This window comes from Pleurodeles waltl, chromosome 6, assembly GCF_031143425.1.
Source record: "Pleurodeles waltl isolate 20211129_DDA chromosome 6, aPleWal1.hap1.20221129, whole genome shotgun sequence".
Taxonomy (NCBI): Eukaryota; Metazoa; Chordata; class Amphibia; order Caudata; family Salamandridae; genus Pleurodeles; species Pleurodeles waltl.
The window spans coordinates 49,573,349-50,124,850 of NC_090445.1; the positions used below are offsets into that span (position 1 = coordinate 49,573,349).

Genomic DNA, 551,502 nt, shown 5'->3' on the forward strand with positions numbered 1-551,502 from the left:
TTGTAGATGTGGTGTCAAAAGTTGTGAATCAGATTTGAACTAGCATAATCCGAAGCCTCCGGTCCTGACATAGAATAAAAAAAATTCTAGCTATCGTGTCAAGAATTTTCAATTCTATTAAGGACACGGAGGCGAGGATTATCCCTCCCATGGTTAAAATATCTGTTATTTTTCTTATCTGGAAAATAGAAGTTTTTTGTACTACTTTAACTTTACAATTGTAACATTCCCACCCTAATGATGTAGACGAAAGACTAAAATTCCATGAATATTATTATGGCTTGTTCCTTTGTTTCCTAGGTCCGGAAATCAAGGGTGTTTGATCAAGTCTGGATCTTCCGTTTGGTTCGGTTGAAGTTCTAATAGCCTGAATGGTGATGATCCCCGTCAAGACGCGGTGTCAACCCAGGAGTGACGTTGGATACAGGTTCAAGAGTGTCCAGTTCGGTTTTGAGTAATCTTATGGTTTATTGCAAAGAAAGAGGAAGGACTATGCTGCAAGGGACTGTTATATGGACAGGTTACTGGTGATTGGTGGACTAGAACTACTGTGTTTATGGGAAATGTAGTTCTTTTGTTTTGTTAAATTTCATTGGCTGCTGAGTTTTGCAGTAAAGAGAGAGAAAAGCATAAGCCTCGCCTCCGTGTCCTTAATAGAATTGAAAATTCTTGACGCCATAGCTAGAATTTTTTTTATTCCCAGTCTATACCTGGCACCTTCTTAATTCAAAGATGCCGATTAAGTCAAGCGTTTGAGTGATTCCATTAGGATGAATAGAGGATGAACACTTTTTTGGAGGGTGACATAGAGGTTTGAAAAGTGGGTGACCACAATAACGTCCTTGGAGATACTTTGTTAAGCTATGAATAGAAGTAACTGCCGTGCCAAAGCCAATAGATCTTACCGATGTGGGATCTGTTGATTTTGTCAGTGTGTGTGTTTGTTTTTTAGGTATGTTGTACTGCATGACTGAAAGTTAAAAAAAAACAAAAAAAAACTCTGTGACGTTAACACTCTTCATGTCATAGTGCTTGTTTTTATGTGCTTCATGTTGCCATGGATTTTAATTAACCCCATAAGTCCTTTGATCTGAAAATACGTTTTACAGAGTAATAAAGTCACTGATCTGACTTGTCCAGATATTGTGAGCAAGGCCAGTTGAGCGTTTGATATCTGTTCTGAAAGATGTTTCTCGGTACATAGCATGCCTTTATTAAAAGCACTTTTGGTGGTGTCTCAAAGAATGCAGCTTTAAAAGATGGCAGTGCTTGTTTTGTGGCGAGTAGGAGGGTTGGAAAAGACAAGCAACAACACAGGACAGGGTGGGATGAGGGACACAACAATGCAGCAGAGAGCAGCAACTTAAATTAAATAATAAAAATGTAATGTTTGAAAAAAAAACTGTATTATGCGGACACAGCTTTTTAGGTCCAGCGTAAGCATACGGCCTCTTGTATACTTTTAGTATACTTCTGTGGGCTTAAAGCCAATTCATTTGTTCGTTTCAGTGTCATTTAAAAATCCTTGCTAGTGTTCAGTCATGCCTCTTTGTTCCTCCTTTTTATCTTCGGGAGCAGGGGCTAACTACTGTCTAATTACGCTTTGTCGTATTTCTCTGTTCTTGGGGGGGATTTTTTTTTTCTTGGTTTCCTGCTTGTGTTCATTGAAGCTTCCCTTTTCATTCGCAGAGCATTCTTGCTCTCAGCTAACGTAACCATGTTGTTTCTGCTTACATTTCATGTGCTTTACTTACTCTAGCATTCTCTATGAGTGTTTCCTTTTTCCAGGATGTTGCCACTTATTTTTTTTCAGCCAGCATCTTATTCTTGACTACCCTCCCTCCTAGCAGCACAAAAGGATGATGGACGGAGTGCTGAACAATGCAAACACCCACCCCAGTCACAGATCTGGGTTTAATCCAGCGTTCTTTTGCTCACCATGCAACCCAGTTTGGACCCAGCCATATGCAAATCAGTCTTGACCCTGTTCCTCATCGAACAGTCCAGCCTGAAATGCCAGGCCAGGTCCTTCCTGGACCGGAAACAAGCATCTGGATTCAAGCTAGCCGGGCTGATGAAGGGTGATACCCTGAAACCGGTCCCAGAATGCTTGTTTCCGGTCCAGGGAGGACCTGGCTTGCAGTTTGGGGAGGACTGTTCCCATGAGGAACAGGGTCAAGACGGATTTGCATACGAGTGGGTCCAAACTGGGGTGGTATGATGAGCAAAAGAACGATAGATTAAACCCAGATCTGTGACTGGGGGTTGAGTTTTTGCATTGTTCAGCAATCCGTCCATCATCCTTTTATGTTGCTAAAGTTGCCCTAAGTGGGAAGAGTATGCCTAGACATAGGTCCTGTGCTCACTGTGCCACTGGATTCAAGCTAGCCTGGCTGATGAAGGGTGATTCTCTGAAACCTGTCCCAGGATGCTTGTTTCTGGTCCATGGTGGACTTGGCTTGGCTGTTTGGGCTGGACTGTTCCCTTGAGGAACAGGGTCAAGACTGATTTGCATATGGCTGGGTCCAAACTGGGATGGCATGGTGAGCAAAAGAACAATGGGTTAAACCCAGATCTGTGACCGGGGGTGAGTGTTTACATTGTTCAGCACTCCATCCATCATCCTTTTGTGTTGCTAAAGTTGCCCTAAGTGGGAAGGTATGCCCAGACATGGGTCCCATGCTCACTCTGTAACTAGATTCAAGCTAGCCCAGGATGCTGTTTCCGGTTGTAGTGAAATATGTGTTTTTGACCACTGACTTTGTGTTGCCTTACTTTGCACCTGGATTAGCTGTCTAGTGTTCACCAATTGCAGACTACATTTTGTATTAAGATTAGCTGTCTATTGACTTTATCATAGCGTTAGACACTGCCTTGTTAAAGGCTGACCATATTTGTTTTACACATTGTAAACTGTGCTTGTTTTTGTATTCTTTCTCACCGAAGAGCTAGGACATATTATCACCGAACAGCTAATTCATAATATGAAGGAGGTAGGCAGTCAGCACAATAAGAATGTACCAGACTGATGTTTTTTAGTGCAAGCAGGGAACGGTTTGGGCTTGAGAGAGAAGATTTGGGAGACTGGCCAGTTCCAACCTGTGTCTTTCAACTCTGACCTACATTAGCCAGCATGTTTGAATATTTCTTTTTTATGGGATGGGTTTTTCCAGAAAGCCCTTCTCCGGTTCTTTAAGATATAAAAAGACAGCCCTGCTCAGTAGCGCTAAAATTTCCAAGACCTCGGTCAGGATAAGACGTCAAATGCCTGACATTTGTCCCATGAGGGTGGAGATCTCTTTCTCACAGTTGAACGGGGTCATCTTCTTGCTGGCATGAGAAAGATGAAGCATCTGACAGGCCCTACATTGATGAATTTTTACTTCATTCTTTGCTTTGCATAATCATAACTACATATATTTGCTGTGTTCATTGCAGTTGAGAATCATTTTGGTATATTTTCCTTTCATTGCTGTGACTATTTTTAAACATGTACTTTCTATCTACTAAACTCCTTTTTTAGGAACCTCGTGGTGAAATAATATAAAATGTCTTCTTTGAACTGAGAAGTTAATTCCAGAGATTTTTGTCAGCTCGGTTATTATTGAAAGCAAAACACTGGTCCAGGGAGAACCTGGCTTGGCAGTTCGGGCAGGACTGTTTCCACGAGGAACAGGGTCATGATTGATTTGCATATGGCTGGGTCCAAACTGGGGTGACATGGTGAGCAAAAGAATGATGGATTAAACCCAGATCTGTGACTGGGGGTGAGTGTTTGCATTGTTCAGCACTCCGTCCATCATCCTTTTGTATTGCTACCCTCCCTGATAACCTGAATGCACAGGGTAAAACTTTTCACAAAACGTGCACCGTGCTTCATTTTTCATCACAGCACCTTAAAGTCATTGGGAAGGTGTTGCATTCAAGATTGCAGGATGCAGTACTTTATGTGGCCAAAAGAGGGCCCAAGAGGACAGCCCATGGTATAGCACCCTTTCCCCGCTTCGTGCACATTAAAATGCTTAATGTTGCAGGTTTTTTTCAGCCAGCATATTATAAATGTAAAAGCGTTAACGTAACCATGTTCTTCCTGATTACATTTCACATGCTTCACTTAAATCTTGTTTTTTTTTTAGTCCATGCTATCCAAAGCGTTTCCACTGTAATAAGCGCTCTCCGACAACAGATGTCTGAAATGTGGCATAGCGGCAAAGCTGCTCCCTTTGTGACTGGGGAACAATGATTAAGTATTGGCTCTGGTTCCGCATCTGGGCAATTCACTTAATCTCCCCATGCCCCCTATAAAGTTAATCTGCACTTGTGTGATATAATTGGTGCTCCTGTAAAGCGCTTCGATGCCTGCTGGTCGAGGTCGCTCTATATAAAACTGCAAAATAACCACAGTGATTTTGGAGAAGATTTTAAGCCATAAGTCGTCCAGCACCAATAATTCACGTAGATGCCGAGATTGAAGTCTCTTTAAAATGTGTACCCTGTCATCTTTTGTGGCATGGAAAGGTGCTTTCAGCTGGGTATGGTGCAGTGTCTGTTGGATTTCACTAGGAATTTTTACCCACAGGCAAAAACGAGTCCACACTCTCTCTCTCTCTCTCTCTCTCTCTATCTCTCTCTCTCTCTCTCTCTCTCTGTCTCTCTCTCTCTCTCTCTCTCTCTCTCTCTCTCTCTCTCTCTCTCTCTGTTTGGAAAGACTTAAAAAATGTTGGTCATTTTCACAAAGTAATATGCTTTATCCCACTTACTAAACCTACAAATCCGCATTCTTAGCTCTTTCCACTGTCCCTTAAGCCCCTCTACTGCACCCTGCTTACCATATAATAGTACGTTTCAGCCACTGAAAGCTTGGGATAAAAAGTGTGTTTACACAGATTAGTGCTTATCACGTTGTTTAAAAGCCACTCCTCTAGTTCCACCTTCTTAGTAACTACAGCAAGGAGATGTCAGCAATCATTACTCATATTTGCCCCATGTAAAGCTCCACATCTGTAGTAGACTCTTTAGCGAACGCTTTTCAGGAGAAGAACCATCTCGATAATATATACTCTCCCAGCTACTGACAACTGCAGCCTAGTCCACTTCCCGCCCTGTGCAACCACATTTATCATACTTTTGCCCTAGTTCTCCCCTGGGGCATCTTAAGGATTTCGGGGGCCCTGGGCCAAACATATTTTGGGGGACCCTGTTCGTAACCGATTTGAATTTATGATCCAGTTCCAGCTCTTTCTCAACTTCTTTGGCCAGATTCCTGACAATGCACAGGCACTCCTGTCCAAATTGTTAATGTGTTTACATCTAATATTCATAGAGATGTGTGTTTTCAATAGTACTTGTAACACAGCAGCTCACTAATATTACTGGAAATAACCTCCGTGATACCCTCCCTTTCTCATATGTGACATCCTGTTATGGTCTTAAAGAACCTTTTTTATTGATGCTGCACGAAACAAACACAACATATTTCTCAGAAAATGTCAGTAACGGTCTCTCACACATCACACACATTAAAAATAGATTACATGAAAACAGTAGTAAAAACAATCTAAGAAATGTTCAGGGTCATCAGGGCAAGACTCTGCGGTAAATGGAAGTGCTTTAGTTATATGTAGGGCCACTGGAGTTAATTGGTTGAGAGGACCAAATTATGCGGCAGCGTTGACCAATTTATGTGGCAAGAAAAGTCCAGTTATGCATTTACAACACTAATAGCTCCAACTCAAGCAAATGCAAGACCTATTGCATTACAAATAAAACATTTTTGTTACAGCAGGTGGGGGTGAGCCAACTCAGACAGCAAGGAGAGGGGAAGAGGGGGCTAGGAACATGGGATAAACAGCATAATGCAGGAGGGCAGTGGAAGTGATTGGAGAAGCAACACAGCGCAGGAGGGAGATGGGAAGGCCTGCAAGCACATGCACTCTTATGGAGTAGCCTGTCCCAAAAGTGATAACAGTGGAAGGATACTCACTAGGTAAGGTACCTAGGTGAACACTACTTGGGCTATGCTCCAGGGGATGGACAAACACAAAAAGAAAGTGATGCCCGCATGCACTGACCAAAGAGAAGCAAGGAAATGAGAGTGATGATGAAGCCATCCAATGGTAAGCAATGGATGAGCCCTAATCCCCCTGTAAGCTATCAAAGTGTTCCACAAGCGACAGCAGGTGAGACCTAAAAAGAGGGTAACACCCGGGAAATGCAGGAGAGCAGATAGATATGACAATGTCATTCTAGAAATAGGTTTCCCTTAAGTGATGCTGAGACGGAAGATGGTGACCACATGTAGTGCAGTCTATATGCACACAACACCCGAGGTGATACAGTTTATGTAAAGATCATCGTGTAACACAGAATCTGCCAGCCAGCAAGACTTCATCAGACTGAAAAGGCGCTACAGCCATCATTATAGAATAACCTATAAATAAAGAGAGAACAACCTACTGAAAAGCAGAGTTCTGAAACATGTCTGGTCAAACAGGTAAAAGAAAGTGGATTACACAACAAGGTGTGAGGATATCGGAGAGCTCTTGTAACGAAAACTGTTGTGAAAGCGACAAAATGCTTGTTTTGTCAGTATTGATCTCTCGAGCTGAACTGAGAAGAGAAAGATGACCAGTGTGTGCCTTTTCTGATGCAAAGTATTACTTTCCAGTTTTAAAGAAGGAGAGGCCAGTTCGACAACATAGAGTCAAACAGCCGACACATTTTGATCCAATAAAGGCTTTGTAAATCATGGCATGTTTCGTACTGCCACAGCTGTTGGTGCTGCAGGGTATGGCTGGCTAAGGAGGCGTAGTTGTAGACGGCTGCTTTTTGGACCGTAGGAGGCCAATACCCTCAGGTCACCGGGAAGAGTGTTGCTACTAAAGGGCACAAGAAAACCAAACATCTGGGGTCTGTATGCTTTTCCTTAGCCTTTGAGTCCTGTCAGTTGCGTTTTAAAGAAGTAACATGATGAGATGTCTCTGAAGGAGCATGGTCAAAGATTAGTGATAGCTGATGATCTTTAGGCCCATCCAGGCAAACATTTTCAGCCATTATAGGCCTCTTGGAATATATTTTCCATTTTTGTCCTGCTCACTTTGCTTTGAATGTTGACTTTTTATGTGATTACTAACAGTGCATCTGCATGAGCCTTTCCAATGCCATTTGCTATTATTTAACTTCAGTGGGGCAGTGAGACCATTATTGATGACACAAAACATTTTATATTGATAACCTATAAAGTTATCTAGGCATGTCTTGGTATTTCTAAAGCACAAACCTTGCTGGTTAGCAGTGGAGCACTGTAAAAGTGCCAAGCCTCGGTGAGTATGCATGGGGAAGAGGACAGACAGAGGATATAAAGCTAGTGAAAGGAACGATAACTGTCTGAGGTAGTGTTCTTTGAAAAGTTTTCAGTTGCTTCCTGATTTATCGAAGGATTGGTGCTGTTCCATTGTTGGAGGGATGTTGTACTAGATTCTGGGGCGCAGGCAGAGAAGGTTTATATTCTTGTTTATTTCCTTCCTCCAATGTTTATTCTAAAATCTGGCAATTGGAGCTTATCTTCTGGCACTGACCTCCAAATATTAGTAGTTTATTAGATAGGTAAACAGGATTCTTGGTGCATGGTGCCTTGCAAGTGACGCAGCCGATCTTGAAGATGATATGGATTTTGCGGGGTGGGGGATTGCAGTGTAGATACATTACCTTGAGGGTGGGAGTCCTTGTCTTGCGACATGGCGTGTGTAGCTGTTCGGTTCCTCTGTATGCGTTCTATTTCATGCTATACAGTATAATGTGGAGCATATGGTGTTGCGTTGTTCATGTGCGGACTCTGAGTGCGAGAGATTTTACAGCAGGAACAATGGACCAAAGCTGGAGGTGCATGATGTCCGCCATGTGCTGCTGTGAGTCCACACTAAATGGGACATTATTTCGCACATTATGACTCCTATTTTCCAATATGATATTGGCATGGAGAAGAGGGAGCTTTGTCTTGGCATCATCTGTGGCTGTGAACTGTCTGTGAGGAGCCATCAGTAGGAAGAGGAGACTAAGCAGAGCTTTGCAATAGCCTATGATACATGTGTGTGACAGAACACCGTACCAAGAGTACATGGGAATACGTTTTGTGGGATATACTGGCAAGTCACTGTTATAATAATCATTGTTCTGTGATCTGGTGTTTTTTTTCATAATAATTCTGTCCTTGGTCAGTAACTTTCTTAGAGACTTTGGGCCAGATGTGCGAAATTCCGGGTTTGCGACTTGCAAATTGTGAGTCTGAGCGACTTGCAATTTGCGAGTCGCAAACCCGGATGCAGGATGGTGTCCCTGACACCATCTGCGAGTCGCAAGGGGGTTGCAAAGGCACACCTCATTAATATTAATGAGGTGGGTTGCAATTTGCGACCCCCTTGCACGTCGCAGCACTCACAGGGATTGTGGCCTGCTGGAGACAGCAGACCACCATGTCTGTGACTGCTTTTAAATAAAGCAGTTTTTTTTTTTTGTAATGCAGACCATTTTCCTTAAAGGAAAACGAGTTGCATTACAAACGAAAAAATGAAACGTTTTTATTTTATTTTTTCAGAGCAAATGTTTTCAGGGCCATTCACAAATGGGAAGGGGTTCCATGGGGACGCCTTCCCTTTTGCGAATGGGTTACCACCAGTGTGACACTGGTGTTGACTGCGAATTGCTTTGCGACCACGTTCGCGGTCACAAAGCAATTCTGCATCGCGATGCGAATCGCAAATAGGAAGGGGGACACCCCTTCCTATTTGCGACTCACATTCCCATTTTGCGAGTCGGTAACCAGGTTACCGACTCGCAAAATGGGAATGGGCATCGCGATGCGCTTTTGCATGTCGCAAACAGCGAAATTCATTGTTTTCACCATGCAAAAAGTTTCCTACATCTGGCCCTTTGTCACCATACCCTCCATTCTTACACATGCAATTTGAACCACCTATGCCACAGTATAACACTTTTAATGTATATTTGGGCTTGATAGATGAGCACCGTTTTACAGCCAGCATACAAGGGAGGGGCATAGAGTGTTCACACACCTTTAAGAGGTTGTCCCAGTGGAAGGAGAAGTGCTTGATGAGTTTCAGGACACTCTGAGTCACTTTCAGAATTACTTTTTGTTATGTCTGTCTGCCTTAGGGTGGTCTTCCCCCAAACGTTTTGCCTTCACCCCTCCTATTTTTGCTGATCTTGTTTTTATTGTCCCTAGGACTCTGCACAATTTACCAAGGCTAACCAGTGCTAAAGTACTTGTGCTGTCTCCTCTAACATGGTAGCATCGACTTCTCCCCAATTTGGCACATTTCATTTACATGTAAGTCCCTAGTAAAGTGGTACCCATTGTACCTGGGGTCTTCATCACTGATTGTGCAATCCAGTTAAGTAGCCCTGTAAACCTTTCCCCAGGCCTCCCATTGTAGCCTGTGTGTTCAGTTATAAACTGCCATTTTGACCTGGCAAAATCTTTTGCCAGGTTCACACCTTCCTTTTTAATGCATATAAGTCACCCATAGGGTAGGCCCTGATCAGCATAGAGGACGGTGTGCAGTGCAGTAAAACATTGCACATGTACTTTTATGTTTTACATGTCCTGGTAGTGAAAAACTCCTAAATTGGTTCTTCACTGCTGCAAGGTCTATCTGTCCCATAGAATAACATTTGGGTTCCTTATTACACCTAATAAGTGATAACTTTCAATTGGGAGCAGGTAGACCTTTCGAGTTTGCTGTCTAAAGAATCTTAAGTAAACGCCCTCTTTAATGGTAAAGTTGGATTTTAAGTCACAATTCTGCAAATGCCACTTCTAGAAAGTTTACAAGATGGATGGAATGCTTGAATTATTCTCAGTCACTGGTAATCACTCAGGCTACAGCCCAATCCATTATTGTTTTGCACACCATGCCACCTCAGTTTGGACCCAACTCTAATGGGAACAGTCCAGCTCGAACTTCCAAGCCAGGTCCTCCGTGTCTGCAGTGGATGTCTTTGGTAAGTCTTTCTCACACAGCCTGCGCTCAGCTGTCCTCGATTTCTATCACACAATTTATCAGCAGCCGGGAGAGGGAGGGGTTCTCCCAGCTCCTCCAATCTAGGTAAGTTCTTTGGTTCTTTCCACTGGTAGTTGTGGGGGGGGTGGGTGGGTGACGATCCCGGCACTGGTTCTCGGCCACGTATGCAAGTCCGCTGGGGTTACCATGGAGGCCTTTCTCTACCAATGACGACCCTGACCAGTCCACACTTCTTGCATAGTTCTGGTGGCCCCCACTGGCCACGGACTCCATCCTGATCGGTACAGCGGCAGTCTTCAGGGCACCCAACCTCTGTTTACGGAGTCGCCGACTTAACACTGCACAGGGGCTATGGCCCGCTTGTCACAGCAGCACTGTTCACAGCTATCACACCTGGCATACAGGGTCACTGGCTTCACACTGCACACGGGGGATGACACCTTCAGTACAGCAGCGTTCACGGCTCACTTCACATCAGCCCTCCTCAGGCATATGGGGGTCGCCGACTTTCCTGCACATGGGCTACAACCCACTCAATGCAGCAGCCATCTCCTCTCACCTTCCTAGAGAATGCACTCGCCAGGTTTCCCCATTGGACCTTGCTCCCTTCAATGCCCTCCTCTTCCTCATAAGGCACACTGGTGTTGGCATGCAGGCAGGCGCTGGTGTGTCAAGGCAGGTGATCTTGGATTCCCTGGGTGATGTCCTGTTACGCAGCTGGGAGACTAGCAGGCCATATCCAACAGTCCAGGTCACAGTCAGAAGTCTTGCAGAGCTCCTCCTCCTCTTACGGCTCGACTGGCTGCCTGACAGTTGACAATTTTATGGTTTTAAGCTCCCCTTCTTATAGTCCATTTCCAGACTCCAAATGTGGTTTAGAGTCTGAGTGTTTGACATTTATGTTAGGGGTCTGCTTCCTTCTGAAATGCACACTGATCACTGCTCTCTTCCTCCAGAAAGCAGTCTGTCACAGCAGGAGCAACTCCAAATCTGATATGCCAACAGCACAGGCCATGGGAGCAACTAGAGATTCACACCTGGATGTCAGCCACAGTGATATGTGTATCAAAAGGTTACACCAGGGGCTCAGCCGCCCTGCTGTTTATGATGATCTGATCAGCCCCATCTCCTTCCTGAGAAGTGTTCATGCTCCTTCCTTGTGACCCCCTCTGAATCAAAGAGAACCTTTTGAAGTATACTCGAGAGACTGGCTTTCTCTTCCTCCAGTGTGTCCCACCCAGCTTATAGGAATGGAGCAATACACAAATCTGTCTGGGGCATTCATCTGCCTCCTCTCCCCATGTTTCTCCACCCTGCCCTGGGTCTCCTCAGAATGGAACCCAGAGTCTTCCATGTATTGTATCCTTCACAAGAATACATACACCCAGTACAGTATATAAAACACGCACTGCCCAACAATACACCCTTCATGTACTGTACCTTTCACAGGCCCACATACACTCAGCACATGCATATAATAAATACACACTACACGCCACTACATTCTTTATGTATAGTACGACTCACAGGCATACATACACTAGCACATGCAGACAATATACATGCACTGCATTAGCCCTGTACTGGACTATTCACAGGCACAAATACACCCAGCACATGGATGCCACACATACACTGCACAGCACTACACACCAAAGTAATGTAGCCCAAGGGTTTGTTAAGCACACAGAAGCAGAACTTTAAATGATTGAGTCTATAGGCCCCACTCAAGGGACGCAGTGTAAAGTGGACCTGCTCCTACTGATCACCACACGGTATGCAGCCTCCACTGCACCTATGCTGCTTAACTCCTGGTAAAGGCAGTAGCCTTTCACCACAATGAGTTTAGTGCTTTGAGCTACCCTCTCGGTCCAACCAGACTGCAGTCTGTGATATCGGCATATGTCATGGTTCACATACATGACCCGTGTTTGCCTGTGACAAGAAAAAACAGCATTTGAGATCCGACATCATTACGATAGGAGCACTTAGGCCATCAGTGTATGCCCATTACCATGCAAGGGACTTTTCTTTCCCAAAAAGGACCTAAGTAGATATCCGAAGGTATGAAATTGTTGAAAAAATAACCAGTATTATGGATGTGGATCTGCCAGACAAACTTTAATCCAGCCTTGCATCAGACTTGTAGCAAGTGTGGACAACTGGCACATGGTGCAAGAGTATGTAAAAGTACCAATAGGTGATTGAAAGCCAATGGTTGAGATAATTTTCAGTTTTGTTTAATCTGTAGAAGCGGAATTGATAGAAAAAATGGACTGAAAACAGTGAGAGATGTCAGAGCAAATGTAGTAGTAGATGGAATAGTTCTTGATTTACTAGCTGACCCTTTGGCATAAATATAACAATATGAGTTGTTTCCTGCCATACATTTAATAGTGTTTGACCGAATCACATATTGATACCACCTAATGTTATACCTTCAGCCTACGCTGTGCAGAAAATTGACCTGAAATGGTATCTGTGGGTGAATGTTAACTATAGTTGCAAAACCATCCAAAGTAAGATACATGTAACAGACAAAGACCAAGATGTACTAGGATTGGTAGACCAATGACAGCTGGGTATGTTACTATGTCCTGGTAGATGTGAACAAATCACTTTAGAGCAGAGGTCTTCAAACTTTTTTATTCTGAGGCAGTTCACCCAAAATGTTTTGAATTTGAGCCTCCCTCCAAAACTTTAGGGGCAGGAGGGGCAGGACTGAGCAAAGGGGGCGAGGTGTATGAGGTAGTTTCGGGGGTACTTTTTCAGTATCTCATAAGCCACACTAAATGTGAGACTTATAAATGAGAAAATACATAAATGAACCTGAAGTAGACAAAAACAGTACTACTTTTATTTGGGGTCTTGTGAACTCCTCACAATTCTACCCTAATGATAGGTGCAGCCCTGAGTGGCTAGCTATCCCCTCTGCCTCTTTCACTCCTTCCCTACCAAGCCTGGCCATCAATCCAATCTTAAAACAGATTCTGTCCTTTTCAGAAAAAAATGAGCTCCCATGTGTTGCCTGCTTCTTTGCAGCACGGGTGTCCTCAGCCAAAATGCTATTCACAAGGCCTCAATTGTAAAGTAAGACAGTCCTAGTGGTGATGCAGTGGGCCATTCACACTCCTGGGCCCCAGTGCCACTGCACCTGCCTCACTAAGGAGAGCTAATACCTTGTGAAGCAGGCAGTCTCCTCTGCCCCTTGTTAAACGTCCCCCCATTCTCCTTTGTGCCATGTCTCTGAGCCTCAAACTAAGGTGACTGCTCTGCTTTAATGTTCTCTTCTCTTTGGCCATTGGTTCAATAATCACTGGCATAGCAAGAGTGCACTGAGTCCTAATACAAATAAGGCTTAATGGTAAAACAGCCATGATAGATTAGATAAGTGGGGCCCTTACACCCCTGGGCCCAGTGCCAGTAATAACTTCTTCTCTGCCCACACTCCTGGGCCATCATTCCTAGGCTTAAGCCCAAAGCAAGCTGTCTTCTTCTATTTTCTGTAAAAAGAAAATGGGGAAAAGCCCCAGATCTCACCCCCTGTTTCTAGGGACCTGTTCCCTATGCTTCAAGGGGGACTTATGTCTCAATGCTAACAAGAAGAATGGCTCACCACCACAATTGTTCTAGTAACATTTTTTAATTGGGGTTCAGTGGGCCCTCACACTAATAGTAGTGATGGTGCTTTCAAAATAATGAGTCCACATTTCTCAACACCTTCTTCTTCAGGGCATCCCTTTGAGGAATTGGGGAAGCGGTCTCTATCCATATGTAAATGCCAAAATTAGACATCACATAAGGCCCCCTTCTCTGAACCATCTCTTTGACCTGAGTCCACAGGGGTCAGAGTGATCAGTGCTCTGAATGTGGCCTGTGGCCTCCTCCCTGGCACCCCCTTGACTCACCTGAGAGGACATCTGCCTGTAAACAGAGGTTGAAGTTGCCCAGGTGTATAGGGACCAAGGTGTTTTAATGTTACAAAAAACGTTCCCATGCATTGTGTTAAAAACAACCATCCCTGAATTGTTAATGGGGACCTGGAGTACTTGGAGGGTGCTCTCTGAAGTTCTTTAATTCAAGCAGTCACTTGAATTATCCTGATGACAGATGCTTATTATTTTGGAGGGATAACATAAGGATGCTGAGGTTTGGAAACTATTCTTTTAATGGACTTATAAAAATAATTGCACAGGGTAGAGTCTAGTTAGCTATTACTCTTATATATTCCTGAAGGCACTTGTTTTTTCATACACACTAAGGGCCTCATTACGACTTTAGCAGTCCCAGGACTGCCATGTTGGTGGTCGCACTGCCAACAGGCTGGTGGAGAAGACTGCTTATGACCATGACAGTATTCCCAACAGAATACAACCAAAGCACCACCGGCACTGCCGGTGCAGTCTAGCCGTCAGGAACAGCGGTAGACACCTGCAAGCCGGCAGAGACATGTTTCTGCTGGACAGATTACAAGGTTGCACAGCACCAAGGTTTCCGTCCCACCACCACGGAAACCCAGGTGGAAACCAACTGTATAAAAGGAGACACCTTCAGGAAGCCATAATCTTCCTGCTGCTCCTGCTCTCCCACTGACTTCGGAATCAACGCCAAAGATGACGACAGCAACCGTTAGTAAACACACTCACCTGTCACTGTTGTAAATTGTGAAAGTACATATGCACACACAACAACAATTGGAAACAGGTGGTGAGGGAGACACACATACGTAACCTGACACTGACACTCACACTCACACTCACAGACAGCAATGTACACACACGTACATACAAAGTACACACACTAAGGTCATTTAAAACACACATACATATAAAAAACACACACCTACTCCCAGAAACACAGCACCAGCACAGTCACACATAACAACATCACAAACCAACATCACAACCGCAACACCATCAAAGCATTGGCAAGCACACACAATATGCACTACCCATTGACAAATCACACATACAACACAACGTACCACCAACAGGGAACGAACACACAATCACACAATCATACAATGGAGCATTCAACGTACCCAGCAAACATACATCACATCGTATCTGACTTATCATTCACCAAACACACACACAGCCAAAGCACACAAAGCCTCACAATACTGCAACAAGCACATGTCAACACAAACAGCACTCAATACCATGACAACAACATGTCCCCAACATACAAATGCCCATCGCACAACACACACCCATCACTGGGGAACAAATGCATTGCGTGCAACCTCACATGCTGCCTAGACAAAACAGGTAGCACAAGCACCACCTACACACAAATACACACAAACAATGTCATCCATTTTCAAATATGCCCTAAGTAAAGAAATCCAGAACTAATATGTAACATTGAAACCAACAACTGGTTGGTCCATCTATATATTAACATTTGGAACTAACATAATAATGTCCAAGGCCATAAGCCAGTCCAATTTTAAATAGTGCAGGGATGCACTCCATGCACATCTTGGTGCCCCAAACTTGACTCCTGACTATGTGAACTCCACAGGTAGGGGCATTGAGGAGGCAGGCAGGCACCTCAGGGATTAAGAGGGGTATAGTTGGGGGGGCTTGGGCTTTGGCTTGGGAGGGGATCCTTTTGGATCAGGCTTGGGAGGGGGGATTTAGGTCTAGGCTTAGCTGAGGGTTGGGTTCTCTTGAGAGAGGTAAACCTCTTGGTGGGGGAGGGGCATGGGTACTTGCAGGGGGGCTAGGGGAGGCCTATGAGTTGGAAGTTGTGGGTCCGTGTGTGTGAGAGGTATGCTTGTGGGTGGTGGCTCTCTGTTGGGTGGATTAGGGAGGGTGTTTATATACGGGACTGAGGGGGGATGGAGGTGCTGGGGGATGCCGTGGTGGGTGGGTGACTGTCTGTTGGGGTGGTGACTGCAGGTATGGTGGATGTGCTGCATGTAGGAGTGTCAGTGGTTGTAATGTCTGCGGGTGTGGTGACTAGGGTGAATGTCTGAGTGTCTGCTGTGGTGCTGTCTGTGGGTAAGATAGGTGTAGTGGCTGGATCTGTGAATGTTGGTGTGGTGTCTGCACGTGTGCTATCTGTGATGCTGGGGGTGTCAGGGCAGGTTTAGACTACTGATGTGTGTGCAGGTGTATGTTGCTTGTGTGCATGCTGGTGGTGTGCCTTGTGGTGCTTGTGTTTGTCTGAGCTGCCCTTGAATGTTTGGATGGATTCATGCTTGTCTGTCTGTGTGCTTTGGCTGGGTCGGGGAAGCAGGGCTTTAAAGAAGAAGTTGGGGGGGGAGGGAAGAGGAAGGTGAAGGGGGGAGGGAAGACAAAGGGTGACTGGCTGCAGTCAGTGTGAAGGCCAGAGCCTGAAAGCATCTCTGTAGGCCAGCCAGTGCACCATGAATGGCCTCCAGGAACACATTACTCTGTTGGACCTGAGTTGCCAGTCCTCACTAAGGGCAGCAGGGCTGGCAGGGGCAGCAGTGCCTGCGGCAATGGGGGTGCCCACTGTCTTGGGTGAGCGGGCAGGGCAAAATGGATGGGGAGCTACAGGGAGGGCGGTGGTAGTAAGGGGGTGATAGACAGAGATGGTGCTGGGGTGGTCCCAGATAGGTCCGCCAGGGAGTGTCCACTGGAGGGGGATTCCAATGATGAACATGTAGATCCTGTCTCCCCTGTGCACTGCCCTCGCCCACTAGGCCACCGGGTCCCTGGGTGTCGGTGATGTCAGCGCTCCTGTGGCTGGCAGCTTCCCTACTCGGCTGTGCCCCGTCCCCTTTGCCTGCCGTTGCTGATGCACAGAAAGAGAGAGAGAGAGGGTCATCACATTCTTCACACACACATACATTTCAACATTCACAATAGTAACTAAACACCTTTTTCAAATAAAGCCCCAGCTAGAAACTATTCACTGCTCACATCATGTCACAATACAATACTTCCATCGTTCCCATATGAACACAGACTCACCTACAACAAAAGCTAACCATCTTACCACTACATCACCATCCCATCAATTCAGCTGTAACTCAAATGCATTGTCCACAAGATGGATTGGCTACACCTCAAATCCATCCCCATACAGATCATCACTGTGCATCATCAAATCAGTCTAAGTAAATGCAGTTGACTGAAAACACAATATCGTTCTTACCACTGTTCCACACCTGTCCAGTCCATCGCCACTAATCGTGTTCCATGAAAGTAATCTCATCTCACTTTAAATATGACACAGCATGTTGATTTCCAATCACATGCCTAACTGATCATTTTGTACATAACTCATCCAACGGCAAACCCCACAGATGAAGACACTACATGTGGCATTCCCATACAGTGTGCATCACAAAATGACATAACATGTCATTCAAACATCTAACTACTAGGAAAAGATACTTTAGGAGTTAGTTTCTTCACCCACTAATCTAATACATTGTCACATCGACAACAATTCTATGCAATGCAATAGGGGCCTACCTAGCACACAGGATACGTCCAGAGACAACCACAGGAAGCATAGTAACACCAACAATACAATGGACACCAAACAATGTGCATGAAGGGCTCATAGCATCCCACCTTCCATGCTATTTAGAAACCTCTACATGACAACATCTGAACACCTACATCACTAACCACTGTCCAGACATGATTCCTACTACCTTAGTCCAGAACAACACTTACACAACTGATTACTAATGTACCCATTAATGACACGTACACTTAGAGTCAAGCAAAGTGAATGACAACATATCCCACAACACAAACAGGTGTATGTGAAATGTGACACCTTCTACACCATTTAGTCAGGCAGAAATGTGCAGAACCATACCCAATGCTGTCCAAACAGCCTCAGATTTGCTAAGGTCAGTCTGAGAAAATAGAGGCTTTAACATCAAATCGGGCACGAAGTATCAATTGACACATTATGTAGGCAGCAAGTAGTATATGGTGCACTCATATAGGTATGGTATTGCCCTGTGTAGCATGGACAATATACATTGGCAAAGGGATCAGCAACCTAGCTACTTACTTTCTCTATACCAAATGTATTAGGATGAAAGGTATTTGTACACATGTCAATGTAATACCATGAAATGTCAACGCCTTATTGTCACCATGATATTCACATTTTAGGATGTCCACCCTTCACATTTCCCAGTCTACAAATCTGACATGACAGTGGGGACACCTCCTCCAACTTCATAGGGCTTGTAGTAACCTGCCCATAACAAAAGCCAGATTGGGATGACAGCCTCCCATGAAGTGTCCAACTATTACAGGACACAGGATTACTTGGCCCTATTGCACATTCGTCAGACCCAATGTTGCACTCAGAGCAGATGCAGTGGAATAGGAGTTGTCAGAGACCAAAGAGCTATACAACTAACTATTTGGGTACATGGACTTGGGAACACTCGGTGGGAAGGATGACGCAGTAGGTTACAAATATGTATGGCTGAGTAGAGTCACACATATGACATTCACATGTGCATCTCCACGTGCAGTAATACTATTTTTTTAGACAAAGGGGAACAACATGTTCCCATGCACAATACAATGGCCACCTCTGTGTATGTATGTTGACAACTGTAGTACCATGGCTTCCTAGTAGTCACGATACCTATAGCACTTACCACATCATCACAGCTGCAATACATCATACACTAAACTAACAGTGGCAAGTTCATGGGTTCTGTCATTACTGTCAGTACTTAACCCTCTTGTTGCTGCTGTGCTACCCTCAAACGCCCATCCACCTCAGGGTAGGCCACCGCCAAAATGCTGGCCATTAGGGGGGTCAAGGTCCAACGGGCACCCCTCCCTCGGGAGGACATCCCCAGCTGGGCCTCTGCGGTCTTCCAGGTCCATTGTCTCACGTCCTCCCACCTCTTCCTACAGTGGGTGCTCCGCTGGCTGTGGACCCCCAGGGTCCACACTTGCTTGGCAATGGCATGCCAAATTCCCTTCTTCTGATGGGCGTTGACCTGCATGGATGACACAGATAAAACAAAAAAGTCATGTCCACATGCACCATACCAATTATCATCTGCATGCATCAACACCTTCACTACTTCACATTTCAGATACACCATCATTCACCACACCTATCACACATTGGTATTGCATTGGACTCACCTGCTCCTCTGGTGCACCATGTAGCTGTTCATACAGGGGTAGGACCTCCTCCACTTGCTTTTCCAGCTCCTCAGGGGAGGAGTCTTGGGCCCCATCACCTGCAGGACGTGACATTATAGCTTACAGAGGCAGTACACAGCAGCTCAGATAGTGGAGATCTTGCTGGCAACAGTGCCAGGAGTCAAGTGAACAATACTGTAGAAGATGGCGGTCACATCAGACACGTACATGTCCATCACCGCTGGCTGACTTTGCCCTTGGCCCAAATCCGCCAAAGGCAGCAGTGTTTTCCTGTGGCAATTTCCACTGCAGTTGTGACTGTCTACCGCCATGACAACTCCCGCTGGTAGACTTAGGTCACTTCCCTGTGTCCAGTTCAGTAGGTCAGGCGGCTGCCATTTTAAGCATATTACTTGTATGGAAGCCTTTTATCATCTGCTTCATAAACTATACCCATATCGTACAGTACAACTGTGAGCACTGCCTTCATGTTTAGTTGTCAAATTGTGCATCAGTGCAGTAAATGCTGTGTTACTGGAGAACATGTGGTAATAGCAATGGCCACCTACTCGGATGTTCCCATGTGCTGTGAAAAATGTGATAATGTGCAAGAATATTTGTAAGAAATGTCAAATCGGTTGGACTTACAACCATGTAGAGTAACAGATGAATCTGTATGTGTAGTTCAATAGTTAATTGGGGGGAATGTGCACCATGGAGGGTGTCCTTAGGTTCATACCTATGTGCTGTACTGTAGACATCTGAGTTTGTAACCAAGCTCGACAGCAGATATGTGTGAGTTGTGTATCTGACTTTACAAGGTGTCTGCATGCTGCAAGTCACATACTAATTTGACATTTTTTCACACAGTTTTCATGCCACGAGGAGTGTACGACAACCATCAGTGTACCGTCCACTAGTAGACCTGTCCACCATGGAGGAACGACATTGTATCCAGACATATTGGCTGAACTGTCATACTATCATGGATCTTTTTGATCAATTGGAGCCAGATCTGATGCCTTCCATTCGCAATCCCAAATACCTCCCGTTGTTCAAGTCTTGTCAGTGCTACACTTCCTGGCTATTTGGTCCTTTCAGAATACATGGCCCTAACTGCAGGAATGTCTCAGCCCATGTTCAGTCTGGTTTTGAGGGATGTACTGTGTGCATTGTTGAAACACCTGGATAGCTACATCAGGTTTCCCCAATGTGCGGATTTGGCCTATGTGAAGGCAGAGTTTTATGCTATGGTACACATTCCACATGTGGCTGGAGCCATAGATGGCATCCATGTAGCCTTGGTTCCCCTCAGTGCCAATGAGCAGGTGTAGAGGAACAGGAAATTCTACCACTCCATAAGTGTTCAGGTGGTGTGTCTGGTAGACCAGTACATTTCGCAAGTCAGTGCCAAGTATCCGGGATCAGTCAATGATTCCTTCATCATGCGGAACAGCAACGTCTCACTGCTGATGACATGACTCCACACCTGGGTGGTTGGTAAGTTACTACTGAAATGTCTGTTAGCAATGCATGTCTCGTGCCATCAAAATGTTGCATGTCCCATATATGTGTGTTATTCTACCAATTTATTCACAGATGACTCTGGCTATCCAAACTGTCCTTGGTTGTTGACACCAGTGATGTACCCAACAATGGCAGTGGAAGTCTGCTACAGTGAGGCCCATGGGAGGACAAGGTGCGTTGTTGAGCAGACATTTGGGCTCCTGAATGCAAGATTTAGGTGCTTGGACAGATCAGGAGGAGCCCTCCTCTAATCACCCAACACCGTATGTCAAATATAGTTGCCTGCTGCGTGCGCCACAAACTTGTCCTGAGACGACAGATACCATTTATACCAGATGAGGGGAAGCCAGCAGGACCTGTGGGTGTATAGAACAGAGTGGTCTACAGTCTTATATATTGAAATAGCAGATGCACAGTTACACTTCTGGACATGACCTCTCTGTTTTGAAGAGTGCATTCTGCTCTGCCCCACCCCTCCTCTCTTACAAACACAGATTTGCCGACACCATGTATGGCTGATCAACCTTGGCAAACGACATATAGGGCCTGATTCTGATTCTGGCGGGCGGCGGAGGCCGCCCGCCAGAATTCCGCCCTCCAAAATACCGCGCCGCGGTCAAAAGACCGCGGCGGGTATTTCAAGTTTTCCCCTGGGCTGGCGGGCGGCCGCCAAAAGGCCGCCCGCCAGCCCAGGGGAAAACGACCTTCCCACGAGGATGCCGGCTCGTAATCGAGCCGGCGGAGTGGGAAGGTGCGACGGGTGCATTTGCACCCGTCGCGTATTTCACTGTCTGCCAAGCAGACAGTGAAATACTTGTAGGGGCCCTCTTACGGGGGCCCCTGCAGTGCCCATGCCAGTGGCATGGGCACTGCAGGGGCCCCCAGGGGCCCCTCGACCCCCCCTACCGCCATCCGGTTCCCGGCGGGCGGACCGCCGGGAACTGGATGGCGGTAGGGGGGGTCGGAATCCCCTCGGCGGCGCAGCTAGCTGCGCCGCCTTGGAGGATTCAATAGGGCAGCGGTACACTGGCGGGAGACCGCCAGTGTTGCCGGTCTGACCGCGGCTTTACCGCCGCGGTCAGAATGCCCTGCGGGGCACCGCCGGCCTGTCGGTGGTGCTCCCGCCGACCCTGGCCCCGGCGGTCTAAGACCGCCGGGGTCAGAATCACCCCCATAGTGTTAGGAGTAAATCTATTGTGGAAATACAAAAACGTATGTGACCATAAACACAGAAATAAATGGTAATTGGTTTAGTCATGGTGGATGACATCATCAGGGTAGCTGATACACCATTTGGGAACACAGGTCGAGTGTCCCAGGTGCCAGCTGAGCCAGAGGCCAAAATCCACAGCTAGGCACTTTGCAAAAAGAGCTCTGTTTCTTTGGGAAAATGTGATGTGTCCATGTTGTGTTTTGGGGCATTTCCTTTCCCGGGCACTAGGCCTACCCACACAAGTGAGGTACTATTTTTATCGGGAGACTTTGGGGAACACTGGGTGGAAGGACATTTGTGGCTCCTCTCATATTTCAGAGCTTTGTGTCACCGAAATGTGAGGAAAAAGTGTTTTTTTGACCAAATTTTGAGGTTTGGGTAACCTGGTGAGAGCCCCATAAGTCACCCCATCCTGGATTCCCCTAGGTGTCTAGTTTGAAAAAATGCACAGGTTTGGTAGTTTTTCCTAGGTGCCAGCTGAGCTAGAAATCATAATCTACAGCTAGGCACTTTCCAATGAACGCGTCAGTTTTCAATGTAAAAATGTGATGTGTCCATGTTGCGTTTCCTGACGCGGGCATTAGGCCTGCCCATGCAAGTGAGGTACCATTTTTATCGGGAGACTTGTTGGAACACATAATAGCAGAACAAGTGTTTTGGCCCTGTAATGGGTTCTTTGTCCCTGAAGCAAATAAAAGGGATATTGGAATAAGATGACAGGCGCAGAAGGTAGGGTTTAGTTAGTTTATTCGTGTCTCGGTTTTAAGGATGGCTTTTTATCCCTTGTTTTGTTCACACGGATAACGCACTTGCAATCCAGAAATAATTAACAAAAGTTCCCCTTCCTTTTTTTCTCTTTCAGGGTTTTGGTGGTAGTCCGTGAGTAACGCGGCCCAGCCTTGGGAAGGTCTCCGGTCCTCCTCTTCGTCAGGGGGCCAGGCTCTCCAAAGAAATAGAAAGGAGGATAACAAAAAAAAACAGGTAAGTGGGATATATATACCTAAGGTAAGTATATAGGGTTAGTAGGGCGGTGAGGGGGGGGGGTAGGTATAAGTGAAGGGAAGTGAGGTTTTAACTGTCCTTTGGTTGTGGTTTCCCCCCCTATGGGTTTTCTCAGACCTTCTCCTCCTTGTAGAAATCCTCTGGTGGTTGGTTTTTGTGAGGTTAGGTTTACTTTAGGGGTCTTTGTTATATGGCCTCCCCTTCCCGGCAGGACCTCCCTTCCCTTCCCTTGGCTCCCCTTTTTCCTAACAACCACCCTCTAGCAAACCCCCAGCTGCGGTACGAACGTACCTGAGGTGGCCACGCCCCTCCTGGGACGTGGCCGGCACTTCGGCAGCCTCCCGGCTTCTCTCCGACGGGGGCGGGAGAGCCCCGGGGCTCTCCACTCTCTCTCGGGGTCTCGGTTCCTTCGGCGGGTTCCTTCCTCTCTGTCGTCGGCGTCCCGGTCTCCTTCTCCTCCGGCCGCGCACGTCGAGATCCCACTTCCGTCTGCTCTTCCTTTTTGTCCTCTTTTGGTCCGTCTTTTCTTTTGGTTGTCGTCCAGACGCCGAAGGCGTCTGACGTCACAGGCTCGCGTCCGTCCCGCACACTGTCCTGGAAACCGGCGTCCGGAGACGTCCGGTTACACATCCCCTCCCTTGAATGGGGCTGTTCGAGACCCAAAGGTCCCGGGAACCGGGACAAATAGTCAGCCTGTCCCATAAGATCACCAGGGAGATGGCAAACCTGGAAGGAGAAAGGTTGAAGCTCCATAAACCATCTCAATATGCGACTGTTAGTATCTTTATACCTCGATAGCCAGGTGAGGGGAGCGTGGTCCGTATATAATAGAAAGGATCTTCCCAGGAGGTAATATTGGAGGCTCTCAAGTGCCCACTTGATGGCGAGACATTCTCGCTCAATAATGGGATAGTTTCATTCCCTGGGAAACAGTTTACGGCTAATAAAGACCACGGGGTGACTAATACCTTTTCCGTCTTTCTGAAAAAGCACGGCCCCCAGACCCACATCTGAGGCATCCGTTTGGAGGTGAAAGGGGACAGTGAAGTCAGGACATTTTAAAATCGGTTGGGTAGTGAGGTATCTTTGTAGGGTACGGTAACTATGGGATTGTACGGGGTTTAAATTTGTGATATTTTTTTTTCTGTCCTTTCCTCAGGAGATCGGTTAGGGGAGCGGCCACTGTGGAATAATGGGGTATAAATCTCCGGTAGTAGCCTACTAAGCCCAAGAATGAGCGGACCTCCTTTTTCGTTGTGGGTGCCTCTATCCGTAGGATGGCTTCAACTTTACTCATTTGTGGTCTAAGTATACCTTTCCCTATATGATATCCTAGATAAGAGATCTCATTGAACGCCAACCGGCTTTTGGAGGCATTGGCTGTTAACCCAGCCCCTCGTAACGCTGTAAAGATTTTGGTTAAATGTGTCAAGTGGTCCTCCCAAGTCTCGCTGTGGATAACGATATCATCCAGATACGCAGCAGCGTATCTGGTATGAGGTCGTAGAATGGTGTCGATGAGACGCTGGAAGGTGGCGGGTGCCCCATGTAACCCGAAAGGGAGAACCTTAAAATGGTATAACCCAGAGGGGGTAGAGAAGGCCGTTTTCTCTTTATCTTCTGGCGTCAAAGGAATCTGCCAATAGCCTTTGGTCAAGTCGAGTGTAGACATGTACCTAGCTTTTCCCAACTTCTCTAAGAGTTCGTATACCCTTGGAAGGGGATAGGTGTCAAACTGGGATATAGAATTGACTTGTCTAAAGTCAATACAGAAGCGTATGGACCCATCTGGCTTTGGCACTAGTACCACCGGTGAACACCAGGGACTCTGGGAAGGCTCTATAACGCCTAGGTCTAACATCTTTTCTATTTCGTTTTCTACCAGGATCTTTCTAGCGTCTGGGATACGATATGGTCCTAAGCGTATGACCTTGCCAGGTGGGGTTATGATTTGATGATGCACCAGCTGGGTCTTGCCTGGTGTCGAGGAGAACACATGGGCATGAACATGGAGGAGCTGATTTAATTGCTCACTCTGTTGGATCGAGATTTCACTATTTATGGGAGGCACCTCGTTTCCGCTAGGATGCTCAGTGGGACACCACCCTATCTCCAACTCCTTAACGGTATTAACTAGGCATCCCCTGGTTGGTTCTCCCTGTGGCTCTTCCCACTTTTTCAATAGATTGACATGAAAGATCTGTGACCGGTTGGAACTATCTGTGAGCTGGACCTTATAGGTCACGGGGTTATTACCCCTATCACTTTATAAGGTCCCTGCCACTTTGCCAGCAACTTGTTGTCTGAGCTAGGGAGAAGCACTAACACCTTATCACCTATGGTAAAGGTCCTTAATTGGGTATTCCTGTCGTAATATCTTTTCTGCTTTTCTTGAGCCTTCTCCATATGTTCCCTTACGTTTTCCCACACATTTTGGATGTTGGTTTTTAACTCCTGGGTATATTCTAAGAGGGATTTTTCTCCGTCCTCCTCCTCCCATAACTCGGCAGCCATATCCAACAAGGTCCTGGGCTGTCGTCCGAACAATAATTCAAATGGACTATGGCCCATGGATGCTTGTTCATGGGTCCTGATAGCGTATAACACTAAGGGGAGTTTTCTATCCCAGTCCTTACCTGTCTCTGAAATAGATTTCTTTAGTAGAGTTTTCAGAGTGCGGTTATACCTTTCTACCAAACCATCCGTTTGAGGATGATAAACCGCTGTCCGTAACTGTTTGATCCCCAGAAGTTGACATATTTGTGACATCAAGTTGGACATGAACTGGGTACCTTGGTCTGTTAAAATTTCTCGGGGAAAGCCTATTCGGGAGAAGAACCCTATCATTGCATGAGCTACGCTCTTGGAGTTAATACTGCTGAGTGGGATGGCTTCTGGGTATCTGGTGGCATAATCCACCAATACCAGTATATAACGGTATCCTCTAGAAGAAGGTAGGAGAGGACCTACAATGTCCATTCCTATTCTTGAAAAGGGGATGTCTATAATGGGCAACGGTTGTAAGGGGGCTCTTCTTTTGGGACCAGGATCAATCATTTGGCATTTGGGACATTGTTGACAAAACCTCCTAATCTGTGAAAAGACCCCCGGCCAGTAAAACTTCCTCAACAGATATTCTTCCGTTTTCTCCCTGCCATAGTGACCCCCCCCCGGCTGGCTATGGGCTAGGTGTAGGACTTGTGGTCTATAAGGTTCGGGGACTAATAGCTGCTTCTTTTCTTCTCGGTTATTACCAGTGACACGGTACAACAGGTTTCTGATTATGGTAAAAGAGGGGCTTTTGTCTTGGGGTTCCCGGGGTCGGGCATTTTTCCAGGCATGGATCAAACTCGGATCTTCCCTTTGACAACTACGGAATGGGGGAAGGTTAGTAAGAGTAAGGACCTTTGTAATTACCCTATCTGGACTCATGTTTCCTTGGGCAAAGACTCTTCGGGTTTCTCTCTTTTCTTTTCGGGAGGGTCGGTATTTAACCACCGGTGGTGTTATTGGTGTACTAGAAAAAGGAGCTCTTTTCCACCATGTGCTTATGTTTTCAGAGTCTTTTGTACTGTCAAGAAGTTCCGAAAAGTCAGGGAAGTCGGTTCCTATGATAGCTTCTTCGACTAATCGTTCCACCACCCCCATCCTTATGGGGACTTCTTTTCCATCCCAGGACAAGGTTGTCCAGATTAGGGGGTATTCTCTTGTATCTCCATGAATACAACATATGGATACTGTAAGCCCTGAAGCAAAAAGGGGGTTTTCCAATAAATCAGCACGAATTACAGATTGGCTGCACCCTGAGTCGATGAGCGCTACTGTGGTTCTTCCATTGATACCAAGTCTCTTCTTGTATCGGGTTTCCTTTCCCCCTGTATAGAAGACTCTCCCCCTGGTGACTCCTATTTCCATCGGCTCTGACTTTTCTGATTTCAGTGGGCAGACCCGGGCGATATGTCCCCACTCTCCACAGCTAAAACACTGTGGTTGTTGTATATAGGGTCTTTCTGGACCTCGTAATTTTCCCGGATCCTCGGTTGGTTTTCGCCCTAGGGATGGGGAGGGTCCGAGGTTCTGTCGGATGGGGTTAAGTGTTGGCCGTACGGGAGGGATTTTGAACTCGAGGGAGCGGTGAAAGGCACAGGCTAATTCAATAGTGGTGTTAGTATCTGGACTTGGGTGTTGCTTGATCCAATTACGGGTATTGGTAGGTAGGGCATCTAGATATTGTTCTAGGAGAACAACCTCAATGATATCCTCCCTATTGGTCCCAATGGGACCTAGCCATTTGAGTCCTAAGTCCTTAATTCGAAAATATAGGGCCCGGGGATTCTCGGAGGGTCCCCACTTGGCTTTCCTAAACCGGACCCTATAATGTTCTGTATCAAACCCCACCCGCTCCAGGATACTCTTCTTAATATCCTGATAGGGTGTCGTTCCGCCGGGGTTTACCGCTTGATAAGCTGCTTGGAGAGTTCCTGTCAATAACGGGGCGATGTATTGGCCCCACCTATCCGGGGGCCAGGTGGCGGAAGTAGCAACCCGCTCGAAATTCGTGAAAAAGGCATCCGGGTCTTCGCCTTCCTGATATCGCTGTAGGACCGAACTGGGTACGTTCGGATGTACCTGGGTAGCGGCAATAGTGTCCGTGAGGTTTTTGATTGCAGTCTCATGGACCAACTGATTGTTGGCCATGATAGTGGCCTGACTTTTCAGAGCGCTTTGTAGGGCCTCCCTTTCTACTTTAGCCTCCTTCTGTTGCTCTTCCCATACTACTTGCAGATGCCTCTGCCCTGCGGCTAGCTGCTGCATCATCTCCGATAGGCTGGGTGTACCCTCCATCGTCTTTGGTTACCTGTAGCTATTCCAATATCCCACTTCTGACACCACTGTAATGGGTTCTTTGTCCCTGAAGCAAATAAAAGGGATATTGGAATAAGATGACAGGCGCAGAAGGTAGGGTTTAGTTAGTTTATTCGTGTCTCGGTTTTAAGGATGGCTTTTTATCCCTTGTTTTGTTCACACGGATAACGCACTTGCAATCCAGAAATAATTAACAAAAGTTCCCCTTCCTTTTTTTCTCTTTCAGGGTTTTGGTGGTAGTCCGTGAGTAACGCGGCCCAGCCTTGGGAAGGTCTCCGGTCCTCCTCTTCGTCAGGGGGCCAGGCTCTCCAAAGAAATAGAAAGGAGGATAACAAAAAAAAACAGGTAAGTGGGATATATATACCTAAGGTAAGTATATAGGGTTAGTAGGGCGGTGAGGGGGGGGGTATGTATAAGTGAAGGGAAGTGAGGTTTTAACTGTCCTTTGGTTGTGGTTTCCCCCCCTATGGGTTTTCTCAGACCTTCTCCTCCTTGTAGAAATCCTCTGGTGGTTGGTTTTTGTGAGGTTAGGTTTACTTTAGGGGTCTTTGTTATATGGCCTCCCCTTCCCGGCAGGACCTCCCTTCCCTTCCCTTGGCTCCCCTTTTTCCTAACAACCACCCTCTAGCAAACCCCCAGCTGCGGTACGAACGTACCTGAGGTGGCCACGCCCCTCCTGGGACGTGGCCGGCACTTCGGCAGCCTCCCGGCTTCTCTCCGACGGGGGCGGGAGAGCCCCGGGGCTCTCCTCTCTCTCTCGGGGTCTCGGTTCCTTCGGCGGGTTCCTTCCTCTCTGTCGTCGGCGTCCCGGTCTCCTTCTCCTCCGGCCGCGCACGTCGAGATCCCACTTCCGTCTCCTCTTCCTTTTTGTCCTCTTTTGGTCCGTCTTTTCTTTTGGTTGTCGTCCAGACGCCAAAGGCGTCTGACGTCACAGGCTCGCGTCCGTCCCGCACACTGTCCTGGAAACCGGCGTCCGGAGACGTCCGGTTACAGGCCCCTTGTCTTTCTCTACATTTTTCCTTCCAAATGTAAGACAGTGTGTAAAAAAGATGTCTATTTGAGAAATGCCCTGTAATTGACATGCTAGTATGGGCACCCCAGAATTCAGAGATGTGCAAATAACCACTGCTTCTCAACACTTTATCCTGTGTCCATTTTGGAAATACAAATGTTCTCATGATACCTATTTTTCACTGTTTACATTTCACCAAATGAATTGCTGTTTACCCGGTATAGAATGAAAACACATTGCAAGGTGCAGCTCATATATTGCCTGTGGGTACCTAGGGTTCCTGATGAACCTACAAGCCCTATATATCCCGGCAACCAGAAGAGTCCAGCGGACCAAAAGGTATATTTCTTTAAAAAATCTGACATCGCAGGAAAAAGTTACAGAGTAAAACGTGGAGAAAAATTGCAGTTTTTTTCACCTCAATTTCAATATTTTTTTATTTCAGCTGTTATTGTCTGTAGGAAACCCTTGTAGGATTCACACAAATGAGCCCTTGCTGAATTTAGAATTTTAGAAATGTTTAGCTGTCTAGGATCCAACATTGGTTTCATGCCTATTTCTGTCACTAACTGGAAGGAGGCTAAAAGCACAAAACACAGGGTATGTCCCAGTAAAAAGCCAAAATTGTGTTGAATTTTTATTTTTTTTGATTTGTCTGCCTGTTCCTGAAAGCTGGGAAGATGGTGATTTTAGCACTGCAAACCCTTTGTTGATGCCATTTTCAGGGGAAAAAACACAAGCCTTCTTCTGCAGCCCTTTTTCCCCATTATTTCTTGGTCACTGAGAGCAGTAAGTTAGTTCACCTTTAACTTCTGCAAAGCTCTGCGCACCTGAAGATAGGGAGGATTGCAGTTGAGCCATGTCTTCATTGGTGACTTTCTTCATCGCAAGAGGTAGGCTCTGGCGTTGTGGAGAAACCTGCTGTTGCTGCAAACTGAGGAAAAGATGTCAAACTACAAGAAGAGAGGAGCACTAGCCCAACATGTATCCATTGATCGGACTTCACTCCATCCCTTGGTGGCAGTATTCTTCGATCATAGCCAATATGAGGATGCACTGCAGACTAACACTGCACACCCAACCACCTGGAAGAGTAAACTGCACCCTCTAAGGAAACCACCACAAGCCACTATAGGCTAGGGTCTGTGAAGGAAGTTGAGTTGTTTCTTCATTTCATTATTCCATGTTAAATTATAAGTAAAACAGTGATACACGAAAAGACTCAACCGGCATGGTTGAATACAATATTGAATTCACCCCTAACATTCCACCCCCCACGTCAAAGCCCATCTCAACACATTCCACTACATTATGTCATAACATTCTACTCATCTCACTAAATTGCATAATACACATCACTACACATCCCATTCCCTTTGTTTTACCTTAAAAAAATAAGAGAAAAAAAACATACATTTTTAATCGTAAAAAAAGTTTTCTAATACGTTAGGTTTTCTTAAACCACTTCCAAAAAAACTTTTCCTCACTTCACCACATTCCACATTTTTATCCTGTTCACTTTCACTACCCTCCATATTTATATGAATCTGACCACATTCTTGATTACCCATTGCATTAGATTCCACAGCACTACTTGTGGAGTTGTGGACTTGTGGACTACTATTTTCACAATGTAACCACCAATATTTGCTATTATTATCTTCAAGCAAATCATCTTGTATCTTTCCCTCATACTGTTTGCAAGGCTTGGCAATAGCAATGCGACTCATGTGACATACATTGCCATCTTCCAATTGAACAGTATTTTTCATGACTTTCTTAATTCTTATAGGTTTGCTGAACTTACTCTCACCTTTGCCCACTTTCCTTACAGATTTCACTCTCACCCATTCTCCTACATTCAAATGTACTTCCTTAGTACCATATTTATTATCAAAATACCGTTTATTCTTTTCTTGTGAACCTTTTATACACTTTCTTACATGTTCCTTGCTCCAAAATACCTGTCTACTTTTCTGCATCCACCCTGGATCAATCCTCGAAAACGGAATTCTGCCTCTCATCAGGTCAAACGGACTCTGACCAATGGTTTCATGAGGTGTTACTCTGTAAGCCCATATCATTTTCTTTAACTCAGAATCTACATTCCTTTTGTTCCTATTCTTAGCAATTTGAATGATGTCTTTGAAAACTCTATTTATACGTTCCAGCACAGCATTTCCCCTGGGATGATACAATGCTGTAAACCTTTGCTCTATACCAGTCATTTTGGCAAAAGTTTCCATTTCCTCAGATTTAAATTGAACACCATTGTCCGTCAACAAAATCAGAGGAAAACCTTCCCTTAAAAATATTTCCTCTAAAAAATAAATTACTGCCTTTGTATCATTCTTCTATATCACAGAATATTCAATCAACCAGGAAAACAAATCCACTAATACCACAATATACTTTGATGTATCATCATGCCAAGTAATAGGGCCCATAATATCTAAAGCAACCTCATCCCAAGGTAAATTAGGACAACTTAAAGATGATGTTGGTGGGTTCAGCATCTTTTGAGCTTTGTCACTATTCTCACATTCCACGCAGTCACATACAAACCTTTTGATTTCCACATCGATCTTCGGCACCAATAGAGTACTTTGATTCCCCTTTTTGTACGAGAAATTCCTGAATGTCTTTCATGTCCAATAGCAATAAGTTTATCTCTAATACCATAAGGAGGAATCATTTTTCCACCTCTACATACAAAATCACCTTCAATACTCAACTCGTTTCTCACTTCCCAAAATGCCCTTAAAACATCATTGTTTTTGACCTTCTTATCATCATTCGAACCAAGAATCACTCTGCTTTTCACTTCTTTCAATACATCATCTTTTTTATACTCTTTTATCCATTCTTCTTCTTGCAATGAGCTTAAACTATTACCATCAAAAACACCTGCTTCACACCAGTCTTTCCAAGGATCTTGATCTAACTCTTTTAAAGGTAAAGACATTCTACTTAAAAAATCTACAGTAAAATTTTTAACACCAGGAACATACTGCACCTTATATAAGAAGTCTTGTAGTCTCATAGATAATCTTGCTGTTTTAGCAGATGCTTTACATAAACCATCTGTAGTTAACAATTTTGTAAGAGGTTTATAGTCAGACCGTATGATGCACTTTTGTCCCCAAATGAATTTTCAAAAATGTTCCAATGCCCACACACATGCCAAAGTTTCTCTTTCTATCACAGAGTATTTTTCCTCTGTGGGTGATAAAGAACGGGATGCAAATGCAACTACATATTCTTTACCCTTATTTTCAATCTGTGTTAAAACACTTCCAAGACCCTTACCCCTTGCATCCGTTGTGATAATAGAACAAGCTTTTGGACATAACCATGTAACACTGGGGCACTAACAATCGCATCCTTAATTTCTTGAAACGTCTTCTGACAGGTTTCACTCCATTCAAATTTAACTTTGTTTTTAAGTAACATTCTCATTTGATGAGTTTTACAAGAAAACCTTTTTATAAATTTCGAATAAAATTGGGCTAGCCCAAAAAAGGATCTCAATTCATCTTTAGATTTAGGAGATGGGGCATTCTTAATAGCTTCTACTAACATTTCTTTAGGTTTGATGCCCTCATGATCGATTTCATGTCGTAGGTACTTACTTCCTCAAAACATTCCTGAATTCTTTATCATGATGTTTCTTGCTACTTCCCATAACTAAAATGTCATCCTGAAAGAATGTGACATTTGGTAAATGCCCAAACAATTCTGTCGTCAACCTTTGAAATACGGCAGCCGCCGATGCCAAGCCAAAAGGCATACGTTTGAAACGAAAACAACCACATGGAGTACAAAACGTTGTTAGATATCTACTATGGTAATCCAACTTAACTTGGTAGTAAGCGGACGACAAGTCCAGAGTGGAAAACCATTTGGCACCTCTAGTGGCAGACAACATCTCATTAATACAAGGCAGAAGATATATAGTCAGGCTAGCGATATAGAATCAATAGATTCCCTAACGAGCCTTGCTATCCAGGAAAATCCACGCATGATCATAACACCCCAGTTCAGCTTAGAGGAGGTAGTAAAAGCCATAAATTCAGGTAAAGCGGGGAAAGCGCCGGGCCCTGATGGTGTCCCGGTAGACTTATATAAGGCAAATATACAAGTATGGGTCCCCCTACTGACTTAGGTACTGAGGGCTTCCTGTATGCAAGGACGACCACCATCGTGGCTAGATTCTATTATTGTCCCTATATATAAAAAAGGCGACTGCCTCAACCCAGCTTGCTATAGACCAATCTCCTTACTTGACACATCAGCCAAATTAGCTGGGAGAATCATCTTGAATAGATTGCAATCCTGGGCTGAGGAAAATGATATCTTAACTGAATTACAGTATGGCTTCCGCACAGGGATAGGTATGGTGGAACAAGGACTGAATTTAAACATCATAATTGGGAAATATACAAAGTTCAGGGAGAGTAATTTGTACTTGGCCTTTATAGATCTATCTTCAGCATTCGACTGCGTAATACATGAAAAATTATGGGATATTTTAAGTACTATAGGGGTAGAACTGACAATAATACAGTTCATACACGACCTGTACTCAGGGTGTAGAGCAAGGGTGAGATACGGGATAAGAGGAGAATGTACCAGGCCTTTTGGTATACACAGATGAGTACGTCAAGGCTGCGTATTAGCTCCACTCCTGTTTTCATTATATATAAACAACTTAGAACTTGAATTAACAAGTAAATGTAAAGATCTCCCTCAAATAGGCCATCGCTCTATCCCAGCCCTACTCTACGCAGATGATGCTGTACTCATGGCCCGGACTCCATTAGCCCTCCAAAAACTTTTAACTACTTGTATAACTTTCATGACAGACTTGGGTCTCACTGTTAATCGTTCTAAAACTTTTACTGTGCACTGTGGTAGGAAATTGAGTAAGATCTATAATATCACTACAAAAGATGGGAAAATCGACACAACCCGAACATTTTCATACCTGGGTATAATGTTTGATAAACAAGGTTCCTGGGTATACTGTGTGAAAACTAAAAAGGTAGAGATCATGAAAACAACGGCGAACCTGAAGATCTTTTCAAAAAGGCTAGGGATAATTACCCCACAGAATATGGTAAAAGTTTCTAATGCTAAATGCATCCCGGCCGCCATGTATGGATCAGGCATCTGGGTATATACCAACTGTAACCTGATCCAAACGGTGGAAAATTATTTTTTGAGATACCTGTTAATGGTACCAAACGGCATCTCATCATACATCAGCCATGCTGAATTAGGGGTTCCCTTCCTAGTCGACTTAATAAAGATACAGCCATTATTACTATGGCAGAAAGTTTGGACTTAAGAATACACTGGTCTAAACAAGGCAGTTTTATGTGATTGCATGGCATCAGTATACTCTTTAAGAGTCCCATGGCTGAGGTATATTATGACCTTCTTTGGAAACATGGTCCATAAAGAATACTGTACAAACCCAGAATTACTGGAAAGACTGACTAGGAAGGAATTGAGGGCTTTGACCTTGAAGTACCTAGAAGATCCGCGATGGGAAGTAGAGTAAAAAAAACATAGGCGGTCATTACAACATTGGCGATATAAGGCGCTTACCGCCGTGCAGAAGACCGCCAATACACCATCGCGGCCGCGGTATACCGCCACAGCTATTATGACACACATCACGGAATCCGCCGAAATTCAGGCACCCACACAATACCGCCACACCAAAGGTCAGCAATAAACTGGCGGAAACACATCCTCCACCTCCACGCCAACAGAAACACGCCCATGCTATTACGACCCACGAATCCAGGCGGCGGTCTTTCAACCGCGGTATTCCATTGGCGGTACACACCGCCGCGCTCACAATACACACACATCTACAAAACACCGCCACATTGGACATTTCGAAATACACACAACTGATACACATACAAACAACACTCCCACACACCCAACACAATATAAAACACACACCCACATCACCCACAAACCCCTACAACCTGAATTTCTGGGAGAAGGCCAGAGAGACAGCACAGCTATTGACAACCCCATCACACAGAGGCACACAACACCATCACCCACACTACATCCACGCACTAAACACCACATACCACTACACTCACCACACTCATCACCACATACACCACCCCACACCTCACACACACCACCCCATGTCATGCCAAAGACACCCCCGCTTCTCCGAGGAGGAGCTCAGGGTCATGGTGGAGGAAATCGTACGGGTAGAGCCACAGCTATTTGGTTCACAGGTACAGCACACATCAATAGCCAGGAAGATGGAGCTATGGCGAAGAATAGTGGACAGGGTAAACGCAGTGGGACAGCACCCAAGAAATAGGGAGGACATCAGGAAGAGGTGGAACGACCTACGGGGGAAGGTGCGTTCCACGGTCTCCAGGCACAACATCGCAGTGCAGCGGACTGGCGGCGGACCCCCACCCCCTAATCCACAACTAACAACATGGGAGGAGCAAGTCCTGACCATCTTGCATCCTGAGGGCCTCGGAGGAGTCGGTGGAGGAACGGACACTGGTAAGTCAAATCTTAGCTATCACTTCCCCCACCCTACCTGCATGCCATCACACACCCCCACCCTCACACCCTCCCCTATCACCCCAACTCCTCAGTAATGTACCCATGACACCAACCACCCATCCCAACACCAAGCCCTGCATGACACAACTAAGCATGGGCACCCCTCACTAAAGCATGCCCATTGCACATACCCAGAACACCCCCCCCAACCATCACCACACAAGCCCCCACACAGGAATGCTAGCACTGGGGTACACAAACACCCACCCATTGCACACCATGACACACACACACATGCAATAATCATGTTCTTATACCCCTGCAGGAACCCGAAGGAACGTCACCACACCAGAGGGTCCAGACAACACCACTCCACGCCCAGAAGAGGCTCACAGTGACGACAGCAGCTCTGCCCTACTGGATCCTGATGACCAGCCCGGACCATCGTGGGCCTCAGGACAGTCGGTTCCCCTTGCCCAGCCACAGCCCAACACCGAGCTGCCACCCTCTGGTAACACCAGCACAGCATCCACCCAGCGGGCCCAAACCTCCCTACCCAGGACAGGTCAATCAGCGGTGTGTCCACCACTACAGGGCACCCAGGCTAACCCACCACCCCAACAACAACAGGGACCTGGGGGCAGTGGTAGTGGGCACACGGTCCAGGGGACGGAGGCACAGGAACATAGGGGAACTAGGAGGGCTGCTGTGCAACAGAGGGAGGACAGGCCAAGGGAACCAACTCTCCACGAGGCCCTCTCCTCCATCATGGGAGCATACCACCACTCCCAGGAGACGATGGCCACGGTCCTGGACAAGTTGCAGGAGACCCTGCGTCTGCAGGACGAACTGTATTTGGGGTTCAGGGAGGAGCTCAGGACCATCAGCTCCGCCCTGGGCACCATCGTAGGGGTGCTGACGGACATCTAAAAGACCTTGAGGGACACCGTGGCGCTCCAAGGGGCCCCTGACACTAGCCAGGATGACGAACTGCCCACCACCTCCGCCGGCGCTAGTGGACAGGACGCCCCGCCACAGGACCAACACACCAGCACCCCATCCCCTGCAGACAGACAACCACCACGCAAGCGGGCCCTGAGATCCAGGAACAGGACAGAGCAAGATGGCAAGACCACCGCCAGGAAATAAGACCACCCTGATTGTCCTGCCAATGTCCCACTTTGTCACCCTGTCCAGATTGGAACTGCCCCAGCTCCACTTCTAATGCCCAGAGGGGCAGTGCACCTGTGAGACTAATAGACTGGACTCTGCCATGGACATTCCTCCACCATCACCCATCCCCATTTTACAACCTTCCTTGATTTTTTTATCACTTAAATAAACACCCTTGAAAGCCAAAGAAATCTGGAGTCAGTCTATGATTTGGAACTTTGTATTATCAATTACAGTGTCATAATGGGTTACCCATTGTAAGGCTAACATACCAATGCCCCACATCACAAGCCCTTCAAGGATGCATGCAGTTGACATGTAGGTAACCACACCTGTGAAACAGAAATGGAAGGGTACAACTCAATTAACAAATAGTGAGTGAAATGTAGGTACAGGATAGAGGTAGACGTGTGAAAGTTAATGTAATGTTAAACCAGAAAATGTTCTCACCTGTGTGTCACTGGAAATATTGCTGTATGACTGACTCTCTGTTGTCGTTTTCTTCATCCTCAGCTTCATCCTCATTACTGTCCACTCACTCCACAGGCTCCACAGCTTCCACAACACCGTCATATGGATCATCCTCCTGCAGAAAAGGCACCTGGCGTCGCAATGCTAAATTATGGAGCATGGAGCAGGCGATGATGATGTCGCACACCTTCTTCGGTGAGTAGAATAGGGATCCACCTGTCATATGGAGGCACCTGAACCTGGCCTTAAGAAGGCCAAAGGTGCATTCGATAACCCTCCTAGTCCGCCCATGGGCATCATTGTACCTTTCCTCTGCCCTTGTCCTGGGATTCCTCACTGGGGTCAATAGCCAGGAAAGGTTGGGGTAACCAGAGTCCCCCAATAGCCATACATGGTGCCTCTGGAGTTGACCCATCATATCAGGGATCCTATTCTGCAGGATGTAGGCGTCATGCACTGAGCCAGGGAACATAGCATTTACCTGCGAGATGTACTGGTCTGCCAAACAGACCATCTGGACATTCATCGAATGATAATTCTTCTGGTTCCTGTACACCTGTTCACCCCTGTGGGGGGGGGGGGACCAGAGCTACATAGGTCCCATCAATAGCACCTATGACGTTTGGGATATGTCCAAGGGCATAGAAGTCACCTTTCACTGTAGGCAAATCCTCCACCTCAGGGAAAATGATGTATCTCCTTACGTGTTTCAGCAGGGCAGACAACACTCTGGACAACACGTTGGAAAACATAGGCTGGGACATCCCTAATGCCATGGCCACTGTTGTCTGAAAAGACCCACTTGCAAGGAAATGGAGCACTGACAGCACCTGCACGTCAGGGGGGATTCCAGTCGGATGGCGGATCGATGACATCAGACCTGGCTCCAACTGGGTACATAGTTCCTGAATTGTGGCACGGTCAAACCTGTAGGTGACGATGATATGTCTTTCTTCCATTGTCAACAGGTCCACCAGCGGTCGGTACACCGTAGGATTCCGCCATCTTCTCATATGTCCCAGCTGACGGTGCCTAAGAAGGACAACAGCGAAGAACCAGTCACTATTCCTCCAGGTATGTACCCACAGTTACACAGAAGACTACACCAGACAAAACCCCTTCCTGTATGTGTGTTGAGTATAGGCCTAGCTCTGCGTGACGCAGTAGTAAATGAAGCCATGTGGGCCCCTGAAATGACGGCTGCCTGACCTCTAAACTGGGACAATGGGATTTTGGGGTAACTGCGCTGGTGTTGCACACCGTCGCGGTAGGCGGTCGTAGACCGCAGCGCAATGCTGCATTGGTTAACATTGGACCCTATGGGTCCCAGGAGCCAAAGAACAGGTGCGCTGGCAGTGATGATGCGCATCGCTGCGGACGTCACCAGCATTTTCTATCTCTTCAATCACTAGATACCTGACCTTCGACAGGCGAGGACCTACACTGCTAGTGCTGCTGTGACCTCGGTCTGGAAGTGACGATGGCTGCTGCGTCTGGGGAAAGGGCCCCTGCCTTCACTGCACAGGAGTTGGAGAAACTTGTGGATGGGGTCCTCCCCCAGTACACGCTACTCTACGGTCCTCCAGACCAACAGGTTAGTACACAGGGAGCACGTTGTATGGGCTAGGCCTGGGTGGAGAGGGCTGGGTGGAAGAGGGAAGGGGGCAGAGTTCATAGAACATCAATGCATGGGGATGAATGGGCCACATGGCCAGAGTAGGGAGGGGCCACTCACATTGACGGTGCAGTTGGTAATGACTGTTCCTCTTTCCTTGTGCATGTCATGTAGGTCAGCGCCCACCAGAAGAGGGACATTTGGCATGCCATCGCCAAGGAAGTCCGGACCCTGGGGGCCCACCAGAGATGGGGCACCCAGTGCCGTAAGAGATGGGAGGACATTCGCCGCTGCAGCAAGAAGACGGTGGAGGCTCAGCTGGGGATGGCCTCCCAACGTGGGAGGGGTGCCCGTCGCACCATGACCCCCCTGATGTTCCGGATCCTGGCGGTGGCCTACCCGGAGTTGGATGGGCGCTTGAGGACATCACAGCAGACACAAGGGGGTGAGTACAACCTCATTCTGCGGACTTTGCGCGCATTAGAGGGGTCTGGGTGGGGGAGGAGGCCTGTGGGTGTACCTAGGCCAGGGCGAGTTAGGTAGGCAAGGCCCCTCCGTAATGTAGGCCATGTGGCACTAAACTCCACCTCAGCAGAGTGCCAAGTTGAGGTATAGTTGCCCCTGTGGCATCCATGTGCGCAGATTTCCACCATTGCCATGTAGGCCATGTCCCAGAAATTGCATGTGCAGAGGTCAGGAGCAAGGCGTAATGCAGGGGGCTGCTGCCTCTGTCTTGTCCGCCAACGGTAGCGGAATGCCATGCACTAAAACTCTCTTTGTTCTGTCTCCCCCCCTTTTCCTGCTCTCCCTGTTCTTTTGTACATCAGCATCATCAGGCGGAGGTACAGTGGCACCGGAGCACGAGGGAGCTGCATCCCACATGGCAATGGAGGGCCACACCACAGACTCTGAATGCACCAGTGGGACGGAGGGCGAGGGGAGCTTCACGTCGGCCACCAGATCAACAACCAGCGACACGGACTCGTCCGCCGATGGGAGCTCCCCTGTGGTGGCGGCACCATCTGTGCGCCCCACTTCTACAGGTACATCCGCCACCCCCCCCTACCAGCACCGCCCTCCCAGCAGCCCCTCAGCGTTCGCCCCGTGCCCGCTTACCCAGGAGGGTGGGCATCACCTTCGCCCCAGGCACCTCAGGCCCTGCCCCAGTCACCCCTGCTGCCCTCAGTGAGGAGGCCATTGACCTCCTCAGGTCACTCACTGTTGGGCAGTCTACCATTGTGAATGCCATCCAGGGTATAGAAAGGGAGTTGCAACACGGTAATGCATTCCTGGAGTGCATTCATTCTGGTCAGGCTATCCTTCAGCGAACCCTGCAATCTCTGGCCTTAGCACTGATGGCAGCCATTGTCCCTGTGTCTAGCCTCCCCCCTCCAACTTCCTCCACCCAGACCCAATCTCCTGTACCCCAGCCCATCCCAAGCACACCTACAGACCAGCATGCACACAAGTCAACACACACAAGTAGCTCAAGCAAACATAGGCACCACACACACCACAGGCACTCACGCAAGCCTCACCCACATACAGACACAGCAACATCCACTGCCTCCACTGTGTCCCACTCCTCCTCTTCTCCCTCCTCCCTCCCAGTCTCGTCTACACACACACCTGCATGCACCACATCTACAGGCACTCGGACTCGCACCAGGACACTCAGCACCACAAGCCGCTCACCTGCACTCACCACCTCCACTGCCATTTACACGTCCCCTGTGTCCTCTCCCAGTGTCTGTGACGCCCCCTCCCAAACTACACAAACGCCGGCAATCACTCACCCAACATCCATCCACCTCACAACAGCCTCCAGTACCTGCACCCAAAACAGCTAAAGTGACACCTCCTACAACCACCTCCTCTTCCTCCACTCCCAGACCCCCTCCAGCTACCCATCCCAGTGTTCGTCAGAAACTGTCCCTCTGTCAAATTGACCTTTTTGCCCCCACACCCCCTCCAATTCATCAGTCCCGTCGTAGCGCCTCAGCCAAAAAGCCTCCAGTACCAGTGGTGCGTGTTCCAGGTTTTTGGAGTGCACCGTCCACCAGGGCAGGCAGTAGGACCCGGAGCCAAGGCACTGGCAGCCCACCCTCTCTAAAGGCTCTTAAAATGGAGAGTGGACGACAGGACCGTCTTAAGACCCCTGGTGGGACAACAAGTGACATGGGATCGAAGGGGATTGGTGAGTCATCTGTAACTCCAACAAAGGTGGGGAAGGTCCAGAGGAAGTCTGCCCAGCCTGTTGTGAGTGTCACGGCGGAGAAGTGCGCCATCATGTCCGGCGGTCCAGACACAACCGCCAGCACCGTCATCACTGGTCAGGAGACCACCGCCGGAGTCACAGCCCAGGAGGGCCCAAGTATCGTCACTGGTCAGGAGACCACCGCCGGAGTCACAGCCCAGGAGGGCACAAGTATCGTCACTGGTCAGGAGACCACCGCCAAAGTCACAGCCCAGGAGGGCACAAGTATTGTCACTGGTCCAGAAACCACCGCCAGAGTCACAGCCCAGGAGGGCACAAGTATCGTCACTGGTCCAGAAACCACCACCGGAGTCACAGCCCAGGAGGGCACAAGTATCGTCACTGGTCCAGAGACCACCGCCGGAGTCACAGGCCAGGAGGGCACAAGTATCGTCACTGGTCCAGAGACCACCGCCGGCGTCACAGCCCAGGAGGGCCCAAGTATCGTCACTGGTCAGGAGACCACCGCCAAAGTCACAGCCCAGGAGGGCACAAGTATTGTCACTGGTCCAGATGGCATTGGCATCTGGCTGAGGTGCCCCCCCTTCCCTTCCCCCTGAGGTGCCTGTTTCATTTCCATCTGATGCCCCGGTCAGATATCTAATGTGGGCCTCGCGCATTCATTTTTGGACTGTTGGTGCACGGACATTGTTGTGTACATATCTGCACTACTTATTGGATTGTATGTGTAAATAAGAGTGATTTTGAGATATATATATCTGTATATTTTTTTATGACATGTATATTGGCACATTACAATGTTTGCCCGAATTTGGCTTTGTGTTTTCATTCTTCCGGGGGGATTGTGGGTTGTTACTGTGATTTTTGATAATGCATTGGTGTGTATGTTGTATAATGCGAGGGTGGGGGTGGGGTTGTTTGGTGGGTGTCCCCCTAACTTTTGCCTCCCCCCTGCCCCGTGTCATAGGTGCAGTACTCACCGGTATTTTCTGCGCCTACATAGCTGTTGGTCATAAAGGAGCAGAAAAACAAGCGCAGGGAGTATTTGGAGTTTGGGCTCCATGGTGTCCTCGTTCCTCGTGGGATGTGTTCAGGTGAGCGTTTTCCCATTGCAAAAGCTGTTTCCGCCGTGTTTTTATCCGCGGTGCATCCGCCCCGGAAAAGGTGGCGGATTGGCGGGTTGTAATAGTGTGGGCGGTACATTGTCTCCCGCCTGTCTGTTGGCGGTAACCGCCGCGCTGCTTGTCTGTACCGCCGTGGCGGGCGGTGTGTTAAAGTGGCTGTCTTTGTTGGCGGTTTCCTCCAGGGTCATAATTCCCTTTTTTTGTCCGCTGGCCTGTTTGCGGTATTACCGCACCTTTAACACCGTCTGCCAGGGTTGTAATGACCCCCATAGTGTCATGTCTAACCAACTAATCTTGTCCACAGAGGGCATGCAGCCCTACCTGGTAAATGTGGTAAAACCTCTGCATCGTTTTGTCCTTACAAGATTAAGGCTAGATACGTTCCATCGTTTAGTAACTTTTCCGATTATGAATGATTGGAGTGTAACTTTAGGGGCATGTCCTTGTGATACAAAGGCAGTACAAAGTACGATACATATGGTCCTTTTTTGTGAATTCTATGAAAAACAGAGAAAGCACTTGGTAATGCCTTTTTAGAGATCCATTAATATGCAACAGTGTCATACTGCGTACATTAATTTAAAGATGTTATCTTACATTGAAATTTGTGGAATTTTAGCAAATTTCTTATGCTGTGTAATAACAGTAAGAAAGTCCATGGGTGTACTGGTATCAAGCTAACTAGGCTATTTAAATATTTGCGACTGGATTAATTAATATGACAATGTATTTTTCAACTTTTGGTATTTATTCTGTTTATTGTATTTATTGTGTTTTTATATATAAGATGGGTTTTTATGTGCTGCTTTTATGACTTGTTGGAAAGTCTAATAAAGTTTATATATGTATATACAAGGCAGAGGAAACTGGTCTAAAATGATATTGTCGTTCAGTCCTCTCAAATCTACACATAAACGCACTTTGCCATTAGCTTTACGTGCAATGCCAAAAGGTGAAACTCATTCAGATGTTTGAACTGGTTCTATAATCTGTGAATTTTGTAACCTGTCCAACTCTTTCTCACCCTCATCTCTAACAATAAATGGAATATTCCCTACTTAATGAATTTTGGGGTTAGCACCTTCCTTGAGTCTGATACAATGTTTGAATCCTTTCAGTTGACCTACTTCACCATTGAAAACTCCTGGAAACTCTTGTAATACCCATTTTTTTGTATCTTCCTCATCACACATTACTAATACTTGTTCTACACTGTTAGGATCTAGAACAATATGCAGTTTATTTTGGTCTTTCCAGCCTAAGACTGACGGACCTTCTTTAACCACATATAACTTACACACTGCTCGTCTGTGTTTAAGTTTAAATACCAGTACTCTAAAACCAATTTTATCTATGCTATCTCCAGTGTAACTCTCAGGAGAAATGTCAGTAGGTTCTAAATACTCCCCTATACTATTTACAAAATACTTTGCCATGTGCTTTCTGAAACAATAGTATACGGGGAACCAGAATCTGCTGCCACCTGCAACATAACTCCCCCAAAAGATACCCAACACAAAGGTTTGTTAGAGATTTGTCCGGAAATGTTCAAAACAACAGTTGTATGTCCCCTCTGCTTGTAATTCACTTCCTCATCACTATCATCAGAAAATTCTTCCTCCACTTATTTAATATGGGCTACCTTACTATTTGCTTTCTTCATTAGCTTCTTTCTGCAAACCCTAGCAAAATGACCTATAATACCACATTCTAAACATTTAGCATTTTTTGTTGGGCAACCATCAAATTTTGCAGAGTGATATGCACTTCCACAACAAAAACATAAATTTTTTGTTCGATCTGAAATGTTAGATTTTTGACTCTTTGCAAATGTGTGATATTTCTCCTTTTTAAAATAATTTTCACATTTATCCATGGATCCTTTGTTGTGCTTCTGACCAGTCACCTTGGCAACTAATTCTTCTGTCTTCTTATCCTGTGCCAACATAATTTTCGCACATCTTTCAGATAACTCTGCTTTCTTCACTAAAGCAACAATATCCTTAAGACTAGATTCACCTTCAATCCACAATCTCTCCTGGATAGATTTGTTTTTCGTATACATTACAATTTGATCATGCACCAATTCATCATGTAAGCCAGCAAATCTGCATGAGCTAACTAAATGTTTCAAAGCAGAAACATAGCTCTCTATGTCCTCATGCTTTTCTTGTTCCTTTGGAAAACAATGTTTGACGAGTAACCGCAATGCAAACTGCAGCAGAAAAGTGATCATTTAAATCCAATATAGCATTCTGAAATACATCTACATCACTTCTTTTGTGTTTTTGTAATTGGTTGTAAATATATGAAGACCTTCAGGACCTAAACAGTGCATTAAAATCCTTTTTTTTCTATCAGCAGTGAGTGAACCATTGCAATCTTCTAAATTTGCAATGTCATTAAAAAAATATTCTTTCCATTCCTTCCATTGTACAACCGGTTCACCAGGAGAAGCTAAAAACTCAGTTGGAGCGCAAAGCTGAAGGGGAAGTAGCATTCCCATACCCGAAGAATCTCCACTTGAAGACATGGTGCATTGACAATCACTGCTGTAGACTAAAAATATTTAGTTTTCTTTTCACGAAAATATTTCATGTATCTCTGTTAAGCATACTATAACTCTGTGTGCCGGTTAAGTAGAAAAGAAAACAACAATATTTCTGAATTCTTAAAAAAACAAAATGACAAAAATAGAATCTTGGTAAAAGTAATCTGAAATAATGTTACACAGTACCTTCACATCGATGTAAAAACAAAACATCAAGCAAAAAAAAAATACACAAAAATGGCCGTAGCTCCCTTCAACTGTGTAATTCTAGAAGAAAGACCATACCAATATGGACGCTTGCAGATTAGCGTCTAAAGTTGTTGTTTCTACAGGCAATGGGCATTTTCAGGAATCCTGTAGATGTGCAAGAGTTACCGCGTGAGCACACAATCTAAAACTCCTGTACGAGAGTCAGCGCATGCATGTGAAATCCAATGTTTGTGAAGCACACGCTGACAACGGTCCGCCAACAGTACATAAAACAAGGTAAGAGAAATCACGGAAACCCGCACAAAAGTAACTTAAAAAAAATCAAAAACGTCACGCTTGCCTCCAAGACATCGCAGTAGGGCAAAGCAGGTTACCGCACCATGGAAAATTGAAAATCCTCTATCCGATGATTGATGATCGACGAAAGAAAAAACACGATCCCGCTCATCGCCATGTGAAGGAAGTCGAGTTGTTTCTTAATTTCACTTCATGTCGATCTTTATTCCATGTGAAATTATAAGTAAAACAGAGACACACGAAAAGACTCAACTGGCACAGTTGAATACAATATTGAATTCACCCCTAACATTCCATCCCCCAAGCCCATCTCAACACATTCCACTACATTATGTCATAACATTCTACTCATGTCTCTAAATTCTATAATACACATCACTACAGTCTGCAATGGTTTTGGCGAAAGGTTTGTCTGGCATTTATGCTGTTTGTATAGCTCAAACCAAAAAGGCTCTGCGGTGCTGTACAGAGTCAAAGGCAAACATCTAGGCAATGAATGATAGGAGAGGTATCTGGGTATTAGATTGTTATTGCACTATGACAGTTTTGGGATCTGGTGCATTGTTTGGGGTCAGATGGAGCTCCTCCCTGTGTGTCCCTGGTTGTCTCTGAAGAAAGAGGCTTTGTGGCCGCCACACTTTACTTAGACACATTTAACCCCCTTTGGCAAAAAGTACAGCAGTGATTTGTCATTCTAATTAAAGCATTTATTTCTAGGCTGTATCTGAGTTTCTCACCTATGCCACTGTTCCAAATGAAGCTTTGACTACTCACCCGCTCTACTCCCAGATAGTTGACGCCAAAGCATTAATTATTTGAGTGAACTGTTTAATAGGTCCAGAGAGGATGTGAATTTACTTTTAGGGTTACTCTTCATTTGCAGCTCTTCCCCACGATCAGCATTGACACCTGATGGTTTTTTTAAATCTGCAGATGTAGCTCATTTAAAAAGAGCCCAGGACCACATAATCATGTGAGTATGTCATATGCAGATACCTCCCTATGCCCGTGCAGCATCTCCTTTCTTAAAATTAGCCATTTAGTGTGTGTTTTTAAATGACAACTGAAGGGCAGCAGGAGGATGCTGATAATGGGACATTATTCTCACGTTCCATGAAATGAGGAACCACGATCTTATCCAAATCCTTACATTCACACAGAATGACATCTAGTAGTAGTGGTACAAACCTTATTCGACTTTCAACAAGTCATAAACGTATCAAATAAAACACATATATATTTATTAGCACAATAAATAGGATAAAATAATAAAAAGAAGAATAAATAGCAGAGATAAAATACATATCAATAAATTGTCCATTCACAAATATCTGAATTACCTAGTTAGGTTTGCACCAGTGCCCCCATAGACCTTCTTGCAGTTAATACAGAACATAAAACGTTTGCCAAAGTTCCACACATTTCAATAGAAGATAAAACCTGTAGGCTGGCATATGCACTACGGCACTGAAGCAAATTAATTGATCTTAAAAGAGGGACTAAAAGACGCTTTCTCTGTTTGGCATAAAACTTACAAAATAGGACCACATGGATCGTAGTTTGGGATGCCTTTGCGTCGCAGGGGCATACCCTTAGAGTTGTGCTCTAATCATTCATAGTCGGAAAGATTACTAGGTGATAGAAGGTATCTAACCTTAGTCTTGTGAGAACAAAGCGGTTCCGAGAATTTACAACATTTGCCAAATAGGGCTGCATACCCTCCACAGACAGAATTAGTTGGTTAGACATTACGCTGGACTTTTTTGATTCTGCTTCCCATTGGCGTTCTAGATACTTCAATGTCGAGGCCCTCAGTTCCTTCCTAGTGATTTTTTCCAATGAATCTGGGTTTAAATAATATTCTTCACTGCCCATGTTTCCAAAAAAAGTCATGATATATCTCAACCAAGGGACTCTTAACGAGTATGTTGACGCAATACGTTCAGATAAAATAGCCTTATTTAATCCAGTGTGCTCAGAGGTCCAAACTTTATGCTATAGTAATAATGGCTGTATCTTTATCAGATCAGATAAAAATGAGACCCCTAACTCCGCATGGCTTATAGAGGATGATGTGCCGTTTGGTACCATTAACAGGTATCTGAGGAAATCATTTTCCACCGTCTGGATCGGTTTGCAATTAATATAACCCCAAATACCTGATCCATACATGGCGGCCGGAATACACTTAGGGCCAGATGTAGGTAGCCTTTTGCGCCTCGCAAACGGTGAAAAATGCAGTTTGTGAGGCGCAAAAGGCCTTCCGCGATGCAGAGTCACATTTTGCGAGTCGATACCGACTTGCAAAATGTGATTCCGACTCGCAAATAGGAAGGGCTGTTCCCTTCCGATTTGCGACCGCATCGCGATGTAGAGTTGATTTGTGACAGCAAAAGCGGTCACAAACCAACTCGCAGTTACCATCCACTTAAGGTGGATGGTAACTCATTCGCAAACGGGAAGGGGTCCCCATGGGACCCCTTCCCCTTTGTGAATGCTAAAATAAATATTTTTTCAGAGCAGGCAGTGGTCATATGGACCACTGTCTACCCTGAAAAAAAACGAAACTAAATGGTTTTGGTAATTTTTCTTTTTGCAGCTTGTTTTCCTTTAAGGAAAACGGGCTGCAAAAAGAAAAAAAAAACTGCTTTATTTAACCCCTTCGCTGCCAGGCCTTTTCCCCCTCCTGTGCCAGGCCTTTTTTTGCCTATTTGGGGCAGTTCGCGCTTAGGCCCTCATAACTTTTTGTCCACATAAGCTAACCAAGCCAAATTTGCGTCCTTTTTTTCCAACATCCTAGGGATTCTAGAGGTACCCAGACTTTGTGGGTTCCCCTGAAGGAGGCCAAGAAATTGGCCAAAATACAGTGAAAATTTCTTTTTTTTAAAAAAAAAATTGAAAAAGTGGCTGCAGAAGAAGGCTTGTGGATTTCCCCCTGAAAATGGCATCAACAAAGGGTTTGCAGTGCTAAACTCAGCAGCTTCCCAGCTTTCAGGAACAGGCAGACTTGAATCCGAAAACCCAATTTTTCAACACAATTTTGGCATTTTACTGGGGCATACCCCGTTTTTGCAATTTTTTGTGCTTTCAGCCTCCTTCCAGTCAGTGACAGGAATGGGCATGAAACCAATGCTGGATCCCAGAAACCTAAACATTTCTGAAAAGTAGACAAAATTCTGAATTCCGCAAAGGGTCATTTGTGTAGATCCTACAAGGGTTTTCTACAGAAAATAACAGCTGAAAAAGAAAAATATTGAAATTGAGGTGAAAAAACCATCAATTTTTCTCTACGTTTTACTCTGTAACTTTTCCCTGCAATGTCAGATTATCAAAAGCAATATACTGTTACGTCTGCTGGACTCCTCTGGTTGCGGGGATATATAGGGCTTGTAGGTTTATCAAGAACCCGAGGAACCCAGAGCCAATAAATGAGCTGCACCCTCCAGTGCGTTTTCATTCTATACTGGGTATACAGCAATTCATTTGCTGAAATATAAAGAGTAAAAAATTGCTATCAAGAAAACCTTTGCATTTCCGAAAAGGGCACAAGATAAGGTGTTGAGGAGCAGTGGTTATTTGCACATCTCTGAATTCCGGGGTGACCATACTAGCATGTGAATTACAGGGAATTTCTCAAATAGATGTCTTTTTTACACACTCTCCTATATTTGGAAGGAAAAAATGTAGAGAAAGACAAGGGGCAATAGCACTTGTTTTGCTAATCTATGTTCCCCCAAGTCTCCCGATAAAAATGATACCTCACTTGTGTGGGTAGGCCTAGCGCCCGCGACAGGAAATGCCCCAAAGTGCAACGTGGACACATCCACATTTTTGGAAGAAAACAGAGGTGTTTTTTGCGAAGTGCCTACCTGTAGATTTTGGCCTCTAGCTCAGCCGGCACCTAGGGAAACCTACCAAACCTGTGCATTTCTGAAAACTAGAGACCTAGGGGAATCCAAGATGGGGTGACTTGCGGGGCTCGGACCAGGTTCTGTTACCCAGAATCCTTTGCAAACCTCAAAATTTGGCTAAAAAAACACATGGTCCTCACATTTCTGTGGCAGAAAGTTTTGGAATCTGAGAGGAGCCACAAATTTCCTTCCACCCAGCGTTCCCCCAAGTCTCCCGATAAAAATGATACCTCACTTGTGTGGGTAGGCCTAGCGCCCGCGACAGGAAACGCTCCAAAGCGCAACGTGGACACATCCAAAATTTTGGAAGAAAACAGAGGTGTTTTTTGCGAAGGGCCTACCTGTAGATTTTGGCCTCTAGCTCAGCCGGCACCTAGGGAAACCTACCAAACCTGTGCATTTCTGAAAACTAGAAACCTAGGGGAATCGAAGGAGGGGTGACTTGCGGGGCTCGGACCAGGTTCTGTTACCCAGAATCCTTTGCAAACCTCAAAGTTTGGCTAAAAAAACACATGTTCCTCACATTTCTGTGGCAGAAAGTTCTGGAATCTGAGAGGAGCCACAAATTTCCTTCCACCCAGCGTTCCCCCAAGTCTCCCGATAAAAATGATACCTCACTTGTGTGGGTAGGCCTAGCGCCCGCAACAGGAAACGCCCCAAAGCGCAACGTGGACACATCCAACTTTTTGGAAGAAAATAGAGGTGTTTTTTGCGAAGTGCCTACCTGTAGGTTTTGGCCTCTAGCTCAGCCGGCACCTAGGGAAACCTACCAAACCTGTGCATTTCTGAAAACTAGATACCTAGGGGAATCCAAGATGGGGTGACTTGCGGGGCTCGGACCAGGTTCTGTTACCCAGAATCCTTTACAAACCTCAAAATTTGGCTAAAAAAACACATGTTCCTCACATTTCTGTGGCAGAAAGTTCTGGAATCTGAGAGGAGCCACAAATTTCCTTCCACGCAGCGTTCCCCCAAGTCTCCCGATAAAAATGATACCTCACTTGTGTGGGTAGGCCTAGCGCCCGCAACAGGAAACACCCCAAAGCGCAACGTGGACACATCCAAAATTTTTGAAGAAAACAGAGGTGTTTTTTACAAGTGCCTACCTGTAGATTTTGGCCTCTGGCTCAGCCGGCACCTAGGGAAACCTACCAAACCTGTGCATTTCTGAAAACTAGAGACCTAGGGGAATCCAAGGTGGGGTGACTTGCGGGGCTCGGACCAGGTTCTGTTACCCAGAATCCTTTGCAAACCTCAAAATTTGGCTAAAAAAACACATGGTCCTCACATTTCTGTGGCAGAAAGTTCTGGAATCTGAGAGGAGCCACAAATTTCCTTCCACCCAGCGTTCCCCCAAGTCTCCTGATAAAAATGATACCTCACTTGTGTGGGTAGGCCTAGCGCCCGCGACAGGAAACGCCCCAAAGCGCAACGTGGACACATCCAAATTTTTGGAAGAAAACAGAGGTGTTTTTTGCGAATTGCCTACCTGTAGATTTTGGCCTCTAGCTCAGCCGGCACCTAGGGAAACCTACCAAACCTGTGCATTTCACAAAACTAGAGACCTAGGGGAATCGAAGGAGGGGTGACTTGCGGGGCTCGGACCAGGTTCTGTTACCCAGAATCCTTTGCAAACCTCAAAATTTGGCTAAAAAAACACATGTTCCTCACATTTCTGTGGCACAAAGTTCTGGAATCTGGGAGGAGCCACAAATTTCCTTCCACCCAGCGTTCCCCCAAGTCTCCCAATAAAAATGATACCTCACTTGTGTGGGTAGGCCTAGCGCCTGCGACAGGAAACGCCCCAAAGCGCAACGTGGACACATCCAACTTTTTGGAAGAAAATAGAGGTGTTTTTTGCGAAGTGCCTACCTGTAGATTTTGGCCTCTAGCTCAGCCGGCACCTAGGGAAACCTACCAAACCTGTGCATTTCTGAAAACTAGATACCTAGGGGAATCCAAGATGGGGTGACTTGCGGGGCTCGGACCAGGTTCTGTTACCCAGAATCCTTTGCAAACCTCAAAATTTGGCTAAAAAAACACATGTTCCTCACATTTCTGTGGCAGAAAGTTCTGGAATCTGAGAGGAGCCACAAATTTCTTTCCACCCAGCGTTCCCCCAAGTCTCCCGATAAAAATGATACCTCACTTGTGTGGGTAGGCCTAGCGCCCGCAACAGGAAACACCCCAAAGCGCAACGTGGACACATCCAAAATTTTTGAAGAAAACAGAGGTGTTTTTTACGAAGTGCCTACCTGTAGATTTTGGCCTCTAGCTCAGCCGGCACCTAGGGAAACCTACCAAACCTGTGCATTTCTGAAAACTAGAGACCTAGGGGAATCCAAGGTGGGGTGACTTGCGGGGCTCGGACCAGGTTCTGTTACCCAGAATCCTTTGCAAACCTCAAAATTTGGCTAAAAAAACACATGGTCCTCACATTTCTGTGGCAGAAAGTTCTGGAATCTGAGAGGAGCCACAAATTTCCTTCCACCCAGCGTTCCCCCAAGTCTCCCGATAAAAATGATACCTCACTTGTGTGGGTAGGCCTAGCGCCCGCGACAGGAAATGCCCCAAAGTGCAACGTGGACACATCCACATTTTTGGAAGAAAACAGAGGTGTTTTTTGCGAAGTGCCTACCTGTAGATTTTGGCCTCTAGCTCAGCCGGCACCTAGGGAAACCTACCAAACCTGTGCATTTCTGAAAACTAGAGACCTAGGGGAATCCAAGATGGGGTGACTTGCGGGGCTCGGACCAGGTTCTGTTACCCAGAATCCTTTGCAAACCTCAAAATTTGGCTAAAAAAACACATGGTCCTCACATTTCTGTGGCAGAAAGTTCTGGAATCTGAGAGGAGCCACAAAATTCCTTCCACCCAGCGTTCCCCCAAGTCTCCCGATAAAAATGATACCTCACTTGTGTGGGTAGGCCTAGCGCCCGCAACAGGAAACACCCCAAAGCGCAACGTGGACACATCCAAAATTTTTGAAGAAAACAGAGGTGTTTTTTGCGAAGTGCCTACCTGTAGATTTTGGCCTCTAGCTCAGCCGGCACCTAGGGAAACCTACCAAACCTGTGCATTTCTGAAAACTAGATACCTAGGGGAATCCAAGAGGGGGTGACTTGCGGGGCTCGGACCAGGTTCTGTTACCCAGAATCCTTTGCAAACCTCAAAATTTGGCTAAAAAAACACATGTTCCTCACATTTCTGTGGCAGAAAGTTCTGGAATCTGAGAGGAGCCACAAATTTCTTTCCACCCAGCGTTCCCCCAAGTCTCCCGATAAAAATGATACCTCACTTGTGTGGGTAGGCCTAGCGCCCGCGACAGGAAACGCCCCAAAGCGCAACGTGGACACATCCAAAATTTTTGAAGAAAACAGAGGTGTTTTTTGCGAAGTGCCTACCTGTAGATTTTGGCCTCTAGCTCAGCTGGCACCTAGGGAAACCTACCAAACCTGTGCATTTCACAAAACTAGAGACCTAGGGGAATCGAAGGAGGGGTGACTTGCGGGGCTCGGACCAGGTTCTGTTACCCAGAATCCTTTGCAAACCTCAAAATTTGGCTAAAAAAACACATGTTCCTCACATTTCTGTGGCACAAAGTTCTGGAATCTGGGAGGAGCCACAAATTTCCTTCCACCCAGCGTTCCCCCAAGTCTCCCAATAAAAATGATACCTCACTTGTGTGGGTAGGCCTAGCGCCTGCGACAGGAAACGCCCCAAAGCGCAACGTGGACACATCCAACTTTTTGGAAGAAAATAGAGGTGTTTTTTGCGAAGTGCCTACCTGTAGATTTTGGCCTCTAGCTCAGCCGGCACCTAGGGAAACCTACCAAACCTGTGCATTTCTGAAAACTAGATACCTAGGGGAATCCAAGATGGGGTGACTTGCGGGGCTCGGACCAGGTTCTGTTACCCAGAATCCTTTGCAAACCTCAAAATTTGGCTAAAAAAACACATGTTCCTCACATTTCTGTGGCAGAAAGTTCTGGAATCTGAGAGGAGCCACAAATTTCTTTCCACCCAGCGTTCCCCCAAGTCTCCCGATAAAAATGATACCTCACTTGTGTGGGTAGGCCTAGCGCCCGCAACAGGAAACACCCCAAAGCGCAACGTGGACACATCCAAAATTTTTGAAGAAAACAGAGGTGTTTTTTACGAAGTGCCTACCTGTAGATTTTGGCCTCTAGCTCAGCCGGCACCTAGGGAAACCTACCAAACCTGTGCATTTCTGAAAACTAGAGACCTAGGGGAATCCAAGGTGGGGTGACTTGCGGGGCTCGGACCAGGTTCTGTTACCCAGAATCCTTTGCAAACCTCAAAATTTGGCTAAAAAAACACATGGTCCTCACATTTCTGTGGCAGAAAGTTCTGGAATCTGAGAGGAGCCACAAATTTCCTTCCACCCAGCGTTCCCCCAAGTCTCCCGATAAAAATGATACCTCACTTGTGTGGGTAGGCCTAGCGCCCGCGACAGGAAATGCCCCAAAGTGCAACGTGGACACATCCACATTTTTGGAAGAAAACAGAGGTGTTTTTTGCGAAGTGCCTACCTGTAGATTTTGGCCTCTAGCTCAGCCGGCACCTAGGGAAACCTACCAAACCTGTGCATTTCTGAAAACTAGAGACCTAGGGGAATCCAAGATGGGGTGACTTGCGGGGCTCGGACCAGGTTCTGTTACCCAGAATCCTTTGCAAACCTCAAAATTTGGCTAAAAAAACACATGGTCCTCACATTTCTGTGGCAGAAAGTTCTGGAATCTGAGAGGAGCCACAAAATTCCTTCCACCCAGCGTTCCCCCAAGTCTCCCGATAAAAATGATACCTCACTTGTGTGGGTAGGCCTAGCGCCCGCAACAGGAAACACCCCAAAGCGCAACGTGGACACATCCAAAATTTTTGAAGAAAACAGAGGTGTTTTTTACGAAGTGCCTACCCGTAGATTTTGGCCTCTAGCTCAGCCGGCACCTAGGGAAACCTACCAAACCTGTGCATTTCTGAAAACTAGAGACCTAGGGGAATCCAAGGTGGGGTGACTTGCGGGGCTCGGACCAGGTTCTGTTACCCAGAATCCTTTGCAAACCTCAAAATTTGGCTAAAAAAACACATGGTCCTCACATTTCTGTGGCAGAAAGTTCTGGAATCTGAGAGGAGCCACAAATTTCCTTCCACCCAGCGTTCCCCCAAGTCTCCTGATAAAAATGATACCTCACTTGTGTGGGTAGGCCTAGCGCCCGCGACAGGAAACGCCCCAAAGCGCAACGTGGACACATCCAAATTTTTTGAAGAAAACAGAGGTGTTTTTTGCGAATTGCCTACCTGTAGATTTTGGCCTCTAGCTCAGCCGGCACCTAGGGAAACCTACCAAACCTGTGCATTTCTGAAAACTAGAGACCTAGGGGAATCCAAGGAGGGGTGACTTGCGGGGCTCGGACCAGGTTCTGTTACCCAGAATCCTTTGCAAACCTCAAAATTTGGCTAAAAAAACACATGTTCCTCACATTTCTGTGGCAGAAAGTTCTGGAATCTGAGAGGAGCCACAAATTTCCTTCCACCCAGCGTTCCCCCAAGTCTCCCGATAAAAATGATACCTCACTTGTGTGGGTAGGCCTAGCGCCCGCAACAGGAAACACCCCAAAGCGCAACGTGGACACATCCAAAATTTTTGAAGAAAACAGAGGTGTTTTTTACGAAGTGCCTACCTGTAGATTTTGGCCTCTAGCTCAGCCGGCACCTAGGGAAACCTACCAAACCTGTGCATTTCTGAAAACTTACCTCACTTGTGTGAGTGGGCCAGGTGCCTGCAACAGAATAAGGCCCAAAACTTGAAGAGATAGAAGGGATAGCACAGCGAGTTTATAAGGGCATATTCTTTTATACATCTTTAGACGGACTCTGCTTTGGGGACCCACATAAGTGAGGTGTCATTTTACTTGGGAGACTGAGGGGATAAGTGGGGAGTAGGAATTTTGTGCTGGAGCGGTGATCCTACTAAGAAAAGTCAGGAAAATATGCTTTTTTATGCAAATTTTGAGGTTTACAGAGGAGTCTGGGTAAGAAAATGTTGGGGGAGCCACGCAAGCCACACCTCCCTGGACTCCTTGGGGTGTCTAGTTTTAAAAAATTTCTGAGTTTTGTAGGTTTCCCTAGATGAAGGCCGCACCCAGGACCAAAAACATAGGTGGGCCCTCCCCCCCAAAAAAAGGGTATTTTTGTAATATATCATATTGATGTGTGCACATACGTCCGTGATGTGCCAAACACTAAAATTGTGAAAAGAAACACACTTAGGTTATGTGAAGAAGACCCCTCAGCCACCAACCAAGTTGGTGGCATGCTTCATCATCGGGGTCCCACCCGAGGCACCTAGCGTGTCACAGGTGTGCTGCGACGCCTGAGTACAGCGGAGCAGGTTTTGTCATTTTTACCACACATACTGGTTGGATTTGGCACGAGGGTGAGTGATGGTTCAGTGGATCAAATGTTATTAACAAGAGATTTCACAAAAATGAAATGCACTGCTAATAACTGAAAGGCAAAAAACTGAACCAATGACTCACAGCTCGTGAGCTGTAAAGCTGCGACAAGGCACCAACCGCTTTACAGTCCATTCACACACCTTTCATACATGACACGCACAAGACCATTCACACCGCCAGCCACGGGCCCAGCACATTACAACACTCACATCGACAGACCGCGCCACTCAAGGGCCCATCACTTACATACGCCCACATGCCTGATACAAGAATCACACCAGCTGATGGGAGTGTGGACTGGCGTTTGGCTAGCACCGCCAGCCAAGCGCCACCCCACGCACACCGCCAGCCAAGCGCCACCCCAAGCACACCGCCAGCCAAGAGCCACCCCACGCACACCGCCAGCCAAGCGCCACCCCACGCACACCGCCAGCCAAGCGCCACCCCAAGCACACCGCCAGCCAAGTGCCACCCCAAGCACACCGCCAGCCAAGTGCCACCCCAAGTATACCGCCAGCCAAGCGCCACCCCACGCAAACTGCCAGCCAAGCAGCACCCCAAGCACACCACCATCACTTTTTTTGTTTATAAACAACAAAGAAACCACTAATTATAAAATAAGCACAAAACTACAAACACAAAAGCTCTAACTAAATACATGACAGAGATGCCAACCTCTAGGTTTGCGCACTTCCGCAACCTGACCCCAAACAGCCACAGGGGAAGTACTCTCATCATGGATGGTCGATAGCATGTACACATCCCTCCTGTCTGAAAATTTCAGAGCTAGCAGCTCATTATTCCGCAAGGCACTGCACTGTCCCCTCTCAAGTTTTTTACAGAAAAGCTCCCTTGGATAGCCTTTCCGGTTAGAACGGATTGTGCCACAAGCAACAGTGTCCACCCTAAACAACTCCTTGAACAACTGCACTCCAGTGTAGAAATTATTTACGTACAAATGGTGACCTTTGTTAAACAGCCGTCTAGCAAGTTCCCACACAATTTTTTTGCTAACTCCAAAAGTGGCCGGACAACCAGGTGGGTCAATACTGGAATCCCTACCAGTGTAGACCCGGAAATTATACACATATCCTGTACTGCTTTCTGACAGCAGATACAATTTAATCCCATAACGTGCCCTCTTACTAGGAATGTACTGCTTAAAAACTAAACGCCCCTTGAAAAGGACCAAAGACTCGTCCACACTTATCTCTTTGCCTGGAACATAGACCTCTGAAAACCGATCCACAAAATGATCAAGGACAGGCCTAATCTTAAAAAGGCGGGCACAATCAGGGTGATCTTGTGGCAAGGCTAAAGCATTGTCTACAAAATGCAGCATACGAAGAAGAAGCAAATACCGATTACGTGTCATAGTTGCAGGAAATATAGCAGTTGCCATCAAGGGACTAGTAGACCAATAAGAAGCCAGTGACGGCTTCCTGATCAACCCCATCAAAAAAGACAAACCTAAAAACCTTTTCATCTCTTCCAGATATGTGGGAACCCAATGAGTAGCTCTAGACTGAGGCTTAAGTCTGGCAGCGTTGTCCCGCAAATATTGCTCTGCATACACATTTGTCTGCTCCAAAATCTCGTCCATAAACAAGTGAAAGAAATGGACAGGCAGAAAGTTTTCCGTATTAACTCTACACCCTGGGAGACCAGTAAATGCAGGTAACTGTGGCTGCTCCATGTTTGGGGCAATCCAGGTGTCAGGTCTTCCAATCGGAAACCCTTCAGCCCCAGGCTGCTGCACTCTTGGCACATCAATGTCCTCCTCTAACACAGGCCCTTCATCTGCGCTGAGAGTAGCTTCCTCATCAGAAGAATACTCTCGGACAGAAAACTCACTTCCAGAATCTCCTGCTTCCTCCTCTGCCTCAGATTCAGAGTCAGTGTCGTAATCATGGTCTGAAGACGACTCAAAGAGCATGCGAACAACCTGCTGAGCGGTCACTTTGCGGCTAGCCATGACCCTAACAACAAATGGATTGGCAACAACAACTAGCACTAAAATAAGTAATAAACAAAGTGTAGCTTTATCACAAAGAGTTATGTACTACAAAAAACTATACCACTCAGTTGCCTGAAATAGCTACTCACCAAGCAACTACTCTGCACAGACACAGCAATCACCAATGATATCCCACTAAAAAGAAAAAAGCAAATTAGACATATGACAACACAAACATCACTGTGCTCAAATCTAAGGACAATGTCAAACACACAATACTGCATTTAGTACAACACCTACAAACATGTCATTCATGCATGTCAACAATACTCCTTTGGAGTAAATTGCTTTCACTTACCTAAAACATGCAACTTTGCAAACCACAGGACAACTACTGCCAAAACCGCAAAGATGTACAGCAAAGGAAGCAAAAGCGTTGAACTAGAAGAAAAAGAAGAAATAAATTGTTATAATCACAAATACAAATACTTTGCCAGTTGACAAACACCCCACCACCAAGAACTTAGAAGTTGTCCCTGGTACCTAAGTGGATCCTGCCCCCCTCAGGGGTAGATGGGCGTAAATAAATTGGCCAATCTGCCCCAAGGGGGGCAGAAATGGGCAACACCTCTGTGCCCCCTTTTAGCTTCCCAAAGGGGGCACCCCCAGCACAACACAAAACAAAACAAAAAAATCCCTGCCGTATTGGTGGTTTCTGCCCTCCTTGGGGGCAGATGGGCCTACAAAATTAGAGGCAGAGATGGCCAATACGAATTTTCCCCACCTTCGGGGGGCGACCGTTGCCCAAGGGGTGCCCCCAAACACACACCACACACACACACACACCACACAATCCCTGGCGCCTAGTGTGCTTCCACCCCCCCGGGGCCAGATATTCCAAAAAATGGCTGGTCTGCCATCGGGGGGGCCGAAACAGAAAAAAAAAATAGCTCCCCAGGGGAGCGACCCTTGCCCAAGGGGTTGCCCCCAAAATAAACAATAAAAACAAAATACCTGGTGTCTAGTTGATTGCCCCCCCCCCCCCCCCGGCGGCAGATCAGCCCAAAAATTGGCAATCTGCCCCCGGGGGGGGGGGGGGGCGAAATACTAAAAAAATAGCCCCCCAGTGGGGCGCCCCTTGCCTAAGGGGTCGCCCCCCAAAAAAAATTTACAATAAAAATAAATCCCTGGTGTCTAGTGGTTTTCGCCTCCCCCCTGGGGGCAGATCTGCCGAAAAATCGGCGGATCTGCCCCCGGGGGGGGGGCGAAATACAAACAAAAATTGCCCCCGGGGGGGGGGCGACCCTTGCCCAAGGGGTCGCCCCCAAAATATATACAAAATATAACATCCCTGGTGTCTAGTGGTTTTCGCCCCCCCCCCCCCCCTGGGGGCAGATCCGCCGAAAAATCGGCGGATCTGCCCCCGGGGGGGCGAAATACTAAAAACAATTGCCCCCGGGGGGGGCGACCCTTGCCCAAGCTGTGCGCGCGCTGACGTTATCGGATTGCCGTGGGGGGTCGGGGGTGGAAGGGGAAGGTCTTCCCCTTCCATCCCCGCCTGAGGGGGGAGGGGGGTACATAGGGGGGCGCGCTAGCGCTACCCCAAGTTCCCCTGTGCCTAGGACGAGATGATCTCGTCCAAGGCACAGGGGAACTGTAGCCTTGGACGAGATGATCTCGTCCAAGGCACAGAACCGGTTAAAAGCAGTCACAGACATGGTGGTCTGCTGTCTCCAGCAGGCCACCATCCCTGTGAGTGCCTAGACTCACTATGGGGTCGCAAACTGCGACCCACCTCATTAATATTCATGAGGTGGGGCTTTGCAAACCCTTAGCGAGTCGCAGAAGGTGTCTGAGACACCTTTCTGCATTTCCTTTTGCGAGTTGCAAATTGCGAGTCGCTGGGACTTGCAATTTGCAACTCGCAAACGGAAACCTACCTACATCTGGCCCTTAGCTCTGTAGATTTTTACCATGTTCGACAGGGTAATCCCCCCTAGCTTTTTTTAAAACATTTTCAGAGCAGCCGTTGTATTAATGATCTGGTCTTTTTTCGTTTTCATACAGTGTGCCCAGGAACCCTTTTTATCAAACATTATACCCAGGTATGAGAATGTTCGATCTATGTTGACTTTCCCCTCCTGAATAGTGATGTTATTGATCTTGCCCTGTTTTCTACCGCAATTCATTATAAAAGTTTTAGAACGATTAACGGTAAGTCTCAAGTCTGTCATAAAAGTTATACAAGTGGTTAAAAGTTTTTGGAGGGCTAGTGGTGTCCTGGCCATAAGAACTGCGTCATCTGCGTAGAGTAGCACCTGGCCAGCGCGATTACCTATTTTGGGAAGATCTTTACATGTACTTATCAGTTCACGTTTTAGATTGTTTATGTATAGTGAGAACAAGAGAGGAGCAAGTACACAGCCTTGGTGCACTCCTCTATATATATCGAAATGTCTGGTGCATTCCCCTCTTTTCCCATACCTTGCTCTTGCTTTACACCCTGTATACAGGTCCCAGATAAACTGGATTATTGTTGGTTCTGCCCCCATACTGCTTAGAATGTCCAATAGCTTCTCATGTAATACGCAGTCAAATGCTGAAGATAAGTCTATGAAGGCCAAGTACAAATTACTCTCTCTAGTCCTTGTATACTTTCCAGTTATAATGCTTAAATTCAGACCCTGCTCCACCGTTCCTATTCCTGTGCGGAAACCATACTGTACTGGAGATAGAATATCATTTTCTTCTGCCCTTGTTTGAAGTCTATTCAGGATAATTCTCCCAGCTATTTTAGCTGATGTGTCAAGTAGGGAGACAGGCCTAGAGCAAGCTGGGTTGAAGCGGTCACCTTTTTTATATATAGGGACGATGATAGAATCTCGCCACGATGATGGGGGGCCTTGTATACAAAGAGCCCTCAATGTCTGCGTCAATAAAGGGCCCCATAGCTGCGTATTGGTCTTATATAAATCTATCGGGATGCCATCAGGACCCGGCGCTTTCCCCGCTTTGCTTGAGTTTATGGCTTCCACTACCTCCTCTAGACTATATTGGGGTGTCACAGTCGGACGTGGGCCTTCCTGGGCACCTGGATCTTTTAGGGAATCTGTTGGCTCTATATCACTAGGCTGAGAATAAATCTTAGAAAAATATGCAATCCAATCCTCTTCCGAAATTGCAATTTTCATCCTAGGGCTATCTCCATCCCCTAGCACAGGAGTGTTTATTGTTTTCCAGAAGAGGATATTGTCCTTCGTACGTCTGGCTTCATGTAAGGTTTCCCACAAATTTCCTTTCAAAATGGATTTCTTTTTTTTTATGGCTGTCTTATACTCCTGTCTATACGTACGTATTTCCGTCAGGCATCTTGTTGGGGCACTTAAAGCCTTTTTCAGTCTCTTATGTGCTTTTGTGCAATCATGATCAAACCAGCCCATTTCCCTTTTCTGTCCTGCCTTTCCCATTCTAATAGTAAGAGCTTCTTTCACGCCTTGCGTAATCTGCGAGAAGACGCTGAAACATTTCTCTGGGTCTATGTTCTCACTAAGACAATCTACAAAGGCTTGGTTACGATCACGTCTTAACTGCTTCAATAGAGTCTTTGGGTTCGTCTGGGACCATCGCAATGTGTATCCATGGCGCAGAGCTAATTCGATGTCATTTGCCAATGTGACCTTATCGACTTTGGCCGATGTAGAAGGAGTTAGTGAGAGGTTCAAGCTCTGAGGAAAGTGATCACTTATTACAATGTCATGTAGTATGTAATAGTCAGATAATGAGTGACATCTAGGAAATTTGATGTAGAGGTAAGGAAGGAGCAATCGATGTAAGGAATTGTTGTAAAAACCATTCAGTACATGGAGAAGAAGTCTCTTCCACTGGACTGACCATATTACACCGACTTCTGGACAAAATCTCAGGGAGGAGTTCACTATCTATGTATTTGCCTTTTTTCTGCCAAGAAAAGACGTTCCTTAACCTGAGAGTCAGAAGAAATATCAGATGTGATCATTCATAGATTATTTTCGTATTGAGTCTCAGAAGAACTATTTGAGATTGTCAAATGTTTCACTTTCCTAGGGTGTTTGGCCATTGTATAACCAGAAGCAGGAGATAGAGAAACACACAACATTCTCTGATTCAGTATACACTTAAAGCTGCTGAATCAGAAAATACACATTGCAAATTCACTGAGAGCCGACCCTAGTCTCTTGTGCATGCATGAAGAGAAAGGCAATAAACCAGAAAAACCGCGACTAGCCCAAAGGACCATCCACAGCAAAGGAGGCTATTACCGTACACACAATGGGAAGGAACTTACCTCCCATGCCTGCCTACTCACGACTTCCCAAGTCAGCAGGCATTAGGACTCCAATGTCACTAGGATGCAAACAACTTTCGCCCAGGGCTCTAAAAACCATTCTGCACCCATACGCATCCTGCTGTGCCCTGCACAGCAGGGTCTCAATATGGCATCTGGGTGGAGATCCAAGCAAGGTAAGGACCTTAGGCTACATCATGTAGACAGGAAAAAAAACTGGAGAGAATATGGGTAATCAAACCTCTTATTGAAGTACCCATACGTATCCTGCTGTGCCCGGAATAGCAGGATCTGAATATGGCATCACGGTGGAGATCCAAGCAAGGTAGGGACCTTAGGCTACATCCTTGTCTCAGTCATGAGACAGGAAGAAAAAAAACTGGAGGGAGTATGGGTAATCAAGCCTCTTATTGAAGCCCATAGGGTGGCTGGATGTTACGCTCAACTTCTCCTACTTCCTAATTTCTTTTTCCTGTCATGAAGTGGGAATCACCGCATTAGTAATGACTGTGACGAGGATGTTATGGACTAAGGATAATGAAGATTACCAGAAAGTATTGAAGCATTGCTTGTAACAGGTTCAGAAGCTTCCTTCTGCGACCACATGAGGGTTCTTTCCAATCTCTCAGCAGCAGGGCCAACCTTGTTCACTCCCTATTGTAGCGTCAGCCTTGTTCACTTCTTTACTTGTGCCAATATCCCAACAAAACAGTAAGGACAAAGGGCTGTGTTGCATATTAATGTGAATGTGCAAGCATGACATTGGTTTGATGCTGCGCTTATGCCTTGTGCAAATAAGCAGATCTTACTGGCAACACGTGAGAGCATCGTTGGTATATGCTGCATGTTGCATAATGCATGTTTTGGAAAACGGTAATATCAAATTATGTTTTCTTGCAAATGGTAATGACAGACTTATCATTGCTCTGTTGTTGTTTGAGGGAGCGTGGGACCAAATGCAGGGTGGAGATAAAAGTATACGGGGAAAGATCATTGGGATTCATTGACTAGATTGTAATTGTACTTGAAAGATCATTGTTGTGCATTAAACTTTGTACCACTAGAAGATCCTTGACTCCATGGAATAATTTATTTTCCGTTGATATTTTGCTTACCTTATACTGGTAACGAGCGGGCATGAATCACTGTGGATACTGAGACGGTGTATAAACGTGGATATTGTCATTATGTGCTGCTTCAATATAAATGTGGCCAATACCTCTTTCATCTCTGCATGTTGGACTAGTTCCAAAGTACCTTGGAAGTGGCTCGCATTGTGGTACATTCCACATTGGACAAACAGAGTGGATCATGATTTCTATTGGTTGCATACGTTGCACACTCCGCATACTTTTCTTTAGCTAAAGTGAAGCAGAAAAACATGTCTATTGGCTGGAAAAGCTGCGTGTTATTTTAGTGGATAAGCGGCATTGTGCAAACAGAGCAGAATAGGATCTATGTTGGGCTAACTGTGTCCTTATCTATTTCATCGACTGCAGGTTCTGATCATGGCACTGTGAAATTCTTCTGCTGGATATTTGAGTATCATAGCTATTTTTAGCAACTAAATGAATTGTGCAGGACAAGGATTTACTGCAGCGCGTTTCTCAACACGGTGATGCACACACCTACTACAGCATGTCTCGCAACATGGTGATGCGCACAGCAATACATAAAGTATGACAACAGTGACTATGTTTATTGTTTTATGATATATTGCTATACAGACATATTGATATCTTTATTTCCCTTGTATATACCTAGTTAGTGTTGCAAAAATGTCAGGAATTGTACTATCACCTTCATTTCTTGCAGTTCCTGGTGTGCCACCTATGGACTGGGAGACATGGGAGGCAGTATTTTTTACATATGTTGAGGTTTTAGATGGGGATGATTGCAGGCCAGAAAAGGAAATTGGCGCCTTTAAAACATTGCATAGGGACGTAGGTCTGAAAGAGTTTAAGAATGTATCTGTTTTAATTAATCCAGGTGAAATTGATGTGTATCAGTACAAATCCAAACACTTGTGCATACGGTATGGGAAAAAACTAACACTTATGAAAAGGTTTCACTTCTACTCCAGAAAACAAGGTAAAGAAGAGTCTATAGCAGGACATGTATATGTACTGATATCCTTAGCTGTAACCTGTGATTTTGAACACAGTACTTACGAGCAAGTCCTGAGGGATCAAATTTTAATCAGAACCAATAACAAAAAGATACTGGAAAGGTTGTGGACTACTTCTGACATGTCTCTTCAATGCTGCTATTTAAATTGCTAAAGGCATTTAACATTCTTAGAAATTTGTACAGGAGATCAGAGGCAGCAGAGACAGAGATGTTCATGTGGTAGCAAAAGTGGGGACAAACCTAAAAAATCCACGTGACAATAGAATGAGATGAAAACCACATGGCAAAGAAGTGACAGGAAGAAATAAGTAGTTTTATGTTATAGGTGCTGCAGTGGGTTTCATTTAGGTAATTCAAAGGTTTGTCCTGCAATTGATAAAGTGTTTGTAAGTGCAAAAAGAAGGGGCATTTTAATAGAGTGTGTAAATTTACCACTAGGAAAGTAAATTTGTGCAATATTGATGACTGGGAGTCTTAATGCGACAATGTTGATCAGGGCCTTAATACTATTCTGAGCATAGGTGATGAGGAAAAAGGAATTCCAATCTTGTAGTATTACTACAGATGGGAAAAGGGGCACAGTCATTGTGGACTCTTGTGCGTGGTATACCATTATTGCTCAAGCCATAGTCAGGGATCCTTCCTCCAGATGTGACACCTGGTGGTTATACTGGACATAAAATTCATCTATTGGGTTATATTTGGGCAGATTTCAGTTTCTCTGAATGCCATGCACACAGGAAAGTGTATATGGTGAGGAATGGGCAGTGTCTTTTGGGTTGGCCTCACCTAGAGGAAATGGTGATTAGATTGGACCCATGGGCAAACCCTCCTGTGTATATCATTGATAATAGTGAAGGGGCTAGCAAGGAGAAAGGAGGTCCACAGTTGGATGAATTGGTGGAAGAAAAAATGTTTGTTGAGGTTTTCATTGATAAGCAGGGGGAATCCCAGGAATTTAAGTGCTGCATTAAATTATGTGACAGTGTGATTCTTATGCAGCATACACTCAAGAATGTACCATTGTCTTATGGGGGAAACTCAAAGATTTGTTGAAGGATTTATGTGAGAAAGGTATCATTGAACCAGTAGAGTCTTCTCCATGGGTATTACCTGCAGTGATTTCCGTGAAGACCTCTGGTGACTTGAGGTTGTGTGTTGATATGCACAGTCTTAATGGCACAATTTGGGTGGATGCCCATCCCTTGCCAATTTGCATGAGATGGTTACAGCATTAGCTGGTGCGCAAGTATTTTCAAATTTGGATTTGACAAAGACAAACTGGATGTTGAACATTTAGCCAGTGCGCCATCTGTTTTTCAGGGACTTGTGAAGGAAATGCTGGAGGGTGTAACAGACGCAATCACTTTTTAGGATGACATTTTAGTTTTTGGCCAAAATGTGCAGAAACATGATGACAATTTAAAGAATGTTTTGACAGGATTGTCAACCAAAGGTCTCACTGAAAATTTAGCGAAATGCAAATGTAGGAAATATGAGGTAGAATACCTTTGACATCTTATCAGTGGTTCAGGGATCAAACCTAAACGCAACCATATTAAGAGTATTGAATGCAAAGTGTGACTTGAATGAGAGTATGACAACAGGGTTCAATGAATTGAAATGTTTGATTGTTGAAGCGCCTTGTCTCAAACCATTTGTGATAGGTAGAGAGTGTATTGTTGTGGTTGATGCTTGTAACTGTGGATTAGGGGTAAGGTAAGGTAAAATTTTATTGATTAGTTAGTTAAAACCATAACAATATAATAAAATATATATATTTATGTATATATTATATAGTGAATGCACAGCCTAAAAGATCAGCAACAGCAACCTTCATTTATACAAACTCCTATTGCAATTTTTTTTATCTTCCCCCTCTTTGTACCTTTAAAACACAATGGCCCTCATTACAACCCTGTTGGTAAATCCTGCTTACTGCCGTGCTGAAGGCTGCCAACAATCCATGGCCGTGGCGGAAATCCGCTACAGGTATTACGACCCACATCTCGTAATCCGCCACAATACAGACACCCACACAGGTCCACCACACCAAAGGTCAGTGATAAACTGGTGATAGCAAACCCTACACCGTCACGCCAACAGTAATACGCCCGCACTATCACGACCCACGAATCAACGCTGCGGTCTTTCAACCGCAGTAATCCATTGGCGATACACACCGCCGTGCTCAAAATACACACACATTTACAAAACATAACCACATTGGACAATTCAAAATACACACACCTGAAACACATACACACACCACACCCACACACTCACACCACTATAAAACACACGCCCACATTACCCACAACCCCTTACAACATTTTTTCAAAAAGCATAGAGAGAAAGAGAATAGCAAACACAACACCAGCATCCACAGGCACACAACACCATCACTCATACAACATCCACACACCTCAAAAAACACACACCAACACAACACATCACACAGCACAACAAACAGCACCTCACACATCACCCACACCAAATTATGGCACCTCAAAGACACCCCAGGTTTTCTGAGGAGGAGCTCAGGGTCATGGTGAAGGAAATCATCTGGGTAGAGCAACAGCTTTTCGGATCACAGGTGCAGCAGACCTCCATTGCTAGGAAGATGGAGCTATGGCGGAGAATCGTCAACAGGGTCAACGCAGTGGGACAGCACCCCAGAACATGGGATGACATCAGGAAGAGGTGGAATGACATACGGGAAAAGGTACGTTCCGTGGTATCCAGACACCAGGTAGCTGTACAGAGGACTGGCGGTGGACCCCCACCTCCTCCCCCACAACTAACAACATGGGAGGAGCAAGTCTTGGCAATACTGCATCCTGAGGGCCTCACAGGAGTAGCAGGAGGACTGGACTCTGATAAGTCAAATCTTTACTACTACATCCCCCAGTCCACCTGCATGCCATCACATACCCCAACCCTCACCCTCACCTCCATCACTCCAACACCTCACATATGCCCCACCATCATAACCCACCCATCCCAATACCAAGCCCTGCATGCAACACCTATGCATGGACCCCCATCACCAAAGCATGTCCAGTACAGACACCCACCCAGACCTCAAAATCACTAATCACATAAGGGCAAACACATCAATGCAAGCACAGGACTAGAGGGTAACTCACCCATTGCACAAGATGGCACACACAGATACAATAACCATGCATTTACACCCCAACAGGACCCATTCCCAACGTCACCGGACAGGAGGTGACAGACATATCCAGTCCCCCCACAGAAGAGTCCCACAGTGATGACAGCAGCTCTGCACGCCTGGATTAAGATGACCAGCCTGGCCCATCAGGGACCTCTGGACAGTCGGTTCCCCTGCCACGGTCACAAACCATCACTGAACCTCCCCCTCAGGAAACACCACCACAGCACCCACTGAGCGGGCCCATCCCTCTGTCCCCAGGACACGTCAATCAGCAGTGTGTCCACCACTACAGGAACCCCAGGCAAACCCATCAACCCAAGACAATCAGGGAACTGGGGTCAGTGGCAGTGGGCACACGGTTCAGGGGACAGAGGCACAGGATAACAGAGAAACTGGGAGGACTGCTGTGCGACAGGGGGAGGACAGGCCCAGGGAACCCACTCTCCACGAGGCACTCTTCAACATCATGGGAGCATACCATCATTCCCAGGAGACCATGGGCACAGTACTGGCCAAGTTTCAGAAGACCCAGCGGCTGCAGGAGGAACACTACCTGGGGATCAGGGAGGACTTGAAGTCCATCAACACCACCCTGGTCACCAGTGCAGGGGTGCTGGCAGACATGGCCAACACCAAGAGGGACACAGTGGCACACAAACGGGCCCCTGACACTAGCCTGAACGATGAACAGCCCTCCACCTCCGCTGGCGCTAGTGGACAGGAGGTCCTGCCACAGGACCAACAGGCCACCAGCACCCCACCCCCTGCAGAAGGTGAACGAGCCCAGAAACGGTCCCTTAGATCCAGGAACAAGACAGAGAACATTGCCAAGACCCCCACCAGGAAATAACACTCTCCTGATTGTCACACTTTTGTCCCACTTTGTCACCCTGACAACTTTGAACTGCCATTACTCTACTTCCTATGCCCCCTTGGACAATGAACCTGTGATACCAAGGAACTGGACCCTACCATGGACATTCCTCCACCATCACCCCAGCCCACTGTACAGCCCCCTCCACTTATTAGCACAGAAATAATCACCTTTGAATTACAAATCAATATGGAGTCAGTCTGTACTTTCACAAATGTGTAATTGCACCCTCTCAGAAATATAGCAATGTCATTGTTCATGTTCACATACCATACGACAGTTGTTGGGCATCGGTAAACATAGCAGAAGGCAGAAAGTGTGACACAGATCTGTGAAATGGAAAGCCAAAGTGACATGTCAGGGTCCATACACAGAGGTAAAAAGGCAGATTCAGGCAATGTCCAACGGTAATATGAAATGAGAGGAACAGTGCCAGTCTCTTACCTGTGTCTCACTGGAAGTATTGCATGATGATGTTGTTTCGGTTGTCTATATCTTCTTCTTCTGCCTCCTCTTCTTCACTGTCCACAGGCTCCACAGCTGCCACAAGACCAACATCAGCTCCATCCTCCTGCAGAAAAGGCACCTGGCGTCGCAAAGCCAGGTTGTGCAACATACAGCATGCCACAATGATCTGGCACACCTTCTTCGGTGAGTAGTATAGGGAGCCACCTGTCAGATGGAGGCACCGGAATCTGGCCTTCAGGAGGGAGAAGGTGCTCTCTATTATCCTCCTAGTTTACCCATGTGCCTCATTGTAGCATTCCTCTGCCCTTGTCCTGGGATTCCTCACTGGGGTCAGTAGCCATGACAGGTTGGGGTAACCAGAGTCACCTGCAAATATCGAGGGACAACTGTTAGACATCCTCCAACCCTTACGGACTCTCCCATACCCAGACACCTATGTCAACTGTGTTGGGACCTGGGGCTCACCTATTAGCCACACACGGTGCCTCTGGAGTTGCCCCATCACATAAGGGATTCTGCTATTCCTCAAAATGGAAACGTCATGCACTGAGCCAGGATACTTGGCACTCACATGGGAGATGTACTGGTCTGCCAAACACACCATCTGCACATTCATAGAATGGTAGCTTTTGCGGTTTCTGTACACCTGTTCGTTCCTGCGGGGGGAACAAATACCACATGTGTGCCATCAATGGCACCATTGATGTTGTGGATATGTCCCAGGGCATAGAAATCACCTTTGACTGTGGGCAAATCCTCCACCTGAGGGAAAACGATGTAGCTGTGCATGTGTTTCAGCAGGTCAGACAACACTCTGGACAACACGTTAGAGAACATTGGCTGTGACATCCCTGATGCCAGGGCCACTGTTGTCTGAAAGGACCCACTGGCCAGGAAATGGAGTACTGACAGGACCTGCACTAGAGGGGGGATTCCTGTGGGATGGTGGATAGCTGACATCAGGTCTGGCTCCAACTGGGCACACAGTTCATGGATTGTGGCACGATCAAGTCTGTAGGTGATAATGATGTGTGTGTCTTCCATTGTCGACAGGTCCACCAAGGGGAAGAGGATGACGCCATCTCATCACCTGCCCCAGCGGAAGTGCCCTATGGAGGAGAAGGGTGAGCAGAGGGTCATACACCACTTAGGTTTCACAAGGGTGTTTAGAACAATAGTGATGTAATCGGTGTGTGGCGCTGTCTGTCCGTATTCCTGCCCAAAAGTGCTGTGACGCAGTTAGTTGCCCTGCCATGTGCCCCCTGAAATGGCGGCTGCCTGAGTAAGGAGGGACAAGGGGAAATGAGGTAACTGTGCTGGCGGTGTGCAGCGTCGCGGTAGGCGGTCGAAGACTGCGGCGCAAATCAGCATTGGTTATAATTGGGCCCTAAGGGTTCCAGAAGCCAATTACGATGTACGCCGGCGGTGACGGAAAGCACCGCCGCGAACGTGACTGCCATTTTCGATCTGTTCACTCACTTGATACCTGACCTTCAACAGGAGAGGAACTACACTGCAAGTGCTGCTGTGACCGGAGTCTGGAAGCGACAATGGCTACAGTGTCTAGGGAAAGGGCCCCTTCCTTCACCGCGGAGGAGTTGGACAAGCTGGTGGATGGGGTCCTCCCCCAGTACACGCTACTCTACGGTCCTCCAGACAAACAGGTGAGTACACTGTGAACATGATGCATGGCACACGAATGTATGGAGTGGCGTGGATGGAAGATACGGGGGGCAGAGGCCAGCATGTGAGGATAGTGAGTGTATATTTTTCTGGGCCAGGGTGGGAGTTTTGTGTCCAGTGAGTAAGTAGAACCGAACGGGGGAGTAACATCGATTCTTACTTCACTTTTCCTCTTGGTCAGTGCCCACCAGAAGAAGGGGATTTGGCGTGTCATCGCCAAGGAAGTGCGGACCCTGGGGGTCTACCATAGACAGAGCACCCACTGCCGGAAAAGATGGGAGGACCTGCGCCACTGGACCTAGAAGACGGCGGAGGCCCAGCTGAGGATGGCCTCCCAACGTGGAAGGGGTGCCCGTCGCACCATGACCCCCCTGATGTACCGGATCCTGGCAGACATATCCTGAGTTGGATGGGCGTTTGAGGGCATCACAGCAGCCACAAGGTGGTGAGTACAGTCTCATTAAGCTGACTCTGCGCGCTTTATGCGGTTTCTGGGTGGGGGAAGTTGGCTGTGGGTTCCGCTAGGCCAGGGCAGAGGTGCCAAGGTAGATCCATGGTTTGGCAGGCTCAGTGGCACTCCAAACCCAAAAGTGGTAGTGGCCCTCTACACCTAGTCAGACTCCTGTGGGTTCCAGCTGTGCATCAAATGAGTCTAGCCACAGTCCCCCATAGGCATGTGATTTTCCCTGAACTGTTAGTGCATGGGCTAGTGCATAGGGCTGCTCCCTGTGTGTTGTGTCCACCAACGGTAGTGGTGTTGCAAGCATTGACCATGTGTCTCTTCTGTCTTTCCTCCCCTTTTTGTTTTGTCACCCTGTCCTTGTGTGCATTAGTATCATCTGGCGGAGGAGCACTGGCACCGGAGCAGGAGGGAGCTGCGACCCACATGGCTCTGAAGCGTGAATTTACGGAGTCTGAAGGCACCAGTGGGACGGAGGGCGAGGGGAGCTCCACGACGGGGACAGGAGGAGACACCAGCGACAGCAACTCCTCCTCTGATGGGAGCTCCTTTGTGGGGCGGGCATCTCTGTGCCCACCGCGTCACCAGGTACAGCCACCACCCCCCCTACCAGCACCGCCCTACCAGCAGGCCCTCAGCGTATTTCCCGTGCCCGCTCACCCAGGTTGGTGGCCATTTCCTTTGCCCCAGGCACCTCAGGCCCTGCCCCAGTCAGTCCTGCTGTCCTCAGTGAGGAGGCTAATGACCTCCTGAGATCCCTCACTGTTGGGCAATCAACCATTTTGAATGCCATCCAGGGTGTTGAGAGGCATTTGCAGCAACCAAATGCATACCTGGAGGGCATTCATTCTGTCGTGGCAGCCCAGCAGAGAGCATTTCAGGCTCTGGCCTCAGCACTGATGGCAGCCATTGTCCCTGTGTCCAGCCTCCCCCCCTCCAACTTCCACTACCCAGACCCAATCCCCGCTGCCTCAGCCTATCCCAAGCACACCATCAGACCAGCATGCACACTCATCAACACACAAGAGTGGACATGGCAAACATAAGCACCTCACATCCCACAGGCACTCACACAAGCACCATCCCCATGCAGACACACCAACATCCACTGCCTCCACTGTGTCCCCCTCCTCCATGTCCTCCTCCTCCCTCCCAGTCTCGTCTCCACTCACACCTGCATGCACTACATCCTCAGCCACTACCTCCATCACCAGCACGCCCATCACTACACACCGCTCACGTGCAATCACCACCCCCACTGTCATTCACACGTCCCTTGTGTCCTCTCCCAGTGTGTCTGTGAGCTCTCCTCCCAAACTACACAAACGCAGGCACACACCCACTCAACAGCCCTCCACCTCACAACAGCCTCCAGTCCATGCACCTTCACCCAAACTCAGCAGACGTACACCTCCTACAACCAGTACCTCTTCCTTCATTCCCAAACACCCTCCATATTCCCGTCCCAGTGTGTCTAAAAAACTTTTCCTGGCTAACATTGACCTCTTCCCTACACCTACCCACCCGTCCTTCCCCTAGGGCCAGGATGTCCAGATCCCAGCCCAGCACCTCAGCCACCAAGTCCTCTAGCACTATGGTCCCTGAAAGTCCATCAACATTGCGGGCGGCACCCATCAGGGCTGCCAGTGTGCCACCTAGCGAGGCCAAGGATCACCTTATTCTGCCACCTGCAAGATGAAGAAGGGGCCCACATGCCGTAGGGAAAAGCCGCACCAACCACCCAGCAAGGCCTCCTCCAAGACAAAAGGGGACAGTGCCAAGGTCCCTGCAGCGATTTCCAAAGTGGGGAAGGGACACAAGGCTAAAGGGAAGTCAGCTCAGGGCACGGAGCCTCCAGCTGAGGGACTGGTGTCACCCCTTCTGCCAAACAGAACAGCAACCTGTACGGCGGTGGCCACCACCACAACCACCACCACCTGCACCACCACCTGCATGTCTGCTGCTTCAGCAACAGTCCCCAGCATCATCCCCAGTGGGCAGCCATCTGAGGCTGGCTGCAGGAGACGTCCTGCTGTCTCCCTCCAAAGGTGCTGACACATGCACCACCGGCAGCATCTCCACCACAGACACCGCCGCAACCACCGTCACCTGCCCCGCGACATGCACAGACAGTGCCACCACAGCCGACATGGACAACATTCCCAGTGGGCAGCCGTCCGAGGCTGCAGGAGACGTCATAGACCCTGCACAGACTACATGAGGCACCACAACCAGCACTGTTAGTACCAGCAGTTGGCAGGCAAAATCGCAGCAGGGTGAAGTGTGTCTCTGACTCCATGGAGTTTCATGCCACCTGTTTCCAGAAAATCTTGTGGCACACACATCCAGGTGAGGGAATGGGAACTGTCACACCCCAGGTGCAGCACTCTGGGCGCCATGCCCCCTCCAGAACCAGTGGAGAACAGCATTCACTACCCCAGTCCTTGGCAGGATGAAGCACTGTGGGCACACAGCCCCCTCCAGAACCAGTGGAGAACAGCATCCACTACCCCAGTCCTTGGCAGGATGAAGCACTCTGGGCACAAAGCCCCCTCCAGAACCAGTGGAGAACAGCATCCACTACACCTGTCCTTGGCAGGATGAAGCACTCTGGGCACAAAGCCCCTTCCAGAACCAGTGGAGAAAAGCATCCACTGGAGAGACTGTGGCTTTGCACTCCCCAGGACCAATCAGTGGGCAACCCACCCACTTGAGAGACTTGAGAGTCTGTGGCTTTGCACTCCCCAGGACCAATCAGTGGGCAACCCACCCATTCGAGAGACTTGAGAGACTGGGGCATTGCACTCCCCAGGACCACTCAGTGGGCAACCCACTCACTTGAGAGACTTGAGAGACTGGGGCATTGCACTCCCCAGGACCAATTAGTGGGCAACCCACCCACTTGAGAGACTGTGGCTTTGCACTCCCCAGGATCATTCTGTGGTCGTGAAGCAGTGGCGTCATCCCTTCATCCGGCTGAGGTGCCCTCCCTCCCCTTACTCCTAAGGTGCCTGTTTATTTTCGACCTGATGCCCCAGCAGTGTTCTCTCCGTTTAAAGGCAGGTATCATGTGTGGGCTTCGCCCATGCATTTTGGGACCACTGGTCCACGGACAATGATTGGAACAGTATCCGTACTTGTGTAGTTGCTGTACATATTTGTATATATTGATCTGTTACAGATCTATTTCCATATCTGAATTTTAGATGTTCACACTCATTACAAACATTTCCTTTTGTCCTTGGGTTCTTCCAGAGGGTTACTGGGTGTATATGTAATGTTGTTGCATATATTTGTGTGTATGGTGTTGGGGTGGGGGTGGGGATGGGGGTGTTGCGTGTTGCGTGTGTGTGACTCTCTTTTTCCTCCCCCCCCTCCGCTGTGTGCTAGGTGCAGTACTCACCGTTGTCGTCGCCGCCGTCTTTGCTACTCCTGGTAGAAGAGGAGGTAAACCAACATTGGTAGCACCTGTAACTTAGGCTCCATGGCGTCCTGGTTCCTCGTAGGGTGTCGAGAGGTGAGTGGTTTCCCTTCTGTGTACTGTTTCTGCCGTGCTTTTGATGGCGTTGGTACCACCCCGGAAAAGGTGGCGGGTTGGTGCCTTGTAATACAGTGGGCGGTACATTGTCTTCCGCCTGCCTGTTGGCAGTTACTGCCGCAGTGTTTGTTTCTACCGCCGTGGCAGTCGGAGTGTTAAAGTGGCTGTCTGTGTTGGTGGTTTCCGCCATGGTCGTGATCCCATTTATTTGCTGCCTGCCTGTTGGTGGAATTACCGCCGCTTTAACACCGACTGCCAGGATTGTAATGAGGGCCAATATAATGATTTGTTTGAGCTGTTCAATACCCCCATAACAATACATTCACTTCCTGATGGCAAAACTCATCCTAATTATATATTGGATATCTATAACATAAGTAAAGTGTGAATAACTAAAAAAAGCTTTATACATAAGTTTAAATACTTAAAACCAGTCCTCTTGGTCTTCATCCTCCAATAATTACCAGATTTTGCAAATAGCTAAAGAGTTGTCCCTTATTCGCTTACAACAGTTAAACTCTGGAGATACCCAATCCCTAACGTGCAAACACGGGTGTCAACCAGTAATCTCCCAATCACAGTCGGCCAGTACCCCTACTGATAAGGTGCACATTTCTACAAAGTGCAACTAACATGAAAGTTAAAAATAGCTATATACATGAGATTTTAGACAACAGCAGCAGGCCTTTAAGGTTTCATTGTCCCTAACGTGCAAACACAGATAACCTCCCAAGCGCAGACAACCAATGTAGTGCAAATGTCAAGAAAGTGCCTCGTGCATGAATGTTAGCTACTGTGACTGGGTATTGCAAGCCTATTCAAAGATTTAACTGCTGCCTATAAAAATGTTTAAAATCTTAATAACTGGGGATAAACCTGCTTAAAATTGCGACAAGAGAACTCTGACACTTTCTAATCCCTAGCCTTCGAAACACAGGAGCCAACCAGAATACTCTCAGTCCTCTCGGTTCCTTACAGACGTAGGCTATGTACAATAACGATTCACGTTTGTACTCATACAATCTACAGTGCAAATCTGCTGTACCCTTCAGGCGGCCATATTTGTAGGCTTTTAGAGTAATGATTCCACATCTCAGTCTAATTAGTTCTTTTTTCCAGCCTAGGTTCACGGGACTAGATAGATATAATGCTCTCCCAGGAGACTGATAAAAGGTGCTACATAAATTGGCATGCTCCTTTGTAGCCAGCTCCAATCTGTCTTCCTCTGTGGATCTCATCCTTGCATTTTGTTATAAGCAATTTCACTTGTTGCCTTTGGTGGAGATTTAAATTAATAATCTCTTTGACTCCGACAGCAGAGGTGGATTTGCTAGCGTTTTCCATCCAAACCGACTTGCTACTCTGCATGCTTAACAAAATCAAATTTCTCAGCGATCCAGGAGGAGCTGCCTTAAGCTTTAAGTAATAATTCTAAAACTTGGTTTCCTTCATAATTGTTTGCTTGCTTAAATTGAATTCTAATCGTATTTGAGAGGACTGTGATGCGTCTGGGAGCTGCAGTAATCGTCTATAGCACCAACACTGTGCCTTGTCTAGCAAGGTGGCAATTCTACCTTTAATGGTCATCAAACCATATGATAATTTTGGAATTAACTTTGTATCTATACCTCTGCAGATTGCAGCCAAACCTGGACCTGACATTTGATTCAAGAGTTTCTGAAAGCTAATGGACATTCCTTTGATAGAATCAAGTTGAGCACAGTGTGTACCTCGCAAATTGAAATAGACACCTAAGTATTTGAAGCTGGAAACCAGCTCAATTTTGGCCTGATCTAATACAAAGTTAAATTTTTTTAACTTTCTTTCTCCTAAAAACCATCATTTTAGTCTTGGAGGCATTAATGGAAATCATGTTATCCCTACAGTAAAGTGACAAGGCATGCAATAACCGTTGCATGCCAACTGAAGTATGATCAAAAAGTATAGTATTGTCAGCATACTATAAAGCACTATTATGGTCTGCCAAATATAAATTAAATAACAAGGGAGCCAATATACAACCCTTTTTCAAACCCTGAGTGGTCCAGATCTTTTGCGTCACTCTATTTTCTGAAACCTTAACTCTGACCTAGGTTTTAGTGTACAAACTCATTATTGCTCGCAACCAATGTGAGGGAATACCCCAGTTATAGAGCTTTTCCCACAGCCTTGTCCTGTAGAACTTTATTGAAAGCTGCCGTGTAAACGATAAAAGCCGCATGCAAAGCAGGAGCTAGCTTTTGGTTTGCTACCTCGATCAATGTGGAGAAGCTCACTTAGTTATCCTCTGTGCTGCTCCCCTGTCTAAACCCTGACTGAGTGTTTGGGATAAGTGCGTTGGGCATAGCCCATTTCTCCAGTTCAGCATTAAGTATTTTTGCATAACATTTCTGTCTTCATCAAGAAAGGCTATTAATCAAAAGTTTCCTGGCTGATCAGTAGCGCCCTTTTTGTGAATTAGACACAATATTGAACCTCGCTAACTATCAGGGACATCACTTGTGATAAAACATTGATTATGTAATTGACATAAAAAATGTATCCATGCCTCCTGGGTGACTTTGAATTGCCTAACTGGCAGCCCGTTCAGATCGGGGACGCCTGCAGGGCATAAAGAAGATATCGCAAGTCGCACTGCATTCTTACTAATCAATTCACTGCCTCCTTCTCCTCAGTATGTGACTCCGATCGTGGCTTCCATGTATCTTCCAGCTGACACCCAAATATAGTCAATTAAAGATTAACCTCTTTGCGACTAGAAGGTGCAGATAGGAGGGATATCCTGAATGCTTCTGCTGTTTAGCACCCTAATACCAAGCTACCTAAACAGTGTGCAAACCTCTTACCAGCAGCGTCTTTTTCAATTAAGCTGGAGTTTATCTCAGGAATTGACCAGGTGAGATTGTCCTATTGGACCCAAATCGTTGGCGGAGCTGTATCTAGAAAGAACATACTGAAGTCGTCAGCCAACAACCACATGGCCTTCAAGTATGATTCTCTTAAAGATCTTATGGTATGTCCCACTTCAGTTAAAGCAATGTATTTTTTCTTGGTTGCTTTGGGTTGATATAAATTGACCCTATTATAATCTGCAACTGGTCCCCTGAATTATGGTTAAGGGTGAGAACTAATTTGACTATAAAATAAGCATCCAAACTGCTGGCCAGAACAGCCCCACTTGCAGCTAAGGACTTGTGAATTAAGACAGAGAATCCACCTTAGGGATGGTTACCTTTCATAGATAACTCAGCCAGAGCGAATAATTCAAGCTGGTCCGGCCATATCGTCGTAGACAGCTGTCAGGTTTCTTGAAGGCAGAATATTTTGTTTTTACTTATGGTATGAAGTATGTCCTCATTATCCAGTAAAGATCTGAGGTCCATATGTACAAAGCATTGTGCACGTCACAAACGGCAAATCGGGCTGTTTGCGACGTGCAAAATGCAATTTGGGATATACAGACCCATTTTTGTGATTCAGTAATCTCTTTACCGAATCACAAAAAGGGTTTGAAACTTGCAATTAGGATGGGGTGTTCCCTTCCTAATTGCGGGTCGCAGTCCCATGTATGATTGTTTTGTGACTGCGAATGCGGTCGCAAACCAATCACAGTTAGCATCAGTTTCAAACTGGTGCTAACCCATTTGCAAACAGGAAGGGGTCCTCATGGGACCCCTTCTCCTTTGTGAATGGCAGCAAAAACATTTGTTTAGTTTTTGTTTTTGAAATGCATCTTGTTTTCCTTTAAGGAAAACAGGCTCCATTTAAAAAAAAACTGCTTTATTGAAAAAGCAGTCACAGACATAGTGGTCTGCTGTCTCCAGCAGGCCACCATCCCTGTGAGGGCAGCCATTCGCAATGGGGTTGCAAATTGCGCCCTACCTCATGAATATTCATGAGGTAGGTCATTTGCGACCCCCTTGAGAATTGCAAACAGTGTCATTGACACTGTTGTACATAAGGTTTTGCGAGTCGCATATGGCGAGTCGCTCGGACTCGCAATTTGCGAGCCGCTAAACCTGTATTTCGTAAATGTAGCCCTAATTCCCCATATATTCCTGGAGCCCAACTGCAACGATAGTGGTTGAGAGTCCATTTGGTTTGTGGGGTCCGTGGTTAGCTGACCAGCAACTGCTATTTAGCGCTATATGCGTGTCACCCAGCAATCCCTTTTGCTACTTATAAGGTCTTCTAAAACCATTAATTGTTCAACATCCAACTTTCTGTCTTCACCGCCTTTTGAACCATGAAGAGTGGATGTCTTGTGGGAAGAGAAGACACTGGTTTTGGCCAGAATCCCGAAGTACTTTGTGGGAACTGGTTTACTAAGCGAAATGTCCCATTGTGACAGGACGTTTCCATGAGCCTCTATTTTTCTTAAGATTTCTGGGTTATGAAACTGTACTTTGGTGGCCTCTCTTAGGTTGTCATTGGTTCCGGGAGCAAAAGCTATATACTCAATCTCTTTAGAGTTCATCTGATCCATACCAGGCACGTCCGTCAACAATTTTCAGGATGTTCCCAATTTTCTTCACGTCCTCGAGATACGTATTCAGGGTGTAATTCTAGAATAGCATCCTCCAGCACTGAGTTTTCATGGGGGGGGGGCAATCTCACTCCCAATGTTGCGACTAGTTCCCTAGCTCTGAGGATGGCCTCCCAACGTGGAAGGGGTACCCGTCGCACCATGACCCCCCTGATGTACAGGATCCTGGCAGACATATCCTGAGTTGGTTGGGCGCTTGAGGGCATCACAGCAGCCACAAGGGGGTGAGTACAGTCTCATTAAGCTGACTCTGCACGCTTTATGCGGTTTCTGGGTGGGGGAAGTGGGCTGTGGGTTCCCCTAGGCCAGGGCAGACGTGCCAAGGTAGATCCATTGTTTGGCAGGCTCAGTGGCACTCCAAACCCAAAAGTGGTAGTGGCCCTCTACACCTAGTCAGACTCCTGTGGGTTCCAGCTGTGCATCAAATGAGTCTAGCCACAGTCCCCCATAGGCATGTGATTTTCCCTGAACTGTTAGTGCATGGGCTAGTGCATAGGGCTGCTCCCTGTGTGTTGTGTCTACCAACGGTAGTGGTGTTACAAGCATTGACCATGTGTCTCTTCTGTCTTTCCTCCCCTTTTTGTTTTGTCACCCTGTCCTTGTGTGCATTAGTATCATATGGCGGAGGAGCACTGGCACCGGAGCAGGAGGGAGCTGCAACCCACATGGCTCTGAAGGGTGAATTTACGGAGTCTGAAGGCACCAGTGGGACGGAGGGCGAGGGGAGCTCCACGACGGGGACAGGAGGAGACACCAGCGACAGCAACTCCTCCTCTGATGGGAGCTCCCTTGTGGGGCGGGCATCTCTGTGCCCACCGCGTCACCAGGTACAGCCGCCACCCCTCCTACCAGCACCACCCTACCAGCAGCCCCTCAGTGTATTTCCCGTGCCCGCTCACCCAGGAGGGTGGCCATTTCCTTTGCCCAGGCACCTCAGGCCCTGCCCCAGTCAGTCCTGCTGTCCTCAGTGAGGAGGCTAATGACCTCCTGAGATCCCTCACTTTTGGGCAATCAACCATTTTGAATGCCATCCAGGGTGTCGAGAGGCATTTGCAGCAACCAAATGCATACCTGGAGGGCATTCATTCTGTCGTGGCAGCCCAGCAGAGAGCATTTCAGGCTATGGCCTCAGCACTGATGGCAGCCATTGTCCCTGTGTCCAGCCTCCCCCCTCCAACTTCCACTACCCAGACCCAATCCCTGCTGCCTCAGCCTATCCCAAGCACACCATCAGACCAGCATGCACACTCATCAACACACAAGAGTGGACATGGCAAACATAAGCACCTCACATCTCACAGGCACTCACACAAGCACCATCCCCATGCAGACACACCAACATCCACTGCCTCCACTGTGTCCCCCTCCTCCATGTCCTCCTCCTCCCTCCCAGTCTCGTCTCCACTCACACCTGCATGCACTACATCCTCAGCCACTACCTCCATCACCAGCACGCCCATCACTACACACCGCTCACGTGCAATCACCACCCCCACTGTCATTCACACGTCCCCTGCATCCTCTCCCAGTGTGTCTGTGAGCTCTCCTCCCAAACTACACAAACGCAGGCACACACCCACTCAACAGCCCTCCACCTCACAACAGCCTCCAGTCCATGCACCTTCACCCAAACTCAGCAGACGTACACCTCCTACAACCAGTACCTCTTCCTCCACTCCCAAACACCCTCCATCTTCCCGTCCCAGTGTGTCTAAAAAACTTTTCCTGGCTAACATTGACCTCTTCCCTACACCTACCTACCCGTCCTTCCCCTAGGGCCAGGATGTCCAGATCCCAGCCTAGCACCTCAGCCACCAAGTCCTCTAGCACTATGGTCCCTGAAAGTCCATTAACATTGCGGGCGGCACCCATCAGGGCTGCCAGTGTGCCACCTAGGGAGGCCAAGGATCACCTTATTCCACCACCTGCCAAGATGAAGAAGGGGCCCACATGCCGTAGGGAAAAGCCGCACCAACCACCCAGCAAGGCCTCCTCCAAGACAAAAGGGGACAGTGCCAATGTCCCTGCAGCGACTTCCAAAGTGGGGAAGGGACACAAGGCTAAAGGGAAGTCAGCTCAGGGCACGGAGCCTCCAGCTGAGGGACTGGTGTCACCCCTTCTGCCAAACAGAACAGCAACCTGTACGGCGGTGGCCACCACCGCAACCACCCCCCCCTGCACCGCCACCTGCATGTCTGCTGCTTCAGCAACAGTCCCCAGCATCATCCCCAGTGGACAGCCATCCGAGGCTGGCTGCAGGAGACGTCCTGCTGTCTCCCTCCACAGGTGCTGACACATGCACCACCGGCAGCATCTCCAACACAGACACCGCCGCAACCACCGCCACCTGCCCTGCGACGTGCACAGACAGTGCCACCACAGCCGACATGGACAACATTCCCAGTGGGCAGCCGTCCGAGGCTGCAGGAGACGTCATAGACCCTGCACAGACTACATGAGGCACCACAACCAGCACTGTTAGTACCAGCAGTTGGCAGGCAAAATCGCAGCAGGATGGAGTGTTTCTCTGACTCCATGGAGTTTCATGCCACCTGTTTCCAGAAAATCTCGTGGCACACACATCCAGGTGAGGGAATGGGAACTGTCACACCCCAGGTGCAGCACTCTGGGCGCCATGCCCCCTCCAGAACCAGTGGAGAACAGCATTCACTACCCCAGTCCTTGGCAGGATGAAGCCCTGTGGGCACACAGCCCCCTCCAGAACCAGTGGAGAACAGTATCCACTACCCCAGTCCTTGACAGGATGAAGCACTCTGGGCACAAAGCCCCCTCCAGAACCAGTGGAGAACAGCATCCACTACGCCAGTCCTTGGCAGGATGAAGCACTCTGGGCACAAAGCCCCTTCCAGAACCAGTGGAGAAAAGCATCCACTGGAGAGACTGTGGCTTTGCACACCCCAGGACCAATCAGTGGGCAACCCACCCACTTGAGAGACTTGAGAGTCTGTGGCTTTGCACTCCCCAGGACCAATCAGTGGGCAACCCACCCACTTGAGAGACTTGAGAGACTGGGGCATTGCACTCCCCAGGACCAATCAGTGGGCAACCCACCCACTTGAGAGACTTGAGAGACTTGAGAGACTGGGGCATTGCACTCCCCAGGACCAATCAGTGGGCAACCCACCCACTTGAGAGACTGTGGCTTTGCACTCCCCAGGACCATTCTGTGGTCGTGGAGCAGTGGCGTCGTCCCTTCATCCGGCTGAGGTGCCCTCCCTCCCCTTACTCCTAAGGTGCCTGTTTATTTTCGACCTGATTCCCCAGCAGTGTTCTCTCCGTTTAAAGGCAGGTATAATGTGTGGGCTTCGCCCATGCATTTTGGGACCACTGGTCCACGGACAATGATTGGAACAGTATCCGTACTTGTGGAGTTGCTGTACATATTAGTATATATTGATCTGTTACAGATCTATTTCCATATCTGAATTTTAGATGATCACACTCATTACAAACATTTCCTTTTGTCCTTGCGTTCTTCCAGAGGGTTACGGGGTGTATATGTAATGTTGTTGCATATATTTGTGTGTATGGTGTTGGGGTGGGGGTGGGAATGGGGGTGTTGCGAGTTGCGTGTGTGTGTCACTCTCTTTTTCCTCCCCCCCTCCGCTGTGTGCTAGATGCAGTACTCACCGTGGTCGTCGCCGCCGTCTTTGCTGCTCCTTGTAGAAGAGGAGGTAAACCAACATTGGTAGCACCTGTAACTTAGGCTCCATGGCGTCCTGGTTCCTCGTAGGGTGTCGAGAGGTGAGTGGTTTCCCTTCTGTGTACTGTTTCTGCCGTACTTTTGATGGTGTTGGTACCACCCCGGAAAAGGTGGCGGGTTGGTGCCTTGTAATACAGTGGGCGGTACATTGTCTTCCGCCTGCCTGTTGGCAGTTACCCCTGCAGTGTTTGTTTCTACCGCCGTGGCAGTCGGAGTGTTAAAGTGGCTGTCTGTGTTGGCGGTTTCCGCCATGGTCGTGATCCCATTTTTTTGGTGGTATTACCGCCGCTTTAACACCGACTGCCAGGATTGTAATGAGGGCCAATATAATGATTTGTTTGAGCTGTTCAATACCCCCATAACAATACATTCACTTCCTGATGGCATAACTCATCCTAATTATATATTGGATATCTATAACATAAGTAAAGTGTGAATAACTAAAAAAAGCTTTATACATAAGTTTAAATACTTAAAACCAGTCCTCTTCATCTTCATCCTCCAATAATTACCAGATTTGGCAAATAGCTAAAGAGTTGTCCCTTATTCGCTTACAACAGTTAAACCCTGGAGATACCCAATCCCTAACGTGCAAACACGGGTGTCAACCAGTAATCTCCCAATCACAGTCGGCCAGTACCCCTACTGATAAGGTGCACATTTCTACAAAGTGCAACTAACATGAAAGTTAAAAATAGCTATATACATGAGATTTTAGACAACAGCAGCAGGCCTTTAAGGTTTCATTGTTCCTAACATGCAAACACAGATAACCTCCCAAGCGCAGACAACCAATGTAGTGCAAATGTCAAGAAAGTGCCTCGTGCATGAATGTTAGCTACTGTGACTGGGTATTGCAAGCCTATTCAAAGATTTAACTGCTGCCTATAAAAATGTTTAAAATCTTAATAACTGGGGATAAACCTGCTTAAAATTGCGACAAGAGAACTCTGACACTTTCTAATCCCTAGCCTTCGAAACACAGGAGCCAACCAGAATACTCTCAGTCCTCTCGGTTCCTTACAGACGTAGGCTATGTGCAATAACGATTCACGTTTGTACTCATACAATCTACAGTGCAAATCTGCTGTACCCTTCAGGCGGCCATATTTGTAGGCTTTTAGAGGAATGATTCCACATCTCAGTCTAATTAGTTCTTTTTTCCAGCCTAGGTTCACGGGACTAGATAGATATAATGCTCTCCCAGGAGACTGATAAAAGGTGCTACATAAATTGGCATGCTCCTTTGTAGCCAGCTCCAATCTGTCTTCCTCTGTGGATCTCATCCTTGCATTTTTTTATAAGCAATTTAACTTGTTGCCTTTGGTGGAGATTTAAATTAATAATCTCTTTGACTCCGACAGCAGAGGTGGATTTGCTAGCATTTTCCATCCAAACCGACTTGCTACTCTGCATACTTAACAAAATCAAATTTCTCAGCGATCCAGGAGGAGCTGCCTTAAGCTTTAAGTAATAATTTTAAAACTTGGTTTCCTTCATAATTGTTTGCTTGCTTAAATTGAATTCTAATCGTATTTGAGAGGACTGTGATGCGTCTGGGAGCTGCAGTAATCGTCTATAGCACCAACACTGTGCCTTGTATAGCAAGGTGGAAATTCTACCTTTAATGGTCATCAAACCATATGAAAATTTTGGAATTAACTTTGTATCTATACCTCTGCAGATTGCAGCCAAACCTGGACCTGACATTTGATTCAAGAGTTTCTGAAAGCTAATGGACATTCCTTTGATAGAATCAAGTTGAGCACAGTGTGTACCTCGCAAATTGAAATAGACACCTAAGTATTTGAAGCTGGAAACCAGCTAAATTTTGGCCTGATCTAACACAAAGTTACATTTTTTTTACTTTCTTTCTTCCAAAAACCATCATTTTAGTCTTGGAGGCATTAATGGAAATCATGTTATCCCTACAGTAAAGTGATAAGGCATGCAATAACCGTTGCATGCCAACTGCAGTATGATCAAAAAGTATAGTATTGTCAGCATACTATAAAGCACTATTATGGTCTGCCAAATATAAATTAAATAACAAGGGAGCCAATATACAACCCTTTTTCAAACCCTGAGTGGTCCAGATCTTTTGCGTCACTCTATTTTCTGAAACCTTAACTCTGACCCAGGTTTTAGTGTACAGACTCATTATTGCTCGCAACCAATGCGAGGGAATACCCCAGTTACAGAGCTTTTCCCACAGCCTTGTCCTGTAGAACTTTATTGAAAGCTGTCGTGTAAACGTTAAAAGCGGCGTGCAAAGCAGGAGCTAGCTTTTGGTTTGCTACCTCGATCAATGTGGAGAAGCTCACTTAGTTATCCTCTGTGCTGCTCCCATGTCTAAACCCTGAGTGAGTGTTTGGGATAAGTGCGTTGGGCATAGCCCATTACTCCAGTTCAGCATTAAGTATTTTTGCATAACATTTCTGTCTTCATCAAGATAGGCTATTAATCAAATGTTTCCTGGCTGATCAGTAACGCCCTTTTTGTGAATTGGACACAATATTGAACCTCGCCAACTATCAGGGACATCACTTGTGATAAAACATTGATTATGTAATGGACATAAACAATGTATCCATGCCTCCTGGGTGACTTTGAATAGCCTAACTGGCAGCCCGTTCAGATCGGGGACGCCTGCAGGGCATAAAGAAGATATCGCAAGTCGCACTGCATTCTTACTAATCAATTCACTGCCTCCTTCTCCTCAGTATATGACTCCGATCGTGGCTTCCATGTATCTTCCAGCTGACACCCAAATATAGTCAATTAAAGATTAACCTCTTTGCGACTAGAAGGTGCAGATAGGAGGGATATCCTGAATGCTTCTGCTGTTCAGCACCCTAATACCAAGCTGCTTAAACAGTGTGCAAACCTCTTACCAGCAGTGTCTTTTTCGATTAAGCTGGAGTTTATCTCAGGAATTGACCAGGTGAGATTGTCCTCTTGGACCCAAATCGTTGGCGGAGCTGTATCTAGAAAGAACATACTGAAGTCGTCAGCCAACAACCACATGGCCTTCAAGTATGATTCTCTTAAAGATCTTATGGTATGTCCCACTTCAGTTAAAGCAATGTTTTTTTTCTTGGTTGCTTTGGGATGATATAAATTTACCCTATTATAATCTGCAACTGGTCCCCTGAATTATGGTTAAGGGTGGGAACTAATTTGACCTTAAAATGAGCATCCAAACCGTGGCCAGAACAGCCCCACTTGCAGCTAAGGACTTGTGAATTAAGACAGAGAATCCACCTTAGTGATGGCCACCTTTCATAGATGGCTCAGCCAGAGCGAATCATTCAAGCTGGGCCGGCCATATAGTCGGAGATAGCTGTCAGGTTTCTTGAAGGCAGAATATTTTGTTTTTACTTATGGTATGAAGTATGTCCTCATTATCCAGTAAAGATCTGAGGGCCACATGTACAAAGCATTTTCTACGTCACAAACGGCGAATCGGGCCGTTTGCGACGTGCAAAAAATGCAATTTGGGATATACAGACCCATTTTTGTGATTCGGTAATCTATTTACAGAATCACAAAAAGGGTTTGCAAGTTGCAATTAGGAAGGGGCGTTCCCTTCCTAATTGCAGGTCGCAGTCCCATGTATGATTGTTTTGTGACCGCGAATGCGGTCGCAAAACAATCACAGTTAGCATCAGTTTCAAACTGGTGCTAACCCATTCGCAAACAGGAAGGGGTCCGCATGGGACCCCTTCTCCTTTGTGAATGGCAGCAAAAACATTTGTTTAGTTTTTGTTTTTAATATGCATCTTGTTTTCCTTTAAGGAAAACAGGCTCCATTAAAAAAAAAAAACAGCTTTATTGAAAAAGCAGTCACAGACATGGTGGTCTGCTGTCTCCAGCAGGCCACCATCCCTGTGAGGGTGGCCATTCCCAATGGGGTTGCAAATTGCGCCCTACCTCATGAATATTCATGAGGTAGGTCATTTGCGACCCCCTTGAGAATTGCAAACAGTGTCATTGACACTGTTGTACATAAGGTTTTGCGAGTCACATATGGCGAGTCGTTCGGACTCGCAATTTGCGAGCCGCAAAACCTGTATTTTGTGAATGTAGCCCTAATTCCCCATATATTCCTGGAGCCCAACTGCAGTGATAGTGGTTGAGAGTCCATTTGGTTTGTGGGGTCCGTGGTTGGCTGACCAGCAACTGCTATTCAGCGCTAAATGCGTGTCACCCAGCAATCCCTTTTGCTACTTATAAGGTCTTCTAAAACCATTAATTGTTCAACATCCAACTTTCTGTCTTCAGCGCCTTTTGAACCATGAAGAGTGGCTGTCTTGTGGGAAGAGAAGACACTGGTTTTGGCCAGAATCCCGAAGTATTTTGTGGGAACTGGTTTACTAAGCGAAATGTCCCATTGTGACAGGACGTTTCCATGAGCCTCTATTTTCCTTAAGATTTCTGGGTTATGAAACTGTACTTCGGTGGCCTCTCTTGGGTTGTCATTGGTTCTGGGAGCAAAAGCTATATACTCAATCTCTTTAGAGTCCATCTGATCCATACCAGGCACGGCCGTCAACAATTTTAGAATGTTCCCAATTTTCTTCACGCCCTCGAGATACGTATTCAGGGTGTAATTCTAGAATAGCATCCTCCAGCACTGAGTTTTCAGGGGGGGGGGGAATCTCACTCCCAATGTTGCGACTAGTTCCCTCGCTCTGGGATTTCCATGTCTCAACTAGGGGGTGCTGACCAGAGCAAACCTGTGTTTGGGAACTTATTTGGGCCTCTTTACCCAGCCCCACCAGCTCACCCTCTTCCCACCTGCCATCAGGGCGCACATTAATAGCTGTCCTTAAGTCAACTTGTTTTATATCAAGGGATTTTTCAAGTGCACTTAAGGTTGGGGGGACATTAGCTGTAGGAACATCCCAATGCTTCAAGAACTTTGGCTAATCCTGGGGGCTGTATAGAAATGTCAGCCCAGCTTACCTGCCATGAGGTTTGGCCTTCCTTTGTCGACCTTAAGACTGCATTCTCCGTGGGTTTGGGGGAGTCTTAATGCAAAGAGAGCATGGAAGAGAGTGGATCATATTATATGCATCAAGAGCATTGCGGGATACTGAAAACATTATTCAGTAATTGATAGGGAACTGTTAGCGTGTGTTTGGGGGGGGGCAGAACATTTCAGAACTTTTTTGTGGGGTACCAGGTTTATTATAAAAACTGATCACAAAGCATTGGTGCATATGATGGTGCCTGGGGGTGTTAGTACTATGACTGCAAGGTAAGGTAGACTTGCTTCTAGACTACAAGCTTTCCAGTAACCTCTGGAGTCTGTGCCAAGGAAGAATATTGTACATGTCAAATTCCATGTCTAGGTTGCCTTTACCCGGAGAGAGCCCCATTGGTGCAGTCGTGTATATGAATGTGAAATAGCATTTACCTTGCATGATATCAGTTTACTAAACCAAGAGCATCCAGTGGTTCTGGAAACTAGGTGGCGTGATGAAATGGGAAAAGATGTTGAATTGAACCTAGTGGTTAGGTTCCTTAAGAATGGTTGGCCAGGCAAAAGGAAAATCCCAGCGGATTTAATGAGGTTTTTAAAGGTGCATGAGGAAGTGGCTGTTGGAAACAGGATTGTAGTAAGAGGTGACACATTTATACCCCCACTTGGCCTAAGGAAAGTTGTTGTTGACATTGCCCATGAAGAACATATGGGGATTTCAAGCACAAGAAGGTGGGTCAGAGTCAATTTTTAGTGGCCAGGCATAGATAGTTTTGTGGAACATCAAGTAAAGCATATGGGTGGTGTATGTGCCTCAAACGACAAATCTGCCAGAGCATCGACTTTGGATTCCCAGCCGGTTGTGTTCCCAGAGTGACCGTGGAAGAAACTAGGTTTAGATATAATTGCTCCATTTACGGTGTTACATAGGCAGGAAGCATTTGGCATTGTCACGGTAGAATACTTTTCCAAATGGCCAGAAATCAAGGTGGTGAAAGAGGTTATGTCAGAAAGTGTTGTGGAGTTTTTAGACAAAGTTTTTTCAGGGAAGTACTCCTGGTGACAGATAATCGACCTTAGTTTGTCAGCAATTATACCCAGAGTTACTTGGAGAAATGTGGTATTTTGCACTCAAAAAAACTCAATTTTCCATCCCAAATCGAATGGTCAAGTGGGGAGGTTCAACAGAGTTGTAGAGCAAGTGATTGAGTTGTTAGTAAAGGGGGGGATTGGACTGGACAAAGGCATTTCAATCCATGTTGCTTGCGCTTAGAACTTACCCTAATTCTGTAACTTCTGTGACTGCTTTTGAGTTATCGCGGAGGAGGAAGCTGAGCACCAATTTCGTTTGTGGTGGGTAAGGAATAAGAAGAAAGGAGGCACTGAAGTGGCTGATGTTGATTTCAGGGAAATCAGGCGAACAGTAGTAGAATACAAGTTGAAAATGAAAGACACTTTGAGGAAAAAAATGGGGCCCAAAGCAGGCAAAGTGCTTATATTGGGGGTCTCAAGAAAGGGAGAAATGTGAGTTAAAGATTAGCGGCCTGGCCAGACCCTATACATGTCATTGAGGATATTTAAGAACGCGGTTTGTGTGGATGGATGGAGTGTTTGTAATTTTGGCTGGATCTCATTGTTCAGAGGAGGAGTGGCCAAATGGGGCTGTAGCGGTGTCAGTGGGAATGTGTTTGTACATGTGGTGATAGTACCTGTGTAAGAGATACTGTTGTGAGCGGAGCTCCTGCCACCAGTGATGGTGGTGACACTAACCGTGCATGTAGGAGTAGTAGGACACACAGAATCCCTACCAGGCTACAAGACAGTGAGCCTTATCACGACCGTGGTGATTACTCCATCACAAACGTCACGGATATCCCATCTGCCGTATTACAAGTCCCATAGGATATAATGGACCTAAGGTCGTAACCAGGGCCTATGTGTGGTCGCGAATGCAGATTCTTATTTATAGTCTTGTTAAAAAAAACGGGAGGGGGAGATGTGTTGCATGTTAATGTGAGCGCGAGAGTGTGACATTGGCATGATGTTGCGCTCGTGCCAAACAATGCAAGACTTGTTGGGAATGCGTGAGCGCTGGTGTCGGTGTCATGTAATGCATGTTTCGCAAAATGGTAATATCAAATAATGCTTTCTCGCAGACGGTAACCACACACTTCACGTTGCTGTGCTGGTGTTTGAGGGAGCTTGGGACGAATGAAGGGAGAGATCCTGGAATTAATTGACTGGATTGTAATTGTCCCAGAAGGACCGTTGCTGTAGATTAAACTTCATACCGCCGTCCGTGGAATCATTTATTTTCAATTGACATTTCGCTGATCTTACAGCCTGTGCAGACATTTACAACTGTGCCAATATTCGGACAGCGTGAAATGTTGTAATTTCACCAAAAATTCTCAACATTATACTTTTCTTTCAAAATGTGATTTGCGGTGTCTTGTATCATGTTTTGTACCCGAGTACTCCGCTCGCGTAAGAAGGCTTCACTAGATACCAACAGGAGACTTGTTTGGGTAGAAAAGCTCCCTCGGCCAGACACTGGGCAGACCAGACTCCTCTGGCACCTCGCAGGACTGCAAGATCTCCTTCAGTGGAAAACATGCTCGGAAATCGCATATTCCCTCACAACTAGAATTGATGGGCCTGATTCACAAAAGGTATAAAGTGCAAGTTTACGATTTTGCTGGTGCCCGAAGCCCTCCTGTTAATCACGCGGCTGCTGCAATTCAATGTGTGAACACAGAATATTGAGACGGCGTAATCCTGAAGCCATCTCAGGCCCCTTCAATCCATTTACAGCCACTCCCTGCCCCTCCAGCTCACTCTTGCAGCTTTCTGCTTTCTCCCATTGTGACGCTTTTTCGTTTTTCTCTTCCTCCTCCTTTCCCATATGTGTCTTTTGCTCGCAGTAAATGCTTGAGGCACAAAATTAAGTGCCGGCCCTCAAAAATAAGTGTTAAAACCAAGCACAAATTAAGCACTGATTCACAAACAAATTTTACTGGTAGTATATGTACGACAGGGAATTCTCCGCATTCATGGCAGCATAAAAAGGTAGGACAGGCCTTGCTTTTTATGTGCAGAGTCTCTGCCACAAGCGCCTTGACTCCGCAGTCGTAAAAATCTTTCTAGTAAAGTTCTTTCATGATCATCAAAACTTCGTAAATTTACATTAAAGTGTAATCAGGCTAGATATGGTCACATAGGTTGAGTCAGCATGGATGCTATGCTATTACAGCTGTATGACCAGAAAAGAAGAGGCTTTCCATTAAATGTTTGATATCCACGTTCTGAAATTAAAATGTTTTTGGGGAATAGACTTTATTGGGTTTTATACACATACAACACTTCAGAGATCCTGGAGGACCCGACGTAGAATACATGAGATCATGCATGTGGAAATGGAAAACGGATATAAAGTCAAATCAACAGAGGTAACAACTTGCAGAAGCCAGCACACACCCCTCCCCCATGTCGTTCACAAAAATGTATTTTTACTTACCTAAATTACTCATCGAGAATTGAGAATTTGGAAGTTCAGTTTAGGCTGTCACCTGCTAATTCCAACTGTGGGTAATAACTACGTTTAGCCACTAGGTGGTAGAGTTGTACTATATATGGGTAGAATATACCTGAACTGCTAAGAATAAAATTCTTGAAGCGTATTCCCGGTGCTAAAAATGGAACATAAAATTACACTCTTTATCTGTAGGAATATCCTTGCTCTACTCCTTCCCTAAACGGGGAAATTAACCCATATTTTCATTATGCCAAACGTAAAATACAATCATTTTTCGGTCTAATCTTCCCCCCTCACACCCTAGAAGAAAGAACTACAAACCAGTGGTCATTCCTTCTTATGGAAGGCTGAGAAGAATCCATGTGGTACCTGGGAATCCTGTAATGTGGGGTGGTGGGGTCAGTCCCACGACAGACTCGGGGCAGTTACTCTGAAATTCTGGCAGGGCTGGGGCAGGGCGAGGCCTGTATGTTTCCAGCCCACAACAGGCCTGTCAGTGCCCGATCTGGCGGGGCTCGTGTTTGTGCAACTGAAAAGCAGGGCCGACAACCTCCCGGTGTGGAAGATGGTACAAGACGTGACAAAAACACAGAATGCACACAAAAACCTATGTTGTCCCGTTTCTCTCACACGTGTTGTATTCCCTGTTTTCTAAACTGACCTAGTCCAGTCATGCTTTGTCCTCTAATGACCTGTTTATTTCTCTAACTTTTTCTCTTTTTTAAAAAAAAGTTCACATCTCCCGCTCTTCGTTTATTTTCTGCCTGCTTGCTCTCTCTGACTTGTGTATTGTATTCTTGTTCATGTTTTCTTTCTCTGTTGTAGCTCATCTTTTTCATTTCCTCCCTTCTTTTCTGTCTCGTCCCTTCTCTCCCCCTCCGTTTCTCAGTTCTCGTGGTTCCCTCCTCAGTTCTCCTTCCTTTTCTGTCCTCACCGCCCTCCTTATCTCCCCCGTGTCCTGCACGTTCCCACGCTGCTCTCTCGCCCCAGGCCGGGGCTCCCCTCCGTCTCCCCCTCCTTCCTCCGTCCCAGGCTCTGCATTGTGCGCTCAGGAAGCGGCGTCGGGAGCGGGAGCGGGTCAGCGCGAGGTTCCCACACCGTGGCCGGGGGTGGGGTTCCTCTGGGCAGGGGAAGGGTGGCCCGCCAGGGAGTGTTTCCGAACCAGGGCCTGACCTCACTCACTCGCTCGTGAGACTTGGGTGGGCAGCTGGACGCCCGCGGTGTCCGTGCCAGGAGTGCCAGTGCCTGGAGCACCAGTGCCAGGAGTGCCAGTGCCTGGAGTGCCAGTGCCTGGAGTGCCTGGAGCACCAGTGCCAGGAGTTCCAGTGTCTGGAGTACCAGTGCCAGGAGTGCCAGTGCCTGGAGCACCAGTGCCAGGAGTGCCAGTGCCTGGAGCACCAGTTCCTGGAGTGCCAGTGCCTGGAGCACCAGTGCCAGGAGTGCCAGTGCCTGGAGCACCAGTTCCTGGAGTGCCAGGAGTGCCAGTGCCTGGACCACCAGTTCCTGGAGTGCCTGGAGCACCAGTTCCTGGAGTGCCAGTGCCTGGAGTACCAGTGCCTAACGCACCAGTGCCTGGAGTGCCAGTGCCTGGAGTGCCTGGAGCACCGGTGCCTGGAGTACCAGTGCCTGGAGCACCAGTGCCAGGAGTACCAGTGCTTGCAGCACCAGTGCCAGTAGTGCCTCTGCTTGGGAGAACCGCTCGGGTCACAGTGGGCCCGGTTTACACCCAGGGACTGACGCCCGAGTGGAATGAGGACTTTCGCCCACCTGCTTACTCTACTCACCAGCGCCTTCCTACCGCAGTGCCGAGGTAAGAGTGACCCGGGGCCGGGTGGGGCAGGGGTGCTAGTCTCACCTGGCATCGCTCCAGTAGACCACTCGGAGGGGCCGCTGCTTCCATCCCCTTGAGCACCTCGAAGCCTTTATTTGTGGTTGTATATAGCGCCGACCATATCATTGTCAACGTTAGAGCGCTTTATAGATCGCATTATTGCACAACATTGTGCGAAAACCTGTTACGCGTGCCAGGTTCTTTGATGTGCCTTTTCTCGAGTACGCTTCGGGGGGGACACCTGCACCTCATCACTTGGGTAATACACCCATCTTATACAATTTTAGAACAAACATGCACGTTTTGTGGTTGTGACCCTCCAAAGTATCCCTTCAGTGGAAACTTCACGTTAAAACAGCTGTCATTAGCCCTCTTTAAACATGACCACTAGTCTAATCTCAGGTGTCAAAGGGGCCCTTTTTCATGGTTGTATGCTCTACACTACCCCTTGCACATGACTATATCGTGACTACGTGTACGCTTTAGAAATATATGTAACACTTCCATGCGTTGTGAGAACGATTACAGTGATTAAAATGTAATAAAAAGGGTGTATTGTAATTAGCGTATATAAGAAAGTCTCTAGCTGGAGGTTAAGAGGTTAGCGCATGTCATGCATTATCTATCTATCTATCGTTCGATCTATCTATCTATATATCTATCTATGTATCTATCTATCTATCTATGACTTCCTCTTTCTGTCTCTCCATCACTGTCTCATTCTCTCTAGGTCCGTCTTCTGTCTCATTCTGTCTTTGGCTCTGTCTGTATAGCTCGCTCTGTTTCTTAGGTGAATGAAGTCTGCAGTAAAACGTCTCCTTTGCGCGCTGGCCGTGTCCGCCTGCATGTGACATGTGTTATCTCGTCCCCCACGCTGTCCCTCCGCAGGTCACTCGGTCTTTCCTGCCTCTCGGGATCTCGTCCCGGGTGTGAACAGCCTGGTTGCTTCGTGGTGTCCTCTGTGGAAAGACACGGTGCAAATAACGCGGTTGTGTCGTGGCTACTTGCTTCAAGGATGTCTTCGATTACATTAAATAGCTGTTCGTGTCTTTCTCGGGGAAGGTCAGTTTCTAGGAATAACATGACAGTGGTGTAACCCTTTCTGAAACCACCTATGGCTGTTCCGTGGGTCCCCCAATCCTTTAGGGCAGTGAAATTGCGGCAGAACCCCAAGATGGAAGGTCATTAAACTACTTGCTAGTTAATGCATTTGCTGCAGAAATCTGTGCAACCTAGTCCCAGGTTTGAGTTGTCATATAATAAATAACAGGGGCTTAATGCATCGCACCAGTGTCTGCCACACATAGCTCCCGGGTTTCCATTTATAGCTCAGGGGGTTCTGCTTGAGCTGCAGAGATCCTCGTGGCCTGCAGGTCACAAGCTGTAATCCTTGAAATATGGGTCAGGGAGTTGAGAACTGGCATCAGAGGGCCGCGCGCAAGGGCCAACCCAGACGTGCAGAATCTCACAATGTTTTTGGGTAACTAGGTTTGTAGAGGGTTCCCTCGGATGTGCTGAAGACGTATTACATGGAATATACGTGGAGTGATTGGAGATGTAGACGGATTCCATGCACTGAGCCGGCAGCCCTGCGGTGGTCCCTCAGCGGGAAGCAGGGCTCACCCTAGTGCCCACCACTGTTTTCAGAGAGCACAGGAGGGACATGGGAAAAGTCTCACCGGGATGCTGCCAGGGACAGTGATGGACAGAAGCTGTCCCGGTGTCAGATGTTGGAAGTGACCTGGGTTCGTGGCGCACGGTCTTACTCTGGTTGGATGCCTGCTTCTGTTCTCTCAGCCAGGGACCTCTCAGCTGTAACCGGCTGCATGAAGTCTGTTGGCCCGGAGGCAGGGAGGCTCCGTAGAACAGGCCTTGGCCGGACATCAGCGCCAGCATCGCTGCTTGTGTCCATCTCAGGTGGATGACCATGTTGTGCCGCGGGTGCACAGGCTGCAGTGATGCTTGTGACTGTGCGCGAGCCACTGCTTAGTCATTTTCAGAGAGCGCACGAGCATTCAGAGCTTTAATTGGATAGTCAAGGCTGTGACTGGCATATAATGATGTGTTTGGACATACGTCGGCAGCATGTATGTGATCTCTGCCCCACTCACTATTGGCTGCATCCCTGGCATGGCCTAGTAATGCACTGCTGATAAATTACATTTATTGTATGACTGTTTTAACTTCTGTGATATCCATTTATGAGATGCCACCATGGTCAGCGCACTAGTAACATCCCTTTTTTCTGTCATTGGGATCAAAAGTTGATCACTTCCTGTGATGTCAGCAGAGGTCATATTGCCCCTGATGTGCAGTCTGCTGTCTATGCATTTTGTCATACAGTAGCATGCCATGACTCCTGATTTATATGAGAGACTTCTGATTTCTTTACAAAAAAATGTTGTTTTGATTTTTCTCCCACTCAATATTTCCACCACAGTAATGCAAGTTAAACTGGGAGATTAAGTTTCCCGACTTTCTTTCTATGATTCTCGCATATTATGGTAACATCCATAATGTAGGGAACTGACTCATCTCCAATTCGGCTGGCTTTATAAGGACAGTGGGATGATATATGACTTACTAAGAAATGTATTCACCTATTAACTTGAATTGGAGGGCAGAATATTTCAAAATGGAAAAAGAACAAAATATATTTGAAAAAACAGATTTTAGACTAAATAGTTGTGAGTACCCCCCCTTAAAAGAGTACAGCACGTATGCTGCCACACTCACGTTTCAGAGGCACCAGCACTATGTGTGGCCTCCTGTCCCCCCAACAAAGGAAACCCCTCAGGAAACTCCCATTGTGACCTGTAAGTTACTGAGCACAATTGATTTCTTAAGTGTCGATATTTTTAGTTGTCCCAATAAAAAAAAAAAGGCATGTACCTCAAAATATTTCCCATCTCCATGTCCCTTAAAATGGTAGCCCCCTTCTCATCAGAATGGCATCCGGCTCTCTGTTCTTCAGAATGGCCTGCCCATCTCAAGCTCTCCGATTCTTCTCAGCCTCAACATGCCATCCGAGCCAGTCAGCTCTTGGTCAGGTCGCCCTCAGCTGGACAGGTGCTCCCTTTAACATTAACAAAGTTTCTTCCAGGCCCCAGCGCAACATGGACCCCGCTAACACCCAACATGGTGCTCCCTTTAGCATTAACAAAGTTTCTTCCAGGCCCCAGCGCAACATGGACCCCGCTAACACCCAACATGGTGCTCCCTTTAACATTAACAAAGTTTCTTCCAGGCCCCAGCGCAACATGGACCCCGCTAACACCCAACATGGTGCTCCCTTTAGCATTAACAAAGTTTCTTCCAGACCCCAGAGCAACATGGATCCCACTACCACCCAACATGGTGCTCCCTTTAACCTTAACAACGTTTCTTCCAGACCCCAGCACAAGATGGATCCTGCTACCACCCAACTGGGGGCTCCCGCTGACGCGTCAGCCATATCCAAGGCTGTTGGGATTAAACTGTGACAGGTGGCATCAAGGCTGTGGTCCCCAGAGCCATCAAAGAATGAGGACGATTTTAGTGACGTGGTGTAAAATAAACGTCCTGATGCTAAAGTCATAGAGCACTTCATATTTTTCAATCTGTCAGTGAACTGGGAGGCACAGCATTGAGCTTCGAGGTGTCACCTGGGGATAGAGGGAGAATCCTATTTATATATTGACTTGAGTTAGATGGAATATTTTAAAATGTAAATTAACAAGTGTACAAGGTTGACTGCAAGGTTCTACTCTGGAGCTGCAAGGTACTCCCCTTGCATCAAGACATACTATCTTGAGGCTGTAAGGTGCTTCTACGACACTGGGAGGCACTATACCCTGATTCCGCATGGTGCATACCCTACAGCTGTCAAAGCACTACACCGAGGCTGTGAGATGCTGCAGCAAGGCTGTACAGTGAAGCCACAGGGATGCAGTCAGTACACTTCCACTGTCTGGAGAAGCCGTCCTCGTCCTCTATCTCGTGCCACGACAAGCCAGGGGTGCCCAACATGGATCCAACTTTGGTTGCAGAATTAATTGTAACTCAACTTGAGAAGGCATCCACTCCAACACTTGCAGAACCTCCTTTCAAGGTGTGTACCCGGCTCTTATTTAAAGCTTTGACCCCCTAAACTATAGGCTGTCCACAGACTGTTCACTGATTCTAAAGCTACCCAGAGTAACAAACAGTGCAAATATTGTTGCTTCTGTCTCGAGTGTTGCATCCTCAAATTCAGTTCTGTCCCCAAAAGCCTTCTCTATATTGTTAAATCCAGCCTGACAGACTGATCTTTAGTTATCCCCCCTCCGTGTCATCCATTAGGGCCACCAAGCATCTGCACGACAACCTCGCCCACTGATGATAACTCATAGTAATTCCATCTACCACAAAGAAACTGGAGAGGACGCATCGACGTTTGCTCGAGTGCCCAAGGCTAATCCCAATAACACGGACTAACATGTAACCCTGTGTTCCTGGGCAGAGTACGGCCCCTAGTGAAGCACTTCAACGCCTCGCCAGGGGTGGTAAATGCTGCAGAAATTGTGTTACACCCCAGAGGCTGCAAGACATACGTAAATGCTGCGAGGACCAAATTATGCACAACAAAAGGTAAATTATGTGGCACAATTTTTGACAACATTACTTTCATTTTTACACAATTTACCACTGTCTGGGCAAAGTTACCACCTCGCTAGTACCTGTTTAACACAAAAATGCAGCGATTAGCAAGTGAAATGTGCCCAGTTAACGTTTCCAAATGGTCCTCCACTGTGTAGCAGCGTTTTTAGTACCTTTGATCCTTCTGATCTAGAAATACATTTTTTGGGTTAAGATATATAACAGATGATAGATTGCGTGGCAAACCCATAATTATGCGGAAAATGGTGCAGCCGCTGATTCGCATTGGCCATGACTGGGCTCCATACACAGCTCTGCCAATGCACTTCAATCATGACCTTGAACGCCCCTTGCTGTCCCAGTACCGAGAGACACATGAAGGTCCGCTTATGTGCTGCCACTCCTGACCAATAGCACCAGATGCACAATTATTGGGAGCCACAAATGGTCCTGCCTGTGTACTTTATTCCTGACCCACAAACCCCCCGTCGATGCAGCACAGTGAAAACTAAGCGCTGTCAAGGCATCCCGTTTTTAGGACCACGCATGGTGCTGCCTGAGCACATCAGTCTGTGCCATGCAGAGGTTTAATGATGCACCCGACCCACCCACAGAACTCCCTCTGCTAGTTCAGCGCACCTCAGTCCCGACGGGTACCATCCTCTGCTCCTGGGAGGTGGCTCTGCCGAAGCGCCTCCACCCCGGACTGAACTGGGGCTTTAGATGGTCAGTGTCACGTATGGTCCAGTGATTCCCATCCCCAATTGGACGTCATGGCGTGCGAGGCCCATCCGGTTCAGCACCTCCAGGAATGTCAGCCAGGAAGTGCCTGGCCCCGCTCCGGAGTATTTTGAGATATTTACCTAGTGATGGCCTGACACTCAGCTGGAAGTGTCCTGGCGCCTGTCTCCAAACCTCTGTGCACGCTCACGGTAGTGCCATGCTCTGCAGTGAACCCTCACTGTAGTACCATGCACTCTCGCTGTAGCACCATGCACTGCAGTGCACGCTCACGGTAGTAGCATGCAGTGCATACTCACGGTAGTACCATGCACCCTCACGATAGTACCATGCACTGCAGTGAACCCTCTCAGTAGTACTATGCACCCTCGCTGTAGGACCATGCACTGCAGTGCACACTCGCGGTAGTACCATGCACCCTCGCTGTAGAACCATGCACTGCAGTGCATACTCACGGTAGTAGCATGCAGTGCACGCTCACGGTAGTACCATGCACCCTGACGGTAGCACCATGCACTGCAGTGCACACTCACAATAGTACCCTGCACCCTCGCTGTAGCACCATGCACTGCAGTGAACCCTCACGGTAGTACCATACAGTGCACAATCACGGTAGTACCATGCACCCTGACGGTAGCACCATGCACTGCAGTGCACACTCACAGTAGTAGCATGCAGTGAACCCTCACGGTAGTACCATGCACCCTCACAGTAGCACCATTCACTGCAGTGCACACTCACACTAGTAGCATGCAGTGAACCCTCACGGTAGTACCATGCAGTGCACGCTCACAGCAGCACCATGCACTGCAGTGTACCCTTACTGTAGTACCATGAACCCTCGCTGTAGGACCATGCACAGCAGTGCACACTCACTGTAGTACCATGCAGTAATCCCTCACAGTAGTACCAAGCACTGCACCTTCACGGTAATCCCATGCATACCGCAGTGCGCCCTCACGGTAGTACCATGGACTGCAGTGCACCCTCACACCAGCACCTTGCACTGCAGTGAACCCTCACGGTAGTACCATGTACCCTCGCTGTAGCACCATGCACTGCAGGGCACGCTCACGGTAGTACCATGCAGTGAATCCTCATGGTAGTACCATGCAGTCAACTCTCACGGTAGTACCATGCACCCTCACAGTAGCACCATGCACAGCAGTGCACATTCACGGTAGTACCATGCACCTTCACGGTAGTGCCATGCACTGCAGGGCACGCTCACGGTAGCGCCATGCCCTGCAGTGAACCCTCACAGTAGTACCATGCACCCTTGCTGTAGGACCATGCACTGCAGTGCACACTCACAGTAGTAGCATGCAGTGCGCCCTTACAGGAGTACAATAGACTGCAGTGCACCCTCACGCTAGCACCTTGCACTGCAGTGTACACTCACAGTAGTACCATGCAGTGCACACTCGCGGTAGTGTCATGCACTGCACCTTCATGGTAGTACCATGCAGCCTCGCTGTAGGACCATGCAATGCAGTGCACACTCACTGTAGTACCATGCACCCTCATGGTAGCACCATGTACAGCAGTGCACGCTCACGGTAGTACCATGCAGTTCACACTCATGGTAGTACCATGCACCCTCACAGCAGTACCATGGACTGCAGTAAACCTTCACTGTAGTGTCATGCACCGCAGTGCACCCTCACATTAGTACCATGCACTGCAGTGCACCCTCACAGTAGTACCATGCAATGCAGTGAACCCTCACAGTAGTACGATGCACCCTCACTGTAGCACCATGCACAGCAGTGCACACTCACAGTAGTTCCATGCAGTGCACTCTCACAGTAGTACCATGCACTCTCATGGCAGTACAATGGACTGCAGTGCACCCTCACGGTAGTGCCATGCATTGCAGTGCACTCTCATGGTACTACCATGCACTGCAGTGCACCTTCACGGTAGTACCATTCACTGCAGTGCACACTTGCGGTAGTGCCATGCACCTTCACGGTAGTACCATGCACTGCAGTGAACCCTCACTGTAGTATGATGCACCCTCACTGTAGCACCATGCACAGCAGTGCACACTCACAGTAGTTCCATGCAGTGCACTCTCACAGTAGTACCATGCACTCTCATGGCAGTACAATGGACTGCAGTGCACCCTCACGGTAGTGCCATGCATTGCAGTGCACTCTCATGGTACTACCATGCACTGCAGTGCACCTTCACGGTAGTACCATTCACTGCAGTGCACACTTGCGGTAGTGCCATGCACCTTCACGGTAGTACCATGCACTGCAGTGAACCCTCACTGTAGTATGATGCACCCTCACTGTAGCACCATGCACAGCAGTGCACACTCACAGTAGTACCATGCAGTGCACACTCACGGTAGTACCATGCACCCTCACGGCAGAACCATGGACTGTAGTGTACCCTCACGGTAGTGCCATGCACTGCAGTGCACACTCACAGTAGTACCATGCAGTGCACCCTCACAGTAGTACCATGCACTCTCATGGCAGTACCATGGACTGCAGTGCACCCTTACGGTAGTGCCATGCATTGCAGTGCACTCTCATGGCACTACCATGCACTGCAGTGCACCTTTATGGTAGTACCATTCACTGCAGTGGACACTCGCGGTAGTACGATGCACCCTCACTGTAGCACCATGCACAGCAGTGCACACTCACAGTAGTACCATGCAGTGCACCCTCACAGTAGTACCATGCACTCTCATGGCAGTACCATGAACTGCAGTGCACCCTTACGGTAGTGCCATGCATTGCAGTGCACTCTCATGGCACTACCATGCACTGTAGTGCACCTTCATGGTAGTACCATTCACTGCAGTGGACACTCGCGGTAGTACCCTGCACCCTCGCTGTAGCACCATGCACTGCAGTGAACCCTCATGGTAGTAGCATGCAGTGAACCCTCACGGTAGTACCATGCAGTGCACGCTCACGGTAGTACCATGCACCCTCACAGTAGCACCATTCACTGCAGTGCACACTCACAGTAGTAGCATGCAGTGAACCCTCACGGTAGTACCATGCAGTGCACGCTCCCTGCAGCACCATGTCCTGCAGTGAAGCCTTACGGTAGTACCATGAACCCTCGCTGTAGCACCATGCACAGCAGTGCACACTCACGGTAGTACCATGCAGTGAACCCTCACAGTAGTACCAAGCACTGCACCTTCACGGTAGTACCATGCATACTGTAGTGCGCCCTCACTGTAGTACCATGGACTGCAGTGCACCCTCACGACAGCACCTTGCACTGCAGTGAACCCTCACGGTAGTACCATGCACCCTCGCTGTAGCACCATGCACTGCAGGGAACGCTCACGGTAGTACCATGCACTGCAGTGAGCCCTCACGGTAGTTCCATGCAGTCCACTCTCACGGTAGTACCATGCACCCTCACGGTAGCACCATGCACAGCAGTGCACATTCACGGTAGTACCATGCACCCTCACGGTAGTGCCATGCACTGCAGGGCACGCTCACGGTAGCGCCATGCACTGCAGTGAGCCCTCACGGTAGTTCCATGCACCCTCGCTGTAGGACCATGCACTGCAGTGTACACTCACAGTAGTAGCATGCAGTGAGCCCTCACTGTAGTACAATAGACTGCAGTGCACCCTCATGCTAGCACCTTGCACTGCAGTGTACACTCACAGTAGTACCATGCAGTGCACACTTGCGGTAGTATCATGCACTGCACCTTCATGGTAGTACCATGCACCCTCGCTGTAGGACTATGCAATGCAGTGCACACTCACTGTAGTACCATGCACCCTCATGGTAGCACCATGCACAGCAGTGCACGCTCACAGTAGTACCATGCAGTGCACACTCATGGTAGTACCATGCACCCTCATGGCAGTACCATGGACTGCAATAAACCTTCACTGTAGTGTCATGCACCACAGTGCACCCTCACGTTAGTACCATGCACTGCAGTGCACCCTCACAGTAGTACCATGCAACGCAGTGAACCCTCAGAGTAGTGCGATGCACCCTCACTGTAGCACCATGCACAGCAGTGCACACTCACAGTAGTACCATGCAGTGCACCCTCACAGTAGTACCATGCACTCTCATGGCAGTACCATGGACTGCAGTGCACCCTCACAGTAGTGCCATGCATTGCAGTGCACCCTCATGGTAGTAACATGCACTGCAGTGCACCTTCACCGTAGTACCATTCACTGTAGTGGACACTCGCGGTAGTACCCTGCACCCTCGCTGTAGCACCATGCACTGCAGTGAACCCTCATGGTAGTAGCATGCAGTGAACCCTCACGGTAGTACCATGCAGTGCACGCTCACGGTAGTACCATGCACCCTCACAGTAGCACCATTCACTGCAGTGCACACTCACAGTAGTAGCATGCAGTGAACCCTCACGGTAGTACCATGCAGTGCACGCTCCCTGCAGCACCATGTCCTGCAGTGAAGCCTTACGGTAGTACCATGAACCCTCGCTGTAGCACCATGCACAGCAGTGCACACTCACGGTAGTACCATGCAGTGAACCCTCACAGTAGTACCAAGCACTGCACCTTCACGGTAGTACCATGCATACTGTAGTGCGCCCTCACTGTAGTACCATGGACTGCAGTGCACCCTCACGACAGCACCTTGCACTGCAGTGAACCCTCACGGTAGTACCATGCACCCTCGCTGTAGCACCATGCACTGCAGGGAACGCTCACGGTAGTACCATGCACTGCAGTGAGCCCTCACGGTAGTTCCATGCAGTCCACTCTCACGGTAGTACCATGCACCCTCACGGTAGCACCATGCACAGCAGTGCACATTCACGGTAGTACCATGCACCCTCACGGTAGTGCCATGCACTGCAGGGCACGCTCACGGTAGCGCCATGCACTGCAGTGAGCCCTCACGGTAGTTCCATGCACCCTCGCTGTAGGACCATGCACTGCAGTGTACACTCACAGTAGTAGCATGCAGTGAGCCCTCACTGTAGTACAATAGACTGCAGTGCACCCTCATGCTAGCACCTTGCACTACAGTGTACACTCACAGTAGTACCATGCAGTGCACACTTGCGGTAGTATCATGCACTGCACCTTCATGGTAGTACCATGCACCCTCGCTGTAGGACTATGCAATGCAGTGCACACTCACTGTAGTACCATGCACCCTCATGGTAGCACCATGCACAGCAGTGCACGCTCACAGTAGTACCATGCAGTGCACACTCATGGTAGTACCATGCACCCTCATGGCAGTACCATGGACTGCAGTAAACCTTCACTGTAGTGTCATGCACCACAGTGCACCCTCACGTTAGTACCATGCACTGCAGTGCACCCTCACAGTAGTACCATGCAACGCAGTGAACCCTCAGAGTAGTGCGATGCACCCTCACTGTAGCACCATGCACAGCAGTGCACACTCACAGTAGTACCATGCAGTGCACCCTCACAGTAGTACCATGCACTCTCATGGCAGTACCATGGACTGCAGTGCACCCTCACAGTAGTGCCATGCATTGCAGTGCACCCTCATGGTAGTAACATGCACTGCAGTGCACCTTCACCGTAGTACCATTCACTGTAGTGCACACCCGCGGTAGTACCATGCACCTTCACGGTAGTACCATGCACTGCAGTGAACCCTCACTGTAGTATGATGAACCCTCACTGTAGCACCATGCACAGCAGTGCACACTCACAGTAGTACCATGCAGTGCACACTCACGTTAGTACCATGCACCCTCACGGCAGAATCATGGACTGCTGTGTACCCTCACGGTAGTGCCATGCACTGCAGTGCACCCTCACAGTAGTACCATGCAACGCAGAGAACCCTCACAGTAGTACCATTCACTGTAGTGCACACTCACGGTAGTACCATGCACAGCAGTGCACGCTCATGGTAGTACCATGCAGTGAACCCTCATGGTAGTACCATGCAGTCCACTCTCACGGTAGTACCATGCACCCTCACGGTAGCACCGTGCACAGCAGTGCACATTCACGGTAGTACCATGCACCCTCATGGTAGTGCCATGCACTGCAGGGCACGCTCACGGTAGCGCCATGCACTGCAGTGAGCCCTCATGGTAGTTCCATGCACCCTCGCTGTAGGACCATGCACTGCAGTGTACACTCACAGTAGTAGCATGCAGTGCGCCCTCACCGTAGTACAATAGACTGCAGTGCACCCTCACGCTAGCACCTTGCACTGCAGTGTACACTCACAGTAGTACCATGCAGTGCACACTCGCGGTAGTATCATGCACTGCACCTTCATGGTACTACCATGCACCCTCGCTGTAGGACCATGCAATGCAGTGCACACTCACTGTAGTACCATGCACCCTCATGGTAGCACCATGCACAGCAGTGCACGCTCACGGTAGTACCATGCAGTGCACACTCATGGTAGTACCATGCACCCTCATGGCAGTACCATGGACTGCAGTAAACCTTCACTGTAGTGTCATGCACCACAGTGCACCCTCACGTTAGTACCATGCACTGCAGTGCACCCTCACAGTAGTACCATGCAACGCAGTGAACCCTCAGAGTAGTGCGATGCACCCTCACTGTAGCATCATGCACAGCAGTGCACACTCACAGTAGTACCATGCAGTGCACCCTCACAGTAGTGCCATGCACTCTCATGGCAGTACCATGGACTGCAGTGCACCCTCACAGTAGTGCCATGCATTGCAGTGCACCCTCATGGTAGTACCATGCACTGCAGTGCACCTTCACGGTAGTACCATTCACTGTAGTGCACACTTGCGGTAGTACCATGCACCTTCACGGTAGTACCATGCACTGCAGTGAACCCTCACTGTTATATGATGCACCCTCACTGTAGCACCATGCACAGCAGTGCACACTCACAGTAGTACCATGCAGTGCACACTCACGGTAGTACCATGCACCCTCACGGCAGAACCATGGACTGTAGTGTACCCTCACGGTAGTGCCATGCACTGCAGTGCACCCTCCCAGTAGTACCATGCAACGCAGTGAACCCTCACAGTAGTACCATTCACTGTAGTGCACACTCACGGTAGTACCATGCACAGCAGTGCACGCTCACGGTAGTACCATGCAGTGCACACTCATGGTAGTACCATGCACCGTCACGGCAGTACCATGGACTGCAGTAAACCCTCACGGTAGTGTCATGCGCTGCAGTGCACCCTCATGTAGTACCATGCACTGCAGTGCACCCTCATGGTACTACCATGCACTGCAGTGCACCCTCACGGTAGTACCATGCACTGTAGTGAACCCTCACAATAGCACAATGCACCCTCACTGTAGCCCCATTCACAGCAGTGCACACTCACGGTAGTACCATGCAGTGCACACTCACGGTAGTACCATGCACCCTCACGGCAGTACCATGGACTGCAGTTCATCCTCACGGTAGTGCCATGCACAGTAGTGCACTCTCACAGTAGTACCATGCACTGCAGGGCACCCTCATGGTATTACCATGCACTGCAGTGCACCCTCACAGTAGTACCATTCACCGTAGTGCACCCTCACTGTAGTGCCATGCACTGCATTGGACCCTCACGGTAGTACCATGCACTGCAGTGCACCCTCACTGTAGTAACATTCACTGTAGTGCACCCTCATGGTAGTACCATGTACCCTCACGGTAGTACCATGCACTGCAGTGAACCCTCACGGTAGTACCATGCACTGCAGTGAACCCTCACGGTAGTACAATGCACCCTCACTGTAGCACCATGCAGTGCACACTCATGGTAATACCATGCACCCTCATGGTAGTACTATGCACTGCAGTGCACCCTCACGCTAATACCTTGCACTGCAGTGCACCCTCACAGTAGTGTCTTGCACTGCAGTTACCCTCACAGTAGTACCATGCACATCCGTGTACCCTCAGGGTAGTGCCATGCACTTCAGTGCACCCTCACGGTAGTACTGTACACCCTCACAGTAGTACAATGCACACTGCAGTGTGCACTCACAGTAGTACCATGCACTGCAGTGCATTCTCATGGTAACACTTTGCACTGCAGTGCATGCTTATGGTAGTACCATGCATTGCAGTGCACCCTCACGGTAGTACCTTGATGTGCACCCTCACAGTAGTGCCTTGCACTGCAGTTACCGTCACTGTAGTATCATGCACTACAATGCATCCTCACGGTTGTGCCATGCACTGCAGGACGCCCCCACTGTAGTACAAAGTGTACTTCAGTGCACCCTCACGGTAGTGCCATGCACTGCAGTGCGCCCTCACTGTAGTGCACATAGTGTACTGCAGTTCACCCTCATGGAAGTGCACATAGTGTTCTGCGGTGCGCCCTCACAGTAGTGCACATAGTGTACTGCAGTGCACCCTTATGGTAGTGCACATAGTGTACTGCGGTGCGCTCTCACGTAAGTGCACAGTGTACTGCAGTGCGACCTCACTGTAGTGCACATAGTGTACTGCAGTGCGCCCTCACGGTAATGCCATGCACAGCAGTGCGCCCTCACTGTAGTGCACATAGTGCACTGCAGTGTGCCCTCACTGTAATGCACAGTGTCCTGCAGTGCGCCCTCACTGTAGAGCACACTGCTCCCTCACTGGCACAGTGTACTTCAGTGCACCCTCACCTTAGTGCACAGTGTACTGCAGTGCACCCTCACGGTAGTGCCATGCACTGCAGTGCGCCCTCACTGTAGTGCAGTGTACTGCAGTGCTCCCTCACAGTAGTGCACAGTGTACTGCAATGCACCCTCACTGTAGTGCAGTGTACTGCAGTGCGCCCTCACGGTAGTGCACAGTGTACTGCAATGCATCCTCACGGTAGTGCACAGTGTACTGCAGTGCGCCCTCACGGTAGTGCACAGTGTACTGCAGTGCGCCCTCACGGTAGTACACAGTGTACTGCAATGCACCCTCACGGTAGTGCACACTGTACTGCAGTGCACCCTCACAGTAGTGCACAGTGTACTGCAGTGCACCCTCACGGTAGTCCCTCGCACTGCTGCGTCCCCTGCTGTGTCTGTTTCCTGTGGGTGCTGACCCGCACTGCCGCTGTCTGTGCTGTACTGGGTTGTGTCTGAGGGAGGCTTGCTCTGCTGCCTAGAAGACACGTTACATGTAGCTCCTCATCTCGTGATGACTAACCCCGCACCTGCAACTACCGTTCCGAGGGTGTAAATTCATTGAGAGACAAGGCATTACTGAGCCGTTACAAGTTTGTCACTCGGGAACGGGCGTTACCGTAGTTCTTGTAGTAGGACCTCAGTGTTTGGAGATGGGGTCGGGGTATATATCACTGAATGTTGCACTCACTTCATTTCAGCCCTAAAACATCAGCCACCTGTGCTGCCGGCAGGGAGTGTGCACACTTTGTAAGGCTGACGGGGCTGAGCTTAAAAACGTTTAAAGATTACTCGTCTCTCTTAAAACCACACCTAAAGGTCTGATACTTCACTTCGCTTAGTGCTATGTATTGGGGTTAAGTTTGTGCCCCCCTCACGCACCCCAATCCCACTTAACGGTGTACCTTAGGGTGTGACACTTGGTATCTGCTAAGCCTATGCCTTCCGATGCAAGCCCTGGACACCAGGGGTTCCCACCCTTTTGACTTATGTGGACCTCCACTTTATCATTATTGGAACACGGGGACCCCCGCTGAATCGTTACTGGAATGGGGGGACCCCAGCCTAAACACTGTTGATGATATGAACTGCAAAACAATACACAATAACTATGGAAACAAGCAATCCGTCAAACACATACACAAATGATAACACATTTTATTTAATTTGCAAACAAATAAAATAAAAAACTAAAATGTTTAATATGAAGGTTGGAGCTTTTCTAAATTCAATTGAAGCCACACATCATCACTGTATTCTGTTTAATGCACCTGCACTGCTCCCGCAAATCAATCTGAGGTTACTAATTTAATTTTTGCCTCCAGTTTCAAATTCCCTTGACAATTACAGTACGTTTTAAAAATGTCAATCGTACATTTAGCCACTTTATCTACATACACTTTATAAACCTGTTATTAGATAATTTTCTAAGCAGTCACGGACCACCTGAGTAGGCTTCGTGGGCCCCCGGGGGTCCCTCGGACCACAGGTTGGGGATCACTGCTGTACACCACCTCCCCTCCTGTTGAGTTCTTGGTTTCCGTATCCTGGGTCTCAGTGTCCACCTGTGGCTTCTTGGGCCAATAGACCCGATTCAGGCGGGAGACTCCCGATTTTTCAAAGTCAAAAGTGGCTTAGTTTTGGATGTCTCCCACCTGTCTCACGCCTTGTGTGTAGGGTGACCAGACGTCCTGGATTTGCCGGGACAGTCCTGGTTTTTCACCAGCTGTCCAGGCAGATTCCGGGAAATTTAGCTCATGTCCTGATTTTTAAGGAGAGTCGCCTGAAAACGGTGGGAAGTGATTTTTTGTTGTTTTCCAAAACGGAGATACTCAGCAGGTATTATCAAAAAGCAATTTAATTAACAGGCATTATAATGGCTTTTTAAAAACGCATTTTATTCATGCTCATAGTGCCTCTTATGTCATTCTGTGCTGATGAGCGCTGTCATTCCGTGCGCTCTTTTGAAGTAAAACTGTAGTTCTTCTATTTTTGTGAAATGCCCCGGATTTTGGCTTTAAAATTCTGGTCACCCCACATATACCTGTCCTGTCTGTGTTTCTACCGCTTCAGACCTTGAATCCGCACGAAGCGGTGGGCACCGTCCGTGGCCCCGCGGGCCGATCCCAGCACCGAGGGGGCCAGTGGTTATCCAGGCCGCCCCTCCGCGCTTCCTGCCCTGCCAGGGCACCGTCCGTGGACAATGGCGCTCTGATTAGCCCTATCGCAGGAAACGCTCCGGCATGGATGTCCCTTCGTGCTCGCCATGTCAAACAGGAAGCGCAAACAACAGCAGGAAGCCGGCCCCGGCCTCGGCCCTTCCGCGGGGTCCGCAGCCAAAACATTCCTTCAAGCTTCTGAGGGAACAAGATGCTGGGGATGAAAGAAGAGGCTCTGGGGTGGAGGGGGGCTCGTGGGAAACACCTTTAGAGAGGACGGGGGCTCCCTGCAGCCCCCCTACAGCGAGCAAGGGGGTTCCAGGGTGGGAAGGAAGGGCAAAGTGGCCGAAGCCGTGGGTACAATAAAGTGGGCGTGGACCGAGGTGCCGTGGGGGCTTCACATTCATTAAGTGATGCTTAATAGCGTCACTGAGAGCGGGATAATGTGTCACTTCCCTTCGGCCTTTAATGTTATTGTTCTTTAATGTTCCCGGATCCCAAAGCGACAAGATGGCTCCAGCTTGGCAGAAAACAAAGCTAAGCTCACCGGACAGACCTCTTACTGCGGTGTGTCTGTGCATGTATTTGTGCAATTGTGTTTATAGACCTCGTTTTGTTGCACGAATTACACAACTGGCTTAATCTAAGGAAATTTGCCTAGTTGTTAATATTGTTATTAATTTAAGGGCGACATTAGGGTACTTTTTTTAACAATGACTTGGAGATTATTAACCATTCAGGGGGACAACCTTTTCCCATAAAAAGAACAGTTCTTCCATATTTTACATGCTTGATCTGGCAGTGGCCAGGGACAGCAGAATAAATTAAGTTATTAGGTGCCAGATGAACATTTTTTAAAGTTACTAGAACCTTTCTAGCTTAAAGGAGGCCTGAGGATTGTCGAAATGTTGGATCTATGACGCTTTGGCCTCAGGGAAGTTTAGACTAGAGAAGGGAAATCTTACTACTAAAACAGGCCATGGGATTGTCAGACAGGCAATAGTCAGGTTGTCAGATAAACATTGTTATTAACCAGGTTTCACAGTTCTGTAGAGGATGCAAGAGGTTTCTCCAGTAACCATAAGAGTTCCTTTGAAGAATTTGCCGCCTCTGTAATGTATGTCTGGTGGTCAGTATTTTGTCTCTGGTGATGATGACTTTGTAGTCAGGCACACGCACATGGTGGGCCACCGTTTTTTAGAAGGCACAGTCTTTTCTGCTACCTGGAAATCTTGTCTGTTTGCTGCGTGAGTCAAAGGTCTTTTGAAAGTCAATTACTACTACTTCCGCATATAAAGCACAAGGGTTTGTACCCCAAATGCAGACTCCGACTGGCAATCCTGCCACTTTGACATTGTCCAGTAGGCTCCAGGCTAGGGGGCTGCTTTTAGCTAATACACCATGACCCATCCATGCCCCAGTGGCCCAATTCTACTTGCAGCCTTAAGCACCTTGGGGCTGAATTCAAATTTTTTGCCAAGGTTGGTTTTTGTTCAGGAGTGTTTCCTGGTTGCTATCATCATGCACTGAGCTCGAGCCAAGATGTTTACATAAAAAAAATTCTATCCGTTCCCCGGGCAAGTGATAGGAACAAATGAACTAGGAAGCAGTGCTGGTGATGCTTGTACCTGCAAGAGAACAAAAGCATGTCAGGTGGAACTGGGAAATGAATGCAAGACCCAAAGGCGTTCTTCATCTTTGAGTTGGTCTTTCACTTCCAATGAAAGTTGAGGCAGTATATGAGATATCAGAACTTACAGTGCACACCCCACCTTTAGATGTGCATTATGGTCATAGGAGGGCGAGTCCTTCCACAGAACCGTTATCTGAAGGTTACCTTGGAGGGATGAAGGTTTCCAGCCTAGGTTAAGTCAGGCGTAAACTACAAACAGGAGGAGGGTGCTTTGGGGGTCTGTGGGTGCATGTGGGGATGTATTAAAGCTTATTTCCCTCCATACATGATTGGTAACAGTTAGTCACTTTAGTACAAGTCAGAGCAAACACTGCAGAGCTCTTTGTACCGGGAGGAAGACAAGGACGTAGGGTCGAGATTTCCTCCAGTTCACTCAGTTCAATGAAAGTCAGTGAGTAAATACTCCTGTGCCTTGCGGAGGATGGCAATTCAGTAGGCTTGAGACCTGACCTTCTTCTAGAAGGTGCAGATGCCATTTTATGCTTCTATTTTAAAACAGAGAATTACAGTTTTACTTAAGTGACGATCCACCCTAGTCCTTCAGGTCCACACATTTCAATAAAGCCTTCAAGTTGGAGCACATAGTAATATAACTTGACTCTCTTCAAAACTTATCTAAGGGCTGTGTCAATGGCACCTGCCTTCGGGGTTTGAGGCTGGGATCCTGGGGCATAATCTTTCCACCAGACTTTGCGTCCAAGGTGAATTTCATCACTTTCTGAGTAGTATTACATTTAGTGTCTGTTTGGCTGCAAAGCTTTTGTTCGCTACCCAGATGCACAATAGCAAAAAGCTACCTCGCTGTCTCACTCTCTCTGTGGAACAGTGGTCTTCGAACTTTTTGTTGTCGGGCCCCCCATGTGTAAAATAATTTCATCAGTACCCCCCAAATGACAAACGTAGATCCTCACAATGATTCTATGCAACGTTAAATACTGCAAGCAAATTAACTCCTTTTTTGCAGATTGCGGATCCTAGCGCTTTAGATATGTGCAGGGCAATTATACCCAAATGGCCCGATGTCATGTGTGACACCACAATGCTTTAATTGTTTTTTAATCAAAATCAAAAGTACTTTGCATGCTTACATTTTTGAGCCTCCCACTAAAATATTAAGTGCCAAACTACAGGTCCCAAAGTGCAATGCATTGCTGGCTAAAATACCAGTACTGGCTAAAGATACTGGTCACAAAACGTGGCCTATTTTCAGCTCTGACAATACTTAATAATTCAAACACTGCAGGCGTGTTCTGCTGTTTCTTATGAAGGTGCAGTCAAATACTTGATTGCCAGCATGCTGTTGGCAGAATTGTCTCCTTAAAAGTGATCAAAGAGTGATCCTTTATCAGAAATGAGGGCGTGAAGCCACCCTCTGATGCCTACTCCCAGCCATGACAAGGCTGACAAGAGGTCCTGATTGTAAGTTACAGAGTGGCTCGCCTGCACTCCTTTCTTGCACTAATATTACAGTACTCTTTGTTAGCATGATGTTTCTCTGTGCTCCCCATCATGTGCGTAGCTTCGGGGGTGGGGGGCAGTGATTGGGGTGTTACCCCCCAACAAATACATCTTCTGATAAATAGGGTGCAGGTGGTTTCAGAAAGAATGATTTTTTTTTCTCACAAAATCTGGTGTTTTCATAGTAACCCTAATAATCTGCTTCCTTCTCCCTTTGGACTGCCTCTTAAGCCCCTCTCATGCACCCTCCTTTTTCTATAATGGATTTTAAAATTAAATGCCAGCATGATTGTTGGAAAATCTGAGGCTCACAATCTCACTGATCAAGCAGCGCCCCTGCTCCGCATGCTTCTGGTGACCCCTGCCACCGATTAACAACTTGCCAGGGTGTCCACTCCTCAGTTTGAAAACCTCTTCTGTAGAATGACACTGACCCAATGGCCCCACAATGGGGTAGATAGCTGCTCTCATTATGGCTGCCCTTGTTCTTGCAGATTTTTTGTATGTCCTGCTCCTGGACTAGCCAGGGGCGACTCCTCCGCTAAGGCAGAGGCGCATTGCCCCACTTGATTGTGGGGAAAGGAAAAATAAAATGATAATAACGCGATGTTGTTATTTTATTTTTCCTGGGAATAAGGGGCGGGACTGGGCTGGATGGAGGGGGCCGGAGGAGGGCTTTTTGGCCAGCCAAACAGACATGTGCACTTTGCATGTTCTCTACATGCCCAGGCTCCCACTCCCAGTCTGAGCGGCGAAGCTGGCCGCTCAGACTATTCACAACTCTGATGTCATGGTGGTGACAGCAGCGTTGTGATTGGCTGGGAGCCTGTGTGAGCCAGGAATAGGTCTACGAGGACGGAAGACAAGCGCGTCTCCCCCGAAGGTAAGCTTTTAATTTTTTTAAATTTTTTATTCCAACTCCCCCCCAAACGCCACCCTCATTGAGTGGCAGCCACCACTGGGACTAGCCTACTTTCTTTGTACCGGCTGAGGTCATGGATGTAATCCTTGCTGCTAGGGCATTGTGATGTAGTGTTTCCAACTCTTTCCTAAATTAGAGAACGATTGGGGCGACCCTCGTGGAAACAGAGATGATGTTTCAAATCCTCAGTGCACAGACAGAGAAGGCCTGTTGGCTTATTTTTACTTTTTCATACGTTTTGGCTTATTCTGATGGTGTCTTGGCTGTGGGTATGCCAAGAACCACCAGAGGTGGTCAGCTTATCTGCAAGATAAGCAGGAGTATTGGTCATGATGGCTTTGTAGATGATGCATCTGTTTTTGATGATGGTGTGGGCTGCAAAGTAAGCTAATGGAGTTGCACCAGGATAAGAGGGATGTGATCATATTTCTTCAGGTCCTGGATGTCATGCACATCAGAGTACATGATGCCCTTACAGGAGACTAGTTTACAGTCTGAGAGTAAATGGAGCATGAAATTTGCACAATGCACTTCCGATACTGTAAGGGCTTGAGTAGCAGTTCTGACTTACTGAAAGCAACAGTTTCTCTTTCTTTTCAGTAGAGGGAGTCGGTATGTAGCCGTCATTTGAGTTTTTTGGCAGTATGTTCCTTTTTGAGAGTGAGGTTGGTGTCCAGGATGAATCCAAATGACTTGGCATGTGATGAAAGTTGAGGTTTGAAGCCAGCAAGGTGTGCAAAGCATTTGGTTCCCTATCCCTGCCAAGTGCTGCACTTCAGAGGAAGCTGCATTGTGCATGCGCATCCCTTCACAGCCACGAGTCTCTTCCTGAATACTCACTGCACCTGAGCAGTGCGTCGTTTGTAAAAGAATGAGTACTGTTGCCTGGCGCAGAAGCCCAAGGCACTCCAAATGCAAAGGCTGCTTGGTCTTGATCCATCTCATGCCTCTTTAATCCACCACCAGGCACTCCCTGGCCCTTTCGGTTACTCTTTCAGGTTCCTTCTTTCTTCCTTTGTCATAGTTTTTCTATCTTTCTCTTCCTTCTCTTTTTTTCCCCTTTGTGTGTGTTTTCCCTCTCTAGCTCTCCTTCAGTGACTGATATGGAAAAATAAGTGCAGGTGCCTCCCACCTTAGCTGCTTAATTTCACGAGCTGCAAACTGGTGTACCCTGGGAGATGGCTCAGACCTGGGGGCATCAGGCCACATCCGTCTTACATGAAGTTGAGCAGTATGTGTCTGAGGATGCCTCATTGACTCGGAGTCAAGTGCTGGTGCATGCACCGCTTGTGCACGCTAGTTCATCATCTGGAGGGAGAGCTGGGCGAGCATGCGCGCTATCAGACATGGGGCCGTATTTATACTTTTTTTAGAGCCGCATTTGCGCCGCTTTTTGACGCAAAACGGCGCAAACCTACAAAATACAATGGTATTTTGCAAGTTTGCGCCGTTTTTGCGTCAAAAAACGACGCAAATGCAGCGCAAAAAAAGTATAAATACGGGCCATGGTGCTTGCAACCACCTCTATGCTCAGCTATGAGTTCACTGCGCCATGCCTGGAACGAGCCTCCGATCTTCACACATCACACCAGTGCTTCCAATATAGACCACACTATGGTCTTGCACTGTTTCACCTATGAACTTATAAAAGATCTCCAGGATCCCACTAACAGCTGCATTGCACACTCACCAGAGTCCAACACAATACTATTCATGCTTCATATTCAGTGGAGCCTTTTCTCCATCGAGTTTGTCTGAGAGCAGCCTTAACGACTCAGAAGAGATGGAATTACGCAAGGAATGTAAGGTGTATTCTAGTGTACATATTTAGCCAGCCATGTTTTTGAAACCCAGGACCTTTCCTCGTTTGGCCTATATTTGTAGATGTAATTTATGTGCATATTTCTTTGGTCATCTTATAAAGTTCCTTTTCTAGTTGATTGGTGCTTTCGATGTGCAAGTTGTTGTGATTGGCTTATCAATGTCCAAACCGGGATGCACTTTTGAATGGCCATGCTATAAACATTCTTCCCAGGTTGTTGGCGCACTCTCTCTTCCTTTGGTTGGCCTATTTACAGTCTAGCTTTGGAGATAGATACAGTTTTGCTGAACATGTTTTGCTCAGTTATCAAGGTCCCAGCTTTGGGAATTGGCCTATGTGCCTAATATGTTGACCTTACATTGATCGCTTTAAAAGGATCCCAGCCATATTGACTGGTGCAGTATTTGGAAGTCACCTGAAAAAAGAGCCTTGGGCCTTTCCACAGTCTCTGACCAGGCGTATTCATGCCTGAAGATTCTCTCTCGCGAGCCCCTACGTGAGGATCCTTCTGCATAAAAGATTCTCTCTCCACTGGGTGTGAGCGAGTCTCTTCCACGAGTCCTTAAAAAACAGTTCAGACATCCATCTCTGGATGCCTTACAAGCTAGGATTGTGCATGACCATAAAGAACCACTGACTTCCCGCATAGAATGAAGATCTCTCTTGATGAGAGATGATTGATCCATCACCAGCATTGCCCATGAAGTCTATGCTGCTACTCTAAAGCAAACCACCAGCCTGCCAGAACGCTAATCAGAAACTGGCACCACAGAGTTCACACTCAATAGAAGATCCCACACACCAGAAAATCATCACCACAGGTCTGTGGATAAGGCATCAGTGGGTGCAATTATCGAGTGTTTGTCCATTTAATTAGTTAGACACTTATGTATAGCGTGGACCAGACTGGAACAGGGACGGCTCCTCTGCTATGGCGGAGGAGTGTCACCCCCGCCAATAGCAGCAGCAGCTGCAAACCTTTAAAAATAAAACAATAACAAACAGTGTTTATTAACGTTTTATTTTTAAAGGGGCGGGCCATGGGGGTGATGAGCAGTGAGGGGAGTGCCGTCTCTGTCCGGCTAGACACACATGCGCACTATGCTTTCACCAGCCCGACACTGTGTTGCCGGGCTGGAGAGAGCAGGCACAGGCTCCCAGTCTGCCTGGGAGCTCCCAGGAAATCCCAACGCTGCTCTGAGCAGCGTCAGGATTGGCCGCAGGTAAGGCTGGGAGCCTGTGCATGCAGCGTGGCAGAGAGCGCAGGTGCGGCGGTGCGGACAAGGTACGTTTAAAAAAAAAAAATATATATATATCTTTCATTTTTGTACCCCCGCCGCCGCCACCCAGCCACTTTGCACAGTTGCCAGCCGCGACTGGACTGGAGGGTGACTTTACGTGATGTTATGGTTACAGGTTAAAAATAAAAACATAAATAGCGCTAAACTTTATATTTCTATGATGAATTAACATCAGGTTAATAACCATCCTGGAGAGGAAAAAGGTATGTGCCTAAAAATAATATATGATAAAATATAATGAAATTAGCATTACCAAAAAGTACTACATCTAGCTTAGATCTTTTCCCATCAGGGAGAGAAGTGTCGTTGGAGCAATAGGCATTTTAATTCTATGTTAGGACAGGGGAGATAGTTCAATGCTATGGGAGCACTACTACTGAATTAATGTTTCAGTGTTTTAGAGTCTTGTAAAATGGGAGTGCAAGAAGGAAGGTATTTCTACACCTGACTTGTCACTGTCTTCCAGATATAGCCAATATCTGTGCCAAACCATTGGGATCGAGGGTGAAGGGGTTTGTGGCTTTTGCAGGTCAATTGGTGTATGCATTTTGCCTTAAGAGGATCCACTTACAAATGTTACAACCATGTAATCAAGTTACAACTGTTAGAAAATTTGCAACTGTTGTGCTAGCTCACTACAACCTCACCACATTTGATATTTGACAATAAACTATCCTTCTATCTTTTAACTAGGGACAAATCCAGATATCTGTGTTGTAAACGTGACTGAACTCGTAACAACTCAACTTTGAGCTGCTTTAATGAGTATATTGCCACTACCACTTATCAGGAGCACTGTGCCAACTGATTGGAGTCTGATAGACATACGCCACTGCACTCTATGCCACTCTACACCATCCATTGGATGTCACTGAACTCTAAACCACTCTATTTTACTCTGCACCACTGTACTTTACGTCACTACTCTCTATGCCACTTCACTCTGTACCACTCTACGCTGGGCCACTGCACTCTACACCAATGCACTGTAATCCACTTTGCTCTACACCACTGCGCTCTACAACACCATATTCTGCAACAATGTACCCTCCGCCACTGAACTCCAGGACGATAACCTCTTCACCACACTACTCTGCTCCTCTGCACTATGTGCCACTGCAATCTACTCTCCACCACTCTACGCCACTCTGTTGCACTCAGTGCCAATGCATTCTATGGCACTACACCCTATGCCACTCTGGGTTTCAGGAACATGCTTGGCACAGTGGTACTTCGAAACAATAGCTAGTTGATCCTCCTACTCTGGTATTGCGATGCAGTGAACAGTATGTCATGACTGTGACCCAGTCACCATAACCTCGACCCACCCACCTGTCAAGTCATGAGAAGGGTCTGGTCGCTCATGCGCTCCTTTTAGCTATGAAATTAACTTGGTGCCAGGGATGCTAAATGCAGCTGAATAATAAATACTTCACATTAAGAGAGGGAGGGACACAGATTGCCATCAAAGAGAGGTGAACTGGAGTGTAAGGAGAGGGACGGGCGGAAAGTATCATGAGAGAGATTGTCCTGGGCTATCAGAGTGGAGGGGACAGGAACATCAGAAAGGGAGGAGAGCAGAACATTAGGCACTGAGTGCCTGGAGAATGTGGGTCATGGAGAGACAGGAGAGAGTAAATCATTGAGTGCCAGGACAGGATGGGGCATGAAATTTCAGGGGAATGAGGGGCATGAAGAGTCGTGAATGAGTGGGGCATAGACTGTCAGGAGAAGGAGGGGTGTGGGAAGTAAGGGGAAGGTGTAAAACATGCATGTATGTCATCTTTTCAGCGAGTCTAGCAATATGGCAGCAGAGCAGTATACAGGGCCAGAAGCAAGGATGCAGTCAGTGAGTGATTGGAGGGGTAACTGTTGTCTTGGAGCAGAAGTGTGTTGTTATTGCACTGTGGTGGTGCGTCTCCAACTCTTTCCTAAACTGGAGCAGGACTGGGGTGGCCTCGTGGGATACAGGGTGTTGGTCAGCATCCTGAGTGCATTGACTAAAAAGGCCTGTTGCCTTATTTTTACTTTTTGCATCTTCTTTGTTTCAGGCTCTGTGTCAGTGGGGCGAGGAGAGGGTACACACAAGTGTTAGGAAGGTATGAGGCATGGAGAGTCGGGAGAAGGATGGGTACAGAGAATCAGCACCTGGTGGGTGATGGAGTGTCAGGAGATGGAAGGACATTGACAGGGAGTACATCATTGAGTGTCAGGGGAGGATGGAGGAGTGGCAGGGGAGGAGGAACATGAAATGTAAGAAGAGTGGGCATGGAGGATCAGGATAGGGTGGTGCACTAGTACCCGGATGGGTGGCAGAAGAGAAATAGAAAAAATGTGGAGCACTCTAAAATTGTGTGTGATTGTAACCAGACTGAAGTAAGATCCTATAGTTACAATCTAAGCAAGGAGAATACACCAGATACCTATACACATATATATAATAGAATCATAAGAATACTGTATTTTTGGAAAAGTTTGAATAGACACATAGTAGAATGTAATCTATTAAACACAAATATTTAATTATACATCCAAACCACATAAACACTTAACAATACATATAAAACATATACACAAATTTAGAAAAACTTAACAAAAGCTATTAATATTGAATCCATCCATATTTCATCCTGTTTCTAATGATGGATGCCAGTCCCACAGTCAAAATTCAATCATGAATAAATCCATCCAAGATAGTATAGTTCCTTCCGAAATACAATCCGAGACTTCAGCCGACACATGTTTCGTCCTGTTTAGGACTTTATCAAGGCTCTTATGTGGGATATTCCTTCATATCCTAGTCTTAGAGACCTGCATGTAGTAATATGGTTGTCTGATGAAAAGTCCTTTATAGTAATAACGGAGCATCTACGAGTATGTAATTCCGTTCATCTCAATAGATCCATTCAACAACAAACACATATAACCTTTCGCTTGGCTACAGAATGCGTCTCTCACTGAACGCCAACAAATAAAAGCGAAACAGGCAGCAGAGGGATGGGCCTGGTATGTCAGAAGGATGATTGGCACATGTCAGAGGGAGGAGTGTGCAGTGTCAGAATAGGAAGGGGTGTGATATAACAGTAGTAGGAGGGTCACAGAGTGTCAGGACCTTGATATAATAGAATGCCAGTGCAAGGGGCATGAAGCATTAGAAGATGGCTGGTCGTGGGGTCTTTGGAGATCCAAGAGCTCTGAAATGTCAGGAGAGGGAATTACATATAAATTGATAGACAAGGAGGGGCATGGAGTATCAGAGGAGAGGGGCAGCATGTGACGAGACGAAGAACATGGAGCTTGAGAGGAGAAGAGCACAGCATATCAGGAGAGGGGGGACACGGAGTATCAGGACAGTGAGGTCATGGAGTATCAGAGGAGAGAGGCACAGCATGTCTGGAGAGGGAGAGCATGGAGTGTCACGACAGTGAGGGCATGGAGTATCAGAGGAGAGAGGCACAGCATGTCTGGAGAGGGAGAGCATGGAGTATCAGGACAGTGAGGCATGGAATATCAGAGAAGAGAGGCACAGCATGTCTAAAGGTGGAAGGTATGGAGTATCAGAGGAGAGGGGCACACCATGTCAGGAGCAGCAGGACATAGATTGTCAGGACAGTGAGGGGCACAGCTTGTGAGGAGAGGGAGGGCATGGACAATCAGAAGAGAAGGGCACAGCATCTTAGAAGACATAGGGCATGGGTTGTCAGGTAGCAGTGGCGTAGCGTGGGGGGTACAGGGGGGGGCGGCCGCACCGGGCGCAACATCTGGGGGGGGGACTCGAGTGCTAAAATCCACGGGTTAGGGGGCGAAAATTACTTGCCTTGCCCCGGGTGCTGACAACCCACGCTACGCCACTGTCAGGTAGTGAAGTGAAGTGCACAGCATGTCTGGAGATAGAGGGTATGGGGTATCAGAGGAGGGAGCACAGCATGTCAGGAGACGGAGGGCAAGGAGTATCAGGACACTGAGAGACATGGAGTATCAGAGGAGGGGCACGTAATCTCAGGAGACGGAGGGCGTAGATTGTCAGGACAGGGAGGGGCACAGCATGTAAGGAGGGCATCGAGTATCAGAGGAAGGAGCACAGCATGTCTGGATAAGGGGGGCATGGAGTATCAGAGGAGGAAGGCACATCGTGTCAGGAGAGGGAGGGCATGGAGTATCAGAGGATGGGCACGCCATCTCAGGAGACGGAAGGAGGAGATTGTCAGGACAGGGAGGGGCACAGCATGTAAGGAGGGCATCGAGTATCAGAAGAGAGGGGCACAGCATGTCTGGATAGGAAGGGAATGGAGTGTCAGGAAGGATCAGTGGGAGGGGAGAGGAGTGTCAGGAGAGGGAGAGGCATAAGCTCTAAAGTGAGACAGGGGCATTAAGTCTCAGGACAGCAAGGGCCTTGATGCGGACAGGGAGCGGCATAGGCTGGCAAAATAGGGCACGAAGTGTGGTGATAGGGATGTGTAGGGTCAGAATAGGGAGCGTCATGAAGTGCAAGGAGAGGGAGGGGCAAGTATTGTCAGGAGAGGGAGGGTCGTGTAGTGTAAGGAGATGGAGGGTCATGTAGTGTAAGGAGAGGAAGTGTCATGTCATGTCATGTCATGCCCGAGCAGCCTACCTCTACCACAGACTCTCCTTCTGCACTCCTGCCAGACAACTCCGCTCTGCCCACCAGGCCCTCGCCAAGGTCCCCTGCATCCGGAAAACCACAGCCGGAGGAAGATCTTTCTCCCACATCGCCGCCAAGACCTGGGACACCCACCCATCCACCTCAGGCAGTCTCCCACCCTGTCTCAGTTCAGGAAGGACCTCAAGACCTGGCTCTTCAACTGATCCTCGGCACTCCCCACCCCCTTCCCCTAGCGCCTTGAGACCCTCACAGGTGAATAGCCACACTTTACAAATCCCTGATTGACTGATGTAATGTAAGGAGAGGGAGGGCCACGTAGTGAAAGGAGATGGAGGGTCACGTAGTGTAAGGAGAGGGAGGGCCATGTAGTGTAAGGAGAGAAGTGTCATGTGTAAGGAGAGGATGTGTTGTGTAGTGTAAGGAGAGGCAGTGTCGTAGTGTAAGGTGATGGAGGGTCATGTAGTATAAGGAGAGGGCATGTTGTGTAGTGTAAGTAGAGGAAGGGTCATGTTTAAGGAGAGGGCGTGTTGTGTAGTGTAAGGAGAGGGAGGACCATGTAGTGCGAGGGTAGAGGGGATGTGGAGTGTTTATTAATTTTTGATCATCTTCAAAAAGATTTCAGACAAGTCAAGCCTCGGGCTGGCTGGCGTTTCCATAGAATAAATGTCTGAATCTAGTTTATAAAACTGTGGACTGTACCACTGTTGCGGGTGTGACAGGGAGTGGATTCAGCCATTTCACACTTGTAACCCACAGCATCTTTCCTGCAGCCTTACCTCTTCCATCCCAATATCGGACCTGCCAACTTCACCAAAATCCTCAGTGTGAGGAGGGGGCGGGTCCTTGGAGGGGGCGTGACCTCGTTCCACGAAGCACCCAAAAGGCACTTTCGCCCCCACCCTACCCCGGCACCAAACCCCCTCCTTAAAAACAAAAAAAGCTCAAAAGCTTGCTGAGGCTGCTGCTGGTGTCCTGGGGTGTTTTCACACCCATTACAATTTGTTAAATCTCGGTTTCGCTGTAAAAGCGAGTTTCTGTCGGGAATTAGCTGTCCATCCAGCATTAAAACGTGCACATGCAATGTTTCCCCCTTCAAGTCATGCAAAAGATAGCTGCATGTAACATCAATGGAGATAGTGCTAGGAATGAGGAAAAAAACTGCAGATATTTTGCAGGGACTTCGCCCTTCTGGAAGTCTTTGAGGCACTGGGTTGGAGGTAAGAACTCTGCCTTGATTCTGTACATCTACGTCATCAGCTGGGGGGTGAGCTTGATCAAGTCATTCTTGTAAGGAAGAGAAAAGGCTTCTCCCTTCTCTGCCAGCAAACATGCAGCAGATATGGGCCTCAGGGCTCCTCCTCGAGCCCTACCCTGTGTAACATCTAATCAGCCACCTTGGCCTCATTGATAGAATCTCACAGCTCTATGGTAGTTTCTTCTGCAGATGACACTCATCTGTCACCGTGGACTCTGCCTCTCTAGCTGCCTTAACTCCATTTACATCATGCTTCACCAAAGTACTGCATTGGCTGCGTGGAGACGACCTTTCATCCAACTTGGAGAAAACTGAGATTCTTCTCTTTGGTCAACTCTGGGAGTATTGGTTTAAGAACTGCTGACCCAAATGAACTCCCTCCCTTCCAGCACCTACAGCAGTTGCCAAAAAATGCGGGTGCTAATTTTGATGATAAGATCTCCTTTTAACCCCAAAACATGACCATATCTGGAACTTGCTTCACTCTTTTTCGTTCCCTAAAGAAGTCCTGTGATCTTCTCGCTTTGGCTACATGCAGTTCATGTGCGAATGACCTCAGAGCTACCTTAAGGCAACATCTTATATTTGACTCATCCAGGCAACTTAATCAGTAAACTCCAAACCGTACAAAACTCCGCTGGGCAACTCATTCGTGACATCAACAAGCAGGACTTAGTGTCACAGTATCTGAGAGCAGCGAGCACTGGTTCCCGGTTAAGGGAATTCTGTTTAAAGCTCCTATTATGATCTATGAGGCTTTCTATAAACACGGCTCCAGATATCTTATAGAGTAGTGCTAGAAACCTCAGGTCTGCATCTTCCCTGTTAATCGACGCCAGGGTCCCATTGAGTCAGACAGGGTGGATGGTCCCTCATTGTCGTAGTGAGCAAGAAATGGAACCGTGTTCGCCTGACAATGTGGTCCATTACTAATGAGCTTGCATTCAGGAAAGCCTTTAAAACTCACCTATTCTCATCCTTATGGTATTCAGTTATGGGAACTTTGATCTTCTTCCAGCACTGGGACACACTGGGAGTAGCCGTGCACTTTACAAGTTTCTTATTAATTCATTCATTCATTCATATTGATGAGCAAAAACCAGTTATTGCAATTGTTCTTCACTTCAAGGGGACTAGTGGTAAACATATTCATGTGTGTATTGGTAATTCCGCAAATTTACCTGAGTGACGGCAGTGTATACCAGAGCCCAACCAAAGGCCATGATGTCCCTGCCAAAATGTTCAAACCATCCTCACACTGCTGCAAGCCTTGGGAAGAATGACAGATGGGGATTTTCATGGCCAGGTTATGTCCGCTCACCTGCCTTTGAAAGTAACACACTAACACAAAGACAGATTGCAGCAAGCTCATAGACAACGCACCTATCCCTATGAGTACCTAGTAATTCATAAACACGGAGTATATGTGTATTCGTTTGTCATCAGTATGGGCGTGCAACTTCACCAAGGCTCCTGCTGCAAAGGAAGCCTCAAAGGCTGAACTAGCCCTACTCAAGGAAACACAAAAAGGCGGTGCACCGCCACGCAAATATACACGTTGTCTTTGAAAGTAGCCCGCTGGCTACAATCCAGAATGGGTGACTGGCCAGCTGGACTGTGATCACCACTGACACTTAGGGTATGTGTTTTCTCCATGGAAATCTAGCATGAATCTCTCTCTTTAAAAACCGTATGCAAGTGTAGAAAATAATCTGACACAATCAATTTAAGAGTACACTGGTCTCTGTCACTTGGCTGTTGACCACAGCTGTGTGCCCATCCTTGCTGGTGTGGTTTCAGGCATGTACCCAGTGGAAATAAATACCAATGAAGGTGTGCCCTGAATGCTTCCTGGAAATCTTTTGACAGTGTTACATGTCCTTTTTTTTGGATGAAGTCCTGGAAAGTGAAGCGTGAGTAGAAAAACAAACATTCTGGGTAATACCCATATTGATGCCAGCATGAGGCACTGTTAACCCATGGTCATCCAAGTATTTCTTCCTACTAAAGGGATGAAATAGTGCCTTTTTAGATTAAATTCAATATCTAGACATCTTGTATCTGAAGGGATACTTTAGTTGGTGCAAAAGTTAGCATGATGGTTATCGATGCTTTAATAAACCCACTGCATTTGCAGAGGTCTTCAGTTTATTAGGTAAGTTTACATTTTGAAAGCTTTGGTTGATGTTGCAGCCAGACCTCAGCAGACAGTGGCCTTAAGTTTTTTGGAGGTGGTGGAGTGGTCATCTGTTTCCACATCAGCAGATGGGAAGGTGGCTTGGCTTTGCGTGCAGGAAGGATTACCCTTCTGCTTTTTCCAGAATTGTGGGCTGGCTTTGGCATCCTCACAGCCACGGTAGCCCTGAAGGGTTTTCACTGACTGTGGTTTTCCCTCTGGGCAGTGTATGATATCAGGCTGAGAGCTCAGGAGTACTGTGGTACTGAGGATCAGTCTCCAGATGGATCAGTGGCAGGATGTCGGGGACTGCATCTCTCTTTGTGAACCTGCCCTGCAAGCACAATGTCATTTTCCTTTGATGGGTGTGGTTAGTGTTATATTCATTTCTAACCAAGATGGCCATCTTACCATTTTGTGCTCACAGACCTTCTCTGTCCAAGATAATGTTCGACCATTTTCCTGGGATTTTGCTAACCGTTCTATTAATTTATAAGGGTGCTTTGGGGATGGACTGCATCCTTCATTAGTTCAGTCCTGCCACACCCTCAGTGCACGCCTCACATTGGTGACCATTCCCCCCATGCATCGTGGTACTTGTTGACAGTGTGTGCCGCTGACCGTTCTGCCGGAGTTTGCTGATTTCGCTCAGAAGTGGAGCCAGGGCACACTCTCCTCAAATACTTGGTAATTTCATACCAGAATGTTGGATCCCGGCTTGATTCAGGAGATTGTTCCAATCTGCTTGCTGCATGTTTCCAGCAGTTTTCTGTTTCTCTTTCTTTCAACTTCTCCCCTTTTACAGGCAGTACACCAAGTTCTGTGGTATTGTGGCCCAGATTTATGGTGGCCTAGTGCCATTCCAATGCCACATCAGCATAATTGTTTTACGCTAATGTGGCATTGGATGGGCAAAAACGCTGCACCATATTTACAAGCATTGCACCACTTTGTAACCCCTGCGCCAGGCATAATGTATGCAAGGGCGGCATTCCGGCACTAGGTGGGCCCTTAAAAATGACACAAAGGAATCTCTGAGATTCCTTTGCACCATTTTTATCGGTGTTTTTTAACGCCTGCTAAGTGCAGGCTCCCATTGTGTTCAGTTGGCCTCTGGGTGCTTTGCAGGATTAGCGTCAACATTCTTTACGCCAGTCCGCCTGATTTTTAAATACGGCACAAATGGTGGCATTTGGGGGGTGCTAAATGGCGCAAAAAACTTAGCACTGCACTCGTTGCAGCCCCACTTTTCATAAATCTGGGCCTGTGTTTTTACAGAGACTGGTGACATACATACACCCTCTATTTTTGGAGTTTAACTGGAAGTGCTAGGAAAGGCTAGGAAAGACAGAATGAGATCTGCTGGTCAATCTCCCTGTGAGTGCTCCGTTTTGTTATTGACTGAGGCTGACCATGTACATTTTTTAGTGGGGGGTTAAAGTTGTCTCACTGTAAACGTGTTAAGTAGTGATTTTGCCAGAAGAGCTGAGAAAGCCACCTACACTACTGGAAACTGATGGGATGGACCTTCTGGGCTGTTATTTTAAGAATAAGCTGACAAGAACCATATCATGAGCCAAGCTTACCCAGATGTAAGCAGAGAAATGTACGAAGGGCAAACAATTTGCGTATTCCTGGACTCTCTAGGATCAGTGATGATAATTTATTAGGAAGACTAATGAAACCCAAGCTTTTCTTATCAAGACAACTAAAATAGGAAATAACTTCAACGAGCTCACCTCTTGGGATCAATCTAGAGCCCACAAGCCACAATCAGTTAAAAACCCACTGAAGAGCATTGAAAGCTCCAGCTGTGGAGAGGGGTGCAGCAGTGTTTTACATGCAGTCTCGGATGCACGTTCCTCCAAGGTCATGGGAAGTTGATTACCATGGTTAGTTTGGGATTATCTTGAGGAAAGTTTTTCCGCAGACTCATGTTTATCAAGTGAAGATTCCTTCATTACTTCAGAGAATTCATATACATTTGAAAGTGAAATTGGAGATTTAGTAAAAATAAACATGGAAGAAAATGTAATGATTCAGACTTCTGAAGTAATCCAGCCCTGTTCAGTCAATCAATCAATCATTTGTTAAGTGTGGCAACTGTTCCCCCTAAGGGACTCTGGGCGCTGAGGGTGCGTATCTCAGTTGAAGAGCCATATCTTGAGCCTTTTCTTGAACACAGCTAAGGAGGGAGCTGTTCAGAGGTGCAGGGATAGGTTGTCCCAGGACTTGGCTGCGATGTAGGAGAAGGAGCGGTCAGTCACTTCGGGTGCAATGGATGCCAGCAGTTTATGTGAGGTTGACGGTGGCAGAGCATAGCTCTCTTGCAGGGGTGTGGAAGTTTAGTCTGTGGTTGATGTATTTCGGTTCTTGATTTTGTAGGGCTTTAAAAGCCAGAGTGAGGACTTTGAGCTGGCATCTCTTCTGGACTGGGAGCCAGTGGAGTTCTCGGAGGTGGGGGAGTGATGCTGGATCAGTCTGGCCGCTGTGTTCTGTAGGGTCTGTTGTCTTTTGAGTGGCTGGGTGGGGATACCGGCGTAGACTGTTTTCCTTGTGATGATGAGGATCCATTTGAAGATTCGACAAAGCGTCCAAAGTATGTGGAAGCACGAGGTGGCTCCAGCGTTCACTTGTCTCGGTTACAGTTGTTTGTCTAGGATGATGAAGAGGGTTTGCGTGTGGTCCGATGGGGTTGGTGTTGATTCGAGTTCAGCTGGCCACCAGCTTTGGTTCCATACTTTGGTGTTGTTCCTGATTATCAGGACTTCGGTCTTGTTGGTGTTGAGCTTGAGGCAGCTGTCTTTCATCCACATTGCTACGTTATTCATGGCATTGCGGAAGTTGGTTTTGTCATTGTGTGGGTCGTTGGTGAGCGAGAGGATCAGGTGGGTATCATTGGTGTAGGAAAGTATGGTGATACCATGAGATCTGATAATGTCTACGTGGGGGTCATGTAGATGTTGAATTGGGTGGAGCTGAGGGAGGATCGTTGGGGTACGCTGCAGGTGATGGTCTTGGGTGCGCAGGTGAAAGGTGGAAGGCGGGTGCACTGTGTGCAGCCTGAGAGAAAAGAGACGATCCACTTGATCAGTCTTATTAAATACCGATGTTGTGGAAGCTCTTGAGGGGCGTGTGGTGTAGTGGGAGACTGCTTTGGAGAGGTATAGTACGATTAGTGCTGCTGTTTCCCCTCGGTGCTCTGTTGCCGTCTGTGGCTGCAATCAGTGCAGTCTTTGTGCTGTGGTTTGCTCGGAATCCTGATTGTAAGTAGTCGAGCAGGTGATTTCATTTTAGGTGTTCAGTGAGCTCCTGATTGATGACTTTATCTATGAATTTGGCGGGGTGAGGGTGCAGGGAGATGGATCAGTGGTTTTTGAGTTCATTGGGATCGACAAAGGTCTTCTTGAGAAGGGGTCTGACCTCTGCATGTTTCCATCTGTCCAGGAAAGTTGCCGTGGAGATGGAGGTGTTGAGGATGCTGGTTAGTACTGAACTGATTGTGCTGGTTCCGAGGTTAAAGAGATTGGGGGCGGGCAGGGGTTGGTGGGTGCCCATGAGTGTATAGATGCCATGATGGTGGCTGTGGTCAGTGTGGTGACTGGGGTCGAGGCTACAGTCTTAGCCACAGAAAATGGGGGTTGTAGCACAGAAACCAGTTAAAGCCTGAAGGAAAACATCTGATGAGCGCTCTCAAAGTTATTAACACTTCCCAAGAACTAAGCAGTTACAAAATAAAATCCCCCCAAAAACAGACACTTTAATTTTAATTCCTTTCCAGAAGGTCTCCCAGCCAAAATTAGGAAAGCACATAACATGAATCACCAACACCGTTTATATTGTATCTTCCGGATCTTAATGATTTGAATAATTTATCTTGGTTATAAATGTTAAACCTTTATTCCAGCGTTGGCATTCCCCTACCCCTTTCATAATTATGGGATGGTTTGCATTAACAAAAATGTCTGTTTTACCTCTTTTTAACTGTGTGTTTTCAGCAGCCCCCACTATTTTGCAAGACTTTAAAAAAAAAAAATTGGAGGTAATGTTTGCACATTTTATCTGAAGAAACAAATCATCAAGATTTTCACATAGTACTTTATATTTGCTTACCGCCGAAGGAGTCTGATATTGCCTAAATTAAAAAAAATTATTTTCAAGATATTTGCTTTCTATTGGTTCAGATCTAAAAAATGAACGTCGCATACACTTTTGATAATTGTTTAATGTTTGATATGCTCAGCCATGATAAGCACAGCTATTTTCCTTTTTGAAATATTTTAAAAATATCCAAGTCACCAAAAAAGGTTTGTAATAAGACCTTACAATGGCACCTTAAATGGAAATGACACTTTTAAAATGATTTTTAATCAGCATTTCAGTTCTGCATCAGGTTTAGAAGATTTAATAGTTAACCAACAACCTTTTGTCTCCAGGAGTGAAGCATCCACTTTATTGCATTGACATAATAAATTGGTCTAATTATTTTGTGTATCTATGCAAAAAAATTTTTTTATTGTAAATGACTAGTTATGAATAAAGGTGCTTCAGTTCCATTCTATATATCTGTAGTTGTAGTCACCACCCAGCTTAGATATTTTTGTCCCTGATGTTTGCTCCTTATTTCTGCAGCTGTTTCAACCTGTTAGATTCGTCATCTTGGAAGATTATGCAAGGCTCTTTCTCTATTCTGTCTCAGGATATTTTTGGGTGCCTTTGCTTCCCAACTCGTGTAAAGCTCTTCATCTTTAAAAATATATTTTTTTTATTCGATTTTTTATTACGATTATACACAACAAAACAGTGCAGTGGCATGGTATCATGTACCAACTAGGGTGACCACCTGGCATTGAGGCAAATTCTGGACAGGACTGTTAAAAATTCAGGACAAAGGGTCAAAATTCAGGACAAAAATTCAGGACAAAAATTCAAGAACAAACGTCAGTTTTACAGACACGCGCAAGAAAGGCCATGCCTCACTACTTTGTCAGTGCATTTATTTACTCTTTTTTAACATAGCACTATTTATTCACTGTGGACCTTTTGTGATTGCCTCCTGGTATGCTGCATTCAGGTGTCACATTAGGTCCTTGTTCAGTAGTAAATTAATGCCCTTCAGTACTGCGGCAAGGTCATCACCACTACCCAAATCTACCCGATCTTTCCTGAAGAGAAAGTAACAGCAACATTTTGATTATGCTTCTGAACATTTTAAAACCCCTGGCAAACAGTTTGGGACACATTAGGGTAATTAACCTTATGCTAGTTTAAACAAATTGAACAAAAACATCTGGCTTACCCCAACCGCCCATGGACTTTCAACCTAATTTTTTTTTAAAGAGGCAGGGCAGATGGTGTGGGCGACAGTCTCACACCTAATGTCAGGATGTGATATAGCCATAACTTGTCTGTAGTCTCACTGCACTAGAGTGTATGAATGGAACACTACATTTATCTCAGAAATGGGAGCCTGGACTACCAATCAAAGATAATCAAAGAGGGGGATGAAACTGAGATCAAATGGGAGATCCACAGCAAGTAATTCAAAGGGTTGTTGCTAAGAACTGGATAAATAAAGAAGAGAAGAACAAGGTGGGACAATTCCTAAAAAAAGACAAGATGGGTCCACCAAGACTATTTGAAGGTATTGGGTACACTCAACTCAATACCCCTGCACTCTACATCAATACACTGTACATCCCTCTAATCTACTCTGCACCCCTGCACTCTATGCCACGGCACTCTACACTACTTTACGCCATCACACTCTATGCCACTTTATGCAACTCCACTATAACCTGTACCTCTCCACTCTAAGCCACCTCACTCTACTGTGAAATAATCTACTTTATGCCACTGCACTCTGTGCCACTGCATTCTATTTCACTGCACTCTCCCTGCACCTCTCCACTCTATGCAACTGCACTCTACTCTGAAACAATCTATTCTACGCCACTATACTCTATACCACTCTGACCACTGCACTCTAGTTTAATGCACTCTACACCATTGCACGCTGAAACTCTGCAACACTGTACTGGCCACCACTATATTCTACACCACTCTGCTCTGTACTACTGCATTCTGCACCAATATACTCTATTCCACTGCATTCTATGCCACTCTGCTCTGCCCAATGCCACTATATGCAACCTCCTCTGTCGACATTAAGTTGTCATTTAGAAATAGGTCTCCAATTGTGGCAACCACCCTCCATCCATTCGGTGACATCCATAGCTATACCTATCATTGACAGTGGGAGCGTGATCCAGAACTGAACAGAGGCGAAAAGCCTTCTCCAACCCTTCCCATGTTCGAATCATGCTGTCCTTGGGGGTCATGAGATATTTGCATGCCCAGATAACAATAACTCTAGGTCTCCAATGGTAAGCCTACCACAGGGAGACCGGGTGTGTCCACTGCTGCCACTGTAATGTAGAGCCCTGATACTGCTCCAAAATTAGACATAAATCATAAAAGAAGAGGCACTGAGCACTCTGGATCCCTCACTTAAATTAGCATATCGTCTCCCACCTGTATGCTCAGTCTCATTGTTCCTTTCTAAGACGTATCGCCAGTGGCTCCATAGCAAGTGCGAACAGGAACGGCGACAGTGGGCAGCCCTGCTGCGTACCCCTCACTATACTAAAGGAATCGGATACCTCGCTACCCGTACGCAACCTTGCACTTGGCGCCGTATACAGGAGTTGCACCCACGTCAGGAATTTCTCACCAAGTCCCATCTGGCAGCAAACCTACCAGACATACGTCAAGGACAAGGTGTTGAATGCCTTCTCTATGTGTAGGGATATCAGTGCAGCTCATATGTTTGTGGTGCGAGTTTCGTGCATCACATCAGATAGTCTTCTCAAATTCATCTGTGTACCTCGTCCAGACGTAAAGCCACATTGATCCTCGCGGACCAGATGCGTGACCATGCGTCATAGCTACATCACTAGGACCTTTGCTAATAATTTTATGTTGATGTTAAGCATTGAGAGCAGCCTGTGAGACCCAAGGTCAGCTGGGTTTTTACCTGGTTTGGGGAGCATAATTATAAGAGCTTCCGGCATGTGGGCAGGTAGTTCGCCAACCTCTCGCTCCGCATGAAAAGTTTCAAGAAGTGCAGGAAGCAGGGAGGCGGAGTATGCCTGGGAATATTAAACCGGGAGACCATCAGGTCCTGCCCATTTCTCTCTGACCATATCCCGAAGGGCCTCACCCAGTTCCTCAAGTGTAATGGCTTCTCCAAGTCCGCCCACTTCGGCTTCCGTCAACCTGGTCCACATATACCCCCACTAGGTGGTCACGCAGGAGCAAGTTAATTGCTATCTGGCCCATGGTCAATGCACTATCTGGTCTGTGGAGAGGGAGGATACTCAGTGGGGAACATGTGCGTTTGAACAGCCAGGCCAGGATGCTGCCTGATTTTTCTCCTCTGTGAAGGATCTGCCTATAGTCCTTCTGGACATGTTTTCAAGAGGTCCTAACTACATACATATTGAGATAGCTAATAATTCACTTAGAAAAACGAACAGTCACGCATTGGAATCTCTGGACCCAATTGGCAGGTTGGTAAAAGAAAGACTGTCCCTTTAATGAATGCCTTCAATCTATACTCTCCAGTTTGGTGTGATGTCATCCTGTTGTAAAGTGTGAGTATGTCTTACGTGGAACTTGTAACTTTAGGAGGCTTGAAACTCCATTGGTCAGGCAGCCAATTCTACCAAGGGTAATGCTGCTTCATGCGGTATTTCATTCATTTGAAGTTCTGTAGCATCTCTCTACACCTGCATGTGCTTGTGTCACAGAGAGCCCGAGAACATAATATGAGTTCTGAATAGAATTAGACAAGAAATACATTGATAAGTATGCTTTATAAATACTTTGAACGCCCCCTACATCAATGTAAGGATATCCTATCATTAAGGTATGACACTCATGTGTTCAAACTTAGGAGGACAATCACTTATGTTTCTTGGAAAAAGCCAGAGGCGACCACAGGCAAATATAGAAGGGTTTATTTTCTTTATAAGGGACTTAGCCCTAAAGCACACAGCAGAAGCACCATAGTACACCCATGGTACAAACCGGGAAGACAAAGAGGGCGAGTTAACGCATAAGGAACAAAACCAAAGAATGGACAGTTGGACAAATGAACTATAATCTACACTCATGCCATACGTCAATCTAGGATAACAAGAATAACAAAGTAGAAGAATAAATAACCAATAAAAAAAATAAAGTCTCAAGAAATACAGCAATAGTTGATAGTCTCTGTCTTGAATTCCAATATAAACAGGAATAGCAACATATTGGACTCCATAACCATAAAATTGGAAGCTCCAATCCTGATCCGAAGAAGGCTGAAGATTTATAATTGACTGAAATGTGTTGAAACAGGAGGATGCCATATTATTGACACATATCTTCTTCCATAAGAAATACATTCAGTATCATTCAAGTTGTTGAGTATTGTTTGCCCTCCGTCGTTCAGGTGTTAGTATATGGCTTTAAAAGATTATTGCTTGACTTGTAAAAATATATATTTGGGCCTTGTAAACTGAATTATTTTTTCTCTTAATAAATGTTTTTTCCACTTATAATGTTACAGGTTTATTTTCCTGTTGCAATTGCTTTTGAGTACAGAAATTCATTGATGCTGATGACTTTTACAAATATTTATTTACAAATAAATGTGAAAAGCTATCTGCCTACATGCAGTTGCTCGGTCACTGTTGTTAGGCATGCACAACATGTAAAGCAATAGGAGATTAACCCAACAGCACGATTATCCCACTGTATTCTTTTCAAATTATTAATCCATTTCTCTCCCAGAATCATATATTCTAAGAGCAGAAGTTGAAGTCCCAGGAAAGAAAATTGTGGTGATGGGATGAGAAAGACCAGGACAGAATAAAAATTGTCAATGAAATGACGGCTTATACTAGTGGGTCAGCAGATGCTCAGTACTTGTTCTTGGAATGGGACAATGCTGGTGTGCAGTGGGATTCCAAACAGGATGGATGTCGATGAGCATTTTGCTTTCAAGGATGTCTACACTCTCTCCTTTGCGGTTGCAGTAAACTGTAAACTTCGCACTTATATAGCACACTACTCACCCGTTAGGGTCTCAAGGCACTGTACACATACCACTGTGGAACCCCTCCTGGCTTTTCCCTGTGAGGCATCCACTCCCGGACAGCCCCAGAGTGAAGCCAGGCATCCAAGTGCTGTGAGGGTCTTTGTGGAGATTAAGCAAGCTATTGCCCAGAGTTACAGAGTGGGACCCATTAATTAGATTAGGCACTGAGGCAAGAATTATCTGGTCCAAGGGAATTGAGCCCAAGACCCACCAAGGTGGGGATTGAACCCTGGTCCCGGGCCAGATCTCTGCATCAGGGTCTGCTGCTCTAACCATTCTGCCACACTTATCCACAATCAGGCTGGCTACAAACACATGCGCACTGAACTTTCTCAAACCCAGCACTGTGTTGCCGGGTTGGAGAGAGAAGGCAAAGGTGCCCAGTTTGCCTGGGAGCGGCAAGCCAGGGGGCTCTGGCCGATCCTAATGCTGCTCTCATGCAGCGTTGGGATTGGCTGCCTGGCTGGGAGCCTCTGCCTGCCTGCAGTGCAGCAGAGAGGAGAAGGGTGGTGGTGTTGAGGTACTTTTTATTTTTTTTATTTTTTGTTCGGTTTGTTTTGTTCCGCATGTATTGGTTTTGTTTTGTTCTGCGTCCCTCTCCCGCCCCACTACTTTGCACCATCGCTAGCCGTGACTGGCTGTACATGATGCTATGTAATACCTGTCTCCGTGGTTCAAGCAGATATAGACTTATTATTCCTGATCCAATCAGCTTTGCTTTGGAATGCTGTCATGACCTCTGGATACACAGGGGTCTGACTGCACCTGTCTGAAAGAGTTTTCATCTAGGTAGCTTGGAATGTGGTAAAGTGTGCACCTCACACTGCCCACCAGTGCACAACAGTGCCCACCCTGTTCCCCACACTAGACATTTGTGCTACCCTCATGTGCTCTTCAGTTCCTACGTGAAGGAGATTCCGTGCCCACTCAGTCCTTGGCCTCTCTGCTGTGATTACCTATTGCAAGTTCTTGTTTGATGAAATATTGCCTGCGCTGTTCCTTTCCTTTATAGCTCCTGTTCACTCCCCTTCTCCCCCCTGCTGACTGTTCTGCTCCAGACCTGGCTACACGATTACCCTGACTGCCGTCTCCGCTCACCCTTCTCTGTCACTCCGCTCCCCTCCTCAGCCGTCCCCTCCTTCCTTTCTCTATCTGTCCTTGTTGCTCTCTTCCACCTCTCTCTTTTCTCTTCTCTGTTTCAGCTTTGGGCGACAGACTCTCACGTGGGCCCTCTTTGGCGCGCGCCATCATTTTCCTCACATCCCAGTTCATTTTCAGTTCGGAAAATGTCCACTTCCGTACTAACTGGGGTTTACATGGAAAATCACGCACCTTCTGGAGGAAATCCGTCGTCTGCATTTACCAGCAGGGAAGATTCTCCTGTGGATGTAACATTTATATTAGAAAATGGAGGCTTTGGCTGTGCCACTGAACACGACTTCAGGCCCTACACTTTCCCAGCCAGACCAGTGCATTGTACTGGGAAGCAATGCTGGGCAGCATTTCATAATCTGGGAGCCTTCAGAAACAGGACAGGCTGAAAGCTCATGATCCTGACCACTATTGGGCTGGATATAAAGAGACTGTTTACATACCCAAATCCTCACTGAAGCAACACCACCAACCTTTCACTTACAAAAGCCAAACTATTGGCTTTATGTGTGCTTTTTCTGGCATGGGGTGATTTGGAACCCCAAGTACACAATATGGGACTTTTTTCGTCTTACCTGTTGGGAACTTGAATCTGTACTTGGTGGGGATTCCCTTGGTCACCCCATCCCCATCCCACTGAGAACCTGGCTGTCATAATTCCTAGCAGCTTGAAACTACCACTCTGGGCCTCATTGTGCACCCTTGATTCCTAAAATTCTCATTGTTCTCACCCTATTGCCGCAGTGGCTCAGTCTATCCTTTTTAGGCCTAGCCTCTGCCTGTTGTGAGGCACATTGTGGCTTACAAAGAACATAGAGGGGCCTGGAGTCCACCCATTGCTTACCATTGGTTGGCTTTCCTTGTCACTCTTATTTGCTTGCTTCTTATTCGTGTTCTAGCTTTGCAGTCTTGTGTTTGTCCCTCCCACTGAGCATCACCTCTTAACAGTCTCTTTGATTGGCTGGCATCACTGCTTCCGCTGCTTACCTTACAAGCACTACTTTTTCCTTTTGTGTGCAGCACTCCATTATAGTGCTTGCGTTTTCTATTTGTCTCCCTAGGGTCCGTCTCTCCCATTGCATTTTGTGTTGCTATTCAGTGCCCGACTGCTTCTCTCCTCCCTCCTCCCTCTTACACTTGTTGTGTGCTTCTCATCATTGCTTGCTCCCACCCAGGCCCTCTGTGTTGCTTTCTACAACCCCTATGTTGCTGTCACTCTGTCCCTCCCCCCTTTCATACCCCCTCCAGCACTCTCCTTGTTGCTTTCATGTCTCTTCCCGTGTTGCTTTAGCATTCACCTCAACCTTCCCCATGTTGCTTTGCTGCTTTAAAATGTTTTTTTACGTGATTTATTTTGTTTAAAAAAAACACATATCAATTTGCAGACACATGCCTGTGTGGTACACATGCCTACAAAACAGGCACACCAGAGGCTTACCTATGTACTAGAGACATGTTTGACACATTCTTCACAATAGTGAAAAAACACTGTTTGCGCAGGAGTAGTAATTTTCCAACACACTGGTAATCAGGCACAATTTGTTTAGGATTGAAGCCTACTAGATAGACCAGCTGTCTGGTTACAGAGACATATTGCGGACATGATGAAAACTTACCTAGGAGTGTATTCAGCCCATTGCTTACCATTGCCTTTGTGTTTTGTATTTCACATTTGCTTGCTTTCTATTTGCTGGCTTTAATTGTTTTAGGCCATCCAGCATGTTTTTGTCCCGCCTGTGGGTGGAAAACAGGCTCCTTATGTTTTTAAACAAGTGCTCACTTTGCAAAAACTCTTTTTTTTTTCTTGAGGCATTCCATAAGAGTGCATGTATTTTTAGCTGTCTCCCTTATGCTAGTTCAGGAAGCAGTAAATGTGCTGTATTTCCTTGAAAATGTTTCCTGCCTCCTGTTTTTCCAAATTACTAATCATACCTATCTCTGGCACTACCAGCTCATCAGTCATGCATGCTTGCAAGGAACAATGTCCTGTGTACAAGCTTATTTATTTTGGTCAGTACTCTTTACCAATTGCATAAGGTAAACAATCCTCTCTATGCTGGAGTTCAGATGTCAATCACCAATAAAGAGGCCTTTATGTGTAATTTTTATCATGTCACATTTCTTGAAGTCAAATGTCTGGCTCTGTCTTGTGACAGATAACCGTTTATCTCACTCAAGGGAGCTTGGTGTTTGCTTTTCTTTCACTGACTGCAAAGTGAAAGGACTTATCTGATAATCTTGCTGACTACTGGTAGTTTGAAAGGAAAGGCTGTAGAATGTATTTTTTTCTAGCATACACAAAATTTAAATGCCTGCAAATGAACTGTGCATACATTTCAGAATATATCAACAGTTAGGAAAGCACAAAAAAAGCACAATTATTTTTAAATTCTGAAGTGTGGTGGAAACAAGTGCACTTATTGTTGGTGTGCTTTATAGTTTTATCAGTAAACATGTATTTCTGTGCAAATTTAATGGTAATTTCAATGGAAAATGTGTTGTCTGTAAATGGCAGTGCTCTGCCACACCATGGTTTTGTAATATATTTGTGACCGTGTGATCCAAAATATACCTCCATTTACATGCCACGTCCCTACCCCTCTCCTGCTGAATACATTTGCTACACTTGTTTTTTTGTGTGACACAAAGATTTTTCACAATCCCGATGACTTTGGTGATGTAACATTGATAGCACCGCTCACATTCTGAAGGTTGTTTCAGCACCGCTCTTGCATGCCATTTGCAAAAAACTAGAAACTCTTTTTAAAAAAAATCTTTTATTGTACATTATTTAAGTTCTTGTTTTTACTGACTTTGGATTTGATTTGTTAGTACTCTTCTTTTCAACTATTCCGTTTCTACGTAGGTCTTGAAGGAAGCAGCCTACTGCAATTTAAATAGCATTTGCTCCAAAATCTGGCACACACTTCAGCACTGAGTGTTAACACACAAGTGCTGAAAAAGACTAGTCTTCATCAATGAAGCATATATTCAGAAAACTATCTTATTTGTAACTTACATCTCAACAAAACATTATTACGTATTTTAATAGTCCCTCCTGAAAACAGTGCAGGTGCACATTCAGAGAACATTTGTCATGAATCTAAAACTACAAAGTGACACTTTTAGTGCAAGTTTAGACAAAAGCAGGGTTTTATAGCACTTGCTACCTTAACTGAGCTTGTTTCTAAGTATTCCAATGTTTACAGATAAGAGAATAAGGAATAAAAAGACTGTGACTAAAGGAATAAAAAGATTGTGAGGCCTAAGATTCTATTTTATTCTGATTCATTAACAAAGTTATTTCCTTTGTGCACGTGACTCGCTAAAAGGAGCAATAGCAAGCAAAGAAAGCTTACCCCAGGGTGTGGTAGAGGGACAGCAACTCTGATACAGCATAGCACAGTATTGTCAAATCTCTTGTCTTCTAGACACTGGGGCATCATTTTGAGGGACTATATGGAATAAAAACCGTCAAAATAACTCCATGTACATCTTTCACGCCACCTGACCGACCCTGCTGGGATCAATGCACCTCTCAGTCACACCACAGACCATACTTTTAGGGTCCTGGGCAAATGTTTGTGAGTACCCAAGATGTACAGCATCACTAAAAGCCATTGGCAAAGCGAATAGGTCCCAAAGGTGAGTCCTATTGGCTTGGCCAGTGCTTGTTTTGTAAATCCCTGACGCACTGCAGCTTTGCGAAATGTTTCGCATCAGCCTGGTCCTTCTCTTCTCAGATTCTGCTATGGCGGCGTTGGCTTTGTACAGAATATCCTATTCCTAGCGCGATACAAGACACTACGGCCCATATTTATACTTTTTTTGCGCTGCATTCTCGTCGATTTTTGACGCAAAATCGATGCAAACTTAAGTTTGTGCCGATTTTGCGTCAAAAAGCGGCGCAAATGCGGCGCTAAAAGAGTATAAATATGGGCCTACGTGCGACCACTGACCGTCCATCCGGTGTACCTTCTGTTTTGTAGGCAGCACATCACATGAAAAACCTCGTGTGCACTGAATGTTTAGAAACCCAGAGTAGGCAGAGCCAAACTTCCTGCTCTCTGGCCTCTACCCACCACAATCTGGCATGAACCTGCAACAGGTTGCCACTTTTCCAAGAGAACAATACTGATCAGTTGTGTACTTTAGAAGGTTCTGCAATAGCCCATAGAGGATACCTAAATAAAACTTTATATAAAATCATCTGTATTCATTTTTAATAAGGCCTTTCTGTTATGTTATGTCGAGTTGTATGACACAACTTATCACCCATGATGGTATCCAGGCACAGGTATGGATGCCAGGCAGAGCTCCTACTTGAACAGCCAGGTCTTCAGTTTCATGCGGAAGCTGAGAAGTGTAGGAGCTGTCCTGATGTTTTAAGGAAGCTAATTCCAGCTCTTGGTGGCGATGGAGGAGAAAGAGCGCCTTCCTGACTTGCTTCTGCAGATTTGTGGGTCCTGTGCAAGGGTGAGAGAGGTATAGCGTAGCTGTCTGAAAGGTTGGTAGAGTTGAAGTCAGTCGTTGAGGTATGCAGGTCTGGGGTTGTGGAGAACTTTGTAGGTGTGGATTAGTAGCTTGAATTGGCAGCGTTTCTGGACAGCTCTGCAAGGTAGAGACCGATGTATGGGCTTTTGTGGACATCTGGGATGAGCCTGGCAGCATTGTTTTGGATGGTCTGGAGTTTTTGTGTGAGCTGGTGGAAGATGCAGAAGTAGAGTACATTGCCCGTAGTCAATGTGCATGAGGAGCCATTTGAAAATCTTGAGAAGCATTCTGAGAATAAAACAGCTGGATGCATTCACAGCATTGACCTGTTTATTCATTGCAAAGGCGTGGACTGTGGGGGTGAGCGTGGGACCTATTTTGGATGGCCACCAGGAGTCCCAATGAGGATCAGGATCTCCGTTTTGTCTTTGTTGAGTTTAAGGCAGTTCTCTCTCATTCAGTTTGGTCATGCAGGAGGTGAAGTTAGTCATGGTGGTGGTGTTTGTGTCAGTGAAGGAGAGGATGAGTTGTGTGTCATCAACGTAAGAGACAATGTTGATGCTGGGGCTCTTAAAATGCGGATGAGGGGTACCATGCAAATGTTGAACATGTTTGGGCTGAGGGAGGAACCCTGAGGGACTACATAGATGAGCTGCTTGGGCTCGGAGGATTATGGAGTGTGGGTCTGACTCATTGGAGAGGAAGGAGGCAATCCATTTCAGAACAGGCCTTTGAATTCTTGAGTCCTGAAGTCTGGTGATGAGGGTGCCGATAGGTCAAGCAGGATGAGGGCAGCTGTTTCACCTCTGTTCATAATGGACTGGATGTCATCTATTGCTGACAGGGGTGTGGTTTATGTGCTGTGGTTGCTGTGGAGCCCTGGCTGGGTGGAGTCCAGGAGGTTCTGCTGTTCTAGATGGGCAGAGAGTTGCATGTTGATCTCTTTCCGAAGAACTTTGGACAGGAATCAATCAATCAAAGAGATTTATAGAGCGCGCTACTCACCCGTGAGGGTCTCAAGGCGCTGGGGGGGTGGGAAAGGGGTAGGGGGCTGGGGGATCACTGTTCGAAAAGCCAGGTCTTGAGGCTCTTCCTGAAATGTAGTAGGTCCTGGGTCTTGTGGAGGTGGGTGGGGAGGGAGTTCCAGGCCTTGGGGGCTAGGTAGGAGAAGGATATGCCTCCGGTGGTGGTGTGTTTGATGCGAGGGACAGAGGCGAGAGAGAGGTCGTGAAGCAGAGGTGGCGTGTGGGCGTGTGGAAGGTCACTCTTTCGTTAAGGTAGACAGGGCCGGTGTTGTGGAGCGATTTGTGTGCGAGGATGAGAATCTTAAAGGTGATCCTTTTGTCTATGGGGAGCCAATGGAGGGATCTGAGGTGTGGTGAGATGTGTTCGTGTCGGGGGAGGTTGAGGATGAGTCGTGCTGCTGAGTTCTGGATTCGCTGTAGTCTGCGCTTGAGTTTTAGTGTGGTGCCGGCGTAGAGGGCGTTTCCGTAGTCACGCCTGCTGCTGATGAGTGCGTGAGTGACTGTCTTTCTGGTCTCTGTGGGGATCCACTTGAATGTTTTTTTAGGTATGCGGAGTGTGTTGAAACATGAGGAGGTGAGGGCGTTGATTTGTTGAGTCATCGAGAGGGAGGAGTCCAGGATGATGCCGAGGTTGCGTGCGTGGTTTGCGGGGGTGGGTGCGGGGCCTAGCGTGGTGGGCCACCATGAGGGGTCCCAAGTGTTTTTGTGTGGGCCAAAGAGGATTATTTCGGTTTTGTTGGAGTTGAGTTTAAGGTGATTGGCTGTTATCCATGCGGCGGTGTCGAGGAGTGCATTGTGTAGGTTGGTTTTGGCGGTGTTGGGGTTGCGGGTGAGGGAGAGGATGAGTTGAGTGTCATCAGCGTATGAGAGGATGGTGATTCCGTGGGGTTTGATGATGTTGGCTAGTGGGGTCATGTAGATGTTAAATAATGTGGGGCTGAGGGAGGAGCCTTGGGGGACTCCGCAGGTGATTTTGGTGGCGGGGGATTGGAAGTGGGGGAGACAGACTTTTTGGGTTCTGTCGGTGAGGAAGGAGGTGAGCCAGTCCAGGGCTTTGTGTCTTATCCCGGCGTCGTGAAGGCGTGTGCTGAGTGTGTGGTAGCAGACAGTGTCAAAGGCTGCGGAGAGATCCAGGAGTATGAGTGCTACGGTTTCGCCCATGTCGACTCTGGATCTGATTTCGTCGGTGCATGCTATGAGAGCGGTTTCTGTGCTGTGGTTCTTGCGGAGCCCAGATTGGGAAAGGTCAAGTGTGTGGTTTGTCTCGAGGAAGTGGGATAGGCGGGAGTTGACTATTTTTTCCGTGACCTTGGCTGGGAATGGGAGGAGGGAGATGGGGCGGTAGTTGGAGAGGTCATCTGGGTCGGCTTTGGTTTTTTTTAGGAGCGCGGTGACTTCCGCGTGTTTCCAGAGGTCTGGGAAGGTGGCGGTTTCGTATGAGCTGTTGATTGTGACTCGGAATATGGGGGCGATGGCGGGGCTGGCTCTGTTGTATATACGGTGGGGGCATGGGTCGGAGGGGGAGCCAGAGTGAATTGAGTTCATAGTGGTTTCAGTTTCTTCGTCGGTGGTGGGGGCCCAGGTGGTGAGTAGGTTGGGGTGTGTGTGTGGTGGGTTTGTGTTTGGTGGGTGTGTGGTGTGTGTGGAGGATGTGTGTGGTGTGAAGCTGTTGTGTATGTCCAGGATTTTGCGGTGGAAGTGATCTGAGAGGGAGTCGCAGAGGGTTTGTGTGTGCGTGGGGTCTTGGTTGCTGGCCTTGGGTTTGGAGAGCTCTTTGATGATGATAAAGAGTTCCTTGCTACTTTGGGAGTTGTTGTCAATGCGTTCCTTGTAGTGTGCTCTTTTGGCGGTGCGTATGAGTTGGTGGTGGATGCGTGTGGTGGTTTTGAGGGTGGCGAAGTTAGTGGTGGTGGGTTCTTGTCTCCAGGTTTTCTCTGCTTTGAAGCATTTGCGTTTGGATTCGTGGAGTTCAGTGGTGAACCATGGGGTATTTCTGATATTGCGGGTGGTGATGTTTTTTCTGAGGGGCGCGAGATTGTCGGCACAGGTGGTGATCCATTCGTTGAGGTTGTGTGCGCCGGTGTTGGGGTCGGGTATGTTGGGGGGGGGTTTGTGTCAGTTGGGAGATCAGGTGCTCCGTGGGGATCTTGTCCCACATTCGGTAGGGGGTGGTGTGATGGTGGTGGTGTGTGGGAGGTTTGTTGTAGGAGAAGTGGACGCATTGGTGATCCGTCCATTGGAGTTTGGTGGTGTGGGTGTAGGTGACGTGTTGGCTTGAGGTGAAAATTGCATCGAGTGTGTGTCCGGCTGAGTGCGTGGGGGCTGTGACCAGTTGTTTGAGTCCTAGGTTGGAGAGGTTGTCTAGGAGGGAAGAGGAGTTGTGGTCGTGAGGGTTTTCCAGGTGGAAGTTGAAGTCGCCGAGGAGTATGTAGTCTGTGGAGGTGAAAGCATGCGTGCTGATGGTGTCACAGAATGGGGGGCGTGGTCCCGGAGGTCTGTATATGAGTGTGCCTCTGAGGGTGGTGGTGTTGTTGACGTGGATGAGGAAGTGCATGTGTTCTGCGTTGTTGAGGGTGTCGAGGATGTTGGTGGTGACCTTGATGGTGTCTCTGTGAAGGATGGCGATGCCGCCTCTGGGTTTCTTGAGGCGGTCTTTGCGTTGGAGTTTGTATCCTTCCGGGGTGGCTATGGCTATATCTGGCTCGGATGTGGGGTTTGTCCATGTTTCTGTGAGGAAGACGATGTCGGGTGAGTGTGATGTGATGAGGTCCCAGCGTTCTATGGCATGTTTGTGTAGGGACCGGGTGTTCAGTAGTAGACAGCTGAGGTGGTTGCGGGTGGTGTGGTTGTTGTGGTGTGTGATAGTGTTTGCGGGGATGTTTGTGGTCTTGTTGAGGGTAGATGTGGCCTTGGCGAGGGGCTTGTGTAGGTTGTGGGGTATGTTGGTGGGTGCGGGTGTTGTTGTGTGGGGGCTGTTGTGTTTGGTGTTGGTGTGGGGTGTGTGGGGGGTGGAGCAGGAGAATAGGCAGGTGCGGCAGGAGAAGGGGTCTTGTGTGTGTGTGGGGGTGGCTTGGAAGCAGTTGGGGCTGACTCCGGGGTTGAGGGAGAGGAGAGAGTGGGGGTGGTAGTGTAGTCTGGGGGTTTTTTGGCTGGCAGGGCCAGGGGGACTGGCGCTGGGCGCGGTCCGGGCTCGGACGGGCGCAGACGGGCTTGCCAGCGGCGCGGCCGCGCAGCAACCACCATTAAGAGGGGGAGGTGGGAGGGAGGGGCAGCTGGGAGGCGGGAGGCGGGCGGGAACGGGAGAGCGAATGGGGGCGGGAGGGGGCGGGGAGTAAACAGAGCAGGGGGATCGCACAAGGGTCGAGATGGCCAGGCGAGGTAAAAACAGTGGGAAAAAGGCAAAAAGTACAAAAACAATGCACAAAAGAGCAACGGAAGGTAAAAGGATACAGGAAGGTAGAAGGATAAAGTCAGAAACAGTGGGAAGGCACTATCAGAGAGCACACTGCACCGAGTAGTCAAGAACAGCGGGAGATAGAAGGTAAGAGGATCTGGTCAGAGACAGTGGGAGGGCACAGTCACAACAACACAGAGACGCAGAGAATAGCAGAGTAAGGAGGAGACAGAAGGTGCAGGATCAATGGGAAAGCGCAGTAATAAAGGCACAGAGACGCAGAGAATAGCAGAATAAAGTGGGAGACAGAAAGTGCAGGATCAATGGGAAAGCGCAATAATAAAGACAAAGAGACGCAGAGAATGGCAGAGTAAAGCGGAAGACAGAAGGTGGAGGGATCGGTCAGTGAACAGTGGGACGGCACGAATAGCAAAGACACAAAGCACAGGGTAGACACTTACCAGCAACGCTGGACACCAGGGAAGAGGAAAGGGGCTTCGAACTCGCGATCGGTCGCGTGGGCGGGGATGGGGAGAGGCGTTGCAGCAAGGTGGAGCTGTCGGCGCAGGGGAGCGAGCTCCGGCCGAAAGGTCAGGGTCAGTAATCCCGTCTGTTATGTTCTAGATCAGGGCATCGATCTCCACGTCAAAAAAAGAAACAAAACGAAATAAAATTTTAAAAAATGAATGCATCCCTGTGCAAACATACCAACGGACTCCAATGCGGAGGAAACTGGATTTGTTTATGCAAAAAACGTCTTTACTTTAACTGCCTCCCACCTGAAATAGCCACTGCTTCAATAGAAGTAAGTTAGAAAAATACATTTTTCTATTTTTACCAAAGTCTCCCACTTTCCTAATCTAAAACGTTGGCATGTATTTCTGCGTAACATAACTGGTGCTAAAGAAAATCGCTACAATTCCATCGGGTCGAGTTCGCGCTATATAAAACTGCCAAAAGAACTTACTGGCCAAATGCACTAACCAACTATTTAAAAAATCATTATAATCTGTTAGTGTTGCTAAATACTTAGCTTGCCTCTGTCCAAATACTGTACACTTGCGCACAGCATTCGTAAAATCTGGGGAATTACGTCCTGTCCTGTGGAATTACGTCGACGCTACGTCTCTTGATCACTCAAGAGCATTGTGGGGGGAGAGTGCTGCTGACGTCTGCTGCAGCAGCCCTCACTCACCTGTCCAGGCTCCTCAAGGAATGAGATGAGTCTGTAGTTGCTGAGTTCTATCGGGTTTTCTGAGGGTTTCTTCAGGATAGTTGTGACTTCTGCATGTTTCCAGCTAACCAGGAAGGTTCTGTTAAGGATGGAGGAGTTGATGATGGTGGTGATGTTGGTGATGATCAGTGTTCTACCCCAGTTCTAAATGTGATGAGGGCAGAGGTCTGTGGGGCATCTTGAATGGATGGTCTGCATAATTCAGTGAGTGTCTTCTTTGGTGAGTGGGCTACAGTTTGTTAGATGCTGAGCATTCTGGGTGGAGGAGGGTGGTTGCATGATGACATAATCTGCCGTGGGCTGGGGTGCGAAGTTGGTGTAGATCTTGAAGATTTTGTTGTGAAAGAAGTCAGAGAGGTTGTTGCAGAGGTCCTGAGAGGGGGGTAATGGTGATTGTGACTGCTGTTGGATTGGTGAAATCTCTGATGATATTGAAAAATGATTTGCCAGAGTTGGAGCAGGATTCTAGACTTAGCACAAGGGCAACTTTCCTGGCTTCTGTCTGTGTTTACTTTAACTATCAATCAGGGATCTTTAAAACAGCTCTGGAACACATTTTAAAGTGCTTTCTTCTTACATTTACTGTTTAAAGTTTATAGTGATAAGGGGGAAGACGTATAGACTTTGTGGTTTTCCTAGTTTGTGTACCACTGGAATATTTAAATACTGGTTATGCCAGAACAAAACCGGCCAAGTGACAACCCTACCTGCAAGAGTCTGCGTTTGGAGTTCCCTATAAGCAATCAACCACTTCCAAACCCTAGAACCTGATCCATCCACAACACCCATATGCATGCCAGTACTTGGGAACAGACCAGAGAGACATTTAGAAAAATATATGTTAATTTTAATTTTCTCATTTACTTGAATTAATTGGAAGTGGAGGAAGGGCTAAGCAGGAGAAAGCTTAAATGAATTTGTTGAGGGCTTTAAAATACTATGCAGTCTCAATTGCAAGTATGTTATGAGTGAGCTAAATTCCCTCCCACCTTGTTTTTTTGACACTCTACCCATTTAATCAGTCAGACCTGCTGAAGGCTACATTTCTGATCTTAGAAGGCAAGTGAACAGCCTCCTTGTCCAGATAGCGTCCCCTTCTTCTTCCCCTGGCCCCTCTTGACAAGGGCCACAGATGCTTAACGCCTCACTGTGGGCCCAAAACCAGGAACTCATCCTGTGTGATGTGCCCAGCAGGGGGCCTGGCAGCATTCATGCAGCATTCTCAATCCCTTACCTCTGTGACAGGGTATTGATCGGGATATCGAAGACAGAATATTGAAAAGTCACAATAATGTGACCAGAGTGTCAAAGGACAATATATCAAAAGGTAAGTTTTTATAGATTTTCTGTACCTAACTCCACATATACATACCTTGGTGAGATATATATATCTTCTAGGCATGTAGAAGTGAAGAATAGTAAATACACACTTCTCTCTGTGCACTTTCCTCCTCTATATTTTGTCCTCTTTATATTTTGGTCACAATAGTGTGACCCTTCATTATCTTGTCTTCTATATTCCATACCACAGTCCTTTGACGGATATTGCAAGCCTCATTCATGGTACAGAGTTAATCATCTCTCAAAAACACCTTCCATGCAGCCGCTTGGACATCTGTAGAGCCTCCAGCTTTGCAGAGAGTAGGATATCTTGAGAACAACCTAAATGGTCCCATACAACACATTGCAGAGAGTACCAAGTGTACTACCTCTCGAGGGCAGCCTAGGTGAAACCCATTAGACTTCTGTGGAGACTCCAACTTTGAAGAGAGTACCATCTCTCGAGAACATCCTGTATGGTTCCATAGAACTCAACGGAAACTCACACTTTTGACTGCACTCTCACGTCCCGTATCAGTGGTCCTCATGGGCTCTGATACAGCCTCACTCCTGGAAAGGTGTCTTGTTCCTGGACAACCCTGTAGGCTTTAACAGATGACTCTGTTGCGTTAGTATATTAGGTGTATAGACTTCAATTGAGTTTCATACCTGGACAGTATGCTTTTCTCTAAAAACAGCAACCTTTTATCCAAACCTCTCTCCTCCAAATCTCACAATTGTGGTGAATCGAGCTTTATGATTTTTTTTTATTTCTTTGCATTGTTTTATACGCATTATTTTCTAACACTCAACCATTACCTGTACAGAATGCAGTTTCATACCACCTAGAATAAATATAAGGTAATGCATTGATACTGCAACAAGAAGGGATAGTGAAGAGGTGCGGGCGCAGGCAAGCATTAAGTTCATAACGTGAAGGGCAAGCAGGAGAGCTCAGACAAGGCTATTTGGTGCATGGAATCTACGTATTACTGACAACCCTCAGCTTTCTTAACAAGGGCAGCACCGAGGCTGGGATTCCATGGCACCTAACTCAAAACTTTTCAAAGAGTTGCCACCTATGTGCATGTCTAGAGCATAGTTACTTAGGTTGCCCCTAGGCAGCTCCAGAGAACAGACTTAAGAAGTAATAACTACTTCTTAATGTTTGGAAAATGTAGGACTTTCCTAATGCTGACGTTGAACATCACGTAATCAGTACTCACATATTCACTCACTCATCCACCTATACATTCCCCTGAGTGAGTTATGTACCTGCTCCTGTCTGTAATCTAGATGTCACTCATGCATACACTTTCCATGTTCTGTAAGTGATGAAAGCTTGCACTTGTCTGCCCTGCTGGGTCTGCTCGGCGATGAATGGAAGACTGCACTTGCTGCCTCCTGTGACAGTGGAAAGCTTGCTTTGCTACTGCCGTGCTGTCCCTGTTCTGAATGGAAGACTGCACTTGCTGCTGTCTGTGACAGTGGGAAGCTTGCGTTGCTACTGCCGTGCTGTCCCTGTTCTGTGACGAATGGAAGACTGCACTTGCTGCCTCCTGTGACAGTAGAAAGCTTGCTTTGCTGCTGCCGTGCTGTCCCTGTTCTGTGACAAATGGAAGACTGCACTTGTTGCCGTCTGTGACAGTGGAAAGCTTGTTTTGCTGCTGCTGTGGTGTCCCTGTTCTGTAACGAATGGAAGACTGCACTTGCTGCCTCCTGTGACAGTGGAAAGCTTGCTTTGCTACTGCCGTGCTGTCCCTATTCTGAATGGAAGACTGCACTTGCTGCCGTCTGTGACAGTGGAAAGCTTGCTTTGCTACTGCCTTGCTGTCCCTGTTCTGGGATGAATGGAAGACTGCACTTGCTGCCGGCTGTGACAGTGGAAAGCTTGCTTTGCTACTGCCGTGCTGTCCCAATTCTGTGACGAATGGAAGACTGCACTTGCTGCCGTCTGTGCCTCCTGTGACAGTGGAAAGCTTGCTTTGCTGCTGCTGTGCTGTCCCTGTTCTGGGATGAATGGAAGACTGCACTTGCTGCCTTCTGTGCCTCCTGTGACAGTGGAAAGCTTGCTTTGCTGCTGCCGTGCTGTCCCTATTCTGTGACGAATGGAAGACTGCACTTGTTGCAGTCTGTAACAGTGGAAAGCTTGTTTTGCTGCTGCCGTGGTGTCCCTGATCTGTAACGAATGAAAGACTGCACTTGCTGCCTCCTGTGACAGTGGAAAGCTTGCTTTGCTACTGCCTTGCTGTCCCTGTTCTGGGATGAATGGAAGACTGCACTTGCTGCCGGCTGTGACAGTGGAAAGCTTGCTTTGCTGCTGCCATGCTGTCCCTGTTCTGTGACGAACGGAAGACTGCACTTGCTGCCGTCTGTGACAGTGGAAAGCTTGCTTTGCTACTGCTGTGCTGTCCCTGTTCTGTGACGAACGGAAGACTGCACTTGCTGCCGTCTGTGACAGTGGAAAGCTTGCTTTGCTGCTGCCGTGCTGTCCCTGTTCTGTGACGAATGGAAGATTACACTTGCTGCCGTCTGTGACAGTGGAAAGCTTGCTTTGCTACTGCTGTGCTGTCCCTGTTCTGTGACGAATGGAAGACTGCACTTGCTGCCGTCTGTGACAGTGGAAAGCTTGGTTTGCTGCTGCTGTTCTGTTAAGAATGGAAGATTGCACTTGCTGCCGTCTGTGACAGTGGAAAGCTTGCTTTGCTGCTGCCGTGCCGTCCTGGTTCTGGGATGAATGGAAGACTGCACTTGCTGCCGTCTGTGACAGTGGAAAGCTTGGTTTGCTGCTGCCGTGCTGTCCCTGTTCTGGGATGAATGGAAGACTGCACTTGCTGCCTCCTGTGACAGTGGAAAGCTTGCTTTGCAACTGCTGTGCTGTCCCCGTTCTGTGACGAATGGAAGATTGCACTTGCTGTCGTCTGTGACAGTGGAAAGCTTGCTTTGCTACTGCTATGCTGTCCCTGTTCTGTGACGAATGGAAGATTGCACTTGCTGTCGTCTGTGACAGTGAAAAGCTTGCTTTGCTGCTGCCGTGCTGTCCCTGTTCTGTGACGAATGGAAGATTGCACTTGCTGCCGTCTGTGACAGTGGAAAGCTTTCTTTGCTGCTGCCGTGCTGTCCCTGTTCTGTGATGAAGCAAAACTTGCACTGCAGCTTGTATTTTGTGTTCTGTGATGGAGAGCTCCTGTGCTACTGCTGAGTGCCCGGCCTCTGGGGAACCTTGCACTGTTTCTGCCCAAGTTGCACCTGTTTTAGGAAGAAAAGGCATTGCAACTGCCGGATAAAGACAATTTTACTGCTTATGAAGAAAAAAGGATATATTTTATCCACTTGCATAGCATTTCTTACTTTTAGGGACATTTCCGCAATATTTCATGTGAGAAGCCTGTGATCCTGAGGAAATACTTTGTCACAATAGGGTCACTATTCGAAAACCAAAACATGTTGACAGAAAAGCAGTCTGTTGCCATAAACTTCTGTTTAAATATTCTGGTAGGGAAACAAGTGCAAAAAATAGTTTAGCTCACCCAGACACAATTTTAATAAAGTTCTGGGAATTTAACAAAGCCAGAAGATAAATGTCAGGATAAAAGACATCACCTTACCAAAAGTAGGGAAGCTACCACTAGGAGTGAACAGTTGCAGTCTTGGATGTTTACAGTGCTGGATGAGGAATCCACTGATGAACTAGGCTAAGCAGGTGGGTTTCAGCATCCAATATAGGCACATAAAGGTATGGTAATTTTATTAGAGGTCTAGCTCCTTCTTCAAGGTGTGTTGTGCTTCTTGTATATTTAGCGAGAGTGCACAACGCCTCTCACTCCCTGTGTTGTTCCTGCCCTCTATATATGAGTGAACCGCGTGACATTCCCCCTACTGCTGGAACCCGCCCTTTACTTATTCATTGCTCAGGGAAAGCTGTGCTGCTGATGTCCATGTTGCACCTTTGGTGGGTTGTTAAGCTCTGTATAAAAACTTTCCACTACACAAAAGACAAAACAGTTTGTATTCCCAATGATTGTTTTAATGCATGACATGAATGGAAAAAGTCAACCCTCACAAAATGTGTGAGCAGAGTTTAGTTTTGCCTTTCTGTGTGAAGCAAGCCGTTTTTGACCTGGACTAGATGACGTAACATTTAAAGCAGTGTTTGCCAACCTGTGGTCCGGGGACCCCTGGGGGTCCGCGAAGCCTCATCATGGGATCCGTGACTGCTCCGAAAATTAATTATTATTAACAGATTAGGTCCCCAGCTTTCAGTAATGACTCAGTGGAGGGGTCCCCGGATTTCAATAATGATTTAGTGGGGGTCCCTGGGTTCCAGTAATGATAGAGAGGGGTCCACAGAAGTCAAAAGGTTGGGAACCACTGATTTAAAACATACCTGACAAGGGGCTCCATGTCATGTAAAACACCTTCAGCCAGTTCTGGCATTTTAGGCAACATCACTTTGCATTCAGAGGCTTTGAATCCATATGGGAAGTATTAAGGCAATACTCCAAACTTCAGTGTAATATGCTGTTGGGTGAAAAGCAAGGGATGGCTGATAGGTGTCAGAATGCACTTGATAGACTTGTGAAATGCAACATAAAAATTCTGTTCCTGCCTTTCTGTCTTTTTTTCTTGAGGGTTAAACAGCCCAAGGGGAGAGAGGGCAGAGAATGCCTTTCAACTGCAGATAGTAACATCTCATTGCTAGTAGGCAAACATCAACTCTCCTCCTGATGAGAAATGCTAAAAAATACATCATTTCCTAGCAGCAGAGATACTAAGGGGCATATTTATACTCTGCTTGCGCCGAATGTGCGTCAAAAAGTTTGACGCACATTCGCCACAAACCCTGCTCCGTATTTATACTTTGACGCCCAACCCCGCGGACATCAAAATCCCACCATGTGCGTCATTTTTTGGAAGGGGGAACCCGCCTTGCGTTAATTATATGCAAGGTAGGCGTTTCCTTCCAAAAAATGACTTTAAGGCCTGTGCGCCTTATTTATACTCTGGCGTCATTTGGCCTTAAAAAACGGCGCAGAGCCTGATGGGCGCCGTTTTTTAATGCCTGGGTCAGGGCAGGCGTTAAGGGACCAGTGGGCTCTGAAGGAGCCCAGAGGTGCCCTCCCCTGCCCCCAGGGACACCCCCAGCCACCCTTGGCCACCCCAGGAGGGTACCCAAGGATGGAGGGACCCATCCCAGGGAAGGAAAGGTAAGTTCTGGTAAGTATTTTTTTTAATTTTTTTAAGTGGCATGGGGGGCCTGATTTGGGCCCCCCTACATGCCACTATGCCCAATGACCATGCCCAGAGGCCCAGAGGACATATGTCCCCTGGGCATAGCCATTGGGCAAGGGGGCCTGACTCCTGTCTTTGCTATGACAGGAGTCATGACAATGGAGGTTGGGCATAAAAAAAAATGGCGCAAGTCTGGTTTGAGGCCTGATTTTTGCCTCAGACCTGACTTGCACCATTTTTTTACGCACAACCCCCATTTTCCCATATGCCGGCGCTGCCTGGTGTGAGTCATTTTTTTTACGCGTACCAGTCCGCAGCGCCAGCTAACGTCATTCCATAAATAAGGCGCCCGCATGGTGCGTTAGAATGGCGTTAGCCGGCGGTAAAAGTTTTGACGCACAACTGCGTTGGCGCAGTTGTGCGTCAAAAAGTATAAATATGGCCCCAAGGCCCATATTTATACTTTTTTAGCGCCGCATTTGCGTCGTTTTTTGATGCAAAAGCAGCGCAAACTTAAAAAATACAATTGTATTTTGTAAGTTTGCGCCGCTTTTGCGTCAAAAAACTATGCAAATGCGGCGCAAGAAAAATATAAATATGGGCCTAAGAAAGGTAAAAAAAAAAATGTGCCTGTCTGTGACCCTGCCTTCAAATGGTGCAGAAGAGGAAAGTGGGAGATTAAAAAAACAAAGCTAAGAAAAGAAGAAATGCCAAGAGGCAGACAGCCAATATAAAGCCATTTTTGTGCTAAAAAGTCGGGAGTTTCCCGCCTGAGTCATGTCTATTGGCATGTATGGCTTTGAGCTGCTGGCAAAGGGAGCGGGCGGGGGGGGGGAGGGGCGGGTTGCTGAGGCCATCAGCACAGGCTCTGCCAGAGACCCAGGACTGTCTTTCCTCATGGGGTGTTGGGAGGGCATCATCCTTGGGCTCTTACAGTATCTCGAGACTGCCCTTGCCCTGGCGGGCTTCCTCTTTTTGCTAAGTGCTTAGAAGCCCCTGCTCTACGGCGTTGAATGCTGCAGTCAGGTCTAGAAGGATTCGTGTCGCACTTTCACCATTATTCGCGATTTCCTTTCATTGTTCTTGAATTTGTACCCTGGCTACCAGTTGCACAGTATAATAAATGAATTCACAGGCAGCAACCATTTCAGAGTGACTTTCGCTACAATTAGGTGACTTCGTGGCATTTTAGCACAGAATGTGTCTCTTCTAAGCAGTTGCTGTTTGTCTTCCAGGTCTCCGGTGCCTTGACGCCAGGGAGCCCTGTGCCAATGGCGGCAGGTGTGTCACGCAGCAGAACGGGACTGCCTTTTGCCAGTGAGTATTAGTGTGTTGTTGCCTTCTCGCCTCTCCTTGCTGCATCTGAAGTCACCAGGATGGACCAGGACCCGCACATCTGGCCCTACCCAGCTCTTGGATGAGGAATGATTCATCTAACCGCACACATCATTGTTTATCCTTCAAGTTACAGAGCATCAATGCTCATGGATAGTGTTAAACAGGCTCTGTCATTACCCAGACATAGATCTCTACCCAGATCACGGAAAAGCAGACCTTACCAACAATATGCCTGGTCAATACAACAAACACACCATAAACTGGCCCGATGACCCACAACCACTCAACATCCCGCTGCTGGTCTGGTATAAAGGGATATTGTGGATTCTAACAAGACACCTGTCTATCAAACAAGCACCATCCAATATGCCCAAGGGGCGGGACAAACCTTATCACACATTGTCATGTGGAACTTGTTTTGTAGGGCAATTAGTTATTCAGCCTATAAACCTAAAATGAATGGATTGTTGTAAATTACGATTGGTGAAAACTTAAATAGACTATATAATTGTGATGAATCCATTTGATGTGCCCAGCATATGCATTGAAACCATGAATACTGATTTTTGAGATCAGAATTGATTTGTATTGACTTGCTACTTGAACACGTGTAGGACTTATAGACTGAATAGCTAATTGCCCTACGGAATTAGTACCACGTGACAATTTTGTGATATTGCTCCTAACAAGAGAACATCATCTCAACACTCTCATACACCTACCTCAAGCTAGCACTACATATTCAGAGGGCGTGCACATGGCATGTACACTAGTTCATAAACATCTCCAGCTACACAAACCACAATACAGCCAAAGATATGTAGGAAATATTCACCTCAACCAGAGAGCATCCCAGTCCTGGGCATGGAAGTAGCTGAACCCGATAGTGCAGTGAGCCCATACTAATGGCACTATGGCGCTATACATATCTCTTGTATAAAATAACATAAACTAACATAAGATAACACCAGGGCTGTGACACAACTGCAAAGATCTCCTGGAAACAGACTGCACAAGTCTTGGGCCCTACTGCACTCCTAGGGTCCCTCACCTCACAGCTTAGAATCCTCAAATCCTCTCACCAGCATCAAGAATCCTCAGCTAAGAATGATGTCCCATAGAGAAGGGAGTAGTAGCCCTATTGCCCCTTACATAGGCTGTTATTAGATATATCGACCCTAACCGACCCCAGACCCTCTATTTCAGGCTAGGATAGAGCAATGTACTCATGGAGCCAACTCCCACCTACCAGCTGAGTTGATCTAGACACTAATGGGCCCTGTATAATGGCCTATAATGGCTGCCTGAGTCCCTTCATGGGACAGTGATCATTCCTGATTTATACTTTTTGGTGCAAAACTGCACTAACGCAGTTTTGCACCAAAAAGTTTAGCACTGGCTTGCACCATTTCTGTGCACAAGCCGGGCACTATATTTAGCAAGCCGGTGCAAAGGGTAGGCTAGCGTTAAAAAAAATGACGTTAATCGGGTGGGCTGGCTGTATGGAGGAAGGGGGTTTTGCACCAAAAAATGACGTTAGGCAGGTTAGAGTAAAATAAAATGGCTCTAACCTGCCTAGAGTCATTTTCTGATGCAAAATCATCCATACCACATGACTCCTGTTGTAGAAAAGACAGGAGTCATGCCCACCACCTCAATGGCCAGCACAGGGGACCAGAGTCCCCTGGGAATGGCCATTGCACCCAGTGCCATGTAGGGGGGGCCATTTCAGAGCCCCCAATGGCACTTTAAAAAAATAAATAAAATACTTACCTGTACTTACCTATACTTACCTGGGATCAGGTCCCCCATCCTCCGCTGTCCCTCTGGTGTGCGTGGGGGTGTCACTGGGTTCTGGAGAAGGCACCTGTGGGCTTATTCCAAGGTGTTCCACCATGGAAACAGGACCACAGGTCCCCTAATGACTGCCCTGACCCAAGCGTTTAAAAAATGGTGATAAGCAAGGTTTGCACCATTTTTTGACCCCTCCTCTCCCGGTGCGTGATTTTTGCACGGGAGGATAAATAAGCCGCTAGGGCCTTAGAGTAATTTTTTGCCCAGGAACACCTACCTTGCATCTCATTGATGCAAGGTAGTTTTCCGCAGGCAAAAAATGATTTTAGCTCCAATATTTTGGCGCTAGACATGTCTAGTGCCAAAATACAAATATGGAGTTAAGTTTGCGCATAAAAAAAATGATGCAAATCCGGCACAAACAGAGCATAAATATGCCCCTTACTGTGGGCACACGTGCAACTGCACCTGCTGCACCATTGATAGCTAAACTATTGACTCATGTTCACTCCTTTTTTACAACCTCAGGTCAATCACTCATTCTAATACACTTACACTCCTTCCTTCACTCACTCCCTCATACTCACTTTCATTTATTCATACACACTCAAACTCAGATTCTCCACAAGAAGCCAGACAGAGCACCAAGGGGAGGTTTGAACAGGGGAGGTCCCACCTCAGGCCCTCTCCCGGCTTCTTCATAGGACTGGAAGCACAGCCCTATACCAAGGTGGAATAGTGCTGGGATCCTGCCCCTGCCGCTCTGTGAGGCTCCTCATTAGCTTCCGGGATGCACTGACGTGACCCTGAGAGCCACATTTTAGTGGATATGATGTGCTGCCTCAGGCATGCGCAGTATGTCTGCTAAATAAAATGGATTGTGCCTGTGTGAGGGGATTGGATGTGAACTACTCCCCTCAGCCATGTGCAATCCAGACATCCAACTACAGTGTTGTGTTTTACCAGCACTCCAGCTGGGTCATGTCTCAGTCCCCTCCTCTTCCTCCTGTCATCAGGAGCCTGGACATGAGGCAGAGAGGAGTGACCTGCACACTGGCAGTGCTCATGAAAATAACGACATTTGTGTTTTTACAAACCCTGCTCAATTGAAAAATGCACAGGACACTCACAAGAGTCAGGGAGGCCGCACCCCTTAGCCCCTGATAAGGAGCCGATGCTGGTGTTTATGTGTTTGTTTCTTGCATCGGCCTCGCCAACAGGTTGGCTTAGCACTTACCTGGGGTGTCCCTGTTCTTTCCACTGAACATGAGACGCGCGTTTGAGGCAGATCACACCCCTCTGAAGCTCTTGTGCTGGTGTCAGACATGGCCCCACAGTGTCATGTTTCTGCTATAAGAGAGAAGTTTTACAAGGTGTCAGGCCACTGAAGGACCACATGGCTGCCGGCAGAAAAGCGCTGACTGCGACAGAGGCACATTGCTTAATTTGTAAACTAAAAGGTGCCGGTGCCCAAAGCCTTCCTATTAAACACGCGGCTGCTGCAATTAAATGTGTGAACATGGAATACTCAGGCAGCTTAATCCTGAAGCCATCTCGGGCCTCTTCAATCCATTTACAGCCACTCCCTGCCCCTCCAGCTCACTCTTTCAGGTTTATGCTTTCTCCCTTTGTGACGCTTTTTCGTTTTTCTCTTCCTCCGTCTTCCCCATGTGTCTTTTGCTCGCAGCAAATGCGTGAGGCAGAAGAGAAATCCCGGGCCCTCAAAAATAAGTGCCGCTGCTCAGCACCGGAAACAACAAGCACAAATTAAGCACTGCACAGGCAGTGTGCCTGTAGAGAGTGTGGAAGTGCTGAACAGCAGTGTAGTATTCAAGAAGGGCCCTCATTAGTAGTGGTCTGGTAATTGGTATGATATTGCACTTGGTAAAATCCTACTCTGCCGGGTCAGAATTTATGATGTGTGGCAACCACCATCCATTTACGAGTTATAGGGAATACCATGCGTATTCTGGTGCTTACCCCACCAAACTACCAAACTATGTTTGAGTTCCAGTAAATACTGGGCAATATCGGCGGAAGATATGACCTATTGATATTTATCACAGAATTCATAATTGAGATATGTGCTGCAATATCACAGTTATTCGAGCTGCTCGTAGTGAGGGACTTGTAAGATAAAGGTTAACCAAGAGAAATGGGGTAAATAGTTGGAGACTAAAGGTGGCACTATTTCAAGACAAACTAGAATGGACCATTCTATCATAAGGGGGAAGGAGCCTTGCATTTCCGTAACGCAGTAGACCTTCTCAGAAAGAGGAACTTTGCATAACACCATACTGCCTAACATCTCAAACACAATCCAACCATTCGGCGTGTGTGCTCCCTCCTCTGTGGCTGCCAGGTGGAAGATGTGGGTAGCAATGTTAAAAAATTACCTCTGAGCCAGACTAGGAACTGATCCCATCAGTAGACTCTCTCTACCACTGTACCTGGCCATAGAGGGAGTTTATAGTAGGTTTCTCAGGACCAGACAGTAACTACAGTGCAGTTATAACTTCACTAGATGGACATTTTAGAACACAAGTCAACGCCGACTAGGAAAACTTCATTCTTCGCCAAGCAAGCCTCAAAGACACGTTCGATGCTCATATCTGCAGGCTAGCAAACCGTTGTGGGTTTAGCAACACAGATAATAAATAAGGGCACAGATAATCCATGGGTGACACTCACTCCAGCTGACTCCAACTAGATGGTGATGCCGTGCATGCTAGGAATCAATCAGACAATGCTGGCGGAAGCATGTGTGGTGCACTTGGAGGCGTCCCTTATTGCAAAATTGCCCACTCGCTGTCCAAAGTAAGCAGTTTTCAAGCTGTTTATCAGCAAGCCAAGTATAGCATGTTGGTAATGTGGCACTGGCAAACCTCTACACTGAGACAGATCTTGCCCATCGAAAGAAAAGGCCAGTTCGGCATGTGGAAAACCCAATCAGTTTGCAAAAGTGTGCAGATCACTGAACAGTAACAAAAGGCACAACCACATCCTTCAGAACAAGTATTGAAGCACCTGAGGATTCACCAAGTGTCTCCTCCACGGGACGAGTCAGATGAAGAATCTGATTGAAAAGATGAACATGTTCATCTCACCTGAGCTCTTGGAAGCGACAAAGAGCAGAAGACACCCTTGCAGCCAAGATGTCTGCTAAGTGTCCAAGGGACCAAGATCGACTGGCTTGTTGACACTGGTGCGCTCCCATGTGTGTAATGTCATGGCTAGAGTACACCACCTGGTGGCAGTTCTTAACACTCAAAGCTACCCCTACCAAGTTTTATGCAGATGTCAGTAAGGATCCACTAGACGTTGCTGGCACTTAAAATCCCACAGTATGCTATGACAGTCTGTCGTGGGTCACTTCTTCACCACGGCCTCAGGTGACACTACACTAGTCAACTCCCGACTAGCAGAGTCAATCCACCTCATCGATTTCACTTCTTGAGTACAGGAGCGCACCACTGACAACATGCTACAAGACTTTGAAGAAGGTTTTGAACAAATTGGTTGCCCCAAAGGAAAAGCATGAAGCTCCAAATTCAAATTTAGTTCAACCAGTAGCTCTATGCCCCAGGTGAGTCTCATTCTATGTAGGGGAATAGGCAGGGAACAAACTTAATGCCATTAAAACTACAGGCTTCACCAAGAAAAGAAAGAGCCCACCATATGTGTCCTGCTGATAGTTATAGCATGAACACCCAAAAAACTGGGGAAGTGCGGATCTGCATAGACATGAGGATGCCAAATCGGGTAAACTAAGCCAAGTGTTTTTAGAAAATAAGACATAAAATCTGGGTGCCACCATCTCAAATTTCATACAGCATCTCAATACATACCCACCTTTTCGACCTATCAATACCAGTGCCTGAACTTTGGCATGTCCAGTGCTGTAGAAACCTTTCAACAGTGTATCAAGGAAATGTTGGCCGGCCACTCATGGAGGTACTGAATGTAAGCAGTGACATTCTCCTTTATCCTACCATAGTAGAGGAATGCCACAGCAGCATGAGAGCCCTCTTCATTAGGATCAAGGAGAGCGGCCCAACGGTACATAAAAAGAAGTGTACATTTATACAGAAAGACAGATACTTTTTCAGATATTGCTTCATAGTAGAGAGAGTCTTCCTCAATCCAAATAAGATAATACAGCCACGCCCCCAAGGTTCCTCACAAAAGTGAACTGAGCTTCCTAGCTATGGTGACATGCTGCAAATTTTAATATATAATCCTATGATCCCCGACAAAGCCCCCGCATGGTCTTTTACAGCTGGACACCCCAGTCTGACACTCCTTGGGGGAAAGATAGACAAGCAGATTTTCAGAAAACGAAAGATTCTCTGTCAGCTGACTCAACCATGCAGTACCGTGACCCCAGCTAATCCACTGAACTCCTAGAAGACACTAGCTCAACAGTCCTTGAGCTCTCCTGCTTCAACAGTTTCAGTGGCAAATTGACTGAGACTGAACAAAGATGCTCCCACATTGAAAAGGAGACCATCGTCATACTGTGGAGCTGTCAATATTTTCATATGTACCTATTTGGTTGGCACTTTCTGGTGTGCACAGACCACAAGCCGCTAGTTCCACTTTTCAAGGGGACTGCATCAAAACTGCCACCTCGTCTAGAAAAGTTCAGGAGTATTCATTTGAAGTTATATCTCGGTCCATACAAGGGACAACTGCAGGCTACCTTACGCGGAATACCTTAAAGATGAAGACATTTTGGGCCTCATTACGACCCTGGCGGTAAAAACCGCCAGGGTCGTGGTCCGTGGGAGCACCGCCAACAGGCTGGCGGTGCTCCCTTGGGCATTTTGACCGCGGCGGTACAGCCGCGGCCAGAAACTGAAAGTCGGCGGTGTACCATGGGGATTCCGACCCCCATACCGCCATCCTGTTCCTGGCGGTTTCAGCCGCCAGGAACAGGATGGCGGTATGGGGTGTCGTGGGGCCCCTGCAGTGCCCATGCCAATGGCATGGGCACTTCAGGGGCCCCCGTAAGAGGGCCCCACTTAGAATTTCAGTGTCTGCTTAGCAGACTCTGAAATTCGCGACGGGTGCTACTGCACCCGTCGCACCCCTTCCACTCCACCTGCTCCATTCGGAGCCGGCATCCTCATGGAAGGGTGTTTCCCGCTGGGCTGGCGGGCGGCCTTTTGGCGTCGCCCGCCAGCCCAGCGGGAAACCCAGAATACCCGGGGCGGTCTTTTGACCGCGCAGCGGTATTCTGGCGGCGTCGGCCGGGGTCAGAATGACCCCCTTTATTTGTTCTGATTTTTCCGTCCGAGTTGTTGGAGGAATGTTGTCTCTGAGGATATCTAGTCCTCGGGGGGAAGTGAGAGTGGTTGACAGGAACAGATCAGTTACTTATTATGTCCCCAGTGACATGGAAGGGAGTTTAAGTGAAGCAGCTGCACATGGTAAGGCATCCATGTGCAGCAGCAAGAAGCCTGGGTTGAGTGCCTCTGTGTTTGTGTCATGCTTTTGCCTTGCCATCAATGAATGCCTGTCTGCCATCAAGATTTCAGCCATGTTTTCTAAAGAAAAACATTGAAATTGATCCGCTATACGTAGAATAACACGTGAGGATGAAAGGCTCCTTCTAGATGCACCAGTGTTCCCTCCCACCATGTTTTCCTGAGTACCCAGAAGTTTCCCTAAATTCTTACTTTTTGGTTAAGTTTAGGGGCCCCTAATCTGAGGAACACTCAACCTTCTAATCTGGGGTCCTCATAGAAAGCAACTGTGAATGACTCGTGGTACGGGGAGACCCAGAAGTCGCCTCAGCTTCATCATCAAGAAGGGGTTGGTCACTCACTGCTTTGCTTAGTCCTGTAAGATGGCTGCACCCAGGAACGAGGCCTACTACCAACCTGTGTAAATAAAGTCTTGGAATCTCTGGTACAAGGCCATGCTTCATTTCTTATAAACAGAATTTTATTGTTTTGAGACACTAGCCACAGCGTTACATAACCTTGCACTAAAACATGACAAGGCATACAACAGCGTAGTACGGTGTAATACAAAATAATTACAATTTTGAGTGGCCCACAATATGTCAGCCATTTCCCTCTTATCGTTCTGTGTTCCCAGGGCAGCCTCTTGACAAGTAGACTGTTCCTACCGGTTTAGCGCACCGCTCCATTACCCACCCCCAGGGCCCACTCCAAGGGAAGTGGGGAGGCAGTCTTGCAGCAGTTAGCAATGTCTCATTTGTCCAGCACAGATCCCATCCCCACCAAGGATTTTTCCCCCGATCATGTCATTGATCCTGTCTGTGACGCCTGTAAGTGTCATTGTGGGCAGAGGTCTATTGGCCTCCCAGTCACTCTAGCTAAGGTAGTAAAGATTTCCTGCCAATATTGGGTGATCTGGGAGCAGTCCCATACTAGGTGCTGAAAGTGTGCTTGTGGTTCTGGACAGTGTCAATCGCCATGTTGAGAGGACCATTAAGTGAGTTGAGGGAGGTAAGAGAAGATGGGTATCTTATAAAGTATACGTCTAATGTTGTCTAGTCCCAGGATTACCACCTACAGCCAGCCCTCTCAATCCTCCATTTAACCAACCATTGACCATGTCAGATGTCTGCCATGCCCATACCCCCATCCCATGAGGTTTGGGCGCATTTACCAAAGGCGATGTGGAAGGTGCAGTTAAGCTGTAGGAATGTACGTGTTTTGGCTGGGACGTTGCGAAGCAGGTGTGTGGTATGAGCAGAGTATAGTTTTGTCGTGTGTATAGCATGTAGGGCAGTGCAATCATTTTTTATGGCCCAGGACGTTAAGGGGCAGTTTTGCCCAGTGGTTGAGATCTGTCATGAGTTGGGCTACTAACCAGGTTAAGATTCCAGGTTAAGCCTGTTTCAAGCGCTATGTATATCCCTAAATAGCAGAAGCTGAGTCTAGGTATTGTGTGTTGTAATTGCCAGTCCATCCCTCCCCCCAGGGGGCCAGGACCAATTTAGACCAGCTGATTCTTAGTCCTGATGAGTTTCCATGTAGGGTGAGCATCTGGAGCAGTCATGGAATCCTAAGGGATGTTCAGGAATCAAGAGAAGGACGCTGTCTGCATTTAGGGCAAGACGGTCCTCCTTCGCCATCACCTGATAAATCTAACTTTTTGTGCATTGCAGCGAACAAACGCTGCCAGGTGCTCTGTGGCTAGGGCGAAGAGAAAAGATGATAGGGGGCATCCCTGTCTGGTGCCGTGGCATATTGTGAAGAGAGCTGAAAGGGTGCCATTAACCCAGACCTAGGCTCGGGGGTTGGACTACAGCACTTGGATGTCCAACTTTGCGACTGCTTCCTCCAGAATGGCACTGTTGATGGAGTTGAAGGCTTTTTCAGAATACAGGACAAAGCGAATGGTCTCATTCCCCGAGCATTGAAAGGCGAGCCAGGACCATGTTTACTGTACAGAGACAGTGCCTAATACTTTTTCTAGGCATGAACCCACATTGGTCCAGTTGAATCAGATGTGGGAGGACTCTAAGGAGGCAGCTGCCTAGTATTATCGCAATAATTTTTTCTTTTGAAGCTGATGAGAGATATAGGGCGGGAAGATGTGCAGTGGTCTGTTGGTCAGTCTGGCTTTGGTAGAACAACGATGGTGGCCAAGTCAGGCTTGAGAGGGATGTGTGTTTTATCGTTTGCCTCCTGATATAGTTTTAGGAGGTGAGGAGTCTGCTGGGTTTGGAAATGTCGATAGTGTTCCATGGAGAAGTAATCTTGGGCTGGGTCTTCCCAGAATTCATGTCCCCGAGTGTCAGGGTAATCTCCTCAATTGTGAGTGGGAGATCCAGGGTGGCCCTGTCACTCCCTTTGGGTTGTGGCATGGGGATTTTGCCCTTCTTTTGGGGGCATTCACGCAGAGCATATAGATCACGATTGCACACTGCAAACGTAGCAGCAATGGCCCTGGCCATCACCGTAAGAATCCTGAGGGCAACCTTCCTCATCATCAGCATCTAAAAATGCTTGTCCAATTTGTCTGCTTCTAGTCAAAGCCAGACAGCATTGGCGGCCTCTTTTAGAGCTGGTTGTCGAAGGGATGTTCTCTCCAGCTCCAGCTGGTGGCCGCCGGGGATCTGTCATGTTGGAATAATCAATACATTCTAGTGTAAGGATGTTGGATTCTAGGTCAGTCATTTATTGGCACCTGGCTCAGTCCTTCCCTTTCAGATTAGATTGCACCAGTCCTCAAAGGGTGGCCTTACCTGCCATCCACAGTGTGCCAGGGGAGCCCACAGTATCTTGGTTTAGTTTATAATAGTTACTTATTTCTTGGGCAAGGAAGCTCTTAAAGTTGAGTTGCTGCAGGTGCCAGGCGTTAAGTCGCCACATCAGGTGGGGACTCTATCCTTGTTGGCCAAAGGTTAGGGTCACAGGATCAGAAATAGCACTGAGCAGTATTTGCGAGCGTGCAGTGTAAAGGAAGTCTGAGGTTGGGAGTAGTATTAGGTTGATTTGGGATTGCAATTTATGTGCTGTTGAAAGGTGGATATATGCCTAAGTCTTGGGATTCCATGCTGTCCATGCATCACATAAGCCCATGCCATCCAACCAGCTCCTCATCTTCAACCCACTTCCCCCCCACACAGCCACAGGTGGTACTGTGGCCAGTGTAGTCTAATGCGGGGGCCATAATATCCTTAAAGTCACATCTGGCAACAGTAATCCTGTGGGGAAGTTGGAGGACCGTTCTCTGCATGTCCTCCATGGTGCGATGTAGGAGGTTAGGTCGGACATATATGCCGATGAAGTGATGCCTGCTGTCTTTGAGGGTGCCCTCTACCACAGCATACCCCCATGGGGTCTAACTTCACTTGGGAGTCAACCAGTGGAAATGTCTTACGAAGGAGTACTGCTGTTTCCCTGCAGTATGCATGGTAGATTATGTCGTACCTGTGGCAGGCCAGAAAGTAGCAGTTTGTTCCTAGCAGGTGTGTTTCCTGTAGAAGCAGGACAGTGGGACCATGTCAATTAGCAAATCAAAATACCTCCCCCTTTAAATATGGTTAGGGCAGAGTGGTATAATCGTGGGCAGCCTGCATGGCCTGCACCCACGGTGGCTGGAGATAATGTCAAGTACTGTGTGAACAGAGTGCAAGCTTCACTTATGTGGTGGCCATTGTCATATTATGTAGAACAGAGAAGCAGCAAAACTTCTAACCTGAGAAAGCCAAAACCACCTAACCTTACCAATTTCTGTACTCCCCCAACATCCCCCAGCCCTCACTCCCCCACAACTCCTCCCCCTAACTAATTCAAGCTTAGGTGTTGGGCCAAGAGAATGCTCCCAACGTGAGTCCATTCCAGCCCTCTATAAATAAAGGTGGTATCTGTGCTTATGGGGTTCATGATTATAAAGATTTAGGGAAAACTTAATGCTGTGTCTGTCTTGTCCATAGAAGGCTCTTGGGCCGTGGACGGGTTGACAAGTGTTATGGCAATTGTCTTTGCAGGTGTTGGGGCCTTGGTTCTAAGTAGGGATAAGTAGGGATCATGTTTGTCGGAGTAGGGTTCCGCAACTGATGCTCTATCATGTCTTCTCCATGATTTCCAGCATCTGGCAGGGAGCCCGGTGCCTTCTCTAAGGGGGACCCCCATTGGGGGGACCCCCAGGTAGGAGACAGGTTGTGTCGCAAGGTCTGTTGTTCCATTGCCCATTCCCATGCCAACTCTGGGGTGTAAAAAAAAATGGTCTTAGAGTCGTGAATAATCTTGAGCTGTGCTGAGAACATCAGCATGTATTACAGGTTCATTGTCCGGAGTGTCGTCTTGACTTCGTCGTAGGATTCACAGTGTTGTTGGACGTGGCAGGTGTAATCTGGGAAGATCATGATACATTGGGATTGACAAGTGAGGTTTCCAGTTTTATAGCCTTGTGTGGTATTTATTGAGAGTGGATGTGGCTGTTTTTCCCTGAAGTCCCATTGGGCTACCTATTGTTCGCCAACTCTGCAGAGACACATGGTAGACTTTGTGGGTCTGCCTTAGGTTGTTGTAGGTTTAGTGTAATCTGGCCCAGTCTGGATTCTAGTGAGGTGTGGAAACAAGTGGATGTGGATTGTGTTGAGGGGTCAAGTGGTGAGGGGGTGTTCAGGACTATGTTGTTTAAGTGTTTCTGGCCTGAGAGAACCAGTGGGGTGTGGGAGGGGTTGGGCTGGAGATGGAGTTAAGCTTGAGGGTAGGAAGTGAAGAGCTCGTGAGCTGGCTAGCCAAGGGCCCTGGAGTCACATGGGTCGTGATGCTCATCAGGTTTGGGAGCTCGAACTTCGAACACCCACACCAACAACCCCAACACTGCTGCCCTCAACCTCACAAACTGGATCACCACCTGCGCAGACACACTCACCCCCTCAGAAAAAACATCACCAACCGCAACATCAAGAATGCCCCATGTTTCACCACTGAACTCCAAGACTCCAAATGCAAATGCTGTAAAGCTGAGAAAGCCTGGCGACAGGAACACTCAACCACTAACTTCTCCACCCTCAAAACCACCATCCGCACTCACCACCAACTCATACGCACCACCAAAAGAGCATACTACAAGGAACGCATAGACAACAACTCCCACAACAGCAAAGAACTCTTTGCCATCATCAAAGAGCTCTCCAAACCCAAAGCCAGCAACATAGACCCCACGTACACACACAACTCCTCTGCAACTACCTCTCAAACCACTTCCACCGCAAAATCCTAGACATACACAATAGTTTCACACCACACTCCCCCACTGCACACACCCCCCACCTGCCCGACACAGACCCCCTTACACCCTCCCCAACCTACTTATCACCTGGGCCCCAACCACCGTCGAAGAAACTGAAACAACTATGAACTCCATCCACTCTGGATCCCTCTCCGCCCCTTGCCCCCACCACATCTACAACAAAGCCAGCCCAACCATCGCCCCCATGCTTCGTGACATAAGCAACACATCATTCGACACCGCCACCTTCCCAGACCCCTGGAAGCACGCAGAAATCACTGCACTCCTAAAAAAGCCCAAAGCTGATCCAGACGACCTCTCCAACTACCGCCCCATCTCTCTCCTCCCTTTCCCCACCAAAGTCACGGAAAAACTTGTGAACGCACGCCTATCCCACTTCCTAGAGGAAAACAACACACTCGACCCCTCCCAGTCCGGTTTCCGGAAGAACCACAGCATAGAAACCGCCCTCATCGCATGCACTGACGACATCAGAACCAGAGTCGATAAGGGTGAGACCATCGCACTCATCTTCCTAGACCTCTCCGCGGCCTTTGACGCAGTCTGCCATCACACACTCCGCACACACCTCCACAATGCAGGGATTCGACACAAAGCCCTAGAATGGCTCTCCTCCTTCCTCACCAATAGAACCCAAAAAGTATGCCTCCCTCCTTTCCAATTCACTGCCACCAAAATCATCTGCAGTGTCCCCCAGGGATCCTCCCTCAGCCCCACCCTCTTCAACATTTACATGACCCCACTCGCTAACATCCTCCAACCACACGGAATCACCATCCTCTCCTACGCAGACGACACTCAACTCATCATCTCGCTCACACACAACCCTACTACCGCCAAAACCAACCTCCACGCTGCACTCCTCGACACCGCCACCTGGATGACCGCCAACCACCTCAAGCTCAACTCCAACAAAACCGAAATAATCATTTTTGGTCCCAACAAAACCATTGGGACGACTCCTGGTGGCCCACCGCCCTAGGCCCCGCCCCTACCCCTGCAAACCACGCACGCAACCTCTGCATCATCCTGGATCTCTCCCTCTCCATGACCCAACAAATCAACGGCGTCACCTCCTCCTGTTTCAACACACTCCGTACGCTGAAAAAAAACCTCCAAATGGATTCCCATAGAGACCAGAAAGACCGTCACCCACGCACTCATCAGCAGCAGGCTAGACTACGGTAACTCCCTCTACGCCGGCATCACACTCAAACTCAAACGCAAACTCCAGAGAATCCAAAACAGCTGCACGCCTCGTCCTAGATCTCCCTCGCCATGATCACATCTCACCACACCTCAAATCCCTTCACTGGCTCCCCATCGACAAGAGGATCACCATCAAAATCCTCATCCACGCGCACAAATCTCTCCACAACGTCGGCCTAGCCTACCTCAACCAAAGAGTGAACTTCCACACTCCCATCCGCCACCTCCGATCTGCCGAACTCGCACTCGCCACAATCCCCCTCATCAAATGCACACAGATCCTTCTCCTACCTCGCCCCCAAGGCCTGAAACTCCCTCCCCAACAACCTCTGCAAGACCCAGGACCGCCGGCTTTTCAAGAAAAAACTAATGACATGGCTATTCGAACAGTGACCCTTCCTCCACCCCCCCCCCCCCAGTGCCTTGAGACCCTTACGGGTGAGTAGCGCGCTCTGTAAATGTTTTGATTGATTGATTTTTTGGGCCATGGGGAGTGTCATAGGCAAGCTAGTATTATCCATGAGGGTGTAATCAGAGGCTGAATGTAGAATCGGGGTGATGGTGTTATTACCATTGCTGTGTATCTCTGTGACCACTACTCTAGAGGTGTAGTATGGGTGCAAAGCAGTTTGGCGATTCATAGATGTGGACTTAAACCCCTGGGTTGAAGGTGGTGAATTGGTATTTGATAATCTGCCTGCTGAGGGGGAGAAAAAGGGTGGCATACTTAAAGTGGCGAGGATAGGTGAGGACATTAGTTGGAATTCCTGTGGGTTGCCTGCAGAACTAGGCCGACCATGGTAAGGGGCGTGTTCATTATTAGTCACAAGATGTTGGATGATAGAGAAAATGTCATTGAATACTTCCAGGTTGCGGTCTGGTGATTGGATGAGGATAACCCCATTGTTTTATAGGGAGATAATTGCCTCTGCTCTGCAAGCGAGTGAGGGATCTGCAGAGAGTCTTAGACCATGGAGTTTTCTTGGATACAATGATCAGGAGCAGAGAATATAGGGTTTTTCTCCATTGTGCTCTTCTTTTCATGTAGTAGATAAGATCCCTTACTCTAGCTTCTTTTTTTGTAACAGAAGAAGGGGTCAGAAATTGAAGTTTCTGGATGAGATCTGAGAAGTATGTGCTTTAGGCTCCTGGATGTGCTTTTTGTTAGATTCGGCGGGTGCTTGATTTTTTAGGAGTTGTGGCTGTCCAGCACCAGTTTTGTGTCTAGTTCTGATAGGGGATAGGGCTCCATGTCTGAGCGAACCACTAAAAACTGAATAAATGGATGGGGAGGGGCAGGGAGTGTTTAAAGGCTCCAGAAGGGGGAAGGGTTGAAGAGAGCAGGAGAGTGAGTAAAGCCCCCAAACAGAAGAAGAGGAGGAAGAGAGGAGGGTGGGGCTGGGGTCAATTAGGGAATAAAGAACCAAGGAGAATCATGTTACAAGTAGAGGTGTACATCAGAGCTCCCTTCCCTGAGTTCTTCACCTCGACCAGACCTGCTTGGCCTCTGCCTTGATGTCTTGTGAAAGTGGGAAGACTGCTGACCTCCCATGATTGCTTTAAAGTGACCAGTCACCCCCTGGAGACAGAGATGCCCTCTCACAGTGCGCAGCACTTACCTACATGCATTTGCGATGCCCTATGTATGCATCCTGCTTCTCTCTTTGTTCAGGCGCTGGTTGTAAGTGAAATGAGTGGAAGGAACCTGAGGTCTGCCATCAGCGACTCTGATTTCCTGGATCCTTAGATCTTACTCATCTATACGCCCGCCGTGCCAGATGCTTTTAGATCAAATTAGGCAAGGATAGCTCCCTTTCCAACATTAGTACCTCGCAAAACAAAAATAATGAAACCCGCTCAGGGGCTGTGTGGTCAATATCTACCTGTCCTAAAATGAGTGACGCAATTTATCTCTTGATTTCTCAATAATTGAGAAAATAAACTTTTCCAAGATTACAAAGCTTGATTCAGTCCTGCCTGCATTGAAGGAGAATCTTTCTTTACTTCAGAATATGATCTATATTTACATTTATTCCCAGATACTGGCCTTTATCAGAGGAATGTCACTACTCTGAAGCAATAAGTATGGATAACTCAATGCTCATGTATGAGTCTCGGTCCTGCAGTATCACACAGAGAGTATCCATGTCCTATAAAGTTGGACTAGTAAAAGGTAGACCTACGGTGTATCAGTACAGACCTTCAGACCTTAAGCAATCCCCCTCTAAAGACAGATTCCCCCCCCCAAGCGGCACCTCTAGGCGCTTCGCTTTCACTTGACTGGCCTGCCCAACCGCCTTGTACCCCTTGATCCCCATCTCTCTGATAACAGATTTGTATCTAACCTGCCTGAAGCCCGCACCTTACCTGATTCGTTGTCTTTGCTTCAGTGTTGTGCCATGTGACGACCTTTGACCTACAGAGTAGGTGGCAGAGATGTCCTACTTTACAGAGGTAAGTCCCTTACTCATAGCCTCCCCTGGCCAAGAAATCAGACCATGTTACCCCCTTCTGCAGCTTTCTCCTCACTGGCTGCCTCCTGAGACCTGTGCCAAGCTCAGACTGTGCTGTGCCACAGTTAAAGACCCAGGCATCAGCTGGCATCACGTGGAGAGACGAGAACTTCCAGGAGAAACATCTACCTCACCTAAATATGTCTTCCATGAAAAAATGGGACGAGTCTTTGAATCAAGCCGACCCCTCTGCATCGTGAAATATCTCACCACATCTCTTTAATTCACTTCGGAAAAAGAAGAATAACCCTGTTGATGTTCTGCTCTCAGAATCCTCTGAAGCCAGCCCGTGCCTCGCGTGTCCTGTTTGTGTCTGGCTACAGACAGCCTTAGCTGTCAGGATTGCGCACGGCATCGATTCTTTGAAAAGTGCAGTAAACAGTCGGATGGGGAGGAGAGCGCTCTGCGTCAGGCCCCCTTGGCTCGCATCTCTGCTTCCCATGCTCTGGCATCCTCGGATGCACTGTTTGTCAATCCCAGGACATCGTCACGATGTTTATATTCTCCCAGTTCTGTTCAAGTGGTCGTGACGTGGCCCCTTTGTTAGACTGCAGATGGGAGAGGACTTGCATCTTTTCATTAAGAGCCACCACACGTCTTAATCTGCCTTGCTCCTTGATTTGTTTTACTTTGATGTCGTGATATTAAAACTGAAGCAGGATATACAGTGGATTTTTATAACACGAATAGGCTTTCTGATAAAAAGGCGCCAACAACGGTAATGCTGTCTGTTTTCTCTGCACAAATCTTCGTACCGCAGCCAACAAGTGAGCCTTGCTACTGTGGTCGCCATGTCACATTGTACATGGCTTGCACAATTCGTCTTTACGAAGCAATTACGTTTTTTGTTACCAATTACTGACATTTCTTTCTAGAATATAGCAAAGTTTGGATGTTTAACTTCACGCCTTTTTGCCCGCACCTCTCTCTGCCATGCTCCCCCAGCTCGCAACACGCCAGCCCCCACCTTTCTGTACCTTCACCTTTCGTGCACATGCATCCCCCTGCCCAGCTCCGTGCCAGCCTGCGCCCCTCTCCCACCTATCAGGCGGCTCCTCTTAATGTCCACACCTCTTAGCCTGTGCCCAGCACACGGACACCTGCTTATACCGCTGGACTGCATCCATCCCTCATCTACCTCTTCCCTGCACACCTGCCTCGTCCTGCACCTCTTCCAGCCCGCACCTCTCAGCCTGCACCCATCCCACACCTCCCACTGTCTGCACCCCTCTCTGCCCACACCCTCTCAGCCTGCACCCATCCCACAGCTCTCACTGTCTGTCTGCACCCCTCTCTGCCCACACCCCTCTCAGCCTGCACCCACCCCACACCCCTCTCAGCCTGCACCTATCCCACACCTCCCACTGTCTGCATCTCTTCCATCACACACCCCTCTCAGCCTGCACCCATCCCACACCTCCCACTGTCTGCACCTCTTCCATCAAACACCCCTCACAACCTGCACCCATCCCACACCTCCCACTGTCTGCACCTCTTCCATCACACACCCCTCTCAGCCTGCACCCATCCCACCCCTCCCACTGTCTGCACCCCTCTCTGCCCACACCCCTCTCAGCCTGCGCCTCACACTGTCTGCACCCCTCTCTGCCCACACCCCACTCAGCCTACACCCATCCCACACCTCTCTCTGTCTGCACCTCTTCCATCACACACCCCTCTCAGCCTGCACCCATCCCACCCCTCCCACTGTCTGCACCCCTCTCTGCCCACACCTCTCTCAGCCTGCACCCATCCCACACCTCCCACTGTCTGCACCCCTCTCTGCCCACACCCCTCTCAGCCTGCACACATCCCACACCTCCCACTCTCTGTCTGCACCCCTCTCTGCCCACACCCCACTCAGCCTGCACCCATCCCACACCTCCCACTGTCTGCACCCCTCTCTGCCCACACCCCTCTCAGCCTGCACACATCCCATACCTCCCACTCTCTGTCTGCACCACTCTCTGCCCACACCCCTCTCAGCCTGCACCCATCCCACACCTCCCACTGCCTGCACCCCTCTCTGCCCACACCCCTCTCAGCCTGCACCCATCCCACCCCTCCCACTGTCTTCACCCCTCTCTGCCCACACCCCTCTCAGCCTGCACACATCCTACACCTCCCACTGGCAGTCTTCACCCCTCTCTGCCCACACCTCTCTCAGCCTGCACCCATCCCATACCTCCCACTGTCTGTCTGCACCCCTCTCTGCCCACACCCCTCTCAGCCGGCACCCATCCCACACCTCCCACTGTCTGCACCCCTTTCTGTCCACACTCCTCTCAGCCTGCACCAATCCCACACCTCTCACTGTCTGTCTGCACCCCTCTCTGCCCACACCTCTCTCAGCCTGCACCCATCCCACACCTCCCACTGTCTTTCTGCACCCCTCTCTGCCCACACCTCTCTCAGCCTGCACCCATCCCACGCCTCACACTGTCTGCACCTCTTCCATCACACACCCCTCTCAGCCTGCACCCATCCCACACCTCCCACTGTCTGTCTGCACCCCTCTCTGCCCAAACCCCTCTCAGCCTGCACCCATCCCACGCCTCACACTGTCTGCACCTCTTCCACCACACACCCCTCTCAGCCTGCACCCATCCCACACCTCCCACTGTCTGTCTGCACCCATCTCTGCCCACACCCCTCTCAGCCTGCACCCATCCCACACCTCACACTGTCTGCACCTCTTCCATCACACACCCCTCTCAGCCTGCACCCATCCTACACCTCTCACTGTCTGCACCCCTCTCTGCCCACACCCCTCTCAGCCTGCACCCATCCCACACCTCACACTGTCTGCACCTCTCCCATCACACACCCCTCTCAGCCTGCACCCATCCCACACCTCCCAGTGTCTGCACCTCTTCCATCACGCACCCCTCTCAGCCTGCACCCATCCCACACCTCCCACTGTCTGCACCCCTCTCTGCCCACACCTCTCTCAGCCTGCACCCATCCCACACCTCACACTGTCTGCACCTCTTCCATCACACACCTCTCTCAGCCTGCACCCATCCCACACCTCCCACTTTCTGCATCTCTTCCATCACACACCCCTCTCAGCCTGCACCCATCCCACACCTCCCACTGTCTGCACCTCTTCCATCACACACCCCTCTCAGCCTGCACACATCCCACACCTCCCTCTGTCTGTCTGCACCCTCTCTGCCTACACCCCTCTCAGCCTGCACCCATCCCACACCTCACACTGCCTGCACCTCTTCCATCACACACCCCTCTCAGCCTGCATCCATCCCACACCTCACACTGTCTGTCTGCACCCCTCTCTGCCCACACCCCTCTCAGCCTGCACCCATCCCACACCTCCCACTGCCTGCACCTCTTCCATCACACACCTCTCTCAGCCTGCACACCTCCTACACCCCCCTCTGTCTGTCTGCACCCCTCTCTGCCCACACCCCTCTCAGCCTGCACCCATCCCACACCTCACAGTGTCTGCACTTCTTCCATCACACACCCCTCTCAGTCTGCATCCATCCAACACCTCTCAAGTCTGTCTGCACCCCTCTATGCCCACACCCCTCTCATCCTGCACCCATCCCACACCTCCCACTGTCTGCACCTCTTCCATCACACACCCCTCTCAGCCTGCACCCATCCCATCCCTCTCACTGTCTGTCTGCAACCTTCTCTGCCCACACCCCTTTCAGCCTGCACCCATCCCACATCTCCCACTGTCTGTCAGCACCCTTCTCTGCCCACACCCCTCTCAGCCTGCACCATCCCACACCTCCCACTGTCCGCACCTCTTCCATCACACACCCCTCTCAGCCTGCACCCATCCCACACCTCCCACTGTCTGCACCTCTTCCACCACACACCCCTCTCAGCCGGCACCCATCCCACACCTCTCACTGTCTGTACCCCTCTCTGCCCACACCCCTCTCAGCCTGCACCCATACCACACGTCTCACTGTCTGCACCTCTTGCATCACACACCCCTCTCAGCCTGCACCCATCCCACACCTCTCACTGTCTGCACCCCTTCCATCACACACCCCTCTCAGCCTGCACCCATCCCACACCTCCCACTGTCTGCACCCCTCTCTGCCCACACCCCTGTCAGCCTGCACCCATCCCACACCTCTCACTGTCTGCACCTCTTCCACCACACACCCCTCTCAGCCGGCACCCATCCCACACCTCTCACTGTCTGTACCCCTCTCTGCCCACACCCCTCTCAGCCTGCACCCATACCACACGTCTCACTGTCTGCACCTCTTGCATCACACACCCCTCTCAGCCTGCACCCATCCCACACCTCTCACTGTCTGCACCTCTTCCATCACACACCCCTCTCAGCCTGCACCCATCCCCCACCTCTCACTGTCTGCACCCCTCTCTGCCCACACCCCTCTCAGCCTGCACCCATACCACACCTCTCACTGTCTGCACCTCTTCCATCACACACCCCTCTCAGCCTGCACCCATCCCACACCTCCCACTGTCTGCACCTCTCTCTCCCCACACTCCTCTCAGCCTGCATCCATCCCACACCTCCCACTGTCTGCACCCCTCTCTACCCACACTCCTCTCAGCCTGCACCCATCCCACACCTACCACTGTCTGCACCCCTCTCTGCCCACACCCCTCTCAGCCTGCACCCATCCCACACCTCCCACTGTCTGCACCCCTCTCTGCCCACACCCCTCTCAGTCTGCACCCATCCCACACCTCTCACTGTCTGCACCTCTTCCATCACACACCCCTCTCGGCCAGCACCCATTCCACACCTCCCACTGTCTGTCTGCACCCCTCTCTGCCCACGCCCTTCTCAGCCTGCACCCATCCCACACCTCACACTGCCTGCACCTCTTCCATCACACACCCCTCTCAGCCTGCATCCATCCCACACCTCACACTGTCTGTCTGCACCCCTCTCTGCCCACACCCCTCTCAGCCTGCACCCATCCCACACCTCCCACTGCCTGCACCTCTTCCATCACACACCTCTCTCAGCCTGCACACCTCCTACACCCCCCACTGTCTGTCTGCACCCCTCTCTGCCCACACCCCTCTCAGCCTGCACCCATCCCACACCTCAAAGTGTCTGCACCTCTTCCATCACACACCCCTCTCAGCCTGCATCCATCCAACACCTCTCAAGTCTGTCTGCACCCTTCTCTGCCCTCACCCCTCTCAGCCTGCACACATCCCACTCCTCTCACTGTCTGTCTGCACCCCTCTATGCCCACACCCCGCTCATCCTGCACCCATCCCACACCTCCCACTGTCTGCACCTCTTCCATCACACACCCCTCTCAGCCTGCACCCATCCCATCCCTCTCACTGTCTGTCTGCAACCTTCTCTGCCCACACCCCTTTCAGCCTGCACCCATCCCACATCTCCCACTGTCTGTCAGCACCCTTCTCTGCCCACACCCCTCTCAGCCTGCACCATCCCACACCTCCCACTGTCCGCACCTCTTCCATCACACACCCCTCTCAGCCTGCACCCATCCCACACCTCCCACTGTCTACACGCCTCTCATCACACACCCCTCTCAGCCTGCACACATCCCACACCTCCCACTATCTCCACCTCTTCCATCACACACCCCTCTCAGCCTGCACCCATCCCACACCTCCCACTGCCTGTACCTCTTCCATTACACACCCCTCTCAGCCTGCACCCATCCCACACCTCCCACTGTCTGCACCTCTTCCATCACACACCCCTCTCAGCCTGCACCCATCCCACACCTCCCACTGTCTGCACCCCTCTCTGCCCACACCCCTCTCAGCCTGCACCCATCCCACACCTCCCACTGTCTGCACCCCTCTCTGCCCACACCCCTCTCAGCCTGCACCCATCCCACACCTCCCGCTGTCTGCACCTCTTCCATCACACACCCCTCTCAGCCTGCACACATCCCACACCTCCCACTGTCTGCACCTCTCCCATCACACACCCCTCTCAGCCTGCACCCATCCCACACCTCCCACTGTCTGCCCCTCTTCCATCACACGCCCCTCTCAGCCTGCACCCATCCCACACCTCCCACTGTCTGCACCTCTTCCATCACACACCCCTCTCAGCCTGCACCCATCCCACACCTCCCACTGTCTGCACCCCTCTCTGCCCACACCCCTCTCAGCCTGCACCCATACCATACCTCCCAGTGTCTGCACCCCTCTCTGCCCACACCCCTCTCAGCCTGCACCCATCCCACACCTCCCACTGTCTGCACCCCTCTCTGCCCACACCCCTGTCAGCCTGCACCCATCCCACACCTCTCACTGTGTGCACCTCTTCCATCACACACCCCTCTCAGCCTGCACCCATCCCACACCTCTCACTGTCTGTACCCCTCTCTGCCCACACCCCTCTCAGCCTGCACCCATTCCACACCTCTCACTGTCTGCACCTCTTGCATCACACACCCCTCTCAGCCTGCACCCATCCCACACCTCTCACTGTATGCACCTCTTCCATCACACACCCCTCTCAGCCTGCACCCATCCCACACCTCTCACTGTCTGCACCCCTCTCTGCCCACACCCCTCTCAGCCTGCACCCATACCACACCTCTCACTGTCTGCACCTCTTCCATCACACACCCCTCTCAGCCTGCACCCATCCCACACCTCCCACTGCCTGTACCTCTTCCATTACACACCCCTCTCAGCCTGCACCCATCCCACACCTCCCACTGTCTGCACCTCTTCCATCACACACCCCTCTCAGCCTGCACCCATCCCACACCTCCCACTGTCTGCACCCCTCTCTGCCCACACCCCTCTCAGCCTGCACCCATCCCACACCTCCCACTGTCTGCACCCCTCTCTGCCCACACCCCTCTCAGCCTGCACCCATCCCACACCTCCCACTGTCTGCACCTCTTCCATCACACACCCCTCTCAGCCTGCACACATCCCACACCTCCCACTGTCTGCACCTCTCCCATCACACACCCCTCTCAGCCTGCACCCATCCCACACCTCCCACTGTCTGCCCCTCTTCCATCACACGCCCCTCTCAGCCTGCACCCATCCCACACCTCCCACTGTCTGCACCTCTTCCATCACACACCCCTCTCAGCCTGCACCCATCCCACACCTCCCACTGTCTGCACCCCTCTCTGCCCACACCCCTCTCAGCCTGCACCCATACCATACCTCCCAGTGTCTGCACCCCTCTCTGCCCACACCCCTCTCAGCCTGCACCCATCCCACACCTCCCACTGTCTGCACCCCTCTCTGCCCACACCCCTGTCAGCCTGCACCCATCCCACACCTCTCACTGTCTGCACCTCTTCCATCACACACCCCTCTCAGCCTGCACCCATCCCACACCTCTCACTGTCTGTACCCCTCTCTGCCCACACCCCTCTCAGCCTGCACCCATTCCACACCTCTCACTGTCTGCACCTCTTGCATCACACACCCCTCTCAGCCTGCACCCATCCCACACCTCTCACTGTATGCACCTCTTCCATCACACACCCCTCTCAGCCTGCACCCATCCCACACCTCTCACTGTCTGCACCCCTCTCTGCCCACACCCCTCTCAGCCTGCACCCATACCACACCTCTCACTGTCTGCACCTCTTCCATCACACACCCCTCTCAGCCTGCACCCATCCCACACCTCCCACTGTCTGCACCTCTCTCTGCCCACACTCCTCTCAGCCTGCATCCATCCCACACCTCCGACTGTCTGCACCCCTCTCTACCCACACTCCTCTCAGCGTGCACCCATCCCACACCTCCTACTGTCTGCACCCCCCTCTGCCGACACCCCTCCCAGCCTGCACCCATCCCACACCTCTCACTGTCTGCACCTCTTCCATGACACACCCCTCTCAGCCTGCACCCATCCCACACCTCCCACTGTCTGCACCCCTCTCTGCCCACACCCCTCTCAGTCTGCACCCATTCCACACCTCCCACTGTCTGTCTGCACCCCTCTCTGCCCACGCCCTTCTCAGCCTGCACCCATCCCACACCTCTCTCTCTCTGCACTCTCCCTGGCTGCACCTTTCTCAGCCTGTCACAGTCCCGGTGTGCGCCTCTCCCTCCACACACCCTCCTCTGTGCCTTGCATCTTACCCTCACCGCACATCTCCCTGCTTGCATCCCTGCACTGCCTTCCCCTCTCCCTCCCCTCAGTTCTCCCTTCCCATTACTCTCCCTGCGGACACTCTCCCTGCGGGCCCTGAAACAAATGCATAAAGTGTTGTTCTCCCCTCTCGCCCCACTTCTGACTTTGCTTTCTTTTGTCAGGTGCGAGGTTGGGTTCATGGGTGAGAAGTGTCAGTTCCAGAGCCCCTGCCTCCCAGGCCGCTGCCGCAATGGGGGTACCTGTCGCCCCGGCGTCCAGCGTGGGGCCCCGGTGACCTTCCAATGCGCCTGTCTCCCTGGATTCATTGGTAGGGAGTGTGAAGGGGTGGCCGGTGACCCCTGCTTCCAGCAGCCGTGCCAGCATGGCGCCACGTGCCATCGCTTTTCAGCCACTGAGTACCGCTGCGAGTGTCTGCCAGGATGGACAGGTGAGACGCTGGGCTGGAAGAACTGGGGGTGGGTGGTGGGCAGGGGCAGGTGTAGTGTAGCGGTCTGGTGGCAGTCGAGTCAGGCGCCCTGGTACAAAGTGGTAAAGTGATCGAATGTGTTTGTGTCTGTCCAGATTGCGCTCAGGGCAGTGATCACTGAAAGTAGTTGACACCTGGCACCTGACTCAGGGGTGCCCAGTGCAGAATGTTTAGTAACAGTAGAGGTCCTGGTGCAGTTGCCTACAGTACCCATCCCAGTGCCCACTGCCAGCAGTGCGTGCCATTCTCCCAGTGCAGATTTCTGAAAGTTTTTGACAGAATTAAAAACTATGTATGTTGTGTATGGTAGAGCACACACTTAAATAAAAAGCTGCTGTGCCTTGTCAAAGGCAAAGATACAGTCACAAGTGATTGGAAGTGTAGTTGCTTTCTGGGAGAGGAAAAAGACTGTCACTTTATTATATAAGGTGTCTTCAGCATTTTTCTAAGCTGGAGGGGGGTTTGGGTGGTCCTGATGAATACAGGGATGTTGACCCAGATCCTGGGTGCATCGATGGAGAAGACCTTCTCTCTCTTCCACTCTTATATCTCCATCTGATGGTCTCCTGGCTGCGGCTGTGCCAAGATCTGGTGGAGATGGCGAACCTGTCACACAGACAGGGATGCGAGTGGCGGCGGCTTGTTGATGAAGTAGTTTTGAAGATGCTATGGGTGGACAAGTGGAGCCAGTGGAGATCTACAAGCACAGGGTGATGTCTTCATCTCCTTGGTGAGGTGTGCTGCAGCGTGTAGGCCGTGTAGGAGGCCATGGAGCATGGCATAGCCACCACCCCGATGTGAGAGTACAAGGGCTTGGAAAGCAGTCCTGAAGTTGCTTTCTTGTCCCTGGGAACCAATGAACCTAACAAATCTCAACAGAGCAAATGCTGCTCTCCCGCTGCAGGAGTCAGGGCTTCCATGTGACAGAAGAAAGACCATCACTGTTAGAGTTCGAAACCCATTTTGTAGGAAATATTTCATATACATCCTCATAGATGACTTTCCTAAAGGGCTCAGGTTGTAACACATGCCACAGTTTAACAGTGATATTATTCTGTCCCAGGCTTATGTTGATGGAGTAGTGTGTATGGGGCAGCAGAGGGCGTTGCTGTGAGGCTTAGAGAAAAAGTGTTTGAAGAGCACCTGCTGAGAAGTTGGAACTGATAGGACTCAAGTTCCAGAGGTTGATCACGATGGAGATTTCTCGGGGTTGGTCTCTTTCTTGTAGACTGAATCACTTTTGGGCCCATTGTCTGGTCCGCTGCCTACTGCTAAGATTTGGTGACCTCCAGACTCCACTCTGTGAGGTAAAGGGGGTGCCTCCCTTCATGATACCTGAAAAGGATGGTAGGCAGACCTTGAGGTAAGGTGTCATGGAAGTATTCCTCTCCAAGCTGATAGACTGCATACATCCTGCAGCAGGCTGGAGGTGGGCGGGGGTGGGACAGACAGTGCATTGCCAGCGTAGAGCTCATAAGTGGTCTAACTGCTGATGCCAACCCGATGGATGTTTGTAGGGCAAGGGTGGCATTTGTGATGGAAAGTTTTATTTGCTCCTCTATAAAGACGAGGAAGTCGGATTCTGGACTGACACCCAGGTACCAAGGGAGTGTTAGAAATCAGAATAAAGTGAAACGATGAATTCGTTCAAGAATGTAACCAGTGATACCTGATAGAAATTGTAAGCAGAGATACCCTCGCAGAGAATGTAAGCAGACATATAATCAGAAATTACCTCTTAGAAAATGTAACCTGCCATGTGGTTCTAGAGGATGTAACCAGAGATACCGTCATAGGGCATGTAATCAGAAATTATGGAGAATATAGGGAATGTAACGAGACGTGACATCACATGACATGTAACCAGAGATGCCCTCCCAGAATATGGAACCAGGAATGCCCTCATAGGGCATGTAAGCAGAAATTATGGAGAATGTAGCCCTAGAGTCCGTCATGGGGAATGTAACAAGATGCGACCTCATATGACATGTATATACCACATGTAACCCTAGATGTTGACATAGTCGCAGATAATCAGAGTTACCGTGGTAGAGGACATACCGGAGATGTCCTATATAAGGGTTGTTCTCACAGATGCCTTTTTGGGGGATATAACCAGAGATGCCGTCATGGCGGGGGGGGGGTGTAACCAGAGTTGCCGTGATAGACGATATGCCCTAGATGCCCTCACAGGGATGCAATCACGAGGTGAACGTAAGATTTGCACCCAAGTTATCCCAGCCTGTGTGTGCTGTGCCATGCACACTTAGTGAGAGGGTGTCCCGGTGGGGTCCAGGATAAAGTCTTCGGCATCCATGGTTTGGGTAGCGGGACACTTGTGAATTCTGAGTTGTAAACAACTGCCAAAAGCAGAAGATGCTGTTAATCAGCACATACAGTCATGTGTGATGGGAAAGGATCAGTGACGTCATTTCCTTCTTAAACCTCTATGCCAGTGGTTCCCCACCTATGGTCCGGGGACCCCCGAAGGTCTGCGAAGCCTCCTCAGGGGGTCCGCGACTGCTTAGAAAATCAAATAATATGAACAGATTAGGCCCCCAGCTTTCAGTACTGACTCAGTGGAGGGGGTCCCCGGATTCCAATAATGATTCAGTGGGGGTCCCCAGGTTCCAGTAATGATAAAGTGGGGGTCCACAGAAGTCAAAAGGTTGGGAACCACTGCTCTATAATAATACACAGAAGTGAAAGTTTGAGATATTCAGGACATTAAGGAAAGACGGCTAAGATTTCTTCTCCACATTTACTGAACTAGTAGAGGAGTAGAAACCTCACTGGAGAGTACTATGTGTTAATGAATTGTAATGAATGTTGTAAATTCACAACACTCGGTCTTACTTTCATGCGGTCATTTGAGCTGACCACTGAATAAGGATGTCGAACATCCCTGCACAAACTGCATTGTGCCCAGTTCTCCTTGTGTACTTTAGATAATTTACAGATTAAGGCTAAAATAGGTAATAACATGCACAACTGGTAATTGCTCCCCTTTTGCCCACTGTATTACCACTAATACCTTGGTTTGCGCCGGAAGGTGTCACCAGGTCAGACCTATTGCTGAGCCACACCTGAGGCGAGGAGTGGGGACACCAACAATGCAAACCTAAGTGGGCTCCAAGGGCAGGGTGGGTGACACAGGAGCAGGCAACCATATCTCACCAAAGGGTGGAATGCTCAGACTCCTATCTCCTGAACCCAGCAGCGGTGAAGAGAACCCATTGGAAGGCATTACCACACCGCTCTTCTATTTGGACCGGGAGGGTTGAAAAGGTGCCTCAGTAGCTTGGGATTTCAAATGCAGCTTCACTCTGACCTCCCAGCCAGGAAACCCTCATAAGAAAGGCTGGCAAGTGTTGGGTGTGTAAATGAAACCATTAAAGTGGAGCTGTTTAGACAGTGGCATGTGTGCAAACCTAAGTGGGCTCCAAGGGCAGGGTGGGAGACACAGGAGCAGGCAACCATATCTCACCAAAGGGTGGACCGCTCAGACTCCTATCTCCTGAACCCAGCAGTGGGGAAGAGAACCCACTGGAAGGCATTACCACACCGCTCTTCTATTTTGGCCGGGAGGGTTGAAAAGGTGCTTCAGTAGCTTGGGATTTCAAATGCAGCTTCACTCTGACCTCCCATCCAGGAAACCCTCATAAGAAAGACTGGCAGATTTTGGGTGTGTACATGATCCTCTGTTAAATCATGAAAGTGGAGCCTTTTAGACAGTGGCCATAGGTGGTCCTCAATATTGGGATAGCAAAATGTGCATGGCTTGCTACGGGTAATGGATGAAGGGTGTCCTGCAACAAGACTTGGGTGATATTACACTATACCTACATTCAGTGTGACTCCTGCATGTCTCCAGGTAAGAACTGCCAGCAAAAGGACTACTGCTCCAGCAACCGCTGCATCAATGGCGGCAAATGTATCAACACCTACCCCAACTTCGTGTGCCAGTGCCCGCCGGGCTTCGAGGGCGAGCTATGCGAGCATGATGTGAACGAGTGCACCGGCGATCCCCCACCGTGCCACAACGGAGCCACCTGCCTCAATGAGGTGGGGTCCTACCAATGTCACTGCCTGCAGGGCTTCTCGGGCTCCGGCTGCGAGTTCCTGGCCGGCACTTGCAGCCCCGGGGCCTGCCTCAATGGGGGCAGCTGTCGGCAGATCCGACCAGGGCTCTTGGAATGCGTCTGCGCCCCAGGTGAGTGTGGCAAATTTATTTTGTATCTGTTACATTGTCTAAAATTGTTATTATTATTGTTACTATTAATTTTAATATAACTGTCATTAATATAAATATTATATTAGAAGTATTATATTATAAATATTAATATTATTATACTTGGGATTCTGTAATCCCTGTATAAATGTCAGCCTCTAATTTCTTTATAATAAACGACTTGTGAGTTACTGAGCATAACTGAAGCAGCTGTTTACAGCAACAAAAAACTGAATGTTGCTTGCCTTTCTCCTGGTCTATTGGTGCGAGTTACAGTGACGAACGGAGAGAACATGTTTTTTGCACTCATTGGATAGAGAAAGCTAGAATCTTTCTGCATGTGTCTACATATTCTGAGCTGCTGCTTTTTTTTTAACTAAGTTGTATTGGATTGTTTCTAATATCTGCTTGCAACAAATATCTAACAGGTTTTTGTTGTGTGTAACTTTGTACAAGAAGTTTTATTTTTATCGCCGTGTTTCAAGCATGCTCTCTCTTTCATATGAAAGAGCTACACACCAAGGTTGTAAGTGGTTTGTGGGACAGGTGATGGTGTGACCGTGTATTATATGGAATAAAGTACACCCTAGCATACACGATAAGGATATTGCAAGCCACCTTGGAGTTCTATAACCCTATAAAGGAGCTCGGCCTTCAGCTTTGTTCCTCTATATGTTTATGGAACTCCTTGGTGATTTGCAATATCCTTATAATGCATGGCAGGGGGTACTTTACCCTTATATTATGTTTATTATTATGTTACTGATATTGTTAGCAGTAGTATTGTTTTCTAATTACCATTGTCATGACTGTAATAATGGTAATAATTTATTTGATATAGTGTTTAATTCCCCAATTGGTGCTGTTTTAAGCACCTTCCATACCCGGCATTGCCCTTCCTCCAATAGCTCCCAATCTGGACAGACAAGGAAGCTCAAGGACTGGCAGATGCTACAATTTTCCAAGTATCACACAATTTGTTCAAAGAGGCCCAGGGATTAGTACGAGGTCACTAAATCAAATCTCAACAGAGCCAATACATCAGATCTGAACTTTGAGGAAGCAAACAGGAGGAGAGGAAGGGCGGAACTTCAGACAGGTCAGAGGTAAGCTGGAAGAGATAAGGGATCATGCTTCTGAAGGGCAGGACTAGGCTAAGACATCGAAGGAGAAACAGGAAATCGAGAAGGAAGAGGTAGTTCTCAAGATACCCGGAGGATACAGCGACATTCCTGCAAATTTTAAAAGTAAAAATTAGAATCTATATCTGGGACTGTAACTTGCTTGATAAAAGGGCCCCTATCCACGTTGTTTTTGCAGTTTAAGCCCGATTGATTCCTTTGACATCTAAAGAAACGCTTGTGTTCTTTCTTTCTAAGAACTATACCAAATGTGATAGAAAAGCTGGAATAGATGATAAATGCTTAAAATGCTAGGTTTGTCTATCTGGGAGCCACCATGTGTACAACGGAAGATCATCTAATAAAGTACTTTGAAGGATGGGGTGGGCGCCATCAAAATCAAATAGGGCTTTTGCCTCCAGAAACCAATACTTCAGTCAGGCTCAACTCAACCCTCTACTAAATCATCTAGTAGGAAAGTACAGAATTTTGCACGGTGGAGGCTCAGCTGTCTCTCCTTTCAGAAACCTTTGTCCTGTGACCCATCTTCCCAGTGCTGTTGGTTTTTGCATGTCGAAAGTGCCGCCATATTGAGGGCGATTCAACCAACTTACAATTTAGTTGCCTAGAACTACTGCGGTCTTAGGCTGGGAAAACAATCACTGAGCCCCATGCACTGGGAGAAGATTATCTGCAGGTCAAAACATTGAGTCGGTGGGTTATGTGCAACAAGGCAGGCAGAAGAAGGTGCTTCCTCCTCCTCGACCTTCTTAGTGCCATGGTGAACCACCTACCAGGACCTCCATGTTCTCCAGATGTGCTTCTTCCTTTGCGTAAATCATATGGAAAGTGGCAAAGATGCTTAGACTTTCCCCTTATTTGATGCCTGTCTCAATGCTTGTCTTTTAAGAGACACGAGAAGCAATCTAAGCTCCTAAGAATGTGCTGTGGATTCTGGGATTCTTGGTAACAAACACACCAGTGGTTCTGACATCAGCCTCTGCTGGATATTGTGCAGTGAGACTAGATAGGAAATATATGTCTGCACGTGACAATACTTTTATCCCGTGGGCCAATCTTCTAGGTTCTAGTTGTATCCACAGTAAACATAAGAGACACATATGCCTTCATGTATTTGTCTTCCCCTGATCATCAGGGAAAGGGCGGTGGGAGTGGACCTAATTTGTTGTAAGTTCTGCATCACTTGTAGCTTAGAAATGAATGCCCAAGTTTCATTACACTTCCATGGGGATGAAAGAGGTCACTTTTAGACCAGTTCAGCACTCTATCCTCCACCCCCACGAACAAGAAGCAGGAAATGATGTACCTTCCAACAGAGGATCAGGCTATCTGCAGTCCCATTCACCCACAAACCAGGTGGCAACAGATTTGGTGCAGGTGTCCCCATAAGGAAGATCTCGTACCTGACCAGCCCAGATGTGACGCTTCAATTCTATCTCTCCAGCGGATTTGTTTTGGCACTGCAGCTGATTACAACTTAAATTGGATGAAGGCAAAATCTGACATCATGTATTCTATTACATTAGGAAGAAACAAACCACCCTCCATGTCTTTCTGCAGATCAAAAGACCAGTGCAAACAAGGCTCCCAGAGGGGCAGACCCTTCCTTATCAGCAACCAAGCACCTCCCAGAGATAATGCACAGGAAGAGATAGATACATCCTGCTGCTGTCCTTGTAAAGATCACAGTTCAGCCTCCTGAACTACAAATGACCCTTTTTCCCAGCCTTGCAACGACGTACATGGTGGGATAGTTTCTGAGTCCACCCATGATCAAAGAAACATTACCATGAATGTGTGGGTGCTCCTTTGATACTCTGCAGTTTCAACCTCGATGGGCCCATGGGTCTCTCTCTCCACAAAATGAGCATCAGTGGCACCCACTTTCATTTCAACAAGAAGTTGCTAGATTTTGCAGTATAACAATATTAGAAAGGACTCAAAGCCTTCTTTAAAAATGAGGATTGTACCTCAAGTACTCGCTTGCTTGATCAGGACTCAGGAGTAAATCGAGTTTCCTAAAAAAAAAAAACTAAAGTATCCAAAACAAGAATGTCTAAACAAGCCTTGTCTTGCTCTCCATACCTCCATACCTCTAACTAGCTTCCACAATTCTTTAAAGAGATTCAGAAAATTTCTATTTGAAGAGCTAATCAAGCTGAACACCGTAACACAACGGATCGCAACTCTGCACCTTCTTATTCTGTTGATGTATTTTTGCTTTTGCATTTGAATCCATCAAGAAAATCTCCTGCTGTGGGACTAAGACCAACAAACCAATCAAGAATGAAGAATTAAGGACACTGGTCCTGCAACTGGTAACTCGCCGTTCAGAAAAGGGATTGGTGGTGCGCTCTAGATCCGAAGTATGTCTGCTCTCACACTCCAGTACAACCATCACACTTGAAGATCTTGAAATACCAGGTGGGTAATCAAGCTAATTAGTTACCAGTCTTAAGATAATTAACCCACAGGTGGGTCCACTATATTGTTATGTGCACCTTATATAAGGCACCTGGCCAATGTCCCTTTATCCAATTATATAACAGATAATTAACAGTCCTGTTTGCCCTAAAGCCATTGCCAAGAGGGTTGTGCAAAGGTATGGCAGTGGTTGCACAATTTGCTAACGAGATACAGTTTCAAAATGACCAAATAATCTCTGCTGTGCATCACACAATTTCTCTGTAAGATGTGTTATGCTGTGAACTTTGGAAAGCCACCCACGCCGCCTTCCAAGAAGACATTGTTACAAAGAGTAATTCAGTACAGAAGTCCACAAAAGTATTTTCTTTGGAATATACATTTCATGCCAGCTTCAAAGGAAGCATCTCTTCCTCAAAAAAACAGTTTCTGACAGCGAGATCAGTACAGTCATAGTTAGACATGATGGGTGGGCTCCTGCCTCTTCCTGGTTCCAGTTAAAGGCGCAGCACGAGAGTTCTGCAGCAGTGCCTCAATGCCTTGTGACATTAAGCCTTGAGGACCTAGCGATATAAGACAATGATAACACAGGAAGTTCAAGGCTCCTTAACCCCTTCGCTGCCAGGCCTTTTCCCCCTCCTGTGCCAGGCCTTTTTTTGGCTATTTGGGACAGTTTGCGCTTAGGCCCTCATAACTTTTTGTCCACATAAGCTAGCCAAGCCAAATTTGCGTCCTTTTTTCCAACATCCTAGGGATTCTAGAGGTACCCAGACTTTGTGGGTTCCCCTGAAGGAGGCCAAGAAATAAGCCAAAATACAGTGAAAATTTCGTTTTTTTCAAAAAAATGGGAAAAAGGGGCTGCAGAAGAAGGCTTGTGTTTTTTTCCCTGAAAATGGCATCAACAAAGGGTTTGCGGTGCTACAATCACCAGCTTCCCGGCTTTCAGGAACAGGCAGACTTGTATCAGAAAACCCAATTTTACAACACAAATTTGGCATTTTACTGGGACATACCCCATTTTTAAATAATTTTGTGCTTTCAGCCTCCTTCCAGTCAGTGACAGAAATGGGCATGAAACCAATGCTGGATCCCAGAAACCTAAACATTTCTGAAAAGTAGACATAATTCTGAATTCAGCAAGGGGTCATTTGTGTATATCCTACAAGGGTTTCCTACAAAAAATAACAACTGAAAAAGAAAAATATTGAAATTGAGGTGAAAAAAACAGCAATTTTTCTCTACGTTTTACTCTGTAACTTTTTCCTGCAATGTCAGATTTTCGAAAGCAATATACCGTTACGTCTGCTGGACTCCTCTGGTTGCGGGGATATATAGGGCTTGTAGGTTCATCAAGAACCCTAGGTACCCAGAGCCAATAAATGAGCTGCACCCTGCAGTGCGTTTTCATTCTATACCGGGTATAAAGCAATTCATTTGCTGAAATATAAAGAGTGAAAAATAGCTATCAAGAAAACCTTTATATTTCCAAAATGGGCACAAGATAAGGAGTTGAGGAGCAGTGGTTATTTGCACATCTCTGAATTCCGGGGTGACCATACTAGCATGTGAATTACAGGGCATTTCTCAAATAGACGTTTTTTTTACAAACTCTCTTATATTTGGAAGGAGAAAATGTAGGGAAAGACAAGGGGCAATTACACTTGTTTTGCTATTCTATGTTCCCCCAAGTCTCCCAAGTCTCCCGATAAAAATGATACTTCTCTTGTGTGGGTAGGCCTAGCGCTCGCGACAGGAAATGCCCCAAAACACAACGTGGACACATCACATTTTTTGAAAGAAAACAGAGGTGTTTTTTGCCAAGTGCCTACCTGTAGATTTTGGCCTCTAGCTCAGCCGGCACCTGGGGAAACCTACCAAACCTGTGCATTTTTGAAAAACTAGAGACCTAGGGGAATCCAAGATAGGGTAAATTAGCCCCCCCAACCCCTGCCCGGGAGTGACCCTTGCCTACGGGGTCGCTCCCCCTGCGTGAAATTGGCGCCAAAACAAAATCCCCGTGCCTAGTGGTTTCTGCCCCCAAGGGGGGCAGAAATGGTCTAAATACAATTTGCCCCCCCAGGGGAGCAACCCTTGCCTAATGGGTCGCTCCCCATCTCTAAAAAAACAAACAAACAAAAAAAAAACACAAATATAAAATTTGCCCTGGCGCCTAGAGGTTTCTGCCCCCCCCCCGGGGCAGATCAGCCTAATAATAGGCCGATCTGCCCCCAGGGGGGGGCAGAAATGGCCTAAAATAAATTTCCCACCCCCGGGAGCGACCCTTGCCTACGGGGTCGCTCCCCCTGCGTGACATTGGCGCAAAAAAGATTGGCGTAGCAAAAATCGGCCGATCTGCCCCCAAAAGGGGCAGAAATGGCCTAAATACAATTTTCCCCTCCAGGGGAGTGACCTTTGTCCAAGGGATCGCTCCCTATCTGTAAAACAAAAAAATAACAAAAATCCCCGGTGCCCAGGGGTTTCTGCCCCCCTTTGGGGCAGATCGGCCTAGTCAAAATAGGCTGATCTGCCCCCCAGGGGGGCAGAAATGGCCTAAAATAAATCCCCCCCACAGGGGAGCGACCCTTGTCTAAGGGGTCGCTCCCCTTGCGTGAAATTCACGTAAAAAAAATGATCCCTGGTGCCTAGAGGTTTCTGCCCCCCCTGGGGGCAGATCGGCCTAATAATAGGCCGATCTGCTCCCGGGGGTGCAGAAATGGCCTAAAATAAATTCCCCACCCCCGGGAGCGACCCTGGCCTACGGGGTCGCTCCCCCTGCGTGACATTGGCGCAAAAAAAAATCCCCGGTGCCTTGTGGTTTCTGCCCCCCTTGGGGGCAGATTGGCGTAGCAAAAATCGGCCGATCTGCCCCCAAAAGGGGCAGAAATGGCCTAAATACAATTTTCCCCTCCAGGGGAGTGACCTTTGTCCAAGGGGTCGCTCCCCATCTGTAAAACAAAAAAAAAATTCCTGGTGCCTAGTGGTTTCTGCCCCCCTTCGGGGCAGATCGGTCTTTTCTGAAGCAAGACACAAAAGTAACCATTACATCTGGAGCATCATTTGGAGACTTCTTGGTCCATCGAGGTGAGACTACATTCCTGGTCACCAGCAGAGATATCATTACACACATATATTTGTTGGAATGCAAAGCAGTATGTGTTGCACTAAAATGATTCCTTCCTGATTGCCAAGTAACGAGTACTTAATGTATTTTATCAGGAAGAAAAGATGACTGAGATCATGATGCTTCAGGAGGAAAACAACATAATCTCAGGCTCTGAGAAACAAAGCAAGGCAAGCAAAACGAGACACGTAAAACTCTATGAAGAGTGCTTTGTAAGAGCATGGACAGGTTCTGAATTTAGATCTTATCAGAGCCATCTTCAAGGCATTGGGGTTTCCAGAGACCAAATTCTTTGCCAAGGTCTCAACCGCGTAGAATTCTCAAACTTTACATCAAAGTTCCAAATCTGATATCTCACAGGTCTGCTTTGATATTTTGTTGGTCAGAACATTTTCTGTATACTATTCTTTCTGTTTCCCCAATCTCTAGAGTTAGATAAAAATTGTAAATGTTCATAACAACAGTGGTGCCTTGGCTATTCACACTGGACATTGGTCTGCAGAAAGGAACTGCTGTTAGGGCTGCAGAGCAAGATAATCCACCAAAGGTTGATATCACTCGGCGGGCTTCATAGCCAAGGAACATTAAGATGTGCAACCAGATTTCACGAATATCTTAGAAACTTTCAAAATGACCATCTCCAGGAAATTGCTGCACTTTCAGATGGAAGACGTGGTGCTTCTGTTGCACCAGGAAAAACATGGTCCCATTTAATAGCAGGAAAATTCAACTCTGCTGCGTCTTCTACGTGTGGCAAGATCTGCATTATTGTTATTTACACAATAATTTATCTGTCATTACTGCTAATAGAAACAACCTTTTCATCTTTATACCTGCCATCAAATACTTTTTAGAAGACCTTTACAGAGCCTTTTGTGCCATTATGAGACAAGCTCCTGCTTGGAAACTTCATGTTGTACCCACCAGATTGAGTATCCTCGAATAAAGTATCCTCCATTTAACACCATGATCAAATCTGACTTTAAATAAATTCCACGGAGGTAAGCATTTCAGATAGCTAGAACGTCATCTAAGATAGTAATAGGAGGCTATTGTTTTCTATGGATAAGTGTTAAGTATTTTTTGTTAAGTATCTTTAATAGAGACACAGTTGTCCCTTGAACTCAAGCTTCTTTACTTCCAAAAGTAACCTTTCCTTGTACCTAAACCAAGCTAGCTATATTTATTTGTATTTTTTTCTAACCGCTGTATCCCATCCAGGCAATGCTTGCACATGCTGGGTGTAAATAAAAATGCTCTCTTGTACTATAACATTTTAGAAAAGCATAACAGTTATTTTCTATGCAACTTCAATCAAAGTGGATGCAGTGTCTAAGAGGCTATAGTCAAATGGACAGTCTCTTGTATAGGTTTGCTGTCAGGAGGCAAACTGCATTCTACCACTGAAACCTAGAACTTCCTCAACTAGAGGGACAGCATCTACTGCAGCGCTGTTAGAATCAGTCAAAGCTTTACTTTCACAAAGCACTACTACATTGTTTCTGATAGTCAGGATTTTGTGGTAGGGCTGCCAACTATTTGGTTCAGTTGGTTATGCTATAATTTCTCCTCAACCTCCCTTCATGGGGTTATGGCTCATGTTTCACTCCTAGCAATTTTGTAGAACGATGAAGCTCTAATGATGGAGAAGGAAAAGTTTCTTACTTGTAACTGGATTTCTCCATAATGGCTATTTTCATTATATTTATAAATGGCCCACCCAACCTCCTCCGACATTGCATAAACAAATATGTGTCTTATGGAGCTTGAAATAGACCTGAGGATTTGGGCTGCTAAAGAGCATTATGGGTGTGGGGGAACAGCATCAAATTTCCTGTGCAATTTCCGCAACACTGTGTTTTTTTAAAGACAGACTGAAAATATTTTGCGTTATGTTTATCTTTTGTATATTTTTGAATACTCTTAAAATCTACCTGTAAGGTTTTAATGCATTCTGGGATCCCACCGGAATATCATGGATTCCTGTGATTGAGCACGGCAACTATAGATAACATACTATTCCATCTTCAGGTAAGATAAGCAGCAGGAATATACTGGAGAGAAGAGATATTCCTCGGGCATAAATACTGGGCAAGTGACTGGGACAGCCTGGAAACAAGGAAAGGAAATCAAAAGCAGCATCAAAGAAAAATTGTAGTGAGACCCTTTGGGACTAGACATATGATTGCCGGTGCCCCATGACAGTCAAGGCATGAGCACTCTTTCTTTCTCGTTCCAGGTTTCAGGGGTTCCTGGTGCAGGCTCAATGTGGATGACTGTGCAAGTCATGCCTGCCAGAATGGTGGGACCTGTGTGGATGGCATTGGCACCTACACCTGCAGGTGTCCGCCACAGTGGACAGGTCAGACAAGGTCCTCTTTTGTTCCTCCAGTTTAATTCTTCAACATACACCACCCAAAGCTGACATACATGTATTCACCTCTTGTAAAGGTATGGGATGGAGAAGCCAATTAATTCAATAGTTTTATGTAGCATTTAATACCTGGTTTTAAGAGCTACCAGTCTTTGAAGAAAACACATGTGAGATACGTGAAGCAGAAGGATAAGAGATTTGCCTATCGAAAAAGTTTGTTAACATAGGAGACCTTGGATTAGGACAGAGGTCTGCTGTTTTTTGCAACAGTAACTCAGCTGTTTCACCATTATCCACAAGACCATATGCCAATTTACCCTTAGACTACTTGTGCAGTTACGCACTTCAGCTTGGCCACTAAACCACATCTCATATTAACCCCCTATACCACATGTAAAGCTAGCCACTAGCTCTTAATTCAATTTAGAAGTTACATTTAATCTAACCTAGCAAGTACAGACCACATCTCAATTTTGCCCACTAGATTTTATTGCAACTTTGCTGCTACAACATATCACCTTTAAGCCACTAGACCATAATCTCAAATTAACCGCTAGACTCCTCTTTCAATTTAGCCTATAGATCACGTCATCATAACCAGAATGTCAAATAACCTATAGACAACACCTTTCCTTAACCACTAGACTGAATCTCATCTAAACCACTAGGCCACATTTCCACTTATCTTCAAGAGCACAATTCAACTTAGCCACTAGACTGCATCTCAACTTAACCACTAGACCACAATACATCGAAACCATTTGACCAATCTTTATTTATCCACTAACCCACATTTAAATCCCGGTACCAGATCACATCTAATTTCATTCCCTAGACCACATTTCCCCTCAATGTTCCCACAAGCGATGACGTGAGTTCTGATCTGACATGCATTGAGCTGTTCTTTCAAAGTCAGCATTTAACTCTGTGACCTCCTTTTTGGTGTGGTCAACCCTCTTTAGACCAATCTTTAAACCTTTAGAGATTCAGGACTGTTATTGTTCAAGCATGTTACTCTTAGCCTTCTCAATAGCTGACACACTTCCCTTGGTATGGATTATGAAATAGGCCCATTGTATCCTTAGTGTGTTCAAAATGCTACTTTCAGTCTATGGGTTGGCTGGGACAAATCCAATCACATTGAATTTGAAGCATTTCCACTTGCTAGTAAACACTTTATAAATGCTAACTCAGTGTTCTGATTTGCTGTGGTACAATCATTAGTTTTGATTAGGAGCAGTCTTAATGGATCCTAAATTGTTCAACATGCTGGTCTCGGGATGTCGATTGAATGAAACACATTCTTCGGCATTGAGCTTGACACAAAATTGACTGTTAATGTTGTCTTTTGCCTTTTTTCTCTTCCTTTGGTCCAGGATGGGACTGCTCCCAGGACGTGGATGAGTGCCTCCTCCATATCCGAGTCTGCCTGAACGGGGGCACGTGCCACAACACCCCTGGCGGCTCTGGCTGCATCTGTGTGAACGGCTGGGAGGGTGAGGACTGCAGCATCAACATAGACGATTGCGCCTCAGCCACATGCTCGCAAGGCTCTACCTGCATTGACCGCGTCGGCACCTTCTACTGCCTCTGTCCACTTGACAAGACGGGTGTGTATTGGAACAACGGGAGACATGGGTGAAATGGGAGAAGCAAACTGAATTTTTGTGGTGCAATATTTTTAATTCTGGTTCTCCTTTATTAACGACTGCGTAAGGCATTGCCATGAATTCCCCTCTGTGGTTCCTCAGGTGCACTCAGAGTCCCAACATTCTGTCTTCATGGGTTTTCCAGTGCAAGTGCATAGTATGAACCTCAGCACTCTGTCTCCCAGAGGTACCCACTGCACAATGCTTGCATAGGATGACCTCTAAATAATGCGTCTATGGTGGTCACATTGCACATTTGTAGCCTAGAACAGTGGTTCCCAACCTGTGGTACGGGGACCCATGGGGGTCCGCAAAGCCTCCGCAGGGGGTCTGTGACTGCTTAGAAAATTAACTAATATTAACAGATTAATAAAGTGTATATATAGAAAGTGTCTAAGTGTATAACTCAAAATTTTAAACCTAATGCAAATGTCAAGGAATTTGAAATCGGAGGCTAACAATTAAATTAGAATTCTCAGATTGATTCGCAGGTGCATCAAACAGAATGTAGTATGGACAATGTGTGGCTTCAATTGAATTTAGAAAAGCTTCAACCTTCCTATTAAAATTAACATTTCTTTTTATTTTTTGCAAATTAAATAAAAAAAGTGTTATCATTTTTGTATGTTTGATGGAATGCTTGTTTCTGTATTTTCTGTGTATTGTTTTGCGGTTCAAATCATTCACAGGTTCCCGGCTTCCAGTAATGACTCAGAGGGGGGTCCCTGGATTCCAATAGTTATCCAGTGGGGGTCCCCGGGTTTCAGTAATGATAGTGGGGGGCCACAGAAGTCAAAAGGTTGGGAACCACTGGCCTAGAATGAGCTTCTGTTGTTCCATTGGAATCCTGTTGCACGTTCTTCAGTAGAACAAGCTCCTGGGTTCTCGCATTGTGTTGATATTGCACTGTCCTTCCGTAGGAGGAGCCTCTAACCCATGTTCCCGTAGAATTCCAAAGTTGTACAGTGTTCCGGACTAAACCCAGACCACCTGGTATAAGATCAGCTTCCGTAAATTGTGGTTGTTTGTTTTGCATCGACTTTTACATTTTTCAGTTTTTTCCTGCAAACATGATGTTAGAAATAAATCAATAGTAACAGGGATAAAAAGAGTGTCATGGAGGCTACTTTAAAAGAGGAAAGATCCAGAAATGTTCTAGGGTTCATGGGAGCTGATACTAGTGGAAGACAGTGTCAATAAACAAAAGCAACGGTGCCTTCAAAGATGAGCCACGGCCTTGCCTGAGAAGGGGCCAGAAAGAGATCTCCTGGACCAAAATTTGTGTTCCTTCTGCTGTGGAGGAGTCTGACGAGGACTTGCTAAACCAAAACTTGGTTTCTCTGGAGGTGTATGGAGCTGGAAGCCAGAACCACAGGAGAAGTGCTGTGAAAGGAGGCTTTAATGATATTACACGATGGTGTAAATATTCTTAGACAAATTCAACTTAAATTGATCATAAAGGTGTGCTCGAAGTAGACAGAAACTGCATTTGTTATGAGATAGCGATGACTCGAGAGTCAGCTGTCACAACAGTATGCCGCCATAACACACTTTGTGGTTGGCAAACACGGTGGGTTCCTGTGTGATATGTGTTGTGTTATTTATCTATGCTCGTTTGCAAATTGTCTTTCAACAATATTTAGACTTCTCTGTGAGACTCTTAACATGCTTAACATTTTCCAAAGGAGCACGTTTATCAGTGATGGTAAATATATGATTCCAATGATATGTGCGCACTTCTTTGATAGCAGCTTGCAAAGCAAGTTAAGACAAATGGCGTAAAGAATTTTTGTGCTAAAAGTGGTAAGGAAGATGTGTTGGTGACTTTAATGTTAAATCTAATAAGCAACGACTTAGGTAACAGCTGAACATCTCTTTTTTGTTTGCAGGGCTCCTGTGTAACATCGACAACGCCTGTCTAAGCAACCCCTGCCATGAGAGTGCCACATGTGACCCCAACCCACTTACGCGCTCTGCCATCTGCATGTGCCAGCCTGGCTACACCGGACCTACCTGTCACCAGGATCTGGATGAGTGCATGATGGGTGCGTTGTGAAAGGGCAAGAGGGTTGTGTGTTCACCACTGGAATTAGTAGTTTCGCCCTGAAACTCTATTTAAGTCTTGTTTCTCTTACTTTCCTGTCTGTCTTTTCCCTTTCTCTTGCCTTTGTATCTTCTTGAAAACTCCTCTCTCTTTATAACTTACCTGCCCTCTAAAAATCCTCTTCTGTTTTATCACATCCTCTTTCTCTTTTGATTCTCGTTTCCTTTTTCCACAATCTCACTGGCACAGACACGCACACACCAAAGTTGGTTATGCTGCCAGGCTTCTTATCACTACTGCAACTCTTGAAAGATAATTAGGTCGAAGTCTACCAGGCATCGCAACTGTCTAGTTGCTAAAGACTTCTGGAGGACATTCTGAAAGGTGACCTAGAAATGCATTCCACCCGTTGCGTACCATCGGCTGTGTGGTTTTCTGTTTGCTGGCTTTATTTGTTTTAGGCTGTCCGGTATCTCTTTGTCCCTCCCATGGAGCAGAGACATTTCTCCACCTGTCTGATTCGTTCCTTGTATTCTTCCAGGAGTGCTTGCTTTCTGTAAACAGGCCTTTGAATTGTGTCCTTGCCTTGTCACATTTGCTGTGCATTCAGAGACAGAGGTCAAAGGTTAGGCTCTGCCTTCCCAGGGAGTTTGGTATTTACTTTTTTTTTTTTCTGATGTCAAAGTGAGACGATTTATGTGACAATCTGGGGGTGTGAAAGGGAAGTCTTTTTTCTAGCACACAATAAAATGTAAATGTCTATAGATGAACCGTGCAAATGTTTCAGAATATATCAGAATTAGGAAAGCACAAATAAAGGACTTTTTTGAAGTGTGGTGGAAACAAATAGTTTAATACCATCAAAACAAATATATACACTAGGTGATGGCATTTCCACACTTTTTCGTTTGTGCGCTGTATAATTTATCAGTAAAACTGTGTCTGTGCAAATGTAATGGTCATTTCAATTGTAACTGTGTTGTCTGCAATGGCAGTGTGCCTACCACACCATGCATAATCCACTCTATGCCACTCTACGCCCCACCACTTAATGACAGTCTATGCCCCCCACTCTATGACATTTTACAATCCTCCACTTTATAACACTTTTCCACCCCACTCTGTGCCACGCCACTCCATGCTACTTTACTCTACACCACTCTACTCTACCCACTTCACGCCACAGTACTCTACTGTACTCCACTCTACACCACTCTACTCTACTGGACTCTATGCCACTCCACACTACACCACTCTACAACACTCTACGCCACAACACTCCACTATATGCCACTCCACTCTACTCTAAGCCACTCTACTCCATGCCACTCTGTGCTACTCCACTGTACACCACTCTACTTCACTATATGCCACTCCACTCTACGACACTTCAGTCTTTGCCACTCCACATAATGACACTCTATGCCACGCCATTCTACAGCACTCTGTGCCACTCCACTCTACTCAACACTACTGTTCGCCACTCTACTCTCCACTACTCTGCTCTACTCCACTGTACCTCACTCTATTCCACTCTGCACCACTCCAATCTACGTCACTACACTCTGTGCCGTGCCACTTTACACCACTCCACTCTACTCTAGGCCAATCCACTCTAAGCCACTCTACTCATCTTTACTCCACTCTGTGACACTCTACTCCATGCCCCTCCACTTTTCGACACTCTACTCCACACTGCTACACTCTGCTCTCCTCTATGCCACTCTACGATACTCCATTCTATACCACTCTACTCCACTTTACTCTGCTTTAAGCCATTCCACTCTATGCCACTTCACTCTAGGCCACTCCACTCTACGACACTCCACTCTTTTCCACTCTATTCCACACCACTCTATGCCATGCAACTCTATGGTACCCCATTCTACTCTACGTCACTCTACTCCACTGTGCCTCACTCTGCTCCACTACTTCACTCTACTCTACTTTAGGATACTTTTTGCCACTTTACAACACTCCATGCCACACCATTCTATGCCACTCTACGCCACTCTACTGTACTGTAAGCCACTCTACTCTACTCCACTCTATGCCACTCCCCTCTATGCCCCTCCACTGTCACCCATCTCCATTCCACTATATGACACTGTATGATGCTCTGCGCCACTCCACTCTACAACACTCTACTCCACTCCTCAACACTTCACACTACTACACTCCTCTCTATGATACTCTGCTCCATTCCACTCTATGATACTCCGCACCATTCTACGCCACTGCACTCTACAATACTCTACCCACTTCATGTACAACACTCCATGCCACTCCACTCCATGACACTGTACACCACTTTACTCTGCAACACTCTCCTCTGTACGCCACACTATGCCACTCAACTCTACACCTCTGCACTCAGACACTCTACTCCATTCCACTCTGACACTCCACACCAATCCACTCTATGACATTTCACTTTATGACACTCCACACTACCACACTCCACACTTCTACAATCCACTCTGACACTACTCCACTCCAATCAATGCCACTCTGCTCTACTCTGTGCCACTTTATGCTACTCCACTCTTCCTCACTCCATGCCACTCCACTCTACAACACTCCACTCTTTACCTCTCCAATCTATGACATTCTACTCCATGCCACTCCACTCTGTGACACTCAACTCTACTCTACAACACCCTTCGTCACGCTACTCTACTCTATGCCACTCTTCTCTATTGTACCTCACTCTACTCCACTTTACTCCACTCTACGCCACTCCATTCTGCGCCACTCTATGCCAGTCTATTCTACTCCACTTTATGCCACTCTTCTCTGCTGTATTCTAGGCCACTCTACTCATGTTTATTTCACTCTGTATCACTCCATTCTACTCCATTCTACTCTGTGTCATTATATCAACTCCACTCTACAACACTCTACTCTACTCCACTCTACGACACTCCAGTCTATGACACTCCCCACTATGACACTCCACACAACTACGCTCCACTCTATGACGCTCTACTCCATTCCCCTCCGTGCCACTCTATGCCACTCCACTCTAAAACACTCTACAACACTCCACTCTTCGACATTCTCTGCCACTCCACTCCATGACACACTACGCCACTTCACTCTATGACACTCTCCACTGTACGTCACCCTATGACATTCGACTCATGTGACACTCTATCATTCCATTCTATGCCACTCAATGAAATGCTGTGTCACTCCACTATGTGACACTGTAAGACATTCTATGCCACTCCAGTATATTACACTCCAAGCCACTTCACTCCATTCTACGAGATTCCACGCTACACCACTTGACTCCACAACACTGTACTCCACTCTGTCGCACTAATCTATGACACTCTACTCCACTCTACGACAGTCTAGTCCACTCTGTCTACGCCGTTCAATGACACTCCAGTCCACTCTATGCACCTCCACTCTACTACTCTACACAACTCCACTCTACAGCACTCTACAGCACTCCACAACACTCCACCACACTCCATTACAATTGACGCTACTCCACACCACAACACTCCACCACACTCCGCTATACTCCACAACACTCCAGTCTACGACATTCCTCTCTATGACAGTCCACAATACTCCACTCCACCCTACACCAGTCCACAGCACTCCACTACACACCACTACATGACACTCTACTCCACTCTGCAACACTCCACTCCACTCTCCTCTACCCCATTAACATTTAGTCATGCTGAACAGTAGCCACGCTGTAAAACACTTTACCTATGATTGTTTCAGTCTTGTACTGTTGACAACAAAAGCTGAGCTCAACAGGCAATATCAAATTAAAGGTTGGGCTGATTATGTCTGTGGAGGCAATCCTGTCCAGGACTGTAGACTACTATATTTAAAAGGTTTTGAACGCATGCGAGCAGTGCTGCTGCACCTGGCACCATGCTTGAGGGGGCGCCTTTGCATGACTGGCTAAGGGGAGATAAGAGCAGCCTGCAGAGATCTTTGTGTGTCTGGAATTTTTCAGGGGATAATAACAATAGCATGATAACTCTGTTTTTAATGCACTTGGTGGAGACATCAGTGATTTGTCTAGTCACGGTTTTGACTCATGATAAAGTACCATAGAAAGGTTTCTGCTGCAAAGCACAATCTGTAACATGCAGATCACAGATTTGATTCTCTGTAGACAGCTGAGTGGATTACTGCTTTTGTTAAACAGTCCTTTTGTTACTTGGAGTTCATAAATTGCAGTCCTTCTAACATAATATATTGAGCTATGAATTGGCATCAAAGCGGTGCATGCAAATGTCAAGCATAAGTTTAGAGCCTTATTGTTTTTTCCTCAATCCTTCATTATTCTCAGATTGCTAAAAAAAGGTTCTTTTGGGCAGTACTCTAAGGTACTTTTGTGTAGCAATACACTTTAATCAATATGGCACCCCGATCATTGTGTTATGTTTCAAATCCTGAGTTTATGGGGTGATTTACAAATACTTTGCACCTGGATTGTATCATAAAAGTGACACAAACTTCATGCAAAGTGATGTTTTAGGGTTTACTTTACAGCACAAATCCTGAACTGAGTTGGAAGTCAGACCTAAAGTAACACATAAAGCATTATGCACTACTTTGGGTAAAGAAGGCTTACCATGGGTTGTACATGGGTGTTGTTTTGCCCCCACCCTTGGATTTTGATGCTAATCTCTATCTACTTACTTTGGTAGAAAGGGAATTGCATAAACAAATTACGCCTGCATGTGTCAGGCATAAATAAAGTTGAAGAAAAGGTTTATTTTCTCGAAACCTTTTCAACTTTGCATGTGTGCTGCACTGTACAGCACATATACAAAGTGGTAAAGTATTAAAGCGCAGACTTTCGTGCCAGAAGGGTACCCTTCCACTATAAAACCTATGCTTGACATCACGCATTAACCCTTGCACCATGGTGCAAAGGCGAGTGCCTTCGTAGAAGGCATTCTAAGGTATGCCAACATTAGAGGCGTGAGCAATAGCGCTATATGTATATAGTGATGTTTTAATCTTGCCTTTTAATGGAAAGTGGCACAGGAACTTTGGTTACTACACTGGGTGAAAACTTAATCTGCCCCTTTGTTTCTCTAGACCAACTGTTGTTAACATATAGGGGGTTATTACAACTTTGGAGGAGGTGTTAATCCGTCCCAAAAGTGACGGTAAAGTGACGAATATACCACCAGCCGTATTACGAGTTCCATAGGATATAATGGACTCGTAATACGGCTGGTGGTATATCCGTCACTTTACCGTCACTTTTGGGATGGATTAACATCTCCTCCAAAGTTGTAATAACCCCCATAATGCCTATTGCTATGAATAACGTGTGGCTCCTACATCTTGTAGTTCTCATTGTCTTAAGTAACAGTTCCTATGCATTGATTTACACACTTATGTGACTCAATGTCTCTGTATAATATGCTGGTGATATAAAGTGATTGAACATGCTACGCTGGGATGATTAGTGATATAAAATAAATAAATGTAAGAGGGGTCAAGAAGAGATGAGTGGCACCTTTGGAGGGTGGTAGTGAGGGAATCCGTGAAGGAGGAGGTCATTGGGGGTTGGAGAGGGGTACACACCAACACTAAAGCTAGCCCTGGTTGCACCTGTTGAATGATTGAGCCACCACTGTCGTGATTCATTAGCATGCTTATTTTCTGCTTCTCTCATCATCTTCTGCAACAGGTGCCAACCCTTGCGAACACAATGGCAGCTGTGAGAACACCCCGGGCTCCTTCCTGTGCCGCTGTAAGAAGGGCTTCTCTGGAGCACGCTGCGAGATGGACATCAATGAGTGCAAGCCCCAGCCCTGTGCCAATGGGGCCTCCTGCCTGGACCTCCTGGGGCACTTCCAGTGTCTGTGCGTGCCAGGTGAGCTCGGGGGAGGGGACACTAGCTGAACCAACCTTTAGTACAGGATGATGAGGAGCTGTCTGACATTTTCCATACTTTGATCTTCATCCCTTGCCATGTTGTCTTTCCTCCCTCTTCTCGCGTCCCCGCCATTCAGAAAATGTTGCCGTGTTGCAGTGACATCAGTGATGTGATAGAAGATTTTGTGAGTGATGTAATATGTGGGGTAATTAGCAGCGCCTTGGCGATGACGTGAGTAATAGTTACCTTAGGGCACACGTTATAGTTACTTGAGTTAACTGTCACTACAACTGGTGAGTTTCTATGGCTTTGTGTGTGTAAAATCTGAACCTAACTATAATGTCCCTGTAACCTTTGTTTTTTCAGTGACATTTTAGTTTGTTTTTTTTAAACGTAAGGAATATTGAATTACCATACATTAATCCTGCAGCCAACCCTGCGGCGCGCACGGCCTCCCTGTGGCCAACACGCATGCCCCCTCCCTGGACCGTTTTTGGTCCCGGGAACTCTATCCCCTGGGGCTTAGTACATTCTTCAGGGGAAGGGGGTACAGGCCCCCCCCCCTGGGTTGATTCTGACTCCAGGGACCCCATCCACTGGAGCCCGGCACATTTTGTGGGGGAGGGTGGTACATGTCCCCCTCCCTGGGCCAATTTTGGCCTCAGGACCACATCGCCCAGGGCCCGGCATAATGTTTTAGGGGGCGGGGGTACATGGCCCTCCTCCTTAGACTGATTTTGGCCTTGAGGATCTCATTCCCCGCAGCCCACCGTTAGGTTTACAGGGGGGGGGAAATGCAGCCCCCTTTTCGAGGCTGATTTCGGCCCTGGGGACCACATCCCCCTGGCCGGGCTTTATAGAAATGTGGGGTGGGACGGGGTCTCCCTCCCAGGCTGATTTCAGTCCTGAAAGGCTCTATTCCCCAGGGCCTGGCCAATTACTAAAGTGGGAGGGGGGCCGCGCAGCCACCCTCCAGGGGATAATATCGGCTCCAGGGACCCCGTCGTCCTAGGCCTGGCCAATTTCTAAAGGGGCAGAGCGGAAACCCGCAGCCCCCCTCACTGGGCCGATTTCAACCTCAGGGACCCAATCCCCCGGGGCCCCGCAGCAAAGGGTGGGTGCCCTGGTGCCCACACAGGAGACCCACCATATCCTTGTTGGGAGCCACAGCGGCCCAAGCACCCGCGGCCCCTGTCTGCTCCCCGCATCGAGCATGAGCCGGCATTGCTCCAACCCAAACGAAGCAACTAAAAATGCTGCTCCCTGCAGGTGGGAATAATATTTAGATCTGTTTCCCTGCCCGCATCACTGTGGGCAGGGAAACAGATCTGAAGTCTGCCCTCAGCTGGTGGGAGCATTTTTAAAGCTTCTGCAGGTGGGAGCGGCTTTCGTGTTTGCTTGGCAGGAGCTTTGAAATTGCTCCTGCCAAGCGAGAGCAAATGCAGTTTTCATCGCCTGCACCAGTGTGAGGAAAACCACTGTCTCCCAGGTGTGCACGCCAGGACATAGCAGGAGCCGGTCCTGGGAATGGTGTCCCCAGAGCCATTAAAGGTTCCGAAAGTGGGGCCCACGACCCCACCCTCCCACCTCTAACTACTGCCAGACCCAGGGTGATGGGGTTCTCAGGGAGGAGGGCTGCATGTCCTCCTCCCCCTTCTTAACTATGGCCAGGCTCCGGGTGATAGGGTCCCCGGGGCCGAAATCTCCCTGTGGAGGGGGTCGCGTGCATCCTGCCCTTTTTTAATATTGACTGGACCCCAGGGGATAGCGCCGAAATTGGCCTGGGAAAGGGGGGACACAGTACCCCCTTCTCCACATATATATTTAAAACCCCCCCCGGGACCTGGTCCACCTGGGAAGGGGCAAAAAAAACAAGCGAAGGAGACTGCACTTATTTTATTTTTTTATTTTGCTGTGGATCCTCCATGAATTTGCTGAAATCTTTAAGAAAACAGTTTTTTGCCCCCTGTGGAACCCAGCCGCCAGGCCTAGGGCGTCAGGGTATTCCTGCGGCCTTTTGGTTTTCTTGGTGTTTTTCTTGGTGTTTTTCTTGGGATTCAGGCTGAGTCTCAAGATGGCTGCCACCACTTCCAGGTTAAAGTTGTGGCAGCCAATCCGATCTCAGCATCATAGATTCACATGCTTGAATCATTCCCCGTCATCAAAGTGGGTGCCCCACAATTCCATAAAAAGCAGTAGTCAAAAACCTACACAGGAATACATTTAAAAAAAACCAATCACTGTAATAAGTTATCTCCATCATTTAATAAGACCCAAAGTCCAGCCAATCAGACAATTAGAACTCTCACCATGGAGGCTTTAGTACCTCATATTTTCTACTGCACGTCGTGTGATGGGAGTCTCCCTGAGCTCTGCTCGGTTTTCTACAGTTTGCTCTACATTCAAGAAGAATTCTCTTCAGGTCAAGATTTATATCTGCTTTTTTATATTGTCACTACTCAACAATGACAGAACCAACTGAAAAAGGACTGTTTGGGCCCTGTGTGACATGTGGCAAAAAGACTGCACTCAGAGGATCCCCACAAAGAGTGCCTCTACTGTCATCATCCTGAACATAAAGTTAAAACAGTAAGGTATGTCGCACGTTTTTTTAAAAAACTCTGAAAGACAGAGACAGAAGATTACTGATTTGGCTGCAGAAATTGAAATCCAAAGAAAACCCTATATCTGAGGAGGTCAGTGGTAATTCCTCCATAAGAGGGATAGGTCGTATGAGAGCGTGCCTTCAAGGCCACCTAAAAAGGCTTTGAAGAAGACCCATCATGGGTCCTCAGGATATTCCAAAAAATCAGAGGAACGTCCACATGATTCCAAAAAGAGAAAATCTCCTCAGAAGGGATTTGGAACACTTTTTCTGTGTAGATTTCTTCAGAGATAGAGGTTGTAGGCTCAGATAGAACCTTTTCTGAGAAGAATTTCTAAAAAACATTGTCAACGATTTCATCGCTGCCAATGTCTCTATCACGAGAGCACCTTCAATGATGACAACACCGAGAGCCCTGTTGACGAAGAGAATGCCAACGAGAGCCCCGTCAACTACAGCACCTCCAAAACAAACCCCGTTGATGCGTTGGCAACAATGGCATTGTAGACGCCCATACCATTGACATCACTGATGCCTGTATTAATCATTTCTATAAAAGAAAAATCCCCTACAGAAACAATATTGCCTGCCGATATGTCGCCAAGTAAGGTTTTACATTTCCGACCTGTCCATTTATTGGATGGCAGTGAGACAGAGGATAAAGGCCCCTCTAAGATAGGCATAGTCCCTCTGAGCTTCATGTGGCGTGCCAGGAGGATGATGATGAGGAGAAAGTCCAATATTATGTAGATAGATATTATACTTAAGGTTCACAACCAGTATAATATGATGATGAGGAGTCCGGTTATGGTAAATAGGAACAGCAAGAACAGTCAGTACAAATGCCACTGGCCCTGGTCAATAATCTCCAGCCCTATGGAAACATTTACAGGTCGCATCCAACACCACCAGTAAAAGACTAAAAGCTGGTACAGATTATCATGGAAGATTAGTTTACAAGTGCCGTTGACTTAATGAGATGAACGAAAAGCACAGACAATGCAATTTAAAAGTCTGTAAAGTCACAAACTCACACAGGAGAGTGCTTAATGCCATTACTTGTTAATGAATGGACCATTATCACCGATCGCCCAAACAGGGTTGACTGTGAGTGTCAACCAGGTAAGTCATCGGGGTGGATGGATGAACATGGCAAAAAGCATAATCAGAAGCAGAAAGAGGCCTGGGTGGAAAGAGGAATAATGGGCAACAGGGGAGAGATGGGAAAATCTAATAAAAGCAGATGAAACTGTAGAAAGTGGCAAAAAGATTATGGGAGGACCAACTAGAGAGGCTTGAGTATCAATAAGGCAACGTAAATGTCTGTTCACATTGATAGCTCAGCTGCATAGATGCTCTAAAGCCATAGGAAATGAGTCTGTCTGTGAGAGCCAATGCTCTAGGGATTGGTGCTACCTGCCGCCACAGGACTCCTCCCCAGAACAGTAACACAAAGTATTCTGAGAACACGAAGTACCACTGCTAGGCTTGAGGGGGCCAGCCGCTAACCAATTGGGGTGGGGGAGGCACCTTTGCTTCAAACACAGTGTTCCCTGACCTCCAAATGAGGTGGCAGAAACAGTGGTTGGGCTAATGAGGCATCTGACAATTTTTGAAAGACGCTCATGTACTACCCAACCCTAATGGGCATTTAAGACCTTAGTATGCTTTGTAATGTTGCACGAAGCAACAAAAAAGTGTTGGGCCAAAAATTAAATATAGCCTTGAATTCTAAACATAAGTCTGAATTCCAAGCCGGGCAAAACCACAACCAAGTCTTACTTAAACTGCAGCCTTGTTGAGCAAACCCCCAGAAACCATGATGGAACCTTAGCATGCAAAGTCCTGGAAGCTCCCAAACAGAGGAATACCAGAGAAAGGTAATTATGAAAAGGCAAGATAAGTGAAGTTCTGAAAGGTCACAGAAGAAGAGGAATGAGACTGCAAAGGAAGAGGGCGAGGGAGAAACATGGAAGGCCCTGAAGGGTGGGGAGGGGGAGCAGGATAAGATATAAAGGTTATAAAAGGAGGCACTAAAGTGAAGCAAGTTGAGAAGAAGGAAGATGGAGGTTGCAATTAGATTAGACAGAGGAGATTATAAAGGGAAGATGGTGACCTGAAACAGAGAATGCAAAGGAGATACAGATGAATGAGATTGTAAGAGGCTTAAGGAATGAGACCTGAGAAGAGGTGGTGAAAGTGAGAGGCCATCACAAGAAGGACATTAAAGGTGTCTTCTCCCATTGCCATTCTCAGCTTTAATTTTCCTTCTATATGTTCTTAAGGCTATATGGTATTCTACATTACTGGACTATATCCCTTTCCTTACTTTCCTATTCTCTTGACTGACTAGAGTTTTACATTTTCTCTCCCATGTTTTTATTTTATTGCTAGGCATTCACCTTGCAATATAGTGAGATTCCTATGTTTGTTTTGTACAGTCCTACAAATTTAAATTGCTGATGACCCGAGCATACTTTCCCTTTGTATTAGTCATTTCATTTCCATTGTAGCCTGTGAGAGAACTTCTTTTGACATTTCTGTATGTTAAGTTATGTTAAGTCTATTAGCTGAGCGCACTTGTCACCCGTGAAGGTATCCAGGCGCTTGAGCAAGTGTGTAGGTCGAGCGAGAGTGGTTGTGAGTCAACAAAAAGAGATCTGTAGAGTTAGATTAATAGCCAGATCTTCAGCTTCTTGTGAAAATCTAGTGGTGAAGAAGAGGTCCTGATGTGTTTGGGGAGGTCGTTCCAGGTCTTGGCTGCGATGTGGGAAAAAGAATGACCTCCATCTCTGCTTCTGTGGGTTCGTGGGATATGTGCGAGAGAGAAAGAGACATAGATCGTAGTTGCCTGGTGGGTTGGGATAAGTGTAGGTGGTGGTTGAGGTAGGCATATCGAATGTTGTAGAGGGCCATGAATGAGTGGGTGAGCAGCTTGAATTGGCAGCGTTTCTGGATGGGGAGCCAGTGAAGCTTATTGAGGAGAGGTGAGATGTGGGTGCTGCAAAGGAGATGGAGGATGAGTCTGGCCTGTAGTCTCTGTGTGAGGTGGGTTGGGATTCAGGTGTAAAGTGTGTTGCCATAGTTCAGCCTGCTCGTGATGAGGGCTTGTGTGAAGGTGCGTCTGGTGGTTTGGGGTAGCCATTTGAAGATCTTGTGACAGCATTTCCCCAAGGTGCCATGGTGAGTTTGTCGTCCAGGATGAGTCCTAGGTGTCTGGCTTTTTTTATAGGATTGGCTTGGGTCTTAGTTCGGTACAATTCTTATAAAGACTACAATTGAAATGACTTGCTTTCAAGTATGGCTGTTTTGGTATAATTGTAAAACAGCTTTGGCACAACAATAGGAGGCAGATTAGGGTGGTCTGATGAGAGAGTAAAGCAGGGGTATGTGCAGGAGGAGAGTAGGCTTAGACTAGATGCAATCCTTGTGGGGAGATGAGCAGATGATGCCATTCTCACCTGGATGCTCACTCACCTGGTCCCTGAACTCCTTTGGTTTCTGACACTTTGTGTTTCTTTCTCTCAGGATTCAATGGCTCCCTTTGTGAGAATAATATTGATGAGTGCAGCAGCACGCCCTGCCTGAATGGAGGGCAGTGTATAGACGGGGTGGGCACATTCACCTGCAACTGTTCTGAAGGTAAGTGATGAAACTTTCCTTCTGCTTCCTTAACTGGCCTCACCTGCCCTGCATCATTTCTATGTCCACCCAGCACCCTTCTAGCATCCACCCCGCGTCTCCCATTTGTAATAAAAAATGTGTTCTCTTTTCATCATCATGCACTTGTCAAGCAACACAAGTACCTGGGAGTATTTTTCATGGGTAACCTAAACTGGAAACCAGATTGGGAATGTACATCTAAAACTACTCTAAGTAGTGAGGGACTTGAGGACATATAGGGCCTTATTCAGACCCTGCCCATCTGTACTCCAGTCCCATGTGAGCTACAACCCAACGTATTTAGAGTTCTGCACCAGGCCAGATTTAGGTCCTGATTTAGATCTTGGTGTAGGGGTTACTCCATGACAACGGTGACAGATATCCCGCCAGCCATCATCTAAATCCCATTGGATATGATGGGATTTAGATTTCGGAAGACAGGATATCCGTCACCGTTGTGACGTAGTAACCCCTCCGCCAAGATCTAAAATCAGGCCCTTAAACATTGGTGGATGGGATATTTTGTTACAAACGTGACAGATATCCTGTCTGTCGTATTACAAGTGTATTATATCCTATGGCACTCGTTATACCGCGGGCAATGTATCTGTCACGTTTGTGATGGAGTAACCCGACACTGATCTAAATCAGGCCAGAGTTCTCAGTGCCTTTAGAACAGCCACTGTGGCTCCAATGAAGACACTCTAGCTCCGCTGTACAGGTGCTATTTTCAACGCGCCTACATAGTATAGAGTTTAGTTTTCATAAAAAAAATCCCAAAGCAAGAGTTTATTTTTGAGAAACAGAAATTAAATATCCCCGACAAACTGGAATTGTTATCCCAGTGTGTAGGGGTAATTTCTGTGTTTGTCTCTTTGGGTCCACCAGGCTTTCCCTGGTGATCCTGAGCAGGACAAATGTACACCATAATGCCCTCCCTAAGTAGGGCAGGTGGCTTGATGTACTTAGACTGATGGCCTAATGTCCATGATCCTGTCGGTCTATATGTCTCCTGGTAGACCAAGAGTAGAGCACGGCCAGTAGAAACACACCGGATCGCCTGTCACTAAATAAGGCAGGCTCGCAAGGTACTCTGCCATGTTCGCGGTGAAGTACTCTTTCCACGAAACTCTAAGTAAGGCCCTTACTCTCCTCTACTTATGGTACCTGATCAAACCTATCCTTATGGCATACATCCAGAAGAATTGGTAATTGTTTTGAATGGTTGTCCAGCTCTTATCTTAGTTGTTAGCTATTATCCTGTGACTACAAGGAAACTTCTTTGTTGTGTTCTCAAAACTCTTCATTCTACCTTGAAGTTCTACATTGCTAGACTCTTGCCCATGATAGCCCTGCTTTTCAAGTACGGTACTAGGATACATGTATCTGATTTTGCCTCTGTATTGGGTCTGCAAGAAATGGACATTATGACACCTATTTGTAGATTCTTAAAAAATGTTATGTTCTAACGGGGTTTGTTTTATTTTCTGCTGGTCTTTCTTAATGAGGTTTTAAAATACGTGTTGTGATTGTATTTGTATTTTTTTTGTATGTGTTTTTCAACTATTCTGTAAATTAGTGTTCCTGCAGTTTTTGTTCTTCGCCATGCATTTTGTTTCCCCTTTTTCTATCTGATTGCCCCTTCACTACAGACCCCTCCTTTCCCTGTCCACCCTTTCCATTACTGCCTAAATTCCGTTCCATGCCCACCTTTTCCATTACTGTCTAAATTCCATCCTCTGCCCACCCTTTCCATTACTGCCTAAATTCCATCGTCTGCCCACACTTTCCCTTACTGCCTAAATTCCGTCCTCTGCCCACCATTTCCATCACTACCTAAATTCCATTCCAAGCCCACGCTTTCCCTTACTTCCTAAACTCCGTCCTCTGCCCATCATTTCCATTACAGTCTAAATTCCATCCTTTGCTCATCCTTCCAATATCTGCTGGTCCTGTCATTCCCCACCCACATATCTATCCTCCATCAGCCTTTTACTCAGTCTTATCCTTCCATTCTTGATCCTTCTGTTCTCTGCCCATTCTACCATTTTATATTGAGCATATGATGGCCGAGGGCTCTGCAGTAGGGTTCTGTCCACAGCAGATAGTATAACAGTTCCACTTCTATCCTTCCATTCCCTCTTCACCCTTTGATTCTCTGTCTAATCTTCAATTATTTTCCCATCCTTCCATTCACCATTATTTGATTCTCTGTCCAGTGTCTGTCTACACTCCACTCTTGCATCCTGTGTCTGCGTATACTATTATCCATCCTTATATATTGAGCATCCATCCTTCCGTTCAGTTCCAGTCCTTCGGTTCTCCACCCATCCTATCTTTTAATAGCATCCCTCGGTTCTCCAGTGCCACCCATCCTTTTACTCTCCGGCCATTGTTCTACACCCCACCCATCATTTCCATGTCTGTGCATTCTATTTTCCACCCATCCAACGCCATCTTTCTGTTTAATACTCATTCTTAAATCCTCCACCCATCTTTCTACTCTCCACTATCCTTCTACACTCTACCCATCCTTCCAACCCCTCCATCCTTTCATTCTCTGCCCACCCTTCCCTTTCCCCTCCATCCTTCTAATCTCTGCCCATCCTTCCCACCCCTTCATCCTCCCATTCTCTGCCTTCCCTTTCCCCTCCATCCTTCCATTCTCTGCCCATCCTTCCCACCCCTCCATCCTTCCATTCTCTGCCCACCCTTCCCTTCTCCCTCTCTCCTTAAATGCTCTGCCTTCCCTTTCCCCTCTAGACTCTCACTCTCTACCCACTCTCCCCTTCCGCCCTTCCATTCTCTGCCCACCCCTCCCTCCCCTTCTACCCTTCCATTCTCTGCCCATCCTTCCCTCTCCTTCCACCCTTCCATTCTCTGCCCATCCTTCCCTCCCCTTCCATCCTTCCATTCTCTGCCCATCCTTCCCTCCCCTTCCACCCTTCAATTCTTTGCCTACCCTTCCCTCCCCTACCATCCTTCCATTCTCTGCCCATCCTTCCCTCCACTTCCACCCTTCCATTCTCTGCCCACCCTTTCCACCCCTCCATCCTCCCATTCTCTGCCCATCCTCCCCTCCCCTTCCATTATCTACCCACCCTTCCCTCCCCTTCCACCCTTCCATTCTCTGCCCACCCTTCCCTTCCCTCCCCTTCCATCCTTCCATTCTCTGCCCATCCTTCCATCCCCTTCCATCCTTCCATTCTCTGCCCATCCTTCCCTCCCCTTCCATCCTTCCATACTCTGCCCACCCTTCCATTCTCTGCCCACACTTCCATCCCCTTCCATCCTTCCATTCTCTGCTCATCCTTCCCACCCCTCTATCCTCCCATTCTCTGCCCACCCTTCCCACCCCTCCATCCTCCCATTCTCTGCCCATCGTTCCCACCCCTCCATCCTCCCATGCTCTGCCCACCCTTCCCTTTCTATTCTTCTATCCTCTGCTCATCCTTCCTTCCCCTTCCATCCTCCCATTCTCTGCCCATCCTTCCCACCCCTCCATCCTCCCATTCTCTGCCCATCCTTCCCACCCCTCCATCCTCCCATTCTCTGCCCACCCTTCCCACCCCTCCATCCTTCCATTCTCTGCCCGCCCTTCCCCCTCCATCCTCCATTCTCGGCCCATTCTTCCCACCCCTCAATCCTCCCATTCTCTGCCCATCCTTCCCACCCCTCCATCCTTCCATTCTCCGCCCACCCTTCCCACCCCTCCATCCTTCCATTCTCTGCCCATCCTTCCCACCCCTCCATCCTTCCATTCTCTGACCACCCTTCCCACCCTTCCATCCTTCCATTCTATGCCCATCCTTCCCACCCCTCCATCCTTCCATTCTCCGCCTACCCTTCCCACACCTCCATCCTTCCATTCTTTGCCCACCCTTCCCACCCCTTCCATTCTCTGCCCACCCTTCCCACCCCTCCATCCTTCCATTCTTTACCCACCCTTCCCACCCCTCCATCCTTCCATTCTCTGACCACCCTTCCCACCCCTCCATCCTTCCATTCTCTGCCCACCCTTCCCACCCCTCCAAACTTCCATTCTCTGCCCACCCTGCTCTTCTCCTTCTCTCCTTAAATGCTCTGCCTTCCCTTTCCCCTCTAGCCTCTCACTCTCTACCCACTCTTCCCTTCCAGTCTGTCCATTCTCTGCCCATCCTTTCCTCCCCTTCCGCCCTTCCATTCTCTGCCCACTCCTCCCTCCCCTTCCATCCTTCCATTCTCTGTCCGCCCTTCCCTCCCCCTCCGCCCTTCCATTCTCTGCCCATCCTTCCCTCTCCTTCCTCCCTTCCATTCTCTGCCCATCCTTCCCTCTCCTTCCTCCCTTCCATTCTCTGCCCATCCTTCCCTCTCCTTCCACCCTTCCATTCTCTGCCCATCCTTCCCTCCCCTTCCATCCTTCCATTCTCTGTCCACCCTTCCCTCCCACTCCGCCCTTCCATTCTCTGCCCATCTTTCCCTACCCCCTCCACCCTTCCATTCTCTGCCCACCCTTCCCACCCCTCCATCCTTCCATTCTCTGCCCACCCTTCCCACCTTTACATTCTCTGCCCACCCTGCCCTTCTCCTTCTCTCCTTAAATGCTCTGCCTTCCTCTTACATTCTCTGCCCACCCTGCCCTTCTCATTCTCTCCTTCAATGCTCTGCCTTCCCTTTATCCTCTAGCCTCTCACTCTCTACCCACCCACCCTTCCCTTCCAATCCGTCCATTATATGCCCATCCTTCTGTCCCCTTAGAGCTTTCTATTCTCCCCCATGTTTCCCTTTCATCTCTTCCTTCCATTCTCTTTCCACCCGTCCATTCTCTGCCCAGCCTTCCCTTTCTCTTCAGTTCTTCTGTTCTCTGCCCATCCTACCCTCCCGCTTCCATCCTTCCATCGTTCGACCACCCTTTCTCCTTTCATCCTTCTCTGCTTCATTAACCCCCTATCTTCCTTCCATCATGCGCCCCTTCTCCTAACCCAGGGTTCTGCAAAGTCGGTCCTGGAGAGCTGGGTCCATGCCAGGTTTTTAGCATATCCACATTTAGAAAAAAGATGTTTCAGAACTCTACATTTTTCTAAATGTGGATATGCTAAAAATCTGGCATGGACCCAGCTCTACAGGACCGACTTTACCGAACCGTGTCCTAACCCATTCTCTTTGTATCAGCACGTGATGCATGCACGTCCGCCTTGCTCTTTACCCCTAAAGCCGTGACATGTAATGGCTTCGATGTGCAGTGGGCCCCGTAGCATCCTGACGCTGGTCTGCCGGGGAGCCGAGAAGTCTTTCTTACGTGCTCAATAGAATGTGACAAAGTCACACAAACCAACACACTGAGATCCTACTTTACAAACCATGATATTTCGATTTGCAATATTCACCATAAAATGAAGTTATTTCTTTCAAGCAAACTAATCAAATGTATTATTTAGTTCCTAAAACAATGACCTCCCTTGAAATAACCTTGCAATTGTCAAACCAGCCTCCAATCGCTGCTCATCTCTGATTATAACCAGGTGACAATTACCACTGCCTTACAGATCTCACTCTAAACTACCTAGCACCCAGCAGAGAAATGTTAGACAAAACCCACACATGCACCCAACACAACACAGATATGGCGTGCAGGCCCTCTGGCATCAAGCAAGTTTACTGTTGGTAAGGCTGCCATTCGTAAAATGAGAGCCTTTCCCACTGCAAACTGGCATTTTTTGATGCACCAAACCCACATAGCGATTGAGTAACATGTGACCGAACCTTACCAAATCGCTTATTGGCTTTGGAAATAAATACAGACTCGATATTTAAGAGGGGTGTGTTAAGGGCGTCCGTTCCAGACAGCGAGGGCCCGATTCACAAAGATAAAGTTAGACCTAAAGTCTAACTTAGACCAAAAGTCTAACTTTACTGCTTTTTGGTATTCACAACGGTAAGTCACCGGTAGTAAGTTTACTAGTAATTTGGGGCCAGATGTACGTAGATTTGTTTTTGCGATTTCCTAATTGTGAATCTTTGCGATTCACAGTTAGGAAATGCCAAACAGCCATGTACTACAGTGTGTTTTGCACTGTTTGCGATTCCCAGTGGGTCTCAATTGACCTACCTGATTAATATTCATGAGGTAGGTTGCAATTTGCGACCCATTGGAAACCTCTAAAATCACAGGGATGGTGGCCTGCTGGGGACAGCAGACAACCATGCCTGTGTTTGCTTTTAAATAAAGCATGTGTTTTAAAATGCAGCCCTTAAAGGAAAACGGGATGTGTTTCAAAAAGAAAAATTAAACATTTCAGTTTGACCACTGTCTGCCCTTAAAAAACGTTTTGACATGCATTCACTAAAGGGAAAGAGTTTCTTGCGAATGGGTTACCACCAAGTTGAATTTGATAGTAAAATTGCGAACGCATTCCAGTCGCAAAACATTCATACATACCACTGCAAGTTGGTATTAGGAAGGGACACCCTTAACACGCCTCTTCCTAATACCGAATCGCTAACCTATTTTGCAATTCGATAACAGGTTACCGAATCGCAAAATAGGTTTTGCAACATAAAAAAACCTTTGTACATCTAGCCCAAAGTTACTAGTACTAACTTACCTTTGTGAATACCGAAAAGTAGTAAGTCTAGACTTTTGGTCTAAGTGAGACTTTTGGTCTAACTTTAACTTTGGGAATCGGGCCCGAATCTTTAAGCTGTGTATTAATGTTTTGCAATGGAAATCCGGTGGTAAAACATTAATATTTTACCACCTCCTCAAAGGAGGTAATAAGCCATTTGCAAATGGGAAGTGGACCCCATATGACCCCTTCCCCTTTGTGAATGTGCACAAAAAATGTTCTATATTTACAGGGAGTGGTCCATAAAACCACTGCACGCTGATAAAAAAAAGGTTTTGTGTAATTTTTCTTTTTTTTAAATGCATTCCGTTTTGCATCCTGTTTTCCTTTAAGGAAAACGGGCTGCATTTTTTATTTTCAAGTGGCTTTATTTAAATGCAGGCACATACATGTTGGTCTACTGATCCCAGTAGGCCACCATGCCTGCCATTGTAGCCAATCGTAGTGGGTCGCTATTTGCAAACTACCTCATGCATATTAATGAAGCAGGCTGAATTGAGGCCCACTACGAATCGTTATTTTGAGAACCAACCTTTGGGAACTACATAGGTCTGTTCTCAAAGTACCAGTACCTTCATTAGGATTCGATACACAATTTGCGACCACTTCTAGCAAATGCATTTTTGTATGTTCCATTTTTTGTATTATAAATGGCAAATCAGTATTAGCTGCAATTTCTGATTCCCCAAATAGAACTTTTATACATGAGGGCCAAAGTCTGGCATCATCCTAATCACAACGACATTAATCACTAACAAGCAACATCCAATAGAACACCCTACATGAAAGAGCACCCACACCCACACTTCAGGTGTACACTTTCTCAATGCTCCATATCCAAATGTACAACAGAACACGTTAGAGAGAACTCCTCACACCTGCCTTCCACAGCCCAGATATGGCAGTCTGCGGCTCAGATGGTTCCTCCACATTACTCGGCGCCTTCAATCAGCGTGTTCACATAATACATATCGAGCAGTGCTTATGCTGTAAAACAGACCAGCTACCAAGTGGATTTGATAAACCCTACTACCAATCAAATATGCTGACTCACTGACATATCAATGATGAAGTTGTGCTTAGCAGAACCACAACTACATCTTCCATGAAACAGCTTCACGGACACCAGACTCTGTTCTGCAGGGCAATCCACAAAGCCAGGTTTAGAAGGTACTCATCAGTGCATAAAACTATGGTTCTAGGTTTAGGGTGGTATAAAAGCAGAGACCGTATAGGACTTTCTGACACAGATTTATGCAATGGGGTTAAGGACACTGGACAGTACGACGCTGCATCACAATGGTCTTCAGGGCTTACACTGAACTATAGGGGCATTCCCTTTCTTATAACGAAACTATGGATTCATTTAGGAAAACAAAGTTACCAAGCTACCATCTGAGGAGGGCCCTCCTTATATGTCAATTCCCATGACTTAAAGTGTGTGTGTCTGCTTTTGTTGTGTCCTATAACTCAGTCTTCAACAAGTGTGCATGCATAATGGAAAGGCCAGTGCTGCTGAGGAAGGGGAGAGATTAACCCAAATCATACACACGACCCAAATGGAAAATCACATTTTTTAGCTGAGGAAGGTCTTTGTGCTAAAACAGCCCTAGTATGGTAGAGAAGCAATGCTTGTTTGCCTCGTAAAGCGTATGGAAGTTGTTAAAGGCTGCTAGGTCGAAATATCACAAATATGAAGGGTTAGTAATTCATACGCTTTACAAAGATTAACATGTAGAATACATGAAATGTTTTAAAATACTTTATTGTAGTTGGCTTTCTTTCGTAGCGGATCTCCATTGATAGTCACAAGCACTGAATAGTCCCAACCTGCGGGGATCCCGCAACACTTTTCCACAATATATCTTCTTAAGTTTATATGTTCGCCTTTCTTCTAGAAGGCCTGCAGAGTCACTTAAGAGAGAAAAATATTATGCAGCATACAGGATCAGGCTACAATGGTCCAATCCTTCATCTTGTACTTAAAAAAGGGGCCAGGAGAATTATATACATATATAATTTCATGATGTTTATGTGAAATAGCATAAATGTCTTTCACAAACCCTTTTTAGATGCATTGTAGAGACGAAGGAAAGCAGCACAGTGTAGCCCCATGGGCTGTCATTATATGAGTTAAAAATAGAGGCTGCCCTTAAAAACCTAGAAACCACCAGTGTCCCATCATGAACAGCAGGTGGCAGTTGGTTTAGTTCTTTTTTCCGGCTCCTGCTGACAGGATCCTGGAGCATTGAGCTCTGCCTTTTTAGGCTGTTCTCATCAAACCTTTGCAGAAGTGTCAACACTTTTATTCAATGGTTTTCATCTCTTTCTGCCTTTTTCTGGTTTTTCCCGACAGAAAAGTACGGGTTTTGTTAAACAAAATGCATTCTTTATTTGACATGTGCCCCACCTTGGGAGGAAGAAGGTCAAAACAGACTGCATCATCTGCCTTCCAGCATCTTATGTGACTGACTCGTGCCATCACTTCAGGAACTTTTCGCTGATATACCCGCTAGACCTCTTGCAGTCTTAAGTCAACATAATGCAAAAAGAGGCCTTAGAGGAGGTTCTATGTCAACAAATAGAATTAGGAATCTATTCTTGTTACTTTCTTGTAAAAAAGAAAAGATTGAAGCAAGAATTTAGACCCATCTTAGCCCTCTGAGTACTCAACAAGTACTTACGCTGAGAGAACTTCAGAATACTGGGTCTGCACCAAATCTACCCGCAGTTGGATCAAGGGGATTGGGTGTGTGAGATAGACCTTTCAGATACATATTTCAATATCCCGATTTTTGCAAAACAGTGGAAATTTCTACGTTTCAAAGTGGGATCCCCGCACTATCAGTACTAAGTACTCTTATTTGGTCTAAAGTCAGTCTCATGACCATTTTTAAAATGTATTGTTGTGGTCGCAGCATTCCTAAGGAGACAGAAAATCTTTGTGTATTCTTACCTGGACGACTGGCTGATAAAGAGCTCCTCTCCATCACAGACAAAGGAGCACTTTCCCATCTGTGTCGAGAGACTCACAAGTCTGGGTCTTTGGATCAATTTCCAAAAATCTACACATTACCCAGTACAAAACCTGCACTACCTGGGGGCCACATTGGATACACATGTGTGTATCCTTCATAGGAGAGACTATCATCCATCACCAAAATGTTGCAATCTTCTGCAGGTTCATCATACATCTGTGAGGCAGATAGCATCTTTACTGGGGTCAGTTGCTTCTTGCATATTTATAGTACCAAATGCAAGGTTGCACATGAGGCCCCTGAAGCAATGCTACATCAACATGCTGGAACGGAGAGCAGTCCACCTTGCTCTAAAGTCTTTATTTCCAGCAATCACAGCCAATTGCATCCTTGTCCAAACTGACAACTATATCTTACCTGAACAAACAGGGAGGAACTCATTCTCACCCTCTGTCTCTCAAGGCCCAGATGGTTTGGAAATGGGTACTAGCCAAAAGCCTCACAAAAACAGCCATTCATCTGCCAGGCATTCAAGCAGACTCTCTCAGTCGAAACTTTTAACACAATAACAACTGATTTCACAACGAGATATTGCAAGTCATTTTTTATGAATGGGGTCATCCTGAAATAGACCTGTTCACAGGTGCAAATTACAGAAATTGCCAAGACTACGCGTCTAGATTCTCCTAGCCAGGGTTGAAGGGGAATACCCCTTTGATAAGTTGGCCAGGGAAATTTCTCTACGCGTTTCCACCAACTCCTCTCATTCCAACAGTGATTCTCAAGTTATAGCTATCTCAAACCAGAACGATGTTCATAGCCCCAGAGTAGCCTTGCCAATGGTGGTTCACTGACTTTCTATATCTGTCAGAGAGGCCCCACAAGATGCTGACATGTCAAAAGGGTTTCCTTTTCAAGGTCAAGGGACAGATACTGCATCCCAGCCTCTCAACCCTGAGCTTGACAGCATGATTCCTGAATTCCTCCAATGTGGGCATTTAGGGGTTTATAAGAAGTGTATGGACATTTTCAGATAGGCTTCCTCTAGAAGTCTATTGTGTGTTTAAATTAAATAGGTTTTATTTATGGTGTGCACAGTATAATCACAATCCAATTTCCTGCCAGAAAATGTAGTCATCCTGTACCCGCTACATTTGGCTAAGTCAGGACTGCAGTTTTCCTCAATTAGGGTACACCTTGCAGCCATTACAGCATATAGGAAATCTCCCTCATAGACATCTCTTTTTCAGAATTCCAGTAGTGAAGGATTTTCTGGAAGAGCTTAAAAAAGTGTTCCCTCCAGTTAGGAATCCCTCTTCTCCAAGGGAACTTAATATTGTCCTTTCCAAATCAATGGGCCCTCCATTGGAACCAACACATAAAGCCTCTTTGCAACATGTTACATGGAAAATAGCTTTCGTTGTTACCATCACTTCAGCCCGTAGAATAACTGAAAGCCAGACCCTATGCTCAGAGGTACCTTACACAGTGTTTCACTCCAATAGGGTAATGATGAGAACTCATCCCAGTTTTCTCCCAAAGGTATTCTCAGAGTTTCACATCAATCAGAATATGTCTCTATGCACTTTCTCTCCTAACCCCTCAAGTCCAGCTGAAAGTCACTACATTCTTTGCACATTAAGAGAGTGTTAAACTTCTACTTGGACAAGGCCAAGAGTTATCAGGAAATCGGATCACCTGTTTGTTAATTATGGTCCAGTGAGAACAGATTTAGCCTCATCTAAACAATCTATTTAAAAATTGATTGTTTCCTATATTATACTCTTGTATCAGCTTCTACGTCTGCACTTTGTGGTATGGGCTTGCTACTCTGTTCAGTGCTTATGACTATTGATGAGGATCCCCTGGAAGAGAAGTATAAATTGCTTACCTACAATCCTAGTTCTCTTCCAGGGGAATACTCATCAATGTCATAGGAAACCCACCAACCTCTCCGGATGGAAGTTATTGCAGCTCTCAATGAGTTCGGTATGCAGGATTCCATAGCTTTCTTTAAAAATGACCTGACCTAGCATCCGTGGGGCATTGTGGAATACAGGGAGTGCTGTTGAGTTCTTAAAGACACAGTGCCAGGTTTTGTGGTTACTCTTTTTAATGGCAGCTGATTGGTTAACAATGTCTCATATTCCCTCCCTTTTCTTTTGCTTTTAAATACAAGTTTTGTGGAAGGCTTTCTATGGTCAGTTTTTTTCATTATTAACATAAATTGTATTGATTTATGTGGTTTAAAAAGAAACTTATATTTAATTGGGCCATTTTTCAACTAGTCTATAGGCTGCAGTTATATATGTGTGTGTGGGGGGTGTTAAGTACTACATAATATATATATATATATATATATATATATATATATATATATGTATATTTTTACACACATGGGAACGGGAGAATGGGATTATTCAATGCCTAGGACTTTGATGAGGATTCCCCTGGAAGAGTATTAGGATTACAGGTAAGCAGTTTATCCATCTCCTGTCTTTAATCAAATGCAGACCACTGGAAATGAACATCCCTGCTGCTCACCACACTCAGTGTTTCCCTTTTCTGATCTCTCCAAGGGTTTAGCGGGCACCTTTGCCAGGACAACATTGATGACTGCTTGAACACATCTTGCCACCATGGGCACTGTGTGGATGGTATTGGAGCCTTCTCCTGCGTCTGTGACCCCGGATACACAGGCGAGGTGTGCGCGTTGGACATCAACGACTGCCTTTCCCGGCCATGCCAGAATGGAGGTAGCTGTCAGGACCTGGTGAACGGGTACCAATGTGTATGTCCGCTGGGGAGCACAGGTGAGAAAACAGATTAATTTCACTCTTCTCCCCATCTCTTTGTGTTACATCACCAAAATGCAAGAATAGAAGGTACATCACATGCTCTTTTACTCCCCTTAGTGAAATCTTGCAGTTGACCCCCAATACTTTCGCTAGACCCAGAACAGTCTCCTTTTTGTTGCTGAGAAACTAGAGAAAGATTAAGTAGTGGATACTTCAAAATATAAACATTAAAATGTGTACTTTCTGTTCCTTTTGCTCTCTCCATGACCTCTGAGACCAGGGGTGAAGGTGTGACTGTGAGCATAGATACACAGGTGATTACTGCTATGTCTGTGATCCTGGATGCACAGGTGATCCAAACCAAGTCTGGATACGCAGGTAAAGGTAAAAGGCAACAGGTGTAACCTTGGGCAGCCTGGATGCACAGGTGAGTACAAGTGGACATCTACTGATGTGACTTTAAGCATTGAGTCAGAGGTAAGTAAAGACAAAAAGCCATAGATGTGACTCTGAGCCTGGAGGTACAGTTCAATTCTGCTGTGACATGGACCCAGGAGCGGCTTGCGGTGCTTGGCGGGGCAGCGTGCGGGGGTGGGGCAGGATCGCATGGGAAATAAAAATAAACATTAAAATACATTAAAAAAAATTAAATACTTACCTCGTTACTCGCTGCGCCCGCGTTGCTCCTCTCCCGTCTTGCTGCTTCAGGCTCCCAGCCTGCTCTGCGGCCAATCCTGACATTGCTCAGCCCGTGCAGGCTCCCTCCAGCCCGGCAACTGCTGGGCTGGAGGCAGCCTTCTGCGTATGTATGTTTAGGCCGGCCCGAGACGGCCAGCCAAACATACATGTGCTGTGAGGAGGAGTGCTGAGCACTCCCCCTTGTTTCTTGTCACCCTTGTGGCCCCACCCCTTCAAAATAAAAGGATAATAAACAAAGTTTATTGTCCTTTTCTTTCAAAGGTTTGTAGCTGCCGCAGCTGCGGGCGGAGGGGGGGGGGCGACGCTTCTCCGCCATAAACTAAGAGCCGCCTCTGCTTGGACCTTGAATATACAGATGAGTAAAGGTTAAAAAAAACACAGCTGAGACTTTGATCCTGTACGCAGAGGTAAATAAAGGTAAATAGCTATATGTGAATATATGCTGGAAAGAGAGAGGTGAGTGTGAACCTCATAGGTGAGTAAAGATAAGCAACCATGTGACTCTGAGCCCAGATACATAGGTGAGTAAAGGTAAACACTAGAGGTGTGTCCTTGGTGGTACGTGTGCAGAGCTTCAGGACTAGTTCCCCTGGTCTTTATTACGAGTGTGGTGGTCTCAAGATCACCACATTCACGATAGAGGTTGGACCGCCGCAGACAGGGCGGTCCAACCTCACCATTATAACTTTGGCACATGGGCCACGGTCCAACTGCTGGCATCGGCAGGTTGCCGCCTGTCAGGCAGTCTGGCGGTGTCGGCGGTCACAAGCCGCCAGGGCAACGCTGCCCTGGGGATTACGAGTCCCGTTTCCGCCAGCCTTTACATGGCAGCCCCCAATGGGGATGGCCCCTGCACTGCCCATGCTTTTGGCATGGGCAGTGCAGGGGCCCCCATGGACAGCCCCGTCGCGCTTTTCAGTTCCTTAGTTACAGGCAGTGAAATGCGTGATGGTGCTGTTGCATCCAATGCACCACAACATTGCCCCCGGCTCGATTACAAGCCGGGGTCAATGTTTTGGTGTGTTTTCCGCTGGGCCAGCAGGTGGAAACGCTGTTTTTGCCTGCTGGCCCAGCAGAAAACTCCTAATAGTGCAGCCAGCATACCGCCAGCATTGGCGGTATGGGGGCTGCAGAAACTTTGTCAGTCTTTAAAAAAGACCGCGAAGCAGTAATGAGGGCCTCGGTCTCTATTTGGCTGTATTTTATTTGTTGTCTTTTGTACAGCACAGAAATCAGTCGAAAGTGAAAAAATAGTCTGCCACTCTTGTACACAATAATAACATTTCGTGGAATGCAGCATAATTATGTGCCCAATTATATTTGTCTTAACATGAGTGGCCACGCTGGAATCCAGATAAAAAACAGCAAAGGCGCACGTGGTGTAGCACATTTATGGCCACATTAAGCAGCAGGCATACCACTGGTGGACAGATACATGTGCTCAATCCTCAATGGATAAGAGGTCTTGCAGCGTAAGACCTGAGTTTAAATCCCACGTTTGGTAGATGAACAAATGATCTCGTCATTCCAGGCAGTTTTATCCATCTACCTATACACACTGTGAATGTGTCTGCATCAGCAGCACTTTCAGTGCAAGGGTGCAAAAGGGATATTAATAGAACTGACTATCCAACTGGAGACCTGAGATACAGGTTTGGCATTCCAGGCAAATCACTCCCTATGTAAAGCACTTTCACTTAGCAGTACTGGAGCGACAGAGGCTATTAGGTGTGGTAGGACTAGGCAGCTGGCATGGTAGTATATCAGAAAGGCTAAGGGCGCAGCAACATTTAGAGCAGCAGGTGCACTGACACCGGGCCCCAGAGCACTGAGGGGCCAATGAACCCTACAGTCTAGCATTAGTCAAAGGGCAATTTGCTTGCTTGCACCAGGACCCTTGTCAAACTAGTAGACGGGCATAAAAGCATGCAGTGGGTAATATCCTCAGTCCCAAGGTGAAGGGGTTCGGGGACCGCCCAAGGACGGTGCACGCCCTCTTGCATTTGAAACCCAGCAACCGGACCAGATCCTCACTTTTCACAGCTGCACACGCTGGTGAGTCCTTGAAATAAAAGAAAGACTACCATCTAAACGATGCCTGCGTTGTCTATGGAAGGCGATGGAGCAGCTTAGGTTCCAAGAACATGGAAAAGCTATTAGCATACAGTGCATAGGCATACATGCCAACAAACCTGATTCAGGTGGGAGGCTCCCAATTTTAGATGCCAAAAATGGTTGTATATTAGCTGTCTCCTGTCTTAAGTCACCTCTGCTACAATATAAATCGATGGGGAAGATACATTCGCCCAATTTTGTTTTCAAAATCTCCCACTATCCTGTTCTAAAAGTATGCATAGGCATCCATTTGAATAAAATTATTGACACACCAACATTAGGCATGATTGCACTCAATATTTTAGAATATGGAGTGGGCCAGAAATCTACTAGTTTTCCAATATTTCATGTTATTACCTAAATGTCATGCTTGTTTATTAATCCTGCGTTTTTCCTAGTCCTAGAATCATTGCATCTCCTGGTCCTATAACTCTTCTGTTAGCTCTACTTGAGCTCTACTTGCCGTCAGTTTTAATTAAACATGATGTGTATGTAAGTGTTTTCTGTGGGCACAAAATATTAATTACAGTCAACTTTAATGAATGCCATCCTCAAATTGAGATATTTATTAGTACAGCGTATACTCAGAGTAGGCTTCAAGCATATATATTTTTTCTAAAACCTAAAAATCAGAGTTACCTTTAAAAGTTTATTCAATTGTGCATGTACTTATTCAGGTTAGTATGGCTTGTCTAATAGAAGTGCTGTACGTAGCACTCGAAAACATAACAACTAGGGTGCAGGGAATCTCATGCTCATCCCATTCTGTCTGCCCCGCTGTCCATCAAACAGTTAATAATGGTAATCAGCTGAGACCCAGTGCTGTTGCATTTTTTTACCTGCAGGGCGGCGCTGTGAGACAGATATAGACGAGTGTGCCTCAAACCCCTGTCAGAACGGTGGTGACTGCGAAGACGTCAAGAATGGATTCCTCTGCCACTGCCCACCTGGGCTTGTGCCGCCATTCTGTAGCTCCCAGGAGGACAACTGCACCCATAGCCCGTGCGCCCATGGCACCTGCCAGAGCAACCCCCAAGGGTGAGAACCTGAAGAAATGTGGAAGAAGGGTGCGGGCAGATATTTCATTGTCATGCAGAATTGTAGGTGTTAGGACTTTTTTCAAAGGATAATGTGGCTAACGATTCCATGAATAATCATTAAGTATAGGGTCTAATTCAGAGTTTGGAGAGAACTGAAAATGCACCACTTTCTGGAGGGAACTTGAAATATGCAGGTCTTTTCCATCCAAGCACCCAAAATCTGAAACAGATGTATCCATCAGGACCGCCTCAACACTGCTTCAATTTAGGAAAGAGTTGAAGACTCGCCTCTTTGAAGAACACTACGGGGGTCATTCTGACCCTGGCAGCCGGTGACCGCCAGGGTCACCGACCACGGGAGCACCACCAACAGGCTGGCGGTGCTCCCTCGAGCATTCTGACCGCGGAGGTTCAGCCGTGGTCAGAAACGGAAAGTCGGCGGTCTCCTGCCGACTTTCCGCTGCTCGGGAGAATCCTCCATGGCGGCGGAGCGCGCTCCGCCGCCATGGGGATTCTGACACCCCCTACCTCCATCCTGTTCCTGGCGGGTCTCCCGCCAGGAACAGGATGGCGGTTGGGGGTGCCGCGGGGCCCCCATAAGAGGGCCCTGCAAAGTATTTCAGTGTCTGCTTTGCAGACACTGAAATACGCGACGGGTGCAACTGCACCTGTCGCACCTTCCCACTCCGCCGGCTCAATTCTGAGCCGGCATCCTAGTGGGAAGGTTGATTTGCCCTGGGCTGGCGGGCGGCCTTTTGGCGGCCGCCCGCCAGCCCAGGGCAAATCCCAAAATACCCTCAGCGGTCTTTCGACCGCGGAGCGGTATTTTGGTGGCGGAACTTCGGCGGGCAGCCTCCGCCGCCCGCCGAAGTTAGAATGACCACCTACATCACAATGCATTAACCATCCACGATCCAACTTCCTCTCCTATTACCCGTTGACTTTATGCTTTTCTTTGACCACGTACAACGCTCTGCCACCTTTTGGCTAAGCTTGTGCTGTAGAAATCCCATGTACATACATACATATGTATGTAGTAGAATTGACTGGGTGAATTGCCTGCACAACATTATCCCTGATGTGGGGGAAATTCAGCCAGTGGATTCTGTTACGCATTTAGAGTTTCCTCCAGGAAGTCGAGGATTTTCAGTTCCCTCCAAACTCTAAATGAAGCTCTAGGTTTCTTTCATTGCTGTTGAGTTAGTGAAGATGGATGGTGGGTTTTAAGAAATATACCTTCTCATGCCCTGTGATCTTCTTTATTTTCCTACCCCCTCTTGTCTTACTGCCCCACCCTCCCAACTCTCCTGCAGCTTCCAGTGTGAGTGTGATCCCGGCTGGAGTGGCTCTGAATGTGACGTTGATATCAACGAGTGTGACTCTAACCCCTGCCAGAACCAAGGGATCTGTCACAATCACATCAACCGGTACAACTGCTCCTGTGCCGCTGGATACACAGGTAATGCAGGGGGAATATACCACATACAGAGGAGCTTGTGAAGGTGGTATATCCCCCCAAAGTGGTCTCGTGAAGGCTGGCGGGGTACAGTCCCCAAAGGGGTCAGATGCACAGGTAACACAAGGTGAAGAAATTATATACACAGGGACTTGTGAAGGGGCAACATGGGTACCAGGGCAAGGGATCACACACACAGGTAATACAGGGTGAAGAGATCACACACACAGGGACCCGAAAAGAGAAGAGAAAGTGTACCTCCCCGTAAAGGTCTGTCTGTCTGCTTGATACACAAGTAACACAGCATGATGGATTCACATAGACAGGGACTTGTGGATGGTGGGCTGCCCCAACAAAGGTGCTCAGTGCACAGATAATACAGAGAGAACACGTGAAAGGAGTAACAGGTTACTGCCCCCAAAGGGGTCTATATGCAAAATATACGTGTGATACAGGATGAACGGATCATATACACAGGGGTGAGGTGATACCATCCCTCAAGGGATCAGAGGCGAAGGTAACCCAAGAGGAGCTTTGATGGGGTGACTTAAGTAGCCAGATGGGTAACACACATGGACTGGAGAATGGTATGGGTTTACTACTTCCAAAGGATAAGATATACCAGTAATGCACAGGGGGCTGGTGGAGGGGTGATGGTGCACTGCCACAAGGGATCACATAGAGATGTAACACACAGGGGACTGGTGAAGGAGTGATAGGGCAGTGCCACCAAGGAATCACATAGAGATATAACACAGGGGACTGGTGGAGGGGTGATGGGGCACTGCTACCAAGAGTTCACATAGAAATATAACACACAGGGGACTGGTGGAGGGGTGATAGGACAGTGCCACCAAGGAGTCACATAGAAATGTAACACACAGGGGACTGGTGGAGGGGTGATAGGACAGTGCCACCAAGGAGTCACATAGAAATGTAACACACAGGGGACTGGTGGAGGGGTGATAGGACAGTGCCACTAAGGAGTCACATAGAAATGTAACACACAGGGGACTGTTGGAGGGGTGATAGGACACTGCCACCAAGGAGTCACATAGAAATGTAACACACAAGGGACTGGTGGAGGGGTGATAGGACAGTGCCACCAAGGAGTCACATAGAGATATAACACACAGCAGACTTGTGGAGGGGTGCTGAGGCAATGCCACAAGGGATCACATAGAGAGTTACCAGAGAGAGGGCTGGTGAAAGGATGATAGAACAGTGCCACTAAGGAATCACATAGAGATATAACACACAGGGGACTGTTGAAGTGGTAATGGGGCACTACCACAAGGGATCACATAAAGATGTAACAACCAGGAGACTGGTGGAGGGGTGATGGGGCACTGCCACAAGTGATCGCGTAGAGATATAACACATAGCAGAATGGTGGAGGGGAGATAGGGCACTGCTACCAAGGGTTCAAAAAGAGATATAACACACAGGGGGCTGGTGGAGGGGTGATGGGGCACTGCTACCATGGGTTCACATAGAGATATAACACACAGGGGACTGGTGGAGGGGTAATGGGGCACTGCTACCAAGGGTTCACATAGAGATATAACACACAGGGGACTGGTGGAAGGGTGATGGGGCACTGCTACCAAGAGTTCACATAGAAATATAACACACAGGGGACTGGTGGAGGGGTGCTGAGGCAATGCCACAAGGGATCACATAGAGATTTACCAGAGAGAGGGCTGGTGAAGGGATGATAGAACAGTGCCACTAAGGAATCACAAATAGAGATATAACACACAGGGGACTGTTGAAGTGGTAATGGGGCACTACCACAAGGGATCACATAAAGATGTAACAACCAGGAGACTGGTGGAGGGGTGATGGGGCACTGCCACAAGTGATCGCGTAGAGATATAACACATAGCAGAATGGTGGAGGGGAGATAGGGCACTGCTACCAAGGGTTCACAAAGAGATATAACACACAGGGGGCTGGTGGAGGGGTGATGGGGCACTGCTACCATGGGTTCACATAGAGATATAACACACAGGGGACTGGTGGAGGGGTAATGGGGCACTGCTACCAAGGGTTCACATAGAGATATAACACACAGGGGACTGGTGGAAGGGTGATGGGGCACTGCTACCAAGAGTTCACATAGAAATATAACACACAGGGGACTGGTGGAGGGGTGCTGAGGCAATGCCACAAGGGATCACATAGAGATTTACCAGAGAGAGGGCTGGTGAAGGGATGATAGAACAGTGCCACTAAGGAATCACATAGAGATATAACACACAGGGGACTGTTGAAGTGGTAATGGGGCACTACCACAAGGGATCACATAAAGATGTAACAACCAGGAGACTGGTGGAGGGGTGAACGGGCACTGCCACAAGTGATCGCGTAGAGATATAACACATAGCAGAATGGTGGAGGGGAGATAGGGCACTGCTACCAAGGGTTCACAAAGAGATATAATGCACAGGGGGCTGGTGGAGGGGTGATGGGGCACTGCTACCATGAGTTCACATAGAGATATAACACACAGGGGACTGGTGGAGGGGTGATGGGGCACTGCTACCAAGGGTTCACATAGAAATTTAACGCACTGGACCGGTGGAGGGATGATAGGGCACTGACTCAAGATGATTACATAGACATATACAACTCTGTGGCCTAGTGATGGAGCATTGCCCCCAAGGGATCAAGTAGAGATATAACACACTGTGGCCTGGCGATGGGGCACTGCCCCAAGGGATCAAATAGAAATATAACACACTGTGGCCTGGTGATGGGACACTGCCCCAAGGGATCAAATAGAGATATAGCTCTGCACTGCCCCCAAAGAGTCAAGTAGAGATGTAGCACACTGGGAAATGGTAAATGGGCCGTTCACTTCTCTCAGGTATTTAGGTACACAGGTAAAGCACAGGTGAAAGGAGAGGGGTCCTTGTCTCTGTAAGGAAGAGAAGTGGCACATAAAGAGTATTGCAGAGATTGGTCATTCGAGCAGAGGAGGACGAGAGGGCACAGAACCGGCTTAAGCAGTCAGGGCACATTACTGACTGGGACACAGACAGGTCATCATTGATTGGGGGTGTGAGGGGTAACATTACTGATTTGGACGTTGGCGGGTGCAGTATTCCTTTGGGCACTGGAAGGCTGTTACTGATTGGGACAGTGCAGACACTAACTGGGACAGTGGGGGTGGGCATTACTTATTAGAGCAGTGGCTGGTACAGTATGTATCTGACACTGGAGGTCATATTACTTATTAGAGGAGTGGCTAGCACTGTATGTATCTTATTAGAGGAGTGGCTGGCACAGTATGTATCCTATTAGAGGAGTTATTGGCACAATATGTATCCTATTAGAGGAGTGACTGGCACACTATGTTTCTGGATACTGGATGTTGCATTACTTATTGGAGGAGTGGCTGGCACAATATGTATCCTATTAGAGTGGTGGCTGGCACAATATGTATCTTATTAGAGGAGAGGCCGGCACATTATGTATCTGGACACTGGAGGTAACATTACTTATTAGAGGAGTGGCTGGCACAGTATGTATCCTATTGGAGGGAGGAGTGGCTGGCACAGTATGTATCTATTAGAGGAGTGGCTGGCACATTATGTATCTATTAGAGGAGTGGCTGGCACATTATGTATCTGACACTGGGGGTAACATTTCCTATTAGAGGAGTGGCTGGCACAGTATGTATCCTATTGGACGGAGGAGTGGCTGGCACAGTATGTATCTATTAGAGGAGTGGCTGGCACATTATGTATCTGGACACTGGAGGTAACATTACTTATTAGATGAGTAGCTGGCAGAGTATGTATACTATTAGAGGAGTGACTGGCACAGTATGTATCCTATTGGTGGGAGGATTGGCTGGTACATTATGTATCTGGACACTGGAGGTAACATTACTTATTAGAGGAGTGGCTGGCATAGTATGTATCCTATTGGAGGGAGGAGTGGCTGGCACAGGATGTATCTATTAGAGGAGTGGCTGGCACATTATGTATCTGGATACTGGAGGTAACATTGCTTATTAGAGGAGTAGCTGGCACAGTATGTATCCTATTAGAGGAGTGACTGGCACAGTATGTATCTGGATACTAGAGGTAATATTCCCTATTAGAGGAGTGGTTGGCACAGTATGTATCCTATTAGAGGAGTGGTTGGCACAGTATGTATCTATTAGAGGAGTGGCTTGCACAGTACGTATCTATTAGAGGACTGGCTGGCACAGTATGTGTCTGGACCCTAGAGGGTCCATTACCTTTTAGAGCAGTGGCTGGCAATGTATGTATCTGGACATTAGAGGGTTATTTTACCTGCAGAAACAATTAACAACATTACTGATTAGTTAAATGAGGGCATTGGTCTACCTCAGCTCCTGAATATTGTGACAGTCTGAGGCTAAGCTGTACTACAAAGTAATAATCTTCTTCTGCTTTGCAGGCCAACACTGTGAAATCACTGTCGACAAGTGTGCCTCATACCCGTGCCTCAACAATGGACAGTGCATGGCTCATGAATCTGGGTACACTTGCATCTGTGAGCTCCCCTATGTAGGTGAGTACAAGGAGAGGATCTTTCCACCCCCCTCCATTCTCCACATGGAAGGTACTTCTGTCTCTTGCCTTGATGTAATTAAAAGATCAAGAGACCCTCATGCCTAATGTGTTGAGAGTCTCCTGAGATTCCTAACACTGGAGGGTATTGTGGTCTCAGAAAAACAGTTGAAACCTTAAACTGACGTAAACCAGTCCCAGTTGGAGTCACCATGGACACGTAACATCACTGCGGCACTGATCCTGTTCCTAAAAACTTATTTGGTAAACATTTCCATATAAATTTACCATACAATTAACACATTAATAACTGGTGTTTTAAAAATATATGCAGGAAAAAATAAAAATATATATATAAAGAGACAATAACACACACATCTACAGAGTATTGAGAGTGCAACAATTCTAACACATGGGAAATTGAGTTATTATTTTGTGATATATATATACAATAACTGAACACTGGACGAAGAAAGACCATATGATTCAAATTGAATTTGAACCCTGACAAAATGAACAGCCAACATTTACTGTTACTTTCATTTTTTAGTCAACCATTATAATTGACTGGTCAGTCCCCTAGTTTAAAATGCATGTAACATTTCCTTACTACAGGATCATGTATAGTATATAAAACTGAGTTTATTTATCCTAAACGGGCAAACCGACAGATCAGGGCACAGTGACTAAGCATGTCTTAGGTCATGCTTTTAAATCCTGTCTGATATTAAGGGCTGTAGCCAGAATTACTTTGCTGCTTTGGTGCCTTTTTCCATTAGCTCCATGAACCATGAGTACAGAAGGTGTCCACCATCTGTCTACCCATTAACATTGATGCTGGAGTATTAGGAGTGCAGATATATGAGGCGTGTGAGGTATTCACCTAGAAAACACCTCATCTCATTGACACATATGGCCTCATTGAGTATTCCCAAGAACCTCTTGACATTTGAGTTAGCATGTGACCATCAGGGTGTTATTTTTCTGTGAGCGATTTTCAGTGAGTGACGATAAGATGTGAATTAATTCCCTTGGAATAACAGCCCATTGTCCAAGCAGTACTGAGGCTAATTCTCTACTTCACAAGATCTTTTAAAGTTTAGAGATCTCCTTAGTTGAGGTTGAATTTATTAATTACACTTTCAGAAACTCCCTGGAGTTATTTATGAGGGCAAGGAGATGACATCTTTCAGAAAGACACAAACTTCACTTACTGTTGTCTACAGTGTGGCAGGAGAGAATCTGTGATGACAACATGCTGGCAAATACTTCACTTGCTTGTTGATGTCTGGAAAGCAGACTTTCAGATGTACCCGCATCTTGGTCATGACAATTCCCTGTTGAGCTAAATGTACCAGTTTTAAGATTCGAGGAACCATGCATAAACTTTTTTTTGACTTCCATTTAGTGGCTACCCCTTTTCTGTCACCAACAGTCATGTCACACATTGTATAGGAGATGCAAAGTTCTTTCGGCATTTTCAATGTGATATGATTGTCCATGTAGTTGATTTTTCAACCCATTCCTCTAGGTGACCGCTTTGGTAATGGTGAAGCATTAATCACTTTAAAGGGTAGCAACTTTGTCCTCCAATGCCAACAGCCGTAGCCTTAAGTCTCCTTACATTAGTGGCGCAGCCAGCGTGGCCTTTGGGCCCCACATAGCATGGGAGAGCACCCACCAAGGTAGGTGGCCTCTCCAAGGTTGGCATCTATCTGGGTGTTTCCCTGTCCATTTGCCCTGATCGGGATGGGGAAATGTATTGCTTTATGACCCAAGCTATGTATATCCCCTAATCGGCCAGCTTGTACCTCTCTCTCTTTTGAGCAAACGATATGGCGTATCCAGTGATCTGCGAGTCGTTTGAATTGTAATAATTTAAATGTTTTCTACAATTTCCTGTGGAGTTACCAGTTCCAGTTGATCAATGAGTGCATTGAAATTTCTTGTGATGGTGTAGGAAGTAGATCACAAGGATGGTGTATTGATCGACACTCTAAGTGACTCCTCTACCCGAATTCCCTGCAGGTTTGAACTGTGACGCCATTTTGACTCCTTGTGAACCAGACCCCTGCGGAAACGGAGGCACCTGTGGACATTCCCACGACTTCAGAAACTTCTCCTGCAGCTGCAGCAGTGGCTGGCAAGGTACTGGAGACTGTAATGCAGGGGCTTCAAGTTAGACTGGGCCAAATTCTCAGCAGTGTTGTGAGGCTTCCAGCTAAAATGGAAAAGAAAGATATGTATGTATGTATGTATATATATATATATATATATATATATATATATATATATATATATATATATATATATATATATATATAACAAAGAAAATGCCACTCCTCACAGGTATTGAAAAGACCGCACTCCAAAGTTTCAGATGCAAAGCAATTTTTAATGGCGACGCATTTCGATCAACAGATCTTCCGCAATTGGAGTGCAGTCTTTTCAATGCCTGTGAGGAGTGGCATTTTCTTTGTTGTTATAAAATAACGGCTGCCGCTGACCATGACCTGCACCAACCCCGAGAGGTGTAAGTAGCTGGGCAGACATCGGGATCATTTTATGATTGATATATATATATATATATATATATATATATATTATAAATGCAGAGAAACGTGCAACATTTCCTCTGAGGTTACAATGACGCAAGGAGTGGGGAGCACAGGAAAAGATATGCTAAAGCAGAAAGAAGAGAATAGAAGAAAAAAGAGAGGTGGAGGAAAAGGAAGTTGGAAGCAGTTTATGAAGAGCCGAGTAAAATGGAGGGAGAGCAGGACGAGGTCGAGACAAAATGAGAAGAATTGGAGGTAAAACTGGAACAGGAGTAAGCAGGAGGGGAAGAGGAAAGCAGGAGGCGGAAGACAGGAAGAATTAGAGTCAAACACAGGAAGAGGAATGTTAGGAAGAGATGGACGCTGGACAGGAGGAGGACGCAGAACGAGCAGTAGTGAAGGATGGGCAGACAGAAGAGCACTGGGAAGATGTGGAAGGAAATAGGATCAAGCAATGACAAGAGAACAGCCAGGAGAGGAAATGGTAGAACAGAAGAAGAGGGGAGGCTGGCCAGGAACACCAAAGGGAAGAAGCGGTAGGAGGACACTTTGAGGTACAGGAGAGCAGGAAGCGGTGGAGACAGCTAAGAAAAGAAGTAGGACAGAAAAAAGCAAGTTAGGACAAGAAGAGGGGCACCAAGAAACAAAGTGGAGGAGATAGTTATTGAGCCATGCCCTTACCTGTTCCCTTTCTCCTGCCCCACAGGCCCCACATGTGCCGAGGACGTGAACGAGTGTCTGTCCAGCCCCTGCAAGCACGGTGGTCTGTGCAACAACTCTGATGGTGGATACAGCTGCACATGCCTCCGGGGCTACACAGGGCCACACTGCGAGTCTGATGTCAATGACTGCTGGCCAAGTAAGTCATTTATTCATGATCACTGAGGTTGTAAGGTTTGTGCCTCTCAGGGGTCCAAGTGTGGTACAGGAGTTCCTATGTGCATCTGTTAAGTGTGGAAAAGATGTACGTAGGAGTATTCACAGTTCACAAGGCTACCCGAGGTGACAAGGAGCATTATACTTGCCCGTAATGGCTCACTCAAATACTCATTCCTTTACTCCCATGACCCATGAAGACTGATGGTTTCCTTTGTTTTGACTATGTCCTGTCCAACAGAAGGCTTTCTCAGTATTAAAGCTCTACCTTTTCTGTTCCACACCTTTTCAAATTCAATTGATGTGTTTAGAACATTGTTGCAACACCTTTTCTGGGTTTTTACCATTGGTTTTATTCACTTGGAGCTGCCATTTTCTACTGTTTGGAGGGTTCCTTTTCAGAGCGGCCATCTTAAGAAGTGTGCATTCTAGTGTTTCTTTTTAAAGTCTATGTGCAGACTGCCCTTCTGCTACTTAAGGACTGCTCCCTGAAGGCACGCTAAAGGCAAGCCTGTCTGAGCCCAGTATACTGCCAGTTTTACCTTAGATTTGTATTTCATTGTACTTTGTCGGGAGTCTCATATTAGCAAATCATTCTCCATCGAGCAGGATATGTCCTCCCGAGCTCCAGAACATAAGACTGTTCGCTGAATACCCACTACCTAAAGTTCATTTTCAAGATTGGGGAGACATGTTGCTACCCCTTAGTACTAAGGAGATGAACAGCAAACAAGGGGACCCTCCTCTAGTCACTGTACCAACCGGGCTCGAGCCAATCCAAAACAAGACATCAGTTGTGTTCCGATTAATGCACGCTTTCTAATTGCTCATGCGGTTGAGGTGTGTATGAGCTTAGAAGACCACAAGCAGAATTGTTTGTTTGTAACTGAAACCCGGCTAAAAGAGGACTCCAGTTTTTAACTTTAGCCATACTGCATGGGTACATTAAACACCCAGACAACCACAGTGACAGAACAGGGGAGAAGTGGTGTTGATAGAAAAGGAGAGACTCTTATTTATTCTCCTTATAACACACTCTCTTTGAGAGATGCTGAAACATTAACTGTGTCGCTCTCGGGTAGTAATAACTCCTGTGAAAAATCTACTGAATTACAGATCACTGGGACCGACAAAAAACATTTTAGACTCGCTCCAAAAGGCTCTTTCAGCCACCTCAAACTTTTTTTATCATACTTGGTGACCTGAACATACATTTTGATAACATTAACCCCTTAGCTGCTGGGCCTTTTCCCCCCCAGTGCTGAGCCCTTTTTTGGCTATTTGGGGTAGTTTGCGCTTAGGGCTTCATAACTTTTTGTCCACATAAGCTAACCACGCCAAATTTGCGTCCTTTTTTTCCAACATCCTAGGGATTCTAATGGTACCCAGAGTTTGTGGTTTACCCTGGAGGAGACCAAGAAAATAGCCAAAATACAGTGAAAATTTAGTTTTTTCAAAAAAAATGGGAAAAAAGGGCCGCCGAAGAAGGCTTGTGGTTTTTTCCCTGAAAATGCCATCAACAAAGGGTTTCTGGTGCTGAAATCACTATCTCCCCACCTTTCAGGAACGGGCAGACTTGAATCAGAAAACCACATTTTCCAACACAAATTTGGCATTTTACTGGGACATACCCCATTTTTACTATTTTTGGTGCTTTCAACCTCCTTCCAGTTAGTGACAGGAATGGGTGTGAAACCAATGCTGGATCCCGGAAAGCTAAACATTTCTGAAAACTAGACAAAATTCTGAATTCAGCAAGGGGTCATTTGTGTAGATCCTACAAGGTTTTCCTACAGAAAATAACAGCTGAAATAAAAAAATATTGAAATTGAGCTGAAAACAACAGCCATTTTTCTTTATGTTTTACTCTGTAACTTTTTCCTGCGATGTCAGATTTCTGAAAGCAATATACCGTTTTGTCTGCTGGACTCTTCTGGTTGCGGGGATATAAAGGGCTTATAGGTTCATCAAGAACCCTAGGTACCCAGAGCCAATAAATGGGGTGCACCCTGCAGTTGGTTTTCATTCTATACTGGGTATACAGCAATTCATTTGCTGAAATATGAGGAGTGAAAAAGAGGTATCAAGAAAACCTTTGGATTTCCAAAATGGGATCAAGATAAGGTTTTGAGGAGCAGTGGTTATTTGCACATCTTTGAATTCCGAGGTGCCCATACTAGCATGTGAATTGCAGGGCATTTCTCAAATAGACGTCTTTTTTACACACTCTCTTATATTTGGAAGGAAAAAATGTAGAGAAAGATAAGGGGCAATAACACTTGTTTTGCTATTCTATGTTCCCCCAAGTCTCCCGAAAAAAATGATACCTCACTTGTGTGGGTAGGCCTAGCGCCCGCGACAGGAAATGCCCCAAAACACAACGTGGACACATCCCATTTTTTCACAAAATACAGAGCTGTTTTTTTGCAAAGTGCCTACCTGTGGATTATGGCCTCTAGCTCAGCCGGCACATAGGGAAACCTACCAAACCTGTACATTTTTGAAAACTAGAGACCTAGGGGAATCCAAGGAGGGGTGACTTGCGGGGCTCGGACCAGGTTCTGTTACCCAGAATCCTTTGCAAACCTCAAAAAGTGGCTAAAAAAACAAGTTTTCCTCACATTTCGGTGACAGAAAGTTCTGGAATCTGAGAGGAGCCTCAAATTTCCTTCCACCCAGCGTCCCCCCAAGTCTCCCGATAAAAATGATACCTCACTTGTGTGGGTAGGCCTAGCGCCCGCGACAGGAAATGCCCCAAAACACAACGTGGACACATCACAGAAAACAGAGCTGTTTTTTGCAAAGTGCCTACCTGTAGATTTTGGCCTCTAGCTCAGCCGGCACCTAGGGAAACCTACCAAACCTGTACATTTTTGAAAACTAGAGACCTAGGGGAATCCAAGATGGGGTGACTCGCGGGGCTCTGACCAGGTTCTGTTACCCAGAATCCTTTGCAAACCTCAAAAAGTGGCTAAAAAAACAAGTTTTCCTCACATTTCGGTGACAGAAAGTTCTGGAATCGGAGAGGAGCCTCAAATTTCCTTCCACCCAGCGTCCCCCCAAGTCTCCCGATAAAAATGATACCTCACTTGTGCGGGTAGGCCTAGCGCCCGCGACAGGAAATGCCCCAAAACACAACGTGGACACATCACAGAAAACAGAGCTGTTTTTTGCAAAGTGCCTACCTGTAGATTTTGGCCTCTAGCTCAGCCGGCACCTAGGGAAACCTACCAAACCTGTACATTTTTTAAAACTAGAGACCTAGGGGAATCCAAGATGGGGTGACTCGCGGGGCTCTGACCAGGTTCTGTTACCCAGAATCCTTTGCAAACCTCAAAAAGTGGCTAAAAAAACAAGTTTTCCTCACATTTCGGTGACAGAAAGTTCTGGAATCGGAGAGGAGCCTCAAATTACCTTCCACCCAGCGTTCCCCCCAAGTCTCCCGATAAAAATGATACCTCACTTGTGTGGGTAGGCCTAGCGCCCGCGACAGGAAATGCCCCAAAACACAACGTGGACACATCACAGAAAACAGAGCTGTTTTTTGCAAAGTGCCTACCTGTAGATTTTGGCCTCTAGCTCAGCCGGCACCTAGGGAAACCTACCAAACCTGTACATTTTTTAAAACTAGAGACCTAGGGGAATCCAAGATGGGGTGACTCGCGGGGCTCTGACCAGGTTCTGTTACCCAGAATCCTTTGCAAACCTCAAAAAGTGGCTAAAAAAAAAAGTTTTCCTCACATTTCGGTGACAGAAAGTTCTGGAATCGGAGAGGAGCCTCAAATTTCCTTCCACCCAGCGTCCCCCCAAGTCTCCCGATAAAAATGATACCTCACTTGTGTGGGTAGGCCTAGCGCCCGCGACAGGAAATGCCCCAAAACACAACGTGGACACATCACAGAAAACAGAGCTGTTTTTTGCAAAGTGCCTACCTGTAGATTTTGGCCTCTAGCTCAGCCGGCACCTAGGGAAACCTACCAAACCTGTACATTTCTGAAAACTAGAGACCTAGGGGAATCCAAGATGGGGTGACTCGGGGGGCTCGGACCAGGTTCTGTTACCCAGAATCCTTTGCAAACCTCAAAAAGTGGCTAAAAAAAAAAGTTTTCCTCACATTTCGGTGACAGAAAGTTCTGGAATCGGAGAGGAGCCTCAAATTTCCTTCCACCCAGCGTCCCCCCAAGTCTCCCGATAAAAATGATACCTCACTTGTGTGGGTAGGCCTAGCGCCCGCGACAGGAAATGCCCCAAAACACAACGTGGACACATCACAGAAAACAGAGCTGTTTTTTGCAAAGTGCCTACCTGTAGATTTTGGCCTCTAGCTCAGCCGGCACCTAGGGAAACCTACCAAACCTGTGCATTTCTGAAAACTAGAGACCTAGGGGAATCCAAGGAGGGGTGACTTGCGGGGCTCGGACCAGGTTCTGTTACCCAGAATCCTTTGCAAACCTCAAAAAGTGGCTAAAAAAACAAGTTTTCCTCACATTTCGGTGACAGAAAGTTCTGGAATCTGAGAGGAGCCACAAATTTCCTTCCACCCAGCGTTCCCCCAAGCCTCCCGATAAAAATGATACCTCACTTGTGTGGTTAGGCCTGGTGCCTGCGACAGGAATAGATCACACAACGGTCAATGTTGGTCCTTACGTGAGGCAGCTGTTGACCCTGGGGTGATCCATTCCTGACACAGACACTAGGTGTAGGCACTCAAGTGGGGTAGTGTTTTTATCAGGACAGGTGAGGAGTCACTGGGTGGTAGGAATATTGTGGATCCCAGCATATTCCTGTAGTTTGTGTGACAGAAATGCGAGAAAAATTTAGTTTTTTTTCAACATTTCAGCTTTGCAGGGTATTCTGGGTAAGAAAACTTTGGGGAAGCCACACAAGTCACACCTCTGTGGACTCCCCCGAATGTCTAGTTTCCAGAAATGTTTGGGTTTAGTGTGTTTCTCTATATGGCCCCCGAATCCAGGACCAAAAACACAGGTGCCTGCCTTACAAAACCAGTTTGTTTTGCCATGGATAATTTTGATGTCTCCACAATATGATTTGGGTGGTGGAATTTGGGGCTGAACTAAATTGGGGAGCTCCCAAGAGAGCACTCTCTCTCTGCTTGCCGCCGCATTCACCTGCTCTCTGGGTTGACCTAACCCACTATTACCCAGTTGCACAAACAGCTTGCGAAGGGACAGCAGGACTGTCCTCATCACCTCCCTCATAATGTACTGGAAGAGGAGTTATCGAATGGGACTCCTCTGACTGAAAAATCACTCCCAGAGTCTGCGCCATTGTCCTATCCCTCAGATGCTGTCTCAGTATCTGATGTCTCAGTCTCTGATCCTATGTCAGAGCGGTCCTCTATAACCCGAGTGTAGGCAGCAGTCATCCATCAAGATGCCATCTCTGCTATTGGCTAAACTGTTGCTCTAAAACACTAGCCTACGTAGACAGTCACAAAACCGATGGTGTGTGAGATACGTGCAACAGTAGAGGCCACCTTACCTGCGCTTCTTCCCTCAATCAGCACGTACTTTCAAGACACTCAAAAAACACCTTGTCACATACCATTCGTCACAGTCTTTAGCACCTCCTGCGCCCAGTCCAACAATCATTATTGGTGCTCCCACTCCCTCCTCCTCGGATTCCCTCATTACCACCCAGCAAAAGTGCCCTTCATCTCTCCATAGACTTTGCTAATGTACTCAGCTATTTACATAAAATACAGATTTGCTCTTTGCAGTAGGCATATAAACCTTCTGCGCTTCTTTATGGCACTAAAACTGCCACTAGACAAGTCGGACCCTTTTCCCCCCAGGGAAACCACACACATATTGACAAAAGTGATATATATATGACAGCCAATCACCTGAAACTCTACTCAAGCAAAACCGAAATAATCCTCTTTGGCCCACACAAAAACACCTGGGACCCCTCATGGTGGCCCACCACGCTAGGCCCTGCACCCACCCCCGCCAACCACGCATGCAACCTCAGCATCATCCTAGACTCCTCCCTCTCGATGACCCAACAAATCAACGCTCTCACCTCCTCATGCTTCAACACACTCCGTATACTGAAAAACATTCAAATGGATCCCCACAGAGACCAGAAAAACTGTCACTCACGCACACATCAGCAGCAGGCTTGATTACGGAAACGCCCTCTACGCCGGCACCACTCTAAAACTCAAGCGCAAACTACACGCATCTAGAACTCAGCAGCACGACTCATCCTCGACCTCCGCCGACACGAACACATCTCTCCACACCTCAAATCCCTCCACTGGCTCCCCATTGACAAAAGGATCACCTTCAAGATCCTCATCCTCGCACACAAATCACTCCACAACACAGGCCCTGCCTACCTCAACGAGAGTCACCTTCCACACCCCCACACGAAACGTCCGCTCAGCTGACCTCTCTCTCGCCTCTGTCCCCCGCATCAAACACACCACCACCGGGGGCAGATCCTTCTCCTACCTTGCACCCAAAACCTGGAACGCCCTCACAATCCACCTTCGCAAGACCCAAAACCTACTTCTTTTCAGGAAGGGCCTCAAAACCTGGCTTTTCGAACAGTGAACCTCCCAGCACCTTTCCCTCCCCCCGCCCCCCCCACAAGCGCCTTGAGACCCTCACAGGTGAGTAGCACACTTTATAAATCTCTTTGGTATATATAGATCTACCTCTATATATATATATATATCTATGTACATAGATATATCTATAGATATATCCATGTACATAGATATATCTATCTACATAGATATATAAATATAGATCTATATATAGATCTATTTTTTTTAGTTGTTGTATGGTTTCCTTGGGGGCCAAAATGGCCCCCAGGGAAACCCTACAACATCTAAAAAAAAAATTGCCCCCACAATTGCACAGCTGCGATCGGGGGTCAGAAACAGTTTGAGAAGGCCTCGTAAGAAAGGGGAGAGTCTCCCCTTTCTTACGAGGCCTTTTCAAAGTGTTTCCTGGCCCCCCGATCGCAGCTGTGCTGCGATCGGGGGGCCAGGAAACCTGAAAGTGTTTCCTGGCCCCCGATCGCAGCACAGCTGCGACCGGGGGGCCAGGAAACACTTTCAGGAAGGCCTCGTAAGAAAGGGGAGTGTCTCCCCTTTCTTACGAGGCCTTCCCGAACGTGAGAAAGGCCGTTTTCCCCATCAAAGCAGGAAGCGGCCGCAAGGCTGCTTCCTGCTTTGATGGGGAAAACACCTTTGCAACGTCAGCGAGCCGCGAGGCGCGCTGACGTCACAAAGGGGCGGGTGGGGTGGCGGGGGGAGACACGGAAGCTTCCGTGTCTCCCGGGGGGGGTTTAAAAAAAATAAATAATCCTCGGGTGCGACGCACCCGAGGATTTATTGATACCCTTCCTGGTGTCGGCCACTGGTCGTGACCCGCACCAGGGAGGGTGTGTGGGCGTCGGCCAGTGGCCGACGCCCGCACCTAACAGGTTAAGGAGTCTAATGACTCTGAGCTGGTAAAATATATATTCGATCTTTGAGCTCTGACAACACGTTTTAGCACCTACACATAAGGCGGAGCATGTTTTGGATCATATCTGATAGACTTCTAGCTGCAGATTCCTCACCTTAAGTTATTCTCCAGGCATCAAACTGGATCTGAAAATTGCATTTGCTTGAGGCATTTAGATTAGGTTTAACCTATGGACTTGGGGATGCAAGGTGGACATCCTTTCTCTGAGCACTGTATCTGATAGTGGATTGGAAAATAGTGTGTAATATATAAGTGAGTGCTGGTTCTCCAATTCTCACCCCCCCCCCCATCTTATCATAATCTTTTTGTATGATTACCCTCCAGGAAATTCTCAATCACAGGGATTTTATGACAAACTTTGATCTCCAGGATGCCTATTTCCATATTCCCATCTGTCCCAGGCATTGCAATTTTCTCAGAATCACAGTAGCCGGCACTCACTACCAATTCAAAGGGCTCCCATTTGGTCTCAGATCTGCTCTCCAGATATTCACAAAATGTCTCGCCCTAGTGGCAGCCTAATTGCTGCAAAAGGGCCTTCACGTTTTTCCGTATCTCGACTGGCTGATAAAAGGCGAAGTCTCCACACCAAGCGTCAGTGGCTACAACAACATGCCTTCAGACGATTCAGACCTTGAGGATCACAGTAAACTATCAAAAGTCTTTGCTCTCCCTCAACGGGGAACAAATTTCTAGGAGCAACGTTAGACCCATTACAAGACAAAGCATTCTTGTGCACAGACAGACAAAGGAAAATCTCAACACTGTCCAGCAATCTTTTAAGATTTTCAGTCCACTTCAGTTCGCCTTCTCAAATCTCTTTAAAGTATGATGCCATTCTCCAAGTTCCATATGCTCATTTAAAAAGGAGACCTCTCCAGGAGGAACTAGATGCCCAGTGACTTCAAGTAAACAGCTCATTCGACGACATCATCACGGTCATACCAGTAATGAAAATAGCTCTCCCTTGGTGGATAAATCCTGACTATCTCTCATCAGGACGGATTTCACAGTACATCATTACAACAGACGCTTCTCTCGAAGGCTGGAGGGCTCATTTACAGGATCTTCAGCTAAAAGGCAGATGGAGTCATAGAATCATATCAACTTACTGGAGCTCAGAACGATCTCACTTGTTCTCCAAGTAGTTTTACAGAACATACAGTGTCTGTTTGTTGGAGTTCCTATCGAGAATATATGCTGTGCTGCAACTTGGAAAAAAAGACATACTTCCATGCAGCATTACTGTGTGGATGCTTCTCACTGCAGTAATGCATCCATAGGACAAGCAATACCTCAGCATCTTTTTCCAGTAAGGTGAGCCTGGTATTAATAAATGTGCAAGTTTGTACCCACCATCCACTTTTTTGTTCATTGCATTCTTTTATTAAACATGTTTATAACTGCTTCTATTCTGCTTGTGAATCTATGAAAGATAATCCAATACTGGAGAAAAAATGTGTTACTTGCCTGTAACTCTAGCTCTCCAGTATTGGAATCTTTCATAGATTCACGTGCGAACCACCCTCACCCCCTTAAAGGCTCTCCTTCTTGGCATTTACTATCAGTTGACACTGGTGCTTGAAACTCTGAGGGAAGATGCTTCTGCTGGGAGTGTTGTCCCCTAATTGGCTGGAGTTTGATTCTTTAAAAATCACGTGGATAAGCTATTAAAGTCAATGTATTTTGCCATTGTAACCCATGTTTAATTACTTCCACTGCTTCCACTGCTTTACAGTATACAGCTCTTTTTGTGAGACTGGGTGAAATTGGTATTCAAGACAGTATTTCTCAGTGGTTTAAGTCCTCCTTTTTGACTTGTAGAACGCAGGCTGTTCAAATGGCATTATATCGATCTAACTTTAAAGATATAGCCTCTGGGCTCCGCTCTCAGCCCTACACATTTACGTGGCTCTATTAGCTAATCTGATTGCTTCTTTCAGCTTCCAGTTTTATGGCTATGCTTATGCCAGTATCCTCATGCTGGACAATCTCAGCAACCAACAAGACCAGCTTAAATATTGTCTAGTTGAGGTAGCCAGCTGGATGAATGCTAATTTTCTGCAATTAAAGGCCAGATGTATCAAGGCTTTTTGCATTCGCAAACGGTGCGAATGCCCGTTTGCGAATGCAAAAAGCCAGTTCAGAATGTTTGAAAGACATTCTGAACGCAATTTTAAGGAATCGCAAAAATAGCGATTCCTTAAAATTGCGACCCTGTTTAGAGAGAGACTCTCTAAATAAGAAATTGCAAATAAGGATTCCTTATTTGCAATTTCTTAGCACATGTATGAAGCCATTCCTAAATGCAATTTGGGCATTTAGGAATCGCTGTTTACCACCAGGTTGAACCTGGTGGTAACCATGTGCAAAATTTTAAAATGCATTTAAAATGCATTTTTAAAATGTACATGTAAAGCACACATACCCTTTTGGCATGTGTGCACCTTACATGTCCCCAAGAAAAAATTTGGGGTGCAGCAGAGGGGGCCTTAGGCCCCCAGCACCCTGGGGTTTCGCATTTCCAAAATTGCGATTTCTGGTTACAAAATCGCAATTTTGGAAATGCAAAAAATTCACAGATATGGGCCAACAGGCCCATAGGTGCGAATGGGGACAGATTCTCTATTTGCGATTCAGTAATAGCATTTGAGATTTTTAACAACTCGCTATTACCGAATCGCAAAAATCATACATACCTTTTTGCATTTCTGAAATAGCGATTTCTTAAAAATCGCTATTTGAGAATCGCAAATCGGTTGTATGATACATCTGGCCCTAAACTCGGATAAAACTGAAGTATTAGTGTTTGGCTACCAATCTTGTTGATCCTTCTCCTGGTGAACTCAACTATTAAGAGCCTGTCCAAGCCGAACAAATACAGCTTGCAATCTGGGTGTCATATTTGACACTGACTTGTCATTTGAGCCTTACAGAAGGAAGCTTATGAACCACTGCCTAAAAGGGATTTTACCATGTATCCCTCAACAGTCCAGACACATACTAATTCAAGCTTTGATTATCAGGAGGCTGGATTACTGCAGTGTGATGTATGTTAGCCCACCTGGCTATCTGGTACATAAATTGCAGCTAGTCCAGAATGCAACAGCTAGACCTATATTTGGGAGTCTGAAATTTGGAAGCATTTCAGCATATACAGGGAGTGCAGAATTATTAGGCAAGTTGTATTTTTGAGGATTAATTTTATTATTGAACAACAACCATGTTCTCAATGAACCCAAAAAACTCATTAATATCAAAGCTGAATATTTTTGGAAGTAGTTTTTAGTTTGTTTTTAGTTTTAGCTATGTTAGGGGGATATCTGTGTGTGCAGGTGACTATTACTGTGCATAATTATTAGGCAACTTAACAAAAAACAAATATATACCCATTTCAATCATTTATTATTACCAGTGAAACCAATATAACATCTCAACATTCACAAATATACATTTCTGACATTCAAAAACAAATCAGTGACCAATATAGCCACCTTTCTTTGCAAGGACACTCAAAAGCCTGCCATCCATGGATTCTGTCAGTGTTTTGATCTGTTCACCATCAACATTGCGTGCAGCAGCAACCACAGCCTCCCAGACACTGTTCAGAGAGGTGTACTGTTTTCCCTCCTTGTAAATCTCACATTTGATGATGGACCACAGGTTCTCAATGGGGTTCAGATGAGGTGAACAAGGAGGCCATGTCATTAGATTTCCTTCTTTTATACCCTTTCTTGCCAGCCACGCTGTGGAGTACTTGGACGCGTGTGATGAAGCATTGTCCTGCATGAAAATCATGTTTTTCTTGAAGGATGCAGACTTCTTCCTGTACCACTGCTTGAAGAAGGTGTCTTCCAGGAACTGGCAGTAGGACTGGGAGTTGAGCTTGACTCCATCCTCAACCCGAAAAGGCCCCACAAGCTCATCTTTGATGATACCAGCCCAAACCAGTACTCCACCTCCACCTTGCTGGCGTCTGAGTCGGACTGGAGCTCTCTGCCCTTTACCAATCCAGCCACGGGCCCATCCATCTGGCCCATCAAGACTCACTCTCATTTCATCAGTCCATAAAACCTTAGAAAAATCAGTCTTGAGATATTTCTTGGCCCAGTCTTGACGTTTCAGCTTGTGTGTCTTGTTCAGTGGTGGTCGTCTTTCAGCCTTTCTTACCTTGGCCATGTCTCTGAGTATTGCACACCTTGTGCTTTTGGGCACTCCAGTGATGTTGCAGCTCTGAAATATGGCCAAACTGGTGGCAAGTGGCATCGTGGCAGCTGCACGCTTGACTTTTCTCAGTTCATGGGCAGTTATTTTGCGCCTTGGTTTTTCCACACGCTTCTTGCGACCCTGTTGACTATTTTGAATGAAACGCTTGATTGTTCGATGATCACGCTTCAGAAGCTTTGCAATTTTAAGAGTGCTGCATCCCTCTGCAAGATATCTCACTATTTTTGACTTTTCTGAGCCTGTCAAGTCCTTCTTTTGACCCATTTTGCCAAAGGAAAGGAAGTTGCCTAATAATTATGCACACCTGATATAGGGTGTTGATGTCATTAGACCACACCCCTTCTCATTACAGAGATGCACATCACCTAATATGCTTAATTGGTAGTAGGCTTTCGAGCCTATACAGCTTGGAGTAAGACAACATGCATAAAGAGGATGATGTGGTCAAAATACTCATTTGCCTAATAATTCTGCACTCCCTGTAGAAGGAAGTTATATTGGCTCCAGGTACAGAAGAGATGCTGGGTCTCTGTATATGCCACATGGCTTACTACCCCAAATGTGTTAACTATATTTTATCTATGTTTTAAAAACATACCCCCTCAAGATTGCATCATTCCTCATCAGCAAATGTGGTTACTGTGCCCACGTTATCTGGGGTAAGATGGGTTGACGTGTCTTTTCAGTAGTCACAGCACAGGCATGGACAAGCTGCCCACTGAGCTGCGTTCTGAACCCAACATTTTAAAGTTTCATTAGGCCTTAAAAGCCTACCTATTTAATGAACTCTAATGTACTTGTCTCCAAATTTCAGATTAACCTTTCTAGATTAGCAATGTTTAACTGCCTTATATCAGCTCTAGGACACTTGGATAATTATGTGCTTAATAAAATGATGACTAAATATTCACAACTGTATTTATTAACTAAACATTGTCTTAGGATATAATTCTTACATCATCTCCCTCAGCCCTACAGTCTCTGGTTCTCTCTGTACGCGTCACTGAAAATTAAAACTGCTATCTTGTGTTATGTGTTTGTTTCCTTTCTAAACTTTTTTTTTAAAACTTTATTTATGAATGAAGAATAACAACACATAACCTGCACTGTTCATAGGATATGTCGCAGCATCTCAGCTTTCAGAACAGTAATCATAAGTTTGCATCACATCTTCAGGATAGTCACCAGAGATACAGGAGTACAACCCATACAGAAAATGATAAATTGAACTGACCAATATGGCTGCAAGAACAATTGCTGCTACACAAGAGATACCAGGGCTGCGGACCAATATAGCTCATGCACCAAATGCGCAACAGTGTGGAGCACTTTACAGCAAAGCCAGCGCACAAAACTGCCACCAAGTTCCTGCAGCACATCCAAATCACTGGGAAAGCTACACACATGAGCTAGACCTACCCCGCCAACAGAACATGCCAATGGGGGGGGGGGGGGGGAACGCTCAGTATCAAAACAGCTCCGCACCCCGCAGGCAGAGTCTAGCATGCATGCAGAAGGAGAAATGAACATCCATTCTTCAACGACAATTCCGCGGGAGGAGGAGGGGGGTGAGGGGGTAGCGGACAGCGGGGGGATCCCACTCACCCAATTATCACAAAACATTCAAGCAGTCTACAGACACTTTGCCAGTCATGAATGATGTCATCCCATCTCAGCAAGTAGCAGCCCATCTGAGGAGCCCCCGGTAATCTCCATAGGGACCCCCAATAGGGTATCAATCATACCCCTCCATCTCTCCAGGTCGCGCTCCGCGTGCTCATCCATACGTACTTTACGAAATCGACACTCCTCTGCAGTCGCCCACTCAACAAGATCCACCAACCAAGTATCATGCAGCGGAGGGGATGGGCTCGCCCAATGTATCGCAATACGCCACTTGGCGAGTGTGATTCCCAGCTGCGCAAATTTGTAACTCATTTTACGACCTTTTTTGGGGTGAGGAATTAAACCAAGTAGGCAGTGTTTTCTAGTTGCCTCTACGTTAATCGCTGACGCTTCTCTAAGTGTCCGCAGTATTTGAAGCCAAAAGGGTTGAATCACACTACATACCCATCTCATGTGGTCGTGTGGCCGCGCCACAGCGAGCACATATGTCTGGGCGCATTGGAAATATTCTATGGAGGCGGTGTGGTGTCAGGTAAGCCCGGTGAATGTAATAAAAATGTGTCAGTTTAAATCTCGCATTACTAGTGGCATCCTGAACCAAGGAACAAGTTCTAGACCATTCACTATCTGTAAGAGGACCATCCAGATCAGCATCCCAACTGTCTCTTGTCCCCGTAAGGCTTATCTGTCTGTCTTGTTTGAGAGCTCTGTAGAGCCGGGAAATGAGGCCCTGGACACAACCTGGGTCAACGAGAGTCGTCGCAAGGCAGGATTCGATCGGTTCAGTAGGAAAAGAGGTCCAAATCTCACGTGCCGTCTGCAAGAGGCTAGCGTATTGCAGAAACTGACCTTGGTCAATTCCAAAAAGGGATTGTGCTTCTCGCCAAGTAATAAACACGTTATTTTGGTAAAGATCACCAGCGGTATTATAACCGCTGCCTCGCCACTTCCCGAAGTCTAGTGTTGCTGCAGCACTGGCAAAGGGGCGTAGCCACCACAGCCGAAGCAAGCGCGCATATGGCGCTTTACGCAACACCTGCTCCCAGATCAGCGATACCTGCGCAACCAGGAAAGGAATCCCCGGTGGCAACCGAGATCCCCTCATCAGCAAGCATGGTAAGTGTGACAGACAAACAGAGCCATCCAAAAGTTCTTTCTCCCAGTTAGAGCCGTCGTCGCACCACATGGCCGCATATTGCAGCCAGCATGCTGCATAGTATAAATAAAAATTGGGCAGACCCAGTCCTCTGTCAACCAGATCCAGCTTCAGCACCTCCAAGCGAACTCTAGGCCGCTTACCCGCCCAAACTAGGGACCGAAGCAACTTATCGAGTTGACGAAAAAGAGGTGATGGCATTACACAGAGTTCTGCAGCATGTAAACGCATCTCAGGAGGAGAATCATCTTGCAGAGTGTGACTGTGCCCATAACTGACAGTGGGAGGGGGGTCCAAAATTGGACCGAGGCTCGGAGACCATCTATCACTCGGCCTATATTCAAGTCATATTGGGGAGAGTGTGTCACTCGCATGCCCAGATACTGAAACAACTCAGACTCCCACTCCAAATCCATCCGCTGTAACTCCGAAGTAGCCACTGCAGAGAGCCCCGCCATAGGGAACAACACCGTCTTCCGTCGGTTTATTTGGATTCCCGATACCCTACCAAAATTGTCCATCAACGTCAATAAGAGAGGGACTGAGCTCTCCGGATCCGTAACATACACTAGGGCATCATCAGCGATATGGTGTGTGTCGTTGCCCCAACCTGTATGCCCCAATTCCGTAAGCGTATTCGTAGTTGTATAGCTAGTTGTTCCATGGCTAGAACAAACAGTAGCGGGGATAGGGGGCAGCCCTGTTGAGTGCCTCGCTGTATGTCGAACGTCTCAGACCCAAGCGCCCCAGTGTGGACCTGGGCTCGTGGAGATGAGTAGAGCAGATGAACCCATGACAAAAAGTAAGGACCCAAGCCCATCCTATCCAGGACGTCCCATAGGTAATCCCAGGACAGGGTGTCAAACGCCTTTTCTATGTCCAAAGCAACCAATGCAGCGCGGTCAGGGAACCCACGCGTCTCATGCATAACATGTGATAATCTCCGCAGGTTCATGTGGGTCCCTCTTCCAGGAATGAACCCATACTGATCTTTCTCTACCATTGAGGTCACCACCCGGCCTAATCGCATTGCAAGGACCTTAGCGAGGAGTTTCACATCTACATTTAACATCCACAGCGGTCTATAGGAGCGTGGGTCAGCGGGATCTCTCCCAGCCTTAGGTAGCATAGCGATCAATACTTCTCTCATCTGCTGTGGCAGCACGCCCCTCCTGTGCGCCTCTTGAAGCATTTCCAGTAGTTTAGGAAGCAGTGTTGCAGAGTATGCACCGTAAAACTTGACTGGGAGGCCGTCAGGACCTGGTGCCCTCCCAGAGGCCATGCCACACAGGGCCCCCTGAAGGTCTTCCAGGGAGAGTTCAGTCTCCAATTCCATCATCTGGGCGTCTGTGAGCCTGGGCAATCGAAGGTCATCCAGGTATTCATGTATACAGGAGCTCACGTCACATTGCAGAGAGGAATATATGGTCTCCCATAGATGTGCGTTCACGCGTGTTTGACCCAGAATCCTATCACAGGTGGGAACCCGGAGAGATAAGATCAAGGGGATGGGGCGTTCACGTCAAAGCAGCCAGGCGAGCAAACGCCCAGACTGATCACCCTCACGGTGCAATCGTTGCCTAAAACGTTTACGCAGGGTGTCCTCCTGCTGCGCTAATTCCTGGTCTAGTTTCTTCCGAATGCCGTATGTCTTAGTGAGGCTTTCACCCTGTATAACGACTTTAAGGGCTCTCCATTCTATTCTGCAACTCTGGGCAACTCTGGGCTGTGGTCCAATTGCCTTCAAAATAACCAGTCAATGCCTCCTGAATGTCACATCTATTCTCAAGGTCACCCAATAGTTCCGGCCTCATGCGCCAGAGGGGGATCGCCGGTCTAGGTGTGTGGGTACCGCATTCTAATAGAAGAGGGGAATGATCTGACAGAAATCGGACTTGATAATCAGCCCGACGAACATCCAGGGTCCCGTCGCTCGCAAGCAGAAATCTGTCTAAACGGCTAAATGCTCCATGAGTGGGGGTATAACAGGAAAAGGTTGTGGAAGTGGGATGCATCTCCCTCCATATATACACCAAATGTAGATTATCCATTACACTGCGGAGCATGGCGGTCAAATGAGGTTTAGTGCCCACCCCGTCCAACACACAATTAAGGTCACCCGCCCAAATAATGAGCATCCCCGCATAGGGCACCAAGTCACACTGGAGCTTGTTGAAAAACTCTGCATCATCAGAGTTGGGGGCATATATATTTAGGATGCAGAGCTCCCGGCCATCTAACTCCCCATGCAGAAAGACATAGCGGTCTTGGATATCAGCGGTATAGCTCCTTAACTGAAAAAGGGTTCCGGGGGCCACCCAAACTGAAATGCCCCTGGCATAAGATGAGTACGTTGCTGAGTACAGCTGACCCCGCCACTTCCTCTGCAATGTTTGCGCTTCATTTTCTAGTTAGTGTGTCTCTTGCAAGAGAGCAACATGAACCCCCAATCGGCTAAGATACGTGTGCACCCTATAACGTTTTACAAAGGAGTTCAGCCCCCGCACATTCCACGTCACCATTTTAATCAGTGTACCTGCCATGCTCTATGCCAAGTCGTCATAGCCGCTTGCGGGCCCCTCCCCCCAGTCCTCGCCAAAGACTCATCATCCCACTGGTCCGGCTCCACAATCAGACGCATTATCAACAAGAAAGGTGCGGGTCGCCCTATCGCTACTGGAAATACAGTGCAGCCAGTGCATGATACAAAACTCCAATAACAACTACAATTAGAGTCCATAACCAACAACCTCAACCCACCCCGGCTAAACACCACCCACAGCTAGTGTCTGCCCACTCCGTACGTGCGCCCCGCAACCTCCCCTAGAATCCAAAAGGTGGTGGCAACACTAAACTGTACTGCTGCGGGGAACTGGTCTGGACAGAATCAGGTTACACTCCCACTCCTCACACCCGACTACCCAGACCACGCATGCACTGTACCCAAACTCATCAGAACTTCTCAGCAAGTAATTAGTAAGCCACAACAGGTGACACTCCTCGCTACAAGACGGGGGAAAGGAATAAAACAATATTTAGCCTAAGTCAAGCTAAGGGAGGGAAACTGAAGAAGGGGGAGAGATAGCGCACAACACCCCATAAGCCCCGCCCTGTGACTTGTGGCCACCCGAGTCCCCGCCACCCCGCAAAATAGGAGCCTAACAGAAAGGAGGAGGAAAAGTGGGGGAGAGGGCATAAGGAAGAAAAAGGAGGCAGTGGGGCGCGGGAGAGTGGACAGCGGGGGCAAGACCCCAGTCTGGCAACAGCCACTGCTTCGCACACCTAGTTCAGGTATACATTCAAACAGTTCATCAGGCGCTGGTGCTGTCAGACTCCTGTGTTAATCCATCATCCACGTGAGGGGAACCGGATCCAGAAGACCCCTCCGCAGTGACGGACTGCACTAACTGTCTCGCCTCCTCCCACTCCCGGCGCCTTCTGTCCATGCTCAAGGTGCCATCCGAGCGCACTACCACCCTGGCACTGCGGGTAGCACGGCGTCACCTACTGGACCGACACGCGGTGGACTGCACGGCAACCATTTTGGTAGGCCTCTCACGGGTTCCTCCGCTCCGGGGCCTCGTGCACTGTCCCCATCACCAAGCTCCGACCAATCCCATACTGCCTCGGGTGACTGAAAAAAATGAGAGCGGCCAGCATGGAGAACCTTCAGTTTAGCGGGGAAGAGTAACCTATAAGTGTACCCAAGTTCTTTCAACTTGCGTTTAACAACCATGAAGGACTGTCGTTGGAGCTGCACCTCCCGAGTGTAATCCAGAAAAAAGTGGATTGTGTGATTCTCGTAAGAAGGGTCCCCATGTTTCCACACTGCCTGAAGGATTGTGTCCCGGTCTCTGTAGTTGAGGATCTTGGCTATGAGCGCTCGAGGAGGTGCACCCGGCGGCGGCGGAGGGGCCAGTGCCCTGTGTGCGCGCTCCACCAAAAACATGACTGACAAGGGGGCGTTAGGCAATGCTTTTTTAATCCAGTCCTCCAAGAAGGTCTCTGGGTTTGTGCCCTCTGCACCCTCAGGGAAACCCACCACACGGAGGTTAGACCTACGTGCTCTTCCCTCTGCATCTTCAACTCTCAATTCCAGTTTTCGCGTTTTAACCTCCAGAGCAGCCACGGAGGTCTTTAGGGTGTCGATGTCAGTCTGCATGGAGGTCACCTGTTGCTCAGTCGCCACCGAACGCTCGGCAGCCACCATCAAATCCGCCCTCAGCAGGTTCACATCTACTGGCGGCAATTTGCGACTTTACCGCCTGACCCGAGGCCTCAATGGTAGCCAGGATTTGCATGCCTGTGAGCTCACTTCCTCTGTTCAAGGGACTTGGGGGTTCTTGTGGCAGAGTCCCACCCAGAGTCTGCACTGTATATTGGTACATCCGGGTCTGTTGAGTTCCCTTCCCTCTTTATCCTTGCCCATGGTGCAACTGCGTCCCAGAGCCTCCTCCACAACACACCAGAGCATGAGGTTCCCAACGTGCAAGGCAAGATCAACCCACAGCCCCATGCTCCTATTGGCCACAGAGGCACGAGGAGAACATCACAGTACCATCTGGTCCTCACAGGCCAGCGTCTTGCATAGGCAGTACATCACCACTGTGCGTTAAGACCACACCAAAGACAGTTGGCCCGTTGCGTAGGAAGTCCGCTATGTCCAGAGTTCTACAGTTCTGGTGGGGGCACCAGGTCCAATGTCCCAACATCCAACCCAGTAGAGAGGGTGGGGGGAAATCCGTACCCCACCGGCGCCGATCTGGTAGGGCAAGCAGACACTCTCTGGGCAACCCTCTCACTGAGCTCCCTGGGTGCCACCTCTCAGCCTCTCACTCCACGAGCTTAATGGCCGGTCGACCCGTCGGCCACCATGTTGAAGACAGGCAGTGATGTAGAATCCAGCCAACCGGGGGGTGATAAGCACTCCACACAGCCCCCGGTGGCGCAACACCGCCAAGCGCCACTGCCTCCTCATCGGCAGTCGATCCTTGCCGCAGGGGGGCACCACCCCAATGAAACCTCACTCGTTCTGGGGGCCCACCAGGCTCAAGCCAGCTGCAGGCCCAGCCTGCCCCCGCAGCAGAGCTGGACAAAAAGGAGATGGGAGGAGGGGATCCGTTCCCCTCGTAGACTGACTGCTGCAGGATTAAGCTGTCAATTCCAGGGGGGACCCCCTACCTCCAAAATTGCTGGGTGGCACACGGCGATTCGCCAGGATTGAGTTTTCAGCCGACCCGCCTGGCGGCCACCATGTTGTAATCAAGCAATACTCGCGGGGCACGGCAGCATGATCTGCCGCCAACACAATCCTGGCCCCTCATGCCGTACCCCCACTCACCAGACCCCCAAGGCCAGTCTGCGGGGTCCGCAGGGCCTCGGGCAGGCAGGATGTTGCAAGATCTCAAATGCAGGGCCGCGAGCACTCTACAAGTGCGTCCAAGCGGCCATCTTTCCAGCCACACCCCTCCTTTCTAAACCTTAATGTCTCTCTAATATTCCCGGGTCCTGCTTGTCTCCACTCTGTCATTAACTTCCTGGAGATGTGGACTACAGACTTGAACTTGGTAGTCCAGTAGAACCACCAGAAATAGAAACACTGCATTAGATGATGCTTTCAGACCTGAACATCATGCTCCACTAGAGGTACTTAGAACAGGACACAAAGCCAATTCTCCATACAACGTTTTCTGGACTAGACACAGTAATTCAGATGATGCACCTAGAAATTCACACATTGCTTCAAATGAGTCTTCCCGCAATTAATGCAGCATTCCAAGTTAAATACGGTATTCCCAATGAGGCTTCCCGAACTAGATATATTGCTCCAGATGATTCCTCTGGAACAGGAAACAGCCCTCCAGATGAGGCTTCCAGAACTGTTCAAAGTACCCCAGATGAGGCTTGAAGAACTCAATGAAATTCTTAAGCTGAGGTTGCCTGTAGTAGGTTTCAAATGATGTCTCAAGTATCCGACAGCATTCTCCAGAGGAGGTTTCTGAACTGTATATAGTACAACTAGATGATGCCTCTAGACCTAGATAAAGGAATGAAAATAAGGCTCCGGGACTGCACACAATACTCCAGATGAGACCCCAGAACTATACAACGTACACCATAAGCGGCCTCCGAAAACTGATGTAATCCCCAAATTGAGACTTCCAAAAGTAAGCATCACTATCCAAATGAGGTCTCAAGAACAGTAATCCATAAAAGATGCCAGAGCTGTAGAGAGTTTTGCAGACAATAATTCAAGAAATGGATGCAACAGTTCTGGTACTAGACAAAGTATTCCAGGTGAGGTCTACAGAACTAGATACGATATTCCAGCTGAAGCTTCTAGAACTGGATAGAGCATTCCACTTAAGTGTTTGAGAACTAGGCCCAATATTCCAAATTAAGTCTCCAGGGCTGTACATTACTCAAGTTGAGGTTCTAGAATTGAGTGGAACTCTCCAGATGAGGCTTCTATATTGGGCCACAGTACTCTGGATGTATCTCCAAAATTAGGCATGACTTTACAGGAGACATGACTAGACATTTCTGTACTTTGAAGAAGCCATACCCCAATAATCATCTGAACCCCAATATTGGATCACCTCAAGTTTTACCAAAATAATTCAGCTCCAGAGTCTCCAGTTGATCTAGTGGTTAGATACTACACTTCTAATCAGGAATAAACACAATTTTGCAGAGTTGAACGGAATAAAATATTAGACGCATTAAGGACTGAGTTCTAGTTTGAAAATAGAGCAAAAAGAGTATTTGTTACTGAAAAGTCAATAAGGTGTTACAGAAGAAAAACACATAAATTGCCATGAAGGCCCAATACAGCAGTACAGAAAAATGCAAAATCATAAAAACCTAGTTAGGAATATTCTAAGCGAAACCTCTAAGTATCAGACACATGAAGAGCACCACCAGCAGTATGACAAGTCGTCTAGAAAGAAAATTGCAAAGTAATCCCACAAAACCAAGAATACCAGAGATGTATACACCAATCACACAAGCTATTAATAGATTCTGCAAATTCAGCATGCTATGCTGATGGTTAGGGTCGCATTAGGCAAATCGGCAACAACAACGTAATAACAAAAAACTACGCAATTATTTAACACCAACCCATTTCTTCAGGTAAGAGACACATTCTGCTTGCTTCCTCAGCAATTGCACACCAGAGATGTATAATACAAATTAAACATTTAAGAATGTCTCAGAGAACTAACACCAACACGTCTTCAGCGCAACTTCCAGCGGGAGTCCTTGAAAATGATACTTTGGTTACATCATGAAAACTTCACAATACATGCTTTCTAATAAAGTTGTACATCGCTAATATGGTGATGTTGGAAACAAGGAGAGAAATGGCTTTGCAGCAGGACACCGATTGGGAGGGGCAATAAGCAGAAGTTGAACAAAACACAAGAAACTGAATACATTTTAAAACTAATGGCCCACTACACAAAAGGTGGCATAACTTCATTGCATTATCTACACTAGGTAACTCGTTTCAGGTGCAACTTCATTAGTTCATCCGTTCCAACTCTATTCATCATTAAAACTCAAATTACTGAAAAAGTATTTTTCACACTATATTTGCACATTTTGCATATTTCGAAAAATGCTATAACATCTGGTAACACAATGTCCTTCCTCTGAACTCCCAACAATCCTCTGACAGTCTTCATCACATCTTGTTTATTCACTTTGAGGTTCTATAGTAGAGTAATTCCAAAGCTCATCTTTTCACTGGTGAACCTTAATATCTAATATCGGCCCCTTCCATCTGACGTGTGTATGAAATATTTCTATTTGTATTCTCCTAAGCGTTGATTTCTTGATGTCCATGTGGTTCTAACTGGCTTCTCCAACATGAACTTATACTACCTGTGTCCAGCAACAGTGGTGACATCCCTCTTTGCTTATTGCAGTTGCCTCATATACTAGGGGTAGCACAAATGGCATTAAATGCCTTTTGACAACTGATGACGTCACAGGATTCACCCTCTATCCTATTCCCAGTTTCATTAAATCGCCTGTTTAACAGAGAGTGAGCTCCAGGAAGTAATTGGGTCTCTAAGAAGCCTGATAACTTTATGTCCATATGGGCTATTCAAGTGGTGCTTATGACCCCTTGTAACAATGGTGGACAGTACAGGGGCACCAAAGGGAAGCCAGGGGTAGCAACTGCTCCTCCTCGCTGCTCCTAATGTTTGTCCACAAGTCCATTCCAGGAAGAGTCGAAGTTCTGAAGAAAGTGCAGCAGCAACAGTTTTCTGCTAAAAAGTTAAGACTGTACTTGGTAGTTAAAGCAGATTTTCCATCCAACAAGTGACGTTGTGGTATTGTTCAAAACCTTTAAAATTCTAAAAATAACACTTGTAAAAAAACCTCTTTCCAATCATTAGTTCTGAAAAAAATACTTTGAATGAGGAACACTTCCAAAAGCGTTTGTTCCCATATGTTTTGAATTGAGGACTGTAAGAAAGGTGTAAGGCGTTGAGGGTATAGGGTATAAGTTATAGGTGTTAAAAGGTGCAAGGCTTTAGGGGTAGAGGGTATAAGTTATGGGTGTTAAAAAAAGTAAGGTGTTAGGGGTATAGGGTATAGGTTATAGGTGTTAAAAGGAGTAAGGCGTTAGGGGTATAGGGTATACGTTATAGGTGTTAAAAGGAGTAGGGCGATGAAGGTATAGGGTATACGTTAGAGGTGTTAAAAGAAGCAAGGCGTTAGGGGTATAGGGTATAAGTTATAGGTGTTAAAAGGAGTAAGGTGTTAGGGGTATAGGGTATAATTTATAGGTGTTAAAATGGGTAAGGCGTTGAGGGTATAGGGTATAAGTTATAGGTGTTAAAAGGAGCAAGGTGTTAGGGGTATAGGGTATAAGTTATAGGTATTAAAAGGGGTAAGGCCTTAGGGGTATAGGGTATAAGTTATAGGTGTTAAAATGGGTAAGGCGTTAGGGGTATAGGGTATAAGTTATAGTTGTTAAAAAGAGTAAGGCGTTGAGGGTATAGAGAATAAGTTATAGGTGTTAAAAGGAGTAAGGCGTTAGGGGTATAGGGTATAAGATATAGGTATTAAAAGGGGTAAGGCATTAGGGTTAAAGGGTATAAGTAATAGGTGTTAAAAGGAGTAAGGGGTTAGGGGTATAAGGTATGAGTTACAGGTGTTAAAAGGGGTAAGGCATTAAGGGTATAGGGTATAGGTTACAGGTGTTAAAAGGAGTAAGGCGTTAGGGGTATAGGGTATAAGTTATAGGTGTTAAAAAGGAGTAAGGCGTTAGGGGCATAGGGTATACGTTATAGGTGTTAAAAGGAGTAAGACATTAGGGTTATAGGGTATAAGTTATAGGTATTAAAAGGGGTAAGGCGTTAGGGGTATAGGGTATAAGTTATAGGTGTTAAAAGGAGTACAGCGTTAGGGGTATAGGGTATAAATTATAGGTGTTAAAAAGGAGTAAGGCATTAGAGTTATAGAGTATAAGTTATAGGTATTAAAAGGAGTAAGTCGTTACGGGTATTGGTTATAAGTTATAGGTGTTAAAAGGAGTAAGGCATTGAGGGTATAGGGTATAAGTTATAGATATTAAACGGGGTAAGGTATTAAGGGTATAGGGTATAAGTTATAGGTGTTAAAAGGAGTAAGGCGTTGAGGGTATAGGGTATAAGTTATAGGTGTTAAAAGGAGCAAGGCGTTGAGGGTATAGGGCATATGTTATAGGTGTTAAAAGGAGTAAGGCGTTAGGGGTATAGGGTATAAGTTATAGGTGTTAAAAAGAGTAAGGCGTTAGGAGTATAGGTATAAGTTATAGGTATTAAAAGGAGTTAGGCATTGAGGGTATACACTATAAGTTATAGGTGTTAAAAGGAGTAAGGCTCTAGGGGTTTAGGGTATAAGTTACAAGTGATTAAAAGAGTAAGGCATTAGGGGTATATGGTATAAGTTATAGGTATTAAAAGAGGTAAGGCATTAGGGGTATAAGGTATAAGTTAAAGGTGTTAAAAGGAGTAAGACGTAAGGGGTGTAGGGTGTAAATTATAGGTATTAAAAGGGTATGACGATAGGAGTATAGGGTATAAATTATAGCTGTTAAATGTATAGGGCTACTGATATAAGGTTAAAGGTTATGAGTTCCATTATATGGTTAGGGATCATAGATGTTTAGGGCAAGGGGATTAGGTCTTGGTGTAAGGCAAAGAGTATGGGGTGGATTAGGGGATAGGGATTAATGATTAGTAGTTAAGATATAAAGTTAAGTGTTGAGGGTTGGTCTTTTGGTTGAGGGTTGAGGTTACAGGAATAAGGATTAGGTTAAGAGTATAAGGGTTATTAACATAGGGTGCGAGGTATAGGGTCAAATGAGTTGGGTTAGAAGTTCGGGATATATAGTTAGGGGCTAGGTATGGGGTTAAGGGTATGGGGCATACGTTTTATTGGTAAAACGTTAAGGGTTAGTGTTATAGGTTTAAGTGTCTAGGGTATGGAGTAGAATATAGGATTAAGGGTACATAGTTAAGGGTGCAGCATTAAGGGTTTGGAGTATACAGCTGAGTCTCTGTCTGCAGAGGCTGAGGCATAGACTATATGGTTACAGATATAGGAGATAAGTTATACGGTCTTCATTTAGAGTAAAAGGTTAAGGTTTGTGTTTATAGGGTTAAGAAGTTTGAGTTAAGGTTTAACCCTTATACCAACATTTGTTTAATTTCACCATTGGAAATGTTTTAATTTAAGGTTTAATAATGATTGTTACGGTTATTTTTAGTCTTTCTGTTCAAAATAAAAAAACAAAGAGTTGCTTTTCTCATTAACACTGCATTTAATTCATTTCAGTGGAACACACTGTAATTTGAAGTGATGCAGTTAGTGTTAAAAACAAATCTATAGTATTTCTACAATTTCGAATTAACAAGGCACAATCGTAGTGGATGTGGACCATGTGTTGCCATTGCATGCACACACATGAACAAGTAGCATGTGTCTCTGTGACCCTTGAAATGTGAGAATAGCACAGAGTGAGATAAATGCTAGCTGCTTAGTGGTAACCTTCACCTTAGAATTCCAAAATAGGAACAGACCTTGTGTTGGAAAATGCCTGGTTGAGTCTCAGACCTCTTATTATGGCCCCATTCCATGTTCCCAAAACGTGTCCCGTGGAACTCCCCAATAATCATCTTTCAAAAACCTCAGAGTGCAAGTACTGAAGCCAGTGCACTATATCCAAGGTCTTGGGAGCGAAACTTAAAAACTTTCAAATACTTTAAAAATGTATCACAAGTCCACTCTGCTCAGCTGCGACCCTGATACTCCTCAGCTCTCCCCCTCTTCAGGCAGTAATATGAGGCCTATTTCTTTCTTCTTGACCTGTAAACTTCATTTTTTAAATGTATTTACTCACTCATAATGCTGACTTGTAACAAGGGATATGAAGAAGCAGCGAATGTCCTGTCTGCTACGTAGAAGGGATGGACAGCGATACACGCCACATATGGTGGACAGGGCTTCCGCTGCTTTTGGTGGATGTCCTGTATCTGCCAAACTGTAAAAAGGACAAAAATGATTTATATTTTATTTTATTATTGCATTTGTATAACAGAACCATTTGGCATCTGAGTAGTTTCTCACGATAGGACCCCTTTTGAATACTTTGAGGTTCTATAGTAGAGTAATTCCAAAGCTCATCTTTTCACTGGTGAACCTTAATATCTAATATCGGCCCCTTCCATCTGACGTGTGTATGAAATATTTCTATTTGTATTCTCCTAAGCGTTGATTTCTTGATGTCCATGTGGTTCTAACTGGCTTCTCCAACATGAACTTATACTACCTGTGTCCAGCAACAGTGGTGACATCCCTCTTTTCTTATTGCAGTTGCCTCATATACTAGGGGTAGCACAAATGGCATTAAATGCCTTTTGACAACTGATGACGTCACAGGATTCACCCTCTATCCTATTCCCAGTTTCATTAAATCGCCTGTTTAACAGAGAGTGAGCTCCAGGAAGTAATTGGGTCTCTAAGAAGCCTGATAACTTTATGTCCATATGGGCTATTCAAGTGGTGCTTATGACCCCTTGTAACAATGGTGGACAGTACAGGGGCACCAAAGGGAAGCCAGGGGTAGCAACTGCTCCTCCTCGCTGCTCCTAATGTTTGTCCACAAGTCCATTCCAGGAAGAGTCGAAGTTCTGAAGAAAGTGCAGCAGCAACAGTTTTCTGCTAAAAAGTTAAGACTGTACTTGGTAGTTAAAGCAGATTTTCCATCCAACAAGTGACGTTGTGGTATTGTTCAAAACCTTTAAAATTCTAAAAATAACACTTGTAAAAAAACCTCTTTCCAATCATTAGTTCTGAAAAAAATACTTTGAATGAGGAACACTTCCAAAAGCGTTTGTTCCCATATGTTTTGAATTGAGGACTGTAAGAAAGGTGTAAGGCGTTGAGGGTATAGGGTATAAGTTATAGGTGTTAAAAGGTGCAAGGCGTTAGGGGTAGAGGGTATAAGTTATGGGTGTTAAAAAAAGTAAGGTGTTAGGGGTATAGGGTATAGGTTATAGGTGTTAAAAGGAGTAAGGCGTTAGGGGTATAGGGTATATGTTATAGGTGTTAAAAGGAGTAGGGCGATGAAGGTATAGGGTATACGTTAGAGGTGTTAAAAGAAGCAAGGCGTTAGGGGTATAGGGTATAAGTTATAGGTGTTAAAAGGAGTAAGGTGTTAGGGGTATAGGGTATAATTTATAGGTGTTAAAATGGGTAAGGCGTTGAGGGTATAGGGTATAAGTTATAGGTGTTAAAAGGAGCAAGGTGTTAGGGGTATAGGGTATAAGTTATAGGTATTAAAAGGGGTAAGGCCTTAGGGGTATAGGGTATAAGTTATAGGTGTTAAAATGGGTAAGGCGTTAGGGGTATAGGGTATAAGTTATAGTTGTTAAAAAGAGTAAGGCATTGAGGGTATAGAGTATAAGTTATAGGTGTTAAAAGGAGTAAGGCGTTAGGGGTATAGGGTATAAGATATAGGTATTAAAAGGGGTAAGGCATTAGGGTTAAAGGGTATAAGTAATAGGTGTTAAAAGGAGTAAGGGGTTAGGGGTATAAGGTATGAGTTACAGGTGTTAAAAGGGGTAAGGCATTAAGGGTATAGGGTATAGGTTACAGGTGTTAAAAGGAGTAAGGCGTTAGGGGTATAGGGTATAAGTTATAGGTGTTAAAAAGGAGTAAGGCGTTAGGGGCATAGGGTATACGTTATAGGTGTTAAAAGGAGTAAGACATTAGGGTTATAGAGTATAAGTTATAGGTATTAAAAGGGGTAAGGCGTTAGGGGTATAGGGTATAAGTTATAGGTGTTAAAAGGAGTACAGCGTTAGGGGTATAGGGTATAAATTATAGGTGTTAAAAAGGAGTAAGGCATTAGAGTTATAGAGTATAAGTTATAGGTATTAAAAGGAGTAAGTCGTTACGGGTATTGGTTATAAGTTATAGGTGTTAAAAGGAGTAAGGCATTGAGGGTATAGGGTATAAGTTATAGATATTAAACGGGGTAAGGTATTAAGGGTATAGGGTATAAGTTATAGGTGTTAAAAGGAGTAAGGCGTTGAGGGTATAGGGTATAAGTTATAGGTGTTAAAAGGAGCAAGGCGTTGAGGGTATAGGGCATATGTTATAGGTGTTAAAAGGAGTAAGGCGTTAGGGGTATAGGGTATAAGTTATAGGTGTTAAAAAGAGTAAGGCGTTAGGAGTATAGGTATAAGTTATAGGTATTAAAAGGAGTTAGGCATTGAGGGTATACACTATAAGTTATAGGTGTTAAAAGGAGTAAGGCTCTAGGGGTTTAGGGTATAAGTTACAAGTGATTAAAAGAGTAAGGCATTAGGGGTATAAGGTATAAGTTAAAGGTGTTAAAAGGAGTAAGACGTAAGGGGTGTAGGGTGTAAATTATAGGTTTTAAAAGGGTAAGACGATAGGAGTATAGGGTATAAATTATAGCTGTTAAATGTATAGGGCTACTGATATAAGGTTAAAGGTTATGAGTTCCATTATATGGTTAGGGATCATAGATGTTTAGGGCAAGGGGATTAGGTCTTGGTGTAAGGCAAAGAGTATGGGGTGGATTAGGGGATAGGGATTAATGATTAGTAGTTAAGATATAAAGTTAAGTGTTGAGGGTTGGTCTTTTGGTTGAGGGTTGAGGTTACAGGAATAAGGATTAGGTTAAGAGTATAAGGGTTATTAACATAGGGTGCGAGGTATAGGGTCAAATGAGTTGGGTTAGAAGTTCGGGATATATAGTTAGGGGCTAGGTATGGGGTTAAGGGTATGGGGCATACGTTTTATTGGTAAAACGTTAAGGGTTAGTGTTATAGGTTTAAGTGTCTAGGGTATGGAGTAGAATATAGGATTAAGGGTACATAGTTAAGGGTGCAGCATTAAGGGTTTGGAGTATACAGCTGAGTCTCTGTCTGCAGAGGCTGAGGCATAGACTATATGGTTACAGATATAGGAGATAAGTTATACGGTCTTCATTTAGAGTAAAAGGTTAAGGTTTGTGTTTATAGGGTTAAGAAGTTTGAGTTAAGGTTTAACCCTTATACCAACATTTGTTTAATTTCACCATTGGAAATGTTTTAATTTAAGGTTTAATAATGATTGTTACGGTTATTTTTAGTCTTTCTGTTCAAAATAAAAAAACAAAGAGTTGCTTTTCTCATTAACACTGCATTTAATTCATTTCAGTGGAACACACTGTAATTTGAAGTGATGCAGTTAGTGTTAAAAACAAATCTATAGTATTTCTACAATTTCGAATTAACAAGGCACAATCGTAGTGGATGTGGACCATGTGTTGCCATTGCATGCACACACATGAACAAGTAGCATGTGTCTCTGTGACCCTTGAAATGTGAGAATAGCAGAGTGAGATAAATGCTAGCTGCTTAGTGGTAACCTTCACCTTAGAATTCCAAAATAGGAACAGACCTTGTGTTGGAAAATGCCTGGTTGAGTCTCAGACCTCTTATTATGGCCCCATTCCATGCTCCCAAAACGTGTCCCGTGGAACTCCCCAATAATCATCTTTCAAAAACCTCAGAGTGCAAGTACTGAAGCCAGTGCACTATATCCAAGGTCTTGGGAGCGAAACTTAAAAACTTTCAAATACTTTAAAAATGTATCACAAGTCCACTCTGCTCAGCTGCGACCCTGATACTCCTCAGCTCTCCCCCTCTTCAGGCAGTAATATGAGGCCTATTTCTTTCTTCTTGACCTGTAAACTTCATTTTTTAAATGTATTTACTCACTCATAATGCTGACTTGTAACAAGGGATATGAAGAAGCAGCGAATGTCCTGTCTGCTACGTAGAAGGGATGGACAGCGATACACGCCACATATGGTGGACAGGGCTTCCGCTGCTTTTGGTGGATGTCCTGTATCTGCCAAACTGTAAAAAGGACAAAAATGATTTATATTTTATTTTATTATTGCATTTGTATAACAGAACCATTTGGCATCTGAGTAGTTTCTCACGATAGGACCCCTTTTGAATACTTTGAGGTTCTATAGTAGAGTAATTCCAAAGCTCATCTTTTCACTGGTGAACCTTAATATCTAATATCGGCCCCTTCCATCTGACGTGTGTATGAAATATTTCTATTTGTATTCTCCTAAGCGTTGATTTCTTGATGTCCATGTGGTTCTAACTGGCTTCTCCAACATGAACTTATACTACCTGTGTCCAGCAACAGTGGTGACATCCCTCTTTTCTTATTGCAGTTGCCTCATATACTAGGGGTAGCACAAATGGCATTAAATGCCTTTTGACAACTGATGACGTCACAGGATTCACCCTCTATCCTATTCCCAGTTTCATTAAATCGCCTGTTTAACAGAGAGTGAGCTCCAGGAAGTAATTGGGTCTCTAAGAAGCCTGATAACTTTATGTCCATATGGGCTATTCAAGTGGTGCTTATGACCCCTTGTAACAATGGTGGACAGTACAGGGGCACCAAAGGGAAGCCAGGGGTAGCAACTGCTCCTCCTCGCTGCTCCTAATGTTTGTCCACAAGTCCATTCCAGGAAGAGTCGAAGTTCTGAAGAAAGTGCAGCAGCAACAGTTTTCTGCTAAAAAGTTAAGACTGTACTTGGTAGTTAAAGCAGATTTTCCATCCAACAAGTGACGTTGTGGTATTGTTCAAAACCTTTAAAATTCTAAAAATAACACTTGTAAAAAAACCTCTTTCCAATCATTAGTTCTGAAAAAAATACTTTGAATGAGGAACACTTCCAAAAGCGTTTGTTCCCATATGTTTTGAATTGAGGACTGTAAGAAAGGTGTAAGGCGTTGAGGGTATAGGGTATAAGTTATAGGTGTTAAAAGGTGCAAGGCGTTAGGGGTAGAGGGTATAAGTTATGGGTGTTAAAAAAAGTAAGGTGTTAAGGGTATAGGGTATAGGTTATAGGTGTTAAAAGGAGTAAGGCGTTAGGGGTATAGGGTATACGTTATAGGTGTTAAAAGGAGTAGGGCGATGAAGGTATAGGGTATACGTTAGAGGTGTTAAAAGAAGCAAGGCGTTAGGGGTATAGGGTATAAGTTATAGGTGGTAAAAGGAGTAAGGTGTTAGGGGTATAGGGTATAATTTATAGGTGTTAAAATGGGTAAGGCGTTGAGGGTATAGGGTATAAGTTATAGGTGTTAAAAGGAGCAAGGTGTTAGGGGTATAGGGTATAAGTTATAGGTATTAACAGGGGTAAGGCCTTAGGGGTATAGGGTATAAGTTATAGGTGTTAAAATGGGTAAGGCGTTAGGGGTATAGGGTATAAGTTATAGTTGTTAAAAAGAGTAAGGCGTTGTGGGTATAGAGTATAAGTTATAGGTGTTAAAAGGAGTAAGGCGTTAGGGGTATAGGGTATAAGATATAGGTATTAAAAGGGGTAAGGCATTAGGGTTAAAGGGTATAAGTAATAGGTGTTAAAAGGAGTAAGGGGTTAGGGGTATAAGGTATGAGTTACAGGTGTTAAAAGGGGTAAGGCATTAAGGGTATAGGGTATAGGTTACAGGTGTTAAAAGGAGTAAGGCGTTAGGGGTATAGGGTATAAGTTATAGGTGTTAAAAAGGAGTAAGGCGTTAGGGGCATAGGGTATACGTTATAGGTGTTAAAAGGAGTAAGACATTAGGGTTATAGGGTATAAGTTATAGGTATTAAAAGGGGTAAGGCGTTAGGGGTATAGGGTATAAGTTATAGGTGTTAAAAGGAGTACAGCGTTAGGGGTATAGGGTATAAATTATAGGTGTTAAAAAGGAGTAAGGCATTAGAGTTATAGAGTATAAGTTATAGGTATTAAAAGGAGTAAGTCGTTACGGGTATTGGTTATAAGTTATAGGTGTTAAAAGGAGTAAGGCATTGAGGGTATAGGGTATAAGTTATAGATATTAAACGGGGTAAGGTATTAAGGGTATAGGGTATAAGTTATAGGTGTTAAAAGGAGTAAGGCGTTGAGGGTATAGGGTATAAGTTATAGGTGTTAAAAGGAGCAAGGCGTTGAGGGTATAGGGCATATGTTATAGGTGTTAAAAGGAGTAAGGCGTTAGGGGTATAGGGTATAAGTTATAGGTGTTAAAAAGAGTAAGGCGTTAGGAGTATAGGTATAAGTTATAGGTATTAAAAGGAGTTAGGCATTGAGGGTATACACTATAAGTTATAGGTGTTAAAAGGAGTAAGGCTCTAGGGGTTTAGGGTATAAGTTACAAGTGATTAAAAGAGTAAGGCATTAGGGGTATATGGTATAAGTTATAGGTATTAAAAGAGGTAAGGCATTAGGGGTATAAGGTATAAGTTAAAGGTGTTAAAAGGAGTAAGACGTAAGGGGTGTAGGGTGTAAATTATAGGTATTAAAAGGGTAAGACGATAGGAGTATAGGGTATAAATTATAGCTGTTAAATGTATAGGGCTACTGATATAAGGTTAAAGGTTATGAGTTCCATTATATGGTTAGGGATCATAGATGTTTAGGGCAAGGGGATTAGGTCTTGGTGTAAGGCAAAGAGTATGGGGTGGATTAGGGGATAGGGATTAATGATTAGTAGTTAAGATATAAAGTTAAGTGTTGAGGGTTGGTCGTTTGGTTGAGGGTTGAGGTTACAGGAATAAGGATTAGGTTAAGAGTATAAGGGTTATTAACATAGGGTGCGAGGTATAGGGTCAAATGAGTTGGGTTAGAAGTTCGGGATATATAGTTAGGGGCTAGGTATGGGGTTAAGGGTATGGGGCATACGTTTTATTGGTAAAACGTTAAGGGTTAGTGTTATAGGTTTAAGTGTCTAGGGTATGGAGTAGAATATAGGATTAAGGGTACATAGTTAAGGGTGCAGCATTAAGGGTTTGGAGTATACAGCTGAGTCTCTGTCTGCAGAGGCTGAGGCATAGACTATATGGTTACAGATATAGGAGATAAGTTATACGGTCTTCATTTAGAGTAAAAGGTTAAGGTTTGTGTTTATAGGGTTAAGAAGTTTGAGTTAAGGTTTAACCCTTATACCAACATTTGTTTAATTTCACCATTGGAAATGTTTTAATTTAAGGTTTAATAATGATTGTTACGGTTATTTTTAGTCTTTCTGTTCAAAATAAAAAAACAAAGAGTTGCTTTTCTCATTAACACTGCATTTAATTCATTTCAGTGGAACACACTGTAATTTGAAGTGATGCAGTTAGTGTTAAAAACAAATCTATAGTATTTCTACAATTTCGAATTATCAAGGCACAATCGTAGTGGATGTGGACCATGTGTTGCCATTGCATGCACACACATGAACAAGTAGCATGTGTCTCTGTGACCCTTGAAATGTGAGAATAGCACAGAGTGAGATAAATGCTAGCTGCTTAGTGGTAACCTTCACCTTAGAATTCCAAAATAGGAACAGACCTTGTGTTGGAAAATGCCTGGTTGAGTCTCAGACCTCTTATTATGGCCCCATTCCATGCTCCCAAAACGTGTCCCGTGGAACTCCCCAATAATCATCTTTCAAAAACCTCAGAGTGCAAGTACTGAAGCCAGTGCACTATATCCAAGGTCTTGGGAGCGAAACTTAAAAACTTTCAAATACTTTAAAAATGTATCACAAGTCCACTCTGCTCAGCTGCGACCCTGATACTCCTCAGCTCTCCCCCTCTTCAGGCAGTAATATGAGGCCTATTTCTTTCTTCTTGACCTGTAAACTTCATTTTTTAAATGTATTTACTCACTCATAATGCTGACTTGTAACAAGGGATATGAAGAAGCAGCGAATGTCCTGTCTGCTACGTAGAAGGGATGGACAGCGATACACGCCACATATGGTGGACAGGGCTTCCGCTGCTTTTGGTGGATGTCCTGTATCTGCCAAACTGTAAAAAGGACAAAAATTATTTATATTTTATTTTATTATTGCATTTGTATAACAGAACCATTTGGCATCTGAGTAGTTTCTCACGATAGGACCCCTTTTGAATAGACCAGAGAGATCAAGTGTGGCTTGTAGCTGTTGTTTGTTTGTTTGTGTTTGGTTGTGTTGAGGGCAGTGTAGAGTTTCTTCCGTGTCTGATGTATAAGTGGTTTGTGTAGGTTACTGTGAAAGAAAACTGACTTAGTACAGATTTGAGTACATAATGGTACATTGTTGACAAACCATTGAGGTATTTCAATGTATGATGTAGTAATTGTTTTATTAATAGTTGTTAAAATGTAAAACAAAGGATAATCAGTGCCTTATTATAAATTAGAAGCATGCAGGCAGGGGCTTCCTAACTATTAAACACTCAGGCAGAAGCTGCATAACTAATAAACTCACATCCATATTCAAATTCTCACACTGCCTTGTTAAGGCCACTAACTCACCAACGCCCATAATGTCCTGCATGAGTCTGTGGCCCTCGAGGCTTCTCATCCTGAGTCGATTTGAACAAACTGAGTCAAATGCGCAGGCCTTATTTTCCCTTTATCTTCATTTTCTTTCCCCAGTAAAAGTTTTTTTTTTATGGCATGTTGTGGTCTCCACCATTGAGGACCTATAGAATTAGTTTGTGGCAAAACTGTTTTCCTGGTGGTTTCCACAGTTATTCACTTTTTGATGGCATCCTCATTTAATTATGCAGCGTTGTGTAAACATGGAAAAGGAGGATGGGCATTCCAAATGTCCCTACCTTTTGCATAACCTGAGACCGCACATGGATACCGTTGGACGTAGCTAATCGATTTGCATGACCTGAGACAGCACATGGATACCTTTATGCTTAGCTAATCGATTGGGTTACAGTGAAAAATCCCAGGGTAGTAGGCTTGCTACTAAAGTGACTTTTAGCACCACGAAGAGTTAACTGTTACCTTAGCATTACAGGAACGGGGCACTAGGTGAGAATGGTAGCAGGCCCACTGCAATTAGCGGAGGGGGGCCGTTAGTGTATCCCCGTGGAGGGCAGGAGGTAGATATAAGATTTGTGACAGGTCCACAGTCCCCCTACAGTGGCCTGATAGTCAGATGGGTGTGCATTTGGCAAGGTAGGCAGAGCAGTGTTGGGAAGAGGTGGGGTCTGACCACCAGGTACCATCTTTGTCCCCCTCAATAATCGTGACACCTTTAGCTAGAATGTGATGGTACGGAAACTCTGTAGTCAGCAGGGCAGCGGAGAGTTCCCATAGCAACAACATCAAAACCCAGACAGGGGCCAAGCATCATTGGGTTGGTGTTAGAAATGGGGTTTTTGGTTGGCAGTCAGGTTGCCCTCTGTCCAAGCAAGAACCCTCACTCGAGTCAGGGTAAGTCACACACAATCCAAAATCAGCCTGTGCTCACCCTCCGGTAGCTTGGCACGAGCAGTCAGGCTTAACTTAGAAGGCAATGTGTAAAGCATTTGTGCAATAAATCATACAACACCATAGCATAACACCACAAAAATACACCACACAGTATTTAGAAAAATATATAATATTTATCTGGGTATCTTCAGGTCAAAACGATCAAAGTTGCAATACGAATTTTGTAAAGATATCACTGAAAAGTGATAGAAAGTGTCTTAAGTCTTTGGAAAGTAAACAAAGTCTCTTTTAAACACAAAGTACCTGGTTTCTGGTGGAAAATCTCCTCAGAGGGCCACAGGAGAAGAGGTGCGTGGAAAAAGGGTGTGTGCGTCGATTTCTCCCCAGCACACACGGACTTGCGTCGTTATTTTCCACGCGGGGAAGTCGGCGTCGTTTTCCGGCACGCGGACAGTCTCTTTCTGTGGATTGCGGGGATTACCAGATGTCCCGGGTCTGTGCGTGGATTTTCCTGCTTGTTCTCAGGCTGCGCGTCGGTCTGCGGGGCTGCGCGTCGAAATTACGATCTCACGGCAGGCGTCGCGTCGATTTCTCCTCTGGATATCGATCTGCGGGGCTGCGCGTTGAAATTACGATCTCACGGCAGGCGTCGCGTCGATTTCTCCTCTGGATGTCGATCTGCGGGGCTGCGCGTTGAAATTACGATCTCACGGCAGGCGTTGCGTCGATTTCTCCTCTAGAGGTCGGGCGGCGTTGTCCTTGCGAGGCCGTGCGTCGGATTTTCGATCGTCCCAAGAGCGTCGCGTCGATCAGCGTCGGTGTGCGGCGTTTTTCTCGCCGCCGAACAAGCTGTGCGTCGAAATTTTCAGCGCACGGAGCGTCCAAGTAAAAGAGAGAAGTCTTTTTGGTCCTGAGACTTCAGGGAACAGGAGGCAAGCTCTATCCAAGCCCTTGGAGAGCACTTTCACAGCCAGACAAGAGTTCAGCAAGGCAGCAGGGCAACAGCAAGGCAGCAGTCCTTTGTAGAAAGCAGACAGGTGAGTCCTTTGAGCAGCCAGGCAGCTCTTCTTGGCAGGATGTAGTTTCTGGTTCAGGTTTCTTCTCCAGCAAGTGTCTGATGAGGTACGGCAGAGGCCCTGTTTTATACCCAAATGTGCCTTTGAAGTGGGGGAGACTTCAAAGAGTGGCTAAGAAGTGCACCAGGTCCCCTTTCAGTTCAATCCTGTCTGCCAGGGTCCCAGTAGGGGGTGTGGCAGTCCTTTGTGTGAGAGCAGGCCCTCCACCCTCCCAGCCCAGGAAGACCCATTCAAAATGCAGATGTATGCAAGTGAGGCTGAGTACCCTGTGTTTGGGGTGTGTCTGAGTGAATGCACAAGGAGCTGTCAACCAAGCCCAGCCAGACGTGGATTGTAAGGCACAGAAAGATTTAAGTGCAAAGAAATGCTTACTTTCTAAAAGTGGCATTTCTAGAATAGTAATTTTGTATTACCATTCTGGCCATACTAAATATGACCTTCCTGCTCCTTTCAGATCAGCAGCTGCCACTTCAACAGTGTATGAGGGCAGCCCCAATGTTAGCCTATGAAGGGAGCAGGCCTCACAGTAGTGTAAAAACGAATTTAGGAGTTTTACACTACCAGGACATATAACTACACAGGTACATGTCCTGCCTTTTACCTGCACAGCACCCTGCTCTAGGGGTTACCTAGGGCACACATTAAGGGTGACTTATATGTAGAAAAAGGGGAGTTCTAGGCTTGGCAAGTACTTCTAAATGCCAAGTCGAGGTAGCAGTGAAACTGCACACACAGGCCTTGCAGTGGCAAGCCTGAGACAAGGTTAAGGGGGCTACTTAAGTGGGTGGCACAACCAGTGCTGCAGGTCCACTAGTAGCATTTAATCTACAGGCCCTAGGCACATGTAGTGCACATTACTAGGGACTTATAAGTAGATTAAATAGTCCAATCAGGTATGATCCAAAGTTACCATGTTTTAAGGGAGAGAGCATATGCACTTTAGCACTGGTTAGCAGTGGTAAAGTGCACAGAGTCCAAAAACCAGCAAAAATTAGGTCAGAAAAAGAAAAGGAGGAAGGCAAAAAGTTTGGGGATGACCCTGTCAAAAAGCCAGGTCCAACAGTTGGCAAATGTGAACTACACGCAGGACGGATGCCAGCGCAACAGGCAGCGATTTAAAAAGCAAGACATGGACCCCAGCCTGACATTCTGCTGCTGCATGTGGGAGGCAGTGACATGACATGAGAAAGTCAGGGGACTCGGAGGGTTTCATATCTGCATTACCCAAGCTCCACAGTTTAGTACCCGATGTGGTGTTGCTATGGTCAGAAGTCAACCTGCGGGGCCAATAGTCAATGGGACTGAGACCTGATGTCATAAATAGCTCCATAAAGAAACTGTCAGAAGGAAGCCTTGATGTATCTACCCAGGCATGCCTGGGGCAACAGTGAGAAAAAAAGGGCTTCAATGGGGAGATGGTGTATTTGTTTAACTTTTTGCCCAGTAGCCAAAATATGTCAGAAATAATAATGCGATTTGAGGGGCGCCACAGCACACAATCTCCAGTTCTCATCAGAAGACCTTATCTAGTAGATACGACTGTCTGGAAGGGCTGAGTGACCTGTTGGTAGTCCCGCATTTGTAGCTCTACAGCAGGTGCCCCAGATGTTTTGGAGAGTGGCTAAGATGTCACAAGGCATCCTTGCAGACTCTTCGATGGTACGCGGTACCTTGGGAAGCGTAAAGCTGTCATCTATTTATGGATGTCTCCATGAGTGTATTTTTCATACTGGAAAGCATCTGCTTTCACAGACCTTCCAGGTACTTCCTCTTGTCCTAACTCCTACTTGCATACACCCCACATATACATAAAAACCGATCCAGCGGGTGAGCCTCCTCCTACACCACTCCTAAAGCGTGGAACGACCTGCCGCTACACATAACAGCCTTCCCCTCACTTTTTTGAATAGTGCAAGCCGAAGACCTGGCTTTCTGAGCAGCCTCTCTAGGCCCTAGGTTTGGCTAGACTCACACCTGCAGATCTGCCAAACATAACATGCTATGCTGGCTGGGACTCATCTTCCGGCCTATAAGTGGAAAGGAATGTAAAAAGGAAATGTGTGCTGTTTGACTTGTAATGCTTTTTGTGGTGTATGCACTGCTTTGTTGGTGTGCATTTTGACATTACTGTACCTGTATTTATTGCTGGGCATGAAATAAATTTGGTATGTTCTAACCCAAGTCAAATTGTTTCCTGGTGTTTGTGGGGGAAAACGGGTATGGGTAGAACCGCTGCCATTTTAGAAGTGACCATATGTACAATACGCTTAACATATTGTCTATATGCAAACACTTTATCATGTTGTGGTGTCTCTTGGTGTGCTCATGGCTCACTGATCCTTTTGTATGTAGGTTGGTGTTGCTTCTCAAAGCTTCAACCATAACTAAAATATCCATCTTGGATGGTAACCTTTGATGTTGATTGATACGTAAGTCATTCACATACAAGGAAAGGGTGGCATTCAGTTAAATTAAGTGTTAGATAATCTACTGGGTTATTTGTATACAAAGTTGTCATTATTTTAATGAACATGTTCACCTTAAAAGACTTCCTCAATATGTGTAAGGGTATGTGGGTGTGCAAAGCATGCAATGTTGAGGGATACCTGATGCTTTAAAGAGAAAAGTGGGTGCCTGTGGCTAGACACACATGGATGGTACTTATGCTTCACTTTTTTGACAGATCCTTGTTGGAATGGCGGCTCTTGCGTGGACCTGGTTGACGCCTTCACATGTACCTGCCGCCCTGGATTCCACGGCAAGCGGTGCGAGCTGGACGTAGACGAGTGCGCCAGCCGCCCGTGCCTGAATGGAGGCACATGCGCTGACTATGTGAACTCCTACACCTGCCAGTGCACTCTAGGCTTTGAAGGGGTGCACTGCGAGCATAACATCCCGGACTGCACGAACAGGTGAGTGAGGCCTGTCAGGATGCAGGTTGGCGTAGGCACATGTTCGTGGTCCAGGTGCACAAGGTGGTTCAAGAAAGAGGACTAGACAAATAGGAAAGGAAAGACATGTGGGACACAAGCACAAGGATGAATGATGGGGTCAGAGTTGAGAGTGATATTATGGGGGGTAAGTTAGGTTTGCCGCCTTTACTTAAAGGACAATTTCGAATTTAAGCCTCACCCATGTGAAAGGCCCCATTTGGGCACTTTTTTTTAGGTCTCACCTACTGGACAGCACATGCGCTTTCTATGGCGAGATGTAGTATGAGTTTACAATGGGATCAGAGTCCACCCGCTGCTTACCATTGGTTGGCTTTGTTGCCATTCTTACTTACTTGCTTCCTACTTGTAAACCTGTGTGGGCTTCCCTCCCTGGTCTTGTGTTTGCCCCTCCATGGAGCATGGACGCATGTCTCGTGTACTTCCACTGCTCATTTTTTTCTTTTTGCTTCAGCACTCCACAAGAGTGCATGCGCTCCAGCTGTCTCCGTAGTTTGCTTCTCTCCTCCCCACACTCCATGCTGCACGCTCTCTCTTGCCCATGTGCTTCTAATGTTGCTCTCTTTACTTTTCCTCCCCTGCTTCACGTTGCTTTTCTTCCACCTGTAACCCTGTGTTGCTTCAGCCCCGCCTTCTGTGTTGATTCCCCCTGCCCTTTTGTTCCCCCCACTCTTTTCCTCTGTAGCTCCACCCCCTGCCCTCAGATTGATTCTGATGCTACCTGCACACTGATATCGCTCGTCCATATTTCTCCCTTTGCACTTGACTCTGAGAGAGGCCGAGGATATTTTGATTTGCTTCGCCAGGGAACAAACAATCTAGGAAACAAATATTGAAGCTCCACTTCTTAAGGGGTGCAATGAGGTGGCACAGGGAGCCCCAGGACCACAATCACAGCTGAGGTGTTACAGTGGAGAAGGTCATGGCCTCTGCTTTATTTCTCTAAAGTGCTCAAATCCCTCCTCCGACGCGTAACACCAGTTGTGCTCCTCCCCTTCTAGAGCCATTGCAGAGTGAGTGCCGTGGAGGAGCAAATTAGTCACTCTTTCTTTCTGAGCCACAGTTTTAGATTGACCTGAAGGGCTCCACAGTTTTACACCACTGCAATTGTTAGGTCTTGTCTTTGAGAAGGCTTTTAGCTGTTTTAGCAAAGGCCTATTGCGGACCACAGTGCCTTAAGTGGGTCTCTAAAAGGGGTGTGGCCTACCTAATTAAGGATGTGGCTTAAAACATGCATACTACAGTCCTGTGGTTTACACAGCATGCTACCTGACCAGCCTTCTGGCGCCTCTTTGTGAGATTTCTGCTATTGCATCCAGACATATCACATAACTGTAAACATCTGCCTGAAACAAGCCAGACCTATTGGCTTTGTGAGTGCTTTTTAGCATTTTGATATAAATGATTAACAATGATTTTGTTGTAAATAATTGGAGTTGATGATTACAAATGGTACATATGTGACCATCATTATGTGATCACTGGAGAGAGGCCAAGGATTGGATGAGCATGCAATCTGAACACTGTGTGCCCTTCTAACTCACACTGCCTTCAGCCGCCGCTCCAGAGATTTCACCCGTACCCCATTCTGAACAACCTCCCACAACCACAACTCACCCTAACACCTAAATGTGACTCAGCTCACATGTACCATGCAAGCACTGGAAACCCCAGTAGCTCACCCTTTACATTAGCTTTGCCAATATTTAGTAAAGTAAATTAGATTAAGAATACAATACAAAATTGCACTAAAGCAAAGAGAATTTACAAATGTTAATACATTTGATGTTTTTACTTATGTACAAAAAGATTTGTTCATACTGTACATATTGATCAATTATAGCCAAAGCCAATAGTTTCCAAAGGCAAGACCTGCTGGCTTTGCCATTGCTTGTTGTTTATTTACAAGCTTAAAAGCATTTACACAGTTTTATGTATTTATACATGATGCTTCCTATCATGGTTTTTCATTTCAGCTGCAGTGTTAATGCATGTATTGTTACCCAAAAGACACCTCATCTCATTCTGAGTGTTGTGCTAGGTTTCAGATAGGGTACAAACAATAGGTCCAAATCACAAAGGTAAACTTTGACTTTTGGTCTAAGTTTAGACCAAAAATCTAAGTTTACGACTTTTCAGTATTCACAAAGGCAAGTTACGAGTAGTATCTTTACGTCCGCACTCAGGGCAGAATCTCCACACTGGTAGCGCATCTCCGCCCGAGTGGGGAGATTCCACTCTGGGTACGGAGAGTACATTCCAGGTTTTGAGAGTACACTCAGGGTGCAGAGATTCTGCCCGAGTGTGGACAGAAAGATACTACTCATAACTTACCTTTGTGAATCAGACCCACTGTGTCAATTTGAAATTACAGGTTTTGTGCAAACAGCACTGGGTTCCAACTTACCCTGCGCCAACAGTGTGTCAAGGGTAATTCTGGGCAGTAACGCTGGTCACTAGAACCATTTACGCATGTTCTTCCCAATTGCCAACAGAGAATCTTGTAATCATGCGCAAAAAACAACTTAATGCTCTGCAGCAACAGTATGTTTGATGGCATGTGTGGCTGTAGATAACACATGCCTACCATAAATCTGCCATCTAGTGTTGGGCTCGGATGTGTGCAAGTTGTTTTTGTTCTAAGAAGTCCTTTGAGTCAGAAGTCTTTCAAGTCACGAGGTGTAGTGACTCCTCCTCTTGCTTGTAATGTGCATGGTCCTTGATTCCATTGTTAGATTGCTTTTTTCCGTCATCGGGTTTGGACGTGTGCACCTCTGCTACAGTTCAATACCGTTGTTGTACTCTTCTTCGATACGTCAGTGTTGATTTCAATAGTGGTTTGATTACCGTTTCTCTCCTTACGCCATCAGCGTCAAATCTGTCCAGGGGATTCAATTTGACCGTGGCCTTTGCACTTCGGGGTAGAATGTCTCTTCGATGTTCACTCCAACTGATGTCTAGTTGATGATGGAACAGATCCTCTTTCGATTCTGCCCTTCTTGTCATGCCAAGTTTCCACGCACCGACCTACACCAGGTGTGTAACTTGTGCTTATCGCCCGAACACCAGGAGGCGACCTGGTAGGCCTGCAGGTCTTTCTGATCGAAAAAGACAGTGAGAGATCGAAGGTCTAGAAGATCACAAATGTTTTGATGGGGCACCGATGATACACTGAACGTCTTCGGTTCGGAGGATCCGGAACTCGCGGTAGAGGCACATCCATCGGCTGCGGATGAAGTTAACATCTTCCCAGACGACAGCTCTGGGTCGGACATGGAGTCACAAGACATCACTCTAGGGCAACAACCCATGAGTACTCTGCACTCTCCACCTCCACCCCAGCCACAGCAGACAGCGGCAAAGCCTCACACCTCACATAAGACAAAGACTGTTGTTGGGCCACCACTGCCTTCAGGCCGTGGTCGGCACGACCAGTTGCTTCCGAAAAGTCCAGCCACGGCTCAGCATTGAAAAAGCAGTCTTTGTGCGTTAGTGGCAGGTCGTCGATCCAAAGACCTCAACATTGGACTTGAGGCAACCTTCAGCACTGAAACCCTCCATATCACACTGAAGCAGCCTTTTGGCACCGAACTCTTCTCGGAGCTCAAACAACATTCCACTCCAGCACTGAAGAAAATCAGCCTCTGATCCAGAACCTTGTGCCTAAACTGGCATCAGAGCAAAAAATGCATTTTCGAGTCATTCTCCAGAGACTGTGCAACCAGTATTTGAGAAACTTCATCAAGGATTGTACTTGTGTACATCTGATGATTCATCCAGCTAGAGCCTGTTAAAAGACAACTATATTTTGAGTAGACAATGAATGTTCATCCAAAGAAAAAGAAGAGGGAGGATAAAACCACCTGCCCACTGCACATCACTCCACCACCACTACCTGCTGTGCACACTACCTCACCAAGCTTTTACCAGTTCACTACTGAATCACCTGAGGGTTCACTTCACTCCTTCACAGGGGATGGGGGAGGATGGTGATCAAATTTCAATACCATCTCAAGATGACTGGGAGCCATATGATGTAGATCCACACTATAACACAGTTCCGGATCTCTAACTATCAAGACCTTCCCCTCCTGATGACACCTGTACTTATCACAACCTTATAAGTAGGGCAGCCACTTTCCACAAAGTGCCACTTCACTCTGACCCCAAGAGAAAGACCTTTTGTTTGAGACTCAGCATTCGGCAGAATACCTCCCAATGCTAAATAGTATGCTCAGGCACACTCAGGACATTTTCAATCACCCAGGTAAAATCAGGGTTATTACTCCCAGGGTCGATAAAAAATATAAACCTTCCCCAGTAGACCCTACATTTATTAAAGGACAGCTTATACCTGACTCTCTAGTGGTGGCCTCAGCACGTAAACGGGCAAACTTTCAAACATCTGGTGTCAGTGAGCTTCAGGCATTAACTATCGAAGACTCATTCTTCCAACTTCATAGGGACAAAGTGGTAGTACATACCAACCCTAACTTCCTTCCAAAAGTGGTGTCAAAGTTACACTTAAATCAATTTATTGTGCTGCCAGTATTTTTTCCACAACCTGATTCCGTTGCAGAAAGAGCTTTACACACTGGACATAGAGAGAGCTCTCATGTATTATATTGACAGAACTCCATCATTCAGAATGACACAACAAATGTTGGTTGCATTCTCCAAACCAAACAGGGGAAGGGCAACCATTTCTAGCTGGATTGTGAAATGCATCCAAACCTGTTATACTAAAGCTAAACAAACTCTTCCTACCCCTTCAAAGGCTCACTCTACTCGCAAAAAGGGAGCATACATGTCCTTTCTAGGCAATATACCCATGTCTGACAAATGTAAGGCAGTTACATGGACTATTCTGCACACATTTAAAAAACATTAATGTGTCGATATCATGGCCTTTCAACAAGCCAATGTGGGCCATTTGTTGCTACACACATTATTTCAAACAAATGCAATCTAAATAGGTTAGCCTCAGCTTTGGGAGGAAAGCTGCTTTACAGTCTATGCTAAGCATGTGTATCTGCAGCCACACGTGCGATCAAATGGAAAATTTACTTACCCAGTAAACATCTGTTTGTGGCATGTAGTACTGTAGATTCATATGTGTCCACCCTCCTTTCCAGACATCTGTGCTGGATGCAGTTATCAACATTATACATTACACTGTTCGCATGGTCATCTCATTAGGAAACATCATCCTTTACACTCTATCCTCACCCTCCAATGGGAAAACAATCTAACCATGGTGTCGAGGGCCATGTGCATTGCAAGCAAGAGGAGGAGTCGCTACACCTTGTGACTCAAACAACTTCTTTTAAAAAAAAAAAAAAAAAACTTGCACACTTCCTAGCCCAAAACGAAACGGCAGACTTATGCTAAGCATGTGAATCTACAACACTACATGCCACAAACAGAGGCCGACTGGGTAACATTTTCCTTCCCTTGGAACATTACCTCACTCAGCTACCTTACCAGTAGTGTCTGTTGGCCAGGTGTATCTGTTGCCAGGATGGCTTGGGATGTTGAACCATCTGCAGAGTTGTGTGTATCCAGGAACCGTAAGATTATGAAACTAGTAGACTGGTTAGGCAGTTAATGCACTTGCTGCAAAGATCTGGTGTAGTCAGCAGGTCACAATTTTGATTCATCATAAACTATCTTAGAGGGTTAATGTGCTTGCCGCAGAGCACTGTGTCTATTGTGTAAGCCATATTTTAAATCCTAGTAACATTGAGTGGTGAGAGCCAGTGTTTTTGTTGAGATCCTTGAGTAACCTTCAGGTCATAATTTGGTACCCTGGTAAATAGTTCAGTGGATAATGTACTTTACATCACAGTTTGTGCTGTATGAATGAGTAATTTTCCCCAATTGTGCTGAAAGCAGGATGCAACGCACCTTGGAGCAATTAATGGCTGCTGCCTTTCCTTATCCTTATGATATACCATGCACCTCTTGGTTTAGAACCCATTGTAGTTTTTATACAGCTAAAGGAAGTGTGACTCGTTTATATCAGTGGACGTCTTGGGTACATTGTGGTAGCTGGGCCTACTCCCAGCACCTACACAGGACACAACCTAGCAAGTGACAAGTCTAGGGGAATACTGCTAATCAGAGACAGAAGTGTAGGCAAAACAGACGAAGGACTGAAAGGGAGGGGAGGGAACACTTGGCGGTTAAGCAGCTGTTGTCTTGTACACATGAATGAGAGACTTCTTGTCTTCTTTCTACTCCCATGTGATTGCGGCAGCTCGTGTTTGAATGGTGGCACCTGTGTGGATGGCATTGCCAACTTCTCGTGCATATGCCCAGCCGGCTTCATAGGCAGCCACTGCCAGCTCGATATGGACGAGTGCGAATCCGAGCCCTGCCAGAATGGAGGATTGTGCCAGGATGGTTCTGGGGCCTACCGCTGCTCCTGCCCGCATGGCTACTCGGGCAGCAACTGCCAGGTAAGTGCCAGAAGGAGGGAGGGTCGTCATTTGTAAATGGTAGGGTAGTCATCTTTCCATTATCACTTCACAGGACACTTTGGCCCATATTTATACTTTTTTAGCGCCACATTTGCACCGCTTTTGCGTACAAAATACAATTGTATTCGGTAAGCTTGCGCCGCTTTTGCGTCAAAAAATGACGCAAATGCGGCACCAAAAAAGTATAAATTATGGCCTTTGTGCGTGTGGAGTCACATTCACATTCACACTTACAAACACAACACACAAACACAACCAGGCGCACACACACATACTACACACATGCGCTCATTCACACACAAGATTAAAGGGAATATTTTTGCAGTATTAGTTTTTTGATACACGCCTGAAAGTAGCTGAGGAGCCCAAGACTGACCCCGCACTACAGATACTGCTGACGTGTCACTGCACAACAAAGGTGTACACCTCGGTGAACGGGTCGGTGTGCCCGGCAATGCTCGACCTGAAGTAACAGTGGGGGCAGTATTTACAAATGGCGCTGACAGACACATCCGGGGGAACTCGATGAACGCACTACGGAAACTACTGCAGTTGAACTATGTGCACTGCACATACCCTATCCCCATACGCCTTCACAAGATGCTCGCTGTGTCATCCCGCCTCTACTTTAGGTGCAAAACTAGCTAATGTGGGGCGTTTGGAGGAGGAGACTTCCAACACTGCAGCAAGTGGCCGGGGGGCAGGCTAACCTCGCACATCACTGCCCCCGCCTCCCCTGTGTGAGTTCATAATTAACGCACACTGCTCCATTACACATGCAATGGGGGAAACCCGTAGGGGTCCAGTCTGACCCACCACTGTGGCGAGTGAACTTTCACTTTTTCAGACAATAAAATTTACCAGCCCGCTGTCATCTTGATTTGAATTAATGCACTCTTTTACATTATGAAACCTGCAATCTCTGCAGAGGTGAATGTGTGTGTACTCAGAGAGAAACAGAATTGAATCCTGGTTGATGCAGTGAGAAATGCAACTTGTGTGTATATATAGTCCTATGAGGTCCCCGCCTGCAACCGAAAACACAATGAACATGCAACTCATTTTTTAAAATAGGGGCAGTAGGTTAGGGGTTTCCAGCAGTTTAAAGATCTTTTTAGACCTCATTGCCCAAAAGAGTGTAATTTCTCGCACTAATCTTTTTCCATGTACTTCATTGCTTGGTTGTACTCATGAGAAAGTATCACTTTTAAGTGTCACACATTTGGCAGGCGAATGTCACTCATAACTACGTTTAAACCATGCAAATGTTACACATAAGCAATCTGAAAACTTGGCATCTATGCTGAACTGAACAAGCGCTGTTGTGCTGCACCATATCTAAGCAGTGGAAGACCCTTGTGCTGCTCCCCGTGGGGACGTGGAAGAGAGATGTCAGGTGCTGGGCAGGAGCTGAGGATGATGTCTTGCAGCTTCGCCGTCGGCAGGCCGGATGAGAGACACAGGTCACGGAATGGGATGTACCATTGTTCGCGCTGGCATACAAGACTGACCTTCAGACTTCCTCACACAGGGTGCGCTAAGCATTGTTGATAGATCTTGAGGATAGGCAGTAGTACCACCCCCTACCTCAGGCTTTACAGACCTTCACGATTCCCCGTCATGGATCCCACACACACAATCCTGGAAGCGCTCTATGACACCTACATTGATGTCTGTACAAGATACTGTAAATGGTGACAACCTGTGTACACTGTTTAAGCTTACTTGGGAAAAAGCAATAAAGATCTATTATAAGAAAAAACAATTCTAGTCAAATTGTCACCTCTACAATGACTTCGGAAACAGAGGCCTCTTCAAGCTCGGCACTTCAAGCTGTCCCTGTCGGCCTATGTAGTTACCAACACTCCCAAAGCTTCCTGCTTCTGGAACCTGTTCTTCCCAGTGGTCCCAGCGTGCGCTAGACCGCTGGACCCTCTGATGATGACCACAGTACAGTAGGAAACTGCAGGCCCATGTGAGGACGACGGCTGCAGGAAGGTGACTTCTCAAAACCAGGCTCATGGTGACTGCTCTGTACTAGGAACCAAAGCCCAAACAATGGTGTTGGCTCAGTTGGGAGTGAGTAAGAGTCCATTTGGGGGCGACCTCCATAATTCGGTGAGACTGAAGACCTATCTTAGGGTAGTACTTCAAAGGAGCAAGGGATAGGGAGACTGCTCTATACAAGAAGGTGGTTGGTCCCTCCATGAACTCTAGATAGTTTTTATTGCAATGTTTTTCATACATTGACAGAATAAATTATTTACCGACCTACTCTCCATGAACTCTGAAGTAGGGAGCTGATGGCGGCGATTATGATTGACAGTATGAGGATATGGCTGTGTGAGCATGTCTGACCTTATTTGGTCTTTTGTAATTTATTCATAAGGGGACGCGTTAGAGGTTTGATGGACCTTTTGACCGCGCTTAGAGGAATCTCACCATCTTTTTAATTAATGTTCATAACCAAATCAAGTGACAACTTCGTACGCAGCAATCAATTTGTCAGAAATCCTGAGTCAGTAAACTTCACACACCATGACACATGTGGCCATGAATAACCACACCTTTAGTAAAAGTTATAAAGTTTATTTCCCTATATTAACAATGATAACATCACGTATATTAATCTCAAAACCAAATGATACGCCTATATGAATAACACCGGCTGACCAAATCTTCTAAAAAAATCTCAATTTAACTAATGCATTTACAATTAATCATTCAAGAGTCACAGTACAAATCAATAGAAACAACAGCTGAGCAATAGAAATTACCTACATCAAGATTCAACAGGTGAACAGGATAAATTCTTAGTTAATAACATTTATCGACCTTTGAGCTTACTAACTAACCCTCCAGTTAGTATAGCATGTTTGGACTTCACGCAAAAGTAATGTAATTAAAAGTTAATTTGGAAAACATCTAATTAGGGCTGTATCAAAATAGCGGTTGGTACCTAGAAGGCAAAGAACAAACACTTACAGCAAAGACAATATCATTTTGTTATACCTCTCCTCAATGGATCAGCAAGCTGTGATTCTCTTCGTCAGTTGGACGTCCGTCTGGTCAGCTTCAGCAATGGGACAGTGAAAGGGTAATGGCTCAGTCATGGTGGGCTCTAAGCTAACTGAACCATTTAGGAAGCAATTATAAAGGGATCGGCATTCACAAATAGTAAACTAAGCAATAAAGTTACAGTTAGGAATAAAAGTCATCAGGAACTGTTCAGCTCCTCAAGCAGACCCACTTTGGGGAAAAATCTGAATAGTAAAGTGCACGAAGAAGGATGACTGAATCCTCTCCCTCTGTGCAGTCAAGCTAAGTTAGAATTCCATAAAGAATCTTCCCACATCGTCATTGGTCAGGAAATCGTGCGTTTACAGTTGGCCCAATGAACGCTAAAACCCAAATCTAAGATATAACTAAACTGTATTTCACATGTCGATGATTGGCTCCTCTTCTCCTGTTCCCATCATCAGGCTCGTCAAGTAACTCTTTTGTTGCAATCCATACTGCAGTCAGTGCATCCATTGTCCACTCCTGAGAAAATTCCAGTCTCACGCAGCAAGTTTACATTGTTACATTTTCTAGTTCAGCTTGGTTCTACAAGCAGTTCTGATGAGAAAGTTAAAGATATTTACAAATCGTTTGGTCAGCACAGTGTGAACAGTGAGAGCATTAATTCTCTAGGCTTACAATACATTTTCGACCAATTATTCAACATTGCAGCTTGACATGAGGTTTTGCCAACTAGGCCCAAACCTCACCATCTTATGGCCTAAAGTTATTAAAGCAAAAACATAGCATGAAATCGTTAGTATGATATACTAATACATTTTTCTCTACACGTGCACATTAACTAATTATAATATACATTTACTAATGACAGTACGTATTGATGATGGCCACTCAAGTGGGCACATTTTCTAAGTCACACTTTATTTTCTATTTTAGCCTAATTCCATGGAAATTCTTAGCCCATAATAAATGCAAAATCATTAGTAATTAATTCAGCTTTCATAGCTGCAGACAGCTTTGGCTGTCTTACAAGATCCGGACGTGGCCATCACACACAACATGAGACACACAGAAAGGTCTTTGAGGCATCTCTCTTCAGCAATCGGCTGTTCCACCACACTTCATGCATGGTTGCATTTGTCGGCAGATGGAATTTGAAGCAATAATTGGTCAACGTAATTTCTGTATGTGTTTTTTGTGTGCAGTATGATGATTTTGACATTTGTTATTCTTTGTGTGAGTTCTGTTTTCAACATAGGCTCAAGACCATTGGCTCAAGTCGTGGTGCCAGGGAATCAATGCTGATAGATTTGTTTTTTTCGTGTGAAGCATGTTTCTAAACTGAAAGTGAGAAACCTTTACATCGAAAAAGAATGTTGCCAATGTAAATGGCATTTTGTTAAAAAACTATTCGAGAATGTATTTCTTTCTAAATTGTCGTATCTGATTTTCGGGGTCATCACCCACCTGAATATGGCTCACTTAGGGCCGTATTTATACTTTTTGACGCAAAACTGCGCTAACGCAGTTTTGCGTCAAAAAAATTAGCGCCGGCTAACGCCATTCTGAAGCGCCATGCGGGCGCCGTATTTATTGAATGGCGTTAGCCGGCGCTAGCAGACCGGCGCTGCCTGGTGTGCGTGGAAAAAAACCACGTACACCAGACAGCGCCGGCGTAGGGGGAAAATGGCGTATGGGCGTCTTAAAATGGGGCAAGTCAGGTTGCGTCGAAAAAATCGTCGTAACCCGACTTGCGCCATTTTTTTTCGACGCCCATCCCCCATCAACATGACTCCTATCATTGTAAAGATAGGAGTCATGCCCCCTTGCCCAATGGCCATGCCCAGGGGACTTATGTGCCCTGGGCATGGTCATTGGGCATAGTGGCATGTAGGGGGGCACAAATCAGGCCCCCCTATGCCACAAAAAATACAAAAAAAAATACTTACCTGAACTTACCTTAATGTCCATGGGATGGGTCCCTCCGTCCTTGGGTGTCCTCCTGGGGTGGGCAAGGGTGGCAGGGGGGGTCCCTGGGGGCAGGGGAGGGCACTCTGGGCTCATTTTGAGCCCACTTGTCCCTTAACGCCATCTCTGACCCAGGCGTTAAAAAGCGGCGCAAATGCGCCGTTTTTGGCCACGCCCACTCCCGGGCGTCTCTTTTGCCCGGGAGTATAAATACCACGTAAAGGCCTGGGAGTCATTTTTTAAGACGGGAACGCCTCCCTTGCATATCATTAACGCAAGGAAGGGGTTCACGCTAAAAAATGACGCACACTCCGGGCACTTTGGCGCCCGAAGCGTCTAATGCCAGAGTATAAATATGGCGTTAGTTGGCGTTAGTTCTGCGTCGAATTTGCGTCGAAAAAAACGACGCAAATTCGGCGCAACCAGAGTATAAATATGGCCCTTAGTGCTGGAGAGGTTGAAACAGCTCCATTTTTGGGCCTGGGTCCCAGAGCCCGTACCCTGTTGCCTGTCATTACCCAAGGGTTACCAAAGCTCTTGGATGTACTGCACTGATTGTAAATACTGCGGTTCATGGCTGACTGTTGTTTCGCTGCCTGCTACCTCCCGCAGACTCTCATAGATTGGTGTGCCATGCCCGTGTGCCGGAACGAAGCACAGTGCATCCAGACTGGCACCGTGTTCCACTGCCAGTGCCAGAGCGGCTGGGCCGGCCCCTACTGCACCATCCCCAGGGTCTCCTGTGACATCGCCGCCAGGAGAGAAGGTACTTTGGCCAATGGAGACTGGGTGTCTGACAGTTCCACCCACGCCCCATTCTGCACCCATGAATCTCCCCCCTTCTACTGTTCCATCCTGGTATCCATGCTATTTCACCATTGTAGTGTGCTTTTGTACTCACTGTGCTTTTTTCTCTCTCCCTTCACGCTGTTTCCAAAATTCTGTACAACTGTGTGAATTGCCACTGCTTCAAAACAAAAATGGGGAATTCCCGCCCTGTGATACAAACAACAAGGGGCTTCTATGACATTTGCATTCACTTCCAGGGTTTTGGCACTAGTTCTATCTATACTTTGATAGACTTTTGCCTTCAGCAGGAAGTGGCTGGTGGGACCTAAATATTTGTATACATACTTAATTGGCGTTTTTAACATTCCTAACTTGATTTTTTCTATAATTTGTGTCATTTATTTCAGAGTTTCAAGGCTGCTCAGAAGTTTTAGAAAAAAGTTGACAATATTCGGACTGTTTCGGTCTCTAGTCTCATTTTTGTAAACTCTGGTCCTTGATTTTAAAGAATTATATTTTTACAAGCAAGCCTCACATTTTAAAGAGTATTTGTACTTTTAAGACAATCAAAAATTATTTCGGAATGTTTAAGAGTAATAACATGTACAGCTGTAAAATACAATTCATTGTTTCATCCGTAAACGCTGATAGCATCTGTTAATTTTTGCTTAAGCCAGTGGTACTCATTTGATCAACGTTCAACTGATGAGAGCCTGAGTGAACTAGTCAGAGGTTGAACCAGGGATCTTTAGTTCACTGAACTGTCTTATTGTCAAGGAGCTGTCCTTGAGCCAGAAAATGTAACCTTTTTGGACATAGACCTTTTACGACCTGGGGGAGGGAGGGAATATCTCAGCTGCTGCCACTGCTGAATGCCTCTGTGAAAGCCAGGTTCCTAGCTCTTTAACCTGAAATGGCCACAGCATGGAAGTTTGAAATTGTGTCTAACCTCCTTTTTCTGGTTCTTCTACTCACTTGGGGCCAGATGCAGCAAAGGTTTTTACCCGTTCTGTGTGTATTGGTACCATCCTTTCTCAATTGATCCTGCTCCCACAACAGAGCTTCTAAAGAAGCATGTAGTAAAGAAGTGCATTCTTCAGTGTAGTATTTTGCCATGCATCTGTCATATGTCCCTTTCTTAGCATCCTCGTCCCTCTCTGTCTCACCCAGGTGTGGAGATCTCTAGCCTGTGCCGGAACGGTGGCCAATGCTTCGATGCCGGCAACTCACACTACTGCCAGTGCCTGGCAGGCTACCAGGGCAGCTACTGCCAGGAGCAGGTGGACGACTGCGACCCCAATCCCTGCCATAATGGTGCCACCTGTGTGGATCTTGTCGCTGCCTACTCCTGCCAGGTAAGTGATCGAAGCAGGGGAGGCCGTGGTGCCCAGCGGGGATGGGAGTGGCATTGGGGATAGCATGTGGTCAGTGGACCACTGCCTGCTTACCCTTTGTGAAAGAGAAGGAAACTGCAACTTTTTAGAGATCTGTGACTGCAATTGAGGTCACAAATCATTGATGCATCTCACTGCTACTCACAGTTGGGACGGGACCCCCTTTTTACACCCCTTCTTAATTGCAAATGGAAATGAGTCAGTAAACCAATTGTGCATTTTTATGAATCGCAAATGGGTTTACTAATCTCTGTGACTTTGTAAATCGAGGGTTTGGTTAGTATGGAAAATATTAGAACATATTAAATATTTTACTTAAAAACACGCCACTTAATTAGGTTTATTAGATTTCTGTCTGCAACCATTGTTGTTTGTCACAGGCCTTGGCATCTTGTTGCCCTAATGCCTTTGATATTGCTTGCAGTGTGCTCCGGGTTTCTACGGTGTAAACTGCTCAGAGGAGACAGATGAGTGCCTCTCTGGGCCATGCCAGAATGGGGGCATCTGCATCGACCACCTTGACGGCTACCAGTGCTCCTGTCCGTGGGGCACGCAAGGTGAGCTACATGGGATATACATGTAAAACCATCTCCAAAGGGTATAAAGTGCTAAAGTTTCTCATTTTTTTTATTTTTCGGTCTTCTAGTGGGAATTCATCCCCCAATAAGTCAAAGACTGGAGAATCAGTTCTGTAGACAATTTGGGGCATATTTACGTGGAATTGGCGCAGCGCCAAAATTGGCAGCCCCGCGTCAGTTCTGAAACGCAGGGATGCGCCGTATTTACGAAAATACGGCACACCCCGGTGTTTCTCCTAGCGCTAAATTTAGCTGCCAGCGTAGGCATCCTTGCACCATAGTGCAAGGATGTCTGCATTGAGGGGATAGATTGTTTATGTGCAGGAAAGTGTCCCTTCCTGCACATAAACAATCTACAATGGCGATTTGGCAGAACGCAGCACACATAGAAGTAGCTAATTGTCATTACTGAGTGGTTGTCTGTGTACAGGATGGGACACCTTCCTGTACATAAACAATCATTAACGGGCTTTTGCTCTTTCTATGTGTGCTGCATAGAAAAAGCGAAAACGAGGAGAAACAAAAGTATTCCTCCTCATTGTGCCATGCTGACGCCACCCCAGGTGTGGCGTTAGTTTTTGGCACTGCCTCAAATTTACGATTCATTGTAAATCAGGGGCAGCATCAAAAGCAATGGGTGTTGTGGTGGATCGCCCACAGAAATACACATTGCACGCACACCTGCCGCAGAAAACTGTGTCAGAGGGGCCCATATTTACAAGGAGGCGTTAAGCCACAAAAAGTGGGCTAGCCCTACTTTGTAAATACGGCGCAGTGCACAGCGCCACCGGAGCGTTGCTAAAAGTGATGCTCCAGGGGCGCTAGGGGCATCTAAATATGCCTCATTATTTTATAGTACCCAAAACATTCTATGAATGAATGCAACAACAGTACAGTTACTCGCGACCTTTTATCAAAGTTAGTGGTTGAGCTCCACTCTTCCCTGTGACAAGGATGCTATTTACATTCTTTTCACCTATGACGTCATCGTCCCCGGCTATGAAAATTGCACAGAATGGAGACGTTACAATTAGCTGCAACTTTGTGATCGTAACTGATAAGAGAATAACATTTGTCTGAAAAAATAGGTAGTCAAGAATATGACTTTGACACTGATAAACTGAAAATTAAAGAATTATGATATTGTCTCACTCCTACTAGGACGTGCCTTATTTGTTACTGTGTGAATGTATCAGGATGCTTGAATAGATTTACAGGTTTTTGGAGAACTTATTTTGGGTACATGTGATATGTATATAATTGATTGAGGACAGTGAAAAAATCATAACTGATAACTGCATTGTAAATTAGCAATCCATTAATAGAATGTTTTGTCTACTATAAAATAAATTGTCTACAGAACCAATTCTCCATCCTTTTAGTTATTGAGGGATGAATTCCCTCTAGAAGGTCGAAAAATAAAAAACGTGACACTTTAGGAAAGGCATCAGTATTTTTTTTAATGATACCTGCCCGTTAAGAGTAATGGGACAACATGCACAACACAGTTTGAGCTGCAGGACCGGGCTCTGTCATTATTATTGTGAATAGTGGCAAGAGAGTGGGTGGGCTGGGACAACAACCTGAAAAAACTGAATGGGGGTGGTGCCATTTAATAACTATTCTTTACTGTTTGATTATAGTGATTATTAATGCTGTTGCTGTTAATAATCAAACTATAATCACACAATTAATAATATCTTATATATTGGAATTGACATTGTTTTCATCATCACCACACTGACTCCTTTCCTCTCATCTCTGACCCTCAGGTACCCACTGTGAAATTAACATCAACGACCGTGACCCCCCTAGTGACCCTGTCACCTCTGAACCCAAATGTTTCCATGGAGGCACACGCGCAGACAGGATCGGGGGTTACTCGTGCCACTGCCCCCCGGGGTACGTGGGTGAGCGGTGTGAGGGTGATGTGAACGAGTGCCTCTCAAACCCTTGCGAAGCCAGGGGGGCTCGTGACTGCATCCAGCTGGCCAACGCCTACCAGTGCGAGTGCAACCAGGGGTACACAGGTAAGGCTGTGAGCGGACGGGTATTTGGTGTTCATTTGTAATTATCTAACATGCCACTCAGTCCCTTCACAGAGCCTAAATGAGAGGTGCAGGAATGCATGACAAGTCATCAGGCTCAAAGGTGGCACGCCATCCTTTAAATTTGAGGTAGACATGCTGGGGTCTTGACAAGGAGGTAATGCAAAGGGAGGTGTCCTAGCCCAAAAACGGAGGGGGCGTCCTCAATAGAGACCGCTAAACGCCACGATGCATAGGTATTTGTTGAACACCCAAGTAGGCTAGGCTGCATGTGCAAGTGTAGGGTGTCCAGGTAACCATTTTGTAAACATGTGCAATACACAAGGAAGATTGGACACATGAAAAGTAGAATAAACATGTAAGGGTTGACTCAACTATGAATGGGACCCATGAGTGAAGCTGAATTATCACATAAGGGTTAGAGGCAGAAGCAAGGACAGAAAACACAGACAATGGTGGAGGACAGTGCTACGGCTGCAGTGCTTAATTTGTGCTTGTTGTTTCCGGTGCTGAGCACCGGCACTTATATTTGAGGGCCGGGGCTTATTCTTATGCCTCAAGCATTTGCTGCGAGCAAAACACACATATGAGAAAAACGGAAGAAGGAAAAACTAAAAAGCGTCATAAAGGGAGAAAGTTGCAGGATGAGCTGAAGGGGCAAGGGTGGCCGTAAATGGATTGAAGAGGCCCGAGCTGGCTTCAGGATTACGCTGCCTCAGTATTCAGTGCTGGCAGATTTAATTACAGCAGCCTCGTGTTTAAGAGAAGGGCTTTGAGCACCGGCACCTCTTTATTTACAAATTAAGCCCTGTACAGCTGGGTTCTCGGGAAGGAGTGGGATCAAGCCGTCACAGGCCAGGTAAAGGTGCTGTATGTACGTAGGGTGTTTTCATGGGCAACAAAGGGTTTTGTGGAAACTATTTAATTTGAAATGCTCTTGAATATAATGGTGGCTTTAGAACTGAATAAACTCCTTCTAAAACACAACTGCACCTCTTTCAGGGGTAGAGTTTCACCTTGTGGCCTGTGAAAGCTAATTTGGTCATGTTTTGTTCAATTTACAAAAAATCTGGTTTGCCCACTTTCATTGAATATTTTTTGGTTGCGATGCGCTACTTTGTCCTGTTTGACAGACTCCACATGCTGTGGCTTTTGTCTCTGAAAATGACACGTTTGCTTGCAGACAGACTAGAGTTGTCATTTAGACCCCGGCAGACCTTCTGTCATGTGGCTGGTGTGGGGGGGGGCAGAGGCTGGTCTATTCCAGTCGATCAGATTTAGAGTTGTCTGCGGAAAAAAAACAGTGTCAGTTGGTCCACCAGGCCGCACCACATTGCCAGACGTGTCATCACTTATGTTGTTTCTGAGGTCAGGCTCCCTAAAACATCAGCATCAATTCACCTGGGAGTATGCTGTGTTCACTGGAGATGTGTTCTGGTTTTACTTTACTACAGGATGTGGCGTAACGGCCTGAGCTGCCGAAATTGGAGCTGGGGAACTAGGTTCGCATTTCGGCGTCTAGCTCAACATCCTGTGACTCTGGGCCAGTGCTTAATTTGTAAATAAAGAGGTGCTGGTGCCCAAAGCCCTCTTCTTAAACACGCTGCTGCAATTAAATGTGTGAACACGGAATACTTACCCGCCGTAATCCTGAAGCCATCTCGGGCCTCTTCAATCCAAATAAAGTTACTCCCTGCCCATTCAGCTCACTCTTGCAGCTTTCTACGTTCTTCCTTTGTGACGATTTTTCGTTTTTCCCTTCCTCCGTCTTTCCCATATGAGGCTTTTGATCGCAGAAAATGCTTGAGGCAGAAGAATAATCCCCAGCCCTCAAAAATAAGTGCCGGTGCTCAGCACCGGAAACAGCAAGCACAAATTAAGCACTGCTCTGGGAAAATCTCCTTGTGCCTGCAATTCAGCGCCTTGAGACCCTCATGAGTGATTTGCCGAGCTTTACAAATGGTGGATTTATTTAATTACTTCCATAGCAAGCCCTTGCACTGAGGTGACAATGTCTTCTGGGCTGGGTGCCGATAAGCCACATGAAGAATAACTGGGTGGGTGGGCCAGGAGATTTCTCAGCTACCATTGCCAATCAAGCCATGCACTTTGGGATCAGAATGGGATCAGCGGTCTCTCAAATGGTATCTGTGTCTAATGGTGTGAACAGTACATTTAGGACTAGTGCTTTGCAACTGTCCAGTTTGTCACATTAGCATTTTGTTTTGCGTAATTCATTATTCCTTTATCTCATCTTCTTTTTTCCTCCAGTTCCCCACACAAGCTGTTTTGTGTGGCTCTGTGTCCTTTGACTGTGCATATGTTTAACAGTATTGCATGGCAGCATTTATATAGCATTTAACCCCCAAACTGTGGACTGACAAAGTGCATTTTCAGAAGGGTAGCTTGCTACTCCTTGGTTGGCAGAGTGTTGTGTTTGTTTTGATCCTATGTTGAAGCATTATGGTGTCATGCGTGAGGACAAGAGGGGCTTGTATCACGTGTTAGGGTCACAGGTCCAAACAGAGTGATATAGGAGGAAGTGTAAGAGACAGAAGTTCAAAATATATTGGATTATAATGTACTCTGCTTGTCCCTTCTTATGTTTCATGGTTTCTATTATGCTAGAGGCAGAAGAAAAGTCAGGGATTTATCTAGATGATTGATGAACGTTTCATAGGTCATCCAGTTGGGGCGGGAGGCAGGGGACTTAAACATGAAGGTTGTGAAACAGTCCCAACCTGGCAGTAGGGTCAGTGGAGTGTTGTGTGTGTGTACAGCAAAGAGAGGGAATAATCAGAGAAGGCCCCGTAAACCATATGGCAAGGTATGCAAGGCAGATATACTATCAAATGAGTAGAAATTGGGCCAGTGGTGTAACAAAATTTAAGGGGGCCCCCTGCAAAGTATATGATGGGGGCCAGGCCTCTTCCCCCAGACCCAGTCAGGAGCTCTCAGGCCAGGGGCCCGCCGACCGTGCACAGTGCTGGCTGTGTTGGCGAGGCCCCCTGGAGCTCATGTGCCCGCCATACTGTTGGTTAATGTTACACCACTGCAGCGGGCAAAATTGGGAGTTGGCAACATGAGCAAAGAGATCACACCTAGTCCCAAAAGACCACAATTTTTAGCAAGGGATCCCATCCCAAGCCACTCTCATGCTCCTGAAGGCTCCCAAAGGAAGATCATCAGTTGGATGAGCCCTAGTGATGACGCGGTACTGAACGTGCAAGGGCACTAATCAGCCGTGCACAAGCAAGAGTGAGAGATGAAGCTCTTGGTAGGACAGCATGAGAGGCAATCAGTCTGTGCCGCATTGCCCTCCGGTCTTCACTCCTCCATGTGAGCCCAATTCTTTTATTACTCCCAGAAACCGTCGTAGTTTACGCAAGAAGGCATCTCCTGCCCTTCTAGAATTTCCCCCCATAAAACCTCTACTTTCATCACTAGTAGGGAAAGACATTTCAGAGCAAAATGGAGTCAGTATAGTCAAAGACTTCCCTTGCCTGCATTGGTTTGGCTAGGATAGCAGCTAGACGTAGATTTGGTAGTTCCCATACTGTTAACTCAATGCCCAACTCCTAGTAAAAACATTGATTTCTAAAATTCTAGTATTGTAACGTTCCTTGAGGTCTCTCGCTATGTTTGTAGCCTTCAGAAGATGTTCTTTGAGTTTTTATAGGAACTGTGGTGAGACATCTGTTTTTTCTCCTTTTTTCAGGTCTGCGCTGCGAGTCTGTGATCAACACCTGCCAAGCTAACCCGTGCAGCAATGGTGGGACTTGTGCAGTCACTGTGAACACCCCGCTCGGCTTCACCTGCAGCTGCCCGCCTGTAAGTAACGAGTAGCACTTGTAGCATTTTCACTTTACAACTCCGCGTAGTGTTGAAAAAACTACTCTCCAACAAGGATGGGTTTTCAGCAACAGTTCTTTCCAGCAGAGCACTTCATTAATGCATAGATTTTTGGCCATCACAGGGTCAGTTCTATCTGCTAAAATATTGCTATATCGAAGATTTTAGCAGTTCAGTGACTTGGAATCCAGTTTAAGTTTCTTTGTGAGTTTGAGTGGGGGCCATTAAAGCCTGGGTATGAGCATGGGGGTATGATAGGATAGACAGATGGATGTGAAGATGGGTGGTTGGATGGATGAATGGATGAATGGATGGGTGTATGGATTGTGAATGGGTTTCGGTGGTTGGGTATTTAAAACTTATAGAGCACAAAACTAAGTTCATTATCGACAGGCACAAGATTGCCATAGCTGATTTTTTATGCCAGTGACAGCTAGGACACTTTGGGCCTGATTTGGATATTGGTGGACAGGTTACTCCTGACAAATATGATGGATATCTCATCCGCCATATCACAAGTACATTACATCCTACTGCACTTCTAATAAATCGGATGAGATATCTGTCACATTTTTTATGATGGCATAAGCAGTCCACCACATTCAAAATCAGGCCTTTCCTTTTCCCTGGCAGGATGTATTCAACATGTATTTAAAGAACTTGGGGCCAGATGTACGAAAGGATTTTACCCATTCTGTGTCTATGGGAAAAAGCTTTTGTACATATGGCCCTTGATTATGTAGAAATTAAAAACCAAATGGAAGTAGATGCAGGTGAGAGAGTCTGCAGGAATATGGTTCTCTGCATCGAATTATATTTGGTAAAAGATCAAATATCTCTGTGCTTGCAGTCTTGGATCTTACTGTAAATAAATAAAATGTTCATTTATTAAAATACTTTTTTTAAAACATCTTATAGGACAGTACCCTTTCGTGTTAAGCTTCTGTCGCTTTTAAATCAAGTTTGTTCATTCTCCTCTCCCACATTTCAGTAAACTGTGAATGTTTTTTTTCATAATGGGTGATGTCAAATATGCTTCTTTGATGAGAATTTTGCACCATCCTGTGCATCCCTTCCTTTTGCAACGGAGGTTCGCTGCACGGCAATGTGCAACATTTTCTGTCTTTTAAAACAAACCCAATTAGATAAAATGCAGACATTCCAAAGTATGATTTTCTGAAATCACTCCTCATTTTTCTGCTTTTCGTCAGTGGGGTGACGCTCCTCCGCCTACGGACAAATCCAAAGTTATCATTTATGGGCAGGCAAGGACGAATGATACCCAAAACCCTCTCAGTGGGGAGCTCTTAGAATCAGTCAGAAGGCCGAGCTCTGAGTCTCCACGTCACAGTGGGTGAACTACCAGGCCTTCCTAACACCAAGGCATGTAAACTAAGCAGGCGGCTCTGGAAGAACTCAAATGGACTTTGAATAATAAGGTGCTTATGGAAATCTTCTCCATTTGGGAGACACCAGGTCTTCCCACCTTAAGATATGGAAATGCTGATTTTTGGTCCAATGATTCCCTAAATCAAACTCTGAGGGCAATGCTTTCTTAGTAGATTCGTCAAAGGCATTTCTCTAGTCATGGAAATTTGCCTTATAGGTCTTATATGCCTTGTATACATTTACATCTAAATCAGTTGTATTTTCTAATCCTTTTTTAGCAGGCAGCTTTCTAACACAGACTTCTTGTTATCAGTTTGTGATGCCATGCTACCTGATGATTATAAACTGTGCAATGTACACGAATCTCGAAACTTTAATGCACACATTAAAAAAAAGGCATCTTTTCTGGTCCCTAAGTACCTACAGCATGGACGTTTAAGTCCTTCCTCTGATTGCCTTTATTCGGTAGTGATTCTGTATTTGCTAATTGGAGAGGCAGGTGGATCCTTAAATGTGCCCAGAAGAAAGCGTACTATCCTTACTTGTATATGTGGCTAAATGATGCCTACAATTTCCCCACATAGAATTACATTTATCTGCTATTTATGGCCTGTCACAGATATCCAGCAGAGTTTTTTTCACCATGTCTATGATTAAAGATTTCCTAGACGGTCACAGGAATGTTTTCCATCTTGTCAGGAAAAGTTGACAGGATCAAATTGATGGGTCCTTCTCGTGAACCCATTTATAAGTCTCACCATCAAAAGTTGTCTTGGATGGTTGCTTCTCCGGTAGACCTCGCATCGGTCAGGACATAGATTGAGACTCGGGTCCCTGAGCCCATGAGCCATACGCAATTCCGTCTTCCTTGGGTAATAGCAGATTATATTATTGCCATTCTTATCTGAAGTGTCCAATAGAAAGGTCTCTGCGTACGTTAGACATGAAAAGTACTATCCTGATAAAACTAAAGATGGGCAGAAATCAAACAAACTTTTGTACATAATGGCTATGTGTGTTAGCTTGGCATGCCCCAAGTCAACACAAAGCTGGGTGGATAGGAACATTGTTTCTTGCTTTGAAGAAGCCACCCTCTTTGGGATAGGCTTAAGACTAATTTCACAAGCACAAAGCCCCTTACGAGAAATAACCTAATCACTGAAGATGTTAGTAAGAAGGACTTCTCCCTGGAAACTGCAAGATCAGATCCTTTCTTCTCTCTGCTGTTTTCCTGAATATCTCATCTGAGAAATTTGGGGATGAATTTGCTATGATTGTTTTATTGTTTACAATTTTTGCTCACTATAACATGCTGACTGTTTCATTTTAAACAAGCTTTTCCCAACTCTTTTGCATGAATGCAGACTTCCAGGTGTGCATAGACAGGTCAGGGCATGACACACGCAATTTCAGACTGGACCGGGGGAGGTCAGGGCATGACACAGGCAATTTCAGACACGTGTGGGGTTGTTTTTCCATGTTACTTTCTGCCACCACGTTCATCCTCCTCTGTTTTCTTTCTCCCAGGGCTTTGATGGTGCCACATGCAAACTGGTTGTCCAGCAGTGTGGCCCTTCATACTGTTACAATGGTGGCCTATGTGTGTCCCGACCCTCTGGGCCCTACTGCTTCTGCGTTGGCCGCTTTGCTGGACCAGAATGCCGGCTACCACGGCTGGCTGGCTGCATCCCCAACCCCTGCCAGCACAATGCCACCTGCTCTGAGACCCAGACTGAGCCATTCTACCAATGCACTTGCCCTGCTGGGTTCACGGGCCACCTCTGCCAGGCTGGTCCTGCTGGAGGTGGCACCAATGAGTTGCCCGGACGCTCCGAGGATGAGCACAGCCCATGCCAGCTGCTGGGAGGTAATGGTGAATGTGATACACAGTGCAACACTCATGGCAGAAACTGGGATGGGGGCGACTGTTCCCTACAGGTGCCAGATCCCTGGAAAGACTGTGTTCCTGAGTACTGCTGGCAGTTGTTTAAGGATGGGCAGTGCCAATCTGAATGTAATACCAAGGATTGCCTGTATGATGGCTTCGACTGCACGGACACCAAGCCTTGCAAGTGAGCCCCATGAATAACTTTTATATTTTGCTCTCTCCCTCTTACTCTCCTCTGTGTCTCTCTCTCTTTCTCTATCTCTCCACACACCCCTTATATTTCTACTTTTATTTTCAAATCTCTTTCATCATTTCCCAAGCAGTGTTCACATTAGTACAATGAGCATGGATACAACTACTTCTTGCTTGTTTCCAGCTGGCAAACCCCTGAAGGTGGGCTAGGGGTTGGAGGCTTGAATGATGAAGGAGTGATTGATTAATGTTTCTGAATGGGTGTCAGGGACTGAATTTGTTGGATGGATATTAAGTTCTATCTCCCATACCTTTCACATAGGATTATATTTCTGACTTGCTGGGCACCTGTTGCCATCATAGAGACTCATAAAATACTAAGATTGTATTGGCCATCATTAACCAAGGGCTTCCAGGTGAACAGAATGTCCTTAATGTTCATCCTACTTCTCTTCAATGGGAATCCTCATCAAAGTCATAAGCACTGAAAATATTCCTCCTCACACGTGGTCCTGGAATCCAAATGGATGCTTTACATCACGAGCAGGGTATTAGATCTATGGAGCAGCAAGCAGCACTTCGCCCGATCTTATACTGGATAAAGGTATGAACCAAGCCTGAGCTGGAATCTTATCTGACAACTGTGCGAGAGGTCTCCTTCCTCACCAGACTACCCTGGTACAGTCATGTGGCCAGCGTTCTGCAGACCATAGAATGCTCTGAATGTTGGGCCAAAGCAGATAAAACGAGGAAAGGAATTGGTCAGTTTGTGAAGGAAAGATACTAAAATCATGTGTTCACTAACCAGTTAGGTTGGAAACTGGAGCAACTCCGGGCACTTAAGCCTCTCTCCTCCTTTGAATCATACATGAGGACATTGTATGTTAATTTCAGGTTAGGCACCGTATCAAACAGTTTACCAGGTTGTGGCACAAAGGTCTAACTCATCAAACTGTGGATGTGCCTTTGTGGGGAGGAGTTTGTATTACACTTTATGCTGCTGTGCACTTTTCCAGCTCGGATCAGAAAATAATATTTTGGCCCGCTCTTTATAGCACTTTCAGTAATAAGCTGCAAGGATGCCTCGCTCTGTGTATGCGCACTGACTCAGAGCAAGTTGTTATCCAAGTATCCACAAATATATATATATAGGCCTGGATAATAATAACTAGACAACAACACTAGTAGTGCTACAGTGGAGTCTCAGTCCAAACACAAACCCACACTATTGCTTTGTGCTGTTGCCTAAATGGTAATAGTTGGACTGTTATTTAATTGTGACGGGCAAGTAAAGGTATTGAGATCCCCATACCCATGGCTGCCTAAGTGGCCATTGTGTATATACATGGTCGTGTTTCCAGTTGTAAAGTTTAAATACAAGCATAACCCAGCAGGAGACTGGTGTAACACGAGGTAACATTACGTTTCATGATGGTTCATTGACTTAGGGGTTTCATACAGCTGATGCACTAGCACGTTGTGTCTCGAATGGTAAGAAGTTTGCAACACACACTTTAAACTTGAATCAGTTTTTATTCCTATCATTGTGTGCAAAGAGTTGTCTAAAGCCTTTGCACTAGCACTGCTTTAAAATACATATTCTCAAGCGTAGACGTTCACCCTACTTCAGGAAGGCCAGGCCTCTGGCATAATTTTGTTAAAAACATTTTGCAGGCTATAACAAAAGCTATATTATCCAAATACTAGAAGCTACATAACAATGTTTATCTCTTAAGTGACTCTGCATGCCTTCCTGGAGAAAGGCAAACATTTTCACTTAAGATAAATTGCAAAAAAGTGCTCCGGGGTCCCTGCACATGGGTGGGACTATTCAGTGCTTATGACTTATCATGGAAATTCCCCTATGAGAGAGCTGGATTTACAGATAAGAAACTGTTCCTTTTATATTTTCCATACTTTGCCTCTTTACCATTGGAGAAGTGTGGCTAGGTGGAAAATCATTTCGAGGTTCACTGTTACAACCTACAAATAAATCACAGTTTGTTTCTAGCCATATGTTCATGCTGCCTTCAGCTATCTATTATCTTCTCTCTTTCTGAAATGTTCTATTATAGAGTTTTCTCCATCTAGTCTTTCCTTATCTGTTCTCAACTATGCTTTTTCCAAGGGTTGCTTGATTTGACTTATTACATCAATGTAATGTGTTTCTTTCACAGCCCCTTCTATAACCAGTACTGCAAGGATCACTTCAACAATGGCCACTGTGAAAGGGGCTGCTACAATATTGAGTGTGGGTGGGACGGTGGTGACTGCCTATTGAATGAAAAAGGAGCCGGTGCTGGTGGCACCCTCATCCTGGTGGTGGTGCTGACTGCTGAGAACCTGAGCCAGGAGCTGGCAGTCCTTATCAGGATCCTAGCCATAACCCTCCGTGCCAGTGTGTGGCTCAAGCGAGATGTAGAGGGTGAAATGATTTACCGCTACACAGGTCACGAGAACCTAGAGAACTTGAACAAAACCAGCCTGCAGAGGTGGAGGCCACAAGGTGTGAGCCGCCAGGAGAGATCTGCGGAACCCACGAGCTGGAGCCACACATCCAGCGACATTCACCAAGAGAAAGTTGGGTGAGTCTCTTCAAGTTCTTACACGTAAGGGAGCTTGATGGGGCATCATGTTCTGTTCTCCAGAATGTGTGGCTATTTGTTTCTTATATTACATTGATCTACAAATACCATACCCATGCCAATTTTTCGGAAACAACTGAGTTTGAAAATACCAATTGAATTTATTGTGTACAAATGTACCCCATGTGCATTTTTGTATTTTAATTTATTTTTTCTAAAGCACCTAGGGCTTTATTTACATTTTGGCCAATAGGATATATCTTGCTCCACCAGCAGAAACCTTTGACTGACAGCCTGTCGTATTTTGGGCTGTTGGTCAAAGTACCTCAGAATGTCCACCATAAATTCCAGGGTGCTTTTTTCTTGTTCTGAACAGCCACGGAAAGCGTGGAGATTCTGAATAGGAAATCAAAGGAACGCACCCAATGTGATGGGATCAAACTCAAGCGCAGTAATTTCTTTATATTGTAGAGCTCCAACTCTACTATTATCTACGCAAAGGGGGCAGAGCATGATGCCAACAGCACAAACACCCATGAAAGTTTCACACAAAGTCAGATTTCTAAGATAGCATTACCTAGCGTTGTGTAAAAGCCTAGCACCAAGTGGAGTAAGAGACAAGTTATGTAATATTTCTGCTTTTGTAAAACACACATTTTATGCAGCTTACTCGTGGCATATGTTCTCGTATTGAAATTCCTGCTGGAGGGTGTCCTTCTGCGAGGTACCATGTTTTAGGTTTCTGTTTTGTGAAATAGCCAAGGTTTTCAGAGAGTGGGGATCCACACAAAACCTGAGTCTTACACTGGACCCACTAGTTCTCCCTAGATATTGGCAACGTTGACTTTAGGAGCATGGTGGCTGGAAATATTGTTCAGGCATTCTGGAATCTGCGTGACCATCCATAGCCAACCAGATGCTAGCCTAAGACCTTTGATGAATGGGATAAACTGTGTGTCCTTCTTTGACTAAAAACAGAGTGAGACAGGTCCTACAAGAAACTGTGCCATCCTGTCTCAGACTTTTCCTCACCATCCCTTTGATTTTTTTTTTCTTGTAGTGCAAACTATGTCCTGTGAATTCAATGGAGTGTACTGGAGGTGCTTCTAGTTTAACAGCAAAACATATGGCTCTGTTGGCCAACGAACACGTTGATAGTCCAGTTTCGTGTGGGTTACTATCGTCCTCTCAACTAACAATTAGGTCAATGAGTCTCTTTAGCTGTACTCTTGAAAGGCACACCTCTCACTGGCCCTTACTGGTGATCTTTTTTCACTGACACCCTCCTTCTCCCCTGTGTCCTTCTTTCACTCAGTGCAGGCATTGTGTGCTTTTTGTGTCTGTGGCATGTTATATGTGTGTGTGTTGTGTGGCTGAAAAATGATGTGCAATGTGAGTGTGTTCTATGGATGGCATGTGCACGTTGCAAATAATGCTGGTTATCCCTCAGGTTTTCATTGTTTGTTTCTTTGATTATGACAGCCTACATGCAGCTGTCACTGTATGCCTGTTTTAGAGAGGCATAAACATTTAGGTGGCTAGAGAAATATACATACATGTCCTGCCTGTTCCAAGGTCTCTGTCTATCTTTGGTACTTGAGTCCCTCTTTCCCTCTGTGTTGTGGTGGTCACTACTTACCAGTGGAGAATCCTGGCCTTGTGTGTCTGGCTAGCTATCCACTATTGGATTGTTCATAGATTCACATGCTTGAATAATTCCCCGTCGTCGAAGTAGAAGTCTCACGGTACCATTGTAAAGCAGTATGTAAAACTATCATAGGCTATAATGGCAGTAGGCCGTCAGCTTATCAGCTTATCTATGTCCTTTTTAAAAAAGGACCTAACTTGAACTATGACCATTCAGGCGCTGGCACCCTCTAGAACACTCCCAAGAGAGGTTGATTGCCTCAGATTTTCTACTGCACGTCGTGTGGAGGGAGTCTCCCTGAGCTCTGCTCAGTTTTTTCCTGTGAGAGTTAACTTTATTACATCTACAATGTCTGATTCATCTAAAAAAAGATCCTGCAAAACCTGTGGGTAGAAAAGGCTGCATGTCTCTATTGTCTCTGCCCTAAACACCAGGTAAAAGAGTGCAGGATTAGTCGTACTTTTTTATCTTAATCCTTGAGAGACAGAGAAGGGAGGTTACGTCTGTGGATACAGAAGTCTAAATCTCACAAATCCAACTCTTCTGAGGAGGAGAGTGATAAGTCTACAAGACCCCACAAAAGGTCAAGATTCTATGACAATGGGGCTCCTTAGGAGAGTGGAAAGGCTCTGAAGGTTCACTACAAAGACCTGCATAAAAAGGAGAAACTCAAACTAACCTCCCCAGATACAGCCTTTTCTCAGCCCTCCACTCCATATGTTAAAAAAGGAGAGCTCCATCTATCTCCATCCTCATGACCGTCGCCGTCGAGAACAAAACCTCCTCTCCAGAAACCATTGACAGCGACACCTCCATGGACGTTAGTATTGACGACGACCGTCAGCACTGTCTTGTCTGCGAGGCCATTGTTGATGAAGACTCTAACCACGGCTCCCATTAATGCATCCATCCCGTCGACTATAGACTTGACTTCCACATCAGCGTTGACGAAGATACCGTTGGCAAAAACACTGTTGACAGCAGCGTCGTTGTTGATAATACCGCCGCCAATAGCAGCACTGTTGATGGCTAAACTGTCGATAATGACAGCACCACCATCGATGACAGCACCGCCGCCGACAGCATTGTCAACCATCGCCTCAATTCACTTTCACATGGTCAACAGGACTGTCGACAAAGATTTAGCAAAATCACCAAGACTGCCTTAAGGCCTAAATTCACCTCTCCTAGCAAGGTTTCAGCGTTGCTACCCAAGCATTTATTGGACGGGAAGGAGTTGGAAGACATAGGAGTTGGTGATGCACCAGTCCTTCAGAGCTTCAAGTCAGGTATCAGAAGAACGATGAGGATGAGGAGGACGAGCAACAAGTTTACCAACCATAGCATGCCTAGACGTCATTGTGAACACTGTCAATATCAAACACAACATAGACAGGATGTTATTGAGATGCCTATATCTTTGGTTCAAGATCTACAGGCCATGTTACAGGGTTACAGAAAAAGATTTCCCAAGACTCCACAGGAGCAACCACCGGCTCTTACTGTTTCTCCTTTCACACCAAGGAACATCCCTCCTCCAGTAATGCCCAGGATAACACCTGCATCAACCACTGCAGTACCACCAAGAGAGGATCCCTCATCTTCAGAAGAGGGTGAGATTCCTGATCCTCCACAGCCACAGGATGAATGGGATGAATCCATGTCCCTACCCCATCTCCTCCACAACCTCAGCCTTCAGACCACCCCCCCCCACAAGAGGACACTGGGGGTTTTCATAATCTGATGGACCGAGCTGCACTCCGTTTCCATCATCTAACTTCAGTGACTTTAAGGAACAGGCCAGAAAGTCTGTAAATGCCATTCCCATTATAGACTATGGGTCTCATTACAACCTCGGTGGTCTTTCAAAAAGACCGCTGAGGCTGCGGGAGGCAGAATACCGCCATTGCCGGCGGTATTCCTGGCTCCCTATTATGACTTTTCCGCTGGGCCAGCGGAAAAGTTACATCAACATTGCTGCCGGCTCGTAATAGAGCCGGCGGCAATGCTGATGTGCAGCGGGTGCAGTAGCACCCGTCGCGCATTTCACTGCCCGAAATTCGGGCAGTGAAATGCGCGACGGGGCTCTGCCTGGGGGCCCCTGCACTGCCCATGCCATTGCATGGGCAGTGCAGGGGCCCCCAGGGGCACCCCAAGTCCCCTTACCGCCAGCCTTTCCATGGCAGTGTTTACCGCCACGGACAGGCTGGCGGTCGGGGACTCATAATCCCCAGGGCAGCGGTGCTTGCACCGCTGCCCTGGGGATTATGACCGCCAGGCGGAAGCCTGGCGGTATAGTGGAGGGGCCGGCGGTATGGCCGTGGCTATTGCGCCACGGTCATAATAGCTGGCGGAACACCGCCAGCTTACCGCCGGCCGCCAGGGTCGTAATGACCCCCTATATCTTGGATGAGCGAATTAAAATCATGAAAAATCTGCCTACTATACCACCAGTTACACCTCTCCTGGATAAGAAATAAAAAGCCACAGGTGACTCGCCTGCTTGTTTCACCGGTCATCCCAAGCCTGATACCGTCATTCTGCAAGCAGCACAGAGTCGCTTGAAAAACCCTTCAGCTCCTATCTCCGCCCCACCTGACAAAGAAGGCAGATGTTTAGTTAACATAGGAAAGCGATTCTCTCATATGTCTGCGATTACTGTGCGAGCAGCTAATTCAGCGGCTTACTAGGGCATTGTGACCGACAAATGTGGTCAGCTATCGGCAGTTTGACAGATTTACTCCCTGAAGATAGGAAGGCTGGAGCTAAAACGATTCTTCAGGAAGGTGAGCGTACTTCCTCGGAGATCATAGGCTGTGCTCTCGACATCGCCTCCACAGGTTTTCGTCAGTTGGCGGGAGCAGGCGTATTTAGACACCAGGGATGGCTCAAGGCTACCTCTTTTAGACCAGAGGTGCAATATAAGATCCTGGACAAGGCCTATGATGGCAAGACTTTGTTCAGAGAGCATATAGATGATGCTTTTTTGGCTATAAAAATGGACACTGACACCGCTAGGTCCCTTGGCACTCTCCAATTAGAAAGGCTGCCCTTTTGTGGGGCCAGAGAAAGAGGTTTCTCTACTTACAGAGGTGGCTACCAACGACAGCATCATCAACTTCAGTCTCAATACAGGCCCTTCTATCATCAAGCCTATCGCCAACCACCTTCAGCAGCCTTCAACAAACAGGGCGCATGATGGAAGTAGCCCCCCTAGATCCACGATACAGGCCGCAAGCATTGACCTGGACCAGGTACTGGCTACATCCGATCCTTCCAACCATGTGGGTGCGTAGTTCTCCAAATATATCTCCCAATTGAAGGAGATACCATTGGACAGATAGGTGCTGGGTCTAGTAAATTACGTCGAAAAAAGAGGGGGGTAAGAGAGGAGGATTGGGCGGTCCAGTGTACACCCTCCCAACAACGTACTAATATGATGTGGTACACTGTTCCGAAATTGAAAGAGAAGGAAAGAGAAAGGGTCCTGATAATCAGTAAATTACGGACATACCCTAGAGTTTGTGCAGAAAGGACCAACCAATCCTCCGAAGGGAGCACACCCACCTTGGATTCACTTACTAAAGAAAGAAGCCAGCGAAGGGTGGAGTAGAAAATATTCCTTTCCATCAGAAAGGCATGGGATTTTACTCCTATTTTTTTGTTAAAAAGAAGACAGGAGAATGGAGACCCATCCTAGACCTTAGGAAATTAAAAGAAATTCTGTGCAAACAATACGTTCATATGATTACCCTTTCCGATATACTCCATCCCTTAAACAGCGAGATTACATGACATCCCTAGATTTGCAGGATGCATATTTCCACTTTTCCATACATCCCAAGCATAGCAGTATCTCCATTTCACTGTAGCTGGTACCCACTACCAATTCAAAGTCCTCCCTTTTGGACTCAAATCTGCTCCTCAAATCTTTACAAAATGCCTTGCCACGGTTGCAGCCACGCTTCGCAAGCAAGGCCATCAGGTATTCTCCTATCTAGACGACTGGCTGCTAAAAGCCTCGACAGCGCAGCAAGATGCCAAAGCTACAAAAGCCTGCCTCTCACTGTTACACAGGCTAGGCCTCACAGTAAACTACTCAAGATCTTTCACCATTCCAAGTCAAACTATAATGCTTGTAGAGGCTAACCTGAATACAATCAGAAAGAAGGCATATCATTCACAGGACAGGCTCAGAGATAGTCCAACCTAGCTCTACAGATCTCCAGAAGAAAGTCTGTTTCAGTATGACCCTTCAAGTCTCTCCTCGCCATGATCTTGTGTGCAATAACCCTTGTCCCTCTGGAATGATTAAACATGAGTCCTTTGCAAGAGGAACTCCAGATACAATTGATCCAATCACAAGGCTTCATAGAAGACTTGATCACCATTACTACAAGGATGAAAGAAACACTAGTATGGTGGTCTCAGATAAATCATCTTTCTCAAGGCCCCTCATTCCTACCAGATTTCATCATCATGACCAATGCCTCCTTGGAGTACTGGGGTGGCCATTTATAAGACCTGCAGATACAGGGAAAATGGAAATCACAATCACTGCACATCAATCACATGGAACTGAATGCAATATTTCTCACTCTACAAGCTTTTCTACCACAAATAGCAGGAACTTCCGTGCTGGTCCATACAGATAATACAACCAGCATGTATTACACAAATAAGCAAGGGGGAACCAAGTCTTTATCTCTTTTAGGAGGCCTAAAAGCCTAAAAGCTTTTGAATTGGCTCACAATCCACAACATATCTCTATAAGGCGAACATGTTTCAGGAGTGAACAACGTCCTGATGGACACTTTCAGCAGATCCAGAAGCGATTGTCACAAGTGGTATCAGACAGGGTATTCTCACGCTGGGGCAAACCAGCATTGGACCTTTTCACAACAGGCAAGAATGCCAAATGCCATTTCTATGCCAGTCGATACCCACTCCCAGGGTCGTGGGGAAATGCCCTTTTGATGAGATGGCCCAGGATTCTCTGCTTATGCTTTTTCCCTCTTCCCTCTCATACAAGAATCCTCAACAAGATGAAGAGAGGGCTGTTGCCTCATTCTAACAGCTCCCAAATGCCCCAGACAACATTGGTTCACAGAGGTCCTTCTGGTCTTGGAATCCAATCCCATTCGCCTTCCCAAGATGCAGACTCTCTTGATGAAGAACAATGGCCAGATTCTCTACCCGGAACCAACTTTTCTCCAATTACGTGCGTGGCTCCTGAATTCAACAACCTCCAAGATAAGAATCTCTCTCAGGATTGCATTGACATTCTGGCCAAGGCAAGAGCAGAATCAACAAACAAACCATACAGATTGAAATGAAAAAGGTACTGTTTGTGGTGTCACCAGTCTAATCTGCATCCCTTAGAAGTGACTACAGAGCAGATTTTGCCGTACCTACTTTAATTAGCCAGATCAGGTTTGGTGCACGGATCTGTGAGCTCACCTATCTGCAATTTCAAGATACAGACATTCCGCTCATTCTCCCTCTCTATGTTCCCTTAGGATAGTCAAACAATTCATGAAGGGGGTGCTCACGTTTTTTCCTCCAGTATGGGCTCCTCTACCAGAATGGCATCTCAGTGTTGTTCTTTCATTTGAGCCAATTCAAAAGGCAGATCTGAAATTTCTCATGTGGAAAGTCGCTTTATTGTTGTCTCTTACATCCACTTTAAAAGTGAGTGAGGTCCAAGCTTTTACTATTCAGGAACCTTTCTTATATTTCACTGACAACTATGTGGTTCTCAGAACAAACCCAAGGTTCATCCCCAAGGTTCCATCGCAGTTTCACCCTATTGAACCTATCATACTTACCAATTTCTTTCCAAATCCAGAATCTCCAGCGGAAAGGTCTATTCACACCCTGGACATTAAGCACTGTAATAAATTTTATCTCCACCGTACCAGCTGTCTGTTTCCTACGGCCTCTCTCAGAAATGTACGGCTGTCACTAAAGCTACCAATGCAGGATGGATTTCTGCCACCATACAGTTTTGCCATGCCAAAGCTGGCAAACCACTTTCAACAAACGGAAAGGCACACTCAGCAAGGGCAGTGGCTACATTGGCTGCCCTGTTTGCTGGCGTGCCACTGGAAAAGATATGTCATGCGGCGACGTGGAGGAGCACCCACACGTTCATGCAGCATTATTGCTTGGAATCAGCGCAGAAGAGTGATGCAGCCACAGGACAGGCAGTTTTATGTCATCTATTTCAATAGGGTGAGCCTCTTTATAGAGGTGTTCCTATTTTATTCATATTAAATTCAAATGTTTCTTGTAATCAACTGTATATTGCTGTTTGACACATTAACATTTATTTACTTAAAGGTTAGATATGATAGACTTAAACAAATGTAAATGTATATCTATATACACTTATATATTTATTTTTATATATACATATACCTATCTCTTTTGTGTAATCTACTATAAACCTTATTGTTTTTACCCACCATCCTCTAAGGGTACTTAAGTTATTGACAATACTGCTTGCTATTCTGATTCAAGCATGTGAATCTATGAAAGGTCCAATACTGGCTAAGAAAATTTGTTATTTACCAGTATCTGCAGTTATCCAGTATTGGTATATTTCATAGATTCACATGCGACTCACCCACCACCCCTGAGAGGCGCTCCCCTTAGAATTAGGGATATAATTCCCACTTGGGTTCGAAAATCTGAGGGAATCAGCCTCTCTTGGGAGTCTTCTAGAGAGTGCGAGTGCTTGATTGGTCATAGTTCAAGTCTGGTCCTTTCTTAAAAAGGACGTCGATAGGCTATTAAACTGATGGCCTAGCGTCACTATAGCCTATGATAGTTTTACATACCACTTTACTATGGTACCGTGGGACTTCCACTTCGAGGATGGGGAATGATTCAAGTATGTGAATCTATGAAAGATACCAATACTGGATAACCGCAGTTACAGGTAAGTAACTACAACTGCAACCCAAACACTGACCCTTTGATGCAAGCCCCCATCCCCGCTTTTCAGAATCATTCGAGTGAAGTCTGAAAAGGTGAATTTGCCTACTGTAGGCTAAAATTTCAAATATAGTTTGAATCCTAGTTGGCCCTGAAGCAGGGTAAATACTGCCCTCCTTGGGCCAGTAACTTGTCAGGAAGAGATGATGAAGAAGGAGGAGAGAGGGACATGTGTCAGAAACAGGGTGCCATGTGTTGACCAAGCCTTGAACTCTGAAAGAACCACTGCTTTTTGTAAACTACCCTGGAGGAGGGGGAAGGTGAAAGTTTGGTTTGGAAAGAAGTGGTTTATGAAGACAAAGATCAAAACCCACCAGACTGTTTGGTGGTCGTCTCAAAGAAGTGAACCACACCGGAGCCCATAGGACCTTGCAGCCAGCTGGACAGAATCATTTCAAGGGCATCTCCAACATCTAGAGGAATAAGGAAAGGCAGAAAACCACTCAAGACTACAAATGTGATGAGGCTACTTCGTTCCTGGTCCGACCACACTATCTGTGACTGTGGGAGTATGTGTTTTTCCATTTTTACACTAGATTGTAGGGAGGTGTCCTGTTGGCTGAGTTCAGTTGATGCTTTTCCAGAACTTTCTGTAGACAGTACCTTCCTAGAGATGTCGTGCTTTAAATTTGTGGTTAGTCACAATGTATGTAATTTTCTATTGGTACGTTTATGGCACAAAACTTGCTAGTAAGCAACAGCGCCCTGTACATCAATAAGGGTTGGGTGACGATTTCAGATTGTGTATATGAAGTTGGGTTTTACATAGCTGCTTTATTTATTTTCACATTACACACTAATGTTACATTGCACATAGTTGCAATTAGAGAATGATCTGCCTGGAATCCAAGGACAGTGATTTAGCATAAATCCCTGTTGTTACTCCTTTCCAAACTGTGACAGTGACTGGTTTCCCAGCACCTCAGAGACTGGCCATGGACCCCTGGTTGCCCTCTAATGTTGCAGTCCATTGGTTCCCCGAATCCCTCATTTTTGCCTGACTCATGGAATAAGGATTGTGTCTTCATGTGGTTGGTGGGTTTGTGGAAGACTGAAATTCTTGATTTTGTTTTTTACTTTTATGACAGGGTCTCAGGTTCCTGGAGACAGAATTACTAACAGTTTCTTTTGGCAAAATGTTAGTTGGTATTTGCATCACCTTATGTACTGAAAATGTAAAGCAACGTTCCCCCTTGTGCTGCGTTGCATTACACTGTGTCTGGGAGCCATTCCATGGGTGAAGCATGGACCTTCCCATGCATCCATCCATGGATTGTGGCGCAGTCCCAGATTTACTAAAGCTAGTAAACCTGGAAATGTGTCAAAATGCTACGTCTTCCCCAGTGAAACGCAACAAGGAAAATATGTTTATTTCTACACCTTACTTCCTCTTTCTATGCATAATGCATTCTGCATCACAATAGAAAGAGGAAATTGTGCACAAAAACAATCCTGCCCATAACGCAGACACCGTTGCACCTTGGTGCAAGCGTGCCTACATTGGCGCTGGACAGGTGCAAGTGTGCGTGCATTGGTTTTAGGCAGCCACAAAGGCGCTAGCCAGGCAGATAGCTAAAGAGCGCAAATTCCTCACCTTTTGAATATCCCCTAGGCATCAGGCTGGATTTTGTTAACTTTTTGGCAGTACCTCTGCACACCAGTAGGTTGCGCCATGTGGATCCGCAATGATGCCATTCCACTTCGGAAATAACATGTGTTGCCTATGTAGGTGCCACTCCGGAGGGCTGACATCTGTTCCTTTCTGTTCATGCCACTAGACGTGGAACCAGGGCTCCCTCTCCTCTCATTGTAACTCCCTTTAACTCTTCAGGTTTTAAAACAGTAAGCAATATGAATGTCACATCCCAAAACGACAGGTTTTAAACTTTTTAGGGACTGTCGCAAACAAATGTCTGTGACAGATCCTCATCAACATTGCCTGTGGTTCCTGGGGTCAAGTCACAATTATAAGGCCTGCAGCATTTGTGCGTCAATGAACCCAAAGGCCACCCACCACCGCAAGGTGAAACTCCACCTTGCCAACCACTGGAAGACGTTTCGACAGGGCCATTCCAAATCGAAAGTTTGATCCCAGTCCCATTTCAGATCCAGAGGTCACTGGAGTAGTTATAGGGTTGATCTTCATCTTGATCACAGTCATCGGGTAATTCGAAAAAAGTACAAAATCTAAGAAGGACTCAGCCCTTACCCGCCACTCACACTGTCCCATGAAGGCATGGGGGAGCACCATACATCTTGATGTCGCTCTTGAAGTCGTTCAACTTCAGAGCTTATCACACAACTTGTTCTGGCTCAACCCGAGTTTCTGGGAGCATCCATCATGCTAAAAGGTCAGTGTACTTATGGAGGGCCTGCAGCTGGGGCAAACCTCCACTCAGACTCTACATTTTAACTTGGACCATACAGGTACTTTGTTGGGGGCATGAGCCAAACCATGCTCTTGCCCCCTGGTTATCTGCACGGTGCCACCGCCCTGCCCCAGGCAACCTAGCATTTATATCTCCGCACCCCTCCCTTGAAAAATTGGTGGTGCTAGCAAAACTAACTCCAACACGTTCCCGACTACCCCTCTTTGATGAAGAATCAAAACGGGTGGAGACATTCAGGAAAAGGGTCTTCTCATCTGCTAGCTTAGCGCTACGATATGTGAATACCTACTGCCTTGTGGGCTGCTATTCCCAAGCACTTAAAAATTCAGTGACTCACATCCTCCCATGTGCTCCTGAAGATCTCGAACCTGTCCTCGCCCAGCCTTACAGGATTATTGTGATGCCATTGGCACCAGTGTCATTAGTCACCGCCACGCTTGGCAGCGGTCCGTCTGTTTTTCAGGTGATGTCCAATCCCTCATGGACCTGCCATACGTCGGGGCTCGTCCTTGCATTTTAGCAGACCAGGCACACTCTACACTAGAGTGGTTGAAGAATATTAGGGCCACGGCACGCTCCCTGGGTTTATGTGCCCCACCTCGCAAATCCCATCAACCCTACTGCTCATTTTGCAGCTTTGGTAGAGGTGCCATCTACCGTCAGCCAATCCATCCTGCACAACATGCCAACCAGTTTCATGGTTGAGGCTGTGGTACCTACCATCCATGCGGTCATATCCAATGGGGCCACTCCTCCTGCAGCCCCAACTGCCAGACCCCTGTAGCATGCCTTTAGTGGAGCACAGCCACCTGGTGGGAGGCAGGATCCAATCATTATTGGCAGATGTCATATCTCAGTGGGCCCAGCATCAAGGGAACCTCTCCAACTACGTGCACATTTCAGAGGAGACTGCAAAAGATCTGCATTGGTGGTTATTGGTCCGCGATTAGGTTAGCAGAAGACCCCCTCAGCCTTCCCCTCCCAGAGCTGACAGTGACCGATGCATCACTTCTGGGTTTAGGTGGTAATCTGGGAGAAGTGGAGATCAGAGGCCTATGGTCTCCCACAGAGTCCGTGCTCCATATCAACTTTTTAGAGATAAAGACCATCTGCTTGGCGTTAAAAGCCTTGCCTCCATCTATCAAGGGGAGGCTGGTACAACACCACTGTCATGTTGTACTGCAACAAGCAGGGCAAGGAGGGGTCAAGGACCCTGTACCAGGAAGCCCAGTGGCTCTGGAAATGGCTGGACCACCAAGGAGTTTTCTGGGTATTGAACCACCTGGCAGGATCGTTGAATGCCCTGGGAGATAAACTTAGCTGTCAGAGCCTAGTAGATCACGGGTGACTGTTACATTTGTAGGTGCCTCAAGGTCTCTGCTGTGAAAGGGGAGAACTTTGGCTCGATCTGTTTGCCACCAATGAGAACTCGCAATGTTAACACTTCTGTGCGTTGGAGTTTCTGAGGCGTCTTTTGCTCTGAGATGCATTCCTCCTCGACACCTGTATGCCTTTGCGCCAACACCATTCCTGCCCTAAGGTCCCAAGAAGATCAAGTTTAACCAGGCCCAAGTTATCCTAGTGGCTTTGGATTGTGCATGGATAGTATGGTATCCAGAACTCTTGGGTTTTGGCATCTGTCCTCCAATCAGGATGCCCCTCCAGGAGGAGCTGCTGCTGCAGCAACAGGTCGGAGTTCTGAACCTGGGTATTCGTAATCTCCACCTTCATGGTTGAAGATTGAGCAACAACAGCTGACCACCTTCACTTTTCCTCCAAAGGTGGTTGATATCATTTTGGCAGCCAGCCGTCCCTAGACAAAAGGGGCACCTGTTGTTGTGACAAATTTGTAGTTTGATGCAGCGCTCAGCAGAACTACCCCCGTTAGGCAAAGTTATCAGACTTTTTGATTATTTGTTTTGTCCCTAGCCCGACAAGGCTTTGCTGTGGGCACAGGTCAAGAGGAACTTTCAGCCCTGTCGCTTTTTTGTGGTTGCAGGATCAGCCCTCATTGTTTAAGTCTCCAGTTGTTATGCAACTTTTTAAAGGTTTACAACATTTGTTTCCTCCCGCTCCCTTTTCATGCCACAGTGGGACCTTAAGTTGGTGTTATGCTTCTGATGTGCACTTCCTTTGAGCCTTTTCACAGCTGGACCTTGCGGCTTCTCACCCTCCAGAAAGTGTTCCTTATCGGCACAGCATGTGAGTAAGCTTCAGACTTTCTCTGTAAACCCGCTATTCACCACCTTCTTCCCAGACTAGCTGGTTTTGTGGACATGGGCTTCTTTCTTGCCTAAAATTGTGACGCTGTTCCATATCACTCAGGACATCACCTTAGCGGTGTTCTGTACCCTGCCTCACTCCTCTAAGGAGGAGGAGAAGCTCCATCACTTGGACTTAAAGAGAGCACTGAGCTTTCACATAGATCACGTAGATCGTGCCAAAGAACACCTTATGGATGATCAGCTTTTTGTGGGGATCTCAGGACTGGAGAAAGGCAAGACTCAGCAAAATAAAACCCTCTCATGCTGGATCATGCTCTGCATTAAGGTCTGCTGTGCACTGGCTAAAAACAGCCCCCGGAAGGACTGCATGTTCATTCTACAATGGCCTAAACTAAAACCCCTGCATTCACATGCAGAGTCCCTCCCCTGGACATTTGCCAGGCTGCTAAGTGGGCACCCCTCTGTATGTTCACAAAGCACTATTGTCTGGACAGTCAGGTTCACCGAGAGAGGAATTTTGCCAGGCTCGGTCCTGCTGGACTTTCTGAGTCCATCCGTAGACCCACCTCCAAATAGGTACTACTTTGGCATGTATTCAAAACAAGAGGAATCTGTGGCTAGAAGTCTCCATCAGAAGAACAAGTCACTTACCTTTGGTAACTTTGGTAACACTTTCTGGTAGAGACTTTATCTAGCCGCAGATTCCTCACTGACCTTACCATCCTCACCATTCTGTGGTTGGACTATATTCATTAAAAAGATTCCAAATGTAGGAATTTGCACATTGGTCGCACCAATTTTCTTTTGGGGCTCTGCATCTAAGGGCACAGACACTGTCAAAAGCAACTGACGTCAGCATGCAGAAGTGGTGCCTTTATAGACTTCACAGGTCTTTTCCGGAGTGTAACAGTGTCAGTGCGGATCCGCTCTGTGTCATCTACCGGCATGCAGAGGTATTGCTGAAAAGTCTGCAGATTCAGTCTACTGGCTGGAGAATATTTAAAAGGAATCTGGGCTAGATATAATCTCTACCAGAAAAAAGTGTTACCAAAGGTAAGTAACTTGTTCAACAAGCTCTAAGGGAAGAAAAGGGTTCCAGTTATTGGAAACTCAATGGACTTTATCCAGAGAGTACTTGCAAACACCTCCCCTAGGGGTACATGTAGGAAGGCCTGTGCCAACCCATTTGAATCTCAGCTGCCTGAATCCATCAGTGACCCACTTGTATGGAAATGGGTGCACTTTCGGTACACCAGCAATCTTGGAGAGCTGTATACTCTGACGGTGCGCAGCACAAAAAAACATGGAGTCCTTTGAGATTTTGGTTGTACTGAGGAAATAAATCACAGGGTCAGGAAAAGAGTTGAAGGAAAGGGCAAGATATTGAATGGTACAGCTATCTCCGCAAGGTATTGATGTTAGTGCCAGCAGTGGTTAAGGGGGAATCCATCACCCCTCCTCAAAATTGCTTAAACTGGGTGTCTGGTTCCTGAAGATCTAGCTTTTACCGATATAGGTCTGTCTTTTGTTAACCTGAATATCCTGGTTCTTTAAGGGAAATAAACTTCTAATCAAGAGGCATTTGTTGAGGTTTTGTCATTGGGATCTTCTCAAGGGTACTCAAATGCTCTCTGGATGACGTAAACTCATTTTATCAATATCTAGCAAAACAGAGTAGAGAATTGCACTGGACTGTTTAGCAGCAGCCACAGCCTATATCAATAGCACAGGAGCATTTCACTCAGTCTACATTAAAGCCATTAAGCATCATCAAACCTTTGTGCTACATTCATTATGAGATGCTTTGAATCTGCCCATTTGTACTGTCTTCTTACTGTTGGTTGGTGCATCATCCTTGCATAGGTGGGGTCATGCTAGGAAAGAACTTCAGCAAGTAGTGGGCAACTCCTAAGCATCAGCTGAGTACTGAAGGCACTGACCACTCTTACCCCTCTCTCTCCAGGTACATTGTGCTATTAGAAGTTGACAGCCGGTCCTGCTCCGATGCTGGCGAGCTGTGTTTGACTTCGGCTGAAGGCATGGCCCTTTTCCTGGCAGCACTGGCGGCCAGTGGGAGCCTGGCACCACTGCTGCCCTTTCCAGTGGTGGCAGTTCACCATGAACATGTGGATATCGGTAGGATATGTCACCTTGCTCTTGCAACAGCCTGCACTGGTTCTTAATGATATAATGTTTTCTTATATATTATTGTAAACATTTAATGCATATAATGCAAACACTACAAACAATGCAGAAAGGCCTGGAAGGTGAAAATTATAGGACTAGCTGGGACTTTCAGGACTTCATGAAAGACTCAAGAGTGGGAAGAGCTCTTATGTCAAAGCCTAGTTGGTTCCATATCATACAGGCCATGAATGTTAATCGTTCTGTTCACCTTTAAGTTGTCCCTACTCTAAGGCATTCTCCCCCTTCAATTGTGGACTAGTCAATGTCTATGCAACTTAAGTACAGCTCTAAAGAGCCCCTTCTCCTACTTGAAGACCTTCCACGACACACTTGGAATCACATTCAGCATCCTGTGCATTTATATTGCTGCAATCATCTCAGGGACTCGTCTAGACAGGTCCTCCTCTCCTTTTTCTTGCACTATCATCATGATAGTTAAGGTTGCCATCATATCTGAGGGTTCTTATGTACTGTATATTTGACCTGTGTTCACACATTGTGGTTGAAGAACCTGCACATTTTATACACAAAAAGAAAATACAAGGAAGGACCTTCCATTCCTTTCTACCTTGCTAAATGAATAATAGTATTAATAATGTGCATTTATGAAGCATTTCATGACACTGTTGTTTCTAAGTGTTATACATAATTGTTGCTATTACCCTGTCTAAAAACCCGTCTTTCACTGATTTCAAATGGATGTAATGCTGAGTCAGTCTTGTCTGATTCGGCCCTGTGCATGTCGGCAGTATGAGCTTAACTGGCTCAACCTTCTTGCCAGCTATGTATAATTAGAACTTATGTTGGGATGTGCCGGAGCATGGAAACACAAGAACGGTGAGATTATATGTTACCTGGAAAACCTGGAAGAGTGGCCCAGGTGATGGAAAATGTGGATCTTTGTCATGTGCCTAGGCTTAGAACTAGTGATGAGAAGTGCATCAAGGAAGGAGAATAAAGAGGGATATGATGGTACAGAGTTATAAACAGCAGATAAAGGGACTTTGGGCCTAATTACGACCTTGACGGATGGGATACTCCGTCACAAACGTGGCAGATATCCGCCCTCCGTTTTACAAGTTCCATAGGATATAATGGAACTTGTAATACTGCGGGCAGGTTATCTGTCACTTTTGTGACGGAGTATCGCATCTGCCAAGGTCGTAATTGGGCCCTTTGTGTTATGTTGTATACATCTCCAATGACGCATTGTCTGGATAATTATGTCCGGTTCTGGAGCTAGCATCTGGACTACTGTGCTCAGTTTTGAACGCCACTACAAAAGCATTCTGTAAGGTTCTGGAGGCCACATTCAGGATGATCATAGCCTTAACCGTACCCTCATTCTAACCCTGATGCTAACCCTAAATGAAATTAATTTGAAATAAATTAAATTAAACAATACTGACCCTAATCCTAAATTAAATTACTTTAAAGTATACACAATTAAATTAATACTATATGAACAAATAATACATTTTATTATATAAAGCTAAGTTAATAGTAACTATAATCCTACATGAAATGTATTTATTATATTTTAAAATTAAAGTATTGCTACTCCACCCTATCTCTATCAATTTAAATTAAACTAATCTACATTTAAAAAAAGAACCTTATTCTAATCCTAATGCTAATTTAAATTTACTTTAAAAACCCAAAGTCCTAATACGTTGATAGAAGTAATGCTCTGTCTCAGTAATGGTAGTAGAAGTAATGCAGCAGTTGAAGTGAGGCGGGGAAATAATTGTCAGAAGAAGGGCCTTGATTAATATCTTGGCAGCATGGATACTCTGTCGCAACTGAGTATCCATACCACCAAGACTGGTCCACATATCCAGTTTAAATGCGTCGGGACCTTTGGTTTAAACTCAGCGGAAACTACTCCGTAAACTACTCCACCGTTATTAAACACCTGGGCTGTGGGAGGTTGACAGGAAAACCCTGGCGGTAAGTGGCAGTGAAAACTATCAAAATGCTCCAGGATTTTGTTTTTGAAAATTAAAAAGGAAATGTAGGAGGCTGGCCTGGCTTGTAGTGGGTACCAAAGTACCTTGTGCCAGGTCCAGTTATCCCTTATTAGTAGAATAGAGGTGTTTCTACCAGCTTAGACTGATAGAAGGCAGCTATGGCAAAGCAGCTTAGGCTGAACTAGGAGACATGCAAAGCTCCTACTATACCACTTATATCATATGCACAATATCATAAGAAAACACAATACACAGAGTTACTAAAAATAAAGGTAGTTTATTTTTATGACAATATGCCACAAGTATCTCAGTGAGTACCCTCAGTAAGAAGGTAAGTAATATACACAAGTTATATGTACACAAACCAAAATTAGGTAAAATAAGTAAGAGTCAGAAAAGTAATGCAAACCGTGTAGAATTACAATAGGTTGCAATAGGCAAGCATAGGTATAGGGGCAACACAAACCATATACTCCAAAAGTGGAATGCGAATCACGATTGGACCCCAGACCTATGGGAGCTTGTAGAGGGTCGCTGGGACTGTAAGAAAATAGTCAGGGTGTCCAAGATACCCCACCCCAAGACCCTGAGAAGTAGGAGTAAAGTGCACCTACTAACCCCAGAGAGCACAACAGTCGTGATAGGGGGATTCTGCAAGAACAACAAACACCAGCAGTGCACTGACAACGGATTTCCGGACCTGAGGACCTGCAAGGCAAGGGGACTAAGTCCAATAGTCGCGACAGTGTCCAGGGGGGGCAGGAGCCCAGGAAACCACGGATGAAGGTGCAAGGAAGCTGCCTCCGGATGGAAGAAGCTTGGAATTCTGCAAGAAAGAAGAGGACTAGGAACTTCTCCTTTGGAAGACAGATGTCCCACGTCGCGATGAAGCTTGCAGAGGTATTCTCACGCAGAAATACCGCAAACAAGCCTTGCTAGCTGCAAGGGTCGCGGTAGAGGTTTTTGGGTGCTGCTGAGGACCAGGAAGGACCAGGATGTCGCCCCTTGGAGGAGGAGACAGAGGGGGCGCTCAGCAACTCAGAGAGCCCTCACAGAAGCAGGCAGCCCCCACAGAAGTACCTGAACAGGCACACAACGTCGGAGGCCAACTCAGCAGGTTGAGCACTGCAGTACGGAGTGCTGGGGACCCAGGCTAGGCTGTGCACAAAGGAAATCCTGGAAGAGTGCACAGAAGTTGGAGCAGCTGCAAATCACACAGTACACAGGTTTGCAGTCTAGCATCGGGAGGCAAGGACTTACCTCCACCAAACCTGGACTGAAGGATCACTGGACTGTGGGAGTCACTTGAATAGAGCTCCTGTGTTCCAGGTACCACGCTCGTCAGGATGATAGGGGACCCAAAGGACCAGTGATGCAGTCTTTTGGTGCCTGCGTTAGCAGGGGGAAGATACCGTCGACCCACAGGAGATTTCTTCTGAGCTTCTAGTGCAGGATGAAGGCAGGCTACCCCCAGAGCATGGACCACCTGGAAACAGTCAAAAAAGCCGGCAGGTTCAGGCGCTACAATGTTGCTGGTAGTCGTCTTGCTACTTTGTTGCGGTTTTGCAGGCGTCCTGGAGCAGCCAGCGGTCGATCCTTGGTAGAAGGCGAAGAGGGAGATGCAGAGGAACTCTGGTGAGCTCTTGCATTCGTTATCTGAAGAATTCCCCAAAGCAGAGACCCTAAATAGCCAGAAAAGGAGGTTTGGCCACCAAGTTAGGAGGACTGGCTACCAAGAGAGGTAAGAGCCTATCAGAAGGAGCCTCTGACGTCACCTGCTGGCACTGGCCACTCAGAGCAGTCCAGTGTGCCCCCAACACCTCTGTTTCCAAGATGGCAGAGGTCTGGGACACACTGGAGGAGCTCTGGGCACCTCCCCTGGGAGGTGCAGGTCACGGGAGTGGTCACTCCCCTTTCCTTTGTCCAGTTTCGTACCAGAGCAGGGCTGGGGGATCCCTGAACCGGTGTAGACTGGCTTATGCAGAGATGGACACCATCTGTGCCCATCAAAGCATTTCCAGAGGCTGGGGGAGGCTACTCCTCCCCAGCCCTTCACACCTATTTCCAAAGGGAGAGGGTGTAACACCCTCTCTCAGAGGAAATCCTTTGTTCTGCCTTCCTGGGCCAGAGCTGCCTGGACCCCAGGAGGGCAGAAACCTGTCTGAGGGGTTGGCAGAAGCAGCAGCTGCAGTGGAGACCCCGGAAAGGCAGTTTGGCAGTACCCGGGTTCTGTGCTAGAGACCCGGGGGAACATGGAATTGTCACCCCAATACCAGAATGGTATTGGGGTGACAATTCCATGATCTTAGACATGTTACATGCCCATGTTCGGAGTTACCATTGTGACGCTATACATAGGTAGTGACCTATGTGTAGTGCACACGTGTAATGGTGTCCCCGCACTCACAAAGTCCGGGGAATTTGCCCTGAACGATGTGGGGGCACCTTGGCTAGTGCAGGGTGCCCACGCACTAAGTAACTTTGCACCCAACCTTCACCAGGTGAAGGTTAGACATTTAGGTAACTTATAAGTTACTTATGTGCAGTGGTAAATGGCTGTGAAATAACGTGGACGTTATTTCACGCAGGCTGAAATGGCAGGCCTGTGTAGGAATTGTCAGAGCTCCTTATGGGTGGCAAAAGAAATGCTGCAGCCCATAGGGATCTCCTAGAACCCCAATACCCTGGGTACCTCAGTACCATATACAAGGGAATTATATGGGTGTACCAGTATGATAATGTGAATTGGTAAATTTAGTCACTAGCCTGTAGTGACAAATCTGGAAAGCAGAGAGAGCATAAACACTGAGGTTCTGGTTAGCAGAGCCTCAGTGATACAGTTAGGCACCATACAGGGCACATACTATGAGTACTGGGTCCCAGTGACACAAGGCCCAAACAACATACATACAGTGAAATATGGGGGTAACATGCCAGGCAAGATGGTACTTTCCTACAGGAAACATTTTGCCTTATGATTCCATCATGCTTGACGGAGCTGTGTATCACACTGCAAAAAGCATTGGCAGGAACCACTATGACGGCAGTTGCTGGTAATGCTTTATTAAATGACCTCTGGCTTGGCGGTCATTTAATAACTTGGTGGATGGAGGTGCAGTCAAGGCGACAGAGTAAATTACTATGAAAGGAGGAAGAGGCCCCCGTGAAAAAAAAAAAAACAGGATAAAGGGAGGCTGAAGCAGAGTAAGTTACTCCATTGCCAAATTAATATTGCCTGGTAGTAAATTTGCATGGGCGAGTAGTAGATGTTGAGGGCAAGGATGCCCTAGAAAGTTTGTGCATTTCGAAAACAAATTTTCTCAACCCATTCTTAGCTTGGAAATCGTTGTGAACTTGCATCTGAAAAGAGCAGAAGGGAATCCAGCAAGCCCAAAACGAGACTCTGCGGGGAAAGGAACGTGAAATTACACTAATGGGAAGGTGCATGTGCAGATGTACACTGTACACAATTATACCTGCAGAGCTGCTTGACATGGACCTAATTGTGAAATCACAAAGGCTTTCATGGAAAACTGTGATTGTTGCAGGATTCCAGGGCTATTCCTAGAATCCTTGTAAAGTCTAAACATTCTGGGGCTAGTGCAGTTTTGCACCAAAAAGTTTAGCACCGGCTTGCGCCATTCCTGAGCACCAGCCGGGCACCATATTTATGGAATGGTGCAGGCCGGTGCAAAGGGTGGGCTAGCATAAAAAAAATAACGTTTGCCGGGTGGGGCTGGCAGTATGGGAGAAGGAGGTTTTGCACCAAAAAATGACGTTAGGCTGGTTAGAGTAAAAAATATGACTCTAACCATCTTAGCGTAATTTTCTGACACAAAACCATCCATACCACATGACTCCTATCTTAGAAAAGACAGGAGTCATGCCCACCACTCCATTGGACAGCACACGGGACCAGTGTCCCCTGGGCATGGCCATTGCACGCTGTGCCATGCAGGGGGCCCCAAGTTGGACCTCCGATGGCACTTTAATTAAAAATTGAAAATTACTTACCTATACTTACCCTACTTACATGGGATGGGGTCCCCCATCCTCCGGTGTCCCTCTGGTGTGGGTGGAGGTGTTCCTGGGGCTTAAGGAGTGCACCTGTGGACCCATTCCATGGTGTTTAACCATGGAAATGGGTCCACAGGTCCCTTAACACCTGGTCTGACCTAGACGTTAAATAATGGTGCAAAGCCAGCTTTGCACCATTATTTAGCCCCTCCTCCCACCCGTGCCTCATTTTAGTACAGGGGGATAAATATGGGGCTATGGGGTTAGCACCATTTTTTAGATGGGAAAGCCTACCTTGCATCTTATTGACGCAAGGTAGGTTCGCGCATCTAAAAAATGGTGCAAACTCCAATATTTTGATGTTAGACGGGTCCAAAGTCAAAATATAAATATGGAGTTAGTTTTGCGCCAAATTTGCATAAGAAAAAAAATGACGCAAATTCGGCGCAAAGGGGGTATAAATATGCCCCTCTGTGCTTAAAACCTGCAGGTGCAGCGGTACAATTTTTTAAAGAAGTTGGATGAATGGATCGGGTAGTGGATCCTTAAAACAGGTTTCCCATAAAACTGATAGGAAGCAAGGGCCAGAAGTTATGGGAAAAAAATGAATCATTTAATTGAGCATTTCACCACATTTTGCAGTTTTTGAGTAGATCAGGAGTACCACTGCAAGTCCCAGCTTACCTATCCTGGTTTTATGTTTCCTTCTAAATGATGGCTCATGTAGCAAACATATATTTATATATATATATATATATATATATATATATATATATATATATATATATATATATATATATATATATATATTATATCAAACAAAGTGGTCTGAGAGTTGCTGGGCGGCCACTCCACTGCCGGTGCCCAGTGACGGAGAGGACCACTCTCGAAAAGTACAAATAACAAAAAGTTTTCACTGCACTCCACGAAGTCTCAATAGTGCAATTTATTTCAAAATAACAACCACCAACGCGTTTCAACTCCCCATGGAGTCTTGTTCACAGTGAATGAGTCCCTTTTCCCTTTTACTATTTATACTCAATATCACTACATCATACACAATGCATTATGGATATTGTAGTCTACATATGTTACAATTAAAAATAAGTGATTTTCTAAATTTAAAAATCCCATTTTCAATACAGAATGCTGTTCACTTGTGTTCTTCTCTGTTCTTCCAATCCTTTCTAATTTATAATTTCAGACTGTTTGTATTTACTGTTTACTTTTTACTTTTTTAATTTTCACTATTTCAGCTATAAATACGTAACACTGTTGCCCATTGATATTTATTTCATTTGTCTTTTTTATATATATAAGTGGTGTTATTTCTATATTGCAACATATTCCAGTCTAATAACAATTACTTTGTGTCTACATTGGTCTTGAGAGATTTATTGGATTCATTCATTATGATATTTTTAAATATTTTTCTTATCTCATATTTTATTCTGTTAATTCCACATAAATATCAGTGAATGCTTTTTCTCTCTTATTTGATGACTATCATTATTTGAATAGAATGTCATATAGTTTAGTGATATTAATCAGTGACCACCCTACATGGTTGCTGTTGTTACCATGTGTCTTTCCATATTTCGAAATTATAAATGTACATGTAATTCCTCATCCATATTCAGTCCATAAGGCATTTTAGTGCAGAGCTGAATAATGAGTTTACTCTCGATTTGTCGTAGCTTTCGAATTCTGTCACCCCCTTTCTCACTCTTTTTCATTTGCGCTATTCCCATGAATCTTAGCGATCTCCAATCATTAGTATGTGATCTCGCAAAATGTTTTGCCATTGTATAGCTCATGTCTTTGTTAGTAATGACTCTAGTGTGTTCCAAGATCCTTTTCTTGAGCGGACATATCGTACTGCCAATATATCTCAATCCACACTCACATTCAAGCATGTATACTACATATTGGCTATCACAAGTGATTCTCTGTGAGATATGTATAGCATTACCACTGTAATCCAAATAGGTTTTCGTATTTCTTGCAAACTGACACACTTTACATTTATTGCATTTATAAAAGCCAGTTGTCTCGTTCTTCAACCAATTTCTTGAAATTGGTGCCACATAGTGGCTTTTTACCAATGTGTCTTTTAATGAACGTGACTTCCTATATGATATTTGTGGTTTGCAGCCTATTCTCTTTGCCAAATCCTGATCACTTCTCAGTATTTTCCAATGTTTTCTAAATATTGATTCTGTGTCCTTACTTTCCTTACTATAAGTGAGAATTAGACAAGGACACATTTCCTCCTTATCACTTCCTCTTTTCACACCCTTATCTATCAATGTTTCCTGTCGAGATATCTTTTTCGCCCTCTTCTCACTCGATTCAATATTTGCTCTTAAGTACCCACGCGCATAAATCGTTTCTGCACCATGCTAAATTGTTTGTCCATTTCTTTATCATTTGAGCAGTTCTGTCTCATTCTTAGAAATTCACGAAATGGAATGCTTTTTATCAATGGTTTTGGGTGAAAACTGCTCCCATGTGAAACATTATTAGTGAATGTTGCTTTCCGAAATACAGTTGTATTGATTTGATCATCCTCTATATATACTCTGATGTCTAAGAAATCAATTTTGTTTATCATTGATGTCATAGGTAAAGCTCAAACCACATTCATTTTCATTCAAGATTTTAAAGTACACATCAAATTCCTCCTTGTGCATTCCGAATCAAAAACAAATCATCCATATAACGTAGCCATAAGACTACCTTATTCACATATTCAGAATATCCATCCTACCATGCTATTTCCCTCTCCCACCAGCCCAATGTTAGGTTGGCATAGCTTGGAGAGAGAGAAATACCCATGGCAGTTCCTCGCACTTGCTTGTAAATATTTTTGTCAAATACAAAGATGTTATTATTCAGACATAACTCCACCATGCCCACTAACCTTTCCGAATGGCTTTTTTCTTCAATTTTTCTTTGTCGAAAGAAGAACTTCAATGTATTTAACCCTACTTCATGTCTGATTGAAGTGTACAATGATACTGCATCCACTGTCACTAACTTGTAACCTGATTGCCATTGAATGTCATCTATTATTCGCAGGAAATCTCCTGTATCCTTAATATAGGAACTGAGAGAGGAAACCAGTGGAGCAATATAATAGTCAACATATTTAGATATATTTTCAAACAGAGATCCACAGCCAGAAATAATGGGTCTTGCTGGAGGCTTTTTTAATGTTTTATGGATCTTTGGAAGAAAGTAAATGGTAGACAAAGTCGGATGACTTGGATTTAGATATTTGAATTCTTCTTCATTAATCAATGATTGATTCCGCCATTTCTCCAACTTCTTAATAATCAACTCCTGTATGTGATTAGTAGAATAATTTCTAAATTTTTCATAGCTCTCTTTATCATTGATTTGTCTCATTGCTTCTGTGACATAGTCATTTCGATTAAGGATCACCATATTTCCTCCCTTGTCTGCAGGTTTGATGATGATATTTTCATTGTCTGCCAGTTGTTGTAAAGCTTTCCGTTCAGTCATAGTTAGATTTTCACCTCTTTTGGTAGATTTAACATATTCTAATTTCTCCAAATAATTAATGACCATTTCATAAAATAGATCCACTTTATTTCCTGGAGTTAGGACGTGACAGAATTTTGAGGCTGGTTTGAAATGGCTATATTCATGAATGTTTGTCGAGATTCCCATTGTTTCCAATATCTGATTCGATGTCATCTCATCATCTTCCAAATTATTCATTAAATCGTAGCAGACTTTCATATCTTCTATTTGATCGATTATTAAGCCCACATCTTCCTGTGTGTTTTGTTTGTCTTTCAATCTTGGTTGATGTTTACTAAAATGTTTCACTAACTTGATTTTTCTGATAAACTCATACGTGTCTATTTCAGTTTCAACCCTATCCACATGATGTTCAGGACAAAAGAATAGGCCTTTGTTTAATACGTTCTCTTCTTCCTTTGTTAGTATGTGATCAGATAAATTTATCACCAATTTTTCTTCTTCGATCTTTTCCACACCTTCTATTATTTCCTTTGTCTGTTGCGCAGAGGATAGTTCTTTCTTTCTTTTACCTCTTCTGATTTTCCTATGTTTGATTGTATATTTCTTGGCTGGCCTCTGCCCATACTGCGTCCTCGGCCCCTGCCTTTTGATGTTTGTTGATCTATGCATATAATCTGCATTTTTTCCAACAATGTTCTAGTTCTTGCATCTCCAGACTCTTAAACAGTTATTTTGAAATAAATTGCACTATTGAGACTTCGTGGAGTGCGGTGTAAACTTTTTGTTATTTATTTATATATATATATATATCTCATAGCAAGATGTTCAAATGCCGCATAACCAAGCCGCCTAACCGGGAGTGGCACGTGCGATCGGGCGCAGCTCCCAAACACAAATATTGTAAAAAGACGCCTGCAAACATACGGATACATGCACTCAAGGATCCTTCTGCATAGTGTATTACAAAAAGTCCAGCAGGGGCTGGACTTTTTGTAATAAACTTCACAGAAGGATCCGGCGTCTTCTTACTATATATATATATATATAAAATGGCAGAGTATCTCCTCTCTGGTAGACAATTGTGCGCATGTGTGGTTCTTTTCCTTCCTCTCGCCTTGCTTGCTGCTTTCAGTTTCACATCCTTCTAAGACATTATTGGGCTTTTATCTTTACAGATACTCATGGACAGGCGAAGCCACCACCATGGCATCTTGTCTACAGCGGTGCAGCAGTAGGCTTGGCTGTGGTGCTGGGGATCTTCCTTGGGGTGCAGCTTGCCCGCCAGCGCAAGCGCAAGCATGGTGCTCTCTGGCTACCTGCTGGGTTTAGTCGCCACCGGGATCCCAATGTCCGTCGCCGGAGGGAGCCAGTCGGTGAGGATGCCATCGGGTTGAAGTAAGTAGGTCATCTGCAAAGTAAGGTCTTTGCACCATCACACACATCAATGTTGTACTTCCAACAACCAGCCTCTTCCACTGCTACCATCTACTGCTACCATGAGCTCTTGTTCACCAGCCCCTGAAAGTTTCCACAAGTTAAGCCTGGCGCCATCACAAACAGATCAAACTTCCATCCGTGAATGTTCCTGCATAGCTTCTGTGTTTTCCTTTCACTGAACTCCACCCAGTTACATCTCCCTCTGCCTCTCAAGCTTATGGAAGCATGGTGGAAACAGCGGGATAATGCTTCTCAGGCATAGTGACACACTGCCATCTCTTCTTCCCTTATTTTGCCCCTCTCAGACCACTAAGACCAGAGACTGACTGTGAAGAAGATTCAGATGTGTACTCGAGTCCTGAGGATGAAGGTCAGCCCAAAGCCAGGAAGGCTAAGGTAAGAGTGCCTAATAAGGACATTTGCTATTTTCAAAGGAGGTCATACTTTTAAGATGGTCTGGACGCTCTGTTCTCCCAAGTTTGCACTTCAGCTCATGACCCAGAGGAATTTGGGAGCTTTAGTTTGTCCCTTAAGCCGAAGACTTGTCTTACTGAGTTTCACTGTCCATCCCCCACCCCCTCTCAAGCCGGTCCTTAAACAATGCCAGTCTCCAAATCTAATACCTTCCGCCATTTCTAGTTTCAACTGAACCTCTCTGAGATGCTATTGAGTCTCCATGCTGTAATCTAATTGTCCAGCGCACTCTGGGTTTTGCTTTCTTTCCAAAGCGCAAAAGGTTGTAATGACCCCCTACTGATTTAGCGCACAATCATGTTATCCTGCTTTATCGTGGCCAGCCCACACCAGTTCTTCTCTAGGCTTCCAAGTCCTTAAGAGCAAGTGGCCTTTTGGAAAACACCCTGGTTATCTAGCTAGCTGTGCCCTTTCCCTGTTACCTCGCCTGTCACAGTTACAAAGAAAGAGGTCTATACCGCATACTAGCCTAGTCCTTTCTCACCTGTAAACTCTTTACAGTTGGATGAGGATTCCTCTGTTCTGGATCACCGCCAGTGGACACAGAAGCACATCAAGGCTGGGGTCCACATCCCACAATCCATTGCACTGACGCCGCCACAGGAAGACCCGGAGTGCCGTGACGTGGATGTTAGAGGCCCAGGTACGCCAACAGCTCTCTTACAAGTTACATAAATCATGCAGGTAAGAAGAGGGTGACTGTTGCTTAACCCATGGTTATGCAAATCCTTAGAAGTACTCCATTGAAAAAGAGTTGTCAGAATATCTGCTGACTGCCATTTTAGTCATTCAGGGGCCCAGTGGGTGAGAGTGGACTCTGGTGTTGAAAACCTCATCTTTGTGTGGGTGAGCATGAGGTCTGAGGGGGTAGTATTGAGGACAGCTCATCTCGGTATGTGTGAGACCCATGTGGATGTTGTTTTGAGTGGTTCTGAAGTTATAAGTGGACTTTAGATGTAAGTGGTGCCATGTCCAGCACTGGATCATTCATAGAGTAACATATTTTGTATAACCCATTGAAAGTTTAAGTTCCCAAACTTATACGACATAGCTGAATTTCTCTTGGCAGCAGAGATACCTAAATAATATCTTTGTGATGTCATTAGGGCTACTAAATGCATAGAAGCTATAGTCATTAAAGTCCTTCTACTTGACCTTGAAGACTGCAGTGTCTGTTCAACTATACCTTAGGAAAATATTCAGTCAATTGATTTGTGGTGAAATCTTTTGAAGAGGATTACCATTTTACTGGTGGTTTGATTCGTAAAGGCAGAGAACCTCATGGACTAAATTCTTCAGGTTCTCTAACATTATCCATTCTCACACTTTTGTAATATTTTACATTACAGGTCCAGAATTCTCAGTACTTGAATAATATAGCAGTCGCCCATCAATCTCATTTAGGCCAAAATCACCTCTACCAAAGAGTGAAGGGAACGTAACCCCAACCCCAAGCCTTGGAAGATTCATCTGCTGCATGTAGAGTCAAATAATCCTTTGTAGAACTCTTGTTTCCAAATTATTTTCCTGCTAAAACAAAGCTCAACTTTATCTGACAGCTACAATTTTTGGAAATTTAGGAAGGTTTTGGGAAATGGTAGGACCTTCCCACTTCGGCTGCCTCAATACCTTTAGGCCATTCTCCTGTTAAGAGCCAACCTATTACTTCAGCTTTCTAAATTGGGAAAAACTTTAAAGCAGTGTCTGTTTAAGCCTTGCGAAACTTGGTTAGCACACCTTGTAATAGAGGGCTCCTCTTGGAGGTCAGATTGCATGTTTCCACACCATGCTGTTGACACCTGATCTTGGGATCTTTGACAGTTTTTCAAACTATCGCACAAGCCCCGTCTTTTCTTTTTGCGCATGCTTCTTTAGGTAAAGAAGTATAATAAGGTATGTCCTCTTCTGCCTCCAGTTTGAGATACTCCTTTCTTAAGTCGCTTCATAACCGCAAGAGAAGGCTATATCTCTACAAAGCGCCCTAAATCTTCAAATGGGAAAGAGGTGAACGTGTCGACTGTGATCCTACATTAACAAGAAACCTCCCATTAATGCCAGTGGCTCCCTTCTGTCTGTTCTAATGATTTAGAAACAGTTAAGAAGATGGCAAGATCCCTGGTATCCCATTACAGAGCAAAGACAAGGGTGGTCATTACGACCCTGGCAGTCTCCGACCGCCAGGGGTAATGTAGCGTCCGTACCGCCAACAGGCTGGCGGTACGGAGGCCCTTATTACGACCGCGGCGGTAGCGCCGCGGTCGCACCGCCGGGGCCGGCGGTTTCCCGCCGTTTTAGCCCCGGCGGTTTCCCGCCGTTTTAGCCCCGGCGGTGATAATCCGCCAGGGCAGCGCTGCAAGCAGCGCTGCCCTGGGGATTATGACATCCCTACCGCCAGCCTGTTTCTGGCGGTTTGCACCGCCAGGAAGAGGCTGGTGGTAAGCGGTGTCCTGGGGCCCCTGGGGGCCCCTGTACTGCCCATGCCGCTGTCTTTTTTTATGACCCCCATGATTCCTTGTTAACTGCATGATCTCATCATGGACCCTCACAGTGCAGATCCTCGAGCCCCTAAGAGGGGCGGAATCTCTCATAAGGACAGCCACCATCACAGCCGCAGTCACCATTTTTTCTGGTAGTGATGGTGGCAGCGAGACGAGAGCCCAGAGGCATTGCTGCCATACTTCCAGATAAAGAATACCTAAAACTACTATTGCAATCATGTATGGAGGGAGGTTTGGGGACATAACAGAAAACTAATAAACTGCTTGTCTCAAGGAGGTAGAGCTCAGACCCACCCCAGCGGCAGGTTAAACACTGGAATTATGCTGGGGCCTCCACCAAATTCCTAGAGGTACAGCATTGGGGCATCAGTGGCCTGAACATCATGCAGACACACACAAAAACACAAGCACAGTCATGCACACATGCAAACACACAACTACTCCCACTTCCTTCTCCCTCCTATGAACATTCTCCTAATCGCAGCCCGAGAGAGTACTGACAAGGTTGAATATTAGTGTAATTATAACATGATTTGTTTCAGGCCTTGTGCCAGCACACAGGGTTTGGCCTATTTTGAAACCACGCATAGACAAGTGCATTGTTTCATTCATTTAATTCTGCTAGGGGAAATCCAACATGCCTGTATCAGTAAAGGGAAGAGAAGGCACTTAATGTTAAAGAGTGATGCATCAATTTCATGGCAAACAAGTAACGTGCCACTAGAGAAGATTTTCGAAGATGCCGCATAGACATTAATGCATATCTTCTACATGCACTGCATGTTCTCCAGTACTCGAAGTAATGCTCAAGTTAGCCAGGCGGTATCAAAGAACCTCTTCCATTGATGAGAAAGTTTCTGGGGTTTCCCAGCAGGTAACCACTTTCAATTCTGTTCAAGAACACGAGGAGCTATGATACGATCAATGCTGGGTTATATGTCACTTACCTGCTACACTAGTTGAAGTGTTGGTCTAATGGATAATATGTAACTTACCTTTAACACTAGTTTACTGGGTCTGCCCATGCGCCACCCTGAGGGGCATGTGTGTCTATGTATGCACACAGTTTTAAGTAATTTCATGGTATTATACTTTGATGAATTAAACATAACTGTAGTGTTGAGGACTTTTGTAGGCCTGATATGTCTATTGTCTAGCTTTACTGTGCCAAGCTAAAATCCATGATTTTAACATTAACGTCAGGCAATGTTCAAATGGGCGTGCCCACATGTGGGTCATGGGCACACTGTGTCACTGGAACCAAGCTATACCCGCCTGATGAGCCCAAAACAAGGACAAAACCAGTCCTGGATTGCTTGTGTTCCAGTTCATGGAGGACCTGCCCTGGCAGTTTACAGTCGACTGTTCCCATGAGGGGCAGGGTCAAGACTGATTTGCATATGGCTGAGTCCAAGCCTAGGTGGCATGGTGAGCGATGGGTTAGGATGCTACCTGAGCGATTGCCAGTATTTAGACAAATTGAAAGCATTCCTCCCATCATCTTTTGACTGATTAATGTTCAAATTGATACATGAAGGATACCAACTATGGAGAGAGAGTGTTAGAGATAAATAACATACTCTTCAAGGGGGAAGGTGTCGGAAAAATGCATGTCACATCCAACTTTCAGATTTAACTCTACCATACCTGTTTGGCAGGTATTTACCAAACCCTTTCTCCCTGCTCTACCCACAGATGGCGTCACTCCTCTAATGTCAGCAGTTTGCGCCGGGGGAGGTCTAGCAGCTGACGACAGCGAGGATACCATTTTGGAAGGATCGGCCATGGTCATCGCTGATCTGATTAGCCAAGGCGCAAGTTTAAATGCCCAGACAGACTCAACATGCGAAACAGCCCTTCACCTGGCAGCACGATTCTCCCGCGCCGACGCAGCCAAGTGCATGCTGGATGCTGGTGCTGACACCAACCTACAGGACAAGCTGGGGCGGACCCCACTGCACACCGCCATTGCTGCAGATGCTCTTGGTGTATTCCAGGTACTCATGTGATGGCCTGTGTCTGCGGTTCAGATTCATAGATATGGCACCAAACATAGTTTGATCACTTAATCAAATGAGCATTTACCATGAGTTAGGAGACAGTGGAGGTGAGTTGGAGGGATGAAGCAGGTTGAAAGTGGGAGCTACTTGGTAGGTGGATACTAGCATAGATGACTGTGAATGGGTGTTCAGGTGGAAAATGGACTTGATGAATAGGTGGATAATCTGATGCTCACTTTACTGACTGTTAGCCAAGTAGCAATTGAATAGGTTGTATACGTTGATGGATGCTTGTAGGTGAGTGTGTGGTCAGATACATGGTTTCACAGCTGGGGCAGAGTGACAGGCAATTGATTCAGTGTACAGACAGATGTGAATGATACATAATTAATTAGATTGTTGGCAAGTTGATGAATGTGTAGACCAATGAGCAGATTGACCAGGGAAAGGCTGCTAGAATTCCTTGGATTCTTAGATAGAGCTATGATTTAACAGTACTTAGTATAACTTAGAGCAGAAATATTTAGTGTGCGGTTCGATTAAATGTTGTGCTCCGCCTTGTCTAGCTAAAACATTCAAAAGTGATTTGACTTTTTTTAGGAAAGGTTCTTATAAAAGTAATGCACTCAACCAAGGCTTTCAAACAAGCTGTGGTTGACCCACCTTCGAACAGCACCTGCCTTAATTCTCTTGGGTGCAGCTGGATGCCACAGGCCTGGAATGCTCTTCCATCCATAACTGCTGGAATTTGGAAACTCCATTAAATACCTAAGTATCCAGTAGTTACTTATACTTACTGCTACTCAGTCAGTTGACTACGCCAAGATAGCCACCTCTTGGGTGAACGCTGCAGTGTATAAATCCATGAGGAAATAGAAATAGAATAAGTGATTGAATGTAAGGAGTAATAGATAATGGTTTGATATCAAGCAGGTGTTTGAATGGATGTGGGTAGCTAGCGGTAGGATGCAGTTCTGGCTGGTAGTAAGTGACCTGAAGCCATGGCCTAATGACACGAGAATGGGCCTGACACCCCATTGTGCTTCTGCAGATCCTGATCCGGTGTCGACAGACGGACCTTGATGCCCGCATGAATGACGGCTCAACCCCACTCATCCTGGCCACCCGCCTGGCCGTAGAGAACATGGTGGAGGAACTCATACACTGCAACACCGAGGTCGGTGCCACTGACAACCGAGGTAGGTGTCTTTGATGTTGGGTGTTGTGTTTATGGTGATGTCAATGTCTATGCCAGGGCAGAGGGAGGGAGACACAGGCAAGGCACAACCTAAGTGCGAATGGCAGAGAGTGGGATGGGGGGGGTAATAAAGTCCCACAGCACAGAGGGTGGCAGTGTAATGACAGAACAAATCATTGTAAAGAACAAGATGGTGTCAGTTTGTGAGGAGGACACTGTCAACTGCAGTACGTAATCCTTTCAGGTCCACATGCAGGAGAGTGGACGCCACAATCCGCCACAGGGACTGGACAGGAAGTGTAAGGAAAAGCAGGGCTTTCAAGTGTAGGACAACAGAGGGCCTGCATAGGTGGAGACAAGCTTCCTCGGAAGTAGAATAACGTGTATTAGACAGGATATCCATAATAAGCAATAGTACAAATACCTGCTAAGAGTCCTCTGTTCTTTCTACCACTCCAATATCACAGATGGATATTGCCAATACGCACTCAACTAGCTCAGCGGCTCCCTCAAATAGTCAATTTGAAGTACTGTGATTATCCTTACCAGCCAGCCTGCTACTCGGTCTATAGTCCAACCTTTGTATGAGTGCTTCTCTACTGCAGTTATTGGCTTCCTTCAATCTATAGTCTAACCTCTGTATGAGTGTTTCTCTGCACAGGTGTTGGCTTCCTTCAATCTATGGTCCAACCTTTGTATGAGTGCTTCTCTGCACAGGTGTTGGCTTTGATCAGTCTATAGTCCAACCTTTGTATGAGTGCTTCTCTACCGCAGGTACTGACTTCTATCAGTCTATAGTCCAACCTCTGTATGAGTGCTTCTCTACCGCATGTATTGGCTTTCATCAGTCTATAGTCCAACCTTTGTATGAGTGCTTCTCTGCACAGGTGTTGACTTCCATCAGTCTATAGTCCAGACTTTGTGTGAGGGCTTCTCCACCGCAGGCATCAACTTCCATCATTATGTGGACAATAGGCTCCTTTAACTCAAGATTGATCATTTGAACATCTGCTTAGCTCCTTTCAGACATCAGCTCATGGATGGGCAACATGAAACTCTGAATTCTCCCACTATCCCCCAAAAAGCACCGAGACCCTTCCTCCAGAGTGGACTACTAAGCTACTGTCCTTAAACACCTACCTTTGGACAAATCTCTTCGGTTCACACTAGATAGGTTTCTCCCTCTCGACCTCCACACTAAAGATGCCAGACCCAAAATGAAGCTGCTCCGTAACATGAGACCTTTCATCCTTAAAAATCATCTAAATTATGGCAACGCGAACTGCACAGGTTCTGTAACTCACCTGAAGCCTTGCAGCAGAAAATCAAGACCTATAAGTAAATAAATACAGCACTGTGGCGTTGGAGAAGCAGTCACTGATGATGACACAAAATATTGGAGGCAAAGTGGTAAAACTATCTGTGGCTGCTGGTGACATTAAAAAGTGGCAGGGCGTAAACATTTTGGGGTAAGTGTTATGTCGCCAAGCCTGATTGACATTAAAGGGGTGTGGAAAGGTTCTCCCCAAGAGAATTTGTTGGAAAAAAGAGTGGGCAAATGGTGCATTTTAATTGTTCCAGCACCACTAGCATCCTCCATGGGAGACCAGATCAATAGACCCGATGCAGTTAGTTACCATCAGCATCCTCGGGCCCAAAATGGAATCTGCACATGAAGGAAGAATGCAGGGCTGGAAGAAGGGCAGGTATAAATGAAGTTTTGACACCCAGCAGATAGGATATCATTGGCAGGGGTTGTTAAGAAAATGATTATTGGCTAGCAAAAAAACAACCCCAGCAAAACGAGAACTTATCACTGCGCTTGCAAGCTCTTCTGTCTGTGGGCGAATGAAACATTGTGCACAGGCTGCACAGTCAGGTTGTGCTGCGCTCTTCTGTCGACTTGATTCGTGATTGGTGCTCTGTAGTCAGACTGTCACCCACCTCAAGGCCAAGCAAGGGGAGATCAGCGCAAACAACACCCACTAAACCTCCTCCTTTGAAGCACATCTGCTAACCCCATGCTTAGAAAGGCGAGCATCAGGCAAGGCTGGGATTTGTTCCCCAAAGTTTAGAGCTGGAGCCCATATATCACTATTACCACCACCACCACCCATCCCATCAGTCCTCTATTACCTGGTCTTTGTGTGTTCTGACAAGTGGTTTACATTGCTCGCTTTTCGAGGGGGCGAGAAAAAGCTGCAATCAAAAGTGCCTGCAAGGAACCAAGGGCCAGATGTACGACCCCGAGTATTGCGACTCGCAATTTGTGACTCATTTGTGAGTTGCAAACTGCGAGCTGCAAAACCTTATGTACAACAGTGTACTTTACACTGTTTGCAATTCGCAGTGGGGTTGCAAATCACCTACCTCATGAATATTCATGGGGTCGGTCGCAATTTGCGACCCCATTTGGAATGGCCGCTCTCACACAGATGGTGGCCTGCTGGAGACAGCAGACCACCATGTCTGTGACTGCTTTTAAATAAAGCATTTTTTTTTTTTTTTATTGCAGCCCGTTTTTCTTAAAGGAAAACGAGATGCATTTCAAAAACAAAAATGAAAAGTTTCTTTTCAATTTTTGCTCTGAAAAAATGTTTTCGCTGCCATTCACAAAGGCTAAGGGGTCGTATGGGGACTCCTTCCCGTTTGCGAATGGGTTAGCACCAGTTTGAAACTGGTTCTAACTGCGATTGTTTTGTGACCACATTCACGGTCACAAAACAATGCTACATTGCACTGCGACTCGCAATTAGGAAGGGAACCCCCCCCTTCCTAATTGCGACTTGCAAACCTATTTTGCGATTCGGTATATAGATTATCAAATCACAAAATAGGCTCTGTACATACCAAAATGTTTTTTTCCTGTCACAAACGGTCCGATTCTGTGAATCGGGCCGTTTGCAACAGGAAAAATGGTACGTGCATGTGCCCCCAAGTTTGGCATATCTTGCATCCTAGATGTTACAGCTACATGGGGTGAACAAATGAAGGAAACTGTGAGCACTGTCACATGTTCTTTTTTCCCCACTTCACTGTCACACTAGCGCTTTGTTCCATGGTGTCAAATTGTGCAAGTTTGCCCACTTTGCAGCCAGACGAGAGGTCACTGTCCACTTGCTGACGCCTTAATGGGGCACGAAAGCACGTTTATCATTTGAAATGCAGAAATAAATCTTTTCTGTAAAGGTAACAGCATGAAAGATATTGTGAATTGCACATGATCGGTACTCTGCTTGCCTCGAGAGGCCTCCCTGTGCCTCCTGAGCCAATCCAGATGCTGCTCTCTTGCTGTTTATGTTTGCAAATAGCAGCATTAGGTTTGGTTGGAGCAGGCAAACTTAGCAGTGCTTAGGAGACCAGGGGTTGTGACTTTCATCACCCAGCTTGCTATGAGTTATGCAGTAAGGAGAGGCCTCAAATGCGCATGTCATGCTGGTCACAGAAAGATATGCGTCCAACCCGACATGCGCACTTCACTGCAAGGTTAGACCCAGCCTGCTCTCAAATCAAATGGCTATTAAACCCAACCTCTGCCCGCCTCCACTTACAAAGAAAGGCACCCAACCTGGCCCACCGCTAAAATAAAACCACTGCGGCCGGGAAAAAACAGCTTTTAATTAAACATTTAATCAGGGGGCAACAAATATAGGGAGTAACGCCCCTTACACTCCAATGGAGGAAGTGCTCCTGTTTAAATCCATCCTTCTGACAAATTTCTAGAATGAAGAAAGTCACTGTCTCGAAAGCAGGCTGACGAAACTTCATTTTAAAGTTAAAATGACTAAACAACTTCGCGAAAAATGTTGTGGAAATGGTCATTGTTCATTTTAAAGAACAGCGTGACAAAGTGGACGGGGAGATAGTAAGGCTTTTGTAAAAAAAAAAAAGAAAAAGAAAGGGGAGAGTAAGGAGTTGTAAAACAGATGGTAGGGTAACTGGGGGGAGGGAGTAAAGCGTTAACAGGAGCAAGGGATTTGCAAAAAATAAAAAAAAACAGGAGAAAAGTGGCAGAGGGACTAGGTAGTTTATAAAAAAAAGAAAACACAAAATAGAGTAACGCAAGAGGGAGTATCTCAAGGGGCATGAAATGCGCGGAAATGGACCATTTAAAAAAAGAGGGAAAAGCAACTCTGGTTAAGGGGGAGAGAGACCCCCTTAAAAGAGCTGAAAAAACAGCCTTAGGAAATGTTTTTTTTTCAAGAAAGGCTTTTAGCAGGATGGTGTCCTCAACCTGGTGAAACTCCTTCTTGATATGCAATTCATCAACATTAGTTTTCAGCAGAACCATTTTCTTGAAGCTGTTTTTCATCCAAAGCACATTAGCCACCAACTCCAGCCGGAGTGAAGAGATCTGACACTGACTCTGCTACCTGGCCCCACTGCCCTTTCAGAAGCCACTGCCTGTCAAGTGGAACCTGCTGATTTGTTTGCAGACCTTGGGCATTTGTTATAGAAATATTTTTCTGATGGCAGATGCAGCCTCGTGAACTGTTTGTTCGCTGTATGAATATACATGATTCTCTCCTTCCTTTCTTCCGGTGTAACATGTTTACATTACTGACCCTCTCTAATTGTTTGTCATCAAGGCATGCACCACTTGCACAGTTTTGGATTCCCATCTTTTGTCCAGATTGTCTTGTATCTCTTTATAAATGTGGCCTCCAGAAATGTCTACCCAAATCAACACAAGACCTCCAGCACAGGAGCAGTATTACAAAGGAGGCCTTGAGAGAAGGACACAGTGCTCTTGTTATAAGCTCTTGGACTGGAGACATGACTCAAGCTATGGCCTCCTGAGCTGGAAAATACTCAGGGTGTGGCTTTAAGAAAGGGTCTCAGTACTCTAGAACAATGACTCCTGAGGCCCCCCCCCAGTGAATCATTACTTGAATGACCCCCACTGAGTCATTATTGGAAGCCACGAACACCCCTGCATAAGCAGTTTTCTAGATTTGAACCTCAAAACAATATATACGAAAATACAAAAACAAGTATAAACCATGCAAACGCCAAGCTATTGAAATATTTTGTGTAATTCACAATCAGATATAGAAAAAGGTTTCAAATTTTCAGTTTTGCTTCTTTATAGTATTTACTTTATTAATTTGTATTTATTTTACTATCATTTAATTTAGTAAAACAGTCACGGACCCCCTGAGTAGGCCTTCCGGACCCCCAGGGTACCGCGAAGCACAGGCTAAGAACCACAGCTGTACAAGGTGACTCTATAACGGAGCACAGTACTCCAAGTGTAACCTCCATAGCCTGACTAAGTACTCCAGACATGGTGTCCAGAATGGAACGTAGTAGGTCAGAGACAGTGCTCATTGAGTCTTACATGTGAGTGATTGTGCCCCACCCCAAATTGTTGTTTAGCGGTGACCTGTTCTTACGCTTACAGAACCAGCATTATCAGGCTTCCCAGAATACTTGCAGTTGGGGGAGGGGAAAAATAGACATTTAGACAATAGCTATTGTGAGTGGTAGGCTTCAGGGAGGAAAGAAGTGGGAAGCCGGAGTGCGGCAATATCCATGGCGACACTTCCTGAACCTGTATGATTCCGGTGGGGACTACTTCCTGGAATACAAACACAGAACTGAAGGGCTGAGGCTGTGTTGGAGAAAGACCAAACTGCCAATTCCTTGGGATTCTGAGAAAGTCAGTGGTTACTGGACAGCGTCCTGGTCAATGTTCCAAGTTGCATCCGTCCCTTTCCTTCGCTTACTCTGCGGAAGCAGCACAATCGAGCGAGCAGTCAAGGGTTGCTTAAGGAGGCTGTATTGGTTCGAACATAGACACATCATGACACAATAAAATAATACGCAATAAACTCAGGCCCATATTTATACTTTTTATATTTATACAATTGTATTTTGCAAGTTTGCGCCGCTTTTGCGTAAAAAAATTATGCAAATGCGGCACTAAAAAAGTATAAATATGGGCCTCAATGTCCAGCTAGGTCTATGACTTCATAAAAGAATGGAACTTAATCCAAGGAAAGTAAAAATGGCAATTAATTAACATTAGTATTTTCAGGGAAAACAGCTTGGCTAGTACTGTCTGGGACCGCAATATAATCCCACTGTCTCTATGTTGTCCATGCACTAGATGCTAGGTTTTTATATGAAATTGAGCCTTGTGAGTTGCATTGTCCTTGTGAGGGATGTCTGTGAGCACTCAGTTATCTTTGGGAGTCAGCAGGTTTGCTCTAGTGTTTTAAAGCAAAGGTGTAGTCTGGGGCCAGAGGTGCTTGTCGACGAGATACAACCTGCCAAGTTTGCTATACCGTCATTCTCTAATTTTGCTTGCACCAAAAGTTAAAACGAGTAACAGCATTGTATTGCATATTGTGAAAGGGCTAATAAACTTTAGTATGGGAGAAACAGGATGGGAGAGTATAAACACCACCAGAATTTCATGTCAAGCCAGATCTTCTACAGCTGTGCAACCAGGCTTTATCTGCAGTTCCAGCGCCAAATTAAACCGGGAGCAAACAGCGAGCAATCTGACTATCAATTGATACTTCCGTGGGGCTTACCCATGGGTGGTTGTTTGCACTTAAAAATGTGTACTGTAGGGTGTTCTTTCAGTACAGACCTCATGAAATACACTGCTCACTCGCCTTTGCACTGTAGAGTGATGTCTTAGCATTGCGCCAACATAGCATATTTGAGCTCATGGTAAATATGGTGGTACACAGTTGTCTCCTGTTTGAGCAATACAACATTCTTTACTCCAGTATTGGAACTTGCATAGATTCACATGCTTGAATCCTTCCCGTCGTCGAGATGGGAGTCCCCGGTACCTAAGAAAAGCAATGTCCCAATAGACATATAACTAATAGGCCCTAGGTCTTTTAGTTTAGTAACATCTCATAGTCCTTTTTTATAAAAAGGACCAAAGTTAAGAGTCAACCAAGGTCACACCACCCTTTAGAACCCTCCTGAGAGAAACTGCTTTCCCTCAGATTTTCCACCACACGTCATAATAAGGAATCTCCGGTAAGCTCTGGTCAGTTTTTTTTCTGTCACAACGGCTTCAAAAAGGATTTTCACCCTTTTTTTTATTCTTTCTACATTGAAAGATAAATTGTACAACTTGGTGCTTCAAACTGACTTACATCATGTCCCAGGCACCAAAAAAGGGGCTCTTTAGACCTTGTGGCACTAGCAAGAAGAAGAGGCTGCACATAGATGACCCTGATAAAGACTGCATATATTGTCTCTACCCCGAGCACAAAACAAGAGACTGCAAGTTGTGTTGTATGTTTTCTACAAAGAATTTGAAAGTTCATGAAGGACGACTTCTTCTTTCGCTGTAGAGGCTCAAATACAGACACAACCCTGTCTCTGATGAGGAAAGTGAAACCTCCTCCACCTCATCTTCAGAAAAACACCTGTGAAACTAGCTAGAGAGGTTCTAGAAACTCCTACCTCTCAGGAACCTCCAAAAAAGGCATCTAAAAAGTCTTCTGAGGACTCTCAAAAATACCACAGCCCACCTACATTGCCTCACAAACGTGCCACATATCCAGCAAAGGAAAAAAAGAAGTCAGATTTCCCTTCAAAGCCTGTCAGAAATCAACTTCGGAGCCCCCAAACACCACCACCTCAAGTGAAACATGTTTTCAAAAAGCCAGCTTCAGCGCCGCCGACGGAAGGATCATCAACGGTATCTCTGTAGACAAGGACATTGACGACGAGAGTGTCGAAGACAGCATCCTTCTCGTCAACAAAGTCATCATATACGACTACGACTCCGGTGCCATGGACGATAAACATTGCCCCATCGTCTACACTCTCGCCGGTGGCAAATACTCAGTCGACGGGTCTCTCGTTGATGATTCACTTGTCAACGCTTCCATCGTAGATGACCAGTCAACAGGCACCAACAATTGATATAACGTAGATGTACTCCACCCAGTCGACAGTGAATCCACCACCGATGGTGAGATAAAGATCAACCATGCTAAATCTGTCTTCGTCATTAAAATGGGCTCCTCTGGAGACTGGGGGCACTCAGAATTGGGTCTGCCAGCAGGTAAGTACCCGCGTCTTCGGAGGGCAGACCTGGGGTGTTTAGGAGAGCACCAGAGGGGGGCCACAGGTCGGCAACAAAAACACACCTTCATCAGCACAAGGACGGCCAGGTGTAGGGTGCAAACTCAGCACTGGGCTCCCAAAGCTTTGGAATAGGGGAACTCCGAAGGTCACAAGTAGGCTGCAGGCTGGGTCCAGAAGGTCGGTTCAGGGAAACCACAGGCTGGGCAAAGAGGAGGGCCTCCTGCTGCACGTTGCTGCACTGGAGGTCGGGTTCCCCAGGGCCAGGGGGCTGCGGGTGCAGGGTACCTTTTTGGTGTCGGGTATCTTTATCTGCATCCTTCACAGGCAGGGGGATCCTCTGGATTTAGTTTGCAAGCGTCATTGTGTTGGTCAGGAGGGGTCAACCCAGAGTGGACACTAGGTCAGAATTGCTTGGGGACCAGTGGGCCACCTGGATGCGGGCCATGGGTGACGGGTGCAGAGTGGGCAGGACTCGCGAATCTGAGGCGGTTCTGGAGTCCTTTGCTGGAGTTTCTTTGTGGACAGGGCCACTGTCCTCTGGAGATCTTGGTCCTCTGGTGGGCAGGCAGTCCTTTTGGAGTTTTCTAGAGGTCGCTGGTCCTGCAGGATGCATCGTCTTTTTGTAGCAGGGGCTTCAGAAGCTGTAGACAGGCTGGTAGGGATGGGGGCACATCAGTTGGTGTCTGAAATCTTCTCTGCTGGGGGTCAGCTTAGAAGCCCTTCTTCTTTCTTCTTGTTGTCTTCTTGGGGTCACAAAGAATCTGACGAGCTAGGTTCAGGGGAGCCCTTAGATCCTGGATTTAGGGCCGTTACAGGGGTCAGTGGGCAGTAGACAATGGCTAATGTCCCTGAGAGTGACTATACCCTTCAGGTAATTAAATATAAGTACACTGTTCCAATCAAAATAATCACACCAGGGGACCTGTGATATCAGGAGCTGGAACCCTCAAGCATCACTATGGATGACTAGTATCATCATTGGGAATTGCTCCTCACCAGGCCGGCACTGCAATGCCTAGTGGGCACCCCGATGTAGGAGGCTCTCAGCCGAATCCGTGTGATAGTGACTGGTAAGTTCAACTATCCAAATTGTAATGCTTAAAAGTCACCACCAATAAACAAAGATAATAGTAAGGTTTAAAATTGGTTATTTATCCACTAAACACCATCATTTAATCAATCTGATATAACAAGGATGAAGACCAAGATTAAAATCAAAAAACATGAAAGAAAAATTGAGGATTATGCTCAAAGCCTTTCAAAGGTTGTGGATATAGTAGAGAGTCTAAAAGATTAGAGTAGTCTCTCAATTCTGGTCGACATGTTTCGCGTCTGTTGGTCCATCCGGATCCATTGACGCTTCATCAGGACCTACATAACTCAATAATCAGACCTATTCAGGATAAGTATCACACATAAGGATACATAGATACCGGTCACTTACATTAAAGTTAACTGGTTAACACAGGTACCCTGGAAAACAAGAAAACAAAAAGACAACAAAAAGACAAAAAGACCCTTCAGGTGCCCACTCCCTTTGGAGAGGGGGTACACAGACCTAATCCTATTGGTCCCTAACCTCCAAACCAAGAAGTAGGATTCTGCGGGGGGGTCACTTTGCTATAGACACCTTAGGGGTGGTCCTAGCTGAAGTGGTCACTCCTCCCTGTTTTTCCAAATTTCCCTGCAGGACTTGCTGCCAAAAGTGAGGCTTTGTCTGGTGGGCAGGCATTTCCACTAACTGGAGTACCCTGGGGCACTGTAATAGGAGGCCTGAGCCTTTGAGGCTCACCACCAGGTGTTACAGTTCCTGCAGGGGAGACGTGTGAGGCACCCCCACCGAGTGCAGGCATTGTTTCTGGCTTCAGAGAGCACAAAGGCTCTCACCTCATGAGGTCAGAAACCTGTCTGGAAGTGGCAGGCTGGTACAGACATCTCTAAGATGCCCTCTGGGTGCATTTTTCAATAAATCCAACACAGGCATCAGTGTGGGTTTATTGTTCTGAAAAGTTTGATACCACACTTCCCAGACTTCAGTGAAGCCATCATGGAGCTGTGGAGTTTGTAATGACAATTTCCCAGCCCATGCACTCAATATGGCCACACTGCACTTACAATGTCCAAGAATGGACTTAGACACTGTAGGGGCATATTGCTCATGCAGCTATGCCCTCACCTGTGGTAAACTGCACTCTGCTTTAGGTCTGCAAGGCCTGTTAGAGGGGTGACTAGCCTATGCCACAGGCAGTGGTTTGTGGGCATGGCACCCTGACGATCTGCCATGTCGACTTTGTTTTTTTTCTCCCCACCAGCACACACCAAGCTGCAATGGCAGTGTGCATAAGTTTGGTGAGGGGTGTCCTAGGGTGGCATAATACATGCTGCAGCCTTTCGGGACCTTCCCTGTCCACAGAGCCCTTGGTACCCTGGGTACCTTTTACTTATCTGTGTGACACAGGTGTGCCAGTTGTGGAATCATTGGTACAGTTTTGGGAATCCACGCTGGTGCTCAGTCAAGTCATCATCAATATCAGGCAAAAAGTGTGTGGGGGGTAACCATGCAAAAATGGAGCACTTTCCTACATGTACCCCTTCAAACGCTCCCTCGTCACCCACCAGAACATTTACCTCCAACTCCGCTTCCGCACCATTCTCCATTGGTGGAGCCATTAAATGATCCAACATCATCTGAGGAGGAGAGGGAGCAAGGTGAAATTGAAACATATCAGGATGAATAAGATGATTACATCACCTTTAGCCATTACAGCACCAGCATCTCCAACACCACCACCTGTAGATTCACCCCCGGAGGCTATAGGAAGTTTCCACAACCTCTTAGAAAGAGCAGCAACTTGTTTCGACCTGTCTATGCCTGCAGCATAACAGGACTGTTTCCCTTATGACTTTAAAGAGCCTCTTAGAAAAACAGTCAGGGCTATACCCGTATTAGATTATGTGTGGAGTCAGGGTTTAAAGATCATGTGCAAACCAGCCACAGTACCGGCTGTATTCCTTAAGCTTGATAAAAAAAATACAAAGCCCCGGAAGATGCGCCTGCCTGCCTCATGGGCCACCCTAAGCCGGACTCAGTCATCTCGCAAGCAGCACAAGGCCGATCAAGAAACCCCTCCATACTTCCGGCAGACGTCTTGATAACATTGGCAAACGCTTTTTGACCCTGTCCGCCCTTACCGTAAGAGCCGCAAATTCCCTGGTGCTCCTTGGCCACTATGACAGACAAATGTCGTCTGATATGACCAAATATCTAGACAAGCTTCCTGAAAACATCAGAGGAGAAGCAAAGAAAGTGTTGCTGGAAGGCCAACATTCTTCCTCAGAGATCCTAGGGTGCACCTTGGACATTGCATCTACCGGGTTCAGGCAGCTTGCTAGCGCAGCAGTTCTACGCCGTCAGGGAAGGCTTAGAGTGACCAGTTTTAGACTGAAAGTTCAGACAAAGGTACTGGACTTGCCAAAGCTCTCTAAATGATTAAATCTGCCATGACAATGCTAAATCACTGGGAACTTTGCAGTACAAAAAAGTGTTTTTTCGGGGTGCTAGAGAACGAGAGCAACCATCCTTTTGTGGAGGATATCACCAATATCGCTATCCAGCATATACCTTCAGTACTCCACCTCAACCAAGCGTATAAGAACATCTGCACCTACTCAAATTGGAGCTCAAAACCATGTTGCAAAAAGGAGTTATAGAAAGAGTTCCACGCTCCCAAAGGGGAAAAGTTTTCTACTCCTGTTTCTTTTTAATTTGCAAGAAGTCACGACAGTGGAGACCAATTGTCGACTTGAGAGAACTCAACAAATATCTCAAGAAACAATAATTTTGCACGGTTACACCCTTAGACATATTGCAACTCTTCAACACGGGAGGTTACATGTCATCCCTAGACCTCCACAATGCCTATTTTCATCTATCCATCCATCCATCCAAAGCACTTAAAATTACTCAAGCTTACAGTAGCCGGCAACCACTTTCAGTTCTGAGTTTTACCGTTCGGTCACAAGTCTGCCCCCCGGCATCTTCACCAAATGCCTGACACCAGTCGCAGCTTATCTCTGCAGTAGAGGCATCAAATTTTTCCATATCTAGATGACTGGTTGGTGAAAGCTCCCACCAAACAGTCTGCAAAAGCATCCACCAGAGCTTGTATATGCCTTTTCTATGAGCTTGGGCACAGTCTATATCTGTACAAGTCAATACTTCAAACATCACGGAGAATAACCTTCTTAAGAGCCATACTGGACACAAACCTCTACAAGGCCTACCCCACAATCAAGAAGCAGCGGAAATTGACAAACTTTGCAAGCCGAGTGCAAAAATGAAAGTCACTTTCAGTTCATATTTACAAATCCCTCCTCAGTATGATGTTGTCTTGTATCCATCTCATACCGTACTGTCGCCTCCATATGCTTCCTCGCCTCGGGCAGACAGTACTAACAAAACCTACCGCTTAAAATGGAAGAGACTCTGGGGGTCATTCTGCGTCGACGACCACGGAAGCACCGCCAACAGGCTGGCGGTGCTTCCTTTGCTATTAGCCGCGGTCGCCCAGCTGGGTCCGGCAGTTTCCCGCCGGATTTCCCCCGGCTGGGAGAATCCTCCATGGCGGCGCTGCTTGCAGCGCCGCCATGGGGATTCCGACCCCCTTTCCGCCAGCCTGTTTCTGGCGGTTTTCACCGCCAGAAACAGGATGGCGGGAACGGGTGTCATGGGGCCCCTGGGGGCCCCTGCACTGCCCATGCCACTGGCATGGGCAGTGCAGGGGCCCCCTAACAGGGCCCCAGCAGGATTTTCACTGTCTGCTTTGCAGACAGTGAAAATCGCGACGGGTGCAACTGCACCTGTTGCACCCCTGCAACACCGCCGGCTCCATTCGGAGCTGGCTTCAATGTTGCAGGGCCTTTCTCGCTGGGCCAGCGGGCGCTCTTTTGGCGGTCGCCCGCCGGCCCAGCGGGAAAGTCGAAATGGCCCCTGCGGTCTTTTGACCGCGGAGCGGTCTTTCGACGGGGGTAGGTTGCCGCCCGCCAAACTCAGAATGACCCCCTCTGTCTATGGTGTGGAACTGCTAAAGTGCATCCCATCTCCTCATCTCCAGAAGAGATTTTGCCTTACCTCTGGCACAATCAGACTTGGCGCCTGCTTCCATTAAGGTGCATCTTGCTGCCATTTCTCGTTTTCGGAGATCGTCCAATAAACCATCTGTGTGGTCCATCAGCCTCATTAAGCAATTTTTTAAGGGATTTTTTCAGGACTTTTCTACCAGTTAGAGCCCCTCCTCCGATGTGGCAGCTCAACACCGTATTGGGGCAATTGATGAAAACTCAGTTCGAGCCAATTCATAGAGCGGATATAAAGTATCTTTCCTGAAAAGTGGCTCTTCAATACCTTCGATTCAGAGTGGACAGATTAATTTTATGTACTAATCTGAAGTTCATACCTAAAGTCCCGTTGGACTTTCATGTCAATGAGCCTGTAATTCTCAAGTCATTCATTCCAAGCGTTCAAACATCAGTTGAGCGAGCTCTTCTCTCACTGGATCTCAAGAGATGCATAAAGTTCTACCAAGATTTTTCGAAAAACACATCAGCTATTTGTGGTCTACAGTGCACCAACGAAAGGTTGTCCTCCAACGAAGTAGAGCATTTCTAATGGATTTCCAGTGCTATTAGCTTCCGTCATCAAAAGGCGGGTCAGCCTTTGGACTTTGCATGCTCATTCCAAAAGAGCCATGTCCCCTTCCATGGCATTGTTTGCGGGGGTGTCATTACCAGATATCTGCTGTGCAGCAAGATGGAAGAGTGCATACACCTTCACTCAACACTGCTGTTTGGATTCGGAAAACCTTAGAGATGCAGCAGTGGGACAGGCGGTACTGAGACATCTTTTTCAATAAAGATGAGCCATTTTTGTCTTCCCACCATCCACTTAACCTGTTTTACGCTCATTTTTCTCTATTGCTTCCTAATTTGGCTGTGTTATGTTTTTTTAACATCATTATATGTTGAATGTCGAAAAAATGTGCTTGTTACTTCAAGCATGTGAACCTATAAAAGTTCCAATACTGGATAAGTTACTTACCTGTAACTAGTTCTCTAGTGTTAGAATCTTTCATAGATTCACATGCGACCCATTTTTCCCCCAGTGTAATACTATATGTACGTACTAGTGCTCCAAAAATCTGAGGGAAAGCGGTTTCTCTCAGGAGGGTTCTAAAGAGTGGTGTGACCTCATTGGTTGACTCTTAATGTTGGTCCTTTTTAAAAAAAGGACTGTGAGATGTTACCAAACTAAAAGGCCTAGGGCCTATAAGGTATGCCTTTTGGGACATTGCTTTTCTAGGGTACTGGGGACTCTCATCTCGACGATGGGGAAGGATTCAAGCATGTGAATCTATGAAAGATTCCAATACTGGAGAACTACAGTTATAGGTAAATAACTTATTTTCAAATGTTCACTCTGCTCTACCCAATGTTTAGTACAACAGTGCCTCTAAGTTCAGTGTTGCTGACCCTGGAAACAAACTGAACAGCTCAGCATGCTGAGTTACTAATAAATAATCAAAATTACTTTCAAAGATCAAAAGAGATACCACTCAAACAAGAGTACTAAATGGTGCATATTTGAGTGCTCTGAGCCTCGGTGTTCAGTTTCAGGTAGCTGGAAATGACAGTAGGGTTCACCTTACCCTCTTGCCCCTACAGGTAAATGACGGCATTGTTTACCCTGCTATCTTTCCCATGTCTCCACAGGTAAATGACAGTAGGGTTCGCCCTCCTCTATTGCCCCTCTCTGCTGGTAAAAGACAATAGGATTGACCCTGCTGTCTTGCCTGCCCTAATCTCTTTAGGTAAATGGCACTAGGCTGGTCTCTTGGCCTGGTATCCTCAGGTAATTGATAGTACTGTTTGCCCTTTTCTCGTGCCCTATCTCCACAGGTAAATGACAATAGGGTTCACCCTGCTCTCTTGCACTTGTCCCCACAGGTAAATGATGATAGGGTCTCAATGCTCTCTTGCCCTATCTCCACAGGTAAATGTCAATAGGGTTCTCAATTCTCTCTTGCCCTATCCACAAGTAAGACAGTAGGGTACACCCTGCTATCTTGGCCTTGTCTAAGGTAAATAACAGGTAAATAACAATAGGGTTCACTCTGCTCTCTTGCCCTGTCTTCACAGCTAAAAGACAGTAGGGTTCGCCCTGTTTTCTTGCCCTTTTCTCCACAAGTAAATGACAGTATGGTCAACCTGCTCTCTTGCCCTTGTCTCCACAGGTAAATCTGCCTTGCACTGGGCCGCCGCTGTGAACAACGTGAGGGCCGCCCTTTCGCTCATTCGGAGCGGGGCCAACAAGGATGCACAGGATAGCCGGGTAAGGACAGACAAACTCACTGGGCACAGTTCCAAAAAGGAAACATTGCCCAGAAGAACCTAGATCCCTACTGAAGGGTTTGCAAGGAATGGAGTATTTCAGTTCTAACTTGACTGGCCATTCTTTAAACACTATTCCTCACAGTCACAATTGCCACCCAATCAGACATATGTATCTTCCAAATGAGCGCCAGTCATTAAGCTGTGTTTAAGCACCTAGCCATACATCTGTATATCCTAATTAAAGTTTTGACATTCAATCTTAAAACTTTTAAAGGCATCATCAGGCATGATAAATCTATTTTTCATTTCAAGCTTTGTTGATCCTATATTAGTCTCTTTTTAAAAAAATATCCATGCACACAGCTATGACTTCTACAGGTGATGGTGACAACTGGCCACAGGAGATGGAAGTTTTTCAGATCAGTGAACTGATGCGAAACAAGAATTTTAAAATGAACCTATCTGACCTATGACTTGCACCTAAAGTAAAAGCTCTGAAATTTTAATGCTCCTTGAATTGTGGTTCTTGAGTGAGACTGTCTTGCACTCGGTCATGATAGCAGGGCTACAGGTACACTTAGGGGTATATTTACTACGATTTTGCACCATGTTTGTGTCGCAAAAGTGACGTGAGTCGATGCAAAATCTTTTATATCTATTTTCTTTCCAGTGCAAAACTTGCTTTGTGCTGTAAAAAACACTTACAAGTACGGCAAAGCAGCATATAGCGCTGCTTTGCATTACTTAGCGCCAAGGGGGTGTTCCTTGAGGGGTGCATGGGCATTCACATGCCACCACTCACGTTTTTTGACGTATAACCCTATTTACTAAAAAAAATAAAACAGGGTTTTGCGTCAAAACATAGCACCCATTCCAACGAGGCGCTATTACAGAGAAATACTATTATTTCTCCTTTCTTTTCGGACTTTTCACTGCACTGTGTAGCACACATTAAAAGTGCTACACTGTGCAGCACACATACAAAATGGGAAAACTTTTAGTTAGTCTAAGCATAGTATTTTGTACTGGAAGCCTATCCTTCTAGTTTAAAACCTATGCTAGACTCATGCAAACACCCTTGCACTGTGGTACAAAGGTGTGTGCACAGCACACAGCAGCAAATTATTGCGCCGCACTAGGGTGAGGTGAGGAGAGTGCCATATTTCTGTAACCATATTTCTGTAACTATGGTGCTATGCTGGTCTCTCCTTCTCACGCAGCGCAGCATTTTTGCTTTTTCGATGCATGACAATTTAGTAAATCTGGGCCCTAGTTTGGTTTTGGGAACTTCCTATAGTCTTAGTACTACTGTGTTCAGTTACAACAGAGTTTACTGGGTCAGAATTGTGAATGACAAAATTTGGCAGTACTGTAATTTGGAATCCCCATAAAGGTGCACACACTGAGTCAGGATCCCTAAAGGAACTGTAATGAGCCTCCCCAGTACCTCTGTTGATAGGCCCCAGAACAGGATTTTTCCATTTCCAAGTAGACCCACTATTTGGCAATCTGCATTCAGCCTAGCAGCATCTTTAGACTATGGAGTGCTACAGGCACTGGAGAAGAAAGATCCTTCTGCATCAAGGCCCCAACAAGATGCATAACTACACTGAATAGGAGGCTCGCCACTCACTTTGTGGCATAGAATCTAAGATGATTCAGTGTCCAAAGGTTATCCAGTGTTCAGCGCCCAGAAATGCCAGAGTTGGATGTATACTCTAGGACAAACCTGAGATAGATTAGAAGCTAGAGGTGGGCAAGCCAGCAATTCATAGGGGGTGCATAAGTTGGACTTCGCCCTAAGTGAAAATCATCAAATGATTTTCCATGTAAATCATACAACAAATATGTCCTGTGGAAACCCATTCACTATTCCAGAAAGTGTATGTATGTAGCATGTGTTGCTGCAGATACACATGCTCTGCATATTTCTGCTATCTAGTGTTGGGCTTGAACGTTTGCAAATTGTATTTCTTTGAACCAAGGCTCATGAGCCACAGGATGCACTATGACTCCAGACAGGCCATGCACATGGACACCAACTCCAGGTTAGATTATTCTTTTTCAGCCATTGGGTTCTATGTGTACAGCTGGGGTACCGAGACTGTAAGTGTTCTACACACTTTTTTGGGCCCATACAGTGAATCTTCGGCACTATATGACACTGTTAGGAGACACAAACGATCTAGTCGCTGAACATGTGGGCCCTTGTTCACTTCAACAGTTTACACACCAGAGAATGTAGATCCCCCGACAGGGTATTAGAACAAATGTGCTTTCAGTACAGCCCCTGGTGCTACATGAATGCTTGTATCACCACTAGGTTTGCAATCTCTGCCTCTCCCCAACCACAATGATGCCTCGTGTGAAGCTTGCTTTGCTTTCTGTCCAAAGAAGAGAGCTGCATTAAGTGCACCAAAAAATGCACCAGTGAGGGGGGAGGGAGGGTGCCAGAGAGCCCGACTGCAAAATGGTCGACACGCTGTGAGGCTGTGCCAGCCAGTCAATCATCCGATATTTATCCTAGGATCTAGGGGGCTTCTGGGGGCTCTCAAGGTGGTGGTACCTCCATTCAGCTCAGCAAATGCCACCGTGCAGCTTCAGAGGGGCGGATTGTGCAGCGAGCTGGCTGGGGCCTAATTCGGGCCAGTGCTACCCGTTGGCAGCCTGAGAATGCAGTGCGCTAGAAGGTGCTGAGGACTACCCACAACGAGGAAACCCAATCTGTTCCGCGGGCACAAGAAAGGGGTCAACACAACCCTGGTGGTGAGTATCCTCTGGCTTTATTTGCACAGTTCTACCTGCATGGGATGCGGGCGGCCTCGCTGCTGTGCTGCCTGTTTTTCCCCTCTGGAGAGCTCCCTAGAGGGTAGCTCGGCTGGTTGCTGTGGCGCAAGCCGCCCCCTGTTAAATAGCACAGTGGCCATGCCTGGAGATGATCCCCAGAGGCTGCATCAACGCCATTAAAGAGTCAAAGTTAATTTGTAGCCACCATGAAACACAAAAAGACAAAGGCACAAGCACCCAGTCACGTACTTCAAGGTATTGCATCAAGTGCCTCCTCACAAATGCTAAGTCAATTCCCTTCATTGTTTCATGAATTGCAGGTACATTACTACCTTTTCTACTCACATTGGTTTATTCAAATATAAAAGATTAAGGCCCTCATTATGATGGTACATACTGCCACATTATGAGATTGGCGGGTTGGCTGCAGCCAACCTGCCACTTCTCCACTCATGGCGGTATGAGCCACCGGGCCGGAAATGTGTATCTCCAGCCTGGCGGCTTGCATAGTACCGCCAATGGCATTATGAGCCGGCCTACCACCATGGTTTTCATGGCGTTAGCAATGCCACGAAAACCATGGTGGTAGGCCCTACTGGTGACAGGGAATTCCTTCCCTGTCACCGGTAGGCGGCTCCCCCACCCTCCTCCAACACTCACCTGACACCCCCTCCATCCAAACTCACCCCCCACCCACCCAATACACATACTAGCCCCCCAACCCCCTCCGATCCACTCACCCACCCCCCATACACGCACACACCCCACTGCCACGCACACCCCCCCCCACAGCCACACACATCACCCCCACTACAGTCACAGCTCCCCTCACCCCACACCCTCCTCCCTGCATACACACACACAGACACCCACACACATACCAGGCTTACACCCATTCACTTACACTGGCATACACGCATACCTCCAGACATACTCACACACATTCTTACACACAATCACACTGACATGCAGACACACACTCACTTCACCATTCTTACACGCATTCACTCACACGCATACACCCACTCAAACAAAACAACACACACAGACGTGTTCACACACACACTCACACATTCATGCACACACAAACAACACCCCCACCCTCCCACCCCCTCCACTGTTGGAAGCTCGACTTACCTTGGGCAATAAGGTCTCCCGGCAGGGAACAGAAAGGGGCACTGCTACCGCCAGCAACAGCCCACCAGCAGAACACCGCCAGGCCGTATTACTGGTCATAATACGGATGGCGGCGTTCTACTGGCGTGGCGGTGCTGGTGGTAGCAGCGCCAGCTTACCACCGTCCACCGCCATCAGCACTACCAGATTTCTGCCCTTATTGTGGCAGAAGTCAGGCAGTGCTCATAATATGGCAGACAGATGGTAGCTGCTGTGGGCGGTATGTTGGAGGCCGTCACTGCGGCGGAAGGTGGTATGTACCGCAGATGTTAAAATGAGGGCCTAAGTTTTGTTGTGTCATCAGCTGTATAACTTTTTCAAGATGTTACAGCATTCATGACAGGCTATAATACAGCCTGTCACAAATGCTTTCAACTACATTGATGGCATATTAGTCTTTGGGCCACACAAAAAGAACATGATAAAGCCCTTAAACAAGCTTGTTGACTACTTGCTGATGCAAGTCTAACCTTGAATGCAGAGAAGTGTGAGTTCCACAAAACAAAACTGAAATTCTCTGGCCATATCTTTTCTGATGGTGTTACAACGGCATATGTAGCTAAACTACAAGCCTTGTCAGCCACCAATCCCCCACAAGATGCCCATAATTCAGGCAGTAAAAAGCACAACAGGGCTGTTCATGGGGGCCCCCGATGCCTCCTTTCCGCCAGCCTTTGCATGACAGTCTGACCACCATGCAAAGGCTGGCAGAAAGGGGATTCGTAATCCAGAGGGCACCGCTGCTTGCAATGCTGTCCTGGTGGCTTACAACCCCAGAGACTGCCGTGCTGTCAACTGGCAGCAACCTGGAGGTTAAGACAGCCACACTCATAATAAGGGCCATTGTGTATTGTGAGTTAGCAATGATGGGACCTTTTTGGTTCCAAATGGATTCTGTAGAACTGTGACATAAGTAGTAAGTTGTGGTGAATAAATTTCATGTTTGGAATGTTGAGTTTGTGCTTGCACGCAGAAGAATAAAGACGTGTGAAACTATGCTCCGTTTGCGTTGTGTTCATTTACTATTACCCAGGCTGTGGAGGACGCTTCACAAATAACACTGGTAAAGTGTATTTCAGGAGCTAACGTGGTGCACTCTATTCAATAAATTTGACTTGTAAGATACACGTGTTACACGTTAAGTCAAAGGGGCACTATAGAAGACTTTGTAGAAAAATATGAATGTGATTTAGTTTCAAATGCTGCTCTCCACAGCACAAAGTTAAGTGTAAGGAAAAGCAGGGTCCCATGATTTTCTGTGGATATCAGCACCCTAATGGAGGCAATTAAATAGATTCTCAAAAAAGATATAACCTGGATCCCACAAGTTTTCTCTTGCGTTAGATGCCTTCAGTGTACCATGCATGTTGGCTGTAGATTGTCATCCTACCTTCACTTATTTGTTTTGCACTTGACCTGCATTTTCAGAGGAAAAAGTTCAAACAGTAAAGCTCTCTTCTCAGATTTTATTCTTCATGTTATCCTTTTTTAACAATTTACCATAGGTTAAAATGAAATCAGACAGTGGTATGGATTTACCTGGCAACTTTGGCCCAGGTTTACAAATAGTTCACACAACGCAAGGCAGCAAAAAAAGTTGCACCCCTCCTCTGCATGAAAGGGAGAGAGCAGAGCTGTGCCTTGTCTACAAAGAAAGACATTTCTGCTCTGTCTACGCACTGGTGCACTGTATGCATCCTTGCACCAAAGCAGGCACCCTCGTGCCATAGTGCAAGGGTGTCTGCATTGTGTTCAGAATATTTTTTGTGCAGGAAGGGTCACCTTCCTGCACATAAACCATCCTTTGAGGCTATTTCCCGTATGTATGTGTGCTGCACGGAGAATACAAATATTGTTCCTCGTCACACCAGACTCAGCGAGGCACAGGATTTTGGCATAAATCCACGTCTACAAATCTTTGTAGGTATGGATATGAGTCACAACCCCTAGGTGGCTGCATTGGAAGCCCAAGCACTACCCTTAGAACGCCTCCCTGATGCAAACTAGCATAAGGCAGCGCAATGCACTGTGTTACTTGGGATTACAAACCAACGCAAATCATGAGTTGCATTCGTTTGTAAATCCCACCAGAAGATTTTGGGCCGCGTCTGAGAGAAAAAAAAAATGCAAACCTGATGCAAAGTTTTTTGTATATCTGGGCCCATGTTTGATGTTCATGCCCTGATAAAGGGCAGTAGTTGCCTGAAATTGGGGTACAGGGGAAAGATAACGAAGACTGCTGAAGTTAAAAGCACATGAACACAAGCAAGAGATTTGATTTTAACCTTTGATACATCTTTAAAAATGGATGATAAATCCGTTGTTATTTAGAAGTCATAAAACATTGCTTCTGACACCGGATGGTACATAAAAGGATTGTGCAGTCAGTGGGTGGCATAAACCAGTTTCTATGGGATAGAAACTGAGAAGTCCAGAGACCAGTGGTACTTGGGTGCAGATTTATGAAAAATGGTGCCGCACTTAGTGTAGCGCCACTTTTCTTGCACACCTTATCACCCCTGTAACGCTAACATGTGTGTGCTGTATTCAAAATATGGTGCACCATTGCGGGAGTTAAGGGGCTAGCGTCAGAAATGTTGACACTACTCCGGTGCTTTGCAGAAGCAAAATGTATTACCCTAATCCTGCAAAGCACCCCAAGGCCCACTGTAACCAATGAAAGTCTCCTTTTAACGCCTGCTCTCAGCAAGCGTTAAAAATGCCGAAAAAAATGGCACAAGGAAATCTCTTAAGTTTCCTTGAGCCATTTTTTTGCCCCCCGACCCCCCTGGCAAACATTATACCTGGTGCAGGCATGTGGCGTAAAGGGTTACAAAGTGGTGCAATGCATGCTTTGCACCACTTTGTAAATATGGTGCAGCATTTTTGGCCTTCTAACGCCGCATTGGTGTAAATAAAATATAATGCTAATGTGTCATTAGAACGGCGCAGGTCCCTCTTAAATCTGGGCCTTAGTTCGCCTACACACGTTGGATTTAAGCTTTGCTGCCAATGACAAATCTCTTGTTTACCATCCAATCACAAAGCTCCATTTCTCAATCCAAGCTTTGCCGCTTAATCGACAAGCTCTGTTTCTTACATCAACTTTCCAGCCCATCTTAAAGCTTGATTTTTCACTTGAAGTCTCCCAAGCCAATAAATTAAATGGATTTATTACAAGAAACTCTGGAAGGAAATAATGAATCGCTACTTCTTAATCAATGTTTTGAAGCTAATTGTTTTCCTGTATTTCTCAGTTTGTGCTTTGACAACCAATCATTTCTGTTTCTCACTTAAAGCTTTGTCAGCCAATCATGAAGCTGCTTTTTGCACGTTAAGCTCTGTCAGCCATCCCTGAAGCTCCATTTCTCACATAAAGCTTTCACATTTCTAGTTTTCTTAGTAACTCAGAGGCTCCATTTCAGAATTGTAGCTTTGCAGCCAGTCACAAACCTCATGTAACAACTGTTTTTCTTCATAGGAGCAAACACCACTCTTTCTTGCTGCGCGGGAGGGAAGCTACGAGACCACAAAGGTCCTCCTGGAGCACATGGCTAACCGGGATATACCGGATCACATGGGCCGTCTGCCACGAGATGTGGCTCGTGACCGCATGCACCAGGACATCATCTGCTTGTTGGATGATTACAGCGCTGCCATGCTGAGCCAGAGTGGTGCGGCTCCTGCCACCTCTCCCACTTCCAGCTGCTACCAGGCCCGCAACCAACTCCGAAAGAATCGTAAACCATCAGCCAAAAGTCCTTCATCTGGCATCGAGAACGAGGCTGCGCTCTCCGAAGCTGTCCCACTGCAGCGAAAAGCGCCTCTGCCACAGATCGACCTCAACAACCCCTACTACGCGCACCCAGCTCCACTGAGGAGCCCGGTCCTGCATGCACCCTCGTTCTGTGGCCTACATCCCCTCGACACTCACTACTGCCACCCTGGCCATGGCCACCCAGCACAAGGGTTCATCAGCTTTGGGATGCCATGTGACCAGATGATGTCAGATGCCTGCCAGCAGTTCCTGGGCAGCAGAAGCAGTTCCTTTTCTGGCAGCAATTGGGCCAACCGGCCATGTGAGTGGGTGGCACTCGGCCAGCATAGGACGAGGGAGGCTACAGTTCCTCAGGGCTGTAGCCACCAGAGTGGACACTGCTACGGAGGTGCAATGACCCCCACCCAGGGTAGTGGCTCTCATTGCTCTATGCCAAATGTAGCCTATGCGGGTGCCATGCCACAGCAGCCAGTACACCACCTCGCCTGCCAACCACTGCATGAAGCTCCACAGCAGCCTCCGAATGCCTTGCCAAGCATGCCACCAATTTCCGAAGCTGCCTTTCCTCAGGCCAATCACTCCCAAGTTCAGAAAATAAATCTTGGCAGCCGCCAGTCAGCCTTTGAAATTTCAAGAGTACCTGGAGATAACAGCACCGGATGTAGCCGCCATCAGCCACAAGAGAAAGGAGCAACAGGCGCAAGCCAGAGCCACCTCAAGGAGGGCAGCCTCTATTTGACTCCTCCATCGCAGCATGGATACCCTTCCCCACCAGGTGCTGAGCCCACCCCACCCTGCCGCTCCCACCACCCATTTCTGACTCCCTCACCAGAGTCACGTGACCAGTGGTCCAGCTCCTCACCTCAGTCGAACAAATCTGATTGGTCGGAAGGTGTACCCAGTCCACTATCACTGACAGACGTGAAGTGAGGGGCTGGGTAAAGACTTCTTCCTCCTGGGAATATACCTAGAGTGCAAAGACCTTGAAAACGAGAGGAGGCCATGTTTATTTAGAGGTGAAAGCTCTATTAACACCACATGTTGGGGGGACAATCCAGTCCAGAAGCTTCTCTCAGTGGACACCCCTTCTCCTGTCGATATTTAGAAGAGCATGCTGTGATCTTGTTGTTCCTTAAAAGCTTACCAGCAAATTCAAATAAAGTTAACTTTCGTGGCGGGGTTTATTAGTAGAGACGTTGGGCATGGGGGCATGTTCTGCACTGGAAGGTGAGCAAAGGAAAGATGGTGCTAGTCAGTTACACTGAGTGTGAGAAGGTCTGGATCCAGGCATGAGATCAAAGTGAACTAATTTAACAAATGGGGAAGGAAACCAAGAGTAAACCAACAGAAGATGCACAAAGAAGGAAACTGTTGAACTTGGGAATATGTTACGAAAGGGGAAGGAGAATCAGTAATAAGACCAGAGACTGTAAGAAGGTTAACAAGTTGGATGGAGGACCAAGAATGAGTCTGATGAGATGTAAAGAAAGCGAACAAATGGAGATTGAGAACCAGAAATTAGACCAAAGAGGGTTTTAAAAGTTAACAAATAGGGATACAGAGCTGGAAATAAAACCGTAGATTTTGGTTGAAATGTATCAAGTTTGAAAAGATAACAAAGAATAAGGGTAAGAGGAAAGGAAATAATAAAATGCAGAGTGATTAAAATTAATAAAGCATAAGGAGCAGCCAACAACCACGAAGAGAAGTGAGAAAATGAGAGCAAATAAGAGAGAGCAAAGAGAAACCCAGGATTTTCACCAACCCTAGGGCAACACAGACAAGAAAAAAATCCAACACAGAGAAAGTGTAAGACAAACTTGTCACTGGCATAGAGCTAGAGCTCAAGCAGTAGAGGCAGGAATGGGAGAGAAGAAGCAGGACTGGGACTAAGACAAACAGAAGCACCGCTTCGACATGAGTTGTGAAAACAGGTATAAAAACGATAAGTGATGGGCAGAATTAGGATACGTGGGGGAAAACAAAAGGAGAGACCAAACATCAAAATCAGGAATAACATAATCTGTAGAAATGTGACTAGAAGAGATAAGGCCGGAGCTGGGGATGGCATAAGCCAGATAACCAAGACCTAGACCAACAGAGGGAGAAATAGAGCCAAGAAGGGTACCTTGGTTACAGGAGTAATATCAACAGGGGCTTAGAAAGACGGGTAAATAAAAAACAAAAGAGGGAGGTTTAGGCCAATAAATTTTGCATGAGAAACAAGAATAAGACCAATAAATGAAAACCTGGAAACAAAAACAGATATGCGCAGCAGAGAGATGGTCCAAGGCAGAAAAGCAGGAATAAGGCCAGCAAGGGCACCATGGGACCAAAGAAGAGGGTGGAAACAAGAAAATGGGAAATCAATAGATACTTAACTAGGAAATGAGGAGGAGTAGGCCAGTGCAAGTTCCCCGGTGTCCATAAGGTGATAGTAACCCCACCAGACAGCGCTCTTTATCCAACACTCTCAAATGTTTGCCGTCTGAGGCAGAAGCCACCGGGATTCCATGTGAAAACCTAGAATGACAAAACATTGTTTGAACAAACAGCCACTTTAAAATTTAGACTGTTGGTGTTGGGTCATCAGAAGGAGTTATCCGGCGAAGGCAGGCAAGGAAAGTGAGGTTTAGGGGGAGAGGATTGAGAAGACCGGTGAAAAACTGGGAGGATAAAGAGGGCTGTGTCTAACAAAGTGAAAGAAACAGACGGAAAACTCAAGAGCAACAGCAACAAGTATAATCCAGGTGAAAGGAAAATAAAATTGGTAAATTGGGTGACTGAAACAAGAAACTGGTTTAGGACTTCAGAAATAAGGCTGAGAGATGAAGAATGAGAGAGAGCCAAGGAAATGGAATGACATTAGAAACAAGACTGATAGATAGAAGAATAGAATCAGGAACCTTGAAGGAACATCAGGAACCAGACCGATAGGTGAAGGAACAGAGTCAAGAAGCTGGGAGGAACATCAGGAACAAGGCTGAAGATAAAAGAGCAGAACAAACATCAGGAACAAGATTGAGAAAGATGTGCCGCAGAAAGGAATGAGGCTGGAAGATGGAGGCAGAGAGACTCCAACATGGCAAGGGAATCAGGAATAAATGCAACATGAATGAATAGAAATCTCTGCCCATATCAAAAGTCGTCTTGGGTATCAGGTCTCAGGAGAGTCCATGTATGGATCTGATCTCAGGAGTATCTCTTTGCCGATGTTGCCTCTTGAGTATATCTACTTGCTGGATGTTTTGCAGGGGTATCTGTGTCATTTGTGCAATACCTTGGCATGATGACCAAGAAGTCTTTGTGTGGGCCAGATGTTACCTCAGGAGTAACTGTGCATGCTGAAGACATCAGGACTGTCAATGTGTCTGCTGGACATTGTCTCAGGAGTAACTGTGAGTGCTGAGAAACCTCTTGGTGCACAAACTGTGAATGCGATGATACCCAGTACATTCCTCTTCAACCTCAGCATGTATCTGTGATATTGATACCTAGATTTCTATGTTTATGAAATTATATTATCTTTGTATTTACAACATGTGTAGGATTGGTTTGTTTTCTGTTTTACTGTCAATCATGCAAGCTGCGTTGCAACAGAACTTGCCCAGAGGACCAAGGTGACAACCGAGGACCTTAGCACATCTCTTTGGTGTTTTGGGTGTGCTTTTCTGCAAATATTGGCTTATCTTGCTTATAATTTCAAGACTTTTTTTTTCCAGAGTCATAGTTTATTCTCAGAAGTCTCCCTGTATGCTTCTGTATTAAAGAACATCACTTGATATATGTGCATGCTGCATCAAACCTCAAGCATCCAATAACTCGACCGAGCTGTCTGATGCCTGTACCTCCCTGGGTCACAAACAGCAAGTGAGGATGGTCACACTTTAGATATAATTTGCACTTCTGTCAATGAAATATTGGTGGACCACTGCAAATAAGTAAACAGTCGGCACACCTAAAGCCAGAACACAATCAGATTGGAAGCCAAGAAGTGCAAAAAGGACAAATGAATGCAGCAGGCCTTTTCCATATATCCACCTAGGATCTAGAACAACATCTCAGTATTGATCAGGACCTCCCCAACGCTGCTTTTAGGACAGAGATGAAGACTCACATCTTCGCAGCACACTACATCACAGTGCAATGACAGTCCACAAACAAGTTACCGCCCCATCACCCGTTGACTTTATGCACATTTTTGACTCTGTACAGTGCCCCACTGCCTTTTGGCTTTTTTCACGCTATAGAAATACCATATGTGTACATACAGAACTCTTCACCTAAATGTAATATTTCCAAGTTATGTGGGAACAGCACGCATTACCAAGAAAACAAAGAAAGTCCCTCTGCTAAAAAAAAAGTGAAACTATTCTTCCCAGAGTGTCTTCAGAACTGCTGTTCAAGCGCTCATACTCGCTCACACCTGAAGGCAAAAAATGTCCATCTTCATTGCCCCCCAGGCGCTACACTGGCACCCGTTTATAGCATCCTAGATGCTGCAGCATGCCTCGTTCGTGGCCTGACAAATTAGAATCACAATACCCTCAAGATGTCATAAAACCGCAAAAAGTGCAAAACAAGAAAAAAGGAAAACACTAAGGGGGATACTTACAGTCCCCTTACGCCACATTAGCGTCATTATTTATGATGTTAATGTGGCCCAATGAGGCCTAAATCTCAGTGCCAAATTTACAGGGCGGCGCAATGCACTAAATTGTGAGGGTGGTATTTTCCACTCTTGGTTCTCATACCGCTTCTTATTTTGAAAAATATATATAATTTTTGCAGTGCTTATTTTGTGACAGAATAAGTGTTGGGGACCAAGGTTTTGCACAGAAGCCTGCAGGCGACGTGATCAAAGGTCTTGGTGCTGAATACCAAGACTGTTTTGTTTTTATTCTGCCCCATGCCTCTTTTCCTTAACCATTAGAAACTCGCTGCCCCTTTATCTGACTCTGAGTTTCTGCATCTCTGCTTTCTTACTGTCACATTTTTGGCAGACATAATGTATGCAAAGGGGGCGTTCCTCCGTTAGGGGAGCTGAAAAAATGGTGCCATTTTGTCCGGCACGTTTAATGCCTGCTCACGAGCATGGGTTAAAAGGGGGCTTCCATTCATGCAGGAGTAGCGCCAATATTGTGGGGCTACTCCTGTAGAGTACATCAATAGCATCATGTGAATTAACTCTACCCTGCGCCACGGTAAATATGGCGCACACATGGTGGTGGTAAGAGGGTGGTAAGGGGCGCAGGGAAAGTGGCGCTGCACTCAGTGCAACGCCACTTTCCATAAATCTGCCCCTAAGAATAAAACAATAGGCTTTCTCTATCCAAGCACCCTAAACATTGAACAATAAACCTGTCCTGTGTCCATCAGGACCGCCCTGACACTGTTCCAATTTAGGAAAAAGTTGAAGATGCTCCTCTTTAAGAAACATGACATCACAGCACATTAGCAGTCAAAAAACTAGACACTTTTCCTGGTGAGTGGCTTTATGCTTGTCTTACCCCACGCATAATCGAGGGTGGCTTCTTGTGGCAGTAGAGTATCCTAGGCGTGGTCCAGTTCAAACGCCAGATCTGAAGTGAGGTGTTTTTGATATCATTACTAAACTACCAAACTGCAGGGAAACCAACTCACGATAGGCACGGTTAAGGTTTTAAAACATCCAAGGTCCATCAGTTTGCAAAATAAAGTATTTAAGCAGCCTTAACTTCTTGCCCACTGTATGTGCATGCTTGGTTGTAGTTCTCTCTTCCCAAACCTTTCATCTCACAAAGAGACTCACCAGCACCAGGCATGGATTTCATGCAGGACGCCTATGGCACCATCTTGAGAAGTTAATTAAAAGGAGGGACTAGGGGCTAATGAAGGTCCAGCACCCATGCTCCTGTCTCATTGTAGTAATACAAAAAGAGGGGTTGTCCCTATGAAAAGGTGAAAACGTATCGGTTAGAGCCCTATGGGAGGAAAGGGATCCTAATGACCAGAAGGTAGGGCCCCCACACACCCAATGGGGTGTCATGCCATCATTGGGCTGCTCCTCCTTGGGCCGGTGCTGCAATGCGCAATGAGCCCCGCAAGTGGGTTCTTAGTCAGAGGTCCTCTGATTTGCCCCAGTGATGAATGTGCCTGAGGGTGCAGGGAGAGTAGGGTGGTGTGCTGGGTGGAGTGCTAAGTGGATTAAAATTGTCCTCAGGGTACCTAGTCAATTTTAATTGAGTGGTCCCCTTGGCAGAGATAAAAGTAAAAAATACTGTTGGCAGCTTCACAGTGAGTGTTGTAGGATCCTCATGTTTCACACCGTATGGCCCAACTAGATCTTCAGCGTTTCTTCAGGACCAAGAAGATAATCCCTACTCTACACCTACATGGGATATGTGATGTGGAAAACGGGTATTCCCAATATAATTCAGTCTGCTATACATACTATGGTACAGAGGGAGGAGGGTGCTCCAACCTGTAAAAAAAAAATTTGAAAATAAATAAAAACAGCTTTAAGAGGGGTGTCACCTTAAGGCATGTGGATTGACGCACCCTAAAACATTCACAATCTGCCCTTTGTGTGTGTATATATAGTATGTCTATAGTATGTCTGTGAATCGACACCACAGTTCCAGGAGCGCAATGTCGCCACAAAGTAAAGAATGCACAGTGACACTACTCGTCAGACAGGTGACCAACCGTCACAAACACCTCGAATGCAATATAGAACACACAACAAAAGTGGAGCGTTATTGGGTAATGTATCTTTACCCTGTTGTAAAGTTTAGTCTTGCCCCTTAGGTCTAGGGAGAGTACCGTGCGCAGCTGCAGAGAAAACTAGTGACAGTAAATTGGCATTGACGATAAAGGTTTAGAATTAAAATAGCATTGCACCACCTTGTAAATATAGCACAGCATTTTTGCCGACCTAACGCCACATTATCATTAAAAAAATGACGCAAATGTGCAGCAAGGTGGCACTAAGGGCTTTGTAAATCTGGCCCTTAGTGCCATGTGTAGCACGCATTCAAGGTACTGCTCAGGCTTCCAAACAATACATTCCAATCTTTGACAGACGCATATGAAAGATATAGAATCTGGCCATCATTTTGTGACTGCAGTCTCTATGCACTCCATGGCTCTTAGGCTTCTCACCGCTTCTTTAAGCGTGAGACTGCTTTGCTTTGCAGTGCTCAACCACGCACTATGTACCAGTTTTGCAATTCTAGTCTGTACTCATGTGCGGCCATTTTGTGAACCCCAAATATGTTTCTCAGGTACGGGTGTACCTACCCACAAACTGGACAGCAACCGCCATCCACAGTGACAATATTTAAATGCCCTCAGGCAAGCTTTCAGCTTCAAGTTCACTCTCTGACCACACCTTGTCAGGAGATGAAGACGGCAGACCTATATTGGTGGCAGACAGACAGATTCAAGGTTAAGAATACAGAGGCCGTGGACTATATGTGTGTGCGTTATGTCATCTCTCTGTGGTTAAGGAAAATGTTTGCTTCCTATAAATTGTCAGCAGTATGGCATCTGGAGATGCTTGGGTAAACAATGAAATCCTTTTGTGAGTTGGATTGAGACACGTTAAGAAAGGTTATTTTTATTTTAAAGAACAGATAATGGATGGCATGCCGAACACTGTTAAGCATCCACCCCCAGTCACAGATCTGGGCCTAAATCCATTGTTTTTTGTGTTGCTATAGTTGCCCTAAGTGGGAAGGGTATGCCCACAGGTCTGCCTGTGTTCAATGCACCACTGGATTCAAGCTAGCCTGGCTGATGAGGAGTTATACCATGAAACCGGTCCCAGGATGCTTGTTTCCGGTCCAGGGGGGGCCTGGCCTGGCTTTTCGGGCTGGACTGTTCCCCTGGGGTGCAGGGTCAAGACTATAATGCATATGGATAGGACTAAACTGGGGTGGCCTGTTGAGCAAAAAAACAAGGAATTTAACCAAGATCTCTGACTGGAGGTAAATGTTTGACAATGTTCAGCAATCCATCCATCATCTTTTTGTTTTGCTATAGTTGCCTTAAGTAAGAAGGGTATGCCCAGACGTAGGTCCCGTACCCACTGGTTTCAAACTAGCTTGGCTGATAAGGGGTGATTCCCCGAAATGGGTCCCAGGATGCTTGTTTCTGGTCCAGGGAGGACCTGCGCTGGCAGTTCAGGCTGGACTGTTCCCATGGGGAGCAGGGTCGAGACCGATTTGCATATGGATGGGTGGCCTAGTGAGCGATGGATTTAACCCAGATCTCTGACTGGGGGTAAATCAACTTTTTGTGTTGCTATGTTTAATTTAGACGAAATGGCGCTGGTTTGTTTTGTTCCCCACTGAGCAGTAAAGAAGAGGCTGCTGAATGGACCTGTGCAGAAGCCTGGAAAACGTACTACTCCTGTGCTCATTAATGACGAACAGTTTGATGATGCATGACCTGCCACGCCCATATAGGTGGGAAAGAACTCCAGAGGTTTTGTTTCAGTTGTAATATGAAATACGCCTTTGCTGAGACAATCCTGCTTTGCTGTCAGTGAGCTCGATCACTCACAGACAAGATAACTAGGTACCTCCCTGAAACAAGCAGGCAGTTGTCTTACTGAGCCCTTGCATATGATTTGATATTTTAGTGGTTTAAAGTAGTAAAATAATATTTACTTTACTTCAGATGTAATACTTTTATATAATAAATCAATGTAATTTTAATTTACCTGTATCTGAATCATAAAAACCCTTATTTCCCCCAGCTCTACCCTACCCTGAAACCCTAAAAACTTCTTACTACCCCTTAACACCAAGTTCTAAACCCTTAAAAACCCCTACTATGCTATAACGCTAACATTTCATGAACTCTAAAGGCTCTTTACTGCAGACTAACACTACACGTCTCTGAACCTTAATATCTCTTGCCCTTCTATGCAGTGCTTTATTTGTTAAAGAACAGAGGCTGGGGTCAATGGTTTGCACAGAAGAACATAGCGGATGCTGTTGTATGTCGGCGTGCCAATTACCAAGGCTGCATAGTCTTGATTTCATCTCATGCCTCTTTAATCCACCAGACTCTCCCTGCTCCTTCATGTCACTCTTGCAGGATCCTGCTTTCTACATTTTTTATATTTTTCACTCTGTTGCTCTGGGCTCAAGCGTTGTTGGGAAAAAATAAGCGCTGGTCTCCAAAAATGGGTGTCCACTGGCTCAAATTAAGCACTGCTTCCATGAATCCAAAAACCTGTTATTACTCATAATTAATGCTACTAATTCCTGAACCCTAAAAACCCTTACTACCCATTGCAGCTACTCTTGTGTGAACCGTAAAAACCCTTACTACTGCCCATCCTTGAACACTAATAATCCTAAGCAGTACCATTCCCTGTACACTAAAAATCCCTTAATGCTACTCTTTCCTGAGCCCTACAACCCCTTTACAACTCCTTAAAACCACCCTTCCCTGAACCCTAAAAACCCGATACTACTCCTTAATTTTACCCTTCCTGAACATTAAAAAAATACTATTTACCCTCTGGCACTACCCTTCCCAGAACCCCTTTACTACCAATTAGCACTCACTTGCATCTCTCATCCTCCGAGACCTGTCTGCCGCCTTGGACACCATATCCCACCGCACTCTACGGACTTGTCTCCATGATGCCGGCATCTGAGACAGGGCACTAGAATGGATCATCTCCTCCCTCTCTGACAGAACCCGAAAAGTCTGTCTACTCCCCTTCTACTCAGAAGCCACCAAGATCATCTACAGCGTCCTGAAATGCTCCTCTCTGAGCCCCACACTCTTCAACCTCTACATTGCCCCCCCTCGCTACCATGGCCAGACAACAAGCACTCAACATCGTCTAATACGCCGACGACATTCAGCTAATCATCTCCCTCACCAATGACTCGCTCACAGCCAAAGCCAACTTCCACAACGGAATGAGAGCCGTCGCAGCCTGGATGAAGGAAAGCTGCCTCAAGCTAAATACTGAAAAAACAGAAGTCCTTGTCATCGGCAACAGCCCCTCAGCCTGGGACATCTTCTGGTGGCCCAGTGCCCTCGGAAGCACTCCGGCCCCCACCGGCCACACCTGCAACCTCGGATTCATCCTGGACTCAGCACTCTCAATGAACCGTCAAGTCAGCGCAGTCTCCTCCGCCTGCTTCAACACCATGCGCATGCTCCGGAAAGATCTTCAAATGGATCCCAACCGAATCCAAAAGAACAGTCACCCAGGCCCTTGTAAGCAGCCAATTGGGCTACGGCAACGCACTCTACGCCAGAACCACCACCAAGGTACAGAAAAGACTACAACGCATCCAGAACGCCTCCGCCTGTCTCATCATGAACACACCCAAACACAGCCACACCTCCGCTCTACTGAGAGACCTGCACTGGCTCCCAATAGACAAGAGAATTACATTCAGACTTCTCATGCACGCATACAATGCCCTCCACAACACCGGACCAGAATACCTCAACCAAGGACTCCACTTCTACACGCACACCCGGCAACTCCGCTCCGCTGACCTCCCCTCGCCGCCATCCCACGCATCCGGAAGGCCACAGCCGGAGGAAGGACCTTCTCCCACCACGCCACCAAGACCTGGAACTCCCTCCCCATCCACCTCAGATCTCCCCCTCTATCACAATTCAGAAAGTACCTCAAAACTTGCCTCTTCACCTGATTCCCTCTGAACTTCACTTACTGCTCTCCCCTCTCTCCCAAGCGCCTTGAGACCCTAACGGGTGAATAGCCTTGCTTTACAAAGACACTGGTTGATTGTTTGACTTGTTGCATGAACACTAAAAATCCTATTCTAGGATTTTTCGTGATAATGGCCTATCTATGCTAGGTAAACTTCCCTTTATAGGTGTGGCTTGGCAGTATAGCTGTCTGGATGACATATGTTTACCAGTTCTTTAAATTATGCCTTCAGTGAGCCAGTAGGTTGGGCTTTAGTGAGATAAACATCATTTGTACACACAATGCATGAAAACAATATTTATGAATGCTTGTGTATACGTTTGTTGGTACATTAAATCCAGGCCTATTGGCTTTGCCAATGCTTGTCTCACTCTGCACGCGTCAAAACATGTGCTGTCACTCCCCAAGGGTGAGGGTTCAAAGAAGAATGGACGGCCCAAAAACATGCATTCATAACCAAATACAAGAAACAAAAAGTTTGTGTGTGCACGTTTATTGCACTAGCAACGTTTCGAGACATTTGACGCTGCAAAGGGATGAACACGGAGATTGAACATTTACCACACAACACTGCAGACTGTTATTTAAAATAAATAACTCTTCTTCCTGGATCTGAGGGCGCAGGACTAAACCAAGGGGTTCAGCATACATTGTCCATCTCCCAGAAGGAAACATGATCCAGTGCCCTGCATGATGAATCCAAGAGGCTCCGGAAAAGGGACTCAGCTCGAACTCAAGATGGCCCCTTAGAAGAGAACCCGGCTTCAGGTCTATGGAGTAGAGAATCTTGCAGTATGAAATAGTTTTCATACTGCCTTTTCTAGGGCGTGGGGGGGCATCCATGGGGAGGGTCTCGTCCTCTTCACACTAAATACATTCTCACAGAGTTACTGCACTCCTCTTCCAAAAGCAACATCTCCCGGGTCACGCCCAGTTCTGTTACTAACCAATATTTGTAATTAGTTAATTACTTCTACAGACAGATTTATATTTATGGAGAGACACCGACCTACCACGCAGTGATTTCTTAGATCTGCGGGTCGCAAATTCAATTTCCATCAAGCACCAGTAAACCTGAAGAGGTGAAAAGGCGCTACACAAAAATCACCTCAAAATAATTGGAAGGCTGCACCTGTGCTTGGGAAGGACAGATTTATAGAGCGCGCTCGCCACCTGCTGGTCACCAGGGAGAGCTACAGGCGCCAATCACAACCGAGATGAATGAGAACGCCCAGTTGTTTTGGTCCTACCGTAATTCTTGAGTCTGGAGTGTCTATTTCTCTGGCATAAACCACAAAAAATGTACATCAAGTGCAAATCATTTCTGCGACCGTGATTAACATGGACACTCACCACAGTGAATTGAACTTAGTACTAATTTGTGCATGTTTAGGTGAACAACCACACTTTTCAACATTTAAAAGCACACCACCGGTCAGTGCATCACCTTTACACAAGTCCTCAGCATTCATTAGTTGAATTAGCATGCGCCACAACATTCATTAAACGAAAACTCATTTATTAATTATATTAGCATGCCTCGTAGCATTAAACTATCATGGACCGATGCATTTATTAATTAAACAAATTATCCAGCATTGCAGCATGCGTCAAAACAGTGCCTTTATTAAATAAAGTTGTATGCACCAGCAGGCCCGCAGCATTAAGTAAACTCGCACACATAGCAGCATTTATTAATCGTGAATGAATATGCTCATAAATTATGAATTTATGAAAAATTTGGCACACGTAGCATCATATATTTGATAAACTAACATGCATTCTACCGCAGTTTAAATTAGCAAGCACTGCAGCGTTAGTTTAAAGAGGACTTAAGTCTGCATCGATTAAATAAACAAGCAATCATTGGCAGACCCGCAGCATTAGTTAAACCAACCAGCACAGCAGCGTTTATTAATTAACTAGTATGCACTGACATATTTATGGAGTAAATTAGCACATACAGCAGCATACATTAGATTTACAAACACACACCACAGCACTGGTTATACTAGCATGAACCGCTGGAGTCATTGCAGTGGCTGTGGCAGCCACAGGAATCAATAAACTAAAAGGCATCACAGTATGTATTGATTAAACTAGCATACTATCATATGTTGTAATATAAATAGCACATACTGCAGCATTGTCTAATCAACAAAGCGCATATAAGTGCTTGTATTAAATCAACTAGTATGTACTGCGCCATTAATCTATTATGCAAGGCTGCATTTATCAATTAAATTATTACGCATCGAAGTATAAAAATAGAAGGCATGCGTCGCAGAAGTAGGTATATTAGCATGTATAGACTCACCGATTTATTACATAGGCACCGCAGGATTAGTCAAACTAGCATGCATGGTTGCACTTATTAATTAAATTAGTAAGCAATTTATAATTAGTTGAAATAGCACACTTGGCCACATTTATTAAATAAACTAGCAAGCATCATTGGTCCACAGCCCTGGTTAAAATAGCGTGTACTGCAGCATTGGGTAAACTAGCACACACCCCAGCATTTATTAATTAAACTAGCACAGACTGCGGGTCTGTAGTATTAGGTAAACTAGCGTGTACTGCAGCATTAGGTAAACTAGCACACGTCCTAGCATTTATTAATTAAACTAGCACAGACTGCGGGTCTGCAGTATTAGGTAAACTAGCACACTTCCCAGCATGTAATAATTAAACTAACACACATTACGGGTCCGCAGCATTGGTTAAACTAGTGTGTACTGCAGCATTAGTTAAACTAGCACACTTCCCAGCATGTATTAACTAAACTAGCACACATTACAGGTCCGCAGCATTGGTTAAACTTACCTGTACTGTAGCAATAGGCAACCTAGCACACTTCCCAGCATTTATTAATTAAACTAGCACACATTGTGGGCCCGTAGAAGTGGTTAAACTAGTGTGTACTGCAGCATTAGATAAACTAGCACACTTCCAGGAATTTATTAATTAAACTAGCACATACTACAGGTCCGCAGCATTGGTTAAACTAGCGTGTACTGCAGCATTAGGTAAACTAGCATACATCCCAGCATTTATTCATTAAACTAGCACGCATTACGGCTATGCCGTATGGGTTAAACTAGCGTGTACTGCAGCATTGGGTAAACTAGCACACTTGCCAGCATTTATTACCTAAACTAGCACATACTGTAGGTCCGCAGCATTGGTTAAACTAGTGTGTACTGCAGCATCAGGTAAACTAACACGCATCACAGCATTTATTCATTAAACTAGCATGCATTACGGCTACGCAGTATGGGTTAAACTAGTGTGTACTGCAGCATTGGGTAAACTAACACGCATCACAGCATTTATTCATTAAACTAGCATGCATTACGGCTACGCAGTATGGGTTAAACTAGCGTGTACTGCAGCATTGGGTAAACTAACACGCATCACAGCATTTATTCATTAAACTAGCATGCATTACGGCTACGCAGTATGGGTTAAACTAGCGTGTACTGCAGCATTGGGTAAACTAACACGCATCACAGCATTTATTCATTAAACTAGCATGCATTACGGCTACGCAGTATGGGTTAAACTAGCGTGTACTGCAGCATTAGGTAAACTAACACGCATCACAGCATTTATTCATTAAACTAGCATGCATTACGGCTACGCAGTATGGGTTAAACTAGCGTGTACTGCAGCATTAGGTAAACTAACACGCATCACAGCATTTATTCATTAAACTAGCATGCATTAAGGCTACGCAGTATGGGTTACACTAGCGTGTACTGCAGTATTAGATAAACTAGCACACTTCCCAGCATTTATTAACTAAACTAGCACATACTACAGGTCCGCAGCATTGGTTAAACTAGTGTGTACTGCAGCATCAGGTAAACTAACACACATCCCAGCATTTATTAATTGAACTAGTACACACCATTGTATTTATGAATTAAATTCCCATATAGAGCAATATATATTGTATAAAAATAGCACATCCCATCACAACAAGCATTGAAGCTTAAGCTAATGAGCACTGATGGCTGCATGTAAAAATTACTAACTTGCATAGCTGTATATATGAATTGAACTAACCAGTAAGATAGCACGTATTATTTAAACAAGCAGTCATTGCCGTATGTATTAATACAATTCCCACATTACAACATTTTTTATTAAAATAGCAAATATGGCTGCAGTTACCAAGGTGGAATGCATTACAGCATTAAGCTACCATGCATGGGGGCCTTTATTTAATTAGCATGCACAGCAAAGTATGAATGCCCTTACTTATCAATTACATCAGCATGCTCTGCAGCATTAGATAAACTAGCGAGCATGGCTGCATCTATTAATTAGCAAGCACTGTAGCATTAGTTAATATAGTTAACAGGCATGATCTCATTAATGCAACTAGTACGGACCACAGCAGGAACTAAACCAGATGACACGATTGCATTTGTTAATTAAACCAGCATGCAACACAGCAATAGTGAACCAGATAACACGATTGCATATGTTAATTAAACCAGCATGCAACAAAGCAATAGTGAACTAAGAGCAGGGCCACTGGATTATAGGATTTTGCAGTCGCAGTGTTTTCTGCATAGTTATGGACTTGCTGCATTTGCTACATAGTCCGTCATCTGCTGCATAAGATGCAGATTTTAACAAAACATGTTTCTTTCTCAAACGGATCAAGAGCTACTAAAAACTCAGTGACGTGTTGCAGTGCAGCGGAAGGTGCTTTGCAAAGGTCGACTGGACACTTTTCTGTTGCTTATTGGTGTTTTTGGGTGTCAAATTAGTTTTAATTAAAGCAGCAGATTCAGGCGACGATTTTCATTGAATTAGCAGGCATCACACAGTATTTAACATACATGGCTACAATTAAACAAGCTGGTATTGCGCTATTAGCTGAACTAGTGCCCATTTATTAAACTGGCACACATTGCAGAATTGGCAAAATGAGCACAGATGTCTAGCAATCAGGAAGAAAATCATAGGACTTGAGCGCTCACAGTGAATCCACATATTAACATTTGAAACCTAATCTTGGCACGGTGCTCCTGGCAAGAGGATCTTCCTTTCTCCTCTAATGTTTCCAGGGAAACTAAACAGTAATAAAACAGCTGTCAGGGCACTCATGAATCAAGGATAAGTTCTTTAAAGCTGTTTTAAGCCCAATGTTCAGTATGTAGTGACAATAGCAACACAATGAATTTCACTATAGGACCGGGATTCATGAAGAGAAAGTCTATAGAGCTCAATTTATTCTTGAGACATAAAGTTCATCACAACAACAAAAAGTCGTCCTTGAAACCAATATTCATGTAGCAACCACAGCCAACACGTGTTTCGTCCTATGAGACATCATTCTCAAAGACTTCATCAGGGCTTTGCTATGAATAAATTGACAAGTATATTCAATCCTCCAAAAACAATTTGAGTATCTTATTGTGTCACAGTAAGTGAAAAGCAAATAGTATTATGAAGTGATATACTAAGGTATCCTATCAGTAGGAAAAATCGTAATATAAAGTGAGGAACCTGCGTTCAGATAATCGCGCGGCGTTCCATGTCTCGGTGAGAAAGTAGAATAAATTGAGCTCTATAGACTTTCTCTTCATGAATCCCGGTCCAATAGTGAAATTCATTGTGTTGCTATTGTCACTACATACTGAACATTGGGCTTAAAACAGCTTTAAAGAACTTATCCTTGATTCATGAGTGCCCTGACAGCTGTTTTATTATGAGTACAGATGTCTGTATTTAATAATCAAACTAGCATCCCTCACAGCAGTGAACCAGCAGCATTCTAGCATTAGGTAGACTAGCACGCATCACATAATTCATTAAAGTATTAAATAGTCTAGTTTATTAATTAACCAGCACGTATAGAAGCATATATTAAACTAGTACACATGGCTGAATTTATCAATTAAATTAGCACTCATTTATTAAGCTACCACGCACTGCTGTACTTATTAAAACTGCATGCAGAGGTCTAAGTCCGTGGGATCTCAGGAGCACGATGCGCCCCTACTTTTTTTTTAACTTGCCACAAACAATCCCCCTACTGTGTGTTAAAAGACAATCGTCCTGGGATGTTAAATCAGACATCTGAGATGCCTCAGCTGAGGTGCAAGGGAGGGTGTCTCCTGTGCTGTGATCCCGAGGGAGGAACAAACCGCTGAACAAGAAACAAGCCTTCTTGACAGGGTGCCTGCAGCCTGAAAGAAATGCAAGTGTGTGCACTTTGTTAATCTGCAAACTTAAAGTCTGCCTGGAAGCAGGTATTGGCTGTAATTGAAGTAGACATGATGGGTCATGTTCACAAAAATGTATTTTTCAGAGGCACTGCAAGTGTGTAACTAGCTGAGCTGTGGAGTGCCTTCTTTTAATGGACAGTTCTATAAATTGTTTGCGCTAGGTACAGTCTGCATGCTGCTAAGATATATATTTGGAAGCACTTTTTTATCTTTAACATACACCTTTTACGCATTTTGTGGCAGCATATCTTACACTGTGTGTAATGCAAGTTTAAAATAATGACCTGCACACTCCCATTGCTTATGCGCTGGAGGGGAGACCTCGTAGAGCTAATACACAAGTCACTATTCCTCACTGCACCAACAAGGATTCAATTCTGTGGCTCTCTGGTCACACAGAAAGACATCTGGAGTTTCCACATTAACCAACAGAGGTTTCATGACGTAAAACAGTGCATCTCTCACCGTTTGGCCTAACTTGCATTTATTTTTCATTTAGGGTTGTGCTATTTTATATGCAATTACCTGAAGGAAAAAGACTGATAAAATAGTTACAGGATATTTTGTTCTTCTTAGCCATACCTTTGATCCCGCCCCCATGCTCACTGACCCCTCCCCCATTACCCACAGGATTACAGTTCCCATAGTTTTCAAATGTACTTTGTGCGCTGCATGCAGGGCCGCACTTATTAATTTAAGGTTGCATTGCCACATTTTTAAATAAAGCAGTAGTCATTGTAGCAAGAAATCATTGCATCAGGACGTAACATCGGCAGTGTTGTTTCTGTGTACCAGCAGCCTAGCGTGCATTCTTGTGTGACATTCTCATGTACATTTGCCTATTTGTACTTGGAAACAGCATGGCTCAAGAGGATCTTTCAGAAATGGCACATACCTACTCTGATCGAAGCCTTTCTTTAGTGTCATCATCCTGAGCAATCCAGCAAGCTCCGCCTGCCCAATATCACGCTTGCCGCTGGATACCCTTTCCCACAAGATCACCCTTGCTACAAGTTCTCCCGCCACAAGATACCCCTTAGCATAAGATCCCCCTTGCACAATCTTTCTCCTACCACAAAATACCCCTTGACATAAGATCCTGTTTGCCACAATCCCCCCCCCTTTGTCACAAGCTCCCCTTTGCCACAAGATCCCCCTTTGCCACAAGACCCCCCTTGCCACAGGATCCTTCTTGCCACATGATATCCCCTGCCAATTGATCCTACTTGCTATAAGATCCCCCAGATCCGCAAACATTTCACTGTTATGGCAAATACCAACACAATCTCAATGCTGTTTTTTTGCCCCGCAGTTATTGCTTTTTTGTTTTATTTTATGGGGGTGCCCCGGCCCTCGTGCCTCCGCTCCACTCCCTACCCTTCCCACAGGCATTTCACCACCCCCAATTGTAGTGCTGTGAAGGTGGCAAAATGTCCATTGAAAAAAACAACCCCATCTGGAGCCCTATGATACATAGGGCGCACCTTAAAACAGCTGCGCCAGGCGCAAACAGAGAAAATATGCTCTATTATATTGGGCGTGGTGCCCCCAGGGGAGCTGCAAACTAAAGCTGCTCTGGGGACAGTGCATTCAAGTGAAAAACAGAGCGGCTTTGAAGCAGCCGCTCTGTGTTTCACTGTGCAGGCAGGAACCCAGGTGAACTTTTAAGGAGGATTAGAGATCCCCTTGCAGGCACGTGCAGTGAGTGACTGCACCCACCTGAAAGATGTCTGGGGGATCCATGGGAACGCCTTTCCCCCTCCAGAGGGCTGCCATCAGGGGTTACCTTTGCCTGACAGAAGGTGGGCTACAAAGTGACCAGAGGCTAACATGTAGGCGCTATATAAAACATCATAATTTAATAAAAGGAGTAAATCACTGCACAGGTTTCATGTAAAGTAGGTTTCATTGTAGTATTTTGTTGTAAAATCTGCCTTTGCCTTGTTGCAGAAGTTTGAGATAAGTTTGACTTCTTTGCAGAAATTTGACATACAACAGATCTTTTTGCCCCAGTTTCATCTGAGGTATAATTCATGGCAGCCCTTATTGTAGCACTTGTTGTAAGCTCACCCTCTGTACACCATTTTCGTCTAAGCTAACCCTTACTGTATAAAGTAATATTGGCATGTAAACTAGCCCCTATCGTATAAGTTTCATGTAAAGTTGCCTTCACTGCTTAAACTACACTTTACTTCAGTCGTATTATGCAAACTAGCCCTTGTTGCACCATTTTTATTTACAGTAGTCAAAATATCAACATTTCTATATGAAGAGGCCTTTAATGTACCATTCAAACAACAGTTTAAGGACAACAGACTGGGCAACATCAACAGAGAGGGCCAGGTGTGCAGTAGAGGCTGACAGTGTCAGAGGTTGAGGTTGTCTTGGTGCAATACAGAAGCAGTATAGGAGCAAATGATTCAGTTTATTTGTGCTTTTTTAGTTTTCTTGTTTTAACCAATAGGCTCTGCTGATTTAGCGCTCACACTTCGAGTTCACTCCTTGGCGGGAGCTGTTGCACAAGTACCAACAAGGGCGTACAACTTACAAACAATTGTGTACACTGGGTATCGCAACATCTGGTTCATATCTTATAATAACCCATATCTTACACACAATTCAATGCAGTAAGTGCATTAACCCACTACATTTTTGGAATGGGATTACAACCTGTGTACTACAGGTGGTACATAGATGTCTGAAGAATATCTTTAAACCCACTGAGCTACCTCACAAGAACTGGGACCAGTGCCTTGCTGGCAAAAGGTAAATATATCCCCTATGACATGACTCACATTTTAACTTGAAGCAGTTAACTCCAATCCAATTTTGTACTATTTTTTTTTTCCTACGCTTTTTTATTTTCCAGCCATTTTGAGCTTGTCCACCTTTCATGTCTCTCCTTTCCTGCCCTTTTCTTCCTCTGTCCCCTAGTTTAATTTGTTTCTCCCCTTTCACTTTTGCTTTCCACCTCCACCGTTGCACAGGTACTGGTGAAGTGACAAGTGCAGCAGACTGGTCTCACTCTGAATTATTAAAATGCACTGTGCAGTGGCCATGAGCTTGCAGAAATGCATGAATGACTCAAGGAAACACTGGCCGCCTCCTGACAAATAGAAGCCCTCATTAAAGCCTTCTGACATACACTCGCTGTCAACACAGGGGTCTTAGGTAAAACACCTATGATCAAAACATTTTGATGCAAACTAGATTTTACTGCACCATTAATGCAGCCTTCATCACGCATTGTTGATGCAAACAAGCTCTTGACACTGAGGCCCATATTTATACTTTTTTTAGCGCCGCGTTTGCATCATTTTTTTACGCAAAAGCAGCGCAAATGCTGTGCTAAAAAAGTATAAATATGGGCCTGAATTCCCCATGCACAAGTCCAAGAGGGCTGGATCCATGCAGGATTTTTGTGACTTCCATTTAGATTAATTTTATGTAAATGTATTTTATGCGGATATCCTGAATACCTGGCATGGATCCACACCTCCAAGGCCGACGCTAGACACCACTGCACTGGCCTACACAACATAACGTAAACAAATGACTCAATTGAAATATCTTTGGGTGTTCACAGTACCTGTGCATACGCCTGTGGAGGTGGCATAGATCCCAGATTGTAAGTATGACTGGGCAAAACAGCATGAATTCATAGGGCCTGTTTACAAGTTGCTCATAATATTCCGACCCATGCGTAAACGCCTGTTTAGACATAGGTCGGAATTACAAATTTAAAGGTATTTAACACATCCATTATGTACCTCACTATTTAACTCAAAATTCTTTACATTTTGGCAGGTCAAACATGCTGAAATGTAACAAGGGGTAAAATACGGTATTTACTGTATCATGCGGCTTTTGGTGCGTTACACCCCACAATCCGTATGATATTCTCCATAAACTTGTGAAAGGTGTGATTTATATATCACCTGATAAAAAATATTGTTATTTATCAGGGGCGATAAATAACGCCTCGACTGCTGATCGGGCCCATAGCCATTGCCAGACAATTAACTATTACAGTCTCTCTGGCCCAAGGGTGCCTTCAGGTCTCAGTGAAGTTGTAGGAGTCTCCGCCACTGACCAGCCATCTCCCAGTTCCCAAAATTGACAGGCAAAACATCCTAAAATGAACAACATGGCTTAGGATGTGAAAAATACTTGTTCCCAGTTGGATTTTACTTCCTAACATGTGGATACAGGAATGTAAACACCGTGCCTATAAGGCACTGGTGCTTGCCCTTATTTAGAATTGATCTCTCCAAACTTGAGACATTTAATCATGCTCGCTAAAACTAGATAAACCCACGTAAAAAAAAACAGTCATAGCATGGAAAGAACATGCACCCTGGCAATAACAAATATCTACTTTCAGGCCTAGAAAACATCCTCAAGTGGCAGCTTGTTCACTTATAATTTTGCCTCAGATTTTATGAGTTTCACACTTTCCTCTGTCTGAAGGCTATGTTTAGTGAGGATGTAAGTAAATGTTTCCTGCTGTCCTGGACGAGGTGAGGGTCTTAGTAGAAAACTGCCAGTAGTAAGCAAAATAATCTTAAAATAAAGAATGCTCCAAGAGCAAAAAGTTACAGCAAAAGCCTGTGATTCCTAAGAAAGAAAGGAGCGCCTACCATTAGTACACACCAAAACCAGGTCCCAGGGCTAGAAAATAAATAAGATGTGACAATGAATGGATTTCACAAGGCATGAAACAGGTTTAAGTTAACAAATGAAGGCAGGTGGCCTGTGGACTATAGAGCAGTGTGGATTGAAGCATGTGAAAAAGATTAATTTCTTAAGGTGCAAAGAGTGGGGCCATTGCACCATAGTTAAAGCACATCTCCAAATCTTATGACCCCAATCAACTTCTCCCATATAGGCCATTCCACCAACAACACCCATATTTAACCTTGAGCTCCACTGAAGATGCCCAGTACCTAGATGCAAATTGGCGTGCTTTGTAACATCATCAGTATGAAATGCTATATAAATGCTACAATACAAAACGTAAATCCAGGATGGTCTGAAGAGCTGTGGCTACGAACATGAAATCCTCCTGTGATTTCGTTTCCTTGTCAGGTTGTGGCTGTAGCTTCAATGGTATCATCCTGGTTCTTACTCACAAAATCACTGATGTGCAGGAGGCCAATAGACCTAGAAGACCCAGACACTGCCAGGACAGGTTGGCTCAATGGCTGTGGTAGTCGAATATTCCATAGTTCTTTTGAGATGACAGTCCCAGACTTGTCCTTCTTCTAGGATGGCTCAGAGTTACAGGAGTTCTTAAAATGCTTGTACGTACGACTTGGATTGCTTTCCATAAAACCACAGAGGGTGTAAGGTGATACTTAGAAAAATCTATACTTCTGCAAATTCCTCCCTTTTTAGTATAATCAAAAGTATTAACGTAAAACTAAAACAAAAAGACACATTTAACAGTTCAATGGCACTGTTTGCTAACAACTCCAGAACCGCAGCAGCTGGAAGTCAAGAAAGCTGGTGGTGAGGAGGAGGATGGAGGAATGGTGACTCTTGCTAGCCTAGTAAGCCCTTGTAAAGTTCCCTGCTCATATCAGTCCTTTCAACTACTGTCCATAGCTTTAATCAGAGAAGTATTTGTAATACAGGAGACGGTCACTTTCAGGAGTACTGCTGTTTTAGACTACAAAAAGCTAGAGAAATAAATGTTTGTGACTTTGGCTTGGTTTTTCAATTTCACTTTGGCTTTCATTGCATTGACTCGAACAACTCAAGCAAAGTCCCGGTCTTCGCAATAGTCACTGAGATCAAAGCCCTCTCGGCTCCCACATCCCCTTTTTGACTACGCAGCAAACAAACTAGTATCCCTTCAGAAGAGGGCTCGTGCTGTAGGTGGAAGAGAGCCCACCAGGAAGGGACCGCTATATAAGCCACCAGAAACGCAGGTACATCATCAGCATGAAGAGGAAGATGCCAGAGGCCGCCAACTTGGCGTAGGTGGAGCGTGTGTTCAAATACTTGGCATCCTTTCGGTACTTCTTAGAGATCATGGAGAGGTTACCTGCCTTTGAGTCCAGAACTGCGGAGAGAGGGCGAGACAGTGCAGAATCAGTTAGCAGACCAGTGGCAGTGTAAGCATAGACCTATGACATCCAAATATGCAAAGCTCAGCGTGGGAGAATTAAGATGTACTGTGGGAACCACTCCAGGACACCTGAAGCTACACAAACAGCAGGAGGAGCAGACCTCCACTCCGTGCAGTGCATCCCTGCATCCCGCTACTGCAGTATCCTGGGCATCTCAGCTGCACTTCCTGTGGTACCATCTTGCTAAAGTTATCCTGGAGTAACATGATAGGGCCCACTGCGCTGCATCACTGCTGGCCTACTCGATAGGACACGCTCTATCCACACCACCCATGCAGTGCTTGACAAGGCTGTACCTCTCAGGGTCTGGTATCAGCACAGCCCTGCTTCATCTGAAGGGGTTTTCCTTCGGTACAGCACCTTCTGCTGTACCTGACAGTCTCCCATCGCTGCAGTTTCTCCTGCTGTACATGACAGGTTGATAACTGTAGAACCCTTGGCTGTCAGCGATAGATCTTTTCCTCACTGGAGCCACCATGAAGTTTCCTGCAGGCTTTTCAACCCTGCTCCTGCTACAGCATGACCGGGTGTGTCCGGCAGCACCTGACCTTGATGTAGCGACTTCTCCTTGCCCTAAGACTCCTGCTGTACCTACTACAGTGTTTGCTTTGTGCCACATCCCTGCTGTACCTGACAGTCTCTCATCCTTTGTGGATGACAGTCTCTCTCACTTTACAGTAACCTGCTGTACCTCACCTCCCTTCAGTACCACTGGAGTACCAAAGCTTCCCCATCTATACAGCGCCCCATGAAGTACTTAACACTCGTCCACCTGGTGAACAGCTCCCAATCAGCCATCTTCCTACAGCGCCCCCTGCTGCACCAGGACACCATCATTCATCACTGCAGCGCCAACTGTTTTACTCTGTATCACCCCCATCTGTGCTGGGAATGCCCCCTGTAGTACAATGATAGAGCCTCTACTTCCTGCAGCGCCCCCTGCTGCACCAGGGGACCATTGTTCATCACTGCAGCGCCAACTGTACATATATCATACAGCGCCAGACCTCGCTGCACCTCTTTCCAGGAGCTGCTCTGCTGTATCTCATCTCTGTATCACCCCATCTGTGCTGAGAATACCCCCTGTAGTACAATGATAGAGCCTCTACTTTCTGCAGCGCCCCCTACTGAACCTGACAATATCAGGATGCAGAGCCCCTGTAGTAAGTGACAAGGAGTGGCCCCTTCTGTACTTGACGGACCTCTCTTGGCTGCAGCGGCTTTTATGTGGAGAAGTGTGGCACAATGGTTAGAGTGGCAGACCCTGATGCAGAGGTCTGGGCTGGGACCAGGGTTCAATTCCCACCTCGGCGGGTGGTGGGCTCAATTCCCTTGGACCTGCTAATTCTCGCCTTGGTGCCTAATCTAATTAATGGGTCCCACTCTGTAACTCTGGGCAATAGCTTGCTTAATCTTCACAACAGCGCTTGCATGCCTGGCTTCCCCCTAAGTGGGTGCCTCACAGGGAAAAGCCAGGAGGGGTTCCACAGCGGTATGCGTACAGCACCTTGAGACCCTAACGGGTGAGTAGTGCACTATACAAGTGCAAAGTTTTATGTACCTGACAGCACCTTCCCTTGCAGTACTGCCCCTTGCTCTATCGGACAGTACCTCTCCTCACTCTTGCTCCCCCTCCTGTACCTGAAAGCACCTACACCTCCATACTGTACCTGACAGCGCCTCTCCAGGCTGCAGCGGCCCCAAACGCCCCTGACAGCGATCTTCTGGCTGCAGTGACGCCTGCTGGATCTCACAGCACTCCTGCTGGTTGCAGCGTCACCCGAGGTACCTAACAGCGGCTCTCCTGGCCGCTGTATCTAGCAACACCTCTCCTGATTGCAGCAGCCCCCGCTGTAGCTGACCCGCCTCTACTTGCTACAGCACATTCGTATGTGCCTGAAAGTTCCTCTGCATGGTGCACAGCCTCCAGTTGGTCCTTGCGCTCACCCAACTGCACACTAGCCTTGCTACACCTGACCGAGCCTTTCCTCAGTGCAGCACCCGCTTCTGTACCTAAAAGCCTTCAATCCCGACTGCGTCTCATGCTGTACCTGACAATGCCTCTCCTCGCTGCAGAACCTCCTCGATGTTAGTCACCATGATCTTCTGCACATCTTGGAGTTCACTGTTGATGGAGGTCAGGTGTCGCTTGGACCAGGAGTCCACATAGGATTTCTTCAGCTTCTGGATGTAGTTATCTGGACAAAGGGGGAAAGATAAGATGGAGGTGTGTTTACACGCAGGACACAAAGAAATGATATATATGCAAAGAAGGAGCCAAAGGGAGGAAGGAAAGAAGGATAGAAAATGAACTGCAAAAATCATAACATAAGGAGACCTACAATACACAATGGGGAGGAACAAAAAGAAAAGAGCACATTATAAACGAGAAAAAAGGAGAAGGTCACAGAATATATATAAGGCAAAAGCACAAGTAAAAGCAGAATACAAAAAAAAAAGGTATCCAATATTACAAGCCAGACTGACCAGGAAAAGGGAAAGAACATACAAGACAAAAAATGAATCGATAAAAAATAGTAGAAAAGGAAAAAGGATGAAGAATAACTTAAAGGAGGAACAAAAAAGAAAAAGAACAAAAATAAGGAAAAGAAAATATAAGAAAAAGGAGAAACATCAAAGAAGAGAGGAAATAAAGAGAAAATGAATTTAAGAAAATGAAAAACAAATAAGAAGGTAAAAAAGAGAAAAGAGAAATGAATCACTTCGATCATTGGACGTGGAAAGGAGGGCGAGAGAGTCCAAGGTCAGGTCACACACTACAAGAGAATGCCGGTGGTAGCCTGCCACCCAAGCCCAGACAGAGTCTTACCGAACTCAATGAAGGCGTAAGGCCTGGAGACCAGGCCTACCCGCTTGCCGTACAGCTCACTGAACTCTGCCTGCAGCTCCTCTAGGTAGGCGTAGGACAACTTTTTAGGGTAAGCTGCATCACACAGGATCAGGTAGCAGACCCCCTGTGAGATGAGGTAACTGCAAGAAAGGAACAGGTGGGGTCAGAGCACATCACGCAGTGGTAAGAACACATTATTCAGGCATCAGAACACATCGCTCGATGACAGAAGGCTTCACTTATCACCCAAGAATCAGAAAACACAGTTTGAGCAGTAGAACACATCACTTTGGGATCAGAATACATTGATATGAGGTCTGGGGTCAGACTAAATCTACTGGTTGTCACAACTTAAGAATGAGAAGGCAACACTCTGGGTCAAAACACATCACTCTGGGCTCAGAACACATTGTGCTGGGGTTAGATTCCCACTCTGGTTCCAACATATCCCTCATAAGTCAAACACATCATGGATGGTCGAAGCACACCACTTGGGGTTCAGCACCTAGGACAACGCATCATTTTGGGAAATTAGGCCAGGATACACCACTTAGAGCCTGACAGAAACAATCATCTGTTTGTGATAACAGATCAGCTGAGCGGGGTGTCAGTACATTTTAATTAAACAGGGGTCAGGCCACGTAACTTAAGTTTAGAACCCACACTTCGAAAGGTCAGAATCACAGGACTCTGTCGGTAGACAGTACACATATTTTGGGAGGAGTATCTCAACCAGGGACCACTCAGGTGTCCAGGAGAGATCTATAGGGAACACATTCCTCCCTCAAGAGTTCATTTTCAAAATGTACTTTGGTTAGAAACACCAAAAGCCTACCCATGACAGTCAACATTCAGAGCACCTGGAAGTGCAATGCCAACAGGTCTGGTGTATTAATTAAAGTGCTTTTTGTGTCATCAACAGGTTTACACTCAATATGTTATCATATATGCACTCTATCACTTATCTTTGCACTCATGCATCCATCCATTGACTCATTCTTACATTTACCCTCTGACACAACCACAATAAACAGACACAAGTTCAAGAACAGATGCAAGAGGAAATAATATAAGTAGAAAAAAGAAAACATATTGCCATCTAAACACGGCAGACATATCCTTGCAATAACAAAACTAACACAGTAGCAAGTGTTTGTCTTGCAGAAGTATTTTAAATAATCTATCATTATTTTAATGTTCAAGCATGGCTGCCACATTTGGAACCAACGAGTTGGCCATTTTGAAATGGTAAAACTATGATACACTATGGACAACACCATTCCATAATGGTTTACTAGTTCAAAGGAAGTGGCCATGAGGGATTAGTAGCACTGTGGAAGAAATGAGCTGCAAGCAAGCGATCAGTTATCACTGCTTGGAGAGCGGTATTATTACTCTTACAAAACATTAAGATAAAAAGAGAAACAAAGAAATGAAAAGGGAACTATAAAAGGAGAAAACTTAAAACAAAAGGACTGGACAATCAGTCTGGGCCAATAACTGATCTGTACTTAACAAATACCTCACGCAGTAAGCTGTCATGGATGGAAGCAGAGCGTAAACAATACTCAGGCCAGTGGCAGAAGTCAGCTGATCAAATGGCCCTCTGTGTATCTAAATGGATATATGTGCTGTTTAATGATTTATTTATTACAAGATTCTGGAAGACTGCTAAGCCCCCAAGGCCCCCGAAGCGATTCTGGCGAAGAATTACAGTCCAAATCTTTTAACCCTAGAGTTTGTCAGAGGCAGTAACCAACACCAAAATCCTTCTCTACAAAGGTAATATGAGTTCAGGTAACAAAATAATTATCTGTTGTCTTTAGAACAGAGAAACAACAATCCACATTTAAATGCCTAGTTACTTTAACATATGCTTTTTAAAATCAATATGTCAGACTTAACGCCTAGATCGTAACTTTCCTTAGAAACAATTAGGCCGGTAACTTTTATCATTGGTTTATTAGCATTACCAGCTCAGACCTCAACTAAACATTCCACAAGGCAACCATTAGGTATTCCATAATGAAATGACGACTATGTACAAAATTACAGTTGCCACGCCAATATAGAAACCCCTACTAATAGAGCCTAATAAGGATTACTATAGTGCAAATCATTTGTCCCCATGATTTGTCAGGTGGATCACCAACACCAAACTCCTTGCCTACTACAGTAATCTGCAAGATTCTGTGAGATAAAATGTGCCTACACTCAGTGATCCACTCTTAACAGCCTTTAACTCAGGGTCTCGCAGTAAAAATTAGAAACATGTCCAACACTACAGTTGGCAAAACAATATACAACCCATCTCAAGAGGGTCAAAAAAGAATCATCACAGTGAAACTCTACCCCAAGGGTTAGCAGAGTGGGTGACCAACATCAAAACACTACCTACTATGGTACTCTGTAAGATTACATGCAACCAAATATAAATCTACAACCTGTAACTTAATGCAATAACGTTCCACTGTTAGGGGCTCATTGGCTTTAACAAATGCTTTTCACAATAAATAGGCAAGGCTGACTTCCTTTGTCGTAACTTTTCATAATAAACAAACCAGACCTATGCATCTGGCAAAATGTTTCCCTGCACACAGATCAAACCTATAGCTGATATCATTGGCTTGTCACCATAACCAAACCAGCCTTCAGTAATGAGCTTAAGCCTTCCCATAAGGCAACCATCAGACATACAGTCATACAATTGCATACGCATACAAAATTAAGGGTGGTAAAGCAAAATACCATCTCTCCTAAGGCAGCCTCCTAAGGATTACCATAGTGCATATCGCCTATCCCCACAGTTTGTTCGGGTGGGTCACCAAAACCTTTGCCTACTCTCTAAATTTCCAGATAATAAAAAACCTGACTAGAGGCTTTAGCACAGTATAACAATCCATCCTTAAAAGCATATTGCATTTAACACCTTTCACCATAAGTATGTCAGATCTACTGCCTTTGTCATAACATTTAATAATAAACAGAACACCCCTAGGGAATCTGGTTTGACTTTTCCCATTGAACCAATAAGGCTTTACATCTTAACCAACACAGCACAATACAAGTGCACATAAACTGGCAAACATCTTGCATACAGTTATAAAATTACAAATATATAGAAAAATACAGTTTGCAAACTAATATACAACCCCCCTCAACAGGGCCTGATAAGAATAATTGCAGTGTAAAACCCAAGGGTTTGTCAGAGTTGTTGGCCAGCGGCTAAAACCCTTGTCTACTACAGTAATCTGTGAGATTACATGTAACAATATACCCGTCTATAGCCTGTAAAATGATGCGATAACAACCAACTGTTGAAGGTGTACCGCTTTAATAATGCTTTTCACAACAAGCTACACCGACGTCATAACGTTTTATAATAGGCAGATCAGCCCTATTGCATCAGACATAATGTTTCCCATTGGACCTATAAGGTCTAGAGCTTGTCGCCATAACCAACTCAGGTCTACTGTTTTGAGCGAAGATTTTCCACAAGGCATCCATCAGGCATACAGTCATAAAATTACAAGGCCATACACAATCACAGTTGGCTAAGCAAAATACTATTTCTCCTGGGAGGGCCTAACAAGGATTCTCATCGAACAAATCTTATATATGCATGGGTCATTGGCTTGCCACCATAATGAACTCGGTCATGCCGAACTGAGTATAAACTTTATCACAAGCCAAAAAGTGCAATACAAGCACTTTTTTCAGTGGAAGCACACACATTCAGCCCAATCAAATCCTGTACTCAAGAAAACCAACATGTGGGTGGAGCTTAAGTCCTTCCTAAGGTGAGCAACAGCCATACTTGAAAATGCCTATAGATTAGTGTAGCCCTGAGCATCTCATATTGCTCTCAAACACACAACTGCACTCTGTAGTCTAAACCTAGTGATGGGAAAGGGAATGGGAAGGAGAAGGCGCAGGGATTGGAAACCAGCAATACAGTCCTTATGACTGTGCCAGTGAAAATAAACACTGTCTACCAGACCTAAAAATAACTATTTACGTAATTTAAGATACGGTTTATTTTTCACCTTGAACATACTGCCCATTACAGAAACCCACATAAAAACATATTAGGCTTAATGGCTTAAAATAAGCCTTTGACTACAGTAACTCAAAAATCACCGGAAAAAAGTACCTAAACCCAGGGTTATCATACCAAGTTACATACCCTCGAAAATAAAATATTTATTAATCCAAAAAGGAGGAAAACTACCAGAAGTAAAATTAATAAAAACGTTTGCAAAAAATGCCTGTTAAGAAATATATAAAGTCATACTGCCACCTCCTGGTCAAGAAAGATACCATTACAATAGTTGTGCCATTCCGCACAGTTGATAGACTTTCAGATTACAAATATTAAAAGAAAAACAAACGTTAGCAAAGTTTATGCAAGATACTCCCTTTGTCAATGTTTTAGTCATTCAGCACAGCAGCTAACAGCTGATTTTTTTTCTTAAACAAAAAAGTGTTATAAGGTGGCCAGCACTGACAGAGGTGTAGTGTTGTTTATAAATTGCTGGCGGTAGGGCTGCTATCCAACATGGCTAACGACACTGACAAAGCCAATAGGTGGCGTAGGCGAGACCTATTGACTTTGCCAATGCTTTCTGTTGGAAGCACTGACAGAATAGGGCAAAGGAACGACGGGATGGGGCAAGCAATGACAGAAGGAAGGGTGGTGGGCAAGCACCGACGGAGGGTGCAAACACCGCAACTAGGGATTGGAGGTGCAAGCAATACAATGCAGATCGACAATAATGTGGGGTGGGAGGGGCCAAGCAACAACGGGGGCAAGGACAACAGCAACAAAACAAAAAAATCTGGCCTTGTGTTATGTAAAATGGCGCTCATGTTAGTCTCTCCGGTGCCCGCTGGTCGATTTTGCAAAATATATATTATTAAATGCAACGTGGGTCTTGGCGGGAAGTGGTGGGGGGGGGGGGGAAGAGGGGGCGGCAACCTGCAAATACATGCACTTATATGGAGTGCTGCAACTAGATGAAAAAATGAGTTCCGAAAGTGCAACAAGTGGAAGAATACTGGAGGGAACAGTAGTTAGGCCATGATCCAGGGGATGGGTACAAACACAAAGAGGAAGTCAAGCCGGCATACGCTAACAAAAGAGAAGCAAGGAAATGAGAGTGATGATGGGCCCAATCAATAATAAGAAATCAGTGGGCTCTAGGCCCCCTTCAAGTAAACAACACGTCTTGCAAGTGACAGCGCATGCGCGGTCTCAGGCAAGACCTAGCACAGGCTGACTCCCACCTACTGTTTCTAAAATGTATACACACTCTTTAAGAAACAGGATATAACTACCAAAAACAGGAACTGTTCGATCAACAGTGACACATTTTAAAGCTTTTGGAAATGAAAAGAACCAAAAAACTAAGAAAGCTACATAACTTACAGAATATCTACATCGTTAAAATAGAACAGGAGTATTTTAATAACATATCCCCAAATATGTTAAATAAACGTATTTTTTTAAATTTTTCAGCACTGAACTTTTTCAAACATTTATTGCTAAATATTTATTATGTGGGTGTTGCATTTAAGTCAATAATAATGTAACCAGTTCTATCCACACCGATAAGGTCCATTATAGAGAATCAGCCGCGGCACTGCTGTGAGCTTTCGCCTCACAAGAAGTCCCTATCCGCAAGGCTATTTGCGTACCTCAGTAAAACTTAGATGCACAGATATCAGCGTTTACAGGACAAATCCCATTCCTGATTTGCAGAATCAGAAAAGGTGAGAGTTGCTCCCTTTTACAGATAGCTTTGCATCCTGAAATATGCACAGAAGTAGAGTTTTTTTTTGTAGGATGAGGAGACAAGAGCTTCAAAACTGGCACGAAAAATGAATAATCTAGACCTCAGAGTTGGTCTAGGTAGAAAAAAGAATCTACTTTGAGAAATAACATTTTTGAAAGTTACCGTGTTCAAATGCACCACAGTTGCTCTTTCAGATTCCAAGCACTTTTACATTTCTTAGTGCATTTCATGAAAAGTGTAAATTATACAATGTAAGTACGTTCCTTAAGTGCACACATGTTCAACTTTCAACGTATGAATCTTCAATCAACCTCAAACTAAGTCTCACACAAAAATCCCATCCATGGAAGACAACACTAAACAAGATAGGAGGTTGTCAGACTCCAGACTGTGATGGCAAGCTGTGCGCTATACAAATAGGGAACTAGATAAATGTGATGTCAGAGCCTAATATTATTTAAGCATGTATGCAGAAATCAACACAACCTTGCACAGCATGTGTGGGAATAAAAGCTCTCACCTTGGCATGGGGAAAATCATGCCACTCAGAAAGGCCCCAGTCTGTCGCAATGTCTTCTCCCACACTAGCCAAGAAAATCCCATGTGCGGATCTACTGGGCCAATCAATTTCATATTTATGGTTCACGCCCCACCTTCACTAATAACGCTGGTATTTCTGATCACTGTCCATAACTGCAATGCTGATGCACAACTCTGACACGCTGGTCAATTATTTGCACCAGAAATGTTATTACACTGGGTGCAGAAGAAAGGAGCACTCAACAAGCCGGCCTCTGGGATAATAAGCCATTTCAATTCTAGGTGCGGCTACGACAACCCACTCTCCCAGAAATAAGCCGCCCGCGCCATGGTATACGGAGGCGCGCAGAAAGCGAATACAAGGATGCAGAAAACAGGAAAGAAAATGGAGATTAGATTACAGTGTAGATAACGGTGTAGTAGAAAAAGGAAATTACGAACAAACTATGGCTAACTATAAGACTTCACTGATCAAAGAAAAATGTGCCTATTATACACAGCAAATTGAGTCTGCTAAGAACTCCTCTAGAGAGTTATTTCAGATAGCAACAAAATTACTTACAATACCGTGCAATAAGTAGTAAGTACTGGTCAATCTTTCTGTAACTCGCTTGTGCATTTTTTCCTGGACAAAGCTGAACAGATTAATAATAAATTTGTTTCAGATAAAGAAATAATCTCTATTGGAAAAAAGCACTCCGGAGCAGTAGCGACTCGTGGGCTGTAAGGGGCGGGGCGTTGAAGCGCGGGATGGGGGAGGAGAGAGGGAATAAACATTAAATTAAATATTTTTTTTAAAAAAACACTTACCTCCTCCGCCGCTCCTCTGTCCCTCAACTCTCCTCTGCAGGCACAGGCTCCCAGCCTGCCCTGCACCAATCCGGACGCTGCTCAGAGCATTGGCTCAGAGGACTGGCTGTGTTACTGGGCTGGATAGAGCCGACAGCGCAAGTGTGTTTGGCCGGCACGAGACGGCCAGCCAAACAAACATGCACTGTGAAGGGGGAGTGCACAGCACTCCCCCTCTCAGTGCACGTCACCCCGTGGCCCGCCCCTTTCAAAGAAAAAAATAATAAACAGTTTATTAACGTTTTCTTTTAAAGGTTTTGCAGCTGGCGCTGCTGGCGGGGGGGCGACATTCCTATACCCAAACGGAGGTATACCACTGCTCCGGAGACTATAGCTCTTAATCTTACTAACATATTTATTCAATATTCAGGGAAGGCTACCTCCCTAAACAATGGAAAAGAGCCCCCCATACTCCCCCTACTTAAAAAGCAGAGCCTGAGTCTAACAGACTAAAACTACTGTCCTATTTCCTGCCTCCCCCTACCTGCGGAAATTGTTGAAAAGGAAATGAATCAACAGCTCGCACAACTTATACAAGAAAAACAACTTCTGGACCAAACTCATTTTGGGTTCAGTACTGGCCACAGCACTGAGACTGCTTAAAGTAAGGCTACTGAGGAGATAAGAGAAAGTATACTCAGGCAGAACCCGGCACACACTTGAAGCGTTCGTTTCTGAAAGTCTATCCAACTTTTTAAACTTGTTTGACCAAGACAAGAAGAATTATAATAATATGTCGGGTAAAATTGTGGAACTCTTGGACAATTAAATTCCAGTCCAAGTTCTGAAACAGAGGAGATGTCCGGCGGCACCTTGATATACACTTTCCTTAAAAAAACTGAAACAAGTTTGTAGACAACAAGAGAGAAAATGGCAAAGCTCCCTTAATGAGGACGATAAATTGCAACTTTGCTTCTCTTTAAACAACACAACAAGGAAATTAATAAAGCAGAAGCAGATTACTATGCCACTGCAATTTTAACCGGTTCCAATAACACCAAGAATATCTTTGACATTGTGTAAGAGGTATCTAATCCAGAATGTATGAAAAGGGACATTATTCCCTTGCAAGAACTATGTGATGCCCAGGCCTTATTCTTTGAAAAAAAGATTACTGATATCCTAACCAACATCAGGGACACTTCGCAACTCAGCTGTCCTTCTTCAGTTACGTTATCCCCAGAGAGCATGAAGGGTGGGGATTCTACTCTGCACTCCCCTTGCAATACATGTGAGATATTTCACAGTCATGATAAGCCCTGAGACAATCTGGCTTGTTTAGAGTCCATCTCGGAGGACTGTTTATTCTCCTCAGCTTGATCTATTTCCTATGGCTCTCCATGTCACCCTCTGCCGCACAAGATCTTGAAAAACCTGGCAGATGAATTGTTTCAACCGTTACAACAGATTTGTAACAGTCACTAAATTCAGGTCTGGTGCCATTGTCACGGAAAAGGGCCATTGTCCCCCTATCCTGAAGAACCCTTCCCTGGGTCCGCAGGCTCCCAGTAATTACCATTCTATATCTCTGTTGCCTTTTCCCATAAAACTTCTGGTGCGCTACGTTAGCAAAAATCTCTCTAACTTCCTAGAGGGACATGGTCTTTTAGAACAGAAAATGTTCGGCTTCAGACCGGGAAACGGGACCAAGTCAGCCCTACTTCTAGCCTTGAACGAGTTACAGATGCTAGTCGATTGAATCTTCTTGATCTATCTTCTGCATTCGACACAGCCAATCATAGCATCCTGCTAAACAGACTTGCCTCGTCCAGACTGGATGCTAGTCAATTGAATCGTCTTGATCTATCTGCTGCATTCGACACGGCCAATCATAGCATCCTGCTAAATAGACTTGCCTCGTCCGGACTGGATGCTAGTCGATTGAATCATGTTGATCTATCTGCTGCATTCAACACAGTCAATCATAGCATCCTGCTAAATAGACTTGCCCCATCCGGAGTGGGGGAACAGCCTTAAAATGGCTGTGTTGCTATTTATCTGAATGTAGCCAAGCAGTCACCCTTCTGCCTCTTAGACCAGCCTTCAGGAAGGTGAAAAATGGTGTTCCTCAAGGGTCGGCCCTTAGTCCCATCCTGTTTAATCTCTATATTGGACCTCTTATCAGTCTTATTAAATCGAATGATCTCAGAGTAGTTAACTATGCAGACGATACTCAGAAGATTTTGTCTTTGGTATTCCACAACTGCGTGAGGGACATCGCGATATGGCTGAACTTCAACTCTCTTAAATTTATGCTGCTCTACAAAGTCCCCATGAATCTTCCTTTAAATTTCTGTCCTCTTCCTGCAAAGGATGTACCAATTCCCTCAAACTCAGTCCATACTTTAGGAGTCTTCTTGATAATAAACTGTCCCTTGAAGTTCATACCACAAAAGTAGCTGGCACTTGTCTCTCGCTCCTGCGGGTCCTGCGGAAACTGCTTCCCATGCTGCCAGCTGATGCAAAAACTTTAATTATCTTTAGTGTGATCCTGTGCAGGCTTGACTATTACAGCTCTCTCATGCTTGGTGCCTGAAATATTTGATAAACAGACCATATAGAGTACACACTGTTGCGGCAAAGCTGGCCCTTAATTGTGCCAGAAGGTCCTCAGCCTCAGATGCCTTAAAGGAGCTTCAGTGACTACCAATTAAGCAGAGAATAGCTTTCAAATCTTTATGTATTGTTTTTAAAGCTTTACATGGACTTGGAACAGTCCCTTTGCAGATTCCCGATATGCCCCGGAGATCTTCGCTCTTCATCAGCATTCCTAGCCTGTGTTCCTAATGCTAAGAAATCAAGAATGGGAGGGTGGGCCTTCTCAGTTAGAGCTGCACAATTGTGGAATCAGCTCCCGAACCCCCTTAGACTAATGGAAGACTTGCTGTCTTTCAGGAAAAGGCTGAAGAACTGTCTCTTCCCTCAGTAACCTGTGTATATCACTGGTTGGACTCTTCTACTACTGTTCTTTAGTACCCTAGGCCCTAGCGCCATGATACCTCTTTGGTGAAACATGCGCTTTATAAATGCTAATAATAATACTAATAACAATAATAAGGGTTGTGCTGGACACGGGCAGATTGCAGCCCTTGTCCTCCTCAATCTCTCGGTGGCCTTTGATGCGGTCAACCATAAGGATTTGGTCGACTGTCTAAATGGCACCGGGACCAAAGGGACTGCACTCGCCCTGTTAAATCCTTTTCTTGCAGGACAAAAGCAAATTGAGGCTCTCAATCATTTTGCTTCCAAACCTTTTTCTCTGCCATGTGGGTCTCCTGCAAAAGTCCTCGCGTAGTCCAACAGTGCTTAATGTTTATGTTACAGCGTTGGCACTGTTGATCAAATCCTTTGGCTTTACCCTTGCTTCCTATGCCGATGTCACACAAATTGTTGTCATTATATAACAACGATAACAACATTGGCATTGGGTTTCACGACTGTATGCTAGCCGTTAGCGACTGGATGAGCAGAGCAGAGCAAAAACTGCCTGAAATTAAACATCCTGGTGGCCAGAGGAATTGGGATCACTTTCTATCCCAATTAGAAAGGCAAGAAACCTGGGAGTCATTATGGACGATAAACTTAATTTTGGAGACCAGGTTAATGCAGTCATCTCCTCTTTTTACACCTTGAGGATGATAAAAACAAATTCTCCCTTACATCCCACTGAATGCTCAAAAAACAGTGAAAACTGCTCTGATCCTTTCGGTTTGTATTTAAATATGCAGCAACAACATTAAAATAAACCACAAACCTTGCAAAATGCCACTGCCAGGCTGCTTTCAGGAATCCCCAAATTCAAATCTGTCTTTTGAGCAATCCACAACCTACACTGGTTGCCAGTCAAGAATCGCATCAAGTTTAAGGCCCTCTGCATAGCCTTCAAAGCACTGCACATCTCCAGCCCTGAATTCTTGAAGGAGGCCTTTAAGTGATATGAACCAGTTAGAAATGGGGCCTCTAGTTGGCAGTGGTTTGCACCCTGTCCAAGCAGGGACCCTCACTCTAGTCAGGGTAAGGGAGTCACACAGCTAAGCTAACCCCTGCTCACCTCTTTGGTAGCATGGTTCAAGCAGTCAGGCTTTACTCAGATGCAATGTGTATTTGTACAAACACACAGTAACACAGTGGAAACACCGGAAAAACCAGTTTAGAATAATAGTCAATATTTATCTGAGTAACACAAGACAAAAACAACAAAAATCCAACATACACAAGTAAAGATATCACTTTTTAAAGGTTTAAATGAGTCTTAATCCATAGGAATCATTGGTTGTATCCTTTTAATACATAGTACCTGGGATGCGTCAAAACCAAAGACGATGTGGTCCGCAAAGGAGGTGAGGCACCACAAAAGCAAAGCAATGCATTGGATCCTTACTGCGCATGGGAGGTGATGCGTTGGTTCCTTAATGGCAGGGAGGTGATGCGTTGGTGCTCTTTTCGCATGAAAGGTGGTCACGCAGCCTCGGTTCCTTACTGCGTTGCGGGTCGATGAAAATGTGACACTGCGGGACGATGTGTGGAAAATCCAGGCACGCTGTTGTGATGGAGCCGCTGTGGAACATGCACTGCGTCGGTCCCACAGGAACTGCATCAATTTTCAGCCATGCCAATTTGTGGCTTTTCTCCCTCAGGTCACCAGTTTCCACTTCTAAGGGCCCAGGGACGGGATTTGCACCACTTGGCAAGTCAGGGCTCTCTGCAGAAGAGCCCAGGCTCTGGTAGATGAAGACTTTGATGTCCCTGAGACTTTTTTACAGGAGTCAAGTTCAGTTCAAACCCTTGGAGTCCCGTCCTTTCACTCCGAGGGCAGAAGCAGCACGCAGCAGGCCAGGATAGCAAAGCAACAGGCAGAGTGGCAGTACCTCCTACAGCATCCAGCTCTTCATCCAGGCAGAATGTCCTCAGTTCAGAAGTGTAGGAAGCTGGCTCTGTATGCACTATTTCAAAGTAAGGAATAGTATGCACAGAGTCCAAGGGTTCCCCTTAGAGGTAAGATAGTGGCAAAAAGAGATAATACCAATGCTCTATTTTGTGGTAGTGTGGTCGAGCAGTAGGCTTATCAAAGGAGTAGTGTTAAGCATTTGTTGTACATACACACAGGCAATAAATGAGGAACACACACTCAGAGACAATTCAAGGCCAATAGGTTTTTGTATAGAAAAATATATTTTCTTAGTTTATTTTAAGAACCACAGGTTCAAATTCTACATGTAATACTTTGCATGAAAGGTATTGCAGGTAAGTACTTTAGGAACTTTGAATAATCACAATAGCATATATACTTTTCAAATAAAACACATATAGCTATTTTAAAACTAGACAGTGCAATTTTCACAGTTCCTAGAGGAGGTAAGTAATTGTTAGTTCTTGCAGGTAAGTAAACCACCTACGGGGTTCAGATTTGGGTCCAAGGTAGCCCACCGTTGGGGGTTCAGAGCAACCCCAAAGTTACCACACCAGCAGCTCAGGGCCGGTCAGGTGCAGAGTTCAAAGTGGTGCCCAAAACGCTTAAGCTTCAATGGAGAAGGGGGTGCCCCGGTTCCAGTCTGCCAGCAGGTAAGTACCCGCGTCTTCGGAGGGCAGACCAGGGGGGTTTTGTAGGGCACCGGGGGGGACACAAGTCCACACAGAAAGTACACCCTCAGCAGCGCGGGGGCGGCCGGGTGCAGTGTGCGAACAAGCGTCGGGTTTGTAATAGGAATCAATGGGAGACCAAGGGGTCTCTTCAGCGGTGCAGGCAGGCAAGGGGGGGGGCTCCTCGGGGTAGCCACCACCTGGGCAAGGGAGAGGGCCTCCTGGGGGTCACTCCTGCACTGGAGTTCCGATCCTTCAGGTCCTGGGGGCTGCGGGTGCAGGGTCTTTTCCAGGCGTCGGGATCTGAGAGTCAGGCAGTCGCGGTCAGGGGGAGCCTCGGGATTCCCTCTGTAGGCGTCGCTGTGGGGGCTCAGGGGGGGACAACTTTGGTTACTGACAGTCTCGGAGTCGCCGGGGAGTCCTCCCTGAAGTGTTGTTTCTCCACCAGTCGAGTCGGGGTCGCCGGGTGCAGGGTTGCAAGTCTCACGCTTCTGGCGGGAAACGCAGTCGTTTTAAAGTTGCTCCTTTGGAAACAAAGTTGCAGTCTTGAGTGAACAGGGCCGCTGTTCTCGGGAGTTTCTTGGTCCTTTTAGAGCAGGGCAGTCCTCTGAGGATTCAGAGGTCGCTGGTCCTGGGGAAAGCGTCGCTGGAGCAGTTTTCTTCCGAAGGGGGAGACAGGCCGGTAGAGCTGGGGCCAAGGCAGCTGGTGTCTCCGTCTTCTCTGCAAGGTTTTTCAGCTCAGCAGTCCTCTTCTTCTTAGGTTGCAGGAATCTGAGTTCCTAGGTTCAGGGGAGCCCCTAAATACAGAATTTAGGGGTGTGTTTAGGTCAGGGAGGGCAGTAGCCAATGGCTACTGTCCTTGAGGGTGGCTACACCCTCTTTGTGCCTCCTCCCAAGGGGAGGGGGTCACATTCCTATCCCTATTGGGGGGGATCCTCCATCTGCAAGATGGAGGATTCCTAAAAGTCAGAGTCACTTCAGCTCAGGTTGCCTTAGGGGCTGTCCTGACTGGTCAGTGACTCCTCCTTGTTTTTCTCATTATCTCCTCCGGCCTTGCCGCCAAAAGTGGGGCCGTGGCCGGAGGGGGCGGGCAACTCCACTAGCTGGAATGCCCTGTGGTGCTGGAACAAAGGGGGTGAGCCTTTGAGGCTCACCGCCAGGTGTTACAGCTCCTGCAAGGGGGAGGTGATAAGCATCTCCACCCAGTGCAGGCTTTGTTACTAGCCACAGAGTGACAAAGGCACTCTCCCCATGTGGCCAGCAACATGTCTCGAGGTGGCAGGCTGCTAAAACCAGTCAGCCTACACAGGTAGTTGGTTAAGGTTTCAGGGGGCACCTCTAAGGTGCCCTCTGGGGTGTATTTCACAATAAAATGTACACTGGCATCAGTGTGCATTTATTGTGCTGAGAAGTTTGATACCAAACTTCCCAGTTTTCAGTGTAACCATTATGGTGCTGTGGAGTTCGTGTTTGACAGACTCCCAGACCATATACTCTTATGGCTACACTGCACTTACAATGTCTAAGGTTTTGCTTAGACACTGTAGGGGCACAGTGCTCATGCACTGGTGCCCTCACCCATGGTATAGTGCACCCTGCCTTAGGGCTGTAAGGCCTGCTAGAGGGGTGACTTATCTATACTGCATAGGCAGTGTGAGGTTGGCATGGCACCCTGAGGGGAGTGCCATGTCGACTTACTCGTTTTGTCCTCACCAGCACACACAAGCTGACAAGCAGTGTGTCTGTGCTGAGTGAGGGGTCCCCAGGGTGGCATAAGATATGCTGCAGCCCTTAGAGACCTTCCCTGGCATCAGGGCTCTTGGTACCAGGGGTACCAGTTACAAGGGACTTACCTGGATGCCAGGGTGTGCCAATTGTGTAAACAAAAGTACAGGTTTAGGAAAAGAACACTGGTGCTGGGGCCTGGTTAGCAGACCTCAGCACACTTTCAATTCAAAACATAGCATCAGCAAAGGCAAAAAGTCAGGGGGTAACCATGTGTAGGAGGCTGGACTGGCTTGTAGTGAGTACCAAGGGGTACTTACACCTTGCACCAGGCCCAGGTATCCCTTATTAGTGTATAGGGTGTCTAGCAGCTTAGGCTGATAGATAATGGTAGCTTAGCAGAGCAGCTTAGGCTGAACTAGGAGACGTGTGAAGCTACTACAGTACCACAAGTGTCACTTGCACAATATCATAAGAAAACACAATACACAGTTATACTAAAAATAAAGGTACTTTATTTTTATGACAATATGCCAAAGTATCTTAGAGTGTACCCTCAGTGAGAGGATAGCAAATATACACAAGTTATATGTACACAATACCAAAAATATGCAGTATAGTCTTAGAAAACAGTGCAAACAATGTATAGTTACAATAGGATGCAATGGGGACACATAGGGATAGGGGCAACACAAACCATATACTCCAAAAGTGGAATGCGAACCACGAATGGACCCCAAACCTATTTGACCTTGTAGAGGGTCGCTGGGACTATTAGAAAATAGTGAGAGTTAGGAAATTAGCCCTCCCCAAGACCCTGAAAAGTGAGTGCAAAGTGCACTAAAGTTCCCCCAAAGACAAAGAAGTCGTGATAGAGGAATAATGCAGGAAAGACACAAACCAACAATGCAACAACGATGGATTTCCAATCTAGGGTACCTGTGGAACAAGGGGACCAAGTCCAAAAGTCACAAGCAAGTCGGAGATGGGCATATGCCCAGGAAATGCCAGCTGTGGATGCAAAGAAGCTTCTACTGGACAGAAGAAGCTGAGGTTTCCGCAGGAACGAAAAGGGCTAGAGACTTCCCCTTTGGTGGACGGATCCCTCTCGCCTTGGAGAGTCGTGCAGAAGTGTTTTCCCGCCGAAAGAACGCCAACAAGCCTTGCTAGCTGCAAATCGTGCAGGTAGCGTTTTTGGACGCTGTTGTGGCCCAGGAGGGACCAGGAGGTCACAAATTGGACCAGGAGAGAGAGGGGACGTCGAGCAAGACAAGGAGCCCTCTCAGCAGCAGGTAGCACCCGGAGAAGTGCCAGAAACAGGCACTACGAGGATGCGTGAAACGGTGCTCACCCGAAGTTACACAAAGGAGTCCCACGTCGCCGGAGACCAACTTAGAAAGTCGTGCAATGCAGGTTAGAGTGCCGTGGACCCAGGCTTGGCTGTGCACAAAGGATTTCCGCCGGAAGTGCACGGATGCCGGAGTAGTTGCAAAAGACGCGGTTTCCAACAATGCAGTCTGGCGTGGGGAGGCAAGGACTTACCTCCACCAAACTTGGACTGAAGAGTCACTGGACTGTGGGAGTCACTTGGACAGAGTTGCTGGATTCAAGGGACCTCGCTCGTCGTGCTGAGAGGAGACCCAAGGGACCGGTAATGCAGCTTTTTGGTGCCTGCGGTTGCAGGGGGAAGATTCCGTCGACCCACGGGAGATTTCTTCAGAGCTTCTGGTGCAGAGAGGAGGCAGACTACCCCCACAGCATGCACAGGCAGGAAAACAGTCGAGAAGGCGGCAGGATCAGCTTTACAGAGTTGCAGTAGTCGTCTTAGCTACTTTGTTGCAGTTTTGCAGGCTTCCAGCGCGGTCAGCAGTCGATTCCTTATCAGAAGGTGAAGAGAGAGATGCAGAGGAACTCGGATGAGCTCTTGCATTCGTTATCTAAAGTTTCCCCAGAGACAGAGACCCTAAATAGCCAGAAAAGAGGGTTTGGCTACCTAGGAGAGAGGATAGGCTACTAACACCTGAAGGAGGCTATCAGAAGGAGTCTCTGACGTCACCTGGTGGCACTGGCCACTCAGAGCAGTCCAGTGTGCCAGCAGCACCTCTGTTTCCAAGATGGCAGAGGTCTGGAGCACACTGGAGGAGCTCTGGGCACCTCCCAGGGGAGGTGCAGGTCAGGGGAGTGGTCACTCCCCTTTCCTTTGTCCAGTTTCGCGCCAGAGCAGGGGCTAAGGGGTCCCTGAACCGGTGTAGACTGGCTTATGCAGAATTGGGCACATCTGTGCCCAAGAAAGCATTTCCAGAGGCTGGGGGAGGCTACTCCTCCCCTGCCTTCACACCATTTTCCAAAGGGAGAGGGTGTAACACCCTCTCTCAGAGGAAGTCCTTTGTTCTGCCATCCTGGGACAAGCCTGGCTTGACCCCAGGGGGGCAGAAACCTGTCTGAGGGGTTGGCAGCAGCAGCAGCTGCAGTGAAACCCCAGAAAAGGCAGTTTGGCAGTACCAGGGTCTGTGCTACAGACCACTGGGATCATGGAATTGTACCAATAATGCCAGGATGGCATAGAGGGGGCAATTCCATGATCTTAGACATGTTACATGGCCATATTCGGAGTTACCATTGTGAAGCTACATATAGGTAGTGACCTATATGTAGTGCACGCGTGTAATGGTGTCCCCGCACTCACAAAGTTCAGGGAATTGGCTCTGAACAATGTGGGCGCACCTTGGCTAGTGCCAGGGTGCCCTCACACTTAGTAACTTTGCACCTAACCTTTACCAGGTAAAGGTTAGACATATAGGTGACTTATAAGTTACTTAAGTGAAGTGAAAAATGGCTGTGAAATAACGTGGACGTTATTTCACTCAGGCTGCAGTGGCAGGCCTGTGTAAGAATTGTCAGAGCTCCCTATGGGTGGCAAAAGAAATGCTGCAGCCCATAGGGATCTCCTGGAACCCCAATACCCTGGGTACCTCAGTACCATATACCAGGGAATTAGAAGGGTGTTCCAGTATGCCAATGTGAATTGGTAAAATTGGTCACTAGCCTGTTAGTGACAATTTGGAAAGAAATGAGAGAGCATAACCACTGAGGTTCTGATTAGCAGAGCCTCAGTGAGACAGTTAGTCACTACACAGGTAACACAGTCAGGCACACTTATGAGCACTGGGGCCCTGGATACCAGGGTCCCAGTGACACATACAACTAAAACAACATATATACAGTGAAAAATGGGGGTAACATGCCAGGCAAGATGGTACTTTCCTACACAACCCCCCCCCCCAAACGAAGGACAATAAGACTAGCCATGACCTGATGAGTCTTCATTGTCTAAGTGGAAATATCTGGAGAGTCCATCTGCATTGGAGTGGCTACTCCCAGGTCTATGTTCCACTGTATAGTCCATTCCCTGTAGGGATATGGACCACCTCAACAATTTAGGATTTTCACCTTTCATTTGTTTTAGCCAAAGTAGAGGTTTGTGGTCTGTCTGAACAATGAAGTGAGTGCCAAACAGGTATGGCCTCAACTTCTTCAAAGCCCAGACCACAGCAAAGGCCTCCCTCTCTATGGCAGACCAACGCTTTTCTCTAGGGGTCAACCTCCTACTAATAAAAGCAACAGGTTGATCCTGGCCCTCAGAATTAAGTTGTGATAGGACTGCCCCTACTCCTAATTCAGATGCATCAGTTTGGACATAGAATTTTTTAGAGTAACAAGGGCTTTTCAGGACAGGTGCAGAGCACATGGCCTGCTTCAGCTCCTCAAAAGCTTTCTGACAGTTTGCTGTCCATAATACCTTTTTAGGCATCTTCTTGGATGTGAGGTCATTAAGAGGGGCTGCAATGGAGCCATAGTTCTTAATGAACCTCCTGTAATACCCAGTGAGGCCTAGGAAGGCTCTCACCTGAGTCTGAGTGGTAGGGGGAACCCAATCAATAATTGTTTGGATTTTCCCCTGAAGTGGTGCAATCTGTTCCCCACCAACAAGGTGTCCCAGATAAACCACCTTACCCTGCCCTATCTGGCACTTTGAAGCCTTGATAGTGAGGCCTGCCTTTTGCAGGGCCTCCAAAACTTTCCATAGGTGGACCAGGTGATCATCCCAGCTGGAGCTAAAGACAGCTATATCGTCCAAATATGCTGCACTGAAAGCCTCCAGCCCTTGCAGGACTGTGTTCACCAACCTCTGAAAAGTGGCAGGTGCATTTTTCAATCCAAAAGGCATTACAGTGAACTGGTAATGTCCTCCAATGGTTGAAAATGCAGTCTTAGGTTTAGCATCTTCTGACAATTTGATCTGCCAATACCCTGCAGTCAAGTCAAAAGTGCTTAGATACTTGGCAGATGCCAGTGTATCTATGAGCTCATCTGCCCTGGGTATAGGGTGAGCATCAGTTTTGGTTACCAAGTTGAGACCTCTGTAGTCTACACAAAACCGCATTTCCTTCTTTCCATCTTTGGAATGGGGTTTTGGTACAAGTACCACCGGAGAAGCCCATGGACTTTCAGAGTGCTCAACCACTCCTAGTTCTAACATTTTCTGGACTTCTTGCTTTATGCAGTCCCTGACATGGTCAGGCTGCCTATAGATCTTACTTTTGACAGGCAAGCTGTCTCCAGTATCTATAGTGTGCTCACACCAAGAAGTGGTACCTGGCACAGTAGAGAAGAGTTCAGAGAATTGATCTAGGAGATTAATGCAATTGTCTTTCTGCTCAGCAGTAAGACAATCAGCCAAAACTACACCTTCCACAAGAGCATCTTGTTCTGTGGAGGAGAAGAGATCAGGTAGAGGATCACTGTCTTCTTCCTGTCCCTCATCAGTTGCCATGAGCAGGGTGAGATCAGCCCTGTCATAGTAGGGTTTCAGGCAGTTTACATGGAGTACCCTAAGGGGACTCCTTGCAGTGCCTAAGTCAACTAAATAGGTGACTTTACCCTTTTTCTCAACAATTGTGTGGGGTCCACTCCATTTATCTTGGAGTGCTCTTGGGGCCACAGGCTCCAAGACCCACACTTTCTGCCCTGGTTGGTACTGAACCAAAACAGCCTTCTGATCATGCCATTGCTTCTGGAGCTCTTGGCTGGCCTGAAGGTTTCTACTGGCCTTTTTCATATACTCAGCCATCCTTGATCTGAGGCCAAGTACATAATCCACAATATCCTGCTTAGGAGCTTTTAAAGGTTGTTCCCAACCCTCCTTCACAAGTGTTAGTGGACCCCTAACAGGGTGTCCAAAAAGAAGTTCAAAGGGGCTGAAGCCCACTCCTTTCTGGGGTACCTCCCTGTAGGCAAAAAGGAGGCATGGTAAAAGGATATCCCATCTCCTGCGGAGTTTTTCAGGGAGACCCATAATCATGCCTTTGAGAGTTTTGTTAAATCTCTCCACCAGTCCATTAGTTTGTGGATGATAGGGTGTAGTGAATTTATAAGTTACACCACACTCCTTCCACATGGCCTTTAAGTATGCAGACATGAAATTGCTTCCCCTGTCTGATACTACTTCCTTTGGGAAGCCCACCCTGGAAAATATTCCCAGGAGGGCCTTTGCCACTGCAGGAGCTGTAGTGGTCCTTAAAGGAATAGCTTCAGGGTATCTTGTGGCATGGTCCACTACCACCAAGATGAATCTATTGCCTGAAGCAGTAGGAGGGTCAAGGGGGCCAACTATGTCAACCCCTACCCTTTCAAAGGGAACCCCAACCACAGGCAGTGGAATAAGGGGTGCCTTTGGAGTTCCACCTGTCTTGCCACTGGCTTGACAGGTTTCACAGGACTTACAAAATTCCTTTGTGTCCTCAGACATTCTAGGCCAATGAAACAAGGGAACAAGCCTGTCCCAAGTTTTCATTTGTCCCAGATGCCCAGCTAGGGGAATGTCGTGAGCAAGAGTTAGGAGGAACTTTCTGTACTCCTGAGGGATCACTAATCTTCTGGCAGCTCCAGGTTTAGGATCCCTATGCTCAGTGTACAAGAGGTTGTCCTCCCAGTAAACTCTGTGAGAGTCACTGACATCCCCATTAGCCTGTTTGACAGCTTGCTGTCTTAGACCCTCTAATGTGGGACAGGTTTGCTGTGCCACACTCAGCTCCTCCCTGGCAGGCCCCCCTTCACCCAAAAGCTCAGCAGTATCTGCTTCAAGCTCCTCTGGTGTAGGTTCTGCACAGGGAGGGAATTCTTCTTCCTCAGAAGTAGAATCCACTATAGAGGGAGGGATAGTAGGAAGTGGTTTGCTTCTACTAGCCCTAGCTTTAGGGAGCACTTGGTCCATTGTTCCAGGATCCAAGCTTCCCTGTCCTTTTTGCTTTTTGGCCTGAGCCCTGGTTAAAGCAAACATATGCCCTGGGATGCCCAGCATTGCTGCATGGGCCTCCAACTCCACATCTGACCAAGCTGATGTCTCCAAATCATTTCCTAGTAGACAGTCTACAGGTAAATCTGTGGCTACCACAACTTTCTTTGGACCAGTAACCCCCCCCCCCCAGTTGAGATTTACAACAGCCATGGGGTGGCTAAGTGTGTTGTTGTGAGCATCGGTTACTTGGTACTGGTGACCAAGTAGGTGTTGTGCAGGGTGGACCAGTTTCTCTATGACCATAGTCACACTGGCACCAGTGTCCCTGTAGGCTTGAACCTCAACACCATTTATTAGGGGTAGCTGCTTGTACTTATCCATATTAAGGGGACAAGCAACTAAGGTGGCTAAATCAATAGCACCCTCAGAGACTAACACAGCCTCTGTGGTCTCCCTAACAAGACCAACCCCAACTAAGTTACCAATAGTGAGCCCAGCTACTCCCTTGGATTGGCTATTAGTAGGTTTGCTCCCACCACCACTGCTATTAGTAGGGACACTAGGGGTAGCAGTAGGGGTTGTAGTGGCAGGAGGCTTGGTGCTTTTCTTTGGACAACTGGGATCTGTTGCCCAATGGCCTTTTACTTTACATAAATAGCACCATGGTTTCTTTTCTTTGTTTTGATTAAAGGAGGATTTGGACCCACCACCCCCACCAGAGTGTTTTTGTGGGCCTGATGAAGACTCATTTTTAGATTTGTCCCCACCCTTGTTTGAAGACTTACCATCCTTCTTTTTGTTGCCATCTTTGTCACCCCCTGTATGAACTTTTCTGTTCACCCTTGTTCTGACCCATTTGTCTGCCTTCTTTCCCAATTCTTGGGGAGAGGTCAGATCAGAGTCCACCAAGTACTGGTGCAACAAATCAGACACACAATTATTAAGAATATGCTCTCTCAGGATCAAGTTATACAGGCTTTCAAAGTCAGTAACCTTACTGCCATTTAACCACCCCTCCAAGGCCTTCACTGAATGGTCAATGAAATCAACCCAGTCTTGTGAAGACTCCTTTTTGGTCTCTCTGAACTTTATCCTGTATTGTTCAGTGGTTAAGCCATAACCATCCAGGAGTGCATTCTTAAGAACTGTAAAATTATTGGCATCACTTTCTTTCACAGTAAGAAGCCTATCCCTACCTTTTCCACTAAATGATAGCCATAGGATAGCAGCCCACTGCCTTTGAGGGACATCCTGTACAACACAGGGCCTCTCAAGTGCAGCAAACCACTTGTTAATGTCATCCCCCTCCTTATAAGGAGGAACTATCTTGTGCAGATTCCTGGAATCATGCTCTTTTACAGGATGACTATGGGGAATACTGCTGCTGCCATCTTGGGTATCTAAACCCAACTTCTGTCTTTCCTTCTCTAGTTCAAAAGACTGTCTATCCAAATCCAGCTGTTGCTTTTTAAGCTTCAGTCTGGTTTGTTCCACCCTCAACTTATTGAGTTCCCTCTCTAACATTCTGTCATCAGGGTTGGTGGGAGGGACATTCCTAGATACAGAGGTATGATGGGAATGAACAGAAGGAGACCTGTCCCTTACAGAAGCCACCCTAACAGCTTGGCTGACAGTGTAATGTGAGAGCACATCATCTGGATGATGTGACTCCACCTCAGTACCAACTATGCTAGACTGTCTAGTAATGGGCAGGCTAGGAAGTTTCTTTCCTGAATCTTTTCCTGGGGGAGTCCCTGGATCAGATTGGGAACCATTAGCTACTTTTTCAACAGATGGGGCACTTATTGCCTTATCTTGTTCTCTAAGCATGTTAATTAACAATTCCAAGGAAGGGTTCTTCCCTACACTCAAACCTCTCTCTATGCAGAGACTCCTTGCTCCTTTCCAGCTAAGGTGATCATATGCAAGTTTGGACAGATCAGCATTTTGGCCTGTGCCAGACATTTTTAGAGAGAGTTAAAGTGATAGAAAAAGAGAAAAAAGTTTTCAGATTTTTTTTTAGAAAGACAGAAAAAAAACTTTTTAAACTTTTAAGAACTTTTTGAAAGTTTAGAAGTACTTTTCAGCACTTTAGAAAAGAGTGAAAAGAGGAAATGCAAAACTTTTTAGCAATGTGTACACACACTGAACTTGTTTTGTATATTTTTCTCTTATGAAAAGTACAATGACAAGAGTGGTAAGTAGTCTCAAAGCACTTATCCCACCGCTGCACAACCAATGTAGGAGGCTGGACTGGCTTGTAGTGAGTACCAAGGGGTACTTACACCTTGCACCAGGCCCAGGTATCCCTTATTAGTGTATAGGGTGTCTAGCAGCTTAGGCTGATAGATAATGGTAGCTGAGCAGAGCAGCTTAGGCTGAACTAGGAGACGTGTGAAGCTACTACAGTACCACAAGTGTCACTTGCACAATATCATAAGAAAACACAATACACAGTTATACTAAAAATAAAGGTACTTTATTTTTATGACAATATGCCAAAGTATCTTAGAGTGTACCCTCAGTGAGAGGATAGCAAATATACACAAGTTATATGTACACAATACCAAAAATATGCAGTATAGTCTTAGAAAACAGTGCAAACAATGTATAGTTACAATAGGATGTAATGGGGACACATAGGGATAGGGGCAACACAAACCATATACTCCAAAAGTGGAATGCGAACCACGAATGGACCCCAAACCTATGTGACCTTGTAGAGGGTCGCTGGGACTATTAGAAAATAATGAGAGTTAGGAAATTAGCCCTCCCCAAGACCCTGAAAAGTGAGTGCAAAGTGCACTAAAGTTCCCCCAAAGACAAAGAAGTCGTGATAGAGGAATAATGCAGGAAAGACACAAACCAACAATGCAACAACGATGGATTTCCAATCTAGGGTACCTGTGGAACAAGGGGACCAAGTCCAAAAGTCACAAGCAAGTCGGAGATGGGCATATGCCCAGGAAATGCCAGCTGTGGATGCAAAGAAGCTTCTACTGGACAGAAGAAGCTGAGGTTTCTGCAGGAACGAAAAGGGCTAGAGACTTCCCCTTTGGTGGACGGATCCCTCTCGCCTTGGAGAGTCGTGCAGAAGTGTTTTCCCGCCGAAAGAACGCCAACAAGCCTTGCTAGCTGCAAATCGTGCGGTTAGCGTTTTTGGACGCTGTTGTGGCCCAGGAGGGACCAGGAGGTCGCAAATTGGACCAGGAGAGAGAGGGGACGTCGAGCAAGACAAGGAGCCCTCTCAGCAGCAGGTAGCACCCGGAGAAGTGCCAGAAACAGGCACTACGAGGATGCGTGAAACAGTGCTCACCCGAAGTTACACAAAGGAGTCCCACGTCGCCGGAGACCAACTTAGAAAGTCGTGCAATACAGGTTAGAGTGCCGTGGACCCAGGCTTGGCTGTGCACAAAGGATTTCCGCCGGAAGTGCACGGATGCCGGAGTAGTTGCAAAAGACGCGGTTTCCAACAATGCAGTCTGGCGTGGGGAGGCAAGGACTTACCTCCACCAAACTTGGACTGAAGAGTCACTGGACTGTGGGAGTCACTTGGACAGAGTTGCTGGATTCAAGGGACCTCGCTCGTCGTGCTGAGAGGAGACCCAAGGGACCGGTAATGCAGCTTTTTGGTGCCTGCGGTTGCAGGGGGAAGATTCCGTCGACCCACGGGAGATTTCTTCAGAGCTTCTGGTGCAGAGAGGAGGCAGACTACCCCCACAGCATGCACAGACAGGAAAACAGTCGAGAAGGCGGCAGGATCAGCGTTACAGAGTTGCAGTAGGCGTCTTAGCTACTTTGTTGCAGTTTTGCAGGCTTCCAGCGCGGTCAGCAGTCGATTCCTTATCAGAAGGTGAAGAGAGAGATGCAGAGGAACTCGGATGAGCTCTTGCATTCGTTATCTAAAGTTTCCCCAGAGACAGAGACCCTAAATAGCCAGAAAAGAGGGTTTGGCTACCTAGGAGAGAGGATAGGCTACTAACACCTGAAGGAGCCTATCAGAAGGAGTCTCTGACATCACCTGGTGGCACTGGCCACTCAGAGCAGTCCAGTGTGCCAGCAGCACCTCTGTTTCCAAGATGGCAGAGGTCTGGAGCACACTGGAGGAGCTCTGGGCACCTCCCAGGGGAGGTGCAGGTCAGGGGAGTGGTCACTCCCCTTTCCTTTGTCCAGTTTCGCGCCAGAGCAGGGGCTAAGGGGTCCCTGAACCGGTGTAGACTGGCTTATGCAGAATTGGGCACATCTGTGCCCAAGAAAGCATTTCCAGAGGCTGGGGGAGGCTACTCCTCCCCTGCCTTCACACCATTTTCCAAAGGGAGAGGGTGTAACACCCTCTCTCAGAGGAAGTCCTTTGTTCTGCCATCCTGGGACAAGCCTGGCTTGACCCCAGGGGGGCAGAAACCTGTCTGAGGGGTTGGCAGCAGCAGCAGCTGCAGTGAAACCCCAGAAAAGGCAGTTTGGCAGTACCAGGGTCTGTGCTAAAGACCACTGGGATCATGGAATTGTACCAATAATGCCAGGATGGCATAGAGGGGGCAATTCCATGATCTTAGACATGTTACATGGCCATATTCGGAGTTACCATTGTGAAGCTACATATAGGTAGTGACCTATATGTAGTGCACGCGTGTAATGGTGTCCCCGCACTCACAAAGTTCAGGGAATTGGCTCTGAACAATGTGGGCGCACCTTGGCTAGTGCCAGGGTGCCCTCACACTTAGTAACTTTGCACCTAACCTTTACCAGGTAAAGGTTAGACATATAGGTGACTTATAAGTTACTTAAGTGCAGTGAAAAATGGCTGTGAAATAACGTGGACGTTATTTCACTCAGGCTGCAGTGGCAGGCCTGTGTAAGAATTGTCAGAGCTCCCTATGGGTGACAAAAGAAATGCTGCAGCCCATAGGGATCTCCTGGAACCCCAATACCCTGGGTACCTCAGTACCATATACTAGGGAATTATAAGGGTGTTCCAGTATGCCAATGTGAATTGGTAAAATTGGTCACTAGCCTGTTAGTGACAATTTGGAAAGAAATGAGAGAGCATAACCACTGAGGTTCTGATTAGCAGAGCCTCAGTGAGACAGTTAGTCACTACACAGGTAACACAGTCAGGCACACTTATGAGCACTGGGGCCCTGGATACCAGGGTCCCAGTGACACATACAACTAAAACAACATATATACAGTGAAAAATGGGGGTAACATGCCAGGCAAGATGGTACTTTCCTACACCATGCCAAGGAGACATTTCCTTACAAGAAGTGTTCTAACCATGTGGTGTCAGAGGTCCAGTACTTATACCCATTTCTGTCTTTGAAGTACGCAAACTTCAAAGAGAAGTATTTGTAGTGCACAAGACCCTGCCTTTCCCTGCCCTGGCCCCAGACACACTCCAGGGAGTTGGAGACTGCTTTGTGTGAGGACAGGCACAACACTATTCAGGTGCAAGTGTCAGCTCCTCCTACCACTCTAGCTCAGGAAGAGCCATCAGCCTGGTGATGGGCCATCAGGATATGCAGGGCACACCTCAGCTACCTTTGTGTGACTATCTAGAGTGAATACACAAACAGCCGAACTGTCATATTGACCCAGACGTATATTCAGCAAACAGGCAGAGGCACAGAATGGTTAAGCAAGAAAATGTCCACATTCTAAACGTGGCATTTTCAAACTTACAATTTAAAAACTAACTTCACCAAAAGGTGTATTTTTAAAGTGTGAGTTCAGAGACCCCAAACTTCATATCTCTATTTGCTCTGCTCCCAGTGCAAAATGACACTTAAAAGACATTTCAAGGCAAGCCCCGTGTTACCCTTTGGGAGAGACAGTCTTTTCAACAATGAAGAACGAATTTAGCTGTATTTCACTATCATGACAGGTAAAGCATACCGTATTATGTCCTACTTTTTAAATGCACTACACCCTGCTGATGGGGCTGCCTTGGGCCTACTTTAGGGGGCCTTACATGTAGTAAAAGGGAAGGTTTAGGCCTGGCAAATGGGTGCACTTGCCAGGTCGCAATGGCAGTTTAAAACTGCACACACAGACACTGCAATGGCAGGCTGAGACTTGTTTACAGGGCTACTCATGTGGGTGGCACAATCAGTGCTGCAAGCCCACTAGTAGCATTTGGTTTACAGGCCTGCAAAAAGGGCCATTTCCAACAGAAACCAGCAGGAAGCTGAGCTCCTCCAGGGCCAAAAAAAACGTTGGTTCTCCAAGTTGAAGCAGGTGAACTTGGGGGGAGGAAGAAGTTTTATAACAGGCACTGCTAAAATATGGCACTTTCTTCCTCATCGCATTACACCAGTACCCAATCTACCATCATTGAGGAAGGAGCTAAAAACTTGGCTTTTGATTAACTAGTGGTCTGATCCTTTTTCTTGAGCAGAGCCAGCACCAAGACACCTCTGGGTAATAGTGCGCTTAATAAATCCTTTTAACATAACATAACATAATGGAGTTCCATCTGCTACACAGAGTCATCTTTGCTAGACATTAAGAACCTGCCTGTGTTAGGGATCGTGGGCGACCCGCAGTCCTTAAGCACATGTTGGCCGCCTTTCATGCTGATACAATTTACCAGCTCCTCCTGGAGTGGTTGGAACAAAGACTGTCGAAGAGACAAAACAAGGCCTGGGTCTCACCTTGCCTGGTTGCCAGATCCCAACTGGTGGATAGAGGTTCACCTTGATTACAATCGAGGCCTACTCTCTGTTTATCTCTGGTGACTGAAGTAGGGTAAATTGCTGCTTATTGATGCCAAGGCAGAGATCTTCCAGTTTGGCACTGGTGTTCTTGACTCTCTGTTATTCAAAGAGCATCACAGCGTTGGGTGAAGCAGCACTAACTTTCCGTTACGTAAAACAAATCTGAGGTGAACAACAGTGATAATGTAACCACTTGCATGCGAGGCTTCGAACTAGTCAATTCATGTCACCACCAGCCCAGCATGTTACTCCATTCCTGGATCGCCCCGAGGGCTGCTAGTCAAAAGGTTGTGATGCAGGCATGACTTGATAATGTTTACACACTTTATATGGGGAAGTAAGCTTATGCCATTGAAGACTCCCAGTCCTAAAAGGAGCTCTGAGGTGCTCTTTTTATAGTAGTTGCAGCACATCAACATAGGTGGCAACGCTGCTGAAGGTCTTTGGTGAACTGAAATTAAAACTGTGCGACTTTTACTCAGTCCTTATGGTATATGCATGCACAGTGAACTGAAGATACTTCTCAGAGGAAACTGAACAGGCAAATAATGTGAAAAAGAGAATACCGGGCAGAAAAGCCGGTCGCAGAGACTATTTCGCAGTTGCAATGAGGAAACCTAGAATTTAAGTGCAAGTAACGAGCATTCCACCAGGCTGTTTTGCTCCAAAATCTAGTGTGGCATCCAGAATGAAGCTGTCAGTATATCTGACAGATATAGGAGTAATCTGTTTAGTCTAGCAAGAGGAATGAAAAGGTTAATATGATGGAGACTTAAGTGGATACAAAATAAGTAAAAAGTCAGGCCTAACACAGGCAGGTTTTTGGCAGGGTGGCAGTAGATGCATGCAGTTCCCTCTGAGAAAAGGCAGGTGCAAGTATTTAAGTAAGTTAATTTGAGAATAAAAGCCAGACCACATTACTCCAGCCTGTTGGGTAATAAGAGGGAAGGCGATGGCATTTTGACATCATCAGCAACTCAACTCTGTACTCACTGAAATGTCATGGGACCGGCCTCCAGGGAGCAGCGGGGAGGAGAGTGCTCGCTTAGCTTGCGGAACAGCTGCTTGGCCTGGTTCTGGTACTCCTGCAAATTGCGGCTCGACTGTGGGAAAAAGAGACAGATACGTTCATTGATGACTTCAACAAGAGGAAAGGCAAAAAGGTACAAAACTACATTTCTAAATGCGTTCATTATAAATGGATATTCTGCAACTATCTCTTCATTATGAATTGATCAAATTAAGTTTGGTTTAAAAGGCATTCACACAGATCAACTGGCTTAGAAAGTTCCAGTAGAGAAGTTCTGCAACTTTTGATTGGGGAGTTCCTGTAGTTCTCTGTGTCCTAAGAAACGCATGACTTTGGAGTTCCTACAGCTCTGGAGTCAGAAGGTTCATGTGGCCTTTGGGTTAAGAGGTTCCTACAGCTTTGGGGTCAGAACATTCATGTGGCCTTTGAGTCAAGAGGTTTCTACAGCTCTGGGTCGGGAGGTTTGAGTGGCTTTCGGGTCAGGAACTTGATACGGCTCTGGGGTCATGATGTTCCCTAGCACCTGGAAACAGCAGGATTTGGAGCATCTTGGCTCAGGGGGTTTCTCGATTTCTGAGACAGGGTGCTCTTTTTATATCAAGCATCGGAAAAGTTGCGACGTCAGGAGGTCCTGCGACTCTTGGGTTGTGTGTATCTGAGGTGGGAGCGGTTCTGTAGATCTATCATTAGAAGTTTCCTGTGGCCTAAGGTTAGGAGATAGCTTAAGTCAAGATATTCTACTGACTCAGAAGCCAGAAAGTGCACACCCTAAGATGCCTCCGGAGACAGGACATTCTGACAGGCTGCTATTGAGAATCTTGAGTCAAGGTGTTTTTGAAGCTCTGGGAGAGCAGGCTCCTACATATCTAACATGAGAAGATTCCTGTGTCTCTGGGGTCAGGAGGTCACGTGCTACTTGGATCAGGAGGTTTGTGTGAGTCTGAGGCTGGATAGGATCTGCAGATCTATCATCAGAAAGTTCATGTGGCCCCGGAGTTGAGAGTTACCTAGAATCAAGATGTTTTTCTAACTTAGAAACCAGTAAGTGCATGTGGCTCAAGAGGGTCTGGAGACAGGGGGGTCAGTGAAACTCAGGAGCCTGAAGTTGCATGTGCACTCTGGAGTCTGGAGGCTCCAGAGGTTCTAAGCTCAGAGCGTTCCGGCATCTCTGAGTCAGAAGGTGCCTTTGGATCTGTGGTCAGTAGTTTCTTTCAGTTCTGTGGTAAGTGGTTCCTGTGCATGTCGACAAAAGAGCTTCCTGAAGACCTGGTGTCAGGAGGTTCATGCAGCTCTGGGCTCAGTGGACTCCTGCAAATCATGGGTCAGGAGGTTCCTGTTCTGTATCTCTGCCAAACAGAGATCGTTGGACGACATCTGTGTAACCACAAGATCACATCCCAATTTGATCCCTGGTGTACATCTCAGATGTCAAACTCACACTTCCGCACAGCTAATAAGCTACTTTTCAACACCAAGCTAACATCTTAACTTAGCACTAGACCTCATCTCAATCACAAAGCTGGATATGAATTCCACCACCTGACCATTTTTCAATGTAACCACTAGGCCGCATCTTAACTAAACCACATATCAGCTTAACAACCAGACCACATCTCAACTTAGCCCCTCAAATACACTAACAAAGCCAGTGGACCACATTTCACCCACTAGGCTACATCTCAAATTAACAATAGTATCACATCTCTATGTATTCAAGGAGCTCCAATCCAGCTGAAGTGCTAATCAGCATCTCAGCTTAGCTACCTTAGCACATTCATATGGCCACTACTGCTCATCACAACTTAAATCTGAGTGCTTTTCAACTACACAGTACGATTGCATCTTAAACTAGCCGCAAGATCACACCTGAAGCATTAGACATCACTTTAACCTACTCACTATACCTTGTTAAATAAAGGACCGGAGAACATCTCATCATAGCAAGTATGTATGAACGTTTGTGGTGTTTCTATAGTGCAAACCCAACCAAAAGGCAGAAAGTCATGTCTTAATCTTTCAAACGCATTTCAACAACATTTTACATTACCCACTCGATCATATGGCACAAAAATCACACCTCAGCTTGTCTGCTACATATCTCCTCAAAGTAACCATTAGATTACATTTAACTACCTAATAAATTATCAATCAGGTCACATGCGCTCTAGGATCGATATGTCTCCCAGATATTAAGGATGCGAATACCAGGTCAAATGATATTGCACCACTGTAGACCAATGGTGTCAGTTATTGATAAGTGCCTCCCCTAAAAAAACGTTAATGACATTATTCTTTAAAACCCATGCATCCCTTAACCGTGTGCATCTTTGAAAACTGGCCTGTGATTCCCTAGCGCCGAGAAGCAGTTGACCCAGTGCCATGCACTGAGCTATAATCTTCTGCTTGCCTTACCTGCTCATTTTCTTGCATGGAGGCGGCCAGAAGCAGACCATCCTGGACACGGGCAATCATAGTCAAGACCACCATGTTGAAAGGTCAGCGGTGAAGGCGTGTGGGTTCTGATGCTCTTGCGGGGGGGGACGGCTCCTGGAGACCCTGGTTCTTCTATCGGAGTCTTGCTCCTAGGATGGTCCTGGCTGGCACTGGTGGTTCTTCTGGAGTCAGGATGCTGTTGGAATTCCTTAGGTCCTTTCCAGATGCTCTGGCTCAGGCATCTCCGGCCATCTGTCCTTGCTCCATCCTCGTCATTAGTTGTCCTGGGACGAACCCTGGCACCTGGATAAGGTATAGGTGTGTTACTACCTGTCCTGGCTCAGACCTCAATGTTACTGCTGATCCTGACTAAGTCCCTCCTTATCCTGGAAGCCAGCAGTTGCCTTGCATCAATCACTGCCCAGTCACCACCTGTCCTAACCCCTGAATCACTCCCTACTTGACCCTGGCTCTTCTGTGCAAGCTCCTGGTTATAGTAGGTCAGTGCTTAGCTGTTCTGGGTCAGCTCTGGCTCCTGGTGTCCTAGGCTCCAAGCACTGCACCGCAGACAGTGTTCTGACACTCCCGGATCTTTGCCTCTTAACTTTCTGACGTGGCTCATTGGGACAGCAGAGCAAACACGGGCAATCTTCGGCAATCTCCGTAAAAGGAGGCGGTACCTTCGGCAATCTCCGGAGAAGTGGAGCACCTCTGACCCGTAATAATACGCTGTGCGCGAGAACGAGCTCCCGCCGCTACAAACTCTTGCGTGCACATGCGCAATAGAAACAACTTTTGTTTTGACGTGGCAGCCGCGGCCATGTTAGGGTCAGGCGCACCGTCATTGAAAGAGAGGGGGTCACCTGGTCCGATAACGGTCACCGCTCAAACACGAGTTTTCGTGCCTCAGATTACCACCAAATGACACCGCCCCTACTGCGTGCGCGGCATTACAGCGAGGGCCACTGCAACTGTGTGACAAGGAGGAGCAAATTAGGTGGAAGGTTCGACTAAATTATGCGGTGTAGTGAGGCACACTTCGCGACAGTATTAGTGCTTTATTTTACACATGCTAACGTTATATATGCTAACGTTTTAGAGCAGACAAGTGGGAGACTGAAAAAAACATCGGAGGAATGTATCCCCCTCCCCCCTTTTAGGTGAGACTAATGAAGTCATGTTTAGATTCAAAAATCGTGATTTCTCACGCTTGAATCGTGTCTAAAGGCGTGTAGGGTTAACACTGGGCAAAAGTTATATCTCATTAGTGACAGTTTAACACTCATTTTAACAATAGGCAATTGAAAGGTGCCAAGTCAACTTTGAGAAGAGTTTTCTATTGTACTGCAACAGGCATTTGCATGTTTTTAGTATATTTTGATCCGTTTGAGCTAGAAACGCTTTCTTTTGTAACCTCTGCAAACGTGCTGCATATGATGGATTACGTACCAAATTCATACAGGGGTGTGGAATTTATTAAAATATCTACTTGTCCAGGGGACAGGTTGCTTCTCAAATCTACTTGTCCTGTAAAAAGATCTACTTGTCCCTTTGGTGCCATGTAGTGTGACGCCAAATTATGGCAGCAATCTCATTATGTAAGAGCTCTGATAATAGCCTCTCTGATTATGCCAGGGCTACTACCATAGTAGGGCTTGAATACTTGCAGTTTCAATCCCTACTGTAGCAATTTCCTTATTTTGCCACCTTTCTGCAGATCTGCATACTGGGGCTGGAGGAAGCAGTAAGCAATAGTTCCAGGGCTGGAATGCCTTTGAGTCTGCAAACCTACTAACCTGCATGTTTTAAAGATTTTCACCAGCTTCTCTCTAATATTTTCCCATAATAAGAAAGGTTGGACATTTACTCCTGACAATGGCAGAATTAGAACTTCTTCCAGGGTTGGGAAGAAAGTGGCTGGAGGGAAAATGAACTTGTAAATGCTCAATAGATTTTCACATGAGCAAATCTACACATGCGTATTTACCCATGCTAAAATACAGTTCACAAATATTTTATAGGGGTACGACATATACCATGGGTGCACTTTTGTGACTTTCTTTAAGAATTTGGGGCCACATGTAGGTAGGTTCAGATTTGCGACCCGCAAATTGCGACTCGCAAATACGAATGTAGGATGGTGTCCCTGACACCATCTGTGATTCGCAAGGGCTTCGCAAATGCCCACCTCATGAATAATCATGAGGTGGGTTGCAATTTGCGACCCCCTTGCGAATGGCGGCCCTCACAGGGCTGGTGGCCTGCTGGAGACAGCAGACCACCATGTCTGTGACTGCTTTTCAATAAAGCAGTTTTTTTTTTGTAATGCAGCCCGTTTTCCTTAAAGGAAAACGAGATGCATTACAAAAATGAAAAATGAAACGTTTTCGTTTCACTTTTTCAGAGCAGGCAGTGGTCCGCAGGACCACTGCCTGCTCTGAAAAAATGTTTACAGTGACATTCACAATGGGGAAGGGGTCCCATGGGGACCCCTTCCCTTTTGCGAAAGTGTTAGCACCCATTTGAAATGGGTGCAAACTGCGATTGGTTTGAGCCCGCATTCGCAAAACAATCCTACATTGCACTGCGAGTCGCAATTAGGAAGGGAACACCCCTTCCTAATTGCGAGTCGCAAACCCATTTTGCAATTCGGTAACCAAGTTACTGTATCGCAAAACTGTGTTTGTGCATCGCAATGTGCTTTTTGCACGTCGCAAACAGCGAAAGTCGCTGTTTGCGACATGCAAAAAGCTACCTAAATGTGGGTCTTGGTCCCTAATTAGGTCTGGTGTTAACAAAGACATTTTGTTTTTATTAAACTTCTATTTCTCTCTCTTTCGGCTGGCTTTACTGTGAGTGATCGCATTCTGCTCTTCCACAAGGAGCATATTGGCACACAAAGTAGTTTTGTTCAGTGTCAGGAACTACAGTGGTAATCAGTGACATAACGAAACTGGAGGGTGCCCCTTTGCAAAGAACATGGAGGAGTCCCCTCTCCAGACTCACTCAGGGCAGGTGCTGTGCTGAAGGGGCCCCCTGGAGGGCGGCTGCGGGCCTTTGTTATGCCACTGGTGGCAACGTGTGCTTTTAGAGTTCAAAAACGTTTTTTTTTTTTTTTGCCAGTGTTTGTTACAATGTTGAGGGCCTGGTAGCTCCCACAACAATAAAGTGTTACAAAAACCATGTCAAAACAAGACACGCATTGATGAAACTAAAGGACTTATAAAAATATGTCAGATCAGTTGGCTTTGTCAGTGTTTGTTTATTTTCATGCTTCCCATAATCGTGTTGAAAATGGTTACACTGATTTTCCATTAGAAATATATTTGGGAAATACCAGCATGCATCAAAACATTTTACTAAATGACACTTCATTTGCATCTAATCAGAGAGCATTCTGGGAGCATTATACTTAGCCTCATAGCCTAAACTTTTCAAACATGTGTATACACTTTTTCTTTTTGTACTGGAACCAACGTCAGTAGTGAAGTGTGACCCTAAAACATTTATTTACAGCACTCACCCTAATAAGGAAGGCTTTCAAATAATGAACCATAAATACAAGCTCGAACAGCAGTATCTTTTGGAAACACATTACCTCAACTGCAGAGAGTTCCACTCTCTGTAAACAGGCAGTTAAAGGGTTTGTGCTGCAGAGGGTTGGGCCTACTTGTCCCAAGGACAAAGTAAACATAAAAACTTGTTGCCCTTGACCCCAAACAAGATGTCCATAGGAATTCCACATCCCTGTCATAATTTTGCAGGAAACGGAGATAGCAAAATTGCAGTACCCCTACCTATAACCAATACTCTGCATTCTGTTTCTCCCGTTTCTCTTTTAATATTACAAAGAAATCTAATATAAGTGCATATGGCCAAAAAAACAGGATTGGCTAACGATGCACAAACACAGTACATGCACACACACATCTGTCAACTAACATTTGGTGGGTGTCACCCTCTTTTTACTTCGTTTCATGCTCCTGCCTATTAAAATACCACCAAATACTTTAATGGTGGTCCCCGCTTTAAAGACAAAGATATCGCCCTAAAAAAAAGTTAATTCTCTCTTAATGGGATCACTTCTTTAAACGACTGACTTTACTCACATTGAGTTGGCAGGTATGCAATTACGTGTTCTGTGAAAACACAGCTGTCGTTTTTGCCATAACTATACATAACTATTTACATTCTGGTACTTGTAGCATACCTGTCAACTAACCTGCATTTGGCAGGAAATACATGCCCCTGGGAGTCTGACAAAACTAGCCTTCCTTCCTCACCCACTTGGGCCTGCATGCTTCTTTGGGCTATACACCCAGGTTGCAATTCTTAGGAGCTGACATCACTCTGGGCATACTTCCTGCTGACAGCTTTACATCCCAGATATAAGTGCAGCCGTCATAGACGAATACAGTAATATGAAAACACACCCTCACAAAAGCAAATGAGCAACGCCTGTAAAATATTTTAGCAAAGGCCAGTGTGTCTTAAAGACAGGATTTTAATTATCCTCAAAAACGAACAATAATATCACTTTGTGGTAAAAAAAAATCGTGACACTCAACCTCACGTGAATTTTGCATGGTTGAGACCACACCCTGAACTATAACCCATTAAGCAGCTGAAAACGTTTGCGGGGAATGTTGTAGTTCTGTATATTACATCAGTGGTTCCCAACCTGTGGGCCGGGGACCCCTGGTGGTCCGCGAAGCTCCCTCAGGGGGTCCGCGACTGCTTTGAAAATGTAATAATATTAACAGATTAGGTCCCCAGCTCCACTAATGACTCAGTGGGGGGGTCCCCAGATTCCAATAATGATTCTGTACGGGTCCCCGGGTTCAAGTAATGATAAAGTGGGGGTCCACAAAAGTCAAAAGGTTGGGAACCACTGTATTACATAATAACAACAAGCCAGAAATACCAAAATGCAAGCAAAGAATCTGGACTGCCTGAGATACTCGGGTATGAACCTGGGAAACCTGAGAGCTCTGTGAAAGGATCATCTTGCCCCGATAATCAAAATGACAATAATTTTTAAGAGAAAAGTGAAGACACTGGCTGTGTTCGTAAGTAGCAGCTGCCTCTAGGACCAACCTTCAATTTTCAAATCAAGTAAGATCTTAGAACACATTACATCGAAGAAAAACGAACAGGTTGTAGGGTGAGGGGGTGCACCAAGGCATTAACTATATACATGGCCATGCCATAGTAACTAGTGTAGGACCCAACACTCTGAAAAGAAGAGGTAGGAGTTTTCAGATTCCAAAACCACTAATTAGCTTAATGATAGCATAATCAGAAGTGACTTTGCTTTACCTTTAACTTTTGACTGATGAGGACATTACAGGAAAGCGGCATGTAGGATGCAGGTCAGAAGAAATAATCATGTGGCTTTAGGCATAGATGCATACCTCTCAACATTTTTCAGCAGATTGGAGGGTGAGATCTCCACCCTTGCCATATAACCAATGTGAAGTGTACCACCCCATCACTAATGGAAAACAAACTGCCATAAACTCGACTTACAGGCATTTCTCCACAGATGCCAAGTGGCCCACGATGCAAAGGGCACCTCTTGCTAGTCTCAGCTTTTTTAGCCAACATCCCTTTGCATGATGAATTTAAAAAAAAAAGCATTTTTTATCCCCTGGATACAAAATGCTGCTGGCTTAAAACCTAAGACTGACTTAAGAGAGCAACATAGAAGCTTTTCTGATTATCACTCTCTTTTTCATTTTTATACCTCATATATGCCTTCCATTCCTATTGCCACTAGTATGTCTTTTATTCTCATTTTATCCCACTAGTATGTCTTTTGTTCTCATTTTATCCTACCTCTTCCCCTTTCGCTGTGCGACCACGTGGTGAGGGATGCCCAACAGCCCCTTCAAAAAAAAGAAGCTTTTAATTTCAATCCACAATCATGGCACAGCTGCAAGCAGTGTTCGTGACAGAATGCTAGATCTATTATTTCTTAGCAGTGAAAAAGTTACTTTGTCAGACAGAACATCTGCCAAAGCCATCTAACAACTATAGATTCAACTGACATGAGTATGATGAGATTTTGTAAGGACAATTCTTAAACATTGTTCAACAGTACAAATCCAGCTAGGAGTCGAAAGCAGCACACTTACCTACAATCTTGGTTTTGCAATTCTGTTTTCAGCTCTGCCCCTGTTACTTGTTAAACCTACCTCAACCTCGAGGCGTGGCTTCGGGCGTCAAGATGGCGGTCGCACTCTGAGAGTGCTCTGGACCCCTCCGTCATCCGCCAGAAGCTGTTATCTTCCTGCCCTGGGGTACTTACCGGGCGCTCCCGACGGGCTCCTTGATCGCTTGGGACCGAGACGACACGGGAGCCCAGGGAAAGTGTTCGTCCCCGTGGCCAAGATGGAAGCGAGGAGCGAAGCTCCCGGCTGTGTTTCAGGGTGCGGCGCTGATCCCTGGATTGAGCGTGCCGACAGCAGGAGATAGTGCTGACTCCGGGAGGAGCCGGCACCGAGTCCCAACGCGCAAGCCTCCAGGTGGCCACCGAGGAGCAGCGGAGGCAACAGGTGAGAGGGAGCCCCACGCGGCCATGGGTTGTCTGCCCCCAACCCTGGAGGGCCGACCGGGCCGGCGGCCTAATCGAGGAAGGGGCAGCCTCGGCCCGAGATCTGGCCTCGGGCCGTGCGTGATGAGGTGGCTACCTCCGGGACAGGAGCGCCCTGAAGTACTGCGACCTGGCCTCACACCCGGAGCAGAGTCAAACGAACGGCCTGGTCGCGGGGGCGCGGCTCTCAGAAGGAACACGAGCCTCCCCTTGAGCGGCCGGGAGTATAAGGGGCAGAGGCCGGGCTGTGGGGGCAACAGCCTCCAACTGGTAGATTGGCCCTGGACCTAGCGAGTGAGGACAGGGGCCCCTGGGGCTGGTTTGGCCCGGATCCTGGGCACGCTCTGCTGGGAGGTCGCCGCTGGAGCGGGGGCCGGCAGGGCGGGCTGCAGCAGTGGTGGAGCCCGCAAGAGGAGTGCTGGACTCCCTGCTGCCCTGTGACATGCTACATCTGAAAGGTCTTAGGTGCTCAGCTCGAGATGTGAGGGGCCCCTATGCTGCTGCGGCCAACCTGGAACACCTGGATGCGGGCCGGATGCGGCCAGGTGGATGCTGCTCTGCCCCTGGTGGGGTCTGCTTGTTGGAAGGTGGGCTTGCCAGCGACGGCCCGCTGTGCGGCCACCTGAACTGATTGCCTCCCCTGGATCGTCCTGGGCCCCCCAGCCCCCTTGCCCCCACAGGAAGTGTCCTGTTAAGACCTGGGGACACAAGAGATAGCACTGGGATTGGAAACCAGTCCTGAATTTTACGGGGCGTGGGGAGGCTGTGTTGCACCCTGGAATAAATAAGGGGAAGGATAGAGCGAACAGGCAACCGCCGCCCTCCCAGAAGATCGACCAGTTCACCACACCGGCTGCCTCTCGGAGTGATGGGGACGCGATCTCCGGAGGTCCGGCGCCGAATGGGGTAAACGCCATCCTTCAGGCGATCCAATCATCACAACTAGCCGTAGAGACTAGGATAGGAGAGGTAAGAGAGGATATGGGCCTCATCAGACAAGATCTCAGGAATGCGGTGGGCCAGATCACTGAAGTAGAGGGCCCTAGCCCCCCCCACCAACCCCCGGGTGGTCCCAAGAGACTGATGATTGCTCATTTTCTAAACTTTAAAGACTGGGATAGCATCCTTAGGGAGGCCAGGAGCTCGGCTGACCTCCACTGGGACAACAACAAAATCCTAATATTCCCGGACTACACCCGTGAGGTCCATACCCGGCGTCGGTCATATGAACACGTTAAATAAAAACTGAGGGCCATGCAACTTTCCTATATTCTCCTTTTCCCAGCACGTTTAAAAGTCCTTAAGGCCGGAAAGACCTACTTTTTTGAATCCCTGGAGGAGGCGTGGGACTGGCTGACTGAGGAGGGTGTCGGGTCACGGAAGGGTCCCACTGGGCCGGCTGGGGGCTTCCCCGGGAGTGGACTGCCCGCTCGGACGGGACAACGGAGGGGCCAAAGGTGTACCCGTTCAAGACGCAGGGGGCTGAAGGGCCCCAGAGACCCTACAGGAGAAGGGTCGAGGCTCCGAATCAGGGGCTGGGGGGGTCCCTGGAGGGGCCCGAGACCCAGCACAGGTGACGGACGGCGACCGCCTGAGGCAGTTCCCGTCGCTTGGCTGACGCAAGAAACATGACCTCATCTATGGCCGATAGATCTTGATGGATCTGCCCAGAGCTGACAAGCACAGTTTGAAACAAAGCCCTGTTGGCAGCCGGGTGGCCCGTCCACCACCAAAACTCTTTACTTTTCATGGTTTTGACTTCTGTCCATCGATTGTAGATGATCCGTTTTGCAAGGAGGGGTCCACCCCTCCACTGCAACGACAGTTTAGCTGGCTGTATTGTTTTTGTTGGGTAGTTGGGCGACAGATGCTTCCGGGGTAGAAGTATGGGGCGGTGGGTTGTTGGGGGGGCGAAAAGTTCATTATTCAGTTAAGAGGTATTGTGTTTGTAAGTTTCCTTTCTTGTTTTGGAATTTTATTTTATTGTTCAAGACGGTCATCCTGGTGCCCATTGACGGAAACTCAACATCTTTATGCTTCTGCTCCCCTCACGCGTGGCCCGCACGGACACAGGTCCTTTCATGGAACGTGAATGGCCTCTTAGATAAGATCAAAAGGTTCGCAGTGTATAGCACTCTTCGTAGATACGCCCCCCCCCAGTGGTCTTACTACAGGAAACACACCTTCTTGGGACTAAATGCCCCATGCTTGCAAGGGGGGGACGATAAAGTTTACCACCCGGGTTTCTCCAGGGGTGTGGCCATTCTTCTTCATCGCTCATTGCCCATGGTGATCACAGCCTCACAGTCCGACACGCAGGGTAGATCGTTTGCGGTGTCTGGGTCGCTCCATGGGCTGCCGCTCAGCCTCGTATGTGCATATGTCCCTCCGCCCGTGTTTGACGCCTTTCTACTCTCACTCCGCCAGGTGGTGGCTGGGCCCCCTCAGGGAGCTACACTAATAGGAGGAGACTTCAATGCCGTCCTGGATCCCAGACTGGATGTATCCGGAGACATTGACCCTGAGTGGCTGAGCGGAGAGTCTTGGCCTGTGCGAGGTTTGGAGATCTTGGCATCCTAGGATGCAACAGTATACACACACCTCAGCGGCTCATGGGACGCACGCCCGAATCGACCTTGTGTTCATGCCAGCGCTAGACGTTGTCAATGTCACTGGGGCTGAAATCTTGCCCCATGGGGGTCTCGGACCACGCACCAGTTCAAATCTGAATAGGCGGTACAGATCCTTCTCGGCGTCCAACATGGTGCCTGAACGCTTGGTACCTGCAGGATGGCGACTAAACACCAGTGGTCAGAAACCACCTCACACAGTACTTTGAACAGAACGTGGGTCGGTCAGTCCGGTCCCCTGGTATAGTTTGGGCGGCATGTAAGGCTACCCTCAGAGGGCACGCCAAACATCTCCTTCGCATACATGAGCGTGCCCGCAATTTCCGAGTGTCAGAGCTAGAGGCCCGCGCTCGCACTCAAACTCTGCTTCAGCTTCTTGTCTGAGGCAGCTAATTAGGGTTCGAGAGAAGATTAAACACCTGGTGTTAGGGTCTGCAAAACACATTTGGAGGGCGTCGGCTGCCCGAGTGTATGGTTGGGGAGAAACAAATGGGAAACTCTCACACTGACTGGCCACACAACCTTTGGGGGACAGGGTTATCCCGGAGATAATAGACGAAACGTGATCCCTTTCCAAAACACCCAGCGAAATCACACAGAGTTTTGCTTCTTATTACGCACGGCTATATGTGGAGCGGCCCCGGCCGCAGGGGGAGAGGGAGTCCCCCCTCTTAAACGAAATTACCCTTCCTAAAATTTCCCAGGTGGTAAGAGAATACCTGGATGAGGCTATCAGCCTGGTAGAAATCACTGAGTCGGTGGCTAACTTATCTTCGGGTAAGACTCCAGGCCCAGATGGGTTCCCAGCAGAACTCTACGGTAGATGTGGCGATATTCTAGGCCCATATCTACTGGACATGTACGAAGAGGCAGAAAGAAGTGGCCGCTTCCCCTCCGGGGTCGATCTTGCCACAATTGTGGTGATCCCTAAGAATCAACCTCCGTCACAACACTGCTCGGCATACAGGCTCATCTCCATCCTGAACACTGAGATTAAGGTGTTGTCCTCGATTCTTGCTGCCAGGCTAAAAAAAAGCGCTCCCGTCATTGGTACACCCCGACCAATGCAGTTTCATGCCCTCCCGGAGTACTAGACATTGTATCAGACACCTGCACCTGGCCCTTGCGCATCGTGGAGCCCTGACTCGACCCCCCCTGGCTCTGCTCTTACTTGATTTTGAAAAAGCCTTTGATACAGTGGACTGGTCTTACCTCGACCGCGTGTTGCAAGGCTATGGACTCGGGACCAAATTTCGAGGCCTCGTGAGGCTACTCTACTCTAACCCGATCGCTAGGGTGCAGGTAAACGGAGTGGTCTCCGACCCATTCCCTATTAGCCGAGGTACACGTCAGGGATGCCCACTGTTCCCGCTGCTCTTTGCACTCGTAATTGAGCCTTTGGCGAAACTGCTGCGTGAAGACCCCTGATTGAGGGATGGTCATGACCAGTGGGACCGGAGGACCGCGTGGCGCTCAATGCAGATGACGTTCTCCTCTATGTCGCTAACTCGGCCAAAAGCGGTCCTCGTATCTTACAGATCCTAGACTTCTTTTCAGAGGCCTCTGGCCTTATGCTAAACCCCCACAAATCCTTGCTGGTCCCTCTGCACCCCTCCAGGGACTGTATTGAGTGGCAACACAACATCCCCATCCGTAGGAACAGTTTTAAATACCTGGGAGTGTTCATTGCACTTATTCCAGAACTAGCATGGGAACTTTCATGACCTTTAAATAAGGCAAGGCATTCTGTACAGAAATAATAATTTTCAGGGACACATTTGATCATGCATCCTGTCAAAACGTCCTACTGAAATGCAATGCAGCTGGTTGAATGAAGGTTTGACTTAGCTAAGTTTTGTCTTGATTGGAACTCAGGGAAATCTTACATTATGACTAGGTCACATTGATCCTTTGTAACTGAAATCTATGCCCAAAACTTGAGGAAGGGCTCAATGTACAAATCCCTAATAGCCTAATTTGGTTTAAAGTCTGGCTTTTTGTTTATCTCACCCAGACTTCGCCTCAACCAAATGCTGTTGCGCCGCGGCACGCGGCGGGAGCCGAACATTCGGCTCGACACGCCGCGCCCCCAGCCTCTCGTGCTGCTTACGAGGCCCCAAATTGGCCATGGGGCCTCGTTTCTCTACCATGGGGCACACATTCGGGCATGTTTAACCCTTCCCCAACTCACCCGCTATTATGTCCTTTTCTTTCTGTCGCCCTTATTGTGCCTCCCTTTACGTTTTTTCTTCTTTCCCATTATTCCCTTCTCTTCCCAGCATGCCTTGGTCCCTACTTTCTATGGCTACTTGTCCATTACTTTCTATGTGGTTTTTCCCTATCTAATATGGTGTCCTTGCACTTCCTGTTGGTCGCTTCCTGTTTTGGGGTATTTAAGGGCTGTGATTCTGTCTCTCCTTGCGCTGCAACACTTTCTGTTTGGATGGTGTCTTTGCTCTTTCTTCCTTGTGTCTGCCATTGGTTTACATCAGTTCCAGTGTTTTTTCCTGTTCTTTTTGGAGCTTGTATTTACTTTTGACTTTTGCTCCTGTTCCAGGAAATTCTCCTTTTTGGAGGTTTATCCCCCTTTTAGGTTTTTTTCCCTCTGGCACTAATTCTGTAGGACACGGCCTGTCCTTGGTGTTCCTATCGCCTGCAGCACCGTGGCTACCAGAAGGAGTCGCCCCTACCTGGGCCAAGGCCGAACATTCAGGAACAAGAACCTCGTCACTCGTTCGGATTCCAGGTTAAAGCAGCGTGTAAGTCGTGACAGATTGCAGCGCCCAATACACCCGACGTAGTCTAACATCATGGATGATACAGTGGCGGCTGCTGCAGATCCTGATCAGTCCCTTCTGGCAACTATTCAGTAACAGGCTCAGGAACTGCAACAACTAGGCAATGAGAATGCTGCTTTACGACAGGCTTTGGCTTTCCGCAGTACCGATGTTCCAACCGTCTCCAGCTCAACTCCTCGTTACTCCGGTGAACCAACAAAACTGCGAGAGTTCCTAGATGCCTTAACTGTTTATTTTGCCTTCCGACCCACACAATTCTCCCACGACAAGACAAAGGTGGGTTATCTTATCAGTGCTCTATCCGGTCCTGCCTTGGCCGGGCAACTCAGATGGTATCATCCAATGACCCTGTATTGTCTGATTATCCAGCCTTCGTGAATCGGTTCAAACAGATGTTTAGTCGTCCAGGATTGGACGCCTCTGCTAAAGAAGCACTGTGTGACATCCAACAAGGCTCTCAAGATGTCCTCCAATATATTACCCGCTTTCGACAGCTTGCGGCCGAAACAACCTGGTTGGAACGAACTCTGGTTACTATATTCCGTAGAGGGCTAAAGGAGGAAATCAAAGACGAGTGAGTGCACTCCACCAGAATTGAAGATCTTCGCGGTCTGATGGATCTAGCTCTTTCCATTGAATATTGTTTCCAAGAACAACATTTGGAGAAAAGAAAGAACAGAGGACCTTCCCAGCCAAATACCTCACGTGTCTTTTTGCACCCTCCAGAGGAACCTCGCCCCCCTGTCAGAGAAACCGAAGGTGAACCTATGCAGGTGGATACTAATTGTGGCCCACTTTCCATCAGTGAGCGGGAAGAAAGACATAAGAAAGGATTGTGTCTGTATTGTGGTGCTGCCGGTCATATGCTTCGCACCTGCCCCGTTCGTCCTCTAAGGCCATCGGGAAACGCCACTTCCCGTCCTCTGTAAGAAGGGAGGGGATGGGATAATCTACTATACCTTCCATTAGTTCCTTCAAGGACCATGCCACTACTTTGTTTATGCTTCCTGTGACTGTGCTGTTACCTGACGGTCGCGAAGAAAGAACAATGGCCTTAATTGATTGTGGTGCTAGTAGCATTTATATGGATAAATCTTGAGCCACAACACAACAGTCCCAGAACAAGTACACACAGTGGATGGGTCCTTAATCTCCTCTGGTCCAGTCGATACTGCCACCCCGATTCTAAGTTTACAATTTGGGGACCACCAAGAAAACATCTCATTTGACCTAATATCTTCTCACAATCATACTATCATCTTAGGAATTCCGTGGTTCATAAGACATAATCCTTATGTAAATTGGGAAACCAGGACTATTTCCTTGTCCTCACAGTGTTGTCATGAAAATTGTTTTGCTTCAGACACGTATTGGTCACCCAAGAAGTTGATGCCTACTGAACTTACTACAGGTTGTTCCAGCAATACAGTCCAAGGAGTCCCCGATCACTATCTAGAATTTCAGGACGTATTCCAAAAACCATCTAGACCTGTTTTACCCCCACATAGGGAGTATGACTGTACTATTCACCTGGAACCTGGGACGATCGTTCCCTTTCGGAGAATGTATTTTCTCACAGAACCGGAAAAGGAAGTTCTCAAGGATTATCTGCAAGAAAATCTGCACAGCGGTCTGATTGTGCCATCATCCTCTCCGGCAGGGGCTCCTCTCTTTTTTGTACCCAAGAAGACTAAAAATCTTCATCCCTGTCTGGATTTTCGTGGTTTAAATAAGATCACTATAAAAGACCGTTATCCTTTACCTAGCATCAAGGATATTCTGGAGGAAATCAGAGGGGCTCGACGATTTACCAAGTTAGATCTACGTGGAGCTTACCACCTTTTGCGCATCAAAGAAGGAGATGAGTGGAAGACTGCCTTTCGAACCCCATTTGGTCATTATGAATACAGAGTCATGCCTTTTGGTCTCACTAATGCCCCCACAATTATCCTAAGATTTATGGACTCTGTGTTTTCTGATCTCTTAAACCATACTGTAGTAATCTACTTAGATGATATTCTTATCTATTCTAGACGTCCTGAACTTCATGCTACACATGTGAAACAGTTCCTCCAAAGACTCAGGCAACATCAACTGTCCTGTAAACCAGAGAAATGTGAGTTTGATAAGACCAAAGTCAAATATTTGGGTTATCACCTTAGTCCCACCGGAATAGCTATGGATCCGGAAAAGGTACAAGCCATCCTAGACTGGCCTTCCCCTTCCTCCATTAAGGAAACTCAATGTTTTCTAGGACTGGCCAACTTTTATCGACAGTTTATTTTTGACTTTGCAGAAGAGACCAGCCACATTACGCAAGCATTAAAGAAGGAGAATTTAAGTAAAGGATTTGTCTGGACAAGGGCGGCTGAAACAGCTTTTCAAAGTCTAAAGAAGGCCTTCACTCAAGCACCAATACTAAGACATCCAGATACCAGTAAACAATTTATTGTCGTTACTGATGCTTCCGAAAGAGCCATTGGAGCTGTCTTACTCCAACAACAAGATGATGATGATGGTCTAGAACATCCTGTGTTCTATTTGTCTCATGTGCTCTCTGTCTCGGAACAACATTACACAGTATTGGAAAGGGAATTATTAGCCTTGAAGACTGCCTGCCAAGAGTGGAGACAATTCCTGATGGGTTCCAAAGAGCCCTTTGAGGTGAGAACGGACCATCCTAATCTACAATGTTTACGTAATTTTCAATGCCAGAACAGTTGTCAGGCTCGTTGGACCCTTTTCTTCAGTCAATATGACTTCTATGTCACCTACATTCCTGGATCCCAAAATATAATGGCCGATGCTCTGTCTCGCCGTTATACAGATTGTACTCCTACCTCATCACAATACCTACTTGAGCCCAGCAAGATCATAGGTGTAGCTCAGTCATTCCTGGATGAGGTACAAAAGGAATATTCCAACCTTCCTGCACAAGAGCTAGAGAAATTAAAATCCCTAATACGTAAACAGCAGGGGTATTATTACTGTAGGAACCTGTTGTTCCTCCCCACTAGCATAGTAAGAGAAAAGGCGCTTCAGATGTGCCATGATTCTCCGGTTGCTGGTCATAGAGGCATCAAGGCCACACAAGAATTACTCTCGCAATCTTTCTGGTGGGCTACCTGGAAATCGGATGTCAAAAAATATGTTCAGGCCTGTCCCATATGTGCTCAAGTAAAAATACCACGTACCAGACCTGTGGGATTATTACAACCATTGCCTGTTCCACCTGCTCCCTAGCACACCATTTCTACTGATTTTATGTGTTCACTACCTCCATCAGCAGGAAACTGGGTCATCATGGTCACAATAGATTCCTTTACTAAGATGGCTCACTTCACGGCTCTGAAGAAATTACCTACCTCACAAGAACTAAGTCCAATATTTATCCATGATATATTTCGTCTCCATGGACTCCCACACAACATAGTATCAGACAGTGGATCTCAGTATATCTCCCGGTTTTGGAAACATTTTTGTAAGATTTTGAACATCAATATAGCATTATCATCTGGTTTCCATCCCCAAACCAATGGGCAGACCGAACGTCTCAACCAAGGACTAGAGCACTACCTTCGCTGCTTTTGTAATTCTACCCAGAGTAACTGGGCCACTCACCTTCCTGTTGCTGAATTCTCCTACAATAACATTGTCCATAGTGCCTCCAAGTTCACACCTTTTTTCTGTTCCTATGGTTATCATCCTACCTCTTTTCCTACTACTCATCAGTCTACCTCTTCTCTTCCTGCTGTCACCTCCTTTTCCAAACGACTTCTGAAGATCCATAGATTGATTCGATCTCACTTGCTAAACACTAAGAGATACATGAAGAGAATGGCAGATAAGAAGCGCAGGGATGCTCCAGTATATCACATCCAGGATAGAGTCTGGCTTTCTTCAAAATTTCTGTCTTTACGTCTGTCTCAGAACAAGTTTTACACCTCGTTACTACGGTCCTTTCCGTATTCTTCAGCTGATTATTCCTGTCACTGTCCATCTTCATTTACCTTGTACCTGGAAAATCCATCCAGTCTTTCATGTTTCCCAGCTTAAACCCTATGTGCCTGATCCTTTCTCTCGACAGTTTCCTTGTCCTCATCCATTGTTGGTGAATGATGTACCAGAATATGAAGTAGAAGACATTTGTGACTCTCGTGTCTTTCGCAACCGTCTTCAGTATCTGATTCATTGGAAGGGTTACCCCCTTGGTGAATGCTCTTGGGAGGATGCTTCTTCTGTTCACGCCCCTCTTCTAATTCGTCACTTTCAGCGTTTGTTTCCGCACAAACCTAGGTCTTCGGGGGGGACCTACTGTTGCGGCGCAAGCCAAACATTCGGCTCGGGCTGTGGTGCGCGGCACACAGACACGCCGCGCCCCCAGCCTCTCGTGCTGCTTACGAGGGCCTCGTTTCTCTACCGCGCGGCACACATTCGGGCATGTTTACCCCTTCCCCCACTCACTTACTATTATGTCCTTTTCTTTCTGTCGCCCTTATTGTGCCTCCCTTTATGTTTTTTCTTCTTCCCATTATTACCTTCTCTTCCCAGCACGCCTTGGTCCCTATTTTCTATGGATACTTGTCCATTACTTTCTATATGGTTTTTCCCTATCTAATATGGTGTCCTTGCACTTCCTCTTGGTCGCTTCCTGTTTTTGGTTATTTAAGGGCTGTGATTCTGTCTTTCCTTGCGCTGCAACACTTTCTGTTTGGATGGTGTCTTTGCTTCTTCTTCCTTGTGTCTGCCATTGGTTTACGTCAGTTCCAGTGTTTTTTCCTGCTCTTTTTGGAGCTAGTTTTTACTTTTGCTCCTGATCCAGGAAATTTTCCTTTTTGGAGGTTTTTCCCCTTTTTAGGGGATTTTCCCTCCGGCACTAATTCTGTAGGACACGGCCTGTCCTTGGCATTCCTATCGCCTGCAGCACCGTGGCTACCAGAAGGAGTCGCCCCTACCTGGGCCAAGGCTGAACATTCAGGAACAAGAACCTCTCCACTCGTTCAGCGGATTCCAGGTTTAAGCAGCGTGTAGGTCTTGACAAATGCACCTCAATTAAGAATGCATCCAGATGGATAACACAAGTTTGTGGACTACACACTAAAAACCACTTGAAATGAATCTCAGACATTCTCAAGTCAGTTATTGTGTACGGGTAATGTATGCTGCCAAAAGCGACTGATGGAGACTATATTCATAGACCAAAGGGTCGAGTAACCCAAGCATCAGTTATAGAAAGTCACTGTCAAAATTTTTAAACATTTGTATATAATGGGTGTGTACTAAAAAAATGACTCCTCTTTCCACATTGTGTTCCTTCTTTTTTCCTTATATCACTAATGTGATCTCTCTCCCTTCCTCTTCCTTATTCCCCTCTCACCACTGGTTTGCCCTCCTCCCAATTCCATCCCTTTTATGATTGTCTATTCTACTTGAGCTTCTCCTCTGCTTGGGACATTTAACACCTCAAACACTGCTTACACATCATCAAAACGTAGAGGGCCAGCGCCTACCTGAAGCTCAAATTAACCAAGACAGAATCCTATTCTTTGCCAAGAACAACAAACAAGAAACAGTACACACCTGGCTAAGTGACGTGACCCTTGATGGTTTTGAAACCAAACTTTCATTAAATGCCAAGTTACTTGTATTCACCCCAGAAACCAACCTCACCCTCAAGGAACACAAAGCCAAAACAGACAAAGACAGCCTGGTATCTGCTTCTAAAGAAGGTCAAACCATGTCTTCCAGAGAACAACCTCAGACTGCTGTTGAAACTCTCATAGTCTTACATCTGGATGGTAGTAATACCCTACACCATGGTGTCCCAGACTCCACAATGGTACCCCGTAGGGGCATCCAGCATATGTCTCATCCAGGGCCTGAAAAAATATGATCACATGCTGATGGACTCTGTTGGCTCCCCTTGCCAGTCACTTCAAAACCCACTGCACCATATACAAAGCCATCATGACCAGCATGCCTACTGATCTTGCAGACAAGCTCACTACCTCTTGAGGATCTCAACACTCGCAACCAAGACACCATCACGCTGCAGACTAAGAAGTGTAAACAAGAAAGAATCAAGACAGAAAGCCTTTTCCATCTATGCATCCAGGATCTGTAAGAAAATCCCCATATCCAATGTTAAACGTTGAATACTTACCTCTTTAAAGAACACTACATCACAATGCATTAACTGTCCACAACTGAGCTTCCATTCCATTATCCTTGTCTTTGACAATGTACAGTGCTCTGCTGCAATATATATATATAAATATATATATACACACACACACACAAACACTCTGGCAAAGAAGAAGACCGTAATGGTTGAAACGCGTTGCCATTGATGTGAGCTATTAAACATTCATTTGAGTAATCTGGAGTGCTGGCATTTGAAACTCTAAAGTATTTTTTGCTTTGTTACACATTTACGGGCCCTGCACCCGTAGCCGTGCACCAATCCCGGCTGGTGTGGCTAAGACAAAGAGCAGGAACTGTCTTTGGATATATATATATATTGAAAAAAACAAAGGTTACAGGGACGTTATAGTTAGGTTGACGTTTTACCCATACAAAACCATAGAAATTCAGCAGTTATAGTTATACTTATGTTAAGAAGCTATCTTGTTGCCCTGAATTACTTTGCAGCATGAGTTATAGTTTCTTCAGATAACGATAACTATAACTGCTAAATTTCTATGGTTTTGTGTGGGTAAAACGTCAACTGAACTATAACCTCCCTGTAACCTTTGATTTTTTTCAGTAAATTTCTATGGATTTTGTTACGTACACATTAATATTTCTGTCAGGTTGCAGCCCGCCAATCAGGTCATTACTTTCCCCCTGGATTAGAGGAGGGTCTGAGGAGGATTTGAGGATCCATGGATCACCCGAAAAAAGGGCAATTTTTTGCCCATGAGGGGTCCCTAAGGGACCCCCATGTGACCTATGGGATCGGGATACCTGTATCCTGACCACTTATATGTTTTTATGCTGTATTTTTCTCAACCCCAGGCAAAAAACAAAATGGCAGCTGCAACTTTTCTGTCGGGTTGCGGCCAGCCAATCAGGACCTTGCTTTTTCTCCAAATCTGAGAAGGATCCAGGGAGGAGCCATGTCCCTATATATAAAAATTAGATTTTCATTTAATAGGTAGAAACCTGCTGAATGGATTTACATTAAATTACAAAAAGGGCGCTTTCTGCACCAAGAGCTAGGTTTCTGCCAAATTTGGTGTAAATCCATCCAGCGGTTCGGGCTGTAGTCGTGTCCAAAACCAATATGGAATGGGGAAAACATGTTTTGGGACCCACAAGCCCCTGTATTTCTCAGTCACCGCTTGATGGATCACCCCCAAACTTTCCAGACAGCAGCTGGAGTGAGCATTGATTTTTTTTCTGGGAAAATTTCGTGAAGATTTATCAACCGGCACCAAAGATATAGGCAAGTCAAAAAACACTTTTCAATGGAAACTAGATCATAACTATGACTACCTACTGGCGACCGCCAGTGTGTAATATATATATAGTACTGCCTTAAGTGGCAAGGTTATGCCCAAACGTTGGTCTCCTACTCACTGTGCCACTGGAATCAAGCTCCACCTGTCTGAAAAGCCCCCATCAGGGTGAAACTGGTCTTGGATTGCTTGTGTTCTGGATGCGGGAGAACCTGGCCTGGCAGTTCGGCTGGACTGTTCCTACTGGAGCAGGGTCAAAACCGATTTGTTTATGGCTGGATACAAACTGAGGAGGCATGGTAGGCAAAATAATGGGTTGGAAAGCTACCTCGAGTGACTGCCATTAGTTAGACAAATTGCAGGTATTTCTGCCATCATCTTTTGTGTGTGTGTAGGACAAGATAAAACCAATAGAGGTCAGTGTAGGGCCAAATATCGACACCATGGGGTGCGAGCTCCAGATCACTAGTGAGGGCCACAGGCAATCAGCGAGGAGGCCCTAACATACTCCTCAAATGCCTCAATCATAGAGAGTTTGAATTTAAATCGATCTCCGTGATTAAAGCATGGGGGCAACGCATCTGCAAGCCAACCTATCACAAAGGTCATCTTCAGCCATCCTTTTCAGACGAAACAATGATACCTGGGACAGTATAAAAAATGTGGAAAGCAAAACTACAAGTCCCAGAATCCAAAGTGTTGTTGGCTAAACTGCCAGGGCTCACTGAAAATTACCATCACGCCTCGGGTCCTGTTGGTAGGTGCGTGGCCGTGGGAGGAGGGAGCAGATCCATCTTTACAACTATGCCTATTGAAATGTCTAGTCTAGCCAGAAGTATCAGGAGTGAATCACGGGACTGGGGCTAGGAGAAGGCCTCTGGACTGGAGAGAAGGACATGAAAAAAGTTGCAGATTTGAGAGCTTTAGTTATCAAATTTCTGCTAACATAAAACGTGATATGTTAATAGAGATTTTTATCACGTGACATCTTCAGCCAATCCTAGTTTTAGCTAACACTATTCTGCATAGTGGGATTTTTTGTAGCCTAAAACTGATTAAAAAAAAAAAGGCAAAACAACAGGTCCTAGAATGCAAAGGATTTTTGGTGAAAAAGTCAAGGCTGGCTGAATGTGACAGGTGTCTTGGAGCACTTTGCAGCTGTGGCGGGCAGGAAAGAGAAGAAGTGTAGGAAAGAGGCCAGTGACATGCCCGAAAGATGTGACTGTGCAAAGAGGACATTAGAGAGTGGCAGTGAAGTGGGTTAAAAGCGAGAGTACCACACGATGCTATAAATCAATTAAAACCTGGATTAGTGCACTGTGCAAAGTTAGTGAGGACGTCTCCGCCACATTTTAAACCACGAGCCCCCATAAATTGTGGGACTGCTCTACTTAAACAGACTATTAAATCCGTAACCTCCATTTATTCATTGAATTCTGTTCATATTTTACAGTGTTGGGGGGGGGGGCTGAAACAGCAGAAATCAACCCCTCGTCATCTTCCGCTAAAATTATTTTGAGTGGCACCGCCTCAATGTTTAATTAGCGCCTTCTCTGTATATATTTTGTCAAATTAACATCTCCTTCTCAAAATCGGTTTGCTGGCTTATATGCCACGCTTAAGCATACACACGAGTTGGTGTTGCACATGAATAATGATTCTTAGCTGTTGTTAGAAATATTAAAATATGTAATGGAAGTCTCAAACCCCCTTTGCAAAACACAATAAAACAGAGCTTAATCTTTTTACCCACCAACATAGTTGTGTATTAAACTTCTTCGTGTGTACCCAAAAATACCTTTAAATACGTTACTAAATATAACTGATACTACAAAGCTGCTTCTTGTCAGAAGTGAGCGCTATACTAAGCAATTCAATAAACAAAATAAATCAACAAATAACTCGCTAAGTTAGGCACAGAAATGTGAATTGTCCAAGATTTGCCTTATAAAACCTTGGTATCTGTTGACAGGATGTTCTGTTACTCAAAGGTGGGGTCTGGTTCTGGGTCCCTCATCACTTTCTTCCGTATTCACACCTCCTTCCTTAGAATTGGAGTCACGTTCCCTGTCGAACGCGGCATTCATGGTGGGTGAGGTCTCCACAGGCCTGTAGAACTCACCCGTATCAATCTCTAATAGATCAATGGAAACTTCTTGTTCTCCTCCCTCTGACAGCACCTCCTCACCTGTTAACTTTTCGAACATCGATATTGTAAGGAAATGGCTCCCTTTTGTAGATACCCCCACTTTTTGCCTGATACTGATGCTGACTTGACTGAGAAGTGTGCTGGGACCCTGCTAACCAGGCCCCAGCACCAGTGTTCTTTCACCTAAAATGTACCATTGTTTCCACAATTAGCACACCCCTGGCACACAGATAAGTCCCTTATAAAAGGTACCAGTGGTTTCAAGGGCCCTGTGACCAGGGAAGGTCCCTAAGGGCTGCAGCATATGTTGTGCCACCCTAAGGGACCCCTCACCTATCACATGCACACTGCCATTGCAGATTGTGTGTGTTGGTGGGGAGACAAAAGGCAAGGTCGACATGGCATCCCCCTCAGGATGCCATACACACGAAATACTGCCTGTGGCATAGGTAAATCACCCCTCTAGCAGGCCTTACAGCCCTAAGGCAGGGTGCACTATACCACAGGTGAGGGCATAGCTGCATGAGCAATATGCCCCTACAGTGTCTAAGTCTATTCTTAGACATTGTAAGTACAGTTGTGGCCAAATTAAGTATATGGTCTGGGAGTTTGTCAAAAACGAACTCCACAGCTCCATAATGGCTACACTAAATACTGGGAAGTTTGGTATCAAACTTCTCAGAATAATAAACCCACACTGATGCCAGTGTTGGATTTATTTAAAAAATGCACACAGAGGGCACCTTAGAGATGCCCCCTGTATTTTACCCAGTTGTTCAGTGCAGGACTGACTGGTCTGTGCCAGCCAGCTGCTGAGAGACGAGTTTCTGACCCCATGTGGCAAGGGCCTTTGTGCTCTCTGAGGACAGAAACAAAAGCCTGCTCTGGGTGGAGGTGCTTCACACCTCCCCCCTGCAGGAACTGTAACACCTAGCAGTGAGCCTCAAAGGCTCAGGCTTCGTGTTACAATGCCCCAGGGCACTCCAGCTAATGGAGAAGCCCGCCGGACACAGCCCCCACTTTTGGCGGCAAGTCCAGGGGAGATAATGAGAAAAACAAGGAGGAGTCACCCACCAGTCAGGACAGCCCCTAAGGTGTCCTGAGCTGAGGTGACCCTTGCCTTTAGAAATCCTCCATCTTGATTTTGGAGGATTCCCCCAATAGGATTAGGGATGTGCCCCTCTCCCCACAGGGAGGAGGCACAAAGAGGGTGTAGCCACCCTCAAGGACAGTAGCCATTGGCTACTGCTCTCCCAGACCTAAACACACCCCTAAATTCAGTATTTAGGGGCACCCCAGAACCTAGGAAACTAGATTCCTGCAACCTGAAGACGAAGAAGGACTGCTAACCTGAAGCCCTGCAGAGAAGACGGAGACACCAACTGCTTTGGCCCCAGCCCTCCCGGCCTGTCTCCCCACTTCAAGAAAAACTGCAACAGCGACGCATCCCCCAGGGTCCAGCGACCTCTGAAGCCTCAGAGGACTACCCTGCATCTAAAAGGACCAAGAAGCTCCAGAGAACAGCAGCCCTGTTCAACAAACCTGCAACTTTGCAACAAAGAAGCAACTTTTAAAGACCACACGTTTCCTGCCAGAAGCGTGAGACTTTCCACTCTGCACCCGACGCCCCTGGCTCGACCTGCGGAAAACTAACTCTACAGGGAGGACTCCCCGGCGACTGCGAACCCGTGAGTAGCCAGAGTTGACCCCACTGAGCCCCTACAGCGACGCCTGCAGAGGAAATCCAGAGGCTCCCCCTGACCGCGACTGCCTGCTTCAAGGAACCCGACGCTTGGAAACCACACTGCACCCGCAGCCCCCAGGACCTGAAGGAACCGAACTCCAGTGCAGGAACGCCCCCCAGGCGACCCTCTGCCTAGCCCAGGTGGTGGCTACCCCGAGGAGCCCCCCCTGTGCCTGCCTGCATCGTTGAAGAGACCCCCGGGTCTCCCCATTGAATCATATTGCAAACCCGACGCCTGTTTGCACTCTGCACCCGGCCGCCCCTGTGCCGCTGAGGGTGTACTTTCTGTGCCTGCTTGTGTCCCCCCCGGTGCCCTACAAAACCCCCCTGGTCTGCCCTCCGAAGTCGCGGGTACTTACCTGCTGGCAGACTTGAACCGGGGCACCCCTATTTCCATTGAAGCCTATGTGTTTTGGGCACCACTTTGACCTCTGCACCTGACCGGCCCCGAGCTGCTGGTGTTGTAACTTTGGGGTTGCTCTGAACCCCCAACGGTGGGCTACCTTGGACCCAACTTTGAACCCTGTAGGTGGTTTACTTACCTGCAAAACTAACAAACACTTACCTCCCCCAGGAACTGTTGAAAATTGGACTGTGTCCAGTTTTAAAATAGCTTATTGCCATTTGTGTGAAAACTGTATATGCTTTTTTGCTAATTCAAAGTTCCTAAAGTTCCTAAGTGAAATACCTTTCATTTAAAGTATTGTTTGTAAATCTTGAACCTGTGGTTCTTAAAATAAACTAAGAAAATATATTTTTCTATACAAAAACCTATTGGCCTGGAATTGTCTTTGAGTGTGTGTTCCTCATTTATTGCCTGTATGTGTACAACAAATGCTTAACACTACCCTCTGATAAGCCTACTGCTCAACCACACTACCACAAAATAGATCATTAGAATTATCTCTTTTTGCCACTATCTTACCTCTAAGGGGAACCCTTGGACTCTGTGCATGCTATTTCTTCCCTTGAAATAGTACATACAGAGCCAACTTCCTACAGATATGTTTCTTGGGATGGTGTTACCATTGTGCTCTTTACTGCCATTGGTGGGTGTTCATAAAGCAGGTAGAACTTCTCTTCCAGATGGTGGCCCTTAGCCAAAGGCATATGTCTAGGATGTCCATCTTATGTTCCTGCTTCTCTTTTCTTGAAGACCTTGCCACTGTTTTCCCTTCTCTACCTTTCCATTTCAGGTGGTTCATAAAGCCCAGGTCCCACACAAAGTGACAGGGTGTGGATGACACAATGAGTCGAGCCATGAACAAGGTCACTGGTGCACATCCTCATGAGGTGCATTGAGTGCTCCTGTAAACGCACAGAAACTAAATCATGCCTGCTTCATGCTCATCCTTTGTTCTTTCAAAATTCATATTGGTTTCTTGAGAGTGCTTATGAACTGCTCCACCTCTTCCATGATCTGAGGCCATCTGGGCGTGATCCCTTTTTTGACTTAGTTTGAGCTGCACTTTTATAGGCTCCTTGTCAGGATCTTATATAGACTAGGAAAAGTGACTTTATTAGATGTAAGGTGGAATCCCCCGGTAATGGTTTTAGGTGTTTGTAGTGGGCAGAAGTTGATCTAAAGAAAATCAACACCATGGTAGCTTCTGAGGGATTAGTTGTCTTGTTGAAAATTTTGCATATGTACAGATAATTCACTGGTTTTAGATGATTTTAAAACTATGAACTGGCTGATTGACAGGCTTGTTAAGTGTTGCACGTAAAGGGTGTTTCAACTCATGCACTGGCAAAAAGGCAACTATGTGAAGCGGTTAAGGTTTCTCCTTGTAACCAGGATGAAATGTATTCACAGCGTTGTGAATGTTAGAGGTCAGTGGGAGACTGCCTAAACAATTTATCTAGTTCATCCGAGGGAGTCCAGAAATATAGAGCTAGGTGTTGCACTGGTGCAGAGGTTGCTCAGTAAATGTTTCAGGCATTCGCCTCACAAGAGGCACTGCAAAACAGTCAAGCCTTTGACTGCTCTGTGAAAGGAGGTATCTTGGGACTCGGTGGTCTGGGAAGATGAGGATGTCCTAAATTTAAAGCCCCCTGATGAAGAACGCTAATGGTTCAAAATGCAGTGAAGCAGAAAGAAAAGTAATTGTACAATAACCAGGAATCTGGTAGAATATATTTTACTCAGTACTACAAAGACAATATTATCGAGTTTAAGACATGAATGGATTTGGGTGCAGAAGAAGGCTTATGAGTCACTGGCCCCAGGGATGGCTTGGTGGGGGTTTTCAAGGCCAGATCCAAAGGATGTGTCAGCACCAAGAGCCTTGGCTTCAAGATATATTTTGGTGCCAGGAGCTGACTGGGTGCTGGATCCAAAGCGTGTTGGTGCCGACCTTGGCCCTCTGGCAGTGGTGGACTGAAAGCCTAGTGCTGGGCTTCAAGGTTCGAAGCTAACCCCCTCGACAGCAGTGCTCAACTTCTGTTTGGTGCCAGGGAGGTTGAGGAGGGTGAAATGTTGAACTCACTGTAGCTGTCTTCTTGATCTGAATCTGCACCGACTGAAAGCCTTCGACCTCTGATTCCAAGCAGAAATTCGCCTTGAGAGTGTAGGTCTGTGGTTCGGCAGCTGAAGTCCCTTGATGAGGTCTATTTGGACGTCCCAGTCGCTGAAGAGATCAGGGGTGTTGCAGTTTTGCCGCTGGGCCATTGATTTGATGCAAGGTGTAAAGCCCGATGGTAACACAATGACTTCTTTGATCGAAAGGCGAGGCAGGAGGAAGAGGAGGCCTTGTTATGATCTGAAGAGAGACAGAAGTTACACAGCTGGTGGTGGTCTATCTAGTGGTATTTGGCTTGACACTGAAGGCACCTTTGAAAAAGAGTCTTTTCCATCACGGATGGGATATTTTCTGAGCTGAATACAATGGAGTAGGCCCCACAGAGCTAGGGCCAGAACGGGGCGTCAAAGAGTTCTCTGTCATCGACACAGGCAGGCAGTGCACAGACACTGAAATGGCAGTAGATGTGGTCATTGTTTTACCGGTGGGTGTGGAAGAAACAAAGAGGCTTAAAAACGACGACTATGAGGCAGTGACGTAGAACACATCTGAACCCGACGGCAGAAAAAAAACAATCTAAAAAGGAGCCGATGCCCATGCGCATTATCAGTAATAAGTGGAGTCATTATACCTCATGACTTGAAGACTTCTTAAAAAAAAAAAAAAGCTGCACACGTTCGAGCCTGATGCTAGATGGCAGAAGTATGCAAAGCATGTGTATCTACAGCTACACATGCTCTGAACATGTGATTTATGAAATAGGGAAATAAAGGCAGACTTTTTAATCATTAATAAACATGCACTGAAATTATTTCACAACTGAAAACTTCACCAAACGGTGCCCTGTGAGATTATTTGTTAGAGCAACTTGCTTTTTATTCTTCAATGGGTATCTACGACCAGTCATGCTAAACAAGAAGCACAAAGCAAACCGCATGTACATATGTAAAGTTTTGTAACTAAATAATTTATGCAAGACAGTGGTGTGCTGCACAATTACCCAGAATAGTCATTTCGGGGGGTTAGTATGAGCTGCAGCCCAATGGCTGCTCCCACTGGCTGAAGCAGTACATAAGTATCAGTGTTTGTGGGTGTATTCAAACCTTGGGTATGCCCAGATGTTTGCTTCAACCAGGTTATAAGCGCTCCTCTTTTGTTTCTCAGTTTGATCAAGGTGAATGTATCTAGGATTACCTAGACTGTGACGGAACTCTTAGCATGTTTTCTGATTGTACCAGACATATTCTTATTATTGACACTGGAAGGTATTCCCGTGAGTACTGACAGCTAAACTAATCATGCATTACCAGGTGTGAACTTATTGACAATCTCATCTCTGCAATGCCGATGCTCACTTTACTGACTGTAGACCACACCTACGATATTGCTTAGGACATTTATATCTAAAAATATGACATCTTAGCAACGCATTAGACATTCCATAGGAAATACTAGCAAATAATATTTCCACCACTGACAATGGATTTGCCAAGATGTGTTTGAAGCTTGATAGTCAGTCACCTGGTAATCTAAAGAGACACATAATGATGTGTTTACATTCATAAATTCATAATATGAATGACTGTAACATGTCAAATCCCTGATTTCCTTGAAAAAAACGTGTTGACTCCATTTTGTCCCCTCTCAGCCCTTCCCCTTGTGCTTAGAAATGAAACACACATTACTGATAACGTCACATGGACACAATGGTACGAATTCAACTCTATTTCTCACATTTCCATAAAAGAGTTGGTTTAATGTGTTGTAGACAAATATATACTTGCATAACCTGTGCCACAGAGCTCATCAATAGATATTTAATCAGAGAACTTCAACAGACCGAGAAGTCGGCGAAAGTGCCCCATGCTGGGGTCTGTTTTAATTCTTGTTCTGCTGCACCACCAAGCAGGTGACTAACACCTCAGTTACCAGAAGTTTAAAGATATGGTAGAGATCCAGCGGCAGTGAGTGGAGCATGCATGCTGGCAGAAGTGGGATCCAGGCGCCTGAAGCAGAGGGCACAAGTGAAGAGATGTATCATAAGCTAGTCCAGGTCCATAAAATGTTCTTGATCATCATAGTTGATGATTAACTCAAAATAATGCGTTCTTGAAGAAGAGATGCTTTTTAGAACTATTGTATTGTTTTTGACATGGTTCTAGTATCCAAGTGACAAAGGCCATGAAGGAGTCATGTCCTATGAAATAATAGCTCATTTTTAGCAGTCATAACTATCTCTTCAGTCAGAGTTCAAAACTGTCTCCTGGAATTCACACCCCAGCACGCAGCCAGATAGGAAGTATTGCTAAATGTTACTGAAACTGGACAATAGACTGACCTACACAAGTACTGCTTTGCACTGATACATGATTATAAATATACTTCAGGTCATGGACTATGCATAAAACTCAGAAGCCTTGACTTTTCCCAAGCACTGCCAAACGATTGTTGAGTCATGGTTTTTGGTGGAAGAAGTGGGATACCTGCACCCCTCACTGCCTCGGAAGGTGAAGATGTGACAAGTTTGGTTTTCTTAGGTTAACCCCCCCATATTCAGTTGCAGTTTGGTGAACCTTTATCAAAACAAACTAATTTTCCTCTGCTGAAGGGCGACAGGCAGCTCTGTCCGCTGCTCCTCCATGCGCGCTCCCTGCATGCGAAGAAGCAGCTCAAACAGGTCCTCTGCAGCGGCCGGTATGGGAGGGTCGCTGCGCTGGTCCTCAATGCGTTCCGCCTGGGTGTTCAGTGTAAAGAAAGGCAAAAAAAGACACTTCAGTAATATTGTAGCTTAATGATTCATACAGATGGCTTGTTATCACACTCTTTTCTGCAGCCTTGAAGAGCTTTAAATAAAAACTTGAATTTACATCATCTTTGTGAGACACTACATGCCATCTAAAACAGTTCGAGATAAACCGATGTCTCTAAATTATCGATGCTGCATACGTAATTTACCCAGTAAGATCCAATGCTTAATTTGTGCCAGAGGTTAGGGGTGGTGGACACCGACACTCACTTATTTGTCATCATCAGACTTTGATCTAGAACAAGAGAGCGAAAGGGGCAGAAAATGGAAACTGATGACTACAAACACTGGCATATTTGAATTGCTTTGGTGTGAGAAGGTAGCCTCTTTCTAGCCTTGTTACCCCCACTTTTGGCCTGTTTGTGAGTGTATGTCAGGGTGTTTGTCACTGTTTTCACTGTCTCACTGGGATCCTGATAGCCAGGCCCCAGTGCTCATAGTGAAAACACTATGTTTTCAGTATGTTTGTTATGTGTCACTGGGATCCTGCTGGTCAGGACCCCAGTGCTCATAGGTTTGTGGCCTATATGTATGTGTCACTGGGACCCTGTCACACAGGGCCCCAGTGCTCATAGGTGTGCATGTATATGTTCCCTGTGTGGTGCCTAACTGTCTCACTGAGGCTCTGCTAATCAGAACCTCAGTGGTTATGCTCTCTCATTTCTTTCCAAATTGTCACTGACAGGCTAGTGACCATTTTTACCAATTTACATTGGCTTACTGGAACACCCTTATAATTCCATAGTATATGGTACTGAGGTACCCAGGGTATTGGGGTTCCAGGAGATCCCTATGGGCTGCAGCATTTCTTTTGCCACCCATAGGGAGCTCTGACAATTCTTACACAGGCCTGCCACTGCAGCCTGAGTGAAATAACGTCCACGTTATTTCACAGCCATTTTACACTGCACTTAAGTAACTTATAAGTCACCTATATGTCTAACCTTTACCTGGTAAAGGTTAGGTGCAAAGTTACTTAGTGTGAGGGCACCCTGGCACTAGCCAAGGTGCCCCCACATTGTTCAGAGCCAATTCACTGAACTTTGTGAGTGCGGGGACACCATTACACGCGTGCACTACATATAGGTCACTACCTATATGTAGCTTCACCATGGTAACTCCGAATATGGCCATGTAACATGTCTATGATCATGGAATTGCCCCCTCTATGCCATCCTGGCATTGTTGGTACAATTCCATGATCCCAGTGGTCTGTAGCACAGACCCTGGTACTGCCAGACTGCCCTTCCTGGGGTTTCTCTGCAGCTGCTGCTGCTGCCAACCCCTCAGACAGGCAGCTGCCCTCCTGGGGTCCAGCCAGGCCTGGCCCAGGATGGCAGAACAAAGAACTTCCTCTGAGAGAGGGTGTGACACCCTCTCCCTTTGGAAAATGGTGTGAAGGCAGGGGAGGAGTAGCCTCCCCCAGCCTCTGGAAATGCTTTGTTGGGCACAGATGTGCCCAATTCTGCATAAGCCAGTCTACACCGGTTCAGGGACCCCTTAGCCCCTGCTCTGGCGCGAAACTGGACAAAGGAAAGGGGAGTGACCACTCCCCTGACCTGCACCTCCCCTGGGAGGTGTCCAGAGCTCCTCCAGTGTGCTCCAGACCTCTGCCATCTTGGAAACAGAGGTGCTGCTGGCACACTGGACTGCTCTGAGTGGCCAGTGCCACCAGGTGACGTCAGAGACTCCTTGTGATAGGCTCCTTCAGGTGTTAGTAGCCTTTCCTCTCTCCTAGGTAGCCAAACCCTCTTTTCTGGCTATTTAGGGTCTCTGTCTCTGGGGAAACTTGAGATAACGAATGCATGAGCTCAGCCGAGTTCCTCTGCATCTCCCTCTTCACCTTCTGATAAGGAATCGACCGCTGACCGCGCTGGAAGCCTGCAAACCTGCAACATAGTAGCAAAGACGACTGCAACTCTGTAACGCTGATCCTGCCGCCTTCTCGACTGTTTTCCTGCTTGTGCATGCTGTGGGGGTAGTCTGCCTCCTCTCTGCACCAGAAGCTCCGAAGAAATCTCCCGTGGGTCGACGGAATCTTCCCCCTGCAACCGCAGGCACCAAAAAGCTGCATCTCCGGTCCCTTGGGTCTCCTCTCAGCACGACGAGCGAGGTCCCTCGAATCCAGCGACACCGTCCAAGTGACCCCCACAGTCCAGTGACTCTTCAGCCCAAGTTTGGTGGAGGTAAGTCCTTGCCTCACCTCGCTGGGCTGCATTGCTGGGAACCGCGACTTTGCAAGCTACTCCGGCCCCTGTGCACTTCCGGCGGAAATCCTTCGTGCACAGCCAAGCCTGGGTCCACGGCACTCTAACCTGCATTGCACGACTTTCTAAGTTGGTCTCCGGCGACGTGGGACTCCTTTGTGCAACTTCGGCGAGCACCGTTTCACGCATCCTCGTAGTGCCTGTTTCTGGCACTTCTCCGGGTGCTACCTGCTTCAGTGAGGGCTCTTTGTCTTGCTCGACGTCCCCTCTCTCTGCAGGTCCAATTTGCGACCTCCTGGTCCCTCCTGGGCCCCAGCAGCGTCCAAAAACGCCAAACGCACGATTTGCGTGTAGCAAGGCTTGTTGGCGTCCATCCGGCGGTGAAACACTTCTGCACGACTCTCCAAGGCGTGGGGGATCCATCCTCCAAAGGGGAAGTCTCTAGCCCTTGTCGTTCCTGCAGTATTCACAGTTCTTCAGCCTAGTAAGAGCTTCTTTGCACCAACCGCTGGCATTTCTTGGGCATCTGCCCATCTCCGAGCTACTTGTGACTTTTGGACTTGGTCCCCTTGTTCCACAGGTACCTTCAGACAGGAATCCATCGTTGTTGCATTGCTGATTTGTGTTTTCCTTGCATTCTCCCTCTAACACGACTATTTTGTCCTTAGGGGAACTTTAGTGCACTTTGCACTCACTTTTCAGGGTCTTGGGGAGGGTTATTTTTCTAACTCTCACTATTTTCTAATAGTCCCAGCGACCCTCTACAAGGTCACATAGGTTTGGGGTCCATTCGTGGTTCGCATTCCACTTTTGGAGTATATGGTTTGTGTTGCCCCTATCCCTATGTTTCCCCATTGCATCCTATTGTAACTATACATTGTTTCCACTGTTTTCTAAGACTATACTGCATATTTTTGCTATTGTGTATATATATCTTGTGTATATTTCCTATCCTCTCACTGAGGGTACACTCTAAGATACTTTGGCATATTGTCATAAAAATAAAGTACCTTTATTTTTAGTATAACTGTGTATTGTGTTTTCTTATGATATTGTGCATATGACACTAGGTGGTACTGTAGTAGCTTCACACGTCTCCTAGTTCAGCCTAAGCTGCTCTGCTAAGCTACCATTATCTATCAGCCTAAGCTGCTAGACACCCTATACACTAATAAGGGATAACTGGGCCTGGTGCAAGGTGCAAGTACCCCTTGGTACTCACTACAAGCCAGTCCAGCCTCCTACATTGGTTGTGCAGCGGTGGGATAAGTGCTTTGAGACTACTTACCACTCTTGTCATTGTACTTTTCATAAGAGAAAAATATACAAAACAAGGTCAGTGTATATACACATAGCCAAAAAGTTTTGCATTTCCTCTTTTCACTCTTTTCTAAATGCTGAAAAGTACTTCTAAACTTTCAAAAAGTTCTTAAAAGTTTAAAAAGTTTTTTCTGTCTTTCCAAAAAGTTCTGAAAACTTTTTTTTTCTCTTTTGTCTATCACTTTAACTCTCTCTAAAAATGTCTGGCACAGGCCAAAAAGTTGAACTGTCCAAACTTGCATATGATCACCTTAGCTGGAAAGGAGCAAGGAGTCTCTGCATAGAGAGAGGTTTGAGTGTAGGGAAGAATCCTTCCTTAGAACTGTTAATTAATATGCTTAGAGTACAGGATAAGGCCATAAGTGCCCAATCTGTAGAAAAAGTAGCTAATGGTTCTCAATCTGATCCAGGGACTCCCCCAGGAAAAGGTTCAGGAAAGAAACTCCTCAGCCTGCCCATTACTAGACAGTCTAGCATAGTTGGTACAGAGGTTGAATCACATCATACTGATGATGTGCTCTCACATTATGCTGGTAGCCAAGCTGTTAGGGTGCCCTCTGTAAGGGACAGGTCTCCTTCTGTTCATTCCCATCATACCTCTGTATCTAGAAATGTCCCTCCCACCCACCCTGATGACAGATTGTTAGAAAGGGAGCTCAATAGATTGAGAGTGGAACAAACCAGACTGAAGCTCAAGAAGCAACAGCTGGATTTGGATAGACAGTCTTTAGAAATAGAGAGGGAAAGACAGAAGTTGGGTTTAGATACCCATGGTGGCAGCAGCAGTATTCCCCATAGTCATCCTGCAAAAGAGCATGATTCCAGGAATCTGCACAAGATAGTTCCCCCTTATAAGGAGGGGGATGACATTAACAAGTGGTTTGCTGCACTTGAGAGGGCCTGTGCTGTACAGGATGTCCCTCAAAAGCAGTGGGCTGCTATCCTATGGCTATCATTTAGTGGAAAAGGTAGGGATAGGCTCCTTACAGTGAAAGAAAATGATGCCAATAATTTCCAAGTTCTTAAGAATGCACTCCTGGATGGTTATGGCTTAACCACTGAACAGTACAGGATAAAGTTCAGAGAGACCAAAAAGGAGTCTTCACAAGACTGGGTTGATTTCATTGACCAGGCAGTGAAGGCCTTGGAGGGGTGGTTACATGGCAGTAAAGTTACTGATTATGAAAGCCTGTATAACACAATCCTGAGAGAGCATATACTTAATAATTGTGTGTCTGATTTGTTGCACCAGTACCTAGTAGACTCTGATCTGACCTCTCCCCAAGAATTGGGAAAGAAGGCAGACAAATGGGTCAGAACAAGGGTGAACAGAAAAGTTCATACAGGGGGTGACAAAGATGGCAATAAGAAGAAAGATGGTGAAAAATCTCAAGATAAGCATGGGGATAAGGGTAAAACCAAAGATCCCACTTCAAATCTTAAACACTCTTCAGAGGGTGGGGATAAAACAAATTCTTCCTCTTCTTCCCAACCTGCACACATTAAAAAGCCTTGGTGCTTTGTGTGTAAAAATAGAGGCCATAGGCCAGGGGATAAGTCCTGTCCAGGTAAACCCCCTGAGCCTACCACCACTAATACATCAAGCTCTAGTGCCCCTAGCAGTAGTGGTACTAGTGGTGGGACTGCTGGCAACAGTCAAGCAAAGGGTGTAGTTGGGTTCACTTATGGGTCCATAGTGGAAACTGATGTAATCAGTCCCAAGACAGTTTCTGTCACACCTAGTGGCACTGGCCTTGCCACACTGGCTGCTTGTCCCCTTACAATGGATAAGTACAGGCAGACAGTTTCAATAAATGGTGTTGAGGCCTTGGCCTACAGGGACACAGGTGCCAGTTTCACTTTGGTGACTGAAAACCTAGTGCCTCCTGAACAACACATCATTGGACAACAGTATAAGATTATTGATGTCCATAACTCCACTAAGTTTCTTCCCTTAGCTATAATTCAGTTTAGTTGGGGTGGAGTTACTGGCCCTAAGCAGGTGGTGGTATCACCTAGCTTACCTGTAGACTGTCTCTTAGGTAATGACCTAGAGGCCTCAGGTTGGGCAGATGTAGAGTTTTATGCCCATGCAGCCATGCTGGGCATCCCTGAGGAATTGTTCCCTCTCATTTCAAGTGAAATGAAAAAGCAAAGGAGAGAAGGCCTGAAATCTCAGGATCCCTCTCCATCAACAGGTAAAAAGGGTATCACAGTATCCCCTAACCACCCTACCATTCAGGATACTATTCCTGTGGTGGGAGAAACCTCTCCTGGGGTGGCACCTGTTCCAAGGGAATCATCAGCTGGCAAAGCTGGACTCCCTGAGGTGGAAGTACCTCTCTGTGGGATAACTAACATTGGTGAGAAAAACAGCACCATTTTAGTTAACATGGAGCATCCCTCCAACCCTCCCAGAGAAACTTTAGTGCAGAAACCCTGCACTACCTCACAACACTTAGGACAGCATCCCTGCCCTAGTGTGGAGCTCATAGGACAGCATCCCTGCCCTGCTCCAACTCAAGAGAAACAGCATCCCTGTTCTCTCTTCCAGCCAGATGGACAAAGTTTTTGCCCAGCTATGGCTTTTCTGAGACAGCATCCCTGTCTGGCATTTCCATCACTACAAATAGGTTCAGTGGACAATTCCCACTGCTCTAAACTAAAACTTACTGATAGAAACTCTGAAAATACATCTTCACATTGTTGCTTAGCTAAAAAACTTCAAACAGGGTGGTTTACATCCCCACAGGGAAGTAACCATATAGTGGATGATAAAGGGAGTAACCAGTCTATTGCAGAGCTACTCTCTACTTATCACCACTTAGACAATAAAGTCTCAACTGGCCAAGGTTAGCCTTATTGTCCTTCGTTTGGGGGGGGGTTGTGTGAGAAGGTAGCCTCTTTCTAGCCTTGTTACCCCCACTTTTGGCCTGTTTGTGAGTGTATGTCAGGGTGTTTGTCACTGTTTTCACTGTCTCACTGGGATCCTGATAGCCAGGCCCCAGTGCTCATAGTGAAAACACTATGTTTTCAGTATGTTTGTTATGTGTCACTGGGATCCTGCTGGTCAGGACCCCAGTGCTCATAGGTTTGTGGCCTATATGTATGTGTCACTGGGACCCTGTCACACAGGGCCCCAGTGCTCATAGGTGTGCATGTATATGTTCCCTGTGTGGTGCCTAACTGTCTCACTGAGGCTCTGCTAATCAGAACCTCAGTGGTTATGCTCTCTCATTTCTTTCCAAATTGTCACTGACAGGCTAGTGACCATTTTTACCAATTTACATTGGCTTACTGGAACACCCTTATAATTCCATAGTATATGGTACTGAGGTACCCAGGGTATTGGGGTTCCAGGAGATCCCTATGGGCTGCAGCATTTCTTTTGCCACCCATAGGGAGCTCTGACAATTCTTACACAGGCCTGCCACTGCAGCCTGAGTGAAATAACGTCCACGTTATTTCACAGCCATTTTACACTGCACTTAAGTAACTTATAAGTCACCTATATGTCTAACCTTTACCTGGTAAAGGTTAGGTGCAAAGTTACTTAGTGTGAGGGCACCCTGGCACTAGCCAAGGTGCCCCCACATTGTTCAGAGCCAATTCACTGAACTTTGTGAGTGCGGGGACACCATTACACGCGTGCACTACATATAGGTCACTACCTATATGTAGCTTCACCATGGTAACTCCGAATATGGCCATGTAACATGTCTATGATCATGGAATTGCCCCCTCTATGCCATCCTGGCATTGTTGGTACAATTCCATGATCCCAGTGGTCTGTAGCACAGACCCTGGTACTGCCAGACTGCCCTTCCTGGGGTTTCTCTGCAGCTGCTGCTGCTGCCAACCCCTCAGACAGGCAGCTGCCCTCCTGGGGTCCAGCCAGGCCTGGCCCAGGATGGCAGAACAAAGAACTTCCTCTGAGAGAGGGTGTGACACCCTCTCCCTTTGGAAAATGGTGTGAAGGCAGGGGAGGAGTAGCCTCCCCCAGCCTCTGGAAATGCTTTGTTGGGCACAGATGTGCCCAATTCTGCATAAGCCAGTCTACACCGGTTCAGGGACCCCTTAGCCCCTGCTCTGGCGCGAAACTGGACAAAGGAAAGGGGAGTGACCACTCCCCTGACCTGCACCTCCCCTGGGAGGTGTCCAGAGCTCCTCCAGTGTGCTCCAGACCTCTGCCATCTTGGAAACAGAGGTGCTGCTGGCACACTGGACTGCTCTGAGTGGCCAGTGCCACCAGGTGACGTCAGAGACTCCTTGTGATAGGCTCCTTCAGGTGTTAGTAGCCTTTCCTCTCTCCTAGGTAGCCAAACCCTCTTTTCTGGCTATTTAGGGTCTCTGTCTCTGGGGAAACTTGAGATAACGAATGCATGAGCTCAGCCGAGTTCCTCTGCATCTCCCTCTTCACCTTCTGATAAGGAATCGACCGCTGACCGCGCTGGAAGCCTGCAAACCTGCAACATAGTAGCAAAGACGATTACTGCAACTCTGTAACGCTGATCCTGCCGCCTTCTCGACTGTTTTCCTGCTTGTGCATGCTGTGGGGGTAGTCTGCCTCCTCTCTGCACCAGAAGCTCCGAAGAAATCTCCCGTGGGTCGACGGAATCTTCCCCCTGCAACCGCAGGCACCAAAAAGCTGCATCTCCGGTCCCTTGGGTCTCCTCTCAGCACGACGAGCGAGGTCCCTCGAATCCAGCGACACCGTCCAAGTGACCCCCACAGTCCAGTGACTCTTCAGCCCAAGTTTGGTGGAGGTAAGTCCTTGCCTCACCTCGCTGGGCTGCATTGCTGGGAACCGCGACTTTGCAAGCTACTCCGGCCCCTGTGCACTTCCGGCGGAAATCCTTCGTGCACAGCCAAGCCTGGGTCCACGGCACTCTAACCTGCATTGCACGACTTTCTAAGTTGGTCTCCGGCGACGTGGGACTCCTTTGTGCAACTTCGGCGAGCACCGTTTCACGCATCCTCGTAGTGCCTGTTTCTGGCACTTCTCCGGGTGCTACCTGCTTCAGTGAGGGCTCTTTGTCTTGCTCGACGTCCCCTCTCTCTGCAGGTCCAATTTGCGACCTCCTGGTCCCTCCTGGGCCCCAGCAGCGTCCAAAAACGCCAAACGCACGATTTGCGTGTAGCAAGGCTTGTTGGCGTCCATCCGGCGGTGAAACACTTCTGCACGACTCTCCAAGGCGTGGGGGATCCATCCTCCAAAGGGGAAGTCTCTAGCCCTTGTCGTTCCTGCAGTATTCACAGTTCTTCAGCCTAGTAAGAGCTTCTTTGCACCAACCGCTGGCATTTCTTGGGCATCTGCCCATCTCCGAGCTACTTGTGACTTTTGGACTTGGTCCCCTTGTTCCACAGGTACCTTCAGACAGGAATCCATCGTTGTTGCATTGCTGATTTGTGTTTTCCTTGCATTCTCCCTCTAACACGACTATTTTGTCCTTAGGGGAACTTTAGTGCACTTTGCACTCACTTTTCAGGGTCTTGGGGAGGGTTATTTTTCTAACTCTCACTATTTTCTAATAGTCCCAGCGACCCTCTACAAGGTCACATAGGTTTGGGGTCCATTCGTGGTTCGCATTCCACTTTTGGAGTATATGGTTTGTGTTGCCCCTATCCCTATGTTTCCCCATTGCATCCTATTGTAACTATACATTGTTTCCACTGTTTTCTAAGACTATACTGCATATTTTTGCTATTGTGTATATATATCTTGTGTATATTTCCTATCCTCTCACTGAGGGTACACTCTAAGATACTTTGGCATATTGTCATAAAAATAAAGTACCTTTATTTTTAGTATAACTGTGTATTGTGTTTTCTTATGATATTGTGCATATGACACTAGGTGGTACTGTAGTAGCTTCACACGTCTCCTAGTTCAGCCTAAGCTGCTCTGCTAAGCTACCATTATCTATCAGCCTAAGCTGCTAGACACCCTATACACTAATAAGGGATAACTGGGCCTGGTGCAAGGTGCAAGTACCCCTTGGTACTCACTACAAGCCAGTCCAGCCTCCTACATTTGGTTTGCTGGTTATGACATTAGGGGACACTCACGAGGTGGGTCTGGAGACCTTTCCAGTTCTTAGGCCTTGTATTTCTATTTATGAAAACGGCAGGTCACTGCCTGCACTTTTTGGACGGATCCGTGCAAAGCTACTCTGCATGGCCATGCGCATTGCTCCTGCCAGAATGGGCAGAGTGTTGTAGAACCCACAGGCTTTGTATACCTAGCCTTGGAGGAGGAGCATGTTTCAAAGTGGTGCGAATCGCAGCTATAATGTCTGAAAGCCTTACATGTCCTAGAGGTCTAGACTTCCTGCTTGAGAAGCATTTCAAGGGGCACTTTCCTTTCATCCTATTTATGTTTTTCACTTTCACTGCCTGTGGTTCCCACGGTTCACCTTGAGTGATATTTTAGGAGTGTTTCATACCCCATGTGTTAGTTCCCGTCACTGAGCCAGTGTAAAAGTCCTTCAGGCTTATTCTCAGCTTGCACAGAATCGGCCTTCTCTGCACTGATGAGATGCACCACCGCATTGTACCGGCTCTCACTTCTTTATCATGGTCATCATCCATGTAGCAGCATGCAAACTTGAATAGAAGACCCTGAAAGTTTTCGAAGGACTCCTCATTTTTTTATCCACCTCTTCTAATCAGAATTGGTTCGGGGGTTGAAATGGGCTTCAAGACCAGATTCTGCTTTTGCGTGGACATTACCATTCTCAGCGTCTGAGAGGTTTTGAAAGTTTGCAAATGTTCTGCTTCTTTCACAACAGAGATTTTTAAACTGCACAATCTTCCCTGGTGGTCATGAAATAATTATTCAGACTGCTAATTTAGATTTTCCAGCATGGTGCTCCTTCTCCAGTGCATAGTGTCAAAGGGTTCATTACTGCACTAGTAAGAGGTCTTGCTGGGCTAATCACAGTTGTGATGTCCTAATCCCCCTTTGTGTGGATAAGCCAAAGAGCTCTTGTGCAAACAGATGTGGTAATCCCTTCCGAGCAGAAAATGGAAACTTGTGGCAATCACCAGCAGCCTAAGCGAATGTCCGCCATTGTGGAGGTGAGCATGGCTGAAAGCACACTCTTGCATAGTGACCTCTTAGGACAGAAGGTGCTGAGGCATAAAGACGCAGAATCTGTGCTCACATGTACATAGGCATAGAGTGAGTATATGGTCCTCTGTGCTGCCAGTGTTCAGTCTTCAGACACACTTCTGTCCTGAACACCAGCAGAAGGCAGGTACTCATGCACAAGAACCACTTGGGGGCTAATTTACTATTATTTCATGTAGCGTAGCTTAGCAACCAAAGTTGCTGTGCTACGTTCTGTGAAAGGGACATAGCAGGAGATCAAAACAGCACCATAGGTACTAAGATATGGCGCTGCTGCTCTCTTCTAAAACGGTGATGCACTTTCTGGCTTCCTAGCACCATGCACCTATTTTTGGATCATAGTGCAAAGATGTGTGCGTGAGTCGAGCATAGATTTTGAACTGGAAGGACATCCTTGCTGTGCAAAACATTATGCTTAAACTTTTAAATGTTTACTACATTGTGCGCTGTACTTGTGCAAAGTTAAAGTTTGAAGAAAATAAAACTTTTCCCCTACTTTGCACCTACCTGAAGGATATGTACTTTGTAGTGCAAAGACCTTTATAAAATTGTTGCAAAAACCTGAACACAAATGGGCTGGTTTTAAAAACCATGGTTGGTTACATAGGAATGCCCATGTACTACCCATGGAATTCCCCTTCAATGCAAAGCGCTACTTTTACATTACTGTAAGGCAACTTTCCAAGTGCAAAACATATTATGCTCTGTAAAGTAAATAACAAATCAACACTCTGCGCTGCTATGCGTCACTTTTGGTGACTTTGCGGTGGCGTAATTTGTTGATAAGTTTGTCCCTTGATGTTAGATTGAGGCTCACGCACCCACAACATGTCCCTTACTGTACTGTGCCACTGCTCCCAGCCTCATGAGTGTGTTTGTGTGTGCCTGGAATCTTACATTACACTCTCACATCAGTTAGAATATAGGAAGCCTCATTTGTCTGTGTGTTAATTTCTAGATCCCCTCATTCACCGATGCAGCCAGCACCTACCTGGTGAATGAGGATCATGTTGTAGAGGGCCTCATCGGGGGCTTGTTTGGGCCGTCCCGGTGACCCAGTGGAATAGCGCCTGCTCTGCTTGAACCTCCTCTTCTTCTCCTTCTCTTCCTCCTCCTTCTCACTCTTCTTGCTGACCTCATCTGCCTTCTTCAGCTCAGTGGCCACCTTCTTTCCTGGTGGTGGGGCTGTAAGGACAAGCACAGGTAGGCCAGGCTCCAGGAAGTCAGCCCGCTGGTCGTTGAGGCGATGAGCTTGGGCCCAGGCCACCATGTCAAAGAACTCTTCTGTCTGCAAGGACACGGTGGATGGAAAGAAGACTGGAAGGTAGGAGCAAGAGAATGCAGATGTCAGAAGGGAGAGATAAAACACTTTCATCAGTCAACTCTCCCTGCACCAACCACAGATAATCTTGATGACCCCATGTCACCAAGAACACAAAGCTGTAGCTTCAGATTTTCTACTACTGTCATGCAAGTGTAATCTTGTAGTTTGGTCCAACTGATTTCAACAACAAAAATAAATTTTAAATAAAAGCTCTATTTTTAATAAATGCTCAACTCTCCTTGGTGACAGGAAGAATCTAGTAATCTGAACAGATAGTCACAGCTGCTAATTGATTCATGCGTGGCACCATCTACCGGCACCTTATTTTTCCGTCAACGGCGAGTAATGCAAGGCGCCCCAGTCACACTGCATGGAGCCAGGTGACTACCATGGTTGACAGCTCAGCCACGACCGTCTAACAACTGAACAAGAGGCACAATCTGGCAATCGGACCATGCACAAAAGTAGTTATCGAATACATGCCTATAATTCAACAGCGAGAACTTGCATGTTCTCAGCATGCATTATCACCCTGCTGTGACATCTGGCAATAATATTGTGTACTGCACACTAAGCGAATATGAAATATAAAAAACACATGAAGGCACGACTTTTCTCTAAGTCTACCGCTACAGGGCAGAGTAAGCCAAGTCATCATTTTGGCCACAACAGTGTCATTACAAAGTTTATTATAAAGGCAGTGAAAAACAATTGAACTGGACTTGCGTCTCCCCTGTATCTCCACCACGTAACACTCACTATTAAAACATTCGAACTACAACCCTAAAATATATATTTCAATGTGCAGACTAAGCTGGGGCCTAGGCCAGTATGTTTTTAGAGGCTTACATTTTTGGGTGGTTGTGGGGTTCTGCAATGATTTTTATACAAAGAAAGACCCCTCTCCTCAGCATTTGTTTCGTTTCATTATCTATAACCTCCTTGCCACCTTTCAGACACATCTGCAAGATTATGAACCTGTATCTTTCAGTGTAGAAAATAAATACTGCCGGTAGTGTCCCCGGCGCAGTGACGCAGCTGCCGTGCAGGGGGCTAGCAGCTAACACCCAGGGGAGGTTCATGCATCATCCCCACAATGCGCCCTCTGTGTGGAACATTCCCATTGGTCACCTGAGATTATCAGTAAATACTGGGGGCTGCAAGGCATGGTCAAGAGAGTGGTGGTGGGACCCGCCTAGGTAGTCCACCAGAGATGTACCCCAAGTGGGCTATGAGTCTTCCTTACAGCACGCGTTCAGCCTCATGCGCTAATGTGCCCGGAGCTTATCCAGCAACACAACACTGGCAACGAGGGTCGAGTGACGTACCCACGCAGCCGCAAGGGCCGCAATTGCTCCAACAAGGATCAAGACTTCTGGGCCAGCGAATCTCACACACCGCATCGGACCCCTGAGCAGCCCCACGCGCTCTGCCTCCACACGTCACCTCGGCGCAGAGCAGAGGGGTGAGCTGCTCCTCGCCCCATGCTTCCTAGCTCGCACGTGGTCACTAGCTCGCACGTGGTCACTAGCTCGCACGTGGTCACGTGCATACATCGAGCGCGGGTGTGCACTCTGGCTGTCTCCTGGTTTCCCAATGTCGCTCGCATGAGTGGAGCAAGCGAGTACTTAACACTTCCGCAACAAGTGAGCAGGGATTAACTATCTTTAGTGCTGTGGACTTCCTAATTTCACTATCTCGCCCAAGGCCCCAGAAATAGACTGAAAAGGAAAAGGGAAAACACACAACATAGGAGTAAAGCACAAGCAAATGTAAGTGACATGTAACACAGCAATTACCATTATCACCAAATCTTTTTGGAAAAAAAACACAAATGAAGAGAAACAATTTTAAAAAATCATCCAAGGGGTAGGAAAGTCTGCAACAAAACATTCAGCCAGCACGGCCTCCTCCCCACCTGCGCTGCTGACAACACAACTCTCTGATGACACCCACGTTCAGCACCGCCAAGCCATACAGCAGCGCCACAGCGGACGCTCCAGCACCTAGTACATTGCACCATAATGACCACCATACCGGCTGTTGAGTCATTTATCATAGAAGGCGTACCCTCGGCTCAAGCATCCAGGTGGAAGGACTGGGTGGAAAGGGTGCTACTATACTTTGAAGCCATCAAAGTGGAAAATGCTCAGAAACAGGCACTGCTCATTCAACTAGGGGGAAAGGACATACATCAGATCTCTAAAACAATAAATGGGGCCACCCCCAAGACACACCTTATCCTCTTTGCAGCCCTCAATGCCCACTTCCAGCTGAATACGAACACCAACTAGGAATGGTTCATTTTCCGACAAGCACAGCAACAGGCAGAGGAGCCAACAAACACCTTTTACATGAGGCTAAAGGAACTAGCCAGCACCGGCCGCTTCACAGATGAATACGAGGAAATTAGGTGGCAAATAATTCAAGGATGTGCCTTCCCAAAACTATGAGAGAGGATCCTAGAGGAGTCTGGAAGGTCATTAGCAGACATACTAACAATGGGAAGGTCAAAAAACTCTCTAAAGCGAGAGCATCACACAAGAGGCCGGTGAAAGAAGAGCCAGTCAATGCAATTACATCTACACCCAGCAAGCCTAGACCCAGGAGGACAACGCAGCACCCAGAACGTGTGGCTAATGCGGTGGGTCAGCACACCACCCAGCAGGTGAATCACTTCCTGAAAGCCTGCCACATGACGAGGAGGCGCGCCCCAAACAACTCCATGAATGCTGTTTTCGAAGCACAGGCCAGGAATAGTGATATGGATGATGACGATGAAGGAGAACACGCCATGCAATCCATTCTCACGATCGGCACAGCATCCCTAATGCTGCAAAGTTTACCTAGGTGCGTAGTACAAGTGGGAGATCACTCAACCCCAGCGGTCGTTGACACACTAGCTGCCATAAACATCATTTCGTCTGAAAAGTATGACACGAAGTTTCTTCCAACCCTAGTCCCAACAAAGATCTGAGTCTTTACATACGGGCAGAACACGCACCTAACCATGGGATGAAAATTCAAGACAACAATCAGGTACGGACCTCACTCCATTGAACACAAAGTATATGTCGCTGAGGCCAGCAGCGGCATACTACTGGGGTGCCAAGCAGCTGAAGCCCCGGGAAATGTGACCTTCGCATTTGGTTTCCATGAAGAATCCATAACCGACATGCAGAATGACTCCCCTGGTATCTTCAGCGGTATTGGATGCCTGAAGGACAGAGAAATCAAGCTACATATAGGCCGAACAGTCCAACCGGTAGCTCTCTGCCACTGCTGCATTGCCTTCCATCTGCTGTCACAATTAGAGAAGGAACTGGACAAGCTCGAAGCTGCAGGCATAATCGAGAATGTGACAGGGCCCACGCCATGATCGTGGTAGCCAGAAAACCCAAACAACCTGGGGAAGTGAGGATCTCCATAGAGATGAGGCTACCCAACGCTGCCATCCGGAGGGAGAGACAGCTCACCCCCCACCATAGATGACCTAATTGGCAAGCTAAGTGGAGTCTGCTGGTTCCCGAAATTAGATCTCAGGTCTGGGTATCACCAGTTAGTCTTCAAGAAAGAATCCCGCAAAATAACCACCTTTTCGATGCACATAGGGCTAAGACGATATGCAGGCTAACCTTCAGCATCTCCAGTGCCGCCGAAGTCTTCTAAAATGTGATCCGCGAACTCCTCGCTGACCTCCCTGGCCTAGAGAATGTCAGTGACGACATTCTCGTGCACCCCAGAACATCATGCTCACCTGAGAAGAGTACTACAATGAATAAATGAATCAGGTCTGACACTACAAGTGTGAGTTACTAAAGAAGAGGCTACACTTCTTTGGATACGTCTTCTCCTCAGACGGAATCACCCCTGATCCAGCCAAAGTCAAGCAAATTAAAGAAGCAACCCCTCCAACCACTATGACTGAAGTACGCAGTTTTTCGGCATGGTAGATTAGTGTGGTACGTTCATCAAAGACCTCACCATACTGACCCAACCACTCAGAGACCTCACCAAAGACGTGCCTCCTTGGATGTTAGCGACTGAGCAAGAGGCTGGATTCCAAGCCCCAAGGACACGTTGTCAGATGACACGACCCTAAGATACTTCAACCCACTCAAGGACACCATGATAGCAGTAGACGCAGGCCCAAAAGCACTGGTAGCAGTGCTGCTGCAACGGAAGGAGGAAGAAGAATGGACTCTGGCGGCGTATGCTAGCCGATCCCTCACTGCAATGAAACACAGATACTCACAGATCGAAAAAGAGGCAATCACGATACACTTGGGGTGTAAGCATTTCCATCTGTACGTATACGGCCACCCATTCAAGGTTATGACAGACCATAAGCCTCTGACACCCCTCTTCAAAGGAACCGCATCAAAGCTGCCCCCGGATCGTAAAATGGATGCTCCAACTACAGGAGTACAATGGCCGTGGTGAATATCCCCCGGCACAAACAACCCAGCTGACTACCTATCTCGACATCTGAGGGCGGCGACGGATAAAGAGGAAGATGAAGCTCAAGAAACAGAAGAGTACATGAGATATGTCTCAGAAAGGTCCAGACCTCTCCCCATCTCCACCGAGACCCTTCGCCAAGCCACGCTACGAGGTGAGTGCATTCAAAAGGCACTCAGTGCTGTGCGAAACAATCAATAGCACATACTCAAGAAGCAGTGGCCACAGCTTGATCCAACCGCCAGACGCATCATGAAAAGCCTTCACAATGTCCGTGCAGAACTGACCGCCGACCCAGGAGGATGCCTCCTCCGGGGGCATCGTCTGCTAGTCCCATCCAGCCTCACGGTTCAGGCCATCCAGCTAGCCCATGCCGGGCACTAAGGGATGGTAAAAATGAAAAACAGACTAAGGACCAAAGTGTGGTTCCCATTGATGAACGAAACAGTAAAGGAACTCCTGAGATCATGTGAGTAGTGCCAGGCCACTATGAGTCCCAGCCCTCCAGTTCCAGTTGGAACTGTGAGAGGGCCAAGCTAACCCTGTGTGTCGGTCAGCATGGATTTTGGAATCCTCCCCAATGTCCGGCATTGCCCTTGTACTCCTCGACAATTACTCAAAATATCCCAGAGTGGAAGTGCTACAGTCGCTGACAGCCAACAAAGTTATCCCTAAACTCGAAAAAAATCATAGCCATCCACGGACTCATGAAAGGCCAAGAAATTGCATCATATCTGGCATCCATGGGGGTTGCTCCACACTGGACCCAAGCAAACAGAAAGTTGAAAGATTCATGACAACTCTCAATAAAATAATCAGGATCGCCACCCCGTGCCAGCAAGCCCCGAGCTAGCTATCTACTCATTTCTCCAGAACTACCGACTGACCCTTCACACTATTTCCGGGTGTGCCTCAGGACATCTTTCAATGGGGTAGGTAGTCAGAAACTCCATTCCACATCACATCGACTGGATACCTCATCCGATCGATGAGACAGCAACTTGAACACAAGCATTTGCAATGCAACAGGTCTCGCGTTTGCTCATGTTAGAGCTGATAGCGTTGTAAACTCCTAACCCGACTTTTCACCTATCGGCAAAAGTGCATTTATGTACGTAACCCGAAAAAGTGCAATTAACTGTCTAAAGCGCTCGACTTCTGCCAAGCGAAATCGCGCTAGGAAAATAGAGAAAAAGTAGTCCACGAGCCGGACAGAAAACAGCGAGCCTCGCATGTTTTCTGTACTTGGTCGATGCGCTCGAGGAGGGCTAGCCACCGTAAAAGGCATGATGCATGCATGCCTTCGACTAATGAAAGCAATCAGATTTTAATAGGCAAGCCCATGAACCAATGAAAAACACTGACATGCCTTCGACTAATGAAAGCAAGCAGATTTTAATAGGCAAGCCCATGAACCAATGAAAAACACTGACGTGACGTCGACAGGGCTCCGAGCCCTTTTCTAATACCTAAAGCATCTCGCTGAGATACGCATGCGTGAGCGCATGCAACGCAGGCTCGACCCTAAAAACCGGAGGTCATCCAATTCCAGTGGCAGCCGCTGTCGGCGAGCCATAACATTGCACCTCAATGTAAGCGACCCGGTGCTGGTAAACGATTGGTCACCAGGAAGCAAATTCAGGCTGCCCTTCGAACGTAACCCATGGATCATCGTGCAGCGCGAAGGCACCCTCGTCACTTCCCGACCCAGGTCTGAGGAGATCACTCGAAACATATCTGCGTTCAAGCAATACTACCCCATGTTGCCACCGCCTGCCCCGGTGCCAGTCCCAGAGTTTGAAATAAGCGAATCTGAACGTCCAGCAGAGGACTTTGACATTCTTGTGACCCCGGCCCCAGCAGCCAGGCCAGACAGCAACCCGTGCCTCGTCACTGGCGCAACACTTGTATGACCAGCTTCCAGCACCGGCTGAGCCCGATGCGGACCGCACGACCAGCACCAGACATGAGCTGCAGCGCAACCCCCTGCCATCACTCAGGCTGAGAGACCATGTGCCACGTTAACTCTGACTTCATTTGGTGCCTGTGATGTTGTGTTCCAGTGACCCCAGCTTAGGCTGGCTCCTGACATGTGATAATTTCATTTTGTGTCCTTGTTTTGGGAGGGTGGTAGTGTAGCGCGTGGAGTGAAGCATCTGCCACGCGGGGGGCTACCACTAGTGGCTAGCACCCAGCGGAGGTTCATGTATCACCCCCGCAATGCGCCCTCTGTGTGGAACATTCCCATTGGTCACCTGGTGTTATCAATACATACTAGGGGCTGCAAGGCGTGGTCAAGAGAGTGGTGGAGGGACCTGTCTAGGTAGTCCACAAGACATGTACCCTAAGTAAGCTATGAGTCTTCCTCGCACTAATGTGCCCGGAGCGTATCCAGCGACACAACACCGCCGTCATTTACTGAAACTTTCTGGGGAGTTTTCCACATCTCAGCTAATGCTTCAGCAAGAAAAAGTGATTTTGACAGATTTTTGATGTGGAACATTGTTTATGTTGGTGTGGCTTAAAAACAGCTTTAGTCTTTGCCCCAACCTCATGTTTACCAGTTTACCCCCCAAACAAATACTAAAAATGGCATGAATGTAATTCACGAGAATGTCAAGGGTGGAGGAAGTGACTTAACACAACGTCTGAGCTTACAGGGAGTGACATCAAATCAATTGAATGTTCCTATGAAGTGATGTCACAAGACCTTAAAGCTGACAACATACATTTTGTAATAACTGTTTGATTAATATAACAACACGACACAGACAAATGTCTATCCCTGGCAAGTTACTGGTGCTACCACATTGGAAATAATTTGTTCTAGTATGTCAGTACCAGCACGAGTATTTCATTATGACAAAAAGCTGGTGCTAGCAAATTGGATGTAATTATCTTTAGAGTCAGAGGTGTCTGTCATGTTATAAATTGCCTCCAGAATGGCAATGACAGTATTTTTCGATGGGTGCAATACAAGCCGAGAATTACCTTCATTATGCCAGAGCCAATGGCAGACTTGCAAGCATAACACCACATTCCAACTTATGCCCACTTACACTCACTCACTCACATTCATTCTCACTCGCTCATATTCATTCTCACTCACTTGCACTCGGCTCATGCATTCTCAATCACACTCTTGAACTCAATCTTCTCATTTGCACTCACACTCACTCATTCTTACTATGACTCACTCACACTTTCCCACTTACACTCCCTCTCACTTATCCTCATTCATTTACTCTGACTCACTCATTCTCTTTCATTCGTTCAAACGTACTTTCACTCACATTCATTCTTGCTCTCACTCACACTTACTCACTTGCACTTGTTCATTCTAATTTACTCATTCTCACATTCATTCTTTAAAACTACCTCGCAATCATTCTTACGCATTCCTCCTGAACCCCTTTCACTCACACACACACTCAAACACGCTCTCTCCTGCAAGCGTACACACCATACAATTAAAAGAAGCCCCTGGTGCTCCGTTTTTTATTACCCTAATAGTGAATAAGAGTATTAGTATAGTTTTTTAAAAATGGGCAGAAAACAAGGAGGGCGGCGTGCCAAGAAGGTGAGCTGTAACTATGTTGTTATCACTGACTTTGCCACCTCAGAGGCCAAGGGTTGCAAAGGCGGTGCCGTGGTTGCACGGGGACACCAGGATTGCAGCTGCAACCCCTGGTGACACCCGTGGCAGTGAGCCCTGGCATTTGCACACAGTTACACATCCTCCTAAACAGAAGCCCACTTCTACGCACGAGGTGGAGGGCCAACTCTCTTTTCATTCTGCGTTCACTTCGTGTTTTTTATGTATTTTTGCAAAGTGTAATTTGTTTTTCTTTTTTTGGAATCATGTCCACGCCATGTTTAGGGGGTAGCATTTTTACTTTCACAAGTGTAATGCCTAATTTGTATTTTTGCAAAAATTAAAGTCAATGACCTATTGGCTTTGCCAGTGCTATTTTCCATTCAGTTTCACTGCTCTCGTTGAATACGGAATTCCGACCGCCAAGAAGTCTCTCTCTCAAATTTCCCAGGTCCACGCGTGAGTAGCTCATCCAGGCTAAGGGCTTGGCTTTGCATTCTGAGACTTAAAGTCCAAATAATTGACTCAAATATTTAAAAGGCAAAGAGGAATCAATAGACACACTTTAATACCCGAGTCAGTGGTCCCAGAGGTCGCAGTGACCCTGCAAAGCCAAGGTCACTTGGCTACAGTCTCCCTCATCAAGGATGAACTACAAGTGCACCGGCAAGACATTTTGCGATCCCCAGGCCAACTGGATTAACCAAACCCGATCTCTACCCGCCCTACACAGCGCCTTTATTGATGAACATCCCAGAACTGATGTACCGAGGTACCACCCGTCGTCGGAACCCCTTATCTCTGGCATATAATGTAGATTAATAGGTGTGTCATGAACGTGGAAGAAGAGGTGTGCAACCCCAACTGCTTGCGTTCACTCTGCTGCTCCTTTATCTCTAATAGCGCCTTGAAGTAATTCAAGTTTGTAGTGCGCTCTACATAAACTAAAGAATCCTACACATGAGGTGGCAGAATAGCTCAGTGGGTTAAACAGTCACTACTGACATTTGGGGTGTTCTCCAGATCATAAGTCTGAACTGCGGCAAGACTGACTCAGCATTCCATCCTTCCAAGGTCGGCGAACTGAGAATCACTAAATTGGCTAGTAGTACAATCTGTAAATTACAGCTCTTAGAAATTCTGGTTGTGCAACAGAAAGAGCTGTATTAAGAACAAGTTATTATTATGAACATTTATACTGAGCCTGAGTTGTTGTGGAGGCCCTAAGCTGCTGCTGTTATGTACTGTGAGGTAAAATACTGTTCACAAAAGACACTGCTGCTGACAGCTGGGACCTGCAGGTCAGTAGTTCAAATCCGGCACGGCCAAGGCAGCCATTCATCCTTCTGCAGTTGCAGAACTGAGTACCTGTGAGTTGTGTAATAGTACGAGCTGCTATTCACAGCCCTTAGAAACTGCAGAAACAGTAATATGAAGCGCTATATAAAATGTTATTGTAATTATAAAAAATAACTTGTTTTATTCTTTGTTATGCCACTTCCTTTTCTGGCACAAAAAGACCATGGGCCATGTGTACGAACACATTTTCTCATAGACACAGAATGGGTAAAACCCTTTGATACATCTGGCCCCATGTTCTGAACTTTCTAACATTGGCGAGCATGAGGCCTCTTGATCAGGACGCCAGGCTGGGAGCAGGCCTGCTCCACCCAGGATGCTCCCCCGAACAACTCGCAGTACATCAGCAGTGGTGTGTTTCTGAGGCACGTCAGTTTTCAGCTTGCAGTGTGGTAATTGCCTGGTTGCAACATAATGATGTCACTGGCCGCCACTCAGATCCTGCAGTTTCTGAAGCTGCAAAGTTGAACCTTGATCAATACGTTGTCCATGCAAAGGTCCTGCCTGTGATGTGTTTGCTGCACTGCAACAGAGATTGACCGGAAGTGGAGAGTACTCCCACTGTGGCCAGAACCAAGTTATATGACAGTCTAGAGAACTTATTATTTTGTTGTGTTGCAGAGGCTTCTGAACTGACCCAACACAAGCTTATTGTGGTGTTTATTCTAAAAGCTTTTATGTTAGTTTAACAGAGCCTTCAAAGGGTGGACTTGATTCATTGGTGGTGTAACAGCCCTTCCAGGGGTTGGGCTTCTGTCCACTGCTTGATGGAACCCAAGTAGTATTAATGTTGGTTTACGTGGCCGGGCCTCTATTGCTAATCCCCGTCGTGTCCAGGAATAGTCAGCCTGAACTGCTAGGCCAGGTCATGCTTTAGTGGCATGGGTATGCCCAGACGTGCGTCCTTTGCTTTCTGTAACTGGAACCAAGCTGTACCCGGCTGATGAACCCTTAACGAGGGCGAAACCGGTCCTAGGCTGCTTGTGTTCTGGTTCAGGGAGGACCTGGCTTGTCTGTTCGGGCTGTGCTGTTTCCAGGAGGAGTAGGGCCAAAGCTGATTTGCACATAAACAGGTCTACACTGAGGTGGCATGGTGAGCAAAAGAACCACAGGTCGGAGTGCTATTCCGAGCTATTGCCAGTGGTTAGACGTACTACAAGCAGTTCCTCTTGTGGGAGTGCAATCTGCACAGTTTCTCTGTCTGTGGTCATGTCAGAGGGCCAAGGCAGCAACGCAGTTGCTTTAGTTTTGTTGTAGTTAGGACTACAGGTTGTGACAGCTGCAGCCCATCTTTTGGGACAGGAAACCAGCCATCTTATTCTTATTTCACACAGGCCAACGGAGGCGTAATCAGGCTTCATTTGTTCCCTTCTGTCCTTGTTATCATGACAGCGTCAATGGCACTTGTAGGAAGCTGGCTATTTATATAGTGGACCAGAATGAGGTACATTGTGCAAAGAGTCCAAGCAATGCCCAGAGGTATCACAGAGGCACCAATGACATCCCAAATGCTCTCTTTTTGGGTAGTCTGGTTGAGCAGTTAGGCTTATCAAAGGGTAGTGCTAAGCATGTAAGACACACACTTATGCAGCAAGTGGGACACACACTCAGTAAAGATATCCAACACCAATTTATAAAAATAACACATACTTTTATCTAAAATTTGATTCCAAGATCACCGGAGTCGGGTGAATACTTTTCGAGTTATTCATGTTTACAGATTTTAAAAGTAGACAGTGCATTTTTCAGAAAGCTGCGATGCAATCCTATGGGGGACAAAAACGGCAATCCTTGTAGAGTACAAAGACTTATGGGAACAATCTCCTGGACTTAAGGTGGTTTTGGGGCAACGTCCAAGGCCACACCAACAGGTCACCCTGGGTAGCTCTGGTGCATCCAGATGCAGAGGTGTGTTATGGCGTCAGGTGTCCCATCCAATTCTATGAGGATCGGTCTGGTTACAGAGTCGCTGCAGGGATGGCCTGGAAGGACATTCCAGGGACACCCACAGGAGGGCTCAACCTTGAGGTCCTCAGTCATGTGAGGAGAGCGTCAGTCCACTCCTACTCGGGCTGTAAGGCGTGGGTGCAGGGTATCTTCTGGTGCTGGGTCCAGCACTGGAGTTTCTTGCCGTTGCTGGGGGGCAAGCAGGAACACTCTGCAGGCATGAATTGGGGGTCCTGCCTGACCCAGCCAACAAGTGGGCTCAGGTCTCACGAGGCGGGACACTCCTGATTCTCCTCTTCTGGGGCAGACGGGTGCAGAGTTGTCCCAGAGCTTTGGGTTTTGCCTCCTGTTCACACGTGGTTGCAAGGGGGTCTGCAGAAACAGTCTGCACTTACTGTCGTGAAGTCCACAGCGGTCGTGCACAGTGTGGGCTTCTCTTTTGGAGGGCCTGGGCACCACACTGACAACTTTGGCCTACTTCAACACGGGCTAGGCGGCTCGGGTGCAATGGTGATGTCTGGCATCAGGCTTTTGGCGGTTTCGGTCCTCTCACCTCTTTCTTGGGTGCCTGCGGATGCAGGGGAGCAGCTCTTCTACTCCAAGGGACTTCCTCCTGGTGGGTGGGGAAGCACTGGCAGCTCTCCCTGTTTCTTGGAGGCGGTAGGACAGGTCAGTTGCTCCTCGAGGGTCAGGTGCAGCAGGCAGGCTGGCCGGATTGGCGCCAAGTCAGTCGTGCTCTTCGGTTCTCGGGTTCAGCAGGCTTCTTGTCTACTCCTTCTTTTGTGTCCAGCGAAGATCTGAGGATCTGGTATCAGGAGGTCCCCTAAATACTAAATTTAGGGGGCGTTAAGGAGAGTGAAGGGTAGTAGCCAGTGGGCTACTTACCCATGGGGTCAGTACACCCACTAGATGACCACTTCATGTGGACATCACCCTGTCCAGAGTCCCTAAATTCTACTGCATGCAAGATGGCGGAATTTCCTAAGTTGTGTCCACTTCTGGCTGGCCAACCTCAGGGTTTTCAAAGTCTGGAGGTGTGACACGCCTCCTGCATAGCTAATTTTCCTGCTTTTCCAGGTGCCAGATGGGCCCTGCGACAGGGGGTTTGGAATCTTCCTCTTAGGAAGGCCAGTCCTGCATATCAAAGGCGGTGGGTCTTTTTGAAGCTCTGGCTTTGGAATGCAGGTCATCCTGTAGGGATGGGTGGGTAACGCCCCAGCCTGGACCGGCTTTTGCTTCTCACCTCTCAAGAGTGGAGGCTCCACCTGGGAGGTCAGATTCTCATCTTTTGGTGGCAGGCTGGCCAGATCTGGCTAGTGAACTCACCGGCAGTGGGTAGGTTTTTCAGGGAGCACCTCTAAGGTGCCCTCTGGGTGCAAGTATTAATAAATCCATCACTGGAATCAGTGAGGGTTTATTAATACAAGATGCTTGATACCAAACATCCCTAGGTTCAGAGAAACCATCATGTAGCTGGGAAACTCGTAGTGACCAGTGTCCAGCACATGTAATTAAAATGGCTTCCCTGTACACTTACTATGTCTAAGAATCAACAAAGACATAGTAGGGGCATATTTCCTCATGCATATATGCCCTCACTTGTAATATAATGCACCGTGCCTTAGGGATGAAATGTTTCATGTTGTGTTTTCAATTTTGGGAGCACCTTGTCACACAGTCTGCAATGGCAGTTTGCATAAGGTTCGTGGTGGGTCCCTCAGGGTGGCACAAGTTGTGCTGCAGCTCTTAGGGGGCCTCTTCAGTATCCATGCCTTATGTACCAGGGGTACCATTTACTAGGGACTTACAGAGGGCCTGAAGGGCGTGGTCACTTGGGGATCAAGTGACCAGGTGTCTTGTTTTAGGGAAGGAAACCTGGAACTGGGGACCTGGTTAGCTGGAACCTAGTGCACTTCAGACAAAGTTGCATCTAAAAACCCGGAAAAGGGGGGTTGGGTACTGCTACCAGAATCCAGCTCCCTACAGCGCTTTACAGTTTACTCTACACTCTAAGGACCCAATTCACAAAGGTACTTACATAAAGTAAAGTTACGAGTGCGAAGTCTCTGCTCATGGCGGAGTCTCCACACTCAGGGCAGAATCTCCACACTGCATAGATTCTGCCGTGAGTGCAAAGACTCCACCATGAGTGCGGAGACTCCGCACTGGTAACTTTACTAGTTGACCTTTGTGAATCGGGCCATCACACCTCAATTATGAGTGCCTCAGGCACATTCTATTATATCCCCACCCGACAATTACCATTACTGGGAGCCCTGTAAATACTGGGGTGGGAAATGACAATAATTACAATATTTTGGTGCATACCATGCGGAAATCTATATTTTTGCCCAGGTTCCACACATTTCCCCCTGGTCTTTCACACAAACATTTTGGTTGTTTTAATAGTCAAAACCAAATTGTGAAAAACAAAAACTTTGAATTCTGACGTGCCTTCGACCTTCTGTTACCTGACCCATCAGAAGTAACAGGCCATTGAAAATGACGACCTAAGAGTTTGTGAGTCCATTTACTGTTCAAATCATTCTTTAATCCCATGACTGTCAGCAACAAACATGGCTGTCTCTGAGCAGATGTCATAAACTCTGTACAAAGTTTCCAGCAAGTCTTGCAAGCACGGAAATATTCTGCAGCTGTATCAGAAAGGGCACAGCTCCAAGAAAGAAAAGTTAACCTGGTATGCCAGGCCAGACAACTCGTTTTCAGATTGCTCTAGCACTCGCTTAGGCATGTCTCCTCTGTCTCTAGATGTCAACCCCTTGGATAACACAAGATCGCCCATAAACCACCCATGCCTACAACTTCCTTGTCACCAAGCCCGTCTCACCTGTCTTCCTTTCAATGGTGGGAGTGGCAGGGGCCGACTGCCAGGGGCGGTCATCGCCCCGCCGCTTCTTCCGGAAGGAGCAACGCTGGTCGTTCATCCTTCGGCTCTGAAAATGGCAGATCTGGTCGAAGAATGTCTCAGTATCACTCATGGCTAGAGACTCCTGAAAGACAAAACAAGCATTTGCAATGCAATAGGTCTCGCATTTGCTTGAGTTAGTGCTATTGGCACTGTACATTCATAACTGTACTTTTCTTACCACATAAATTGGTCAACCCTGCCTCATAAATTTGTCCTTTCCTGCCAAATAATTCCAGTGGCCCTTAAAGCACTTCCATTTACCTCTTCCTCTATCTGCAGCCAATATGAAAATGTTGCTATTTAGCATCCTAATTTAAATCTGCCATGCTAATTCCAATAGGATACCACTTTCACCACCCCACCATCAGAGTTGCTGGCTGGCTAACGCAATTTTCAAATGAAAGACACAGCCACTGAGGAGTAACAAGAGAAATAAACTAGAAGGTTCACCCTAACATATCAAGAGTGTTCAAACAGTCATAGTGTAATAAAGATGTTAAGTTGGCCTGAACCATGGTCATAATTGCAATAAGGAGAGATGAATAAAACATATACAATTAACATTTAAACCCAATAAAAACCTTTATCAGAAATAAACTTTTGGCTTAAGACTGTAATGCTCAGAATAGCCCTTAGAGGATACCACAATTAAAATAGCATTTGTAAGGAACATGGTCATGTAACCATATAGTTAACCCCCGAGGGCATAACCTGATGAAAAGAAAATATCAAAAAGTAATGCACTTTAACCATATATTTAGCCCCTAGAGGGCATAACACATTACACATTTTTAGTGCTGGCAGGCCTACTGCAATGAAATACAAACACAAACCACTCCCAACTGTAAAACAAATTTTACAACCATGAGAGCATTTAAAAAGACACTGAATAGTGGGAGGGATTATTATTTGGGGGTCCCCACAAACCCAATGTGGGGACCCAGAAATGATAAAGACAAAAAGAGCACACTTTGATAAATGTTTTGAAGGTGGTCCCAGTGCCCTAGGACCACCACAGACTGAGTTATGAGCAAAACATTTTGTAAAAGTAATGCCCTGCTTAGAATTATTGGGCAAGTTTCCGTGCCGCAAATATTGTACTATGTTGATACATTGTCTGTAATGCTTAAAACAGCCCCTAGAGGATACCACAATAAAAACAGCATTTGTAAGAAACATGGTCATGTAACCATATAATTAGCCCCTAGAAAGCATAACCACATGAAAAGAAAATGGCAGAAAGTAATGCAGAGTAACCGTATATTTAGCCCCTAGAGGGCGTAGCGTCTTACATGTTTACATTTTCTGAGCTAACAGGCCTACTGCAATGATATTACAAACAAGGCCCCTAAAAAACATACTACTCCCAGCTGTAAAACAAAACTTCCAGCCTTGAGAGAGCTTAAACAGACACTGAATGGTGGGAGGGATTATTATTTTTGGGTCCTCTCTAACCTAGTGTGGGGACCCAGAGATGATGTAGACAGAAAGAGCATGTTGTCATGAACGTTTGGTGGTGGTCCTATTGTCCTAGGACCACCACCAAGTTATGAGCACATTTTTTTCTAAAAGTAATGCCCTGCAAAGCATTATGGGGCGAGTTTCCTGAGTGCAATGAATAATGTACGATCAGCTCTCCCGCTGTGTCGGGATAGCTATTTTGAGGATTTCTGTGTTTTTTATGTAAAGCATTTATCAATTACAATTTTTTTTTGTGAAAGCTATGTAGCGTGAAAGGGAGAGCCAAAAGAAATGACTCTGATTAGGTAACAGTGTGAACAATGTGACCAGCACTTCAATACCACCGATGGGTTTCGAACTGTTCTGTGCTGTAAGCGCCATAACCCCCATGGAGCACAAGATAAAAGAAAAAAGATTAGTTCGCCCACGCTGAAGTATATCGTCAATCATGCAATAATCCATGTAACAGGGTCAGTCTGCAAGGCGGTAACAAACGCCCCCAAGGCGGGACAAACGTAAACCATTTACCAATGACGCCAAGGTATTTTTGAAAGGCAAGCCCACAAACGAGTGAAAGTGATGGGCAGATTGTTCCATTATGTGTTTCATTGCAGGATACATCTTCCCTTGTTCCAGAGTGTGCATTCCCCTGTTCTAGTTACTGTAATGTCTATGTGAGTGTCAGAATAGTAATATGATTGTGGCCTCACAGTGTTAGTGCATTCTCAGCCCCCCATGTACTTTTCTCCTTATCCCAGTTGCAGCTCCCCAGTCCAAATGGAGGCTGTGGCGCACCCCAACGTGAGCATCTCTCCTCAATCAGTGCACCCCAATACCGGGGTCGGTGTATTCCCTGTATACCAGTGTACTTCCTGCCCCACTGTCTGTCTCCATCACTGATACTGTCAGGAACTGTATACCCCAGTAGCAGTATCCCAGTCCCAGTGGATGCGTTGCCGTACCCCCCGCGTGAGTGTCTCTCCTGAGTCCGTGCATACCCGATACCAGTGTCAGTATATTCACTGTACCAATGTTTTTCCTGTCCCAGTCTCAATATCTCCCTCTCTGGTATTGTTCAGTACTATATGCTCTGGCAGTAATATCCCAGTCCAAATTTACTATACATTCCAGTAGGAGTCTCCTAGTCCAAATTTTGGCTTTGACGTACTCAATGTAAGCTTCTTTCCTAAGACAGTGCATTCACATACTTGTGTCAACATATTCCCTGTAGCATGCACATCCTGCCTTAATGTCTCCCATTTCGGTACTGTATACTTGAGTAGGAGTATCCCAATACGAATGTAGGTTTTGCCATGCCCCACTGTCAGCATCTCCCTGAGTCAGTGTTACCTCATACCACTGTCAGCATATTCCCTGTAACAGTGTACTTATTACCCCAGTGTCAATGTCTCTCTCTCACCGGTACTGTATACCACGATAGGAGTATACCAGTCCAAATGTAGGCCTCGCCGTAATCCAGTGTGAGCGTCTTCCCTGAGTCAGTGGAACAACCCCAGAAGAATGTGTGACCTCAAGAATCCTTAGCCCCTGGTCATCTCTGTGAGCCAGTGGTAACCTAGATGGTCCATGAACACAGACCAAGTAGTCAATTCTACTTCTTTCAGAGCCATTACCTGTGACGCTAGGCTGTGATCCCCTGCTGGTGGCAACGGTTCCTCTTCTTGTCTGGTAGTATCTGGGTCGTCCTCTTCTTCCAGACATGGAGTAAGCTGGTCAGATCGTACCTCTGACCATTCCACCATCTCCGACTCAACCATATGATGTGAAGAACACATCAGAGCATCCTCTGCGTATCTGCACCAGCTTCCTTGAGTGGTGCAGTCAACGTCTGGAATGGACATGTGTCGCGGGGAAGATCTCTCATTAGGGACTTCTCCATCCATTTTTTCGCTTTGCATCACTGACTTGACCTCCAGCATCTCCAGCTCATTCCACTGAGTCTCCTCCTTCAGTGACATCTGGCCCTCCTGATGGAAAAAACATGATGAGCAATATTTGCAATGGGTAAAAAAAAAACATAATTGATTCAGTTCATGCAGTGAAATATTGTCTCTGCCAGAAGGTACATAAGAACCGGCCCTGCTGATATTCAAGGATGGATGTGAGGACATAGTAGGATCTGTAGACAAGGATGCCGAAGGAAGAGAAATAGGGAGTCAAATGGGCTGTCACGTTTCATCTAGCATTCCATGACAAGATGCCTGAATTTGGCACCAAGGAGGTATCAATCCCAATCAGTTAGAGTGCACACTGCAGGGGAAGGTAGCACAGGTCCTCCCACTTGATGTGTTAATTGTCCTCGGGAATAGAGGACACAGTTGCAGCACCCTGTGAACTACTCAATTCTAGGAATGTGGATTATGACTATTTGCATTAAGAATGAGTGAGGTCAGGACCAGATGAAAATCCCTTTGGGAACAGAGTCATTAATAGGTAGAAGATGAAGTGTACCTCACTCTCTCTTCTGCAAAGAAAAAGGTCAGAGAAGGCGACTTAAGCGTGGTTGGGTAATTCTTACAGGTATTTACTAGTAACCGGATGAAGGAGAAAACAACATCCACATGCCTCTCCAAAGCCAAGGGAAACAAACTTAGAAACTTGCTTCTGTGTTGTTTCTAGTAACCTCCTTTCGAGCAGTCTGTGTCTTACTTTTATTTACAGACGCTAAGTTTATAGACACTGATGTTCCAAAATCCATAATCTTCACCATGAATACTCAGGCGGGAAATATTCTGTAGCACTAACTATTTAACTACTTACAGATAGGCAATAGACTGTGCTCCTTCCCATGTTTACTTAACCATTGATAAGCAATATTCTGTGACCCTCGTCATGTTTACAGTCTCTGATACCTAATAGCCCGTGGCTCTCATCATGTTTACACTAACTCTGATGTTCAATATTCTATGGCCCTCATGTTTACACCGGGTCTGAGGTTCTATATTCGGTGGCCCTCATGTTTACACCGGGTCTGAGGTTCTATATTCGGTGGCCCTCATGTTTACACCGGGCCTGAGGTTCTATATTCGGTGGTTCTCATGTTCACTGGGTCGGAGGTTCTATATTCGGTGGTCCTCATGTTTTCACTGGGTCGGATGTTCGATATTCTGTGGTCCTCATGTTTGTGTTTACGCTGACACTGATGTTCAATAATCTGTGGCCCTCATGTTTACACCAGGTCTGATGTTCTATAATATGTGGTCCTCACTATGCCTGTGTTTAAGATGACACTGATGTTCAGTATTCAGTGGCCCTCATGTTTACACCCAGTCTGATATTCTATATTCTGTGGTCCTCACTATGTTTACACTGACACGGACACATAATATTATGTGGCCATTGCCATGTTTACACGTGCATCGAAGGACTACATTCTGTGGCCCAAAGCTGTTACTACTGGACCTCACTATGTTTACAGACACTGATGTTCAAGCTTCTGTGACAAACACAATGTTTATATTGCTCCTGATTCTCATTATTCTATTGCCTTCACTAATTTTACAGCCACTGGCGTTCAGTGTTCTGTAATCCTGACCATGTGTGCACTGACACCAGTGAGTAAAAATCTGTAGCCCTGACCAGGGTTACACGTACACTTATTGGCGATAAGCTCTGACCCTTTACACTGGCTCAGGGGGGCACTTGTGGAGTGGACTGTGTTTACACTGGACGTGTCTGGTACACATCCATTTCTACACTGACTTGGAAATGTAATATTCTTTGGCACTGACACCAATGTTCAATATATCGCGCACTCACCATGTTTACGGAACTGATGTCCAGTAGTCTTTTTTCCCGCACCATGTTTATAGTCGCAGCAATGTTCATTAACCTGTGGCCTCGTTAACAGTGACATTGATGCCCCATATTTAGACTCGCCATTTTTACAATGACACCAGTGTTCAATATGATGTGGCCCCCTCCATGTTAACACTGGCATTAATGGGCACTATTGTGCCACCTCATCATGTTGACACTGATACTGATGTACCGTGTTTACACTGACACTGATGTTTAATACTCTATAGCCCCCTCATGTTTGCGCTAATATTGACAGTAAATATTTTGGGGAAGCATCCCGAACAACGAGTCCTGAACAACGAAGTCTTGGAAAACGAAAGCGAAACAACGCTTTCGTTTACTACGACTACCTTGTTCAGTGCCTTAACCACGCATGTGCTGGACCACGTACATGCGTGGTTAAGGCACAGAAGAAGGGAGTCGACGCGATCAAGCAGGAGGTAAGTTGGGCTGGGACTGGGGCTGTTTTTTTGGGGGTGGTGGGCTCGGGGTGATTAAGGTTTAGGGGTGGGTCAGGGTTTAGGTTTTAGGGGTGGGGTGGGGGTTGGGGTGCTTTAGGTTTTAGGGGCGGGGTGGGGAGTCAGGTATTTTTTGTTTTTGGGGGTGGGGGGTCACGGTAATTTTTAGTGGTGGGGGGCAAAGGAGGGACGCATGCTGGAACCATGCATGCCGTTCACTAATGCGTTTACCAGGAATGCCTTTACAACGAAAAATCGTTGTTAAGGCATTCGTAGTAAAGGCATTAGTGGTAACAACGAGGTCGTTGTTCCGACCTTGTTGTTCAGGCATGGGTGGTTGAAGCACTCGTTGTTACGACATACAACCGTTCAATACTACGGGGTTATCAGCGATTTGGTTTTCAGAGGTACTACGTCTAGCCAAGCAGGACTTTAAGAAATTGGAAAGACTGTGGTGTAGTGACTAGGCACCCGAAAATAAATATTCTTATAAGGAGGCTCTCTGCAGATACAAAAAAAAAGATTTGATCGATAAAAAAAGAGTATTATTCGGGGCGATCGTAGAATCAGGCAGTTCAACTTAATAGTTATTTAAAATAACAAACTGGTTTATTAACCTTAGTTGTGTAAGTTTACACATCCAGAATGCGCAAGGGGCGTGTGATAATCCTGCAACTTTCATTAGAAAATGTTAAGGACCTGTGACACATTCAATCCTGCTAAGATGGAGGCCAAATTGAGCTGAGACCCTGATACAGGAGCTAATAAACTAGTTGCAGAAGGATTCTCTGACTTTGAGCCACTTGAGTTGAAGTAGTGTAGGCTTTACTCCTTTCGGCGAAATACGGCTCTCCCGAGTACTATTGCACTGCACATCTTTTACATCTGGGCGCTACTATTCTTGGACCAATCCTGATGAAACTTTGTAATACCTAATTACATTCCACAGTGGTCCCTTTGAGCTGGAAAAAAACAGTTATTGTCCCCATCCTAAAGATATACAGCAGACCCAGCTCTCCCTGGTAATTACCAGTATCCAGGCTCCCCACGTTCTTTAAGAATATGTAAATGCTTCTATTTCCACTTTTCTACAAACCAATAACATATTGCCCAGTTTTAGATTCAGAGCTATGCCTACCATTGAATCTGCTCTTGTATAAGCGGTGAATGAGATTAGATGGATACTGGGACATTACCATGCAGCTCCTATGTAGCTGTATCTCTTGGCCGCCTTCAGCACCATCTTTCACAGGATCCTACATGATAGGTTCCTTGAGAGTGATGTCAGAGCGGGCCATTTGTTGGTTTACCTCCTATCTGCAGGGCCGCATGCAAAGAATTAAAATCAATTTAGTAATGTCTGAAGTACTTCTGGTAGGAAATTAAGTCCTGCAGGGGTCTTCATTAAGTCTGACCCTTTAGTGTGTATATTACCGTACCAGTACAACTGATTAGATATTTTGTTTATAGTTTTGCAATGTTTGCGGAGAATATCCAGTTTACTCTCAGACTTGATAGGGACAAGAGGCAAAATAGCTTACAATTTAAGAATTGCCTTGCTGCTACATCTAGCTGGATGCATAGCAGTGCTTTGTAATTTAACTTAGACAAGACTAAGGTCAAAGTCTTTGGCCAAAATACAGCTATCTGGTCAGATTATGGGCAGCTCGTGGTGTTGGGAGCTCCTCCAATACCACAAAGAACATCAGAGTTTAATTAGATAAGCAACTAGCTTTTGATTCCCAGATAAATAAAATTATGTCAACAGGATTCTTTCATCTTAAGCTATCAAAGAATGTTTTTCCATTCTTGACTCTAGAGAAACAGAAATTAGCTGCACAGGCAACTTTCTATCAATAATGGATTAATAGTTGCTATCTTGGCATTTCAAAAGCTGAATTATCCAAACTCTAGGTACTGCAGAATTCAGCTGTCCATCTGATACTTGGACTGAAGAGACAGGAACATGTGTCCTTTTCCAGAAGTAGATTACGCTGGCTGCCTACTGAGAAAAGGATCTTATTGAAGTTGGTGTGCCTGGTCCATCATGCTGATCATGAAAGAAGCCACTCTCCTTATCAAGTTTCAGTGGCGTTAAACCAATTGTCTAATCCACTCGGCCAGTGCTCATTATCTTGTGCTCCCCAAGATTAAGAAACCTAAAATAGGAGATGGAACTTCCAGTTATCTAGCAGCCAAAAAGCTGGACTTTTACCCCGCAGAATAAAGGAGAGCCCTCTGCACCTTTCCTCTAGAGATGCTTTGATAACCTTGAATTACTAATAATCTGCAGTTATTCTGTGTGCAATGCTCCCTCTTAGCCAGGTTGCAATTTTTGAGTATCAGTTTGCACCTAATAAAAACCATTAACATAACATAACAGGGTTGCCACATTTCTGAAAGAAAAATACCGGCAACCTGTTTATTTTTTAGATTTTGGAAGGACCTTGAGCTGGAACGTCTGAAAGAGTTTGTGTAAACTCCATTTACTATGGTAATTATGCATCTGCTAGCTTTCATAATACTTTAGGAGTAGACTTGACAGCTCTTTTGAAATGTATGTTTCTTGTATTTGCTGTTTTAAATTTATATTTCAAAGGTGAAAAACCCCAGCTTTTTCTGATTTTCCCAATTTGTATGTCGGCCGTAATATAAGAATACCAGCCACGTCGGTAACATATAATGGGCCTTTCCATGTTTTCTCTGATTCTGATGTTCTGTGTTATGTGGCTTTCACCATATGTTCACTGGCAATACGGTGTGGCACTGACAATGCATACACACTGGTGCTGACGGGCAACAGTCTATGGCACTGACCATGCATACACTGATGGTCAATATTGTGTGGCACTAACCCTGCATACACTGATGGGCAATATTGTGTGGCACTGACCCTGCATACACTGATGGGCAATATTGTGTGGCACTGACCCTGCATACACTGATGGGCAATATTGTGTGGCATTGACTATGCATACACTGATCGGCAATATTGTGTGGCACTGACCCTGCTAGGTAATATTCTATGGTATTGACCATGCATCCACTGGTGCTGATGGGCAATATTCTATGGCACTGATCATGCATACACTGAGGCTGATGGGCAGTATTCTACACTGACCATATATACACACTGGCGGGCAATACTCTGTGCACTGACCATGCATACACTGACGGGCAATACTGTGTGGCACTGACCATGCATACACTAGAGCTGATAGGCAATATTCTGCGGCACTGACCGTGCATACACTGATTCTGATGGGCAATGTCTGTCACTGACCGTGCATTCACTGGCGCTGATAGGCAATGAGTGTCACTGACCGTGCACACACCGGTTCTGATGGGCAATACTCTGCGGCACTGACCATGCATTCACTGGCACTGATGGGCAATATTCTGCGGCACTAACCGTGCATTCACTGGCGCTGATGGGTAATATTCTGCGGCACTGACCAAGCATACACCTGTTCTGCTGGGCAATATTCAGCGGCACTGACCGTGCATACACCGGTTCTGATGAGCAATATTCTGTGGCACTGACCGTGCATACACCGGTTCCGATGGACAATATTCTGCTGCACTGACCGTGCATACACCGGTTCTGATGGGCAATATTATGCGGCACTGGTCATGCATTCACTGGCGCTGATGGGCAATATTATGCGGCACTGGTCATGCATTCACTGGCGCTGATGGGCAATATTCTGCGGCACTGACCAAGCATACACCGGTTCTGATGGGCAATATTCAGCGGTACTGACCGTGCATACACCGGTTCTGATGGGCAATATTCTGCGGCACTGATCATGCATTCACTGGCGCTGATGGGTAATAATGTGTGGCACTGACCGTGCATTCACTGGCGCTGATGGGCAATATTCTGCGGCACTGATCGTGCATTCATTGGCGCTGATGGGCAATATTCTGCGGCACTGACCATGCATTCACTGGCGCTGATGGGTAATATTCTGCGGCACTGACCAAGCATACACCGGTTCTGCTGGGCAATATTCAGCGGCACTGACCGTGCATACACCGGTTCTGATGGGCAATATTCTGTGGCACTGACCGTGAATACACCGGTTCCGATGGGCAATATTCTGCGGCACTGACCGTGCATACACCGGTTCTGATGGGCAATATTATGCGGCACTGATCATGCATTCACTGGCGCTGATGGGCAATATTCTGCGGCACTGACCAAGCATACACCGGTTCTGATGGGCAATATTCAGCGGCACTGACCGTGCATACACCGGTTCTGATGGGCAATATTCTGCGGCACTGATCATGCATTCACTGGCGCTGATGGGTAATAATGTGTGGCACTGACGTGCATACACTGGAGCTCATGGGTAATTTTCTCTGACACAATTACGGATATAATTGGTATTTGCGTACTTCATGGTAATTGGACACTTTAATGCAGCTGAATTTTATGACAAGACCGGAGGCTCCTATTATGCAGTAGTCTTTTCTTTATTTTTAATAGCAGCTCCAGTCAAGATCAACTACAAGTCCCATAAGGCAAACAACAAGTAGCCAATGGGAGAACAAAAGTAGTTCATAGTAATGCACCAATCACCGCCGTATCCATGGAATAATACCCATCTTGACTGAAAACAGCCCTCTTTTCTTGCTGCTCCTCAGTCAAGATAAGTATTATTTGCTTTTTTCTTCATTATATGGGATAGCGCGTTATCTATATGCGTTAAGAGTTGAAATTCTTCTTTCATTTCGTTTGTGTTTGAAGTCGGCTTGTCAGCCGCATTCTTTTTTGTTTTCTTCGCGTCGCGCGCTGCTATTAACGGTCTCCGTGACCGTTTGGGGCTTTTCAGCGCGCGTAGGCATATTTCAGCCTTCGCGCGTTGAAAGAATCTCGCACTTACCTCGGCGCTGTCCAGCTGCGCTCCGGTTAGCACTCGTCTATTCAAGCCGGTCTTCTCTCGTTTTGCTCGTTGAGCTCCCGGCTCAGTTTCTTTCCAGTTAACCCCGCCTGTAGGCGGAGCCGGATACCTCCTTTCCTCTCTTTGAGAGAGGTTTAACCTTTGCCTGCCCTTTTGTTATAAGAGGTTGTTTCCAGACACCACCATGGACAGTACTCAGTCACAGTTATCTCATGAGGAGGAGGAAGACGTTCTAAAGGAGCATTTAAATGATTTTATTCAATCTTCTGTGGATCAGGCTATGGTTGCCTCTTGGCAAAAACTTTAAAAAAAATTTGAAAACTGTGTGGTTAATATTGTGTCCAAGACCATGCTGGCCCATTCTGCGGGGGAAAGCAGAAAGCGTCAAATCTTTTTAAAAAATATAAAAGCGACGCTAACTGGAAGTGACAGTGTTTCACACATGGCGGAGGACGTGGATCCTCATGGGCCTCCTAACAAGGAGGGGTTAATAGCTAAGTCTGTAAGAAAATGCATGGTGAAAACTAAACATATATTGTCCCCTATTAAGATAACAAAAATTTTTGGCACAGATGATGAAGTGAACGGCCCTGATTTGGATGCGGATAGTTCCGATGAGGACGTTGGAGAGTTGTTCTTCCCTCCTCCACTCAAAAAAGCCAAACATGCTTCAGGGTCCACCACTATTCTGGATTCAGAAGGGGTACCTATGTTTGACCCTGGTGATATTCAACACCCAAATTCCACAGAGTGGCTCCCCTCAGATCATGTGGTGGACTACGTCACTGCCAGACTCCGAACTCCCCTGGATAAACAGGTCCGGGCGAAATTAAAATGGGAGTGTCTCCGCCCTGCTTTGTCTTCTAAAATAACAGCGACACCAGCTATTGACTCTTCACTCCTGACGTTCTTTACCAGATACGGCAAAGACCCCCGTAAAGGGGTAGATAAAGCTTGGTCCACGTGCCAAGATAAACTTTTGGACATTGTGGGTCCTTTGACCCGCATATTTGATATGGCGGAATCAGCTCGGCTAGAACAAGTGGCCATTGACCCAGAAGAACTCTCTTTATGGGCACAGCGTGCTGTATGCCTGTTGGGGAATGCTAATTCCTCCATTACTCACGAACGGAGGAAAGGACTCCTACTCAAGCTGAACCCAAAGTTGGTTAACTTAGCCGGTTCAGATCCGGGCGTAAAAGCAGAAGGTTTGCTATTTGGTGATTCGTTCATCAAGGAGCTAAGCAAGTACGTGACTACCTTTTCCTCGTTGGACAAGGCGCAGCAATCATTAAAAAAGATGTTTGCTTCTCGGGTTTTCACCAGGGCCGGCAGAGGTAGGAACCGCTTTGCCGGCCGAGCCTACGCCAACCAAGGTTCCCGCGGTCCCTATCAGAACACCTATCAAGATTACAGGCCTCAATTCTATCCCCAAAGAAGCAGGGGCTTCAGGGCTAAGGGAGGCCGTAACACCAGAAACGCTGCACAACTCGATAAGTCAGACTACCTTTACTCCTGTGGTGGGGGGTCGCATTGCGCAATGTCTGTCAAAATGGGAGGATCTTACAAAAGATCCTTGGGTTTTAAACACAGTAGAAGGTTATGTTATAGAACTCTTTTCAGAACCTTTTCAAGAGGTTTTTCCTCCCCCTCCTCAATTTTCGAATCAAATGACAAATTTAATTTTGTTAGAAGTCCAGTCTCTTTTGCAAAAACAGGCTATTATTCCTTGTTCTCTAGATTCTTCAGGTTTCCTCAGCTCCGTTTTCCTAGTTCAAAAAAAGAACAAAAAAATGCGTCCAGTCATCAATCTGAAACAGTTCAATCAGTTTGTTCTTTATCGGCATTTCAAGATGGAGACTATTCTTCATCTCAGAGATACTCTTCTTCTAGGAGATTGGTTGGTAAGATTGGATCTTCAGGATGCTTATCTGTCGGTCCCCATTCATCCCGCCACGCAGAAGTTTCTCCAATTCCACTGGGCAGGTCAGTACTTTCGTTTCACCTCTCTTCCCTTCGGCCTTTCCTCCGCCCCATGGTGCTTCATGAAACTAATGAAGCCAGTGGCGGCTTTTCTCAGAGCTCGAGGCATCCGCCTGGTGATTTACTTGGACAACATTTTAATCATGAGTCAGAGTCGCACCTTGCTACTGTCTCAAGTTCGTCTTGCTTGCACTCTGTTGGAGGATCTGGGCTTTATTGTAAATTACGAAAAATCTTCCTTAGATCCGGTTCAACAAATTGAGTTTCTAGGCTTTTTAGTGGATTCCCTATCAGCTACTCTCCTGCTACCGTCATCAAAGATCAAATCCATAAAGTCCGAAATTCTTCTGATTCTTCGCAGTTCTTATATATCCCTCAGATCTCTAGCAAGGATTGTGGGTCGGCTTTCGTCCTCAATTCAAGCGATTTTTCCGGGTCCTCTGCATTATCGGGCATTACAAAGGCTAAAGATTCGTCATATCCAAAAAGGTCTAGCTTATTCAGATGTTATAGCTCTAGACCAAGATTCACGTGCAGAACTCCAGTGGTGGATAGACCATTTAGACGCCTGGAACGGCAGAACTATCTTTGCATCAGCCCCAGATCTTGTATTAGTGTCAGATGCAAGTCTGTCGGGTTGGGGAGCCCGGTGTGGTGCAATCTCGACTGGAGGTTCATGGTCTCTAGAGGAGTCAAAATTGCACATAAACTGTTTAGAGATGCTTGCCGGCTCCTTTGCAATCAGGAGGCTCGCAAGAGACAGGATTTCTTGTTTGGTTCTGCTCAGAATGGACAACATTTCAGCGGTGCGCTACATCAATCGGTTAGGAGGCACAAAATCCAAACCTTTAGCGGAATTAGCAAAAGGGTTTTGGGAGTTCTGTCTTCAAAACAAAATCTCTGTTCAAGCTGAATATCTTCCGGGCAACCTCAATCTGGTAGCGGACTGGTACTCCTGTTTCTTTCGGGATTCCAGCGATTGGATGCTCAACCTACAGGTGTTCAACGTCCTGGTACACAAGTGGGGACCCTTCCATATAGATCTCTTTGCTTCACGGCTAAACGCTCAACTTCCACGGTTTTTCAGCTGGCTTCCAGATCCTCTAGCTCTAGCCTTCGATGCGTTTACTCAGGATTGGTCGTCTTCCCCCAATTATGCCTTTCCTCCTTTTATCTTGATTCCCAGAGTTATGGCACAAGTCAGACGTCAACGAGCTTCTTTAGTCCTCATAGTCCCTTATTGGCACTCCCAGGTGTGGTTCCCTTCCCTCCTGGAACTGTCAATCAAATCTCTGATTCTGATACCCTCCTTTCCAGACCTCCTGACCAATCATCAAGGCCTCCGTCACAGTCTAATTCTTCAAGAGTCCCTGATCTTATCGGCTTGGAAAATTTCGGGGAATCCCGATCTGGCGTTTCAATTTCGGCAGAAGCTGCAGCCTTCATTGACTGGGCTACAGCTCCTGGGACAAAGAAGGCTTATAGATCAGCTTGGTCTCTCTGGTGTTGCTGGTGTTTGGGAAGACAAGCTGATCCCATTACAGCGGATGTGTCTTTGATGGTCAACTTTCTGGCGTCGGAAGCCAGTAAAGGTAAGTCCTTCCGTACTATTAATTTATATAGGTCCGCGATTTCTTCTGCTCACAATTACTTTCAAGGGAAGCCTATTGGTGAACACCCGTTGGTCTGTCGTCTGTTAAAGGGAGTAAAATTTTCTAATCCGCCAAAACCTAAATACAGTTCTTTATGGGATGTCAATGTAGTGCTAAAATTGTTTGTCTCTTGGCCTGACAATCCTTTGTTATCTTTAAAGCAGTTGTCATCTAAGCTGGCTATGCTTTTATGTTTGGTATCTTTCAAACGGTTATCTGATGTTAGAGCTCTCGATGTTACCGCTCGCTATTATACCCCCTCCGGGGTCCTGTTTAATGTGGCGAGTGGTACCAAAACTAACCTCTCTTCAGTTTTTTATCCCTTTTTTCCCGATCATCCCAAACTCTGCGTGGGTCAATGTTTAAAAGTTTATGAACAACGGACAGCCGATCTGAGAAACTCTTCTTCTGCTCAATTGTTAATCTCCTTTAGGAAACCTTACAATCCTGTGTCCTCACCTACTTTGGCCCGCTGGGTCCGGGGGATTATGTCTTTAGCTGGTATTGATACCTCTGCTTTTGGAGCGCATTCAGCTAGAGAAGCCATGGCGTCCAAAGCTTTTTGGGCCAGTTCTCGTCTAGATGATATTGTCAGGTCGGCTGACTGGTCTAATGATAATGTATTCAAAGTATTTTATTGTAAACCAATTCAACATGCCTCTTTAAATGTGATTAAATCGCTTTAAAATTGCATAATAGGAGCCTCCGGTCTTGTCATAAAATGTAGATTTTCCTAGTAATTTATGAAGGAAAGTATTAATTTTATTAAAGACACGGAGGCGAGTATTATCCCGCCGCTACAAATTCTAACTCTGTGATTTTGTTACCCTCCCTTTTAGCTTCTACTTCAACACAGCAAACCTCTTCATAGAGATTCTTTATGTACGGTGTCCTCTCCGATGTTGCCTTTCAAGGATTATCAAGAGACGGATCGTCAAAACCTGCCGGTCTTCCTACAGAGACTTTAGTTCTATTTACAAGAAGTTTTCTCGCTCTGCTTGGCGTTTTGTATTTGTTGTGTTATTATACCATTTTTTACTTCTCATTGAGTTTCGCACAAGAAAAGAGGGCTGTTTTCAGTCAAGATGGGTATTATTCCATGGATACGGCGGTGATTGGTGCATTACTATGAACTACTTTTGTTCTCCCATTGGCTACTTGTTGTTTGCCTTATGGGACTTGTAGTTGATCTTGACTGGAGCTGCTATTAAAAATAAAGAAAAGACTACTGCATAATACTCGCCTCCGTGTCTTTAATAAAATTAAGACTTTCCTTCATAAATTACTAGGAAAATCTACATTTTGGTTACTTTATGACGTATATTGCAAGAATTCTAACTAATACACTGTACAGGGATGGACTTTTTTTTTATAGAGAACTCTAAGGAATATACTGCCTTTTGATGTTTGTCAGTGGTTTAAACACAATAAAACCATACCAGTTATTATTGATCGGCATGCTGAATCGTATTGCTTTTGCTTAAACCTATCATGATCTGAACCTTCTGATTGGCTGGCGGCAATCAGACTAGTGTCGCTTCCATTTGTAGCAGACTGCAGAGAATCACCCAGCCCTTGAACCTGAATAAGGCTGCTGTGTACACTACTGAATCTGTGTTTTGCTGATTCTAATTATACCCTTACGGCGGGAGGTCCTATTAAGAAAATGATCATTTACATATACATTTCGTGGGTCACTCCCACAATTGAAAAAAGTCAATTTAAAGGTGTGTCCACACCAGGATTAATCTCACTATGGAGATGTTATAGTGCTTACGTGGCTGACTCTGGAACCAGGATACCGGGGCTCCAACCCCAGGGTTGGCTGTCAGCAAAATGATCCTGAGGAAATCGCTTTTTGTCCCATTCCTCAAAGCGTAAATATATGTAACGTACAATATTTTAGAAAAGTTCACAGTCTCTATCACATGCCCCAGCCTCTCTTTTTCATACCCTGATTTCTGTACTCTGGCCTCAGCCGGCCCCGCATGAATAGTGCTCTTCTGTTTAGAGTACACCTTATGGTTGAGATGCTTCTGCTGCAATAAAAATGTTTCAGTAAAGTGCTGTGTTGCTCGTTGGAACTACATCTGCACTACATCCATACATACAGCTGTCTCATCGGTCCCTTGCGCACGCCTGACAGCGCTGACCCGGAAGTGTTAACCTTAATGTGGCCTAAAAGCCTTGTCTTAGGCTTCCACCCTGGCTTTTAAAACTCAGGAGTTAGAATCGGTCTTCGGCAAACACAGGTCCCGATCCAGAGTTTGCTTGACAGAGTAAAGGCAGTCAGGGTGGCCAAAGACTACGCCTGTCACCCTAAATCTACTTCACCAACCAAATTTGGAGCTCACCGTCGGCCCAGCGTGGAACTCCATGGGTTTGTATGAATTAGCATCACACCGGTCAATAAAAAGCTATTAAAAATGTTAGTGTGTGTCCATCAATGGATGCTCGCGCTGTACTTTAAAAAGTTTTTTGCTTTTCCAATCACAAACTCTCAAAGCTGGAAAAACGAATGGCCCAAGCATAATGGGAGTTTTACCCAAGATGCTGGAGTACATTTATCTACATTCACGGTCTCGTGACGGTGACAGTGAATATAGAAACAGGGCGGATGGTCTGCTGGCCTAGACTCCTTCGGCCTGTCAGAGGAACGTTTATGCTAATGGAGTAAATGTTACTCCATTAGCGTAAACCTGGCAGTCCACCCGACTCCAAATAGGGTAGGTGGACCGAGATGAGCCGGGCAGATTGAGAGGCCGGCGGACAGGGTACTTTGCCACAAAACTCTAAATCAGCCCCATAGTCACTACAAAAAATAAGTTATGCCATAGCCAATGCTCGCTAGTACTCAAAATTCTGACCTCAGTGTCCCCAAGTCACAAAGGGTCCCTTGCTCACCATCTTGTGTTACAAGACCACACAAATGGTAGAAATGTGCTATAAAAATGCAGTCGCGGCTCGCGGGTCTCCGAGGAGGCGGGCGGGGGGGTGGGGGTGGAACACATTATTTAAAAATATATAAAAAAAAAAAACTTACTTCAGCTCCCACGACGCGCCGCACCCTTCCTCTCCTCTTCCGTCTCGCTCCTGCAAAGGCTCCCAGCCTGCCCTGCAGCCAATCCTGACGCTGCAGGACGCTCCCAGGCAGACTGTGAGCTCAGGGCTGCAGAGACCCTTCTGCGCATGTGCGCTTGGCCAGCCCGAGACGGCCAGCCAAACACACATGCGCTGTGAGGGGGAGTGCTGAGCACTCCCCCTCTTTACTCGTCTCCCCTGTGGCCCCGCTCCTTTTCACCAAAAACTATAATAACATAGTTTATTATAGTTTGTGGGGAAAAGTTTTGCAGCTGCCACTACTAGCAGGGGGAGAGGCAGGGGTGGTGACGGTGACGCTCCTCCACCCTCATGGAGGAGCCGCCCCTGTACAAATGCTGATATTGTAACATACGTTTTGCCTGCACTGTCACTGTGGGAAGACAGCCGAGGGACTGTCAGATGGTTCCTTTGACAAACTTTCACTGCTTGTCATGAAGCCTCAGCCCACGAACGCTGCTCGCCACCCACACAGGATATCTTCTTCCTCCTCCTCTACCGGACGCGGCAAGTGTGTTGCATGTGACACCCTTGCTGGCTCCATCTGCACTGCTGGTGCCAACTACGCAGCCTCACAAAGTGTCAAGTCACATAACTTTACTGCTGAAAAGCAACTAGCAGCTTCCTGCCTGCCCTACCAGCACCCTGCCGGTGCCTCCTGCTTAACTGCCTGCACTTCCTGGTTCGCTGCCTTACCCTTCCAACTACCTTCCTGACCCACCTCCAAAATATCGCAAAGACTGCCTGAGTGAGTCGAAACCCAACAAGCGCCCTAGAAGACAGGTGTACAAGAGAAGATCCGTCCAGTTAAGTTGCAAAATATTGTAAAGTACCAGATTTACAAACAAAGCAGTCGTACAGCAACAAAATGAAGCTATGCTACGTAATAGCAGAGACAACACCATTAAGGGAATAACAAAGTGTATATAGCCTTTGATGGGCCATCCAGTGTAGAGAAACCAGTGCTCATCATTAGCAGTTACCCACAGCAGGCACTCTAGAATGTTCCTTTGTTTGAGATTGCCTGCTTGGGTTTGAGATGTGACATCACTCGCTGGATGATAACCCCTGTAAGAACCAGTAATGCTTCTAAGTCTCATGTAAGGGGAGAGACAAGTCGTTCCAGAGTGAAGTACCACCAGCCAAGAAGCTCGGTCTACCTCCTTCCTGTACTTTGCTACAGAGGAGAGGCACCTCAGAGCGCTGAAGAAAGACTATGAGGTAACTACCAGGAGGGGGGAGCTGGAGAAGCAGCAGGGAGCGCTGAAGAACACTATGAAGTAACCACAATGACACGAGAGGTGGAGAACCTGCACGGTGGGCTGATGAAGACTGAAGTAACCACAATGAGACGAGAGCTGGAGAACCTGCACAGTGGGCTGATGAAGACTGAAGTAACCACAATGAGACGAGAGCTGGAGAACATGCACAGTGGGCTGATGAAGACTGAAGTAACCACAATGAGACGAGAGCTGGAGAACCTGCACGGTGGGCTGATGAAGACTAAAGTAACCACAATGAGACGAGAGCTGGAGAACCTGCACGGTGGGCTGATGAAGACTGAAGTAACCACAATGAGACGAGAGCTGGAGAACATGCACAGTGGGCTTGCAAAGTAACCACAATGAGACAAGAGCTGGAGAACATGCACAGTGGGCTTGCGAAGTAAACACAATGAGACGAGCGCTGGAGAAGCAGCGCAGAGCACTGAAGAAAGACTGCCAAGTAACCACGATGAGACAAAAGCTGAAGAAGCAGCACAGAGCACTCCACAATAACGGGGACACTTTTCAAACACTGCTGAAGCATACTCATTTCATATATAAGATTCTACTGTAGAATAATACAGACAGGCGGGGAACGTAACCAGCTTCTTAACCCGGGGTTTCCATGAGTTGTATGTTATTTTTCCGAGGGCCCTGCTTGCGGCAGGACTCAGTAACAGTAGGTCAGTGCTTAATTTGAGGCAGTGATTTCCATTGTGGGCACCAGCACTTATTATTCAGGGCCGGCATTTATGTGTCTGCCTCAAGCATGTATTACTGTGAGCAGAAGAGACATATAGTACAGATAAAGCAAAGAAAGATGAATAAATGTCACAAAAAGAGAAAGCAGAGAGCTGCGGGAGTGAAGGGGCAGGGAGCAGGCGAGGCTCATCCGTTAAATGTTTATTATCAGTTTTTGGTAAATGGAGTAGGCCACATACTGTGACGAACCCTTAGGGGGAGTACTGCACATGTATCTTTGGCTGGCCGTCTCGGGCCGGCCAAACATGCATGTGCAGTAGGCTCCCTCCAGCCCAGCACTGTATTGCAGGGCTGGATAGTGCAGGCAAAGGCTCCCAGTCTGCCTGGAAGCGCCCTGGCTAGGCTCTCCCAGCCAATCCTAACGCTGCTCTGAGCAGCCTCAGGATTGGCTGCAGGGCAGGCTGGGAGTCTGCGCCTGCAGCCTGTCTGCGGCGGAACGGAGCAGCACGGTGGTGGCAGCGGCGATTCAGGTAAGTATTTTAAAAAAAATGTTTTATTAATTTCGCGCCCCACCCCTACCACCCCACCCACATGCGCGCCGCCCCGCCCTTCTTTAGCACCGCAAGCCGCTCCTGGCTGGGAGTGGCTGTAAATGGATTAAATAAGCTTGAAGAGGTGGCTTCAGGATTACGCTGCCTCAGTATTTTGTGCTCGCACATTTAACTGCAGCAGCAGTGTGTTTCAGAGGAGAGCAAATTAAGCAATGTCTGTTGTGTAGCCATTTTAGTTATAGTTCCATGCACGTTATTTTAGCACACTAGGCCTGCCGCTGTGCACTTTATCCTAGATATATTTTATTCAGCTTTCTTTATTATTTTAACAATAGCCACACACATTTCCAGTCTTGTTTATTTCTCTCTATCTAGCTGTTCTTTTCCTAGGCCAGCACCATGTTCTTAAACAAGACATTCTAGTTCACTCTGTGCTTCTCTCAATGCTGCAGTAAGATAGGTTGCCGGTAAAACGTGGTAACGCTTTGTCTCTGGAGTTCATAGAAATATACACATCATTAAGAAGGGACATTTTCTCAGAAAGTCAGCTGTTTTATTATAAAAACACTTCACTGTCCCATACACGTTAGAGGGAGATTCCAGCCAGATGACTGGTACTGTATGCTGATTGCTGAACGCTTCGCTACAGCTGCTTATGCAGACTTGAGGCCTCTTGTTCAGTTATGAAGGATGATGTCTTCCCAGGGGAACCTGAAGGGCAGAACTAGAGCTTAACATGCTGTGCTCTAACACAGCCTAGGTAGGAATTAGTCTATTGATTTTAAGTGACAATATGGTAGCGTTATTTCTATGCTTTACTCTCCTTGTCACAATCTTAATCCTGTCAAGCTTTATCATCCTGGATACTGCAGTACATTCTTAATTATATAAGATGCAGTTGCTTCATCAAAACCTTATTGAAACATATACTGCCTCTGCTTGTCCTTGTATATGTGAGACTAATGTAACTGAGAGAAACGGATGAGATCTGAGTGACCACGATTTCCCTGAGGAGCCATTTGTGTCATGCGCCCGGCTGCCCAATCATCCCTGCTCTTGGGTAGAGATGAGGCACTGCTAATTAGCCATAGCAAAACCCGGATTGGAGCGACAGGTGTCACCTGTAGTGGGTTAAGACTCAGTCTCCCACACCGCAGACGATTCTGCCGCTCAAATTCAGTAGTCTCATTAGAATAATGAGAGCCTACGCAACATGACACTGCCAGCGATTGGTCAGGCTCTAATTTTCGGGTCCTCCTTAGTATCTCTGTCTCACTACATAAAAGGACACCTCAGTACTATATACGGAGACGTCCGTGGTATTGAGGATTTTCCTCCTCAGCTAAGTAGGAGTACTTAACTAACGCTGTAGGTTGCTCAAGCTTGAGCTCTAAAAGGATAATCCCCGTCTGGTGTGCTTATCTCTAAACAAATTTACCAGTCATTATGGCGAATCCACAACAGGTAGCAATTACAGTCAATATGAGACCACCACTTACTGCACATTTACTGGCACATGGCCTAACGGCCCCGGGGGTCCAATCACATTTGTTCTTGATGCTCCCCCAGCCTATAGAACAGAACTTTTTTATTTTTTGGTCACATTTCCAGCAGTTGATGGGAACACCAATACATTTCATCACTATACACCTGCAAACGTACATGCACAATACAGAGCATATGCATATCTGGAAATGCCTCTATCTTATTAAGAACATAATAATTGGTTTGATGGCGCCCTAGCCCACACAATTTTACATGTTAGGTTAGGTCCTCTAAGTAATGATGGTCCTACCTGGCCTTTATCGGCCACTTATACACCACATCCTGCTGCAGAGAACCTAATGGTAGCTGAGGTCCGTCGCTTATACGCTGATCTGATGACAATGTACAGACCATTAGTACAGTTTGTAATGCAAACATTAAACACAAACCCAGCACGTGCTGCTCCGGCGCAACCACGTGCAGTAACGCCAGGCATTTACCCTGCGACATGGGTAGTGTACCCGCCAAATGAGAAGAAATTCAGTTTCGGTTAGCTAAAAAAATAAACACACTGGAAGCAGTATTTTCCCATACAGGACCTCAGGATTAACACAGAATATTAACAATGTGCTTGCCATTTGGGATGGTTCCACTGTAGATAACTGTACTACATGGGGCACAGTATTTGCCACATTCTATACTATCGCACACAGTACACCAACACTTGCCAATTTACCAGAAGTGTTGAAACAAATACAAGATGAATATGGGGCTGCCCCAGCCCTAGACTTGGGGATGCAAGTAATAGGCAATTTTGCCACAGTATCCTCAAATATACTAAGTAACCTTAAAGGGGAAGCAGTCGCACTAGCAGTGCGCATGCGGCTCTAGGACTTTCCTCATCAAGAACGCGAGCTGACAGAGATTATCATGGAGACCTATTCAAGTATTGGTCGAGATAGTCTGGGGGCCAGACCAACAAATTTCAAGGTAAAACTAATAAAGATTCAACCAAGCAAGCTCCTGAGGGCAATAAGAAACGCTGGGATAAAAAGCAACAAACACCCAAAAAAGAAAGGGGAGAATCTCCGCATCCGGAGAACCCACAGAATAGGTATAATCTCAGAAATAGAGATAATATAAAAACGCCTGACAGATATCAATATACTGATACAGGCCAATCTTGTTCCTTTTAGGACTCATCGGAAAAAGCAGTGAGAGAAGTGGGCAGTCAGAGCGAAGAACTGAGTACATGAAACCGAGACAGGAATCACAACGCTCAACAGAAGTTTCTGTTAAAAAAAGTAGAGAAACTTCCCCAACAGAAACCCCAATTCAAAAAGAAAAAGGTAGCAGCAGTTTCAGTTCGATATGTACTCCAGAAGAGGTATCTCTTGAAGAACAAGAAATGGCCACTAGCGCTATTAGCGCGGCAGAGGTCACAATAGTTTGCCGGAATCTTCTAGAGCATCTGGTTGTGAAAGCAACTGATGACTTCCTACAAGTAGAAACTGCGGACATGCGTGTCTCCACGCCTGACAGGGTGTACAAAGTAACGCTACAGTTAGAAGGAGACATAGAGCGCATATTAGACGCAATCTTTTGGGACCGCGTCATAAACATACATGATATTCTACTGGCCGAAAAGGACTGGCCACCGGAATGTGTCCGTACTTGCCCATATGGGGAAGATGTTATCAAACCTTCTTTCTCGCCTCTTGTTCCCAAGGAGCTCACAGAATCCTATGCCATCGATTGGGCATTGGCGCAGGCACCCAGTTATATCGCAACCACGTAGGGTGGGATAAAGATTCGGCCTATCATGTAATCCCTATCAAAAATCAACCCCAAACCTCAACCCCAATATCCAATAAAACATGATGCTAAAGCACCCGTGAGTCAGGAGTAAAGATGGAGGGAAGAAGTGGCGTAGTAACGGTGTCATGGGCCCTGGAGTAAGAAAGGAAAATGATTGACTGGAATTTCGATAGGAAAACAGAACACTAATTAGGTCTCTGGGTGCCATTGTACCTGTTGATCCACTGATAAGTGGGCTTCAGGAGAGAAAGCAAATGGGCAGAAAAAGAGAAGCGGAACCAATACAAAAGGCAAAAGGAAGAACGAGAAGGGGTCACAAAGAAATAAAAGTAAGAAGAGAAAGAAAGAACGAGAAAATAAAAATACAACTAAGAAAAGAAATAGAGCAAATGTTTGAGACAATAGAAAAAAGGGAAGGTAGTTAGCGAACGATATACAGAGAGGAAAAAGTAATGAAAGAAGTGTGAAAAGTAAGAGAAAGATAAACATTAGAAAAAAAAGAGAGATGGTGAGAGAAACAAGCAGCGAAAGAACCAGCGCATGTATGTACTAACACGTTTCCCACAGACACAGAATGGGAAAACCACTTTGATACTGCGGGTCCGAACAAGTAACTTGTGGCTTCCACATACAGACGGAAAAAAGAGGGATTTATGGTAAAACGTGAACTGACAGATAAAGATAAGAAAAACACCAGAGAAAGGAAGAAAAAAAGATCTAAAAAAAAGTGAAAGGACGCATACCAAGTCAAAGAAAAGAGCAAATAAAAAAGACAAAGAAAGAATTAAGGGAAGAGGAAAAATAATGAAAGAATAAATGCTTGATGAAGAAAAAAGGAACAAAACAAGAAAATAAATAACCACGTTTTTGAAAGTTTGAAAGAGGAGCAAGGAAGAGGAAGAGGGAAATAAAAAAAGGGAGAGGAGTAGAAACAAACAGTTAAAGGAAAGAGCAAAACTGTTAACGTGTGGATTTTAAGACCTGGAAAGAGAAAAGTGGGAGAGAAAGAAAACATTGAGAGTAAAGAAAAGAACTGAGTGAGATAGGTGAAACGTTCCCTCACAAATAAAGATGGCAGCTAAGAATAGATTTAATTAACTCCCTTACGTCCTCAAACAGAAGTCAGTGTGTGGCGCAGCAGGAGGAGCATTAGCAGAGTTGTATGTGAACCCCAATACAGCAATATCGGGGCACTTCAAATCAGGATTAGGGGTATATAAACATCTGTGTCCCAGCCCAGTGCTGAAATAACAGAAATTAGAAAGAATGAGGAATTAGAAAGGGAGCGCCATGTAATTCCTGAAATGGGGCGCTGCAGGTTAGGGTTGAGGTGCACTGACAGAGTTGTATGTGTGCTGCAGTACTGGAAGAGTAATGGGCACACAAAGTCAGAAGTAAGGTGTGTTAATGGAGCTATGTGTGGAACCTAGTATTGGCGGGCCAGTGTTGCAGAGTGTTAGCCTGAAGGTGCCTAGGTGAAGCTGCGAGTGGGGCCCAGCATGGAAGTGGCTTTGCCTCTGAACCACAGAAGTGATGGTCCTGTGTGTGAGCCCTAGTACTGAGAAGAAACATGCACTGAATGTTAGAAGTGATGGATTCTGGTGGAGCTGTGGTGGTTCCCATCAACAGTGGAGTTGGACGTTAGACTTGAGGTGCACTGGCTGAGCTGTGCTTTGGTCTTTTGGGTCCAGTATTGGATTGGCAGTGGGACTGAATATTAGAATTGGGCTGCTGTAATGGAACTGTATGTGAGCGGGGTCCAAGTATAGGAAAGGAGGTGAACTCGCCGGGGTAGAAGTGAGGTGCACTGATGGAGCTGCGCCCGAGATCCCAGTACAGGAACAGCAGTGTGTATTGACTGTAAGAACTAAGGTGCTCTGGCAGATAGCGTGTGTAGGGTTCAGGCATGAGCACGGCTGAGGGGCTTGCAGTGTGTGAACTGAGGTGCACTGATAGAGCTGCGCTCTAGGTCCCAGTACTGGAGCAGCAGAGTGTACTGACTATAAGAACTGGGGTGCTCTGGCAGACAGCATGTGTGGGGTTCTGTCACTGGCACAGCTGAGGGCTTGGAGTGTGTGAACTGAGGTGCACTGATGGAGCATCGAGTGGGATCCCAGTATAGAGTAGAAGTGCGGACTGTCTCTAAGGATTACGGAGCCCTGGTAGAACTGGGTGCCTAGGCTATAAGCAAGTACAAGCGATCCTTTGCCCTAGGGGCCATAGACAAGCACACTTAGTAGAGAAAATCCAAGCCAAGGAAGGGCAGGAGCCAGGCAGCTGAGAAAGTGTGCAGAGAGCCCACAAAGACCAAATATGACCAAGAAAACAGCCTGATTTATAGCCTTGTTTACAGCTAAGCTAATGAAAAGGGAAGCTTCACTGGACAGGAGCAAGAAACAAAGTTAAAAAAGGTCCGCTACAGACCATATAAACAGGACAAAGCATAATTATACATTAGCTGGTCCCTGCTCCCACACAGAAGGAGGGACAAATAGGCATGACTGACCACTAGCCAGCAAAGATTTGTGAATGACACAGAAACTAACAAAAGAAATAGCTGGAAGCCCACAGAAGAAGTATACTTAAGAGTCTACAAGAGGTCGTACGCTTACGCTCAGCCTAAAAATATACCTAGAGTGGGCTTTGGCTCCACCCAGGGAAGTATTTCTTTCTCACCTCATACTAACAAAGTCAATAGGGCATGTTTTATTGAGATGAACAGCACTCCTGCATGCAAGGCATATAAATAGCGTCTGTGAATGCCATTGTTTACATACATGTGTACATTTAAAGCCAGACCTCTTGGTTTTGCCAATGCTTGTTTATAAAGCACACACTTTGAACTGAAAAACCTCCCAATGCTCCCATGTTTTACATTTAAATGAAACACAGCACAGTGAGGCAAATGCCTTGCAAAGTGTCATCCAATTCGGTCAAGGGGAGAAGCTGACATTTGATCCTTGGTTTAATAGTCACATAGTATGCAATTCAGCTACAACACTTACTTTTTTTTATCTCTCCACTGGGAAGTGGCATTGCTTTGTGCATGGTCTGTTCTCAAGAGCTACACTGCAACTTTATGTTCAGTGTATGAAAAGCACTCGTTAAATCAATCCGACCCTATGTCAGAAATCTTTACTGTAACAAGTTAAATAAACCTACTGTGATTCACTCTTCATTCAAATTCGGGTTGTCCTATGTTGCACCTTGCCCTTTTTGCAGGGTCATCCCCAGTCTTTTTGCCTTCTTCCTCCTAATTTTTCTGACCAGTTTTTGTTGGCTTTAGGACTCTGGGCATTTTACCACTGCTAACTAGTGCTAAAGTGCATATGCTCTCGCTGTAAATTGTACTGTTGACCCCTCAAACGCACGCATCGACAGACCAACACCAAAAAACCTCTCTGGTTCTCTGACACCCTCAAAGAATCAAAGAAAACTTGTTGCACCCTCGAGAAGGCCTGGCGCAAGGACCACACCGCTGACAACATGACCGCCCTCAAGAACGCTACCCGCGAACACCACCACCTGATCCGCGCTGCCAAAAGGAACTTTTTCACCGACAGACTGGACAAAAACAGCCACAACAGCAGAGAACTTTTCAGCATCGTCAAGGAGTTCTCCAACCCCAACGCAAACGCCGTCACGCCCTCACAGGATTTGTGCAAATCCCTCGCCACCTTTTTCCATCGCAAGATCAGCGACCTCCACGACAGCTTCGGACACCAGGCCCAACCTAACATCACCGAACCCGCACCCCCGGCCTTCACCCTCTACAACTGGACCCACATCAACACTGAAGAAACCAAATCCATCATGAACTCTATCCACTCCGGCACCCCTTCGGACCCCTGCCCTCACTTCATCTTTAATAAAGCCGACGACATCATCGCCCCGCACCTCCAGGCCGTCATCAACTCTTCTTTTTCTTCTGCTACCTTCCCCAAATGCTGGAAACACGCCGAAGTCAACGCCTTCCTAAAGAAACCTACGGCTGACCGAGCGACCTGAAAAACTTCCGCCCCATCTCTCTCCTGCCTTTCCCAGTCAAGGTAATAGAGAAGACCGTCAACAAACAGCTGACCACCTTCCTGGAAAACAACAACCTGCTCGACCCTTCACAAACCGGATTCCGAACCAACCACAGCACGGAAACCGCCCTCATCTCAGTCACAGACGACATCAGAACCCTGATGGACAACGGTGAAACAGTCGCCCTCATCCTCCTCGACCTTTCGGCGGCCTTCGACACCGTCTGTCACCACACCCTAATCACCCGCCTCCGCTCCACCGGGATCCAAGGCCAGGCCCTGGACTGGATCGCCTCCTTCCTCTCAAACCGTTCCCAAAGAGTTTACCTCCCACCGTTTCGCTCAGACCACACCGAGATCATCTGCGGCGTACCTCAAGGCTCATCGCTCAGCCCGACACTCTTCAATGTCTACATGAGCCCCCTCGCCAACATCATACGCAAGCACGACATCATCATCACCTCCTACGCCGACGACACCCAACTTATACTCTCCCTCACCAAGGACCCCGCCAGCGCCAAGACCAACCTACAAGAGGGTATGAAGGACGTCGCAGATTGGATGAGGCTCAGCCGCCTAAAGCTGAACTCTGACAAAACGGAAGTCCTCATCCTCGGCAACACCCCGTCCGCCTGGGACAACTCCTGGTGGCCCACGGCCCTCGGCACCGCACCGAACCCCACAGACCACTCCCGCAACCTCGGCTTCATCTTGGACCCCCTTCTCACCATGACCAAGCAAGTCAACGCCGTGTCCTCCGCCTGCTTCCTCACCCTCCGCAAGATCTTCCGCTGGATCCCCGCCGACACTAGAAAAACCGTGACCCACGCCCTCGTCACGAGCCGCCTGGACTACGGCAACACCCTCTACGCTGGGACCACCGCCAAACTCCAAAATCGCCTGCAACGCATTCAAAACGCCTCGGCCCGCCTCATCCTCGACGTACCCCGCAACAGCCACATCTCCGCACACCTGAGACACCTGTATTGGCTCCCAGTCAGCAAAAGGATCACCTTTCGACTTCTCACCCACGCACACAAAGCCCTCCACAACAAGGGACCGGAATACCTCAACCGACGCCTCAGCTTCTACGTCCCCACCCGCCTCCTCCGTTCCTCTGGCCTCGCGCTCGCTGCCGTCCCTCGCATCCGCCGCTCCACGGCGGGTGGGAGGTCTTTCTCCTTCCTGGCAGCCAAGACCTGGAACTCCCTCCCCACCAGCCTCAGGACCACTCCGCATTCCGGAGACTCCTAAAAACCTGCTTTTCGAGCAGCAGTAACCCCCCCCCCCCTTTCCCCTAGCGCCTTGAGACCCGCATGGGTGAGTAGCACGCTTTATAAATGTTGATTTGATTTGATTTGATTGGTCTATCCATGATTGGCATATTTTATTTACTGGTAAAGTCCCTAGTAAAGTGTACTAGAGGTGCCCAGGGCCTGTATATCAAATGATACTAGAGGGCCTGTAGCACTGATTGTGCCACCCACATAAGTAGCCCTGTAAACGTGGCTCAGAACTGCCACCGCAGTGTCTGTGTGTACAGTTTTAAACTGCCAATTCGACCTGGCAAGCTTACCCACTTGCCATGCCCAAACTTGCCCTTTTGGTACATGTAAGGCACCACTAAGGTAGGCCCTAGGTAGCTCTATGGGCAGGGTGCAGTGTATTTAAAATGTAGGACATGCACTGGTGTGTTTTATATTGTCCTAGCAGTGAAATACTGTAATCTTTCTGGAATCAAGAGGAACCTCTGCCCAGGAGAAGAGCTGAAGAGCTGGAGCAGGAGTACTGTCCCTTTGCTGTGTTGCTTTGCTGGACTGGTCTGCAGTTGCTGCTTCTGCCTGAAAAGTGTGCAAAGGGTGAATTTTGCTATGTGTCCTGCTTGAGAAAGTTCTCTAAGGGCTTGGAGTAGAGCTTGCCTCCTTTTGAAAGTCTCAGGGCTATCTAAGACTTCCGTTTCCTCTTCCTACAGCACTGGGAACTGTGTGTTTGTGCTGTTCAAGGAGAAAAACCACTGTGACGCCGTCAACGGCGCAGCTGGCCTGCACAGTGACCTGCTGACACTGCACGGAGCCGCACTGTCCCGCTTTACACTGCAACCCTGGTCTCACCAAAGCCGAAATCAGACGACTTCACCAAGCTGTGGCTCGCACCGCAACCTCTGGGCCCCGTACGCTGGCATCGCCTGCTCACACCGCAGCCTGGGCATCCCCGATGCCGCCGCTCCTGCTGACACTGGCAGCACTGCCTGCAGTGTGGCCTGTGGACCCGCTCATGCGGTACACAAAGCACAGTCCCGTCCAACACCGCAGCCCTGGTCCAACAACGCCAGCACCATTGACTCCAGTGTCGCCACCAGGCATCCCTGCCTGCACCATGGCCTGTAGACACCGCTCGTGAGGGTCACGAAGCACTGTCCCATCCCGCACCGCCGACTTGGGACCTGCAACAGCGCTTCAGCAACGATGACGCTGCTGCCGGCACCATGACCTTCTCACACCACATGTCGCACCGCCCCACTTCACACCGCAGCCCTGGTCTCACAGACGCTGCTGGATGCTGTGACCGAGTTGCTGCATGCACCGTGACCTGTGGGCACCACACGTTGCATCGTCCTGCTTCGCACTGCAGCCCTGACGCCATCCACGCCAGCGCTCCTGACTTCATCTGCCCGGAGTTCGATCTGCAATGCATGTGACTTCAAGGGCCCGACGACTCCCACACCAACTCCGGCGACGCCGCTCTCTGGAGCTCACTGCGAGGATCACAATGCCCAGCAATTCCAAAGGTACTGTTTTGCGGGTCTTCACAACACCATAGCTGGCCCGCAATGCCTCGGCTAGCGTGAACTGTTGGTTCTGTTGATCACTACGCCATGATAGCCCCAGGTGAAGCTATTGACTTCAAGGAACTGTGTTTTTGAGTAAATCTTGCAAAATTCATATCTTTAACACTTTATATTGGATTTTTATCATTTTGGTCTTGTTTTATACAGATAAATATTGGTTATTTTTCTAAAACTGGTGTGGTGTCCTTTTGTAGTGTTTTCACTTATGAATGTATGTTATGTGCAAATGCTTTACACATTGCTTCTGAGATAAGCCTGACTGCTTGTGCCAAGCTACCAAGGGGGTGAGCAGGGGTTATCTGAGCAGGTAGGTCCCTTATCCTGTATAGAGTGAGGGTCCCTAATTGGACAGGGTGCAAACCGACTGCCAACTAGAGACCCCATTTCTAACATCCTACATAGATCCATGCCAGATACATAGTAAATAACAAAATGGACTTATTAGTACACTCAGTGGTAATCCTAAAACCCAGGATTGTAGCTCCAGTGGGGGTATGTGAGGTGCTACACCCCTCTAATAAATGTATTTTCTGGTAATTAGTTGGGTTCAAGTGATTTCAGTTGGGTACAGTAAGGTGATTGTCGGCTTTTCACACACACAGACAAAAAAAAGCACACACACTCTCCCCCTCTGTCTGTTTTGAACGTCTTAAAAAATGTTTATGCTACAAAATATTGTGCTTTCTCTTACTTAGTCAGTACCCCTACCAAAACTGAATTTATCTCCCTTTCCACTGCCCCTTAAGCCCCTCACATACGGCCTGCTTGTTGTATAGTGTAGTTCAACATTATTTGCCAGTGTGACTGTTGGGAAATCTGAACCTCACACCCTCAACCCCCTTCAGTTTTACTGACACAGCTACGCCACTGCTAAAACCTGCCCAAGATTTGGTCCTCCTGGATCCAGGCAGGAAATCACCAATTTAGTAGGGAGGTGCTTAGGTTTTTTTTAGGTTACAACATGCAAAACTACTTTAGGAAGGAGAGAGAAAGGTGGCTGAGCTGTTGTTACTTGCATGACAGACAATGCAGTTTGACGATGGCTGTATTTACTATACTCTGGGGGGGGGGCGCACACCTAACTCTCACCTGCGTCTCGGCGGCAGATGGGGTGCCCCGGGCCACTTCCGCCTCAGGCTCTGAGGAAATGCTAAAGTAGGAAAACTCCTCCTGGCAGTGCCCTCCTGGCACCTCCGTGTGGTCCTCGGCTCCATCCTCCATCGTGGGCCTTCTCTCGCAGTAAGTGGCACAGCTCTGTCAAGGGACACAGAGGTGAGAGGTCAAGCGCATATTGAGTCTGGCGCATTGGAAAAGCATACATGACAAAAGACCTGATTCAGGCGGAAGACTCCCGATTTTGAAGCCAAAATTGCTTTCTTTTTTGGCAGTCTCTCCACTAACATTGCCTATACTTCAATGGAAGTCAATGGGGGGAATATATTCTCCCGATTATTATTTTTTTTTAATCTCTCACTTTCCTCTCCTAAATTGTTGACATGTTTGAAAGAGCTGTGTGAGCTGTGTCAACGCACCCACTCACACCGCCGGCCACATCCTAGACCCCATCTTCTCCACAAGCGACCACGTCTCCTTCAATCACACCACCAAACTCTACTGGACCGATCACCACTGCATCCACTTCACCTTCAAGAAACAAACCAAACACCACCAGTCCAAGCAACCACCCCGTCGTCGCTGGAGCAAAGTCACCGAAGACCAGTTGACCACCGCCCTAGCCCAGAAACCGCCCACTAACCCCACCGACCCTGACATCGCCACCCTCAACCTCAAGCTGTAGATCAAAAACTGCGCCAACCGCCTCGCACCACTCAAAAAACCCTCCACTAACCAAACCAACAGAAAAACCACCTGGTTCACCAACGACCTCCAAGCCTCCAAACGCAACTGCCGTAAACTCAAAAAGAAATGGCTCCACGAGCGCACACCCGACAATCACACTGCACTTAAGTACGCCACACGCAGGCATCACCAACTCCTCAGGCTAGCAAAAAGATCCTCCTTCAAAACCCGCCTGGAAAACAACGCACATGACTGCAAAGAACTTTTCAACATCGTGAAGGAGCTCTCCAACCCCAGCGCCTCCATCAACGACATCCCCCCTCTCCCAAGAACTGTGCGACGCCCTAGCCACTGCTTTCCACCGAAAGATCGCTGACATCCACGACAGCTTCAACACCCCTACTACCCCAAACTCACCAGCCTCCCCCTCCACGAACCCCACCTGCACCAACCGCCTGACCTCCTGGACCAGCATCAACGACGACGATACTCGCAAGACCATGAATTCCATCCACTCCGGAGCACCGTCTGACCAGTGCCCACAACACATATGCAACAAAGCAGACACAACCATCGCACCACACCTACGAAAGGTCATCAACTTCTCTTTCGAAACAGCAAAATTCCCGGAGAGCTGGAAACACGCAGAAATCAACGCCCTACTCAAAAAACCAAAGGCAGACCCCAAAGACCTGAAGAACTTCCGGCCCATCTCCCTGCTCCCATTTCCAGCTAAAGACATTGAGAAAATCATCAACACACAACTTACCCGATACCTCGAAGACAACAACATCCACGACCCCTCCCAGTCTGGATTCAGACGAAACCACAGCACCGAGACCGCTCTCCTCGCCGCCACAGACGACATCAGAAGCCAGCTCGACAATGGAGAAACATCAGCCCTCATCCTCCTAGACCTGTCAGCCGCCTTCGACACAGTCTGCCACCACACTCTGAAAATCCGCCTCCACCCAGCAGGGATCCAAGAGAAAGCTCTCGACTGGACCACATCCTTCCTCTCAGGAAGAACCCAGAGAGTCTGCCTCCCCCCTTTCCAATCCGAAGCCACCGACATCATCTGCACACGTACCCCAAGGCTCTTCCCTCAGCCCAACGCTGTCCAACATCTACATGGCTCCCCTCGCACAAGTGGCCCGCCAACACAACCTCAACATCACCTCCTACGCCGACGACACCCAACTCATCCTATCCCTCACCAAGGACCCTCACACCGCAAAAACCAACCTCCATGAAGGCCATCGCCGACTGGATGAAAAGCAGCCGGCTGAAACTGAACTCAGACAAAACGGAGGTCCTCCTCCGTGGGCCCACCCCCTCCGCCTGGGACGACTCATGGTGGCCAGCCTCGCTGAGTACCCCTCCAACACCAACTGACCACGCACGCAACCTTGGCTTCATCCTCGACTCATCCCTCTCCATGTCAAAACAGGTCAACGCCATCTCCTCCTCCTGCTACAACACCCTCCGCATGCTACGCAGAATCTACAAATGGATCCCAACCGAAACAAGAAAGACAGTAACTCAGGCCCTCGTCAGCAGCAGGCTCGACTACGGCAACTTAATCTACGCAGGCATCCCGACCAAACACCTACAGCGCCTCCAACGCATCCAAAACGCCTCCACCCGACTCATCCTCAACATCCCCCGCCGCAGCCACATCACCCCCCACCTGAGAGACCTGCACTGGCTCCCCGTCAACAAGAGGATCATCTTCAATCTCCTCACCCACGCACACAAGGCACTCCACAAAACCGGACCAGCCTACCTTAACAACAGACTCAGCTTCTACACCCCCACCAGGCAACACAGCTCTTCCAACCTCGCCTCCATCCCCTGCATCCGACGCAAATCCTCCGGCGGCAGATCTTTCTCCTACCTCAGCGCCAAGACCTGGAATACCCTCCCATCTGACCTCAGACAGATCCAGGCCCTGCTCACCTTCAGAAGACACCTCAAGACCTGGCTCTTCGACCAGTAGCAGCACCCCCCCCACCCTTTCTCTCCCCCCAGCGCCTTGAAACCCTCACGGGTATGTAGTGCGCTTTATAAATAGTCTGATTGATTGATTGATTGTGATTCAGTGCTAAATAACATGAAGTGATACATGTCGGGAGGTGCACTGGAGGGGCTGTGTGTCCGCACCAATGCTGGAACAGCATGGTGACTCCCACCATGCCTCAGGTGCTGCAGAGGAGCTGCCTTGACATCCTTCAAGTATGGACTCAACTTGGTTTAAATAGAATATCACTGAGCAGGTCCAGATGAGGTGTATCAGCAGAGCTGTGTGTGTTGCAGTACTGAATGACAAAGGTACAGCAGGAGTCAGTGGCACTGGTGGAGCTGTGTGGGACTGAGACATACCAGAGGAGTGCTTTGGGACGAGGTGTAAAGGTATGCGCCTCCGTCTGTGAAGGTTCAAACAGAGGCGCTGTAGGTGAGAATTGAGGGGCACAGGTGCAACCATGTCAAGTGAAATGGAACATATACAACAGGTGGTACAGCTTCTGCCCACAATTGAGGTGTGTCACCAGAGCTGTATGATGGGCCCACAATATCAACAGTTTGGTGCAGTGACAAAATTGAGTGAATGTGGCAGGACTGAAATAGTTTGGGATGTCACAGTTTCGGGATGAGGTGCACTGGCAGAAGTATGGGTGTATGGACTGAAATACCAGGGCTGCTATAGAGCTTGCCTTACAAAACATGTGTGGGCATCAGAACTGGAACAGTAGGCTGTGCTGCAGTTTTGAATTCAGGTGCACTGGAGAACTGCCTGGGGGGCCTCAGAACTCGAAAAACAGTTGATTCAGGTTAGAACTGGGATGCACTGCCCAGGACTGTGCGCAAAGCCCAGGACTTGAAACTTTCACCAAATGCCAAGTCACTTGGATTCACTCTGAACACTAATTTCACCCTTAAGGAACATACTGCTTAAAAAACAAAGACAGCCTGGTGTCAGCTCTCTCTTCTAAAGAAAATAAAATCATTTTTCTCAGACAGCAACATCAGAACTACTGTTGAAGACCTTGCACTGTCGCATGTGGAAGGTGGTGATGCCCTGCCCCATGGCCTCCTAGACTCCACAGTGGCACCCCTTAGGAGAATCTGACACTCTGCAGCATGGTCCCTGCAGGGCTGGAGGAAATATGATCACATCACCCCAATCCTGATGGAACTCCATTGGCTCCCCCTGCTGACCTGCACCAGCTTAAAAAGAAAGCACTGGCTATGCCACTAGGTCTGGCTTATGAATGAAAGTGCCTTCTGTATCATGAAGGATTTTGGTACTCAAAAATACATATACTCTATCATTCATCTTTGCACTCATGCATCCCTTCATCCATCCACTGACTCATTCTTGCATCCACCCTTTGACACAACAACAATAAACTCAACACAGACTCAACATCATATGCACAATAAATTAAAAGAATACAAGCAGAACAAAAGAAAACATGCTTCTGTCTAAACATGAGGGGCATATGCTTGCAATAACAAAAGTAAACAAAGCTAAGGGTGTTGATTTTGCAAAGATTTTGTAAATAGTCTATTGTTGGTTTAAAGTTTAAGAATGGCTGCCATTTAGAGGAACTGGCCAACCAGCCATGACATTGAAGCACACTCATTTTCAGGTGGATATAAACGTGATCAGAAGAAAGATGCAGTCATTCACAGGGCACGAGAGCCAATGACTGATGTGAACTGATCAATTACGCCATGCAGCTCGCTGTCATTGATAGAAGCATGGTGTAAATGACACTCAGGCAGACCAATGACAGACCAATTGCAGTGGTGACCCAAAGTATCTCTGTGTATCTATATTGATATGTATTTATTTATATGGATGTATGCATTATTTAACAGTTATTTTATTACAAGATCCTGGAAAACAGCTAAAAAGGGATGTTGGCAAGAATTATCACAGTGCAAGTTTTTTTTTGTCAGAGGCAGTAATCATTCCCAACAAAGATAATCCGCAACATTTCATGCAACAAAATTCCTATCTGTAAGCTTTAATAGAGAAAAATAAGAACCCTCCCTTAAAGACTATTGATTTTAACACATGCTTTTGATAATCAATATGTCAGGTCTAATGTGTTTATCATGACTTTTCATAGTAAACAGATTGGGCATATGGCAACAAAAGTATGTTTTTTCTAGTGAACCAATCAGTCCTGTGGCTTTTATCATTGGCTCATCACCATAACCACCCCAGCCCTCCTGCACTGAGCATAAGCCTCTCCACAAGGCAACCATTGGACATTCAGTCATAAAATTATAGTTGTCAAATCAAAATAGCATGTCTCCTGAGAAGACCTAACATGGATTCTTACTGTACAAATCTCCTATACCTATGTTTGGTCAGAGGGAGTAACCGGTACAAAAAGGTTTACCTACTATAGTAATCTTTGATATTCCATGTAACAAAATACCTATCCATTGGCTTTAATATAGAGTAATAATTTACCCTTAAATGCCTATTGACTCTAACATATGCTTTTCAGAATTAATATGTCAGGAAGACTGCCTTTCTCGTAACGTTTCATTATAAACATCCACACCTAATAACCTTCATCATTGGCTTGCTACCATGACCTAATGTGTTGGTAAACTTTCTCACATGGCAACCATCAGATATACTGTAATAAAGTTATAAATATGTAGAAAATACACTTGTCAGAGCAATACAAAATCCCTACGAATTGAGCCTATTAAGTATTACCAAAGTGCAATTTGTCTATCCACATGGTTTGTTCCAACACCAAAACCATTGTCTAATAGAGTAGTCTGTGCGATTCCATATAACAAAATATATGGCTAGCGTGTAACAACCCACCCTTAAAAAGATATTACATTTAACAAATTTTTTTGCAATAAGTTAGGCAACTTTGTGTAAAAACAGATCACATGTAAAGAATCTGATCTAACTTTTACCAGCAAACAAATAAGGCCTCTAGCCTTATCGTTGGCTTGTCACCATAACCAACTCAAGTCCATTATACTGAGCTGAAGCTTTCCACAAGGCAACCATCCAGCATAGAGTCATAAAAGTACAAATGCATACAAAATTACAACTGTCTCTCCTAAAAGAGCCTAATGACTGACTGCAGTGTGTTTATTCTATCCCCAGCTTTTAAGAGTGGATCACCAACACCAAAACACTTGCCTATTACGGTAATCCGTGAAATTCCATGTAGCAGAATACCTACTTAAAGGCTTTAGCATAGAGCAATTACAACCTATCCTTAATAAACTATTACCTTTAACACCTGCTTTTCACAATAAGTACTTCAGGCTGACTGGCTTTGTCATAATGTTTTATAATAAAGAGATCACAGCTAGAAAATCTGGCATGACCTTTCCCAGTGAACTGATAAAACATTTACCCTTGATATTTGCTTTATACCTACCGAACACCTGCCTGTTCAAGGGTGCATAAATTGGCAAACATCAAGCGTACAGTTAAAAATGACTAATATCCTAATATCTAAAAAAAAAAATACAGGTTGCAAAATGATATACAGCTACCCTCAATAGGTCGTAATAAGATTCATAACAGGAAAAAAAAACAGAGTTGGTAAGAGCAGGTGTCGAACGCAAACACCCTTGCCTACTAAGGTAACAAAATACAGGTCTGTTGCTTAAAACACTAGGTGATAAAAACTATTAAAGGCGTACGGGCTTTAACAGATGCTTTTCACAATTAATAAGCTAGACCAACTACCTTTCTCATAACATTTCATAATAAGCAAACCAGTCCTATGGTCCCAAACATAATATTCCCATTGCTCCAATGGACCCTATACCATGTCACTGTAAACAACTCAGGCCTACAGTTAGAACGTAAGCTTTTTCTACAAAGCAACCATCAGACACGGTGATAACATTAGAAAGGTATGCAAAGGTACAGTTGGCTAAACAAAATACAATCTGCCCTAACTAGGATTCTGATAGATCACACCTTCTGTGTGCATTGGTTGTCACACTGAGTGACCAACTTCAAATCTGTAGCATACCAGGGTAATCTGTGAGATCCTGTTTAACAGAATCCCTATCTGTAGTCTTTAATACAGAGAAACAATAACCCCCACTTAAATGCCAGTCGACTTTAACATATGCTTTTCGTAAAAAATGCACCAAGCCAAGTGCCTTTATCATAACATTTCCTTTTAAACAAATCAGGCCTATTCCCATGTGAAAACAGAACCGTACCCTGATATTCTGGACCAAACCCCAATAATCAAGATACCCCAAAATTTCTGATGACCTGAAAATTTACCTCAAGCAATTCTGCTCTAGACTAATCTTGTGTAAAAAGAAAAGGCATCCTCCTCGACATCAATTTATTGGAGCAGCATAAATAAGTTATTGGTACCACTTTATAACTGAGTTCTAGATCAGTAAGAAGTTAAAGGGATTTATTACAATAATCTAAAAATCAGACATTACAGAATAAATGCCATAAAGACTCAAATGCAGAGTTATACTGAGCTAAAACTAGAAATAATTTATGCCCTAAATAGGCATAAAGAACCAGAAAAAAAACACAGGCCATCTCTTGCAGCATCAATGAAAGTTAAAAGAAACTATGGCTCTTCCCAAAACCAGAGGTTCTTACACATTGGCCCTCATTACAAGTATGGCCATCTCAAGACCGCCACACTTGCGATGGAGATCAGACCGCCGCAGACAGGGCGGTCCAACTGCCCTATAACGACCGTGGCGGAGCCACCACGGTCCAACCACCGACACCGAGTCCCCATCCGCCAGCCTTTCCATGACGGTTTACACCACCTTGGAAAGGCTGGCAGAATGCGGGTGTCGGGGGGCCCTGGAGGCTCCAGCACTGCCCATGCACGTGGTATTGGCAGTGCACGGGTCCCCATGCACAGCCCCGTCGCGCATTCCACTGCCCGAATTACGGGCAGTGGAATGCGCAAAGGGGGCTCCTGCACCCGCCGCACTGCCACATTGCAACCGGCTCCATTATAGGCCGGCTGCAATGTTACGGCCCTGTTCCCCGCTGGCCCAGCGGGAAACTCAAAATAGGGCCGGCGGGGTTTAGCCCACAATGGCGGTGTAGTGCCGTTATGACTTTGGCGGGCAGCGGAACTCATAATGAGGCTGATAATTCTTGCATAGCAAATTAATAAAACAGCAAATTCATTGTAGAATGATTGCAAGTAACAACTCTCTCTGCAAATCAGAATAATATACATCACTACCTAAGTCACTATCTAAGTTCATAAGCACTAACTCACTTTTGTTGTATGCTTATATTTGAAGTGATATCATTTACTTTTAAAATTCATGTCATATTAAGAATATTTAAAACATTAATATTTTAATTTTTAAATTGATTACAACTGTTTTGGAAAACAAATTGGTTTCTCAAATCTACAATTAAGAGTACATTTGATCTAACATTACATTTTAGGAAATGTTTTGGAAAAAAAATGATTTAAAAATTCGAAATATAAAAGTACATAGATAAATATTAACTGTTCAATTGCTACACAATAACTTTAAACAACTAATAACTTTAAACAATAAAATTCAGTAAAATTACATTTTACATAGATTAAACACATATTTAATTTAACTGTTTTCATTTTTTCTATTTTGTATTTCGTTATCTTACAGTAGAAAATAGTTTACAAAATAAACATATTGCTACTGAAAATAAACATTATGAACACATTTCTTCAAAAATAGTTATTTCCATAATAACTCAATTAACTGTAAATTAATACACATCTATAAAATACATTAGAGGTCAATTGGGTCAAAGATACATTTCTTAAGAAGAGTCATGATCACTCCAGCTGTGGGGAAATATTGAAATAAACCTTCACTGGAGAGGAATTCATGATATTGAGAAAAAGGGGGGCAGTGTCTTTGCTGAAGGTATTTGGCAGTTTACCTGCAATGGGACTGTCTGTGTAAGAGGAGTGTTTCATTGATTTTATGATGTGTAATGTAGAATCCAGGCCTATTTCTTTAAATGTTGACCATTTTGGCGCTGCCGTGTCTGGAATGTAGAGCCAGTCTGGTGTGCAGGAGGTATTTTTGATTTCATTGTAATTTTTTTCATTCTTTCCAGCAAATGTGTTAGCAATGGCCTTAGGGGTTTCAATGATGAGCCAAGCAGACCTGACCCTTGTAGGAGTGTTTATAGGGTCACTGATCCCAAAACAACATTTTCTGCATGTTTTCTCTAAAAAGTGGCTTAAAAGCCACAAACATTTCAGGCATTTGAGGCCAGACGCACAAAGCTTTTTTCTGGTCACGAACGGCCCGATTTGTAGAATCGGACCGTTTGCAATTGGAAAAATACTTTTTCTAATGTACAAAAGGCAAAATGTGATTTGGTAACTTGTTACTAAATTGCATTTGACATTTGTGTTTCTGTATTTGGAAGGGGCGTGTTTAGGGCGCCCCTTTCAAATACGGAATCGGTATGGAATGTATTACTTTTTTGTGAATGAATTCCAGTCGCAAAAAAGTAATACTTTACCACCAGTTTAAAAATGGTGGTAACCCATTTGCAAAGGAGAAAACCCCTTTCCCTTTGAGAATTTCAATTATAATATTTTTTAAGAGCAGGCAGCGGTCCCATCGACCACTGCCTACTCTTCAGAAATGAAAATGCAAAGTTTAATTTATTCATTTTAGACTCATCCTATGCATTTAAAAAAAAAAAGATTGCTTTATTAAAAAGCAGTCACAGACCTGGTGGTCTGCTGATCTCAGTAGGCCACCAACCCTGGGATGGTGGAGATTCATAATGGGTCGCACATTAATATACATGAGGTAGGTCTATTTGTGACTCACATAATAAAACTCAAAAGAGTTTTTATACATTAGGAATACCGATTTCCTAATTGTAATTCAGATAGAATCGCAATTAGGAAATCGGCATTCCTCATTTTAGAACATCTGCCCCCCAAATAGGTAATTTCACACAGTGAATACTTTTTTCAAAATGTTTATAGCATTGTTCTTCCCTTCTGCATGCCACTCGATTTCATGTTTCTATTATGCATATGTCTAATTAGATTCTCAGTCATTAGATACTCTACACAGATCTCACAATATGAGTCCTTGGGCAACAGAGCCAGACAGTTCCCACAGGCTCACACAGTAGTGCAGACACTCAGATAAGGAGGAACTTCCAGGTCCAGACAGCAGACAAGTTTCACCAATCTTAAAAGTGTAGGCCTCAAGCAGCAGTCATGATAATTGAATGATGAAATGCCTCCCCACAAGACGTAATGTAACAGGAATAGCAGCAATTGCCTTCAAGGAAATAACATCAGCATTATGTCTCCTGACCTTGACATCATTATCACTCAAATGTTAGCTTTGAAAATATGTTGAAAAGCCCAAGTCTCTCAAAACACATGTTCTTCTTTTAAGTATAAGTTTTTCATTTGGGACTGAACAACAGTATTCTGATTTAATTGCCCAAATATCACCATAACATGACAGGGATTCCCAACATTTTGCCAAATACTATACAAATAAGTCAAGAATACCCACAATATGTGCCACTATGCCAGGGCTCGCATTGACAGATTAAACATTTGTGAAGCGCACAGACCCTCCAAAATGGAATGTCCTTGCCCTGACTGAAACTGGAAACGAGAAGGTGGTCCAACAAAGAAATTGGAAAAAGTTGTGTGTTCAAGTGCTTGTGGAAACTGAGCAAGTTATTTTCTGCACGGAGCTCAGATGGCAACTCATCCCAAGCCTTAGCTGTCACCAAAGGAGAAGAACGACCATCCAATCTGACCTTTCTGTATCTAGGTAGAGACACAAAACCAAGATGCGGAACAAATAGCACATGCTGGATTGTACAGACAGAAAAGGAAAGATGTAATTGTTAGAAGGGAAGATAAAAACAGCTTTGTGAAAAGACATAGGTGCTGATTATGATTTTTGCGGTAATTACCACCTACCGCCGTGGTGACGGCCTCCAGCATATCACCGCGGCAGCAACCATCCGTCCACCAGATTATGAGCACTACCTGACTTCCGCCACAATAAGGGCGAAAATCCAGCAGTATTCATACTGGCGGACGGTGGTGACCTGGCCCTACTACCACCAGCACCGTCTGCCAGTAGAACGCTGCCAGACATATTTTGAGCTGAAATACGGCCTGGCGGTGTTCTGCTAGCCGGGCGCTGCTGGCGGTAGCAGCGCCTCTTCCCGTTCCCTGCCGGAAGACCTCCTCGCCAAACAAGTCGGGCTTCCGAGAGGGGAGGAGGGTGGGTAGTGTTGTGTGAATGCATCTGTGTCTGTTGTGTTGTATGCTTGGTTGAATGCGTATGGGTGAATGCATGTAAGAATGGTGAAGTGAGTGCATGTATGCATGTCAGTGTGCCTGTGTGTAACAATGTGTGAGATTATGTCTGGACGAATGCGTGTATGCCAATGAATGCGTGTGTGGTTGTGGGGTGCAGGTGTGTGGTGTCTGCGTGTGTGTGCATTTAGGGCGAGGTGGGGGGTGAATGCATGTATCGGCAGGGGTGAGGGGGTGTTTGAATCAGGGGCTAGGGATAGGTGTTTGGATGGAGGGGTGTCAGGTGTGTGTTGTGGGGGTGGGGGAGCTGGCTACCAGTGATAGGGAAGGAATTCCCTGTCACTAGTAGGGCCTACCGCCATGGTTTTCGTGGCGTTGCTAATGTCACGGAAACCATGGCGGTAGGCAGGCTCATAATGCTGCCGCCAGTCCTCTGTGGGCCGCAGGGTCGGAGATTGATATCTCCGGCCTGGTGGCTCTTACCGCCATGTGCAGAAGTGGCAGGTTGGCTGCAGCCAACCTGCCACACTCATAATGTGGCAGTATGTACCGCCAGCCTGTTGGCGGTACTACCGCCACATTAACCCTGTCGGTCAAAAGACCGCCAGGGTTAAAATTAGGGCCATAGAGCCTCAAATAGGCTGCATTTAGACTGCTTTAGCTGGTGAAGTCAAATGGGAATAGATAGAAGACTGCTTATTCAGTTCCAAAACCAAACACAAAGTCCCATTTTGAACTGACTGAAGGTTTTGGGTCCGATAGCGAAAAAAGGCCTATGGGCAGCGTGTTGCAGTAATCTAATCTAGAGATTATTAGAGTCTGCCAAAGATTTCCTGAAGGAAGAGGGCTAGATGCAGCAGTACTAATGATGCTTAGTAAGCCCGAACAAATAGACGTCAAGATGTTTATGTGAATCTCGAAAGAGAGAAGATGTCAGATATTACCACCAGATTTTTTGTGCATTGAGCCGTTGTCGGAAGAGGGCTGAAAATATCAGCCCACCAACAGGAGTCCATAATATGGGGTTGCCAGAAGAGAGCACCTCTGTCTAGCCAGCATTCAAAATTAGAGTGTTGACTCTCATCCAGGAGGGAACTTCCCAATGCAGTAAAGATATTGTTCATGAGATGATCACCAACTAATCTGAGGATGATTTGTGTATTACAAGCATAGGCGAAGAACGTTAGTCGAAAGGAGTCTAGGAAATCTGCCATCGGAGACATACACATTGTATACGGTAGGACTCAAATTCATTGGCATCCCGGTTGGGATAGATTATAAGAGGAACGAACGTTGGACAGGGATACTGCCTACGTACAATTAGCCAGAAAGGAGGTGGCCCAGTCCACCAACACCGATCTTTGCAAGCCACCTCTGAAGGGCATTGTGAGAGAGTGTCAAACGAAGTGGGCAATTCAAGTGGGCAGCAACTCCAACTGCATCCAAAATCACTCAAATGACATTGGCGGCTTTCACAAGAAAAGTTTCATTATTGACATTCTTGCGGAAGACTGTAAGTGGTGTAAAAATGTATCTTCTAAGTAGGACATCAGTTATCAATTGACATGCTTGGTTACTTTGGCAGCTAAAGGAAGTAAAGAAATTGGTCTATAATTCGAGATGATGGAAGAATAATCCTTAGGTTTCCTTGGTAACGGAATTACAAAGGCAGACTTCAAAGAGGTAGGAAATATTCCCGTTGATAGAGAGGAATTACAGCAGGGGTCAAAGAACGAATGAGAGGGTTTTAGAAGCCACCTGGTCAGCAGCGGATAAAACAAAAGACGTTCAAGAAGGGCTTGAAGAGCTAATGGAAGAGTCTATAAAGGATGGATAGGAAGCAACATGGTGGGAAGAGCTAGGGAGCCAGTGATGATAATTTTATCATGAAAGAAGTCAGATAATTTTGAAAATAGTTCTAGAGCGGTCTCAACCCAAGAGGCGTCCGCAGCGAGTGAAGCCCAGCTATGATAGCATGCAAAGGCTTCCTTGGTGGGATTTTTAGACTAAAGAATACAATCATCTAAGTTTTGGCTCTAGCCCTGAAGTGGTTGGTGACAGTGGTTGGCTCTAGGTTTAGGTAACAATGGAGTTCAAGTTTGTAAAGGGCACAATCTTCAGCTATAGCTTCATCTCCAATCGTCTACAATGGCGTTTAGCTATGCTCAAGTCCAAAGAGAACCAGTGAGCCAAGTTCATTAGGCAATGTTGCTTATATATCTTAAAAGGATTCAAAAGATCAAGTGCCATATACATTAAATGACTCCGTGTTGTTCTCAGGGTCGACTGCAGATAGTGTCGGACAAGAACTGTTAAGAAGCAAGGACCACTACTCATGATTTAATTTTGCCCTTGGACGTTGTAGTGGTGGAGGTTGGATAACAGAGGGAATGTTGGATCTGGTACATAGGAAGAATTTAATGATTTATGATCAGACTACGGCAGTGTCTCGATGAAGTGATATTGTGCAAGTGGCGATAATGGAAGACCATGTCGATGGTGTGACTGCCTAAACGTGTAGCTTTATATTTTGAGGCGAGTTCTAGGTAAGTCCTGGGCTTCAGCATCCGACAAGTTATCTACAGGAACATTAAAATCACCTAAAATGAATCAATAATTTTTTTAGCAGGGTTGAGGACATCGCGTCAAAAAAGGATAACATGAAATCCGTTCAGGGGCCCGGCAGTCTATAAACAAGAATGCGTTTAAAGGTAGTGATATTTAGTCAAAAATGAATTACTAGTGATTGAGGTTCCTGGTCGTTAACTGAAGCTGTAACAAACATTTAGAAAAGCTCTAAAAAAGAAGGCTGCTCACCCAAGGTGATTAGAATGATCGACATATTTGATCAGGAATCGATGGGGAGTGGCAGCAATAATTTCAGAAGTAGAGTCTTCTCTCAGCCAAGATTCAGTAATAACAAGTAGGTCTATTTCATTATAATTAAGTCATGGACCTCAATGCACTGTTTAACTACATAGTGCCGTTCAGGATGGTGTATTTCAGGTGGTCATGACTGGTGGGTGAGGTCAAGCCGCCCTCCGTAGGTTTTGAAGCTCTAGAGCCCTTGTCAACCACAAGAGTGAGCTTAAGACAAGGCAAAGAATAGTAAACTGAGGCCACGTTTGGAGGATGTCTAACTCAGCAGTGTATAACTGTACTGACTGTATAACTTAGAGACAAAAGGGTCTTAGGGCTTTCCTGAGCTCAGAAACCGGTGATGCTTCTGGCCCTAGGCCGAGACAAGGCACAGATGGGTGCAGGCAGGCTTGCCTTTGGCGTGTTTGCACTTAAACAGGTATGGGAGGCCACATGGCTGAAACGCAGCGTAGGATTAGCAGTGACCGTCAACCAAATTGGCGGCTGCGTCATACAAAAAAGATCACCGCTGACAAAGGAGTCTTGGGAAGAAACCTTACTGACCTACCACGAAACTAATATTTGCACAAAGTAAATTTGGACTAAAAATGTAAGAGAAAGATTAAACTAAGGGCCTGGACAATCAGCCCGCAAGGATGTGGACAATGAAACAGCAGAGAGCAAAGGTGTTGCAATAGCAAGCAAAAGCGAGCAAGCAAAGCAGCATAAACACACCAGATAGCATTAAAATCATACAATTAAAATAGAAACCAGGCTCTAAACATATTCCAGCTACCAGAGGTATTCCATTGTGATAGGAATGGGATCCACAAAGCCAAGGAAGATAGCAATATGCCAAGGATGGACAGCAGTGAGTCAGGGTTGAGCACCATCAAGCCACAGCAGTCAGGTATTACCACCCTTATTCCAGAGCGGGCATTGTGTGGGGTAAGCAACAACATGGTCAGGATTCTCAACCTGTGATGATAATGACCACAATTGCACTTCAGATGGTCTCTAACATCCTCCTGAATGCAAGTGGGCTGCGGCAGATGCCGCAGGTGGTCGCTGATGCCGTGGGTCAGGTGAGAAGGACACCATGCCAGGTACACTCAAAGTCACAATCACACAAGCAAGCACGCACATACACAAAAGCAGCAACCAGGCTTCTGTGGCACTCTTGTTCCGCTCTTTCTGTACCAGTGTAACTCTGTACGCAGAATGAGTGACACTGATTCTCTAGTAAAGTCCTAGACCCTTAGCAACAACGTAAGGCACTACTGACAACCAGCAGTGGAAGCCCGTCTCACTGGCGCAGTTTTAATCATTTAAAGATGGGTTGCCACCTGGTGATGATACTAACTTCCAGATACCGTCTTGTGAGTTAAAACTGGCCAGTGAGACCCAAACCTAGTCATTCGGATGCATAACTGCTCACCGGTGAACAAGTCAACTGAATCACCTGTTCATCAACCGTCCTGGCACACAGGTAGTCCAGCGTGGGGTGCGATTATACTCTGCATTTTGTTACTGTCACATTCACTCATAATTCACTTCTTGCTGATTTGGTGACCTGTGGTGCAAAACTACTGAGACGGCCTCTTGTAAAGGGACATTTGGACCTTTTCACCCAGACTGTATCCAAACCAAGAACATCCTCTTCTTTGACAAGAACTATGACAGCTGCTTTTAAGAAGTTGTGGTGTATTATAGCTAAACAATCTAAGCAAAAGGTTACCATTTTTCTAGAGCAGGTACAGAACCTGAAAAGTATTGATTTTACACTTCAAATGAAAAGCTGACAGAAACTGACTCACACCCTGAGGAATGCAAACTTGATGAAGTTATCTGAACTTCCTTCTCTCAGGCACACAGCCTTCAGAAGAACCCTTTTTAGGGTCGAAGCTGCGAGAGCATGCCCTCGCTTGCGGACATTATTGTTTTTAGTAAAAGGTAGCATCACCCATTACTTACCATTTCTTGGCTTCAGTTTCACTTTTCTTGGCTGCCTCCTAATTGGCTAGCACAGGCCAAGCGTCACTTCTGTTTGTTTCTGTGGAGCACAGACCAAGCACAGATTGGTCAATCTTAATCAGTGAGTCAGCTGTTCCCAACGTGATTGAGGGACTATTTCTTCTACCCCTCATCCCTCTCACTTTTCTTCTACTCCTCCCACTTCCCCCATCTGGCACTCCATCTCTCCTCTAACGCACATCCCTCGTTTTGTTTACCCTATACCTGCACCTCCCTTCTTTCTTTAAACCTATTGCACATAAGGGTGGACAGGCTACATAACACTGGCACAGTGTGGATAAGAGTGGAGCTAGCTGTCATTTTATACAATTTGGCCCAGCTCTAGCTTGTATTTCGCTCTGTCAGTGGCTGCCAGGTCCCCCCATTTCCCAATCCTCATACTCCGCCAATCCTGTTCTTGACAGCCGCCTGTGCCATTGTCCACCCCTGATCTGTTTTCCAATCATCACCTCCCAGTGAACCAACCCAGTCCACTTCCTACATGGTTGTTTCTGCCCAGTGCTGCACAGAGGAGGAAGCACCAGGGCTAATATCTTGACAACAGTGCTAGGTACCTCAGTCCTCCACACGCAGTCCAAGTGTCCCAGTGCAGCACATCAGAATATATAGGCACAGGGGCACCCCTTTAAATTTAGTGCAGGCTTTGTCTAGCTGATCTGCAGTGTGCTGCAAGGGGAAAAGGGCTGTAAGCTCTTCTCCATCCTAGCAGTGTGCTCAGTTCCACTTGCCACATTTCAAATCACCACAGTTGGACACAGTGGGCAGACCCAGGAGTCTATCGGGCAACATGGACACACTCGCCAGATCACATCGCAAAATGCCTACAGGCAAACCATGAAGCATTTTACTTTCTCAGGCTTTGTAAATATGGAATGCATGCTGGCCTATGTATGTAATTACACATATAATGACCATTGTTTAAGCAAAGAATTAAGAACTTGCTTATCTTTAGTACCCAACTGAATGGAAAGCCATGTTATCGAATTAGGAAAATTGAACATTTAATTTAAATCATCAGGTGGTCAAACCCATGCCTTACACATTTCACACACCTCTTTGCAGTGTGCATTTACCCAGGTTTACCAGGACTGGAACATTGACCTGCAGGTTACACAAGGATCTCTGCGAAAACTGGATTCACCAACTCACCTCTCTTACTAGGATACAATCCCTTGGCCTGCAGGTTAGACAGATTGGCAATGGTAGTTGTTTTAGCTTTTCAAAATATTCTCTTCAGCTCCATTAAGACCAGGAGAATGGATACCACATGGGCAACAGAAGTACCAGCTTCTCTAACACACAAAACAATATCTGCTTGGGGGGCAGCAGTGTAGCACACACTTGGACAGGGCATATTACAGACCGAAGCATGCAAGCTTCGCTCACACAGAACAAACGCGGCCTGTGTGCATTGTTATCACAGATGTAAAACAGGCACAGAAAGCCCAGCTGCTGTACCCCAGGGGGGCACCCCCTCCTGGCAGGTGAGATACGAATATTGCATAGTAGCTCAGGTTGCGGCACTAGCCAAAGGCAGGGGCCACAGGTAAGGGAACGAAGAGCAGGAGCCTTGTTGGTTAGCTGTAGCCACGTACACCACATCACGGTGCTCCTGTTAGTGAGCATGTGTTCACCCTAATGCCATGGGTGCTTGACTCTCATGGCCTGATCTGCAGCAACATAACCTCCGTGTTAGGTCAGGTGATGGCTAGATTTGCTTCTGGAATTATTGGTCCAGTTTGCTTATGGTAAAACCTCCAGCAACCAGTTCCAATTAGTTTCTTGAAAGATACCACTTCAGTCGTTGTCTCCTAATTTAACGCAAATATGCAAAAAAGTAACAAGCACTGACAAAGCCGCTTAATGTCTCACCTTAATAACACAAGTGGCAAGCTATTGGCTTTGCTATTGCTCATTTGCAAAGCACCGATAAAGTAGAAAAAAACAATTTCAAAATAACTGAGGAAAAACATATTTTCATTCTTTATAAACACCATGGTTTATTTTTCACATTTTTCTAATACGTTTGGAGCAGGAAACTCTGAAAAGGATTTTAAAAGCCTACTGCATGTGCTGAAAATAATAAAGAGGACTAGTTATGGGTTCTTACAAGAACATAAAAGTTATCTGAGGCTGTGAATAAGGAAGTTAAAGGAAAATGCTTGTGAAGATGTAGTTTACTTTCTAGAGGACTCAGAGCTGAAACAAATACTTGGCCCTTTGGCGCTCTGCAGCAGCTCAGCGAGCAGATTTATAAACCCCCAGAAATATCTACTTTCAATCATGCTAAATACACTTGTGCCTGAAAAGCCAGCTGATCGAGTGCAGCAGGCCACCCGTCTCTCAGCACTGTAAATTGTGCCTTTTGTGCCAAGACCTGGGCTTTCATGGAAGATATGGAACAGAGGACATAAAACAAAACCAAGGTTGTAAATTCTGCTATTTAGTCAAACCCAGAAAAAAATGCCTGTTACTGTGTGTTCACAGATGAGCTGTGGGGGCTGAGGAGCAACACAGAGATCATACGGCGCAGGGACGTGAGGGGTGAAACAGCACATTGGGGAGAGAGCAAGTAAACAAATGCACTCCTGTGGAGAGCTCAAAGAGAAATAAGCATTTGCAATGCAACGGGTCTCGCGTCTGCTCATGTTAGAGCTGATCGCGTTGTAAACTCCTAATCCGACTTTTCACCTATCGGCAAAAGTGCATTTATGTACGTAACCCGAAAAAGTGCAATTAACTATGTAAAGCGCTCGCATACTGCCAAGAGAAATCACGCTAGTAAATTAGAGAAAAAGTAGTCCACGAGCCGGACAGAAAACAGCGAGCCTCGCATGTTTTCTGTACTTGGTCGATGCGCTCGAGGAGGGCTAGCCACCGGAAAAGGCATGACGTATGCATGCCTTCGACTAATGAAAGCAAGCAGATTTTATTAGGCAAACCCACGAACCAATGAAAAACACTGACGTGACGTCGACAGAGCTCCGAGCCCTTTTCTAAACACTTAAGCGTCTCGCTACGATACGCATGCGCAAGCGCATGCAACGCAGGCTCGACCCTAAAAAGCAGTTCTCTGATTTCAGCCGCTGAAGGACAAAAGTCTTCTAATTAGAAGGATAGTAAAGAAGCTATGTTCCGGGGAGGGACACAAGAAGATGAAAGAAGGCCACTGAATAAGAAGCAAACAAAACCAACCAATGATAAGCAGTGAGCTGACTCAAATCCTATTCAAAGTACTGGTATTGTCCGCAATAGATCTTTTGTAGGTGAGACCCAAAGTATTGCTTTTCTGATGCTCAGTGGTCACGATTATGGGAGTGCTTTCCAGGAATTCAATGAGCATCAATTACCAAGAGTTAAAGAGTGCTCAGCTCAGGCCCGGTCATCAAGTCTACTGCCTCCAGTCCTGATCTTTTTTCCAACAAATCATTTATTTCTGGTGTATTCGGCTAATTAGGGCAATGGAAGGAAAACCAAAGTACAACACCCAGAATTCATAAGACTAGCACACAAAAAAGGACTGGCACAATATTCAGGGAGGCGGTCAACCTAATTCCTAACCCTGCTGTGATCTCACCGGTTGATGTGTTCATGGCTGATGGTGCAGCAGGGAAGCCTTTGTAACTGAACTGTGAGGACTGGATGTCCAGGATCTGAAGATAGCAAAGAGAAGCCTCGTTTGCTTGTGCACTAGCATTTGTCAGGTCGTTTCATTTATTTATTTTTAGCCTGGTGCTTTCTCTCTGTAAACATTAACCTCAGGAATTGCATGCCATGGCTTTCCCTCGGCCAGACGCATGCTTTAGCCTAGACAGTGCCAGGTCAGCTGTATGGATGTGCCTTCCACACATTTCTCAGATGCTAACCCAGGACAAATATACATGGTGTGGCAGAGACTGGCAAAGGGCTTGAATGGCAACAGCAGTTTAAAATATCTCAAGCTAAACTAAGCATAGCATCAAATGAATTTTATGTAATTTTGGAGCTCTTTCTCCAAAAATGCTAAACATGAAAATGAAATAGAAAAGAATAATACAGTGGAAATAGAAGCTTACAAGTGAAACCAAAACATAGGAATGGAATCCCTGAGTTTGTGACAAAAGGACTGGAAAATGGAGCGGTAATGAGTGAGAGAGAGACGGGGAGAGAGAGGATGAGAGCTATCAGGGGAGAGAATGAAGGTGAGTGAAACAGAAATAGAGAGAGAGAGCAAAAGTTAGAGGGACAGAGACAGAAAGAGATAGAGAGATGAGGGAGGAGGGTGTGTTATTCCTATGTTTGGTTACAACACAACAGTTACTTTTGTTAACTGGCTGTTCCAGTGACTGCTCTATCTAACTGCAGATTCCTCATCTTTAAAATAACAAATTCACCATTTTCCAGATGCCAGGGTTCAAGCCGTGTTGTGACTGCATGAAAATTTCTGGTGCCTGTGCTCTGGTCATGACGTCATGTGAGAAGTGCGCCTTGATGCGCCCAACCACGGAGTAGAAGGAGGAGCTAGACATCATTGAACATAAGACGAGAAATTGCTCAAAGCAACGGTCTTGATCCCGGTCACAGGGCCGAAATCGGTCATTCCCATGCCAACTCTCGCTCCTGCTCAGAGTCATTGTGTAAGTTGAGTCCGTAGCAGACCAGAAGCACAAGAAGTCCAAGTGGGACTCGACCCCTCTGGCCACTCAAAGTCAGATGCGGACCCACGCAGTTGGCACTCCATGGCTCCATCACCTCCAGTATCTACTGATTTTGAGTCTGCTCGACAACTGGTTCCGGCACACCTTGCACTCCCCAGGCTGGGGTTTGGGTGTGGTGTGTGTAAGATGTCATGCCGAAGTGGGTGATCAGGTGGTGATAGTTGGATTGCAGAGGTATAGACTTTGGCATAGAAAGGAAAGAAGGTTGTGTAGGTATTTGTACAAGTGGTGGGGTAGAGGGTATGAGGACTTGGTGGCGGTGTAAGGTATAGGAGATTGCATAGACTGTGGTTTAGAGTTATGTTTTATTTTTGGTTTATGTCTTTTGTATGTACAGTTAGATGTGTGTAAAGTGCAGAGTCATTAGTACTGTAGGAGGTTGCGTAAGCTGTTCAAGAGTACTGGTGTAAAGATGTAGGAGGAAAGTTGTAGTTTGGATAATGGTTTTTGCGATATAAAGTAAAAGGTGACTAGGGTGTGAGTTGTGGTTGGGATTGAAGGTGGTGTAGGGGCTAGATGGCAGTCGAGAGTGTAGGTAGTCTTGTAGGGTGAATCTTTGTAGACATAGGAGTAAGGTGGCATGCTGTGGGTGCTGTATGATGCAGGCAGTGTAAAGTGGATGTATTGTTGTACGCAGTCATGTAGCGGTGTACTGTTGTTTGTGAAGTTATTAGTAAAGTGCAGGGATGAAGAGATCAACAGGCCAGGAAGCAGACAAAAGCTGTGTTATGTAGGTAGATGCATAAGATGGGGCACCTATAGGTAGTGCTGAATGGTGTAGGTGCTATAGGATATAAGTTGTAGGATGCAGGTAGCAATGTGTTTAGTGGAGCAGGGTGCGGATGGCAGTGGAAGTTGTGCAGGTGGTGGTGTAGTTCTGAGTTACAGGTGTATGTTTGAGTAGACCAGGAGTGTAAGGGGTAGCATAGGATGTTCGTAGTGGCTCGAGGCAGTGAGCGGGAGGAAACAGCAAGTAGTGCGGGGACCATAAGCCTAACGGCAGGAAGGAAATACTCCCTGCCCGAGGTAACAGATGGGATACAGCCTCCCTCAGGGAGTTGTTACGGGTGAACGAATACGCTCTCATGACTCAGAAATGAGCATGCAGACTCCTCATGGCAGTTCCAGTGACAGTATTTACTAACTGTTGTGACAGGGAGAAAAACACTGCGGACTGCACATCAGCCCTGCATGACCTGCCTCTACAGTTTTTCTCGTTCGTGTGTTCAGACAGGCCCCTTCATACAAATCTGTCCAATACTTTATTACACATGATTAACAATAGATAACTTGCAAGTTACAGATTAAAATGGAAAACACTCGAAAACATATGTCCCACATAGCCCCGAATTCCTAGGTTAAGACATTACTCGCTCTTTATTATACATTCGACAAAGGTTTATGACCGAGCATTCTTTGACCTATGAATGCGTTTGTTCTCTTTTGTGAATCTAATTTGTTTGAAGTGTGTTCTGACTGCATCGTGTATCCAAGCCTCCCAGGTGCTCAAAATTTGGTTTCTTCCCTTTACCCATAGTAAGTCGTGCATCTGCGAGCTTTGGGCTAATTCATTTATGTGCCCAGTGTCTAATCTGTCTGCGATCTTGTTTGTAGACACGGAGAGTGTGCCAGGGACTGGTGTGCTTATGCCATAAATACTTGCAGGTTTGTCAGGCATGAGTTGGCCATTAACAGATAGCCCTTTGGCGTTCTTATTCTGCTACATCCTTGCACGAACCTTTCACCTTTCTCATGTCAGTGTGGGGGTTTGGCCTAAACTGTTTTTTTTATAGTGAACAGCAGTGTGGCCTCTATTGGTGCTGGATGTTGCGCGGTGTTTTCACATTTCATGTTCACTGTAGTTCGCTTATTTTTTACATTTCCTACAAGAGTAAAGGATCGGAAGTAACAGATGATGAGGTGATGCAGGCTGTCAGTTGTTGTGTAGGGTGCAAGGTATAGGTAGTGATACATGGTTTAGGGTGTTGGGCGTTATTTAGGTGGTGGAGTACGGTGTATGCGAGAACGAGGTGAGGCATACAGGTAACTGGAACAGAGCTCCCCAGTTTCGCAGGGTCATAGATGAGTTGCTTTTTCACTTCTGTTTTTTTTAAAATTTGCATTCTGAAAATTATAGTCATGTTTATCCCATTATAAAATCAGGCCTATAAATACCAGAATTAAAATCTAAAAGCTGCACCCGGGAAATATGACAGGTCTGCTGGAATCGTCTTGAACTCTTAGCATCAGCTCAGGGTCACACAATGGCTCCACGTCACCAGAACACCTACTTTTCTGTACGAGGTTCTTCTGATGTGCTAGTCCAATTGGTTCAAGTTAATCGAAGATCAAAGACTAAATCATCAGGGTGCATTTCTTTGTTAAATTAAACCACTAAATTGGAAATAAAATTTCAAAGTGATATTGCGTCATTCAGTAGCCTTACCAGCATTACTTCTGACATGCTATTGTATCCCAAAGTTCCTGCACAACTCTTGATTGCGGTCTGTCTAATGATGCCCACCAAGTTGCACAATGGAACAGATTGTCCTGGTAACCTACATAAATGTACTTGCCCATCCCTCCCTCTCTGAGGTTATACAATGTCTGGCTGTATGAAGTTATGCTTTATTTTGATGTTCCTGTGAGAGAATAGCACTTGGTAAAGTTTGGGCTACTATAGCAAAATTTGTAATGTGCATGTTTTAATTGGGCGCAACTGTTCCTGTTGTATTTTTCTTTTATTTTGATTGTAGTTCTTTAAATACCAATGAACATTTACGGTGAATCACTTAATCAAGACCTGTTTCAGGTCGAAACGCGTTGTGTTCCTTGTTGTTATGAGCTAAAGTAAAGGCACGTTTGTTTGCAAATTGGACTCCGTGGTGTGGCTCGTATTTTCCCCTGGTAAGGATTACCGGAGAGTTGCTTTGTATATGAACAGCATGCCGCACGAGCCCCGGTCCATAGGCTGAGCAACTTCTGCGTTTGGATAGATATAGATATAGATATATATATATATTGCAGCACCCAGTAGTTCATGCCACCAAAAAACGTAAACATATCTTTCATCAACAGCTGAATCAAGACTGCCTTAACACTCATACTTAGGGGTCTTAAGAAGATGTAAAAGGGACTGGTGAAGCCCTCTGAGCTCCCATTTCTGACACCAGTTCATAAACACTCAGTTCGAACAATAAATGGCAGATTTATATTCTCTGCGAGGGCGACTGAGTAAATTGCTCCGTTGCCCTGACGGAGGTACCATCACCCAGCTTTAGAAAAGACCGCCAAGCAGGTGATCATGTCGTGTCAAGCGGTTAATGTCAATGCTGTTTCCAGTTTGGTGCAGGGCTCCATCAACAAGATAGAGCGTTGGACGAAACGGTTTTCTTTTAATAAATAAATAAAAGAAAGGGAAACCTGCTTCTGGATTTTGTTTTTTAAAACAAAAAAGATAATGGCCGATACACCATGGGAGTCATCTCCCATGGCGAGAGGGGGCATTTTGTGTTTTTCTTGTACCTTACCGACCAGGTTTGCCTTGTGGTGATAGACTTAAAAAAATGGACATATGTCCGCCCATCGTAATTGGGCAGACGGACATATAGCCAATTCTCTGACAGCCCACTCTCTGATGGCCCTTGCTCCCTCTGGCAGTGGGAGAAGTTTGGCCACGGTGGTGATGAAGTAGTCACCACCATAGCCACCTATGTCTGCCAGTGTTTAAACTGGCAGGCAGAGTACTGTGTTGGAGGTGAGAACATCATCACCATTGCGACGGAGTTCCCTGTCCACCAACATTTAAATTAGGCCCTAAGTGCCAGACTCAGAGACCTATCAGAACACAATATCCATAATACATCATCAATGGGAGACCTATACCGGACACATTATCACTGGGACACCTACCAGAGCACAATATCCATAACACAGCATCACTGGAAGACCTATCAGAACACAACATCTGTAACAAATCATCACCGGGAGACCTACCAGGAGACAATGTCAATAACATATTATCACTAGGAGACCAATCACAACAAAATATGCATAACACGTCATCACTGAGAGACCTATCCAAACACAGTATCAGTAACACACATCACTAACAGACCTATCTGAACACATTAGCAGTAACGCATCAGCAATTGGAAATGTTTAGAAAGTAAACCTCCAGATCCTCAGACAGCTGAAAGAGCCACAGGGGCATATCAATAGCAGGCTGTGTGCTCTACACACTACAGCCCTTCCTCTGTAACAGTACACACGACAACCATCCTCTGCAGCCCTGGGTACACACTGCAGCTGTTCCAACATGGACCTTTGTAGAACAATCCCCTACTGCTGCCATTTCCAAGAAGCCAGGGTTTTAAGTAGGATAAAAAAGTTGATGAATTTTCTACAAGAGAGGTGTGGCCTATATAATTAAGGGCGTAGCTTAAATCATGTGAACTGAAATCCTGTTCTTCTCACATTGTGCCACCTGAATAGTATTATGGTGTCTGTGAGTTTTGTTGTTGTTGCATCTAGACATACCATATAACAACTATCTTAAGCCTAAAATAGCCAGACCTATTGGCTTTGCCAATGCTTGTTAGCTGAATCAGACAAATGAGCAACAGTGATATTATTGGGAGTACTCAGAACTGAAAATTGTTTAATTCTGAAAATACAGACCTGCCAGCTTCTAACAAAATGTCACCGTGTGTGAGAAGTGGGGTTTGCTGCCAAGCACACCCGAAGCACTTTTGCTCGTCCACAAAACCTCCCCCAAAAATAGAATTAAAAAAAAAACCTTCTACGGCTGCCAGTAAATGCCTGGGGAGGTTTCACACCTTATAATGGACACCGGCTATGCAGCGCCTCCAGAGGGAGGAGCTCGAGGCCCACTCTGTGAAAGTGTTTCCAGCTCATATTTTGTTTCACTATGTAATATCAACTTTTCGCCAGGATGCAGTGGCGTAACAAAGGCCCCCGCAGCACCCGTGGTGCAGGGGGGGCACGAGCTCCAGGGGCCCTTCAGCACAGTACCCTGGCCTGAGAGCTCCTGACTGAGGCCAGAAAGGGGGATGGGGATCCATGTAGTTTCCAGGGGGGGGGGGGGGCACAAGTTTCGTTAAACTAGTGCCAGGGGGCCGCGTGAAAGGAGCAGATATCCTGTTTCACACTGTTGCACCATGTGAGTTGGTAAGTCTGGAAATATAAGACTGCGGGTTAAACATTACTAAGGCCTGTGGTCGGGGTAGAGAGCTGCGGTGTCTTGGTCACTCCCGTCCTACCCTTCACACCACTGCCCTTTGCAACTTTCTCTCTATTCGAAGCATACGCCCTTTTTCTCCTGACATCTTTCTTAAATTTGCCATCTTCATGACACACGTTCCCTATGTATCGTCTGTAAACACATTTTCTTTTCCTTTGGCGCTGTCAATATTTCAACAGCTGTGTATGCCTCCTTCATAAACGTTCACATAAAATATGAATTACAGCTGCACGTTTGTGGCCATTACTATGCCCGCTTCCCAGAGAGGCCAATGAACGCATGGGCAAGTAGCATGGACGCGTTTGGGGACCGCTGACTGGCACTGTGCGGCACTGGCTTCACCCTCGGCACCAGAGCTCTCAGTCGTACCCTGTGAACCCCCACCCGCAGCCTGATCTCACCCACAGGAGCTCAGTTCACAATACACGGCATACACGACTGAACTATCGCATGAAAACAATCTACAGGAACATCATCTAGCAAAACAAAACTCGTAGGAAACTCAAAATGATGCAAAACATGAAATATGCACAGGACAGCACGCATTACCAAAAAGGATTTTACAGTCAGTGGTAAGAAATCGATCATTTTTTTGCCAATAAAGTTGAGGACGTGAATCTAGAGCCCTTCCACCCTACAACTCTCCCGCCATTTCCACACAGCGCCCTTTGCACACGCTATATGCCGCCCTTCCTTTATCTGTGCGCTCTGTACAGCCTCCTACACACCCTGCTGTCAATAACGATTAATATTCACTCTTTGCATATCATACATCGCAGACTGCACTGCCCCAGGCCCCCTGAATGGATTGCAAACCCCAAGCTGCAGTCCGCACGCAGACCCTGCAGCACCCCTCCAGCTATCCGCCCAGCTTCCCTTTTTTTGCAACTCTTCGTCGCCCACACATTGCACTTTGTAGCTTTGATGACGCCGCACCTTGGCCTACCAGGCACCTCTGTAATGAAAGGGTATCCGTGATGAACGAGGCCCTCTTCCCCCGCATCACGCGCCCTCCTTTGCTCCGGCCTCGTTTTCACCTCACAGCCCTGCAGTTCTGGCGGGAAGAGACCTCGGCCTACCTCAGGGGGTCCTCTGGGTGGACGCCATGTTTCCTTCTCTCCCCAGTGGATCCTTCCCCGTGCACTGCCTTCTAGATCTGGAGCAGGCCGTCCTCCCGTGGGCTCCAAAGATGACACCTCACCCCCTGCAGCGCCCCGGGTCCTTCATTTTGGGGAGATGGTCTCCTGTCCGCACCCTAGGCTCTAGGGTGTTGTGTCACCTCGCCCCCTGATTTGCCTCAGACTTGCTCGTTCTCTCTTCCGTGTCTGAGGTCGCCACCAGTCCCCATCCTCGTCTCAAAGAGAGCGATACGTGTCTCGCCACTTCCTGTGTCGCCTACCACAGCACAGGCAGTGATGCTGGCTTTTAGAGCTTCTGCTTTTCTACTAACAAGAAACACAGAAAGGAAAAGCTAAAAAATAAAATTAAAAAAAAACAAACACAAACTGAAAGCCAGCGTCATGGTGGCTGCCAGCCAGGAGGAGTTTTAGGTCCCACCAGACAACCCACTAGGACAGTGGTTCCCAACCTTTTGACTTCTGTGGACCCCCATTTTATTATTACTGGAACTTGGGGACCCCCACTGAATCATTATAGGAATCTGGGGACCCCCCACTGAGTCATTACTGAAAGCTGGGGGCCTAATCTGTTAATATAATTTAATTTTCTAAGCAGCCGCTGATCCCCGGAGGAGGCTTTGTGGACCACCAGGGGTCCCAGGACCACAGGTTGGGAACCACTGCAATAGGGTTCTGTCCCCGCATGTCTTGTAGTAGGGAAGTGAACAGGGAGTTGGTCAACTGGAGTTGAGCTATTTAGTGGCTTGTTAGTGTGACTGCACCACACACCACCACAAGTCACTGGGGGAGCAGATCTGGGGATCTTATTTCAAACGGCGAGGCAACATCCTTCCTTAGTAACCAAGCTTGAGATAACAAGCAGTGATAGGACCCCATCTTGTCACTGCTTGACACCAACTTTTTCAACCTGGCAACTTCAAAAAGAACAAGACAACGAGTTTTTGTGATGTCCGTCTCATGGATGGGCCACGCGTCCATGTCCCTTTACTCAGTCGCGTGCCGCTGTATCACTGACACCTATACACACGCCAAATACACTAACTCAGATTGACAGGTCAAAAGAACATGCAACACAGGCTAGGACAGCTGGGACAGTGAGGGCACGAATACATGGAACATAAGGGTATCATCTCATGTTATTGCCATTTTTGCAGAGCAAAATCTGCCAGTGATGAGGCATTGCAGTGCTTTCGTTAGGCCAGGGGTGACTTTCCAGATTCCAATGCTTCCATCTCGGACCTGAGTCTGATCTAGCTCGTTCAAATGAAGCATCAGTAGAATGAACGGTCTACTCCTATCTTACAACACTGTCAGCTTTGATTAGTTGTGTGTTCTTGGCACTGAATGGTGTTCTTGTTATAAAGTACCCTCCTTTTGGCATGGTTACCCCTGCTTTTTGCCTGCTGTCAGTTTGTTTTGACTGTTTTCTCTATCTCCCCCTAAATTTGGTTGCCCGGACGTGGCACATCCCACAATTGGCATTCTGGTGCCCCCATATAAGTCCCTAGTATATGGTACTGAGGTACCCAGGGCATTGGTTGCACCGGGGTTCCCCATGGGCTGCAGCGTGTATTATGCCACCCATGGGAGCCCATCCAAATGTGTCTGCAGGCCAGGCATTGCAGCCTGCGTGCAAAGGTGCATGCACCCTTTCACTACAGGTCATTGTAAGTCACCCCTATGGGAGGCCCTCCTAGCCCAGAGGGCCGGGTACAGGTACCTGTGTATGAGGGCACCTCTGCATGAGCAGAGGTGCCCCTACGAGCTCCATACCCTGGACTTTGTAAGTGCGGGGAAGCCATTTTACCCGTGTACTGGACACAGGGCACTATGTCCAGCTACATTATGGTAACTCCGAACCTGGGCATGTTTGGTATCAAACATGTTGGAATCATACCTCAGTACTGTTGCCAGTATTGGTTGTATGATTCCATGCACTCTGGGGGCTCCTTAGAGGACCTCCAGATTGCTCCTACCAGTCTTCTGGGGTTTTCTGGGCAACCCATGCTGCTGCCACCCCTCAGACAGGTTTCTGTCCTCCTGCTGCTTGACCAGCTCAGGCAGAGGAAGACTGAACAAAGGATTTCCTGTAGGAGGAGGTAACACCCTCTCCCTTGGAAATAGGTGTTAAACATGGCTTGGAAGGGGTAGCCCCCAGACGCCACCGGTATGCTTTGAAGGGCACATTTGGAGACCTCCTTGCATAAACAGGTTTGCCCCGGTCCCTGCTCTGGCGCAAAACTGGACAATGGAAGGGGGAGTGACCACTCCCCTGTCCATCACCACCCCAAGGATGGTGCCCAGGGCTCCTGCAGGTGGCCACTTGAGTCTGCCATCTTGAATCCATGATATGCAGAGGCCTCTGGGAGCATCTGAGTGGCCAGGTCAGGCAGGTGACGTCACAGCTGCCTCCTGATAGGTGGTCACCTTGCAAGTGACCATACCCCTTTTAGGGCTATTTAGGGTCTCCCTCTTGGGTGGGTTCTCAGATTTGACGTGCAGGATTCCAGCAGGATTCCTCTGCATCGTTTACTTCATATTCTGGCCACCGGGACTGCAACTTGACCCCCCAGGAACCGACAATCTTCAACTCCAGCGACGACTCCACTCTGCAACATTGTTTCTCCGGCTCCTTCCAGCAACTGCAACATTTCCCTGGTTGTGCATCCTCTGAGGGCAACGGGTCTTCAGCCTGCACAAGAAGTAAGAAGGAATCTCCCTTGGGGTGAAGGAGTCACTCCCCTGCATCTGCAGGCTCCAACTGCAACAACGACCAGTTGCGTGGATCCTGCATCACAGGTGGTGGTCTAGAGTGGTCCCCTTGGTCCTCTCTACCAGCTGTCTAACTTGGGAGACTGTAAGGCCTTGCCTCTCCTTGTAGGACATTGCCCCTGTGCACCACGACTCTTGCAGCTACCGAGGCTTGTTTGTTCCTCCTCCAAGGGATCTTCAGGCTCTGTGTAGCCCCAGCCCCCTGCACTTCTTCCTGCAATGCACAGTCTTCTGTCTGCTGCTCCAGCAGTGTGGGACACTTTTCTAGGTGTGCTGGGTTGAGTCCCGTGGGCTTTGCTGGTCCTCTTCAGCCTTGCAAAACCTTTTCTCCGACTCCTGCATTTGCCAAGGCTTGTTGGTGGTTTTCCAACACCAATGACCGACTACATCACGACCGCCGACGTGGGACATCACTTGCGTCACTTCTGGGACTCCTCTTCTGCTCCTGTGCTGCACTGCTGACCTTCTTCGTCCACTATCGACCTGGTCCTGCATCCACAGAAGGGTGGGTAGTGGCTCCTGCCACAACCGGACACTGCATCTTGAACTGGACTTGGTCCCCTTCTTTTGCAGGTCCTCTTCTGTGAGGATCCACCTTTGGTTTCTTCCAGTCTTGTCTGGATCTTGCACAGTCCTTTTCCAAAGTTCTCCTATGGGCTTGAGAGAAAACCAGGTACTCCTGGTCGCTGGGGGGCACCCTGGTACTTACCTCACAGGGTTCCTAGTTCCCCTAGCTCCCCTCTACTGATTCCACGTCCTTGGGTAGGAGGCTGTCTTTCACATTCCACTTACTTAGTGTATGGTTTGGTCTCCCCCTAGGGCCTTCCCTATTTGCTATTGCTTTCTAAGCTAATCACTGACTTCTAATGTGTACATATTAGTAGGTTTACTTACCTCCTATTGGAGTATTGCCTATTCAGTATTTTAGTATTTGTGTTACTATAATAAAGTACCTTTATTTTTGTAACACTTTGTGGTTCTTTCATGTGTGTAGGTGCTGAGTGACTGTAGTGGTATTGCATAAGGTTTGCATGTCTTCTAGATAAGCCTTGGCTGCTCATCCACAGCTACCTCTAGAGAGCCCTGGCTTCTAGACACTGTCTACACCTCACTAATAGGGGATACCTGGACATGGTATAAGGTGATAACATCATAGGTGCTCACCACTCACCAGGCCAGCTTCCTACAGTTCTCCTATGTTACTACTGTGTATCAGGGTCAATCAGGTGTAGGTGCAGGTTCTTGGCATTGAATGGTGAAGTTCTATGTTAGGACAGTGGGGCAGCTCTACTGAGTTGTGGTTGTGGGTTCTTGGCATTTTATGGTGTATTCCTATGTTAGGACAGTGTGTTAGGTACGATGAGTTGTTAGTGTGCATTCTTGGCATTCAATGGTGTACTCCCACGTAAGAAGAGGGTGTCCACTTCAGTGAATTGTGGGTGTATGATCTTGGGGGCATACTTACTAACATTTCATACGAAGCAGGGCAGCAAGCAAAGTTGCTACGCTGTGCTGCGTGAAAGAAAAACAGCAGAATTGTGCCACATCTACTACGATACGGCGCATTCCTGCTGTCTCTGTGCTGCCTAGCGCCAACACAGGCATCCTTGCATCCTGCGTTACAGGCAGGATTGTTTTTGTGCAGGAAGGAATACCTTCCTGCACAAAAACAATCCTTAGAGACATTTTCCTCTATGTAGGTATGCTACAGAATGCAACATGCATAAAACGAGGAGAAATGCTTCAGGGAGGTGTAGCTTTTTTGGGCTATCCCTGGTTTACTCACCTTAGGGGCAGATTTATGAAAAGTGGTGCTGCAACTAGTGCAGTGCCACTCTTCTTGCGCCCCCCTAATTCCACCATGTGTATTTAACATATGGTGCACCATGGCGGTAGTTAGGGAACTAGTGTCAAAATGTTGACAATAATCCTGCAAAGCACCCACAGGCCAATTGAAAACAATGGGAGCCCCCTTTTAATGTCTTAATCAATAAGATTTGACCAGGCATTAAAAATGCAGATAAAAATGACGCAGGGAAATTGCTTAGATTTCTTTGCGCCATTTTTTTGGCCCCCTGAACGGGGGAGCGCTGCCCTTGCATACATTCTGCCTAGTGCAGGCATAATGTTGCGCAAGGGGTTACAAAGTGGTGCAAAGCATGCATTGCACCACTTTGTAAATCTGGTGCAGAGTTTTTGGCCATCTAACGCCACATTCGTGTAAAAAAAAAAAATGACGCTAATGTGCTGTTAGATGGCGCTAGGCCCTCTTAAATATGTGCCTTAGTACCTTAGTGAATCTGGGATTGTGTCAAAATACATGGGTCAGTGCAAAGACTCGCCCAGGCTCCACCCATGTAATGACCACAAAGTAATGCAAGGCAGCGCTTTGCACTGGCTTGTGTTAATTTGTAGTTACTAAACAGATGTTTCAGCTTTGAAGAGTTGTTGGTGTTGGATGGTGTACTCCTTCGTTAGGAAAGTGTGTCAGGTTTGATGATATGTAGATGAGGTTTCTTGGTGTTGGACAGTCTGCTCCTACGTTAAGCGAGTATGTTAGCCTTGAAGAGTTGTGGGTCTCCGTTCTGAATAATGGATGGTGGACTCCTACATTTGGGTTAGCATGTCAGCTTCAATGAGCTGGGGTGTATGTTGTTGGTTTTTCATGGTGTATTCATACGTTCTTGGTGTTCTTCTCTGATAGAGCACATGGCCATTGCCTAAAAGTGCTATATATTTCTGAAAGGTACTTGGGATTAGTGAGTACTGAGGGTATGGGGCTACACAAACATAGAAACAGGAAATGATTGCTCACAGCACTGCTACCATGGGGGGTGACAAACACACGTTTGGTGAAATATGTCAAAACTAGATGGCTACAGGAGTACCATCCATCGGGGTCAACCTGTATTCACCCACGTAGCAGAAACCTATCACCATGCCAAAAGGTAGCTGAAAGTGAATATGCTGAACTAAATATTGTTGACTTGTTTATGGTGCATTGTCCTTTATTTGGTGCCATTTTTTGAATGCAATATGCCCCTCTTTTCGGATTCCGGATGTCCTGGCCTGTTCCGAGAGTGAGAAATGTATTTAGGGCCAGATTTTCAAGGCCCTAGTGCCACGGAGCATCAATTTCTGTGACGCTCCGGTGGTGCTTTTCACTGCACCATATTTACAAGGAGGTATTAAGCCACCTTTTGTGGCTTAACGCCTCCTTGTAAATATGGGCCTCTCCGACGCAGTTTTCTGCGTCAGAGGGGCATGCAATGGGTGGAGCATGCTGCCTAGGCAGGTGGGTGAGGGTCTGTGTCCTCCTTGGAAACATACTCAAGAGAAGTGATTCTGTCTGCCCTCTCAGAGGTAATACTTATAGGTCTAGATTCCATGTCCAATATATATCCTTATAGCCTGCTGCCGAGGGCTTTACAGCTGTTAAAGGCCTTGAGCCCGAGGAAGCGGGGCGAGGCAGAAGGGCTAAAAGACTATTAGAACATTCCACCGACGGAAGGTAAAATATTCTGAGTTAAAAGGAAAGAAACGCAAAGACAAACATCGGAGTATTAGTACTTTGAACTCATTCCAGCCATTATAAACCCTGAGCTACTCCAGTGTCTTCAATGGAGCTCTCGACATTCCAGTGCTCTAACGTTCTTTGATGACATGGACAGTAATACATGGGAGGGTACAATTTTACGACAGCCCACCCCCATCCATCCCCCATTTGATTCCTCAGTCTTAGTGTCCAACAATGGACAGTCTCAGCAAATGTCAGTATCAGTAACTGGACTACCTTTGCAATGGTCTGTCTCAATAGCCACAGTTGTAAATTTCAGCGATGGTCAGTCCGAGCAACGGTCAGTCTCAATGGCCAGTCTCAAGAATAGGCAGTTTCAGCAATGCTCATTCCAATTGCCAGTCTCAGCGATAGTCAGACTCAATGGTTAGTCTCAGTAATGGTCACTGACAGTCAATCTTAGTAATGTCCGCTCAGAATGTTCGTCTACGCAGTGGTCACTCTAAGTAATGGTCAGTCTCAGCGATGCTCAGTCTCAATGGTCAGTTTCAATGGTTGGTCTTCATAATGGTCTGTCTCAACAATGGTGAGAGTCACTGATGGTCAGTCCCAGTCTTAGTAGGTAATCTTCATAATGGTCTGCCTCACCAAAGATCATTGTTAGTGTAAGGAAATGCCTCCTTGGCATGGTTACCCCCTGACTTTTTGCCTTTGCTGATGCTATGTTTTGAATTAAAAGTGTGCTGAGGCCTGCTAACCAGGCCCCAGCACCAGTGTTCTTTCCCTAACCTGTACTTTTGATTCCACAATTGGCACACCCTGGCATCCAGGTAAGTCCCTTGTAACTGGTACCTCTGGTACCAAGGGCCCTGATGCCAGGGAAGGACTCTAAGGGATGCAGCATGTATTATGCCACCCTGGAGACCCCTCACTCAGCACAGACACACTGCTTACCAGCTTGTGTGTGCTAGTGAGAACAAAATGAGTAAGTCGACATGGCACTCCCCTAAGGGTGCCATGCCAGCCTCTCACTGCCTATGCAGTATAGGTAAGCCACCCCTCTAGCAGGCCTTACAGCCCTAAGGCAGGGTGCACTATACCATAGGTGAGGGTACCAGTGCATGAGCACTGTGCCCCTACAGTGTCTAAGCAAAACCTTAGACATTGTAAGTGCAGGGTAGCCATAAGAGTATATGGTCTGGGAGTCTGTTTTACACAAACTCCACAGCACCATAATGGCTACACTGAAAACTGGGAAGTTTGGTATCAAACTTCTCAGCACAATAAATGCACACTGATGCCAGTGTACATTTTATTGTAAAATACACCACAGAGGGCACCTTAGAGGTGCCCCCTGAAACTTAACCGACTATCTGTGTAGGCTGACTGGTTCCAGCAGCCTGCCACACTAGAGACATGTTGCTTGCCCCATGGGGAGAGTGCCTTTGTCACTCTGAGGCCAGTAACAAAGCCTGCACTGGGTGGAGATGCTAACACCTCCCCCAGGCAGGAGCTGTAACACCTGGCGGTGAGCCTCAAAGGCTCACCCCTTTGTCACAGCACCGCAGGACACTCCAGCTAGTGGAGTTGCCCGCCCCCTCCGGCCCCGGCCCCCACTTTTGGCGGCAAGGCCGGAGAAAATAATGAGAATAACAAGGAGGAGTCACTGGCCAGTCAGGACAGCCCCTAAGGTGTCCTGAGCTGAGGTGACTCTAACTTTTAGAAATCCTCCATCTTGCAGATGGAGGATTCCCCCAATAGGATTAGGGATGTGACCCCCTCCCCTTGGGAGGAGGCACAAAGAGGGTGTACTCACCCTCAGGGCTAGTAGCCATTGGCTACTAACCCCCCAGACCTAAACACGCCCTTAAATTTAGTATTTAAGGGCTCTCCCTGAACCTAGAAATTAGATTCCTGCAACTACAAGAAGAAGGACTGCCGAGCTGACAAACCCCTGCAGAGGAAGACCAGAAGACACCAACTGCCTTGGCCCCAGACTTACCGGCCTGTCTCCTGCCTTCCAAAAAACCTGCTCCAGCGACGCTTTCCAAGGGACCAGCGACCTCTGAATCCTCTGAGGACTGCCCTGCTTCGAAAAAGACAAGAAACTCCCGAGGACAGCGGCCCTGCTCCAAAAGAACTGCAACTTTGTTACAAGGAGCAGATTTAAAGACCCTGCAACTCCCCGCAAGAAGCGTGAGACTTGCAACACTGCACCCGGCGACCCCGACTCGACTGGTGGAGAACAACCAACTCAGGGAGGACCCTCCGGCGACTCTACGACTGTGAGTAACCAAAGTTGTCCCCCCTGAGCCCCCACAGCGACGCCTGCAGAGGGAATCCCCAGGCTCCCCCTGACCGCGACTGTCTGAACTCCATTTCCCGACGGCTGGAAAAGCCCCTGCACCCGCAGCCCCCAGCCCCTAAAGAAACGGAACTTCTGTGCAGGAGTGACCCCCAGGAGGCCCTCTCCCTTGCCCAGGTGGTGGCTACCCCGAGGAGCCCCCCCCTTGCCTGCCTGCATCGCTGAAGAGACCCCTTGGTCTCCCATTGAAAACTGAAGGAAACCCGACGCTTGTTTGCACACTGCACCCGGCCGCCCCCGCGCTGCTGAGGGTGTACTTTCTGTGCTATCTTGTGTCCCCCCCGGTGCCCTACAAAACCCCCCTGGTCTGCCCTCCGAAGACGCGGGTACTTACCTGCTGGCAGACTGGAACCGGGGCACCCCCTTCTCTCCATTATAGCCTATGTGTTTTGGGCACCTCTTTGACCTTTGCACCTGACCGGCCCTGAGCTGCTGGTGTGATAACTTTGGGGTTGCTCTGAACCCCCAACGGTGGGCTACCTTGGACCAAAAACTCAAACCTGTAAGTGACTTACTTACCTGTGAAAACTAACAATAACTTACCTCCCCCAGGAACTGTGAAAATTGCACTGTGTCCACTTTTAAAACAGCTTATTATGTTTCATGCAAAAAGTATACATGCTAAAGTAATGATTCAAAGTTCCTAGAGTACTTACCTGCAATACCTTTCAAAAGAGCTATTACATGTAAAATTTGAACCTGTGGTTCTTAAAATAAACTAAGAAAAGATATTTTTCTATAACAAAACCTATTGGCTGGATTTGTCTCTGAGTGTGTGTACCTCATTTATTGTCTATGTGTATGTACAACAAATGCTTAACACTACTCCTTGGATAAGCCTACTGCTCGACCACACTACCACGAAATAGAGCATTAGTATTATCTCTTTTTACCACTATTTTACCTCTAAGGGGAACCCTTGGACTCTGTGCATGCTATTCCTTACTTTGAAATAGCACATACAGAGCCAACTTCCTACATTGGTGGATCAGCGGTGGGATACAAGACTTTGCATTTGCTGGACTACTCAGCCAATACCTGATCACACGACAAATTCCAAAATTGTCATTAGAAATTGATTTTTGCAATTTGAAAAGTTTTCTAAATTCTTTAAAGTCCTGCTAGGGCCTTGTGTTAGTCCCTGTTAGCATTTCTTTTAGAGTTTAAAAGTTTGTAAAAGTTTGAATTAGATTCTAGGACTAGTTTTAGATTCTTAAAAGCATTCCAGCTTTTAGAAGAATAATGTCTAGTACAGAGATGAATGTGGTGGAACTCGACACCACACCTTACCTCCATCTCCAGATGAAAGAGCTAAGGTCACTCTGTAACATAAGAAAAATAACAATGGGCTCCAGACCTACCAAAGTACAGCTCCAGGAGCTGTTGGCAGAGTATGATAGAGCCAACCCCTCTGTGGATAACACAGAGGAGGATGATAGTGAACTGGAGGAAGAATCCCCTCCACCAGTCCTATCTAGGGAGAACAGGGCTTCTCAAGCCCTGACTCCAAAAATAATAGTCAGAGATGCTGGCTCCCTCACAGGAGGGTCCAGCCTCTCTGAAATCACTGAGGATAACTCCAGTGAAGAGGACATCCAGTTAGCCAGGATGGCCAAAAGATTGGCTTTGGAAAAACAGATCCTAGCCATAGAAAGGGAAAGACAAGAGATGGGCCTAGGACCCATCAATGGTGGCAGCAACATAAATAGGGTCAGAGATTCTCCTGACATGTTGAAAATCCCCAAAGGGATTGTAACAAAATATGAAGATGGTGATGACATCACCAAATGGTTCACAGCTTTTGAGAGGGCTTGTGAAACCAGAAAAGTAAACAAATCTCACTGGGGTGCTCTCCTTTGGGAAATGTTCACAGGAAAGTGTAGGGATAGACTCCTCACACTCTCTAAAAAAGATGCAGAATCTTATGACCTCATGAAGGGTACCCTGATTGAGGGCTTTGGATTCTCCACTGAGGAGTATAGGATTAGATTCAGGGGGGCTCAAAAATCCTCGAGCCAGACCTGGGTTGACTTTGTAGACTACTCAGTAAAAACACTAGATGGTTGGATTCAAGGCAATGGTGTAAATGATTATGATGGGCTGTACAATTTATTTGTGAAAGAACACCTATTAAGTAATTGTTTCAATGATAAACTGCAACAGCATCTGGTGGACCTAGGACCAATTTCTCCCCAAGAATTGGGAAAGAAGGCGGATCATTTGGTCAAGACTAGGGTGTCCAAAACTTCCACAGGGGGTGACCAAAAGAAAGGGGTAACAAAACCTCCCCAGGGGAAAGGTGGTGAGACAGCCAAAAACAAAGATAGTAAAGAGTCTTCTACAGGCCCCCAAAAACCTGCACAGGAGGGTGGGCCCAGAGCCTCTTCACAAAACAATTCTGGGTACAAGGGTAAAAACGTTGATCCCAAAAAGGCCTGGTGTCGTAACTGTAGTCAGTCTGGACACCAAACTGGAGACAAGGCCTGTCCCAAGAAAGATACCACTTCTAACTCCCATCCAGCTAAAACTGGAATGGCCAGTCTCCAAGTGGGATCAACAGTGTGCCCAGAGCAAATCAGGTGTCACACTGAAGCTACATTAGTCTCTGAGGGTGGGGTGGATTTAGCCACACTGGCTGCCTGGCCCCCTAACATGCAAAAATACAGGCAGCAGCTCTTAATTAATGGGACAAGTGTAGAGGGCCTGAGGGATACAGGTGCCAGTGTCACCATGGTGACAGAGAAACTGGTTTCCCCTGGCCAATACCTGACTGGACAAACCTATCCAGTCACCAGTGCTGACAATCAAACTAAAGTACATCCCATGGCAATGGTAACTTTAGAGTGGGGAGGGGCCAATGGCCTGAAACAGGTGGTGGTCTCCTCAAATATCCCAGTAGACTATTTGCTTGGAAACGACCTGGAGTCCTCAGCATGGGCTGAGGTAGAACTGAAAACCCATGCAGCCATGCTGGGTATCCCTGAACTGGTGTGTGTCAAGACTAGGGCACAGTGCAAGGCACAGGGTGAAAAAGTAGAGCTGGAGTCTGGAAAAATGGCCCAGCCTACCAAGAGAAAAGGAAAGTCAGCTGGGAAACCAGCTGCAACACAACACCAAAAAGAGAACCTCTCTTCTCAGGAAGAAGTTCTGCCCTCTGAGGGAACTGAGCCTATGGAGCTGGAACCTTATCAGGTTGAGCTCTTAGGCCCAGGGGGACCCTCAAGGGAAGAGTTGTGTAAGGGACAAGAAACCTGTCCCTCTCTTGAAGGCCTTAGGCAGCAAGCTGCTGAAGAGTCCAAAGGCAAGAAAAATGGAACACATAGGGTCTATTGGGAAGATGGACTCCTGTACACTGAGGCAAGAGATCCCAAACCTGGTGCCACTAGGAGAGTGGTAGTGCCTCAGAGTTTCAGAGAGTTTATCCTAACCTTAGCCCATGATATTCCCCTTGCTGGGCATTTGGGACAAACCAAGACGTGGGAGAGGTTAGTCAACCACTTCTACTGGCCCAATATGTCCCAGAAGGTTAAGGAGTTTTGCCTCTCCTGCCCCACCTGTCAAGCCAGTGGTAAGACAGGTGGGCATCCAAAGGCCCCCCTCATTCCACTTCCAGTGGTGGGGGTCCCCTTTGAAAGAGTGGGTGTGGACATAGTTGGTCCACTAGAACCTCCCACAGCCTCAGGAAATATGTACATCCTAGTAGTAGTGGATCATGCTACTAGGTATCCTGAAGCTATTCCCCTTAGGTCGACTACTGCCCCTGCAGTAGCCAAGGCCCTCATTGGTATCTTTACCAGAGTGGGCTTCCCTAAGGAGGTGGTTTCTGACAGAGGTACCAACTTCATGTCAGCTTACCTAAAACACATGTGGAATGAGTGTGGAGTGACTTATAAATTCACTACACCATATCATCCACAAACTAATGGCCTTGTTGAGAGATTCAACAAGACATTAAAGGGCATGATCATGGGGCTCCCAGAGAAACTCAAAAGGAGATGGGATGTCCTCTTGCCATGTCTGCTTTTTGCTTACAGAGAGGTGCCTCAGAAGGGAGTAGGATTCTCACCCTTTGAACTTCTGTTTGGCCACCCTGTAAGGGGACCACTTGCTCTTGTTAAAGAAGGCTGGGAGAGACCTCTTCATGAGCCTAAACAAGACATAGTGGACTATGTACTTGGCCTTCGCTCAAGAATGGCAGAGTACATGGAAAAGGCAAGTAAAAACCTTGAGGCCAACCAACAACTCCAGAAGTTGTGGTATGACCAGAAGGCTGCACTGGTTGAATTTCAACCAGGGCAGAAAGTCTGGGTTCTGGAGCCAGTGGCTCCCAGGGCACTCCAGGACAAATGGAGTGGCCCTTACCCAGTACTAGAAAGGAAGAGTCAGGTCACCTACCTGGTAGACCTGGGCACAAGCAGGAGCCCCAAGAGGGTGATCCATGTAAACCGCCTTAAGCTCTTCCATGACAGGGCTGATGTAAATCTGTTGATGGTGACAGATGAGGACCAGGAAGCTGAGAGTGAACCTCTCCCTGATCTCCTCTCATCAGACCCTAAAGATGGCTCAGTAGATGGAGTGATCTACTCAGACACCCTCTCTAGCCAACAGCAGTCTGACTGTAGGAAGGTCCTGCAGCAGTTTGCTGAACTCTTTTCCCTAACCCCTGGTCAGACACACCTGTGTACCCATGATGTGGACACAGGAAACAGTATGCCTGTCAAAAACAAAATATTTAGACAGTCTGACCAAGTTAAGGAAAGCATCAAGGTGGAAGTCCACAAGATGCTGGAATTGGGAGTAATTGAGTACTCTGACAGCCCCTGGGCTAGCCCAGTGGTCTTAGTCCCCAAACCTCACACCAAAGAAGGAAAGAGAGAGATGAGGTTTTGTGTGGACTACAGAGGTCTCAACTCTGTCACCAAGACAGATGCCCATCCCATTCCTAGAGCTGATGAGCTCATAGACAAATTAGGGGCTGCCAAATTCTTAAGTACCTTTGATTTAACAGCAGGGTACTGGCAAATCAGAATGGCCCCTGGAGCAAAAGAAAAGACAGCATTCGCCACACCTGATGGGCATTATCAGTTCACTGTTATGCCCTTTGGTTTAAAGAATGCCCCTGCCACCTTCCAAAGGTTGGTGAATCAAGTCCTTGCTGGGTTGGAATCCTTTAGTGCAGCTTATCTTGATGATATTGCTGTCTTCAGCTCCACCTGGCAGGATTACCTGGTCCACCTGAAGAAGGTTTTGAAGGCCCTGCAATCTGCAGGCCTCTCTATCAAGGCATCCAAATGCCAGATAGGGCAGGGAACTGTGGTTTACTTGGGACACCTTGTAGGTGGAGGCCAAGTTCAGCCACTCCAGCCTAAGATCCAGACTATTCTGGACTGGGCAGCTCCAAAAACCCAGACTCAAGTCAGGGCATTCCTTGGCTTGACTGGGTACTATAGGAGGTTTGTGAAGGGATATGGATCCATTGTGACAGCCCTCACAGAACTCACCTCCAAGAAAATGCCCAAGAAAGTAAACTGGACTGTAGAATGCCAACAGGCCTTTGACACCCTGAAACAAGCTATGTGCACAGCACCAGTTCTAAAAGCTCCAGATTACTCCAAGCAATTCATTGTGCAAACAGATGCCTCTGAACATGGGATAGGGGCAGTTTTGTCCCAAACAAATGATGATGGCCTTGACCAGCCTGTTGCTTTCATTAGCAGGAGGTTACTCCCCAGGGAGCAGCGTTGGAGTGCCATTGAGAGGGAGGCCTTTGCTGTGGTTTGGTCCCTGAAGAAGCTGAGGCCATACCTCTTTGGTACTCACTTCCTAGTTCAGACTGACCACAGACCTCTCAGATGGCTGATGCAAATGAAAGGTGAAAATCCAAAACTGTTGAGGTGGTCCATCTCCCTACAGGGAATGGACTTTGTAGTGGAACACAGACCTGGGACTGCCCATGCCAATGCAGATGGCCTTTCCAGGTTCTTCCACTTAGACAATGATGACTCTCTTGGGAAAGGTTAGTCTCATCCTCTTTCGTTTGGGGGGGGGGGGTTGTGTAAGGAAATGCCTCCTTGGCATGGTTACCCCCTGACTTTTTGCCTTTGCTGATGCTATGTTTTGAATTGAAAGTGTGCCGAGGCCTGCTAACCAGGCCCCAGCACCAGTGTTCTTTCCCTAACCTGTACTTTTGATTCCACAATTGGCACACCTGGCATCCAGATAAGTCCCTTGTAACTGGTACCTCTGGTACCAAGGGCCCTGATGCCAGGGAAGGTCTCTAAGGGATGCAGCATGTATTATGCCACCCTGGAGACCCCTCACTCAGCACAGACACACTGCTTACCAGCTTGTGTGTGCTAGTGAGAACAAAATGAGTAAGTCGACATGGCACTCCCCTAAGGGTGCCATGCCAGCCTCTCACTGCCTATGCAGTATAGGTAAGACACCCCTCTAGCAGGCCTTACAGCCCTAAGGCAGGGTGCACTATACCATAGGTGAGGGTACCAGTGCATGAGCACTGTGCCCCTACAGTGTCTAAGCAAAACCTTAGACATTGTAAGTGCAGGGTAGCCATAAGAGTATATGGTCTGGGAGTCTGTTTTACACAAACTCCACAGCACCATAATGGCTACACTGAAAACTGGGAAGTTTGGTATCAAACTTCTCAGCACAATAAATGCACACTGATGCCAGTGTACATTTTATTGTAAAATACACCACAGAGGGCACCTTAGAGGTGCCCCCTGAAACTTAACCGACTATCTGTGTAGGCTGACTGGTTCCAGCAGCCTGCCACACTAGAGACATGTTGCTTGCCCCATGGGGAGAGTGCCTTTGTCACTCTGAGGCCAGTAACAAAGCCTGCACTGGGTGGAGATGCTAACACCTCCCCCAGGCAGGAGCTGTAACACCTGGCGGTGAGCCTCAAAGGCTCACCCCTTTGTCACAGCACCGCAGGACACTCCAGCTAGTGGAGTTGCCCGCCCCCTCCGGCCCCGGCCCCCACTTTTGGCGGCAAGGCCGGAGAAAATAATGAGAATAACAAGGAGGAGTCACTGGCCAGTCAGGACAGCCCCTAAGGTGTCCTGAGCTGAGGTGACTCTAACTTTTAGAAATCCTCCATCTTGCAGATGGAGGATTCCCCCAATAGGATTAGGGATGTGACCCCCTCCCCTTGGGAGGAGGCACAAAGAGGGTGTACTCACCCTCAGGGCTAGTAGCCATTGGCTACTAACCCCCCAGACCTAAACACGCCCTTAAATTTAGTATTTAAGGGCTCTCCCTGAACCTAGAAATTAGATTCCTGCAACTACAAGAAGAAGGACTGCCGAGCTGACAAACCCCTGCAGAGGAAGACCAGAAGACACCAACTGCCTTGGCCCCAGACTTACCGGCCTGTCTCCTGCCTTCCAAAAAACCTGCTCCAGCGACGCTTTCCAAGAGACCAGCGACCTCTGAATCCTCTGAGGACTGCCCTGCTTCGAAAAAGACAAGAAACTCCCGAGGACAGCGGCCCTGCTCCAAAAGAACTGCAACTTTGTTACAAGGAGCAGATTTAAAGACCCTGCAACTCCCCGCAAGAAGCGTGAGACTTGCAACACTGCACCCGGCGACCCCGACTCGACTGGTGGAGAACAACCAACTCAGGGAGGACCCTCTGGCGACTCTACGACTGTGAGTAACCAAAGTTGTCCCCCCTGAGCCCCCACAGCGACGCCTGCAGAGGGAATCCCCAGGCTCCCCCTGACCGCGACTGTCTGAACTCCATTTCCCGACGGCTGGAAAAGACCCTGCACCCGCAGCCCCCAGCCCCTAAAGAAACGGAACTTCTGTGCAGGAGTGACCCCCAGGAGGCCCTCTCCCTTGCCCAGGTGGTGGCTACCCCGAGGAGCCCCCCCCTTGCCTGCCTGCATCGCTGAAGAGACCCCTTGGTCTCCCATTGAAAACTGAAGGAAACCCGACGCTTGTTTGCACACTGCACCCGGCCGCCCCCGCGCTGCTGAGGGTGTACTTTCTGTGCTATCTTGTGTCCCCCCCGGTGCCCTACAAAACCCCCCTGGTCTGCCCTCCGAAGACGCGGGTACTTACCTGCTGGCAGACTGGAACCGGGGCACCCCCTTCTCTCCATTATAGCCTATGTGTTTTGGGCACCTCTTTGACCTTTGCACCTGACCGGCCCTGAGCTGCTGGTGTGATAACTTTGGGGTTGCTCTGAACCCCCAACGGTGGGCTACCTTGGACCAAAAACTCAAACCTGTAAGTGACTTACTTACCTGTGAAAACTAACAATAACTTACCTCCCCCAGGAACTGTGAAAATTGCACTGTGTCCACTTTTAAAACAGCTTATTATGTTTCATGCAAAAAGTATACATGCTAAAGTAATGATTCAAAGTTCCTAGAGTACTTACCTGCAATACCTTTCAAAAGAGCTATTACATGTAAAATTTGAACCTGTGGTTCTTAAAATAAACTAAGAAAAGATATTTTTCTATAACAAAACCTATTGGCTGGATTTGTCTCTGAGTGTGTGTACCTCATTTATTGTCTATGTGTATGTACAACAAATGCTTAACACTACTCCTTGGATAAGCCTACTGCTCGACCACACTACCACGAAATAGAGCATTAGTATTATCTCTTTTTACCACTATTTTACCTCTAAGGGGAACCCTTGGACTCTGTGCATGCTATTCCTTACTTTGAAATAGCACATACAGAGCCAACTTCCTACATTGGTGGATCAGCGGTGGGATACAAGACTTTGCATTTGCTGGACTACTCAGCCAATACCTGATCACACGACAAATTCCAAAATTGTCATTAGAAATTGATTTTTGCAATTTGAAAAGTTTTCTAAATTCTTTAAAGTCCTGCTAGGGCCTTGTGTTAGTCCCTGTTAGCATTTCTTTTAGAGTTTAAAAGTTTGTAAAAGTTTGAATTAGATTCTAGGACTAGTTTTAGATTCTTAAAAGCATTCCAGCTTTTAGAAGAATAATGTCTAGTACAGAGATGAATGTGGTGGAACTCGACACCACACCTTACCTCCATCTCCAGATGAAAGAGCTAAGGTCACTCTGTAACATAAGAAAAATAACAATGGGCTCCAGACCTACCAAAGTACAGCTCCAGGAGCTGTTGGCAGAGTATGATAGAGCCAACCCCTCTGTGGATAACACAGAGGAGGATGATAGTGAACTGGAGGAAGAATCCCCTCCACCAGTCCTATCTAGGGAGAACAGGGCTTCTCAAGCCCTGACTCCAAAAATAATAGTCAGAGATGCTGGCTCCCTCACAGGAGGGTCCAGCCTCTCTGAAATCACTGAGGATAACTCCAGTGAAGAGGACATCCAGTTAGCCAGGATGGCCAAAAGATTGGCTTTGGAAAAACAGATCCTAGCCATAGAAAGGGAAAGACAAGAGATGGGCCTAGGACCCATCAATGGTGGCAGCAACATAAATAGGGTCAGAGATTCTCCTGACATGTTGAAAATCCCCAAAGGGATTGTAACAAAATATGAAGATGGTGATGACATCACCAAATGGTTCACAGCTTTTGAGAGGGCTTGTGAAACCAGAAAAGTAAACAAATCTCACTGGGGTGCTCTCCTTTGGGAAATGTTCACAGGAAAGTGTAGGGATAGACTCCTCACACTCTCTAAAAAAGATGCAGAATCTTATGACCTCATGAAGGGTACCCTGATTGAGGGCTTTGGATTCTCCACTGAGGAGTATAGGATTAGATTCAGGGGGGCTCAAAAATCCTCGAGCCAGACCTGGGTTGACTTTGTAGACTACTCAGTAAAAACACTAGATGGTTGGATTCAAGGCAATGGTGTAAATGATTATGATGGGCTGTACAATTTATTTGTGAAAGAACACCTATTAAGTAATTGTTTCAATGATAAACTGCAACAGCATCTGGTGGACCTAGGACCAATTTCTCCCCAAGAATTGGGAAAGAAGGCGGACCATTGGGTCAAGACTAGGGTGTCCAAAACTTCCACAGGGGGTGACCAAAAGAAAGGGGTAACAAAACCTCCCCAGGGGAAAGGTGGTGAGACAGCCAAAAACAAAGATAGTAAAGAGTCTTCTACAGGCCCCCAAAAACCTGCACAGGAGGGTGGGCCCAGAGCCTCTTCACAAAACAATTCTGGGTACAAGGGTAAAAACTTTGATCCCAAAAAGGCCTGGTGTCGTAACTGTAGTCAGTCTGGACACCAAACTGGAGACAAGGCCTGTCCCAAGAAAGATACCACTTCTAACTCCCATCCAGCTAAAACTGGAATGGCCAGTCTCCAAGTGGGATCAACAGTGTGCCCAGAGCAAATCAGGTGTCACACTGAAGCTACATTAGTCTCTGAGGGTGGGGTGGATTTAGCCACACTGGCTGCCTGGCCCCCTAACATGCAAAAATACAGGCAGCAGCTCTTAATTAATGGGACAAGTGTAGAGGGCCTGAGGGATACAGGTGCCAGTGTCACCATGGTGACAGAGAAACTGGTTTCCCCTGGCCAATACCTGACTGGACAAACCTATCCAGTCACCAATGCTGACAATCAAACTAAAGTACATCCCATGGCAATGGTAACTTTAGAGTGGGGAGGGGCCAATGGCCTGAAACAGGTGGTGGTCTCCTCAAATATCCCAGTAGACTATTTGCTTGGAAACGACCTGGAGTCCTCAGCATGGGCTGAGGTAGAACTGAAAACCCATGCAGCCATGCTGGGTATCCCTGAACTGGTGTGTGTCAAGACTAGGGCACAGTGCAAGGCACAGGGTGAAAAAGTAGAGCTGGAGTCTGGAAAAATGGCCCAGCCTACCAAGAGAAAAGGAAAGTCAGCTGGGAAACCAGCTGCAACACAACACCAAAAAGAGAACCTCTCTTCTCAGGAAGAAGTTCTGCCCTCTGAGGGAACTGAGCCTATGGAGCTGGAACCTTATCAGGTTGAGCTCTTAGGCCCAGGGGGACCCTCAAGGGAAGAGTTGTGTAAGGGACAAGAAACCTGTCCCTCTCTTGAAGGCCTTAGGCAGCAAGCTGCTGAAGAGTCCAAAGGCAAGAAAAATGGAACACATAGGGTCTATTGGGAAGATGGACTCCTGTACACTGAGGCAAGAGATCCCAAACCTGGTGCCACTAGGAGAGTGGTAGTGCCTCAGAGTTTCAGAGAGTTTATCCTAACCTTAGCCCATGATATTCCCCTTGCTGGGCATTTGGGACAAACCAAGACGTGGGAGAGGTTAGTCAACCACTTCTACTGGCCCAATATGTCCCAGAAGGTTAAGGAGTTTTGCCTCTCCTGCCCCACCTGTCAAGCCAGTGGTAAGACAGGTGGGCATCCAAAGGCCCCCCTCATTCCACTTCCAGTGGTGGCGGTCCCCTTTGAAAGAGTGGGTGTGGACATAGTTGGTCCACTAGAACCTCCCACAGCCTCAGGAAATATGTACATCCTAGTAGTAGTGGATCATGCTACTAGGTATCCTGAAGCTATTCCCCTTAGGTCGACTACTGCCCCTGCAGTAGCCAAGGCCCTCATTGGTATCTTTACCAGAGTGGGCTTCCCTAAGGAGGTGGTTTCTGACAGAGGTACCAACTTCATGTCAGCTTACCTAAAACACATGTGGAATGAGTGTGGAGTGACTTATAAATTCACTACACCATATCATCCACAAACTAATGGCCTTGTTGAGAGATTCAACAAGACATTAAAGGGCATGATCATGGGGCTCCCAGAGAAACTCAAAAGGAGATGGGATGTCCTCTTGCCATGTCTGCTTTTTGCTTACAGAGAGGTGCCTCAGAAGGGAGTAGGATTCTCACCCTTTGAACTTCTGTTTGGCCACCCTGTAAGGGGACCACTTGCTCTTGTTAAAGAAGGCTGGGAGAGACCTCTTCATGAGCCTAAACAAGACATAGTGGACTATGTACTTGGCCTTCGCTCAAGAATGGCAGAGTACATGGAAAAGGCAAGTAAAAACCTTGAGGCCAACCAACAACTCCAGAAGTTGTGGTATGACCAGAAGGCTGCACTGGTTGAATTTCAACCAGGGCAGAAAGTCTGGGTTCTGGAGCCAGTGGCTCCCAGGGCACTCCAGGACAAATGGAGTGGCCCTTACCCAGTACTAGAAAGGAAGAGTCAGGTCACCTACCTGGTAGACCTGGGCACAAGCAGGAGCCCCAAGAGGGTGATCCATGTAAACCGCCTTAAGCTCTTCCATGACAGGGCTGATGTAAATCTGTTGATGGTGACAGATGAGGACCAGGAAGCTGAGAGTGAACCTCTCCCTGATCTCCTCTCATCAGACCCTAAAGATGGCTCAGTAGATGGAGTGATCTACTCAGACACCCTCTCTAGCCAACAGCAGTCTGACTGTAGGAAGGTCCTGCAGCAGTTTGCTGAACTCTTTTCCCTAACCCCTGGTCAGACACACCTGTGTACCCATGATGTGGACACAGGAAACAGTATGCCTGTCAAAAACAAAATATTTAAACAGTCTGACCAAGTTAAGGAAAGCATCAAGGTGGAAGTCCACAAGATGCTGGAATTGGGAGTAATTGAGTACTCTGACAGCCCCTGGGCTAGCCCAGTGGTCTTAGTCCCCAAACCTCACACCAAAGAAGGAAAGAGAGAGATGAGGTTTTGTGTGGACTACAGAGGTCTCAACTCTGTCACCAAGACAGATGCCCATCCCATTCCTAGAGCTGATGAGCTCATAGACAAATTAGGGGCTGCCAAATTCTTAAGTACCTTTGATTTAACAGCAGGGTACTGGCAAATCAGAATGGCCCCTGGAGCAAAAGAAAAGACAGCATTCTCCACACCTGATGGGCATTATCAGTTCACTGTTATGCCCTTTGGTTTAAAGAATGCCCCTGCCACCTTCCAAAGGTTGGTGAATCAAGTCCTTGCTGGGTTGGAATCCTTTAGTGCAGCTTATCTTGATGATATTGCTGTCTTCAGCTCCACCTGGCAGGATTACCTGGTCCACCTGAAGAAGGTTTTGAAGGCCCTGCAATCTGCAGGCCTCTCTATCAAGGCATCCAAATGCCAGATAGGGCAGGGAACTGTGGTTTACTTGGGACACCTTGTAGGTGGAGGCCAAGTTCAGCCACTCCAGCCTAAGATCCAGACTATTCTGGACTGGGCAGCTCCAAAAACCCAGACTCAAGTCAGGGCATTCCTTGGCTTGACTGGGTACTATAGGAGGTTTGTGAAGGGATATGGATCCATTGTGACAGCCCTCACAGAACTCACCTCCAAGAAAATGCCCAAGAAAGTAAACTGGACTGTAGAATGCCAACAGGCCTTTGACACCCTGAAACAAGCTATGTGCACAGCACCAGTTCTAAAAGCTCCAGATTACTCCAAGCAATTCATTGTGCAAACAGATGCCTCTGAACATGGGATAGGGGCAGTTTTGTCCCAAACAAATGATGATGGCCTTGACCAGCCTGTTGCTTTCATTAGCAGGAGGTTACTCCCCAGGGAGCAGCGTTGGAGTGCCATTGAGAGGGAGGCCTTTGCTGTGGTTTGGTCCCTGAAGAAGCTGAGGCCATACCTCTTTGGTACTCACTTCCTAGTTCAGACTGACCACAGACCTCTCAGATGGCTGATGCAAATGAAAGGTGAAAATCCAAAACTGTTGAGGTGGTCCATCTCCCTACAGGGAATGGACTTTGTAGTGGAACACAGACCTGGGACTGCCCATGCCAATGCAGATGGCCTTTCCAGGTTCTTCCACTTAGACAATGATGACTCTCTTGGGAAAGGTTAGTCTCATCCTCTTTCGTTTGGGGGGGGGGGTTGTGTAAGGAAATGCCTCCTTGGCATGGTTACCCCCTGACTTTTTGCCTTTGCTGATGCTATGTTTTGAATTGAAAGTGTGCTGAGGCCTGCTAACCAGGCCCCAGCACCAGTGTTCTTTCCCTAACCTGTACTTTTGATTCCACAATTGGCACACCTGGCATCCAGATAAGTCCCTTGTAACTGGTACCTCTGGTACCAAGGGCCCTGATGCCAGGGAAGGTCTCTAAGGGATGCAGCATGTATTATGCCACCCTGGAGACCCCTCACTCAGCACAGACACACTGCTTACCAGCTTGTGTGTGCTAGTGAGAACAAAATGAGTAAGTCGACATGGCACTCCCCTAAGGGTGCCATGCCAGCCTCTCACTGCCTATGCAGTATAGGTAAGACACCCCTCTAGCAGGCCTTACAGCCCTAAGGCAGGGTGCACTATACCATAGGTGAGGGTACCAGTGCATGAGCACTGTGCCCCTACAGTGTCTAAGCAAAACCTTAGACATTGTAAGTGCAGGGTAGCCATAAGAGTATATGGTCTGGGAGTCTGTTTTACACAAACTCCACAGCACCATAATGGCTACACTGAAAACTGGGAAGTTTGGTATCAAACTTCTCAGCACAATAAATGCACACTGATGCCAGTGTACATTTTATTGTAAAATACACCACAGAGGGCACCTTAGAGGTGCCCCCTGAAACTTAACCGACTATCTGTGTAGGCTGACTGGTTCCAGCAGCCTGCCACACTAGAGACATGTTGCTTGCCCCATGGGGAGAGTGCCTTTGTCACTCTGAGGCCAGTAACAAAGCCTGCACTGGGTGGAGATGCTAACACCTCCCCCAGGCAGGAGCTGTAACACCTGGCGGTGAGCCTCAAAGGCTCACCCCTTTGTCACAGCACCGCAGGACACTCCAGCTAGTGGAGTTGCCCGCCCCCTCCGGCCCCGGCCCCCACTTTTGGCGGCAAGGCCGGAGAAAATAATGAGAATAACAAGGAGGAGTCACTGGCCAGTCAGGACAGCCCCTAAGGTGTCCTGAGCTGAGGTGACTCTAACTTTTAGAAATCCTCCATCTTGCAGATGGAGGATTCCCCCAATAGGATTAGGGATGTGACCCCCTCCCCTTGGGAGGAGGCACAAAGAGGGTGTACTCACCCTCAGGGCTAGTAGCCATTGGCTACTAACCCCCCAGACCTAAACACGCCCTTAAATTTAGTATTTAAGGGCTCTCCCTGAACCTAGAAATTAGATTCCTGCAACTACAAGAAGAAGGACTGCCGAGCTGACAAACCCCTGCAGAGGAAGACCAGAAGACACCAACTGCCTTGGCCCCAGACTTACCGGCCTGTCTCCTGCCTTCCAAAAAACCTGCTCCAGCGACGCTTTCCAAGGGACCAGCGACCTCTGAATCCTCTGAGGACTGCCCTGCTTCGAAAAAGACAAGAAACTCCCGAGGACAGCGGCCCTGCTCCAAAAGAACTGCAACTTTGTTACAAGGAGCAGATTTAAAGACCCTGCAACTCCCCGCAAGAAGCGTGAGACTTGCAACACTGCACCCGGCGACCCCGACTCGACTGGTGGAGAACAACCAACTCAGGGAGGACCCTCCGGCGACTCTACGACTGTGAGTAACCAAAGTTGTCCCCCCTGAGCCCCCACAGCGACGCCTGCAGAGGGAATCCCCAGGCTCCCCCTGACCGCGACTGTCTGAACTCCATTTCCCGACGGCTGGAAAAGACCCTGCACCCGCAGCCCCCAGCCCCTAAAGAAACGGAACTTCTGTGCAGGAGTGACCCCCAGGAGGCCCTCTCCCTTGCCCAGGTGGTGGCTACCCCGAGGAGCCCCCCCCTTGCCTGCCTGCATCGCTGAAGAGACCCCTTGGTCTCCTATTGAAAACTGAAGGAAACCCGACGCTTGTTTGCACACTGCACCCGGCCGCCCCCGCGCTGCTGAGGGTGTACTTTCTGTGCTATCTTGTGTCCCCCCCGGTGCCCTACAAAACCCCCCTGGTCTGCCCTCCGAAGACGCGGGTACTTACCTGCTGGCAGACTGGAACCGGGGCACCCCCTTCTCTCCATTATAGCCTATGTGTTTTGGGCACCTCTTTGACCTTTGCACCTGACCGGCTGTCGCGCCGCGCGGTGCGGCGCGAGCCGAGAGCTCGACTTCGACCGGGCGTTCGGCTCGGGCCGCGCACCGCGTTATTAAGACGCGGCGCGCCCCCAGCCTCTCCTGCGCGTTTCGAGGCCCCAGATTTGCTTGGGGCCTCGTTCTTCCTTCTGCCTTTCACTGTCCCAGGGGTCTCTGAACCCTCTTACCTGTTTTTCTTCGTTTCTTTGTCCTTTCTTCTGTTTGCAGTCTGTTGTGTGCCTTTCTTTATGTCTTTTCCTCCTTCCCAGATTCCTGTGCTTTCCCAGCATTCCTTGTTCCCTATTCTCTATGGTTCCTCTACTATTCTGTTCTATATATTGTTTCCCTATCTAAGATGGTGTCCTTTTACTTCCTGTGGGTCACTTCCTGTTTGTTGGTATATAAGGGCTGTGTTTTTTCTCTTTCCTTGCGCTGCAACACTTTCTGCTCAGTTGGTGTCTTCGCTCCTGATTTCCTTGCCTTTTGGTTTTGGACTCAGCATTCTGTATTTTCTGATTTTTGCTCCTTTTGGATTCCTGTTTGTTGTTCTTGTTTTTCTCCAGGACTTTTCCTGTTTGGAGGTTTTTCCCCTTGGAAGGGGTTTTTCCCTCTGGCGCTACTTTCTGAAGGGCACGGTCTGTTCTTGGTGTCTCCATTGCCTACAGCACCGTGGCTACCAGAAAGAGTCGCCCCTTTTTGGGCCAAAGCCGAACATTGAAGATTCACGCCACCAGATCTGCAAATTCCAGGCGCAAGCAGCACGTGAGTCGTGACACCGGCCCTGAGCTGCTGGTGTGATAACTTTGGGGTTGCTCTGAACCCCCAACGGTGGGCTACCTTGGACCAAAAACTCAAACCTGTAAGTGACTTACTTACCTGTGAAAACTAACAATAACTTACCTCCCCCAGGAACTGTGAAAATTGCACAGTGTCCACTTTTAAAACAGCTTATTATGTTTCATGCAAAAAGTATACATGCTAAAGTAATGATTCAAAGTTCCTAGAGTACTTACCTGCAATACCTTTCAAAAGAGCTATTACATGTAAAATTTGAACCTGTGGTTCTTAAAATAAACTAAGAAAATATATTTTTCTATAACAAAACCTATTGGCTGGATTTGTCTCTGAGTGTGTGTACCTCATTTATTGTCTATGTGTATGTACAACAAATGCTTAACACTACTCCTTGGATAAGCCTACTGCTCGACCACACTACCACGAAATAGAGCATTAGTATTATCTCTTTTTACCACTATTTTACCTCTAAGGGGAACCCTTGGACTCTGTGCATGCTATTCCTTACTTTGAAATAGCACATACAGAGCCAACTTCCTACATTGGTGGATCAGCGGTGGGATACAAGACTTTGCATTTGCTGGACTACTCAGCCAATACCTGATCACACGACAAATTCCAAAATTGTCATTAGAAATTGATTTTTGCAATTTGAAAAGTTTTCTAAATTCTTTAAAGTCCTGCTAGGGCCTTGTGTTAGTCCCTGTTAGCATTTCTTTTAGAGTTTAAAAGTTTGTAAAAGTTTGAATTAGATTCTAGGACTAGTTTTAGATTCTTAAAAGCATTCCAGCTTTTAGAAGAATAATGTCTAGTACAGAGATGAATGTGGTGGAACTCGACACCACACCTTACCTCCATCTCCAGATGAAAGAGCTAAGGTCACTCTGTAACATAAGAAAAATAACAATGGGCTCCAGACCTACCAAAGTACAGCTCCAGGAGCTGTTGGCAGAGTATGATAGAGCCAACCCCTCTGTGGATAACACAGAGGAGGATGATAGTGAACTGGAGGAAGAATCCCCTCCACCAGTCCTATCTAGGGAGAACAGGGCTTCTCAAGCCCTGACTCCAAAAATAATAGTCAGAGATGCTGGCTCCCTCACAGGAGGGTCCAGCCTCTCTGAAATCACTGAGGATAACTCCAGTGAAGAGGACATCCAGTTAGCCAGGATGGCCAAAAGATTGGCTTTGGAAAAACAGATCCTAGCCATAGAAAGGGAAAGAAAAGAGATGGGCCTAGGACCCATCAATGGTGGCAGCAACATAAATAGGGTCAGAGATTCTCCTGACATGTTGAAAATCCCCAAAGGGATTGTAACAAAATATGAAGATGGTGATGACATCACCAAATGGTTCACAGCTTTTGAGAGGGCTTGTGAAACCAGAAAAGTAAACAAATCTCACTGGGGTGCTCTCCTTTGGGAAATGTTCACAGGAAAGTGTAGGGATAGACTCCTCACACTCTCTAAAAAAGATGCAGAATCTTATGACCTCATGAAGGGTACCCTGATTGAGGGCTTTGGATTCTCCACTGAGGAGTATAGGATTAGATTCAGGGGGGCTCAAAAATCCTCGAGCCAGACCTGGGTTGACTTTGTAGACTACTCAGTAAAAACACTAGATGGTTGGATTCAAGGCAATGGTGTAAATGATTATGATGGGCTGTACAATTTATTTGTGAAAGAACACCTATTAAGTAATTGTTTCAATGATAAACTGCAACAGCATCTGGTGGACCTAGGACCAATTTCTCCCCAAGAATTGGGAAAGAAGGCGGACCATTGGGTCAAGACTAGGGTGTCCAAAACTTCCACAGGGGGTGACCAAAAGAAAGGGGTAACAAAACCTCCCCAGGGGAAAGGTGGTGAGACAGCCAAAAACAAAGATAGTAAAGAGTCTTCTACAGGCCCCCAAAAACCTGCACAGGAGGGTGGGCCCAGAGCCTCTTCACAAAACAATTCTGGGTACAAGGGTAAAAACTTTGATCCCAAAAAGGCCTGGTGTCGTAACTGTAGTCAGTCTGGACACCAAACTGGAGACAAGGCCTGTCCCAAGAAAGATACCACTTCTAACTCCCATCCAGCTAAAACTGGAATGGCCAGTCTCCAAGTGGGATCAACAGTGTGCCCAGAGCAAATCAGGTGTCACACTGAAGCTACATTAGTCTCTGAGGGTGGGGTGGATTTAGCCACACTGGCTGCCTGGCCCCCTAACATGCAAAAATACAGGCAGCAGCTCTTAATTAATGGGGACAAGTGTAGAGGGCCTGAGGGATACAGGTGCCAGTGTCACCATGGTGACAGAGAAACTGGTTTCCCCTGGCCAATACCTGACTGGACAAACCTATCCAGTCACCAATGCTGACAATCAAACTAAAGTACATCCCATGGCAATGGTAACTTTAGAGTGGGGAGGGGCCAATGGCCTGAAACAGGTGGTGGTCTCCTCAAATATCCCAGTAGACTATTTGCTTGGAAACGACCTGGAGTCCTCAGCATGGGCTGAGGTAGAACTGAAAACCCATGCAGCCATGCTGGGTATCCCTGAACTGGTGTGTGTCAAGACTAGGGCACAGTGCAAGGCACAGGGTGAAAAAGTAGAGCTGGAGTCTGGAAAAATGGCCCAGCCTACCAAGAGAAAAGGAAAGTCAGCTGGGAAACCAGCTGCAACACAACACCAAAAAGAGAACCTCTCTTCTCAGGAAGAAGTTCTGCCCTCTGAGGGAACTGAGCCTATGGAGCTGGAACCTTATCAGGTTGAGCTCTTAGGCCCAGGGGGACCCTCAAGGGAAGAGTTGTGTAAGGGACAAGAAACCTGTCCCTCTCT

General features: G+C 46.4%; 3 protein-coding genes across 4 annotated transcripts; 1 reads left to right on the forward strand and 2 right to left on the reverse strand.

The window, feature by feature from the left end:
• Nucleotides 1-92,472: 92,472 nt before the first annotated feature.
• Nucleotides 92,473-356,761, forward strand: NOTCH4 (notch receptor 4). Its single transcript, XM_069237252.1, has 32 exons — nt 92,473-92,600; nt 152,223-152,304; nt 176,847-177,112; nt 181,026-181,364; nt 190,309-190,431; nt 191,820-192,053; nt 193,982-194,137; nt 199,823-200,008; nt 206,145-206,258; nt 218,442-218,675; nt 222,320-222,512; nt 223,828-223,973; nt 228,408-228,521; nt 230,549-230,668; nt 231,785-231,937; nt 271,016-271,244; nt 277,543-277,744; nt 283,367-283,520; nt 284,714-284,898; nt 285,362-285,494; nt 287,288-287,545; nt 291,282-291,394; nt 294,332-294,876; nt 297,062-297,469; nt 312,695-312,867; nt 323,594-323,813; nt 324,161-324,251; nt 324,831-324,972; nt 328,523-328,824; nt 329,879-330,026; nt 345,382-345,479; nt 352,926-356,761. Exons 1-32 carry the CDS (start codon nt 92,540-92,542, stop codon nt 354,150-354,152), a joined length of 7,149 nt encoding a protein of 2,382 aa, XP_069093353.1. The 5' UTR covers nt 92,473-92,539; the 3' UTR covers nt 354,153-356,761.
• A 15,238-nt stretch (nt 356,762-371,999) lies between these two features.
• Nucleotides 372,000-410,787, reverse strand: LOC138299168 (vesicle-trafficking protein SEC22b-like). The gene is made up of 5 exons (XM_069237253.1): nt 410,094-410,787; nt 407,645-407,754; nt 379,131-379,291; nt 378,352-378,498; nt 372,000-376,233 (listed from the first exon to the last, which is right to left on the reverse strand). Exons 1-5 carry the CDS (start codon nt 410,166-410,168, stop codon nt 376,076-376,078), a joined length of 651 nt encoding a protein of 216 aa, XP_069093354.1. The 5' UTR covers nt 410,169-410,787; the 3' UTR covers nt 372,000-376,075.
• A 26,947-nt stretch (nt 410,788-437,734) lies between these two features.
• GPSM3 (G protein signaling modulator 3) lies at nt 437,735-523,726 on the reverse strand. Of its 2 annotated transcripts, none has more exons than XM_069237256.1 (6): nt 523,235-523,726; nt 496,264-496,428; nt 468,188-468,541; nt 465,012-465,174; nt 450,469-450,794; nt 437,735-438,746 (listed from the first exon to the last, which is right to left on the reverse strand). In XM_069237256.1, the coding sequence occupies exons 2-6, from the start codon at nt 496,393-496,395 to the stop codon at nt 438,591-438,593; spliced, it is 1,131 nt and encodes a 376-aa protein (XP_069093357.1). In that variant the 5' UTR covers nt 496,396-496,428; nt 523,235-523,726; the 3' UTR covers nt 437,735-438,590. The 2 variants fall into 2 exon arrangements, with proteins under 2 accessions (XP_069093357.1, XP_069093358.1); XM_069237257.1 differs by lacking the exon at nt 523,235-523,726 and adding an exon at nt 523,092-523,181.
• Between the last annotated feature and the right edge of the window lie 27,776 nt (nt 523,727-551,502).

What these genes read in the sequence shown, in the direction of transcription:
- GPSM3 (XM_069237256.1), bottom strand. Translation starts at nt 496,395, where the DNA reads ATGGAGGATGGAGCCGAGGACCACACGGAGGTGCCAGGAGGGCACTGC. An exon ending in CACCATTGAAAGGAAGACAG is followed by an intron (nt 450,795 to 465,011) that starts GTGAGACGGGCT and finishes CCTACCTTCCAG; the next exon opens with TCTTCTTTCCATCCACCGTG. An exon ending in ACATGATCCTCATTCACCAG is followed by an intron (nt 438,747 to 450,468) that starts GTAGGTGCTGGC and finishes CTGAACACCCAG; the next exon opens with GCGGAACGCATTGAGGACCA.
- NOTCH4 (XM_069237252.1), top strand. Translation starts at nt 92,540, where the DNA reads ATGAGGACTTTCGCCCACCTGCTTACTCTACTCACCAGCGCCTTCCTA. An exon ending in CTGTCCACTTGACAAGACGG is followed by an intron (nt 192,054 to 193,981) that starts GTGTGTATTGGA and finishes TTTTGTTTGCAG; the next exon opens with GGCTCCTGTGTAACATCGAC. An exon ending in TGCCAGAGCAACCCCCAAGG is followed by an intron (nt 222,513 to 223,827) that starts GTGAGAACCTGA and finishes ACTCTCCTGCAG; the next exon opens with CTTCCAGTGTGAGTGTGATC.
- LOC138299168 (XM_069237253.1), bottom strand. Translation starts at nt 410,168, where the DNA reads ATGGTGGTCTTGACTATGATTGCCCGTGTCCAGGATGGTCTGCTTCTG. An exon ending in TTACGCCTTCATTGAGTTCG is followed by an intron (nt 378,499 to 379,130) that starts GTAAGACTCTGT and finishes CCCTTTGTCCAG; the next exon opens with ATAACTACATCCAGAAGCTG. An exon ending in GCGAGGAGAGGCATTGTCAG is followed by an intron (nt 376,234 to 378,351) that starts GTACAGCATGAG and finishes CTCTCTCCGCAG; the next exon opens with TTCTGGACTCAAAGGCAGGT.